Source organism: Phyllobates terribilis, unplaced genomic scaffold (genome assembly GCF_046119375.1).
Source record: "Phyllobates terribilis strain yellow unplaced genomic scaffold, ASM4611937v1 Scaffold_3__8_contigs__length_932513732, whole genome shotgun sequence".
Classification (NCBI taxonomy): domain Eukaryota; kingdom Metazoa; phylum Chordata; class Amphibia; order Anura; family Dendrobatidae; genus Phyllobates; species Phyllobates terribilis.
In genome coordinates this window covers 536788232-537210056 of record NW_027362763.1, presented here as the reverse complement: position 1 = coordinate 537210056, position 421825 = coordinate 536788232, and the positions used below count along the sequence as shown (strand labels likewise).

At 44.1% G+C, this 421825-nt stretch overlaps 2 protein-coding genes across 7 annotated transcripts; both read left to right on the top strand.

The window, feature by feature from the left end:
• The first annotated feature begins 91207 nt into the window (after window positions 1-91207).
• On the top strand, window positions 91208-319493 carry NHSL1 (NHS like 1). 6 transcript variants are annotated; one of them, XM_073671329.1, is made up of 8 exons: window positions 91208-92633; window positions 249373-249525; window positions 278753-278880; window positions 293248-293434; window positions 297676-297807; window positions 300052-303267; window positions 303505-303631; window positions 317327-319493. In XM_073671329.1, exons 1-8 carry the CDS (start codon window positions 92336-92338, stop codon window positions 318036-318038), a joined length of 4953 nt encoding a protein of 1650 aa, XP_073527430.1. In that variant the 5' UTR covers window positions 91208-92335; the 3' UTR covers window positions 318039-319493. The 6 variants fall into 6 exon arrangements, with proteins under 6 accessions (XP_073527430.1, XP_073527432.1, XP_073527435.1 ...); XM_073671334.1 differs by lacking the exon at window positions 91208-92633 and adding an exon at window positions 144450-144892; XM_073671330.1 differs by lacking the exon at window positions 91208-92633 and adding an exon at window positions 190422-191255.
• An 84208-nt stretch (window positions 319494-403701) lies between these two features.
• Window positions 403702-415446, top strand: HEBP2 (heme binding protein 2). The gene is given in 4 exon segments (XM_073673240.1): window positions 403702-403776; window positions 405462-405600; window positions 411069-411244; window positions 415270-415446. Coding segments are annotated over 4 exon segments (567 nt in total).
• Window positions 415447-421825: the final 6379 nt, after the last annotated feature.

Here is a 421825-nt window from a genome sequence, read left to right as displayed (position 1 = left end):
GCGGTGCTGGTCCCTTGCGTGTGACCGTGCCTTCGGGTTTCTTGGCCAGAGGACCTGAAATCCCCTGCCGGTCGGTTTCTGCTGCTGGGTATGGCTCAGTCCCCACAGCCTCGGACTCCGTGTCCGGTGAGATCTCTTCAGTCAGGACGAGCTCTACAGCTTCCAGTCTCTGACCCCTTTTATCAATGCTCCCACAGAGCTCCTGATCTTGCTCTCCCTGTATCAGCTCCACTCCAGACCAGACTGTGTCTCTGTCTGGGACTCCTCTTCTTCTCCCTAACCCCGCCTCAGCCCCAGTTTATATAGGGGAAGTTCTTCCCCTCCCAGGACTGGGCAGGAGGTGTGGCATGCTTAGGATTCCTGACCAGGAGACCTCCCACCTGCTCACAGACGTAATATTGCTATTACTGTGGTAACCAGAACCCTGGGGTGCCACATTCCCCCCTAGTAAAATTTAGTACTCCGGGACTAAACATATTTTTGAAAACATAACAGGGTATAAACAGGAGCAATACAATAAGGAAAAACACATTAGGGTGGTCACGGCGTGTCCGCAACTGGGTGCAATTTTTGAAGCAAAAAGGGTGTCCATTTCACCAAAGAACAGGGAGCCGTAACCAGGTAGGGGTCTGTTCTGCCCCGAGTCTTTAACAGTCTTTAGTCCGTTCCTGGGTTACGCTCCAAACATATATACAACAGAGTTCCGTTTAATCCACAAAAGACACCTATAAAATAACTGAAAAAAACATAATTATTTACAAGCAACAGTAAACAGGTAAATACCAATAAAACAGTCTGAACACTTTGGATCCTCCAACATACGGGCAACTGGCCTCTAGTGGCCCTAGTAGACCTACGGAGCTTACTGACCGGTCCTGAGCTACAGGGTGTAGGAGCTGTCAAAGGTAAGCTGGGCAGCTGTCTACGGACTCTTTGGCTCACTAGGGGCACGGCAGGCTCACTATAAGCAGAGGGTCGATTCTCCTGGTCTGCTTGTGTGGGGTCTTCTGCCTCCTGGACCGGTTGCTCTTCCAGCTCTACCTGTTTTTCCGTAGGCACTCGGGATGCTGGCTGGAGGAAGGTGAGGACGGGTACCACAACAGCGCCATTTACTTGTGTCCAAGACCGAGGGAAGTCTCCGAGTACAGTACTGACCATCTCTTCCCTTTCCTCTGTGGGTCGAGGGTTTTCTTGATCTTCTTCAGGGTTTCGTAGTTGCTCGGGACACTTCTTCAGGTGATCTCGGGAGACAATGGCTGTGGTTTCTCCTCCATCCTTACTGATTGTGCAGATTTTTGGGTTTTCATGGCTTGATGGCAGTACGGTGTACGGGTCCTTCTCCCACTGGTCGTCCAACTTGTGGAGCCGTCTTTTCCTCTTCAAGACCTGCTCTCCAGGTACCAGGGGAACAGCGGGAGCATGCTGGTTGTAAGTCTTCTCCTGTCTTTCTCTTGCTTGACAGAGACTTCGCTCAACGCTCTCCTGTACTTTCCGGTACTGCTGCTGCCTCTCTGTGTCCCAGTCTGCTTCTGGTGAAGTGTCCTCGGGTGTCAGGACTCCCATATCCAGATCAACAGGCAGCTTACCAGGTCTTGCTCTCATTAGGTAAGCCGGGGTACAGTTGGTAGAACCTACAGGGATGTGGTTGTATAGGTCCACCAGATCAAGCAGTTTCTCAGGCCACAGACTGCGTTCTTCCAGGGGCAATGTTTTCAGAAGGTCTATCACCACCTGGTTCATCTTCTCGCAAAGTCCATTGGTTTGCGGATGATAGGGTGTTGTTCTTATCTTCCGGCAGCCATACAGGGTGCAGAACTCCTGGAAGACTTCAAAGGCAGGTCCTTGGTCCGTCAGCATCTGCTCTGGGTATCCGTGTGGACGGCAGAAGTGCTGCTGGAAGGCTCTAGCTGCTGTTTGAGCCGTTAAGTCCTTGACGGGGACTACAACCAAGAACCGGGAGTAGTGATCCACGATGGTTAACGCATAGACGTAGCCACTTCTGCTGGGGGTCAGTTTTACATGGTCCAAGGCTACCAGTTCCAACGGCTGCCTGGTGACGATGGACTGCAGGGGAGTCTTCTGGCTGGCACGGTCCTTCCTTCTTAGGTTGCATGGGCCACAGTCTCTGCACCACCTCTCGATGGTTCCTCTCATGCCTACCCAGTGGAACCGCCCGCGCAGCAGGAACTCCAGCTTCTTCCATCCGAAGTGCCCAGCTCCGTCGTGGTATGCCTCCAGTACCATTGCCGCGTCTCTTCTTGGCACCACTACTTGCCAGACCAGTTCATGCGTCCGGGAGTTAACCATTCTGCGGCACAACTTCCCCTTGTAAAGGAACAGTCGACTTTTCTCAGCCCACAGTTGCTTGGTCTCCTCCGGAGCGTCTGGGTCAAGGCGGGCATCTGGCTGAGTCAGCATCTCCTTCACCAGTCGGACGGCGGGGTCACTGTCTTGCGTTTCTGCCCAGTTGTAATGAGGTAAGGGGTTGAACGTAGCGGATTGCTTACCCCTTACACGGTGGGAATACTGGGTAGTCCCATGACGGTGAAACGCGGGGAGTTCAACTTCTTCCAGTTCCCCTGGATCTTCCCCTACGTCCGGTAGGTTTGGCATTCTGGACAAGGCATCCGCGTTGGTATTGGAGCGTCCTGCCCGGTATTTGATCGTGAACTCATAGTTGGACAGGCGGGCCATCCATCTCTGCTCCAGGGCACCGAGTCTTGCAGTGTCCAGGTGTGTCAACGGGTTGTTATCCGTGTACACGGTGAACCGGGAAGAGACGAGGTAGTGCTTAAAGCGTTCGGTGACTGCCCACACCACTGCCAGGAACTCTAGCTTGAATGAGCTGTAATTCTCAGGGTTTCTTTCGGTGGGTCGCAGTTTTCGGCTGGCGTAAGCAATTACCCGTTCTCTCCCCTGCTGGATCTGGGACAGTACGGCTCCTAGCCCGATGTTACTTGCGTCGGTGTAGAGGATAAAGGGCTGGCTGTAATCAGGGTACGCCAGGATTTCATCCCCCGTGAGGGCCATCTTCAGCTGGCGGAAGGACTCTTCTTCCAGCTTCTCCCATCTGAAGGGCGGCTTCTGGTTCTGGGCCTTCCTGGACTGGCCTATCAGGAGGTCCTGCATAGGAGCTGCCTTTTTGGTGAAACCGGGAATGAATCTTCGGTAGTAGCCTACCAACCCGAGGAACTGCCGCACTTCCTTTACGCTGGAGGGTTTTGGCCATTCCTTAATCGCGGTGATCTTATCAGGGTCGGGGGCCACTCCGTCAGCACTCACCACGTGTCCCAGGTACTGCACTTTTGGTTTTAGCAGGTGACACTTCGACGGTTTCACCTTCAGACCGTAGTTTGCCAGGGCTTCAAACACCTCCGCCAGGTGTTTCAGGTGGTCCTCGTAGGTTTTGGAATAAACTATAACATCGTCCAGGTACAGCAGGACCGTCTCAAAGTTCCGGTGTCCCAGACAGCATTCCATCAATCGTTGGAAGGTTCCTGGTGCGTTGCAGAGTCCGAACGGCATGCAGGTAAACTCGCTAAGTCCCATCGGGGTGGTGAATGCGGTCTTCTCCCGGTCTGCCTCTGCTACAGGAACCTGCCAGTACCCGCTAGTGAGATCCAAAGTGGAGAAGAAGTTAGCAGATTTTAAAGCAGCCAAAGACTCCTCTATCCTTGGTAAGGGGTACGCATCTTTGTGTGTGATACGGTTGATTTTCCGGTAATCTACACACATTCTCATGGTGCTGTCTTTCTTTTTAACCAAGACTAGTGGAGCTGCCCAGGGGCTACAGCTATCCCTGATTACCCCAGCCTCCTTCATGTCTCTAAGCATCCCCTTGGTGTGTTGGTAGTGTGCAGGGGGTACGGGACGATACCTCTCCTTTATGGGAGGATGGTCTCCCGTGGGGATGTGATGTTCCACTCCCTTCACTCGCCCGAAGTCTAGCGGGTGTTTACTGAACACTCTCTCGTATTCCTGGAGCACCCGGTAGACTCCCTGCTTTTGGTGAGCGGGTGTGGAGTCAGTACCCAAATGCAGTTGCTGACACCAGTCCTCCATTTGTTGTTTAGAGCCGTTACCTTCCTCTGGATGAGATGGAGGCAAGGGTTCCACGGACTGTACAGAATTTTGGTTGATGGTATACAATTTGGCTAGCGTAGCATACCGGGGCAGGTACACTTCCCTCTTCCCGATATTTATTATGCGAACGGGCACCCTCCCATGGCGTACATCAACCACCCCCCGTGCCGTCAAAATGGTGGGCCTACTATCTGAGTAGACTGGTTCTACCATTGCCTGGTAATCTCTACCTCTAAGACCAATAGCTGCCCGGCACCAAATCATCATTTCACTTTTCGGGGGCATGGCAATAGGGAAAGGGTCACACATCCTCACGCTACCAATCTCACCACCGGAGAGTTCCACCTGTTGCCGTCGCATCAGTGCCCGGATCTCTTTTTGGAGCACTCGCTGCTGGCCGGAGCTGGCGTTCTTGGCAACCTGCTGTAAAATGAGAATCACCTCTGCAAGACAATTTTCAATCACATTAGTTCCTAGAGTTATCTTTGGGTGACTCTCGCGCTTGTCAATGTCTACAATGATCAGTCCCTGTGCTGCCAGTTCGACTTTACCGATTTTAATGGTCATCTCTTTAAATCCGATCTGTGGCACGGGCTGACCATTGCTGGCGATGATACTCAAGTCGTTGTCTGGGTAGCGGGTTATATCCGAATCATTCCAGTACTGCTTGAAGAGCGCGTACGGGATGGTGGTGACCTGTGACCCGGTGTCAAGTAGGGCACTCATAGGAATGCCATCCAGTACTACAGGCAAGACTGGACGTCCTCCCACGTATTTGTCACGCCAGTTCGATGGGCCTGGTGATCTTATTCCTAGGGGTTGGCCCTCTACCCCAGGTTGTGCCAGTTTTAAAGGACAGTACCTTGCCATATGTCCGGGTTGATTGCAGCGGCGGCAGATGGGTTGTCCGTCCTCATTGTATCGGTCGCTGGGTCTTCCTCTGGCCGGTGGGATCCTCTTTGGTCGGCGCCACGGGATATCCTCCGGTCCGGATGCCAGCTGGATCTTCCCTGGAGTAGAAACCTGTAAAGACTGCACAGTTCGGGTTAGCGCGGCAACGCTTTTAGTTAGCTCTTGGACCTGATGGTGCAGGTCTGTAGCCGGGTCATTGTTTAAAGCCTGCGCATCAGCTCCCACAGGCCCTGCCGACAAGGGCGCCGCCTCCTGGTGGTAAGTGGTAGCAGGGCGTTTGTGGGTCACAGCGCCACCTGGTGCCGGTTCTCGGAGCACCCGGATGGCTCTGTCCTTGAATTGTGCAAAGTCCAGATGAGGGTCCTGTAAGGCCATGGCCCGCAACTGGGTTCGATGGGCATTACAATGTAGACCCTCTATAAATTGTTCAGTCAACAGTTTGTCTTCGTTTCCCACGCTGTCAGGGTCGGCCTGCTTAATGGCTCTCAGGGCCTCTTGTAGGTTTAACGCATAGTCCCTTATATTCTCATGTGCTCGCTGCTTGCACCCGTAGAATCTAAGCTTTATCTCGGCTGAGGTACGGGTATCAAAGGTGTCCTTCAGCCGGGCTAGTATCTCTGCGACAGTCCTCCTCCTCCCAAGTGGCCAGGACTTTACCTCCCTTTGGGCTGCCCCTGTTAATTGAGCCACCAGGATGCTCACTTTTTGCTCTTCTGTGAGGGGGTACACCTGGAAGAGGCTATCCAGCCTTTCTCTGAAGTCATTTAGGGTATGTGACTCCCCTGAGTACTGGGGTAGCCAGGCTGCCCCCGGGATGTAGGGCATGGTGAAAGGCATGACCGCGGCAGCGGTGGTGCTGGCGGTGGCAGTGAAGCTCTCCTCCGTATCCGACATCCTCCTCCCCCCTAGTGGACCGTGGCCTACCTTGCGATGATCCTCTTCCGTAGGCCGCGGCTCCGCAGTGGATCGTCAGGGTTGAGGACCTTCCGTCGCGCTCCTGTGACGTCGGCGTCTGCTGGGCTCCTTCCAGGACCTTACGCAACGTCCGGACGTGAGGCGGGGCTTCAGTTCTCGCGCGCTTTCGGAGTCCACGCCCCTCTTCTTCCCGCGCGGCGTCCTCGAGATGGCATCCAACGGCGGGAAAACTCCACGGATGACGGGAAGAAGGCAAAAGATGGCGTCGGATGGCGGGAAAACTCCACGGATGGCGGGAAGAAGGCAAAAGATGGCGTCGGATGGCGGGAAAACTCCACGGATGGCGGGAAGAAGGCAAAAGATGGCGTCGGATGGCGGGAATCTTCACCACAGGTAAGTTTAACAGTCTTTTTCAGGCACGCAGTACCCGGTGGTTGCGGGCACGAGATCCTGCCGACTACGCCAAAAGTTGACGCGCCCCCTGGGCCTGTGCTGCTTCTGCTGCGCAGGGGGATACCCGGAGCCGGATCTGCTGGGGATAGTAGTCCTCGTGGCGGTGACCCGGTCCGTGCCCAGGGTGTCAAACTAAGCGGCGGAGTTTAGTATAAGATGTTATAGTGTTCGACTACGCCACCCGTTGAATGCGGTTATGAAACCGCCGCTGCAGGGCAGACCGCTGAGGCCGGTGGTACGGTTGTGCAGCGTGGATAGTATAACCCCCAACGGGAGGGGTATGGCCTCAGGGCAGCGGACGTGGATGATGGGGATAGTGGAATTGCTCGCAGGCACCAGGAACCACTCAGAGACGGTGCGGTGTAGTTCAGGGTCTTTACTGGTGGCAAAGGTAGACCCTCCCGGGAGTACTGGCTAGCGATCGGGGCCTGGTCAGTCCGTGAGCAGATAGGATCTCCCCTGGCCAGGCGGAGTTGTAGGCCCCCCCACTAATTGTACTCTTCCTGGCTACCTTGCTAGAAGCGGGTAAAAGTAGCCCACGTCCCTGAGTGTACCGTGTGGTGCTCACCCGTATGGCCAGTGACTCGGGGCCTTCTGGTAGCCTCCGCTCCACGACAGCGGTGCTGGTCCCTTGCGTGTGACCGTGCCTTCGGGTTTCTTGGCCAGAGGACCTGAAATCCCCTGCCGGTCGGTTTCTGCTGCTGGGTATGGCTCAGTCCCCACAGCCTCGGACTCCGTGTCCGGTGAGATCTCTTCAGTCAGGACGAGCTCTACAGCTTCCAGTCTCTGACCCCTTTTATCAATGCTCCCACAGAGCTCCTGATCTTGCTCTCCCTGTATCAGCTCCACTCCAGACCAGACTGTGTCTCTGTCTGGGACTCCTCTTCTTCTCCCTAACCCCGCCTCAGCCCCAGTTTATATAGGGGAAGTTCTTCCCCTCCCAGGACTGGGCAGGAGGTGTGGCATGCTTAGGATTCCTGACCAGGAGACCTCCCACCTGCTCACAGACGTAATATTGCTATTACTGTGGTAACCAGAACCCTGGGGTGCCACACTAACACACTCCAGCCACATGATGTCTGGCATTGTCCTGCATTAGGAGGAGCCCAGGGCCAACTGCACCAGCATATGGTCTCACAAGGGGTCTGAGGATCTCATCTCGGTACCTAATGGCAGTCAGGCTACCTCTGGTGAGCACATGGAGGGCTGTGCGGCCCTCCAAAGAAATGCCACCCCACACCATTACTGACCCACTGCCAAACCGGTCATGCTGAAGGATGTTGCAGGCTGCAGATCACTCTTCACGGCGTCTCCAGACTCTGTCGCGTCTGTCACATGTGCTCAGTGTGAGCCTGTCAATCAGTGTTGCTTCCTAAGTGGACAGTTTGATTTCACAGAAGTTTGATTAACTTGGAGTTATATTCTGTTGTTTAAGTGTTCCCTTAATTTTTTTGAGTAGTGTATATATGCTTTAACACCAATACATGTGTGGCACCCCAGGGGTCTGGTTTCCACAGTAACGGCAGTGTTATGTCTGAGAGCAGGTGGGAGGTCTCTTGGTCAGGAATCCTATGCATGCCACACCTCCTGCCCAGTCCTGGGAGGGGAAGAACTTCCCCTATATAAACCTGGGGCTGAGGCAGGGTTAGAGAGTTCAGAGGGAGAGTTCAGCCAGGAGGGCTGACAGGGAGCTGTGGCTCCGGCTGGGCCCAGCTCCTGGGCCATACCAGAAGTAGAGACAGAGAAGAGAAGCAGCTATGGGAAGAAACAACAGGAGCTCTGTGGGAGCAGTGTTACAAGGAGTCAGGGGCTGGCAGCTGCAGAGCTCGCCCTGACTGAGAAGATTTCTTACCGGACCCGGAGTCCGAGGCTGTGGGGACTAACTCCTACCCAGCAGCAGACTCAGTCAGGCAGGGGATTTCAGGTCCTCTGGCCAAGAAACCCGAAGGCACGGTCACACGCGTGGGACCAGCACCGCCGTCATGGAGCGGAAGCTACTAGAAGGCCCCGAGTCACCGGCCATACGGGTGAGCACCACACGGTACACTCAGGGACGTGGGCTACTTATACCCGCTTCTAGCAAGGTAGCCAGAAGAGTATCGTTAGTTTGGGAGGCCTACAACTCCGCCTGGCCAGGGGAGATCCCATCTGCTCAAGGACTGACCAGGCCCCAATCGCTAGCCAGTACTCCGGGAGGGTCTATCGTTGTCACCAGTAAAGACCCTGAACTACACCGTACCATCTCTGAGTGGTTCCTGCTACCCCCATCATCCACATCGGCTGCCCTGAGGCCATACCCCTCCCGTTGGGGGTGATACTATCACGCTGCACAATTCTACCACCGGCCTCAGCGGTCTGCCCTGCAGCGGCAGCTCCTTCGCTGCATTCAACGGGTGGCGTAGTCGTACAACATCTACCGCTAATACAGCGCCACTTAGTCTGACTCCCTGGGCACGGACCGGGTCACCGCCACGAGACTACAACCCTCAACAGATCCGGCTCCGGGTAAGCTCCCGCGTGCGCAACGCTGCGCGACACAGGCCCAGGGGTGCGTCACATGCATAATTACTATTACAGCAGGTGGAAAACTGTTTTGCTACAGACAGAATGCATGTGTCAGAAGACAATAGAAGTAGAACATTCCAGACCATGTTTGTCACATGAGCTGCTAAATATAATGTTTTTAACCCTACTTTTGCTTTTTGGTGCTTGCACGCAAATCTCTAGGGTTAATGCATGCAGAAAATCTGGATTACTTTTTACACAACTCTCATCCCATTATGGACAAATCCAATTCATTCATTGCCTAAGCATAAAAGTCTATGTGAAAAGTGAGAAATTTCAATGTAAAGAAAAAATGACAAAAAACAAAATCAGCAGTTTTATTAAAACAAATGTGTTGTCTGACAACAATGCTAAAACTTTGGTAAATCCTGGGCTTTGCAGTACATGTGGCCAGAGCCTCATCACATGCAATATTGTGTTATCTTTTAAAGGCATACTTCATGATACATACATTGCTGTTGGCAAAAGAGGGATAATTTTTTGTGTCCCATCTATGAACACTACTAACTTTGCCTGGGAATACACCCAGATCAAGCAGGGTACCCAAATTTTGAGTTGAGTTTACATAAATCTTGCCCATTTCAGTCCTAAAAACCTTATTATGGCCAGTAGAAAAAGCCCAACAACCAGAGTATATTAGACCATAAATCTTTATTATTTGTATAAAAAATTCCATAGATTAATAAAATCAAACACAGAACTGCTATAAGACGGGGAAACACACACCTTATATCATATTAGATACAGTCCATGATTGCACTGATGTAAACATTCGATTTGGTATGGACGTAATATAATCCCTGATTGCACTCATGTAAATATTCAATTTAACATAGACATATTAAATAGAATAAGTGCAAAGTTACTGTAAAGTTAATATATTCTGCTCTGCCTATTAAGTCAAATGAAAGGAGGGAAAACAAATAAATGTATTTGTAATGAACACAGGAGAGAGGAGGGGATAGACAGTGCAAACCCTCACAAGAAGTCTCCCATTTGATCCACATAGAGTAGGTTTAAACATAACAGTTAACTGCACTTACATGTGTGTGTGTGGACTAGAGTGAGATCCCCGGCGCCCCAACGCACGTTTCGCCCTTTCTTCAGTCCTGGCCTCATGTTGTAGGAAGGGGAATATATCTGACAAATCAGAACAGCCATGACAAATTCAGACCGTTATGTACAGCAGTGATCAACAACTTAAGTTAAGAGTCATGTGTCACACGCAAATTTATCGATATGGCATTCCAAGTGGTTGACAGTTAATTAGAAAATTATTTCTGCACATACCTCCCTCCGTGTTAATTCATAGTTTTGATGCCTTCAGTGTGAATGTACAATTTTCAAAGTCATGAAAATACAGAAAATACAGAAGAATCTTTATATGAGAAGGTGTGTCCAAACTTTTGGTCTGTATTGTATATATATATATATATATATATATATATATATATATATATATATATACACACACACACATATACATATATATATATATATATATATATATATATATATATACATACACTACCGTTCAAAAGTTTGGGGTCATTTAGAAATTTCATTATTTTTGAAAGAAAAGCACATTTTTTTTAACATTAAATGAATCAGAAATGCACTCTATACATTGTTAATGTGGTAAATGACTATTCTTACTGCAAACGTCTTGTTTTTATGCAGTATCTACATAGGTGTATAGAGGCCCATTTCTAACAACAACCACTCCAGTGTTTTAATGGTACATTGAGTTTTCTAACTGTGTAAGAAGGCTAATGGATGTTTAGAAAACCCTAGAAAACCCTTACACAAGTATGTTAGCCCAGCTGAAAACGGTTTGGCTGATTTGAGAAGCTACAAAATTGACCTTCCTTTGAGCTAGTTGAGAATCTGGAGCATTACATTTGTTTGTTTTATGAAACACTCAAAATGATCAGAAAAAGAGAACTTTCATGTGAAAGTTGACTGTCTAGTCTTGTTCTTAGAAATGAAGGCTATTCCATGCGAAAAATTGCCAAGAAACTGAAGATTTCCTACAACGGTGTGTACTAGTCCCTTCAGAGGACTCTAACCAGAGCAGAAAGAGAAGTGGGAGGCCCCGCTGCACAACTGAGCAACAAGACAAGTACATTAGAGTCTCTAGTTTGAGAAAGATTTTTCTGTATTTTCATGACGATGAAAATTGTATATTCACACTGAAGGCATCAAAACTATGAATTAACACATGTGGAATTATATACTTAACAAAAAAGTGTGAAACAACTGAAAATATGTCTTATATTCTAGGTTCTTATATTCTTATATTCTAGGTTCTTCAAAGTAGCCACCTTTTGCTTTGATGACTGCTTTGCACACTCTTGACATTCTCTTCATGAGCTTCAAGAGGTAGTCACCGGAAATGGTTTTCACTTCACAGGTGTGCCCTGTCAGGTTTAATAAGTGGGATTTCTTGCCTTATAAATGGGGTTGGGACCATCAGTTGTGTTGTGCAGAAGTCTGGTGGATACACAGCTGATAGTCCTACTGAATAGACTGTTAGAATTTGTATTATGGCAAGAAAAAAGCAGCTAAGTAAAGAAAAATGAGTGGCCATCATTACTTTTAGAAATGAAGGTCAGTCAGTCTGAAAAATTGGGAAAACTTTGAAAGTGTCCCCAAGTGCAGTTGCAAAAACCATCAAGCGCTACAAAGAAACTGGCTCACATGAGGACCGCCCCAGGAAAGGAAGACCAAGAGTCACCTCTGCTTCTGAGGATAAGTTTATCTGAGTCACCAGCCTCAGAAATCGCAGGTTAACAGCAGCTCAGATTAGAGACCAGGTCAATGCCACACAGACTTCTAGCAGCAGACACATCTCTACAACAACTGTTAAGAGGAGACTTTGTGCAGCAGGCCTTCATGGTAAAATAGCTGCTAGAAAACCACTGCTAAGGACAGGCAACAAGCAGAAGAGACTGGTTTGGGCTAAAGAACACAAGGAATGGACATTAGACCAGTGGAAATCTGTGCTTTGGTCTGATGAGTCCAAATTTGAGATCATTGGTTCCAACCACCGTGTCTTTGTGTGACGCAGAAAAGGTGAACGGATGGACTCTACATGCCTGGTTCCCACCGTGAAGCATGGAGGAGGAGGTGTGATGGTGTGGGGGTGCTTTGCTGGTGACACTGTTGGGGATTTATTCAAAATTGAAGGCATACTGAACCAGCATGGCTAGCACAGCATCTTACAGCGGCATGCTATTCCATCCGGTTTGTGTTTAGTTGGACCATCATTTATTTTTCAACAGGACAATGACCCCAAACACACCTCCAGGCTGTGTAAGGGCTATTTGATCAAGAAGGAGAGTGATGGGCTCGTACGCCAGATGACCTGGCCTCCACAGTCACCAGACCTGAACCCAATCGAGATGATTTGGGGTGAGCTGGACCGCAGAGTGAAGGCAAAAGGGCCAACAAGTGCTAAGCATCTCTGGGAACTCCTTCAAGATTGTTGGAAGACCATTTCCGGTGACTACCTCTTGAAGCTCATCGAGCGAATGCCAAGAGTGTGCAAAGCAGTCATCAAAGCAAAAGGTGGCTACTTTGAAGAACCTAGAATATAAGACATATTTTCAGTTGTTTCACACTTTTTTGTTAAGTATATAATTCCACATGTGTTAATTCATAGTTTTGATGCCTTCAGTGTGAATGTACAATTTTCATCGTCAAGAAAATACAGAAAAATCTTTAAATGAGAAGGTGTGTCCAAACTTTTGGTCTGTACTGTAGGTCCTGCAAATCTTCAAAAGTAGGAGTAGAAGGTAGCAGGGTATCTATACGTGAGGCAGAGGTACTGTAGCAGAGCCAAAGAATTCAAATACCCATTTACAACATAAAAGACAACAGGTTGCAGATCTTACATTGATGTCTAGCTACTCCTCTGAAGCCAGTGTTTCTCTAGGTCTGTCCATTCTCCAGAATATAATCTGTCAAATGTACCCCAGAACTATTTAGGAGCTGGGGTGTTACAAAGTAAAGAGCCTGTGTGACGCTGAGTCACTTTTCACAGCCAGGCCGTGAGACAGGTTAGTCAAGGCGTCCAAAGTCAAAGCCAGGAGGGTACGTCATAAACAGAGGGAAGAGGCAAACGCATAGTCAGGTAATGTTCCGTAGATCAGAATACCAGGAGGAAAGCAGATCAGAGCAGAAGGGGTTAAACAGACGGATGGTCAGAACAAGGTCCAAGGTCAGTCAGCAGAAGATCAATAAACAAAATACAAGACACAAAGCACAAACCACACACTAGCTGAATGTACGTCTGACAGAGATTTGGGACAAACAGCTCAGTTAAGTAGCCAGACATTCACCTGGGATAATGAACACCTGAAGATAGCCAGTGCTTCCCAGTCTCAGGTTGGACAGCCGTAAACTAGGTTACATCATTATAAGTTAAGGACACACTTGCCGGCCAAGTTTCTTGGCAGAAAAGTGTGTCCTTGCTTTAGTTTCAAATGGAGATGGTACATTTTTATCCTGGATGTAAGGGGTGAGGGAAGTTATCTCTATTGCCCCAGGTATCTCTATTTTTATTTAACATTGCCGGTATTATAATATCTCTTTTTGGTGGACGTCTTATAATTGTATGGTGTATTCAGCAGCTATCTGTAGCAACATTGCGATGCAGCTCACAGCTATTCATAACTTGTTTTTTCACTTTTCTTTATATTTTACTATATAGTTACCGGCATTTTTATGTTTATACTTGAGCCTCACCTACTTTATTATATAGGTTGATCTATTAAAGTGCAGTGGTTTATATCAAATTCTGCTATATGCATTATTCTGGTACGCTACATTACCATCTGCTGCTTACTTCCGAAGCAATTTTTATTCTGAACGTGTTGGCTCCGAATTTCATATGCACACATAGATATTCTCCTAAGAAAGACAAACTCTCACTTTTACTTTCAGAAATATTCAGGTTTATTAACCTTTTGGATTGACCAACAGCACTGAAGTTTTTCAATAATAAAATGTATAATCTAAAATGCAAATTGCCTAATACCAGTAATTGTGTCACAAATGTAATACATTAGTTCAGCTCACCTCTTACGTGGCTCCGTACTTGATTTCCAGACTCACAGAAGGTGCTTGGGGAAAGAAATCCGGGTCAGAAGCGGACAACCATGATCAACGTTCCCAAGAGAACAAGGGGTGAGTAGTCCAGCACCCAAATTCCAAGGAAAGTTATTAAAACGTAGCTTTATTCAATCCATTGACAGATAAAAAATATCCACACGATTTACATACAGAACATCCTGGCATGAGAATAACAGTCTATGCATTTAAAACCAATATGTCTGAACGGTTCTTAATCATGGCATACTAGGTAAGCTACTGGCCTGTTTCTTTATAAACGTGGACGGTGCTAACACCATGCAGGTATAATAAATACATTTGATTAGGGTTTGTGTGCCGTCTTCTCTATATATTATCTTCCTACAACATGTCCTAATTGTAAATAGAGGAACAAAGATCATATATGTATTATTATGTAGTGTATAAGGATTATTCAGGACATGAAATGAATTTTAAAAAAAATCTATAGACCAAAAACTATCATTTTAATAAATATAATTTACACCAGATCACAAATTTAACCCTTTAAGATGTCTGGGCGCCAATTCTAAAATCCAGAATGCTTCTCTTCTCTTTACTTTCTTATGCCAATCCCCACCTCGCACAGGTTTAATATTTATTATAGGGTTTCAGCTCTCTGGTAGCTGCTTGGATACACACATGCACAGCGTTTTTATATCAAAACAGCATAAGATTTATTGTCCATTATAAACGCCCTAGCTCCAAAACAAAAATAACCTTCCTTCAATACAAATGCATAACATAAATAGTCCTTTTTTCAGGTACAATGAACAAAGTAAATGTAGCAGCCTCACCAATCCAGGCAGAATCAACCCAAACACTATTAAAAATGTTCACAAGACAAACACCTTTGTTCAGCTCCAATACATCTCCACTCCACTCCTAGCAACTGTAATTAGGCCTGGAAGCTCAGGCTGCATTATGGGAACGACCTTTTTCACCCAGACTCTTTTGGTTGCTCCTAAATCCTGGACCCAAAATCCAGTCAACTTAAAAATTTCTCAGTAACTTAGTGTTACTGGTACACACTCTATATTACCGAGGCCAACCACCTCGGTGACACATATCTGGCATACAGGACTTTACCTCCTGTTCAATGCCTATGACTTTCAAATGATTTAAACTACCTGTATGGTAGTTTATGGTATTCATGGCAGTAATGAAGTGCTGTGATGCTGCTGAAACATTACAATTTTTAAAATGATAAATGTCCATAACGTGTTCTCCTTTTCATTGGCTCAAGTGTCTAGTAGTGCAGCCTACATACTGGATATTGCACTGTTCACACTATATGCTGTAAACGTGTTCTGCTGCGATTAATGAAATGCTTAATATTATACTGTTTAGTGTTATAAGACCATGAAAAAGTCTCAGCTTTTTTTACAGATTTCCATAAGCCACATCTCACAACTGAAAAAAACTCGCAAGGATAACCATGTGGAATTACACTGAATATGAGTAGAATGTGACATACATAAACTCTGTGAAATCATGTTACCCACAGTTTTTCCAATTTGAACTGGTAACCAGGTTTTAAAACTGGCAAAATTCTTCTATATATATATAAAATGGGCTCATATTTTTCATGATATTTATGATTTAATATTAGTTATGACTGTATTGTGTAATGAGTTTAATATTTGATGAAAATGTGTCATTTTTTTTTAACTATAGGTGTAGAGAGGTGTCTCTCCCTATTTTAAGATTCACTTTAGCTTTTCCACGTTTTAAAGCCCGTGTGCTGTAATCACGTTGTTTGAGTCTATGATCTATAATGGAACATTCTATAATAGAACCTTCTGTATGACATACATGGGGTGTCAGCTTTTGACACGGAGTATGGAATTTCCGTTTTCTAAAAATGGTTGTATGGATACATTCATGTTCAATATTGCCTTTGAGAAAAATATCTAAAAAGTGAATGGTATAAGGATGTGAATCACGAGTCAATACAAGGTTAGCACAGAAAGGATTAATGCATTCGGCAAATAGAGGTATGGACGGCCTCATCGCCCTCCCCAAAGGAGGAGTATGTTGTTGATGAAACGTCCATACCAATAAAAGTCAGACACAAAATGATTGTCTATATGGTAAATGTATCTCCCCTCCCACCACCCCATGTATAAATTAGCTGGCGAGGGGGAGAAACTAGCTTCCATAGGGCAGCCCTGAATCTGTAAGAAAAACATGTCATTAAATAAAAAGTAGGTATGTTTGAGCAAAAAAATGGGTTGAATTATATCAGCAAGAAATTATGGAAATGTTAAAAGATCACAATATAAACACACTGATCCAACTACAAAATGTAAAGACTCATTAGAGAAACTGCTACAAGAAAAATTATCTATAGGGGTCCTAAATAAGAAGCAAGAAGAATATCAGAATATCTTTTTCCAGATGCACCACCATGCCCCATTTTAATGCTTTTCCAAAAACCATCAAGGACTTTTTCCCTCCACAACTTAGACCCATTATTGTGAATACAGACTTACTCACAGTGAGACTTTGTAAATGGCTTCACAAATGCCTACAACCATTAGTCACAAGGCTTCCAGGATATATTAAAGATTCCAGTGAACTACTGAAGGTTATGAGAAACATAAAATGACAGAAGAACTTGTCCTGGCTCAGTTGTGATGTAAGCAGTCTATACACGTCCAATCCTCATACAGAAGGACTTTGTGCTCTTATGTTTCGTCTTGAGAATTTTACCTCATTGTGACTCTAGTCACTACTTATGGACAAGTCGTGAAGCAGAGTGGTCAAACGTTCCTTTGTCAGATACTAAGAGAACGTGTCGTAAATTACAGGGGGAAGACAAAGGCATAGTCAGGCCGTGGTCTGAGGTCAGAATACCAGGAAGATAATAGATCAGAGCAAAGGGGCTAGGCAAACGGATGGTCAGAACGAGGTCCAAGGTCAGACAGCAATAGCTCAATAAACAGTGGCCAGGAATATAAGGCAAACAGCACCACCGAGCAGAGATCTGGGACTGACACTTAGCTAAATAACTATGTAATCACTAAGAATAGGGAACACCTGAAGGAAGCTCAGCACCTCTCAGTCTCAGATTGGATGGATGAGCTGTCTATCAAAATACCGACAGCTCAGCACACCCTTGCACTAGATTGGAGGACTGAGCTGTCTATCAAAATACTAACAGCTCAGCACGCCCCTACACAAGATTGGACTGAGCTGACATTCATATTCTGAAGCATCGAAGGAATATGAACCCAGTTTTTGCTCAACCACACCTGCTTTTTATTTCATGGCATGTTTTTCTTACAGATTCAGGGCTCTAGTTTCTCCCCCTCGCTAGTTAATTTATACATGGGATGGTTGGAGGGGAGTTTCATTTGCCATATAGGCAATCCTTTTGCATCCAACATTTACTGCTATGGGCGTTTCATCAATGACATACTCCTCATTGGGGGGAGATGGAGTGTCCATACCACTATTTGCCGAATACATTAAAGGGAATCTGTTAGTAGGATCAACCCTTCTAATCTGTGTATATGGGCATATAGGTCATAGGAAGCTGAATTAAATGATACCTTGATATCTCAGATCTGATATCTTATTCCAGAGATAGCCATGTTTTTTCTTATATGTAAATGATCTGTTCAGGGCTATGGGCCGGACACTGATCAACCTGAGAATCTATCTTCAGGGCTTGTTTTAAATAAAAAGGGGAGTTACCAGTGTGAGACATGTAGCTAACACAGAACAGAAGAAATGAACTTTGTCTTTTTGCGGACACATTTTTTCAGCTTTCACAGTTCTCCTGTATAGTAACACTGGCTGCATGTGAGATAGAAGCGGAAGCACAGAGAGATGTGTCAGGTATAATCACACACAGCTCTGCAGTGAGATCAGGAGAGCAGAAAGCGGCCATCACACATCACACTGGTAACTCCCCTTCATGTAAAATAAGCTCTGAATGCAGATTCTCATGCAGATCAGTGTTCACCCCATAGCCCTGAACAGATCATTTACATATAAGAAAAACGTGGATATCTATGGAATAAGACATAACAAATATCAAGTTATCATTTTATTCGGCTTTCTATGACCTACATGTTCATATACACGGCTTAGGAGTGTTGATCCTAATAACAGATTCCCTTTAATCATAATTTTGATAATCTTGCGCTTACTCATAATTCACATCCTCATACTATTCACTTTTTAGACATACACTGTGTTCCAAATTATTATGCAAATAATATTTTCTCAGATTTTCCCAAATTACCTATATGAATTGCAGTCATTGTAATTTTCCAGTCAAATAACTATTAGAGTACAATTGAAAGGTTTTTGTACAAACTGCCTATGATAACAGTATATTTTTTAAAAAATAAAAAACTCAAACTGCACTCAAAATGCATGTTCCAAATTATTATGCACAGCAGAGTTTTCAACCTTTTCATTTTAATAAAGAACAAAAAAATGGTCATTTTTTAAATTATAACCATTAGCAGGTTATTACAAACTGAAATCAACTCAAAACTTTATTCTAGGTGATGTTACATTTGCACATAGGACCCCTTGTTCGAAAGGAGCTTCTAAACTCTCTCGTCCATTGAATTTGTCAGGTTTTGGATGGTTTCTGTTTTAATTGTTTTGCATGAGGACAGAATACCCTCCCAGAGCTGTTGCTTAGATGTGAACTGCCTCCCGCCATCATAGACACTCCTTTTGATGATGCTCCAGAGGTTCTCAATGGGGTTGAGGTCAGGGGAGCATGGGGGCCACACCATAAGTTTGTCCCCTTTTATGCCCATAGCAGCCAGAGATGCAGATGTGTTATGTGCAGCATGAGACGGGGCATTATCATGCATGAAATGATCTCGATGGTCCAGATGAATGGAGTGGAGGATGGCTGGTTGATGGACACCCCATGCAAACACGGCTACGGCGCTAACAAGGAGGTGGAGTAATGTTTTGGGCTGGAATCATGGGGAGAGAGATTGTCGGCCCTTTTAGGATCCCTGAAGGGGTAAAGATGAACTCCATAATGTATGTTGAGTTTCTCAAACAGCACTTCCTTCCATGGTTCAAGAAGAAGAACCGTGCATTCCGCAGCAAGATCATTTTCATGCATGATAATGCCCCGTCTCATGCTGCACATAACACATCTGCATCTCTGGCAGCTATGGGCATAAAAGGGGACAAAGTTATGGTGTGGCACCCATGCTCCCCTGACCTCAACCCCATTGAGAACCTCTGGAGCATCATCAAAAGGAGTGTCTATGATGGCGGGAGGCAGTTCACATCTAAGCAACAGCTCTGGGAGGGTATTCTGTCCTCATGCAAAACAATGGAAGCAGAAACCATCCAAAACCTGACAAATTCAATGGACGAGAGAGTTCAGAAGCTCCTTTCGAACAAGGGGTCCTATGTGCAAATGTAACATCACCTAGAATAAAGTTTTGAGTTGAAAACTGTTTGATTTCAGTTTGTAATAACCTGCTAATGCTTATAATTTCAAAAATGACAATTTTTTTGTTCTTTATGAAAATGAAAAGGTTGAAAACTCTGCTGTGCATAATAATTTGGAACATGCATTTTGAGTGCAGTTTGAGTTTTTTATTTTTTAAAAAATATACTGTTATCATAGGCAGTTTGTACAAAAACCTTTCAATTGTACTCTAATAGTTATTTGACTGGAAAATGACAATGACTGCAATTCATAAAGGTAATTTGGGAAAATCTGAGAAAATATTATTTGCATAATAATTTGGAACACAGTGTATGTCTCAAAGGCAACATTAAACATGAATGTATCCATATAACCATTTCTAGAACCTCTATAGCACAAAATTCCATACTCCATGCCAAAACCTGACACCCCAGGCATTTAAAGGGAACCTGTCATGTCCTGTCTACTATGTAAACTTCCCTTATTGCGTTGTTAGTGATGCAATGTGCATCACTAACACACTTTTTTCATTAAAATTGGTGCTGAAACCATGAGTATAAAGCATTTTATAAACTTATATCATACCTGCTTGTTTAGTCATAGTGTTGTGACCCTCGGATTCAGTCAGGGCTGGCGCCGCCCACATATTTGCATTCTGCTCCTGGCTCACGCTTTAGTTTGTATGGGGCGCTTGCGCAGTATGACAGGGATAGCCAGCAAAGCTTGCAGCGAGGGGAGCTGCGCATGCGCTGTGACGAGCAGCTCCCCGCTTGTGCACAGTTAAGTTGTGTTGAGGTCACAGCTTCACTGACTGTGCGCACGTGTGGGGAGCTGTGAGACATGGCGGGCGACCCGCGCGTCACGGCGCATGCGCAGTGAAGCTGGGAACTACACAGCCTCACAGCGCACACGCGGCTCTCCTCGCTGCAAGCTTTGCTTGCTGGCCATGTCATACTGCGCAAGCGCCCTATACAAACTAAAGCGAGAGCCAGGAGCAGAATGCAAATGTGTGGGCGGCTCCAGCCCTGACTGAATCCAAGGATCACACCACTATGACTAAACGAGCAGGTAGGATATAAGTTTATAAAATGCTTTATACTCATGGTTTCAGCAACGATTTTAATGAAAAAAGTGTGTTAGTGATGCACATTGCATCACTAACAACGCAATGGGGGGCAGTTTACATAGTAGACAGAACATGACAGGTTCCCTTTAATACAGAATTTACCCACTGACGAGTACACCAGAGCCAGACGTATTTGCAGTGAGGAAGAAACCGATCAACAGGAATATTCCATTATAGATCACAGACTCAAACATCGTGATTACAGCACACATACTTTAAAAAGTGCAAAAGATAAAGTGAATCTTAAAATAAAGATATCTAAGGGGTAACGTTTCTCCTTGCGGAGAGTGACATGTTAAGCATGTCAAGGTGAGAAGACTTTTAAAGCCGCAATGCTCCTCTGAGAAATATGCAAATTGTCTCTTCAGAGAGGAAGAGAACTAGAACTCTAGTGCCATCCAGAGAAAGAAGCAATCCTGAAAGTCAATACTGACCCTTCATTGCGGCTTTAAAAGTGTCCTCACCTTGAAATGCTTAACATGTCATTCTCCGCAAGTAGAAAACGTTACCCCTTAGATACCGGTCTGACGCCTCTCACCCAGCCAAACCAGAACTCACACTTTGCACTGACGAGGGACAGCACTCCAAAACACAGTGTCTGCAAATTGAGTTTTTGGTTCTGGCTTTTATCCTAAGTCATGTGACAAGGCTCGTTAAAGGGTCAATATTGACTTTTAGGATTGCTATTTCCTATAGGTGACACTAGAGTTCTGGTTCTCTTCCTCTCTGAAGAGACTATTTGCATTAAAATAAAGAGGAACACCTCTCTACACCTATAATCAAATAAAGATATAAACACCTGAGGAGAAAAAATAGCTCAAAAATAGGGTCTTATCCAGTGCTAATTATCAAGGATGGTATCAATACATGCTGATCCCAGATTGTGTGGCTGCTGCAGATCCACGGGTGATTTCACAAGAAAAATATAACAAAAGTGGAAAGTTTGTGGTCTATATCTGCGCTGCTAGCTGATGAAGAAAAGACAAATGCCAAAGATAATGTAAAATAACTTTTTTTTTTTTTGAAGTGTAGCCCACTTCTTCAGTAAACAAAAACCATATTAATATACAGTACATACCAAAAGTTTGGACACACCTTTTCATTTAAAGATTTTTCTGTATTTTCATGACTATGAAAATTGTACATTCACACTGAAGGCATCAAAACTATGAATTAACACATGTGGAATTATATACTTAACAAAAAAGTGTGAACCAACTGAAAATATGTCTTATATTCTAGGTTCTTCAAAGTAGCCACCTTTTGCTTTGATGACTGCTTTGCACACTCTTGGCATTCTCTTGATGAGCTTCAAAAGGTAGTCACCGGAAATGGTTTTCACTTCACAGGTGTTCCCTGTCAGGTTTAATAAGTACTATTTCTTGCCTTATAAATGGGGTTGGGACCATCAGTTGTGTTGTGCAGAAGTCTGGTGGATACACAGCTGATAGCCCTACTGAATAGACTGTTAGAATTTGCATTATGGCAAGAAAAAAGCAGCTAAGTAAAGAAAAACGAGTGGCCATCATTACTTTAAGAAATGAAGGTCAGTCAGTCCGAAAAATTGGGAAAACTTTGAAAGTGTCCCCAAGTGCAGTTGCAAAAACCATCAAGTGCTACAAAGAAACTGGCTCACATGAGGACCGCCCCAGGAAAGGAAGACCAAGAGTCACCTCTGCTTCTGAGGATAACTTTATCCGAGTCACCAGCCTCAGAAATCGCAGGTTAACAGCAGCTCAGATTAGAGACCAGGTCAATGCCACACAGAGTTCTAGCAGCAGACACATCTCTTCAACAACTGTTAAGAGGAGACTTTGTGCAGCAGGCCTTCATGGTAAAATAGCTGCTAGGAAACCACTGCTAAGGACAGGCAGCAAGCAGACTTGTTGTGGGCTAAAGAACACAAGGAATGGACATTAGACCAGTGGAAATCTGTGCTTTGGTCTGATGAGTCCAAATTTGAGATCTTTGGTTCCAACCACCGTGTCTTTGTGTGACGCAGAAAAGGTGAACGGATGGACTCCACATGCCTGGTTCCCACCGTGAAGCATGGAGGAGGAGGTGTGATGGTGTGGGGGTGCTTTGCTGGTGACACTGTTGGCATTTTTTCAAAATTGAAGGCATAGTGAACCAGCATGGCTACCACAACATCTTGCAGCGGCATGCTATTCCATCCGGTTTGCGTTTAGTTGGACCATCATTTATTTTTCAACAGGACAATGACCCCAAACACACCTCCAGGCTGTGTAAGGGCTATTTGATCAAGAATGAGAGTGATGGGGTGCTATGCCAGATGACCTGGCCTCCACAGTCACCAGACCTGAACCCAATCGAGATGGTTTGGGGTGAGCTGGACCGCAGAGTGAAGGCAAAAGGGCCAACAAGTGCTAAGCATCTCTGGGAACTCCTTCAAGATTGTTGGAAGACCATTTCCGGTGACTACCTCTTGAAGCTCATCAAGAGAATGCCAAGAGTGTGCAAAGCAGTCATCAAAGCAAAAGGTGGCTACTTTGAAGAACCTAGAATATAAGACATATTTTCAGTTGTTTCACACTTTTTTGTTAAGTATATAATTCCACATGTGTTAATTCATAGTTTTGATGCCTTCAGTGTGAATGTACAATTTTCATAGTCATGAAAATACAGAAAAATCTTTAAATGAGAAGGTGTGTCCAAACTTTTGGTCTGTACTGTATATACACTACATAATTATATAGACTGTATATATATATATATATACAGTATATGATCTCTATTCACAATTAGGACATGATGTAGGGAGATAATTTTCAATCCTTTTATGTACAGAGAAGTCGGCACACACTTTAATCACATGTATTTATTATACCTGCATGGTGTTAGTACCGTCCACATTTATAAAGAAACAGGCCAGTAGCTTACCTAGTATGCCATGATTAAGAACAATTTAGATATATCGGTTTGAAACACGTAGGCCATTATTATCTTGCCAGGATGCCCTATTTTTAAAGGGAATCTGTCAGCCAGTTTTTGCGACATCATCTGAGAGTAGTATGATGTACAGCAGGGGTGGGGAACCTTGGGCCTGCGGACCATTTACGGCCTGCGATGTCCTATCATTCGGACCCTGGGCAGATTCCCCGGTATGTACATTGTCTATTGACAGTGAGCTGCTTATCACAGGAGGGGCAGAGTGTTATGATCTGCTACAAGCACTAAGGAAAGACAGGAGATCTGTCCCTACAATAGAACTAAACTTGATCCCTACGATGTAACGGGGAACCTGATCCTGCGATCAGACCCGCTAAAGTCCTCGGCTAGTCTGTACGAAGACCTATAGATGCAAGGGAGGGATCCCTACAAGAACTAGGGACTGGGATAAAGTTGGACACATCCTAGCAGAAATTGTAGCAGTCAAAGACAAACACACAACAAAGAACATAGAGGTCCGAAGACCTAGCAAAACTAACAGAGAACGGTAACAGAGCACCAAGCTAGCTCAAGAGTAGTAAATACAATGAAGTCCAGCAAGGCCAGGAGGGCGGAGCCAGATTAAATAGGCAAAAATGGTCATGTGACCAGCAAACTAGAAAAAACCTAACAGGAGAGTTCTAACAGTACCCCCTCTTCTAAGAGGATCCTCCGGATCCCCTAGGACCGGGCTTATCAGGAAACCTCCTGTGAAACGCTCTGACAAGTCTGGAAGCAGAAACATCATCCGCCCTCACCCATGAGTTATCCTCGGGTCCGAAACCCTTCCAAGCGACAAGATACTGCAAACTCCCTCTATACGTCTAGAATTTAGGATGCGGGAAATTTCATATTCCCCGTCCTCCACCACCGGAGGAACAGTGGCAGAGGCGTCACCAACCAACACATCAGCTTTTTTCAACAGAGAAACATGAAACACCGGATTAATCTTCCAGGAGGTAGGAACCTCCAACCTAACAGCAGATTGGTTAACTATCTGAAGCACCTTAAAGGGCCCTACAAACTTGGGACCCAATTTTTTCGAAGGAATCCTCAATCGCAGATTCTTAGAGGACAACCAAACCATGTCACCAATAGCAAACGAAACCTCTTGCCGTTTCCTATCAAAGTACCTCTTAGATTTTTTGTTAGCTTCCTGAAGATTATCACGCACATCCGTCCAAACTCTCTCCAAATCACCGGAAAAACTCTCCTCCTCCGGCACAGCCGATACCAATTTGGAGAATGACCCAAAAGACGGATGTTTCCCAGTACAACAAAAAAAAGGCGAACACCCAGCAGAAGAGGATATATGGTTGTTAAGAGCAAATTCAGCAAGTGGCAGAAACTTAGACCACCCCTCTTGACTGTCTGCCCCAAAGCAACGCAAGAACTGCTCAACATCTTGGTTCTTTCTTTCTGTCTGGCCATTAGACTCAGGATGATATCCGGATGAAAACGACAAATGAACTCCCAACCTGTCACAAAAGGCACGCCAAAAACGAGCCACGAACTGAGGTCCCCTATCAGAAACAACGTCAGTAGGAACGCCATGTAGTCTGACAATTTCCTTGACAAAGGTCTTAGCGAGTGTCTTAGCGCAAGGCAGTTTGATGAAGGGAACCAAGTGACACATCTTGCTAAAACGGTCCACGACCACCCAGATGACCGTGAAACCTTCAGAGGGGGGAAGGTCAGTAATAAAGTCCATAGCCAGATGTGTCCAAGGTGCACTAGGAACCTCCAGAGGGCAAAGCAACCCCGCAGCAGGAGCATGTGAAGACTTAGATCTAGCACACACAGTACATTGACGCACCCACTTAATGACTTCCTTCTGCCATCCAGGCCACCAAAAACTGCGACCCACAAGTCTCTTGGTCTCAGAAATTCCTGGATGACCTGCCAACCGAGACTCATGACACTCAACAAACAAATCTCTCCTAAAAGTCCTAGGCACAAACAACCTCCCATGGGGAGTGTTAGATGGGGCATTCTCCTGAGCTTTAAGAATCTCATCCTCCAAAACGGAGTCCAAAGCAGCAATCACAACACCTTCTTGTAAAATGCTCTCCTCCTCCTCCTCAGCACTGACCATGGGAGAAAAGCTGCGAGACAAAGCATCCGCTTTAACATTCTTGGTACCCGGGATGTAAGTAACGGAAAAATTAAACCGCGAGAAAAAAAGTGCCCACCTAGCCTGACGGGCATTCAAGCGCTTGGCAGCATCAAGATAGATCAGATTTTTATGATCAGTGAAAACCTGAATGGGAAATTCAGCACCTTCCAAGAGATGACGCCAGTGTTCAAATGCGAGTTTAATAGCCAGCAATTCCCGATTACCAATATCGTAATTAAGTTCAGTCTCAGAAAATTTTTTTGAAAAAAAGGCACAGAGATGTACTCCATCCTTGCTTTCCTGAGACAACACCGCACCAACCCCCACAGAAGAAGCATCAACCTCAACCAAAAACGGCTTACTCACATCAGGCTGCATAAGGATGGGAGCAGAGCTGAACCTCTCCTTTAGAAACACAAAAGCTTCAATGGCCTCAGAAGTCCACTGAACCGCATTAGCACCTTTCCTGGTGAGATCGGTCAGCGGTTTGACAATAATAGAATTTTTTTTAATGAATTTTCTGTAATAATTGGCGAAACCCGAAAACCTCTGTATCAATTTCAAACCAATAGGCCTAGGCCATTCCTGCACAGCTTGAACTTTAACCGGGTCCATCTCAAAGCCCTCGCTGGAGATAATGTAGCCCAAAAAACTAATTCTCTGTACAGCGAACTCACATTTCTCCAGCTTAGCAAAAAGCGAATTGTCCATTAATAACTGTAAAACCTCACGTACGCTCCGCCAATGAGACTCCAGATCAGGCGAATAAATCAGAATGTCATCCAAATACACAACCACATTTTTGCCGATCAAAGGTCTAAGGATGTCATTAATAAGATTCTGAAAAAATGCTGGAGCATTGGTAAAATCAAAAGGCATAACCAGATTCTCAAAATGACCCACAGGAGTGTTAAAAGCAGTCTTCCATTCATCACCCTCCTTCATGCGCAACAAATTGTATGCCCCCCGGAGATCAATTTTTCGAGAACCACTTGGCCCCCACTAACTGGTTAAACAAATCAGGAATCAATGGCAGTGGGTAAGGATTGCGTACAGTAATTTTATTAATCTCACGAAAGTCCAGACAAGGACGTAAACCGCCATCTTTTTTTTTAACAAAAAAAAATCCAACAGCCACAGGAGACTTGGAAGGCCTAATGTGACCGGCGGCCAAGCTTGTCTGTATGTATTTCTCCAAAGCCTTTCTCTCAGGAATAGTAAGATTAAATAAACGACTTTTAGGAAGAGTCGCTCCAGGGACAAATTCAATGGTACAATCATAGTCTCTATGGGGAGGCAAAATTTGTGACTCCTCCTCAGAAAAAAACTCTCCAAAAATCCTGAATAGGTACAGGTAATTCCCCTTTTTCCACCGCAGCAATACGTCCGTTACAACACTTGTCATAACATTTAGGGCTCCAGGACTTAATTTCCTTGGTAGACCAATCCAGTACAGGATTATGCAATTTTAACCAGGGCAACCCCAATATTACTGGAGAAGGCAAATTATTCAATACTACCAAATCCAAATTCTCTTGATGAACACCATTAATAGTGAGGGGAAATTCACAGACCTTGTGAGTAACACTCTTCAAGGGAGAGCCATCAACAGAAACCACAGCAATAGGGGATGACAAAGGTTTAGGTTTTAATGTAAGTTTTTCCAAGAATCCCCCATCAATCACATTCAGAGTAGAACCACAATCCACAAATACCCGAAATTCAATTAATTCTTCCTGAGCAGCGGTAGTAGCAGATAGGAATACTCCCTTTGTATTTAAACAGGCTATACGTGCATAACTGACCATTTTTTTTTTCTCTGTTCATACGAAGCACACAGTTCTTAATAAAATGACCAGAATTTCCGCAATAGAAGCACAAACCTTCAGAAAGCCTGCGGTCTTTTTCCTGAGAGTGGGGTGTCATCGCCCCAATCTCCATCGGCTCTCCTCTGTCAGCACAGACCCTCTCAGGACTCGGAGCTGACATAGCAGAGGATTTTGTCTCATTAACCCTTGCACGCAGTCTCCTGTCCACCCGTATAGCTAATTGCATTGCCTCCTGCAAGTTTCCAGGTGTGGGATAAGCAATCAGCAAATCCTTAACCCTTTCACCTAGCCCTGCAAGAAACAAGCTTTTCAAAGCTGAATCGTTCCACCCCACCTGGGCAGACCACCGACGGAAGTGAGAACAATACTTTTCCACATTACCTGATCCCTGCCTCAAACGTCTCAATTCAGACTCAGCAGATGAGACACGATCAGGATCATCGTGCAACAAACCCAAAGCAGAAAAAAAACTATCGAATGATCTAAAGCACGGATCACTAGGTTGGAGAGAAAAAGCCCATCCCTGAGGATCCTTGCGCAAAAGTGACATTATGAACCCTATGCGCTGTGATTCATCACCAGAGGATCCAGGTCTTAAACGAAAATACAATAAACAAGCATTTTTAAAAGAAAAAAAATCTTGTTGTTCACCAAAAAATAGATCAGGCAGACGTACCTTTGGCTCTACCAAATGTGCTCCAGAACAGCTACTCACGTGTTGTTCGAGCTTGGCCACCTCCAGAGAGAGTCCCTGCAAGCGTTGAGCCAAATCTTGAACTGAGACCATGATGGAAACTGGAGGTCTTTCCTTAGAGAAATTTTTTGGGCTGGACTTACTGTTATGATCTGCTACAAGTACTAAGGAAAGACATGAGATCTGTCCCTACAATAGAACTAAACTGGATCCCTACGATGTAACGGGGAACCTGATCCTGCGATCAGACCCGCTAAAGTCCTCGGCTAGTCTGTACGAAGACCTATAGATGCAAGGGAGGGATCCCTACAAGAACTAGGGACTGGGATAAAGTTGGACACCTCCTAGCAGAAATTGTAGCAGTCAAAGACAAACACACAACAAAGAACATAGAGGTCCGAAGACCTAGCAAAACTAACAGAGAACGGTAACAGAGCACCAAGCTAGCTCAAGAGTAGTAAATACAATGAAGGCCAGGATGGCGGAGCCGGATTAAATAGGCAAAAATGGTCATGCGACCAGCAAACTAGAAAAAACCTAACAGGAGAGTTCTAACACAGAGTCAGACTAGCAAACCAGTGCCAGCTAATCACAGAAATGTAAATAAACAACAGCACAAAGCTTGATAAGTGACACATCACTGAATTCTGTGTTTTAACCCTTACATCATGTTGTCCTCAGATTACATTGCAAAAATATGCTGACAGATTTCCTTTAAATCGTGTGAATATTTTTAACTGTCAATGGATTGAATAAAGCTACGTTTTAATCACTTTTCATGGAATTTGAGTGCTGGACTACTCATCCCTTATTCTCTTGGGAAGTTTACTAATTGTGTAAACCGACCCTAAAAGTTTACTATGAGGCTCAGCCTTTCCTAGTTACACCTCTGACCCTGCAACAGGCACTAAGGAACATATTTTATTCTAATACATTAAGACAGCTTCAAGGTAGGATATGGTTTACAATGTAAAAATGATGAGACATCTCTGCTGTGGAGGCTGTTTTCCTTCAGTAACCAGGACTAAAATAAGTCATCAGGAGAAAGTCTTTACCACTAGATTGTTAATTATACTGGGTGATCAGAGATGTCAGGTGCCAGGATGTCTACAAAATTTGAAGCGTAAGCCAAGGGTCATTAGGTAATGCAAAGAAACGATGGAATCAGAAAATTCCATTGGGAAATCCCATCAAAATACTTGTGAAAAGATCAGCTCGGTCTATGATCTCAATCCTTTCAGTTTTTCCTCTTTTGAGCATCAATTTCCACCTTGCTCTGTACAGAGAGGTACAACTTTGTCCCAAGACAACCTTTAGGAGCCGTAGCGTTTTACCAGCCCTGCAGACCATTCATTGTATATGTTAATAGGTACGCAGACTGACCCTATCATAAGGTATGGGGTAAACTCACCATATACCATTGCATACTATGCTAGAAAACCATTTTAATTGCATAAAAAACAGACATGATACCTATTTTAGAATAACATTTTTAAAACATAGGCTTAATCTTATGAAACCTCACAGGCTCACACATTGAATACAAGAAATGCAGAAGCAAATCACAAATGATACGATTTTTATTTCCAGGAACATTCCGCTATACACACAGTACATTTGTACAAAACCTTGTGTACTGTCACAGCCTTATCTCCTTAGAAGTGTATACAATGTCTCGAGTGTTTTACTCATCACATGCTTCTACATCATTGACAGTTCCACTTCAAGTCATAAATTCTTCAGAATTCCTTCTTCTTTCTTAGTGAGTCTCGCATTGAAGAGCGATATATGAACTATTGTGCTTTCAGTTTCTTAACCTGACCATGATTTAAAAAGAAGTAGAGCGTCCCCAAGGGAATTCTATTTTAACTCTTTAATGGGTCTACACTGCATGAACATCCAAGTTGCCAATTCATCGAAAATTTTCTACGTGTGAAGGCACAAAACATGTTAAAATGCACCTTGAATGAAGCATCCTTCACTTTTATTACCATTATTTTGGGTTCTGAAGATTAGATAGGACAACACGTGTGAAAGAATGGAATTTCCCAGAGCCTATTCACATTTCAGGGAAAAGTCTACATGAATTTTAGCACATGTTCAGTCATAGACATCCCCACCTCTATGGCTACAAAACAAGCACATGCTCAATAATGGGCCCTAAATGACCAAACTATATTTGGAGCTAATAATCAAATGTCCAAAGAACTGAAAACATGGGCCAGTACACCTGGTAGTAGGTGCACATTCACACTGTGGCCACTAACAGACAAACGCAACCTAGAATAAAAGAAATTAATATGTACACTAGGCAAATAAAAAGTAGTAAATTACATAGGGTACTTAGTTGACTTTTTTTTTAAATCAAAAAAACGTAAAATCCTCCCCAATGCGACAAGGTGTACCCGGTCATTATGTGGTCCCTCACTCTAGTAATTCACCTTGCTATATGACAGCAGGCCTCAAAATAGATTGAGAGATCAGAGAAAGACATGGGCCTGACTGTTTTATACTTGCCTGTGGAAAGCTAAATAGATAAGGTGCACAGCCCTATTCATCCTTTATATTTTTGCTCACAGAAGTACGAGCAATATGTGGCCTGGCTTTGTCGTATTAAAAAAATGGCTCTTGGGAGACTTTGGAGAAATTGCTGAACCACTGATTCCACAATTGATCCATTCTTTGCTACAAGTGAAACTGGTCATCACATACCAAGCTTAAAGAGGTTTTCCCATGATCAAAAGTTGATTTTAATCAATAGATCTTGGAATAATAATAAGTTCCACAATTGGATGTGTATTAAATAAAATGTTCCTGTGCTGAGATAATCTTATAAATGTGCCCCTGCTGTGTACTGTGTAATGGCTGTGTCTGACCGTGCAGGAACACAGTCTGATCATACCACATCTCCTGGGCAGGGAGGGAAGCAAAAGAGTATACAGACATTACAGGAGGGGATCACAGCTGATTCTTTCTGTTAGATAAAACCAGGGTCGGACTGGGGTGTCTGAGGCCCACAGGGGGAATTGACTCTAGGGGCCCACCCTACAACAATATGCAAATATCTTTTATCCGCTATCCCTGTTATAGTGGAGCATTGACTGGCGGCTTCTGCACATCTACTGTGCACATACTATAACGGGGATGTACAATTACGGTAGTTTGCATTAAAGGGCTTCTTTGGTTAAAACAAGTTATCACCGATCCATGGGCTCTACAGGATAGGTGATCACTTATTGTTCGTTTGGGTCCAAACATTGGAAACCGCACCGATCGGAAGAATGGGGAAGTTTTATCCCTGACAGGACACTTATCCCCATTTTAAAATGCAGCGTCAGATGGGACGTCTGACCGCAGCTCCATTCATTCTCTTGGAGACTTCCAAGAAAGAGCAGCGCTCACAGCCACTGAGGAAATGAATGGATCAGTACCACATACAAGGAACAAATACTGCCACACCATGACCGGACCACATATTACCTCCATATAGTGACCAAATACACAATATTAATCATGAATACAAACCACAATACTAACAACACTGTTATTACCAACACCGACATTATACACAGGATCTCTGTATATAGTGTCAGTGTACAGGTAATACAGTGATCACCGTGACATTATAAAACAGAGCTCTGTATATAGTGTACAGGTAATACAGTGATCACCGGTGACATTATACACAGGAGCTCTGTATATAGTGTATAGGTAATACAGTGGTCACCAGTAACATACACAGGAGCTCAGTATATACTATATAGTGTAAGTGTACATGTAATACACTGAATCACAATTGACATCTCTAGGTGAAGTCCGTCATCTTCACTTTTCTTCTTCATCTGGCACAGACCGCCATCACTTCTTCCAACCAGGACTCATCTCTGCAGAAAATAATACACAGTTATCAATAACTGATCTCTTCTAAAGCACATTCCCACTTTTTTCCCCGACTTCTACACTACACCAGCTGAAGAAAAAGAGAGCCATAGTGCCGCCCTGCGCATTAACAGGACCCCCATTTTGTCCCCTCCCATGGAAAACAGTTTCCTAAAAAGTAAATTATATTACAGAAGTAATAATGTCCCTAATTGGACTCTAAAGTAATAATGTTCCCCACTGTCCACCACAAACTAATAATGTATGTTCCTCAATCTGCCCCCAAACAGTAATTAAGTCCCTTGTCCAGCCTGGCCCCCTATGTGTCCAGCCTTGCCTCCTCACCCATATATCCATCCTGGCTCCCCCACATGTATCCATTCTGCCCCCCCACATATATTCATCCTGCCACCGCCCCCCACATATATCCATTCTGCCACCGCCCCCTGCATATATCCATTATGCCACCGCCCCCTGCATATATCCATTCTGCCACCCACCCCCGCATATATCCATTCTGCCACCCACCCCAAATTATATTACAGAAGTAATAATGTCCCTAATTGGACTCTAAAGTAATAATGTTCCCCACTCGCCACCATAAACTAATAATGTATGTTCCTCAATCTGCCCCCAAACAGTAATTAAGTCCCTTGTGCAGCCTGGCCCCCTATGTGTCCAGCCTTACCTCCTCACCCATATATCAATCCTGGCTCCTCCCCATGTGTCCAGCCTGCCCCCCCATATATCCATCCTGGCCCCCCATGTGTCCATCCTTCCCCCCCTTATATCCATTCTGGCCCCCCAGGTGTCCAGCCTGCCCCCCATATATCCATCTTGGCCTCCATTTGTCCAGCCTTCCCCCCCAAATATCCATCCTGGCCTCAATGTGTCCAGCCTGCCTCCCACTATATATTCATTCTGGCCTCCATGTGTCCAGCCTGCCCCCCCATATATCCATCCAGGCCCCCATGTGTCCAGCCCGCCCCCCTTCATATATCCATCCTGTCAACCCCATATATATCCATCCCGGCCCCCATGTGACCAGCCTGCCCCCCCATGTATCCAGCCTGCCCCCCCCTCATATATCCATCCTAGCCCCTATGTGTCCAACCTGCCCCTCCATACATCCATCCAGGCCCCCATGTGTCCAGCTTGCCCCCCCCCTTATGTGACCAGCGAGGCCCCCCTTATGTGTCCAGCCAGGCCCCCCCTGCCATGTGTCCAGTCAGGCCCCACCCACCATGTGTCCAGCCAAGCCCCCCCCGCCATGTGTCCAGCCAGGCCCCCCCTGTCATGTGTCCAGCCAGGGCCCCCCTGCCATGTGTCCAGCCAGGCCCCCCTGCCATGTGTTCAACCAGGCCCCCTGCCATGTGTCCAGCCAGGCCCCCATCCCATTCTGCATTCACACACACACAAAAAAAATACCTTCCTGCGCTCCCATGCGGTGTTCTCCTCTGCTGAGATCCAGCGCACTAGTAGCAGAGGCCAGCGGTTGAGTTGCGCGCTTCCTTCGCAGCAGGTGCATGACGATGATGTCATACGCTGGCCGGCGAAGGGAGACGCACAGCTTCAGCTGCTTCACAGGGACGTGCGCTTTTAAAGGGCTCGTGCCCCTTAAAACTGCGGGGTTTTTTTTTATCCCTTCTCTTCTTTCCCCTCTTGTCTGCAGCAGGGGGTTACCCCGCCAGCTCAGTCCGATCCTGGGTAAAACATTTCACTGCCTGTTTTAAAACAATGTTTTACTTCAAAGAAAGAATCAGCTGTGATCTCGTGCTGTAATGTCTGTATAGTCTTTTGCTTCCTCCCCTGTCCAGGAGATGTGGTATGATCCGACCATGTTCTGTGTACGGTCAGACACAGCCATTACACAGTACACAGCAGGGGCACATTTATAAGATTATCTCAGCACAGGAATATTTTATTTAAACACATCTAATTGTGGAAATTATTATTATTCCAAGATCTATTGATTAAAATAAACTTTTGTTCATGGGAAAACCCTTTTAAGACGTCAAACAGTGTCTAAACATAAAGTCATAAGAAGGTGTTGGCATGAAATTGGGTTAGGAGGGAGATGTCCAGCTATTGGTGTTCCATTGACCTCACCCCTCCGCTCTCAAATACTATCATGGTGCGGAGAAAGATGACAATGGAGACTGGAATGGAGGTCTTTTTTTATTCAGCTATGAGTCCCATTTGGATGCCATGATGGCTGGAAATTGATCTGGAGATCACGAGGGCATCTCCATGAAGAGGCCTTCACGAGGAAACATCACACCTTTCCTAATCCCGGTATTATGGTATGGGGTGGCATAATGTATAGTAGCCAGACCGCTTATTTCAGGCACACTAACAGCTCAACGTTACATTGATTTGGTCATCGAAGCAGTGGTAGGCTATTTCTCCTAAATGTCCAAGAAGCAATTTTTCAACATGACAAACACATGCTGCTGGTTCTATTATGAGCAGCCTGTATGGCCTAAGCGTGCTACCATGGCTTTCAGTGTCTCTGGACTTGTCTCCCATCAAGCACATCTGGCACGTCATTGGTTGGCAATCACATAGGGATCTGCAACTAAGGAATCTCGATGATTTGCATGCCCAATTCATTCAACGTGGCAGAACATTCCTCAGACAACCATTAATAACCTCATTGATAAGACGTGTAAGTGCATTTATCTCTGTACATGGCGCCCATACTTGAGATGCTTTGAAAATGTTGTTTCCTTTTATTCATCATTTACATATAATTAACATGTCTATCCCTTCTGTGATTTCCATAAGTCTATGATTTTTCCTTCTTGGTGTTACGATTTCAATGCTGAGTGTAGTGTACATGTGTTGTGCTGGTCCATGTGAATAGTCACACATTAAAATGAATCATGAGGTTTTAGAAGAAGTAATAGTCATAAGTAAATAAGTAAGGAGAAGAATTGTGAAGCACGTGTACATTGTGTACTAATTGTCATATGGTCTAAAAGCTTTCAGCGCTTCCTGGCTTGGTATTTCCTGTTGTCAAACCCCTTTAGAAGAATGCTACTAACATTTTAGTAACAAATTACTGAGCCAAAGAGAGAATGTGCAAAACACTTATTCCTATATATTCACTCCCTTTAGAGGCGCAGTTCTTTATCCACATTTTATCAATAAACAAAACATTATACTTCCAAAGTTTTCACTGAAAACAATAAAATTCTTAAAACCACTAGATGGCGCTGTATGGAAGCTAGCAGAACTTTCTCAATGTTTCTTTCTGCTGTCTTACTTTTGTTTCTATTTGCAGAAATTACAAATATATAGTTTACATAGTATTTTCCATTACAGTTTTTCCCATAAAGGGAAATAGTGCTAAATTGATGCATAATCAAAAAATATATCTATTTTTGTATTTCATGGTTCAAAGAATAGGAACTTACATTTCCTCTCCTCCATTTGGTTAGGAATTCTGTTGAAATGGGTAAGGTCCACCAGCAGTAATCCAGTTTGGTGGGCTTGTATGCACCGTTGTTTCCATATCACTTTATACCAGAAAGGACAACCAGGCATTCGTCTTTGTCACACAGCATTTTTCCACATTTTTATGGCATTTTTAGTAGAGCTTTTGCTGGCTTTTTTGGCTGTGGTGTCATTTTTGGTAAATGGTGTATTGTTTTTTTTTTCTTTTTTCAAAATGCTGCTTGCTATAGGTACTGTATGGCTTTTTTGTGCCATTTTTTCTTGCACACCTCAAAAGGTTTTTTTATCCTGTAATTTTTTGAGTCAGATTTCCAGAATTTTGCTATTTCATACAAATTTCAACACTTTGAGATTCGATTCATGATTCACAAAAAAGAAACTTGCCCAGCACTATTTCCCAAACTGCTGAATTTCTCTTTACCCTGCAGCTGACATCCTACGGATCAGTGGCGCACTGACAGTGGCAGAAGGCCACGCGACTGCTATGGGGCCGGTGAGCCGGGGGGGCCCCATAGCAGTCCAGGGGCGGACATACCGCTGGTACTGCTGCACCAGGGCCTGGAGGGTCAGGAGAGCCCTTGCCGGGTGGCTAATATTGAGGGCCATGGCCAGATTGCCCTCATCACACGCGGCGGGCAGGGAGCGATCCCTGAAACTTCGCTGCTGACAGGAGAAAATGGCAGTGGAGCTGGAGGGATCATGCAGCGCACGCCTGGGTCAGGGAGAAAGTTGCTGGCAACAAGGAGCAGGAGAGCGTCCTGAGAGGTAAGTTGTGTTTTTTTTTGTTTTTTTTTAACTGAAACGCTGGGGAGAGGAACAGGAGAATGAAGGGAAGTGGGGGAGAGCAATGATGAGGACGGTGGGCGTGAGGAGAGCAATGATGGGGCTGGGGAGAGCAATGATGGGGATGGTAGGGATGGGGAGAGCAATAATGGGGCTGGGGAGAGCAATGATGGGGATGGGGAGAGCAATTATGGGGATGGTGAGGATGGGGAAAGCAGTGATGAGGATGGGGAGAGCAATGATGGGGCTGGGGAGAGTAATGATGGGGCTGATGAGGCTGGGGAGAGCAATGATGGAGATGATGGGGCTGGGGGGAGCAATAATGGGGATGGTGGGTCTGAAGAGAGCAATGATGGGGCTGGGGAGAGCAATGATGGGGCTGGGGAGAGCAATGAAGGGGATAGTGGAGCTGGAGAGAGCAATGATGGGGATGGTAGGGATGGGGAGAGCAATGATGGGGATGGTGGGGCTGGGGAGAGCAATGATAGGGATGGTAAGACTGGGGAGAGCAATGATGGGGATGGGGAGAGCAATGATAGGGCTGGGGCTAGCAATGATGGGGATGGGGAGAGCAATAATGGGGGTGCTGGGAGAGAGCAATGATGGGGGTGTTTAAATAGAGCAATGACGGGAGTGCTGGGACAGAGCAATGATGGGGTTGCTGGGAGAGAGCAATGATGGGGGTGCTGGGAGAGAGCAATTATGGGGGTGCTAGAAGAAAGAAATTATGGTGGTGCTGGGAGAGAGCAATTATGGGGGTTTCCCTTTGCTTGTACTGTAAAGCATTGTATATTTTCCATGTGCACATAGCCTTACAGTTAATTGGGGAGAGTCACAGAGACTGAATAATTTATATTATTGTCCGGTGGAGATTATAGTTAAAGGGGGGCACAGTGCTGCTTATCACTTTATATTTTGATTACTAAGTGGCTAATAGTATATTAATGGGGGGTAACATATCTGTACTCAGGTGTGCAGTGTGGGGGAGACACATGTATATATACAATATATGTGAACTTGTTATTTTTAGGGCTGCGGTGATCATCGTGACAAGTGAGTCGAGGCTGGGAGATGTCGACATGAAGGTCTGACCAGACGGAGAAGAAACAGCAGAAACCATCTCTGATCAGATGACATGTCAGCGGTAAGTGCCTGGATGTAAATATTATTCTGTATCTGCACTGTGTGATTTGGAATGATAATATTATCTGTAATATCCCTTATCCTGCATTCTCACATTTGTGTGAAACGTCCGTGTGCTGCCAATTTTTTTTATCGAATGGTCCACGGACTTGTAGAGTTTTATAGATCCATTCACACATCCATGAAAATCACGGATCTGAGAATGAGATCTGTGAGGGTCAGAGAATGTCCTGTTCTGATCTTATTTTGAGGATTAGAATAGGATGCTCATGCGTCTGTAAAAACAGGGCAGCACACCGACACTGCACACAGATGCAGGAATGTAGCCTTATTATGTATAGCATACTCCTTTAGTATATAGTGTACTCACTTATTATGTATAGCGTCATCCTTAGTTATATAGTTTCATCTTTTATTATATATAACACCCTCCTTTATTACGTACCATCCTCTCTAGCTCTAGGGGGTCACAGTTGGGGGATCATACTGTGTTGGGGTCACCATAGTTTGCCCTGGGAGTTGAGGTGAGGTACAGTAGGGCCATTACACTGCGCATGTGAAGGAATTCATCATGGGGGCATCATACTGTGTTTGGGGTACACTTTTGTTGGCATCACACTTTATGGGGCAATGAAAGTGGAATCTAGGACTTCAGCAGGAAGAAAATTACTGCTCTTCTGTGACCCCCGACAATTATTTTCATTTTTTTTTTGAGGGGAGGGGCAATTAGAACTTTTGCTATGGGGCCCCATGATCCCTATGTACACCCCTTCTACAGATTATCATATCTTGTACCGTGGTGGTCAGTACCTGGGCCAGCGGTGACCAGCGGTGCCCAGCGCAGCACAGTTTGTAAGTCAGCGTAGTTTTCCATCTCCAGAGTCGCTGGGTAAGTCTCTCTCTTCTGTACAATATAAGCTCTTATAGTCAGCAAGATCCTCTCTCTCTCCTATAGAGTGTAAGCTCTCATGGTCAGCAGGCTTTTCTCTCTCTTCTCTAGTGTGTAAATGCTTATGGTCAGCTTGATCCTCTTTCTCTCTTCTGTAGTGCGTAAATGCTTATGGTCAAGCAGGGTCATCTGGCTATGTGCACACTGTGCGTTTTTGGTGCTTTTTTGCGGCATTTTTTCAGCGCGAAAATGGGCTAAAAACGCTAGGGAATCCTTGTGCCAGCTAATGCAATGACAATCCTGAAGTGCTGTGCAGAATTGTCATTGTGTTTAAAATCTGCAGCATGTCATTTCTTTGTGCGCTTTTGCAGCATTTTTCACCCATTGACTTCAATTGAGTCAGTCAAATCCGCAGCAAAAGCGCAGGTATAAAAATATTTGTGGATTTGCTGTGGATTCTTGCTGCGTATTTGACTGACTCAATTCAAGTTAATGAGTCAAAAACGCAGCAAAAATGCACAAAGAATTGATCGCGGTAGACTACTCCTCCCATCATCCTACGGCTGATAATAGCGGGAGCAGGCGTGGATGAGGGGAGAAGTAGTCTCCTCAGCCAGCGTCTGTGCTCCATGTAAAAAAAAAAAAAAGTTAAAAAAAATTGTTATTAAAATAAAAAAAAACACTTTATACTCACCTACTGCCGTCATCACGAGTGTTTCATGGCAATCCGATCACCTGGCAGCCGGCGATACACTGACAGGAGCGCGATCGCTCCAGGCAGTGTATAGCGCTGAACTGCCGGGACTGAGGTCACTAGAGTTAAATCAGCTGATGATCAGCTGAGAGCTCCAGTCACCTCTCTCACGGCACCGGTGCTGTGGGAGAATTTTCTCACGCAACACTGGTGCAGTAAGTGAGGTCACCGGAGCTTATCAGCTAATCTTCACTGATTACAGTGATTACTGATCATTACTGATTGCAGTGATTACATTCTTGTCAGTATACAGAGTGCTGTACTCTAGAACAGTCACACCAGTGATTGCTGGTGTGACTGCTGTAGAAGCTACCAAGATCATTGTGGGACACTGGATTATGTCATCACGGCGGACAGGTGAGGGATATGGTTGTTTTTTATTTTTGTTTTTTTACAGGTGACAATAGCTTCAGCGGAATGGGCATTAGGTGAGTATACAGTGTTTTTTATTTGTAAATAAATTTTTAAAACCGTGTGGAATTTTATTTAACATAAAATACTTTCTTCTGGTCGTGTCTTTATTCTTAAAACTTTACTACGGGGTTAGTAATGGGGGCGTCTTATAGATGCCCCCTTACTAACCTGGGCTTCATGTCAGCTGCCAATACAAGGCTGACATGAACCCCAACCCTATTATTCCACTTGCCACCGCACCAGGGCAAGTGGGAAGAGCGGAGGCTAAATGCCAGAATTGGCACATCTTATGGATGCGCCATTTCTGGGGCGGCTGAGAGCTGATATTATTAGCCTCAGAGGGGGCAAGGATTCATGGACCCTTCCCTTGCTATTAATATCAACCCACAGCTGTCTGCCTAGCATTTTCTGGTTAGATTTTATAGGGGGACCGTATGTCAATTTTTTTCTGGGGCCCCCCCTTTAATCTAGCCAATAAAGGCTAAGCAAACAACTGTGGGCTGTTAACAGCCAGGGAACATCTTTAGCTAATGGCCCCTTACCTGGCTAGTAATATCAGCCCCCAGTTGTTGGCTTTCCTTCTGCTGGTTATGAAAATGATATAGGAGCCCACACCATTTTTTTAATTCAAGGGTATGTGCCCACGATCCGGACACAGCAGCGCTTTGGATGCAGCATATTTTTGCCGCGTGCAAAACTCTGCGTTCCATTGAACGCAGGTAAATCCGCATGTGTTCACTGAACCATACAGATTTACCACATTCAATACATTTTAGAGGTCAAATTTCTGTTGCACAGACTAGAGACTCCGCAAGAGAATCTGACATGCTGCGGTCCTGAAAGACACGCCACATGTCAGTGTCCGCGGGTGATCCACAGCCTCAGATGCACGCATAGTGGACATGGGATTTCTAGAAATCCCATCCACTATGCTGTAACATCTGGCCGCTTTGGGTTTGATGCTGCATAAGTACGCAGCGTCAAACCCGCAACATTTCTTGATCATGGTCATGTACCCAAACTCACCTGCAGCATGTCAATTTCTGTAGCAGAGACGCTGTAGTGGAGACTGATTTAAATGTCATTACATGCGGTGGATCCGCATGTACTGACAACACAAGTGCAGAATTAGGAGTAATGGGATTAGGCTTAATGGCTGACACCTAACCCTAGCTTTAGTAATGAAGAGGTGTCAGCCAGACACCCTCATTACTAAGTAAAGAGTTAAATAAACATACACACACAGAGTAAAACACTTTAGTTGAAATACAACAGACACATTCTTTAATCATTTAAATTAACTAATATACTCATCCCATGTCTGACGGTAATCCAAGGGTTAAAGCGATGTCCCAGTTTCTTTTTCAAATATCTTTATTTAGCTCCAAAAAGCATTCATTGCTGTACAAAAACTCTCTCTCTATCTATCGTGTAAGCTCTTATGATCAGCAGCGTCCTTTCTCTCTCCTATAGAGAGAAAGCGCTTAGGATCAGCGGGGTCCTCTCTGTCTAGTATAGAGTGTAAGCTTTTTTGGTCAGCAGGGCCTTCTCTCTCCTGTAGAGTGTAAGCTCCTATAATCATCGGAGTCCTTTCTCCCTGCTGTAGAGTGTAAGCTCTTATGATCAACAATGTCCTCTCTTTCTCTCTCCTATAAAGTGTAAGCTCTTTTGATTCAGTAGGGTCCTCTCTCTCTCTGCTGTAGACTGTAAACTGTTTTGGCCAGCAGGGTACATTCTCTTTCCTGTAGAGTGTAAGCTCTTATGGTCAGCAAGGTCCTTTCTACTGTAAAGTGTAAGCTCTTTTGGTCAGCATCAGGGGTATAACGATCGCGATCACAGAGGATGCGACCGTGACCGGGCTCGTGTAGGATGGCCCGCTGACACAAATTTCCCTATGATGTGCATCCTCAGATGCACATTCAGGTGAAATGTATTGCAGCGCAGAGGCCATCTCTGTGCACTGCAATACACGCCAGCGGTCAATCACAGGCCAGCAGCTAACGTCGGCTTGCCAGCGATGCGTTACGCATGGCAGTGACGTCATGCCTGTGTCGGCACGCCAAAGTCAGCTACCGGCTTTTGCGCAGGAGAGCCCATCATTGGAGTATTATACCAGAATGGGGGCATTATACAGGGATGGGGACATTATAACAGAAGGGGAAACATTATACCAGTATTTGAGACATTATATCAGGATGGGATACATTCTGCCACAATGGGGACATTATATCAGGATGAGGGACATTATACCAGGATGGGATACATTATGCCAGCATGGCTTACATTATACCAGGAAGGGGACATTATACCAGAATGGGGACATTATACCAGGAAGGGGACATTATACTAGATTGGGGACATTATAAAAGCATGGGAAATACAGGGGCGGACATACCATTGGTGCAACATGTACAGCCGCACAGGGGCCCAGGAGGTAAAGGGGCCAATTTTTACCTCCAAAGCAGGGATAACTGTGCATGATGATGAGCTATTGGACTGAAAGGGGCCCATATATTGTTGTTCTTGCACAGGGGCCCTCTTCTGTCTGTGTCAGCTTGTGGGGAGACATTATACTAGAATGGAGGACATTATACCAGGATAGGGCCATTATACCAGAATGGGGACATTATACAAGGATGGGAGACATTATACCAGGATTGGGGACATTGAAACAGAATGGGGACATTATACCATGATGGGGGACATTATACCACAATGGGGGCTTTATACCAGAATGGGGGACATTGTACCAGATTGGGGGGCTTTATACCAGGATGAGGGACATTATACCAGGATGGGAGACATTATGCCAGAATGGAGGGCATTATATCAGGAAGGGGTTGAGGATGGGGGAAAATGTTATAGCATGGAGTCTAGGATGGGGGAATTATTACTGGAAGGGACTCAGGACGGTGGTATTATTACTGGAAGGGGCTCAGGATGGGAAGTATTATTACCGGAAGGGTCCCAGGATGGGGGCGATTATTACAAGAAGGAGCTAGGATGGGGGACAGTATTACATGGGAGGCAAACACATACAGTGGTTACGGAAAGTATTCAGACCCCTTTAAATTTTTCACTCTCTGTTTCATTGAGGCCATTTGGTAAATTCTAAAAAGTAAATTTTTTTTTCTCATTAAAGTACACTCTGCACCCCATCTTGACTGAAAAAAACAGAAATGTAGAAAGTTTTGCAAATTTCTTAAAAAAGAAAAACTGAAATATCACATGGTGATAAGTATTCAGACCCTTTGCTCAGTATTGAGTAGAAGCATCCTTTTGAGCTAGTACAGCCATGAGTCTTCTTGGGAATGATTCAATAAGTTTTTCACACCTGGATTTGGGGATCCCCTGCCAATCTTCCTTGCAGATCCTCTCCAGTTCCGTTAGGTTGTATGGTGAATGTTGGTGGACAGCCATTTTCAGGTCTCTCCAGAGATGCTCAATTGGGTTTAGGTCAGGGCTCTGGCTGGGCCAGTCAAGAATGGTCACAGAGTTGTTCTGAAGCCACTCCTTTCTTATTTTAGCCGTGTGCTTAGGGTCATTGTCTTGTTGGAAGGGGAACCTTCGGCCAAGTCTGAGGTCCAGAGCACTCTGGAAGAGGTTTTCATCCAGGATATCTCTGTACTTGGCCGCATTCATGTTCCCTTCAATTGCAACCAGTCATCCTGTCCCCGCAGCTGAAAAACACCCCCATAGCATGATACTGCCACCACCATGTTTCATTGTTGGGATTGTATTGGGCAGGTGATGAGCAGTGCCTGGTTTTCTCCACACACACCGCTTAGAATTATCACCAAAAAGTTCTATCTTTGTCTCATCAGACCAAAGAATCTTATTTCTCATAGTCTGGGAGTCCTTCATGTGCTTTTGAGCAAACTCTATGCGGGCTTTCATATGTCTTGCACTGAGGAGAGGCTTCCGTCGGGCCACTCAGCCATACAGGCCCGACTGGTGGAGGGCTGCAGTGATAGTTGACTTTGTGAAACTTTCTCCCATCTCCCTACTGCATCTCTGGAGCTCAGCCACAGTGATCTTGGGGTTCTTCTTTACCTCTCTCACCAAGGCTTTTCTCCCACAATTGCTCAGTTTGGCTGGACGGCCAGGTCTAGAAAGACTTCTGGTGGTCCCAAATTTCTTCCATTTAAGGATTATGGAGGCCACTGTGCTCTTAGGAACCTTGAGTAATGCCGAAATTATTTTATAACCTTTGCCAGATCCGTGCCTTACCACAATTCTGTCTCTGAGCTCCTTGGGCAGTTCCTTTGAGCTCATGATTCTCATTTGGTCTGACATGCCCTGTGAGCTGTGAGGTTTTATATAGACAGGCGTGTGCCTTTCCAAATGGTCAGCAGGGTCCTCTCTCTCTCCTATGGAGGTTAAGCTCTTATGGTCAGCAGGGTCCACTTTCTCTATCTCCTGTAGAATGTAAGCTCTTGTGATCAATGGGGTTCTCTCTCCTGTAGGGGGAAAGCTTTTATGGTCAGCGGGGACCTCTCTCTCTTTTCTATAGAATGTAAGCTCTTATGATCAGCAGGGTCCTCTCTTTCTCATATTGAGTGTAAGCTCTTATGATCAGCGGGGCCCTCTCTTTCTCAAATTGAATGTAAGCTCTTACCAGCTTTCCAGTATTGAGATTTTGCGCAAATATACTTGCCATGTATCAAATGTCCATGTATTTTGCAGAAAAAAACAGGGATGTCCATTTTTGATCAGGATCTCCTATTCAAGTGAAACAATCTGTCAGAAAAATGGATAACACCCCACGCCACATGTGTACCATCCAAATACTGTCCATTTTTTAACAATTTTTTTTTTTTACATACAAGAAAAACAGATGCCACACTGATTGTAAAAACTGACACATGGCCAAAAACTAGATGAAAACTGGATTAAGCACAGTGATAAAAAACGGTCTGTTTTTTCTTGTATGGAAGAAAACGGACGTCTGAATGAGGAAAGAGATACACTTCATTCTCCATTATTTATTATGTTCCACGAGACAGTATACATGCTTGTAGATCTTGTCATCACATCAGCCACTACCCAAAACTCATCTGCGTAGAATTCACTAGGGACTGAATATAATTTGCAATGTTCTGAAGGTGAATATACTTTTGACATAAACGATTTAACAAGTAGCGCAGCATGCAATACATTATCAATGCAATATAAAGCGCTCAGGATCCAGACGCTATAATTAAGGCATCTGGAAATAATTTGGCGAGTTACCCCATTTCAGAGAACTGGCACAGACAATAGTGTTATAGTACGGCTGACAACAAACAGTCAGGATGTAGATTTTTATTACAATAAATGTTACTCTAAATATCAAAGTGCCTCCCAATAGATCATATTTGGCAGAACAGTGTCTATCAACCAAACCTTCATCAGAGCTTGTGTACATGTGCTGTCCCATAGATGTGACCTGCAGTGGCTATAAGAAGTTAACACACCCCTGTTAAAATGGCAGGTTTTGTCATGTAAAAAAATAATACCAAGAAGAATCATTGCAGAACATTTTTCCACTTTAATGTGACACATAAACTGTACAAATACATTTAGAAACTAACTGAAATTTTGAGGGGTAAAATAAAGATAACAAAATGAAAATAATGTGGTTGCATAAATCTGATCACCCACTTATAATTGGGGATGTGGTTGTGTTCAGAAGAAGGCAATCATATTTAAACTTTTGTTAAATAGTAGTCCGTATACAGCAGCCATAATTTAGGCTGGGGTCACACGGCCGTCTATTCTCTCATGCGAGAAAATCACGCTGATTATGCTAATATCACTGGTATCAACTCTGTCAGAGTTTGAGCCGAGTGTCACCTTAGTGCCCAGGTGTGGAGAAGATGAAGAACTTAATTTCTCCATCTTCTCCATTGTCTCTGTGTGCGTACATCGGACTGCACTGGGATGACATCCGAGTGCAGTCCGATGTTTCACATACACGCCTAGACTTGTATGGGTGTGCGTTATCCATTCATCGGATGCACACGCAGCATGCTGCAATTGTTTTCTCATGCTGAGATCGGCACTGTCCCATGATATAACATTGGGCCGAGTGCTATCCGATAAAACATTGGATAGCACTCAACAATTTTATATGCTCATGTGAGCGAGCCCTTACAGTGATTCGGATTAACCCCATATAAAGTTTAGCTGCTCTAGTAGGATTTTCCAAACATTTTCTTCGTTACATTTTACAGCAAAAGACATGGTCCGTAAACAGCTTACAACACAGCTAAGGGATCTCATTGTTGAAAGTTATCAGTCATGAGCAGGATACATACATTTTTTCAAGGTATTAGAGATACCATGGAATAAAGAAGACAGTCATCAAGTGGATGAAATTTATCACAACAATAACATTACCCAGAACTGGACCTCCCTCAAAAATTGATGAAAGGACAAGTAAAAATTGGTCCGGGTGGCAGCCAAGAGGCCTACAGCAACTTTAAAGGAGCAGCAGGGATTTCTGACACGTACTGGTTGTGTACTGCATGTGAAAACAATCTCCTGTATTCTTCATATGTCTGGCCTCTGGGATAGTGTGGCAAGATGGAAACCTTTTGTTACAAAGAAAAATATCCAAACCCGGCTATGTTTTTTCAAAACCAACATCGTAAATTCAAAGGGTACTTGAACTAAGTATTATTTTATGGGTGTGCAAATTTATGCAACCATATTATTTTAGTTCTTTATTTTTATTTTTTCACCTGAAAACATTTTAGTGTGTTTTTCAATTTAATTGTACAGATTATGGGTGACATTAAGGCTGTGTGCCCACTATGCGTTTTTTAAGCGTTTCCGCAGCGGCAATTCTGCTGCAGAAACGCTTAAAAAATACTTGGTAGAAGGCCTGCCATGTTCCCCAATGATAATCCGCATGTGCTGTGCACATGCTGCGGAAATTTCCGCTGCGGATTATCATTGCGGAAAAATCCGCAGCACTACCAATTATTTTGCGGAAGCGCGGCATTTTCACCGCCATTGACTTGCATTGGAACGCTTGGATTTCACATCAGTGCATCTGCAGATGCGGAATCCATGTGTTTCAATGTGCGGATGGTACTGTACCTGGGTCTGGAGAAGAGGAGACTCTCCTCCGGACCTGGATACCATAGTACCTGTAAAAAAAGTAATAAAATAAAAAATAAATATTATACTTACCTTCTGATGGTCCCCAGAGTCCTTGTCTCGGCTTGCCGGCAGCTTGTGGTGGACTAAAGGACCTGCGCTGACGTCATTTAGTCATGTGACGGGTCAGCGACCGCTGACGTCAGCAGGTCCTTAAATCTACCGCGAGCTGCCGGCAAGCCAAGACAAGGACACCGGGGGCCATCACAAGGTAAGTATATATTTATTTTTGATTTTTTACCATTCTTTTACGGTCACACTATATAAATCCATGCCGTTTGCATGGATTTATAAAGCGTGACCATGTGTCACCCTACCTGGATGCCACAAGTGTAATAAAGCTGTGTCTGAGAGCAAGGGGGAGGTTCTCTGGTCAGGGGAACATTAGCATGCAATGCCTCCTGTCTCAGGCCAGTAGGGGGAGCAGGCTGCCCCTATAAAAGCTGGTACTGGGGACAGGGTTAGAGAGAACTGGATTGCCTGTCTCAGCTTTGAGACGTGTCCCAGAGTGGAGCAGGGACAGAAAGTTGATTGCACCTAAGAGGAAGTGTGGCAGTAGGAGACAGCCACAAGCCAGAGACAAGAGGCGAAGAGAGCCTGTCTTGGCAGAGAAAAGACTTAACTTTACCAGACTTTGGTGTCTGAGGCTGGAAGGATTCCCCATCCCCCAGCAGAGAACCAGTCCGCAAGGGACTGTACATTCCTTGGCCTAAGAAGCCTGGAGGCCCTGCCACAACCGAAGGGACCAGTAAAGCCGTACAAGGCTGGGAGCAGAAAGGAACCCACGTCGCAGGCCATACAGGCGAGAAAGCACGGAAAGCTCGGAAACGTGGGCTGTTACCCTATCAGGAGGAGATAGCCAGAAGGAGCGTAGAAAGCACGGTAGGCCTACACCCTCACCCTGACCAGGGCCAATTTCCCCGTTGCTCTCAGACATCCAGGTCCCCTCCTAGCTGGGACTGTTTATGGGTCAGTTTACCTGTTTCAATAAAGACCCTGGACTGCAACTTGTTGTCTGTGTGCTCCTTGCTCCTCCAGCACTATCAGCACCGGGACGCTCACTACCATCACTCCCACCATCCACCACACTGCCCTGGGGCCGCACTCTTCCCGTGGGGAGTCACACCATCCCAGCTGCATATATCATCAGCCCCAGCGGTCTGCCCTGCAGCGGCGGTTCCTAATGACCGCAAATCCACGGGTGGCGTAGTCGGACATAATCAATATAACGGACTACCACTGGCCTGACCACCCTGAGCCACGGAACCGGGTTGCCACTACTACTCCCATCGTTCCCTATTGCCCGGATCCGAGTGCCCCACGGCCCAGGGGGCGAGTCAGCTTTGGCGTAGTCGGCAGGATTTCGTGCCCGCAACCACCGGGTACTGCGTGCCTGAAAAAGACTTTTGTAACTTACCTGTGGCGAAGTTTCCCGCAGTCCGGAGTCGTTTCCCGCCATCCGGAGCCGATTCCCGCCATCAGACGCCATCTTGGACCGTTTCCCGCCGTCTTCTGCCGTCTTCCCGCCATCGGACGCCATCTTCAGGACGCCGCGCGGGAAGAAGAGGGGCGTGGACGTCAAAACCGCGCGAGATCCGAAGCTCCGCCCCACGCACCGACGCTGCGCAAGGTCCTGGAAGGGAGAGAGAGCGACGCTGACGTCATCGGAGTGCGACGCCAGGTCCTCGTCCATAGCAGCAGCAGCGGAGCCGCGGCCTACAGAAGAGGATCGTCAGAAGGTAGGCCACGCTTGACTAGGGGGGAGGAAGATGTCGGACACAGAGGCGCCCACTACCACCAACGCAGCTGCAGCAGCGGTGATGCCCTTTTCCTTGCCCTACATCCCTGGAGCGGCCTGGCTGCCCAAATACTCAGGGGAGCCCCATGCCCTAACTGACTTCAAGGAAAGGCTATACAGTTTGTTCCAGGTTTACCCCCTGACAGAGGAACAGAAGGTCAGCATACTAACAGGGCAGTTAACTGGCGCAGCCCAAAGGGAGGTAAAATCATGGCCCATTGAGGAAAAAGGGACTGTGAAGGGTATTCTGGCCCGGCTGTGGGGTACCTTTGATACACGTACCTCCGCTGAGATTAAAATGAGGTTCTATGGATGTAGGCAGCGGGCACAGGACAGCATCAGAGACTATGCCCTAAATCTGCAGGAAGCCTTGAGGGCTATTCAACAAACTGACCCTGGCAGTGTGCAGGAAACGGATAAATTGCTAACAGAACAATTTATAGAGGGTCTGCTGTCTAGCGCCCACAGGGCCCAACTGCGCCTCATGTTCTTTCAGAACCCAGACCTGACCTTTGCCCAATTTAAGGACAAGGCCATAAGGGTGCTCTGTGAATCTGCAACCAGTGGCGCTATAAACCCCCGGCGCCCTGCTATCACCTACCACCAGGAGGCGGCGCCCTCCTCTATGGACTCCGTGGAGGCTGATGCACAGGCCCTGAACCAAGCCCCGTCGAAAGGCCTGCACCACCAAGTCCAGGAGCTGACCAGGAGCGTCGCGGCGTTGACCAGGACCATCCAGGCGTTGCAAGTGGACCCGTCAAGACCCATCGAGCTGGCTTCAAGTCCGGAGAATGTCCCGTGGCGTCGACAGAGGAGGATCCCGTCATTCCGAGGGAGGCCCACAGACCGCTACGCAGAGGATGGACAGCCCATTTGCCGTCATTGCAACCAGCCCGGACACATTTCCAGGTACTGTAATTTAAACGGGTCCAACCTGCGGCAGAGGGCCGACCCCCAGGCATAAGATCACCAGGCCCTTACAATTGGCGTAATAAGTACGTTGGGGGGCGCCCGGTTTTACCCGTGGTGCTGGACGGTATCCCCATGAGCGCCTTGCTGGATACTGGGTCGCAAGTAACCACAATCCCTTATGTATTTTTTAAGCAGTATTGGACTGATGCTGATATCACACGGTATCCAGACAGTAACTTGAGCATCATCGCCAGTAATGGCTTACCCGTGCCGCAGATGGGGTTCAAGGAGATGACCATTAAAATTGGTAAAGTTGAACTGCCGGCACAGGGAGTGATTATTGTGGACATTGACCGTCATGAAAGTCACCCTAAAATAACTGTGGGTACTAACATAATTGAAAATTGTCTTTCAGAGGTAATTGTAATTCTACAACAGGTGGCGGTGAATGCTAGTTCCAGCCAACAGAGAGTCCTCAACAAGGAGATAAAAGCCCTGATGAGACGGCAGCAGGTAGAACTGTCTGGTGGTGAGATCGGTAGCGTAAGACTCAGTGATCCATTCCCCATTTCCATGCCTCCCAAAAGTGAAATGATGATCTGGTGTCGGACTGCAATCGGGTTGAGAGGAAGAGACTACCAAGCCATGGTAGAACCCGTGTACTCAGACAGCAGGCCCACCATTTTGACAGCCCGGGGGGTGGTTGATGTCCGTCATGGGAGGGTGCCCGTCCGCATCCTCAACATTGGGGAGAGGGAAGTACACTTACCCAGGTACGCTACACTCGCCAAACTGTTTGTCGTCGAACACAAAGCTATCAGGGCCGTGGAACCCTTGCCTCCATCTCCTCAGGCGGAGGGTAATGGCTCCCAGAAACAAAAGGAGGACTGGTGCCAGAAACTCCACGTGGGTGCTGACTCCACTCCCCTGCACCAAAAACAAGGAGTCTACCGGGTGGTACAGGAATACGAGAGAGTCTTTAGTAAGCACCCGCTAGACTTCGGCAGAGTAAAAGGGATAGAACACCACATCCCCACAGGGAGCCACCCACCAATAAAAGAGAGGCACAGACCTGTACCCCCTGCACATTATCAGAACGCCAAGGGTATGCTGCGGGAAATGAAAGAAGCTGGGGTCATTAGAGACAGCTGTAGCCCCTGGGCAGCCCCCTTGGTTCTGGTCAAAAAGAAAGACGGCACCATGAGAATGTGCGTGGACTATAGACAAATCAACCGTATCACCCACAAAGACGCATATCCGCTGCCTAGAATAGAGGAGTCTTTAGCCGCACTAAAATCTGCTAACTTCTTTTCTACTTTGGACCTTACTAGCGGGTACTGGCAGGTTCCTGTGGCAGAGGCTGACAAGGAGAAGACCGCCTTCACCACCCCGATGGGACTGAGTGAGTTCAACTGTATGCCTTTCGGGCTCTGCAACGCACCAGGGACCTTCCAGCGGCTGATGGAATGCTGTCTAGGGCACCGAAACTTCGAGACGGTCCTCCTTTACCTGGACGACGTGATCGTCTATTCGAAGACCTACGAGGACCATCTAAAGCACCTGGCCGAGGTGTTCGAAGCCCTGGCAGGCTACGGCCTGAAGGTGAAACCATCGAAGTGTCACCTGCTGAAACCAAAGGTCCAGTACCTAGGGCACGTGGTAAGCGCGGAAGGAGTGGCCCCCGACCCTGACAAGGTCACGGCAATCAAGAGCTGGCCAAGCCCCTCGAACATCAAAGAGGTGAGACAGTTTCTCGGGTTGGTAGGCTACTACCGAAGGTTCATCCCCGGGTTCACTAAGATGGCAGCTCCTATGCAGGACCTCCTGATCGGACAGTCCAAGTCCAGAAGTCAAAAGCCACCCTTCAAGTGGGATAAACCGGAAGAGGAGTCCTTCCGCCAGCTAAAGTTGGCCCTCACTGGGGATGAGATCCTGGCCTACCCTGATTATGGCCAGCCTTTCATTCTCCACACAGATGCCAGTAATGTGGGACTGGGAGCCGTACTGTCCCAAAACCAACAGGGCAGAGAACGGGTGATCGCATATGCCAGCCGGAAGCTGAGGCCCACCGAGAGGAACCCGGAGAATTACAGCTCCTTCAAGCTAGAATTCTTGGCGGTGGTGTGGGCCGTGACGGAACGCTTCAAGCATTACCTGGCCTCCGCAAAGTTCACCGTGTACACGGACAACAACCCGTTGACACACCTGGACAATGCAAGACTGGGTGCCCTGGAACAGCGGTGGATGGCCCGTCTCTCCAACTATGACTTCGTGATCAAGTACCGGGCAGGCAAAACCAACGCCAACGCGGACGCCCTATCAAGAATGCCTCACTTACCTGAAGGTGACGAAGACCCAGAAGAGCTGGAAGAGGTAGAACTCCCCGCGTTTCACCGGTATGGAGCCGCGCAACACTCTCACCGCGTGAAGGAGGAGGATCTAACAACTGTGATGATGAATCCCCTACCTCACCACAGCTGGGCCGAAACCCAAGATAGTGACCCTGCTGTCCGCCTGGTGAAAGATCTGCTGACCCGGGAAGACGCCCGCCTAGATCCAGATGCCCCAGAGGAAGCCAAGCAGCTATGGAAGGAGAAGAGCAAGCTGTTCCTCTACGAAGGCAAGTTGTGCAGAAGGATTGTCAACCACCGGACGCACGAGCTGACCTGGCAAGTCGTGGTCCCAAGGCGAGATGCAGCTATGGTCCTGGGAGCTTACCATGACAGAGCGGGACACTTCGGTTGGAAGAAACTGGAGTTCCTACTAAGAGGAAGGTTCTTTTGGGTCGGCATGAGAGGAGCAGTAGAAAAGTGGTGCAGAGACTGTGGCCCTTGTCACCTGAGGAGGAAGGACCGCACCAGCCAGAAGACACCCTTGAGGCCCATCGTCACCACGCAGCCTCTTGAGCTGGTAGCTCTGGACCACGTCAAATTGGCTCCAAGCCGGTCCGGATACATCTACGCTCTGACAATCGTGGACCACTATTCCCGTTTTCTAGTGGTGGTCCCGGTAAAGGACTTGACAGCCCAAACAGCGGCCCGAGCCTTCCAGCAATACTTCTGCCGTCCACACGGGTATCCGGAACAGGTCCTGACAGACCAGGGTCCAGCGTTTGAAGCTGAAATCTTCCAGGAGTTCTGCAACCTCTATGGCTGTAAGAAGATTCGGACAACGCCTTACCACCCCCAAACCAACGGGATGTGTGAGAAGATGAACAATATAGTCATTGATCTCCTGAAGACGTTGCCCCTGGAGGAACGCAGCCTGTGGCCAGAAAAATTGCTGGACCTGGTAGACATGTACAACAATATCCCGGTGAATGCTACAAACTTTACCTGATGCGAGCTAGACCAGGTAAGCTGCCCGTAGACCTGGAGATGGGAGTCCTAATACCTGAGGACACCTCCCCGGATGCGGACTGGGATACGGAAAGGCAACTGCAGTACAAGAAGGTACAGGAGAGTGTGGAGAAGAGCCTGGCCCAGGTGAGAGAGAAGCAAGAAAGACTCTTCAATCAACACGCCCCTGCTAGTCCCCTAGAACCTGGTGAGCAAGTCCTAAAGCGAAAAAGAAGGCTACATAAGTTGGACGACCAGTGGGAAAAGGAACCCTACACCGTACTGCAGTCTGACCACGACAACCCAAAGGTGTGCGTAATCACCAAGGACGGAGGAGAAACCACTAGTGTCGTCTCCAGAGACCACCTCAAAAGGTGCCCCGAGCAACTCCGTAGTGCAGAAGAGGATCAGAGTGACCTTGAACCCGCAGAGGACAAGGAAGAAATGATCAGCACCGTCCTCGGAGAGTTCCCTCAGTCCTGGACTCGCATAAATGATGCCATAGTGGTACCTGTCCTGCATTTCCTGCAACCGGCACAGCAACAACCAACACCAGAGCCGGAAGGTGAAGAGGAGCAAGCGGTTCCAGAGGCAGAAGAGCCTGTTCCAGCAGCCCAGGAGAGTCAACCCTCTGCTGACAGTGAGCCTGCCATGCCTGCGGTAAGCCAAAGGACCCGCAGACAGCTGCCTGCCCTACCTGTACACCCAGCTGGTAGCTGTACCCCTAACGCTAGTGGGGAAAACCAGGTTGGTCCACCACCAGACAGTGGGCTACGTAGGTCAACCAGGAGCACAAAGGGGCAGATACCCGCTCGCTGGAGAATATAGAGTGTACTAAAAATTGTAAATAACCTTGTTGCCAAATGTTGAATTGTTTGCCAAAGTTACCTGCATGTTTATTGATACTGTGTTTCAGTCTCTTGCAGCAACCGTAAGGACTCACAGGTTATGGACTTTTTATAACCGGGACCTTGTATGGACTGCGTTCGGAGCCTAACCCAGGAATGAACTAAGACTCTGAAGGACTTGGGGTAGGACAGACCCCCACCTGGTTAAGGCTCCCCGTTGTTTTGGTGATATGGACACCCGGTCACAGGCCACACTGTGACCTTAAGAACTCAATTTGTGCGTCATCTGTCTATTAATGTTTTATTGTTATGCATATTGTCTTTGTTTATTGTTTAGTCCCGGAGTACTAAATTTCACTAGGGGGGAATGTGTCACCCTACCTGGATGCCACAAGTGTAATAAAGCTGTGTCTGAGAGCAAGGGGGAGGTTCTCTGGTCAGGGGAACATTAGCATGCAATGCCTCCTGTCTCAGGCCAGTAGGGGGAGCAGGCTGCCCCTATAAAAGCTGGTACTGGGGACAGGGTTAGAGAGAACTGGATTGCCTGTCTCAGCTTTGAGACGTGTCCCAGAGTGGAGCAGGGACAGAAAGTTGATTGCACCTAAGAGGAAGTGTGGCAGTAGGAGAGAGCCACAAGCCAGAGACAAGAGGCGAAGAGAGCCTGTCTTGGCAGAGAAAAGACTTAACTTTACCAGACTTTGGTGTCTGAGGCTGGAAGGATTCCACATCCCCCAGCAGAGAACCAGTCCGCAAGGGACTGTACATTCCTTGGCCTAAGAAGCCTGGAGGCCCTGCCACAACCGAAGGGACCAGTAAAGCCGTACAAGGCTGGGAGCAGAAAGGAACCCACGTCGCAGGCCATACAGGCGAGAAAGCACGGAAAGCTCGGAAACGTGGGCTGTTACCCTATCAGGAGGAGATAGCCAGAAGGAGCGTAGAAAGCATGGTAGGCCTACACCCTCACCCTGACCAGGGCCAATTTCCCCGTTGCTCTCAGACATCCAGGTCCCCTCCTAGCTGGGACTGTTTATGGGTCAGTTTACCTGTTTCAGTAAAGACCCTGGACTGCAACTTGTTGTCTGTGTGCTCCTTGCTCCTCCAGCACTATCAGCACCGGGACTCTCACTACCATCACTCCCACCATCCACCACACTGCCCTGGGGCCGCACTCTTCCCGTGGGGAGTCACACCATCCCAGCTGCATATATCATCAGCCCCAGCGGTCTGCCCTGCAGTGGCGGTTCCTAATGACCGCAAATCCACGGGTGGCGTAGTCGGACATAATCAATATAACGGACTACCACTGGCCTGACCACCCTGAGCCACGGAACCGGGTTGCCACTACTACTCCCATCGTTCCCTATTGCCCGGATCCGAGTGCCCCACGGCCCAGGGGGCGAGTCAACCAAGTTGTCAAGCACTTTCCAAGTGATGCTAAAACCTCTTGGAAAGCGCTTTACAACCCGCATGCGGAAATGCATGTGAAGAACACTTCACTTCCGCTTGTCCCTGGCAGGAAAAACGCATGTACAATCCGCATGCGTTTTTTCTGCCAGGGAGATGCAGAAAGGCTCAGGAAAAAATCCGGAGCATTTCTGCATCGTGGGCACATAGCCTAAGGCTATGTGCCCACGATGCAGAAATGAAGCAGAAAATTTCTGCAGCATTTCTGCATCTCCCTGGCAGAAAAAACGCATGCAGATTGTGCATGCGTTTTTCCTGCAGAATACATGCGGATCCACATGCGGATTCACATGCGTTTCCGCATGCAGATTGACAAGCGCTTTCCAGGCGATTTTAGCATCACTTGGAAAGTGCTTGACAACTAGGTCACACTGTATAAATCCATGCAAACGGCATGGATTTATACAGTGTGACCGTAAAAATTAAAACAAATAAAGCTATACTCACCCCCGAGGCCCCGGTATGTGCTGCAGCGCTCGTTCCTGTCTGGTTCCTGGATGCCGGCATATCGCGAGACAGAGCGGTGAAGGGCCTGCGGTCACATGACTGTGACGTCACCGCAGGTCCTCAAGCGATGCCGGCATTCAGAGAGAAGCCGCCGGACAGGTGAATATAACTTTATTTGTTATTTTATTCTTTTTTTACAGGTACAATGGTACCCAGGTCTGGATGAGAGTCTCCTCTCCTCCAGAACTGGTTACCATCCGCACATAGAGACGCATAGAAGCCGCTTGTACAAATGTACAGTCGCGGTTTCTATGCGTTTCAATGCAAGTCAATGGCGGGAGTTCCGCTGCGCTTCCGCAAAATTAAATGACATGCTGCGGATTTTTGTATGCAGCATAAACGCTGCGGAAAAATCCGCAGCATGTGCATAGAACATGCGGAATCCCATTGGGGACCATGGGGTGCGGATTACCTAGCGTTTAACAAGCGTTTCCGCTGCGGAAATTCCGCAGCATAAACACTTGAAAAACGCTACGTGGGCACCCAGCCTAAAGGTGGAAAAAGTCCTGAAATGATTCTTCGTATAATTTTTTTACATGACAAAAAGGATGTGTAAACTTTTTATGTCCAATGTACAGTACACTGTCTTCCAAATTATTATGCAAATAATATTTTCTCAGATTTTCCCAAATTACCTATATGAATTGCAGTCATTGTAATTTTCCAGTCAAATAACTATTAGAGTACAATTGAAAGGTTTTTGTACAAACTGCCTATGATAACAGTATATTTTTAAAAAAATAAAAAACTCAAACTGCACTCAAAATGCATGTTCCAAATTATTATGCACAGCAGAGTTTTCAACCTTTTCATTTTAATAAAGAACAAAAAAATGGTCATTTTTGAAATTATAAGCATTAGCAGGTTATTACAAACTGTAATCAAATTGTTTTCAACTCAAAACTTTATTCTAGGTGATGTTACGTTTGCACATAGGACCCCTTGTTCGAAAGAAGCTTCTGAACTCTCTCGTCCATTGAATTTGTCAGGTTTTGGATGGTTTCTGTTTCAATTGTTTTGCATGAGGACAGAATACCCTCCCAGAGCTGTTGCTTAGATGTGAACTGCCTCCCGCCATCATAGACACTCCTTTTCATGATGCTCCAGAGGTTCTCAATGGGGTTGAGGTCAGGGGAGCATGGGTGCCACATCATAAGTTTGTCCCCTTTTATGCCCATAGCAGCCAGAGATGCAGATGTGTTATATGCAGCATGAGACGGGGCATTATCATGCATGAAATGATCTCGATGGTCCAGATGGATGGAGTGGAGGATGTCTGGTTGATGGACACCCCATGCAAACACGGCTACGGCGCTAACAAGGAGGAGGTGGAGTATCATGGGGAGAGAGATTGTCGGCCCTTTTAGGATCCCTGAAGGGATAAAGATGAACTCCATAATGTATGTTGAGTTTCTCAAACAGCACTTCCTTCCATGGTTCAAGAAGAAGAACCGTGCATTCCGCAGCAAGATCATTTTCATGCATGATAATGCCCGGTCTCATGCTGCACATAACACATCTGCATCTCTGGCTGCTATGGGCTTAAAAGGGGACAAACTTATGGTGTGGCCCCCATGCTCCCCTGACCTCAACCCAATTGAGAACCTCTGGAGCATCATCAAAAGGAGTGTCTATGATGGCGGGAGGCAGTTCACATCTAAGCAACAGCTCTGGGAGGGTATTCTGTCCTCATGCAAAACAATTAAAGCAGAAACTATCCAAAACCTGACAAATTCAATGGACGAGTGAAAAATGCAGGCAAAAACACACAGAGAATTGACACGCTGCAGATTATTTTCTGCACCAAATCTGCAAGTCAAAAATACTCAACGTGTGCATGACACTTCAGGTTTCTCATTCACTTTGCTGACATCAGGTTTTGCTATCAAATCTGCATGGCAATAACGCACCAAATCTGCAATGTGAAGCAGGGGTGTAACTATCGTGGTTGCAGGGGTCATGACCACGACCGGGCCCTTGCGGGTGAGGGGCCCACCTATGCCAGTGCAAACTTCAAGTGGATGTGCGTCAACATTCAGCTGAAGGGTATTGCGGCACAGGGGTCCGTGCGCTGCAATACACACATTGGTGGCCAATCAGAGGCCATCAGCTGACGTTGGCGTTCGCATGACTGAGATGCATGGCGGTGATGTCATGCACTCCCATCGCTTGCACGCTAAAGTCAGCTGCCGGCTTTAGAAAAGGACACCATGCAGCGGGGGAGTAGAGGGAAGGTGAGTAGAATTTTTTTTTCCTATGCATTAAAGAACAGTGGCAGAATGGGGGACATATACCAGGATGGGGGATATATATACCAGGATGGGGGACATATATACCAGGAAGGGGCCCAGGGTAAGGGACATATATACCAGGATGGAGGACATATATGTATACCAGGATGAAGGACACATATACTAGGATGTGCCTAGGATGGGGGACATATATACCAGGAAGGAGCCCAGGATGAAGGACATTACTACATAGTGGAGGAGTGGGGCAACTCGTATGTCCTTATAAGATTTAGAATGCTACAAGGGCCCATACATCTGACCAACATGCGGGGGCAGGTTGCGGGAGTTCTGGCAGGGAGGGCCCAGGTCCAAATTTTGCACCGGGGCTCATTGGACTCTAGTTACACCACTGTGTGAAGACACACCAAAATATCATAAACATGTCTGATTTGATAGGTTAGTCAAACACAAGTTAGATTCTGCCACCAAAAATATGTAGCCAAACTCACTTCCGACATCAGTTCCAGAGGCTTCAGCCATGCAGATATGAAAACACGGGCTGAAGGTATATTTTGATTTATGAAAGTTTGGCTTTTCACCTGTACTGACCTTTATTCTCCCATTTCACGTCCCAGAGGTAGTTTCATTTAAAAGTGCTATAAAATACTATTGTTATTGTTAGTAGCGCAGCTAACGGGGGGGCAAAGGGAGCGGTTGCCCCGGGCCCTGCGCTCTGAGGGGGCCCACCCGGAGCTATGCTAGTGTAACTGTTTCCGGCATGTGCAGCACACCAGATACCAGATACAGCAGGGAGACTATGACCCTGTACTGCCCGTCAGCCGCTATGGGGCCCTTGAGCAGGAGGGGGGCCCCCGGTGCCAGCATCGGCCCCCCCGCCCGTCACCGCCGCAAGTTTACTGATGAGAGAGGGAGCGCTGTACCCTCTCCTATCAGTCCCCTCTCTGTGACTGACGTCTCTGACATCATCCCTTGGTGCCCGGCCCACTGTGCTGAAGATGTGTGCGGGCTGAGCGCTCTGAGCAGCGAGGGAACCACTAGGAGAGGTGAGTACTGTTTATTTATTTTTTGCCGGGGGCGGACGGCATTATATTAGAGATGCTGCCTATGGGGAGGGGGGGAGCATTATACTAAAGACTCTGCCTATGGGGGGGCATTATACTAAAGACTCTGGCTATGGGGACGGGGGGGCATTATACTAAAGACTCTGCCTATTGAGGGGAACATTATACTAAAGACTCTGCCTATGGGGAGGGGGGAAGCGTTATACTAAAGACTCTGGCTATGGGGAGGGGGGGCATTATACTAAAAACTTTGCCTATGGGGAGGGGGGGGCATTTTACTAAAGACTCTGCCTACGGGGAGGGGGGAAGCGTTATACTAAAGACTCTGCCTATGGGAAGGGGGGAGCATTATACTACAGACTCTGCCTATGGGGGAAGCATTATACTACAGACTCTGCCTATGGGGAGAGGGGTGCATTACACTACAGACTCTGCCTATGGAGAGGGGGGGGAGCATTATACTACACACTCTGCCTATAAGGGGGGGAGAATTATACTACAGACCCTGCTTATGTGGAAGCATTATACTACAGACTCTGCCTATAAGAGGGGGCATTATACTACAGACTCTGCCTATAAAGGGGGGCATTATACTACAGACTCTGCCTATAAGGGGGGAGCATTATACTACAGACTCTGCCTATGAGGGGGAGCATTTTACTACAGACTCTGCCTATGAGGGGGAGCATTATTCTACGGACTCTGCCTTTGGGGGGGGGAGCATTTTACTACAGACTCTGTCTATGGGGGTTGCATTATACTACAGACTCTGCCTGTGGGGGGAGAATTATACTACAGACCGTGCCTGGGGGGGAGCATTTTACTACAGACTCTGCCTACGGGGAGTGCATTATACAATATTGAGGACTATCTGGTGCATTATACTATATGTAGGCTATTTATACAGTGTGGGAGATAATGTGGGGTCTTTGTATAGTTTGGGGGCCACCATACAGTGTGGGAGATAATGTGGGGTCTATGTACAGTGTAGGGGCCATAATACAGTCTGGGAGATAATGTGGCGTATTTGTATAGTGTGGGGGCAATCATACAATGTGGGAGATAATGTGGGGTCTTTGTACAGTGTGGGGGCCATCATACAGTGTGGGAGATAATGTGGGGTATTTGCACAGTGTGGGGGCCAACATACAATGTGGGAGATAATGTGGGGTCTTTGTACAGTGTGAGGGCCATAATACAGTGTGGGAGATAATGTGGGGTCTTTGCACAGAGTGGGGGCCATCATACAGTGTGGGAGATAATGTGGGGTATTTGTATAGTGTGGGGGCCATCATACAGTGTGGGAGATAATGTGGGGTCTTTGCACAGTGTGGGGGCCATCATAGAGTGTGGGAGATAATGCGGGGTCTTTGCACAGTGTGGGGGCCATCATACAGTGTTGGAGCCATCAGTTTGGAGGCTACTAAGGGGTCAGTATACTGTGTGGGGGTACTATACAGTGAGGGGGAATTATATCATGTATAGGAGAGCATCATACTCTGTAGAGGGGAGCTGTACTGTGGGCACTTATTGTTATAGGGGAACTCAGGTTATTGTGACTGTCAGAGGGGCACACAAAGGGCATTATTACTTTCTAGGGGGCACAATGTGGGCACTGTTTTCTAGGACACTCACACACAGCATTACTATGAGGTATGTTTTACCATCTAGAGGGCACCCAGCAGGTGCAGTAATAGGGAAATGTGTCACCCCAGGCCTGGATGCCACAAATATCAAAGGATGTGTCTGAGAGCAGGAGGGAGGTTCCCTGGTCAGGGACCATTAGCATGCAGCACCTCCTGTCCCAGGCCAGTAGGGGGAGCAGGCTGCCCCTATAAAAGCTGGAACTGAGGGCAGGGTTAGAGAGACCAGGACCCACTTCTGAAGCATCCAGAAGGGTTCCCAGAGGAGTGGGACAGGTCAGCAGCAGCTGAGGAGTCCGGGAGGCAGAGGAGGAACAGCAAGCCAGGGACAGAGGCGACGAGAGCCGGTCCTGGCTGAGAGAGAACTACACAACCGGACACTGGGGTCCGAGGCTGTCAGGGTTGCAAGCCCGGCAGCAGATAAACAACCCGCAAGGGATTTCAGGTCCCTTGGCCTAAGAAGCCTGGAGGCTCCGCCACACAGAGGGACCGGTACAGCACAGAGAAGCAACAGGTACCTAAGGCCCGAGTCGCAAGCCATACAAGCATAGTACACGGCCAGCTCAGGGATGTGGGGTATCACACCACGAAAAGGGGGATAGTCAGCAAGGGCAGAGAGGGAACGGTAGGCCTACCCACTCACCCTGACCAGTGGGGCTCGCCCGAATGCCCTCAGACACCCAGGCCCATTCCTACCCTGTACTCCTGGTGGGTCAGTGATAACATCTGCAGTAAAAGACCCTGGACTGCATTATTGGACTCTGTGTGATTTCTGCTGCGCCTGCACCATCACCCCCAGCATCCTATTACACTGCCCTGAGGCTACACTCTTCCCGTGGGGAGTTATCCTATCCCTGTGCTGCATACCAACATCAGCCTCAGCGGTCTGCCTAGCAGCGGCGGTCATCCCTGACCGCAATTCACGGGTGGCGTAGTCGGACATTCAAAACCCTACAAATAGACTGCCACAGCATTTGGTCTGACCACCCTGAGCCACGGGATCGGGTTGCCACTACTACCCTCATCATTGCACAGAAGCTCGGTTCCGGGTGCCCCACGGCCCAGGGGGTGAGTCAGCTTTGGCGTAGTCGGCAGGATTGTGACCAACCCGCCACAAACGGGTATTGCGTGCCTGAAAAAGACTGTACATGTACCTCAAAAGGAAGTTTCCCGCCATTCGGAGCTGTTTCCCGCCATCTTCAGTCGTTTTCCCGCCATCTTCAGCTGCTTTCCCGCCATCGGACGGCGTCTTTGGGACACCGCGCGGGAAGAAGAGGGGCGTGAACGTCCAAACCGCGCGAGACCTGAAGCCCCGCCCTACGCACCGACGCTGCGCAAGGTCCTGGAAGGAGAGAGAGCAACGCTGACGTCACCAGGACGCGATGCAAGGTCCTCGCCCGGAACAGCACCAGCGGAGCCGCGGCCTACGGAAGAGGATCAACGGAAGGTAGGCCACGGTTAACTAGGGGGGAGGAAGATGACGGACGCGGAGGGACCTTCTACCACCAGCGTGGCTACAGCAGCGGTGATGCCGTTCTCCATGCCCTACATCCCCGGATCAGCCTGGCTTCCCCAATACTCAGGGGAATCCCATACATTAACTGACTTTAAAGAAAGACTGCACAGTTTATTTAAAGTTTATCCCCTGACAGAAGAACAGAAAGTGAGTATTCTGACGGGGCAGCTCACCGGTGCAGCCCAGCGGGAAGTGAAATCATGGTCAGATGAGGAGAAAAGGACTGTAAAGGACATTTTGACCCGGCTGAGGAGTACCTTTGATACCCGTACCTCAGCAGAAATCAAAATGCGGTTCTATGGCTGTAAGCAGCGGGCCCAAGATAGTATAAGAGACTATGCCTTGAACCTGCAAGAAGCTCTGGGAGCAATCAAGCAAGCTGACCCTGGCAGCGTGCAGGACACTGATAAACTGTTGACTGACCAGTTCATAGAAGGTCTGCTGTCCAGTGCCCACATAACCCAGCTGCGCCTCATGGCCCTACAGAACGCCGATTTGACTTTTGCACAGTTCAAGGATAGGGCCATCTGGTGCTCCGAGAACCCGCACCAAGTGGCGCTGTAGCTTTCCGGCGCCCTGCCATCACTTACCACCAGAGGGCGGCGCCCTACCCCGCAGATTTTGTGGGGGCTGATGCTCAGGCCCTAAATCCATCCCAGCCTGCAAACCTGCACCATCAGGTCCAAGAGCTAACACAGAGTGTGGCTGCATTGACCAGGACCGTACAGTCGTTGCAGGTGGAACCGTCAAGACCAATCAAGCTGGCTTCCAGTGCGGAGGATGTCCCGTGGCGTAGACAGAGGAGGATCCCGTCGCTCAGAGGGAGGCCCGCCGACCGTTACACTGAGGATGGACAGCCGATTTGCCGCCGTTGCAGCCAGCCAGGACACATAGCAAGGTACTGTACTTTAAATGGGTCCGACCTGGGGCAGAGGGCCAACCCCCAGGCATAAGGTCACCAGGCCCGTCTAATTGGCGCGATAAGTACGTGGGGGGACGCCAGGTCTTACCCGTAGTGCTGGACGGTGTCCCCATGAGTGCACTGCTGGACACCGAGTCTCAAGTGACTACTATTCCCTACGTACTTTTCAAGCGGTACTGGAGTGACGCCGACATAACCCGCTATCCAGACAATGACTTAAGCATCATTGCCAGCAATGGCCAACCCGTGCCGCAGGTGGGGTTCAGAGAGATGACCATCAAGATTGGTAAGGTTGAACTGCCGGCACAGGGAGTGATCATTGTGGACATTGACCGTCGTGAAAGTCACCCTAAAATAACTTTGGGTACTAATGTGATTGAAAACTGTCTTTCAGAAGTAATTGTGATTTTGCAGCAGGTGGCGATGAATGCGAGCTCCAGCCAATAGAGGGTCCTCCAGAAACAGATAAGAGCCCTGATGAGATGGCAACAGGTAGAACTGTCTGGTGGTGAGATTGGTAGCGTGAGGATGAGCGACCCGTTCCCCATTGCCATGCCTCCCAAAAGTGAAATGATAATCTGGTGTCGGACTGCAATCGGGTTAAGAGGGAGAGACTACCAAGCCATGGTAGAAACCGTGTACTCAGACAGCAGGCCCACCATTTTGACAGCCCGGGGGGTGGTTGATGTCCGCCATGGAAGGGTGCCCGTCCGGATCCTAAACATCGGGGAAAGGGAAGTACACTTGCCCCGGTACGCTACACTGGCCAAATTGTTTACCGTCGAACACAATGCTCTCAGGGTCGTGGAACCCTTGCCTCCATCTCCCCCGGTGGAGGGTAATGGCTCCCAGAAACACAAGGAGGACTGGTGCCAGAAACTCCATGTGGGTGCTGACTCCACTCCCCTGCACCAAAAACAAGGAGTCTACCGGGTGGTTCAGGAGTACGAGAGAATTTTTAGTAAGCACCCGCTAGACTTCGGCCGAGTAAAGGGAATAGAACACCACATCCCCACGGGGAGCCACCCACCAATAAAAGAGAGACACAGACCTGTACCTCCTGCACATTATCAAAACGCAAAGGGTATGCTGAGAGAAATAAAAGAAACTGGGGTCATTAGAGATAGCTGTAGCCCCTGGGCAGCTCCCTTAGTTTTGGTAAAAAAGAAAGACGGTACCATGAGAATGTGCGTGGACTATAGAAAGGTCAATCGTATCACCCATAAAGACGCGTACCCGTTACCTAGGATAGAGGAGTCTTTAGCAGCCCTAAAATCAGCTAACTTCTTCTCTACTTTGGACCTTACTAGCGGGTACTGGCAGGTTCCTGTGGCAGAGGCTGACAAGGAGAAGACCGCCTTCACCACCCCGATGGGATTGAGTGAATTCAACTGTATGCCCTTCGGGCTCTGCAACGCACCAGGGACCTTCCAGAGGCTGATGGAATGCTGTCTAGGGCACCGAAACTTCGAGACGGTCCTATTCTACCTGGACGACGTGATTGTCTATTCGAAGACTTACGAGGACCATCTAAAGCACCTGGCCGAGGTGTTCGAAGCCCTGGCAGGCTATGGCCTGAAGGTGAAACCCTCAAAGTGTCACCTGTTGAAACCGAAGGTCCAGTACCTAGGACACGTGGTGAGTGCAGAGGGAGTAGCCCCCGACCCCGACAAAGTTACAGCCATCAAGAGCTGGCCAAGCCCCTCTAACATCAAAGAAGTGAGGCAATTCCTCGGGTTGGTAGGCTACTACCGAAGGTTCATCCCCGGGTTCACAAAGATGGCAGCCCCTATGCAGGACCTCCTGATAGGGCGATCTAAATCCAGAAGTCACAAGCCACCCTTCAAGTGGGACAAGCCGGAAGAGGAGTCCTTCCGCCAGTTGAAGATGGCCCTCATGGGGGATGAGATCCTGGCCTACCCCGATTATGGCCAGCCTTTTATCCTCCACACAGACGCCAGTAATATGGGTCTGGGAGCCGTGCTGTCACAGAACCAACAGGGCAGAGAAAGGGTGATCGCGTATGCCAGCCGGAAGCTGAGGCTCACTGAAAGAAACCCGGAGAATTACAGCTCCTTCAAGCTAGAATTCTTGGCAGCGGTGTGGGCCGTCACAGAACGGTTTAAGCATTACCTGGCCTCCGCAAAGATCACTGTGTACACGGACAACAACCCGTTGACACATCTGGATAATACAAGACTAGGTGCCCTAGAACAGCGGTGGATGGCCCGGCTATCCAATTATGACTTCACAATCAAATACCGGGCAGGCAGAACCAACGCCAATGCAGACGCCCTATCAAGAATGCCTCACATACCTGAAGGAGAAGACGACTCGGAAGAGCTGGAGGAAATAGAGCTCCCTGCGTTCCACCGGTATGGGGCCACTCACTATTCTCACCGGGTAAGAGACAAAGACTTAACCACCATCATGTTCAACCCCGTACCCTACCACGGCTGGGCTGAAACGCAAGATAGTGACCCTGCAATATGCCTGGTGAAAGACCTGTTAACCCAGGGAGACGCTAGCCCTGGCCCGGACGCTCCAGAGGAAGCCAAGCAGATATGGAAGGAGAAAAGCAGGCTATTCCTCTACGAAGGTAAGCTGTGCAGAAGGCTTGTCAACCACCGGACGCATGAGCTGACCTGGCAGATAGTGGTCCCAAGGCGAAATGCAGCAATTGTCCTGGAGGCCTACCATGACAGAGCGGGACACTTCGGGTGGAAGAAACTGGAGTTCCTACTGAGAGAGCGGTTCTACTGGGTCGGTATGAGAAGGGCCATAGAGAAGTGGAGCAGGGACTGCGGCCCATGTCACCTCAGAAGGAAGGACCGTACCAGCCAGCAGACACCCTCCCTTGAGGCCCATCGTCACCAGGCAGCCTCTTGAGCTGGTAGCTCTGGACCATGTGAAATTGGCTCCAAACCGGCCGGGCTACGTCTATGCCCTGACAATTGTTAACCATTACTCCTGGTTCCTGGTGGTGGTTCCTGTTAAAGACCTGACAGCCCAAACAGCGGCCAGAGCCTTCCAGCAACACTTCTACCGTCCACATGGGTATCCGGAACAGGTCTTGACAGATCAAGGTCCAGCGTTTGAGGCTGAAGTATTCCAGGAGTTCTGCAACCTCTACGGCTGTAGGAAGATTCGGACAACGCCTTACCACCCGCAAACCAACGGGCTGTGTGAGAAAATGAACAATATCGTCATTGATCTCCTCAAGACGTTGCCCCTGGAAGAACGCAGCCTGTGGCCGGAGAAGCTGCCAGACCTGATTGACTTGTACAACCCTATCCCGGTGAATGCTACAAATTGCACCCCGGCTTACCTGATGCGAGCAAGGCCAGGTAAGCTGCCGATAGACCTGAAGATGGGAGTCCTGACACCCGAGGACACCTCCCCAGACGCGGACTGAGATACGGAAAGGCGGCTACAGTACAAGAAGGTACAGGAGAGTGTGGAGAGGAGTTTGGCTCAAGCAAGAGAAAAGCAAGAGAGGCTCTTCAACCAACACGCCCCTGCTGGTCCTCTGGAACCTGGTGAGCAGGTCCTGAAGCAGAAGAGAAGGCTTCACAAGCTGGACGACCAGTGGGAGAGAGACCCGTACACAGTACTGCAGTCCGACCACGACAACCCGAAGGTATGTGTGATTACCAAGGATGGAGGAGAAACCACTAGCACCATCTCCAGTGACAACCTAAAACGGTTCCCCGAGCAACTACAAAGTCCAAGTGAAGATCAAGATGACCTTGAACTCGCAGAGGACAAGGAAGAAATGATCACCACAGTTCTCGGAGAGTTCCCCCGGACCTGGACTCAGATAAATGGCGCGATAGTGGTACCCGTCCTACACTTCCTTCAGCCTACCCAGCAGGAGCCTACAGAAGAGCAGGAAGAACAAGAAGAACAAGAAGCCCCAGAGGCAGAAGAACCCTTGCCAGCAGCCCAGGAGAGTCAACCCTCTGCTGACAGTGAGCCTGCCATGCCTGCGGTAAGTCAAAGGACCCGCAGACAGCTGCCTGCCCTGCCTGTGAACCCAGCTAGTAGCTGTACCCTAAATGATAGTGAGGAAAGCCAGGGTAGACCACCACCACCAGACAGTGGGTTACGGAGGTCAACCTGGAGCACTAGGGGTCAAATACCAGCTCGCTGGAAGATCTAAATGCACAGTGTATATATTTAATGTGTTATGTCTGTACCCTGGTTATTAATAATGTTTCTCCAGTTTTCCTAAATGCAATGGACTGACAGGTTATGGATAGTGAATAACCGGAACTACCATGTGCCCTCTTGTGAAGTTGGCCACAGAAGAAAAACCTGTCCGGCGTGGCCCCCTTGTGGCCCAAAGTAGGTAGCTCAGCCTTGTCGCCTTGCCCAAGGCCAGGAATTTGGGGTTTATGGAGACAGGTCCCCACATCGCTCAAAAACTTCGCCTTATTGGGTGAAATGGACACCCGGTCACGGATCATACTGTGACCCTCTTCTTTTGTTGGTGATATGGACACCCGGTCACAGACCGCACTGTGACCTAAAGAACTCAATATGTGGTGTTGTTTGTTATTTCCTTCCCTGTTGTGTTTATGGTCATGCATTTATACCCTGTATTTGTGTTTTCTGTTTAGTCCCGGAGTACTAAATTTTACTAGGGGGGAATGTGTCACCCCAGCCCTGGATGCCACAAATATCAAAGGCTGTGTCTGAGAGCAGGAGGGAGGTTCCCTGGTCAGGGACCATTAGCATGCAGCACGTCCTGTCCCAGGCCAGTAGGGGGAGCAGGCTGCCCCTATAAAAGCTGGAACTGAGGGCAGGGTTAGAGAGACCAGGACCCACTTCTGAAGCATGCAGAAGGGTTCCCAGAGGAGTGGGACAGGTCAGCAGCAGCTGAGGAGTCCGGGAGGCAGAGGAGGAACAGCAAGCCAGGGACAGAGGCGACGAGAGCCGGTCCTGGCTGAGAGAGAACTACACAACCGGACACTGGGGTCCAAGGCTGTCAGGGTTGCAAGCCCGGCAGCAGATAAACAACCCGCAAGGGATTTCAGGTCCCTTGGCCTAAGAAGCCTGGAGGCTCCGCCACACAGAGGGACCGGTACAGCACAGAGAAGCAACAGGTACCTAAGGCCCGAGTCGCAAGCCATACAGGCATAGTACACGGCCAGCTCAGGGATGTGGGGTATCACACCACGAAAAGGGGGATAGTCAGCAAGGGCAGAGAGGGAACGGTAGGCCTACCCACTCACCCTGACCAGTGGGGCTCGCCCGAATGCCCTCAGACACCCAGGCCCATTCCTACCCTGTACTCCTGGTGGGTCAGTGATAACATCTGCAGTAAAAGACCCTGGACTGCATTATTGGACTGCATTAACATCTGCCTAGCAGCGGCGGTGATCCCTGACCGCAATCCACGGGTGGCGTAGTCGGACATTCAAAACCCTACAAATAGACTGCCACAGCATTTGGTCTGACCACCCTGAGCCACGGGATCGGGTTGCCACTACTACCCCCATCATTGCACAAAAGCTCGGTTCCGGGTGCCCCACGGCCCAGGGGGTGAGTCAGAAACATACAGCAGCGGCGGCTCAGTATTGGGGTATCAGCAGGATGAGGGGTTTGTGCAGGTTGGGAATAGACGGGGACAGTGCCTGAAATGTAAGGAGTCAAATGTGTCTTTGTTGTGATCTCTGCAGACCTGAGACTCTGAGTCCTGGCTGGAGAAGTTGTCGTGTCGGTCTGGGCCAGATGGAAAAGACGGGAAAAGTGAACAATTTAATCAGAAAGAACGTCAGCTGTAAGCTACTATATATAACTGTAATCTCTTATACAGTATATTCTGCAGGACTGGCATCTATCAATATATGTCACCATGTGGCGGTAGTATCAGTGCTGGTCTTTGTATAGAGATTATTTTCAGTAACAGCGCGGTCATCTGCTGAGGTTCTCCTACATCCACTATCTGGGTGCACCACCATAGCTGTAATCAGGATTACCTGGTTAGGGGCCCACTCAGAAGTTTCCCCTCCCCCCTGAACCAAAACCCTAGCTACGCCTCTGGTTACTGTGTTGGTAGAACAAGATCCCCTGGCTATTCAATCTGCTAACATAGAGAAAAAGCTTTTGCACAACTACTTTACTATAGAGGAGCCATTACCAAAAGAGCAGGGTGTTGTGTTATTATGTTTGTGCTCATCCCAACAATCCAGAGGGTTATCATGCTCCTGCATGTCTACCAACTTAATTATTACTTTTTTTAGCTTTTAAAATCCCATAAAAATGAGCTGAATTATCTCCGGTTTGGGCATGTTTCTTTATGGTAACTGGTTTTACTACACCATGTAATTCACATAAAGGTTTATTAACCAAAGATGATGAAATTCCCTTGAGATGAGCCAAGTCCAATAATTGTCATCCAATTACATTGTGAATAAGACACACTATGGTTAATAATTAAAGGACTCCAGTATCTCTGTAGTTTCATTACAGTGTCTTTACATTACAAAGAGAAATTTCTTTATATTTTGTATTTTTTCTAGTTTTTTTTCCAAATATAATTCTTAAATATTTTTCTAAATATTATAAGGATCACATGAGGTTATCACAGTAATTGTTTGACATATGGCATTGTGACAAAATATCAAATTAGCTCATCAGTTATACATCTCATGGTAGAGATGGGTTTGAGATGTCCCAGCTTCACATCTAAATCTTTTGGGGGTCTATCCAATCTCATATTTCCTATATAATGTCAAAAAGAACAGACTTGGTGAGGTGACTTTGAGTGAATTGTTTCAATTTGAGGAAAAAGTCCTTGCTATACCACAGGCAATGGAACCATTACAGTATGTTCCCATTTTTCAACTTCTAGGTGGGGTGATGCAAGCTTTATGGAGGATTTTTAGAGTCATCTCCATATATCATATGGAAGGGAGTATTGTAATAATGTCAGAACCTACAAGAAAGAAAATGAACATACACCCTGCTGTAACTAAATAAGTAAAAAGCGAAAGTGCATTTAAATAACATAGGGTTCTTAGTAATACTGTTTTTGATGAAAAATAGCATAAAAGCCATCCCACCGGGACCCAGTCCTTTGTCTGCCCTAATTCACACAGGTCACATCTGACACATGGTGAGGTTTTAATATTAGACAGTGTAGAACCGTCCCGAATAGGGTCACCGTGCAGTGGTAGGATGGCTTTTATGCTATTTTTGATCAAAAACAGTGTTACTAAGAACTCTATGTTATTTAAATGCAATTTTGCTTTTTACATATTTAGTTACAGTAGGGTTTATGCTCATTTTGTTTCTTGTAGGTTTTGTCAGTTTTATGGCCAATGTGAATATGCATTTATATGTTGCATGTGTACCAACTTAAACTCCAGCTCAATGTGTGTGCTTTTTTCTTGGATTTTTGCATTTTGTGCAAGTGAGGGTGTAGCCTCCCCTCTTTGAGCAGAACATTACATTTAAAAAGCTTCCCAAGGCTGAGGTGTCCAGAATTTGGTACCCAGTCCTTTGTCTGCCCTTATTCACATAGGTCACATCTGACACATGGTAAGGTTTTAATATTAGATAGTGTAAGACAGTCCCGAATAGGGTCACCTTGCCGTAGTAGGATGACGTTTATGCTATTTGTGCTAAAAAAACAGTGTTCCTAAGAACTCAGTGTTATTTAAATGCAATTTCGCTTTTAACTTATTTAGTTACAGCAGGGTTTATGCTCATTTTGTTATTTTGTAGGTTTTGTCTGTTTTATGGCCACAAAACATGCGTTTATATGTTGCATGTATACCAACTCAAACTCCAGCTCAATGTGTGTGTTTTAATAATGTCAGTGTACTGAAAACAGATTAATAGGGTTGAGTTAATAGGATTTTTATTAAGTAGGTACAATAAAAAGCAGAGCGAGAGCTAAAGGAGGTTCAGATTTCTTGAGGTTGCTTTGAGATCATTCACCTATAGGCTTCCAGAATTTTTAAAATATGGGTCCAGCACCATGGATGACTTTATATGGTTGGGGATGAGAGAATGGAATACACGGTTGTCTGCAAGATGTAGGCCCAAAGTGACCTGTATAAACCACACTAGGCAAGGATCTATTGGGGATAGTGCAGACAATCTGAACCTATAAAAATATTTAATATGTCTGTCATTCTAAGCCCAGAATTATTTAGAACTTGTAATTGCCTTTTACACAAACATAATATACTGTATAGTATCCACCCCGTTCTATTAGTACAACCAAATAATATGCTTTAATATGGCACAGGACACATATACTTGTATATAACTTGCATGCAAAGGTTCTCTCTGCCGACTTTAGTGCCCTGCCACTCCTTTATCCATATTACACAGGCGTGGATTCGCTTGCTTTATCTTATTGAAGAAGGGTGAGGATTTCAGGTGCACTTTGGTTTTCTGTTATTTTTATGATTACCATTGTGATTAATGAGATATTTTTACAATGTAGATTTATTTTACCATTGTTACTATCTCGATGTATATAATTGGTACTTGAAAGAAATTTGTATCCTTTATATGAACAACAGAGACAAATTATCAACCTAAATCTCATGTGATAAGTGATGTGCTAAATCCTCTGGTTCCCAGATGTAATTATAGACCCTGCCGACATGGTGCCCTACTCAATTGAGCTGCAAAATTCCCAACTGAATATTTATGCACAAATATATATATATATACAAAAAAGGAGGCAGCACATTCAATATATACATATATATATATACGCTGCTCAAAAAAATAAAGGGAACGCTTAAACAACAGAATATAACTCCAAGTAAATCAAACTTCTGTGAAATCAAACTGTCTACTTAGGAAACAACACCGATTGACAATCAATTTCACATGCTGTTGTGCAAATGGAATAGACAATAGATGGAAATTATTGGCAATTATCAAGACACCCTCAATAAAGGAGTGGTTCTGCAGGTGGGGACCACAGACCACATCTCAGTACCAATGCTTTCTGGCTGATGCTTTGGTCACTTTTGAATGTTGGTTGTGCTTTCACACTCGTGGTAGCATGAGACGGACTCTACAACCCACAGAAGTTGCTCAGGTAGTGCAGCTCATCCAGGATGGCACATCAATGCGAGCTGTGGCAAGAAGGTTTTCTGTGTATGTCAGCGTAGTGTCCAGAGACTGGAGGCGCTACCAGGAGACAGGCCAGTACACCAGGAGACATGGAGGAGGCCGTAGGAGGGCAACAACCCAGGAGCAGGACCGCTACCTCCGCCTTTGTGCAAGGAGGAACAGGAGGAGCACTGCCAGAGCCCTGCAAAATGACCTCCAGCAGGCCACAAATGTGCATGTGTCTGCACAAACGGTCAGAAACTGACTCCATGAGGGTGGTATGAGGGCCCGACGTCCACAGATGGGGTTGTGCTCACAGCCCAATACCGTGCAGGACGCTAGGCATATGCCACAGAACACCAGGATTGGCAAAGTCGCCACTGGCGCCCTGTGCTCTTCACAGATGAAAGAAGGTTCACACTGAGCACATGTGACAGACGTGACAGAGCCTGGAGACGCTGTGGAGAGCGATCTGCTGCCTGCAACATTTTTAAGCATGACCGGTTTGGCAGTGGGTCAGTAATGGTGTGGAGTGGCATTTCTTTAGAGGGCCGCACAGCCCTCCATGTGCTCGCCAGATGTAGCCTGACTGCCATTAGGTACCGAGATGAGATCCTTTGTGAGACCATATGGTGGTGCGGTTGGCCCTGGGTTCCTCCTAATGCAGGACAATGCCTGACCTCATGTGGCTGGAGTGTGTCAGCAGTTCCTGCAAGATGAAGGCATTGAAGCTATGGGCTTGCCCGCCCGTTCCCCAGACCTGAATCCGATTGAGCACATCTGGGACATCATGTCTTGCTCCATCCACCAATGTCACGTTGCACCACAGACTGTCCAGGAGTTGGCGGATGCTTCAGTCCAGGTCTGGGAGGAGATCCCACAGGAGACCATCCTCATCAGGAGCATGCCCAGGCGTTGTGGGGAGGTCATACAGGCACGTGGAGGCCACACACAATACTGAGCCTCATTTTGACTTGTTTTAAGGACATTACTTCAAAGTTGGATCAGCTTGTAGTGTGTTTTTCCACTTTAATTTTGGGAATGACTCCAAATCCAGGCATCCATTGGTTAATAAATTTGATTTCCATTGATGATTTTTGTGTGATTTTGTTGTCAGCACATTCAACTTTGTACAGAACAAAGTATTCAATAAAAATATTTCATTCAGATCTAGAATGTGTTATTTGATTGTCCCCTTTATTTTTTTGAGCAGTGTATATACAGTACAGACCAAAAGTTTGGACACACCTTCTCATTTAAAGATTTTTCTATATTTTCATGACTTTTAAAATTGTACATTCACACTGAAGGCATAAAAACTATGAATTAACACATGTGGAATTATATACTTAACAAAAAAGTGTGAAACAACTGATAATATGTCTTATATTCTAGGTTTTTCAAAGTAGCCACCTTTTGCTTTGATGACTGCTTTGCACACTCTTGGCATTCTCTTGATGAGCTTCAAGAGGTAGTCACCGGAAATCGTTTTCACTTCACAGGTGTGGCCTGTCAGGTTTAATAAGTTTGATTTCTTGCCTTATAAGTTTGATTTCTTGCCTTATAAATGGGGTTGGGACCATCAGTTGTGTTGTGCAGAAGTCTGGTGGATACACAGCTGATAGTCCTACTGAATAGACTAAGCTAAGTAAAAAAAAACGAGTGGCCATCGTTACTTTAAGAAATGAAGGTCAGTCAGTCCGAAAAATTGGGCAAACTTTGAATGTGTCCCCAAGTGCAGTTACTAAAACCATCAAGCGTGTAACAGCCCTGGCGGTGTGCTTGCATGGCTTACCACCTCCCACCATGCAAGACCGCAATCTTACCTATCAGGCCAGGCTGCACACTTTGCTCCAGTACCTGCTGTTTGTATGTCTCTTGTCTGCTGGCATAGGGGGGCGGCGCTGTTACTTCTTGATTCTTAAAGCTACAGTGTGCGCAGTCCTAATGGGTCCCCAGCATATAGCTGTGAGTCACTGGATACTTAAACCCCCTCCACCCAGTAGGAGGTGCCTGAGCAACACTTTCTTACAGTGTGTTCTGTGCAACTGTGAGTTGCCAGGTCCTGTCCTGAATCTAGTCTGTTTCCGCCACCCTGGGGGCTGAGTACCCAGGGCCTTTACCTGTATCTCTGACTTCTAGTCTGTTTCCGCCACCCTGGGGGCTGAGTTCCCAGGCTCGTTCCTGTATCTTGTTCCTGGTTCAGTTCCTGTCTGAACAGTGTCCTAGCCCGTTACCTGTTTGTCTCTATGTCCGAACCTTCCCTTTTCCTGCAGTGTCTGAACCTGCACCTAACTCCAACTCGTTGTCTCTGTACTTCTGTTTGTGAGTTTAGTGTCCACTCGCTACTTCCTTGTAAGTACCTTGTGTGTATCTGGTTCTGCTTGTCCCTTTTCCCTGCCTCCGTATCTACCTCCTGTGTTTTAACCATCTTCCTGTATTTTCCAGTCTGTTCCATGTGAACAGAGCCCTGTCCTGTCTGCCTGCACCTTCTGCTCTGTTCTGCTCTGCTTGTTCACCACACCACACCTGCTCTGCTTGTTCACCGCACCTGCGGTTCTGCTCTGCTTGTTCACCGCACCTGTGGTTCTGCTCTGCTCTGCTTGTTTACCGCACCTGCAGTTCCGCTCTGCTCTGCTTGTTTACTGCACCTGCGGTTCCGCTCTGGTCTGCTTGTTCACCGCACCTGCGGTTCTGCTCTGCTCTGCTTGTTCACCGCACCTGCAGTTTCGCTCTGCTCTGCTTGTTCACCGCACCTGCGGTTCTGCTCTGCTCTGCTTGTTCACCGCACCTGCAGTTCCGCTCTGCTCTGCTTGTTCACCGCACCTGCGGTTCTGCTCTGCTCTGCTTGTTCACCGCACCTGCGGTTCCGCTCTGCTCTGCTAGTTCACCGCACCTGCGGTTTTGCTCTGCTCTGCTTGTTCACCGCACCTATGGTTCCGCTCTGCTTGTTCACCGCACCTGCGGTTCTGCTCTGCTCTGCTAATTCACCGCACCTGCGGTTCCGCTCTTCTCTGCTTGTTCACCGCACCTGTGGTTCCGCTCTGCTCTGCTTGTTCACCGCACCTGCGGTTTTGCTCCGCTCTGCTTGTTCGCTGCACCTGCGGTTTTGCTCCGCTGTGCTTGTTCGCCGCACCTGCGGTTTTGCTCCGCTCTGCTTGTTCACCGCACCTGCGGTTTCGCCCTGCTCTGTTTGTTCACCGCTCCGGCGGTTCTGCTCTGCATGTTCACCGCATCGGCGGTTTTGCTCTGCTCTGCTTGTTCACCGCATTAGCGGTTTCGCTCTGCTCTGCTTGTTCACTGTACCTGCGGATCCGTTCCTGTGTCCCAGTCTGTACTGGTCCCTATCCTGCCTGCGTTCCTACCAGCCAGTACCCGCCTGTCTGCATGCCAGCCGTGCCTGCCAGTGCCCACCTGTCTGCATTCCAGCCGTGACTACCAATACCCACCTATCTTCATACCAACCGTGCCTGCCAGTACCCACCTGTCTGTACGCCAGCCTAACCTGCCTGTTCCTGCATTCCCCAGTGGGGATCAACAGCTGTGACCGGGGTCTGACCTGGAGTAGCACCTGGTCCCTCTGCTCGGTTCCTCCCTGTTTCATGGAGTCGACTGAGCCGCCGTGTGACCTTGGTCGGACCGAGTTGATACTTAGTTACGCCCCTCCAGGCACTCCTCGGTTCATGGTCCATTGGGATCACTAATCATGCTCACGCCAGTCATTCCGGGCGTGTGCGCAACAGTGTGCTCAGGCTATGGTTCCCGTTGAGCCCCACGGCCCTTCGCTCTCAGAGACTTTTGAATCCTTGTCTGGCGAATATGTGCACCAAGGAAAAAAATTTTCTCAAGCTGAGGTCCAGGCAATTTACGCACCAGCCCAAATGGAGCTATTAGCACTCGTTCCTGCGGATCCACCACGGTATTATGGGGACCCAAAACAAAGTCGTGCGTTTGTGGAGCAATGCATGCTACATTTCAAATTTTATGCTCACTATTTTCCCACTGATCGGGTTAAAGTAGCATTTCTGATGTCCTACCTAGTGGGTGATGCCTTGAAATGGATCACCCCCCTATGGGAAGCATGGGATCCTATCGACTTGGACCTGCAGGCCTTCCTTGTGGCCTTTCTAATGGTCTTCGATGACCCTAATCCTGAAGCTTCTACTAAAGCTTCCCTTCCCAATATCTTGGAGCAGCCCCAATGGGTAATGTGTGTAGGTAGCCTACCAGTTCTCCAGCCTGAAGAGACTGCTGCCCACACAGAATCCACACAGGATTACAATGCTCCACAGAATACTTCTCTTCCCAACCTCAAGAGGCAGTCCAGACGTGCAAGGCATAGAGGTAAACCGTCATGCCAGTTTCTGTCCTCCCAAAGACCTCCTGTTCCCCAGCCTGTAGAGGCAGCTATCCGCACAGAATCCATGAAGGATGACTATGTTTGTCAGGCAAAGCAGAGGCCAGAACTCAGTCACAAAATCGGATTGCGGTCCCGCTGCGGTTGTTTGGGACCCCCTGACGGTCTTTGTCCAGCGAAGGTTGGAGAATCCCAAGACATTAGGCCTGTAGGAGAGGCTGCCCTTGGCGTTAGTGTTTCCTCTCCACAGATGACCATGACTGTCTCCGTGGCAAGAGAAGGTCTCGAATTAACCGGAAGTTTCGGGCTTAAAGCCTTGAAGAGTCGGTGTCTGATTCCCGTCCGACAACTCCAGAAGCCGGTTTGGGCATTGTCAGCGGAAGGACGAGCCCTACTCAGAAACAGTCAAAATATGTCTGTACAAATTAAGCTCCAGGTTGGAGCATTACACATGAAGAAGTTCACATTCCAGGTGCTGTCTGGTTTACCCACAGGTCGTCCAGAGCCGAGAGATCTAGTGCCCGCTCAGGTCTGGAGATCCTGCATGGTGTTTCCTGGGGGACTGCTGAGGTGCAAGGGGTGTCCAGTCCCCATATCTTCAGGACAGTCAGCAGTTTTTTCTTCTTCTTCACCAGATCTGATAGTCGCTGACTTGCTGTGCGCTGAAGTCTCCGAAGGAAGGGAAGCGGAGGCAATGTTCCCACACAGTCTCGACGATTGTACCAATGATCTGGCTTCAGGTACCGCCCCGCCTCGCAGACGTGTCATCTCAGAAACCAGACTGAAGTTGGTCCCTAAGCAAGGATCCTCTATCTCTAATAAATCTGGCAATACGTCCATCAAGGCGGTGGCTACCTCCAAGTCTCTGCACCCCTCCAACTAGGCGGAGGACCTCCTGTTGTCTCCTGAATCCTCCGGGGTTCTACCTGATAACAAATGGAGTGAGACTTTTCTACACCCTGTACCTGGTACTTCACCCACTTCATCCAGTAAGCTTGCAAAGTGTATGTCAAAGCGGTGGTTAACCCCGAGTCTCTGCACCCCTCTAATCTGGTGGAGGACCTCCAGTTGTCCCATGAATCCTTTGGGGTACCACCCGATATTAACAAATGGAGAGAGACTTTCCTGTGTCCTGTTCCTGGTACTTCACCCACTTCATCTGAGGCTGAGGATGGCTCGATGGGAGGAAGCATCCTAGTCACCAAGATGGTGAGACCAGTTTCGTTCCCTCTAGTGGACAGAAGAGGTAATCTTCTTAAAGAGAAGGATCGGCCTCCATATTCTCTGCAGGAAATCCTTGCAGGCTTGAAGAAGAGGGGGCCTAAAGGAGGGGGTACTGTAACATCCCTGGTGGCGTGCTTGCATGGCTTACCACCTCCCACCATGCAAGACCGCAATCTTACCTATCAGGCCAGGCTGCACACTTTGCTCCAGTACCGGCGGTTTGCATGTCTCTTGTCTGCTGGCTTAGGGCGGCGGTGCTGCTACTTCTTGATTCTTAAAGCTACAGTGTGCGCAGTCCTAATGCGTTCCCAGCCTATTGCTGTGAGTCACTGGATACTTAAACCCCCTCCACCCAGTAGGAGGTGCCTGAGCAACACTTTCTTACAGTGTGTTCTGTGCAACTGTGAGTTGCCAGGTCCTGTCCTGAATCTAGTCTGTTTCCGCCACCCTGGGGGCTGAGTACCCAGGGCCTTTACCTGTATCTGACTTCTAGTCTGTTTCCGCCACCCTGGGGGCTGAGTTCCCAGGCTCGTTCCTGTATCTTGTTCCTGGTTCAGTTCCTGTCTGAACAGTGTCCTAGCCCGTTACCTGTTTGTCTCTATATCCGAACCTTCCCTTTTCCTGCAGTGTCTGAACCTGCACCTAACTCCAACTCGTTGTCTCTGTACTTCTGTTTGTGAGTTTAGTGTCCACTCGCTACTTTATTGTAAGTACCTTGTGTGTATCTGGCTCTGCTTGTCCCCTTTCCCTGCCTCCGTATCTACCTCCTGTGTTTTAACCATCTTCCTGTATTTTCCAGTCTGTTCCATGTGAACAGAGCCCTGTCCTGTCTGCCTGCACCTTCTGCTCTGTTCTGCTTGTTCACAACACCTGCGGTTCCGCTCTGCTTGTTCACTGCACCTGCGGTTCCGCTCTGCTCTGCTTGTTCACCACACCTGCGGTTCCGCTCTGCTCTGCTTGTTCACCGCACCTGCGGTTTTTCTCTGCTCTGCTTGTTCACAGCACCTGCGGTTTTGCTCTGCTCTGCTTGTTCACCGCATCTGCGGTTCCGCTCTGCTCTGCTTGCTCACCGCACCTACGGTTCCGCTCTGCTTGTTTACCGCACCTGCGGTTCCGCTCTGCTCTGCTTGTTCACCGCACCTGCGGTTTTGCTCTGCTTGTTCACCGCACCTGCGGTTTTGCTCCTCTCTGCTTGTTCGCCGCACCTGCGGTTTTGCTCCGCTCTGCTTGTTCACCGCACCTGCGGTTTTGCTCCGCTTTGCTTGTTCACCGCACCTGCGGTTTCGCCCTGCTGTTTGTTCACCGCTCTGGCGGTTCTGCTCTGCTTGTTCACCGCACCGGCGGTTTCGCTCTGCTCTGCTTGTTCACCGCATTGGCGGTTTCACTCTGCTCTGCTTGTTCACTGCACCTGCGGCTCCGTTCCTGTGTCCCAGTCTGTACTGGTCCCTATCCTGCCTGCGTTCCTACCTGCCAGTACCCGCCTGTCTGCATGCCAGCCGTGCCTGCCAGTGCCCACCTGTCTGCTTTCCAGCCGTGACTACCAATACCCACCTGTCTTCATACCAGCCGTGCCTGCAAGTACCCATCTGTCTGTACCCAGCCTAACCTGCCTGTTCCTGCATTCCCCGGTGGGGGTCAACAGCTGTGACCGAGGTCTGACCTGGAGTAGCACCTGGTCCCTCTGCTTGGTTCCTCCCTGGTTCACGGAGTCGACTAAGCCGCCGTGTGACCTTGGTCGGACTGAGTTGATACTTAGTTACGCCCCTCCAGGCACTCCTCGGTTCATGGTCCAGTGGGATCACTAATCAAGCTCACGCCAGTCAGTCCGGGCGCGAGCGTAACAAAGAGCTATAAAGAAACTGGCTCACATGAGGACCACCCCAGGAAAGGAAGACCAAGAGTCACCTCTGCTTCTGAGGATAAGTTTATCCGAGTCACCAGTCTCAGAAATCGCAGGTTAACAGCAGCTCAGATTAGAGACCAGGTCAATGCCACACAGAGTTCTAGCAGCAGACACATCTCTACAACAACTGTTAAGAGGAGACTTTGTGCAGCAGGCCTTCATGGTAAAATAGCTGCTAGGAAACCACTGCTAAGGACAGGCAACAAGCAGAAGAGACTTGTATGGGCTAAAGAACACAAGGAATGGACATTAGACCAGTGGAAATCTGTGCTTTGGTCTGATGAGTCCGAATTTGAAATCTTTGGTTCCAACCAGCGTGTCTTTGTGCGACGCAGAAAAGGTGAACGGATGGACTCTACATGCCTGGTTCCCACCGTGAAGCATGGAGGAGGAGGTGTGATGGTGTGGGGGTGCTTTGCTGGTGACACTGTTGGGGATTTATTCAAAATTGAAAGTATACTGAACCAGCATGGCTACCACAGCATCTTGCAGAGGCATGCTATTCCATCCGGTTTGCGTTTAGTTGGACCATCATTTATTTTTCAACAGGACAATGACCCCAATCACACCTCCAGGCTGTGTAAGGGCTATTTGATCAAGAAGGAGAGTGATGGGGTGCTACGCCAGATGACCTGGCCTCCACAGTCACCAGACCTGAACCCAATCGAGATGGTTTGGGGTGAGCTGGACCGCAGAGTGAAGGCAAAAGGGCCAACAAGTGCTAAGCATCTCTGGGAACTCCTTCAAGATTGTTGGAAGACCATTTCCGGTGACTACCTCTTGAAGCTCATCAAGAGAATGCCAAGAGTGTGCATAGCAGTCATCAAAGCAAAAGGTGGCTACTTTGAAGAACCTAGAATATAAGACATATTTTCAGTTGTTTCACACTTTTTTGTTAAGTATATAATTCCACATGTGTTAATTCATAGTTTTGATGCCTTCAGTGTGAATGTACAATTTTCATAGTCATGAAAATACAGAAAAATCTTTAAATGAGACGGTGTGTCCAAACTTTTGGTCTGTACTCTATATATATACACATATATACATACATATTGTGGCAAGACGACTCACTCGGCCGCTTCCGGAAGTAGACTCAGGAACCCGGGTTTTCTTTGCAGGCTTTATTAAACGGCATAAAGCTCTGCACACCAGCAAAATAAACACGGCCTTACTGGCAAAACGACAAAACAAAAGAATAAACGATAGCAGAGTCCATATGAGTATGGGAGTCCAAGCCTTCAGCTCTGTCCTGAGCTGAAGCTCTCCCAATCTGGAGACCTTGCCTCTCCAAACCACAACCCTGGAAAAAAACAGAACTGCCATACCCTGAGGTGGAGGTATGGGGAATGACTTCCCTCTCATCTCTATGTCATTCCCATAAAACCACACCCTTTAAAAGAATTAACTCCCTGCATGTAACATGCTGTCAGAAAGTTTATTGGATTCAGTTCACACAGGCTAGCAATCTATGTGACACATACCTCCCCTCATATATCATACCAGTGACTCTGTCACATATTCCCCCCCTCTGCCCAAAGCCGGGGGTTTGGGCACCTTCATATACCAAACAGGGAATTCTGGAGATGGCATCAGCATTAGCATGTAACTTCCCGGGTCTATGGTCCACGTGAAAATTAAAGTCTTGGAGACCTAAGAACCACCTAGTTACTCAGGCATTCTTACCCTTCTTTTCCCTCAACCATCTCAAAGGGGCATGGTCTGACACCAATTTAAACTTACGGCCAAGTAGGTAATATCTTAGCATGTCTATGGCACATTTTATAGCTAAACAGTCTTTCTCCACAATGGCATAATTTTTCTCGCAGGACGAGAGCTTCTGGCTCATATACAGGATGGGATGCTCTTCCCCATTTATCTCCTGCGACAGCACAGCTCCTAGGCCAACTTCTGAGGCATCTGTCTGGAGCACAAACTCTGTAGTAAAGTCTGGTGCGACCAGGACCGGCTGCTTACAGAGTGCCAGCTTCAGTTGCTGGAACGCCATCTCAGTTTCAACCGTCTCCATTTCACCATCGTTGATTTTGTGCCTTTCAGAAGGTCCGTCAGTGGCGCGGCAATCATGGCAAAATTTGGGATAAACCGCCGGTAATATCCCACGATTCCAAGAAATGTTCTCACCTGCTTCTTGGAGAGCGGTTGAGGCCAGTTCTGAATTGCCTCGATCTTATTGATCTGTGGCTTAATTTCGCCTCTCCCTATGACGTAGCCTAAGTACTTGGCCTCCTCCTTCCCAATGGCACATTTTCTCAGATTTATCATAAATCCTGCCTTCCTTAGAGCATCCAGAATCGCCTGTACCTTCGGCAGATGACTAGCCCAGTCCGGGCTAAAGACGACAATGTCATCAAGGTAGGCTGCGGCATACTTCTTATGTGGGCCGAGGATCCGATCCATGGCCCTCTAGAAGGTGGCTGGTGCCCCCTGCAGTCCAAAATGCATTTGGGGGTACTGGAAGCACCCATCAGGTGTTGAGAAAGCTGTTTTCTCCTTGGCCTCTGGGACATGGGGATCTGCCAGTAGTCCTTCATCAAGTCGAGGGTGGTAATATATGCCCCGGTAACTCTGAGAACAGGTCACAGTTCCGTTGCAGCAGCTCTCTACATTGTTGCTTCTGTGCCGGTGATAGAGTCTCCACTATCGTGACGTCCTCAACTTTGGCTTTCGGACTGGCTCCCAAATTAGAATCCCCCAACGTTTCCCGATCTCGCCATGTCTTGAGCAAGTTCACATGGTACACTTGGTGCGGCTTTTTTCTGCCAGGCTGGTGAACTTTGTAGTTTACTTCGCTGAGTTTCTCCACCACCTCATACGGGCCTTGCCACTTGGCCAGGAACTTGCTCTCGACGGTGGGAATAAGCACCAGTACGCGATCCCCAGGCTGGAACTGTCTCAGCCTCGCTGACCGGTTATAGACCCTTGCCTGGGCCTCTTGTGCCTGGAGCAGATGAGCCTTCATGATAGGCATCACTTTCACCATTCTCTCCTGCATCTGGGCGACATGTTCTATGATGCTCCGGTGGGGCGTAACCTCGGTTTCCCAGGTTTCCTTGGCAATATCCAGGAGCCCTCGCAGATGTCGTACATACAGTAGCTCAAACGGGGTGAAACCTGTAGAGGCTTGTGGGACCTCTCTTACAGAGAAGAGCAGGAACAGTAGCAGGTAGTCTCAGTCACGACCGTCCTTCTCTACGACCTTTTTGAGCATTGCTTTTAAGGTTTTATTAAAGTGCTTCACCAGGCCGTCGGTCTGCGGATGGTAAACGGAGGTTCGCAGCTGGGTAATCTGAAGGACTTTACACAGCTCCTTCATTACCTTGCTCACGAACGGGGTTCCTTGGTCCATTAGTATCTCCTTCGGCAGTCCGGTCCTGGCAAATATATGGACAAGTTCTCGGGCTATGCTCCTACTCGACGAGTTCCTCAGTGGTACCGCTTCAGGGTACCAAGTCGCATAGTCCATGACCACCAGGATGTATTGGCCCCGGGCCGATTTGACTAAGGGCCCCACTAAGTCCATGGCAATCCTCTCAAAGGGGATTTCTATCACAGGATTAAAGGACTACGGAAGTGGGAAGAGGGGGCGGTTATCTGGCAGGTGGGGCAGGACCTGCAATAGTTCAGGATCTCCTGGTAACACCCTGGCCAATAAAACCTCCTCAATATCCTCTCCTGAGTCTTCTCGACCCCCAGGTGTCCCCCCAGAACATGTGAATGGGTGTTATGTTCTGCTACCAGAGCTAAGGAAAGAGAGGAGATCTGTCCCTACGATAGAACTCAGCTGAATCCCTACGATGTAACAGGGAACCTGATCCTGCGATCAGACCTGCTAAAGTCCTAAGCTAGTCTGTACGGAGACCTATAGATGTGGGGAAGGAATCCCTACAAGTACTAAGGACTGGGAGGAATATGGGACACCTCCTAACAGAAATAGTAGCAGACAGACGAACAAACAAAATATATAGAACATAGAGGTCCGTAGACCAAGCAAACTAACAGAGTAAGATACAGAGCACAGGCTAGCTAGAAAGTAGTTATACAATGAAGTCCAGCAAAGCCAGAAGGGCGGAGCAGGCTTAAATAGGCCAACAAGGTCATGTGACCAGCAAAGGAAAAAAAACCTAAGAGCAAGGTTCTAACAGTACCCCCCCTTCTAAGAGGATCCTCCGGATCCCCTAGGACCAGGCTTATCAGGAAATCTCCTGTGAAACGCTCTGATAAGTCTGGACGCGGAAACATCATCCGACCTCACCCAAGAGTTATCCTCGGGTCCGAAACCTTTCCAGGCCACAAGATACTGCAAACTACCTCTATACAGTCTAGAGTTAAGGATGCGAGAAATTTCATATTCCCCGTCCTCCACCACCGGAGGAACAGAGGCAGAGGCGTCACAATCCGATACAACAGCTTTTTTCAACAGAGAAACATGAAATACCGGATTAATTCTCCAGGAGGTAGGAACCTCCAACCTAACAGCAGATTGGTTGACAACCTGAAGCACCTTAAAGGGCCCTACAAACTTGGGACCCAATTTCTTAGAAGGAATCCTCAACCGCAGATTCCTAGAGGACAACCAGACCATGTCACCAACAGCGAACAAAACCTCCTGTCGTTTCCTATCAAAGTAGTCCTTAGATTTTCTGTTGGCCTCCTGAAGATTACCACGCACATCCGTCCAAACTCTCTCCAAATCACCGGAAAAATTCTCCTCCTCAGGCACGGCAGATCCCAACTTGGAGAACGACCCAAACGACGGATGTCTCCCAGAACAACAAAAAAAAGGCGAACAACCAGCAGAAGAAGATGTATGATTGTTCAGAGCAAATTCAGCAAGTGGCAGAAACTCAGACCACCCCTCTTGATTGTCTGCCACAAAACAACGCAAGAACTGCTCAACATCCTGGTTTTTCCTTTCTGTCTGGCCATTAGATTCAGGATGATATCCGGACGAGAACGATAAATGAACTCCCAACCGGTCACAAAAGGCACGCCAAAAACGAGCCACGAACTGAGGACCCCTATCAGAAACAATGTCAGTAGGAACGCCATGAAGTCTGACAATTTCCTTGACAAAGGCCTTAGCGAGAGTTTTAGCGCAGGGCAGTTTGACAAAGGGAACCAAGTGACACATCTTGCTAAAACGGTCCACGACCACCCAGATGACAGTAAAACCCTCAGAGGGGGGAAGGTCAGTTATAAAGTCCATAGCCAAATGTGTCCAAGGAGCACTGGGAACCTCCAAAGGACAAAGCAACCCCGCAGCAGGAGTATGTGAGGACTTAGATCTAGCACATATAGTACATTGACGCACCCACTTAATGACTTCCTTCTGCCATCCAGGCCACCAAAAACTGCGACCCACCAGTCTCTTGGTCTCAGAGATTCCGGGATGACCTGCCAACCGAGATTCGTGACACTCAACAAATAAATCTCTCCTAAAGGTCCCAGGCACAAACAACCTCCCATGGGGAGTGTTAGATGGGGCATTCTCCTGTGCTTTAAGAATCTCATCTTCCAAAACGGAGTCCAAAGCAGCTATCACAACACCTTCTTGTAAAATGTTCTCCTCTTTCTCAGCACCGACTATGGGAGAAAAACTGCGAGACAAGGCATCCGCCTTAACATTCTTAGTACCAGGGATGTAAGTAACGGAGAAATTAAACCGCGAGAAAAACAGTGCCCACCTAGCCTGACGGGCATTCAGGCGCTTGGCAGCATCAAGATATATCAGATTTTTATGATCCGTAAGAACCTGAACGGGAAATTCCGCACCTTCCAAGAAGTGACGCCAGTGTTCAAATGCGAGTTTAATAGCCAATAATTCCCGATTACCAATATCGTAATTCAGTTCAGTCTCCGAAAATTTTTTTGAAAAAAAGGCACAGGGATGTAATCCATCCCCGTTATCCTGAGACAATACTGCGCCAACCCCCACAGAGGAAGCATCAACCTCAACCAAAAACGGCTTAGTCACATCAGGCTGCATAAGGATGGGAGCAGAGGTGAACCTCTCCTTGAGATACACAAAAGCTTCAATGGCCTCAGAAGACCACTGAACCGCATCAGCACCTTTCCTGGTGAGATCGGTCAGAGGTTTGACAATACTAGAAACATTTTTTATGAATTTTCTGTAATAATTGGCGAAACCTAAAAACCTCTGTATCGATTTCAAACCAATAGGCCTAGGCCATTCCTGTACAGCTTGAACTTTAACCGGGTCCATCTCAAAACCTTCACTGGAGATAATGTAGCCCAAAAAACTAATTCTCTGTACAGCGAACTCACATTTCTCCAGCTTAGCAAAAAGCGAATTGTCCATTAATAACTGTAATACCTCACGTACGCTCCGCCAATGAGACTCCAGATCCGGCGAATAAATCAAAATGTCATCCAAATACACAACCACATTCTTGCCGAACAAAGGTCTCAGGATGTCATTAATAAGATTCTGAAAAAATGCAGGAGCATTAGTAAGACCAAAAGGCATAACCAGATTCTCAAAATGACGTACAGGAGTGTTAAAAGCAGTCTTCCATTCATCACCCTCCTTCATGCGCAACAGATTGTATGCCCCCTTAAGGTCAATTTTAGAGAACCACTTGGCCCCCATTAACTGGTTAAACAGATCAGGAATCAATGGCAGTGGGTAAGGATTGCGTACAGTAATTTTGTTAATCTCACGAAAATCCAGACAAGGACGTAAACCGCCGTCCTTTTTTTTTACAAAAAAAAATCCAACCGCCACAGGAGACTTAGAGGGCCTAATGTGACCGGCGGCCAAACTTGTCTGTATGTATTCCTCCAAAGCCTTCCTCTCAGGAATAGTAAGGTTAAATAAACGACTTTTAGGAAGAGTCGCTCCAGGGACAAATTCAATAGAACAATCATAGTCTCTATGGGGAGGCAAAACCTGCGATTCCTTCTCAGAAAAAACTCTCCAAAAATCCTGAATAGGAACAGGCAATTCTCCCCTATCCAAAGCTGCAATACGCCCGTTACAACACTTGTCATAACATTTATGGCTCCAGGATTTAATTTCATTGGTAGACCAATCCAGTACAGGATTGTGAAATTTTAACCAGGGCAATCCCAATATTACTGGAGAAGGCAAGTTATTCAAAACTACCAAATCCAATTTCTCATGGTGAACACCATTAATAGTGAGAGGAAATTCACAGACCTTGAGAGTAATATTCTTCAAAGGGGAACCATCCACAGAAACCACAGCAATGGGGGATGATAAAGGTTCGGGTTTTAAATTGAGTCTTTCCAAGAATCCCCCATCAATTACATTCAGAGTAGACCCACAATCAACAAACACCCGAAATTCCATTAATTTTTCCTGAGCAATCGTGGAAGCAGCTAAAAATACACCCTTGGAATTTAAACAGGCAATACGGGCATGACTGACCATTTTTTTTTCTTTCTTCATACGAAGCTCACAGCCTTTAATCAAATGACCAGATTTTCCGCAATAGAAACACAAGCCTTCAGAAAATCGACGGTCTTTTTCTTGAGAGCGAGGTGCCACCGATCCAATCTCCATCGGTTCACCACTGTTAGTACACACATTCTCATAACCAGAAACTGATATACCAGAGGATTTGCTCTCATTAACCCTTGCACGCAGTCTCCTATCCACCCGTATAGCTAATTGCATAGCCTGTTGCAAATCTTCAGGTGTAGGATAAGCAATTAGCAGGTCTTTAACCCTTTCACTGAGCCCAGCAAGAAATAGACTTTTCAGAGCAGAATCGTTCCACCCTATTTGAGTAGACCAACGACGGAAATGAGTACAATATTTTTCCACATTACCTGATCCCTGTTTCAAACGTCTCAACTCAGTCTCAGCTAATGCGACACGGTCAGGATCATCATATAATAGTCCCAAAGCAGAAAAAAACTATCCACTGATCTGAAGCATGTATCACTAGGTTGCAAAGAAAAGGCCCACTCCTGAGGCTCGTTGCGCAAAAGTGACATTATGAACCCTATGCGCTGGGATTCATCCCCAGAGGACTTGGGTCTCAAACGAAAATACAATAAGCAAGCATTTTTAAATGAAAAAAATTCTCGATGTTCACCAAAAAATAAATCCGGCAAACATACCTTAGGCTCCAAGAAATGTGCTCCAGGACAGTTACTCACGTGCTGACGGAGCTCGGCCACCTCCAGAGAGAGTCCCTGCAGGCGATGAGCCAAATCCTGAACCGACACCATGATGGAACAGAAAAATCTTTCCTTAGAGAATTTGCAGGCTGGACTTACTGTTATGTTCTGCTACCAGAGCTAAGGAAAGAGAGGAGATCTGTCCCTACGATAGAACTCAGCTAAATCCCTACGATGTAACAGGGAACCTGATCCTGCGATCAGACCTGCTAAAGTCCTAAGCTAGTCTGTACGGAGACCTATAGATGTGGGGAAGGAATCCCTACAAGTACTAAGGACTGGGAGGAATATGGGACACCTCCTAACAGAAATAGTAGCAGACAGACGAACAAACAAAATATATAGAACATAGAGGTCCGGAGACCAAGCAAACTAACAGAGTAAGATACAGAGCACAGGCTAGCTAGAAAGTAGTTATACAATGAAGTCCAGCAAAGCCAGAAGGGCGGAGCAGGCTTAAATAGGCCAACAAGGTCATGTGACCAGCAAAGGAAAAAAAACCTAAGAGCAAGGTTCTAACAATGGGCCTTATCTAATACCCTCTGTCAGTATGACCCTGGAACAAATAGCTGCTCCACTATCTCATCACCCCTTGGTTTGGTCACCCAATACAGTTACTCCCCCTGAACTGTGAAGTGTGGGTACCAGGTGTCTGCCCCCGGGTCTTGAGCAACCCCATTACAGACAGTAACATTGTCCCATGCCCCCTTCAAGGTCAAGTCCCGAACTTGAGCAGACCCAAAGTTCTCTCCTGTCACCTCTAACTCAGGGAGGTCGGCCTCCTCGGTCACAGTCTCTTCCTTGTCGCCGGCAAGAACACACAATGGGAACTCATCCCCTTCAGATGTCGATGGGGGTATTTCCCTAGGAACCTGGATTTTGTCCACGCGACTCAGTCCAGTTCCTTTCCCCCACAAGTCCCAGAACAATAGGAAATCGCACCCCAACATGACGGGATGTATCAGGTCCTTAACCACCGAGACCTTGTGGGATTGGACACGGCAGTCTGTTCCCACTGTCACTCTGGCCACAGGGTAGTCCTTGGCGTTTCATGTATGCAGCGAATGCCCACATTCTTGGCAGAGATCAGCTGGTGGGGAAGGTTGGCACTGATTAGGGTCGCTAAACTCCCTGAATCCAACAGTCCAAGAACCATCACCCCATTAACGGACATGGCACATGCCTGGGGCCCCTTGCCGGGTCGACAGTCCACACTGCTGGCTGGATAAACATAATAGGAGACCTGTCTGCCTAGACTGCAGTCCATGGGCTCATGGGACATATAACACCTGGCGGCTATGTGTCCAGGGTTGTGACACCGCCAACAGACTAAATCTTTACCAACAGTCCTTGTGGCACCTTCAGTGTGAGTGGGACACCCCCCAGTGGTGGCTCTAGAGCCCTTCCATGGTGAACCCGCCCCCTTTTGGGTATCCCAGTACGGAGAAGTGACTATATCCGGTTTCACAAGGGATTTCTCAACCACCTGGTACCTCTCTACCAGGCCGATGAAGTCATCTGCGTTCTGGGGATCGCCCTGGGCAACCCAAGTCTGTACTGGCTTGGGAAGGGAGTGCACAAATCTATCAATCACCACCCGCTCGACAATCTGGGCCGGAGTGGAGGACTCTGGCTGCAACCACTTCTGAACATCTGCGAGCGAGGGGGTTTGTCGCTGGCATACGCTCAGTGGTGGACTTGTTGGGCTCTCACCACCATATTCACTCCCAGGCGTGCTAAGATCTGTCTTTAGCTTGGCGTATTCCTTGGCATCCTGCAGTGCCAAGTCGTAATATGCCTTTTGGGGTTTACCAGACAAATATGGTGCCAGAACATCTGCCCACTGTTCTGGTGGAAGTCTCTCCTGATCAGCCACCCTCTCAAAGACAGTCAGAAATGCTTCTACATCATCCCCATGGGTCATCTTCTGCATGGCCCGTCTTACCACTTTCCTGACGTGGGAGTCATCAGTCGGCCCTGGGGGTGGGCGGTTGCCCTGCCCTGGATGGCATCCACCAGAAGCTGTATCTGCTGTTGCTGCTCCTGCTGGTGCTGCTGCTGCGCCTTTTACTTCAACTGGATCTGTTGAAGCAACTGTTTGGTTGTCTACTGGCGCTGCTGCTGGCTCTGCAAGTGCTGCTGGTGCATCTGTTGTTGGCTCTGCACCAGGTGCGTAATGAGCTCCTCCATGCTGCCGGACTTCTCTGGCTGGCTGGTGGCCTTCACTCAGGACATCCACTGGTCTCTGTGGCAGGTACACGTGTTCCTGGAATCTTGCACGCACTCTAACACCAACTGTGGCAAGGCGACTCGCTCGGCCGCTTCCGGAAGTAGACTCAGGAACCCGGGTTTTCTCTGCAGGCTTTACTAAATGGCATAAAGCTCTGTACTCCAGCAAAATAAACACGGCCTTACTGGCAAAATGACAAAACAAAAGAATAAATGATAGCAGAGTCCATATGAGTATGGGAGTCCCAGCCTTCAGCTCTGTCCTGAGCTGAAGCTCTCCCAGTCTGGAGACCTTGCCTCTTCAAGCCACAACCCTGGAAGAAAAACAGGACTGAACATAAAAACCTTGCTCAGCCACACCCTGAGGTGGAGGTATGGGGAATGACTTCCCTCCCATCTCTATGTCATTCCCATACAACCACACCCTTTAAAAGAGTTAACCCCCAGCATATAACATGCTGGCAGAGAGTTTATTGGTTTCAGTTCACACAGGCTAGCAATCTGTGTGACACATACCTCCCCTCAAATATCATACCAGTGACTCTGCCACAATATATACAGCGGGTGAAATAAGTATTGAACAAGTCACCAATTTTCTAAGTAAATATATTTCTAAAGGTGCTATTCACATTGAAATTCTGACCAGATGTCGGTAACAATCCATCAGATCCACTCAGGCAAAGAAATCAAACCATAGATGTCCATAAATTAAGTTATATGTAATAATGAGAAATGACATATTGAAAAAGAATTGAACACATGAAGAAAGAGAAGTCCAATAAGCCATGGAAAGTCGTGACGCCAGCTGAAGTCTATCAGTAATTAGAAATAATTATTTTGATATTTACATAACGTTTACAATATAAAAAATCTTAGGTTGCCAATAGATTGTACTTGTAGCAGTTAGCAACCAATAAATTATTTTGTTTATTTGCATCATTACATGGATTGTATGGGCCAAGTTATATTAGCAGCATTTCCAGAGGCCAGCCCAATTACTAGAACCTCAGTGCCCCCATATGTGTGTGTTTTTGCCCTCTTGCTTAGTGTAATGCTAATGACCGTGTGTCAGTGGCAGCAGCACAGTGCTGATTCATAGTTCACTGAAGTCAGGACCTTGTAGTTTGCTGTGCAAACACTTGAGGGATCCACAGGTGTCTGGTGAGTTCTCCTTTGTGCTGTACCCTGGGACTGTCTGAGCACTCCTCCTGCCTCCCCTCCCTTGGAGTCTGCAGACTGTACACACAGGAGGAGGAGAAGGAGGAGGAGGAGGGATCCAAAGAGGCTCTTTTCCTGTTTCATTTGAAACACAAGGCTGTGCCTTACCGGCTGGGCTGCCAAGTTCCTCACTGCTGCTGTCTTTTTCTTAGCAGATCGTGAAAGTTTAAGCCACTCTGAAGATGCACTGACTTCTTCACTCTTCTACCTCCCTGCTTGCACCATGCAGCTGCCTGGATAGACTGTGTCTTGTCTGCTGCATCCCTGGGACCAGGGGGAATCCAGGACTCTTATGCAGCCTTGGGGCTGGAGGGGACCTAGGACTTCTCATCTCTGGGACTAGACGTGACCCAGGAGTCTGGTGCATCCCCGGGACTAGGGGGAATCCAGGACTCTTCTCCATCTCTGAGACTAGATGGGACCTAGGATTCTACTGCTTCCCCTGGACTAAAGTGGACCCAGGACTATTCTGTATCACTGGGATTAGAGAGGACTAAGGACTCTGTTTCACACCTGAGCTAGAGAGTACCCAGGACTTTGTTGCATCTCTGGGACTAGAGGGGACCCAGGTCTCTGCTTCATCCCTAGAACTGGAGGGGATTCAGGTTTCTGCTACATCCCTGGGACTAAAGGGGACCTCAGGACTATTGTCTGCTTTTCTACTGAATCTTTGGAACCAGTCTCTAGAGAGAATCTAGGACTGTGGTTGCTGCCATACTGTGAAGACCCCTATAACGTTGTGTGCCTCATCCCTGGGACTCTTGGATGCATCACTGGAATTAAAGAGGACCCTAGAAGTTGCTGCATGGATATAGATCTGATTTTTTATTCTGCACTGGATTTATCTGACTTTCTTTGTGTTGCTTTGGATCTGGAAGTCAAGCTTTGGATCTATGCCCCTCTGATGATCACTGCCTCTTTTTATTAAGCAGGGTACCTCAACAATATATGCCAGGAATAGGAATGAAGGGTGTTTTCCTGACAGTCACAATAGGGCACCCGTGAGCCATTGTGCCAGCTTGTGTTGTTCATGTCTCACATCTTAACAATAGCCATATAACCTTAATTTACTGCAGCTGATCTTCATTTGCTTCTCATGCCAGGTGGTAGGATCTGAAGGTGGAAGAGTCAGGTTACTTGGATTTACCTGGACTCCTGAAAATTCTTTTCATAGTAACTAGTATTCCTCAGCTTGTGTGATGCCCTTTCATCTAAGGACAGTACAGCCCACTAAGCTGTGTAGGTTGGGTACAAGTGATGGCCAAGTACCCAGAGATGCATCACTTTCTGTGTTCACCTCATTGCAAGAAGTCAGTGTTCATTCTATGGTGCGAATTATCCACCAGCTCTCTAGTCTCTCTCGCCATGCAGAGGACATCTTCACCAACATCCAGGGGCAAGCAATTACCCTGGGCCAGCGCAGTGCCCGCCTGCAGCGCCGCTTGGCATCCCTTCACCAGACTGTTTCCAACCTGGATCACAGGAAGGTGCCAGTCCGTAAGTAATAAACCTCTCCCTTGTCTCTTTCACCCCCTCAGCTCAGGTTACTTAGGTGCAAAGTTTGTAGTTTGTTTGTATTGCTCTATGTATGGGATGACTCATTGACAATAGTGCATTGTTACATAATATGGCTATAATATTGGCATAGCTATTGTTATTAGTATCATTATTGCTCATATAATTATCATTCTTATAAAATTTGCAACCACAAATCTCATATAAGAATTATTCTTGCTCAGCCCATCCCTGCCAATACTGTCAATCATATCATTATGTCATTGTGTACTTCATTCAGTGGATACACACCCTTGTGCAAGCACACCCAGTAATAGACTAGACTATTTTAAATTATTGCTTACCCTATTAAACATATAAGGTTTACATCTATGTCACCTGTTAATTAAAGTGTTCACCTAGATTTCAGCATATGACACATATATGTCTCCATCTATATGTAATAAAGCCATAAAAAGTCCAGTCCCTTGATGATACATATATTTGGGCTGGCCTAAGAAAAAACTGTCAGGTCAAAACACCAAGGGCTGTAATAATAAGGGCTGCTGAGGTCAAGATCTGACCTTTGTGGCCACAGGCTATTCTGTCACCTAAGCTTAGAGGAATATAAGGGATACCTGTCCAAAAATATTAGTGTTTATAGTGTAAAGTCATTGGTGGCAATATGGGTGGGGGGTTATGTATAGGCATAGAGTCAGTGAACTGTAAGCTTTACCTTGGCTACTTGATTTTCTCGGAGCAAAAGCTTGCCCTGATTTTTGCCATTTTTCATTTTACCAACTAGATCTAAACTGGCACGTGGTATTATTATTGTTTTTGGCATTGCTTTGGGAATAGTACAAATGTTACAACCCTTATGTAATCACGCAACATTGTAATTGATGTCAAGGTTGCCATCAGTTTTGAATGCAGTACTTGTACTTGTCTTTTAGGATTCACAATTGATGAGTTGATGTGGTTAGATTGGAGAAATGCTTACATGGCACTTCCCTGATATAAAGTTATGGTTTGGGAACACTGCCTTTAACTGCGGTAGTTTGCTGTGAATTTGCATGTGTTTTTCTGACTCTCAGATTTGTTTTTCCCACGATTATTGGGTCCAATAATGATAAAACTGTATAAGGAATTGCTGTTCATGCATTTTTGTGTTCCAATCATTTTATTATTTTAACACTTTTAACAAATAAAAATACACACCTTTATATCAGGAAAGAAAGGGAAGGAAATACGGAGGGAGGAAGGGAAGAAAACAATTTGATAGGAAGGAAAGTTTGGGAAGGGAATGAAATGTAGGGATGAAGGAGAACCAATAACATACCCTTTTGTTAAAATTTATAACAAAATGGCATTGTATTTAAATATGAATCCTGAAATAGCGTATAATTCACAATATTGATACTATAAGTAACTGATAAGTCTTGACTCAACAAGTGATAAAGAGGAAGAGAGTGAAGTCACAAAGTACTTTGGAGGACTTGGCTATAATGGGTTATTATCATTCCAAGGTTTCCACCTCTTATAGTATTTAGGGTAATAATTGTTGGCAATGGCGTGACTTTTTTCATACATGTTGTGTAAAGAAATTATATCTACTATTTCTGAAATGGTCGGAATTTTTTTTCCAATTATCTGCGATTGGATTTTTAACGATTAAGAAAATATGTATCAAAATTGGTTTGAAACCAGGATCAATAAATTCCATATCAAGGGATAGCAGTGCCATTTAGGGGGAGATAGTGATCTCTTTTTGCAATATTTTATTAGTAAGAGCAAACAATTCCTTCCACAAGTTCATTAATTTGGGGCAATTCTAGAAAATATGTAGAAGATCACCATTGAGGCCCCAACCTCTCCAACATAGTGGTGGTTGTCCAGGGAAATTTTGGCCAACCTGGAAGGTGTGTTCATGCATTTTTTGAATGACAATGCTGCGGAATATGTTGGTGCTATATAAGCAAGCATAACATAGAAATAATAAATACTCTAATAGGTTATCTAAAGGTGAAGTTACACGGTGCTGCTGCGTTGTGACATTTTCACCCTGGGATCGGGTGAGGTTCTCAGGAAATCTGCACATCATTATCTTTTGAAAAATACACAAATTAACATGTTTAAAAGGAAAACTAAATGAACTTGCCAGCATAGTGATGGAAAGTCAGCTACATGCCAGCAATAGCTGAAATAACAGGATCATGTTTTGGTCGCCTGCTTCCCTAATATTATGTTCTCAGATACATTTTTGACATAGCTGAGTAATATAAGGCACATACTTTTCAGTCAGGTTATATACTTCACTATAGGGCATATACCTTCATATTTTCACTATGGAAAAAAGTGAAAAAATTGCGTTACTGGCAGATATACCTAATTTAAAAGGATTTTTAGAAAACTGGTCCCCAAATGATCAGGTACTGGTAAAAAAACAAATTCAGATAATTTTCACCCTCACCGGATCCAGCGCTTGCTTCATTCTGCTGCTCATCTTTTTTGTGTTTTGGCTGCAGCGTTGTTGTCACATTGACATTGCACATGACCTCTGCAGTCAATCATTGAGCGCAGCAGTTCTGCCGATGTAGATGCCCCCGAGCTCAATGATTGGCTGCAGCAGTGATGTGACATTAGCACAGATAGGGGTGCAGCAGTGGGGAGCTGACATTGGTCCAGAAGATTATGATCTGTATATGTTTTTTTTTTTTTACGAGTATCTGATCATTTGGAGTTCACTTTTCTAAGAGTGTGAAACCTTCTAAGCTGTATTATGCAACACATTGTGCTATTTTACACCATAAATGGCATACATGTAACTCAGGTTAAATCAGTCCAAGTTGCTGCAAATTGGCGTCTAACCTTTTAAATATGGCACATTTTTTATTGTTTGAAGGTTCTTTGGGGGTGAGCGTAGCTGTCTTACCATTGTTACAGAGCTCCGCACACCGGAATGCGGTTACACGTAGTAGCCGCAGTGCTGGGTATTGCAATTTTGTCCTATTTAAATTGGCACTCCAGTGATTTTTTTTTCATCTCCACCTTTAGCCATAGCTATTATGTATATAATGCATGCAATAAAATACTTTCCCACTGCTGTCTTCTCCCGTTTCCAGCACAGCTCTGTCCCTCTTCAGCACCATGTGACTTCAATTCTAGCTAGCCTGTTCACACAGTGTCTTCTGTGTGGACTTTAAATCACTTTCTCAATGTAAGTCTATGAGACTCAAATCAAAGCTTTCATATTTTATATTGAGAAAAAAAACTAATGGTCTTTTGCCGGTGTTGCAGTCATGTGGTGCAGAATAGGACCAGAGTAGCGCTGGAAACTGGAGAGGACAGCAATAGATGAGCATTCTAATGTATGCCCTATGCATATACTACCTATGGCTAAAGGAGAAGATAATAAAAAACACAGTGCTACTAAGTTGCAATACCCAGCCCAGCCCCTACTATATATAAGGCTTACTGGTAAATACAGCACTGTAGATAATGAAGGGTTCCCAAGAATTGGATCTTAACCAAACTTTTGACTTATTGTTTTGTAGATTCCTGAGTTCCTCTTTTTTTCACCTAAGATATTGATCAGCTGCAGCGGTAGCTTGTGTATAGAGTATTCTGATCACTCACCCTTCCCCCCCTCACGCCTCCGTTATTTGCACTGGTACATCTGTCACTATTAATGAAGTATTCTTACTAAAAGTTGTGATCATGCACTTGATAGAACGACTCCTTACATGTATGATCTTGTCTGTACATTATTATCAGATTATTAGAATGTCCAAGAATGTAGAGAATTGTTGCATAAGATCGAGGATTGGGATCTTACCAGTCACAACATGGTAACCATGCGGTAAAATATAGCTGACGGCATGATGTCCACAAGTGTTTCCCCAGAAGTGATCACGTGATGATATCTGAATTAGAAGTTGTAATATATTGGAACACATAATTGTATATACATGTGTATTTCTTTGGTAGATGTCCTGAACTTGATCTCAACTTCCCTTCCTATGTCCTCGTCATAAAGGACAATCTTGCGTGTCCCTTTAACTAGTAAATGTTTAAAGGCTGAATCCGACTGGTGCATTGTCATTGAGCTGTAGATAGAGTCAACATAATACAAGGTGTGGTCACGTGTGGAAAGCAGCTGACACCACAATTCATCCAGGCTCTCCTAGAAGGGAGCCCCTGGCAGAAGGCTCATCCAGCATACCTTGACCACAGGACCCCTCTTATAGAAAGTCTAGGATTTCTATGAATGTATTTTCACAGGTGCAGGAAATTATCCCAGCTCCATAAAGATTGGGATTTGGAGTCCCTTACCCTCATAACACATGAAGAATGTAGCAATGAAGGAACGGCAGATAAATATCCTCAGCATGTGTATTAGAAAAATAAACTCTGCCCATGGAATATGCATGTTTTGTGTTATCCCCACCAGGATGTGCCTGGCTGGGTTTGGAGGACAGTCTTCTCTGTGTACGAGAGCATGGTCTACACCTATTAATCATGCACAGATTAATTATAGTTCTTTGAAAAGACTTCAATCTTAGAAGTGAAACTCTTTTAACCACTTCAAACAGAAGTAACAGAACTAACAGCCAAATTAACTTCTAAATGGCCCTGTATTGTAAAGTCAATGTAGTGTGGAGTTTTGTGGGCTGGGAAAGAGGGGTTTTAAATTACCGCTCACCGGCCAACAAGAATATTCCAGCAGACATTCCCATGTCACTGTAAAATCACAAGGAATATGTTTCCAACATTATTTGTTCTCTGACATATTCTATAAAGCTGTGCAGATGGTGCATTCACCCCAGTTGGACCCAGCTCCAGTGGGGCTTTCAGTACAGTATAAGTTCCCTATGATGGACCTATTGTCTATGCCCAGATTTATACAGGAACTCTTCTACTAATATGATTTTGGAGTGTTGTATTGTATTAATTTTGATTTGTGCTTTGGATTGTGAGAGTTTTAATGTCTTTATGATAACAGTATAGAAGGCATGGTCACCTGCTTATGGTGTGGCTACGCAACAAGATGTCACTGACCTGCACAGGTGCCCGGCATTCTCCTACCCGATACAACGGATCCCCTGCATTTCACCACTGTGCCCATGAGATGCATTACTTACGCATCCTAAAGGGCCAGTATGGGCCAAGTGGCTTGGATTCAACCAATGCCATAATGTCTCAGGCTTTAAAAAGATCATTCCCACAGTGCTCTGTGCCTGAGCAGTAATGGTTGTTGGGTTTCTGAAACCTGTTCCTTTTAGTATTGACCCAGTTTGTATTCTTGATTCTTCTGCTCCCCTGACCCCTGCCTGTCTAAGGCTGCTTTCACACTGTGTTTTGGCACCCGTTCGTTGGTCCTGTCAGGTCTTACCTCTGAACCACCCGCAAAACGGGATTCGGACGCATGCCCCCGGGGCCATAGACTATAATGGTGCTGATAGAGTGAATGTGCGCTCTGTCGTGCCTAATTTTCAGGCAAGTGCGTCTACTGGAGGCGGACACTCAGACGTAGTAGGCATACATGTCTTTTCCATGGGTAGAGGCGAGCTAGCTGTTTCCAGACTCTCTTTATAGCAGCTTATCGCCCTTGATAATAAAGGATCAGGCATGTTGAAATCCTGACTAACAACTGATTATAGTCTAAGGTTTATGGCCATATTTATAGGAGAGAAACCTATTTACACTATGGGAGAATTTCTCTGTGTCATAGTGATCCTTTCGTGTCTACATCATCTATATATTACGTATGTTTCTTGTGTCTTCCAAGTGTCCCATAAAAAGACAAAGAACACTTTTACCCACGGGTGAACCTGATTTTGCCATGTTTTTACAGAAGAAACAATTTGCAGTTGTTACAAAAATGAAGGACTTGTTAAAATGTTGCAAATTGTGGTCAATATATCATTCTCTTCTGTATTCCTGCATAATGAAGAGCTCCAGTTGTAGGAGTTCCATTGATTTATTGGAGCAGCTGAAATGTCCATCCCTGCAAATGTTTACCCATGGTCACCTCTGTCCCTTTGGAACAATCACCTAATAATTGGTCTCTTTGTTGTTTTTGTCAGCTTTCTACAGTCTGGACGTTGTAACATCTGTGACCTCAACGGTCACTTACATCCGTCTACAGGACAATTGAACCGTGATGACTTAACCTGATTTCTTGTGGAAATTAAGAAAAAAGAAACATTTCACACGTTGCTTCTGTCTAGATTTACACACAAGTCTCTAAGATCCAAGTGTGTTTTTTTCTGTTATTTAGAGTAGCTTTTGTATTATATCATCTAAATATCTATCTATCTATCTACCTATCTATCTATCTAACTATCTATCTATCTGTCTATCGTCTATTCATTCTATCTATCCATCATGTAATTTTCCATCTATTCTGTATGCATCTATCATCTCTATATAGTAGAGGAAAGCCTAGTCCTTGTAGTCTTGTGAAGGTTTCATGTATAACATTTTGTAGCACAAGAAAAGGAGGTCCAGCACTCTTCTGAAGATAAAATATTTACGGCTTTATCCGCTCACAAATTAAAACCCATCTCAGACCAGCAAGAGATAAATGGACGCATTTCGAACAAACCAATGTTCTTATTCAGTGACTATGATTAAGAACATTTGTTTGCTCGGGTTTTAATTTGTGGACAATAAAGTCATAAATACTTTATCTTCAGAAGAGTGCTGGACCTCCTTTTCTTGTGCTATATGGAATGCCGCATCTTGTCCGTGCATTTACTCCAAGGTTGAGCTGGTTTTCTCCCTGATTGAGTTTGTATAACATTGATACATTTATATCATAATAATTTATAGAAATATCCTTAAGTCCAGCATCAAAATTCTTGTCCACTGAACTCGCCATTGGGATTCTTTTCTCCATTGCACATACCCACGCTCCTTATGTAATGCATTTTTAACAGCACTTTATATGGAGCCCTACCAAATTTTCCATGTCATTTTTAGGTTGATTGAAATAATGATAAGCTGCAGATGAGAATCGAGTATGACAACATGGAGAGTAAAGCGATTTATGTTACATCGGCTACAATGACATTGAAAAATAAAAATTTCTTTAGATTTCAGTGGTCTGTGACAGCCTAAACTACCTGGTCCAACTGCTGGATCCTGACAAAGCTGTCCAGAAACACGTTCTGATAGGTCTGGACCATAAATGTCAAACTCTGGCCCGTGGGCCAAATGTGGCCCACAGGGTGGTTTTATTTGGCCCGCAATACCAGAACCACCACCCCTATGTGGGGCCATTATACTGTATGGAGGGCTAAGTGGGACCCATTATTTGTAAGGAGGACTATGTGGGGCCCATTATACTGTATGGAAGACTTTGTAGGGCCTGTTATACTGTATGAAGGACTATGTGGGGCCCATTATACTGTATGGAGGACTATGTGGGGCCCATTTTTCTGTATGGAGGACTATGTGGGGCCCATTATTCTGTATGGAGGACTATGTGGAGCCCATTATACTGTATGGAGGACTATGTGGGGCCCGTTATTCTGTATGGAGGACTATGTGTGGCCCATTATTCTGTATGGAAGACTTTGTAGGGCCCGTTATACTGTATGGAGGACTATGTGGGGCCCATTATACTGTATGGAGGACTATGTGGGGCCATTATACTGTATGGAGGACTATGTGGGGCCATTATACTGTATGGAGGACTATGTGGGGCCCATTATTCTGTATGGAGGACTATGTCGGGCCTATTATTCTGTAAGGAGGACTATGTGGGACCATTATACTGTGTGGAGGACTATGTGGGACCCATTATTCTGTATGGAAGAATTTGTAGGGCCCGTTATACTGTATGGAGGACTATGTGGAGCCATTATACTATATGGAGGACTATGTGGGGCCCATTATTCTGTATGGAGGACTATGTGGAGCCCATTATTATGTATGGAGGACTATGTGGAGCCATTATACTGTATGGAGGACTATGTGGGGCCATTATACTGTATGGAGGACTATGTGGAGCCATTATACTGTATGGAGGACTATGTGGGGCCATTATTCTGTATGGAGGACTATGTGGGGTTCATTATTCTGTATGGAGGACTATGTGGGGCCCATTATACTGTATACTGGTTGGCCGCGACTTTGTCCAAGTTTTTCATTTTGGCCCTCTGTGTGTTTGAGTTTGACATCCTTGATCTGGAGACTCACTTGACTCCATGAGGAGATATGAAATGTATGCAATATTTTTATACCAGCCTTCTGGTTTTATAATGAATAGTTCCAAAGGAAGGTGTATTGGATTTTACATGTTCCTCATTAAATTCAATACAAAACAGTAAAAAGAACTAAAAACCTTGTGCCCTGTTGTGGAGCCTGTGTGTTGACATGAGAAGTGCTTGGAAGCGATGGTCGCCTGCAGCAGATGTCTGTTCCTGTACTAAGAGAGGGAATGAAATATCCAGGTGCTAACAGCTGCTCTGTGACCTTGGAGCGTGCAGGAGTGCTAGAATCCCATGCTGTCCATGTGTGATTGTAATAGGGGATATGAGAATGTGTCAGTTTACCACTTTATTCTACCGCTACAAGCTGCTTAGTGGCATCCGCTCCACATCACTAGTGTATGACAAGTCCCAAAATAAACCCGTGAAATACTATCCAGGTTTAAGTGAAATCACAAAAAAAGTTATTGTTTGTGAATCAACAGGATTGTCTATACAACTAATAAAAACTTAAGGCGATGGTCTGAAATACAAACTAATATTTATCCTAAATCCATTTCTATTTGATGCCATAATCTAATCTATTTTGTAATATTCTTTAACTAAAAATTACCTATCCTTCCCTAAATATACTATCTAACTCCTTTTATTTCTTTTTTGCAACTTCCTTTTTGATGATGCTTCGGTTGAGAATCCCAGTGCATGATGGGTTATTCAAACGAAGCATCATAAGGGGGCAGAGGCCGAGGCTGCAGTCACTGCCACAGCCCCTGCGCCCTCCCTGAAACGAAGCGTCATCGGTGACCTTCATTTCAATGGCTGGGCTAGTCTATCACTGTATGATGTGCACAATGACAGTGCGCTCTCTCGTCGGCTCAGATCAGTAGGCTATGTGCCCACGATGCAGAAATGCGCCGGATTTTTCCTGAGCGTTTCTGCATCTGCCTGGCAGAAAAAATGCATGTGGATTGTGCATGCGGATTGTACATGCGGATTGTACATGCGGATTGTACATGCGTTTTCCTGCCAGGGACAAGCGGAAGTGAAGCGTTCTTCACATGCATTTCCGCATGCGGGTTGACAAGCGCTTTCCAAGCGATTTTAGCATCACTTAGAAAGTGCTTGACAACTTGGTCACACTATATAAATCCATGCAAACGGCATGGATTTATATAGTGTGACCGAAAGAATGGTAAAAAATAAATATTATACTTACCCTCTAATGGCCCCCGGAGTCCTTGTCTTGGCTTGCCGGCAGCTCGCGGCAGACTAGAGGACCTGCCGACGTCAGCGTTCGCGTGACCCGTCACATGACTAAATGACGTCATGGCAGGTCCTTTTTAGACCATCGCGAGCTGCCGGCAAGCCAGGACGGATCTCTATGGAGATAGGGGGCCATCAGAAGGTAAGTATAATGTATATGTTTTATTTTATTCTTTTTTTTACAGGTTCTATGGTACCTGGGTCCGGAGTAGAGTCTCCTCTCCTCTAGACCCGGGTACCATCCGCACATTGAAACGTATGTAATCCGCATGTACAGATCCAGTGATGCGGATTCCATGCGTTCCAATGCAAGTCAATGGCGGCGAAAACGCAGCGTTTCCGCAAAATAATTGGTAGTGCTGCGTTTTTTTCCACAATGTTAACCTGCAGCGGAAATTTCTGCAGCATGTGCACAGCACATGCGGATTATCATTGGAGAACATGGCAGGCCTTCTACCATGCGTTTTTTAAGTGTTTCTGCAGCGGAATTGCCACTTCGGAAACGCTTAAAAAACGCATAGTGGGCACACAGCCTTAAAGTATGGTTTTCTCTGAAACGCCACAGGTTTTCAGAGTCAAACATACCTGTCTGAGTTAATACAGCAGGTGTCTGATACATGCTGCCCACGGTTCACTTTAACTTCTCTGGGGGCGGTTTATATATATATATAGCTGACACAAACTAATGCAGGTTTTGATACGCCTGAATGTCATTAGATATATGTGCTATTCTTCTAATATATCACAGGATGGATGTTCTTTTGTTAAAATCTCCAAATTTTATAAAAAAAAAATAAAAAACTTGTTTCTTACAACATTGGAAGAATCCTTGTTCCCCCCATTTAGTTTCTGTTTGCCCACGACTCATAAAGAAGGAAATAACTAATTGGGTGCTTGTTCTATTTCTCCTGTGTAGATGAAATGAGCCCCCTGAAGCAGGAAAGGGGCAAAGGTTTATTGCGTTCTGTAGGGGCATGCATCATGGAATTGAAAGGATCTGGCTCAAGTTTTGTTCATCAGTTGCTTCCGGTTGGTTAATTTCCTTGACTTTGTTTATAGAGCTGCGCTCCCGCACACATCCTGCTTTATTAAAGGGGATTTTATTATTAATGTCCTTCCACAGTATATATATCATGGTTAGTTACAGCCCCACAGTACTATATGTAGGCTAAGAACTGAACTGTATAATCAATGTAAACTGCAGACAAATTAACTCGACATAGTTTATCTGGCTCATTGATATGATGGATTTTATTTTATGCTTCTACTAGACTACATGTCTGAAATAGAGACTTAAAGGGATTTTCTGGGAACATATAAATAGCACTTACAGGGATTACCTTGGTTTCATTTCATGTAACTAATGCTCAAAGGGGTTTTCCGGTTTCAGAAAATCCTTGTCCTTAGGCCCAGTTTACTTTCAATACAAACTGTGCATTACTCACCCTCCCCAAGTCCAGTGCTGAGTCTCTGCTGCTGCTCCTTGTGTTTGTTATTGTCTGCAGCGCTGACGTGACGTCGATAGTGCTGCAGCCAAATAGTGAGCTCAGTTATTGGCTCTGCTGTTGTCAATAGGATGTCAGTGCTGCAGAAAATAACAGACACGGGGAGCAGTGACTTAGACTCGGTGCTGGACCCGGAGAGGGTGAGTAAAGCGTCATTTGTTTTGTAAATACAGTGCAGATGGTGACAGTTAGGGGGATGACCCTGGTTTCATGTAACTAATACTCAAAGGGGTTTTCTGGTTTCAGAACTCCTTGTCCCCAAGCACAGCTTGTTTTACAAAACAAACAGTTCATTATTCACCCTCCCCAGGTCCAACACTGACCCTCCGTCACTGCTCCCAGTGTTTATTATTGTCTGCAGCGCTGACATGACGTTGACAGTGCTGCAGATGTACAGTGACAGAAGTTATTGGCTGCACGTCAATGGGATGTCAGTGCTGCAGACAATAACAGACACTGGGAGCAGCAGCACAGACTCAACGTTGGACCCGGAGAGGGTGAGTAAAGCACAGTTTTTTAAAACAAACTGCAGGCGGTGGACAGGGGTTTTCTGAAACTAGAAAACTCCTTTAATCATTATAAAGTGAAATATTCCACAACTTTGTATTTAATTCCTCCACAGTTTCATGATATCTGTTGTTTGTGGATGGATTATTCTTCTTTACAACTTGAGCCTGAAACCTATTCCTGACATCATCTTGCAAATACCACTTAGGTTAGGTGACTACCCTATAAGTCAAAGTCGGACCCTTTATCGAGCCTTGGAACATGACCAAGGATAATGACAAGCCAGAGACTCATCTACAGACAGCCTGTTTCAGGGTATTTGCCCTTCACCAGCATAAAGCAGAGTCTGTATGGCTGAGTGCTTCACTCTTGAGGCAGCGATGGTGTAGTATTGGTTCTTGGTAAAGAGACCAGTTGAATATGGAGTCTTACAGGCAGTGCTCCAAGGGAGAAAAGTCATCTAATTAGTTTTCTTATAGAATGAAAGATCAAGACTTGCAAAATAACCCGAGATAATGCCAAGTCGAATATTAATCTACATAAACCTGTTTGCCAATGTACAAGCACATTCTATGGATACAAATGACCCTGAGTCTAATGATAAGAGGATGGATTCATGTCATCTGAGTCTACTGTGCTGAGACCGGCATGTCGTATGAGATGGAAATATGCCATGATAATATCTTAAAATATTGGCCAACACTTTGCTTCTGACAAATGACTTCAGGTTCTAAATGTTGAAATGTGCAACCTGTTGACAAGAATAAACAAGTACATGGCATGGTTGATTGTGTACAGGAGTTCTCTGCAGAAAAACACTTGGGCGTATTTTAGCTTTCAGCATTAGTGCCGCTGACATTACTATAGTCCTTAACGTAAGAGCAGAACTCTCTACTGTTGGCATGGTAAATATATAGACATTGACCTCATGGTCCTAGGTAACACTCTGATCACACCAGCATCATGGCTTCTGTTTATAACATGCCCATAACATCTATGTAAACCTATAATTCAGGCACACCCCATTAACTTATAATGGGGCCATTCCCATTTTGTAAACCACAGGATATGTGTCACGCAAGGTGTAGGAAAGACTAAGTGCAACACGAAGGTAAGGGAGAAAAGGGGGCCCAGACTCTAGGGAAAGGGGGTAGTGGAGACCTCCTAGGCTGACCTTGTATCACCCTAACGCCCCTATATTGGTTCCGCACCAATCGCCGCACAGGAACCTCGCCCTGTCTTTCCCTGGCGTTTGGCCCTGGCTAGGGAAGGGAGGGGATGAGCACTAGTCAATCCCTACTGACAACTAAAGACAACAAGGGGGAACAAACAAGGGAAGATAGCTTAGCTTTAGTCGACTTCAGAGAGATGAACACACGTCCTCTTAGCACCAGAGAGGAAGAAGTACTTCTCTTGCTCAAGCCTTCACAAGGGGTCATGTGAATATCGCCAGCACCTCCCTCTAGCAAACAGCAGGTATTTATACACACAGGCCAGGGTGTTAATCAGCAAGAAGAAGGTAGCCTCTGGGTCCTAGAGAGACAGCTTCTAAGAAGGTGTTTTTAATGCCAAACAAAGAGATCTCCTGTAACCAACTGCAGGGCGACTGTCTGTCACTTCTGACACACCCGTGACAATATGCCATAAATGAATATCAGATGAAAAATTACGGTAAATGGAGAAGACACGCTTCTTGTTGTCTAAATGGGCCATAAGGTTTGTACTGGTGTTCTTAGCAAATTGTTATTGGGGCTTTGTTGGGGGTTGATGTTTTTTTTACTAAAACAGGTAAAAAAAAAAGAAAGAAAAAAGACTTTTATAATAAAAAAATAAGTAAATACGAACTGATAACTGAAACACATGGTCCTTGAAGTCTTCATTTTCTTCCTAATTCACGGTTTGTTATAGTATCTCTCTTTGTGGAATGTTCTCCAGAAGTATGTCGTGGGATTGATGGTAACCTTGGTTCTCATGGTGGGGTGGGATGGCATTAACAGCAAGTAACAATTTGTATAATTCTTTCTAGTGACATGGTTTATTTCCACAGATCACCTGAATAAAATGCATCCTGTTTGTGTTTGTTCTAGGTTAGTGAATAAGTTAAAGGTTTTTTTTTTCATTTTATAAAACACGTCCCCCAAAGCTATTATATTGGTACAATAACACACAGAGCAGGTACTCATTCTCCCTAGGTCCAGCGCTGCTCTAGTCTCTGGGTTTTCACTGCAGCCAATCATTAAGCTCAGTGGCTCTGCAGATGTAGACGGGGCAAGCCAGAGAACTCAGTGATTGGCTGCAGTGGTGATGTGCTCCGTCTATGTAAAGACACAGCTGCAGCAAAAACACAGAGAACGAGGCAGCAGCCGAGAGTGGGCGCTGGACCTGGGGAGGGTGAGTATCTGATGTTTGTGTTATTTTACAAGTATGAAAGCTTTTGGGAACTTTTCTTAAAGTGAAAAACCCCTTTAAATCTTTCTAGAGGATACTAATCTATGTGCAGATATACATAATTTATAGGTAAGGGAGATAAGCCTAGATGTAGTTGGGCACCATAGCAGTTGCTCACATCAACCCCTGACCCAAGTGGTGGGGGGATTAAGGACATCAAAGCATATTTGTGTTTTTAGATATATGAGAACATATGTGGAGTACATACTGTTAAATAAATAAACATATATACATTATATATTTGTGCAAAAAAGGCAGGCAGCACACTATATAAGTATCAAAAGTATGAACAAACTTTTAATTGCCATGTGTGCAAAAAAACTATGTTTCGGCTCCAATTTTTATAGAGAGAGAAAAGCAGCATTGTCATACTTTTTGGATATATATACCTCAATGTGATGTGCCAGCTGGCAAAGTATGTGTATGTATATGTATACAGTATATTTCTATATGTATATATATATATTTATATTTATATTTATACACACACACACATACAATTGGCACGTCACATTGAGATATCCCTGCAGACTACAGCTTAGTTATCTTACCTCCCTGTTTAATTATCCACAAAAGAAATGGTAAAATACCAAATTCAGCTCTGCTCCTCAGCAGGCCGCTGGTGATGTTAAGTGTCCAATAATTCCTTATTCCCATGTGCTTAGGACATTTTGTCACTTCGGCCTAGCATCTGCTTAGCCTTTTGCCGCTCAGACCTGGCATTGGTATTGACAGCAGATGGGTGTCAGTGGAGGGAAGGCGCAGCTGGACTTGTGTAGGACTCAGCAGGACGGCGCAAGCTGCGGCTTTTGTTCTGTTTGTACTGGGGAGGATTAAGAAAAAAAGAAAAAACGTCATAACTAAGCATGAGCCCTGAAAAGAGCCGATAATAGCATAGAAAGGAACAAAGCATAGGCTGGGAGATGAATGCCTCTGGGGACATGGTTCTCAGTACGCCTGAGTCACAGGACAGGCACCGTGCATTCATCCTATATGGAGAATGCACAGACCGTGAGATGCTGATGGGGTTAGTCAGCTTCTAGCATTGTTATGTGCCTTAAACCCTAGAATGCAAAAGAAATCTGTAGAAAACATTACGTGGCACAGTTGTTATGGTGTTGCAATATTTGTCCTGCATATATTAGTAGGCGTTCAGTATATGAAGGATGCTTCCTGATTTCTTTTGCAAATTATATGACTCACAATCAGCTACAAAAACCCATAAATCATATAGTATATTGCAAAACTGAACAAAGGAGTCACGTAGCCAATGTAGAAGTTTCCTACTGGCGCCTACACTTTTAGATTGTTCTCCATTAATGTGTCTTATAGGTGGGGAAAAAAACAAACTGGCTCACTGATAGTCTAAACTGGCTTTTAACGACTGCAAGAGAGGTCCCCAACCTGTGGCTCAGGAGCCACTTATAGCTTGTGTGACCATGAATTGTGGCTCGCGGCAGTCCGTCAGCTTGGTGCATTAGCACGAGGTCTAACATACAGCTATGAAGAGAAGGTCTCCAGCCGCGCAGTCCACTTACGTGTTCATCCTACTGGATCCAAGGTCTCCAGATGGTGACTTTTGAGAGTAGATCTGCACAGAAGAGCAGATCTAAATGCAAATATAAAGGCTTAAAGGTTGGAAAGATATATTAAGTATGGTAAGATGGAGATAGGATGATACTGCCAGTTAGAGGGCAGCTTGAAGCTGGATGCAATAGTGTTTTGGGAGCGCTGGATGGGAGATTACCAAATGGTGGTAAGGTGGGACCCCCTGGATGTATGTACACTGCCTTGGTGTGATTTCTATGGGGAAGCTTTGACTGTTAAAGTACCAGTAATGGTAGATGTCTGGATGTCATTACTGTGGTGGGGTGGAGGAACAGGATCTTGATGTTACTCCTCGGGGGAGGAAGCTGTGGATGTGGCTCTCAGAGCTGAATGTGGCTCTCAAGGAAAGAAGGTTGAGGACCACTCGTCTCCAGTATCATTACCCATGCTCAGGAGTCAGCCTCTTAGTAGTGGACAATGGTGACAACAATGTTCTTCTATTTTCATCAGAATTTTAATATTTTCCTAGCAAAATTCAGCATTCATACCCTTAACAGCCTGTAATCATCCTGCCATATATGTGGAATTACAATCCTACATTATATTATTTATACATTAGGAGAGCTGACCTGGCTTCACCTCTACCACGGCCTCCATCGTATCACTGTTATGATGAATCTTTCTAGTAGGAGATTCCAGGCACCAAAATCATTTTGCTTGATAATTTATCTCCTTAACAGTGTTGGATCCCGTCCCCCTCAGTGATGTTTTGTAGGCTTTGTGCTGTTGACAAGATTGAGCTGATGGAGCTTTTGAAGGGATTAAGATTTCCCTCTAGGTTTTAACTTCTGAGCATAAAAGGAATAAAGGATGTATCATCACAGAGGAAGGTGATCAGCAAACATGTCGAGCGCTGGTACATAACTAAGCAATTGCAGTATTTTTGCCTTATTGTCTTATTTTACACTTGTGCAAACTGGCAGGATTATTGACTGGGTTAGGCTGGGTTAGACTTTGTTTGTATGGTGTTTTGCTTTTATTTAGTCTGTATGCTGGGAAAGCTCCTAACATAGACACTAACATGTCCATAGGGCTCTATTGTTAGACATAAGCAGGCCGCCAAAGAATAGTATAGCATAGGGTGGTAGAATACGCTTTTTAATCCCGCAGTAAAGAATAAGTTACTAGGTGCAATCAGTAGATGAACAAATTACTTGGCAGATATTTTGACCCAAGCAGACCTCATTAACCTACTTTTATGTTGAGTTTGAATGTTGGGTATGCACACAACTGTACTCAGCATCTGAGGTGTGCCGATCCGTAATATAGTGCCCATAGACTATCATTGGTTATTACTTTAACGTTGTGGTACTCTGCTTTTACATAAGATGGATTTTTTTTTTACATTTATTAAAAATCATTCCAGGAAATAGATTGTGGCATGTTCTGACACTCTAGTAAAAAATACTTTACCTTATAGAGGCATCATAGGGTGGCACACAGACTGGCCCATAAGGACTCCATGTGTCACCGTACCGTCTTTTCATGTGACTTTGACATCAACAGGGACCCCTACTTGGCATTGCTGATATTCATTCATTAACCATTACTTCTGAACACTGGATGATATAAATTGCAGAATTATTTTATAGTAGTAGAATAATAAACAAAGACATTACAGAATAAGGTCAATTACTAGTTTACATGTACATGTATTTTATCTGGAAATGGTGAATTTTATAGCTCTAAATATGCATTTTTAGATTAAAAATATGTCATATTTGTCTGCCACGATCATTTGGTTGACAGCTAGGTCTCCTAATTTCCCCTTACATAGGAATGCTTAGCTTGGCTAAGCTATCCTGTGTTCTCTATCAAAAAGCTGCTGCCAAACTCCTCTGGCAGAAGCTTATCTCGTCACAGAAAAGTAGAATTGGCATTTGAAATCCCAATGGTCGGACATTTCTGTACCCTGACATCATCTGCTAGGGGAGAGTAGGGAGGTTCCCATATAGAGTAGTCTGTGTGTATCGGGGCCTTAAGTGTGGTGTCAATATGAAGGTGCCAGCTAGATGCAAGTGTATTGAGTGAGGCTGGACAAGTCTAGTTGGCATATAGATGGAAGTATGCAAATCACATACTTACGGTCACAGGACCGTCTGCCCCTGGCACCGAAGAAATCTCACAGGGTTCACAAGTAGGCAGTCACATAGAGTAACAGCAGACTTGTAGCCTATGGCCGGACAACCCCTTTAAGGAGTAGGAGTTCTTCTTGCATTGTATCTTCATGATTTCTCTAGATGTGGGTAGACTTTTGATTAGGAGTGTGCTGGATGGTGCATCTGTCCACCACCTAGAGAGAAAGGAAAGGACCCTTTTCTATTTGAATCAATGCAGAATTGAATTCTTGATCATATTGTGCTGAGGATAGCAATGACCCATATTGTATTTTTGGTGCAGAGTCCATCATGCTGAACTTGCACTCACTTTAATGGACATAATCGGCAAAGTCATAAGCCAGCTTGGTTTAATTAGTGAAAAAACTACCTACACTATGGAGAGGTATGAAGGCAATGTGACCATGTTTTGTAGATAGTTCTCACAGGTAAAAGAACATTTCATATATTAACAACTGGTTATTGGCTGATGACTGTGGTTTTATGAAGTCAAATCATTGTTAAACAAGCCCTAAAATCAAAGAACTTGTATAAAAGAGTTTCTTAGCCAAATCTTTTAATCTTTTCCGAAAGGAAAAATAAATGATTATTTTGTCTCGGTATACTATTGACGGACTCTTTGTAGAAGTCAACTGTAGTGGATGAAAGTGTAGTAGGAGGGCTAAGTGATTCTGCAAATTACATTTCAACAATCGCCTTGAAACAAAGGAGCTGAGTATTCTGTCTTTGATTGTTCAGTTAATGAAGGTTAACAAACCGGCTGGTTGACAGTTCTACAGCAACCGTCACATTTGTGAATTTAGAGCCCCCCTTTTCTCTCCACACCTATTTCCTTAGTGCTTGATTGAATGTTGTATGGTATAACAATAGACAGTGAAAGACACTGCTAATGTGTTGTAAACCGTTTGTTGTCTGACTTTATTCTACAATGATACCTGCTCTCATATATATTACACCTAACACTTGTGACATTAGCCCTACAATGTCATGCCCTCTCCAATGACCAATGATTGACAAATGTGCCAACAGAGAGTTAAAGCTTGTCCTTGATTCATGGTGACCAAATGACAGGCTCCCTCATTGTATGTTTTACCATGCAGTGTTTCAGAGAACGTCCAGTTAAAAAAAGGAGACGAGAGCAGAAAAGACAGTAATCTGGATGGGTTTATACGAGGAGACCTTTCAATCAAGCCCAACGTATCACTTTGGAGTAAAATGTAGATGCCTGCATTAAGAGAGCTTGTGCCTGATTCATGATGCCCCCATTAAAGCGCACCTGTCAGCAGGATTGTGCTTAGTAAACCACATACACCGTTAGGTGGGTGACATTACACTGATTAAAATGATACCTTTGTTGATGAAATCCGTCCAGCGGTTCTTTTATAATCTTTATTTTCAGTTCTGCCATAATGATATACTCATTCTCTGGGGCGGGACTTTAGGGAGGCAAAGAAATTTGCCTGCAGCAATATGGCCCCTGCCGCCCACGCTTGCGTAGTAGCATTTCTTGATCGCCGAGAGATGCTACTGCGCATGTGTGGCGCCATATTGCTGCACCCAAATTCTTTTTCCTGAAGAAAAATGGTGCCCATGCGTGTGCAGTAGCATCTCTCAGAAACCGAAAGATGCTATTGCGCATGTGCGGGCAGTTTCACTTTTGAACAGAAATTACACAGGCAATATTTGAAACAGTAGGCAGGTCACTGAAAGCACAGTGACCTGTCAGAAGCCAGAGATAAGAAGATATCAGAGATAAGAATACATAATGAGAACACCAGCTACAGCCCCTCTGTAAAGTCCCGCCCCGAAGCACGAGCATATCATTATGGCAGAACTGAAAATAAAGATTATAAAAGAACCACTGGACAGATTTCATCAACAAAGGTATCATTTTACTTAGTGTAACGGTGCCCACCTGACAGAGTATGTAGTTTACTAAGCACAAGCCTGCTGACAGGTGCTCTTTAAGCTGGCCATACACATTAGATGTATACCAACTCTAATGTGTATGGGTCTCCCAACTCTCCCTTCTAGGCTGCTTATGGTGAAGATAAGGGTGGTCGAGCAGAAGTATTTAAATTCCCAGTTCTTTTGTTCAAGGGAATAAAGGCCTCTGTCTGAAGTGTCTAACAGCAGCATGCTCCCCTCTTTCTACTGAGAAAACAGCCTTAGGCCACGGCCCCACTATCAGTATTTGGTTAGTATTCGGTCAGTATTTTTTCTCAGGAGTGGGAGCCAAAACCAGGAGTGGGTGATAAATGCAGAATTGGTGACTTGTTTCTATTATACCTTTTCTCTGATTGTTCCTCACCTGGTTTTGTCTCCCACTGCTGAGAAAAAATACTGACCATATACTGTAGTGGGGCTGTGGCGTTCATGTGCATGGGAAGGTTGGGAGCGATGTACAGTACAGACCAAAAGTTTGGACACACCTTCTCATTTAAAGATTTTTCTGTATTTTCTTGACTATGAAAATTATACATTCACACTGAAGGCATCAAAACTATGAATTAACACATGTGGAATTATATACTTAACAAAAAAGTGTGAAACAACTGAAAATATGTTTTATATTCTAGTTTCTTCAAAGTAGCCACCTTTTGCTTTGATAACTGCTTTGCACACTCTTGGCATTCTCTTGATGAGCTTCAAGAGGTAGTCACCGGAAATGGTTTTCACTTCACAGGTGTGCCCTGTCAGGTTTAATAAGTGGGATTTCTTGCCTTATAAATGGGGTTGGGACCATCAGTTGTGTTGTGCAGAAGTCAGGTGGATACACAGCTGATAGTCCTACTGAATAGACTGTTAGAGTTTGTACTATGGCAAGAAAAAAGCAGCTAAGTAAAGAAAAACGAGTGGCCATCATTACTTTAAGAAATGAAGGTCAGTCCGTCTGAAAAATTGGGAAAACTTTGAAAATGTCCCCAAGAGCAGTTGCAAAAACCATCAAGCGCTACAAAGAAACTGGCTCACATGAGGTCCGCCCCAGGAAAGTAAGACCAAGAGTCACCTCTGCTTCTGAGGATAAGTTTATCCGAGTCACCAGCCTCAGAAATCGCAGGTTAACAGCAGCTCAGATTAGAGACCAGGTCAATGCCACACAGAGTTCTAGCAGCAGACACATCTCTTCAACAACTGTTAAGAGGAGACTTTGTGCAGCAGGCCTTCATGGTAAAATAGCTGCTAGGAAACCACTGCTAAGGACAGGCAACAAGCAGAAGAGACTTGTTTGGGCTAAAGAACACAAGGAATGGACATTAGACCAGTGGAAATCTGTGCTTTGGTCTGATGAGTCCAAATTTGAGATCTTTGGTTCCAACCACCGTGTCTTTGTGTGATGCAGAAAAGGTGAACGGATGGACTCTACATGCCTGGTTCCCACTGTGAAGCATGGAGGAGGAGGTGTGATGGTGTGGGGGTGCTTTGCTGGTGACACTGTTGGGGATTTATTCAAAATTGAAGGCATACTGAACCAGCATGGTTACCACAGCATCTTGAAGTGGCATGCTATTCCATCCGGTTTGCGTTTAGTTGGACCATCATTTATTTTTCAACAGGACAATGACCCCAAACACACCTCCAGGCTGTGTAAGGGCTATTTGACCAAGAAGGAGAGTAATGGGGTGCTACACCAGATGACCTGGCCTCCACAGTCACCAGACTTGAACCCAATCGAGATGGTTTGGGGTGAGCTGGACCGCAGAGTGAAGGCAAAAGAACCAACAAGTGCTAAGCATCTCTGGGAACTCCTTCAAGATTGTTGGAAGACCATTTCCGGTGACTACCTCTTGAACCTCATCAAGAGAATGCCAAGAGTGTGCAAAGCAGTCAACAAAGCAAAAAGTGGCTACTTTGAAGAACCTAGAATATAAGACATATTTTCAGTTGTTTCACACTTTTTTTGTTAAGTATATAATTCCACATGTGTTAATTCATAGTTTTGATGCCTTCAGTGTGAATGTACAATTTTCATAGTCAAGAAAATACAGAAAAATCTTTAAATGAGAAGGTGTGTCCAAACTTTTGGTCTGTACTGTATATGGCCAGCCTAAAGTTAAACATGGGAAACCTAAGTGTATTAGGTACAATCCATTCTAGTTAGTACTGAATGAATATAATTTTCCTGTGTTTGGATTTTGTATGAAGGAGTTAACATTGACCGTCAATTAAACATCATCATAAAACATAAATTTAGACTTGTGAATAAGATGGTTGCTCCACACAGACTGACATCTCTTCACTTGGTTCTTATCTAGAATTTTCGATTTCTCAGCAGTGGTAAACCACAGAAAATGACAGCCACAGATTCTGCGGAAAGTCTTTTGCAAGAATATCAGCAAGGACTGACTGTTTTATTTAATACTTAATACAGTCATGGCCAAAACTGTTGGCACCCTTGAAATTGTTCCAGAAAATTAACTATTTCTCCCAGAAAAGTATTACAATTACACACGTTTTGTTATACACATCTTTATTTCCTTTGTGTGTATTGGAACAACACAAAAAAAACAGAGAAAAAAAAGCAAATTGGACATAATTTAACACAAAACCCCAAAAATGGGCTGGGCAAAATTGTTAGCACCCTCAACTTAATATTTGATTGCACACCAATTGTAATAATTGTAATTATTTAATAATAATTGTAATAATTTTCTGGGAGAAATACTAAATTTTCTGGACCAATTTCAAGGGAGCGAACACTTTTGGCCATGACTGTATATGAAGAAAGTTTCGGAATATTACTATATGTTTTCTTGTAGACTTGGTACAGCACTAATTTTATAAGGACACTGTCCTTATAAAGCAGTCCGTAAAGACCAAGGTATATTGGTAGTCAACTAGAATGAAATATTTCATGGTAATAATATAGTATTTATATTAGTGATGAGCGAGCATGAATTGTTAACCCTTTTGGCGAGCACGCTTGGATGCTAGCTGGTATTTGCGGCGTGCTCGGCATCAATGTTGGTGTTGCGTGTGGTGTGTGACGGCTATTAGACAGCTGTGACACAGGCAGGGATTGCCTGTGACACATGCCGCCGCGGCGACACCAACTTCGATGCCGAGCACGCCGCAAATACTCGGTGAGCACCCAAGCATGCTCGCCGAAAGGGTTAATAATTCCTGCTCGCTCATCACTCATTTATATTGATATTTTTAGACTAAAGCTGTTGAAGCCCCATACAAGGACCGCCGTCGTCTTTCAATAAGTATAATTGAGCTAGGATCACACCACATATGCACCCTACCAATTGTATATGTTTAATGGACATATAGACTAAACGTATGCCAACAGTGCCCTTTTAGTATTCCTTTGGCCGGAACATGATGTTGTACTATAATATTGTATATAATTCACTGCACTTTCAATAAAATGTTAAATTAAAAAAAAATCTGCAAGTTTCGCTGCCCCTTGGGGAATGAGTAGTTGTGGATTCGTGTAGCAATAGCGGTTATGGCAGTGTCAGACAGAATGGTGGCAGCGACGGATCTGGTGCTGTCTGATAATTGCGGATCTAGTGCTGGTCTGATCTCCTGCATGTGTCTAGTATGGTTCAATCATGCATGGTCAGCAGGTCTTCAGGAATATTACAGTACACTGCCCATGTGCACGGTCGTATTGGAGAACATGGTGTCCCGTATTCCTTGCCATCTCAATTTTTGGCTTTTTTACCTTCATTAAGAGACTAGACCAAATCATGTGTAAACATCAGGTTTAGAAATAGATTTTTCTTCTTTAAAAGGACAGGAATAAAGGAGGACATTGTTTTTGAGTCGGCATCTCTGGACTGGTCTGCTGCCCAGAGCGAGCTGTTTAGTGTGCCACTTCTTAGTGTTTTGGTGTCCAACTGGGCCTGCTCTCTGTGCAGTCATTTCAGAAAGGCGGTTGGTAATTAATTGAATTAAAAGACAAATTAAAATGCTCCGCACTCTTCACGGGGATTGCTGGCGAGGCGACTGTGGGAATATTATTAGTGCAGTGCTTTGTCATATGGTTCACATTATAGGTTTTATATTACTAGAACATAGTAAAAAAAAAATTTATCTTGGATTGTGAAATGTTTGCTGTGCTATTAGCATTAGTTTATTAAATACTTTCCTCCTGACTATATAGTATGTTCGTATGAAGGGTGCTTACCGTAATTCTGTGCTCCTTTTGAGCTATTGTTTTGTTCTTTGCTTAAAAAGGTGTCTCATGAAGACAACCACTGTTCACAATAGGAGACGATCAGCTATCAGATAGATAGATAGATAGACACAAAAGTAAGGCCTAAGCTCAGACTGGTTAGATACACCCAACATGCCATACCAAGAAGGAAAAGTCATGGAATTGTGGAAATCACAGGATGGATAAACATGTTAATGATTTATTCAGTATAGAGTATGAACTCCTCAAGCAGAAATACACGCACTTACTCAACTTGGCTGCTAGTAATGAGGTTATTAATGGTTGTTTGAGGAATGTTCTGCCATGCTGAATGCACTTGGGAGTGGAAATCATCAAGATCCGCTGCTGGCAGCTTCCTATGTAGTTGCTGACCAATAACATTCAAGATGTGCTCGATGGAAAACAAGTTCGGAGATGCTGCAGACCATGAGAATACGGTTATGCCACACAGGTCTAAAGTAGCACAAGCAGCATGCGGCCTGGCCATGTCATATAAAAAACTGCTTCTGGGACACTTTGGAGAAATGGCCGTACCACTGGTGCCACAACCAAATCAATGTAACACCAAGCTGTTAGAGTACCTGAAACGAAGACTAGAAGTGTATACTGTATATTATGCCATCTCATACCATAATTCCAGGAATGATGTTCCAGTATGATGTTCACTCTTGAAGGATCATTGCATCCAAGACAAAGTGGGACTCAGGACTGAAGAGGATAAAACTCCATTCCAGCATTCATTGCAAACTTGCTCTTCACCATGATAGTATTTGAGAGCGGTGGCATGAGATCAGTGGTACACTTGTAGCTGGACATCTGGCTCATAGGTCAGTGTCATGCAAACACCTTCTGATGGCTTGTTTAGATATTGTTTGACACCTTACCTTTAGTATGTGATTTCCAGTTTCACTTGCAGTTCAGAATGGCTCAGTTGTGGAACCAGTGGTACGGCCATTTCTGCAAAGTGCCCCAGGAGCTGTTTTCAACCCACCAATTCCAGGCTGGATGTTGCTGCTGCCACTGTGTGTAGCCTGCATGGCCTAAGTGTTACCATTGCCTGGTGTAAGTGTAAGTGTAAGTGCATGTATGTCAGTGAGTGGCGGTCATACTGGATTCTGAATAAGTCGAGATATCTGGAAAATGTTGTTATCATTAATGTGTCTGCTGATCCTGTTATTTCCATAATTACACAACTTTTTCCTCTTCAATGTTGAGGAGCGTAAAAGATAAAAATTTATTGCAAAAACATCATAAAATGGCTGTTAGATTCAGGATATCTTTATATCTATTAGATTCAGGATATCTTTACATCTATTAGATTCAGGATATCTTTATACCTATTTGTATGCACAAGTACATGCCTTAAAACTACACACATATAAGTGAGGCATAAAGATGTTTGAAAACCGATGCTATTAATTCTCATATACTGACAGTGACTTACACCCTAAGGAAACCGTCCAAGTTTAGGAAGTGAGTGTTTTGTAAATCTGAAGATAATGGTAACATGTCAGAGTATTCCCTTGATCCAACTCAGTGCAGATTGCCCTGAAATGCAGTGACCATGCAAACAATAGATATAATGCTGCATGTACAGGATGATGTGTCACTTCCTACTTCCACTTCCTACCCGTGGCAAATAACAATAACAACACGTGGGAAAGCAGTCTCCAGTCTGAGCCGAGGAGATTGCATTGTGTCCCAGTGCTGGATGATGGGGTCAGCTTCTCAGTACAGTCACTTGGGGTTACTAACGTCTTGTAGTGTAAGGAAAGCCTTGGAATCCAGAAGTAAGAGCTTTTCTGGGCTCAGAGTTGTGACGTCATGTTCTCATCAAAGACGGCAGAACACAGGGTGATGCGTCATCTCAGATGGGTCCTTACCAGGTTGATGGCTAATTGATGAAGACGCAGACAGTTGGTGACTGAATCATGTTCTGATTCATTGGAGCATGTGGGACCGGAGACGTAGCCTGAAGCTGCAGGCCACGAGTCTATCACCCGGGATCCACTAATGTCTCATTTCTGAATAGTGGGAGGCTCTCATAGAAAATTATAGCATTTAGCAATTATAGATCACTTGCAGTATATGTATGAGTAAAAGAGGACATGTCATCAGGTCAAAAGTAGCCAGCTCTTGCTATTATTTTTTTCTTACTGTGTATTCTGGGTTTTTCTTCTAAATCCGCCCTATGGTTCCAGAGATATGGGTCTTTTTATTTAGCGCCATTTTTCATGATCTTTACTCGGGGGCTTGGCTCACAGATTCCCTGGGGGGGTGTCTTTAGGTTGCTTTTCATAATTACCCTGTGAGCTCCACGCCCTTATAAAGATCATAAAAAGTAGTACTAAAGTAAAAGGTCCATATCTCTGGAACCGTATGGAAGACTAAAAAAAGCAACAACAGATTACTTATGGGAACAGCAGGAAAATAAGAGCAAAAATTGGACACTTTTGACCTGGGGACAGGCCCCCTATAAGCATGCTTTTTATGGGTCAGATAGGATAATTGCCAGCAAAACCTGGCTAATGTATATGGTCTGCTATTGGGTCCATGTTATTATTGCAATCCCTATGCCAAAATGATCTCATCTGGGTTTAACTGATCCCCTATTTAGGATCTAATGAAACCATGTAAAAACGGTGTAAAAGTTGCATAATGTGCATGGCGTCTTACACTACCTGGCCTATTAGAATGCCTGATGAATATTGTTGTATGTCATTGCTGCATGTGAAATACCATCCCCTAGTAATAGGGAAGCGAAGGACTGGGGTCCTCAGAGCCTGAGTGAGAGTGTCGGTATCTGGAGACTGTGGGGTCAGGGTGGTGTTGAGTTTGTCTAGTGCTGAAGTACTCTGCTGGGGGTCTCAGGGTAGGGTGCTGACAAGGTCTCGCTTGTGTTAAATAGTAATATGAGACTCTTGAAACCTATGTGCAGTCAGCCATAGTTGGCTTATGGCTTAGCCTCAGGAAGGGTTTTATATTTCTACGATATGCCATTAGCTAGCTCCACATTTGTGTCACCAAGAGAAGAAATCACTGAGTGACTACTAAACGTACATCAAACACTTCAGAGATGTATCACCTGTGTATCTCGCCATTGTGTCACTCTATATTCATTTACTTTTTTATCTAGACGTAAATGACCTTTGATTCTCAGCAGCATGTCAGGCATGATGGTGCTTGTAGTACGATCACTACTGATAAGTTACATTTCCGTCAAGGGATAAAAATACTCAAGTATATAGTATATTATACATATACTTGCATAAAAAAATTCCAGTTTAGCAAAGGATCTCTACACATTGATAATAATTAAGTGAATACCTTAAAGAGGTATATTGGCCTGAAGCAGGAGCCCTGTATACTGGAGTTGGCGTTATAGTTCTGCTCTGGCATCTGGATAAGACTACGTTCCCACGATGAGCTTTTGGTGCGTTTTTTACTCATATTTTTGACGCACATTTTTACTATGTTTACAGTTCAAGCAAAGTGGATGGGATTTATTATAGCACCATTTATTCCATGATGCTTTCCATGTGAAAAGCGGTATATATAATACAAAACGGCTACAATAATCATGAACAATAGAAGTCACCGACTGGTACAGAAGCAGAGAGGACCCTACCCACAAGGACTCACAATCTACAAGGGATGGGTGAGGATACAGTAGGTGGGGGTAGAGCTGGTCGTGCAGCTTTATGGTGGAGCGGTAGTTACTGCAGGTTGAAGGCTTGTTGGAAGAGGTGGGTCTTCAGGCTCCTTTTGAAGGTTTCCACGGTAGGCGAGAGTCTGATGTGTTGGGGTAGAGAGTTCCAGAGAAGGGGGATGCATGAGAGGAATCTTGTATGCGATTGTGGGAAGAGGAGATAGGAGGGGAGTAGAGCAGGAGATCTTGTGAGGATCGTAGGTTGTGTGCAGGTAAGTACCGGGAGACTAGGTCACAGATATATGGAGGAGACAGGTTGCGGATGGCTTTGTATGCCATGGTTAGGGTTTTGAAATGGAGTCTCTGGGTAATGTGGAGCCAGTGAAGGGATTGACAGAGAGGAGAGGCTGGGGAATAGCGGGGGAACAGGTGGATTAGTCAGGCAGCAGAGTTTAGGATAGATTGGAGGGGTGCGAGAGTGGTAGAAGGGAGGCCACAGAGCAGGAGGTTGCAGTAGTCTAGGTGGGAGATGATGAGGACGGGCACTAGTTTTTTCTAGAATCATGGTTGAGGAATGTGCGGATCCCGGAGATATTTTTGAGTTGGAATTAGCAGAAGTTAGAAATAGAAATCTCATGCGCACTGTGCTTTTCATTTACTCTGCGGGAACTGATTTGCGGTATTTGTTTCAAATTTGCAACAGGTCAATTTCTCTTGCTGGTACACAGAGTTTTTTGTGTGGATTTTCCCTATAGAATTGCATTAGATGTGGAAAAGCGGCAGGTAAAAAATGCACATGCATAGTTTGAAACCCATCACATGTAATCCGCACCTAACTATGTCAATAAAGTTTTGCCAAAGAAGTACCAGGAAGTATCAAAAACAAAGCAGCTTTATTTAAAGCATACATGTCAAACTCTGGCCCTTGACCCAAATCTGGCCCTCAGAATGGTTCTATTTGGCCCGTGACACCAGAACCAGCACTCCTACATGAGGCTCATTATACTGTATGGAGCACTATGTGGGGCCTATTATTCTGTAGGCACTTTTCCTAATAGCAGTGGGGCCCCATTCTAGAGATACTCTTTTCCTAATAGCAGTGGGGCCCCATTCTAGAGATACTCTTTTCCTATTAGCAGTGGGGCCCCATTCTAGAGATACACTTTTCCTATTAGCAGTGGGGCCCCATTCTAGAGATACACTTTTCCTATTAGCAGTGGGGCCCCATTCTAGAGATACACTTTTCCTAATAGCAGTGGGGCCCCATTCTAGAGATACTCTTTTCCTATTAGCAGTAGGGCCCCATTCTAGAGATACTGTTTTCCTAATAGCAGTGGGGCCCCATTCTAGAGATACTCTTTTCCTATTAGCAGTGGGGCCCCATTCTAGAGATACTCTTTTCCTATTAGCAGTAGGGCCCCATTCTAGAGATACTGTTTTCCTAATAGCAGTGGGGCCCCATTCTAGAGATACTCTTTTCCTATTAGCAGTGGGGCCCCATTCTAGAGATACACTTTTCCTATTAGCAGTGGGGCCCCATTCTAGAGATACTCTTTTCCTATTAGCAGTAGGGCCCCATTCTAGAGATACTGTTTTCCTAATAGCAGTAGGGCCCCATTCTAGAGATACTGTTTTCCTAATAGCAGTGGGGCCCCATTCTAGAGATACACTTTTCCTATTAGCAGTGGGGCCCCATTCTAGAGATACACTTTTCCTATTAGCAGTGGGGCCCCATTCTAGAGATACTCTTTTCCTATTAGCAGTAGGGCCCCATTCTAGAGATACTCTTTTCCTATTAGCAGTGGGGCCCCATTCTAGAGATACTGTTTTCCTAATAGCAGTGGGGCCCCATTCTAGAGATACTCTTTTCCTATTAGCAGTGGGGCCCCATTCTAGAGATACACTTTTCCTATTAGCAGTGGGGCCCCATTCTAGAGATACTCTTTTCCTATTAGCAGTGGGGCCCCATTCTAGAGATACTCTTTTCCTATTAGCAGTGGGGCCCCATTCTAGAGATACACTTTTCCTATTAGCAGTGGGGCCCCATTCTAGAGATACACTTTTCCTATTAGCAGTGGGGCCCCATTCTAGAGATACTCTTTTCCTATTAGCAGTGGGGCCCCATTCTAGAGATACACTTTTCCTATTAGCAGTGGGGCCCCATTCTAGAGATACTCTTTTCCTATTAGCAGTGGGGCCCCATTCTAGAGATACTCTTTTCCTATTAGCAGTGGGGCCCCATTCTAGAGATACACTTTTCCTATTAGCAGTGGGGCCCCATTCTAGAGATACTCTTTTCCTATTAGCAGTGGGGCCCCATTCTAGAGATACACTTTTCCTATTAGCAGTGGGGCCCCATTCTAGAGATACACTTTTCCTATTAGCAGTGGGGCCCCATTCTAGAGATACTCTTTTCCTATTAGCAGTGGGGCCCCATTCTAGAGATACACTTTTCCTATTAGCAGTGGGGCCCCATTCTAGAGATACACTTTTCCTATTAGCAGTGGGGCCCCATTCTAGAGATACTCTTTTCCTATTAGCAGTGGGGCCCCATTCTAGAGATACACTTTTCCTATTAGCAGTGGGGCCCCATTCTAGAGATACTCTTTTCCTATTAGCGGTGGGGCCCAACTGTAACAATACACTTTTCCTATACATATGTGTGGCAATTATACTAACAAACAGTAGAATTGGGAATGTTGCTCTGGCATACAGTACTTGAGAATACATGGTAGGTAAAGGACCTGTTAGTTTATACACTGGGGCTCAGTAGCTTTACAATATTCTCAGTGAAGTATTAGATATTTATGTGTACTGTAAAATTGTGTTCAAAGATAGAGATCCTAATTTATTTCTCTGTGACCAAATCCTCTATCAGATGATGATGGTGACAGTGTCACGAGATTAGAACGGTCCGACTTCTTGCAATAGCTCCACTTGCTCCATATTCTGTGTCTTGTACTGCAGCTCAGTCATATTCCTGTACATTTCCTTTTTTTCCTATGAACATATAATACATATACAAATATTATTTTCACAGAGAATGAGAACACGTTCTCCAGTGCTGCTGATTATAACTAGCAATCCGATCAGTCAATATCGACCAATTAAAGAGCCTTGCCATACGATTTAGGATAAAAAGCCAAAGCAGAATCTATATTTGCATACAACAGTTTCAGGATGCTTGCATGCTTTATAAGTAAATCTCTCTACTCCAATTTGGAGGTCTCCGTAAAGGATTGTCAACTTCCTGGGACATATTTTTTTTATTTCAGTGCATGTAATTGAGGCTAAAAGTCAATTTTACAAATTACAATTAGTTCATGTTAAAAATATTGCACCGTTTCCCTTTGATTGCTTCTGTGTTACAATGTCTATTGCTGACTGCAGAATGAGTTAACTGAGGATCCATCAGTGAGTTCATTTTGACAGTCTTATCTGCTTTATGGCCACAGACCACATCAAACTTGAATGTATAAGGAACGAAGAGCCTGTAGAAGTCAGTGCAAAATTTTTAATGAAACCCAATTGCAAAAATTATTTTAGCCCAAATTATATGCATTTAAGTAAAAAAAAAAAAATTGTCCCCAAATGTGGACTGGAGAAACTTTACCCCTTAGATGCTCGTATAATAGATGTCACGGATTATGTCAGCTCTTCACATCATTAGTTCTCCCTCTGTAGTACAGGTAGGAGCGGACTACTCCTGTTCGGTTTATGTTACAGTCAGATGAAACCTTTCCCTTGCATGCAGGGTAATTGTCAGTGAATGTGAAGGGTAAGTAGCGGCATTAACACATAACCTGTCTTCTGTTCCTCAGCCGCCTGTTGTCCATTACTGGTCTGCTGAAATGGCAATTGTCGTACCTCCGGCTTATAGACTTGAAAAGGAAAGGTTTATGTCTGGGACTTTCAACATTTCAAAGTTCTTCAGATACTTTTGGTTTCGCTGTATATTTTCTTTTGTGTCTGGATATAGGAAAACCATGCAGTCGTACTCTGGTTTCCTCAAGGTCTGTTGGTTGAGGTCCAGTTTTTGCAGAAGACGAGTACAATCACTGCATTGTCTACCAAAGACATGGTTTACTTCTGGAGACTCCCGTGATCAGATAGAGACTGTTTACATAACATGTCACTCAGTAACTCCTCAATAATCCAATAGAAACCTACTTTCTTTGTATCCGTGTGGTAGTTTTGACAGTTGCATATTGTTTTAGTCTAGCCAGATGTCACTATATTGCAATCTAAAGCCGTGGTATTAAATATTTGTAAGACATCTCAAGAATAAGATCATCAAATCTGACGTTTGACAGCATTCGCTTGTTACCTTCAATGCAATCAAATGTTGATCTGCAGTCTTAGGCCCGGTGAAGACTAAAGTATTCTTTAACAGGATGTCCGGCAGGTAGACTGCAACAATTTATGCTACCCCATAATCAGTACTTTACCTTAAAAGGGTGTTCTAAGAAATATATATTTTTAAATACTTTTATTTAAAATCATAAACACCTTGCCCAATTAGCTGCATATGCCGCTCCAGTGCTTACCCATTCCTCATTGGTCTCTGCATCAGAGATGGCCAGAGATGCCCACTTAGCTGGGGTCTGGGTAAGCACCATTACGGGACCTTTAGGTGACAGGGGAAGGTGAACATGATTTATTTTATTTAAAGCTACCTGAAGCATTTCAAAATAGATTCCCTGGATCAGCCTTTTAAATATCTCCAGAATCATTGCACTACGTATTTGGGAATATTTGTGGTTCCTTTTACAAGGAATCAAGTGGGTATACTGTTACCACAGCTAAACATCCAGGTTAGACACTAAGGACTGTCATTGGAAACCTACAAGGATCCGGTGTCTGATGTTCAGATACCTTCAGGCATCCTGGAAGGAAGTGGAAAGAGGTAGTTTATAAAAATGTTACTGCTTTTTTTTAATTGCCTATGTGGGATTTCCTCTAATAATAGCTGCAAACCTTCCATTTGATCACTGTTTTATGCAAAAGGATCAGCAGTAACTAAATATATTCTATTGTAAGAGCATTACATTATGCTTGTTATGCTCATTTTTTTTTAGAAAATTATAAACCATCAGAATATTGTTTTTAGGTCTGTGCTAAATAATGTCTTAAAAGATGGTCTCATTTCAGAAAACTTTGGCCTGAAAGTTGTGATAGTTATAAAACACACCCTATTACAGGTCCAGTGGTCTTTACAAGGGGGCGTGTCTCAAATGGTTCTCTAGGGGCGTGTCTTTAGGCTGCTTTGCACAATTACTATGTGAACCACGCCCCCTTGTTAAAAACCATAAAAATTAGCACTAAATATAAAGGTCCATATCTCTGGGCCGTATGGGGATTTAAAAAAAAAAAAGAAAAAAATGAATACTCAGGGGAGCAGTGGGAATGAAATAAGAACAAATATTGGACACTTTTGACCTGGTGACAGTATCTCTTTAAAGGGATTGTCCGGTACTTTTATATTGATGGCCTATCCTTAGAATAGGTCATCAATACCAGATCGGTGAGGGTGTGACACCCGGAACCCCGCCGATCAGATGTTCCCATTACCAATGGCGACTGGATGTGCTTGGTTGTGGAACAGCATAGCTCCATCCATTGTATAGTGGCCGCAGTGGGGTACTGCAGATTCACCCGCTATCTAATAAATATAATCGTCTTATCCCGTCTGTCTGTCCTTCTGTCCAGGAAATCCCACATCTCTAATTGTTCCAGCCGTGGCCAGTCAGCGATTTTGGCGCCAAATTTAAACACGCTCTCCGGTCCTCACTAATACGGTTTGCTTCGTGGGATGCCGAAGAGAGACGGCGCGGCCGGGAGGAGACTGGATAGGTGAGTATACAGGTTTTTTTTCTTTTTAACTTTTCAATTCTTTTTTTTTTTTTACTATAGATGCAGCATTTAAAGCATCTAAGTTGGTCACACAATATAAATCCATGCTGGTTGCATGGATTTATATTGTGTGACCAACTTGTCGAGCACTTTTCCAAGTGATGCTCAAAATCGCTTGGAAAAATGCTTGAAAAAACGCATGCGAAAACTCTGAAAAAACGCTTCTCTCTGGCAGAAAAAAAACGCATGTAAATCTGCAATTTTTTTTTTCTGCCAGAGAGAGGTAGAAAACGCTCTGAATCAAATCTGCTACGTGGGCACATAGTCTTAGGCTATGTGCCCACGATGCAGAAATGCTGCAGATTTTTTCCGCTTCTCCCTGGCAGGAAAAACTCATGCGGTTTTGACATGCGTTTTTCCCGCCAGGTAGAAGCGTTCTTCACATGCATTTCCGCATGCGGGTTATCAAACGCTTTCCAAGCGATTTTAGCATCACTTGGAAAAGTGCTTGACAACTTGTTCACACTATACAAATCCATGCAACCGGCATGGATTTATAGTAGTGCGACCAAGTTAGTTAAAAAAAAATAGAATAAGAATGGTAAAAAATAAAGATTATACTTACCTTCCGATGTCCTCCCGGTGTTTTCTCCGCTGCGTCCGGTGTCTTGGGCGGCTCGCGGTGGTGTGAAGAACATGCGGTGACGTCATTGAGTCATGTGACAGGTCACATGACTCAATGACTTCATGGCAGGTCCTTCACAACACCGCGACCCATACAGCAGACCAGACGGAAGGGAGAAAACACCGAGAGGACATCGGAAGGTAAGTATAATCTTTATTTTTTTATTTTAAATTATTTTTTTTACAGGTTCTATGGTACCCAGGTCTGGAAGAGAGTCTCCTCTCCTCCAGACCCGGGTACCATCCACACATTGAACCATGTGATATCTGCATGTACAGATGTAGTAATGCGGATGTCACGCGGTCCAATGCAAGTCAATGGCGGCGATTACGCTGCGTGTCCGCAAAATTAATGGACATGCTGCGTATTTTTCCACAATGATAATCGGCAGTGGAAATTTCTACAGCATGTGCACAGCACATTGGGGACCATGGGGCACGTATTACCAAGCGCTTTTTAAGCGTTTTCGCTGCGGAAATTCCACGTCAAAAACGCTTGAAAAACGCATAGTGGACACACAGCCTTAGACTTGGGACGAACCCTTCCACTTCTGGACTTCCCTATAATGGACAATCAGACTTGACTGAGCGAATTCATTAAAGAGATAACTATTCTGGTATTTGGTAGTGTATGTTTGTTTTTACCTGGTCTTCATTCCAATTTATTCCATCTGCCCAGGGCTAGTGAGCACATTCCTGACAGGCCCACTGGAATGTATGAAGATAATGTTAGGTCATGCCGGCTCATCAATAAGCTGTACACTTTACAGGTAGATTTTTATTAGTGATTCTCAATTAATACTGGAGAAGGTGATAAGATCCATATAGTCAAGATGAAGAAAAAGGCGATCTACTGAGTTTCCAAGACAGAAAAATGTTATAAATGAAGGAACTGGCCAGGTATGGGGCTTTTTCATAGTTTTTTACACTATATTCTCTAAAACAGAAACCGATGACTTTTCCAATGTATTACGTGCAACACACTAGATTTACTTTGCTTTCATGTACAAATTAAGAGCTAAACCTTCTAATGGGCAAGATGCCCATGCTAACGCCAGTTTGGGCATAATGCCCATTTGTAAATGGACCCCTTTGGGATTTAGCTTTTGTTTAGTTTGGAGTGGATATCCAGGCTCTTTTGTTTGGAAGAGATTGGCATCTTTACTCTGGAAAAGTATATTTCCTAGAAGCAAGACATTACATATATTCTGGAATGCTTAAACGGTATATCACCGTACTTATCATGTGCACGAAATCAATCAAATACTCTATATCTGCTCAGTTAGGTAAAAGACAGCTGTATTTTACAGGGGTCTTAGACTCTCATTGTGTCATTGGTGGATGTCTAACCAGAAGAGCAGCAGAACAATGGCTGCTTAAAGTGCTATGGCACTATTACTGATGCATTACCTCTATCATCCATGCAGCTTTGTCTGGTAGTGCAGCTTAGCCCTTAAAGTATATCTATCATTTCAGATAACCTATTAGAAGAAGCGATCATGTGTGTGTACATAAAGAATAACACTACTTCTGCCCATTTTCACCTGTTTTCCTCTCTCCAATTTCCAGTTCACTCTGAGCTACTGGAAGGATGCTAAAAGCTATGATGTTTTCTATATACAGCCAACACAGATATAAGGGATTCCTGCTCTTCTTTTTCTGTGTAGCACACAGACATAAACAGCTGCAGCATGAAAGATAATATATAGAAGTACTGAGCAGTGTAGCTCTGAATCCATCACAAGTGAGATAACAGATTTACTAAAAGTTGCAACAGGACCTCCCTGCTTCCCTCTCTACGGAGGTAGCAGTATATTTTACTTTGATCAAGACAGATTCAAGCTGTTTTTCAGAGTGAATGATAAGTTTAGGAGAAAGAAGCAAATTTCTCAGATAGACATACAGTATTACAAAGTTTATTTCTTATATTTGTGCGTAATGACAATGACCATTTAAATCTGGGAGCAGAATAAAAGTTGCTGTTAAATATGCTATTTGCACCATGCTGACTTATAAGATGGGGATATCAAGTGGGGTGATGCTTCCTTAATTATAGATTTGAGGGACAGTTGCAGCGTTGCTCTACAGAAAAGTTCTTCAAGAGTTTATGGAATAATACAAGAGAGTAGAAAATTTCAGTGTCACGACATGATGTGCATATGTCATTATCTATGGATTCTACCTAGCCTCCAACCTGGAAGTATTTAGACATAATTCAGACTGAAACAATGGAAAACAACGTTGCCTGTTTTAAGCAGCAATCAAAAATGTTGTTAGTGGAGTGTGCGGCTGCTTCCTGCCTGGACTGGTGTTCACAGAGACGCCATTCACTGATTTCCATATTCCCAAGACGTTTATTTTCTCCAGGAGGCTGCGAGGGGCAGCAGGTGTACCATGACTTGTCTCTGGTTTCCTACATGAGGGCAGGAGTTGGATAAGAACGTGTTTAGCAGATGTGCACCCATATTTAAGCTCCTCTGCTCACTACTTGCACTGCTACGTTTACAGAGCGTAATGCCACAGAATACATTACTGATATCAAGATTTACAATATGTGCATGATTCCCATTCAGATATCACTCCAAAAACGATATTGACTGTAACTGGTTGTAATAATATATGGAAGAGGCAGCCTATGTGCTAGACAGATTTTTTTTTTCTGCATAACATTCGCAACCTGAAAAACGTGACACTTGACAGCAGGATATGATTATACAAGATTTTATCATTTGAATTAAAAAATGTTTCCATAGTTGTTTCTTTTTTTTTAGATACATGGGAGCAAAACAAGGTAGACATTCCCTTTAAAGAGGATGTCCATTACTTACTGATTGATGAGCTATCCTTGTGATAAGTCATCAATGTCTGATCGGACAGGGTCCGACACCCGGCACCCTCACCAATCAGCTGTTATCGGTGTCGGCTGGAAGTACTCACTTGTGGAGCTGGTTGTCTTCTGTTTGTGGCCGCGGCTTGGTACTACACATTCAAATCAATAGGAGGCGGACGTGTAGTACCCTGCGGTGGCCACTATCAGAAGATGGACCAGCTCGGCAAGTGAGTACTTCCAGCCGGCAATGGCAGGTGACCGGCGGGGGTGCCGGATGGCAGACCCTGGCTGATCGGACATTGATGACCTATCCGGAGGATAGCTCATCATTCAAAAAGTAGTGGACAACCTCTTTAATTCAGTCATCAAATCACGTACAGATACTGTAAGTAGCAACATATAATTCATATTTGTGATACTGAGTAGATAAAGGCATGGAAGCCTATGAATATAATGCAGTCTATGTGTGGATACTACATCCTCTACGCTGTGAGCTCTGTGGCCAAATGTTGATTTCTACCTCAAGCTGTTTTAATCGCCGCCCCCAACATAACCGGATAGCTTTTCAGACTCATTTATTTGAATGTTTATTTGAAATTCGAATGTGACCTTGTGAGTGTGGAGACCAGAGACAAGAGCATTATTAAGCCTTCTTCACAGGGAAAATGATTGTCTGGCATGTCTGAGGGGTGAGGAGGTTATTCAGCTTCTCAGCAAGAAGACACAAGTGTTGGGTCATTTGATATGTCCAAGCCCCACTAATGAAGCGTAGAAAGGAAAATCCTAATGGATGGGGGATCCTGTGTTAGTCTTATTGTGTTTGGTTATTGTATGTGTTTTATTGCTGATTTTTGCATGGACTTGCATGAATGTTTGTTCAGGTTTTTTTTAGAATATTTGCTTTATTATTTTAAATCAAGTAATACAATGATGCTATGGCCTCGTCCACCAGCCATCTCTGCAGGTTCTCCCATACACAGGAGCGCTAGTCTGACACTCTTATGATCTCTTCGAGAAAGCTGCCAGCAAAGATGTCTGTCAGTAGCTTATCTCCAAGAGAACACCGCGTTGGGCAGTCTGAAATTGGACTTGCCCAGTCATCATCTCCCCTGATGATCAGTTGGCCGATTCTCCCATATTAGAATGTCGGCTGAACTCGTCAATATCAGCAGTCGCGGCTAACATTAATGTGCATGGGGGCTTTATACCCTATTCCTACAGAGAAAACATGCATTCTTAGACAACCAAGAATGCAAGTGTATAAATATAGCTGTTGACTGAATGAGTATTTGGCCAGCAGATATCTAATACACTATGTGCACAATTATTAGAAAAGTGAGTATTTTGACCATATCATCATTTTTATGCAGATTTTCCAACTCCACGCCGTATAAACTAGGATGCTTATTGGATAAAGCAGATCAAGTGATGTCTATTTGTGTAATGAGGAGGATGTGACCTAAGGATATCAGCATCCTTTATCAAGGTGTGAAGAATTATTCGGCAGCTTGTTTTCTTCAGGCAAAATGGGCCAAAAAAAGAGGTTTAACTGACTCTAAAAAGTCTAAAATTGTTACAAGTCTTACAGAGGGATGCAGCGCTCTTGAAATTGCTAAGATATTGGGGCATGATCACAGAACCATCAAAAGTTTTGTTGCAAATAGTCATCAGGGTTGCAAAAAGGTGTTGAGGAAAAAAAAGACGCACATTAACTGCCAAAGATTTGAGAAGCGATCAGGAACCCATTATCCTCCAGTGCTGTCATATCCCAGATCTGCAACCTCCCTGGAGGGCCTAGAAGTACAAGGTATTCAGTGCTCAGAGACATGGCCAAGGTAAAGGAAGGCTGAAACCCGACCACCAATGAGCAAGACACAGAAGTTGAAGTGTGAAGGTTGGGCCAAGAAATATCTGAAGACAGGTTTTTCAAAGTTTTATGGACTGCTGAGATGAGAGCAACTCATAACAGACCAGTGGGATGGCCTTGTGGCTGGATGAGTAATGGACATAGACCTCCACTTCGATAACTCAGACGCCAAGAAGGTGGAGGTAGGCTACTGCTATGGGCTAGTATTATTAAAGATGACCAAGTTGGACCTTTTTGGGTTAAAGATGGACTCAAAATCAACTCCCAAACCTCCTGCCAGTATTTAGAAGTCACTTCCGTCAAGCAGCGGTACACGAGGAGTCTGCATCTTTCAAGAAAACCATGATTTTTATCAGGGCTGTGGAGTCTTTAAGCCAAACCTCCAACTCCAACTCCGACTCCTCAATTTCCATGAGACCGACTCCAACTCCGACTCCACGACTCTGACTACCTCATATATGGCTCATGTTTAAGTGATAAATTTACTGTAGCACAGATTCATTTCAGCTAAAAGTCTAGACCCTCATAAGACATTTCATAACTTTCCCAAATTCTTATGAAATTTTTTTTCCCCATAAACTGCATGGAACTACTGTACCCAATTTATTATATATTTTAGGAGTTGGAGTCGGTCCATTTTATACCGACTCCGATTCCGACTCCATCAAAATGGACACTGACTCCAACTCCACAGCCCTGATTTTTATGCAGGACAATGCTCCATCATTGAATTACTCCACTGCTTGGCTAGCCAGTAAAGGTTTTAAAGATGAAAGAATAATTACATGGCCCCTTCCCCACCTGACCTAAACCTATTGAGAACTTGTGGGCTCTTTTCAATGGGAGATTTACGGTGAAGGAAAACAGTACACCTCTCTGAGCAGTGTCTGGGAGGCTGTGGTTGGTGCTGCCCAAAAAGGAGTATTTCAGCAGATTAAGGGAAAATATATATTTTTGTACTGTGTTAGCCAGTAGATAGAAAAATATTTAGATTTGAGAGTCCTCAGTGGTTGATACCTTTTAATGGCTAACAAGTTGCAAGCTTTTGAGACTACTAGCCTGATGAAGAGACCTGAGTAGCCTTGAAAGCTTGCAACTTGTTACCATCTTTTCAGTTAGCCACTAAAAGGTATCAACCACTGAGGACTCTCAAATCTAAATATTTTTCAGCAGATTAAGAAGCTGACCGACTCCATGGATAGAAGGCTTATGACTGGTAATGAAAAGAAGGGTGGCTATATTGGTCACTGAGATTTTGATTAAAATGTCAGAAATGTATTTTTGAGTTGTTTGGTTTTTATTCTCACTGTAACAGTTGAAATTAAACAACTGAGATGGGAAATGGCCATTTTAATTTAGTTGCATATTACTTCTGCACACTAATAATTGCCCCACAATTATGCCCACATAGATATTCTCCAATGCCTCATTCAGACATCCATTTTTTTGCATACGAGTGCTATCCTTGTTTGTCATGGATAGCACTTGTACCTATGATAGCCTTATGGGGTCATTCACATGTCTGTGATCTTTTGCAGACCGAGGGTTCTGTGGAAAATCGCGGAGACAAGTCCTATTTTGATCTGAGTGTCGGTTTAAAATGGGCAATGCAAGTCTATGAGTCCGTGAGAAAGTCAGACCCCACTTGGATGACATTTTCACGGACTCTCACATAGGAGAAGGTGGAGAAACTTTTTTTTTTCTCCTTGTAAAAGAAAAACTGATGACACTTTGACTACATTCTCTGAGTCTGATTCAATCCATTTTTCTTGTACGTGAGAAAAATGGACGTCTGAATGAGGCCTTAGAAAGACAAAACCTCACTGTTACTTTCTTAAATATTCAGATTTGAGGCTTATTGACCTTTTGGATTGACAGCAGTGTAGTTGTTCAGTAATAAAATTAATCATAAAAAATATAAATTGCCAAATAATTGAGCACACGGTGTATGCTTGACCAACCCTAGATTTAGGAGCCTCAGATGAATGACCGCTTGGCATCCTACTACTTTCAACCATCGGTGCTGCGAGGTTGCTGAATGTTAGGGCCTTTGACTCTCTGTTGCCTTGCTCTTTACCACCAGCACAGTCTTAGACCAGGTTCACACATTCAGTATTTGGTCAGTATTTTACATCAGTATTTGTAAACCAAATTCAGAAGTGGGACAATCAGAGGAAAAGTATAATAGAAACACGTCACCACTTCTGGATTTATCACCCACTCCTGGTTGTGGCTTACAAATACTGCTGTAAAATACTGACCAAATACTGAACGTGTGAACGTGGCCTCATACTTTACATAGTTATCACATTGCTGGTGCACCAAGTTGTGGACAGGTCTGGCAAAAGGCCTCCTGTACCATCCATTGGCATCATATAGGACTACATTACGAAAAGGAGCCATAATACAGCTGTGAAGCCTTTGGCTGAAAAGTGACATGTCTTTGCCGCCATACTTTTTTTTTCTTCTGACTAGGAAGTCCCTTGAGGGATTTCACAGGACATCACTATCAATGATTTTCAGGAGTTCTATCAACTAAATATCACTTTGGGGTGGCGTAGTGCACAGCTGCATCTGTTTAGTCATAGCCACTTAATTATAGCTTACTTGAAGGGAAGACTATGATTTCACACCTAGCCCCTAGGCAGTCAGCGGGGAACATGTCCCAACAAATAGTTGCACTTAAAAATATATATATTTACACATATGCATATATTGATGAAAAATTTCACCGAATGACTAATGAAAAGTTTGTCGCCTATACCCTCTGTTTTGCAGGAAATACTTTTTTTTTTTTTTTTTAAAAAGAACAGATCTGTCATCCATAATCATTTGACCTTTGTGTTCATTATCTTGTGTTAATGTTTGGAATGATGTCAGATGAGTTATAAAAAAATGGTTGGTTGTTGGAAAATGCAAAATTATATGAGGTCATAAGAAAAATTAGATCCCGTAGGGCGAACGCAATGTGTGTCCATTGTTATGGGAGAATTGGAGATAACTGTATATAAATTACATTGTCCATTAGACTGTTGATTGAAGAAATTCATGCATGACCCATTGCAGGCTATCACGATTACAGTTTGGATGGGTTTTAGATGCCAGTATTTTATCCAGTTTGTATGAGAATGCCAGAATTTTCTTCCATACACCACTTTGGTTTTTGGTGCAGGAAAAAACTTAAATGTGTGAACATACCCTAAGGAGTCATGGTCCTTCTCATCTCTAAACACAAAGATATTGTCGTTTTTTCACTACATGAAATTCATACCTGATCCGCAAGTACCCTGAACATGGAAAGTAAAATATTGGCAGATACAACTGAATGAAGGCCAGAAGGGAGGATATGGGATGTGGCCTGAAATAGTAGGAATTTCAGAACCTTATCTCCTGCAGGAAGAACAAACAATAGCTGGGGCAGTCAACCGGAGGCTTGTGGAGGACAATAGCTGGGGCAGTCAAGGGAGGACAGCAGCCATGTACTGATGCCATCTATTTCTTCAAGGAAAGCTTCCCCAAGAACAATGCCGAGGATTCAGTGAAGAATATTTCCACAACACCTGAAAAATCACATATACTGTTATATACTATATAATAATAAATAATAATAATACTATCCATATATTAACATCATACACAAACATATAAAGCACGTAGATCAACATCAACCAAGATTTTCTGTCCGCTGAAATGATGGTTCTCTTGGCTATCTGTACTTACTATCCATGTGTATGGCACTGTACAGAGAAAACAGGGCCGCTCTAGGGGAAGGAGCAGAGATAGTAGGCCCTGGTGGCAGTAGGAGGCCAAAGACTTCTCTGCCTCACTACTGCTAAGTCCACGGCCCCACTATCAGTATTCGGTCAGTATTTTTTCTCAGGAGTGGGAGCCAAAACCAGATGAGGAACAATCAGAGAAAAGGTCTGATAGAAACAAGTAACCAATTCTGCATTTATCACCCACTCCTGGTTTTGGCTCCCACTCCTGAGAAACAATATTAACCAAATACTGACCAAATACTGATAGTGGGGCCGTGGCCTAAAGGAACAGTACACATGAAATACAGTTGCCCTCACTGATTGTAGTCTGCAGCATTTTCCGCTTGACCCTCAACAATCAGTCTTGCAGAAATCCTGCAAAGAGTACCAGTTCTGCTGATCAGTTCCAGCAACTGGTGACTGATTAAAGCCCCGCCCCTTTGACCAAGATTTAGTAATATTTTTTCTTACTGCATGCTGCTCACAGCAGCGAGTCTTCTGCCGCAGTCAGTTGTCTTACTGTCATACATGGGACTGTGAAGTGAAAGGGGGCTGAGACTTTTTTTTTAATATTCTTCCTACTTTTTATTGTAATATGAGACAAAGTAGGAAGAAGCCCAGTGAGTATATTAAGGGGAGGATATCTTTTTTTCTTTTTGGATTTTCTGTGTTTTGCGTTGCTTTGACAATTGCAGATGTTTGCCCCTAATGATAGGTGATAGAACCTATGACATGGTTTATAGTGAACTGTTATTCCCAGAATTGCAAGTTATATAACTTACTGATCACTGTCTGACTGCTGGGACCCCCAGTTATCCTAAGTACAGGGATCGGGAACCACAAGATTGGAGCAGTGGTGTGCATGCTTGACCTCCACTCCATTAATTCTCTATGAGACTGCTAGAAAAAGCCATGTATGATTCCAGACCCCTATTCTCGGGACCCATGGGGACCGTAGCGGTTGGCCCCCTAGCAATCATTAAAGAGAACCTGACAGCTGATACAGCCTAATCCACAGGCAGCATGTGTCACACATTGGCTATATGATCTCAGGCAGGTATGTTTGACTTGGGAACGCTGCAGCATTTCAGAGAAAAACATAAAGCCGCAAGGGTTCAAGAAACGCAGGGTACTAGTCAGATTGCTGGTTCCCTGGCAGCTTCTCCCCGCCCGCTGCCCTGGAGTGACAGATCTCTCCCTATACACGCATGTAGAAACAGACCTGTCAATCCATGGTAGTGGCTGGAGAGAAGCTGCCGAGGACCTGCCTCTCCGACTAGTCTCCAGTGCTGCTCGGTCCCGGCGTCAATCAATTTTATTTTTTTCTGAATCAAACGTACCTGGCTGAGATCATACAGCCAGTGCCTGATACATGCTGCCCACAGATCAGGCAGCGTATATCAGCTGTCAGGTTCCCTTTAACTTCCCCTATTCAATAGATAATGGCTGACTAGCAATTTTGCAGATAACCCTTTAAGCGCAGGAGCTTCAAATGACATCTCTGTCCCACAATTTCCTCTAATAATATTTCCTAGAGATAAGTGCGATCAGATATGTCAGGCAGCCACTTATCCACCTCCCCATGTAGAAATAACATACTGTATCTCTTTCTGGAGGTACAGCTCGTACCTCTCCACAACCTATAGGCTTGTAACTTTGAGAATAGAATATGTATATGTCTGTGACCATATGTAAAAAAAATCTGAAAAACAACTGTGTTGTGCTGTGTTTACATCACATAATTCTATCGGGATACATAAGATAAAAGTCAGCCTGCACTTTGTCACTTCACATTGGAAAGTCTTCTCTTGATAGAAAACAATGGTAAACAATTCAGTTTATTTATTCGGATCGCGGGATTTTCAGGTCAAAACGTATTTTAGTTGAGTTTGTTTAGTATCGTTCTTTTTATTAATTCCGTTCTTTTACATAGTCATTTTGTTTTGCCTGTGTGTGAACACTGGGCGTATTTCTGTATTCTCTGTGCCTGTGTATGTTTGTCTAGACAGCACATGGCAGCATTACAGAAGCAGGTTGGCAGACCACACAGCCGCAATGTGTACTTATTCCTCCAATAGCTTTTATTATGTAATTCTATTCTTATTAAAGATTCCATAAAAAAAGTCTTATTTAAATGCCATAAAAAGTAAAAACACAGACATTTCACACTGTGCTGTGTCTTGTCTTCTTGTGAAACAATTAGCTGCCGCCCTTTCGAAAACTAGCTTTTAATCAGCTCAGATTTTCATGTAATCTTGTAAGTATCCGATTTGGCTATTTCCGTGCACCCTGCAGAGCTTCTGTGTCTCTGACTACCGAACCCTATGACATACATATGTCAGTTAAAGATGACCAGTCACCACCTCTGACATGTATAGAGAATAGAAGGGATATTTTCTTACATATCTGTCCAAACCTGTTACTTGCCACAGGTAAGTTTGCACTAGCATCACATGTTTGAAACAAAGTTGTTAACCCACAATTTTAGGAAAGTTGCCAACAATTTTGCCTGGCCCGTTTTGTGTTGTTTTTTTTTTGTGTGAAATTATGTAAAAAAAAAATTTTGTCTCTGTTTTTTTGTGTTGTTCCAATACACACAAAGAAAATAAACATGTGTATAACAAAACGTGTGTAATTGTAATAATTTTCTGGGAGAACAATTTCAAGGGTACCAACACTTTCGGCCATGACTGTATATGGGAAGGTGCTCTTAAATAATTATATTAAGGAAGAATACAAGTATTCACTAATACAGACATAGGAGAGAGACCTTTGGCTGCTGATTGACTATTAGAATACATGGCGTTGTGTTGTGAGGATGATCCTGTACTTGTCATGTCGCAATATACGCCTTCCTAATAAACAAAAGCGCCTTGTTGTGGCTAGCAGTGACAGAACAGGTCTCTGATGTAATCTGCCTTATCATTCGGTTCCACCCTTTAATCACAGGTGTTAAACATATGTAGGCAGCAGGCACAATAGGAAACTGGAAGTACAGCAGCTGGTCTGTCAGGTTACATAGGATGTCATATTATTCTGGGGTGACTGTCAGGACAACCTAATGGAGGAGTAACACCATAATAAAAATCCACCTTCTTCTGTGGTCAGAAAATTGGACATAAACTGAGGAGATTTTGCAGAATTGTTATCTGAAATATAGAGAACTGTGCTGCAAGGCAGGATACGAGATGCAACTGGGATACGAGATGCAGCGGGGATACGAGATGCAGCTGGGATACAAGATGCAGCTGGGATACGAGATGCAGCCGGGATACGAGATGCAGCCGGGATACGAGATGCAGCGGGGATACGAGATGCAGCCGGGATACAAGACGCAGCCGGGATACGAGATGCAGCGGGGATACGAGATGCAGCGGGGATACGAGATGCAGCGGGGATATGAGATGCAGCCGGGATACGAGATGCAGCCGGGATACGAGATGCAGCGGGGATACGAGATGCAGCCGGGATACGAGACGCAGCCGGGATACGAGATGCAGCGGGGATACGAGATGCAGCCGGGATACGAGATGCAGCGGGGATACGAGATGCAGCGGGGATACGAGATGCAGCCGGGATACGAGATGCAGCGGGGATACGAGATGCAGCGGGGATACGAGATGCAGCGGGGATACGAGATGCAGCCGGGATACGAGACGCAGCCGGGATACGAGATGCAGCGGGGATACGAGATGCAACGGGGATACGAGATGCAGCGGGGATACGAGATGCAGCGGGGATACGAGATGCAGCGGGGATACGAGATGCAGCCGGGATACGAGATGCAGCGGGGATACGAGATGCAGCGGAGATACGAGATGCAGCGGGGATACGAGATGCAGCCGGGATACGAGATGCAGCGGGGATACGAGATGCAGCGGGGATACGAGATGCAGCGGGGATACGAGATGCAGCCGGGATAAGAGATGCCGCGGGGATACGAGATGCAGCCGGGATACGAGATGCAGCCGGGATACGAGATGCAGCGGGGATACGAGATGCAGCCGGGATACGAGATGCAGCGGGGATACGAGATGCAGCGGGGATACGAGATGCAGCGGGGATACGAGATGCAGCCGGGATACGAGATGCAGCGGGGATACGAGATGCAGCGGGGATACGAGATGCAGCGGGGATACGAGATGCAGCCGGGATAAGAGATGCCGCGGGGATACGAGATGCAGCCGGGATACGAGATGCAGCCGGGATACGAGATGCAGCGGGGATACGAGATGCAGCCGGGATACGAGATGCAGCGGGGATACGAGATGCAGCGGGGATACGAGATGCAGCGGGGATACGAGATGCAGCCGGGATACGAGATGCCGCGGGGATACGAGATGCAGCGGGGATACGAGATGCAGCGGGGATACGAGATGCAGCGGGGATACGAGATGCAGCCGGGATACGAGATGCAGCCGGGATACGAGATGCAGCGGGGATACGATATGCCGCGGGGATACGAGATGCAGCTGGGATACGAGATGCAGCTGGGATACGAGATGCCGCGATGATACGAGATTCCGCGGGGATACGAGATTCCGCGGGGATACGAGATGCAGCGGGGATACGAGATGCAGCTGGGATACGAGATGCAGCGGGGATACGAGATGCAGCGGGGATACGAGATGCAGCGGGGATACGAGATGCCGCCGGGATACGAGATGCAGCGGGGATACGAGATGCAGCCGGGATACGAGATGCAGCGGGGATATGAGATGCAGCGGGATACGAGATGCAGCGGGGATACGAGATGCAGCGGGATACGAGATGCAGCGGGGATACGACATGCAGCCGGCATACGAGATGCAGCGGGGATACGAGATGCAGCGGGGATACGAGATGCAGCGGGGATACGAGATGCAGCGGGGATACGAGATGCAGCGGGGATACGAGATGCAGCCGGGATACGAGATGCAGCGGGGATACGAGATGCAGCCGGGATACGAGATTCCGCGGGGATACGACATGCAGCGGGGATACGAGATGCAGCTGGGATACGAGATGCAGCGGGGATACGAGATGCAGCGGGGATACGAGATTCCGCGGTGATACGAGATGCAGCGGGGATACGAGATTCCGCGGGGATACGAGATGCAGCGGGGATACGAGATGCAGCTGGGATACGAGATGCAGCGGGGATACGAGATGCAGCGGGGATACGAGATGCAGCCGGGATACGAGATGCAGCGGGGATATGAGATGCCGCGGGGATACGAGATGCAGCTGGGATACGAGATGCCGCGATGATACGAGATGCAGCCGGGATACGAGATTCCGCGGGGATACGAGATGCAGCGGGGATACGAGATGCAGCTGGGATACGAGATGCAGCGGGGATACGAGATGCAGCGGGGATACGAGATGCAGCGGGGATACGAGATGCCGCCGGGATACGAGATGCAGCGGGGATACGAGATGCAGCGGGATACGAGATGCAGCGGGGATACGACATGCAGCCGGCATACGAGATGCAGCGGGGATACGAGATGCAGCGGGGATACGAGATGCAGCGGGGATACGAGATGCAGCGGGGATACGAGATGCAGCGGGGATACGAGATTCCGTGGGGATACGAGATGCAGCCGGGATACGAGATGCAGCGGGGATACGAGATGCAGCCGGGATACGAGATTCTGCGGGGATACGAGATGCAGCGGGGATACGAGATGCAGCTGGGATACGAGATGCAGCGGGGATACGAGATGCAGCGGGGATACGAGATTCCGCGGTGATACGAGATGCAGCGGGGATACGAGATTCCGCGGAGATACGAGATGCAGCGGGGATACGAGATGCAGCTGGGATACGAGATGCAGCGGGGATACGAGATGCAGCGGGGATACGAGATGCAGCGGGGATACGAGATGCAGCCGGGATACGAGATGCAGCGGGGATACGAGATGCAGCCGGGATACGAGATGCAGCGGGGATACGAGATGCAGCGGGATATGAGATGCAGCGGGGATACGAGATGCAGCGGGGATACGACATGCAGCCGGCATACGAGATGCAGCGGGGATACGAGATGCAGCGGGGATACGAGATGCAGCTGGGATACGAGATGCAGCCGGGATACGAGATGCAGCGGGGATACGAGATGCAGCCGGGATACGAGATGCAGCGGGGATACGAGATGCAGCGGGATATGAGATGCAGCGGGGATACGAGATGCAGCGGGGATACGACATGCAGCCGGCATACGAGATGCAGCGGGGATACGAGATGCAGCGGGGATACGAGATGCAGCTGGGATACGAGATGCAGTGGGGATACGAGATGCAGCGGGGATACGAGATGCAGCGGGGATACGAGATGCCGCCGGGATACGAGATGCAGCGGGGATACGAGATGCAGCGGGATACGAGATGCAGCGGGGATACGACATGCAGCCGGCATACGAGATGCAGCGGGGATACGAGATGCAGCGGGGATACGAGATGCAGCGGGGATACGAGATGCAGCGGGGATACGAGATGCAGCGGGGATACGAGATTCCGTGGGGATACGAGATGCAGCCGGGATACGAGATGCAGCGGGGATACGAGATGCAGCCGGGATACGAGATTCTGCGGGGATACGAGATGCAGCGGGGATACGAGATGCAGCTGGGATACGAGATGCAGCGGGGATACGAGATGCAGCGGGGATACGAGATTCCGCGGTGATACGAGATGCAGCGGGGATACGAGATTCCGCGGAGATACGAGATGCAGCGGGGATACGAGATGCAGCTGGGATACGAGATGCAGCGGGGATACGAGATGCAGCGGGGATACGAGATGCAGCGGGGATACGAGATGCAGCCGGGATACGAGATGCAGCGGGGATACGAGATGCAGCCGGGATACGAGATGCCGCCGGGATACGAGATGCAGCGGGATATGAGATGCAGCGGGGATACGAGATGCAGCGGGGATACGACATGCAGCCGGCATACGAGATGCAGCGGGGATACGAGATGCAGCGGGGATACGAGATGCAGCGGGGATACGAGATGTAGCGGGGATACGAGATGCAGCGGGGATACGAGATGCAGCGGGGATACGAGATGCAGCGGGGATACGAGATGCAGCGGGGATACGAGATGTAGCGGGGATACGAGATGCAGCGGGGATACGAGATGCAGCGGGGATACGAGATTCCGCGGGGATACGAGATGCAGCCGGGATACGAGATGCAGCGGGGATACGAGATGCAGCCAGGATACGAGATGCAGCCGGGATACGAGACTGCATGTACTATATACAGGTGCATCTCACTAAATTAGAATATCATCAAAATGTTAATTTATTTCAGCTCTTCAATACAAAAAGTGAAGCTCATATATTATATAGAGTCATTACAAACAGAGTGATCTATTTCAAGTGTTTATTTCTGATAATGTTGATGATTATTGCTTACAGCCAATGGAAACACAAAAGTCATTATCTCAGTAAATTAGAATACTTTATAACAACAGCTTGAAAAATGTTTTTAAAATCCGAAATGTTGGCCTACTGAAATGTATGTTCAGTAAATGAACTCAATACTATGTCGCGGCTCCTTTTGCATCAATTACTGCATCAATGCGGCGTGGCATGGAGGCGACTTTTTGATGATATTCTAATTTAGTCAGATGCACATATATGTACATACATGGATGAGTCTACATAGATGTGACACCGGCATAGAGGGCGCTGCGCTGTCACCTCCTGGAGCTGTGGCATGACAGCTGGCATAAGTCATCCTGAAATGTGGGTGACGGAGGGATGGCACAGTACAAGCTATGATGTAGCCCCCGACTTACTAATAGCTTTGCAGCTTTTGTACAGTTTTGATGCATTTCCGCTATTTTAATGGTGTTCTGGTTTCTGATGTATATAACACATTCTAACTAAGCAGTAAAACGCTCCGTTAACATCTACCATTATTATATATGGATATTTTGGCAGAGAATTTAGCCTTAACAAAACCATGACTTAATCCTGCAGAAGGAAATTGAGAGTCAGAAATCGGCTATTTATTAGCTTTTGATTCCTATAAAGTGTATAGGAATAGCATTGATATTATGTAATGCTCACTATTAAATCACATTGGTAACAATTCATTCTCTGGGCCTCAGCACGGAATAGATTTCATTGTAACGAATGCGTTCCCTTCTGCTGCTCCCCGGAATATGGCTGCAGCGACACATCGCTTCTCATTGGCGTGCTGCTTAATGTAAACCATTCCCAAACCCAGACGGCGTGCCTCGGTTGTCATAGTAACATTGCCGATATTCAAGGGGCACCACCGACACAGCCAAGGGACTGCTGCACAGTCAATGTGGCATTAACCCCTTACATGCTTAAGGCTAGTATGTACCATCTCTTGGAAACTGCCTTAGTAATAATAAAAAGTGTTTAATAAGTGTGACATCAATCATATTGAAGGAATTGATTTGCAACCTGATTTACTCCAGCTGCTGCAGAGTGATCAACAATGACCAGTGCATGCTGGGAGTTGTAGTTCCAGGACAAGCGCCTACTCATATCATAAAAGGTGAAACATCTCCTGCGCAGCGCACCCCCCGAAAGCAGGGATCTGCGAAGACACAGGGCGCCATTTCTGTAGGATGCTCGGGGTCTGAAGGCTTCTGGAATTGGCTTCATCACCGGCTATCTTCTTTCCTCCAACATCAGTCACATGACCCGGGCTGGCAGGATCAGCTGCATGGCGGCCTTTCTAACCTCACTTCACAGTATATATCTATATAACTCCGCAGTATACATCTTTGTAGATCTAAAGGGAATCTGTACGCAGTTTTTACCACCTAATCTGAGAGCAGCATAATGTAGAGACAGAGACCCTGATTCCAGTGATGTGTCACTTACTGGGCTACTTGCTGTAGTTTTGATAAAATCACAGTTTTATCAATAGATTATCACTAGAGGGCTAGTAATCCTGCTGCCAGGTAGTCCTACATATTCATGACTTTTGTATAACCCTGCCCCCACCACTGATTGGCAAACTTCTGTGTACACTGTGCATAGGCAGAAAGCTGCCAATCATTGTTGTGAGTGGTATTATACAGAGCTCAGCATTCAGATAACTGGTAGATCTGCAGCAGTGATTTTATCAACAGTGGAACATGCAACCCACTAAGTGGTACATCACTGGAATCAGGGTCTCACTCCCTATATATTAAAGATGAAATCATTTTACTATGCATATGTGCTTGGTAAAAGGATGCATTGTCACTTTAATTTACCTTTCAATCCACCCCAGCCCATAAAGAGAATATTAAAATAATGTTACTGTCAATGAATGACATCTCCAATTAAATATGAGCCAATTTGCATCAGTCACTAGGAGCAGCCATATTCTCACAATGGAGCAATCAGCACAGAGCGAGAACTGATTATTGGAATGAAGCGTTTCACATCCGCTTCTTGATATCAGGTCATTGCTGGAATTAGTGGCTGTGAGTCTTCATTTCAGTAGTCATTATTGGTCTTTACAGGAGCTTGTAGATCTTTTGATTCGCTCAAATCTCTTTCTTCTTAAAGGAGAAATAGATTTGATCTTCTCCTCCTTCTCCCTAAGGAGAACCCACGCGTGCGGCTTTGTCCTGTTGATACAGTCTTCATCCCTGCTGTTAGGGATCATTTTGATAATTTGGGTAATTGTAGAGTGACACATCGGAAGCTCGGCATTAGCAGGGGACATAATGCCAATGAGGAGACTATACTTCTGGAGAGTGAAGAAGAGGAAGCAAACAAGGACAAAGCATGCCTCATCTGAGACCCAAAGACCTCTCCTACCAGGTATATGTCATACTGTGTGTGTCTTGTGTAATATTGTAAGAATTCCGGATAACCAGCATATTCCTCATTTACCTCTAGGGTAATATCTCTAGGACTATTGTAGCGCTTTGTGATATAACCAGTGCGGTACAAATAAAGTCAAATGGAATAGTACAATGGGTGATTACTCCCAGTCGTTTAATGATTACCTGTAACATGTGGAATTAAGAATCATTTTATAGCAATAGTTTTATTTTGCTATATGGAGAATGATCAATTAAGAATTTGTAGGGCTAAGTTCACATCTCCTTTTTTTTCTGTATGGGCCCCTTAATAATAAATTGTAATTAGTAACATTCATAAAAGATACCTTTTCCCACAGTGAGATAAAATATTGTGATATTCAGGGTACACTGAACATTGGCCATGGAGTTTTCCCCTTGAATCTGTAAGGAAAAACAAAGGCATTTAAGCCGGCATGCAAAACTAGTCAAATCTCATTTTACACTCAGGAACATTTTCCAAACAGAGCTTATGCATCTCAGCACATTTGTGGACAGACTTATTTTTCTCTGGTGGGACTGGCCGACCATTTCCTGAAAATGGGGGCCCCCCGACCCTCAGTGACAGGTAACCTTGAGGAGATAAGTATCAGGCAGTATGGTGGCCGATCCTTCTATTATCAGGTGGATAGGCTTCTGCTAGCCTCCTCCTCATTCACACCTCAGTGATTTTTCTTCTGCGCAAAAAAAAACGGACCATTTTTCATCAGTGTTTTGGATCAGATTTTCATCAGTATTTGGTCAGTGTATCAGTTTTTACCATTATTTTTCCTCATTTTTTGGGGGGTATGAAAAGTTTTCTCAAGCTTCTCCTATCAAGCAAACATGAGAATCCGACAGATGGCTGACATCCGAGTGCTGTCCGATTGTTTTCATGGACCCATAGACTTGCATTGGCAGGTTTGAATCATGGCTCAAGTCCAAATCGGACATGTCCCTATATTTTAGTGTAGACCCTCTGTCACCAAAAATACATGGACATGTGAACAGCCTCATAGAGTATAATAGGTACAAATTCAATTCTTAAACACGGAACTTGTATGTGAAAAACTGACATCTGAATGGGGGAGATGGGAGACATAGCTGTACTAATTGTCTAATTTAATGATCATAGGACAAGAGATTTTTTCATGATCATATCCCATTACAATCAGTGATGGAATTTATTAAACTAAAAAAACAAATGTTTGTTGCACAGAGCAGCCAATCACAGCTCAGGTTTCATTTCACAGTGCTCTTAAAAAATGTAAGCTGAACAATGATTGGTTGCTATACACAAAGAAAGATCTTCTTGACAGTTTTCATAAATCTGCCCCAGTGTCTTTCACCTCCTGATATGATTGACTATATATATATAACAAGCTGTCGGTTACCTGCAATCCTAAGATACATAGGGGCCGATTCATGATTGAATTTGCACAAGTTTTAAATCATTTTCTCTTTTCTTTAGCTGTTTTTTTTTGTTTGCCGAATTAATTTTCATATTAATTTCATATTCATATTTTTTGTACCTTTTTTAAGCTTTTTGCCTCTTTTTGTTCATCAGTCTGGTGTATTTTTATTACGTTATTTTTTTCTGCACAATTAAAGGCTAACGTGACATTTTACAGGATTGTGCGACTTGTAATTCTAAAAAAGTGCAAAACAAACAAAAAAGCATCTTTGAATTTGCACAAAATGAATCGAACGCTGTGTAGCATTTCGTTGGATCTTACACAAAAGCTGCAGGGCGAAAAGAAAGACAAGACAAAAAAAAAAATAAAAAAAACAACAAATGATAAATCAAGACCACAGTCAACCTAAAAAAATGATAAAAAGGATTGTCCTGTATTGACAATTTCATCCCGTTGCCGATTAAAGCATATAAATGTCACCGAGGAGGGTGTCACCTGAGACCCCCTGTGTGAGGCAGAACAGAGACACTGCAAATAATGGTTTGGGAGGATTTGATGAATTAGGCTAAAACATCTAGATAAGAAGGATCACAGTCGCACTATTGAAAAAAAAAAATGAAACCAAGTAAAGTCATCTTAAAAAAGGCGCAACTTAAAGAATTAATAAGGCGCAAACCAAAAAAGTCACTATTAGAACCATATTAAAACACCACTACAAAGATTTTTTTTATTGCAGCGCTGGAGTGGTGCTACTGATCTAAGCTCCCTGACCCTAACATTATACTTACCCGCCGCCGTCACCTGTTATCAGCGCAGCTCTGGTCCTGCGGCTCCTTTTTCTACCTGCAACTTCTGACTGACCAGAAATCAGAAGAAACGGTCACAAGTGCTCAATGTACGTCTATGAGAGGCAGAACGAGGCTATTATAGACTCGCATTGAAAAGTGACCTGCGACTCGCCCAGCAAACACTGCAGCGATCCGGTAGGTCACAACCTGCTGAAAGCCGACTGGAGCGGCGCTGATAAAAGGTGAAGAACGGCGGCTGGTAAGTATAAGAATGGGGTCAGGGACCTTAGATTATAGGCACCACTCCAGAGCCTCAATAAAAAAAAACACTGCAGTGTTTAACTCCAGAAAAAGTCTCTACAGCACATATTTGACGCGCCCCCTGGGCCAGTGCTGTTAGGGATACCCGGAGCCGGATCAGATGGGGGTTGTAGTCTCCGAGTGGCTGTGACCCGGTCCGTGCCCAGGGTGTCAAACTCAGTGTGTGGCAGTCCTTATGATGTTACTAGATGTTCTTTTGTGTCGACTACGCCACCCGTTGAATTGCGGTCAATACGGCCGCCGCTGCAGCAGGGTCCACTGAGGCTGGTGATGTGTGTGCAGCTTAGGTAGTATAACCCCCAACGGGAGGGGTATAGCCTCAGGGGGTCAGTTGCAGAGGATGGGGGTTGTGGTGGTGCAGCGGGGATGGAAATGAGACTCAGAGTCGGGCTGTGCAGTTCAGGGTTTGTTTACTTACTGCAGTTGTTCTGGTCACTCCGGCCTTAAGTGACCACCCGAGCCGTGCTGCGTCCACCAGGTCCTGGACTCGGCCAACCCCCAGGTGATTCTGGAGCGTGGTCCTGAGCTCCCTTTCTGTCCTGTCCTCTTCTCTGGCCTTCCCCACCAGGGATCCACCTATGTCCGGCTCCCTCGGGCCTCTTGGTGGTAAACCCTTGTCTCTGGGTTCCCTGACCCTATTCCTGGTCTGCCTTCCGGGTGGATTTAGTGGGTGATCGTGGCAGATCGATCCTGCCCACGACCTCCGGTTCCTGGCTAAGGTGTGCTGTAGCCTCTGCCAGCTTGGGATCCGGTACCCTGTTGCCAACTCTTCACCCTCTGGTCTAATTTGGGCTCTTGGAGTTCCTTCTTTCTCCCCCTCTGGGTCTTTCTTTCTCCTCTCTCTCTCTGGGCCTTGGAGCTGCTCTTCTCCTCTGCTCTGACAGACTGACCTCACTCTGCAAAAGACTGACCCTGATCTAAGATGGTTCCCACCTTATATACTCCCTCTATGTGTGAGCTCAGGTGCCCAGCACCCAATGAGCTCCTAGCACTACCCAGACTGCTCCCCCTATCTGCCCCTACACTACTGGGATGTTCCACCCCCCTCCCACTCCAGCCAGGAACAGACACTGTCGTACCTGCACATTTCTCTAGTGGGAGTACCATCGGTCTGTTCCTCGGAAATGGGATGTGTGTAGTGCATGCAGCTAACTGAGCTCAGTTCCACACTCCATCCTTACCCGGGAGTGGAATATCACACCTCTGGGTTGAGGTGCAATACCCCTGTAGCAGCCGAATCCTCAGGGTGCTACATTCCCCCCTGGTAAACCACAGCACGTCCTCGGGCTGTAAGATATAAACATCCACAAACATACATTTTTTTCATAAAACATAAACATATAAAACATCATATATTATCAGCAGTAAACTTTTCATATAAGTAACATTCTTGTTTCTGGTTCCTCCGGTCACGGTGCAACTTGTGACCGGGTAAAGTGCGACAGTCTCTCTTGGAATAAAACAGTTTCCTATAAAACCGGTAGGGGGCGCTTTAGGAAGCGCAACTATATACAAGGGGATATGGCCGCTCTCAGTCCTCGGCCAGGTATTAGGGAGGATTGACCGCTCTCAGTCCTCGGTCAGTGGGAATAGGGACACACGGGGTTAACAGTTCAATTGGCTGGTCCCAACGGGGACATATTTTAAGCAGCAACAGTTCTTGGTACCCCGACGGGCAACTTTATACAGTCTCTCTCTACCGTACTTCAACGACGGCGTCCTCCTGCTCCTTCTTTAGATTCTTCAGACCCGTCCGGGTCCTCTTGCTCCTCCTCACACCGCAGCTCCTCCTCCGTCAGGCGATGCACATGGAGGGCGTAGGGTCCTTTGGCACACTTGTGCCGGGTGAAGGTGACCTCGTCCCCTACATACAGGTCACGACCTCTGTGTCCCTCCGGCAGATGGCTTTCTACGTCTCTGCGGGTTACAAAGACGTCGCCGGGGGTCTGATGGTCTCTAATAAAGCCCCATCCGTGCTGCATGTTGAATTTTATCACAGTCCCGGTGGAAGGGGGACCATGAGCTGCACGGGGATTCCTCCCGGTCCGGCTCTTCTGCTCCGCGCTCCTTATCTGCGCTTGCTGTTCCCGGACCCGCCTCTCTCTCCGCTCCCTCTCGAAGACCTCGAGCTGCTGCCGGCAGCACTCTGCACGCTCTGCTGCGGCCGCCCGAGTCTCCTGAGTGAACCCCATGAGGTCTTCTCCGGTGGGGTCCCACTCAAACTGTGCCTCTTCCAGCGGGGGTGAGGTCCTCTTTACAGGCTTCGGAGCCGGAATCAGGGGCTCGCACATGGGCCTTGCTCTCTGGAGTTCCAGCTGAATATACTCCTGGGGCCATACAAAGGGCTGCCCATCCGGGCACGTATGCTGGGCGAACAGGTCTTCACCCAGGTGCGGCACTCTAGATGTTGAGGGCGCGTTGATGGTAGCGGCGCCCGGGTCGACCAGGCCTTGCGACCAGGCTTGGGGCACCCTAAAGGCAAAGGGCACCGTAAGAACGGCGGTGCCCTGGGTTACTCGGCCCTGCGACCAGGCCGGTGGCTCCGCGGAGGTAGGGGGCGCTGTTGGTATTGCGGCGCCCGGAGGTACTAGGCCTTGCGACCAGGCCGGTGGTATTTCCTGCTTGGCCACGCTCGAGGTCGAGGCGTGTGACATCACAGGGGTCGCGGCCGCGGTTTCCGGTTGAGGCCTAGTCGGCGGCGGTGACGATGCAGCGACGGGCACGGCAGGGGGAATTTCGGGCTCTGCGATGGGGAGCTGGGGCAGGCACGCGGTTTCCCGGCTCGGGGTAGAGACGTCCCCTTTACCTGCCTCCGTCCGTTCAGCTCCCTTCTCGGCGCCGTCTCCTGCCTTCATTCCTCCTGCGCCATCCTCAGAGGCGGTCTGTCTCCTCGTCTCGGGTGGCGTGCTCCGCTGACGGGTGCCGGTCTGCTGGGCCATCTCTCGGCTCCACTCCGCCAACGTCTCCCGCTGCACCCGGACCATCCTCCGTGCGAGGCCCTCCAGCGCGGTCTGTGCACACTCCCGGTCTCGGGGGAGCTGTGCTAGGATCTCCAGCAGGCCTTCTGGAGTGGCGACCTGCAACAGGCTCCTGACCACTGGGTCGGTGCTGCCTGACTCTCCCTCCATCTCCGGCTAGGCTTTCTCTGGACTCCTCTCCAGACTTCTTGTCTCCGGGTGCGCTCTCTCCAGACTGCTCCAGGCGACACCCATCTTTGCTCTCTTGTCCAGTCTCCGCCCACATTGAGGGTGGTCCCGGGGCAACTTTGTGATTGTCAGTTCCAGGGGCAGTTCTCTCACGCTGATGGACACTTCCAGCATCACAGTCTCTGTTGGTGGGCGCGGTTTCCGCTTTTGGCGCCATTCTTCGACCTGGCCCACGATGGGAGGTGGCCTCTTGCCACCCTCTGGCACGCCCATAATGGCGTCCGCTCCCCCAAGGCGGGAAATCTTCGGAAATGGCGGGAATCGTCTCCCAGTGGCGGGAAACTCCATGGATGGCGGGAAAAAGCTGCAAATGGCGGACAACCGGCGGGAAACGACCTGTGATGGGGCCCGATGGCGGGGACCCTCCGGAACCGGCAGGAGACTTCTTTTTAAGGTAACGATGAACTTTTCTTCAGGCACGCAGTACCCGGTTGTTGCGGGCACGTTATCCTGCCGACTACGCCAAAGTTGACGCGCCCCCTGGGCCAGTGCTGTTAGGGATACCCGGAGCCGGATCAGATGGGGGTTGTAGTCTCCGAGTGGCTGTGACCCGGTCCGTGCCCAGGGTGTCAAACTCAGTGTGTGGCAGTCCTTATGATGTTACTAGATGTTCTTTTGTGTCGACTACGCCACCCGTTGAATTGCGGTCAATACGGCCGCCGCTGCAGCAGGGTCCACTGAGGCTGGTGATGTGTGTGCAGCTTAGGTAGTATAATCCCCAACGGGAGGGGTATAGCCTCAGGGGGTCAGTTGCAGAGGATGGGGGTTGTGGTGGTGCAGCGGGGATGGAAATGAGACTCAGAGTCGGGCTGTGCAGTTCAGGGTTTGTTTACTTACTGCAGTTGTTCTGGTCACTCCGGCCTTAAGTGACCACCCGAGCCGTGCTGCGTCCACCAGGTCCTGGACTCGGCCAACCCCCAGGTGATTCTGGAGCGTGGTCCTGAGCTCCCTTTCTGTCCTGTCCTCTTCTCTGGCCTTCCCCACCAGGGATCCACCTATGTCCGGCTCCCTCGGGCCTCTTGGTGGTAAACCCTTGTCTCTGGGTTCCCTGACCCTATTCCTGGTCTGCCTTCCGGGTGGATTTAGTGGGTGATCGTGGCAGATCGATCCTGCCCACGACCTCCGGTTCCTGGCTAAGGTGTGCTGTAGCCTCTGCCAGCTTGGGATCCGGTACCCTGTTGCCAACTCTTCACCCTCTGGTCTAATTTGGGCTCTTGGAGTTCCTTCTTTCTCCCCCTCTGGGTCTTTCTTTCTCCTCTCTCTCTCTGGGCCTTGGAGCTGCTCTTCTCCTCTGCTCTGACAGACTGACCTCACTCTGCAAAAGACTGACCCTGATCTAAGATGGTTCCCACCTTATATACTCCCTCTATGTGTGAGCTCAGGTGCCCAGCACCCAATGAGCTCCTAGCACTACCCAGACTGCTCCCCCTATCTGCCCCTACACTACTGGGATGTTCCACCCCCCTCCCACTCCAGGCAGGAACAGACACTGTCGTACCTGCACATTTCTCTAGTGGGAGTACCATCGGTCTGTTCCTCGGAAATGGGATGTGTGTAGTGCATGCAGCTAACTGAGCTCAGTTCCACACTCCATCCTTACCCGGGAGTGGAATATCACACCTCTGGGTTGAGGTGCAATACCCCTGTAGCAGCCGAATCCTCAGGGTGCTACATATTCATCATGGTCTTAAAGTAAAAAAGATAGAGGCACCCCCTCTAAGATAGTAATTTAGGAGAACAGATAGTTCAAAAAGTGAATACACTCACCTTAGATCACATATGTCAAACTCTGGCCCATGGGCCAAATGTGGTCCACAGGGTAATTATATTTGCCCCCCCCCCCATTATACTGTATGGAGAGCTATGATGGGCCCATTATTCTGTATGGAGGGAGGACTACGTGGGCCCATTATTCTATATATAGGACTGTGTGGGGCCCATTATTCTGTATGGAGGACTATGTGGACCCATTATTATGTATGGAGGACTATGTGGGGCCCATTATTCTGTATGGAGGACTATGTGGAGCCCATTATACTGTATGGAGGACTATGTGGGGCCCATTATTCTGTATGGAGGACTATGTGGGGCTCATTATACTGTATGGAGGACTATGTGGGGCCCATTATTATGTATGGAGGACTACGTGGGGCCCATTATTCTGTATGGAGGACTACGTGGGCCCATTATTCTATATATAGGACTGTGTGGGGCCCATTATTCTGTATGGAGGACTATGTGGGGCCCATTATTCTGTATGGCGAACTATGTGGGGCCCATTATTCTGTATGGAGGACTATGTGGGGCGCATTATTCTGTATGGAGGACTATGTGGGGCCCATTATTCTGTATAGAGGACTATGTGGGGTCCATTATTCTGTATAGAGGACAATGTGGGGTCCATTATTCTGTATGGAGGACTATGTGGGGCCCATTATTTTCTATGGAGGACTATGTGGGGTACAATATTCTGTATGGAGGGAGGACTGTGTGGGCTTCTTATTCTGTATGGAGGACTATGTGGGGCCCATTATTCTGTATCGAGGACTATGTGGGGCCCATTATTCTGTATAGAGGACTATGTGGGGCCCATTATACTGTATGGAGGACTATGTTTATCCCATTATTCTGTATGGAGTACTATGAGGGGCCCATTATTCTGTATGGAGGACTATGTGGGCCCATTATTCTGAATGGAGGACTATGTGAGGCCATTAGTCCGTATGGAGGACTATGTGGGGCACATTATTCTGTATGGAGTACTATGTGGGGCCCATTATTCTGTATGGAGGACTATGTGGGCCCTTTATGGAGGACTATATGGGGCCCATTATTCTGTTTGGACGACTTTGTGGGGCCCATTATTCTGTATGGAGGACTATGTGGGGCCCATTATTCTGTATGGAGGACTATGTGGACCCATTAGTCTGTATGGAGGACTATGTGGGGCCCATTATTCTGTTTGGACGACTTTGTGGGGCCCATTATTCTGTTTGGACGACTTTGTGGGGCCCATTATTCTGTTTGGACGACTTTATGGGGCCGTTATTCTGAATTGAGGACTATGTGGGGCCATTATACTGTATGGAGTACTATGTGGGACCATTATGACGTGTGTAGGGCTGTTAATAGATATCAAGGTTGACCGTGACTGCTCCAGAGAGAAAGTGGGGATCATGCACACCGTTGTAGACAAATATATCAGATGTAAATGTAAATCAGATGTTCTCTGCGATGCGCCCATGATCCCTCATCTTTCTCCTAAGCTACCATTGTCTGCAATGCGCCCATGATCCCTCATCTTTCTAATAAGCTACCATTGTCTGCGATGCGCCCATGATTCCTCATCTTTCTAATAAGCTACCATTGACTGTGATGCGCCCATGATTCCTCATCTTTCTAATAAGCTACCATTGTCTGCGATGCGCCCATGATTCCTCATCTTTCTAATAAGCTACCATTGACTGCGATGCGCCCATGATCCCCACTTTTTCTCTGGAGCTCAGTTGTATGATGAATAGGGACCAAGGTGTTTTAGGGGGTAATCTAAATGATATTCATTATGCGTGAAGCCCATGCGTGTAGTATGATAGCATCTGCTATTCATCTATTATTGGACAGCTCGAGCTTGTAAATGGAGGATATTAGGGAACAGCTGTTTATCCAATGCACTAATAGATTAGTATAGGTTCACCAAAAGTGGCCATTTTAAGAAGTGTAAATAAACACATTTCAAACGGGTATTAAAACCATGAGAATAACGCTGTATGCTTTGGATGATTAAGAGATTGCTTTGTGTACTCTGCATTCCAGTATTTATGTTTAGAAGGGGTTAATGGCGTGTTCCTGAAATCTTATACCGCTTTACACATGTGACAATGATTTCTTCTGTTTACGTTGGCAGCTTTGCACCTCGGCTCCATCATACATCTTACTAGTTTGGCAAGATCTAGCCTTGGCTAAATCATTAGAATTTAGTCTCACAAGTACAATTATACTTTCCTGATATTGTCCAAGGGACATTTTGTATAAAGTTTACTAGTTTTCAGATAAAGATTTAAAGGGATGGTCACAAAAATAGACTTGTAAACAATTACAGCAATCAATTACAGCACAGCGTTCATTTTCTCCAGCGCTCTTTGTAAAATGAAACCTGCTTTATGATTGGTTGTTAAGAGAAATGAGGACAGTTTCTTTTAGGCCCCGATTCACCAAAGTATTTTCGACAGAATTCTGGAGTAGAACACTTTCATACATCGTAAAATTTTTGCGCAACCTCAGGTTTCGCAAAAATATTGCGACTTTTGTCATTTTCATGCAAGTGACGCATGCATGAAAGAAGGCGTCACCTGTGGTATGCGGCTAGAGGGAGCCGCCGCTGCGGAGCAGTCCTCTGAAGCTGATGTTAGTGCAGCAGGGATGGTGTGGCTCTCCACAGGTAGAGCTAGCTCCAGGGCAGTGTAGATAGTGTGAGTTGCGCTGGGCGTTGTAGTGCAGGGGGAAAGATGGCGCAGTTGAAAGAATGGACGGAGGCAGTACGGTGCAGTCATCCGAGTTTTTACTCACATTTCTTATGACAGTTCCACTGATGCACTGTACGGGTGCCAGCCTCCCACGTCGCACTGCGTTCACCAGGCCCGGGGTTCAGCTCTTCCTCAGGCGGATTAGGAGCACCTGACGGAACCTCACTTTCTTATGTTCCTCTCTAGACCGTCTTCACGCTGCGTCTTTCTCCCTCCTGCCCTGCGCTTCCCCACTCTCAGTCCCGCTCGGGTGCTCTGAAGTCCCTTCTATCTCGTCGGAGTTCCCGGACCTGCTTGACCCTCACGGAGATTAGAATAAGGCTTCGGCAACTGGACTCTGAAAGCCAGAAGCCTCCGGTTTTTCCAGCCGAGACTTGAAGTTACACGACTGGTCCAGGGGCCGGTCCCCTTCTTGCGGCCTACGATCCCTCTGTCTTCTGACAGATTCGGGGCATACAGGTGCCGTCCTGCACTCGCCTTACCCCCTGGGATCCCTTCTTTAGATCGGAGCCTACTCCTCTGCTCCCCTCCTGGGCCTCTAGGACTGGGCCCTGCTTGTGGAGCAGAGCTCCTAAAGAGACTCTGCTCCCAGACTGACTTCTCCCACTTACTGATCTGACTGAACTGCCACACTAAGATGGCTTCCCATTATATACCTACTACTATGGTGCTCCTCTAAACTGCTTCCTCCACCCACACCCACTACTGGTTCCCCCTACCTTGGGTTCCCCCCACTTCAGCCAGGAACAGGGCTCAGCAGCTGTGCACATGCATGTTGCCCCTCCAACTGGTCTGGAGCAGTGTAGTGTTGGATGCAGGTGTTGGGGTTCCGGGCAGCACTCCCTCCTTACCTGAGAGAAGGAGACACCACACCTCTGGGTGAGGTGCAGTACCTCTGTGGCGACCAAACCCTCAGGGGCGCCACACATACAGAGCGTGTCAGGGGGTTGTATGAGCATTTATGGAATGCAGCACAGGTGCTGAATAAGGGGATAGTTTTAGTTGTTATATAACAAAGTTGTTGACAGTCCCTTTAAGCCAGGGACTGGAGTAAGATAAGTGGTTAGGCACACAGACGTGCTGGATTCTAACATGCCCCCCTCATCAAGACGGGCTTCCTTCATGCCGGTCTGGATGAATCGGGGCCTTTGTATTTATCAAAACTGTCTATAAGAAAAACTCTTTGCTGTCCGTAGCAACCAGTCACAGTGCCGCTTTAATTTTTACGAAACTGGTAAAACAAATGAAAGCTGAACTCTGATTGGTTAATTTGGACAGCAAAGTTAATTTCTCTTTAGTTTGTAGATACATGAAAGGCGACTGTGCCTCCACTATGACTGCAATATGACCAGACTTGGCGCTAAGCAGCTCCGTGTTGGGTTATGACTCTTATGAAATGGCTCATTGTACTTTAGTTTGAGCATAACTCCCTGTTTACTATTCACTCTGTGTTTATTCATGTGGGAGTTTAGTTTTCTTCCATTTTCCGGTGGGAGCTTGTGTTACATGAAACGCTGTCCTATTACATTGGCCAACAGTCATTGTTCTGTCAGTAACCCCAAACTACTCGCTTGCCAATGTAAAGCCACAAAGAAATACAGATAACTCAAGTAACCTACTACCAGTTGTCCTGCCATCTATTGCCACATGTAACTTGAGCACTTTAGGATAGATTATATCAGGCTGGGAATGATGAGAAATTGGAGTAGATGGACTACATGACCAACAGGAGCAAGAGGGGTCTGAATGGTTGAGTACGTGCAACGCTGCTTTATACAAGGTCAATTGGACTGATGGAGTTCAGCGCTTCGGTGTTTCCTCTGACCCACATTGAATGGAGTAGCATGGCACAGGTTCGACTACCCCTCCATACAAATCTATCACTGTGTTTGGGGGCACCGGATCCTCTTTCAGGTTATTGGTAGGGGTTCCAGCAGTGCGATCACAAACGGGGAGACTTTTATCAGTTGGGGCCGATGCATTAAAGCTTTTAAACCAGAAAACTGGCATAAAAGCTTTAAAAAGTTTCAAATTTTGTGTGCGCAATAGTAAATTCTGCAAGAAAATTGTGACATTTGGAGTTTTTCATGTCTGGTTCTATCATGTTCTCCGAAATAACCAGAGCTGAGGAAGAGCCGGTATGGGGGCATGGCCATCAAATTCATCGAAAGGACAGGCGTTTTGTACCCCAGATATGCTACTCTAGTCTCTGGCCGGAGTTGCATTTCTGGTGCGCGCATGCTACTCAGGAGAGTGCGCCTCTTAATGAATTCGGCAGTCTTCTACCGGAGCAAGACTGGTAGGAGAAATTGGTGTAAAGACTTCAAAATTTAGGCTTAACCAATGATATGCCCGTCCATAATGTGAACTTACCTTAAAACATTAATGATCTGTCTCAAAAGACCCCCCATCGATCATCAGAGCATAGGGGCAGCAGCGCGCTTATGTCATGTGTGATGGCGAAAGTGCTGGTTAGTAAGGACAGGTCTTCTAATTTAGCTTGTGTTCACAATGCCCATGGCGGCTCTTTTGTATTCGGGCCCATGTCATGAATGTTATTACAGTAATTGTGAATATAATGTGACTTGTAAGTGCAGGCTTTTTTTAAACCACATGAGACTACTTGAGCGAATGTTTTCTTTCATTTGGTTCCTCCATGAGGCAGACTGCCAGGCCTGAAGAAACTTGGCTGCCTAATAGAACAAGCCCAACTTGGTGGAAACTCTCAGGAGATTTACCTAATGGCTTTTCTATTTCTTGTCTCGCTCTTACTTGTTTGTGTAATACTATTACAATCCATGTAAAATCAAATGGCTAGGACTGCGTTATACTTATTTCTGAGGTCCCACAATTTAATCACTCACACTGGGTATATATAGATAGCCGTCATGATTTCCCTCACGTTAGAAACATCTTTGTATATCAACAGGGTACAACAAAGGGGTTTCAAAATATAACTCACTTATTACAAAACGAAGTAACGCCAAGGAGCAGCTTTTCCTGAATTAAGAAGATAATGTTAATTATCAAGGTTACAATCTAGGATATCTTTAAGTAAAGCCTTTAAAATGAATCTATCAACAGTTTTTTGCTATTTAATCTGATAGCAGCATAATATAGGGCAAATGAGCCTCATTCCAGTGATATATCACTTACTAGGCTGTGTGTTGTAGTTTTAATACAATAAGTGTATTACAGTTGTGCTCAAAAGTTTACATACCCCGGCAGAATTTTTCCTTTCTTGGCCTCGTTTCAGAGAATATGAATGATAACAAAAAAAAACTTTTTCTCCACTCATGGTTATTGGTTGGGTGAAGCCATTTATTGTCAAACTACTGTGTTTTCTCTTTTTAAATCTTAATGACAACCAAAAACATCCAAATGACCCTGATCAAAAGTTCACATACCCCAGTTCTTAATACTGCGCATTGCCCCCTCTAACATCAATGACAGCTTGAAGTCTTTTGTGGTAGCTGTGGATGAGGTTCTTTATTTTCTCAAATGGTAAAGCTGCCTATACTTCTTGGCAAAAAGCCTCCAGTTCCTGTAAATTCCTGGGCTGTCTAGCATGAACTGCGCGCTTGATATCTCCCCAGAGTGGCTCAATGATATTGAGGTCAGGAGACTGAGATGGCCACTCCAGAACCTTCACTTTGTTCTGCTGTAGCCAATGACAGGTTGACTTGGCCTTCTGTTTTGGATCGTTGTCATGTTGAAACGTCCAAGTACGTCCAATGCACAGCTTCCGGGCTGATGAGTGCAAATTTGCCTCCAGTTTGCTGATAACTTGCTACATTCTTCTTTCCTTCAACTTTTACCAAGTTTCCATTGTAGCTCACACATCCCAAAAACATCAGCGATCCACCTCTGTGCTTTACTGTAGGAATGGTGTTCCTTTCATCATAGGCCTTGTTGACCTCTCTCCAAATGTAACATTTATGGTTGTGGCCAAAAAGTTATATTTTAGTCTCATCACTCCAAATTACCTTGTTCCAGAAGGTTTGAGGCTTGTCTCTGTGCTGTTTGGTGTATTGTAGGTGAGATACTTTGTGGCATTTGCACAGTAATGGCTTTCTTCTGGCGACTCGACCATGCAGCCCATTTTTCTTCAAGTCCCTCCTTATTGTGCATCTTGAAACAGCCACACCGATAGTTTTCAGACAGTCCTGAATTTCAGCTGATGTTATTTGTGGGTTTTTCTTTGCATCCCAAACAATTTTCCTGGCAGTTGTGGTCGAAATTTTTGTTGGTCTACCTGACCGTGGTTTGGTTTTTACAGAGCCCCTGATTTTCCATTTGTTAATCACAGTTTGAACGCTGCTGACTGGCATTATCAATTCATTGGATATTTTTTTTATCCCTTTCCTGTGTTATACAGTTCAACTACCTTTTCCCGTAGATCCGTTAACAATTCTTTTGCTTTCCCCATGACTCACAATCCGGAAACGTCAGTCGCTGGATGAAAGATGCAAGAATATGTCTGGATCCCAGAAACTCACTGAGCTTTTATGCACACACACTGATTACAAGCAAACAGGTCACAGGTGAGGATGTTACCTTTAGTAGCTATTGAACCCCATTTGTGTCAAATTCTGTGCATGTTATCAGGCCAAAATCACCAGGGTATGTGAACTTTTGATCAGGGTCATTTGGATGTTTTTGGTTGTCATTAAGATCACAGTAGTTTGACAATAAATGGCTTCACCCAACCAATAACCATGAGTGGAGAAAAAGTTTTTTTGTTATCATTCATATTCTCTGAAACAAGGCCAAGAAAGGAAAAATTCTGCCAGGGTATGTAAAGTTTTGAGCACAACTGTATCAGCAGGAGATTAACACTACAGGACTAGGTCTCATGTGCACAGCAGTCAGGCTCATCTGTGTAACCCCACCCCCACCACTGATTGGCACCTTGCTGACAATGTACAGTGTGACAGGAATCAGTGGTGTGGGCAGGTTTATACATAGTATAGCAATATGACCACTTCTACATCTACAACAGAGATTCTATCAAAACTTCACCAAGCTGTTCTGTAAGTTATACATTGATGGAATCAGGCTCTCTTGCCCTATTTTATGCTATTCTCAGATTACTTAACAAAAAAACAGATGACAGAGTCCCTCTAAAGTAAGTGTTTGAAGTTGGAGACAGCACCACTCTTGCCTATTGTCTGTGTTGTGTAATGCTGCTCAGCTACTGTCATGTAAAAGCTGAAATAAGACACAGCTCATTGACAAGAGCTACTCAGATCCATTTTTTCTAATTCTGACCAACCCCTTTAATAATATGTTTACTATGTGTTGGACAAATGTCACTGCTGCTGGGAGACTTTAGGCTCCTACAAAGTATACATATGTAAATGACTGGTCCAGAAGCTGTCACTTTTGACAAGTGTGTGAACAGGCTATGTAAATGCTTTCCATGCACATGCTCTACATGGACAGGTTTTTCTGCCTCTTTTACTTGACAGGCGAACAAAATGTCACCTGGAATAGCATTGGAATACATTGTTGATCTCCTCCACTTCCGAGTCTTGGGGTGGAGCAGTGAGCGCTGAAGACTACCCTCTTTTTGTGAACGGAATGTTGCTCATTGAACATATTTCGGGCTCACCCATGCCCTTTAAAATGAATTGTCAATTGACTGCACTGTGCATTTTGTAATGCGATTACTTTAGCTGAGTGTCATCCTCAGATAATCGTCATGCTTTGTCTATTCATGATGTGCAGAATGATGTGATTTTTCTGACAATCACTGTAGTTTTTACTTCACTAGCGATATGGTAAGTGCTAATAGTGTGCTCCTTACTCAGCAAATGTAAGGGATTTGCCTATGTATGGTCATCAGAACTATTAATTATACAGGAAATGCTATGTTAGCCATTTCTGAAACAGTCCACACCAATGTGACTTTATTTACTATACCTGTACCAATCGCTTATATTCAAGAGTATAGAATGAGCCGCAGCAGACAGGGGGAACTTAGGGCCCCAATACCTTCTTATTCTTCTCTGACAGATAGTGTCGGGAGAAAATAACATCGGGCAGTTTGAATTAAAACATTTTGGGCCTAAGATTGGCATTGTAGGCTCCAGTTTTAATGAAAGGGCATGGCCGAGTAAGAAGAACCTAATTATTAAGACACAATTAATTTGGCACATATTATATGTGGTGTGTGCCTTTCCAGAAATCTTACTCCAGTCAGGAGTAACTTACGCCACATCTGGTAATGAATTAAATGCCACATCCCCTGTCCTGTCACAAATGTGCCCATTTTGGCACAGGACTGGCGTGAATATGGCAAAAATTGCAAAATTTTTGTACCAGTTCGTGTTGCGTAAAAATGTAGGGAGTTTTCAAAGTGTACACAAGAAAACTGGTGAAAACGGTTTGATGTATTGTTGTCTCTGAAGTGCAGATGTAATTTTGTGGTTACTTATCAGTCCACATAGCAGATATATTGTTCCACGTGTGGAGGCTTTTGTCTGGCTAAGTTCTCTTATGGCTGCCATGCTCTTATATTTATTATGCAGTGTTTATTCTTGACGTGTGTGTCCGACACGGATGATTGTGATCGCCTAAACTAATGCCTGCTACCGGGAAAGTGAAGGCCATCACTCCTCTGCCCACAGTCGGCATGCTGTGCTTTTTCTGCTTTTTTGTTATCAAGCTTTGGATGCAAATATTACTTTAAGGGCCCATTTACACTGACTGATAAGGAAAATGCTGGATATCAAGATTATCCTTGTTTGCCGATATCGGCCAACTGCCAACCACACAGGTGAAATGATTTTGATGCTTAAAATCATGGTTCTTGGCAGCATATCGCCCTGTATAAACATTGTACACCATTGAATAATGATCATCTGGAGAACGATCATTATGCTGACGCAGCCATACACATTTTAGACCATTGGCCATTACAGTCATTCATTGTTCAATTACACCAGGCGAAGGAAGAACCATCTGACTGGGAATTTTCTTTCAAGGAAAGATTTTTTTTTATGGGAGAAAGATATTTAGATGATTGAAAAATCTTTTGTCCAACTATAGGACAAAAAAATAAAACATGGCCGACTTCATATCAAAAGATGACGGTCTGTGATTGGTCAGCTGAAATGATCCCAATTTCATCCAACGAACGATCGTTACTAAACAGTTCACTTTCATTAACTAAGTTTACGGGAACCTTAACTGTACAATTAGGGCTGCATAAGCTCGACAAGGTAAGTATATATTAACATGCTGCAAAAATGGTGTATAATAATGTAGTAGACTATGTTCTTCCATGCTATGCAATCCAGTGAAAGAAATGTTTACCTACCCTTATACTCTAGTTTGTATTGGGACCGTATTGGTGACGGATTGTATGCGTTTGATGACTTTGCTTTTCCAAGCGTATATGTCAAGCAGAGGTCATAAATGTGACTCGAATCGGACCTAAGACGTCATGAGCCAGTATGGCAGAATACACAGCCTCCATACTGCTGCTGCCACTCCATGTGCCACCTTGTGGTGCTTCTGTAAAACTGTAGCAGCCAGTAAACTAAGTTACATATTGCTGGAATCAGGGTCTCCACCCCTACATCGTGTTGCTCTCGGATGGGATTGCAAAAACCTTGTGACAGATTCCCTTTAATATCAGGCTATTACAAATTCTTCATTTGGTATTACTATTTTCTATAGGCCTTTTTCCATCAGTCTTTTCTATGACAAAATGACCTTTTGAGAATATATTGTGCTCTATAACACACTCTGACAAAATCAGATTATTTTTTTTTATCACAGTCTCATTCAGTTTAGATATATTTAGTCATGAAATCCGCTTTATCATGTTTTCCTTCACCTAAAAGGAAATGTGTCTTTTTTCCAGACCATTATCCACCTACCTATTTCCAAAGGGTATAAAAGTCTGTTGGCCATCTGGAAAATGTCTCTATTAGAACAAAGGCAAATCAGTTTTCCATACAGATAGACTTGTGTGTGGGATTTAAGTAAAGCTTTGACAGATGCTGAGAATGAAGGTAAGGTGCGTATATACCATTGGATAATCTCCGTGATTTCTCCGTGGCACATTAGTTCAGTTGAAGGGTGAATATGTGAGAATAGTTTCTTGTTGTTGATGACAACTTCTAGACTGCAATATATAAATCCCATAGAATTGGGAAGTCACAGTGTCTCCCCGGCGCCTGCGCACGAGATCACTGCTGGAAAAAATGTAGCCGGGAGAAAAAGATGTGCTCCTTGCGTTATAGGTGACTTGTACATGCGCCGGATCTGGAAGACGAGACTGCACATCACAGGGCACTGTAAGGTGCAGGGGAGGGGGGAAACATTGTAATTAAGAAAGTAGGTGGGGGTTTCTTCCCGTCCCCCGGACCGCAAGAATCAGAAAACGGACTGAATAAGAAGACATTTCACAGCAATTAGACCTCTAATATGAGGCATACAGGTAGGTATAGATTTACATTTCTATCACCTGTATGCCCATATTAGAGGTCAGATAAGTGACAGGGGGTGACAGATTCCCTTTAACCCTCATCTGGTTAGGTGGGGTTTGCCACACCCCAGGGAAATTTTGTTCGCTGCCATTCATTGAAAAATGCTGGTATGAGGCTACGTGTCTCACTAGCTTCCATCCATTTGTGGGTGTCAAAAATTTGTTATACTCATGTGTAATCAGTCGCCAATAAGAAAACGATTAAAACAAACGTGATCTTTGCATTTTCTGTAGAAATAAGAGATTTCTAAACACTGGGGTATAGGAAACCCCACATCACCAGTTGCGTGACAAAAGGCCTACCTCACCAGTTGAGGGTTAAGTAAATGCATGCGTGTATAGGAAGAGACCTGTCAGTCATTGGCAGTGGGCGTGGACAAGTCATCCTTTCAACTAGCAGTGGCTTGGCCAGCTTTTGAACTATGTTTTTTCTTTTAAATACAATGTAAACCAATTTTTTTTTTTATTTCAGGTGTCTTATCTGCTGAAATGTAGTGTTTCCACTACGGGGCAAATATGATATTACATGTTAGCCGTATAAATGAATGGCCAACTCCGTGCTCATGGTCTGAGATGGGCTTTGAAACTCTTTGAGTTCTTGAATTGGGTCACCCTTTTTGATGCCCTTATACATTGATAAGGCTTTTTGCAAATACTTTAAAGTGCAGATCTATCATCTCGATGAATGCTGGGCTCTTTATCACCCCACCCATACCACTGATTGGCTGCTTTCTGTGTACCCTTTGCATAGGCAGAAAGCTGCCAATCAGTGATGGAGTTGGGGTCATATAGAACTCATGAATATGGAGGATTACATGACAGCAGGTTACTAGTCCTCTAGTGATAAAACCACTGTACTATCAGATGGAAATTATCAAAACTACAGCAAGCAGATACAACTCTGGAATCAGAGTCTCTGTCTCTACATTTACTGGAGTGGTTATATCCCTCAATAATACTTTAAACTTTTTGTTAACATTTAAAGTTGTCTTTATTTTACATTTAGTTGATAATGTCGATAATTGTGAGAATGTTTCAGAAAATGTTTTTGAAATGTGAAGCCCCCTTTTTATGGTGGAGATACTGTAGGTGTTGAAGGGAATAGCAGATGGTGTGCTGTATCTGCTGCGCATTAAAGAAACAAATCATTCGCACTTTCCTAGGTGTGAAGCCTGCAGCTGATTGACGAGTAAAGGAGCAGGAGGTCACCAGCAATCTTACCACATTGTCCTCTGTGGCTTCAAATATTTCCCTGTGATTACAGACAAGCATTTATTTCTGCCTTCAGTCTGAGGCTGTGTGCCCACGTTGCGTTTTTCAAGCGTATATGCTGTGGAATTTCCGCAGCGTAAACGCTTGAAAAACGCATGTATATCCGCACCCCATGGTCCCCAATGGCATTCCGCAATGTCAGTGCCCATGCTGCGGATTTTTCCGCAGCGTATATGCTGCGGTCAAAAATCCGCAGCATGTTCATTAATTTTGCGGAAGCGCAGCGGAATCAATGTGCGGATGGTACCCAAGTCTGGAGGAGAGGAGACTCTCATCCAGACCTGGGTACCAAAGAACCTGTAAAAAAAAAGAATAAAATAAAGTTTATACTTATCTTCTGATGTTTTCCCTCCGTCGCGCTGTTGTCTGAAGGACCTGCCACGTCATTGAGTCATGTGACCCACCACATGACTCAATGATGTCACCGAAGGTCCTGCACACAACAGCGTGAGCCGCTCAAGACTCCGGACGGGGCAGAGAATGCATCAGAAGGTGAGTATAAAGTTTATTTTTTTATTTTTTACCATTCTGAACAAGTTGTCAAGCACTTTTCCAAGTGATGCTTGGAGAAGTGCTTGATAACCCGCATGCGGAAATGCATGCAAAGACGCCTCACAAACGCTTCTACCTGGCGGGAAAACCGCATGTAATATCCGCATGCGATTTTCCCGCCAGGGAGAAGCGTAAAAAATATGCTTCAGGTCCGCAACGTGGGCACATAGCCTAAATACTAGGGTTGATATTTTATGGAAAAGCATAAAAGGCAATTCACAACTAATAAGGCTACGTTCATACAGAGCAGCTTGGTAAAAAAAAACATTTCCGAAACAACATGATTGGAGCAAAGCCGATGTAACAGTAGCACATTGCTACTTAAAGCAAACCTTTCCTCTCACACAAAACCTGTAGAAAATGATTTCCCACAACAAGTTAAATCTTCTTTTGGTGCATATACATGTCTAATAATTCTGATGCTCTGTAACTGGTCGTCTTTTTTGTGATTGAATTTTATTGGAATTCTGACAGCACTATAGGAGCTGGAGCTTCTTTTCCACTAAGGGCATGTGCCCACGATGCAGAAATGAAGCAGATCATTTCTGCAGCGTTTCTGCATGTTCTTGGCAGTAAAAACGCTTGCGGATTTTACACGCGTTTTTGACGCATTTTTACATGCAGATTTGACTTGCGTTTTTCAAATGCATTGGGACCTGAAATCCGCATGCGGAAATGCACAAATAATGGACATGCTGCGGATTTTTCCGCAAGAAAAATCCACTGCGGAAAATTCCTCAGCATGGGCACAGAACATGCAGGTTTTCATTGGGGACCATGGGGGGCAGATTACCAAGCGTTTTGCAAGCGTTTACGCTGCGGAAATTCCGCAGCAAAAACGCTTGAAAAACGCATAGTGTGCACACAACCTAAAGGCCTTTTGTCAGGAGGAGCAACCCTCCTAAGCCATGTATATCGGCATGCAGGTCACAGAAAGTTGAATAAAATGATACTTTGATAGAAACCCACATATTTCATAATATGTAAATGAGCTGTTCAAAACTATGGGCTGGACACTGATCTGCAAGAGAATCTGCCTCCAGAGCTTATTGTAAATGAAAGGGGGCGTTACCAGTGTGAGACATGTAATGACTGACAGTCTGCTCTCCTGATCTACATGTCTGGTAATGCTCCTTCTCATTCAGAATGAGCTCTTAGGCAGATTCTCAGGGAGATCTATGTCCGGCCCATAGATCTTAACAGATTATTTACTTATTAAGATAAATGTGGATATCTCTGGAATAAGGCATCAGATCACAGATATCAAGGTGTCATTTTATTCAGCTTCCTATGACCTACATGCCCATACAGATGGCTTAGGAGGGTAGATCCTACTGACAGATTCTCTTTAATTCCAAAAATGCATTGCCTTTGCCATAGTCCAATGACTCGCTTGCCTTGAATTGAACCTCCGCCGCTCTCTTATGCCTGTATGCAGTTTGACAGACAGAAGAGCAGGGAGACAAGGACTCACCCCCTTCCTATAAAGCCAGAGCTACATGGGTCGCATCTCATGACAGCTAATTCCAAAAATATCTCACAACCCCCAAAATTTGTTCAACTTGCCTGCAACATGGTGTCTCAGACTACTTTCGAGCTGAGATTTTACCATAAAAACCAGCCAAATTGCAGACAAGTAGCATGCACGTCACAGGCGAATGCCAGTTGCATTGCAGTCTATGTCAAGTGGGTTTCTTGCAACCAGTGATAGAAAATCCAACAGATTTGGAAACATTTGCAACTCTGTTCCACTAATAGGATAGGTCGCAGTTCACAGTATGACACGTTACAAATCATTAGATGTGATGTCGCAATGTGACACCTTGATCTCAGTGATGTGTGACACATGCCATTGTGTAGACCTAACCTAATACACGTCAGTGTTTCTGTTGCTAACACCCGGCAGTGGACAACTATTCAGAGGCCGTCAATTTGGAATACATTTTCGGGGATAATTCTAAAAAAAATATTCTCAAATTGTCTATTCAGCGCATTATCGATCAAGTCTACATGTACAGTATAGGCACCATTCCTGCCACTGACTGACAGCTGTCTTCTTGCTGCTCAGAAAGCTGTCAGTCGGTGGTAGTAAGACAAGGGGCCTATAGATCATGATACGTTTGACTTCTAGGTCATTGTGTTGGCATGCCAATGCAAAGATTAAAAAAAATTGGGTTAAGGGGAGGTGTAGAACACTTATCGTTTGCATCACCACTGCAGACAGTCACTAACTTCTGCATATCGAAAGGCCACAGTTGAGGTTTATTATTATTTGCGATTAAGTGAGTTTAGCAAAGGGATTATTAATTATGTTGCTGTGCTGGTTTTAGGGAAGGGGTCTCAAGCACAGCCAGGGGGTGCTGGGCAAGGTCGCAGAGGGGCAGCGTCACAGAATAGCAGACGAGGCTGTGTCTGCTGAATGATGTCACATTCCCTGTACCCGCTAGAGAGGACCTCCAAGCAAGAGGGACAGGTGGAAGTTGAGCTTCACGGCAGAAGTTAAGTGCTGGGGTGGGGGGCATTATACTGTGTTCATGGGGGCTGTGGTGTATTCATACTGTATGTAAAGGGGCTGTGGGACCATCATACTGTATGTAGGGAGCTGTGTGGCCATTATAGCGTTATAGAGGACCTGTGGGACCATTGTACTGCATACAGAGGACCTGTGGGGTCATCATACTATATGTTTCATGGATTGGGGGCCGTCATACTTTATGTAAGGGGACTGTGGGGCAATTTTACTGTATAAAGGGGACTCTGGGACCATTTTGCTGTGCATAGTGGACCTGTGGAACCATCATATTGTATGTAGGGTAACTGTGGGGCCAACATTCTGTATTTAGAGAACTTATGGGGTCGTGATACTGTATATAGGGGGCCGTGGGGTCACAGTACACTAGGCATTGCATTGCAACATAATTTACTTGTACGACATCGTGATGTAGCAGCTACACAGAACGAACTTTGGCCACACTAATTTTGTTGTACCATGTAGCCTCAACCTAAATGTAACAATGCAGGCTGTGCCCTAAGGGGATCTTTCTAACAGGCCCCATTTTAATTTGAGACCCCTGTTCTAAGGAGTGGCAAACTAGGTAAATGCCTAGGGTCTCCATTCCTTAGAACGCCCCAAGAACAAACTAATAATAAAGTAGAAACTATTTTTACCCACGTAGTTTAGCAGAACATTCAATATCACTGTTTACTGTGCCCAACAATTGGGAGAACTGGACACAATTATTTGACATTATGTGTCAGTATGCTTGTACGGGTAAAATGAGACGTTTCTAAATCTTTCTGACTTTTATGAGAATTGTTGAAAAATAAAAAACCTGTTGATCTAGGGAAGGAATGGGATACTTTGCTAGTTGCCCATTTTCTATAAACCAGGCCCTGCCTTGGCCTGGAGATTTTTCCTATACTGTCTGACATGAGAAGAATGAGAACAACCTGTTGGAGCTGTGTGGGTGAACTATGACTCCATGAATTGTTCATGAGCGCTCTGGGTGTCGCCGGATGATATAATACCATCTATAATTCAAAACCTGTGTGTTTGAACAGCGGCGAATGCTTATTTGAATATGTTCTACAAAAGCTTCTTTCTTTGTGTTTGTAACTCCAGAGGCCTTCCCCTATAATTTATGGTTAGCAGAAGACTTGCATGCGGGGCAGGGAGATGGGGTCTGTGTGACGTCCCCAAGGCTTGGATTACAGCAAGTGCATGAAGGACGAGTGTTCTTCCTCTACTCGCTGGTCAGCATCTTTGTGACGTAGTAATAATAATAGTCTGGTTTTCGCCGGAGGGCTGGAGCGTCATCAGTGATCATTCTAGCTGCGTACAAAGGGTTTCATTGTTTAGCCTCACAGTTACTTTCTATACCACATACTGGCTGTATGTACACTCCCTATAACACATATTCCCAAAGTGGGCTCTGAACTAAATTTTAGGGTTGGGCTGGGTCCACACAAAGCGTAACCAGAGTATTCTGCCGCCTCTGAGTAATGTGTAATATATCAATCATCACTTATGTTCATTTTTATGTGACTTCCGCACACACAGGAACGCTCGGCTCCAATGGGCTCCTCTGGTGTCTTGCCTCTTAGTTTGTTATTCAGCAGAATAACTGATTTAACACTTCCAATGTGAACAGAGTCTTATACCAATGTCAACCTTATGCATAATATTTTTTAAATGTTTGTGTGAAATTAAACTTGTTCATAGGTATATTGTGCTCTTGCGGCTTTTGTTGGCTTCTATGAACTCAAGGTGATATGTTATTTTTCAAAACCCTTTCTCGACTCCCTGAACCGCACATAGAGGATTTTTTTTTTCCATCAGATTCAACTGTAGAGTGCTATGTTAATAGATTTTTTTTTAGAATAAGATTATGTTTCATTGTTCCCATATTGCATATATTTTCGGTTCCGTGATCTGTCATAGTGTCACATTTATGGTCACAAAAATCCTAAAACATGTTTCATAACTATTTAGAAATGGAATTGTATTACTTCTGACACAGATAATATCCACCCTGACTCTCACATGCAATGTTTTTCAAAATGTGGGCTAGCCTGACCCCTTGTGGACAAATGTAAGAATGCAACTTCAGTTTTTATCTGATGCATGGTTATGTACTGTAAACTATTACAAGTGACTAGCATAAAATATCACACTCTATTGGATCATATATAGTAATGTATATTATAATGTGACGCTCTATCATGTAGCACTGTAATATATTACTATTATGCACAGACATGATTTATACATTTTGCATGAGATGATTGTCTGAGGACTGTCCTCAGGCTTTTCGCAGATCATGGGAATGAATCTGCACAGCATCATATATGACACATGTGAACTGACCCATAAATATATACTGTAATTGTGTAGATGTACAATTGCAAAAAAGTCAAGATGCACTGAATGAAAAATTGTTATCAAAGAGTTATTTAAAGATGGACGCTACAACTGCTGTAAGTCCTGTAAGCATGGGCGAGGCTCATCCGGCTGAGTGCAGCTGACTCATCTATACTGAAATTACAGGGAGCGGATGAAGCGGAGTTTAAAGATGTTCAATGTTGAGCTAACACCAATCCTTTTTTTGGGAATGCTTTCTGCTCGAGGTTACCGTCTAAATGATATGGTGCATTGTGGTTTGTAGAGTACTTGTAGCTGACTATGTCACACAGCTACAGTAGTTACTTGTACAATATGGTTTCATAGTTGTCACAATGCAGATTTTACATCTGAACTTTCTGCTTAAAGGGATTCTCTCAGAATTGATAGGAAGAAAGAAACAGTCATTATAAATATGTTCCTAAATATCTTTAATTAGCATTTCACCTTAGTTTTTGTGTAGGGAGCTGAGCACTATAGTACATCAAAATTGCCACTGTCATGTTACACTGAGGAAATATGTTTTAGAATGTGAATAAGGGCATGTGTAGTAGGAAGCTCTGCTGCTGTGACCTAGAGATCATTTTAAAAATAATAATAATTGTATTTATATAGTGCCTCAATAGACTAATAATAATTGTATTTATATAGTGCCTCAATAGACTAATAATAATTGTATTTATATAGTGCCTCAATAGACTAATAATAATTGTATTTATATAGTGCCTCAATAGACAAAAAATAACCTTAAAAAAGTTTTTTTCCCTTTTTCCTCGTCTTTAATGTTGCTGTTATACAGCCATGCCTTCCTATTTAAGTACTCAAAAATAAAGACAATGACAGCCTTTGTATAAATATTATCGTCATATCAATAGAGTAGACAGCAGTGTGAGTGGCCTCCTCTTACCTCAGCATCCATGTCATCTAAAGTACTAGATCAGATACACAGTGTGGACAGCAGTGTGAGCAGCCTATTCTAACCTATGCATCCATGGCATCTCCAGTATTAGATCAGATAGACAGAGTGGACATCAGTTTAATCAGCCTCTTCTTTTATCAGCACAGCAGAGTGAGCAGCCTATTGTTGCCTCAGGACCTCTGTTATCTTCAATATTAGATCAGATAGTCAGGATGTACAGCAGTGTGAGTGGACTCTTTTTACCTCAGCATCCATGGTATCTCTAGTATTTGATCAGCTAGACAGGGTGGACAGCAATGTAATCAACCTTATCTTACCTAAGATCCTCTGGTCAGGGTTGGCGTCAGCACCCGGCGCACCCGGGCAAGTGCCGGGGCCGTGAGCAGGCGGAGGGGCCCACTCACCGTTGGGCACCCCGGCGTGCTATAGGACCCGTGAGCGGTGCTGTGCCGGTGTCAGCGCCCGCTCCCCCCCTGCTTGCTCAAGGCCCCAGCAGCACAATACTTACCTTTCCCCATGCCTCTGCAGTAGCTCTGGTCTCTTCCGCGGCTGCTGCACTGTGACGTCTCAGGTCAGAGGGCGCCGTGACGTCTTTACACCGCGCTCTCTCCTGAGCAGTCACAGGCAGCGCAGAGCGGGAAGACGCCGGCAATGCTGAGAAGTCCAGAGCAGCTATTGTAGAATTTACAATAGATATCTCTCATGTAATGTAAGAAGTGAAATCTTCGGCATTGTACTATATATAGTTATATGAAAAAGTTTGGGCACCCCTATTAATCTTAAGCTTAATGTTTTATAAAAATTGGTGTTTTTTCAACAGCTATTTCAGTTTGATACATGTAATAACTGTTGGACACAGTAATGTTTCTGCCTTGAAATGAGGTTTATTGTACTAACAGAAAATGTGCAATCTGCATTCAAACAAAATTTGACAGGTGCATAAGTATGGGCACCCTTATCATTTTCTTGTTTTAAATACTCCTATCTACTTTTTACTGACTTACTAAAGCACTTTTTTTGGTTTTGTAGTCTCATTGAGCTTTGAACTTCATAGCCAGGTGTATGCAATCATGAGAAAAGCTACTTAAAGTGGCCACTTGCAAGTTGTTCTCCTGTTTGAATCTCCTCTGAAGAGTGGCATCATGGGCTCCTCAAAACAACTGTCAAATGATCTGAAAACCAAGATTATTCAACATAGTTGTTCAGGGGAAGGATACAAAAAGCTGCCTTTCGCCGAGTATACTCGGATGAGCACCGAGTAGTTACAGCTGCTCGGTGATATGTTTGAATCACTCTCGTGTGCATGATTTGCGACTGTTTGACAGCTTTAATACATGTGATGAATGTCTGCTTCTTACACATTCCTCACATGTATTAAAGCTGTCAAACCTTCACAAATCATTCACACAGGAGTTATTCAAACATAACACGGAGCACGCAGTAAATACTCGGTGCTCGTCCGAGCATACTCGGCGAAAGGGTTAACAGAACATACTCCCTCATCACTACCCCTAATATCTCCAGTATTAGATAATCATTGTATGTAGCAGTGCGTGTTATGATCTGCTACAGGGACTAAGGAAAGACAGGAGAACTGTCCCTACAATAGAACTAAACTGGATCCCTACGATGTAACGGGGAACCTGATCCTGCGATCAGACCCGCTAAAGTCCTCGGCTAGTCTGAACGAAGACCTATAGATGTGAGGGAGGGATCCCTACAAGAACTAGGGACTGGGATAAGTTGGACACCTCCTAGCAGAAATAGTAGCAGTCAAAGACAAACACACAACAAAAAGCATAGAGGTCAGAAGACCTAGCAAAACTAACAGAGAACAGCAACAGAGCACCAAGCTAGCTCAAGAGTAGTAAATACAATGAAGTCCAGCAAGACCAGGAGGGCGGAGCCGGATTAAATAGGAAAAAATGGTCATGTGACCAGCAAACTAAAAAAAAACTAACAGGAGAGTTCTAACAGTACCCCCTCTTCTAAGAGGATCCTCCGGATCCCCTAGGCCCAGGCTTACCAGGAAACCTCCTGTGAAACGCTCTGACAAGTCTGGAAGCAGAAACATCATCCGCCCTCACCCATGAGTTATCCTCAGGTCCGAAACCCTTCCAAGCGACGAGATACTGCAAACTCCCTCTATACCGTCTAGAATTTAGGATGCGGGAAATTTCATATTCCCCGTCCTCCACCACCGGAGGAACAGTGGCAGAGGCGTCACCATCAGACACATCAGTTTTTTTCAACAGAGAAACATGAAACACCGGGTTAATCTTCCAGGACGTAGGAACCTCCAACCTAACAGCAGATTGGTTAACTATCTGAAGCACCTTAAAGGGCCCTACGAACTTGGGACCCAATTTTTTAGAAGGAATCCTCAATCGCAGATTCTTAGAGGACAACCAAACCATGTCACCAACAGCAAACAAAACCTCTTGCCGTTTCCTATCAAAGTACCTCTTAGATTTTTTGTTAGCCTCCTGAAGATTACCACGCACATCCGTCCAAACTCTCTCCAAATCACCGGAAAAACTCTCCTCCTCAGGCACAGCCGAAACCAATTTGGAGAATGACCCAAAAACCTCTGTATCGATTTCAAACCAATAGGCCTAGGCCATTCCTGCACAGCTTGAACTTTAACCGGGTCCATCTCAAAACCTTCACTGGAGATAATGTAGCCCAAAAAACTAATTCTCTGTACAGCGAACTCACATTTCTCCAGGTTAGCAAAAAGCGAATTGTCCATTAATAACTGTAATACCTTACGTACGCTCCGCCAATGAGACTCCAGATCAGGCGAATAAATCAGAATGTCATCCAAATACACAACCACATTTTTGCCGATTAAAGGTCTAAGGATGTCATTAATAAGATTCTGAAAAAATGCTGGAGCATTGGTAAGACCAAAAGGCATAACCAGATTCTCAAAATGACCCACAGGAGTGTTAAAAGCAGTCTTCCATTCATCACCCTCCTTCATGCGCAACAAATTGTATGCCCCCCGGAGATCAATTTTAGAGAACCACTTGGCCCCCACTAACTGGTTAAATAAATCAGGAATCAATGGCAGTGGGTAAGGATTGCGTACAGTAATTTTATTAATCTCACGAAAGTCCAGACAAGGACGTAAACCGCCATCTTTTTTTTTTACAAAAAAAAATCCAACAGCCACAGGAGACTTGGAAGGCCTAATGTGACCGGCGGCCAAGCTTGTCTGTATGTATTCCTCCAAAGCCTTTCTCTCAGGAATAGTAAGATTAAATAAACGACTTTTAGGAAGAGTCGCTCCAGGGACAAATTCAATGGTACAATCATAATCTCTATGGGGAGGCAAAATTTGTGACTCCTCCTCAGAAAAAACTCTCCAAAAATCCTGAATAGGTACAGGCAATTCCCCTTTATCCACAGCAGCAATACGTCCATTACAACACTTGTCATAACACTTAGGGCTCCAGGACTTAATTTCATTGGTAGACCAATCCAGTACAGGATTGTGCAATTTTAACCAGGGTAACCCCAATATTACGGAGAAGGCAAATTATCCAATACCACCAAATCCAAATTTTCTTGGTGAATACCATTAATAGTGAGGGGAAATTCACAGACCTTATGAGTAACACTCTTCAAGGGAGAGCCATCAACAGAAACCACAGCAATAGGGGATGACAAAGTTTTAGGTTCTAATCTAAGTTTTTCCAAGAATCCCCCATCAATCACATTCAGAGTAGAACCACAATCCACAAATACCCGAAATTCAATTAATTCATCCTGAGCAGCAGTAGTGGCAGATAGGAATACTCCCTTAGAATTTAAACAGGCAATACGGGCATAACTGACCATTTTTTTTTTTCTTCATACGAAGCACACAGTTCTTAATAAAATGACCAGAATTTCCGCAATAGAGCACAAGCCTTCAGAAAGCCTGCGATCTTTTTCCTGAGAGCGGGGTGCCATCGCCCCAATCTCCATCGGCTCTCCATTGTCAGCACAGACCCTCTCAAGACTCGGAGCTGACATAGCAGAGGATTTGCTCTCATTAACCCTTGCACGCAGTCTCCTGTCCACCCGTATAGCTAATTGCATTGCTTCCTGCAAGTTTCCAGGTGTGGGATAAGCAATCAGTAAATCCTTAACCCTTTCACCTAGCCCTGCAAGAAACAAGCTTTTCAAAGCTGAATCGTTCCACCCCACCTGGGCCGACCACCGATGGAAGTGAGAACAATATTTTTCCACATTACCTGATCCCTGCCTCAAACGTCTCAATTCAGACTCAGCAGATGAGACACGATCAGGATCATCATACAACAAACCCAAAGCAGAAAAAAACTATCCACTGATCTAAAGCACGGATCACTAGGTTGGAGAGAGAAGGCCCATCCCTGAGGATCTTTGCGCAAAAGTGACATTATGAACCCTATGCGCTGTGATTCATCACCAGAGGATCCGGGACTCAAACGAAAATACAATAAACAAGCATTTTTAAAGAAAAAAAATCTTGTTGTTCGCCAAAAAATAAATCAGGCAGACGTACCTTTGGTTCCACAAAATGTGCTCCAGAACAGCTACTCACGTGTTGTTGGAGCTTGGCCACCTCCAGAGAGAGTCCCTGCAAGCGTTGAGCCAAATCTTGAACCGAGACCATGATGGAAAACTGGAGGTCTTTCCTTAGAGAAAATTTTTTTTTTTTTTCTTTTAGGGCTGGACTTACTGTTATGATCTGCTACAGGGACTAAGGAAAGACAGGAGAACTGTCCCTACAATAGAACTAAACTGGATCCCTACGATGTAACGGGGAACCTGATCCTGCGATCAGACCCGCTAAAGTCCTCGGCTAGTCTGAACGAAGACCTATAGATGTGAGGGAGGGATCCCTACAAGAACTAGGGACTGGGATAAGTTGGACACCTCCTAGCAGAAATAGTAGCAGTCAAAGACAAACACACAACAAAAAGCATAGAGGTCAGAAGACCTAGCAAAACTAACAGAGAACGGCAACAGAGCACCAAGCTAGCTCAAGAGTAGTAAATACAATGAAGTCCAGCAAGACCAGGAGGGCGGAGCTGGATTAAATAGGCAAAAATGGTCATGTGACCAGCAAACTAAAAAAAACTAACAGGAGAGTTCTAACAGTGCGAACATCTTCTTATATCTGCACACCATCTGCACACAGTATTAGATCAGATAGACAGGGTGGACAGCAGTGCGAGCAGCTTCTTCTTACGTCACCACCCTTGGGATCTCCATTATTAGATCAGAAACACAGGGTGGACAGCAATGTTAACAGCCTATTCTTACCTCAGCCCTCCAATATTAGATTAGATTGTGAGCCCCAATGGGGACAGTGATGCTGATGTTTGTAAAGCACTGTGGAATTAATGGCACTATATAAGTGAGTAAAATAAGTAATAACAGTGAACAGCAGTTTGAGCACCATCTTCTTACCTCAGTACTTCTGGTATCTCCAAAATTAGATCAGAAAGACAGGATAAACAGTAGTGTGATCAAATTTTTCTTACCTCAACATGCCTGGTATCTCCTGTATTAGATTAGAAAGACATGATAAACAGCAGTGTGATCAACCTCTTCTTAAATCAGCACCTCTGTGTTAGGTGCATGCCGCTAGGTTTAGATAGGGGCGAGACAGATCTCATGAACTCTTGGAATCCTGGGGGAACCATTACTCAGGGAGACCATACATTTCAGCTTTCCCAGGCATAAGATATATTCACTTTCTGGCACAGACACACTTGACGGAGTCCTCATGAACAGGTGAACAGTAGAATTTAATGTAGAAGCACGACCAGTACAAATCAAGTCCTTTACGGCAACAGGCTTTCCCTTATTCAACATCAAACAGTTTCTTCACAAAGGCACAGTAGTACACAGCATTCTTTATAGCACAGTGAGATGGAGGAGTGGGGGGGGGGGGGGTTGCTGAGGAAGATGATCCCTGTGACACAATTCCTTCCAGTCCTTATCTTCCTGCCCAATGATAGACTTTCTCACCTAGCAGCACCAGGGGTTTCTCACCTTTGCCCTGCTTCACTCTTTACTGGAATTCTGTTCCACTATGGTTCACTTGCCTGAACTCCTGTGAGATAAAGATCACACATCACTCATCTCTTGGCTGCTGCCAGAATAGTAAACAACTTCCCCACAATCCCCCTGGGGCTCTGCTAACCACTCCCTGACTCTTGTAACTGTATTAACCCTTCTAGTTGCTGGATGCTTCAGAAGCAAACAACTTCCTGTCTCCTGTGATTGTGTTAACTATTCTAGTTGCTGGATGCTTTTGAAGCAACAGCACTACTTTTGCCTGTCACATCTGATATATAGAACGGATGGACATCAGCATGAGCAACCTCTTCTTAACTCAGTGCCCCAGTGTTTCCCGTATAAGATCAGATACACAGGGTGGACAGCAGTGTGATCAACCTTTTTTTTTACCTCTGCACCACTGATATTTCCAGTATTAGATCAGATAAACAGGGTGGACAGCATTAAGAGTGGACACTTCTTACTTTAGCACCCATGGTATCTTGTATTAGATCAGAAATATATGGTGCACAGCAATGTAAGCAGCCTCTTCTTATGTCAGCCTCTTATATTCAGCATTAGATCAGATAACCAAGGGTGTACAGCAGGGTGAGCAGTCTCTTCTTACCTCAGCACCCACCTATTAGATCAGAAAGACAAGGTGGACAGCAGCGTGAGTGGCCTTTTTTACATAAGAACCCCTGGTATCTCCATTATTAGATCAGAAAGATGGGGTGGACAACAGTGTGAGCAGTCTCTTCTTACCCCAGCTCCCCTGGTACCTCCAGTATTAGATCAGAATCTACTGTGAACACATCTTCCTACCCTTGAATGGAGGGAGTGGCGCATATTCTGCACATGCTCACGTGCACCTGTCCTATTGACAAGACCTGTCAGTGTAACAAAACAGCAGCTATTTTAATTCTATAGTGATTACATCCCTGGACAAAATGAGTGTGATTTGCTCACTAAATCCTTTTCAAATGTTTTTGTTCCAAAAGCTGAAAGTAGATTTGAGTTTATTTAGGAGCCTCTCCCAAGATCCTACCTAGAGGTCTCTTCCTGCTTCCAAACTGGGCTAGGTTTTGAAATATCTACCAAAGGCAGTATTTCTTTCAACAGATGACTGAAAACAACCCATATAATTATAGATGCAACCATGTCATGTGACTGTTGACCCCATTATATGCAAGCGTCTCAGACCACCATATAGGATATTTTCAGCTAATAATGTAGCCATTGATCATCATTGGCCGGAAAAGTCCAACTTACTGGACCATTAATCTGTTGGGGAACAGTAGAAAAAAAATGTTTGTTTGTTTAATGGAAACAGCTGACAATTGTTTTCTATGGCCAAAATCAGCCATTTTGGCCGACTTCTGTCCAATGTGAATGGGGACCTTAAGAAGCCAGTATGTTATCTGGAGTCAGGAATTTAGTAACCACAAGCAAGTCAACATTTGCAAATCCTAGGTAATTATCTGACCTGAGATAGAGGGAGATCAGAATTGTTTGCTAACAAAAGATGACTATATTGAATTGTACTTTATTCTTAAAAGTGGAAAATGAGGCTCTTGTCTAAGAGCTTCACACTTTATAATAATATTATATATCTGTTATTGACCTAATTTATGAAAGAAAGTCAAGATATTCAGTCTGAATTGCTGAAAACGATTTCTCATAGCATTCTTAAAGAAGTGAATGAGATCTACAGTACAGACCAAAAGTTTGGACATACCTTCTCATTTAAAGATTTTTCTGTATTTTCATGACTTTGAAAATTGTACATTCACACTGAAGGCATCAAAACTATGAATTAATACATGTGGAATTATATACTTAACAAAAAAGTGTGAAAGAACTGAAAATGTGTCTTATATTCTAGGTTCTTCAAAGTAGCCACCTTTTGCTTTGATGACTGCTTTGCACACTCTTGGCATTCTCTTGATGAGCTTCAAGAGGTAGTCACCGGAAATGGTTTTCACTTCACAGGTGTGCCCTGTCAGGTTTAATAAGTGGGATTTCTTACCTTATCAATGGGGTTGGGACCATCAGTTGTGTTGTGCAGAAGTCAGGTGGATACACAGCTGATAGTCCTACTGAATAGACTGTTAGAATTTGTATTACGGCAAGAAAAAGGCAGCTAAGTAAAGAAAAACGAGTGGCCATCATTACTTTAAGAAATGAAGGTGAGTCAGTCCGAAAAATTGGGCAAACTTTGAATGTGTCCCCAAGTGCAGTTGCAAAAACCATCAAGCGCCACAAAGAAACTGGCTCACATGAGGACCGCCCCAGGAAAGGAAGACCAAGAGTCACCTCTGCTTCTGAGGATAAGTTTATCCGAGTCACCAGCCTCAGAAATCGCAGGGTAACAGCAGCTCAGATTAGAGACCAGGTCAATGCCACACAGAGTTCTAGCAGCAGACACATCTCTACAGCAACTGTTAAGATTAAGAGGAGACTTTGTGCAGCAGGCCTTCATGGTAAAATACCTGCTAGGAAACCACTGCTAAGGACAGGCAACAACCAGAAGAGACTTGTTTGGGCTAAAGAACACAAGGAATGGACATTAGATCAGTGGAAATCTGTGCTTTGGTGTGATGAGTCCAAATTTGAGATCTTTGGTTCCAACCACCGTGTCTTTGTGCGACGCAGAGAAGGTGAACGGATGGACTCTACATGCCTGGTTCCCACCGTGAAGCATGGAGGAGGAGGTGTGATGGTGTGGGGGTGCTTTGCTGGTGACACTGTTGGGGATTTATTCAAAATTGAAGGCATACTGAATCAGCATGGCTACCACAGCATCTTGCAGCAGCATGCTATTCCATCCGGTTTGCGTTTAGTTGGACCATCATTTATTTTTCAACAAGACAATGACCCAAAACACACCTCCAGGCTGTGTAAGGGCTATTTGACCAAGAAGTAGAGTGATGGGGTGCTACGCCAGATGACCTGGCCTCCACAGTCACCAGACCTGAACCCAATCGAGATGGTTTGGGGTGAGCTGGACCGCAGAGTGAAGGCAAAAGGGCCAACAAGTGCTAAGCATCTCTGGTAACTCCTTCAAGATTGTTGGAAGACCATTTCCGGTGACTACCTCTTGAAGCTCATCAAGAGAATGCCAAGAGTGTGCAAAGCAGTCATCAAAACTAAAGGTGGCTACTTTGAAGAACCGAGAATATAAGACATATTTTCAGTTGTTTCACACTTTTTTGTTAAGTATATAATTCCACATGTGTTAATTCATAGTTTTGATGCCTTCAGTGTGAATGTACAATTTTCATAGTCATGAAAATACAGAAAAATCTTTAAATGAGAAGGTAACATAGTAACATAGTTTTTAAGGTTGAAGGAAGACTAAGTCCATCTAGTTCAACCCATAGCCTAACTTGTTGATCCAGAGGAAGGCAAAAAAAAAACATGTGGCAACACTAAGCTCCACATTGGGGAAAAAAATTCCTTCCCGACTCCATACGACAATCAGACTAGTTCCCTGGATCAACGCCCTATCAAGGAATCTAGTATATATAACCTGTAATATTATACTTTTCAAGAAAGGCATCCATGCCTTTCTTAAATTTTAAGTGAATCACTCATTACAACCTCATGCGGCAGAGAGATCCATAGTCTCACTGCTCTTACAGTAAAGAATCCCCGTCTGTGATTATGATTAAACCTTCTTTCCTCCAGACGTAGAAGATTCCCCCTTGTCCCCGTCTCTGGCCTCAGAGTAAAAAGATCAGTAGAATGGTCTTTGTACTGTCCCCTCATATACTTGTACATAGTAATAAATCACCCCCAAGCCTTCTTTTTTCCACAGTAAATAACCCCAAGTGTAATAACCTGTCTTGGTATTGCAGACCCCCCAGTCCTCTAATAACCTTGGTCGCTCTTCTCTGCACCCTCTCTAGTTCAGCTATGTCTTTCTTATACACCGGAGACCAGAACTGTACACAGTATTCTAAGTGTGGTCGCACTAGTGACTTGTATAGAGGAAAAATTATGTTCTCCTCATGAGCATCTATGCCTCTTTTAATGCATCCCATTATTTTATTTGCCTTTGCAGCAGCTGTCTGACACTGGCCACCAAACGTGAGCTTGTCGTCCACCAATACACCCAGGTCTTTTTCAGTGACAGTTTTGCCCAGTGTTTTACAATTAAGCATATAATTATACATTTTATTTCCTCTGCCCAAGTGCATTACCTTACATTTATCCCCATTAAAGCTCATTTGCCATTTATCAGCCCAAGCTTCTAGTTTACATAGAATCTCCTGTAATATAAAATTGTCCTCCTCTGTATTGATTACCCTGCAGAGTTTAGTGTCATCTGCAAATATTGAAATACTACTCTGTATGCCCCCTACAAGGTCATTAATAAATATGTTAAAAAGAAGGTGGCCCAATACTGACCCCTGTGGTACCCCACTGTTAACTGTGACCCAGTCTGAGTGTGTTCCATTAATAACCACCCTTTGTTTCCTATCACTGAGCCAATTCTTAACCCACATACATATATTTTCCCCTATCCCCATTGTTCTCATTTTATGTATCAACCTTTTGTGTGGAACCGTATCAAAAGCTTTTGAAAAGTCCATATACACAACATCCACTGCATTTCCTTGGTCCAGTCTGGAACTTGCCTCCTCATAAAAACTGATCAGATTAGTTTGACAGGAACGGTCCCTCGTAAACCCATGTTGATATTGGGTCATGTGGTTATTCTTCTTCAGATACTCTAGTATAGCATCTCTTAGGAAACCCTCCTGGACTTTACCCACAGTAGAGGTTAAGCTTACTGGCCTATAATTTCCAAGTTCAGTTTTTGTCCCCTTTTTGAACATTGGCACCACATTTGCTATACGCCAGTCCTGTGGTACAGATCCTGTTATTATGGAATCTTTAAAGATTAAAAATAATGGTCTATCTATGACGTTACTTAATTCCTGCTGTACTCGCGGGTGTATCCCATCCGGGCCTGGGGATTTGTCAACTTTAGTGATTTTTAGACGCCGCCGTACTTCCTGCTGGGTTAAGCAAGTGACATTTAATGGAGAATTTTTGTTATCACTAATCATGTTTTCTGTCATGCAATTTTCTTGTGTAAATACGGTTGAAAAAAAATCATTTAGCATATTGGCTTTTTCCTCATCCTCATCCACCATTTCACCCAGACTATTTTTAAGGGGGCTAACACTATCATTTTTTAGTTTTTTACTATTTATGTAGTTAAAGAATATTTTGGGGTTATTTTTACTTTCTCTGGCAATGATTCTCTCTGCCTCAATGTTTGCTGCCTTGATTTGGTTTTTACAGAATTTATTTAATTTTCTATATTTATTTAATGCCTCATCACTACCTACTTGCTTTACTTCTCTAAATGCTTTCTTTTTGTCACTTATTGCGCCCCTTACAGCTCTATTTAGCCATAGTGGTTTCCTCCTATTTCTAGCATGTTTATTCCCATAGGGTATATATTGTGCACAGGTCCTATTCAGGATGCTAATAAATATATCCCATTTGCTTTGTGTAGCTTTATGTCTCAGGATATCTTATTGCACTAAGATCATCTCTCAACCGTTGGAAATTTTTGCTTCCTGAAGTTTGGTGTCCTTGTAACCCCTCTACTACACATCTTATTAAAGGTTACATGAAAACATATTATTTTGTGATCACTATTACCCAAGTGACCCCCAACGCGTATATCTGATATGCGGTCTGGCCTATTGGTTAATATTAGGTTTAGCAGTGCCCCCCTTCTTGTTGGGTCCTGAACCAGTTGTGAAAGGTAATGGTCTCTCATAGTTGTCAAAAAGCTATTACCTTTGCTTGAGCTACAGGTTTCTGTTATCCAATGTATTTCAAGGTAATTAAAGTCCCCCATAATAATGACTTCTCCTTGAGTCGCTGCTTCATCTGTTTGCTTTACGAGGATATTCTCCGCTGCTTCCATTATTTTTGGAGACTTATAACAAACCCCTATCAGTAATTTATTTTTTCCCCCTCCCCTTATCTCCACCCACAGGGACTCTACATTTTCATTAGATTCACATATATCCTCCTGCAAGATGGGTTTTAAGGATGATTTTACATATAAACACCCCCCCCCTCTTGTTTGTACGGTCATTTCTGAACAGACTATAGCCCTGTAGATTAACTGCCCAGTCATGGCTCTCGTCCAGCCACGTCTCAGATATCCCTACCATGTCATAATTATTTTCCAACAAAATTAATTCTAATTCCTCCATTTTGTTGGTGAGGCTTCTGGCATTAGTGTACATTCATTTTATGTATCTCTCTGTACCTCTATTCCTTCTTACTTTATTGACTGTTCTAACCCCACCCCCAATTTCTTTATTTGTGCCCAGGTCACTATCTGCACTATCTTCCCCACCTATAAAATGAATACCCTCCCCCCTAATCTCTAGTTTAAACACTCCTCCAACCTTATAGCCATTTTCTCCCCCTGCACAGCTGCACCCTCCCCATTGAGGTGCAGCCGGTCCCTAGCGTAGAGTCTGTAGCCAACTGAGAAGTCGGCTAAGTTCTCCAGGAACCCAAATCCCACCTTCCTACACCAGTTCTTGAGCCACTTATTTATCTCCCTAATCTCCCGTTGCCTCTCTGGCGTGGCACGTGGTACCGGTAGTATTTCAGAGAATACCACCTTGGAGGTCCTTGCTTTCATCTTGCAGCCTAATTCCCTGAAATCATCTTTAAGGACCTTCCACCTACCTCTATCTTTGTCATTTGTGCCAATGTGCACCATGACCGTTGGGTCCTGACCAGCCCCTCCCAGTAATCTGTCAACCTGATCAGCGATGTGCCGGACTCTACCGCCAGGTAGGCAGCACACTGTTCGACCATCCCTGTCTTTGTGACAGATTGCCCTATCTGTTCCCCTAATAATTGTGTCCCCCACTACCAGCACCTGCCTGGCCTGCCCTGCTCTCCTGTTTCCCTCTTTACTGGAGCTGACACTCCTCCGGCTTTCAGGGGACATGCCTTGCTGCAGCAGTGCTACCCCTGTACCGTCACCCCTCTCATCTGCCAACTTTGCAAACTTATTGGGGTGTGCCAGATCAGGGCTAACCTCCCTAGCACTCTTCCCTCTACCCCCCCTTGTAACTGTCACCCAACTAGCGGCCTCACTGTCTTGCAGCTCCCTACTAGCACCATCCCCCACATCTACCCCAGTGAGCAGCTGTTCAGTGAGCAGCAGACTCCTTTCCATATTGTCAATGGATCTCAGTGTTGCCAGCTGCTCATTTAGATCCAGTACCTGGGCTTCCAAACGCACAAAGTGCACACATCTCGCGCAGCAGTAAGCAACCCCGACCGGCTGTTCAAGGAATGCATACATGTGGCAAGATGTACACTGGATAGCATTGCCAATAATGGAGCTAATTTCCTAATGGGGATTACAATAGACAGAAATGTTAAGAAAAAAGTGTTGTAAAGAATTAATAAAATACAGACAGCAATTCAGTCCAAATTCCTCCCTTCCAAACTCCCTGAATCCAAAGTCACTGAAAAACAAGTCACACACTTACTTTCGTTTGCACTTACACTCCGGTCACACTCAGCTCGTTCACACTCGCTAAGGAAGAAGATTTAAAGAGGTTTTTTTTCCCCTTTTGCAGCAATCCACCCTACAGCTCAATGCACCACCAAAGGACTGGATGCCCAACCAGCTGCCCCTTATAAACCCTTAATTATGACCCCTCCCCCTTAATTAACCCCTTGTGAGTATAGCTACACCTCAGGATTTTAGTGCAATGTAGTTAACCCTTAAATACCCAGGTAGTAAACTAAGAAACTGTAAAACTGTAGTGAGAAAATAGGTTTTCAAAAGCCCAATAAAACTAAACAGGTAGAAAAGCACTCAGCAGGTCACAATTCAGCAACTCACCGCACAGGTATTTTCTGCAGGATTCCCAAATACCTCTTCACTGAAAAACAAGTCACACACTTACTTTCGTTTGCACTCACGCTCCGGTCACACTCAGCTCGTTCACACTCGCTAACTAAGAAGATTTAAAGAGTTTTTTTTTTTCCCTTTTGCAGCAATGCACCCCACAGCTCAATGCACTTCCAAATGGAAGGTGTGTCCAAACTTTTGGTCTGTACTGTATATTCATTGATTTGTTTGTTAATTGCAATATAATGGAAAATAGTCTAAACAGCTGGAGCCATGGTACATGTACCCAGCCTTAGACCTGCGATAGCTGTCAGGCAAGCCATTTCTCCCATGTGCATGCTCAGTCTACTCCAATCATTGTCCATAGCCAAGTACACTGATCGGCTTTCTCCATCAGTCCTATAGACGCACCTCTGCTCCATTCAATAGGGGTCTGCAGAGCCCACTGCTTGGGGTTCCAGAGCCCTGTTCTCAGGAACGCTGGAGGTCTGACCGCTAGATAGGGTATAACATGTGTTTTTGGGCTCAGAAGTAAAACACCTGGATAATTTGAAGAGAAATCTTATTTTGTCAGATTTTTATTTTTCCATACAGAAGATATAGGTAGTGCATCAAGAGTGACCATTAAGTTTGATTTTCAGTGGCTTCCCTCAAAACCTGCTTGGTACAGCAAGAAAAATCCAATATCGGCTTACCTCACTAGATCAATAACGAGATAATAATGGCAGCAGCTTCTGTGTGCCTAATAGGTAACAATGACACTCTTGTGTCTACAAATATCCGGCTTAATCATGTCATTTTGCTAGGCTCTGCATGTTAGCGGGAAATGCATTATTTGGCTTGGCTGTTTGCATTACCTCATAGGGCGATTTCCATTGCAGATCAGCGACTAAATGATTAACTTACAACATGACAGTTGGTAGATTCACTGTACTCTGGGTTTCTAAGGGCCAAAGGTTCTTCCAGTATGCCTGACTGATTCATGCACTGGGGTAATCGGATACCGGCGTTACTTCATTGCGTTCTGCTAACCACATGCAGAATATTAAGTACTTTGTAATGTAAACTATATTCATTTCAAACATATTCAGCAACGTTATGGTGAAAAAGTGCAAAAATAATTATGAGTGATAGAGTTTACTACATAAGTAAAACTGAAGTGCTCCCTCCTATATGTAAAGTCTACCGCAGAAGCAAAACCACGGCTTCTTAGGCATGCTGGAAATTTGTCATATACGCTCAAGATTTACAGTGCAGTCAATATGTTGTTGGAAGACGCAATAAATGTATTTAAATGCAGACTCATGTAAAGGGAAAGATAGATGCAACACTGCAGAACTTCTGAACAAAGAGTGATTGGAACGTGGACCCAATTATAACCAATTATCTTAGGTGCTCAGCTCAACGACTTCCTAAAGCATAATGCCACCAAAATGATAGACAGGCGCAGTATTTTATTCTACATAAGACTACTGGAGTGTCTAGTAAGAAAAAAATACATTCCAAAAGACAAATTGTATCATCAAGGAATGCTGGGAAATTTCAGCTCTGAAGGTTGCGGACTACCTCTTGAAGCTCATCAAGAGAATGCCAAGAGTGTGCAAAGCAGTCACCAAAGCAAAAGGTGGCTACTTTGAAGAACCTAGAATATAAGACATATTTTCAGTTGTTTCACACTTTTTTGTTAAGTATATAATTCCACATGTGTTAATTCATAGTTTTGATGCCTTCAGTGTGAATGTACAATTTCCATAGTTAAGAAAATACAGAAAAATCTTTAAATGAGAAGGCGTGTCCAAACTTTTGGTCTGTACTGTATATATATATATATATATATATATATATATATATATATGTGTATGTATGTTTGTATGTATATATATCAGTATAGGTTTACTTTTAATGGCTATATGAGAATATATTGTATGAAGGTGACTTTACACTTTTCCCATGTGTGAAGTTGCTATCTTGAGAACAAGTAAAGCCTGGCCTGTCAGCTGCCATGCTGTCCTATAGAGTAATGCTGAGTCTACTCCATTGTGTAGTGTTAGGAATGTCTGGCATGTCACCTGTCACATCCGAACTGTGAAACTTTCTATACAGGTGTTACAACTCATCATTGATAGTGTACATAATGTAGCCATGCAGGAAAGGAACAGATCAGATGCATACAGTTTTGATGAAGTTTGCCCTTGCTTATATAAGTGGGAAAAATATAATATATAAACTATTACCTGGATCTGGATTTTCCAGATGGCAGAATTCTTTATGTTCATTGCTGTATAAATATTTTATTTCCTAATAATAGCTATTGGCTAATTATACAGCTTATTAATATAGTTAAATTGCAAAAGGTGCCCAATTTGTAGGTTAATCTTTGCAGGTTCACTTCCAACTTGTCCTTGATACAGGAGAGGGATCCCTGTGTTAGCACATAATTGGCACTGTGTGTGAAGGGGGCTGGCTGACTACTCATATCAATAACTAAGCCAGTCCTCTTCTCTGTCTGCATATCAGCTTGGATATAGAAGGGGGCTGGCTGACTACTCGTTTCAATAACTAAGCCAGTCCTCTTCTCTGTCTGCATATAAGCTGTCATAGAGAAGGGAGCTGGCTAACTACTCATATCAATAAGTAGGCCAGTCTTCTTTTCTGTCTACACATCTGCTGGGATATAGAAGGTGGCTGGCTAACTACTCATATCAATAACTAAGACAGTCATCTTGTCTGTCTACACATCAGCTGTCATAGAGAAGGGAGCTGGCTAACTACTCATATCAATAAGTAGGCCAGTCATCTTTTCTGTCTACACATCTGCTGGGATATAGAAGGGGGCTGGCTAACTACTCATATCAATAACTAAGACCGTCCTCTTCTCTGTGTACACATCAGCTGTCATAGAGAAGGGAGCTGGCTCATGTCAATAAGTAGGCCAGTCCTTTTCTCTGTCTACACATCAGCTGGGATACAGAAGGGGGCTGGCTAGCTACTCATATCAATCAGTAAGCCAGTCCTGTTATCTGTCTACAAATGAGCTGTGGTAGAGAAAAAGGCTGGCATAGCTATTAAAATGAGCCAGTCAGCCAGCCCCTTCATACATATCACTGTGGAAGTGTCAAGCACAGCTCAGAAGTGAAGCTGATGAGACCCACGAGCAGCGCTGATTTCTACACATTATGGAAGGATTTTAGTAAGTTGTGTAACTTGCTATTTTAATAATAATCTTTATTTCTATAGCGCCAATATATTCCTCAGCACTTTACAATTCAGATATTTAAGTAGTATTTTTTTAGTGCATAGTTGATATAAAACAAAGTAGTGCAAGTCATTAATCTATCTATATAATTGTCTTATCCCGTCTGTCTAGGAAATCCTGGGTCGCCGATTGGTCCGGCCGCGGCCAATCAGCGACGCGGCATTTCAGAAAAACATGGCGGCCATTAGCGGCTCATGTGCGGCACGGAGGTCAGCGGCGATGCAGCCGGGAGATGCAGCCGGCTGCTCGCAGCATAAGTCCCCAGACCGCAGGCGCCGCTGACCTACATGCGGCTATCGTCGGAAGATCAGCGGCTACGGACGCTTATCTCCCGAGGACAAGTGTGACGCCCCTCCCCTCCCCTCTCCTCCCATCCCTCCCCCCGCTTGATCAGGACCCTGGCACCCGGCGTCATACTTACCCCTCCCCGTGCCTGCGGAGCAGCTCCTGTGTCTTCCGCTGGTGCTCTGTGACGTCTCAGGTCAGAGGGCGCGGTGACGTCTTTACACCGCGCTCTCTCCTGAGCGGTCACAGCGCACAGCGGGAAGATGCCGGCTACGCTGGAGTCCAGAGAAGCAGTGAGGTGAGTATTGGATTTTTTTTTTTTTTTTGTATGGGGCCATAGGGGACCTGCATGGGGCACTATGGGGGGATGTGACATCCTGCATGGGGTATTATATAGGGGGGATGTGACTTCCTGCATGGGGCACTATGGAGAGATGTGACATCTTGCATGGGGCACTATGAAGAGATGTGACAGCCTGCATGGGGCACTATGGAGAGATGTGACATCCTGCATGGGGTATTATATAGGGGGGATGTGACAGCCTGCATGGGGCACTATGGAGAGATGTGACATCCTGCATGGGGTATTATATGGGGGGGATGTGACATCCTGCATGGGGCACTATAGGGGGATGTGACATCCTGCATGGGGTATTATATAGGGGGGATGTGACTTCCTGCATGGGGCATTATATAGTGGGGATGTGACATCCTGCATGGGGTATTATATACAGGGGATGTGACATCCTGCATGGGGTATTATATAGGGGGGATGTGACAGCCTGCATGGGGCACTATGGAGAGATGTGACATCCTGCATAGGGTATTATATGCATGGGGTATTATATACAGAGGATGTGACATCCTGCATGGGGTATTATATAGGGGGGATGTGACTTCCTGCATGGGGCATTATAAGGGAGGGGGGGATGTGACATCCTGCATGGGGCATTATAAAGGAGGGTCGGGAGACATATGCTAGAATAACCGATGCGTTAGAATCGGGCCACCATCTAGTCTTTTATAATCTTCTTAATTATAAAGTGCAGAATATGTTGGCGCTATAGAAATAAAAAGGATTATTATGAGATGACACCGATCGTTCTACCGACACAGACAGTGTGATTGTAATGTGTATGGGAACTTGAATTGTAGGATTTTAGAGCAGACTGCATTGTGATCTCAACCCAGAGAAAATATATTCAATGTCAGCATTTTTAGCTTTATACTACATTAGCACAATTTCTTGCATTCTGTTACTAATCATTAATGCTCCTACTACAGTATTGAATTGTGGATTACCTAAAATCACAGATAAGCGGGTGTCAGATAGTATCGAGTATAGACCAAATATCCCTTAGCTCGCTACTTTTTGGACTTTGTATAACGCTGGGGTCAGTATTGGCCATAATGTGTACATTGGCCTTAGTAAACGATATGACACAAGGTTGGATTAGAGACAGTAGTGCTACAGAATTGCTTTTTATTGGTGTGTGGTTTGACTTTTGCATATTCATATAGTGAGTGCAGGGAATATGATGCAGAGTCCTGCCAGTGCCACTGTTGTGCTATGGGACTAACCGGGGAGTGGTCTGTTCTGTGTGCTGTCAGTCCCTGTAGGGAAATCACTGAGATCACTTCACACTACAGGGAAAACACTGCTATCAGCTCTGGGCAGCAGATCTCACCTACCTGACTAAAGTTGGAAGGAGAAAGCTAAAGCCCAGCCTGGCTGGGAGAATGCTGCAGCACTGCTGAATCACAGATCTGCATTGACGTGGACTGGGACATTTCTGTAAATGGATTATCTTTCCAAGCTGCCTTTCTATGTTTTCTCCTCTTAGAAGCAGGTGAGGTTACAGTTCATAAAACAACTTTTTTTTTGCTAATGTGGAGACTGCTGAGTTTCCTCATATAGAAGTCTGAGAAAGCTGCATTGTATTTATTCCTACTGGGCTAGGAGTGGTTGTCACCGTAGGAGAAGCGACTGGACTACGACTGGTTGTCACCGTAGGAAAAGCGACTGGACTACGACTGGTTGTCACTGTAGGAAAAGACTCCTTAAAGGCTTGACACAATTTATAACTCAAGACAGCAGCAGAATATATATCTTCTTTATTCTCACTTGAAATGGTGTTTTCAAGACATTTGGCTGTATTCCTAAGACGACCACAATTTAAAGACTTGGCACATTACCCACAGTTTTCTCTGTGAATTGGCACAGCACCTGCAGAAACCATGAGAAAGGAGGCCGGTTCGGGAAGTTTTAGGGCCAACAGGAACTCACAGGGTTCCCTGTCTACAGCTGTGAGCTGGTTAAACTTCTCCTCCTTGTCCCGGAGAACGAAAAAGTTATTTCGTAGTGATGGAGAGCTTTCTTCAAGGAGATGGAAGCCAGAAGATGATCATGATTATTGGGAATTTCAAAGACGCAGTAAAAAAGGTAAAGTAAGGACAAATATAAAACAGATTTGTGAAATTATTTGCACTTTTTTGGGGGGTATTAACACAGTTTTACAGGGGGTCTTTGGCATTTTTATTTCCCCATAGGCTTGCAGATTTAGAAAATAACAAATCGCAGCTATATTCACCTTCCTCAGGTCTAGCACTGCCTCTCTGCTGCAGCCCCAGTCTTGGTTGACAGGCCGCAGTGGAGTTTAGCAGTGTTTTTTAATTCCAACATCTGCAATCCTATGGAGGAAAAAATAAAAATCCTGAGCACCCCAGTTAAATATAACCTCTTACTCAGGTCCATTAAGGTGGACCTCCTGTTCTAGTAGAGCTTGGAACCCTGATCAATGGACCAGTGGTTTATAGTTAAGCTGGTAATAGACATGTTTTTATCCACAGACCATTGGTGAAATCTGCCAACAATATGATGTCTGTAAGGCCACGGCCCCACTATCAGTATTTGGTCAGTATTTGGTCAGTATTTTTTCTCAGGAGTGGGAGCCAAAACCAGGAGTGGGTGATAAATGCAGAATTGGTGACTTGTTTCTATTATACCTTTTCTATGATTGTTCCTCACCTGGTTTTGGCTCCCACTCCTGAGAAAAAATACTGACCGAATACTGACCAAATACTGATAGTGGGGCCGTGGCCTAATGGTCGTACACGTATGATTGGTAGACTACTAGTAAAGGCTTGGTCCACTGATGATCTGCAAATACATATTATGGCCAATCTAAGGGTGTTCATACACCTGCCATACCTGCGGACTGTATTGCCTCGCTGTGGTTCATTCATCCTTTGCTGCTTTAGGACATTTTTGGAATTTCAGTGATAATATCTTTTGCTGTAGTCAATGTAGATTATTGAATTGTGCCCATTTATTACGTGTGCTCAAATAGAGCCCTAATTCCGTCCTACTTCACCCATTCTCTGCAGTGGTCAGTCCTATTGTCTACACGATTTTACTCTTTTTCTCCCTTGCATTTTCACTCTTCTTGCACAGATAATAATAATGTTAGCTCCTAAGGCCACCTTGTATAGAAACAAAATGGTGATGCTAGGTGCTATTTGCTGATTTGTGTGATTAATAAATTCAAATATAAGGATAGCATATCACAGCTCCATAGATGTGTTCCCTTTCCAATGTCATTTTCATTTTACTAGGTAATGGTTTGTGCTCAGACAGATTAATTTATTGACCACAAGTATCGCTTCCATTTAATTAATTTATTTACCAGCAAAAATAAAAAAAAAATTAATAAATAAAAATTAACTGTTACAATTGTATGTATTGTTAAAATTAGTCCATTTAGAAATCCAGATGGCAATGCAGTGATCTGTAGTGACTCAAAACATATTAAAACATAGAAAACTTAGCAAATAAGAAAGTAGAAGCAACTACAACAAGAGTCCATACCGAAAGTAGTAGTACGTGTCCATTGCCCAATGATTGAGGTTCTGCTGTCTTTCATTTCTCTATCCGTGTTCTTTTTGTCCTTTTTATATGGGATTGTAAAACCTTTTATATGGGATTGTAAAACCAGCTATTGAAATAGGTCGCGGGGCACTTCCTTTTCGGCAGTATGTTTGTATGGCCCAAGTTTTTGATAAGAGTTTTGCAAAGCAACAAAGTATGTGTGTGATCTCATTGTGTTGTTATGTGTGTCCACAACAGGTCCTTGGGGTCAAACCTGTTATTTTCTGTTTTTAGCTAAGTGGCATTTTACTTGGCTAAAATGGTCCCTGACCAAGCTGTAGTTCGTAGAGTTAATTTTACTGTCAGTGAAGCTCTACTATAAATACCATATTAGGGGATTGCATTAGGAATAATTCTGTAATATACAGCTACAGCAGGAGCCATCTGCAGAATACAGGGCCTGATTATGAGACATAAGAAATCACATAAGGAATAAGGATCATTCTGTAGGGGCCTTGCATGCTTTCCTGGGTCACTTTTTAAAATACCCTGGCGCTTGTTGGTGGATTCTACTTTTAGATAAAACCTTAAAGAGAACCTGTCAGCATGATTTAGCATGATCAAGTGAAGGTATGGCCATAATGGCGCTGTTATGTAGATTCAATAGATACCTTTAGGCCATGGCCCCACTATCAGTATCTGGTCAGTTTTCGGTCAGTATTTTTTCTCAGGAATGGGAGCCAAAACCAGGTGAGGAACAATCAGAGGAAAGGTATAATAGAAACAAGTCACCAATTCTGCATTTATCACCCATTCCTGGTTTTGGCTTCCACTCCTGAGAAAAAATACTGACCGAATACCGATAGTGGGGCCGTGGCCTTAGTGAATTAATCTGCTTCCTGGTTGTTCTTTAATCTGCATTTGAAGTTTGGGTGTAATCAGCTTTAGGTGCATAGGGGTGGGACTGTGGGTAGGGTCTTTGGCTCTGCCTCTGGTGTCTGTATCTACCTCCTTTTTTAACGTTCAAGCTGGCGCCGTCATCGTGGAGGGTAGCGCTTGCACAGGTTCATTCCCCAGCGGTCGGCGGTCTTCAGTAAAATGTTGCTGGTGGTGGCGCTTGTGCAGATTCATCTCCCGGCAAACTTCAGTAGATTGGCCCTTGTGGCAAATGTAGATCTCAGCTCAATATATATGTGCAGTGCATATAGGATATTATATATACGTAGGGGACTTACTTAGTTGACCCAATTATTTCTTTCTGATAAATGCAATTATATTGACTAAATTGTATAATCTTATATCAGTAACAGCGTAGGTGTGAATCGATTCCCAGGACCCAGAAGCCATGTCGTAATCTGTGTCCGTTGGACGAGAGGCCTTCTAGTCACCTCCTACCTGACAGCATCCCCTGCTCCTCTTTTGGTTAGCGGATGCTGGCACTTAGGAGGTGGTTCACACCGGCTTCCATCTGGCAGCCACAGATTACCGACGTGACTGATGGACTAGGTCCTGTGAATTGATTCTCACCATCTCTAACTAGTGATCATGAAATATGACCAACCTGGGTAATGGAGTTTGTTATAGTTACACCTGAAGCAGTTGTACTAGTTTCCTAAGCGTGGGGATCACACTTTATCCAGGCAGATGAACTGGTTACTATGCTCCTACTACAAGTCACCATGTAAGCACACACTGATTGCCAGATATAGTGCGTCCAGAGTAAATAGCACATGCTCTTAGTTGCATACACTTTAACCCCACAGCTGATCAAGCTGACTATTTTTACCATTATGATGCTCAAATAAGCTCAGATTTACCATCTGCTGAAGGCCAGACTTGTAAAGAAAAGTAAACAGGACAGCTCTAAGTGATGGTTACTGTGCACTTAATCGTTTAAGTGTTAAGAGTCTCGGAGCTTGTCAAATTGCCTGCGGCGGACACGTGCAAGCATTTAGCATAGAAGACATAGGGCCCGAGTCATTACTGCATTTGCACTTTCTTTTGTCTAGTTTTTCGAGGGGATCTTTTTCCTGTTTTTCACTTGCACCTTACTCTTCTTTTAATTTGTGCCTTTTTTTTTTAATCTATTTTATAGATATCTCCTGATTTTTTTTTTATGTTTGCTTTTGTGGGTAGGGTTTGGGGTTTCCAAATGTATTCAGCTGATTCATCAATTGTGACTTTTTAAAAAGTTACATAGTTTATGCCCAAATGTTCCAGTCTCCCCTGGAGGGATTTTATGTGCTCCTGTAATTTTTTTGCAAATTTTTCAAATTCAGCAGAACTTGTATCTTTTCGAGCTAATAAAGGTTAAAGAGAAAAGCTAAGAGTATTTATTTATTTTATTTTACTCATATAGCGCCATTAATTCCACAGCGCTTTACAGTCATTATCATCAATGTCCCCATTGGGTCTCACAATCTAAATCCCCTATCAGTACAATTTTGGAGTGTGGGAGGAAACCGGAGAAGCCGGAGGAAACCCACTCAAACACGGGGAGAACATACAAACTCCTTGCAGATGTTGTTCTTGGTGGGATTTGAACCCAGGACCCCAGCACTACGAGGCAGTGCCCGTATCAGCAGAACATGCATGACCCACGAGCGTCATTGTGAAGAATTTGGATGAAGAGAAGTGGGAGAAAAAAAATGTCTCTACCGTCTCCATTCGGTCAGTCTGTGGAAACCTGACTCAGATGTCTTCCAAGTCCAGTCCAATGGTTTCCCCCGACTCATTGACTTTTATGACCGAGTACGATCCGAATATCAGATAAACCTCAGGCATGCAGCGATTTTTCCTTGGGCCGGCTCATTCCAAGGAAATGTGAACATCCCCATACACTAACATTGGTCTGGGTCTGATCCTATGTTTTGTCAGATCGCAGTTGGGCCAAACATACGTTCATCTGCACCTGTCCTAATGAGCACTAGTAAGTTGATTGGCGCTCATTTAAAGCCCTTTAGAAGCGTTTTCCATTTTCAGGAAAGTTGTGTCCCCAATGGCAGTTTTTTGTCATAGAATAAACCGTGCTTTCATCACCCTCCTGCGGTCCAGCGCCGTGTCTTTTCTGCTCAGCAGTTAATGGTACGTCAGTACCGCAAACAATAAAAGAAACTCGGAGCAGCAGCGGAGACTTTGTGCTGGTACTGGGTAGGGGGAATAAAGGACAGGTTCTTTTTTTTTTTTCAAATTGCGCCTGGGGACATAACGTTCCTGAAAATGAAAACCCCTTTAAAAATGGTCCAGTGCTGCTGTATGGGGACAGATGGTTGGTAAGATGATTTTTAGCCATCAGTCTACCAGCTAGTGTTCTGCCCCTCATCCGTGGATTGGTGGCCTCCTTACACTGGCCACAATTGGGAAAGAGTCCTCGTGTAAGTTCGGCTGACTCAACCTATACAAAGGGGCTTTAGATGATTTGCTTTGGTCGACATTGATTTTTTCATTCTTGTTTCACTTTACAAAATGCCCGGCATAATCACACAATTTCCTTGAGATAAAAAATGACTAAGTAACGGCTAAGCTTTGTAAGTCCGCTGCTTTTGATGAACGACGTGTGACTTCCCAACGCTTGTAAAATCAGGACACAATAATACAAAATGTTAAATCTGTTAATGGCACGACTTAAAAAAGGAAGAAATCCAGACCTTCAATTTTTCGAAATACATTGTAATTTGCTAAACATAGCATCTCTGAGGTCTCCAAAACCACTGATGGTGAACCTCGCTGGGCTTTGCCTCGCTGCCTTGGATGAATCTGTGCATGTATGTGGTTGTCAACTGCTGGCAAGTGTATAAAGGCTTTCCACTGCACTCACCTCTAAAAGTGGGGATGAATAATGGGCGCTGCATAGTGAAATTCATCAAATTCAGGGTTTGGAAGGAAACTCTTATTCAACCCTGAAAGGAAAAAAAACAGAAATGTGAATGTTATAGAAATGCTGTAACCTGGAGCATGGTGAGAGGATCTGGCGGTGTAGTCTGGGTCGCCAACCGTCCACAAATTCCAGGACAATCCGTAAAAATAGGGCACTTTTTTACCTTAAAAAAATAATAAAGTGTCCGTGAGTTTTTGAAGCTGGAGAAACTTATAGAAATTATTTTGTCTGTAATTCTCATGATTTTACACTTCACAGTGAATGCAGCTGATGTCTTCATATCAGACTTATGGGCTGTAGACATGGATCACTTATAATTATAATGATTTATAATGGTTTTATGATGTGTCCGTAAAAAATATTGTCTGTGATTTTTTTAAGCAGTCAACAAAAAATAAAAAGTCAAGCTGGTAACCCCGGGGTGTGGAACCGGGAGGGACAAGGTGTAATTGTGTTGGAAAATATGTAGTTGGATCCGTGCAGAGACATTTTTGATAAACCCATAGGTGATTGTGATTTTTGCTGGTACCTGATATCATAATGTCATAGGAATATTGAATTGTTGAAAGCGGTTCTTAAAAAGGATACGATTGAAGCATATAAAAGAAGGGGCACAATGCTAGGTAAAGTGTGGGCAGCACAGTGGCTCAGTGGGTAGCACTGATGCTTTGCAGGTCAGGTTCAAATCCCACCAAGGACAACATCTGTAATGAGTTTGTATGTTCCCCCCGTGTTTCCGTGGGTTTCCTCCGGGTTCTCTGGTTTCCTCCCACACTCCAAAGACATTCTGATAGGGAATCTAGATTGTGAGCCCCAATGGGGATGTTGATGAAAGTAAAGTGCAATGGAACATGATTGCGCTGTATAAGTGAGTAAAATTAATTAAGTAGAGCAGTATGTTACCTTTTTCAACCTTCTCTCACTTGAAAGTGACTTTTTTTTCCAGTTCTCTGCACTGGAAAGAGCAATGCTGTGCAGAGAAAACCTGAATAAGTAATCGGCTCACCGAATGATTGGGGTCCTAGAGGTTATGTCCCCATAGATCAGATAGTGATGTGTACCCAAGTTTTATGGGAAATCCATTAAAGTCTAACATTAATGGGGAACACCAATACAAAGCTTCTAGGTTTCCTACTATGACCATGTCCCATAGATATACTTAGTCTTTGTTATGGTTAGGCGTTACATAAAATCCATGTCTTGTAGTGCCTACAAGTAATAGGGGATGCTTATACACATGACATGCAAAGCAGAAGGCTTCGGCCATTTGTTTGCTTATTTGCAGCAAGTGTATTTTAAAAATGATCCGTTCCTAGTCGCTTGTACCTTTCCACTTCTAGTAATTACAGGGCATTCTCTATGCAAATACTAGGCAGCCTAGACATGTCTGTAAATGATTGCACTAAGGCTAACAGTGGTAGATAGGTGTGTCAGTGTGTCATATTCTGCTGATAACACTTTCTAGAGCATATGATTTAGTGTAGGTTACACTGCATATCTTGGCATCCCATGTAGCAGTGCCTGGTGGAGGGGCGCTCCGCTGTGCTGCGGTGGGAAGACGTGCTGCATGTCTATACCTTGCACAATCTATAGTGCTGTGTGGGAGAGACATGGTGTTAAGTCTCTAGCCACCTGCTTCTTATCCCAATTAATATTTCCACATTTTTCTCAGAAAAGTTGAAATGCAAATTTTTTTGTTCATATTCAGAACAGGAATTCAATAGAGAAACTTTCGCTTGCTGTCACACAAGGCTGACTGGTAGGGAAAAACCGAATGGATGCACCCAGGACAACTTAGAAACTTAAAGGAAAGCCATCATCAGAAAATGACCCAAATCAGGAGGTTATATTATTATTATTAACTTATTGGCCATGTTTCGTTTTTTTTCCATTATTAAAAAAATATATAGGAATGTTGCAGTTTTCACACTGGCCAATAGAGATTTTTAGACTCAGGCAGAGTTTACAGTAATTTCCTTATCATCAGAGGCAGGACTATACTGACAGGTAACCAGGGCTGGTTTTAGACAAAGTAGGCCCTGGGGAAAAGTTTAAAGTGGGGCCCTAAATGCTAACATATTGCACCATCACACACAAACATTTCGGTTGCATTTACATGCGTTGAGTTCAGATCGATAATTGAGCACGAGCAACAATGTTAATGTTAGTGCTGCCGGGATTTATACATGTAGATACTAAACACATACACCACATGTGTCACAAACACTGCATGTTACACACACATGATACATACATAGCACACACACGTGTATACACCGAGCACATACACACGTATACACTGAGCACATACACACATGCATACAGAGCACATACATACACATATATGTCTTCACATGTACAGTATATATACCACCATGAGTCCATACATTCTAGGCTCTTCCACACACACAGAGACGCACAGACAGATGCACACACGCCCATTCACATCATTGGACTGGCTGTGTCATACAGGACTAGTCCTCCAGATAGAGACACTCTTTGTAACCACTTATACTCTGACCAAGAGATGAGGATTCTGAACCTAAGACTCCTTATATTAATTAAGAATTACATAAAAATGTTTAATAAAATAAGTTTTACAAACTGGAGAGTCAGTAAGTAGAATGTTTTCATAGGATTCTCTACTTAAAGGGAATCTGTCACCCCCTGGCACTTATCTGACCTCTAATATGAGCATACAGGTGATAGAAATGTAAATCTATTCCTACCTGTATTAGATGTCTTGTTGCTGTGAAATTTCATTTTAGTCCTACAAGTTTCTGATGCTTGCAGGCCCGGTGCCTGGATTTGGCTGCTGCTGCAACTGCACATCACAGGTCACTATGACGTGCAGGGGAAGGCAGAAACATGGTAATTCACACAGGAGGTGGGGATTTCTTCCAGGCCCCCGGCACCACAGCATCAGAAACTTGACTGAATAAGAAGACATTTCACAGCAACCAGACCTCTAATATAAGGCATACAGGTAGGAATAGATTTACATTTCTATCACCTGTGTGCCCATATTAGAGGTCAGATAAGTGACAGGGGGTGGCAGATTCCTTTTAAAGGGAACCTGTCAGTTCCCTCATGCCCCCAGAACCACCAGCAGTTGGGTCTACATATGTAAATACCCTGCCTAACAGTCCCTGTATTACATTACACACATAAACAGATCTTTAGAAAAAGTATTTCTAAAGTCCATTTATGATATGTAAATTAGGTCTTTTACTAGTCGATGGGTGTTGGTGTCGGCCCATTCAGCATGTTATCACGCCCCATAACTTACAAGCACCGATGCCACCACAGCGCTATACTTACCTCGCGCATGCGTGCGACTTCTTCCCCGCTCATTACTGATCCTCTGAAGTCGGCTTCAGAGAGGTGCACTGCACATGATCGGAGGTCTCTGCACGGGTACACCCAGCCGCAGAGGATCAATGATGAGCGGGGAAGAAGCCACGGGCATGCGCAAGATAAGTGAGTGAAGCCAGTATGTGCTGACAAATGATATTTCCCATACAGTTACATTATTGTCAGGAGCCTTTACCCTATTTTCAGTAGGGTATGTGCTTCAACAGCCATATTTATGTCCGCATGAAAGATCAAATCACAAATTCATGCCTTCATTGGCCTGTGTAAATATGCCTTAAAAGGAAAGCTGTCACCAGGTTTTTGCTATGCCATCTGAGAGCAGCATAATGTGGGGACAGAGACCCTGATTCCAGTGATGTGCCACTTACTGGACTGCTTGCTGTCGCTTTGATAAAATCATTGTTTTATCTTCTGCAGTTCTAGCATTTCTCTGAACATTGAGCTCTGCATAACGCCGCCCCCACCACTGACTGGCACAGTGTACACAGAAAACGACCAATCAGTGGAGGGGGCAGGGTTATACAGAGCTCATGAATATGCTTGGCTACATGACAGCAGATTTACTATCATCCTCTAGTGATAATCTCCTGCTGATAAAATAGTGATTTTATGAAAACTACACTAAGCAGCCCAGTAAGTGATACATAGCTGAAATCAGGGTCTATATCTCTACTTTATGTTGATTTCAGATTACATGGCAAAAACCTGGCGACAGATTGCCTTTAAGAGGTGTCCAAGATCCTGACAATGTTCTGAAACATCACAAAGTCGGTATTTTATAGTGAAATGACGGACATCAATTTTTAATACTGATACCTTGACGAGCGAGTCAGCGTTTCCTGACTAGACGACACACCTGTACATGCGTTTCTTCCAGGACTGTCCTTTGTCCTGCGTGTTTTTATTTAATATTGGTTTTGATTGTTTGCCGCTCTTTGAAGAGGTCTGCTTACACCGGGCACAGCTCCAGTTAATAAAAATAACTTCATCTGCTTAACAACACCTTTTATCTAGAACAATGGCTGAAGCTTATGCCAGAACCCAGCTCTAGTTCACTTTTATGTTCTTGTTCTTTCAACTGTATCACTAGAGCAACATGTGTCTTACAAATGTAATTGAATGGGATGTATCACCTATTTACATATAGTTGTTTCTATCTTTATTTTTGGAGATTTTATTTTTCATTTCAGAGCTATTCTACTTTTTGCACATGATTTTGGGGGCAGCCACGTGGCCTGAACTGCTACCAGAGATTAGAGATATACTTTATATAAGCCATATGGACATAGGAACCTGCAGTCTGGAGAATACTCACTAACTTCCATCAGAGAGTGCTTTCAGCGCGCTCTGTGACCTGTGAAGCAAGGGGGAGGATGTGAGCTGGATCCATTACCTATTGTCAGTGGTGGATCCTGTGATAGGGTGTTACCTTTCGCTGTACCAAACACAAAAAAATCTCAATACGAGATGTGATAAATGTATGTTTGCTGAAGTCTCCTGCCACTGGGATCCTTACTGATCACCAGAAAAGAGGTCCCACAATCCTACGATTCCTTGTGAGTTAAAGAACTTGTCCATTACTTATATGAACCCCCCAATGTATCCCCCGGGGCCCAGAAGTGTTTTTGTAAATACCTTGCAGTACCTTTTCTGCCTCTGAGCGGCGCTATCGGTGGCACGTCAAGTGAGGCGTGACATCAGTGACGCGCTCCCCATGGTGAAATGCTGGATTGTGGGCGCAATGACCCCACCGTGTCACACCTAGCATCCACTGCGCTTTTTCCCAGTGAATGAGGAGAGGGAGAGCGCGCGGTGGATGCCGGGTGTGACGCTCGGGGTAACCCCGCTCACAACCCAGCAGCCACCAATAGAACGTGGAAGAGGGACCCTCGGCTGCAGCCTGGACTTGTCGTGACGTCAGCGGATGTTAGAGCCGGCTGCAGCCGGGGGTCACGTGATGGCTGTGAGCGGCCAGTAATAGCGCCGCTCACAGGCAGAAAAGGCACCACAAGGTATTAAGAGAAACTCTTATGGGCCCTGGGGGAATACATTGGGGGATCAAATAAAGTAGTGGACAACCCCTTTAATTCATAATGCCTATTCATGTTACCTATCACTTTTATGCGACTTAAAGAAGTATTCCAATCTCCAAGATCCTATCCCAATATGTAGGAGGTGTAATAATAATAATATTAGCAAATACCTCCAATTAGAAATGTAGTATAGTTCTTCTGATTCGCTATGTCTCTTTCCTCATATGCAGGCATTGCATGACCTTAGGTATCTGTTAGAACCCTCCTGTTAGTTTTTTCTATCTTGTGTTTTGCGGTCACGTGACCATCTGCCTTTATATTCCAACTCCGCCCTTCTGGCTGTGCTGGACTTCAGTGTTGTTTGACTGTTTCTCTAGCCAGGTGCTTTGGTGCCTTTCTCTTTCAGTTTGCTTGGTCCTCTTGGACCTCTAGTACTTTTTGTCTGTTTGTCTTTTGTGTTCTACAACAACTTCTGTTTAGAAGGTGTCCCATTTTTTGGCCCAGTCCTTAGTTCTTTTAGGGACCCCTCCCTTAATTCTATAGGTCTTCGTTCAGACTAGCTGAGGACGAAGGCGGGTCTGTTCACTAGGAACAGGCAGCCCGCTACATCGTAGGGATTCAGCTTAGTCTTACTGTAGGGACAGCTTTCCCCTATCTTTCCTTCGTTCTTGTTGCAGATCATAACAGTATCCATGGTTACAACCACTGATATAGTGACAGTTAGTTAGCTAGTGGTCATAACCATGGATCTCTAAGGTCCTGCAATGCCCTGCACATGAGGAAAGAGACAGCGAATCAGAAGAACTATGCTACATTTCTAAATGGAGGTATTTGCTAATATTATTATTATTATTACACCTACTACATATTGGGATAGGCTCTTGGAGATGGGAGTACCACTTTAAGGCTCTCTCACAGCCGTCAGTCTCACAGATCTGAATGTAATGGCAGTAGAAATGAGCAGATCACTTCCCGCAACTCCGTTCCACGGTCCAGGTTGGCGCTCTCTGGCCGTGGAGCTGCGAGAATTTCCTGAACTTACAGGTTTCCCAGTGTGGCATTTGATTTGTCAGCCTGGCATGACTTTGTCTGTGCAGTTTGTGGTGCACAGGTGACGTCTCGATAGCCTGGTTAATCATAAGGTGTAAGGAACAAGCCTGAGATCCTGAGGGGTAAGGAAATGTTAAGAGGAGAGCAGAAAAAGGGCACTGACAGCGTTCTAATCCTTCTTTCCTAAACCTCCCATACACACTATATAGCTGTCGGTCGTACAATCGCTCAGCCAACAGTTCTCTTTCCCAACTCCCCCACACACAGGAGCAATCTCTCGGTAAAGTGATCCTTTTTTTTCTATGAGAGAGCCAATATCAGAGTCTAACAAGCTGCAGCTTATCTCCTGGTGAACAAAAGGATCAGTTGTAGGAAAACCGGCATGTTGGATCATTCACTCCCCAGCTCGTATTGATGGGTTTGCCAGTCCCACTGATACTGGTGTACGGGCCCCTGTAGACATCTGATTTGGGGGACCCTCATACACATTAGATAATAAGCTGGTTGTTATTATATACAGCATCTATATAGATATATATATATATATACCATTAAGTGTTGGAGGGGATTCTGGAATGATGTCCTTCCTCTGTTACGCACTCACTCCGCTGGTTTGACAACTACTGTATACACCAAACACACACATAGAAAGTAGAAAGTCTACTTCATATGAACAGTCTTATTTCTTACCATCTATTTGATGACTCTTGGCTCTGAGACGTATTACCTGGAGTTTCTACTTGCAGTCACACTTTTCTAATCTGGTCTTCAGAGTTAACTTTAAGCTCGAAGAATTCAAATTACATAATTCTTATTTGATTTATAATTTATATAGTTTCATGAAGCTCTTATTTCCATGTACCGTACTACTTTATACAAATTCCTAATTCCTGATATTACTTTAAATATTCAAAAACACTTCAGGATGAGCTCAGCATATTCTATACCTCTAAGGCATCAGCAATTTGTAGAAATTATGAAAAGACGTCTGCGTTATCTTTGCATTTCCTTGTTGGTAAGTATTGACAGGATTAAAGTCCATTGTCTCACACCCAAAGTGTTTGTGTTATTTCTCTACTTTACGTACATTTTCAGATAGCGTATAGACTGTATAATGTAAACACCACATTTCTGCAATAATTTGTAAAGAATGCAAAGACTTATGTTTGGACTGCACATAATGTATATTTATGTAAGTGTAACGCCTATAGAGCAGCCGGCACACAATGGCAATCTAAAAACCATAAATAAAATGCTATACAGGGAGTCCCCTGATTACTATCATACAACTTATGTACGACCCCTAGTTATGAAAGTTGGATCTTAAGGAAAAAAATACTCTCCTCACACTGACTTCTCCATCCGCCATCCATCCGGTTGTCTTCTTTACGCCGTCACGCGCCGCATCCCCGCTCTTTTCTCTATAGGCCAGGACATCCGGGCGCTTCCAGGTTGGAGCTCAATGTGCGTTATAAGGCTGCATCATCATTGCAACCTTCTGATACACAGTTAGCTCCAGCCTGGACATGGCTAAAAGTCCTGGCCTATAGAGAAGAGGCTGGAGATACGGCATGGCCTATGATGGAAAGAAGAGGACCGCACGGTGAGCATCAGGTCAGCTGGAGAAATGAGTGTTGGTTAAAAAAAATAAATGAATACTCATGGCCTCTCCGCCCCGCTGTTTGCCGTCTGGTCCTCTTCTTTCTGCCATCACATGCTACATTTCCAAAACTTCCGGCCATATCCAGGTGCCGAAGGTCACTGTGTGTCATAAGTTTGCAACATTGACATTGATACCTTATGATGAGCAGTAAATCTCTGAGGCCTGGACGCTGCTGAAAGTTTTGGTCTATAGTGAAGAGGCTGGAGATGTGGTGTGCTACGGTGGAAAGAAGAGGACCAGATGGTGGGGGGCAAGCAGTGTGGCGGCTGGAGCTTTCAGCTGGGAGGCAAGTATAAATTTCTTTTCTCCCTACCATGTTCCAACTTACATACATATTTGGGTTAGGAACAGACCTACAGAATGCATTTAATTTTTAACCCAGGGACCGCCTGCATTAACAATTCAATAATTTCTATATGATATTTACTATTGTGTGTATCTCATACTGAAAGAAACTATTGACACAAAATCCAATGTGTGGGATGGGCAGACATCTCCCTGCTTCAAACTTGGATCTGGAAGTGTTGGTGACTGTTAGACGTACCACCAGCCCGTTCCCAGAAACGTGATTGGCATCACAATCTCAACTAAAATATCAACAAGCATACGTATTCAAGACATCATGGCAAACAGTGTGCATAGGAAAACTATTCAGTTGGTCTAAAGGAGTTCCTGGTTGTCTTGGGATATTGCCTTGAGATGACCAGGGCTATATTTTACTGAACAATTAATCCCAATCATTGCCCAGTCTAATCATGCCTAGTGATAAAACAACAAACAAAAATTCACTTGTTTGTTGTTAATCGCATCTTTGATGCTGACATAGATGTCATTTTTGTCTTCTTGCCTTGTAAGCAGGCATCTGCCATTCACATCTTATTGAAATTGTATGAATGTGCGGGGACAAGCAAGTGCAAGAACAATCAATGGTATTTGAGAAATAAACTCACAGACCGGTTTCTTACATCTGACATTATTGGTCCGAGTATGGACTATGATGTCTGGAAAAGATGTGTGTCTCCTTTCCTCAACTCAAGAGCCTCATAGTCATATATGAGACTGTTGGGTGTAGTTCATGACTTGTGGATGATTCGGACAGCACAGTCTGCACTCTAATCTTGAATGTCAGATGTGAGAATCGGTCTAAGAGTGCAGTTAGATGGCCATATAACACGGCCGAGTGCTGTGTGATGTTTTATCGGATAGCACTCGGCCCAATGTTATACTATGGGGCAGTTCAGATTCTGTGGGTGCATCCGATGATCAGATCACCCGCACATATGCAAGGTCTATGGGTGCGTGTGAAACATCGGACTGCACTCAGAGTGCAGTACAATTACCACGCACACAGAGAATGGAAAAGACGGAGAAGTTAGGTTCTCCATCTTCTCCGCACTTGTGCTGCGATTGTCTTAGGATAGAGAATCGGATCACACTTGGATGACACTCGGATCAGACTCTCACATTAGCATAATCGACTCGATTCTCTTGCATGAGAGAACATACGCTTGACTTAATTGTAAGGTGTTTTTTTTTTAACACGATTGTTCTTGTACTTTTTTTTCTCACTCTCAGGATTATGAATATCGGATGTCTAAGACCAGTCTAATGCATGAGACTAGTGACTTGCAGTATCATCAGTCGGCACTCATTATGGGAAATGGACCTGGCTTTAAGCTCAATGATATTGAAAGACGAACACATGTTCCCCACTGGATAATGAGTCCCAGCTATTTCCTATAATGTGGTTTTCCATTCTGATCACTGGTCACATAATATTAAACATATGGAATACTACTTAGTGAGAGAAATGTTGATCACATCGCATATATACACTTGTCTATCAGCGTAGGATCCAATGATATGTGATTGGGGTGAAACATGTATGTCCAGACTAATCTAGAACCAGTCTAGTCTAGACTAGAAGGAGTCTTCTCGTACTGGTGGTTGCCGCCTACTATCTCGTGAACTTGTGGATTGTGTGTGGTCCCATCACGGCTCAGTTAGGAGTAAGGAGGAGATATGCATAGCAGGTATTTGTTTTACCTGGTCAACAGGGCGAGCAGGATTCTTTGCACATGATTGGTGAATGTTTCCCCCATTTAATACCAGGCTCAGTTCCTGTACAATATTGGGAGAGCAAATACTCAAAGCATGCTTCTTAAATCTGCTGTATTTCTACAGGAGCGTCCTTGATAACGCTTTACTGGACCAGGTAAGAATGGGAATCATTACTTTTTAATACCGTAATGTTTTGAATATACTCGTATAGGTCCATTCACCTTCCTGTCTGATGCTGTGGATGAATGTGGACGTCAGTATCAGGAACTGTAATCTCCATTTGTATAATTCTATATTATTAAAGGGTTTTAGTGTACAAAGTGCGGATCATTTCTCCTTGGAAAATCATTTCAGTTGGATTTTCCTGCAAACTGAATCCAAAGATTTCACATGATTGGTATTATTATTTTATGTGGTTAGGTAAGGATGGAAATTTACACGCTAGCCCCTTAGGTAGCCCTGAAATTTAGGATACATTGGTCCACTACTACTCGACTCTTCTGAAGGAGTCATGGAGCCAGTCTGGTGGTCCCTTTGGCTACTAAGCTGGGAGTACAGGCTGAATTACTTATAATGTGCATATTTATACTGTCCTGCCAATGGCTTCCTCACACATCACTTTTTGTCATAAGGGTGCTATATGAGAAGCACAGATCGCACCCGTACCTATGATAGTCGATGGGGTAGTTCACATGTCCAGTATTTTTCTCAGACCTATTGTTCAGCACAAAATCACGGAGACTTCTCGATATTGGTCCAAGTGTCAGATCAGTCTCGCCAATGCAAGTCTATGAGTCTGTGAAACAATCCCGACAGTACTCAGATGCCATCCGTGTGCTGTCCGCTCTTCGCCTACTGATTGATAGGAGAATCTTGAGGAGCCTTAATCAATTTTTTTTTTTTAATTTGAGAAAAACTGATGATACTTTGACCAAACTCTGATGGTAAAAATTGACGCACGACCAAACTCTAATGACACTCAGATCAAAATCACTAAAGAAACTCTGATAAAAAAACTGATGAAACTTGGACTGTTTTTTGGCATACGAGATGTGTGAAGGGGCCCAAAAGGGGAGGACTTTAAATTGGGACAGCAGCACCCTCTATATTGTTTTCAGGGAAACAAATTTAGAATAATCTGTCCCCATTACACAGTCGCTTAAGAGCAAATGCTTCTGATGAACTATTTAATGTGTAAGTGTAAGCACATTTTTTGAATGACCTGATACTTCAATGACAAGAAGAATAGGAAAAGACTCCGAGGATGGTATTTACTGTCTGTGGGTGAAGCAACTGCCTGTGTAAAGCTTTCCTTAAAGGGGGGTTGTCTGGTACTTTAATATGGATGAGCTATCCTTAGAATAGGCCATCAATAGGAGATCGGTGCCCGTGAATCAGCTGTTCCTGGTGCCGGCAGCAGCTGGATGTGATCAGTTGTGGAGCAGAACAGCACAGCTCTGTCAACTGCATAGTGACCACAGCGGGGTATTTCAGATCTACTCTTAGTCATTGAAATAGGAGGCGAGGTGCAGTACCCAGCTGTGGCCACTATGCAGTTGATGGCGCTGTGTTGTGCATCTCCACAATTGATAATATTCGGCCGGCACTGGGAACAGCCGATCTGCGGAGTCCCGGGTGTCGCAACCCCACCAGTCTCATATTGATGACCTTTGCTAAGCTAACCAACAGAGAGCAACCGAAGAACAAAGATCAAAACGTAGACAATATTCCTTAAAAAACCTTTAATGAATCATGGTTAGGCCATTAGGTGGCACTGCATAGAGAGACGCTCACACAACAATGATGTACATTGGGGGACATGCATTATCCCTGTATGTTATGAACATGACGTAAATCAATACAAAGTATAAGCAACATGGTACATAATCATCTGAGCAAAAATAATCACATCTTTCATAATACTATAGGCCATAAATATTAAAGCACCCCTTTAATATTTAACGTCCATTACATCGTAGCTGTAGTCGTAGAGTTTGTGGTGTTGTCTTTCATTTCCCGCTTTGCTAATGACAGGGTTTAATTTCTGGAGTCTATCAGGACTGTATACATTCTCATCTAACCGGTGTCTTAATACGATAGCAGTTGGAAACAATCCTACGGGATGGTCATGTAAGCGCTACACAAAGCAGAAAAAAATAGAAATTATCAGCGGATTAAATAATTGGACATTTCACTCTATTTCCTAATACAGGTTTTGGTGTAGCAATAAATATATCGTAATTATTGGCTGAGCGTCACTTGCTAATAATGATAACAATGCTTTATATACAGTATGTGATTCATTCGGATTTAATAATATACAGTATTTTTAGAATTATAATAATTTGTGTATTTATCATTTTTGTATGTTGCAGGCACAGTTCCTAACTATTGATATGTATACATTGCTAATATTGAAGAATATATCATTTGGTTTATACCAGTTCCCATAAGCACTCATGCTCCAGTGGCTATTCATTGGTAATAATGCACTATGTCTCCGCTGACCATTTGTCTGCCTCTGGCTATTTACTGTATGTGCATTGTCTGATATCTGCCCCATTTTCTCCTGGGATATAGTAGGAAAACCCTTTTGAAATATTGTTTTGTTTTGTTAATAAATCAGTGACTATTATGGAAAGTTTTTGTCCATGCACATGGCATCACCGTGTCTACATAGAGTTTTAGGCTGCCACCGAGGCCTGTGTTGTGCACCTTAAGGGGCTCTATGTATTCTCACAGAGAAATAATGCATCTAGAGGTTAATATCTGTATATCATGGCATGTAGATATATGTGAAATTGGAGGTACAGTATGGGCCATAGCCAGCTGTTAGCACAGCAGAGCCTGCTAGTAAAAGGTATAGAAATATTGGTGAGGGAGGAGTGAATAATTTCATTTTAGCCCTTGGAATTGTAATTTTTGGGACTGTGTCTGTGGGTTTCGCCTGTCTGGCAGATTCCTATAGAACTGTCTTTGCCCCCTTTGGCTGTATAGCAGGTGAAGCGTGAACCAGGAGACAGCAGGAAATGTCTTCTTCAGTCTTAGCCTCTGGATGCACTTTATTTCAGTGCCCACATTCATCCTTTGGAATGTTTTATTGCTTTTCAGACTTGTTTTGTGTTGTTTTTATACATTCTTTGCTGTGTTATTCCATCATTTTGTCTTCTTGCATTGTTATCCCATGTAACTGCTTTTCTTCATATAAATTGAATCTGGTAGATCTCACTGACTTCTATAACTCCACTTTCAGGGCTGGAATTGTATTTACAGCAGATACAGATAAACATTTTTTTTTTTTTTTTTCATTGACTTTGGATATATGGTTGGTCTATTGAGCATATTTATGTGTAATAAGTATAGACGATCTATACCATGCCCTAGCTCAGTAATATAAACAAATGGCTTACAGAATAAATCAGACTTAGTTTATCAGTTCAATGCATTTAGGATGAGAGCACTCCTCTCCTTTAGGGAACTAATTGACAGGCTGCACATATACAAAGTTGTCTGTCAGTGACTCACTTCAGAGATGGAGCTTTGACCATTATTTCCTGTGTCCTAATAGCCAAAATGCTTAAATTATGTTTTTGTGCTTTTTGGCTTCTCACTCAGGAAAATAGATAACACACTAAAAACTGCAACTGACCCTGCTGGTTCCTGTACAGACTAGAGATCCTGACCCCGCAGTCCCTAGTGGTTCCTCCGTGAGCCGAGATAGTCCTAACCATAGACTGGAAGATGGCAACTTGAATCTGTGTTGCCTGAAAGGCTGTCGAACGCTTCCTCCTAAAGAACCGGAGGGCAGAGCAGAGTTCTAATTACCTACAGAATGGAAAGTGTGCTCAAATAGAAACAAGATCCCAGAGTTAGTAAAACAAACCACAAAATACGAAATAAAGGATTAAGTAAGTACTGTTAGAGAATATGCTACTTTCTAGAAAGAAGTTGAAGATAGGTACAGGGTAAAGAACATGAACAGCAGAGAGATAAACCCTAGCTGGTCTTTCACTGACTGACTTAAACTACAGCAGTATGTCTGGACATCCAAATAACACTATCACCAGCAGGAAATACCAGCAGGGGGAAAGTATAAATCCACACCCAAAAGGTGATAGGGCAGACAAATTAGTCAATGAAAACTCCTGTTACACTAAAAAGCATGGATAACAGAAACTAAACACTCAGAGAAAAGAGAAGCTGACCACAAAGGACAGGATCAAAGATTCAGACTCAGTTTCATGACAGGCTACTGTGAGCACTTACAAAATAAATCAGACACAATGTTTACGAGTTCAGTTCATTTTAGATGAGAGCATTCCTTCCCCTTAAGGAGATGATTGACAGCATACCGTACCGTACTACAGTACATCATGTTCAACTTACTAATAAAGTTATATTTCCATTGTTTACTAAAATATGTAGTAGGAAGCCAAGGTCCTAGGATCTTCACAATACATATGTCACAAGGGCTATTAATCAGTCACAATGGGCAAAAATTACGGACGTTCATTGCAAGGTTTCCTTCCTAGTAAATGTGGAGAAGTCTCATATTACTGGGCAAGTGGCCAGCAGGTGCTAATGTAAGGGTGGTGGAATGGAGCACCCGAGTTATTTATTGGGGATCATATTTCTTCCTTCCTGAAGTGTTAACAATTATTATTTGCCTATAATATGTGGCCAACTGGGCTAACAAAGCTCTCACGTTTCATTTAATTTATTACGTTGCCATAAACAATACTTGACCGGTCAATTGGTCAACGTTTATTGGCTGCACTGCTAGCATAATATACCATAGATGTATATGGAGATATTGTCCAAGAGCTATTTGTGCGTGTTTTCCATCATGTTTTTAATCTTTTTTACATGCATTACATTTCTTTAGCTTGTGTAAACAATTTATGTTGTTCGATAAGGCAGGAATCTTGTGTCCTTACATTCTGTGCATATTTACAGCACACACAAGCGTGTTTTTGGTAAAAATGAGAAATGCAGGTTGTCTGATAGATACATGGGAAAATGGAAGTGCCTACGTCTCCTAGATTGAAATCAGGAAGGAAAGTTGCAATTTAATGTGTCCTCCTTGGAAAGCTCTTTATAATGGTGAAGAAGGTAAAGTTGTCTGTTGAAAACGGATATCCTGCCTTTGGTGGTAACATCTATGGAGATGTGGATCTATACAAGCTCCAATGAGTTTGGTTGGAGCTGTAATACGGCACCCATAGAGGTATATGGAGCTATACTGTACGCCTCCCAATTCATAAGGAAGTTTTTACCTCTCTTCATTTATTTTTCTTTGTTGAAAAATCTGTTACAAATTAAAATTTTTTTTAAAAATATTACAAATCTTTACCCCTAGAAGCAGTTGAATAAAGCCATAAAATGGTGCTGGATATATAGTAGTTAAAAAAAAAAAAGGTAGTGAGTGACTTCAAAGTGACAGGTGTCCTGGCCTTGGGGAAAAGTCACTAGAAAGAAAAAGTTTCCATTCATTTGTCCTATAGTCACATTACACATTTGCTACAATCATACCATCTAATTATATCTAGTATTCTATCAGTTAGTGTAGTTGCAGCACATCCCATAGTCTAAAGCTGCAGTTAAACTGCAGGATAATCGTGATTGAGCGTTCTGGAAAACACTCGTTTTACGATTATCCTGAGATAAACCAAAGAAAGGAGCTGGAACATTGCAATGTGTAGATGCACATTCACACTGGCCATTAAGAAACAAACCTAAGATAAAAAAATTAGCAAATACCCTGTAGTAAGTAAATAATATAGAGTACTTAGTAGACACTATTTTGATCAAAAAATCATAAAAGCCTTCTCACAGCGACAAGGTGTACCCAATCAGGATTGTTCAATCTCTAGTATTTTGCCTCTCAATGTGCCCGCAAACCTCAATAGATGGGGGAAGAGCAGGTGCACATTCACACTGTGGCCATTAACAAATATAACCTTTGACAAAAACAAGATGACCAAATACCCTGTAGTAAGTAAATAAGTGAATAGTAATAGTACATGTAAATAACACGGGGTACTTAGTTAACACTGTTTTGAGAAAAAAAAAATGTAAAAGCCATTGCACCACGACAAGGTGACCCAATCAGCATGGTCCTGAGATGTAAACAGGCTCGTTCGGATGAAATAATCTTTCTTGCAAGACATCATCGTTCTTGGCGGTGCATCGTCCTGGGGGTAAACAGGACTCGCTCTGCTGAGAACTATGGCAGCCTACGCTGTGCGCATCGCTTACTTTGGTCTGCCTATGTAACAAGACTATTAAACGACCTCCAATCAGTTGAAGATTACCAATTGGCGGTTGTATCGTGCCACCGGTCAGTCCGTGTAAATGGACCTGAATAGTGTATATGATGCTGCCCTCATCAGCAGGCATTTTCTCGCTAGTACATATGGAAATCTCTCCCAAAAAGCAATGTGTATAAATGTGCCGAGGGGGGTCAGGCATTCCAGAACAAGAAAACAAAAAAGCGTGAGCCACAAAGAGATGTTTTAGTGTTTCACAACAAACAGTTGCGTTGGATTAAGAGCGATTTACCATTCCCTAAACCCTGTGCACACATCAGGAAAAATGCTGACAGATAAGAGGGAACAATTGAGCAGGGACCGGCCCTATCTCTGGCCGCAGAGGACAGAAACTATTTCCACTGCCTTCTGTTTCTCTCTCTACTTGACTAATATTTTTGGAATGGGGAAGAGTCAGCTGGAGAGGAAAGCTGAGGGTTACAGGCCAAGCGGCTGGCTCAGATAACATAGGATTGGATGGCAGCTTCCCTTCTCAGCACGAGCTGGAGTGGTGCCATGGTTTTGTGTGTGGCGTGTGCACGCTGAATGAGGCAGCTTGGAAACAGCTGTATACAGCACAGCAGCTCTGTGCACTTGGAGAGCTCCTCTCTTCCCAGCATTACATGGAATGGACGCACAATGTTTTGTCTAAAAGGTGAGCTGCCTTTATTTCTCTTTCATTTCGCTGAGTGAAGCGCAAACGTTTTGCCTTTTTTTTTTTTTCATTAATTATTTTTGCTTTCAGCCAGTCAAACTTTTCAGGCAGCCTGGCTACAGTAGGAGCTTCCATTGTTCTCATTGTTCACGCCATAGAGCAGCTAATCCAGACTAACATTTCCTATTATTTCGGTATATCCGTCTACCCTCAGTTGTTGTGTCCTAGCTTTGCTCCATTGTTTGACAGGAGAGTTAACAGTTCTGCACTTCTAGAGATTAAGGGTTATAGCTGTTTGGGATGGTGACCATAGTTATCTTTAGGCTTGATCTTTATTGTATGCCATGTACTTTCAATAGTAGTCTGATGGCTAGTGCCCAGCACACAGCATATTGTACTTTGAAGATTTATTGAAAACCTTCCTTTGTTCACATGATTTGGGGAATGTAGGTACCTTACCCTCTTTGTATCCTTCTAGTGTATTTTCGGTCGGACCTGGACAATGTGCACGTTTGTTACTACTTACTATAGTATTGTTATTTGTAATAGCTACCTTCTGATTTGTTATTACGACATGTCAGATGGTGGTTGATGTCAGCTTCTGGGACCTGGGAGGCTCCCACATCACAAGGACGTGGCGCTTGGGAAAGCAGACCACATTCCCGTGGTTCTAGATCACGCTGGGCTGTTATATTCTGACATGTCACTGGCACGTCTGTAAAACAAACAAATCTGATCCTGCAGTAACAGATCATATGTTGGTAGACCAGAAGATGCAATCTTACAAGGATGAAGTTCTAGCATGTGCTATATGGAGTCCTATAGAGGGGACTTGCCGGTAGCTGGTGACACAATAAATGGTAAAATCTCTTTCTAGCTCTGAAGGAGATGGCATGTACTGGGTTTTATCACGTCTTAGGTTACGAACAGGGCAAGCACACAAGTCGCATAATTCCATTTATAGTCTCCAGTTGTTCCCATTTTTCAGCATTCTTATCCAGCCATGATATACGATATGTTGACTGAAAAGGGACAACAGAAGTGAGATATCGGTAGCAGATGAACGGGTAAAACTTATGGAAGAAAAGTCATCTGTGAAGGGTTTATGAAAGAAAAATAAATGCTGTGGTTGCATTCTCCTTAACTGGCTGAAGCTTTCTCACATATGATCTAAATGTTTACCATCTGCGTGGCTTACTGCTCCTTCCTCCTAGGAGGGAAGCCGGTGAACATTGAGCTGTGCATGGAGTAAAGCGATTTATTTGTACACTTTTGAATGAGTCTGTGATCCGCCATACAGCCTCTCTGCCAAGTACTAATTGTAGGACCCGTGGGGGAAAAGTAGCCACTTGTCTGTAGAGTTAGCAATATTTATACAGGTAAGGCTTACAAGATACATCTCAAGTAACTCTTCTGCAAAAAGCTTTGATTCCTAAAGGACAAGTGTAGTAGTTGAAAGAACAAGCGTCTATTCATATTTATTCTTAGAAGTCACAGCTACGAGATAAAAGACTAACATTCTCCAGTTCAGAGAAATAGACTCATGATATGTGGCATGAATGAGACATTTGACAAGTCATGTTTAAAGGGCTTCTCCCGACTGCACGTTATCACCTATTAACAGGATCAGTGGAAGTCCGACCACTGGGACTAATCCCAAAATAGGGCTCTAAAATGCCTGGTAAAATAGAGCAGTGGTCACACATGCCCTCCACCACTCCTACTCCCCTCACTGTCTATGGAACTACCGGAGATCACAAAGTACAGGGTATAACCCTTCATTGCTGAGAAGGTCATCAGACTCCTGGATAAATCTGACACCAAAACAACATTAATATTGAACTTTATCCTGGTATCACGGTGATTTTTAGAACTTTGGGGTTAAATGAAGAATTAGAGAAAGGAATGTGGGATATGATTGGTTACATGTCTTACAAAACAGCTGAGAGCAAATAAATCCAGATGTTGGCCGCTTGGAAGCCAAGGAGTTTTGTAAGTTGCATGTCTTCATGACTAATTATATTCCTATACCACGTAGCGCTCATGCTTTCCTATAAGGAGCTTGCTTCGGAATCGTATCTGATTTGTAACCGTGAAATAACTGTATGGAAGAAAGTATATCCAATCATAGTGTGAATAGGGCACATGGATTGAGGCACCATGAATATGAAATAGGTACAACAGAATTGAGGACTTTACAAAAATGATTGCTTGAAAAAATGAAGTCGTTTTCTATAGCAAACCAATCAGATTCCAGTTCTCATTATTCAAAGGCTGTTTGATAAATAAAAGCAGCATCCTAACTGGACGACATGGGTTACTGCTGGACTTCTCTTTTGCACTAGCTCATGCAAGTCTTTCCCAATAGACCTTATTTACCGAAAAATAAAAACATGGACCTGTTGTCCTCCATATTGCCAATTTACTACAGAAATCTAATACAAAGCACAGTAGGAAGCTAGAGCACTTTCCTTGCTAGGAATGAACCCTAAAAACCCTTTACGCCCCCACCTTACTATTACATTGCTTGTCTTTCTCACAGTGCTGGCTTAAGCAGACTAGACAGGTTTTAGGCGTAGTCACTGATTTACAGATACATTTCAGACTTTTATGGCCGAGTAATCATGGTTCCTGCTAATAACCCACCTCTTTTTTTGATTTTTCATTTGGTTGATTCATTTGTAGGGTTCAAAGGTGCTGTGAATCAGGGCTGAGAGCTATCTAAGAGATAGGGGATGCCTCATTCATTTATCTTGCAAAAGAAGATACTCCAGGCTTCTGTGATGGAGTTTATTGGTAATCCCACTGACTAGTCTGAAACTATTAGAAGCAAGGTTGAGAGAGTTAAATAAAGCCTCCTCACACAATTTCCTATTGACTTCTTAAAGGGGTTGACAAAATACCATTAGAAAAGTGCATACACATCACATGCTACATGTGGGCCTGTGCTGGTGTGTGATGTAGTTCCACCAACTGAGTCTGGGGCTACATGGTGACTTTGGCTCAACACTCTCTCGCTCTATGCCTGTGCTTTATTGCAGCATAGTGCAAGTGAATGGGGTCACATTGTGACCTTCAAAGTACAGCAACCGCGACAAGCAAGTAGCCAAAAATCCATTTGGTTCAGACGTTTTGCTTACTTGCTTGCCATCACAATTCGACCCCATTCACTTGCATTATGCTGTGATGTAGCAGCAACATACAGTGATCCTTGGCCTTGTGACCGGTGTCATAGCCAAACTCACCAAGATGCGCAACTTGGACTATGAGTATTCTGGGCATTTAAATGCTATCATCAACCATTAGAAGTGTGATACACTTGGGTTAGTAATTTATTTATTTATTATGCTTTGCTTATATAGCACCATTAATTCCACAGCGCTTTACAGACATTATCAGCACTGTCCCCATTGGGGCTCACAATCTACATCCCCTATCAGTATGTCTTTGGAGTGTGGGAGGAAACCGGAGAACCCAGAGGAAACCCCATGCAAACACAGGGAAACCATACAAACTCATTACAGATATTGTACTTGGTGGGATTTGGACCCAGGACCCCAGCACTGCAAAGCAACAGTGCTAACCACTGAGCCACCATGTTGTCCAACTTGTTAAATACTGATGACAGGTTCTCTTTAAATCCATTTATTTTCTGATGATTTGGAGGACTGTATCAGACGTTTGACAACTTTAACCATATATTAAGAAATCAATTAGGACTGAAAATTGGACTTGGATATACGTTTAACCTCTTTATACCTCATGACATACTAGTACATCACAGTGTTGGTGCTAACAAAGTTGCCACCCCATGCTAACAAATCAGATTAGAGAGAACTTTGCCTCCTTTTAGGTAGTTGACAGGAGCAGGCTGTTCCCTATGCAAACCCATCAGCCACCCGCAGGGTGCTACTGGCTTGCTATGCCAGAACAAAGGCTTATTAGGATACCTGTCCGAGTTATGCTGACAGGTATAATATACTACAATACACATGTATTGCAGTGTATTATATGAACTATCAGCCTCATAGAAATTCAAGTTCCATAGTGGGACTAAAATAAAAGTAAAAAAAAAACAAAAACAAGTTTTAAAATGTTTTTTAAAAAAACTATGCTTCCCCATTACAATTCATTAAAATAGCATTAATATATACAAAATCAAAAAGGCATACACAATTAGCACCACCCCGTCAGAAAGCCAAATTATTTAACCTGCATGACCAGCAGAAACTGGGTGGGATCGGGAGCTGCAGGGGATCGATGACAGTTTCAATTATTTTTTATTCTATAGAAGTTTGAGCCCATTTTAAAATCTTTTAGGTTTTTAACTACTGTGGCTTTTTTTTAAATACTGAAAAGTGAAAGTCTTAATATGAGTTTTTAACAATGAAGAGGTTAATGTCCGTTCCTTGCGTTGTCTTGTGGTTGCTGCTGAGTCATTAAACTTGTCTGGGTTGTTCTAGTGGAGGAAGCCGGCCAACAAATGTTCAGTTGGAGAACTTCAGAGGTAGAGACCGGTGGACTCAGGACAGAACCTTGATCTCAGTCAGTTTATATTATGGTAAAGATATGGTGTATTTTCATTAGCAGTTTTATTTTCCGATCATCTCGTACTGTAATAATAAGCTTGTGACCTCATTAGCCATGTACTATAAGGTTCCATGACCACAGTTCTCTGGTTGGTGACTATATGCTCTTTCAGTCCCACATATATTATAACAAGATGTGCTCTAATTTCCCATTTCTCATCCACCCCCTCCATTCCTGTGCTGCCATGGTCTGCTTGATCCGCATTTACAGCGACTATATTGCAACTATATTACAAGTAGAGCATGTCTATGTGAAACCTCTGTAAATCCAGACAAATTAAAAAAAAACATAATCCCAAGCATGTACCTTGTTGGAGCAAGTGGAGTAAATCTGTCTTGTGTTCTAAAAAGTTGTAATAATATAAGACATATTAAAGACATACAGGAAAATGCAATGCAAAGCTGTGCACTAGCTGCTAATTCTGCAAATCCCATCTCCTGTCTCTTGTAAAGGAAATATATGGTGTTTTAGGAACACTTGATGGCAAGGTGTGCTTCCATAAAATGCTGTGGCCTAGCAACAGACAAAGAGAAGGACGGGCGAGACTGATGATTACCATAGATTGATTTAGCAGTTGCCTGTGTAGTTCCACCAAAGTAACAATATGTTTACATTTTATTTACAAATCCACTTTAGAATTGAATTAATAGAAATGCAGTAGAGACTCTCCTCCGGACCCGGGTACCATAGAACCTGTAAAAAAAAGAATAAAATAAAAAATAAATACTATATTTACCTTCTGATGGCCCCCGGCGTGCTTGTCTTCACTTGCCGGCAGCTCGCGGTGGACTGAAGGACCTGCACTAACGTCATTTTGTCATGTGACAGCAGGTCCATCAGTGTACCGCGAGCTGCCGGCAAGCCGAGACGCATTGAATCAAGACTGTGGGGGTCATCAGAAAGTAAGTATATTTTTATTTTTTACCATTCTTTACGGTCACACTATATAAATCCATGCTGTTTGCATGGATTTATATAGTGTGACCAAGTTGTCAAGCACTTTCCAAGTGATGCTAAAATCGCCCGCATGCAGAAATGCAAGTAAAGAACGCTTCACATCCGCATGTCCCTGGCAGGAAACCGCATGTACAATCCGCATGCGTTTTTTTCTGCCAGGGAGATGCAGAAACGCTCAGGAAAAAATCCGGAGCATTTCTGCATCGTGGGCACATAGCCTTAAACTTCGAGGCCAGGTTCACTTAGGGCACTTGGTGCAGTTTTGTTGTGTAGCTTGTTTTTATTTTAAAGAGAGAAAAAGTTTACAAAGAACTAAATCTTTATTTTCTTTTTAATAAATCTTATACTTATTTTGCAAAAAAAAATCCCTAAACACCAGTATAATCTACTGCACTGTGTTCATCTAGCCATAGCAGGGTCTGTTAAGGGATATGAATGGGGGTTGCTACCCGAAACGCGTAAGTTCATCCTTAGTCTTTTATTTTTTTGTTTTTTCTCACCATGTTTTTAATTGCACTGTAAAAGTTATGTTTTAACATTGGTGCTGGAGCCCAGTCCTCATAGACCTTCTCTTTCATAGCATGGTTTGTACCTGTGTGGTCTTTTTTGCTGGCAAAGTGGGAGCACTCTGACCCTTTCCCCCCTTCTGTAAAGTGACTGCGCAGACCAACCTCTTATATCTGGATGTTTGCCTGGTTAGAGCCATACCTGTGATATGTAAACCCAGCTTTAGCTGGAAAACTCTTGAATATCTGACATGTACATTTCAGTCACTTTAAGGAGTCCTGTCATTATCTCAGGAAGGGGGAGCTCTCTCCAAGCAGATCATCTCCGCACAGCGCTGCCTGGGAGTGGATGGAGGGATCTCATGTCAGCGGCACTCTGCCTTATGAAGTGATCGGCACATGGATGTAGATAGCAGTCTACTAGACCAAGTGTCCTCGTCTACTTGTCTGGCAGGTGAAGTGCTCGGTTATCTAAGTATCCAATATCTTATATGCCTTTGCTCATGACCCCAATACAAACACAATATCTGGCACAGATTTTTCACATTTTTGTCAAAAGAATAACTTTAAAATAAAAAATTAATAAACGTGTGCGCAAACGTGTGTTCTAAAATATTATTTGCTATGCTTTAATGTCCGACTGTGTATGTATATGAGCAATACATGGCTCGAAAAAAGTTTTAGCTTCCGGATGTGATCTATTAATTGACAACAAGCAAGAAAATTGCAGAACATGATTTTTTTTGTGATTAGATTACTCATTACAGTTAAAGAAAATAAGCTAGAAATCTGTAAATGTGTAAAAATAACTAATAATAATTAATCACCCATCGTCTTCCACCAGACCTTATTAATAGCTCTGCTCTGAGGGTCCTGAAATGTTAGAGGGGGAAGCAATCTGCTGACAACAATAGATTTGATGCATCACTGCTGAGAGTTGTGATTGGCTGGAACAGTCACCTGCTTCCGCAAACCATCTCTGCTGCGGCACTGCAAGCAAAGAGTTAAACCTTAAAAAACATGTATGACTGTAGTCGAGATTAGGAAGAATGGAGGATATTTAAGCTGAAACTTGACACACTTGTGAATTATTTTGTAATAGGTTGTGAAGAAAGCAAGTCTCCTTAGTAACCGGATAGATGATTATAATTATTCCAAACATATGGTAATTACCTTTATGCAAGAGGATTGCATGTCTAAGCCAATTACCATGTATAATGACAAGCTAGCGAAGCACTTTACACAGGTTTTATTGTTTTATGACTGTACAGGTTACAAAGAAAAAAGGCTTGTTCATAGAATTATCCGGGGAGATTTAGGTCTAGCTATCTGTCGGCTACACGTGGCCTGGATCCTTTTTACAAATACTTGAACTTGAACGTAGTAAAGATAGTAATAGAAAGATTACTTCTAAAGATAAGGTATATAGACTATACTTATACATCTGAGGTAGAGAACAGTTTGATCAAATAATGTGTGAGCCCATCTGCCAGTGACAAGGCGACCTGCTCAGATGGGAACCTATGCTAACAAGCTTACATTTCCGGGGCTTAGGCCTACAAATTTAAAGGACAATTAGGATCCAGTTCTAATTAAATAACAGCATTGGACAGATGGGAGAAGTTCTTAGCCAATATGGAGGCAGACACTTCAAAAGGTTTGCTGGATGGATAATAGATAGATGGGTGTATGGATAGATAGACGAAAACACAATAGGGGACCCACACAGAAGAGCGCACCTGTGCAAGAACAATATATGGACCCTTTGCAGTTCACTAGCACATCATAGTGTACAAGTCCACCTGTGTTGGAGAAGGAAGAGCACCTGCTTACCTCTTGGTCCTCTGTGCAACAGTATATAGTCCCTTGAATGTTGCAGTACACCTCATAATAATCTTTTTTGACATGTTGATAAATGAGTTTGGAAGCTCAGACTTAGGGCTGATTCATCAAGACCGACGTTGCTCATGTCAGTCTTGATGAGGGGGCATGCTGGATTCAGATGCTCCTGATGAGGTGCATTCCTCCTTGTGAATCTGGAGCATCTAATGAGTGTGCGCCACACCAGAAATCTTACTCCAGTCAGGGACTGGAGTGCGTTTTCTCATGTAGGTAACCCAGGGAATTAGACGAGCTGTGGCATCCCACCGCTGTCCCACCCCAGCTCCTGCATTTTGGTGGACCTGGATAAACTGGTGTGAAAACACCAAAAGTCACAAAATTTTGTCCTAAATTTTGCGACTTTTCAAACCTTTTCATACCAGAATTCTGGTGTGAAAGCTTTGATGAATCGGACCCTTAGAATTTAGTTACATAGTGTGCATGTAACATATATCCCCTGCTACTTGTTGTATTCCCATCAGAAGCATATATGTGCATGTGGAAGACGCCACCAAAAGATTAAGTAGACCTGTAATCTAGGCCGCTTCTCGAGACGCGACCACTTGCTTTAGCTACAAGACCACCATTCCCTTGACTGTGTTTCCCTTGGGCACATTTAAAATTATGTCAGGAGCTTGAACAAACACTGAACCGGAGTTCCACCTTAATTATGCTTTCCGCGATCAGGTTCTCTAGTCATAAAGGAAAAATCTTTACCCGAGTGATTTTTTTTGTATTGATTTATTGGGTCAGCATTATTGTTCCATATCTTATCTTGTCTTGTGGCTAAATGTCCTGTGGATTTCAGAGTGGAAAGTAACCAACAAAGACTTCTGAAATCACACGTAAGTTGGATATACAGTATATGTATGGATAATCTCTAGTAATGCCATCTGTGGTCATGGCCTGGCTAATAAGCATTAGAAACACATCAGCGTAATGTAAGATTAGGCTTAACAAATGTATGAGAATTGACCAGGATGACAAGTGTGTCTTCTGAAGAATTAAACGTTTTCACAAACTACTCACTTCTTCTTCAGGGCAAATGATCTCCAGGGTCTAGTATACAAGGTCTACATTTTTTTTTTATTACAAACTGTCCAACTGTTTCTTTTTTTATAAGACTTTATGATTTGTAAAACAAGTCATTCATCCTTATCATTTGACACGTTCTGGAACATTTCGCTACAAATCTTGAGCAAAGCAGAAGAGAATGTGGAAAATGCTGGAGAACACTTTCTTCCTAGAATCTATGATCTCTGAAGCTGATCAACTCCTTTTGTCCATGGATTTGTGAGCATAAAAAAGGAGACCGGCCACTCCTGCTCCAGGCCTCCCACTGGGAATACTAGGCCATCCTCAGCATAGGGAACATTTCAGAATGATTGCATACGTCCATTGCTTGCCTGCAGACCCGATGGTGGGCTGCCTACACAGACTTAAGTGGAAGGACTATTGCTATGAGGACAAACAGGAACTTCTTCCTCTCTACACTTTCAAAATGGGAAATTCTGCTACCAAGAAGCATGGAAGAAAAAAGTCGCACAGCGAAGATGAAAACGAGTTCTGGCCAAGTAAGATCTTAATCTAATGAATTCATGGTATGCGGCGTGATATGTAATGGACACGTGTCATGTACATGCAGCATGAAATGGTAATGTCATATAACATCAGATGAAAGAACTATTAGTTCTTTATCACATAGTCATCAAAGGCAAGCAGCACAAAATTGGAGGGATAGAGGGGGCTGATTTGTAAATCCTTTATTTTTAGAGATGATAGATAAATAGATACGGATAGACAGATATAATATAGATAGATAATAGATATGGATAGATAGATATGGATGGATAGATAGATAGATAGATAGATAGATAGATAGATAGATAGATAGATAGATACTGTAGATAGATTGTTAGATAAATACTGTAGATAGATTGTTAGATACTGTAGATATGATAGATATATAGATAGATTGATAGATGAAAGATAATGTAGATAGATAAAGAAAGATAGATAGATAGGTAGATAGATAAAGATAGAGATATAGATAGATAGATAGATAATGGATATATGGATAGATAGATAGATAGACTGTAGATAGATTGATAGATAGATGGATATAGATAGACAGATAAAAGGTACTGTAGATAGATTGATAGAGAAATACTGTAGATATGATAGATATATAGATAGATTGATAGATGAAAGATAATGTAGATAGATAAAGAAAGATAGATAGATAGATAGATAATGGATATATGGATAGATAGATAGATAATGGGTATATGGATAGATAGATAGACTGTAGATAGATTGATAGATATATGGATAGATAGATAGATAGATAGATAGACTGTAGATAGATTGATAGATATATGGATAGGTAGATAGATAGATAGGTAGATAATGGATATAGATAGATAGATAGATAGATAGATAGATAGATAGATAGACTGTAGATAGATTGATAGATATATGGATAGGTAGATAGATAGATAGGTAGATAATGGATATAGATAGATAGATAGATAATGGATATATGGATGGATAGATAGATAGACTGTAGATAGATTGATAGATATATGGATAGGTAGATAGATAGGTAGATAGATAGATAGATAATGGATATATGGATAGATAGATAGACTGTAGATAGATTGATAGATATATGGATAGGTAGATAGATAGATAGGTAGATAGATAGATAATGGATATATGGATAGATAGATAGACTGTAGATAGATTGATAGATATATGGATAGGTAGATAGATAGATAGGTAGATAGATAGATAGATAATGTATGTATGTATAGATAGATGATAGACTGTAGATAGATTGATAGATATATGGATAGGTAGAGTGTAGCTAGATATTGCAGATAGATAATTGGATGCTCTAGTTAGATACTGTAGATAGATACTGCAGATTGCTCTAATTGGATGCTGTAGTTAGATATTGTAGATAGATATGATAGATACTATACATTGATAATGTAGATAGATAAATATAGTAGCTAAATATGTAGATAAATACATTTTGGATGAAAGTGGGGTATTGTAAAGAACATAATGCAGCATTATTGTAAGCTGACTAGGGCACAAGGTAACTCCTTGGCTGTAGTAGAGGACCACAATATATCACAGCTGAGATGAGGAGGAGGAGGGGTGGATGAATGTGCTCAGCTGGCTGTAAGGTGCTCTCTTTATGTGCGCTGCTCTCTAATTTACATCCTGCTGCTCCTCAGTTGATGCTCAGGAAAGCATGAGAGGAGCTTTCTTGTAGGATAAAAATCCCTACTGCAATAACCTGCGGGGCTGGTGGCACCAGCCTCAGAAATAATGGCCACTTTCAGAGGAGCTGATGACTGTTTTGACATCCTTTCTCTCATAGTCCACCTTCAATGAAAGGAAAACTTCTACCAACATGTCTTGGTGAACAATGTTTGTTCCTTGAACCATCTCCATAGTCATCTATTGCCCTTATAACACTATTTATGGGTGTTGCCTACTTACATTTTGTAAGATTAATCAACACTTTCTTTTGAGGCACGCTTGCTTTTCCACCTTGTCAATAGCAAGGTGAGTTTGGCTCAGTAATGTGTGGCGCTTTGGGCACAATGGCTGGTCATATGCCTCCATCAAAAGATATAGCGGATATGAGAATTATACAAGCCCTCTTCCTTGTGCCCATCTGAAAGTGTTCACTAGAGTAAAGGTTTGGTCCTAATTAGAGAAAACTTGCTATATACCTATATAAGTACCTGTATTCAGGAAACATTTTGCAATGGCTGATAAAAGTGATGATAACAGCAGCTTAGAATCATTTTTGGCAGGTCTGATAATGTGTCTGACTGATGGAATAGATCCTCTTAGTGTCACCATATCTGCACTGATGATCATTCTAATCTATGCACTATATATGTAGTAATATGAATTGTAACCCCATTCTTTCTTTTATTCATATTTTACAACATATTATTTAGTTTAATTTACAGGCAACATGTTATTCGTTGTAATTATAAGAACAACTCATTAAAATGAACGTTCCTTGTGAGCTCATTACATCAGATTTCAATGCTTTGCTCCAGCTTTCATCTTTCCAGCTGCTTCCCATCCTTAATTGCCCCTAGAGACCCCAATGCTGGATGTTCAGTCCATTGACAGGTTTATTGGTATGAGGGTCTGTCTCAAGAATGATACAAAACATATACATTGCTCTCTGCTTATAACTTTTCATTTTTATCAAAAGTCCATTCAGTCTAAATAAAAAATGAGCAGTGACTATGTGATATCATCTAGTAGATTGTGACACGTGGGAGTTACTGTATATGACTTTAAATGGCTACGTGTAAAAATATAAGGATCTGTCTTTCAGCTGAAGCCTATTCTATGGCGTTAACACGTCTTAAAACACAATATGTCCTACTTTATTTTGCAGCAATATTTGTCATAAAGTGTTTGACCCCATCATGACCATTGAGATATATTATGAGATGATGATTTGTTGACAGACCACTGACAGTTCATTGATCCACAAAGAATGTGAGGCTCCTTCCCATCCCCCATTCCAGGCTATCAATAGTTTCCTTTGTTGCATTTGCTCTCCTAGGTGGTGGTACCTGTGAGGTGGTTCCATTCATTCTGGGAGAGAGCTATTTGAATACTTTTCCCATGGAGCCTTCTAGTACTGGTGTGTTTACGTCTAAATACCGTCAGCATGGAGTTCAGCAACTTGTTTGCTGATTGCCGGCCCTTTAATTGCCTGCTTACACAGGCCAACCGCGCACTTGACATGCACAGAACGATCTGTAATAGATGGCTCAGTGCTCACAGGCTGTCATTGTTCTCAGCTGTTTACAAAGGACAATGTGCTGCTGAGAACCATAATCTTTTGTGCTGCACAAAAGATCATTTCACCTGACGAACAAGTATTTTTCTTGTTTGTCGGGTGATCAGCAACCTGTTTACACTGCAAGATTGTCTTGAAACAAGTGTTCCTAGGAATGTTCGTTCATGATAATCTTTCAATGTAAATGGATATACATATAGAGTGCATATGGCTCTATATCAAGGGGGATTGTTGCTACTAGGGAAGAATAGTTCTGTAATATGGCATCTGAGCGAACATTAGATTATTATTTTTACGGAGTTCTATCTGAAAAAGAAGCCCCTGTATGACATTGGAGGCATAAGGAGGCACACTGGGAGCACATAGACTTCTGTTAGTGCTGGATTACAACTCGGCTGAGCCATAGCACGGTAGTAATGTGCATGAGGCCTGTGTTTCAATTGATCTGAACTACCGAGGAACATTAGAAAACATCCCAATACAACCTTCTTACTAAAAAGACAAGTCTGGGCTGTGGGGGGACTAATATAAATTAATATAACATATATAATATAATATATATTAATTAATGAATGTTCTATTAATAATATATATTAATAGAATATAAATTAAAATTGAAAAATCTAGACTTTAAAAATCTATACTCTAAAACTCCCATTATGATTGCCTGTAGAATTTCGTGGTACTTCTTTACCATTATATTTTGTATTTAATTTATACAGAAAAAAATAGCATATTAAAGAGTAACCATCATTTCATTTTTATTTCATAAATCAATAGTACTCATGGAAATGACCAACTTTGTAATGTAGCTTATCAGCAAAATTTATATTGAGCTTTCACTCTTAATTCATTGGTAAAATCTTTAAAATCTATAGTCAGTGAAGACCAATTTTCCCATTAGTGAGGTGGGAGATGACAGTTGGTGCTCATAAGATTCTATGGAGGGAGGAGCTGGAAGTAGACATAGATGTTCTATGGCAAGCTCTCCTAAAGCAACAGTTACAGTTCTCCATAGAACTGTATGAGCACCAACTGTCTTCTATCTAAATAATGGAAAATATATACTCACTTAATTGGGAATTATGAGAATGAGGAGGAGAACGAAAAAGCAGAAATCTCTAATAAGATGTATTAAAAAGTGTCTTTTTTTAATGTGTACTATTGATTTATGAAAAAAATTAAACGAATGTGTACTTTTTAAGTGTTTTGATACCATAGTTCACATTTTACACATTTTCCCAGATTGTAATAGTAATGCAGTGGCTCACAGACAGTGTGCACCTGTACAGTTTACATAGAAAGGCTCAGTTTTCTCAAATGACAGCATTACCCAACAGAAACTGGCTAGACCAGAGTCGTTTCTTTACCTTCATTTTCAGAACAAAGCAGCAGAGCTTCCTGGCCTTTCTCAAGAGGCCCTTTATTTCATTGTGTAGCTATACACCATTTCAATATTCGCTCCTTTTTTGTTGATTGTATGCAGGTAAACATTAAGCTTAGTACCTGTCAATGGGCATAGTGTCTGCCCTAGTCATATATGTAATAGAAACTTGTTTAATCAGAAGTACCGTAGTACAAACATGTCTCACAAATTCAATAGACCTGACCATAAAGACCACAAGAAAACAGTCATACAGTACTTTATTATTTCATTTTTATTACTATTGATAGATCCTTAATTAATGTGAAAAAAATAGTTTTTTCCTCTGCCATGTTATTTCTGTAACTATGTCCCTACTACAATACCTACTGCCAATTAAAGGGCATTCCCACGAGTTGATATCAATGACTGAGAGAATCGGGCCGATTATGCTAATCACACTCTGATCAGAGTATGATCTGATTTTCCTGGAGGTGGAAGAAAAAAAAAAAAAAAGTTTTTCCACCTTCTCTATATTGTCAGACTGTGAAAATCATACCGCACTCGGATGCCATCTGAGTGCGGTCTGATTTTTCTCACGGACCCATCGAGTTGAATGGGCGAGTGCCATTCGATTCTCAGAGGCAAATTGTACATGCTGCAATTTTTTCCTCGGACCGACCCAGTCCAAAGGAAAAAAAGCGGACATATGCATGGCCCCAAAGAATAACAGTGGGACCAGTGCTATCTGTCAAAACAATGGATAGCACTTGTCTTATTTTCACGGTTGTGTACACAAGCCTTTAGGATAGATCATCAGTATTAGATCAGCAAGGGTCCAACACCGGGAACCCCCACTGATCAGCTGTTACCAGCTTCAGCCTTGATTATAGCCCTTGGAATTGACATACGTGATTAATTGTGATCTGGATCAATATACATTCCTATGAAATAATTAGACACATATAGAACAATGACCATTCGGTGAAAACCGGAAACCCATAATGAAAAACCGAAGAAAAGTGTCAGAAATTATGTTTAATTTACAAAAAACACCTTTATTGAATACATGGTTTGAGGAAGAGGGTTGCCATACAGAGACAGGCGCACGCGCACACAGTAAAATAAAGTCAGTATTAGTATAGTACAATAGCTCCTGGATCCAATACCAGATGACACATCTGCGAGACCAAATAATGGTCAATATATAATATATCAACTGCGTAGACTATATGTATAAATATAATGCACAATAATCTGTTTACAGAGACCGAAAGGTAAGTGCAGTATTTGCAAAGATTCATAGAGGCATATGGTGAGAACAGCATCATAGTATTCTAAGATATGTCCATATATACTGTATATATATAGTGATATTATCACCAAAGGCTGCTTGTTATAATAGTATATAGCTACTCATCTTAAATCTAAGTAAATATCCAGAGACAGTAATAGAACCCAATGATTGGGTAAACAATACCTGTGTGGTCCAGGGATTCTGTGTAGTGCCCACCCCGACGCGCGTTTTGGCATGGGGCTTCATCCTTGTTTAGATGTAAACAGCATCCCACCACTCCATAACACTGTGTAGTGGCCACTCCCGGGTACTGTAGATACACTCCTATTCAGCTCCACTGCTGGAGTTGGTAGCAGCTGATCAGTGTTGGGTGTCAGACTCCCATCAATCTGATATTGAGGACCTTTCCGAAGAATAGGTCATCGTTACCAAACTAGTGGAAACCCCCTTTAAATATTGCCATAATGACAACTTCTTTCATATGTGTAGAACTGATTTTCAGTTAACAAATCTGCTGCATGTGAATATGCCATATATATTAGTTTATTCTATGTGTTGAGGATAAACAGCCACTTCCTACAGAGCAGATGTCTGTCAATTAGGAGTTTCCTTTAGCTTTTCTTACGGAATTACTATTTTGTTAGCTAGGGCAAAAAATAATAGTACTTTCATTTCTCCATGTCACAAGCAAGGACATCAAGACGCCATCAAACAACCTTCTTATATCTCAGCTTTCTAGGCCACCATAAATCTAAGATAGGACTGGATTTTGGGGTTATCTGCTTCCGCTCTTGAATTATACGGTTCGGAGCAGAGTCAGGCTTTAAACAATGGCTCTTTTCAGGCATGCTTGGGGAATCCGTGTTCTGGCAGGACAGATTTTATCTTGTCTGACCATACAGTGTTTATTATTGTAAGTCCGCTCATAAATATTGTATGTCCAGGAAGGCTTGTTATCCATGAATGAGTATGGTATCCCTTATTGTGGTCACCAGAGGACCATTCACACGCATAGCTGCAAGTTTAGCACGGAAAATTAGGGACGATAAATTATCATAAGTGCAGAAAACAAAGCGTGTTAATGGTGTCACCGTGCAGAAGAACACTTGAATGTGTCCTTTTAAAGCTTCATTGCAAAGTTATCCAAGCTTATTAAGTAAAGTTATACAAGGCTACTGAGGCAAGAAACAAAAGTTACCTCATATAGATAACTGGACACATCAGCTTTGATCATTAATAACTGTATGGGCCTCATATGGGAAAGTCTCTGGGAATAAGTGACCTTTTTACCTATTGCAACCAGTCAGAATCCATGTGTTATAAAATAAAACCTGAACTCTGATTGGCTGGTACTGGCAACCAAACATCTACATGTATTTGATAATTAAAATCCTAAAAGTTTTTCTTAAAGGGGGTCCCCACTACTAGAATGTTGATAATATTCATTTGCATAGGAGCTGATCTGTAGTACCTGGGAGTGACTGAGTTGTGTTGTGCAGCCCCATATACGTTAGATGGCTCTTATTTCTTGGAAGAGCGTTCCTATGTTCTCTATAAGAGAGCTACCACCATATCTGGCGGCGGCTTATCCCAGGGAGTACAATTGTCCAAAATCAGACATACTGGATCCTTAACTCCTTCAACAATCAAGTGTTCAGGGCCCCATTATGTATTAGATTGGCAGCCAAACCCATCAGTATTGGCGAGTTCGGCCGACATTATCCTAATATGTATGGGGGCCTTCCCTGTATGTAGCCGGTGCTGTAGCTGATAACAGCTAATCAGTAGGAGTTCCAGTAGACATCTCCACCCCATTGTTCTGATATTGATGGCCCATTCTATGGCTAGGTCTTCATAAATATATCTTAGAAGTGAAAAACTAATCTAACGTTCACTCATAGTACAACCATGTTTTAGGGTAAAAAATGTTAAAGCAATATGGAATCAATATTAATTGAGAATTATTGGTTCTTTGAGGAGATAGATGCCTAAAATGACTGCCTGTGCTGTTTTAAAAAAGATAAAATGACTTTAACAAAGGGTATAAATCAGTCAGCTTGATCCCCCCCCAAAAAAAACAACTATACATGTGCATATAGCTTTTACAAAGAAAAGCCCAGAAATACCTTTACATGGCGTGTCTGTCCCTCCGTAAGTGAGAGATAAGTGTTTAAATTGAAATGTAAATGAGTCTGAAGAGCTATTTGTAAATCTAAAGCCTCTGTCACTCCAGCTCTGTTTTACTGCCCTCTTGCTTGACTGTCAACCTCTATGCTGTGTGACTTCATGGGGAATAGAGCGAGAGTGACAAAACCTTAAGATCTACCATAGTCCTTTAGCCTCATTTGCATATCAATTCAAACACTTATTTCTCAGTAATGGAGGAACGGACTGACCATGTAAAGGTATTGCTGGACTTGTCTTTGATAGAGGGACATTCACACATAATTAGTTTGGGATGTGAGATCTTGTTGATAGATTCCCTCTAAAAACCTTAATCTCTGATTTAACATTAAGGAATTGTGTATGACCCATTTACACTTAGCATAAAATGGTAAAAAAACAATATCCAAGTGTTACACGCAAGTGAATAAGATTGTAGAAGACAACCGATGCAATCTCTCATGTGTAAATCTAGACTTAGATGTCACCGCCTGTGTTAAGTCTTTGTAACACTAAGCCATAGGCACTCCATATGCTGCTGGATTACATATTGGTGCAGCAATGTGTTAGAGATATTCTCCCATAAGGCAATGTTTACAGGGGAGAATACCCCTTTAATATGCCTTCTGATTGTACTTGCCATTTTTTTGTGCTCATTTATTTAGAAATTGGCATATTGCTCCTTATAAAATTGGAGGCATATGAAGATATTTTATGGCCTCGTATGGGTGCCATCTCATGGCTCTGTACAATTTAGATGCTGCATGGAACCTATAGGTAACGAAAAAACAGTACGTTTTCAACAGCACTTATTAATATAAGAGGAATCTTGCACAGTATATGCGACCTCTTAAAGTGTGTGCTGGAGTTACAGCACTTTATAGACTTTAAAAGTATAAAGTATAAAAGACTTAAATGTCCTCTTCACAGGGTGAAAGAATTTATTATTTGTAGGGTGCACTAAGGGGGCTTTCCTATTCACCTAAATCTTGCCCCCTGACTTGAAGACAATAGCCTTGCCCCTAACACTCTTGTGAATGTGAAGGAATTGACAAGTGATTCTTTGCTTCAGTATTCTGTGCACCTCACAGCTCTTCAAGAGTGCTGACTGGACGATATTAACATGTGAATAGGGGGATCCATGCACATGAACGGACCATTTATTCCCTATTTCAAAGAGCTCAGCTGTACAGGGATAGGAATTAACCCAGTCAATGGACCATCATCACATTCCTCTGCACTGATTCCCAATCCACCTTGAATAGATAATAATAATACCTATATTAATAATACACATAACATATCTATAATGGTATTATCTTCTTGTTCGTAAACCCTGGTATACACCTACTATCTCAATCATGCGGATTAAATTGCTACATAAATATATTGTGAGCACATACCGTACCCTCGTCAGTAAAATATATGTATACATTCCCCAAGAATCTTAGAGAAAAACTCCAGCAGACAGATGTAAAGTCTCCATCTGCCCACCCAGCTCTTTCTAAAACCCCACCATTAAAGACTAAACAATCTCAGAGTATCTTGCACTAGATTTTCTTGAGGTTCATTACTAGTTCTTCTGCTTTATGGTTGGATTGTCAGGTCACCAGGGGTGATATATTGTTCCTCTGGGGTTTTTTTTCTGAGGTTTTCCTAGTGTGTTTTTCTATCATGTGTTTGTACCACCAGATCTTCAAATCAATAGGGAAATATTAAAGCGGTTGTCCACTACTTTAGCACTGATGACCTATCCTTAGAATAGGTCATAAATGTCTGATCGGACCCCAAATGTCTGTTGGGGTCCGACACTAGGCACCCTGCCGATCAGCTGTTCTGGAAAGGCTCACTTACAGAGCTGGTCGGCTTCTCATAGTGGCCGCGGCTGGGTACTGCACATCCGCCTCCTATTCAAATCAATGTCCAATTCAAATCATCGGAAGTTCCAATTGCCTGGTTGCTACGAAGTGTAGCTGGTTCCTGCTCTCTTCTACCTGGTATCTAAGATATTTAGTATAAAGGCAATTAGTTTCACTCCTAAATTTGTTTAACAATTACAGAAAGAATATACTTTTATGTTTGTCTTGGTTGTTTTTTCCGACTATATTACGTTTTATACAATGCACATGTAACCCTCCCGTATCTCTGTATATTGTTTGTTTATCCGAGGTATGCAGACCAATTAATATATTCCTTGGTGTTAATTTATTATTGTTTCAGCACAATTCTAATGAACTGGAGCTAACACTTCTGCTCAGTAATTGTGTCTGACAGGCTAATGAGCTCCTAATTAAATGTTGCATTCTGCCAGAAATTGATTATGGCGTGATTCTGCGTTGTTGTTTCTGACTGGTATAACTTAAAAGGTTAACTTTAAAGGGGTATTCTCAAGTTTGCTGGGGGTCTGGCTACTAGGACCCTCACTGATCCCAAGTACTGGCTCTCTAAAGAGTCCTGTGTAAGTGGTGCAGTGGTGGATCACGTGCTCTGCCACTGTTCATTCTTAACGGGATCACCGGAGATAGTCGAGTGCTCTGCTCTGGTAGTCTTCGACACTCCCATAAGAATAAATGGAGCTGTAGTGCACATGGCGACCATTGCTCCATTCACCCGTGACTCTTTATAGCCCGATTCATGCCCGATTCCCAGTTGTCGGACGCCCAGCGATCGGGAAATCTTCCCCTATTCTGTTGATAGGTGATAACTTCAAAACTTGTTTTATGGTCATCAGCATGTGTTAGGCTTCAAATAGTCATCTGTAGTCTGGAGGAAACCTTGGCCTTCAGGAATCACATTGTCTCAAGCAAAGGCCACATTCAGATGATCATTTTAGCTTCTGTTTACACATGCAATTACGTCTTACGCCGACTACGAGTTTTTCGATCCAAACTTACTGTATCACAGGATATTTGATTGTGTTAATTTGAGTTAGTAGACTTGCATTCAGGTCAAGACTTGCAGCCATAATGTGAATGCTAAAATGTGCCACCATTATAGCCATCTCAGAGAGGCCAGAAGGTGGCCTGAACGATGAAGTCTGTTTCCTCCATGCAGCAAGACCAGTTTTGGGACATGAAGTCCATGTCCTCTAGATGGCACAATTCCACTTCTCATCTCTCTGTGAAGTTTCCATAGGACATCCATCTATGCTGATCTACTGCAGGAGCAATGAAACGGGCATATTGGATGTCATTTAGTGTGAAAGAAAATCATAATCATATGATGGCATGGATGTATACATGAATGTAGCTATTCTTTACCATACAACGGGTAGATATACTGGCTACAGGACAAGTAGTAAATAATGTTACATGATATTCTCATTGACATCTGATCAGTATGAGGAAATGATTGGGCTTTGTCGAGAGAATTGAGGCAATTGGAACATTATACTGATGGTGGATTACTTCACAATCGTACTATTCATATTGATTTTGGCTCCGTAGAATACACAAGAAAACTTCCACCCCAAACTTTACAATGTCCATTTATAAATGAGTTAGAAGGCAGGGCCAAAGCTTTATTTTTTATTTTTTTTTACTTACAGATATTGGCATGAATTATTTGTGTCTTGTTCCAAATGACCGTACAATAAAAGAGAAGCAACCACAACAATTTGTATATAGGAGTGATGCACACTTACCAAGTGTATTCCTCAGGCCCCCCATACACATTAGACTAACGTCAGCCAAACCCACCAATATCAACAGGTTTGTCCAACACCCTAATGCAGTGGTCCCCAACCTTTCTGACCTTGAGAGCCACATTCAGCTCTGAGATAGGGCTGCGAGCCACATCCAGCTCCCAGCCCCTCACAGTAGTAGCAACCAAAACCCCCATTACGGGTATAACGATAACCAAAGCTTTTCCACAAAGCAGTATACCGAGATCCAGGGGTTCTTACAATACCCCCATCCAGTATTCTCCCAACACACTGTCTCATCCAGCTTCAAGCACCTCCTCTGGCAGGTAGTATCGTCCTGTCTCCAGCGTACCATACCTAAATTATCTCTAATCCACTAAGACCAGTAAATGTGCATCCAGATCTGCTCTTCTGTGCAGGGCTACCCACAAAATTCACTATTTTGAGATGTGCTCTTCATACCCGTTTGCTAGACCTAGAGTTAATGTACCAAGCTGGCAGACAGCCGCGAGCCACAATTCATGGGACCCCGTGCCACACGTTGGGGACCCCTGCTCCAATGCGTATGGGGGCGCAGGCCAACTGATTGTCAGGGGAGAGATAAATTGGGCATGTCCGATTTCAGACTGCTGGTCTCTTTGTTTTCCCAGATATAAGCCCCCGGTAGAGATGTCTGTTGATGACTTTGTCACACGAGACAACTATGCTAAGAGAGCACTCCTGCATATGGCAGAGTCAGCCAAGATGGCTGTCGGAAGAACGATTGGCCGAAGCATCGTTTGGTCGAGAGCCATCTAAAGCATCTAGCTGACTTTACTGTAAAGTAAAAACATCTGAATTGTGTGTAGATAGGAAATCCTGGAGTTGAAGATTGCTTTTTATAGGCTGACGCCTCTCTGCAGGCCATCTGACATGCCAGAGTGAGCAGATGCTAGTCTAGTATTTAAGGATAGTATTAGGAGTTCATTCATGGACAGTACCGCTTCTCTCCATGTGTTCCATATTTTTATACATACGCTCACAATGTTGCATCTCCTTCCCTTCCTACTTTAGAAGATGGGTGCCAATTGTTTATATGGCGCCTCTATTGTCCACACTCAGGGACACTGGTGACAGAAGACATCCTACAAGTATGCAGGGAGCAGATGGCTGCCATTCAATCAGATTAAATTATTAACCATTCAGACCTGGAGAGAAGACAGGAGCAATGCTGAAATGTTAGGTGCCTTGTTGTCATCAAGGGTAGCGTAATCTTGACTCAATATGGCATATCCAGTTATAAGGAAATGACTGTAGAAATATATCAAGCATATGAAAGCACCCAGAATCAGGCCGTGGAGCCAAGTTACCCAAATTATTTATTTATTTGATTATTTATTATATAGCACCATCATATTCTGCAGAACTTTACATATATCATCATTACAGTCCCCATTGGGGCTCACAATCTAGATTCCATATCAGTATGTCTTTGGAGTGTGGGAGGAAACCGGAGAACCCGGAGGAAACCCACAAAAACACAGGGAGAACATACAAACTCATTACAGATGTGAACCCAGGACCCCAGAGCTGCAAAGCTGCAGTGCTAACCACTGAGCCACCGTGCTGCCCTCAAATTGGTTCCCTTTTTCCAAAAATTCGTAAACAGGACCTGTAATCCAGATCATAAGTAACCACTTTTGTGCCTCATTTTATTCTTACTTCTCCACTGAATACTCTGCTGGGTTTTCTTTAATACCAAATATTGTTTCAGAGATTTGGGTCTTTTTTATTAAGTGCACATTTTTATGTTCTTTACAAGGGGGCAGTGCTTCCTTCCCCTTAGTGATACATACAGATGCTAGTAGAAGCAAATTCAATGCTTCCATTACAGTATACAGGGGGCAGTGAGGGTCTTTTTATTGACTCGCATTACAGACATTATTTATATTACTGGAGTGTAAAGAGGTAGTGTTGTGGGTTAGACTTACAGCATGTGACAGAAGCGCTTAACTAACTCTGGGGATAAGCTGCTGCCAAAGATTGTTCTGATAAGCAGATCACTCAGAGGAGGAGTCAAGTTCTGACCATTCACTGCAATCAGCTGTACTCCAAATGAGTAAGTGCTAATATCAATGCAGCTGAAGGCAGGCAAGTAGTCACGTGCATGCCATTTTGTACAGGAATAGGGACAAATCATTTAAGAAAGTGATTTGCAAAGATTATTACCTTTTCATGGAGGGCAAAATTATATATAGTTTAGTTATTTTTTAAGTTAGTTGTAATATTAGGCATTTGATAATCAGAATGAGCAATTAGGAATGAAAATCGGCCATGCTTCCATTGACATCTAAATGAATATGTTGCACATTATGAATGTCAATGTATCAAATAAACATACATCATGCTTGTCCCTGGTATCACAAGAATCAGTGGTCAGCATTGGGCATTATTAGAGTCTACAACACGGCTGCATCCATTTATGTTAATGATGGGTGTACATCACTCTTGGTCTTCCTATGGCAGTATTCATGCTGTTTTACATAGATAGAACTGAGCTACAGTACCAGACACAGGCTAAGTACAAGTGTGGCTTTGTTTTTGAAAGAATGCAGCCATGATTTCTAATCTCATACAACACCTTACATTACACACATTATATTTTCGCACCTGTACTGGAAATTAAAGGGGTTGTCCACACTTCTGATAAAAGTCTGCAGTCACGCTATGTCGGTTCACAGGTGATCACGTTACTGTGAGTATGCAATTTGCGTTCATGTGGTCACGTGCCAACTAGACGTACTTGGCTTCCCTCAATTCACATATTGACAGGAGAATAGAAGGTACTTTATAACAGGGTTCCCCAACTCCAGTCCTCAAGGCCCACCAACAGGTCATGTTTTCAGGATTTCCTTAGTATTGCACAGGTGATGTAACTATTGCCTGTGCTGATGATGGAATTATCACCTGTGCAATACTAAGGAAATCCTGAAAACATGACCTGTTGGTGGGTCTTGAGGACTGGAGTTGGGGAACCCTGCTTTATAAGACTATTTCTGCCCCCAATTCACAATTGCTGTGTCTAGATTTTACACCACATTTATTTTTTTCAAGAATTTGAGGAGAACATGTTGACAAGTTTATCAATTTTGCTGAAAGAGAAATATATACTGAGGATTTCCACCAACGTCAGCATATGCAGAGGAGGCAGATGGGGGCTAGTGGCAGGTTTTCAAGCATGTTATGTGTTAGGAGATTGCATATTTCTAATGAGCACCAACCTGTCTTCCATTTAGCAGATTTTTCTTTGTATTAACTGTGTATCTTGGGACAAGGATGCTAAAACCACATTGATTTCCTGCTCCTCAGGGTTGAAAGTTCATTCACAGTGATTGCTACATTGATTCTTTTCCCATCAGTTGGAATCAAACAATCCATTCCCTGGATTAAAGGCTTTTTTGTCTTCAGGCCTCCTTATTTAGGCACTACTTCATGCACTGATATATAATAAAACATGCTTTTCACCTAAACGCATAGTTCAGAAGGAATTAATACATCCACACAGCCCTCGCTATAACTGCTAAGAGCCAAGGTTGGCTGAGCAGGTTTCCATCCATCCTACATAGACAATGGTCCCCATGGAAAGCTGGCAGTGGAGCAGATCACACTTGACACTTAGGCGCTGTATTTTTGGCTCCCTATTTTGTCCATTTCACAGCTGTAAAACAACCTCACCCTTATATTTCAGAACAAAGTTGTATTGTCACTCACTCATTAAAAAAGAAATGCATATATCTATAGAATAAAGCCTAATCACCCTATCATTATAGCTGGTCTCAACTATTCTATTTAAAGAGGACTTGTCACCAGGTCAAAAATAACCCGTTTATGGTTATGTGTTATTCCCCCCAGCTCCCTTGAATATTCAGTTTGGGTCTTTTTAAATTCACCATACGCTTCCAGAGATGTGGCCACCTTCTTTAGTAGTGCTAATTTTTATGATCTTTTCCAAGGGGGTGTGGCTCACAAGGTAATTATTCAGCCCAGCCTAAAGACACACCCCATGAGAATCCTGTAACCATGCCCCCTTGGTAAAGACCATAAAAATTAGTACCAAATAAAAAAAAAGCCATATATCTGGAACCGTATGGCGAATTTACCAAAAAACAGTGGGAATAAAATAATAAGAAAAACTGGACAGTTTTGACCTGGTGACAAGTCCACATTAAAGAGATATTTAAACAGTCACCATAGCCACCAATATAGCTGAAATGAGTATGCTCTCCCCTTTAACTCCCACCATCCCAACCGCCGCACCCCATGCTGTATACTGCTGGGGCCAGTGATTGGCTGCAGCAGTAACGTGTAGTATAGAGTACATGCCAAAGTAAAAAGACGCCGACTGGGAGAATTAGGGACAGGACACTGGAATGGCAAAGGGTGATGCATTATATATGAATTGGAGACTGTGAGCAGCTTTTTAAACATCTTAGAAAACCCCTTTAAGGCTTCAGGATTAGTTAATAAAAGTATACTGGACAGGCAGGTCGTCCCTATTTTTTATGCTTTTGTTACATGGAACAAACACAGCAGCAAGTATAGATGTGGTAATAGGGTTTTGGGGACCAAATAAGTATACAAAATGTCAGAAATTTTAGGGTGTCCCCTGTTCATTCCAAACACAGATTTGGAGTACCAACTAAAAATCACATCCTAGTATATCACCATGGGGTCAAGTATCTATATCATGGTGGAGTAAAGTATGGCAGGCACTCAGCGGTAGGTTTCAGTGCTCAGAGGTAGTAAAAGTGCAAATTAGAAATACCACGGCTCTCATATGATCCAACTGATATTATATTTGTTGAAGCAGCATACAGTCTGTATAGAGAAGGCCAAACAACGTTTCAGTCCATGGACTTTTTTCACGGCCAACAAGAAGTAGTAGACAAGTTTGCGCTGCAGGGATGCCATGGCTGTCATACACTATGGCCCCTCTATTCATCCAAGGCATTACACCAGAGTTCTGGCGTAAATTAAAGTCGTTTAATTTTTGCTCAAAGTGATGTTGTGCATAAATTTTAGGACTTGTGCTATTTTTCCCAGCTCCATACTGTGAAATCTTGTAGAGAACCTTCCCAGAAGAGTGGAAGCCATTATGGCTGCACAGGGGTAGGTGTGAGGGGAGGGGCAGCTCCATTGGAATACCTATGGATTTAGAATGAGATGTCATTAAAGCATCTGTAGGTGTAGGTCTGGATACTTTTGTCATGCAGTGTTTCTTTATTGCAGATTAGTGATTGTCCTTTGTAAGTCTACATTGTCCTCTGACCCACACCGCCCCTTTCTGATGTCTTTTATGCAAGTGTGACATGGCAATTGCAAATAGCGAGCTCCTTCAAAGTTGTTTGTTTTCCTCCAATTCCTCAGTGTTTGCTAGGAATAAATATAGGTTTCTTGCCTATGGGTTCCATGCACTATGTATTGTTGTGTCTAAACAGTGGTGAATTTCACATCCTGTAGATCCCATAACAGAAAGCATTGGAGGAGAACTTCTTTATTACACGAACCCTCTGATGTGGCACCACGGCCAGGGCTGTGCCCTATGCAGTCCATTAATATATTTCCATTGACATTTAAAGGACACATAACCTTTGCTGTTGCCTCTGTTAATTAAACACAGCTCAGATTCAATTGGAACAATGTCATTTTCATCTATGACGTGCCCAGGGTCTGTGTAGAATCAATTACTGTGCGCAAAGGCAGAAATGCTGTGATTCCGCTGACAGTAGGCATCAATGATGGGTAAATCATGCGCTGTACGTTAGCTTGGATGCCAGGGTTTGTACTCTTCATTATTAAGATACTTGGAGGTATAAGAACGGATCTCGGGAGATTTGTTTTTCATGGAATTAGGAAATTACTTATTGAGTTAACTAAATGTATTTTATTTCCATTTATAACTAATTTGTTTGATTGTGAAAAAGTGAATGAAATTAGCAGAAACTGTTAAATGGCGTTCTCTGTGGACAATCCCCTAGAAGAATCCACAACAGTAACTAATCACAGGCTATCCTGCTGCCGGACACCCAACAATCAGTTGAAAAATGTAATGTAATCCAGCAGTAAGGGTGCAGTTACACTTTTTGATTATCGGGAACGAGCTTTCCTAGGAATACTCGTTTCCCAATAATCGTCCGGTGTAAACAGGCTGCCAACCACCCGACAATTTAGTAAAATGTTCATTCATAGGGTTATAATGATTTTTAAGCTTGCTTAAATATCATCACTCTCAGCAGCACGTTGTCCTGTGTAAATAGTATATGTGCTGCCGAGAACAGATATGTGCTATGTGCACAGAATGATCTAATCAATGATCATTCTATGTGCATGGAAGTGCGGTCAGGCTGTCTAAACAGACTATTAAATGATTGCCCATGAGTTCCTGTTTAGCCAATCGACTAGTGCAAACACATCCTAAGACTTCCATGGCACTTGGCTATCTCCTTTAAAGGAAGTCTGTCAGCACAGAATGACTGTTCAAACCAAGTACAGGCGCTTGGTGCACCCTTGGTGTGGCCAAGCATTTAAGTGCACCTTCCCACCTGCTTGGTTTCCATCTATCTCCACCTTACTCTGGCTTTATAAAGCCCGAGCTGTGCAATCAAAGAAGAGGAAGGGTAGAGATTGAGGGAAAATAAGTAGATGGGAATGTGCACATAAATATTTGGTCATTCCAAGGGTGCACTGTTTGAACAGTCATCCTGTGCTGACAGAGTCCCTTTAACCCGGGACTTCCATTCTTGTGATCATTAGGGGCCCCTGTAGTCAGCCCCATCACAATTAAAAGCGTATCACCTAATCGGTTGAACGGTAATACTTTTTGAAGCAACCCCTTTAATACCACAACTGGGAACATGGAATATTATACTGGAAAATCAATGATCTCTTTGCTCTGGTTAATAGCTAAAGAACAAGAAAAGGGAACCGGCTTACTAGCTCAGGATTTGCTAATAGGGTGTTGGTGTTTGAATAAAGGGTTTTTAAACCAGAAGATGCCCTCATAAAATCCTAGTTAATATACCGAATAAACAGGCTCTGTCTGCTTGGTATATCCCATTGTAAGCAACTATGGTGGTTGCTCATTTATCTACAGGGGAAAAAAGTATTCACTTCGTAATAAAAATGTAAAAATCTCAGAATTTCAGCAATGAAAAATAGAAAGAACGTTCTAAGGCATATATGGCATAACCAGATAACCGGGGCGCAGTCACTGTCTCTCTGGCCGGCAGTGTCATTGTTGCCTTGCGACATCTTTACAGAAGACTGTGTGTTAGGCATTGTAGAGTTCAATAAAAGCATCATTACCATTTACCGATACTACATGCACAATCAATTTGGATCAATAAAGAATAATAGTTTTATCATCATTGGACGATCTATTTGTGCATTTACACTGACCAATTATGGTTGCGATTGTTTAGAAAATAACAAAACTTAATTGCCCAGTGTAACAGGCCCTAAATGCTGCTGTATATAGCCATATAACTGTAGGACGCAGAATAGTCTGAGCTGGTTCTGTATCTGCATGCTGATAAGTGTCCCAGTGTCTCCTTATCACCCCCTTCCTTTCACTGCAACCCCTCATGAGTTTGGTGGAGGCAGGAGATGGTCCACAATTAAAATAAACAGGGGGGATGTGTGATATGAAAGAGGTCTTTGTCAACCTGTGACATTTGTGATAAGGAGGCAGATGAATGTCTTTTGTTGCTTGCACACATTGGTAATGATACCATTCTGGGTGGGAAATAAATTCGTAGATGTCATTTTTGGAAATAGTTTCTAATACTTTATTTGTATTGTGGTTATTAAATTTATAAAAAATATTGCTGCAGCAGTATAAATGTCCAATGTCCTTTCTTTGCCACTAAAAGCAGTTAACCTTCAATGAATAGCTATTGCTATGAATGTAAGGTGCGCTTTTACATAGCAACCTGCTGAATCCTCCCGCTCCTGACGGCAATGTGTCTGGGTCAATTATCCTTTTATTATAGGCTGGCTGCAGGCATCCTGTGTGTGACCGTGGAAGTGTCTGTCCCAGATGGCTGCACTGAACAGGTCATGTGGAAATGTGAATGTAGGAGAGGGGTGATGGGTGGAAGAAGGGAAAAATGGATATGACTTTACCACTGCAATCAGCCGATAGCTCCATTAAATATTCAAATACTGTTTTCACAATTAAAACACTTGAGGATTTTTGCATTCGTGGTGAAAATTTTTTTATTTTTAGCCGATGCAATTTGGGGAAAAAAAAATACAACTGATTAGTTTATTAGCCTTATATATTTGATACCATTGGAAATATTTATTTTTATTTATTTATTTATTTTACTCACTTATATAGCGCCATTAAGTCCACAGTGCTTTTCAGGTATTATGGGCACTGTCCCCATTGGGGCTCACAATGTACATTCCCTATCAGTATGTCTTTGGAATGTGAGAGGAAACCCAGGCAAACACGGGGGAGAACATACAAACTCCGTGCAGATGTTGTCCTTGGTTTATTTATGTCTTTATATTTTGATAATAAGTACATAATAGAAAATTCCTCACACCAGTCTACATTTGTGTGTCTATGGCCCAACTAATCTTGTATACAGATCCACTGTATTCTTTGAAGTAAGTGTAATAAAAAATGTTCTAGAGCGTGTGATACTAAGTGTAAAAAAAAATGTTCTAGAGCGTGTGATACCAATATAAAAAAAGTTCTACATCATATGATGATAGCAATATAAGAAAATGTTCTATCGTATAATAACAATATAAAAAAAGTTCTAGGATGTATGATGATATAAAAAAGTTCTATATCGTATGATAACAATATAAAAAATGTTCTACATCGTGTGATGATAACAATATAAAGATCATACAAAAATAGCACAATGAGAAGTATATAAACCTTTACAGACCATGCATCCGACTAGTGCATCAGATTCCTCAATTCTGTCATTAGCAGCATACATAGAAAAAAAAGCAGTCGACTCTTGTATCTAATGTATGATCCCTTGCAATCTGCTTCAAATATTACAAATAAAGTGCAGTATTAACCAACATGAAAATGGTTCGAAATTTAAATAAAAATTCGGCATCAACTCTATGCACTGATTATTCTGAAAATGTGGACTTTTTATACTGTTGTGGAACACTGTTGGTGATTTCTGTACTTTATTTGTTACATTTGAAATTGATTGCAATAGATCCAAATATAAAGTTCACGTTTTGGCCAGACATTGATATATCGTCTTAATTGTAATTCGGGCGCTCCTCCCATTGAGTGGCAGATGCATAGATGTAAACTCCTTTTGATGGGAAAGAAAAGGCCTCCGTTGTTCCGGAGTGTTCAGCTATGCACCAAATACCTTGCACTTGTTGTAATGGGCCTACTTGGTTGACCTTGTGCCCCCTCCTTGTTTTTGTCTGGGAAGCCATCACATGTGAATTGTCTGACTGGCACAGGCATGGACGTCCAGCCCCAGATACCATAAATGTGTTTAATACATTTTGCATGTCCTACAACCTTTCTTTTAAAACACTAGTTAAAATAAAATATTCTAAATTGTTTTGGGAGTTTCTTTTGTAAAAAAAAAAAATAATAATAATAGTTGAAATTTGTTATGCCAAGTATACTATGTAGGAAGAAACCTAATGTCAAATGACATTTATTAATATTTAGACTTATAGACATTTACTCAAATTTAAAAATTCATGCAAACTTCTTGGAAAATGTTTTAATAAGTTTACGTCAAATCCCCAAAAAACAAAAATAGAATTGTATACTTTGGTACAGGTAGAAGAAGGCAGAGTATTTTTTTTTCTTTGTAAAACTGGGTCACAAGTGGTGAAATAGATCTCCTCTTTTTTCCTCGGTAGAATTTGCAGACAATGCACCTGTCTGTTTAGAACCATACATTAAATGTTACCACTTTCCAACATACCAAGTATTATGCTCTTCCTAAAACTTGTCTTTCGGAGAAGTCAATTTTCCTAGACGACTATACCCTCTTATTAGCAAAGAACAAAAGTAATGTAAATGATAGCAGCATGGCCAGATAGACTCAACAAACACATAGAAATGGGCTCTCATCTCCTTACAGCCCTACAGAACAGACTGGTCTCAGGGAGGTAGGGGCGTGTTCACATAACAATAGCGGAAAGCCAATACTGCCCCTTTCACAGTGCTGAGCTGGAGCTTAGGAACTTCACTGACACAGGGAACTGAGCTGAGGCAACTCTGGGGATGGTGGAAAGGTGGGGGGTAGAGGAAGAGAGATGACAAGAAGGGGGGGGGGGGGTGTAGATGCAACCAGGCAGAAAGTCTGAAGCACAAGTGAACTAAGCCTTGGCTCAGGTCTTCTCATAGAAGAATCTTTTTCCCACATCTGCTCAGAGATTATACCATGGACAAGGGTTTTCAGGGTCAAGGCTTAACAGCAAGTTTTAGGCTGTGATGCTACAACAGTAACAACTAGAAGGATCATCAGTGGAAGGTGGTGGACACGGCTCTTTAACGCACATGTAAGTTCTCTATGGGCTTTGAACTTTGAAGCTCATCAGAAATGGTCGTGTTTATCAACACCAAGCTGAAGTCACTCATCAGCCTGTTCAAGAAGAAGAGTAAGTATTCCTTTACAAATGGGCTCCGAGGGGCCTGTTAGAAGACTATCCATTTTATGTCCGTGCCTAGTGAATGAGGATGATATTGAGATAATGTTTTGTAAGGAATATGCTGGGTGGCAGGATTTGCTGTCAATGTCATGGCTTTAGTCCAACATGCACTTTCTATCATTTTTTTCTCAAGATGCATGTCTCTGTAGTAAACTCTTTGGGTTAATATTTTGCAGATTGAATTGTCATGTGAATGCATATATTTTAAGGTATTTTTGTTAACATTTTTGTGTTAAGAGATTTTTTTGGGAGTATTGGCATGGAGATGGTTTATCACACAGAGTCTGATGATAGTAAATCTTGATTTATTGTACCTTATTGTGATTTTAGTGGTGTAAATACGTAGGATTGTATCACTGATCACGTCTCTTGTTTTGATAGTAAGCGCCTCTCTCGGAGCTGGGTTTCTAGATTGTTAAGTCTACTCCATAGAGATTACTAATAAATGGAATTAATTTGTAGGCTGTGCTCCATCCTCTCAGCGTGCCCATGAAAAGCTTTGTTGAATTAGGATTTGCAATGCAGCGAGCTCAGCCTAGAGATGTGTTTAGAGAACCTCCCTAAGCACAAGTTCCTGAACAATAGAGCTGGTAGCAGCGTGCTACCGGGGCTTTACCGACAATGAGCACTTGCTGCAGAGTTGTAACTAGGGATCACTGAAATGCAAGGTAGCATTGAACAAGTATTTCAAATCATCATTATTGTAAATGAAATCTGGAATCTTAGGTTAGGTCTTTAAAGAAGCATAGACTGCGGTTGTGGTCTTGGGGGTTGTTATGGTGAACTGTAAAGGCATCTGTCGGTTTATAACCATATAAGCCCCTGGGTGCCGGGGGCTATTGTCATCTTACAACAGATATATCACATTCCACCTGGTTGTGCTGGTTACACACACATAACCTGTTCTAACATATGAAGCACTGTAAAGTACAATTACTTCATCAAAAATCATCAAGTAATATTTAATCAGGAGAACTATTTGTTGTCATCAATAACATTCATTACATTCTATATCTACACATTGCAGCTGCACCATGCAGTCCGAGAACTCCGTCGATTGACGCAGTTTTCAAATTCACTGCAGCTAAAACATTAACATCTCATTGTTAAGGGCCACGTGGTATACTGTCGTTTTGTTAAATACCCACGCAGCAAATTGTAAGCCTTGCTGATCAACATGTTGGCATGGCTGTCGGCCTCATCATGGGCGCACGTCAGCTGCACTGCGGCCGCAACGTGTAAATCAGTCATCCAATGAGTAATTAATTAGATAGCGGCAGATACAATGTCAAAGGAAAGCTGTAGGTGTAGTAGGCTTGCCACTATAAATGTGGTTGTTGTAGACATGTAATGTAAGTAATGGCCACATGTTTTTCTAACTCACCTTTATAGCACCATTCATTTCCACTGCGCTCTACTGAAATTATTGTCACTGCTCCCATTGGGGCTTACACTCTAAATCCCCTATCAGTACAATTGTGGAGTGTGGGAGGAAACCGGAGAACCCAGAGGAAACCCACTCAAACACGGAGAGAACATACAAACTCCTTACAGATATTGTCCTTGGTGGGATTTTAACTCAGGACCCCAGCTCTGCAAAGGAACAGTGCTAAACTCTGAGATAACTATACCTAGTTATACTAGTGTTGGCACAGAACTAACACTGTCCTTTATGTAGTTTGCCAATGTTGTTACAGAGCTTTTTACGTTTCAATAGCTAGCATTCAGGTTATGGACAATTGGCTACTTTGTCTATGGCGATAGACTCCTAACCTAAAGTTAGATATATCATCAGCCTGATTGATCATTGTGCGGGTATTAGGTCACTTATTAGTTTACTTGTATATAGAATAAACGACACTTTTAGATAACAAAGTGCTTTCACAAAAGGAGGAGATTTGTTAACTATTTTTGGACACATTTAGTTGTTACTGTGTAACTTTGGTAATCTGTAGATTGGGATTTAGAAAGTAAAGTAATAATTACTCATTGATCAGTTTTCGCTCCGTTTACATTTGATATCTTGTAACATGATGTCGTAAAACATGCTGGTACTTCACCTTAGTCGGAAGTACAGCAAGACTATTAGCTGTTGGCCATTACCTAGAGGCTCCTCTCAGATGTGCGCCAGTCCTGAATGTTCCTTATGGCTCTTTGAGTAATTGGTCCTTTAGTTAAATCCTAAATTTTAATCTCAAACTGTTTATTGGCCGAACAGAATAACATTTTCCTTTGATGACTGAAAGTAAAGTACTTCAACTTCTCACCCCATCATAAAAGGTGGATCAGCCTGGAGCTACCTTGTGGGGTTGGATGAAACGTCTGACTAGTAATTAGCTGGATATTTGGGAGTAGACCATGCTCTGCAGCCAAGTGTGTCCTGAAGGCTCTGTTTTTAGCACGTACTAATTTCTGCAGGATATCATTTCTGGATCCATATGGCGGTACTGTATTTTCCATTGTCACTTGCCTCTGGGGATTATTATATGCGTGTGTATATCCATGACAGCAGCAGAAAGCAATCTGGCACACTTATTTTAGTTGAACGTTGGTACATGCTGGTTATAAGAGTACCCTTTCTCCAGAAAGTTGATTCCTTGATGTTTAATATTGGTTTCCTTTCAGATAAAAAAACATATTTGATAGCAGATGGCATTTCTTGTCTTGAAATGGAATTCAGTGTATAAACACTGCAAACACTCTCATTTATGGCATTTGGATTCGACATGACAGTTTCAGCCAAATTTTAATGTGATTTTGACAATTTTCTCATCTTTCTTAAAATCATAGAACTATGCTAAATCCTTTTCACAATAAATGGGATTATTAGGATCTTCTGCCCTATATTTCTCTTGTGTGTGTCATGTAAAATACAGGCAAGTGGAGGTTGGCTTACTTCCATCGCTTAATCCGGCTAATCTTGGTTTTAGTATGTAATTGTATTGATTATCCAGCTTCTTTCTAGTTAACTGGTTCATCACCTTTTGCCTAATTTTGCTATGGTTTATAGAGCTGGTATAATCACAAATTACCTTATTCTATGCATGTCTTATCTCAGATGCTATATTTCATTATTTTAATTTCTTCCAATCTGAAATCTGCAAGCAACATAAATTTATTTAGGATTCTGTTTTCTAATATTCACCTTGAACAAGTGAACAGAATTGCTGAGTAGATATATCTCAGTTACCAGAGCCATTAATTTGAAGATAAGCCGTATGCTGTAGGCCAAATATTTGACACAGCTCAGTTACTAGTGCTGCCAGCCGCATCTTGGACACAATGCCAGCTGCTTCTTCATTTATCAGCTTCCTCAAGCAGAAAACCAACTGGGAAGATGCAGAATCATCTCCAGATTGTTGCATTAAACACATTCAAGCAAACAGGTCACTTTCAAAGCTGGCGGAACAATATAGATTAGAAAGCTCAACCTGCTGTTTTTATGTTTCAGGAGAGGCCACAGATCTAATGTATGTGGGACATTTCCAGAGTTTCCTGATGGCAGATATTAGGTAGAAAAGAGTTAGAACCTATGTTACCCTGGTAGAGGAGCGGCTGCCAGAATGGTCTGCCATTCCCATTTTCTCCATCGCTTGAATGTGCAGGTTTATGTGGGATCAAGAGTAATAGTTGTTGGCAACATAATGTGCATAGTTTAGAAAAGGTAATTTATCACTTGTTTTACCTCTAAAGCAAAGTTTTTTTTCTTTTCACTAGCGGTTTCCAATCTAGATGATGAAAGTAAGTGGACGGTTCATTACACAGCGTCTTGGCACCAACAGGAGAATGTCTTCCTTCCATCATCCAGACCTGAATGCGTAGAAGATCTGCACAAGCAAGCCAAAGTCAACCTGAAGACAGTGCTGCGAGGTAAGGACTTCTGTGCTACTCAAAAAAAGATCTGTCACTTATAATAAGTGTGAAATTCTCTTGAATTCGCCATTGTTTGTTATTTTTTCTTGTGCCTCTCCATTCCTGAATTGGGGCCGCCTCTTCGAATGTAAATCTTGTCTTTTTTCAGCCAACTGGGCAGAGTCATCATAGAGATGCCCAATTAGAACAGTTGAGGATACCACCCACTTGCCTAACAAGACTATGTACAAGGAAGAGAGAGCCTCTGGAATGGAAAGGAACAGGAACAAAAGAAAAAAAAACTCAAAATTCAGGAGAAAATAAGCATTTACACCACATAAAAATGACATATTTATGGCAAGTGACAGGTCCTCTTTAACCTCTTACTAACATATGACATACAGTTACATCATATTCCGGCTCTTTGCATTTGATGCAGGCTCAGAAACTGAGTCCGCATCTTTACCGGCAGATGATGGCTGTGATATTCAGCCATCATCTGCCTCTAACAGCCGCAGCTGTTAACCTGTTAAGTATTGTCGTCAATCTCTGACAGCGGCATTTACAACACGCTGGCCGTGGGGCATGTCGTCCCTACATGACGCAATTGTCGGCTGCCTAGGAGTTGCCATGACAGCCGGAGGTCGACTGAAGACCTTCTTACCTGTCATGACAGTACTACTGTGAACGCCAGCTTCTGGCTGGAGTTCATTGGAGACCGTGATTTTTGCTATATACAGCAATACAGTGGTATGGCACAAGTGATCAGATGATCGCAGATTCAAGTCCCTTAAGGGGACTAACAAGTACAATGAAAAGTAAAATGTTTTTAAAAATATAAAAAAATCGGAAAAGTTCAAATAACCCCCCTTTTGCCCCATTAAAAATAAAGAAAAAAATACACATATGTGGTATCGTTACGCTTGTAAAAAGTCTGATCTATCAAAATATAAAATGAATTAACCTGATTGGTAAACAGTGTAATAAGAGAAAAAAAATATCAATGACAATTTTTTTTTTTTCGGATGTTGCAACACTGCAAAAAAAATGCAATAATAGGCAATGAAAACATCATGTCTACCCCAAAATGGTATAAAAATCAGCTCAGCGTGCAAAAAACAAGTCCTCACACAGCCGCAGCGGACAGAAATTGAAAACATTATGGGTCTCGGAAAATGGCAACACAAGCCACATTTTTTCTTCCACTATAGAAATTTGGTATCTTCATAATTGTACTGACCTGGAGAATCATATTGCCAGGTCATTTTACTGTATAGTGAACATGATCAATATAAAATCCAAAAAACAACACGTCCCGCAAAAAAAAAAAACAAGCCCTCATATGGCTATGGGGACGGAAAAATAAAAAAAGTTATGGCTCTTGAAAAAAGAAGAGGATAAAAGAAAAATGGAAAATCACCATGTCAGGAAGGGGTTAAAACATGTCACTGCTTAAGAAGATTGTAAAAAACGCCATAAAAAAATAAAATAACAATAAAATAGTTGTAGAGTTAAAAGGAACCTTGTACAACATGAAGCGATATTAGGCAATATCGGCCCATGGTCGGCCAGTCTCTGTCACCATTGAGATTGTATATTGCTATTGACTGAGGAATAATGGTCCTATTTAGGTTTTGAGTTTCCTTGCTGTGTGTAGCCGGGAGGAAATATAATGACTATCTAACCACTCCATGGGGGGATAGGACTGGTCTCAGCTCTAGGGATACTAATCCTGCTTAAAAGCTTATGCTGTCTTACTACTAATCTTACGTTACACTGAAGGGCTGGAATTTAAGAAGGAGTTCTCCGTGAGGTGGAGGAGTCACCGTCAGGTCTGCACAGATGCTCAGCTTTTTTTTCAATGTTCACGAGACCTGTCACCATGGGAACATGGAATAACTTTGGGAAATCCAGTCTGATCCATATAGTGTGCCCTTGGTAACACATATGGCTAGTTTATCTGCTTTAGTATTTGCCTTTAAGTGCATTTAAGGATACATAGATTGGTGTCTGCAGGAGTATCTGCTATGGTGGACAGCCAGATTTGTCGTTTTAATGAAGATGTTGCAGTAAAGTCCAGGAGTGGGTGATAAATACAGAAGTGGTGACGTGTTTCTATTATACCTTTCCTCTGATTGTTCCGCTCCTGGTTTTGGGTTCCAAATATTGAGTTAAAAAAATTCACCGAATACTCAACGTGTGCACGTGTCCTAAGGTTACATTCCCACGATGAGCTTTTGGTGCGTTTTTGACCCTGTGTATTTTTGCTGCTTCAAAAACGCAGCGTCTAAGGCAGGGAAGTCAAACTTAAACACACAGAGGGCCAAAATGAAAAACGTTCACAAAGTCGTGGGCCAACCAGTATACAGTATAATGAGCCCCACATAGTCCTCCATACAGAATAATGAGCCCCACATAGTCCTCCATACAGAATAATGGGCCCCACATAGTTCTCCATACAGAATAATGGGCCCCACATAGCCCTCCATACAGAATAATGGCCCCACATAGCCCTCCATACAGAATAATGGGCCCCACATAGCCCTCCATACAGTATAATGAGCCCCACATAGCCCTCCATACAGAATAATGAGCCCCGCATAGTCCTCCATACAGAATAATGGGCCCCGCATAGTCCTCCATACAGAATAATGAGCCCCGCATAGTCCTCCATACAGAATAATGGGCCCCGCATAGTCCTCCATACAGAATAATGGGCCCCGCATAGTCCTCCATACAGAATAATGGGCCCCGCATAGTCCTCCATACAGAATAATGGGCCCCGCATAGTCCTCCATACAGAATAATGGGCCCCACATAGTCCTCCATACAGAATAATGGGCCCCACATAGTCCTCCATACAGAATAATGGGCCCCACATAGTCCTCCATACAGAATAATGGGCCCCACATAGTCCTCCATACAGAATAATGGGCCCCACATAGTCCTCCATACAGAATAATGGGCCCCACATAGTCCTCCATACAGAATAATGGGCCCCACATAGTCCTCCATACAGAATAATGGGCCCCACATAGTCCTCCATACAGAATAATGGGCCCCACATAGTCCTCCATACAGAATAATGGGCCCCACATAGTCCTCCTTACAGAATAATGGGCCCCACATAGTCCTCCTTACAGAATAATGGGCCCCACATAGTCCTCCTTACAGAATAATGGGCCCCACATAGTCCTCCTTACAGAATAATGGGCCCCACATAGTCCTCCAAACAGAATAATGGCCCCACATAGTCCCCCATACAGAATAATGGGCCCCACATAGTCCCCCATACAGAATAATGGGCCCCACATAGTCCCCCATACAGAATAATGGGCCCCACATAGTCCCCCATACAGAATAATGGGCCCCACATAGTCCTCCATACAGAATAATGAACCCCACATAGTCCTCCATACAGAATAATGAGCCCACATAGTCCTCCATACAGAATAATGGGCCCCACATAGTCCTCCATACAGAATAATGGGCCCCACATAGTCCTCCATACAGAATAATGGGCCCCACATAGTCCTCCATACAGAATAATGAGCCCCACACAGTCCTCCAAACAGAATAAGGAGCCTCGCGTAGTCCTCCATACAGTATAATGGGCCCCGCATAGTCCTCCATACAGAATAATGGGCCTCACATAGTCCTCCATACAGAGTAATGGTTGTTCTGGTGTCGGGGGCCAAATGTAACCACCCTGCAGGCCAGGTTTGGCCCGCTGGTCAGAGTTTGACACGTGTGGTCTAAGGCCACATGCACACCTTGAGTATTTGTGAGCTCTTTACCTCAGTATTTGTATCCTTTTTTTTTTTTCAGTGGCCAGATGTACACTGGCCAGATGGGAGCCATTCTTTTGGCTGCTTCTGATCATAGAGCCCTATGGACATGTTTAGCATGTACAGTATGTAGCTTCTAAGGTATATATGCTAATTGTGAATGAAAAACAAGCCTTATAATAGGAAAGCAGACATTTCATTCTAAAGGGAAGGTTCACACAACACCATGAAAAATTGCTCATCTGCACTGCGCCATTGAATAACATTGGTCCGAGTGCTGTCTGATTTTTTGATAGTACTTGGACCGAAGATATAGTCGTGTGCACGAGCCCCAAGGTGGCTACCCAAACAACATTTATCATAAGTGATCCAGCCATAATCATCAATATTCTACAGTTAAAGACTTTTAGACAAAGGGGTCAGTCCGACCCAGAAACGCGTCGCTTGTACAGAGAAATAAACCTACATCTATTACCTATTGGGATCGAATCGTTTCTTTTCATTGAGCAACGCCGGCTATATATCCTGTATTCCTCTGGGGTTCTGGCAACTTCTAAAGTCGGCGCTCTACAAAGTAAAGGGGCAGCTTCATGTATCTGTGGTTTCACTGATAGAAGTGCCAAGTAGCATTTATCAGCTATCAAACAAGACAATACAGGGATCAATGAAATCAGTTTTTTAAGAACGGACAAAAGTTTTTGTGTCTGCACAACTTTTTTTGCCAACAGATTGCTGCTGGATTCGTTCTAACGGATGATTACTGGACATGTGAACAGAGCCTTACTCACTATACACCAACCCTACCTCCCACTAGAAGGGCGAGCAAGGTCCCCATCACACAAGTCAGTTTATGTAGCTTAGATACAGTGTCAGGTCATGTCAGCTTAGATACAGTCAGTTCATGTCAGCTTACATCAGCTTAGATACAGTGTCAGTTCACATCAGTTTATGTAGCTTAGATACAGTGTCAGTTCACGTCAGCTTACGACAGCTTAGATACAGTGTCAGTTCACATCAGTTTATGTAGCTTAGATACAGTGTCAGTTCATGTCAGCTTAGATACAGTGTCAGTTCACATCAGTTTATGTAGCTTAGATACAGTGTCAGTTCATGTCAGCTTAGATACAGTGTCAGTTCACATCAGTTTATGTAGCTTAGATACAGTGTCAGTTCATGTCAGCTTACGTCAGCTTAGATACAGTGTCAGTTCACGGCAGTTTGTGTAGCTTAGATACAGTGTCAGTTCACTGCAGCTTATGTAGCTTAGATACAGTGTCAGTTCTCGGCAGCTTATGTAGCTTAGATACAGTGTCAGTTCACGGCAGCTTATGTAGCTTAGATACAGTGTCAGTTCTCAGCAGTTTATGTAGCTTAGATACAGTGTCAGTTCTCAGCAGTTTATGTAGCTTAGATACAGTGTCCGTTCTCAGCAGTTTATGTAGCTTAGATACAGTGTCAGTTCACATCAGTTTATGTAGCTTTAGATACAGTGTCAGTTCACATCAGTTTATGTGGCTTAGATACAGTGTCAGTTCACGGCAGTTTATGTAGCTTAGATACAGTGTCAGTTCACATCAGTTTATGTAGCTTAGATACAGTGTCAGTTCACATCAGTTTATGTAGCTTAGATACAGTGTCAGTTCTCAGCAGCTTATGTAGCTTAGATACAGTGTCAGTTCACGGCAGCTTATGTAGCTTAGATACAGTGTCAGTTCTCAGCAGTTTATGTAGCTTAGATACAGTGTCAGTTCTCAGCAGTTTATGTAGCTTAGATACAGTGTCAGTTCTCAGCAGTTTATGTAGCTTAGATACAGTGTCAGTTCTCAGCAGTTTATGTAGCTTAGATACAGGGTCAGGTCACATCAGTTTATGTAGCTTAGATACAGTGTCAGTTCACGGCAGTTTATGTAGCTTAGATACAATGTCAGTTCACATCAGTTTATGTAGCTTAGATACAGTGTCAGTTCACATCAGTTTATGTAGCTTAGATACAGTGTCAGTTCACATCAGTTTATGTAGCTTAGATACAATGTCAGTTCACATCAGTTTATGTAGCTTAGATACAGTGTCAGTTCTCAGCAGTTTATGTAGCTTAAATACAGTGTCAGTTCACATCAGTTTATGTAGCTTAGATACAGTGTCAGTTCACATCAGTTTATGTAGCTTAGGTACAGTGTCAGTTCACGGCAGTTTATGTAGCTTAGATACAGTGTCAGTTCTCAGCAGCTTATGTAGCTTAGATACAATGTCAGTTCACATCAGTTTATGTAGCTTAGGTACAGTGTCAGTTCTCAGCAGTTTATGTAGCTTAGATACAGTGTCAGTTCATGGCAGTTTATGTAGCTTAGATACAGTGTCAGTTCTCGGCAGTTTATGTAGCTTAGATACAGTGTCAGTTCTCAGCAGTTTATGTAGCTTAGATACAGTGTCAGTTCTCAGCAGTTTATGTAGCTTAGATACAATGTCAGTTCTCAGCAGTTTATGTAGCTTAGATACAGGGTCAGGTCACATCAGTTTATGTAGCTTAGATACAGTGTCAGTTCACTGCAGTTTATGTAGCTTAGATACAGTGTCAGTTCATGGCAGTTTATGTAGCTTAGATACAGTGTCAGTTCACATCAGTTTATGTAGCTTAGATACAGTGTCAGTTCTCAGCAGTTTATGTAGCTTAGATACAGTGTCAGTTCTCAGCAGTTTATGTAGCTTAGATACAGGGTCAGGTCACATCAGTTTATGTAGCTTAGATACAGTGTGAGGTCACATCAGTTTATGTAGCTTTAGATACAGTGTCAGTTCACGGCAGTTTATGTAGCTTAGATACAGTGTCAGTTCACATCAGTTTATATAGCTTAGATACAGTGTCAGCTCTCAGCAGTTTATGTAGCTTAGATACAGTGTCAGTTCACATCAGTTTATATAGCTTAGATACAGTGTCAGCTCTCAGCAGTTTATGTAGCTTAGATACAGTGTCAGTTCACATCAGTTTATGTAGCTTAGATACAGTGTCAGATCTCAGCAGTTTATGTAGCTTAGATACAATGTCAGTTCACGTCAGTTTATGTAGCTTAGATAAAGTGTCAGTTCACTTCAGTTTATGTAGCTTAGATACAGTGTCAGTTCACATCAGTTTATGTAGCTTAGATACAGTGTCAGTTCTCAGCAGTTTATGTAGCTTTAGATACAGTGTAAGTTCACATCAGTTTATGTAGCTTTAGATACAGTGTCAGTTCACGGCAGTTTATGTAGCTTAGATACAGTGTCAGGTCACATCAGTTTATGTAGCTTAGATACAGTGTCAGTTCACATCAGTTTATGTAGCTTAGATACAGTGTCAGTTCACGGCAGTTTATGTAGCTTAGATACAGTGTCAGTTCACATCAGTTTATGTAGCTTAGATACAACGTCAGCTCTCAGCAGTTTATGTAGCTTAGATACAGTGTCAGTTCACGGCAGTTTATGTAGCTTAGATACAGTGTCAGTTCACATCAGTTTATGTAGCTTAGATACAATGTCAGCTCTCAGCAGTTTATGTAGCTTAGATACAGTGTCAGGTCACGGCAGTTTATATAGCTTAGATACAGTGTCAGTTCACATCAGTTTATGTAGCTTAGATACAATGTCAGCTCTCAGCAGTTTATGTAGCTTAGATACAATGTCAGTTCTCAGCAGTTTATGTAGCTTAGATACAGTGTCAGTTCACACCAGTTTATGTAGCTTAGATACAGTGTCAGTTCACACCAGTTTATGTAGCTTAGATACAGTGTCAGTTCACACCAGTTTATGTAGCTTAGATACAGTGTCAGTTCACACCAGTTGATGTAGCTTAGATACAGTGTCAGTTCACACCAGTTGATGTAGCTTAGATACAGTGTCAGTTCACACCAGTTTATGTAGCTTAGATACAGTGTCAGTTCACATCAGTTTATGTAGCTTAGATACAGTGTCAGTTCTCAGCAGTTTATGTAGCTTTAGATACAGTGTAAGTTCACATCAGTTTATGTAGCTTTAGATACAGTGTCAGTTCATGGCAGTTTATGTAGCTTAGATACAGTGTCAGGTCACATCAGTTTATGTAGCTTAGATACAGTGTCAGTTCACATCAGTTTATGTAGCTTAGATACAGTGTCAGTTCTCAGCAGTTTATGTAGCTTAGATACAGTGTCAGTTCTCAGCAGTTTATGTAGCTTAGATACAATGTCAGTTCATGTAGCTTAGATACAGTATCAGTTCATGGCAGTTTATGTAGCTTAGATACAGTGTCAGGTCACATCAGTTTATGTAGCTTAGATACAGTGTCAGTTCACATCAGTTTATGTAGCTTAGATACAGTGTCAGTTCACATCAGTTTATGTAGCTTAGATACAGTGTCAGTTCTCAGCAGTTTATGTAGCTTAGATACAGTGTCAGTTCACGGCAGTTTATGTAGCTTAGATACAGTGTCAGTTCACATCAGTTTATGTAGCTTAGATACAATGTCAGCTCTCAGCAGTTTATGTAGCTTAGATGCAGTGTCAGTTCACACCAGTTTATGTAGCTTAGATACAGTGTCAGTTCACACCAGTTTATGTAGCTTAGATACAGTGTCAGTTCACATCAGTTTATGTAGCTTAGATACAATGTCAGCTCTCAGCAGTTTATGTAGCTTAGATACAGTGTCAGTTCACATCAGTTTATGTAGCTTAGATACAATGTCAGCTCTCAGCAGTTTATGTAGCTTAGATACAGTGTCAGGTCACATCAGTTTATGTAGCTTAGATACAATGTCAGTTCTCAGCAGTTTATGTAGCTTAGATACAGTGTCAGTTCACACCAGTTTATGTAGCTTAGATACAGTGTCAGTTCACACCAGTTTATGTAGCTTAGATACAGTGTCAGTTCACATCAGTTTATGTAGCTTAGATACAATGTCAGCTCTCAGCAGTTTATGTAGCTTAGATACAGTGTCAGTTCTCAGCAGTTTATGTAGCTTAGATACAGTGTCAGTTCACACCAGTTTATGTAGCTTAGATACAGTGTCAGTTCACACCAGTTTATGTAGCTTAGATACAGTGTCAGTTCACACCAGTTTATGTAGCTTAGATACAGTGTCAGTTCACACCAGTTTATGTAGCTTAGATATAGTGTCAGTTCACACCAGTTTATGTAGCTTAGATACAGTGTCAGTTCACACCAGTTTATGTAGCTTAGATACAGTGTCAGTTCACACCAGTTTATGTAGCTTAGATACAGTGTCAGTTCACACCAGTTTATGTAGCTTAGATATAGTGTCAGTTCACACCAGTTTATGTAGCTTAGATACAGTGTCAGTTCACATCAGTTTATGTAGCTTAGATACAGTGTCAGGTCACATCAGTTTATGTAGCTTAGATACAATGTTAGCTCTCAGCAGTTTATGTAGCTTAGATACAGTGTCAGTTCATGGCAGTTTATGTAGCTTAGATACAGTGTCAGGTCACATCAGTTTATGTAGCTTAGATACAGTGTCAGTTCTCAGCAGTTTATGTAGCTTAGATACAGTGTCAGTTCTCAGCAGTTTATGTAGCTTAGATACAATGTCAGTTCATGTAGCTTAGATACAGTATCAGTTCATGGCAGTTTATGTAGCTTAGATACAGTGTCAGGTCACATCAGTTTATGTAGCTTAGATACAGTGTCAGTTCACATCAGTTTATGTAGCTTAGATACAGTGTCAGTTCACATCAGTTTATGTAGCTTAGATACAGTGTCAGTTCTCAGCAGTTTATGTAGCTTAGATACAGTGTCAGTTCACATCAGTTTATGTAGCTTAGATACAGTGTCAGATCTCAGCAGTTTATGTAGCTTAGATACAGTGTCAGTTCTCAGCAGTTTATGTAGCTTAGATACAGTGTCAGTTCTCAGCAGTTTATGTAGCTTAGATACAATGTCAGTTCACGTCAGTTTATGTAGCTTAGATAAAGTGTCAGTTCACTTCAGTTTATGTAGCTTAGATACAGTGTCAGTTCACATCAGTTTATGTAGCTTAGATACAGTGTCAGTTCTCAGCAGTTTATGTAGCTTTAGATACAGTGTAAGTTCACATCAGTTTATGTAGCTTTAGATACAGTGTCAGTTCACGGCAGTTTATGTAGCTTAGATACAGTGTCAGGTCACATCAGTTTATGTAGCTTAGATACAGTGTCAGTTCACATCAGTTTATGTAGCTTAGATACAGTGTCAGTTCACGGCAGTTTATGTAGCTTAGATACAGTGTCAGTTCACATCAGTTTATGTAGCTTAGATACAACGTCAGCTCTCAGCAGTTTATGTAGCTTAGATACAGTGTCAGTTCACGGCAGTTTATGTAGCTTAGATACAGTGTCAGTTCACATCAGTTTATGTAGCTTAGATACAATGTCAGCTCTCAGCAGTTTATGTAGCTTAGATACAGTGTCAGGTCACGGCAGTTTATATAGCTTAGATACAGTGTCAGTTCACATCAGTTTATGTAGCTTAGATACAATGTCAGCTCTCAGCAGTTTATGTAGCTTAGATACAATGTCAGTTCTCAGCAGTTTATGTAGCTTAGATACAATGTCAGTTCTCAGCAGTTTATGTAGCTTAGATACAGTGTCAGTTCACACCAGTTTATGTAGCTTAGATACAGTGTCAGTTCACACCAGTTTATGTAGCTTAGATACAGTGTCAGTTCACATCAGTTTATGTAGCTTAGATACAATGTCAGCTCTCAGCAGTTTATGTAGCTTAGATACAGTGTCAGTTCTCAGCAGTTTATGTAGCTTAGATACAGTGTCAGTTCACACCAGTTTATGTAGCTTAGATACAGTGTCAGTTCACACCAGTTTATGTAGCTTAGATACAGTGTCAGTTCACACCAGTTTATGTAGCTTAGATACAGTGTCAGTTCACACCAGTTGATGTAGCTTAGATACAGTGTCAGTTCACACCAGTTTATGTAGCTTAGATACAGTGTCAGTTCACATCAGTTTATGTAGCTTAGATACAGTGTCAGTTCTCAGCAGTTTATGTAGCTTTAGATACAGTGTAAGTTCACATCAGTTTATGTAGCTTTAGATACAGTGTCAGTTCATGGCAGTTTATGTAGCTTAGATACAGTGTCAGGTCACATCAGTTTATGTAGCTTAGATACAGTGTCAGTTCACATCAGTTTATGTAGCTTAGATACAGTGTCAGTTCTCAGCAGTTTATGTAGCTTAGATACAGTGTCAGTTCTCAGCAGTTTATGTAGCTTAGATACAATGTCAGTTCATGTAGCTTAGATACAGTGTCAGTTCTCAGCAGTTTATGTAGCTTAGATACAGTGTCAGTTCACGGCAGTTTATGTAGCTTAGATACAGTGTCAGTTCACATCAGTTTATGTAGCTTAGATACAATGTCAGCTCTCAGCAGTTTATGTAGCTTAGATACAGTGTCAGGTCACATCAGTTTATGTAGCTTAGATACAATGTCAGTTCTCAGCAGTTTATGTAGCTTAGATGCAGTGTCAGTTCACACCAGTTTATGTAGCTTAGATACAGTGTCAGTTCACACCAGTTTATGTAGCTTAGATACAGTGTCAGTTCACATCAGTTTATGTAGCTTAGATACAATGTCAGCTCTCAGCAGTTTATGTAGCTTAGATACAGTGTCAGTTCTCAGCAGTTTATGTAGCTTAGATACAGTGTCAGTTCACACCAGTTTATGTAGCTTAGATACAGTGTCAGTTCACACCAGTTTATGTAGCTTAGATACAGTGTCAGTTCACACCAGTTTATGTAGCTTAGATACAGTGTCAGTTCACACCAGTTGATGTAGCTTAGATACAGTGTCAGTTCACACCAGTTTATGTAGCTTAGATACAGTGTCAGTTCACATCAGTTTATGTAGCTTAGATACAGTGTCAGTTCTCAGCAGTTTATGTAGCTTTAGATACAGTGTAAGTTCACATCAGTTTATGTAGCTTTAGATACAGTGTCAGTTCATGGCAGTTTATGTAGCTTAGATACAGTGTCAGTTCACATCAGTTTATGTAGCTTAGATACAGTGTCAGTTCTCAGCAGTTTATGTAGCTTAGATACAGTGTCAGTTCTCAGCAGTTTATGTAGCTTAGATACAATGTCAGTTCATGTAGCTTAGATACAGTATCAGTTCATGGCAGTTTATGTAGCTTAGATACAGTGTCAGGTCACATCAGTTTATGTAGCTTAGATACAGTGTCAGTTCACATCAGTTTATGTAGCTTAGATACAGTGTCAGTTCACATCAGTTTATGTAGCTTAGATACAGTGTCAGTTCTCAGCAGTTTATGTAGCTTAGATACAGTGTCAGTTCACGGCAGTTTATGTAGCTTAGATACAGTGTCAGTTCACATCAGTTTATGTAGCTTAGATACAATGTCAGCTCTCAGCAGTTTATGTAGCTTAGATACAGTGTCAGGTCACATCAGTTTATGTAGCTTAGATACAATGTCAGTTCATGTAGCTTAGATACAGTATCAGTTCATGGCAGTTTATGTAGCTTAGATACAGTGTCAGGTCACATCAGTTTATGTAGCTTAGATACAGTGTCAGTTCACACCAGTTTATGTAGCTTAGATACAGTGTCAGTTCACATCAGTTTATGTAGCTTAGATACAATGTCAGCTCTCAGCAGTTTATGTAGCTTAGATACAGTGTCAGTTCACATCAGTTTATGTAGCTTAGATACAATGTCAGCTCTCAGCAGTTTATGTAGCTTAGATACAGTGTCAGGTCACATCAGTTTATGTAGCTTAGATACAATGTCAGTTCTCAGCAGTTTATGTAGCTTAGATACAGTGTCAGTTCACACCAGTTTATGTAGCTTAGATACAGTGTCAGTTCACACCAGTTTATGTAGCTTAGATACAGTGTCAGTTCACATCAGTTTATGTAGCTTAGATACAATGTCAGCTCTCAGCAGTTTATGTAGCTTAGATACAGTGTCAGTTCTCAGCAGTTTATGTAGCTTAGATACAGTGTCAGTTCACACCAGTTTATGTAGCTTAGATACAGTGTCAGTTCACACCAGTTTATGTAGCTTAGATACAGTGTCAGTTCACACCAGTTTATGTAGCTTAGATACAGTGTCAGTTCACACCAGTTTATGTAGCTTAGATATAGTGTCAGTTCACACCAGTTTATGTAGCTTAGATACAGTGTCAGTTCACATCAGTTTATGTAGCTTAGATACAGTGTCAGTTCACACCAGTTTATGTAGCTTAGATACAGTGTCAGTTCACACCAGTTTATGTAGCTTAGATACAGTGTCAGGTCACATCAGTTTATGTAGCTTAGATACGGAGCCAAGGCAGGAGGCTGTAGACAGGCAGCCAGCTCCATGTTCATCCATCAGCTCTGACTTTCCATTGTGTTATAGACTTTTGGCAGTGAAGCTGAGGCTGAAGGTGGCCGTTCTTCACGGCTCGGGTATGACCATAAAGGAGTAGCTGGTATGAATCTTTTTACTATGTGACTTGCCCCAGACTGCCCTCTGGTAAATCATGTGTGAATAAGAGCAGTCTGCTGATTAATGTATGCGGTCCTCTATCCCCATGTCTCACTTAGTGTAACGAGTCATTCACATGTATAATCCGTGTGAACAGACATACTTTAAGCAGCAACACGCAAACGCAGTATAAGCTACTTCTGTTTAAAGAATATAGATTTGGAGCCAAGGCAGAACAATATCTACAGGCCCACACGAGGGCTTGTTCGTGTTCACACACTACAATTTTGTTATGATTTTTCCACTAATTTTTCAAGGTTGAAAAATTATGTACTTTACAGTACCATCAAAGTGAATGAGATTTCTATAATCATTTCATGCTGCTTATTATTTCTTTGCGGATTTAAACCAAATGTTTCTTTAAATCTGCAGCATGTCAATTCTTACTGCAGTTTTGCAGCTTTTTTCACCCATTGAAATGAATAGGAAAAAATGTAAATAAAAACGCACCAAAAGCGCACGTAAAATGTGTCAAAAACGCTAATATTTTATGCAGCTTTTTTCCTTACAACAGAAAAATCTGAACACATACTCAATGGACCCATTGTGCAGTCTGCCCACTACCTTACAAAATAGACATACAGGGAGGACCAAAAAAAAGTTCTGAATGGCATCTAAACCAAAACTAAGGGGGACTTTATCAAACTCTTTATGTCAGAAAACTGGAGTTAAAAAGATGCATAAAAAAGGGTTACAACTTCTGGCTTTTTGGGGGACTGAGTGGAACAGACATGAGAGATTCACTATAATTTACGCCACAAAAGCGTCATAATCTCTGGCAGAAATGTACTCCAGTCCACAACTAGAGTACATTGTCTGATTCAGGGGCAGCTGAATGATGTGCTAAATTCACTATGAGGCTTACACCTGCTCATGTTGGCTCATGTTACTCCAGTAGACTTTCCAATGTCTGCTGCTTTCCCTCTTTAATGATTTGCATAATAGTAAATATATTATTACTGATAATACCAGTGTCAAAAGGAATCTGTCTCCAGGTTTTTGCCACTTAATCTGAGAGCAGCATAATCTAGCGACAAAAAGCAATATGCCACTTACTGGACAGATTGCTGTAGTTTTGATAAAATCACAGTTTTTTTCAGCAGAAGATTATGCTGCCATGTAATCATCCATATTCATGAGCTCTGTATAACCTCGCCTTCACCACTGATTGGCAACTTTTTGCCTATGCACAGTGCACACAGAACTCTTACCAATCAGTGGTGTGGGCAGAGCTCAATATTCAAAGGACTGGTAGAACTGAAATAGAAAATGTTGATTTTGTCAAAACTGCAGCAAGCAGCCCGATAAGTGATACATTGCTGGAATCAGGATCACTGCCTCTGCATCATTCTGCTCTCAGATGGGGTAGCAAAAACCTGACTCATTCAGCCAAAAGCCATCTAAGGCCTCTTTCAGACGTCCGGATATTTCCGGTACTGGAAAAACCAGTGTGGCAAACGTGTACCCCATCAGTATCACATGTACTGGCGCTTGGGACTCAGTGTACAGTTAGCGCTGTTCCCTCATCATTGCGATCAGCGCGAGCAAGAGACAGTGTTGAGAGTAGTATTCTGCTCCCGTTGTGTTCTGGTGTAAAAATAAGAATAAAATAAAAAAAAATCTTTGTACTCACCTGTCCTAAGTGTCCCCCGCTGTAATTCACCTGACCACTCACACCTAGGAGCTGGGGAGATTGACTCGCTCCAGTGAGCGGGCCCCTGAACTGTGCTGAGCTCACTGAGTGACAGGACACTGCTCATGAGCTCAGCGGAGATCAGGGGGTCGCTTGCTGCAGTGAGTCATTCTCCCCGGCTCCTCGGCATTTGTGGTCGCTTCAAGATAGGCGAGTATAAGGATTTTTTTTTTATTCTTATTTTTACCGGTTTTGAAGACATTGGCAGCAGACTACAACTCTTACCATTGTCCCTTGCTCACGCTGATCGCAGTGCAAGCAGAGGACAATGAGTGATCGCTTCAGAACCTGGCGCTTGGGAACAGCGCTAACTGTACCGCTGATTCCCAGGCGCCGGTACGGGTCACACCCTAATGTGTAGATGGTTTAGGTTACTATCACCACGTTTTGTACAGAGGCTTAATAGGGCACCACTGTAGGGTAGTGGGCTTTATAAAACTGCTGCATGCCTCCAACCATACAAAACTCCTCCTCACCACAGTCATACAGTTGGTTAGGATAGGGGACCCTTGTGCTACAGTAGATGGGTGGTAAATATGTGTTGCTAGAATACTCCTGGGAAGTCTGGAGATCATGTCGATCTGAGTATAAGGTCAGACCAGCAGTTCTACAACATTTGACAGTAGCCAGAAAGTAATAAAGAGCCAATAGACTTCACTCTAAATCAGCTATGAGAACCCCGGTGTCCATGTATGAGACAAAAGCAGACGAGAATTCCCAAGTAGCAGGTACGTGCAGGTGCAGACATTAAAGCAAACACATCCCATTGTTCAGCCATGTGAAAATGATCCTTGTTTTTACAATAACACGAGATTTTGAGGCGCTTTTCAGCTCCCTTTATTTATGGAGATTGTGTTTTCACAATATAGGACAATACATCAACCTTGTGTCCTCTGTCATTTCCATGTAGGCACTATAATTCTGTGTAGGGACTGCCTTTTATGTCCCAAAGGATGACGATATGAGTCATTGTCATCACTTTAATTTCTGCCATAAAGAAAGTAGCAGTCCTGTCTAGACATGCTGTCCACCTCTGATTTACACGATTCTCCGAGTTATTTAACTGGTGCCACATTAACGATTTCATAATAACATGCAATCCACCATACTAGGAAATTAATTAACTTGCTTTAAAAGGGTTATCCACTACTGGACAGCCCCAGCTTAATCAATTCAGGACCCCAATTAAAATAAACCAGTGTGTACTCACATCCCACAGCAGTGCTAGCGATGTGGCCACCGCTGTTCCCGGAGAGGGACATGACTTGTGCCACGTGCCGGCTGCAGCCAGTGAGCGGCCACTCATCAGCTGCTGCCTCTACTGCTTCCTCGGAGCATACGTCTCCTCTGACGGAATATTGAGAAGCTGCAGTTGACAAGCGGCCGCTCATTGACTACAGCCTGCACTCTGGGAACAGTGGCACCAATATCGTTGGAGGTGTGCATCCATTGTATTTAAAGGAGTTGTCTGGGACTTTAAAGAAGTTGTCCAGTACTTTATATTACCCCCCCCTCTCCCAACGTATTCCCCTGGGGCTCCTAAGGATTTTTGTAAATACCTTACATTGCTGTTTCTGCCTGCGAGCGGCGCTATCGGTGGCCGCTCACAGGCATCACGTGACCCCACGATGACATCACGACAAGTGAGGAGTGACTCAGCGCTGGGTGGCTGCTGGGTTGTGGGCGGGGTTACCCCTCGCGTCACACTCAGCATCCACCGCACGCTTTCCCAATGAATGGGGAGAGGCAGACCACGCGGTAGATGCTGGTTGTGATGCGGGGGGAAACCCCACCCACAGCCTGGCATCCACCATGGAACCAGGAAGACAAAGACCCCCGGCTGCTGCCAGCACTTGTCGTGACGTCAGCGGATGTCAGAGCCGGCTGCAGCTGGGGGTCACGTGATGGCTGTGAGCGGCCAGTGATAGCGCCGCTCACAGACATTATCTGCAACGTAAGCTAATTACAAAAATCCTTAGGTGCCCCGGGGGGATACATTGGGGGGGTAATATAAAGTAGTGTACAACCCCTTTAACATTGATGGCCCATCCTTAGGATAGTACATTAATGTGTGAACAGTGGAGGTGTGACACTTGGCACCCCCCACCAATCAACGGCGGTCGGAACAGCTCCGTCAACTGTATAGTGGCCGCGGCGGGGTACTGCACATCTGCCACCTATTCAAATTAATAGGCGGTGGATGTGCAATACCCAGCCATGGCCACTATGCCGTCAAACTATCCTGTGCAATTTGCAAGCCTTGGAAAACCCCTTTATTTTAATTGGCGTCATCCTGAATTAATTAAACTGAAGTTGTCCAGTAGTGGACAACCCCTTTAAATTCCATATAATTTGAGGTCAATATTCTGTTTCTTTGATTTAGCATCTCTAAAGGAAAGTTTAAAGGCTATGTTCATATTTGCAACCCTTTATATGCTATTATTAAAATGCATCCAAGATTCACATAGGAGCTGTACGCATAAAAAGAGAAAAAATGTCACATTAACTCACCAATACCCAGGGTGGGTCTTCCTTACACCGACACCAGTGTATCCGACTTGGAACAAAATGCAAAAAAAAAAGTGAAAAAATGTGATTTAAGGCGAGTTTGAGGCTATGTGCCCACGATGCAGAAATGAAGCGGAATTTGACACGTGTTTTTCGTGCGTTTTTGATGCGCGTTGCACATACGCAATTGCCTTGCGTTTTCTAATGCATTGAAGAAGGCAATTCCGCATGCGTAAACTCACAAATAATGGACATGCTGCGGATTTTTCCGCACATCAAAAACACTGCAGAAAATTCCTCAGCATGGGCATTGAAATTGCGGAATTTCATTGGGGACCATAGGGGAAGGATTACCAAGCGTTTCCCAAGCGTTTACGCTGCGAAAATTCCGCAGTATAAATGCTTGAAAAATGCATTGTGGGCACGGACCCTGATAACATGTCTGTGTCTCATTAGCTGCAATTAATGATAATAATCTTTTTATTTATATAGCGCCAACATATTCCGCAGTGCTTTGCAATTCAGACAATTGTTAGAAAATGAGTGGGAAAGGGAAATTGTAAACTGATAATTAAAATACTGAAATTCTTCAGGACATCTAAGATCTGAAGTTTAATAGTCTCAGCTTCACACCTTTTCCAAAGGGTGTTGTCTTTTAGTGTCAGCCAGGTCTTATCCTTCACTATATAAGGTGGAAACTAGATGGCTCCCCCTGGGGCTGTGCAGAGAGTGGCATGTATGGTAAAGGCAATTATATAACACTTAGGGTACACCAGCAAGATTACAGCTGGAATATATTCCTACTAATGCCAGTAATTATTGCATGGCATAACCCCAATAAGTCCCTGGCAGACGATGGGTGGTAACTAGCCAAGCATAAAAGTCCTTGCCCTGGAGCCAAAATAATGGACAGTGCACCCTCTGAGCAAAGTCCTACAGCCCCTGCCATTCACTTGATTTACGTTTCTGATGCTTACAAAGACATCTGCGCCATACTAATGGACAAACATGTAGCATTAAATAACCATGCTTCTTTCAGGGTATTAACTACCAATAAATGCAAGCTTATAATGTAATATATAGCGACGAACACTGTCTTTTATTAAAAGTAGGTGGTCAGACCTTTGCTATGATGTTCTAAAAACCAAAGGGGCACTGCGCTTGTATGGGGCTTCATTTTGGTGACCAATGGGCAAATAATCTCAGCAAGTCAGGCATGCAAACAAACATTTTGTCACATTGGGAACATTTTTACAGCAAAAAAAAAGTCCAATTATTGCAAAATAAAACCTTACAAGTGACTAAAATATGGGTTTCCAATACAATTAACATTCTTCTTATCTTTGGCCAATGGCTATCAGTTAAAATGGATTTTTTTTTCTTATTAGGAACCAGCACCCATCTGCTCTACACTGTGTGCAGAATTATTAGGCAAATGAGTATTTTGATCACATGATACTTTTTATACATGTTGTCCTACTCCAAGCTGCATAGGCTTGAGAGCCAACTACCAATTAAGTAAATCTGGTGATGTTCATCTCTGTAATGAGGAGGGGTGTTGACTAATGACATCTATACCCTATATAAGGTGTGCTTAATTATTAGGCAACTTCCTTTCCTTTGGCAAAATGGGTCAGAAGAGAGATTTGATGGGCTCTGAAAAGTCCAAAATTGTGAGATGTCTTGCAGAGGGATGCAGCAGTCTTGAAATTTCCAAACTTTTGAAGCGTGATCACCGAACAATCAAGCGTTTCATGGCAAATAGACAACAGGGTTGCAAAAAGGGTGTAGGCCAAAAAGACGGATTTTGGTAAGAACTTACCTGTAAAATCCTTTTCAGCGAAGGAAGGAAGGGAGACACAGACATTACTAGTGGGTAGGCGGAGCCCACACAGGATAGAACACCTCAGATTACAAAAAAGTGTTGACCGGCCCCTCCAGCTTGGGCTCCTCCTACTCCAGCTCTCCAGTCCGTACACAAGTTAAGGAAGAGCAATTAACACCAGCGGAGCAACACAACCCCTTCTGAAAAACTCAGAAAAAAGCAAGAAGACAGGTTATGCATATAACAGAAAAAACCACACAGTCCCAGGTACTACTCACTGGACCTGACCACTGCGATGAGCTGGCAATGCTGGAACAGAGCCCTAGCGCGCCGACCCCAGCCCAGATAACCGCCATCAGAGAGGGATCGCGCCGCATCTGAAAACACAACAACACACTTCTGCCATGGGAGGGAGCTGTGTCTCCCTTCCTTCCTTCGCTGAAAAGGATTTTACAGGTAAGTTCTTACCAAAATCCGTCTTTCAGCAGCAGAATGGAAGGAAGGGAGACACAGACATTACTAGTGGGACGTCCCAAAGCAGTCCAGAAATTAAGGGTGGGAAAAAAACAACAGAGGCAGATTCCCAACAACTTAGATAAATGCGCAACCAGCGCTAAACACAAGTTAAAGAGATAACCTAAACTACAGCCGCCTGCAGGACCCTACGTCCTAAGGCCGCATCAGCGGAAGCACTGACGTCCACCTTATAAAACTTTGTAAAAGTGTGGACGGAGCGCCAGGTAGCCGCCCGGCAGAGTTGAGCTGCCGAGGCCCCTTGATGAAAAGCCCACGATGAACCCACAGCTCTCATGGAGTGAGCTCTAATCTTAATTGGGCAAGGCTCGCCCTTAAGTCGGTAAGCCTCTAAAATGGCCGACCGAATCCATCGAGCTATAGTGTCCTTGGAAGCTCGTTGACCACGACGACGACCTGCTGGAATCACAAAAAGTGAGTCCGACTTCCGAAAACCTTGAGTAATAGACAAATAGAACTTTAACGCCCGCACTAAATCCAATGTGTGCAAGGCCCGTTCCTTCGCATTCCTCGGTTCTGGACAGAGCGAGGGCAACACAATATCCTGGTTAACATGAAATTGTGACACCACCTTAGGTAGAAAGTCGCCCCGTGTGCGAAGCGCTACGCGATCCGGGTGAAACTCCAGAAAAGGAGGCGAGCAAGAAAGAGCCGCCAACTCAGAAACCCTTCTCAAAGAGGTGACCGCCACCAGGAAGGCAACCTTCCAGAAAAGCAATGAAAGGCTAACAGAGTCCATAGGCTCAAAAGGCCCATGTTGAAGAGCCTCCAAGACAAGATTGAGCCTCCAAGGAGTCACAAGTGCCTTCCGTGACGGAAACTGCGAAAAAGGAACGTACGTCCCTACGTGAGGCGATAGCCTTCCGAAACAGCAAGGATAGAGCGGAAACCTGACCCTTCAGGGTGCTAACTGCCAAACCCTTGTCCAGCCCATACTGCAAAAAGGCCAACAAATTGGGAATGGAAAAAATCCTGGGGTTCCTTGAAGAACCCGAACACCACGAGAAGAAGGCTTCCCAAGTCTTGTGATAAATCCTAGTGGTAGCAGGACCTCTGGCCGCTCGCAGAGTGGCAATGACTTCGGCTGAAAATCCTTGACGGGTCAAGATTTCGGTCTCAAGAGCCACGCCGTCAAACGCAGAGACTTCAGGTCCGGATGACGAATGGGCCCTTGGGTTAACAGGTCCGGGCGAAGTGGAAGTGGAAGCGGAGGCGCTGCCAGAAGCGACACCAGCGTTGAGAACCACGTCCTCCTTGGCCAATCTGGGGCCACCAACATAGCCGAGACTCTCTCCAGTTTGATCCGACATAACACCAGAGGAAGTAAGGATATCGGCGGAAACACATAGATCAGCTCGAATTGGTCCCACGGAGCCACTAGAGCATCCACCGCCACAGCCTCCGGGTCCTTGTACCTGGACATGAACGTCGGTAACCTGGCGTTGAACCTGGATGCCATCAAATCCACTTGGGGAGTTCCCCAACGGGAGCACAGCAATGCAAAAACTTCCGGATGAAGACTCCATTCTCCGGGATCCACCTTCTCGCGACTGAGGAAGTCCGCCGTGATATTCTGAACTCCTGGGATGTGAATCGCGGAGATGGCTGGAACCCTGGCCTCGGCCCATACCATGATCCGAGAGACCTCCATCATGAGCCTGGAGCTCCTCGTCCCACCTTGATGGTTGATATACGCGGCCGCCGTCGCGTTGTCTGTCTGCACTCGGACTGGCAGACCGCTTAAAGGGACCGTCCAGTGTTGGAGGCAAAGGAAAATCGCCCTCAACTCCAGGATGTTGATTGGCAGGACAGACTCTTCTGACGACCATACTCCCTGAACCCAGAGATCGTTCCAGACCCCCCCCAGCCCGTCAGACTGGCAACGGTGGTTATGACCGACCACCGCGGAAGGAGGAAAGACTTCCCCTGGGATAACGCTTCTGGATGTAACCACCATCCTAGATACTCTCGCACCCTGTGTGAGATGATGACACTGCGATCCAGCGAAGCCTGCGATCGATCCCAACGGGTCAGAATGAGCATTTGGAGACCCCTGGAATGAAATTGAGCAAACGGGAACGCCTCCATTGACGCCACCATCAAACCCAGAAGGCGCATACACCTTCGAAGGGACATTGCTGTCGAAGACTTCATCACCCGTACATGTTGACGAAGACTTGCTTGCTTGTCCGGAGGCAAGGACACCACTGCCCGTACCGTGTCGAAGTGCATCCCCAAAAACAGGATAGACTGCGACGGTTCCAGAGATGACTTCTTCCAATTGACTAGCCATCCGAAGTCCTCCAGGAGCTGAAGGGATAGGTTGCGAGCCCTCACCGCCTCCTCCTCTGTGGACGCCACAATCAAAAGGTCGTCCAGGTAGGGAAGAATTGTAACCCCCTGCCTTCGAAGGATCGCCATGAGAGGTGCCAGAATTTTTGTAAAAACTCTGGGCGCTGAGGCCAACCCGAATGGCAGGGCCACAAACTGGTAATGGTCCTGACCTATGGCAAAACGTATGAAGCGCTGGTGCGCCCTTCCGATGGGAATATGCAAATAAGAGTCGCGAATGTCGATTGACACTAAAAAAATTGTTCTGCGACAGAGCCGCCACAACCGAGCGAAGCGACTCCATGCGGAATTTCCGGGTCCGGACATGCAGATTCAATTTTTTGAGATCCAGAATGGGGCGAAATTTGTCCTCCTTTTTGGGGACCACAAAGAGGTTGGAGTAAAACCCCCTTCCCCAGTCCTCCGGCGGAACCGGCACCACCACACCATTCTGCAGAAGGGAATCGACCTCCCGCCGTAGAGCGGCAGCTAGCTCGGGCTCTGACGGAATGCAAGATTGGCAAAATCTGTCCGGGGGTCGAGAAAGAAACTCTATGAAATAGCCTGGCGACACAACCCGCGTCACCCAGGCGTTTGAAACGTGGGACGCCCAAGTCGACTCGAATTGGAGCAGGCGACCCCCCACTCGAGGACCCTCGAGTGAGACCCTGGCGTCAGTCCGCCTTAGCGGGCTTTTTGTCAGCTTCCTGTTTGTCTTGACGGAAGTTCTGTTTCCAGGGAGTGCGGGATTTCGGAGAGGTCTTTTTTCCTGAAAACGAGGGACGACCCGATCCCCAAGAGGCCTGACCGAACGGGCCGCCGACTACTACCAGCACTAGACTTGCCAGACGCAGAAGCCACAGCTCTTCGCTGCGGTAAGGCCGTTTCTTTTGTCTTGGCCTTAGCAATCAGTTCCGTGAGGTCAGACCCAAACAGCTGACCACCCTTGTAAGCTAAACACAGCAAACCTTGCTTGGAAACCGCGTCTCCGGTCCACTGCTTAAGCCACAGTGCTCTTCTGACTGTGACAGCCGAGGATTGCGCCCTGGACAGCAGTGACGTAGTATCCAGAACTGCATCTCTGCCATATCGCGCTGCCTCTTCCAACAACCTGAAAAGCCCTTCTACCTCGGATAGCGGGGATCCATCTTGCCACGCCGTCCGTAGGCGGTCCAACCACCTCAGGGAAGCTTCACCAGCACACATGGCTCCTAACGCTGCTCTGAATCCATGACCCGCGGCCTCGTAGATGGATTTAGCCGCCATCTCCGTTTTTCTATCTAGCGGATCCTGCAGACTCGCCTTCCCTTTAACAGGAAGTAATGAAGATTTGCTAAGCTGGGATAAAGGGACATCCACTTCAGGAGAAGGAATCCAATTAGCAATCGACTCCGTAGAACACGGATACAGTGCCTCAAAAAACCGTGTCCCCTGAAAACGTTTATCCGGACACAAGCGTTCCTTCTCCACCGCCCCATCAAGTTCATCCAGAGATGGTAACGTTGACCGCGACCTATGCGACTCCTGAAACAGCCGGGCCGACTTACCAGGGCGTCTAGTTACCTCCTCCGGTAACTGTAACGCCTCCCTCATAGCTCCAATAAAAGCATCCACACGGCCCAAAAGAGAGGCAGAGCGCCCCTGCCGACCCTCTTTATCCGAATCGGACATCTCCCCAGCAGAGCTTGAAGGGGAACCCTCCATATCAGAGATCTCCGAGTCGCTGCGCGGGGAGGACAGTACCGGCCTGTGGCGCTTCCTGCCATGAGAAGACAGTTGGGATCTAGCTGACACCCAATGACCTAGAAGGTCAGACAGGCTATCAATAGAACGAGTGAGAGCCTCCATTTTAACATCACTGAGCCCCCGACCTGCGCTACACTTGACGCCGTCGAGGACTCCTGCGAGTCAGATACGCGAGACTGATCCTGTAGCGGACCTGGGAGACGGTCCGCGCCTCCTGGACCTTGATCTGACATGCCCTCACACAGTATATAGCAGGCTTAAACCTGTCAGTAACTAGGACCGTGTGGCTTCTAAAAGGAAAGAAACGAGCGTTGACGGGTTAAAGCTCTTAAAGAGAGAGCTACCCCAGCTGTCCCCCAATTAAGGGTTAACCGCCTACCAGGGGGTTAATGCAGCAGACTCCCCACAACCTCTGCTAAATGAAAGAGGTGTGCGAGTCCCAGACAAAAAAACCTCTATATGAGGTAGTAGCTGCAGGGCAGCACAGTCTGCCACCTAATTGTGCCGCAGAAAGGTGCCCTGCGCTGTGGGGGTGAGGAGGTTAAGCTTCTGCCCTGACAGGCAGAAGCGACTCACCCAGCTGGCCGCTGTGCAGTGTTCCTTCGGTTCTGACGGGAGGAGAGGAGAGTGAGGAGCCGGAGGAGGCCGTCAGCAATGGCCGCCGCGCAGTGAGAGAGAGAAGCCGGAAGGGGAGGGACAGGAGAAAGCGCGCGCTCAGAGCGCTACCTGCCCGCGAAAAGACCGGGAAGGCGCGAAGCCACGCCCCCCCCGCCGGCATTCAAAAAAGCGCGCGACTCCTCCGCTCCTGCCCCGCTTCACATGTCCTGCAGGGATCCACCTGCGGACAAAAAGCACAGTCACTAACAGTATACATGTAACAGCGGCCGCCGCAGCAGCCGCTGAAGCACTCAAACACATTTACCAATGCTGAGTACTCACCCAGCTGAGCGCCACAGGGACCCCTAGGGATTTGTGGCGCTGTGGCCCTTAGCTTCCCCCCAGGGCGGAGCGCGCAGGGACCCCAATGGCGCTGTTTGCGTCTCCACTGGGAAGCGTCCCTCATCCCCGGGGCCGGCAGGGTTCTGCAGGGACCACCATAAAGGGTATACAGATCCGCCAGGGGAGAGGTGGGGGTCCAGCAGCGCTGAGACCCCTGAGACCTCTAGACCATGGGGGGTCCAAGTGTCCGTCCGATAAAAATAAAAAATTTTCTGAGGAGCTGCTCCCGCAGCGACTATCCTCTGCGACCTCAAATTGTAGACTGGGGAGCTGGAGTAGGAGGAGCCCAAGCTGCAGGGGCCGATCAACACTTTTTTGTAATCTGAGGTGTTCTATCCTGTGTGGGCTCCGCCTACCCACTAGTAATGTCTGTGTCTCCCTTCCTTCCATTCTGCTGCTGAAAAGGTGCAAAATAACTGCCCATGAATTCAGGAAAATCAAGCGTGAAGCTGCCAAGATGCCATTCGCCACCAGTTTTGCCATATTTCAGAGCTGCAACGTTACTGGAGTATCAAAAAGCACAAGGTGTGCGATACTCCAGGACATGGCCAAGGTAAGGAAGGCTGAAAAACGACCACCTTTGAACAAGAAACATAAGATAAAACGTCAAGAATGGGCCAAGAAATATCTTAAGACTTATTTTTCAAAGGTTTTATGGACTGATGAAGTGAGAGTGACTCTTGATGGGCCAGATGGATGGGCCAGAGGCTGGATCAGTAAAGGGCAGAGAGCTCCACTCCGACTCAGACGACAGCAAGGTGGAGGTGGGGTACTGGTATGGGATGGTATCATCAAAGATGAACTTGTGGGACCTTTTCGGGTTGAGGATGGAGTGAAGCTCAACTCCCAGACCTACTGCCAGTTTCTGGAAGACAACTTCTTCAAGCAGTGGTACAGGAAAAAGTCGGTATCGTTCAAGAAAAACATGATTTTCATGCCGGACAATGCTCCATCACATGCATCCAACTACTGCACAGCGTGGCTGGCCAGAAAAGGTCTAAAAGAAGAAAAAATAATGACATGGCCCCCTTGTTCACCTGATCTGAACCCCATAGAGAACCTATGGTCCATCATAAAATGTGAGATCTACAGGGAGGGAAAACAGTACACCTCTCGGAACAGTGTCTGGGAGGCTGTGGTGACTGCTGCACGCAATGTTGATCGAAAACAGATCAAGCAACTGACAGAATCTATGGATGGAAGGCTGTTGAGTGTCATCATAAAGAAAGGTGGCTATATTGATCACTCATTTTTTTGGTTTTTGTTTTTGCATGTCAGAAATGTTTATTTCTAAATTTTGTGCACTGATATTGGTTTACCTGGTGAAAATAAACAAGTGAGATTGGATTATATTTGGTTTTTATTAAGTTGCCTAATAATTCTGCACAGTAATAGTTACCTGCACAAACAGATATCCTCCTAAGATAGCCAAATCTAAAAAAAAACACTCCAACTTCCAAAAATATTAAGCTTGGATATTTATGAGTCTTTTGGGTTGATTGAGAACATAGTTGTTGATCAATAATAAAAATAATCCTCTAAAATACAACTTGCCTAATAATTCTGCACACAGTGTATACAAAGGTGAGCCATAAAATCCTCAGCATCATTAAAGGTTTACAACCTCTACTGCTAAAGTCATTTGGCTTTTCTTCCCCTTTTTCCCTATGTAAACACCTTCCATAAAAAGCTTCTTGATTATGGAGATGCTCTGGGGAAGGATCACAGAAGGTGATAGATCTTAATTCATTTTAACACCTACTAGCCATTGCAGAGTAGTATTACTACTGTCTTTATACAGTTGACCTTACACTATGCAATGTTGCTGCCTGGAGGTGTCTCGCCAACCATACAAGCAATATGCCACCCACCATCTTTTAGTATCTAGCACATAATCTCTTAGTAAAATGTTCCCTGAGTAAGAAATGCTCCTTTGACCCAGATCCATGGGATGTAGGATCATGGATTGAATTAGGAGTATGCCTGACCTGGCAACCCAACAAGGCACCATACACATCTACATAGGGTTCCGCAGCAAAAAATCGAAATAGGCAATCGAGCTCCCAACCCACCGTCCCCCTATGCCAGCATACAAGGGACTGGTGCTGTTTATAGCACATTATTTCCTTGCAGGATAAAACAATGTGGCGTGATGTTTGGCCCGGTGTTCACCTTAATAATACTGCAAAGTATATGAAAATAGGACAACCTTTCCTGGGCCAATGTATAACAAGATCAGCGACAACTTAAAGGGAATCTGTCAGTATTATCAATCCCCCAAAGCCGTTTATGTGGGCATGCAGGTCATATTATACTGATAATAAAATAATACCTTGATATTGTTCCGATGTCTTATTCTAGAGTAATCCACAGTTTTCGTAATATGTAAATTAGTTAGCATCTATAGGCTGGACACTGATCTGCAGGAGAATCTTCCTTCAGAGCTTATTTTAAATGAAAGGGGCGTTTCCAGTGTATGACAGCTAATGACTGACAGTCCGCTCTCCTGATCTACATGTCTCACACTGATAACGCCCATAGATTCTTAAGGAGATCTATGTCCTGCCCATAGATCTTAACAGCTCATTTACATATCAAGAAAAACTTAGATTTCTCTGGAATAAGACATTGGATTGCAGATATCAAGGTATCATTATATTTCTATGACCTACATGCACATATAGATGGCTTATGAGTGTAGATCCAACTGACAGATTCCCTTTAAACATGTGCCCACTATCTCCAGAAGCCCCAAAACATTTCTTCAGTCTATGGCCATTTACTGTCTGCCACCTTGATATATTTTTTTTAAGGAGGACCTATAACTGGATTTTTTCTAATTTTATAGTACCTCCTACTATTAGTGCTGCTCCACTGCTTCTGGAACAGTTTTTATTATTTCTTCTGTGCAAATCTGCCCCAAAACTACATCTTCTGGTAATAAAGATACAATTTCTCCCTTCAGCCACCTGGGTGTATACCACAGAACTTTTCTGTGGGTGCGACTTTTCTCCCCTCTGATGCTGGCCAATCAAAACATGGCTGAGCCCACAGACAAGTTCTGTGGTATACACCCAGATGGCTGAAGGGAAAATATCCATCTTTATTAGGGGCCATAACTTTGGAACGAAGAGGGACAAAAGAAAAGAGAAACTGTTCCAGAATCAGTGGAGCGGCACTAATTAGAGGATGTACTAAGTTTAAATTAGAAAAATCCAGTGAGAGATCTGCTTCAAGTGAGATTTTTTTTGTATTATATGTTCCTTATGTATCATTATCTTAATAATTAAGGATTATCCACTTTGCTATAAGTAAAATAGTACTACGTTAGAAACCTTTATCCAAGATCCGCTGATTTTAAACCAACCTCAATATTTTGAAAAAAATGCAAGTGCCTGCGCCGCAGTCATTTCCTCCAGGTTTATTTCCATTGTCATCCTTGGAATTTACAGAGTACCCACAAGCAATTGTGACATTGTAAAGATAAAGTGTGCTTCCTTCTCATTCCCCTGCTCACCTGCATAGTGGAGCTGGTATATATTGCCATTCCCGTAACCAAATTGATACCACTCCATTTCCCATCAGAAAAAGGAGGGGGATGGGCAACAAAAGACCGGAACCAAATGACTAAGCAGATAGGATGTTATGGCGGAATAAAAACCACCATAGCTTGTGAGACGTGAGCTCCAGAAACCCCTATACTGCACTTTACTTGGACTCTTATGAATGGGTCAATAGGAAATACATGTTAGTGTCTGAAATACATACAATACGTCCATTCATTTAGAAGCCAGCTTAGTTACTTCAAACAGATGTGATGACATAATGCACGGGACTGAATTGACTGAGGGCTTTAGTGTGTAATTCAGACATATTAGATTCAGCTCACTTTAATCACTTGTCACGTTCACATAAAAAATGAATATCTTGTTTTGGCTTCGGATTTATGGGGTCCATCACTAAATTTCCGACTTACACGTTGTATAGCAGCCAACATTTGCACAAAATCAGTCTCATTTCCAATGTGATTTTATGCTGGAAAACTATTATTTTTTGGCCCCATGCTTTGCTGTCACCTATTCCTTGTAGCTCTATACTCTTGGTCATTTTCGGGTGCCCTAAAAGCCAACACTGAGTAATTACCAAATTCAAAAAAATATAAAAAAAATAAAATAAATGGCTTTAAAATCTATAGTTGAACTAAGTGGTGGCTTAGAAACGTGACAGAAATCTATGGGAATCCTATGGTTCGTTTTAGATTTATCTGGTCAAATACTTTTTGTATAGCTCATGTGGATGTTACTTTCCCCTGTGCAGAATGTGACAAGCTCCGCAGGGATGGATATCGAAGCTCACAGTACTACTCCCAAGGACCAACATTCACATCATCTCCAGACATGGTTTGCACAAATTATCAAGACGACGATGATGAGCAAAGTCAAAAGGTAACTTCATTTTCATCTTTCCCATAAGAAGAAAAGCGGGTTCCAATGCCATTGTTATACATGCTGATAGACTCTTTCATCAAAGAAGCCTGAAGCCTGACTACATGCTGCCTCTTGCCCTATTATAGGATAATCCTATTAGTTACCTTTTATTGTTACTGATTGATTTTCTTTGAAGAGCTTTCATAGGTTACAGAAGGATGTTTGGTGCACCTGTGCCACCCGGGTCACAGCTCCACCAAGACCACTCTGGCAGAGAATGGACAAACAATGGGAGAATAGGAAAGAATAAGACAAGACGAGTAGATGTAGTCAACATTTTATGAAAGAAGCAGCAATGAGTTCTGTATATATTAACCAGCATACACCTAATACAACCTTTTAGGATTTCTTTGTTCCATTAGGAGCCTCCACTGCTGATTACTTAAAATGTGTAAGAAAAATTGAGGCAGGGAAATGACAGACCCCATAAGAAGTCAAAAGTATCCGTCAGGCACTGTTAGGTCTGGCACAGAGGAGACTTCGTATTTCAACAGATGTATCATAAGGGGATAGTTTAGTAATAATTTCCAAATCAGAGTGACCTGTAATGAATAATGGGTCATGGGGTTAATCTGCAGGTTAATAGTGTTCTGACACCATGCAGCATCGGCACTGAGAGCCCCACTGCCGGGAGGAAATTAACTTTACTTTCCCCAGCAGCATTCAGCTTCCAGTCAGAGGAGTGGCGCCAAGACGGTTTCAGTCACTGCTCAATGTATGGAGCGCAACGGCTGTAACTACGCCCTGGCACTGATTGACAGCAGGCTCAGCATTAGACCTGGATTTCAGTCAGTGCCAGGGGTATGGTTGCAGCCACAGCTCGACTGAAAATGTGCCGGCACCACTCCTATGACTGGAAGCCAAATGGTACTGGGGGAATAAAGTTAAAGGGGTATTCCCATCTCCAAGATCCTATCCCAATATGTAGTAGGAATAATAATAATAATAATAATAATAATATTATTATTATTATTAGCAAATACCTCCAATTAGAAATGTAGTATAGTATTTTTGATTCGCTATGTCTCTTTCCTCATGTGCAGGCATTGCAGGACCTTAGGTATCCATGGTTACGTCCACTGGTAAAGTGACAGCTAGCTGCTAGTGGTCGTAAGCATGGATACCTAAGGTCCTGTATTGTCTGCACATGAGGTAAGTAGCATAGTGAATCAAAAATACTATACTACATTTCTAATTGGAAATATTTGCTAATATTATTATTATTATTATTACACCTACTACATATTGGGATAGGATCTTGGAGATGGGAATACCCCTTTAATTTCCTCCCGGCAGTGGGGCTCTCAGTGCGGGCACCGGAGAGGTTCAGAATGCTATTAACCTGCAGAATAACTCCATATTTGCAGGTTAATAGCGTTATTTTACATGACAGGTTCCCTTTAAGCTGATTTCAGTTTTCTGTTTCACATATTATAAAGCAATAGCTTGGGCACAGTAGGGCAACTTGAAGCTTGTGGCCCCAATGCAGAATTGCCAATAGGGCACTTAACTATAATCAGTCTTCAATAATATTAGTGTTTTCCTATTGTAATCTTTTGGGTTCCTCTAGGCTCAGGTACGCCTGCACCCACTATAATTGCGCCTGCGTGGGCCGCTTTATTTTTCTATATTTCTGCATTTTCTCTGCCATCTATCAGCTCCTGTATACAGAATGCTGGCAGCGTATATGCTGAGCTCACTCAGGATTTTGACCATTTATTAAATTAACCATCAAAATCATGAGCTCGTTATCTGTCAAATGTTTATATCAGTTTCACTTTTTCATTTATTTGTTGTCCCCCCCCCCCCCCACAACTTTTCTGTATGATCTATGCACTAATAATCTGTATACCTGCAGATCAGTAGATTAAAGCAGGGCCGGGACAAGGTACAGTATTTTGGTGACCTAGGCAGATGAGGCTAAAGGTGCCCCTCCATTCCCCTGCACATACATCGCATACAGCCCCCCACACTATCCCCATATATACCCCCTATATATGTAGAGGGACCACATGTAGAAATAGATACATAGTACCCAGCAGTATAATATACCCATTGTATCTGGACCACATAGATCTGTATACACATAGTAACCAGCAGTCCATAGTATATGCTCCCTGTATCCTGTACCTAAGGCCACATTCAGTATTTGGTCAGTATTTTACATCAGTATTTGTAAGCCAAAGCCAGGAGTGGAACAATCAGAGGAAAAGTATAATAGAAACACGTCACCACTTCTGGATTTATCACCCACTCCTGGTTTTGGCTTACAGATACTGAGGTAAAAAACTGATCAAATACTGAACGTGTGAACGTGGCCTAATACTTGGTACCCGGCAGTATATACCCTCTATACTTGGGGCAACATGTAGCCATGTACAAATAGTACCTAGCAATATCCCTATCCCTGGGACCACATATTGACGTGTATACATAGTATTTATTTAACAGGATATAACCACTGAACTGGGACCACAGTAGAGTATGTACGGTAACCCTTGTACCTTGACCACAGTATAGCAGTATTTTCCCTTTGTACTTTACCTGGACCTAGTGGCGTTATTGTGTCTTTTGAGCCCCAGTGCAAAATTTGGACCTGCTCCTCCGTACACTGCCACAACCACCAGCATGTTGGCCCCCATAAAAATTAATAAAGAATATAAATATAATAGAAAAAAACATCTTTGTAAATACGGAAACAAGTTAATTTCCTAAGTAATACTTCTAAAGAATTACCAAGTTATCACAATACTGTTACGAAACAAAACCCATTATACAGAGAACAATGTTACCAGTAATACCAGTATGCAATAGCAAAATAAAGCTGCCAAACTATGACCATATATCACCACCACATAGTGTCTGAATATAGCCAAAATCCTGTTACTGAACAAAATACACTATACCAAGGCCAACATACCGATTATATCACATACAAGGGGCAAATAGTGCCACACCATGCCCATATATTACTAGTACATAGAGTGGTGACAAAGTAATACAGTGTTTTTGTAATCATCAGTATGGCGGTAACTAATACCGATTTACCGCCATAGAGTGACCTTATAATGGAAGATACCACAGGAGCACTGCAGACCATATCAATGTAAACCCTACAGGAAAATTCAGTGACATCTTCAATAACAGGCAGTGTAAACTGATAACAGGTATAATAAACACCATCATGTCACAGTGCAGGGATAATAAATGCCATGATGTCATAGTACAGGGATAGCAGACACAGTGATGTCACTATAAAGGGATAATACATACCATGATGTCACAGTACAGGGATCATACACACTGTGATGTCACTATATAGGGATAATAAACACAATGATGTTCACAGTACAGGGATAATAAATGCCATGATGTCACAGTACAGGGATAATAAGCACAATGATGTCACAGTACAGGGGTAATAAACACAGTGATGTCACAGTACAGGGATAATAAATGCCATGATGTCAAAGTACAGGGATAATAAATGCCATGATGTCACAGTACAGGGATAGTAGACACAGTGATGTCACCATATAGGGATAATACACAAAGTGATGTCACAGTACAGGGATAACACACAGTGATGTCACCATATAGGGATAATACACAAAGTGATGTCACAGTACAGGAATCATACACACTGTGATGTCACCATATAGGGATAATACATTGCAATGTTACAATACAGGGATAATAAATACAGTGATGTCACAGTACAGGGATAATACAAAGTGATGTCACAATACAGGGATCATAAACCCACAATGATGTCACAGTACAGGGATCATAAACACCCTGATATCACAGTACAGGGATAATACACAAAGTGATGTCACAGGACAGGGATCATACACACCGTGATGTCACAGTACAGAGATAATAAACACAGCACTGTTGCGGTAAATGGTAATAAAGACAGTGATGTTACAATATGCGATAATATACAGAGTGATATCACAGTACACGGATAATAAACACTGTGATGTCACAGTATAAGGATTATAAACATTGCGACGTCACAGTACAGGGATAATACACACAGCAATGTGCAGTATATGGAGAATATGCATAGTAATGCTTCACAGCATTAAAAGGAAAAAACAACCCCGCATCTTACCTGTCCCTACTTCCACGATGGGCAGCATGGTGATCCTCCTCCTTCTCCAGGTGTAGGTGATGTCATTGCACTGCCTGCGAGGGGACACCAATGTCCTCTTCAGCTGGGGACCTTTAATAGGACGGCATCTTGCATATCTAGTTGAAAATAGTACTGGCCCTAAAACCTTGTTATGCTCAGAGTGCACTCACGATTACTGTTGAGCGAATTTGTTCGGCATTTCAAATTCTTGTTCGGGGTTCCGACTTGTTCACGCCAAAAAAATTGGCTCCGCCCACGAACATCCCTGATTTGCCACGCTGTCACACAGATGACATCTGCGTGACAGCATGGCAAATCAGGGATGTTCATGGGCGGAGCCGATTTTTTGGCGTGAACAAGTCAGAACCCCGAACATGAATTTGAAATGCCGAACAAATTCTCTCAACACTACTCACGATCAGTGACTGCCAGTGTTCAGGCAGATCAGAGAGCAATGTCAATGACTTACGGACACTCTAAACTGGCCTGTCTGCGCCCAGCTATCACTGTTGGCATTGCCAATGGCCGCTTTTTGTCACTCAGTGCGCTGTAACAGTAATTAAATTTTTTTTCCAAATTGTGCCCTCATCCAGGAGGGTGTGAGGCAGCGTCCTAGGCAGTCGCCCACCTCTGCCTGCCCTTTGTCCCGGCCCTGGACTGAAGACAGTCTGTTCCTTTGTGTTTCCATTGATTGTTTGATGCTCAGCGTGTTCATGTGCATTTGATGTCTCTGGCATCCTTTTATATTCATTCTCTCTTTTCCGCACAGTCTAATGTGTTAGGATGCATCTGTCAGTCTTGCCATAGTGCCTGCTGTTGCTTGGTGCCCTGGAACATGAAGGTACACCGGCTGTAGCTCAGACGCTCCCACACGGGTGCCGTAAATCTGTAGAATTAGATCTAGCACCTCTTTATCTTTCTTCAACAGCGCTCTTTCTCAGGATAAGGCCATGATTCCAATGAGATGCAAACAGAACAGGGAAACCCTAATGCCAACATGGAGACATTTTATGGGGTATGGAACCTCCAATAGGCATGAACTCTGATATGCAAAGGGAAATTATTACTCCCATAGGCTACAAATACCAATATACCCAAGAATGTTATTAGCAGTAGTTGTATGAATGAGAAGAAACTATCTAAACCTCACATTAAATGGAATCCATCACCAGGGTTTTGCTATGTAATTTAAGAGCAGCACAATGTAGGGGCAGAGACCTCATTTCCTGTGATGTGTCACTTGCTGGTCTGCATGCTCTCATTTTGATATGATCATTATTTTCTCTGCTGCAGATCTAGCAGTGCTCAGAAAGCTGAGCCCTGTATAACCCTACCCATACCAATTATTGACAGCTTTCTGTGTAGACTATATATTGACAGAAAGCAGCTAATTAGTGGTGAGGGTGGGGCTACACCGAATAGTTAACTAGGAGGCATGAGAGGTCTAGTCCTGTAGTGATATTCTCCTGCCGATAAAACACTGATTTTGTTAAAACCGCAACACACAGCCCAGTAAGTGACATCACTGGAATCAGGCTCTCATATCCTACATCATGCTGCTCTCAAATTACATAGTAAGAACCTGCTGCAGATTCCCTTTAAGGCAGTTCTATAGTGTGACTACCTCTCTGCTTAGTTATTGGCTTGTATGCCTTGCTACCATAGTCCAAGAATACATTAAAGGGGTATTCCCATCTCCAAGATCCTATCCCAATACGTAGTAGGTGTAATAATAATATTAGCAAATACCTCCAATTAGAAATGTAGTATCGTTTTTCAGATTCGCCATGTCTCTTTCCTCAAGTGCAGGACCTTACGTATCCATGGTTACAACACCTGATATAGTGACAGTTAGCTAGCTGCTAGTGGCCGTAACCATGGATACCTAAGGTCCTGCGATGCCTGCACATGAGGAAAGAGACATAGCGAATCAGAAAAACTATACTACATTTCTAATTGGAGGTACTTGGTAATATTATTATTATTACACCTACTACATATTGGGATAGGATCTTGGAGATGGGAATACCCCTTTAAGTACTTGTACATATGTGTAAATGTGTACTGGAAATGGAAAGGATCGCTCTATATTCCCATGAGAATCTTCTGCATAGTCTCTCTTATACATATTGCCATTTCAGGGTCAGATTACAGAGAGCACTAATTTTCACTCCCTGTTGGCAATCGATTGATGACGCCTATTGGTCCTACACACATTTCTGATTCAATCATGACCCTGTTCTGGAAACGCTGATCTGTGTGGAATAGAATAGCACGCCATAATTAGACCTTTGCTGAATAATATTCTGCATTAGGCTTAGAACTAACAATATTATGCCTAGAAATATCTGTGATCTATGAAGCATTTAACAGCTATAATGTGATAGATGAATCATACAAGCATTTATCGTATGTATGATGATATATACTGTATACTGACACCGGTGCCTCACCGTTTCATTGGCATGAGCGGTTTTGCAGGGAATTACACATCACAGGGGCATGTGCCACAGGTCTGCCATGTACATAATAGACAAGGAAATCAAAATGAAACTGCCCTCAATAAAGTAAAGCCTAGTTACTACTTTGCCTTTCATCACACCTATTGACATTTGTAGTATTAATAATACTGCATCATCAATTTGTTTAATCAAAATCAAATGCCAAAACATGTACAGTAGATAAAAGCCATACACACATGTATATGTATCTACAGTGCTCAGCATAAATGAGTACACCCCTCTGAAAAGTAAGATTTTAATCAATATCTCACTAAACACAAGAACAATTGCCAATATTTTGACAAGACGGGGTTTAATAGAACATTTTTTAAAATCATAAAAGGATATTAAGTATAATAATATAACATCTATTACAAAATCTTCAGTTTTACTCAAATTAGTTGATGCAACAATGAATACACCCCACATCAAACACTACTACATCTAGTATTTTGTATGACCTCCATGATTTCTATGCACAGCACCAAGTCCGTGCTGTCTGATGCTCAAATTGTCCCTTCAGAATTTCTCATAGGTGATCGGTTGGGCTCAGATCAGGAGACATACTTGGCCACTGAATCACTTTCAAACTCTGTTCTTTTTCAGAAATGTAACAGATGTGAGTTTTGGATCATTGTCATGTTGGAAAAGTGCACGTCTATCAAGGGCACGGAGTGATGGTATCATCTTCTCTTTCATTATAGAGCTGCACATGTGTGAATTCATGATACCACCAATGAAATGTAGCTCCCCGACACCAGCTGCACTCATGCCGCCCCACATAAGGACATCACAGTGTTTCACTGTAGGCACCATGCATTTAGAAAAATAAATGTAGAAAAATGCATGGTGCCTATGACGCACCCCCTGGGCCATGTTCAGGGGATACCCGGAGCCGGATCTGACAGGGGTAGTAGTCCTTGTGGCGGTGACCCGGTCCGTGCCCAGGGTGTCAAACTAAGTGGTTGGCAGTCTTGGTAGATGTTGTTTCAGTGTCGACTACGCCACCCGTTGATCTGCGGCCACAAGGCCGCCGCTGCAGAACAGTCCGCTGAGGCCGGTAGTATGTGTGCAGCGATGGTGGTATAACCCCCAACGGGAGGGGTATGGCCTCAGGGCAGCTGGTGCGGATGATGGAGGTAGTGATAGTGCAGAAAGGAGAGTCAGAGACGTGAGATGCAGTTTCAGGGTTTTTACTCACAGGTGTTCCTTCAGTCACTCTGGCCTTGAGTGACCACCCGAGCCGTGCTGCATTCACCAGGTGTGGGACTCGGCTAACCCCCAGGCAGTTCTGGAGCGTGGTCCTGAGCTCCCTTCTCTTTCACTCTCTGCTGGCCGTCCCAACCAGGGATCCACCTTTGTCCGGTTCCCTTGGGCCTTCTATGGTAAAACCTTCTCTGGCTTTCCTGACCCTACTCTTGGTGTACCTTCCTGGTGGATGTGGTGAGGGTCGTGGCAAAGTTTGACCACGACCTCCGGTTCCTGGTTAAGGGTTACTTTTGCCTCCGCCAGCTTGGGATCCAGTGCCCTCTTCTGCCAACCCTTCACCCTTCTGGCTTAATTCTGGGATCTCAGGGTTCCCTCTGGCTCTGCGTCTCTGGGCCTTTCCTCCTCCTCTCTCTCCACTGCAGGCTTGGCCCTGGAGCTGGGCCCAGCCGGAGCCACAGCTCCCTGTCAGCCCTCCTGGCTGAGCTCCTCTGCTCTGCTTCTCCTCAGACTGACTCGACTCGACCTCTCCCTGTCCTAAGATGGTGCCCACCATATATACTCCCTCTATGTGTGAGCCCAGGTGACCAGCACCCAATGGGCTCCTACCTCTATGCCCAGAGCCCCTCCCCTATCTGCCCCTACACTACTGGGATGTTCCACCCCCCCTCCCACTCCAGCCAGGGACAGACGCTGTCGTACCTGCACATCTACTTGGTGGGAGTACCGTAGTTCCGTCCCCCGGAAATGGGATGTATGTAGTGCATGCAGCCTACTGAGCTCAGTCCCACACTCCATCCTTACCCGGGAGTGGAATACCACACCTCTGGGTCGAGGTGCAATACCCCTGTAGCAGCCGAGTCCTCAGGGTGCTACACCTACAGTGAAACGTATTGCTCCATATTGAAAGACAAGATGCTACCATCACTCCGTGCCCTTGGTAGACGTGCACTTTTCCAACAATTGATTCAGAAGAGCATTTGTGAGGTCAGACGAGAGGGCCTATGCCTCACCCTGCCTCACTAACCTAGACATACAGATCTCTTCCTATACACAACAAATAGGGAGACACCTGTCAGTCTAGGGTTTGTGCGGGGGGAGAAGCCAACTTTTCAAAGTATCTTTTTGAAATTTAACGAACATAATGCAGCCAGCGTGTCTGTGGGTCAGGCCACATGAATCTACTCTCAGGCTCTTTTTTTTTAGATTTCCCTTCACTGGAACTAAGGGCCTAGACCAAGCCTTAAAAAATTGTCCCAATACCATTGTATTTATAGTGTAAGTGCTGGTTAATTGTTTCATAGTTTGTGCTTAATAAATAGCCTCAATGCTACATGAACTGTAAGGGTACATTCACACTGGAAGTAGCAAAATCTGCAACAAATTGGATGGAGTTTTTTGCAGAAATGTGCAATTGCTGCAGATTTAACTCATAGCAAAGGGCCTAAAGCATAGTGTGAATTACCAGAATATATTAAAAATCTGCACTGTAAGTTTCTGCAAAGCATCGTACTCCTAAATTTGGTGTCAAGAGAAATATCTTGTGTAAATGTGCAATTACTATATATATATCACTACCACAGCCGTAGTGTATATGATGGTGTATAGTGCTGTTATGCATCATGCTGTTTTTTATATTACAGTATCCTTTTATTTTTGGCACCATCTGTTTTATCACAGTTGTTTCCAGACTCAATAATCACTGTTACCCTGAGCCACTTGGGACAATAATATATTCAGTGATCCAATTATTCTGAAGAATCAATATGTAACATTTCATGAAATAATCAACTGTGATATATCGATAATGATAAATAAAACTGCAGTAACAGAAGATTTTTAGGCAACCGTCAATCTTATGTTTGCGATAACACAAAATATTTTTCACAAAATACACTAGAATATTTTTGCATTTTTTTGCTTTGCTATTTCTACACAAAAGCTCCCAAAATAAATGCCAGGAAAGCTTTGACCTATATATTTGCAGCTGGATGCTGGTGGTGGGGTCTTCGCCAACTAAATATATGCCAGAAGGCAGACACTAGAGACAGTTCTGATAGATCACAAAGGGGCTGCCCTGATTAGTCACACAGACATTTCTTAAGAATTCCTAGGAAGCATTATCAGGAAGTGTCGGGATTGTTCTTAGAGATAAAACAGCTAGAATTGTATGTTAACATTACATAGTAACATAGGTTAAAAAAAATCAGGTTCCGTGTTCAACCTTTCTCCACCAGCTATACTTTCTCTATCACTCGATTAGCTATAACCCACAATGCCGTTTGTTGTGAGAAAAGCATCCAGCCCTTTTATAAATGCTGTTATAGTGTCTGCCATCACTACTTCTTGTGGTCGGCATTCCACAGTCCTACTGCTCTGACTGTAAAGAACCCTTTCCTATTTAGCTGCCGGAATCGCCTTTCTTCTACCTGTAATGAATGCCCCCTGGTCCTTAGTATGGTCTTTGGAAGGAATAAGTCATGTGCCAGTCCTTTGTATTGACCACATATATATTATACATGTAAATGAGATCTCCTGTGAAGCATGCAGCAGGTAAAAGAAGTATTGAACACGTCACCAATTTTATAAGTAAGCATATTTCTAAAAGGTGCTATTGACATGAAATTCTCCCCAGATGTTGGTAACAACCCATCCAATGAAACACAGGCAAAGAAATCAAACCAGAAAAGGTCCATAAATTAAGTTGTGTGTAATAATGAAACATGACACAAGGACAAAGTATTGAACATGCTTACTGAAATGTAATTAATACTTTGTACAATAGCTTTTGTTAGTGATGACAGCTTCAAGATTCCTTCTGTATGGAGAAACTAGTCACATGCATTGCTCAGGTGTGATTTTGGCCCATTCTTCCACACAAACACTCATCAAATCCTAAGGGTTCTGTCAGCTTCTTCTATGAACTCTGAGCTTTAGTTCCTTCCATACATTTTCTATTGGATTCATGTCAGGTGATTGGCTGGACCACTCTAGCTGCTTTATTTTCTCTCTCTGAAACCAATTGAGAGTTTCCTTGACTGTGTGTTTGGGATCATTGCTGAAATGTCCACCCTCATTTCATCTTGATCATCCTCTTAGATGGCAGCAGATTGTTATCAAGAATGTACATTTTTCCATTCATTCTTGCTTCCATCACATGAAGGTTGCCAGTGCCGTATTCTGAAAAACAGCCCCATTCCATGATTTTCCTACTTCCCAAGTTCACTGTTGTTATGGTGTTTTGGGGGTGATATGCAGTGCCTTTTGGCCTCCAAATATGGTGTATATTATGGCACCAAAGAGTTCTATTTTGGTCACATCTGACCATACTATATTCTCCCAGTATTTCACAGGCTTGTCTAAATGTTATTGAGCAAACTTTAAATACACTTGAACGTGCTTTTTGTTCAGCAATGGAGTCTTGCGTGGTGAGCGTGCATACAGGCCTTGGAGGTTGAGTGCATTTCCTATACATAGTAACATAATAACGTAGGTTGAATAAAGACCTAGGTCCAGCAAGTTCAACCAATTGTACTTTCTTTGAAACAATTGTGCCCCCTTATTCCAGGTCTTTCTGTAGCTCTCCACAGGTGGTCCTTGACTCTCGGACAACTCTTCTGATAATTTTTTTCACTCCTCTGGCTGAAATCTTGTGGGGAGCACCTGGTCGTGGCTGGTTTATGGTGAATTGATGTTCTTTCCACTTCCAGATTATGGCCCCAACAGTGCTCACTGGAATATTCAGTAGTTTAGAAATTCTTCTGTAACCAATGCCATTAGTATGTTTTGCAACAATAGGGTTGCGAAGGTCTTGAGACAGCTCACTGGTTTTACCCATCATGAGATGTTTCTTGTGGCACCTTGGTAATAAGACATCTTTTTATAGGCTGATATTATTTTGCACTAATTAGCAGGATTGCTTTCTAATTACTGATAGACTTCAGCTGGTGTCATGACTTTCCATGGCTTTTTGCACTTCACTTTTTTCATGCGTTCAATACTTTTTTCCTGTCCCATTTCTCATTGTTACACATAACTTAATTTATGGACAGCTATGGTTTAATTTATTTTCCTGTGTGGATTGGATGGGTTGTTACAAACATCTGGTGAGAATTTCATGTCAATAGCACCTTTAGAAATATATTTACTTAGAAAATTGGTGACATGTTCAATACTTATTTTACCCGCTGTATTTTTTCTAAGCTAAACAAGCCCAACTCTTCCAAACTCATCATATGAGAAGCCTTCCCATGTAATAATCTAGTTGCCTGCCTTTGAGCTAACTTTCCAATATATTACAATATATCCAGATATTTATGTCATGTAACAGTATGGAAACATGCACAATTTTGTAATTTGCTACAGCGGTTAATTCCATCTTGTGACACTTATCATTCTCTAGATAGAGGACATCTGTCATGCAAGGTGTGGGAAAGACTTAGTGCAACACAAAGGGAAGAGGGAAAGGGAGCCCAGACTCTAGGGAAAGGGGGGAGGGGAGGGGAGACATCCTAGGTTGATCTAGCATCACCCTGTCTCCTCTAATGTCCCTGTATTGGCTCTTCACCAATTGCCGCACGCGTACCTCGTCCTGTCTTTCCCTGGCATTTGGCTCAGGATAGGGAAGGGAGGAGATGAGCACTAGTCGATCTCCACTAAACACTATAGACAACAAGGAAGGACAAACGGGGAGATAGCTTAGCTTTAGACGACTCCAGACAAATAAGCACGTGTCCTCAAGCTCCAGAGAGGACAAAGTACTGCTCTTGCTAAAGCCTTCACCAGTAGTAATGAATATCGCCGGCACCTCCCTCTAGAACACACCAGGTATTTACACACCCAGGCCAGGGAGTTAATTAGCCAGAGGGAGGTAGCCGCTGGGTCCTAGAGACAGCCTCTAAGAAGATGTCTGTAATGCCAAACGTAGAGATCTTCTGCAACCAACTGCAGGGTGACTGTCACTTTTGACACACCCGTGACAACATCAGTATCAATTGGGTCTGTATTAGCTGAAAGTGTGTTCAATACAAAAGTAGCATCTGAGGAGAAAAGTTTTCGATTTTCTTTGTTGAAACATCAAAGTCATTACAAAAAAGTCGAAAGAACCCCTACATTGTTTCTCTCTATGAATTTCAGTGTACTAATACACAGCCGTGTCAGTGCGCCACCACCTCAGTAATTGCAGGCAGATTCTGTTTTTAATTGGCTGATTGTGCTGCATGCATAAAGCCACAGAATGCTAACATATAGGAATCAAAACTGCATTTCTTCAACTGCCTCCACTCCATTGTATGGCATGCATCCTTACAATTATGGAATCTGTTTTTCATTGTCTTGAGTTCTGTAATAATTGAACATTAAAGGGGTTGTTCGGTCATGTAAAAATTAAAAGAAAAACTCTCAGAGTAGTGTAAAATTATAAAATATGAAATACTCATCTTACTGATCTCCTGACATTCGCATTCTGACACTTGCCTGGTTCCCCGCTGCTCTTTGTACTTCCTGCTCTGTCTGAACAGACACATGACTGCTGTAGCCACTCACTCACTTTTAGGGCAGGTGAACATGACCGTTTTCTCTCCATCTGAGCAAATTGGTTCAATTAATTATGTTAATCACATTCTGGTCAGAGTTTGATCAGAGTTGGAGAGAAAAAAATAAATAAAAAGTTTCTCCACCTTCTCCATGCAGTGAGATGTGATCAGATGTGGTCCGATGTCCATAGACATGAATGGGCGAGTGTCCTCTGATTCTTGGAGGCAAATCGTGCATGCTGCACCCAAGTGGTCCAAGGAAAAAATCGTACATGGGAACAGACCCATAGAATAACATGGGTACAAGTCTATCCGTCAAATCCACTGATGGCACTTGTCCGAGTTATACGGTCGTGTGCATCTGCCCTAACAGTGATGTTTTGGTCACCAAAATGTTTGTCCAGACTGAACAGATAGAAACCAGTAAGCATTGGGAAGGGAGCGATGGAGGATTGCTCAGTAGAGCTTTGAGCTTGGACTTGATGGTGATTTTGGCCAGGACAGAGGTCACGTGGCCAACGATCGCTCTATGCAGCTGCTACATTGCAGCATAATGCAGGTGAATAGGTCCCATTGCAAGAGAGTTGCAAACTAATTGGATTTTCTTGTTTATCGTGGTCCTGGTACCTTAAAAGTCACGATACAACCCCGTTCACCTGCGATGTAGCATTGGCGTAGAGTGAGTTTTGGCCAAGTGACCTGTGATGCATCCAAGATCACCGTGTAGATCCAGCTTTACTTATTGTGTTATTTTAAATTCTTAGAGTTTTTTTTCCTTTAATTTGAATTTGCTGGAAAATTTCTTTAAGGAGATTTAGAGCAAAAGTGAAATAAATATGGTACTCTGAATAACTCAATGTATAGATATAATGTTATCCCATTTATAACAAGGTGACATGTATTCTTCTGGTATTAAAGCTAATGATCCATATGTACTCTACAGTTTTCAGTCTCCTCGAGTGAAGAGGAACGGCTGCTGATTGGGAAAAGGCCAAAAACCCCTGTTTGTAATGATTTCTCCGATACCCACACCAACTGGAGCAAGTCCCTCCCGCTACCCACTCCAGAAGAGAAGATGCGTCAGGAGGCTCAGGCTATACACACGGATGTGGTGCCCATCAACATAACTGGTATGGTCAGAATACGTGCCTGACAGTCTGGACATATTATATACAAACTGGTTACAGATTTAACAAAAAAATAAAGCCTCAAATAACAATGATCATTGATAATAGGCAATAGATTAATTGTTAGGCTCAGTTCACACTGCATTTTGCGGTGTCCATTGGAGGAATAGCCCTATCCGATGTGGTTACCTGCTGTACAATCTGTTTCAAAAAGTGACCCACAATGATGTGTATTTTAAATCTGCATTCTTTGATTAGTGGTGTGGATTTCCCATTGATATCAATGGGTGGTGGATTTTAGTGTGAAATCCATGCTGAAACCCACTTGTGAACACATCCTGATGATCCTATTCATGTGTTACCTTATATGTTAGGGCTTATTCACACTTCAGTATTTTCATCAGTGTTTGAATGCCAAAGCCAGGTGTGGAACTTACCGAGAAAAACTATAAGGGCTCGCTCACAAGAGCCTATAACAATGCCGAGTGCTTATGGGATAGCACTCAGCCCAATGTTATACTATAAGGCAGTGCAGATCTGCAGATCCAGCATGAGAAAACAATTGCAGCATGCTGCGTGTGGCCCTGGAATTCAAATCACACTCATTCAAGTCTATGGGTTTGAGTGAAACATCGGACTGCACTCGGATGCCATCCGAGTGCAGTCCTATGTACACACACACACACACACACACACAGACAATGGAGAAATTAAGTTCTCCATCTTCTCCACACCTGTGGTGTCAGAGAGAATCGGATCACACTAAGATGACACTCGGACATTAGCATATTCGGCCCGACTCTCTCACATGAGAAACATAGGCTTGTGTGACCCCAGCCTAACTGACAGATTGCCACCTGTTTTGTGTTTGGAGACATTCCTTGGTTTTGGCATACAAATACTGATAAAAAAAATACTGATGTGTGAATAAAGCCTTACAGAGGATCACTCTGCCTGTCACTTTTACTGACATCCTGACACTGTCAGTCACTGGAAATTATCTGCTGTCTAAATCCAGAGTCCAACTTCTCAAACACTGAAAGCAAATATATTTTTTTAAAATCTAACCTAATATTGGTTAAATTGGAAAAGACAAAAAGTGGAAGAATCCAATGTAGTTAGGTACTTCACCAGCAAAATCAGCACACTGATATTTTTCAATAGATAAAATACTAAAAAATAATTTTTCACTAAAGGTGGAACCGAAATACTCACAAAAATAAATAACCCCTTCTACGCCCATTCCTGGGTGATCTCTGGGGCTCTGCCCTCGCTGCCTTCTGCACCATACACACCATTCCTATGTGCTCCCTGAGCATCAGGGTAAGAACTGCTCCCTCTGGTGGATCCGGCTCTGTCCTGCAGTCCTTGTACCTATTTCACATTTTTAAAACTTCTGAGTTTTTTTTTTTTTTATAGGGTTCAGGAGTTTATCTCTATCCAACATATAGAATAGACATAATGAGAAACTTGAAATAAGGAATCTCCTTACAGCCGCAGTCTTCTGGATTAGAGTGTGGGGTCCCAAGTCCAGATATCTATCTATCTATATATATATATATATATATATATATATATATATATATATATATATATATATATATATATATATATATATATATATTTGGTATTCAGTTTTATGCACTGAAACCTGTCTAGCTTATAAAGAAGTATCTTGTTGCCGGTCATTTCTCACTGGCAGCATTACACATGCTAGGCACATTTCCATGGGGTTTGCACTTCCAGCGATCTGAATGCAGGTTCATTCATTTGCCCTTACAAAACAATACAATGGCCTGGGCAATGGGGAGTGGTTGGATTATTGGGGGAGGGTGGGCGTTGTGCTGCATGATAATTGTGGTGCTGCGAGCATGTCCATGCTGGAAGACCTCAGGCCTGCGGACACACAGCCCGAATGTGCTGAAGAATGTGCCATCTGCCCCTCCGTCCTGCCTGTGGCACCTTAGACATATTAAAATGCACCTTACATAGAGAAAGGTGGACCAGGTAAAGAGATCAGTCATGGCAAACGACATGCAGGTCTCCCAAGTGACAAGTCAATGACATATTGTTGATGGACGTAGAACTGCGGTGAGATTCAGCGCTCCTCCTATCCCTTAGGCGGTCTTATGTCACCTGCAGCAAGGAATTAAAGGAACGCTTAACAAATCGATACTGGTTCATCAGAAGAAATCTAATAATCCATGTATTTGGTAGATGCCAAATACCCATTGGCTTAGAGATTTATCCACCAGGATCTAGCCCATTATTGGCCAATTAACCCATTGGCGTTCAGGTTGTATGCACGTGGCTGTGATGGCGCTTGACCTAACTCATTGCATGCTTTGTATATACTTCATTAAAAGGTAATGGCGATAGCTGCGTTTAATGAAGGGGCGGTAACATGAAATGCATGGGGATTAAGGGCATAGTCACACCACAGATTTGTTGCTGAGTTTCTGTGACTGTTCCATACATCTGAAATCCATGCACATGCTGCAGAAATGTAATTCGGAAAGGATTTTTCAGCCGCTGACGTTTCTAGAACACATCTGCTGCGTGTGAACATGCCCCAACGCTCTGTATGCATTCTCACAGTGGGAAGTTTATGCCTGAAGTGGTCACTGTTATGTCGGGTTCATTATTTACTCCTAAGCCCGCAATGTCACAATAAGGTTCTATTATACACGGAAATTATGGGGTTAAAAACCTGGCGATTGCCAGAAGCTTTAAGTCATTTTGGTGAAGTTTTAGAAAACTCTTAAGGCTGCATTCACACATCCGTGTATCATGTCCGGCATACAGGAGGCTGTTCAGCTCAGTTTGCAGCCGGCCTGCGCATTACAGTCCATATTGAGTGCTGCCCGTGATTTTCATTAATTTCTAGATTTACATTGATGCTTTTGATCCACGAATGACGATGATGAAAAGCACGGTCCACAAAAAAAATATATATATGGGGACATGTTCTATCTGTGAAAAGCTTGGATGGAGCAGGTGTAAAAAAAAAAAAATGGATGTGTGAATAAGACCTTAAAATCAAGAAGATTGGTACTAAAAATGCACTGTAGTGTGTTTAATATTCCCAAAATACTGTTAGGAAAAAAAGTTGGGAAAATTTTTCCTGAATATTTGCTGTGTGAGAAACCACCTTTCGGCCCTTTTTTTCTGCAGGTGTCCACTCCAAATACACTATAGCAATCTGAGTTTTTTTTGCATTTTGTATACATTTTCCCTCTTTTTTTTCATGTTTTTTTTTTTTGTTGCAAATTTGAAGCAGTGTTTTTTATGCGCTTTTTTTAGTGTTTTTTTAGTGTAGAAACTCTAGAATTTTGCATTTTTTACATATGCGTTTTTTTTTCAGGCTCCAATTTAGAAACCCTATTGGTAAAAAAGCACAGTTCAATTGGGGACTTTTTTATTTATTCAAATGTATATGTTTGGGGATAAAAATCTCTTTTTTTTTTTTTTTAATTGGGTTTCATTAAAAGCTTGGCACTGTTTAGCTTTTACAGACTTTTTGTTTCCTTGCACATTTAATATTGATGTGGTCTGTGGTCATAAACCAGTTCCGAAAAAGTCAGACATGCCGCCATAGCGGGCTGACTGATAGATTCTCAGGTAACTCATTCTGCAGCCAGCAACCGACAGAGCAACGCAGAAGCTATCGAAAGCAAACCGTGCAAAATTTTTAATGAAATCACTTATTTGTGGCCCTAAATACATACATTTTAAGTAAAAAAAAAAAAAATGTACCCGAATCTTTTGTAATGTAGCAAAATTGCTGTATCTCTACCATTAATACGGCATGCTTTTGTTTTTTTTTTGTTTTTTTCATCTTTTTAAAACCATATAGATTTAATCTACAATGTATGAAAGGGATTTCTATGTCTCTTCCATAATAAAGTAAGTTTTACTTGCTGACTATTTTTTATCATCTATGATCATATTTTTGATAATAGTACCTAATGTTGAAAAAAACTTTTTTTGGTCTGAAATTGCACCAAATAGTGAAAGGTTACATGCTGACGTGTTTGACATATATTGTTCAAAGGATTAGACATATATAGTTGTAAAAATATATCTGGAACCTTATTGTGACACAAGGTACCTTGTATTCACTCCTGCTGTAATACGTCTACTAACATCATCCATTAATACCTTCTAATCTAGGGGTAACCTATGCATGATGTTAGAGTGCTTGGAATTAATGTTGCCTTGCTTGTTCTACTACTCTATATCAGGGGAGAATTTCGACCGCCAAGCCAACTTCCGGCGGTCTCTTATTCATACTGACAGTGTGGTAAGACGTCCGAAGAAAGTCAAAAGGAGAAAGACTATAACAGGCGTCCCAGACAACATACAAAAGGAGCTAGGTATGGCTCATCAGAACTGTATTCCACCAGCAGCCATCACCCTCATTGCTCACCACTACCAGCTTAATTACATCTTCTGCCACCCATCAAACAATACAGTCTGATAGCCTGACAAAGGATTAAAGGGAATCTACTAACCACTTGCACTAAAATCCTGCAACTCCTAAAGTGTTATACTTACAACTGTTCTTTTCCACTGTACAGAACCTGAGTCATTATAATCATTTCTGTACTCCGCTACAACTAATAGCGCACTGAATGCCACCGCAACCGTCAGCTCACGTGCTGCGTTACCTCTGCTCTGTGTACTTGTGAATGTAGCACATACCATATACTTGGCATGACAAGCACCCGGAGTCTGTGTGGGCGTTATCAATGTATTCTTACAGTGGCGTGATTCTGTAATTATCTGTATGTGCTGAGCATGAGGTGGTTGTTGCTGTTTTGTGTGTACAGACGTAGTTTATAGCAACAACCCCTCCACCCGCCCCCCCCCCCAAAAAAAAAGAAATCATTCTCTAGGGTATAGTCTAAAAAAAAAGAGAACTCAATTCACCCTGCTCTATCTAATCTTTTTCAAAACAAAAGTTGTTATATGGTGAAGTTCCCGGCTTGTAAGTTTTGATATGTGGGGGTCCACTGATTACTCAAATGAAGGGCAGAAAAGCTTAGCTAATTCTTAAGAGCACCTAGCACTTGCTTAAAAGAAATTGAGCTAAATATCGGGTAAAAAAAAAATCCGTTTTGAGCTGCGTCACTCTATTAGATATATTCAGATTTGTTGACTTTGGAGCGCAGTATGTGAAATCTCTGTTTGTAGTTCAACTGGGCATTTCTTTGCAGTCTCTTTTAGGGGTGGGGTTGCACTTCCCCCCTCCCTTCCAGACACTGCCAATCACAACTCTGCAGCTTCTGAGACTGCAAAATCAGCTGCCAAGCTGTGATTTCCAGCGTCTGGGAGGGATGAAAGCTAAAGCCCAAGCCCCCAGAGAAGACGATGAAGAAACGCACAGCAGCATTACAAGCAGAGATTTCACATACTGCACTCCAAAAGCATCAAATGTGAATATTTTTGCAATGGAGGAATGCAGTACAAAACGGGATAAAAAGCAGCAGAATTGAGGGAGTGCAGGGATTTTTACAAGGCATTTTCACTCAGCTTTTTTAAGCAAGTGACAGATCCTCTTTAAGCACTAGCAAAATGGTGTATGAAACCATAGACTTTTTTGAGGCTGGTAGAACCATAGGAGTATGCAAAACTGCCACTGCCTCAGCGTTCATGTGCCCTCTCCTGCTACATGTTTGTAAAGATGGTGATGTGAATAAAGGAGATAAGTGAAACTGGTGAGTGCCACTGTTTGGTCTCTTGAAGAACTTGGAACCATATACTTAATCTGTTCTGCTTGAGGTCAAAGACGGGCTGAGTCCTTTCATCCCTTTCTTTGAGTGAATCGGTTGGGGTTTCAAGACCTAGATACACCCCTCCCCCCAATTAAAACCAGAAAAAAACTGGCTTCAATGTATCAAAACATTAAAAAAAATAAGTCTACTTGTTCTTACCAGTGAAAATATGGAAACGAGTTTCCGTGCATGCAATTATCCGCTTAAGATGGAATTTTTTTATATGTTTTTATCACAGTATATCCTATATTTGTGATTTGGTGTTAGAAAATTGTTGGTTCACTATGTTTTTTTTTTTTTTTCCAAATCTAAATGCGTTGTGGACTAAATTTGGAAGATTTTTTTCCTATTACTAAATGTGTGTGTATCCTAAGAAGAAATTGTCTTCACAATTCTCCTGGTTGTTACTTAGAGGTAGTCAGATCTAAAATAGTTTAAACGAGACCCATATTCTCTATTTAGATGTTGTATACAAGACTACTACAAAGTGCCTGATGTAAAGTCCTACTCTTTCCAGAAAGCAAATCAGCAGAACATGTACTGGGCAGTCACTAAATCAGCAGCAGGCTGTTTGTACAAGATAATTGAAGTGCATAATTATATATTATTTTCATCTTTTAAAAACTACCTCTTTCCCAGGAGACCAATTTTTATCAATTTTTCTGGTCCTCTCAAAGAGATCTAACTATTTTTACATAGTTTTAACGTTACAAGTACCGGTAAATGATATCACTAAGTGCACTGTATAATTGAATAACAGGTAAACTTATAATTACATGTCTTAAGATAACAGATAAACTTTCTGTCATAAGTGGCCTAACTATTTATGTTTTGATCCAACAGCAAGTGTCGGGCAGATAGGTTTCAGAGGACATTCAATGCACATACCCGAGAATTACAATGCACTGGATGATTTAGAACCATGCCACTCTCCTTCGCAAAGGTCGGAAACCAGGGACTTCAGCTGCCAGACTGATGAGATAAAGATAGTGCCCCCTTCTGTCCGAAGAATCAGAGCCCAGAAAGGGCAAGGCATAGCAGCTTTGATGTCTAATTCATCAGGAAACATGTCTTCGCTTAGTGACCCTGCTGGATATACTCCACGAATGAATGGTGACTTGAATTTCCGAAGCTTGCCAAGGACAGGGGCTAGGGTGTCTATACAATCTCTTGAGCAAAAGCTTGATGGTTCCAGCCATATGGAAGACTCCTACATTACATTGCCACGTCAATTAAACAAAATACAGGTTGATGAAAGTGTAGTTCATCTGAGGATTAATCCTAGAACTGGCACACTACAAAGGCCAAAGTCCCAAGAAGTCCGGGGCTCTGAAAGAGAAATGTTCTCTAATCCAGCATGTGTAGTGTCTCCTCATGCTGCATATTCAACGAGTATCATCCCTAATGCTATGTTGTCTTCTTCTTCAGAAGTTATTACCATTCATACCTCACAGAGCACTGGACATCTGGAAAGCAAAGGGATATCCCACTGCTCATCTTCCCATAAGAAAAGTGTGCGCAGGGATCAAGTCAACCTTAGAGATGATCACCACTCCTCAAGTGGTAACTGGAGTGAAAGCAGTTCTGCCCGCCACTCTCAAACTTCTGATACACTCTCCCCTAGTGCGATAACAATTATTTCCCTGAGTGATCCTGCAGCATCCCTGAACAATGCAAACAACAAGAAAAATAGTTCCCAACCCATGTCTTACAGAGTGAATGATACCTTTAATAGTCCCTCACAGGACAGTGATACCCGCAGCGATTCTAGCTACTCTGATGGCCGGCAAAGAAATGGTAGTGCAACCAGCAGCATTAATAGCGCTGACCAGTGGTCATCCGAAATGAGGGAAAATGATAGTTGTGCTCCTTTAAGAAAAGCTTCATCTGGACTTTCTGGTTCACCTGTGAGTAACATGAGCACCTGCAGTTTGGACAGAAAAGCAGACTCCAGCTCTCTGTACTCTATAGACCATGATGGCTATAATACTTCAATGCACATGGATTCTGGGATAGATCCAGGGAATGAGAACTATCACAATGGCATTCAGAACCTACAAAACAGCGCCATTAATATTGTTGATACAAAAGAGGCTCTAAACATGGACGAAAGGTCAAGTTATAGTGATAAATCGCTAACGCGCAGCATATCGTTGAGAAAGTCTAAAAAGGCTCCTCCTCCTCCTTCTAGAACTGATTCTCTTAAGCGTCCGAATAAGAAAAATCTCCAATCAAATGGACAAGTACTTAACGAAAAGCTGATTGCTACTCTCCAGCAGTCTCTGCAGCTAAACTTGAAGAGTAAAAGTAGTGGCTCACCATCTCAGAGCCCATGCAGTGACTACGAGGACCCCTGGGTATTGCGCTCTCGCAGTCAAAGTACAGTAAGTGCAAGCAGTAGTAGCATGTCTGCCAGCGCTCCCAATATGTACTCAATTTGTCCAGTTACACCCTCTCAGAGTGACACAAGTAGTATAAAGTCTGAGTATGCTGATCACTGGAGCTACTACATAGACGAGCAACCAAAATCTATAACTCACTCGCCTAACAAATCGGCTAATGATTACAGTGCAAGAGCTGTCAGTCAGCAGATACATACAGAACTTGCCAAGCAGAGCAATGCGTCTCCAGAAAAGGCTTGCAGAGTGACCTCGCCATCTAGTGGGTATTCTAGCCAATCAAACACACCAACCAATCTGACGCCTGTACCCCTGTTATTGAGAAACATGTCACCAGGAGGTGGGAAAAGCAAACCAAAACCTAAAGTGCCTGAAAGAAGATCATCTCTCATCTCTTCTGTTTCCATTTCTTCATCATCAACGTCTCTTTCCTCGAACACATCAGATTCCGTACAGCAGACCGTTAAAATAACAAATCTAGTCCTGCCATCTTCTCCAACTCCTCCCCTTACACCTGACCCACCCCCTCCGCCTGTAATGAATGTGGATGATCACGATTGTATGCCACCATCTCCACATTTTCCACCTCCACCTCCAGAGGCTGCTATGCTTCAGTTGACTGAGGACAATCTTTGGGTTTCACGTTCTAAAATGAATAATTGTGCACCTATGACTTGTCCTCCACCCCCTCCTCCCTTTCCTATCCTTCACTCTAAACCTTCTCTAATTCCCCCACCTCTCAACACAAAATCACTGAAAAATAGAACTATACCCTTAACACAAGGAAAACAGGAGGGTGGGATTTTGAATAGACAAGATCTGATAAGACCAAGCCCTCCTCTTGTTACTGCCCAGGCACTCCACATGATACAGTTAAGGTCTGTTAAGAAATCATCACAACTGGAGAGTGAAAAAATAGCTGAACAGGTGCTACATCCCAAACGTCACGATGAGACGTCACCCTTCTTTTCACGACCTTCGTTAAAGCCATCTGCTTCTCTAGATTCCAGATTAAGCGTAAGCGTAAAGAAAAATGCAATTTTCAACTTGCCAAGCGAGCTGCTACAATACTCCGATTCTCAAATCTGTTCAGACACATTTACAACTGGTGAAACAACAAGCCTAGAACGCAGAGAAGAAGAATATCAGAATTCAGCATACAATGGAGACAAAACGGTTTTGTCCGAAATGTCATCTCCAGAAGAGAAACCAAGTACTTTCCAAAGTACACCAAATGCATCTCCCAACAAGAAGCCTCCTCCTGTTTCAAAGAAGCCCAAATTGTTCCTTATCGTTCCACCTCCGCAGCTTGATTTGGCAGCAGAAAAAATAGCTCAAGTCAATGAAAATGTGAGAGGCATGCCAAAACCCTCCGAAAGGGATTCTGTAAGCGAACATTGCAAGAAGGTAAATGATCGTATAGCTGATGAGAACAATTCAGAAGAGGCTGCTGTTGTGGCTTGCCAAGCAAGGGAAGCTAGTTTGTCCCCTTGCAAAGTTGAACAAGTTAATACAATTTTCAGACAATCCCCAGTTTTGGAAACTACAGATCACCAGAAACAAGACTTTTGGGCCACGATGTCTGAGGAGGTTCATATTGCAGATAACAAGACCGAGAGAGACAACTGTGACCAAAAGACATCACAGGAGGAAGAAACTGGTAAGAGAAGTCCCCTTTATGTCCAGCCTCTCTCTACATAAACCTTTACATGATAACCTTCTTGCAGTTAATGTTAGCTTTCTCTTACTATTGTGTGTGCATAGTTTTACAATGTATCCCTGTGGCCCACAACGTTTTTTACTTTTTTTTTGTTAATGTTTTTACTATTTTTTTTTTCTCCCAACTTTTATCTAAGTTTCTGGGTAACAGTTTTCTGTTTGCATTATTGTAATGTAGCTGACGTGTTTGAGACACCAGATGCGAGTTCACCACTTCCTCGTACTGATTCCATGGATGGCAACGGAGATGTAGTAACTCCGACAAGACCCAGGACCACAGAGGACCTGTTTGCCGCTATCCATAGGTAGGTTTCCTTTTATACTTTATTTCCATTTTCAGGTAACACTGCTTTCTTATAACTAATTTCTTTTTGTGAGATCGCTATATAGGCTCTACATCCAGTTATGTCCTGTCCCTTTTACTTCTTGCTTTTTTGTAATTTTGTCAATTTGCTTCCATGCAAACAACTGTCTCTGATCTTGTGCTAGCTCTTAATGTATCTATGTATTACACAAAACGCAAATTTAGAGATTAAAAGTTTGACGTATTAACTAAAGTTGTCTTGTTTGTAGAGAGGGTTTAATAAGTGTTTTCCACCATAAGTGACCATGAGTTTCTTTTTGCATAGCAGAAATAGACCACATTCATTTCCTTTTGTAAAGTTTTAAATCACCTATTCAGATATTGTTAATACCGCACATATTGTATATTATGTATACATAATATGTAGGGCATACATCATCTGTAAATGTAATTACTACTTGAATGTGTTAAATTTATAGATAATTTATTATCAATTCATGACAATATTTAATAAAAAATAACTTGGCCATAGTTGCCCCGGACTGTCATTGGTGTGGGTACTTTCTATTCTTTCAGCCATATCTTTTACTTTATTTTCTATAAATTCTAATTACATTTACTATTTTCCCTCGTTGGATAATGTTTTGTGCACAGTGTGAACAGGATGTAAAAATATTTATTCGACATCTCTCTTTTTCTCTTATTTTTATCTACTAATATACCCCTCCTTCAATATCCACCCCCCCTTTTCAATATCCCATCTACGCTCTGCGGGTTGTATAACGCAGTTGGAAACAGAGCCTCAACGCCAGTGCCTCATGGCAAGCATGGCAGAACTTGGCAAGTAGAACCGTGCACAGGACCCACGTAGCTCTGTGTACGACCAATGTTGGATTACTGTATGTCTAATTCATTCCAACATCATTAAAACCCCCTTATGTTACAACATTGTGGACTTGTATCCCTCTGCTAGCTACACATTTGGAGAACATTACCACTCATTAATCATCTTGTTTTGACTGTGAAAGATTTTACATGTCGATTCAGATGCCGCACATATCTTAAATCAAAGATGGCGCTTGGTATTTTGATCTCCTTAAGTCTGGTCAAATACATATATCTGTATGTTAAATGTGCAGTTCCATGTAGGGTCAGGAACGCTGCATAGCACTTATGTCTGTGTGTATGTGTATATATGTGTGTGTGTAAAATATATATATATATATATATATATAATTTTTTTTATTTGTACGCCAAATTTCTTTAGTGGTACGTATGTGACTTGTTCTTCAGCTAGAGTAGGACAAACTTATTTTTATGTTGGGGTGCAAATTGCCTCTTCAGAGAGAAAGAGGTCTTGTACTCTATAGCGCCACCTATTGGAAGCAGCAATCCTACAAGTCACAATCAACCCTTTAACGAGTCGTGCAATATGACTTAGAATAAAAGCCAAATCAGAATCTCAATTTGCAGACATGGTGTTTCGGGCTGTTGGCGATACAAGTCCTCTTTTTCTCTGAAGAGGCAATTTGCATATTAAATTTCCCAGAGGAGCATTGCATGGCGTATAAGCCTCCTTACCTTGACATGCCAGAGCCGGTATGTCACTCTCCACAAGGAGAAACGCTACCCCTTAGACCTATGTTTGGGTGAAAACTTTAAAAGAAAACTATAATTCTATTTTTACGTAGATTTTCAAAGCACACCAGCCTCATCAGGTCTAAGAACATAATCTACTAATACATGTAATTTGTATTGTAATGTCTTGGGATCTTCGTTATCTTGAAAGAATCTTGTTTGTTTTATGCAGCACAATTGTCTATTAACATAGAGAGGATGCCTTTCTAAGCATTAGAGTCTGCAGAAACAGCTTGGATGTAAGACTTTGAGATGATATTCTGTCCATTTTTTTTATTTTAGTTGGGACACTTCTGTGGGCATCTAGAGTAGCTTAAAGTGTTACTGCCATCTAGTGGTAAAAATGTAATATATACATTGCTCAAAAAAAAATAAAGGGAACACTCAAACACATCCTAGATCTGAATGAATGAAATATTCTGTTGGCAGCGGATCATTCAGGATACTCTCAAAGCGTGTTGATAACAGAACAAAGCATTAATTAGCCATAAACAGGTACAGGTACGATAGGCTTTGTGGAATCAGGAATATGCATATCTTAAGTGTCTCTGTGCAGCATCAGCAGGCTGCTTCTCCTCTCATGCACAGACGCAGGAAACTGAACACAGTCACATGGTCTTTTCTGTGTGGGAGCCTCTGGGAGTGTTTTTTTTAACTTTATAGATAATACACAAACCTAGCAATAGAACAGTTACATACACAGGAATAGAGTTGTTGCACTAAACATATTCCAACACCCCCACTCAACAACTACTTATCCTGTTAGTCCCATTGCGGTTCTGAAGTCCTCAAACTTGGCTCTTGGCAATGGTTTTGTCATACAATCAGCTAACATCTTGTCAGACTCGCAATAGACAAACTCTAGTACACCACGTTCTACTGAGTCACGTAAGTGGTGATGTTTAACATCGATGTGTTTAGTCCTTGCACTAATCTTCTCAATGCTGGCAAGTTTAAGGCTATGTGCCCACGATGCAGAAATGCTCCGGATTTTTCATGAGCGTTTCTGCATCTCCCTGTCAGAAAAAAACGCATGCGGATTGTGCATGCGGATTGTACATGCGGATTGTACATGCGGATTGTACATGTGTTTTTCCTGCCAGGGACATGCGGATGTGAAGCGTTTTTCACATGCAATTCCGCATACGGGTTGACAAGCGCTTTTCAAGCGATTTTATCATCACTTGGAAAGTGCTTGACAACTTGATCACACTATATAAATCCATGCAACCGGCATGGATTTTATATAGTGTGACCGAAAGAATGGTAAAAAATAAATATCATACTTTCCTTCTGATGGCCCCCGCAGTCTTTATTCGCTCCGTCCTGACTGCCAGCAGCTCGCGGTACACTGAAGGACCTGCCGTCACATGACAACACCGCAGGTCCTTCAGTCCACCGCGATCTGCCGGCAAGCGAAGACAAGGAGACAGGGGGCCATCAGAAGGTAAATATAATATTTCTTTTTTATCTTATTCTTTTTTTTTACAGGTTCTATGGTACCCGGGTCCGGAGGAGAGTCTCCTGTCCTCCACACCCGGGTACCATCCGCATGTGTGAAACGCATGTATTCCGCATGTACAGATCCAGTGATGTGGAATCCAAGCGTTCCAATGAAAGTCAATGGCGGCGAAAACGCAGCGCTTCCGCAAAATAATCAGTAGTGCTGCGTTTTTTTCCGCAATGATAATCCGCAGTGGAAATTTCTTCAGTATGTGCACAGCACATACGAATTATCATTTGGGAACATGGCAGACCTTCTACCATGCGTTTTTAAGCGTTTCTGCAGCGTTTTTGACGCTGCGGAAACGCTTAAGAAATGCATCGTGGGCACACAGCCTAATACATCCTTGACTTTCCTCATAGATAACTGTTGGCTGAGCTAGTGGCTTGCTGAAATCTTCCAAAAGTTGTTTCAACCAAATAACTTCTTGACTTGCATAAGCAGCTGACACATATTCTGCTTCTGTAGAAGACAATGCAACTGACACTTGTTTTCTGCTGGACCAAGAAATTGAATTTTCTGCTAACTTGAACAAGTAACCACTTGTTGATTTCCGATCACTTGTATCTCCAGCCCAATCTGCATCCACATAACCTCTGAGAGATATCTGATGCAGATATGTTAAGATTTAGCCTTTGAGTTTCCTTAAGATATTGTAGAATTCTCTTAGTTGCATTCCAGTTTCTTTGGCGTGGCTTGCTTACACGTCGGCAGAGAATTCCAACTGCGGCTGTAATATCTGGACGAGTTGTGGTTGCTAAATGCAGAAGCGCCCCAACTGCTTGTCTGTAACTCTCATTGGTGGGTAGCAGATCTTCTTCTCCTTCCAACTTTAAGTAGGATGGATCCATTGGTGTTGATGCACCTTTGGCTTCTGACAGTCCAAATTGGTTCAGGATTGCGGAAATTTGTCTACTTCTGCTTCTCGTGGACAGGCAGTTTTTGCATTTGTTGCCATGACTGTGGCTCTGGCTCAGGAAGTGTTCTGACCATATAAGAAAGGCGTCGAGCTGGGATACACTTCTTTGGTCTTTCTGATCTCCTGACTGGAGGTTGACTTGGTTCTTCTGTTTCTTTCTTTCTGGCTTCAGAGCTTATACAGACTTCAGTGTTTTCTTTTTCAGTGTCTGGGTTTGGTGGCTTGAATGACTGGTGTAACTTCATGGAATTTGAGCGAAACTGAGTTCTCATCAATCACTACGTCTCTGCTGATTGTTACTGTGTTGGTCTCTGGGTGCAAGATTCTGCATCCCTTTTGAGTTTCGCTATAGCCCACCAGGACTCCTTGCTTTTCATGTGATTCCCACTTGGAACGTTTTTCTTTGGGAACATACACAAACATTTTGCTTCCAAATATCCTTAGGTGCTTCAGGTTAGGCTTCTCACAGTTCCATAGCCCATATGGAGTTTAATTTGTGGCTTTACCTGGCAGTCTGTTTTGAAGATAGCAAGCTGTCGTGATGGCTTCTCCCCAATACGTTCACATCAAACAACATGCTTCTTCCACTTTCACAAAGAGTGCGGTTCTGCAAGAGTGTGACCCTTCTTTGATATAATGCCGCTGTTGTCTTTAAAAGTAACTACATTCCCCTTTTGCGTAAGCTTCTTTACTGACAGAAGATTGCTTTCAAGACTGGAAACATGGAGAACATCCTTTACTGGGATCTTTCTGCTTTGTGCTGAGGAAACTGGACAGTGGAGGTTGCCATCTCCTACTCCTTCTGAAGTCATATATTGACCATTAGCTAAGATGACCTTTTCTGACTTGCTTTCCTCAAGGTCCGTGAAGAAATCCTTGTTATTCGTCATATGGCTGCTAGCACCAGAGTCTATACACTACATATGCTTTGCAGATGAGCCTGTACTGGTATTAAATGCAGTTTCAACACATGCAGACTTTTCCTCTACAGCTGTTTTCACCTTTTGGTCACTGTTCTGCTTTTTAAGCTGCCTCATTCTTGCTATCCAAATTCTGCAGTCTGCTTTAAGGAGGCCGGGCTTTCTACAGACAAAACATTCACGAGTTTCCCTTAGATTGCTCTTATTTTTAGGAAAGTCCTGTGTATTTAATGCTGTTTCTGCTCTAGATTCATTACTGCTGCTTACATTGTATGTTTTTCGCTTGAATTCATCTACAAGCTTGCCTTTGACATATTCTAGTGTGAGCTCATCATCTGGCCATGCATCTAGTGCAGTGACAAGTGTGTCATAACTTTCTGGAAGACCACTTAATAGTAGTGCAGCAACATGAAAGTCTTTAATTTCTTCCCCCATGCCCCTGAGACTCTCCACAATCTCTAGGGTGTTTCTTATATAGTCCTGCATATTCTGCCCATCACTTAGCTTAGACTGATACAGTTTTCTCATGAGATAAAGTTTATTGCTGAGATTTGATCTTTCATGCACTTTCTGTAATTTATCCCACATCTCTTTTGCAGTTGCACATTTTCATACAACCCCTGGCAAAAATTATGGAATCACCGGGCTCAGAGGATGTTCAATCAATTGTTCAATGTTGTTGAAAAAAAGCAGATCACAGACATGACACAAAACTAAAGTAATTTCAAATGGCAACTTTAGGGCTTTAAGAAACACTAAAAGAAGTCAAGAAAAAAAATGTGGTACTCAGTAAGGGTAATTTTCTTTTTCAAACCAAGCAGAGGGAAAAAATTGTGGAATCATGAAAAACAAACACACAAAAGACCACTCCAATACATCACTAGTATTTTGTTGCACCACCTCTGGCTTTAATAACAGCTTGTAGTCTCTGAGGCATGGACTTAATGAGTGACAAACAGTACTCTTCATCAATCTGGCTCCAACTTTCTCTCATTGCTGTTGCCAGATCAGCTTTGCAGGTTGGAGCCTTGTCATGGACCATTTTCTTCAACTTCCATCAAAGATTTTCAATTGGATTGAGATCCTGACTATTTGCAGGCCATGACATTGACCTTATGTGTCTTCTTTCAAGGAATGTTTTCACAGTTTTTGCTCTATGGCAGGATGCATTATCATCTTAAAAAATGTCATCATCCCCAAACATCCTTTCAATTTAAGGTATAAGAAAACTGTCCAAAATATCAATGTAAACTTGGGCATTTATTGAAGACGTAATGACAGCCATCTCCCCAGTGCCTTTACCTGACATGCAGCCCCATATCATCAATGACTGTGGAAATTTGCATGTTCTCTTCATGCAGTCATCTTTATAAATCTCATTGGAACGGCACCAAACAAAAGTTCCAGCATCATCACCTTGCCCAGTGTAGATTCGCGATTCATCACTGAATATGACTTTCATCCACAGTCCACGATTGCTTTTCCTTAGCCCATTGTAACCATGTTTTTTTCTGTTTAGGTGTTAATGATGGCTTATGTTTAGCTTTTCTGTATGTAAATCCCATTTCCTTTAGGCGTTTTCTTACAGTTCGGTCACAGACATTGACTCCAGTTTCCTCCCATTCGTTCCTCATTTGTTTTGTTGTGCATTTCCTGTTTTGGAGACATATTGCTTTAAGTTTCAGGTCTTGATGCTTTGATGTCTTCCTTGGTCTACCAGTATGTTTGCCTTTAACAACCTTCCCATGTTGTTTGTATTTGGTCCAGATTTTAGACACAGCTGACTGTGAACAACCAACATCTTTTGCAACATTGTGTGATGATTTACCTTCTTTTAAGAGTTTGATAATCCTCTCCTTTGTTTAAATTGTCATCTCTCGTGTTGGAGCCATGATTCACGTCAGTCCACTTGGTGCAACAGCTCTCCAAGGTGTGATTACTTTCTTTTAGATGCAGACTAACGAGCAGATCTAATTTGATGCAGGTGTTAGTTTTGGAAATGAAAATTTACAGGGTGATTCCATAATATTTTCCTCAGAATTGAGTGATTCCATAATTTTTTCCCTCTGCTTGGTCTGAAAAAAATTACCCTTACTGAGTACCACATTTTTTTTCTTGATTTCTTTTAGTGTTTCTTAAAGCCATAAAGTTGCCATTTGAAATGACTTTAGTTTTGTGCCATGTCTGTGATCTGCTTTTTTTCAACAACATTAAACAAAAGAACGAACATCCTCCAAGCCCGGTGATTTCATGATTTTTGCCAGGGGTTGTATATACACAATCTGATCATCATCTACACTGAGGGAGATAGTGCTTTGTGCTTTCTGATCCTTCTCTAGCCAATCATCTGGTAATGGATGAGACACTTGTTCCTGCGTATATTTCCACGTACCTTCTATTATGAGCAGCATTTTCACCATAAATTTCCAAGATTGATGATTCTGATTGGTGAGATTTTGCACTGAGAACTTGCAGTGATCCCTGCTTGTGGACATCTTCTCTGTTGATCTGTGCTGCTTTTGCTTTCGACTTCTGTTGCTGTATTACTCTTCTGTGTCACTCCTGGGGTTCTGTGTCATTCTGGAGTTCTGTTTCACTCTGGGCCCATAACCTGTTGGCATCGGATCATTCAGGATACTCTCAAAGCGTGTTGACAACAGAACAAAGCTTTAATTAGCCATAAACAGGTAGAGATATGATAGGCTTTGTGGAATCAGGAATATGCATATCTTAAGTGTCTCTGTGCAGCATCAGCAGGCTGCTTCTCCTCTCATGCACAGACGCAGGAAACTGAACACAGTCACATGGTCTTTTCTGTGTGTTAGTCTCTGTTTTTTTTTTGTTTTTTTTTTTTAACTTTATAGACAATACACCAACCTTGCAATAGACCATTTACATACACAGGAATGGAGTTGTTGCACTAAACATATTCCAACATATTCTCATTGAATACTTCGTTATGTACAAAGTTGAATGTGCTGACAACAAAATCACGCAAAAATCATCAATGGAAATCAAATTTATTAACCAATGGAGGCCTGGATTTGGAGTCACCCCCAAAATTAAAGTGGAAAAACACACTACAGGCTGATCCAACTTTGATGTAATGTCCTTTAAAACAAGTCAAAATGAGGCTCAGTATTGTGTGTGGCCTCCGCGTGCCTGTATGACCTCCCTACAATGCCTGGGCATGCTCCTGATGAGGATGGTCTCCTGTGGGATCCCCTCCCAGACCTGGACTGAAGCATCCGCCAACTCCTGGACAGTCTGCGGTGCTACGTGACGTTGGTGGATGGAGCGAGACATGATGTCCCAGATGTGCTCAATTGGATTCAGGTCTGGGGAACGGACGGGCCAGTCCATAGCTTCAAACACTTCATCTTGCAGGAACTGCTGACACACTCCAGCCACATGAAGTCTGTCATTGTCCTGCATTAGGAGGAACCCAGGGCCAACCGTACCAGCATATGGTCTCACAAGGGGTCTGAGGATCTCATCTCGGTACCTAATGGCAGTCAGGCTACCTCTGGCGAGCACATGGAGGGTTGTGTTTCCCTCCAAAGAAATGCCACCCCACACCATTACTGACTCACGCCAAACCGGTCATGCTGAAGGATGTTGCAGGCAGCAGATCGCTCTCCACGGCGTCTCCAGACTCTGTCACGTCTGTCACATGTGCTCAGTGTGAACCTGCTTTCATCTGTGTAGAGCACAGGATGCCAGTGGCGACTTTGCCAATCCTGGTGTTTTGTGGAAAATGCCAAGCGTCCTGCACGGTGTTGGGCTGTTAGCACAACCCCCATCTGTGGACGTCGGGCCCTCATACCACCCTCATGGAGTCGGTTTCTAACCTTTTGTGCAGACACATGCACATTTGTGGCCTGCTGGAGGTCATGTTGCAGGGCTCTGGCCGTGCTCCTCCTGTTCCTCCTTACACAAAGGCAGAGGTAGCGGTCCTGCTATTGGGTTGTTTCCCTCCTAGGACCCCCTCCATGTCTCCTGGTGTACTGACCTGTCTCCTGGTAGTGCCTCCAGCCTCTGGACACTACGCTGACAGACACAGAAAACCTTCTTGCCACAGCTCTCATTGATGTGCCATCCTGGATGAGCTGCACTACCTGAGCAACTTCTGTGGGTTGTAGAATCCGTCTCATGCTACCACGCGTGTGAAAGCACAACCAACATTCAAATGGGACCAAAACATCAGCCAGAAAGCATTGGTACTGAGATGTGGTCTGTGGTCCCCACCTGCAGAACCACTCCTTTATTGAGGGTGTCTTGATAATTGCCAATAATTTCCATCTATTGTCTATTCCATTTGCACAACAGCATGTGAAATTGATTGTCAATCAGTGTTGCTTCCTAAGTGGACAGTTTGATTTCACAGAAGTTTGATTTTCTTGGAGTTATATTCTGTTGTTTAAGTGTTCCCTTTATTTTTTAGAGCAGTGTATTATACTTTCTATGCTCCTGCATACTAAAATTCTATAAAGTTGTTGAAATGTAAAAGGGCTGTCTGGGCATCTAACATTGATGACCTACCTCTGGGGTAGATCATCATCAGTTTAAGATCAGTTGGGGTCTAATTTAACTTCCGGCACCCCCACTGATCAGCTGTTATTAGCTCTGGCTGTGGACGGGGCTGAACATTCATTGTGTAGTGACCGCTGATAGCAGCTGCAGATCTGCTATTATTCTCTTCATTAGATGCTCAGATAACCCCTTTAATAAAAAAAAAAAAAAAAAAAATATTCCCTAAAATGTGATCTAATGTGATATAATAATATATTTACTTATTTCAAGAACACGGCCTAGGTTAGGAACACAGAGGCATAGTAATTGTTATTGTCTTGTTAAGAGTAACCATCTTTTAAATTTTTTTATTTTATAAATTAATAGTATGTGCGAAAATAAGAAACTTTGCAATATATGTTATTAGAGATATCTGCTTCTTTCTCCTCCTGGATTGGTTATGTATTCATTCTCAACACACTCAATTCACAGGTAAAATCTGTCTTCATTAAAGGGGTTGTCCCGTCTTAAGTTATAAGTCTGCAGTCACTTGTGAGTCCCCGCTTCGCACACAGAGCATGCGGTGTAGATTCTCCTGTGCCAGCGACAGGAGCAGGCAGTTATATGATTTGCATACTTCCAGCCACATTCCGACTAGACTGTATCCGACCGTAGCTGCCCATCTAGTCTGCATGCAATCAAATGTATGCAAATCACATACTTGCAGTCCCAGCGCGGGCATCATAGGATCCTCCTAGTGTGTATTGCATCAGATGTGAGGACTCACGTCTGCAATAGCATAGAGTGACTGCAGACTTTTAGCTTCAGACCAGACAACCCCTTTAGGTACAGATTTTCCCATTAGGAGATGACAATTATGCACATAGAGTTGTATGGAGAACTAACTGTCATTTCAGGAAAACCTGCAGCATAATGTCTGTCTCCCTCTAGCGCCTCCCTCCTACTCCCACCTCACCTCTTCATAGATTTTTAAAAGCACCAATTATCATCTCCAAAGTAATGGGAAAATTGTTATTCACTGAATACAGTTTTTGCAGATTTTACCCATAAATTGAGAGTGCGAGATCAATCCAGGAGAAGGAATCTGATTTCTGTGATAAGATATATTACAAAGTAGCTTACTTAGATGTGTACTATTGATTTATGAAATAAAAATTAAAACGACAGTTACCCTTTAACCCCTTCACTACCTTTGACATACATACAGTGCTGGCCAAAAGTATTGGCACCCCTGCAATTCTGTCAGATAATACTCAGTTTCTTCCTGAAAATGATTGTAATCACAAATTCTTTGGTATTATTATCTTCATTTAATTTGCTTGCAAGGAAAAAACACAAAAGAGAATGAAGCAAAAATCAAATCATTGATCATTTCACACAAAACTCCAAAAAAGGGCCGGACAAAAGTATTGGCACCCTCAGCCTAATACTTGGTTGCACAACCTTTAGCCAAAATAACTGCGAACAACCACTTCCGGTAACCATCAATGAGTTTCTTACAATGCTCTGCTGGAATTGTAGACCATTCTTCTTTGGCAAACTGCTCCAGGTCCCTGATATTTGAAGGGTGCCTTCTCCAAACTGCCATTTTGAGATCTCTCCACAGGTGTTCTATGGGATTTAGGTCTGGACTCATTGCTGGCCACCTTAGAAGTCTCCAGTGCTTTCTCTCAAACCATTTTATAGTGCTTTTGGAAGTGTGTTTTGGGTCATTGTCCTGCTGGAGACCCATGACCTCTGAGGGAGACCCAGCTTTCTCACACTGGGCCCTACATTATGCTGCAAAATTTGTTGGTAGTCTTCAGACTTCATAATGCCATGCACACGGTCAAGCAGTCCAGTGCCAGAGGCAGCAAAGCAACCTCAAAATATCAGGGAACCTCTGCCATGTTTGACTGTAGGGACCGTGTTCTTTTCTTTGAATGCCTCTTTTTTTTTTCCTGTACACTCTTATGTTGATGCTTTTTCCCAAAAAGCTCTACTTTTGTCTCATCTGACCAGAGAACATTCTTCCAAAACGTTTTAGGCTTTCTCAGGTAAGTTTTGGCAAACTCCAGCCTGGCTTTTTTATGTCTCGGGGTAAGAAGTGGGGTCTTCCTGGGTATCCTACCATACAGTCCCTTTTCATTCAGACGCCGACGAATAGTACGGGTTGACACTGTTGTACCCTCGGACTGCAGGGCAGCTTGAACTTGTTTGGATGTTAGTCGAGGTTCTTTATCCACCATCCACACAATCTTGCGTTGAAATCTCTCGGCAATTTTTCTTTTCCGTCCACATCTAGGGAGGTTAGCCACAGTGCCATGGGCTTTAAACTTCTTGATGACACTGCGCACGGAAGACACAGGAACATTCAGGTCTTTGGAGATGGACTTGTAGCCTTGAGATTGCTCATGCTTCCTCACAATTTGGTTTCTCAAGTCCTCAGACAGTTCTTTGGTCTTTTTTCTTTTCTCCATGCTTAATGTGGTACACACAAGGACACAGGACAGAGGTTGAGTCAACTTTAATCCATGTTAACTGGCTGCAAGTGTGATTTAGTTATTGCCAACACCTGTTAGGTGCCACAGGTAAGTTACAGGTGCTGTTAATTACACGAATTAGAGAAGCATCACATGATTTTTCAAAGGGTGCCAATACTTTTTTCCACCCCCTTTTTTAGGTTTGGTGTGGAATTATATCCAATTTGGCTTTAGGACAATTCTTTTTGTGTTTTTTTTCATTGAAGACAAATTAAATGAAGAGAATAATACCAAAGAATTTGTGATTGCAATCATTTTCAGGAAGAAACTGAGTATTATCTGACAGAATTGCAGGGGTGCCAATACTTTTGGCCAGCACTGTATACGTTAAAGGTAGTGTTCCTGTCTTTGATGTAGGCTCACACGCAAAGCCCCTCACGTGATCGTGGGGCGCCAATGGGTTGCCATGAGAGCCGGGGGTCTGCAGAAGACCACCATGCCTGTCATTACGATATTCCTGTGAACGCTGGCTTGTGTCCGGCGTTCATAGATTGCCCTGCCATGTGTAGCACAGGCGATCGGGCAATCGCACCTTCAAGTATCCTAACATGACTATCTAATAAATTAAAAAATAATGAAAAAAAACTGTTTTAAAAATATGAAGAAAATAAAATGGATCACCCCTTTAGCACCATTCAAAATACAACAATAAAAATTCCACATTTGGTATCTCTGCGTTCAGAAAAAAATCAAAACTCCAGAATTACGATTTTTTGGTTGTTTCAACATTGCAATAAGATGCAGTAAGAGGTGTTCAAAAATCATATCTACCTCCAAATTGTATCAATAAAAATATCAGCTCAGAGCATAAAAATAAGCCCTTGCCCAGCCCCAGATACCAAAAAATGAAAGCATTACAAGTCTTGGAAAATGGAGACAAAAACAACATATTTTTTTTGTTGCAAATTTCCGAATTTTATTTTACCAGTCACCACCTAAATAAAAAAGTACACATTTGGTATCTACGTACTTGTACTGTATTGGTGAATCATACTGCAAATTGCATACTGTTTTACCAAAAACAATTGTGGAATTGCACTTTTATTGCAATTTCAACGCACTTGGAATTTTTTCTCGTTTTCCAGAACACTACTGGAGTTGTTCAAAAATACAACTCGTCCTGCAAAAATCAAGCCATTACACATCTATATGGCAAGACAAATAAAAAAGTTATGGCTCTTGGAAGAAGGCGAGGAAAAAAACGGAAAATTGACGGGTAGTGAAGGGGTTACATTTAGAAAGCCAAGCAATAGACTAGCTGCATAAAATTTATCGCAGTGGCTCATACTGGATTAGAAATTTGGTGCATTTGAGATACTGATATTTCTTTCTTGGTTAGACCATTTCTTGCTACTTGCCGCATCTTAAGTCATGCGTTCTTTCCAATTAGCCACGTTCCTATGTCCGGTAAGCTGCAAAGTGTTTAAAAAGTCCAGTATATGTGGTGCACAGAATGAGTGCCAGAAATTAGGCACATAAATAGTAAATCTCCCCCGCAGCATTTTACATGCAGGGTACTTGTATCTCGCCAAGTTGAGCTGCACTTTTAACATACAAGTTAAAGTAGATCCAGTTTATTTTGGGAATAATTATTGTGACATCTTCTCTGAATAACTGTGCGCAGTGATAATTATATTAATTGCATTATCTTTAATTATAGATCCAAAAGAAAGGTTCTTGGCCGCAAAGATTCTGATGATGACCGCTGCAGAAATCATTCACCTTCACCACCCGTCACTCCAACAGGAAGCTTCCCAAATGTCAGCTCCTTTAAACAGCCAGGAGCAATCCAAAGAAACATCCGAAAGTCCAGTACAAGCAGTGACAACTTCAAAGCTCTGTTACTGAAGAAAGGAAGCCGGTCTGAGAGTGGTTCACGTATGTCCGCTGCAGAAATGCTAAAGCACACAGACCCTAGGTTTCAGAGGTCCCAATCTGACTCTTCTCTGGAACTGCCTGATAGTCCAACGTTGGCCTCCCCAAATAAGAACAGGAAAGCACAAGAGGAATGGGCTAAGAGCGAGGGATTGATGCCAAGAAGCATGTCACTTTGTGGAACCAGGTACAGCCGTTCCAGAACCCCTCCCTCAGCCGCTAGCAGCAAGTACAATGTCCGGAGCCGCCTCCAGAGCAGTCCTATGACAGTCATTTCTGAAGGAGAAGGAGAAACTGCTGATCTTCTAGAAAACAGTTATGCCAAGGCGCCACTGAGATGCACAATGAGTGTAGACAGGTTTCAAAGAACTGCCTCTGCACTGAATGACTCTTTAGGTGCCGACATTTCCAGTACTAGAGTACATATAGACTTGATGAACAGATTTTTGGATGTTAGTCCAGGCAAAGACTATGGTTCTGTAGAAGAAAAAAGCTAAGACAATGAGAAAAGGAGCTTCATGAAATGTATCACGCCAACCCTATGGAAGCAGTGAGACAGCTATGACCGTAATAGAGATGTTGCTCATTGCCATGCACTTGATCTTTGTATAGTAAATGCTTTAGCACTGCAGTCTCTGGGGTAGGCTTTAGCAGGGCTGAAGAGCATGCGGTGCCTGCCAGACGCAGAGAGTTAGAACCAAAGCTAGGAAGGAAGGATCATCCCTGTGCCTAGATTGGAGGTGGACTTTGTGAAAGGTTTTGGAGAAATGAAGTTAATTGGCCAGGCACCCGGTAGTAACTTGGGCTGCCTAGCAATAGATGCATGAAGCTTAGTGACATCTCCTAAACAGGGTATTATGGGTCATGGTGGACTGCTGGCGTGGCTTGCTCTGGGGTGTGCGATTGGTGGGCTGGTAGACACCCCTTCATACTAACCCATCCAAGTTGCTGAATTGTGATTTCTCTGGTACTGTTTTCTTTTATTATTCCTTTTGTAGTTGAGTCACACGTCTTGTGTATTTTCAGCTGCTGTGCAGCGATAAAAGCCCAAGTTTCTCCTATGTAGAACTTCATGCAACACTAAAAGGCACTGAAGTTTCCACTACATGACCATCAAGTTACAATGCATCTTAAGAATTAGATAGAAGTCTTAGAAAAGGCTTTTCTGGCTGTTACATAAACCGTATAGCCTGGAGATGAAGCACACAGCTAAAGGTGTATGCACATACTGCCATGCTGGAGGGTGTCCTTCCTCTACCTGGCAGCAACTGCAGTGCGTTGTGCTGCAGCCATCGTCATCGCAACACAGTGCAGCCGTAGTTTGGGTCTCTTTGGCGACACTACGTTTTTTTCTCAGACTGAGAACTTGCACTACAAAGCTATTTGTGTAAACTTTCTAGATTTACACATGACATACATTTTAACAAGTGAACAGCACTGGTCTTTATAATCTAAAACTGCTACATTTTTGGTTACCAAAGAATAATTTCTACTTCCTTTATAGTTTTGAAATAAGATTATGCCTGTACGATTTCTTAACCGTTTTTACTTGTTGAAAAAAAAAAAGAAAAAGAAGAAAAAAAGGCCTTTTCTAATTTGGACAAACTGAGTTTGTTCTTTACTGTTTTATAGCATCATTTTGATGTATCGTGTAGTTTTTATATTATTTGTATATATTAGAACTTTTAAAACTTCACTTTTTAACCCACATTTAAAATTTGTACATTTTTGAACATTTTAGAGGAACAGAACGTGTAGTTAACCCTTATGCTGGTGGAGGAGGGTACATGATCTTATGACTAACCTCCTGCAGCAAACACGAGTTAATTTATTTTAGTACTTCTGTGAAATGTGGCTGTGACTCCTTTCCTTGGTAATACTGTAAGCATTCAGGGGCCTTCAACTTATTAAGACAATGCTGTGACTATGCTTCAAATAAAGCATGGCTCAAAGGATATTGATTTTGTCGTTATTTGTTTTGGTGTCTAATTATCCTGAATGTAATCTGAGTGACCATCATGTTTTATTAATTCATTTAATATTAAGAGGCAATTCTCATATAATGATAGGAAAGGATTCTTTACAGTTAGGGCATTTCTCAACTTCACTACTCTATCATGAGATGTAGACATATCAAGTGTGCATCTGCAGAATAAGGGGCCTACTGCTAACTGAAAAAGTGTTTTCTACTGCCTATAAGATCCTATGTCGATTAGATCATCACTGCTTTATCCATCCAGTGGTAACGGATTATCTAGAGAGCAATAAATAGTGTCATATAGGTAGCATACCACTGTCGTTAAATAAAGTTAGGAATGAAAGTCGGAAATGTCAAGCGGCCACATCTTTGGTTTCTGCCTCTAGGTAGGTTACTGAGATTTAATGCGAGGTGGGAAGCTGTGATGTCATAAGACGGATTCACTCAGGTAAGCTGCTGTGACATCACAAGTGGATTTCAGTCAGTTCATGGTATGACATCAGAACTAGTGAAGAGCTACACTCCTTCCTATCCATGTCTCACAGTAACGCCACGTTCACACGTTCAGTATTTGGTCAGTATTTTACATCAGTATTTGTAAGACAAAACCAGGAGTGGGTGATCAATCCAGAAGTGGTGACGTGTTTCTATTATACTTTTCCTCTGACTGTTCCACTCCTGGTTTTGGCTTACACATACTGATCAAAGGCTACGTTCACACGTTCAATATATCTGGTGGATTGGTACACTGGTGGACCGCTACAAATAAAATTGTATGTGACTAGCACCTCACTGTCAAATTGGCAGTTAGAAATTTAGACGCTAAGGCCTCGGCCCCACTATCCGTATTCGGTCAGTATTTTTTCGCAGGAGCCAAAACCAGATGAGGAACAATCAGAGGAAAGGTATAATAGAAACAAGTCACCAATTCTGCATTTATCACCCACTCCTGGTTTTGGCTCCCACTCCTGAGAAATACTGACCAAATACTGATAGTGGGGCCGTGGCCTTATGTGTTGTTCTTGCACATGGGCCTTTCTGTTCTTGGTGTCTGCTCTTGTAATGGCAGATACAATGACAAAATTCAAAAATATACGAATGATGAATGATTGAAGAATAACTGATCATAGAGAATTGTCCAACTTTTGTAAGGCAAATTTGTGGACAGTTGAACAGAAACTAGTGCTTTGCTATCCCTTTGGTCAATCATTGTCCGAAAGGTTCCAAGATGTCATGTCCCGCGAATTGGAAATAATACAGGCCGTATTGTATTGTCATTATATTGTGCTATTTCATTGCTATGCCATAAGGTTTGCCCACTCTCCAGCTCTATTGTTTCTCTAATGTCAGTAAACCCTCCCTTCTTCATTCTTCTTCCTCCTTCACGATCTGTCAGCTATCTTAGAAGCTCATGTGTTTGCATTGCTGGTTCAGAAAAGTCTTTTTTTTACCTACTGTATGTGTGCATAACTACAAGAATTCAGCTGGAAAATAAATCATCTTCTGGAATCTTCATCCGTGCCCCCTGCAGTCGAGTTCAAGCTATCTGATTATATATCTATGTGTAAGTAACGGTACATAGAGGCGGCCTTGAAACGGTGTCTCAAGCGCCCTACACTTGCAGCCTAGTTATGGAGTCAGAATAATGGACATGAGGCTTCCTTAACCTACAGTATGTTACTTTGTTTTTGAATGGTATTAACTTATAAATCTATAGAAAAGATTGTGTATTGAAGATACTATCATCTCTGTCCTTCCAGTGCCAATGGTGTGGCATAACTGTAAGGTTAAAGGGAATCTGTCACCTTGGATAACACTATTTACGTGAAGATGTAGGGTTAATCTGGAGGTAAACCGCATTACAAAGCTTCCCTTTCGCCTTATTGAAAGTGTGGCTATTGGGAGAAAATGAACTTTATTCTTCCTAGTAGACGTCGACTTTCTATAATAGAGGCGGTGCCCAAAGCAGCTTCTGTCACTGCTGAGAGCATAGTGACTGGTGGCAATAAGCACGCCCCGAGACTTGAATGATAGCTGGCTCTGTACTGATACGCTGCAGACCTGGTTGTCAATCAAAGTGCTGGGTGTGATTACAGCTTGCCGCTCCATGCACTTCACTATTACTGACAGCCAGCGGAACAGCTACTGTCACCGCTATACTGTAAGCGGAGGTTGTGAGCATGTCTGTTTACTTGCAGATTAACCCTATATCTATAGGTAAATAGCATTATCCAAATGTTTTATCAGTCTGGTCAGTTTATGTGACCTACTTTTTGAGATATAGACTGATCGATCCCTGGGACTTTGGTCCAGTGGCCATTGTCTGACTGCTGGACAGGAGGCTTGCTAATCTCTCACCATTTTGAATCCTGGCACAACAACATGTTGCAGCATGATGCATAGATGACGCAGCCCCAGGGCTAATCAAAAGCTGCGCCGAGGATCCCGGAAGGTAAGGAATTCTCAAGCCTCCCGTAAAGCGGTCAGAGACTACTGACCTGGTCTCTGTTTTTGGGTTGCAGAATGAATGTAAGCGCTTCTTTTTTTTTTTTTTTTTTTTTTACTCAAGTCCTATAGTGGCAATGGCAAAAATGAATGGCATGTAGTTAAAGTGCCTACACACATCAAAGTGGAAAAAAAAGGTTATATTTATCTATATAAATGCATCAGAATTTTGGTGCAATTTTCCCCAAAAAAAACAGTGAGACAGCCGCGGGCTGCACCGTGCCCTTCCCCACCGCTCACTCGTCCGCCTGCTGTCTCCATCCACGCTGACTGGTGCCCCTCATCCACCAATGCAATCAACGTGTGAAACAACTGGTGCAATTTCGTCATTTCATCGCTTCGGCTGTATACTGTGGAGAGTCAGACCAGAGACAGGAGCAGAAAGCCAGTGGAACGGGACCGAGGTGAGTACGTGGTGTACTTTTTTTTCATGTGTATTGGATGTTTGGCTGGACATGGGGAGGCTGTGGGGGTCTGTTGCTAGACATGGGGAGGCTATGGGGCTCTCACGCTGGACATGGAGAGGCTATGGGGCTCTCATGCTGGACATGGGGAGGCTATGGGGCTCTCATGCTGGACATGGGGAGGCTATGGGGCTCTCATGCTGGACATGGGGAGGCTATGGGGCTCTCATGCTGGACATGGGGAGGCTATGGGGCGCTCATGCTGGACATGGGGAGGCTATGGGGCTCTCATGCTGGACATGGTGAGGCTATGGGGCTCTCATGCTGGACATGGGGAGGCTATGGGGCTCTCATGCTGGACATGGGGAGGCTATGGGGCTCTCATGCTGGACATGGGGAGGCTATGGGGCTCTCATGCTGGACATGGGGAGGCTATGGGGCTCTCATGCTGGACATGGGGAGGCTATGGGGCTCTCATGCTGGACATGGGGAGGCTATGGGGCTCTCATGCTGGACATGGGAAGGCTATGGGGCTCTCATGCTGGACATGGGGAGGCTGTGTGGAGCTCATGCTGTAGATAGGAGGCTATGGGGCTCTCACGCTGGACATGGAGAGGCTATGGGGCTCTCACGCTGGACATGGGGAGGCTATGGGGCTCTCATGCTGGTCATGGGGAGGCTATGGGGCTCTCATGCTGGACATGGGGAGGCTATGGGGCTCTCATGCTGGACATGGGGAGTCTATGGGGCTCTCATGCTGGACATGGGGAGTCTATGGGGCTCTCATGCTGGACATGGGGAGTCTATGGGGCTCTCATGCTGGACATGGGGAGGCTATGGGGCTTATGCTGTATATGGGGAGGCTGCGTGGGGCTTATGCTGTATATAGGGAGGCTGCGTGGGGCTCATGCTGTATATAGGAAGGCTGTGGGTCTCGTGCTGTAGATGGGAAGGCTGCGTGGGGCTCATGCTGTATATAGGAGGCAGTGTGGGGCTCATGCTGTATATAGGAGGCGGTGTGGGGCTCATGCTGTATATCGGAGGCGGTGTGGGGCTCATGCTATATATAGGAGGCGGTGTGGGGCTCATGCTGTATATAGGAGGCGGTGTGGGGCTCATGCTGTATATAGGGAGGCTACGTGGGGCTCATGCTGTATATAGGAAGGCTGCGTGGGGCTTATGCTGTATATAGGAGGCTGCGTGGGGCTCATGCTGTATATGGGGAGGCTGCGTGGGGCTTATGCTGTATATAGGGAGGCTGCGTGGGGCTCATGCTGTATATAGGAAGGCTGTGGGTCTCGTGCTGTAGATGGGAAGGCTGCGTGGGGCTCATGCTGTATATAGGGAGGCAGTGTGGGGCTCATGCTGTATATAGGAGGCGGTGTGGGGCTCATGCTGTATATCGGAGGCGGTGTGGGGCTCATGCTATATATAGGAGGCGGTGTGGGGCTCATGCTGTATATAGGGAGGCTACGTGGGGCTCATGCTGTATATAGGAAGGCTGCGTGGGGCTTATGCTGTATATAGGAGGCTGCGTGGGGCTCATGCTGTATATAGGAGGCTGCGTGGGGCTCATGCTGTATATAGGAGGCGGTGTGGGGCTCATGCTGTATATAGGAGGCGGTGTGGGGCTCATGCTGTATATAGGAGGCGGTGTGGGGCTCATGCTGTATATAGGGAGGCTGCGTGGGGCTCATGCTGTATATAGGGAGGCTGTGTGGGAGCTCTTTATGTAATTAATTTCAGCCTATTGGTTCGGTCCTCCACAACAGTCACGGTCTCTCATGTGGCCCCTTGGAAGTTAATTGCCCACCCCTGCTATATATTATATAGTGTGGAGACCAGTGGAGGTGTGTATACTTTAGTGCTGTGTATATAGTTTAGTGTGCTGCAGTGTATATAACTATATATTGCGGCGTGCAGTGGAGCTATATATAACTATGTACTATAGTGTGGAGTTGGGCTTGACTATATACTGTAGCACTTTTTATAAAGTATACAGTGTGGAGCGGTGTATATCTACTGTATATACTATATAGTATGGTGGTGTGTATATATTATATAGTGTGGAGTCCAGAGGAGCTGTGTATAACTATAAACTATAGTGCAGTGTATACACTTTGGAGCTGAAGGTGTATTCATATTATATAGTGTAGAGCAGTGATATACTGAGTGTAATTCACAGTATCTGTATTATTCTGTGTAATATATATGTATTGTAGGGATTCACGATCTGAGGTAGGCATTAGGCAGCGTTCACACAGGCAATGCGGTTTTGTCCAAACATTTGCAGTTTTATTGCTTTCAAAACCAAAAACAGCCTCTTCTGGGCACAAAAGTATAACGACAACTAAACAAATCATTTAGCAGGTCTCATATGTCAGTGCCGGCTCACCCAAACGGATTAGAGTTCTTTCTCCCGCAGCAAACTTTATACACAGAAGAGGCACAATCCTACCATGTCTCGGCATCCCCTTCAGTTTGACCTCCAGCAGCCCCCAGCTCCAAACAATTCAACTCCGTGAACAGTTCACACTGAACATGCTGCAGCTTTCACACATTATTCTGCAGCTCCCACTCACAGACAGCTCAGCTTTCCTAGCTGACCCATGCAGGCTGCATTCAGGGAAAGACTCTGGCTTGTCTCTCTCCCAGCTACAGCTCACATTTTGGCTGGACTCTCACCAGCATCAGCACACATAACTCTGCTTTATTCATCAGACTCCTCAAAGGCTGTGGTTTGTTCTGATGAAGAATTGTGCTACTTTGAAATGCATTGACAATAAAACTGCTATTTATGGATCTCTGATTCCATTGTTGATCTTCTGTCAATGCAGAATTTAACCCATTTACTTCCAGCCTTTGATGTGTTTGCAAGCCGTGGGTCTGAAGCCGCCTGTTTAAGCTCTACAAGCAGTTGTGGCCACACAGTCTTGGCAGGTGAGCACATTTGCACACACATTCTCACTTTATATTCGGATAAGACCCTATTGCGCTTATTGTCTATTCAGTTTATCATTCCTCATTCAGCAGACTAACACACCAAAGGGAACACATGCCCTGGCTCTTAGGTAAAGCAAGCCAAGTGCATCTAATTAAGACCTGCAGTGCTAGTGCTTATTGCAGTCCTAACTAACATTGCCAATAAATACATATATATATATATGCTGAGCAAAAATATAAGTGCAACCCTTTTATTTGTGCTCCTATTTTCAAATATTGTTTGCAAATTTGTCTTAATCTATGTTAGTGAGCTCTTCTCCTTTGCTGAGATAATCTATCCTCCTCACAGGTGTGGCATATCCAGATGCTGATTAGACATCATGATTATTGCACAGGGATGCCTTAAGGTGGCCACAATAAAAGACCACTCTAAAATGTGCCGTTTTACAGTATTAGTGGGTTCCGAGGGGGACAGAAAACCAGTCAGTATCTGGCGTGACCTCCATTTGCCTCATGCAATGCAATACATCTTCTTCGCATAGAGTTGATCAGGTTGTTGATTGTGGCCTGTGGAATATTGGTCCACTCCACTTAAATGGCTGTGCGAAGTTGCTGGATATTGACAGGAGCTTGAACACGCTGTCATATACACCGATTCAGAGCATCTCAAACATGCTCAAAGGGAAGACATATCCAGTGAGTATGCTGATCATTCAAGAACTGGGATGTTTACACCCTGTATACTGGGTGTAATTCTCTGTATCTGTATTATTTTGTATATATACACTGCACAGTACCACTTCTCCTGTCCTGTATGCTGGGTATAATTCTCTGTATTATTCTGTATATATACACTGCACAGTACCACTTCTCCTGTCCGGTATACTGGGTGTAATTCTCAGTATCTATATTGTTCTGTATATATACACTGCACAGTACCACTCCTCCAGTCCTGTATATATACACTGCACAGTACCACTTCTCCTGCCCTGTATATATATACTGCACAGTACCACTCCTCCAGTCCTGTATATATACACTGCACAGTACCACTTCTCCTGTCCTGTGTGTGTATATATATATATATATATATATATATATATATATATATATATATATATATATATATATACACTGCACAGTACCACTTCTCCTGCCCTGTATATATATACTGCACAGTACCACTCCTCCAGTCCTGTATATATACACTGCACAGTACCACTTCTCCTGTCCTGTATATATATATATATATATATATACACTGCACAGTACCACTCCTCCAGTCCTGTATATATACACTGCACAGTACCACTTCTCCTGCCCTGTATATATATACTGCACAGTACCACTCCTCCAGTCCTGTATATATACACTGCACAGTACCACTTCTCCTGTCCTGTATATATATATATATACACTGCACAGTACCACTCCTCCAGTCCTGTATATATACACTGCACAGTACCACTTCTCCTGCCCTGTATATATATATATATATATATATATATATATATATATATATATATATATATATATACACACTGCACAGTACCACTCCTCCAGTCCTGTATATATACAGTACCACTTCTCCTGCCCTGTATATATATACTGCACAGTACCACTCCTCCAGTCCTGTATATATACACTGCACAGTACCACTTCTCCTGTCCTGTATATATATATATATATACACTGCACAGTACCACTCCTCCAGTCCTGTATATATACACTGCACAGTACCACTTCTCAAGTCCTGTATACATGTAAATCTCTGAAATACGTCTGACCTACGATCCAGTGGTGCCCGTCTTTTTAGGCGTGCATAAAAGCGTGGTCGGCCACAGTTTTGTGCACCTCTGAAAAACCTGATACCAGTGAACAGGGGCCATATGGAGTCCAGAGTATCTCTGCTGCCTCATGGATCCCTGGGGTTTCATCAGAGTCACATAATTTGTAGATTTAGATGGAAACCCGGATGTAAGTGGTCAGCGTAGAGCAAAGAATAAGTATGAACTGATCAAAAATATTCTGTACCCCAAATGCCACCAATAAAAGCTTTTACTCAACCCACAAAAACAAGTCCCCACTGAGGTTCTTCACCTATTGACAGAAATATAGGAAGTGTCCACATTACTGGTAGCACGAAGGCTCTTGAAAAGTGATGTGGCTCCCACCAAAAGAAATCCAGCGAAATCTGGGCTCACCAAATCCAAATGTCACTTCCTCTTGAGCCCCACAGTGTGCCTACAGCACAGTGAGTGTCCGCATGTTTGACATTACTTAAGCAAACGAAGGACCATAAGTGTTTCAAAAACCCCAAAATAAGACGTGGTTAGAACACAATGTGATGACTAAAAAGGTACAATACTTTTATTTAAATAATTAAAAAAAAAAAAGACACACTGTATAAATTTCATGTATTAACAGACATAGCATGGGCAAATGAGGCAACAAAGGGTAGGTAGAGACACAGTTGGTATCAAATTTACACTGGACCTATAGTAGGTCATATAGTCCAACCCTTACAATCCATTGATCACAGCGGAAGTGTGCAGGAGAAGTTATAGTAACATAGATCATATGACCGGTGTCAGGTCAAAAATGTAAACAATCATCAAAAATCCTGCAACACACAGAAAATACATGTATCACATGGATAAGGTTAAATAAGACATACTTAGTAGAGGTAAAAGGATAACCAACAGTGCCAGGGGAAGCCCCAACACGTGTTTCCGTACTTCCTCAGGGGGCAGTGGTGGGCGAAATAAAGTATTGTACCTTCTTAGTCATCACATTGTGTTCTAATCATGTCTTATTTTGGGGTTTTTGAAACACTTATGGTCCTTCGTTTGCTTATCTAATGTCATTATTTATGAGGTCTTGTTTTTCATTGTTACCTTGTTGTGCTATGTTTGACATTACTGTGGCGAGGAGAGCCCACTTAATTGACAGGTTCCATGTCTCCAAAAGCACAAGCTGGGCACAATGTACGAGCACTACAATGTACAGACACTACAATGGCATAATTGCAACATCCATTGCTGTTTGTTTCTGGAAAACACTATGAAGTCAAAATCATCACTGCACCTGTAGATGAATTCCCAGAGGGGTGTCATTTCCAAATTGGGGTCAATTGAGGGGAATTCTGCTCTTCTGGCACTTAGGGGCTCTGAATGTGGAGTCTGCAAACTATTCTACAAAAATGTGTTCTCCAAGAGTCAAATAGTGCTTCTTCCCTCCCAAGTCTCGCTCACCTCACAGATTCTGCCAATGCACCCGCAAACCAATCCAGGCAAATCTGCACTCTAATATGGCGCGCCTTCCCTACTGAACTTTGTGCTGTGCCTAAAAAGTAGTTATTGACCACATATGGGGCATTAACGTATTTAGGAGACATTGCGTAACAAATTTAGTGGTCCATTTTCTCATATTAGCGCTTTTGAAAATTAAAAACTTGGGGCTAAAACAACATTTTAGTGGGAAAAAATGTAACTTTTCATTTTCACAGCCCAGTGTTATACAATTCTGTGAAATACCTGTGGGTTTAAAATGCTCACTAAACCCTTCAAGGAATTTATCTTAGAGGTGTGGTGAGCATCTTGAACTCACAGGTGGTTCTTGGAATTTTAAAACATTGGACCGTGAAAATTAAAAATGACGTTTTTTCCCCAGAAATGTTTTAGCCCAAAATTTTTCTTTTTCACAAAGGTAACAGGAGACAATGGACCACATAATTTGTTGTGCAATTTCTCCTGAGTACGCCGATACCCCATATGTACACAGAAACTGTTTTGGCACACGACAGGGCTTGGAAGGGAAGGAGCGCTATTTGATTTTTGGAGTGAAAAATTGTCTGGAATAGATAGTGGACGCCATGTTGTATTTTGGAAACTACACCTCTCGAAGAATTCTTCTAAGGGTGTAGTTTCCTAAATGTGGTCACTTGTTTAGGTACATCTGGGGCTTTGAAAACGTGACATGGCGTCCACTATCTATTTCAGACAATTTTGCACTCTAAAAGTCAAATAGCGCTCGTTCCCTTCCAAGCCCTACCGTGCGCCCAAAACAGTAGTTTTGTAGTTCCCCCCTACGTATGGGGTACCTACTCAGTAAAAATTGTAAAACAAATGTTGAAGTCCATTTTCTCCTGTTACCCTTGTGAAAATAAAAAAAATGAGGCTAAAGTAACATTTTTGTGAAAAAAAGGTAAAATGTTATTATTTTTCTTCCACAGTCCTTTAATTCTTGTGAAGAACCTAAAGGGTTATTAAAGGTCTTGAATGTGGTTTTGAGAATTTTGAGGCTACAGTTTTTAGAATGGTGTCACTTTGGGTATTTTCTGTCAAATAGGTCCCTCACAGTCACTTCAAATGTGATGTGGTTCTTAAAAAATGTTTTTGTAAATTTTGTTGGAAAAATTAGAAATTGCTGATAAACTTTTAACCCTTCTATCTTCCTAACAAAAAAATGATACAGGTGTAAAGTATACATCTGGCAAATGTTATTTATTAACTATTTTGTGTGATATACAGTACAGACCAAAAGTTTGGACACACCTTCTCATTTAAAGATTTTTCTGTATTTTCATGACTATGAAAATAGTACGTTCACACTGAAGGCATCAAAACTATGAATTAACACATGTGGAATTATATACTTAACAAAAAAGTGTGAAACAACTGAAAATATGTATTATATTCTAGGTTCTTCAAAGTAGCCACCTTTTGCTTTGATGACTGCTTTGCACTCTCTTGGCATTCTCTTGATGAGCTTCAAGAGGTAGTCACCGGAAATGGTTTTCACTTCACAGGTGTGCCCTGTCAGGTTTAATAAGTGGGATTTCTTGCCTTATAAATGGGGTTGGGACCATCAGTTGTGTTGTGCAGAAGTCAGGTGGATACACAGCTGATAGTCCTACTGAATAGACTGTTAGCTGCTTTTTTCTTGCCATACTACAAATTCTAAGTAAAGAAAAACGAGTGGCCATCATTACGTTAAGAAATGAAGTTCAGTCAGTCCGTAAAATTGGGAAAACTTTAAAAGTGTCCCCAAGTGCAGTTGCAAAAACCATCAAGTGCTACAAAGAAACTGGCTCACATGAGGACCACCCCAGGAAAGGAAGACCAAGAGTCACCTCTGCTTCTGAGGATAAGTTTATCCAAGTCACCAGCCTCAGAAATCGCAGGTTAACAGCAGCTCAGATTAGAGACCAGGTCAATGCCACACAGAGTTCTAGCAGCAGACACATCTCTACAACAACTGTTAAGAGGAGACTTTGTGCGGCAGGCCTTCATGGTAAAATAGCTGCTAGGAAACCACTGCTAAGGACAGGCAACAAGCAGAAGAGACTTGTTTGGGCTAAAGAACACAAGGAATGGACATTAGACCAGTGGAAATCTGTGCTTTGGTCTGATGAGTCCAAATTTGAGATCTTTGGTTCCAACCACCGTGTCTTTGTGCGACGCAAAAACGTTGAACGGATGCCTGGTTCCCACCGTGAAGCATGGAGGAGGAGGTGTGATGGTGTGGGGGTGCTTTGCTGGTGACACTGTTGGGGATTTATTCAGAATTGAAGGGATACTGAACCAGCATGGCTACCACAGCATCTTGCAGCGGCATGCTATTCCATCTGGTTTGCGTTTAGTTGGACCATCATTTATTTTTCAACAGGACAATGACACCAAACACACCTCCAGGCTGTGTAAGGGCTATTTGACCAAGGAGGAGAGTGATGGGGTGCTACGCCAGGTGACCTGGCCTCCACAGTCACCAGACCAGAACCCAATCGAGATGTTTTGGGGTGAGCTGGACCGCAGAGTGAAGACAAAAGGGCCAACAAGTACTAAACATCTCTAGGAACTCCTTCAAGATTGTTGGAAGACCATTTCCGGTGACTACCTCTTGAAGCTCATCAAGAGAATGCCAAGAGTGTGCAAAGCAGTCATCAAAGCAAAAGGTGGCTACTTTGAAGAACCTAGAATATAAGACATATTTTCAGTTGTTTCACACTTTTTTGTTAAGTATATAATTCCACATGTGTTAATTCATAGTTTTGATGCCTTCAGTGTGAATGTACAATTTTCATAGTCATGAAAATACCGAAAAATCTTTAAATGAGAACATTAAAAATGGGTTGTGGCTGGGTCTTCCAGCAGGACAATGACCCAAAACATACAGCCAAGGCAGCAAAGGTGTCGCTCAAAAAGAAGCACATTAAGGTCATGGAGTGGCCTAGTCAGTCTTCAGACCTTAATCCCATAGAAAACTTATGGAGGGAGTTGAAGCTCCGAGTTGCCAAGCAACAGCCTCAAAATCTTAATGATTTAGAGATGATCTGCAAAGAGGAGTGGACCAAAATTCTCCCTGACATGTGCGCAACCCTCTAACAAACAAAGCAGAACACTGTAACGCTAAGTATGCGAACATGAAATATATGACATTTGAATAGCATTACTGGTACAGAAAATAGAAATAAATGAGAAATCTTAGCGCATAAATTGGCCAATTCATGTTTCTGTGTATAAGCTTTGACTGAGCACTCCGCCTCTATGCCACAGGCGGTTTTGATTGCAGCAGGATCTTATTATCCCACACACAAGCAGACATATGTCTCTTAGAGAGGAGTTCACATTGATACGGTCCTGGTATTTTAAGAAACGCCTTAACGTGGCTACCAGGTACACATGAATTGACTGATTTATGTGCTAAGATTTCTCAGTTATTCCTATTTTCTGCACCTGTAATGCTATTCAAACTTCATATATTTCATGTTCGCATACTTAGCGTTACAGTGTGCTGCTTTGTTTGTTAGTTGTATAAGGAGGTAGCTGCTCGTAGTTCTCAATGTGAGCAACCCTCATCATCAACTACAAAAAAAAGTCTGACTACTGTGCTTGCCAACAAGGGTTTTGCCACCAAATATTAAGTGTTGTTTGCCAGAGGGATCAAATACTTATTTCTCACTGCAATATGCAAATAAATGTATCTAATTTATACAATGTGATTTTCTTGATTTTTTTTTGGATAGTCTATCTCTCAGTGTTAAAATTTGTTTGTCAGTGGACAAACTTACAAAAACAGCTAGGGATGAAATAATTATTTCCTTCACTGTACCAGGATGGGGCCCCAGTTGGAGGATATATACCAGGATGGGGCCCATGATAAGGGACATATATACAAGGATGGGGGATATATATACCAGGAAGGGGAATGTATATACCAGGAATGTAAATGTATATACCATGGAGGACATATATATATATATATATATATATATATATGTATATATATATACATACACAGTATGCCAGGATAGGGCTCAGATGAGGGACATAAATACCAGGATGGGGGACATACAAGTGCTTCTCACTAAATTGGAATATCATCAAAAAGTTAATTTATTTCAGTTCTTTAATACAAAAAGTGAAACTCATATATTATATAGTCATTACAAACAGAGTGATCTATTTCAAGTGTTTATTTCTGTTAATGTTGATGATTATGGCTTACAGCCAATGAAAACACAAGTCATTATCTCAGTAAATTAGAATACTTTATAACACCTTGAAAAATGTTTTTAAAATCAGAAATGTTGGCCCACTGAAATGTATGTTCAGTAAATGCACTCAATACTTGGTCGGGGCTCCTTTTGCATCAATTACTGCATCAATGCGGCGTGGCATAGAGGGATCAGCCTGTGGCACTGCTGAGGTGTTATGGAAGCCCAGGTTGCTTTGGTAGCCGCCTTCAGCTCGTCTGCAATGTTCGGTCTTTATGGAATGTAATTTTGCAGTATAATAAATGTTGTAGAAAATTACAATGGGAGGAGGATGTGACTTACATTTTATTTTGCATAGAGAAAAATAATTGTGGAACAATATATGACAGAGCAAACTAGAACCTGCATGTCATGCTAGGCCGGCTCCAGGTTTTCGTAGACCCCTTTAACATATCCACGATTCATGATGCACAGATATCGCAGAGAAATATAGGTATAGTACAGTGGCAAAAATTTCACTTACTTCTTACATTACATGAGCGATATCTATTGTGAATTCTACAATAGCTCAGAAACCGGAAAATCCTCGCAGCGCACAGTGCCTGCGCTGGGGGGATTCAAAAGTTTTCTTTTTAGACCACAGTATAGTCCTCCATACAGTAATATTGGCACCACATAGTCCTCCATACAGTATTTCTCACGGGTGTGTCAGATGTGACAGACAGTCGCAGTGCAGTTTGTTGCAAAAGATTTCTTCGTTTGGCATTACAGACACCTTCTTACAAGCAGTCTCACTCTAGGACCCAGTGGCCACCTCCCTCCTGACCGGGCCAATTTTTACAATTCTGACCACTGTCACTTTATGAGGTAAGAACTCTGGAACGCTTCAACGGATCCCCCTGATTCTGAGACTGTTTTTTTCGTGACATATTGTACTTCATGATTGTGATAAAATTTCTTTGATATCACTTGCGTTTATTTGTGAAAAAATCGGAAATTTGGTGAAAATTTTGAAAATTTAGCAATTTTCAAAATTTGAATTTTTATGCCCTTAAATCAGAGAGATATATCACACAAAATAGTTAATAAATAACATTTCCCACATGTCTACCTTACATCAGCAAAATTTTGGAACCAAATTTTTTTTTTATTAGGGAGCTATAAGGGTTAAAAGTTGACCAGCGATTTCTCATTTTTACAACAAAATTAGCAAAACCATTTTTTTAGGACCACATCACACTGAAGTGGCTTTGAGGGGCCTTTATGACAGAAAATACCCAAAAGTGACACCATTCTAAAAACTGCACCCCTCAAGGTGCTCAAAACCACATTCAAGAAGTTTATTAACCCTTCAGGTGCTTCACAGGAGTTTTTGGAATGGGGAAGAAAAAAATGAACATTTAACTTTTTTCACAAAAATGTTACTTTAGACCCAATTTTTTTTATTTTTGCAGGGGTAACAGGAAAAAATGGACCCCAAAATTTGTTGTGCAATTTACCCTGAGCATGCAGATTCCCCATACGTGGTAAAAAAAACACTGTTTGGGCGCACGGCAGGGCTCAGAAGGGAAGGAGCGCCATTTGACTTTTTGAATGTAAAATTTGCTTGAATAATTAGCGGACACCATGTTGCATTTAGAGAGCCCCTGATGTGCCTAAACAGTGGAAACCCCCCCATAAGTGATGCCATTTTGGAAAGTAGACCCCTCAGGGAACTTATCTAGATGTGTGGTGAGCACCTTTAACCCCCAGGTGCTTCACAGAACTTTATAACATGGAGCCGTGAAAATAAAAAAATCTAACTTTTTCCACAAAAATGATCTTTTAGCCCCAAATTTTTTATTTTCACAAGGGTAAGAGGAGAAAATGGAACCTATAAACTGTTGTGCAATTTCTCCTGAGTACGCCAGTACCCTATATGTTGGGAAAATACACTGTTTGGGCGCACATCAGGGTTCAGAAGGGAAGGAGCACTGTGTGACTTTTTGAACGCAAAATTGGCTGGAATCAAGAGCGGATGCCGTGTCGCATTTTGGGAGCCCCTGGTGTGCCTAAATAGTGGAACCCCCACAATTGACTCCATTTTGGAAACTAGACCCCTCAAGGATTTTATCAAGGGATATAGTGTACATTTTGAACCCAGAGGTATGACAGAATTTGATAACATTAAGTCATCATATTGAATAGGTTGTCTTTAGTCTTGAGGGCAAGTGCTTGTTACTTGAGTTTACATCAGGTACTCGGGTATGCACCATGTATCACGGGTGCTTGAGTGACAATTTCGAGTCCCCGCCCCCCCAAAAAAACATGAGGTGATCACTCGTGCATGGCAGATGTTCCCAGCAACATTTTTTTTGGCCGTGAAGCATATGGGGCAGAGACTCGAGCATGTCACTCGAACACCCACGATACTCAGTGCATACCCAAGCACCCGATGCAAACTCAAGTAGCGAGCACTTGAGCTCAACATTGGTCGCCATATTGTCATCATTTTATTTTTCTTTACTTTTGAAAAAATCCCAACCCTAACCCTAGCCCAACCCTAACCCCAAACCCAACCCTAGCCCAACCCTAACCCTAGCCCAATCCTAACCCTAGCCCAACCCTAAACCTATTCCAACCCTAGCCCTAGAACAACCCTAACCCTAGCACAACCCTAACCCCAACCCTAATACAACCCTAACCCTAGCACAACCAAAACCCTAGAGTTTATTTTTTTACGCCGTTCCTCGCGTGGTATAAGTGATTTGACAGCTGTCACACACTAAAAGACACTTTTTTTTTGCAAAGACTAGTTTTTGCATCACCATATTTTGAAAGCTATAATTTTTCCATATTTTGGCCGACAGAGTCATGTGACGGCTTTTTTTTTGCGGGACAAGTTGACATTTTTATTGATACCATTTTCGGGCATGTGACATTTTTTGATCGCTTTCTATTCCGATATTTGGGAGGCAAAATAAACAAAAACCATCAATTCAGCAATTGTTCTTTTGGGGTTTTTTTTATGGTAAAATTGATAAATGCGGTACCGCATTTATATCCTTTTTTTATGTTTTGGCGCTTTTGCACAATAAAAACTATTTTCTAGAAAAAATAATTTTTTTGTGTCGCTTTATTCTGAGAGCTATAACTTTTTTATTTTTCTGATGATGGAGCTGTATGGCGGCTTGTTTTTTGCAGGACAAGATGAAGTTTTCAATGGTACCATTTTTATTTACATTCGTCTTTTTGATTGCGTGTTATTCCCTTTTTTGTTTGACGGTATAATGATAAAGCATTGTTTTTTGCTTAGATTTTTTTTTTTACCATGTTCACTACAGGGGATAACTAGTGGGACAGTTTTATAGGTCAGGTCGTTCCGGACGCGGTGATACTAAATATGTGTACTTTTACCATTTTTTTTTTTCCATAAAAAATAAATATTATGGGTACAATATATTTTTATTTTTGGGGGGATTATTTTTTTCAGTTTTTTTTTTATATTTTTACAATTAATTTTTTTCTTTTCACTTTACTACATTTTTTTTTCTTTTACTTTTTGCAACTTGATCGGCTGTATAGCATAGAGAGCAGCAGCTCCCTATTCCATGCAGCCTGTCAGCGCTGCACACAGGGAGACATTACTTTGGTCATGCACTGTGCATGACCAAAGTAACGTCCTGGCTCCTGGTGACCTGGATGTTGTCATGACGACATCGGGTCGTCATGACAACATCCGGGAGCCGACGCAGACATCGTTGGAGGCCAAAGAGGAGGTGAGTACCGGCGTTTACCACACCCCTTCCCCCGCAATGCTGCGATCAACTTCGATCACAGCATTGCGGGGGTTAATGTGCAGGGAGCGGTGCAGGACCACTCCCTGCACATAGAACCGGGTGTCAGCTGTGACAATCAGCTGACACCCGGCGGCGATCACCCTGCACCACTTGTGTGCGGGCACGATCGCTGCACGCATAATAGTACATAGCTGGTCCATAAGTCCCAGGGCACAGCTATGTACTATTACTGACGTCGTCGGAAAGGGCTTAAATACTTTCAGTCTGCTTTAGGGCGGCGCCGGTGATATTCACATGTTTCTTGTGAAAGCTTGGAGCAAGTGCAGTTCTTACTTCCTCTCTGGTGCTAAGGGGACTTGTTGTGCAATCTTTCTGAAGTCGGCTCAAGCTAAGTTACTTTCCCCCGTGTCTGTATTCCTTGCTATCTTTAGTTGTTAGAGGGGACTAACTAGCGCTCACCCCCCCCCCTACACCAGCCAGGGGCTAGCTCTAGGTAAATACAGGGTTTTAGGTTTCTGTGCGACGATTGGGGAGGAACCAATATAGGGACGATAGGGGAGAGAGGGTGATATAAGATCAGCCTAGGAGGTCTCCACTTCCCCCTTTCCCTAGTGTCTGGGCTCACTTCCCCTTATCCCTTTGTGTTGCACTTAGTCTTTCCCACACCTTGCGTGACAGTATTATGGGCACCACAAAGTCCTCCATACAGTATTATGGGAACCACATAGTCCTTCATACAGTATTATGGGTACCACATAGTCCTCCATACAGTATTATGGGCACCACATAGTCCTCCATACAGTATTATGGGCACCACATAGTCCTTCATACAGTATTATGGGCACCACATAGTCCTTCATACAGTATTATTGTCACCACATAGTCCTTCATGCAGTATTATGGGTACCACATAGTCATTCATACAGTATTATGGGCGCCACATAGTCCTTCATGCAGTATTATGGGCACCACATAGTCGTTCATGCAGTATTATGGGCACCACATAGTCCCTCACACAGTATTATGGGCACTACATAGTCCTTCATACAGTATTATGGGCACCACATAGTCCTTCATACAGTATTATGGGCACCACATAGTGCTCCATACAGTATTATGGGCACCACATAGTCCTTCATACAGTATTATGGGCATAACATAGTCCTTCCTACAGTATTATGGACACCACATAGACCTCCATACAGCATTATGGGCACCACATAGTCCTCCATACAGTATTATGGGCACCACATAGTTCTCCATTCAGTATTATGGGCACCACATAGTCCTTCATACAGTATTATGGGCACCACATAATTCTTCATACAGTATTATGGGCCCCATATAATGCTCCATACATAATAAGCCCCATATATTGCTCCATACAGTATGGGCCCCATATAATGCTCCATATATAATGGGCCCCATATAATGCTCCATACAGAAAAAAAAAATCAAATACTCACCTCTCCCTCTCTGCACTGTGACTACTCAGCAGAGGGCTCGCTGTAGTGACATCATTGCGCCCTCTGCCCTAAGACGTTACAGAATCAGAAGACGCGGAAAAAGCATGAGCTGGGAAGGAACAAGGAGAGGTAAGTGTTGCAAGTGCCAGGGCCCTAAGTAAGCAGGGGGTGCCCACTCGCGGGCACTGGCACCAGTGTCCCCTACTGCGAGTGGGCCCCCCGCTTGCTCAGGGCCCCGGCACTTGACCGGATGTCCCAGGCCCTGATGTCATGAATGTGATTTTAATGTTTGTCACAGCAGTCCCCAGAACCTGGTAATGTCTCCGGTCTTGAGTAACACAATGACAAGTTCCCATAGAAATCTGCAGCCTCATATGTTCGTAAGCTTTGCTTTCTTATCCAGTAGCTGCTGCCACTTTATATTGGCAGCACGCTGGCTCAGTGGTTATCACTGTTGCTTTTCAGTGCTGGGGTCATGGTTTGACATCGCGGACAACATCGGTGAGGAGTTTGTAGGGTTGCATGGGTTTCCTTCAAAGCCATACTGATAGGGAATTTTGATTTTGAGGACGTGATAATGATATCTGTGAAACATGATTTTGCTATATAAGTATAATATACAGTACAGACCAAAAGTTTGGACACACCTTCTCATTTAAAGATTTTTCTGTATTTTCATGACTATGAAAATTGTACATTCACACTGAAGGCATCAAAACTATGAATTAACACATGTGGAATTATATACTTAACAAAAAAGTGTGAAACAACTGAAAATATGTCTTATATTCTAGGTTCTTCAAAGTAGCCACCTTTTGCTTTGATGACTGCTTTGCACACTCTTGGCATTCTCTTGATGAGCTTCAAGAGGTAGTCACCGGAAATGGTTTTCACTTCACAGGTGTGCCCTGTCAGGTTTAATAAGTGGGATTTCTTGCCTTATAAATGGGGTTGGGACCATCAGCTGTGTTGTGCAGAAGTCAGGTGGATACACAGCTGATAGTCCTACTGAATAGACTGTTAGAATTTGTATTATGGCAAGAAAAAAGCAGCTAAGTAAATAAAAACGAGTGGCCATCATTACTTTAAGAAATGAAGGTCAGTCAGTCCGAAAAATTGGGCAAACTTTGAAAGTGTCCCCAAGTGCAGTTGCAAAAACCATCAAGCGCTACAAAGAAACTGGCTCACATGAGGACCGCCCCAGGAAAGGAAGACCAAGAGTCACCTCTGCTTCTGAGGATAAGTTTATCCAAGTCACCAGCCTCAGAAATCACAGGTTAACAGCAGCTCAGATTAGAGACCAGGTCAATGCCACACAGAGTTCAAGCAGCAGACACATCTCTACAACAACTGTTAAGAGGAGACTTTGTGCAGAAGGCCTTCATGGTAAAATAGCTGCTAGGAAACCACTGCTAAGGACAGGCAACAAGCAAAAGAGACTTGTTTGGGCTAAAGAACACAAGGAATGGACATTAGACCAGTCCAAATTTGAGATCTTTGGTTCCAGCCACCGTGTCTTTGTGCGATGTAGAAAAGGTGAACGGATGGACTCTACATGCCCGGTTCCCACCGTGAAGCATGGAGGAGGAGGTGTGATGGTGTGGGGGTGCTTTGCTGGTGACACTGTTGGGGATTTATTCAAAATTGAAGGCATACTGAACCAGCATGGCTACCACAGCATCTTGCAGCGGCATGCTATTCTATCCGGTTTGCGTTTAGTTGGACCATCATTTATTTTTCAACAGGACAATGACCCCAAACACACCTCCAGGCTGTGTAAGGGCTATTTGACCAAGAGGAAGAGTGATGGGGTGCTACGCCAGATGACCTGGCCTCCACAGTCACCAGACCTGAACCCAATCGAGATGGTTTGGGGTGAGCTGGACCGCAGAGTGAAGGCAAAAGGGCCAACAAGTGCTAAGCATCTCTGGGAACTCCTTCAAGATTGTTGGAAGACCATTTCTGGTGACTACCTCTTGAAGTTCATCAAGAGAATGCCAAGAGTGTGCAAAGCAGTCATCAAAGCAAAAGGTGGCTACTTTGAAGAACCTAGAATATAAGACATATTTTCAGTTGTTTCACACTTTTTTGTTAAGTATATAATTCCACATGTGTTAATTCATAGTTTTGATGCCTTCAGTGTGAATGTACAACTTTCATAGTCATGAAAATACAGAAAAATCTTTAAATGAGACGGTGTGTCCAAACTTTTGGTATGTACTGTATATAGCTAAACCCTGTGCAGATATATATGTGACGCTCGCAAGCCCTGCCCTGGGAAGATGGGGTACTCGGAGCAGGGTCAGATGTTGCGAACGGGGATGCAGTTGTGACCTGGACCTGTTCCGTGCCCAGGGCCATCACATTAAAAATGATGTTAGGGCTTTCCGGGTTGAGTGGTAATTGTCGACTACGCCACCTGTGGTGTCTGGTGATGCGGCCTCAGGGCAGGCAGGGCAGGATGATGGGGGAGTAGTAGTGCGGGAGTTGGGACGCAGCGTCGCACGGTATGGCGCGTAATGAACAGTCCGGAGGTCATAGGGATGAATTTCCAAGGCTTTACTCTCAGTTCTCATAAGCAGCGCAAGGCTTCTCCCTGCTCCTCGCGGAGTCCTGCGGCCACCAGGGACGGGGGTCCGACTACCTCCGAGGAAGTCCAGTGTGAGGTAGCATCCCTACACCAGAGTGTTCTTGCACTACAGACTTTTACCGCCTCCTGGGCCTCCTTCTGCCTCCTTGCAAGTCCCGGAGCTTCCGAGTGGAGAAACTCAATATCTCCCGGTGTTAATACGCCGCCACTTCGCTCTCTGCCGGGTGAAGGGCCTGGACCGGGTTCAGTGGTCACGTGGTCTCGCTCCCCAGAGGCATCCATGACTGCCTCCGTTGACTGCCAAGCTCCGTCTGACATGGCCGCACCTTGTTGCCTTCCTTCTTCTTCCTCCTCTTTCGGGGCGGTTCCTGGGCGGCATGCTGACAGGCCCGCCTTCGTTCAGCCCATCCTATTTGACGGGCATTACCCCGCGGACAGTCTCTGATGGAAGGGGCAGTCCACATTTTTGGCGCCAAGCGGGAGCCCAGCCCACGTTGGGAGGTGTACAAAGACAGTCTTTTCACAGCATTATGGCGCCTGTTCTTCTTGGGCGGGTGCCATTTTTAAGTGCAAAACAACAGTCCAAAGTGTAAGGCACACAGTACCCGATAGCAATGGGCACTTTTCTCCGTTGCTGCGGGCACGATATCCTGCCGATTATGCCAGTGATGTGACGCTCGCAAGCCCTGCCCTGGGAAGATGGGGTACTCGGAGCCGGGTCAGATGTTGCGAACGGGGATGCAGTCGTGGCCTGGACCCGTTCCGTGCCCAGGGCCGTCACATTGAAAATGATGTTAGGGCTTTCCGGGTTGAGTGGTAATTGTCGACTACGCCACCTGTGGTGTCTGGTGATGCGCCACCAGCGCCGCTAACAGTCCGCTGAGGCCCGATGTCATGGCGGCTAAAGTTCTCGCTGCTCCCCACAGGCGGAGCGCGGCCTCAGGGCAGGCAGGGCAGGATGATGGGGGAGTAGTAGTGCGGGAGTAGGGACGCGGCGTCGCACGGTATGGCACGTAATGAACAGTCCGGAGGCCATAGGGATGAATTTCCAAGGCTTTACTCACAGTTCTCATAAGCAGCGCAAGGCTTCTCCCTGCTCCTCGCGGAGTCCTGCGGCCACCAGGGACGGGGGTCTGACTACCTCCGAGGAAGTCCAGTGTGAGGTAGCATCCCTACACCAGAGTGTTCCTGCACTACAGACTTTACCCCTTCCCGTCTGTGCGTGTGTAGATAGGCCGGGTCTCCCTCTGAGCTCCTCTCAGGTGTATGGCTCGGGTGGCAATTCCTCTCCATCCCAAGCCTGGCGGGATCCTCAGGGCCTAACCAGGCTTTCCCGTCCTGAACATAGAGTACGAGGTCGGGTGTCGGGGGCCGGTACCCCTCTTGCAGCCGGAATCCCTCTGAATAGATCAGGTAGAAGAGGACAGGTGGCGTGCTCCGCTCCGTCTGCATCCTCCCCGTGACCCATTTGCTAGGGAGCCACACTCTAAAGCTCCCGGGCCTTCTTGATCCTGGTCCTTGGCCGGGTTGAGACATTCCTCGTCTGCAACCTACCTCTCGTCCCAAAGATCGGGGTACGAGGGCTGTGTCCCATGCCGGTGCAGGCCCACACAGGATCTGCGCTCCCGGAGGGAAGTCACTTTACACACAGTATTTTGACAGCACAGTACGACCACCTGACAGACTAGCAAAGGCTAGACTAATGGACCAGCAAGAGACCAAGATCCCAAAAGGACCAGCAAGAGACCAAGATCAAAGATGGCATTACATTAAATATGAAATTAGAAGTGTAACTGACTAACTGTTCCTCCACCCACACCCACTAACTGGTTCCTACCTCTTTGTATTCCCCAGTCTCCCTGTAACCAGGGGAGCAGCATCTAGTGCAGGGGTGGGCAATTAATTTTCCCGAGGGGCCACATGAGAGACCGTGACTGTTGGGGAGGGCCGAACCAATAGGCTGAAATTAATTCTGCTCAATATTAATATTAACATGAGCATGAGCCCCACACAGCCTCCCCATGTCCAACATGAGCCCCACAAAGCCCCCCATGTCCAGCATGAGCCCCACACAGCCCCCCCATGTCCAGCATGAGCCCCACACAGCCCCCCATGTCCAGCATGAGCCCCACACAGCCCCCAAGTCCAGCATGAGCCCCACACAGCCCCCCCATGTCCAGCATGAGCCCCACACAGCCCCCCCCATGTCCAGTATGAGCCACACACAGTCCTCCCGTGTCCAGCATGAGCACCACACAGCTCTCCTGTGTCCACCATGAGCTCCACACAGCCCCCCATGTCCAGCATGAGCCCCACACAGCCCTCCGGTGTCCAGCATGAGCCATACACAGCCCCCCATGTCTAGCATCAGCCCCACACAGCCTCCCATGTCCAGCATGAGCCCCACACAGCCCTCCCATGTCCAGTATGTGCCCCACAGAGTCCTCCCGTGTCCAGCATGAGCACCACACAGCTCTCCTGTGTCCACCATGAGCCCCACACAGCCCCCTATGTCCAGCATGAGCCCCACACAGCCCTCCCGTGTCCAGCATGAGCCATACACAGCCCCCCATGTCCAGCATGAGCCCCACACAGCCCTCCCAAGTCCAGCATGTGCACCCCCCACCCCCCCATGTACAGTATGAGAGCTCGACAGCCTCCTCATGTCCAGCATGACAGCCCTTCCAAGTGTCCAGCATGACAGCCCCCCAGTGTCCAGCATTAAAGCCCCCCAGTGTCTAGCATTAAAGCCCCCCATGTCCAGCATGAGAGCCCCCCCTGTGTCCAGCCTGACAGCCCTCCCTAGTGTCCAGCATGAGAGCCCCCCCGTGTCCAGCATGAGAGCCCCTCTGTGTCCAGCATGACAACCCTCCCTAGTGTCCAGCATGAGAGCCCCCCTATGTCCAGCATGAGAGCCCCCATGTGTCCAGCCTGACAGCCCTCCCTAGTGTCCAGCATGAGAGCCCCCCCTGTGTCCAGCATGAGAGCCCCCCTGCGTCCAGCATGAGAGCCCCCGCTGTGTCCAGCATGAGACCCCCCTGTGTCCAGCATGACAGCCCTCCCTGTGTCCAGCATGAGAGTCCCCCCTGTGTCCAGCATGAGACCCCCCTGTGTCCAGCATGAGACCCCCCTGTGTCCAGCATGAGAGCCCCCCTGTGTCCAGCATGAGAGCCCCCTGTGTCCAGCATGAGAGCCCCCCCTGTGTCCAGCATGAGACCCCCCTGTGTCCAGCATGACAGCCCTCCCTGTGTCCAGCATGAGAGCCCCCCACTATGTCCAGCATGAGAGCCTCACTATGTACAACATGAGAGACCCCCTGTGTCCAGCATGAGAGCCCCCCCTGTGTCCAGCATTAAAGCATCTCTTGTGTCCAGCATTAAAGCCCCCCTGTGTCCAGCATCAAAGCAAAGCCGTCCCTGTGTCCAGCATTAAAGCCCCCCCTGTGTCCAGCATATACTTACTTCACTCCCCGTTTCCCTACGCTCCTGTCTCTGATGCACTGACTCTCCGCAGTGTGCAGGCTGATGCCATTGTGTCAGCTGTTTCTAACGCTGATTGGTGGAAGAGGGAAGTGGCGGCCCCTCCTCCACCAATGCATTCACCGCGGATTGAGACCACGGATTGAGACAGCGGTGACGGTGTGCAGGCGGGCAGTGACGGCGAGCGGTGACGGCGTGCGGTGCAGTGCGGCCCGTGGGCCACTGTTATCAGCCCTTCGGCTGTCTCGGTCCGCGGGCCGGACTGGAACAGCCAGAGGGCCAGATGTGGCCCGCGGGCCGCACGTTGGCCAGATCTGATCTAGTGCATAATAACTCCCTCTGGTGGAAATGTGGTGTTGGATGCAAAAGGCTGGAGCACTACCATTGCACCGGACTTACCTCAGAGGAGGAACACCACACTCCATTAAAGAAGTGCAGCATTCCTGTGGCGGTCGAACCCTCAGGGGCGCCACATATACTAGCCAAACAAACAGACTTTTGGCCTCCATCTGATAAATGGAAACATTAATGGGAATCTGTCACCAGGTTTTCGCTTCCCCATCTGAGAGCCGCATAATGTAGAGGCAGAGACCCTGAATCCAGTGAAGTGTCACTTACTCAGCTGCTTGATGTAATTTATGTTGATACAATCACTGTTTTATCTGCTGTAGATCTACCAGTTCTCAAAATGGTGAGCTCAGAATATCCTGCCCATATACTGTGTACAGTGACAGTTGCCAATTAGTGGGGAAGGGGTTATACAGAGCTCATGAATATTGAGGACTACCTGGCAGCAGGTTTACTGGTCATCTAGTGATAATCTCCTGCTGATAAAACTGTGATTTTACAAAAATTTCAGCAAGAAGCTCATTAAGGGATGCATCGCTGGAATCATGGTCTCTGCCTCTATAACATGCTGCTCTCAGTTAGATTTCACAAACCTGGTAACATTAATTTTTGCAGTTGTGTTCATTAAAATTTTTTCACAGTTTCCTTCCTATATCCTCTGTATTAGTGCTCGCTCTCACTTGCAATTAAATCGGACGAATGCAATCCGATAAAAAATCGGATTTCATTCGGATCAATTTAATCCTATGATGGTGTGCTCAGTTGCGTTTTTTTTTTCAGCGCCGTTCGGATTGCGATCGGGCTGGAAAAAAATCGCAGCATGCTGCGATTACATGCTGCATTCGGATTTCACGCACCCATATAAGCCTATGGGTGTGTGTGAAACATCGCACTGCACTTGGATATCTCCCGAGTGCAGTGCGATTCCCGCCGATGCCAGTAGCAGAGGAGATGGAGAAATTGATTTCTCCGTCCCCTCCACAGCTGTGCTGTGATCCTCTCTGTGCGAGCGGATCGGAGCACTGATGCTCGGCTCCCGCTTGCAGCAGAGAAAGAGCCAAGTGTCGTTAGATATCGCATCGCATGCCATATGCTAGTGGGACCCCTGCCTTACACTGTCTATTGCTGGCTGCAGAATTAGTTAATGGGGTTGGCCATATTATCTTTATTTCAACAAATTTTGTTGTCCTAATAAGTGCTGGAGAACCTGTCATACCATATAATCCACATCTGATAACATAAAGATAATGTGGCCGACCCCATTAACTAATTCTGTAGCCAGCAATAGACGGTGTAATACAGCGGCTATAGGAGGCAAACGTTGCAACATTTTTTAATGAAACCCAATAGCAAAAATAATTTTTAGCCCTAAGTGCATGCATTTATGTAAGAAAAAAAAATTGTCCCCAAGGTGGACAACCCCTTTAGGGCTGCGTATTAATAATCGGTCCTATTGTCATCCAACAGAGTGGGAAGATATTTCCTCACTTGTCCTCCGTGTACTGTCCGTATACAATCTGTTTTTTAACTCAGAAGCTCTTAATCATTTACAGACGATATACAGTTTCCCCTGCAGATTTATTGTACAAATTCTGCAACCTAAAATCTGATTAATATATCTAAATGAGGGTATTTGTGTATGTGCATGGATTTCTGCAAGTCTGCAATGAAACAGTGGAAGAAATTTCTGCAGCAAATCCGCTGTGTGTGAATATGTATCACATACACTGTCTGCATTTAAAGTTACTAATATATGAATTTAGGTGATATTGTGGCTATTTTGTAATAAATACAAATATCTGTATTGCCTGAATGACATAAGATACTAAAGCCTAATGTATACAAGCTGCATTGCCAGAGTAAGAAATACCAGCAGCGACCCCTAGTGTGCAGAGAAGGAGAGGCCTGCAATCAGATCTGTTACAAAACCACATCTTACCTAACCAGACTCAAAGAGCACATGTCACCCACCCTGCATATAAAGCGGGGTAACAGGAGCAACTGCGGGCGGGGAAAGGTCTGTATGAGGCTTTGGATACTGTGTTCTCTACAGGGCCGGCCTGAACGTATAGGCGAACTAGGCGGCCGCCTAGGGCGCCGACCCTAAGGGGGCGCCAGAGAAAAAATAGAAAAATTATAAAAAATCTTTTCAAAAGGCACAAAGTTTTAGGGATGGAAAGAAAAGTGTACATAAATTTTTTTACCATAAATATAAAAGAAAAACCGTTGAGCTTCAATTTACGCACGGAAAGGAGGCGCTAAACTACGGACGTGAGTCGTTTGCATCGTCTGCTGACAGGCGTTTATTTTGCTCCTAAGTTTTCAAATGTTGGCAAAGCAAAGCAAACAACCAAAAATGCACACACTACACTAAGGGGGCGCCCGAGAGAAAAAAATACGTATACTTAAAAGGTAGGTGTACCATATGGCCTATTTATACGTAGTTTGGACTTTAGGTACTAGGTACTAGTTGGCGATTATATTGATAGATGTCATCAGCAGTCGATGCGGCTAGTGGGAGGAGTCTGTTTTGACGCATTGGCGCAGACTGCCTGGACTGCCAGTCAGGCCAGCTAAGGCAAGCGAGATAGTATCTACGTTTTTTGCATATCGGCGCGCGCGATTATAATATTTTCGAGGTATGTCTCTACTGTTTGCATGCTTTATCATGTGAGCCATTGCTGTTATTTTGTATATTCATTAGATTCATTGTTCCATGAGGTTTCATGAATGCAAATAGAAAATAGGAGGTTTTTAGTAAATTTTTGGCATAGGTTCTAAAGTGTTAGGCGCTGCGAGGTAGGTATATTGTTTTGAGTTTCAAAAATATTGGAAACATTGGAAATTGTTAAAGAAATTTGTGGTTTTTGTCTTAAAAGTAAAATCGCATTATATAATGTTCAGATAACAATTTTAATCGGCGCGTTAACTTTTAGGTAAATGCTGTGTGTTGTAACGAGTCATGGCTGATAAGAAGAAAAAACTTTCGGGGTTTCAGAACCGTAAAAGAAAAGCTGAGGAGGAGAAATCACTTTCAAAAATCAAAGGGTCATTTTTAAAATATCTAAGCAATAGAAATGAAGACACGGAATTCCAAACGTTGGAACAACAGCTTCTGTTGCCTCGGAAATATCGAATGTGGAAATAGAATTTGTTTCTCATGCTGAAATTAGTGAACTACAACCATCAATATCTGGTGGTAGATCTGATCAAAGTACCAGGACTGACATGGAGGCTGGTACATGTATAGAAATACTACGCAAAGACTATTCGGACGATCCCGCTACGTGGACCAGTAATCAATGATGACTTACGCCTAGATGTAGTAAAACTCGGCCCCACACAAGTTAAAGATTTCGATTTTCCTTTGGACACTAATCGTAGAAAATTTTCTTGTGTTCACTATAAACGTCGTCTTGTCAATGGTGAAAGTCTTGAACGCAATTGGCTAACGTATTCTATTCAGAAAAATTCAGTTTTTTGTTTTTGCTGCACGTTGTTTCCAGACTCATCACTTCAACTAGGAATCATCAAACGCTCAGCCTTAGGTACTGATGGTGTAAATGACTGGAAAAACATATCTGCTATTTTAGCCAGCCACGAAAAAAGCAAAGATCACATGATTAGCTTTCAAGAATGGAAGGAACTCGAAAATAGACTTAAGATGAACAAGACCATTGACGAAGAACACTTATGCAAAATTGAAGAGCAAGAAAAATACTGGCATCAAATTTTAGAAAGGTTGATAGCTCTAGTGAGGGTACTAGGTACGCAAAACTTAGCGTTCCGTGGATGAAATGATGCATTGTTTGCATCTAATAATGGGAACTTTTTGAAATTTGTGGAGTATTTGGCTATGTTCGATCCCGTCATGTGTGAGCACATTCGGAAAACCCGGGACAAAGAGATTCATGCACATTATTTGGGAAAAACAATACAGAATGAGATGATTCAACTGCTAAGTAATGGTATTCAGGAAAAGATTCTTGACGATGTCAAAACTGCAAAATACTTTTCTGTAGTGCTGGATTGTACTTCTGACGTGTCTCATGTTGAACAAATGACTATCATTGTTCGGTTTGTTTCCACATCAGATGACAAAAAGTTTGAAATTATAGAGCACTTCTTGGGATTCATTCCTGTTTCTGATACAACTGGAGGTGGTTTGACAGCCGCTGTCTTGAACAAATTTGAAGAACTGTCGCTCTCTGTGGACAACTTACGAGGGCAAGGCTACGACAATGGGAGCAACATGAAGGAAAAAAACATTGGACTACAAAGACGAATTTTGGACATAAACCCACGTGCATTCTTTGTGCCTTGCAGCTCCCATTCTCTAAACTTAGTCGTCAACGATGCCGCTAAATGTTGTTTTGGAGCGACAACTTTTTTCCTGTTAGTTCAAAATCTCTACGTATTTTTCTCTTCGTCAACTCAGCATTGGGAAGTACTCGTGCGTCATTTGCCATCTCTGACTCTAAAACCTCTAAGCGAAACAAGGTGGGAAAGTAGAATTGATGCTCTGGTCCCCCTCCGTTACCAATTGAGCGAAGTCCATGATGCCCTAATGGACATAGCAGAAAATATTAGTCTCACAGGAAGCTCTGGAAATGTCTCCCGGCTAGAAGCTCAAGGTCTTGCTAAACAAGTTGGAACCTTTTCTTTTGTTACATCTGTTCTAGTATGGTTCAACATTTTGTACGAAATCAATTTGACAAGTAAGTTACTTCAGTCACAAGAATTCGATTTAGCTGCTGCTTCTCAACACCTTGACAAAACAAAGAAATATCTGCAATCATTAAGAAGCGATGAAGAGTTTGAGAAGCTGTTAGTTGATGCGAGGGAAATCGCAGAAGAGCTTGGCATACCAGCTAATTTTGAGCCAAGTTCTGCGCCAAAACGTTTAAAGAAAAAAACAGTTCTCTTATGAAGGGAAATATGAGCCCATAAGAGATGAGAAACAGAGTTTCAAAATTAACTTTTACTTTGCGATCTTAGATACTGCTATAAATTCAGTTGATGAGCGGTTCACTCAGCTGAAAGAAATGGAATTGAAATTTGGATTTTTGTACCACATCCGTTCACTTGAGGGAAAACCAAGCCAATTTGTTCTGGATAAGTGTAAAGCTCTGGAAAAATCTCTTACACACAACGAAGTAAAAGACATCGATGCCATAGAGCTATGTGGTGAACTGCAGGCAATGTCAAGACGTGTTCCAGAAGATTCATCACCAAAAGACGTTCTTGAACTTTTGCTTAAATCTGACTTGAAAGAAAGTGTCCCCAACCTGGTGGTGGCTCTAAGAATTCTTTTGACTCTGCCTGTGTCCGTGGCCTCAGGAGAGAGAAGCTTCTCAAAACTAAAGCTAATTAAAACATATTTAAGGGCAAATATGACGCAAGAGAGGTTGGTTGGGTTGGCAACAATTTCGATAGAATCTGAAGTTGCTAAACAAATTAATCTCGGTGACTTAGTGTCATCCTTTTCAAAAAAAAAGGCAAGGAAACAAAAATTTTAATTACCTATGGTCGTTTTTGTTTTGTGTTATTGATTACTTTGTATATATTTGTCCTATACAACTTCTCAGAAGATTAAAGAGTTAGGAGAGAGTTAATTAATCATTGTTGTTGTGGTTTATTTTGCTCCTAAATTTATATCCCAAGTTTTCATCTACTGCCAAGAATAGTAGGGGCGCAATAAAATAGTTTCGCCTAGGGCGCCGTAATCTCTCGGGCCGGCCCTGTCTCTAGATATACTGTAGCCGGGGATAGGTCTGTATGAGGCTTTGGATACTGTGTTCTCTAGATATACTGTAGCCGGGGATAGGTCTGTATGAGGCTTTGGATACTGTGTTCTCTAGATATACTGTAGCCGGGGATAGGTCTGTATGAGGCTTTGGATACTGTGTTCTCTAGATATACTGTAGCCGGGGAGAGGTCTGTATGAGGCTTTGGTTACTGCGTTCTCTAGATATACTGTAGCCGGGGAGAGGTCTGTATGATGCTTTGGATACTGTGTTCTCTAGATATACTGTAGCCGGGGAGAGGTCTGTATGAGGCTTTGGATACTGTGTTCTCTAGATATACTGTAGCTGGGGAGAGGTCTGTATGAGGCTTTGGATACTGCGTTCTCTAGATATACTGTAGCCGGGGAGAGGTCTGTATGATGCTTTGGATACTGTGTTCTCTAGATATACTGTAGCCGGGGAGAGGTCTGTATGATGCTTTGGATACTGTGTTCTCTAGATATACTGTAGCCGGGGAGAGGTCTGTATGAGGCTTTGGATACTGTGCTCTCTAGATATACTGTAGCTGGGGAGAGGTCTGTATGATGCTTTGGATACTGCGTTCTCTAGATGTACTGTAGCCGGGGAGAGGTCTGTATGATGCTTTGGATACTGTGTTCTCTAGATATACTGTAGCCGGGGATAGGTCTGTATGATGCTTTGGATACTGTGCTCTCTAGATATACTGTAGCCGGGGAGAGGTCTGTATGAGGCTTTGGATACTGAGTTCTCTAGATATACTGTAGCCGGGGAGAGGTCTGTATGATGCTTTGGATACTGTGTTCTCTAGATATACTGTAACTGGGGAGAGGTCTGTATGATGCTTTGGATTCTGTGTTCTCTAGATATACTATAGCCGGGGAGAGGTCTGTATGAGGCTTTGGATACTGTGTTCTCTAGATATACTGTAGCCGGGGAGAGGTCTGTATGAGGCTTTGGATACTGTGTTCTCTAGATATAATGTAGCCGGGGAGAGGTCTGTATGATGCTTTGGATACTGTGTTCTCTAGATATACTGTAGCTGGGGAGAGGTCTGTATGAGGCTTTGGATACTGTGTTCTCTAGATATACTGTAGCCGGGGAGAGGTCTGTATGAGGCTTTGGATACTGTGCTCTCTAGATATACTGTAGCTGGGGAGAGGTCTGTATGAGGCTTTGGATACTGTGTTCTCTAGATATACTGTAGCCGGGGAGAGGTCTGTATGATGCTTTGGATACTGTGTTCTCTAGATATACTGTAGCTGGGGAGAGGTCTGTATGAGGCTTTGGATACTGTGTTCTCTAGATATACTGTAGCTGGGGAGAGGTCTGTATGAGGCTTTGGATACTGTGTTCTCTAGATATACTGTAGCCGGGGAGAGGTCTGTATGATGCTTTGGATACTGTGTTCTCTAGATATACTGTAGCTGGGGAGAGGTCTGTATGAGGCTTTGGATACTGTGTTCTCTAGATATACTGTAGCCGGGGAGAGGTCTGTATGAGGCTTTGGATACTGTGTTCTCTAGATATACTGTAGCCGGGGATAGGTCTGTATGATGCTTTGGATACTGTGTTCTCTAGATATACTGTAGCCGGGGAGAGGTCTGTATGAGGCTTTGGATACTGCGTTCTCTAGATATACTGTAGCCGGGGAGAGGTCTGTATGATGCTTTGGATACTGTGTTCTCTAGATATACTGTAGCCGGGGAGAGGTCTGTATGAGGCTTTGGATACTGCGTTCTCTAGATATACTGTAGCCGGGGAGAGGTCTGTATGATGCTTTGGATACTGTGTTCTCTAGATATACTGTAGCCGGGGAGAGGTCTGTATGAGGCTTTGGATACTGTGTTCTCTAGATATACTGTAGCCGGGGAGAGGTCTGTATGAGGCTTTGGATACTGTGTTCTCTAGATATACTGTAGCCGGGGAGAGGTCTGTATGAGGCTTTGGTTACTGCGTTCTCTAGATATACTGTAGCCGGGGAGAGGTCTGTATGAGGCTTTGGATACTGTGTTCTCTAGATATACTGTAGCTGGGGAGAGGTCTGTATGAGGCTTTGGATACTGCGTTCTCTAGATATACAGTAGCCGGGGAGAGGTCTGTATGATGCTTTGGATACTGTGTTCTCTAGATATACTGTAGCCGGGGAGAGGTCTGTATGAGGCTTTGGATACTGTGTTCTCTAGATATACTGTAGCTGGGGAGAGGTCTGTATGAGGCTTTGGATACTGCTTTCTCTAGATATACAGTAGCCGGGGAGAGGTCTGTATGATGCTTTGGATACTGTGTTCTCTAGATATACTGTAGCCGGGGAGAGGTCTGTATGAGGCTTTGGATACTGTGCTCTCTAGATATACTGTAGCTGGGAGAGGTCTGTATGATGCTTTGGATACTGCGTTCTCTAGATATACTATAGCCGGGGAGAGGTCTGTATGATGCTTTGGATACTGTGTTCTCTAGATATACTGTAGCTGGGGAGAGGTCTGTATGAGGCTTTGGATACTGTGTTCTCTAGATATACTGTAGCCGGGGAGAGGTCTGTATGAGGCTTTGGATACTGTGTTCTCTAGATATACTGTAGCCGGGGAGAGGTCTGTATGAGGCTTTGGTTACTGCGTTCTCTAGATATGCTGTAGCCGGGGAGAGGTCTGTATGATGCTTTGGATACTGTGTTCTCTAGATATACTGTAGCCGGGGAGAGGTCTGTATGAGGCTTTGGATACTGTGTTCTCTAGATATACTGTAGCTGGGGAGAGGTCTGTATGAGGCTTTGGATACTGCGTTCTCTAGATATACTGTAGCCGGGGAGAGGTCTGTATGATGCTTTGGATACTGTGTTCTCTAGATATACTGTAGCCGGGGAGAGGTCTGTATGAGGCTTTGGATACTGTGCTCTCTAGATATACTGTAGCTGGGAGAGGTCTGTATGATGCTTTGGATACTGCGTTCTCTAGATATACTATAGCCGGGGAGAGGTCTGTATGATGCTTTGGATACTGTGTTCTCTAGATATACTGTAGCTGGGGAGAGGTCTGTATGAGGCTTTGGATACTGTGTTCTCTAGATATACTGTAGCTGGGGATAGGTCTGTATGAGGCTTTGGATACTGTGTTCTCTAGATATACTGTAGCCGGGGAGAGGTCTGTATGAGGCTTTGGATACTGTGTTCTCTAGATATACTGTAGCCGGGGAGAGGTCTGTATGAGGCTTTGGTTACTGCGTTCTCTAGATATACTGTAGCCGGGGAGAGGTCTGTATGATGCTTTGGATACTGTGTTCTCTAGATATACTGTAGCCGGGGAGAGGTCTGTATGAGGCTTTGGATACTGTGTTCTCTAGATATACTGTAGCTGGGGAGAGGTCTGTATGAGGCTTTGGATACTGTGTTCTCTAGATATACTGTAGCTGGGGACAGGTCTGTATGATGCTTTGGATACTGTGTTCTCTAGATATACTGTAGCCGGGGAGAGGTCTGTATGAGGCTTTGGATACTGTGTTCTCTAGATATACTGTAGCCGGGGAGAGGTCTGTATGAGGCTTTGGTTACTGCGTTCTCTAGATATACTGTAGCCGGGGAGAAGTCTGTATGATGCTTTGGATACTGTGTTCTCTAGATATACTGTAGCCGGGGAGAGGTCTGTATGAGGCTTTGGATACTGTGTTCTCTAGATATACTGTAGCTGGGGAGAGGTCTGTATGAGGCTTTGGATACTGCGTTCTCTAGATATACTGTAGCCGGGGAGAGGTCTGTATGATGCTTTGGATACTGTGTTCTCTAGATATACTGTAGCCGGGGAGAGGTCTGTATGATGCTTTGGATACTGTGTTCTCAAGATATACTGTAGCCGGGGAGAGGTCTGTATGAGGCTTTGGATACTGTGCTCTCTAGATATACTGTAGCTGGGGAGAGGTCTGTATGATGCTTTGGATACTGCGTTCTCTAGATATACTGTAGCCGGGGAGAGGTCTGTATGATGCTTTGGATACTGTGTTCTCTAGATATACTGTAGCCGGGGAGAGGTCTGTATGATGCTTTGGATACTGTGTTCTCTAGATATGCTGTAGCCGGGGAGAGGTCTGTATGAGGCTTTGGATACTGAGTTCTCTAGATATACTGTAGCCGGGGAGAGGTCTGTATGAGGCTTTGGATACTGTGTTCTCTAGATATACTGTAGCCGGGGAGAGGTCTGTATGAGGCTTTGGATACTGTGTTCTCTAGATATACTGTAGCCGGGGAGAGGTCTGTATGAGGCTTTGGATACTGAGTTCTCTAGATATACTGTAGCCGGGGAGAGGTCTGTATGAGGCTTTGGATACTGAGTTCTCTAGATATACTGTAGCCGGGGAGAGGTCTGTATGAGGCTTTGGATACTGAGTTCTCTAGATATACTGTAGCCGGGGAGAGGTCTGTATGATGCTTTGGATACTGCGTTCTCTAGATATACTGTAGCCGGGGAGAGGTCTGTATGATGCTTTGGATACTGTGTTCTCTAGATATACTGTAGCCGGGGAGAGGTCTGTATGATGCTTTGGATACTGTGTTCTCTAGATATACTGTAGCCGGGGAGAGGTCTGTATGAGGCTTTGGATACTGTGTTCTCTAGATATACTGTAGCCGGGGAGAGGTCTGTATGATGCTTTGGATACTGTGTTCTCTAGATATACTGTAGCTGGGGAGAGGTCTGTATGAGGCTTTGGATACTGTGTTCTCTAGATATACTGTAGCTGGGGATAGGTCTGTATGAGGCTTTGGATACTGTGTTCTCTAGATATACTGTAGCCGGGGAGAGGTCTGTATGAGGCTTTGGATACTGTGTTCTCTAGATATACTGTAGCCGGGGAGAGGTCTGTATGAGGCTTTGGTTACTGCGTTCTCTAGATATACTGTAGCCGGGGAGAGGTCTGTATGATGCTTTGGATACTGTGTTCTCTAGATATACTGTAGCCGGGGAGAGGTCTGTATGATGCTTTGGATACTGTGTTCTCAAGATATACTGTAGCCGGGGAGAGGTCTGTATGAGGCTTTGGATACTGTGCTCTCTAGATATACTGTAGCTGGGGAGAGGTCTGTATGATGCTTTGGATACTGCGTTCTCTAGATATACTGTAGCCGGGGAGAGGTCTGTATGATGCTTTGGATACTGTGTTCTCTAGATATACTGTAGCCGGGGAGAGGTCTGTATGATGCTTTGGATACTGTGTTCTCTAGATATGCTGTAGCCGGGGAGAGGTCTGTATGAGGCTTTGGATACTGAGTTCTCTAGATATACTGTAGCCGGGGAGAGGTCTGTATGAGGCTTTGGATACTGTGTTCTCTAGATATACTGTAGCCGGGGAGAGGTCTGTATGAGGCTTTGGATACTGTGTTCTCTAGATATACTGTAGCCGGGGAGAGGTCTGTATGAGGCTTTGGATACTGAGTTCTCTAGATATACTGTAGCCGGGGAGAGGTCTGTATGAGGCTTTGGATACTGAGTTCTCTAGATATACTGTAGCCGGGGAGAGGTCTGTATGAGGCTTTGGATACTGAGTTCTCTAGATATACTGTAGCCGGGGAGAGGTCTGTATGATGCTTTGGATACTGCGTTCTCTAGATATACTGTAGCCGGGGAGAGGTCTGTATGATGCTTTGGATACTGTGTTCTCTAGATATACTGTAGCCGGGGAGAGGTCTGTATGATGCTTTGGATACTGTGTTCTCTAGATATACTGTAGCCGGGGAGAGGTCTGTATGAGGCTTTGGATACTGTGTTCTCTAGATATACTGTAGCCGGGGAGAGGTCTGTATGATGCTTTGGATACTGTGTTCTCTAGATATACTGTAGTTGGGGAGAGGTCTGTATGAGGCTTTGGATACTGTGTTCTCTAGATATACTGTAGCTGGGGATAGGTCTGTATGAGGCTTTGGATACTGTGTTCTCTAGATATACTGTAGCCGGGGAGAGGTCTGTATGAGGCTTTGGATACTGTGTTCTCTAGATATACTGTAGCCGGGGAGAGGTCTGTATGAGGCTTTGGTTACTGCGTTCTCTAGATATACTGTAGCCGGGGAGAGGTCTGTATGATGCTTTGGATACTGTGTTCTCTAGATATACTGTAGCCGGGGAGAGGTCTGTATGAGGCTTTGGATACTGTGTTCTCTAGATATACTGTAGCTGGGGAGAGGTCTGTATGAGGCTTTGGATACTGTGTTCTCTAGATATACTGTAGCTGGGGATAGGTCTGTATGATGCTTTGGATACTGTGTTCTCTAGATATACTGTAGCCGGGGAGAGGTCTGTATGAGGCTTTGGATACTGTGTTCTCTAGATATACTGTAGCCGGGGAGAGGTCTGTATGAGGCTTTGGTTACTGCGTTCTCTAGATATACTGTAGCCGGGGAGAGGTCTGTATGATGCTTTGGATACTGTGTTCTCTAGATATACTGTAGCCGGGGAGAGGTCTGTATGAGGCTTTGGATACTGTGTTCTCTAGATATACTGTAGCTGGGGAGAGGTCTGTATGAGGCTTTGGATACTGCGTTCTCTAGATATACTGTAGCCGGGGAGAGGTCTGTATGATGCTTTGGATACTGTGTTCTCTAGATATACTGTAGCCGGGGAGAGGTCTGTATGATGCTTTGGATACTGTGTTCTCAAGATATACTGTAGCCGGGGAGAGGTCTGTATGAGGCTTTGGATACTGTGCTCTCTAGATATACTGTAGCTGGGGAGAGGTCTGTATGATGCTTTGGATACTGCGTTCTCTAGATATACTGTAGCCGGGGAGAGGTCTGTATGATGCTTTGGATACTGTGTTCTCTAGATATACTGTAGCCGGGGAGAGGTCTGTATGATGCTTTGGATACTGTGTTCTCTAGATATGCTGTAGCCGGGGAGAGGTCTGTATGAGGCTTTGGATACTGAGTTCTCTAGATATACTGTAGCCGGGGAGAGGTCTGTATGAGGCTTTGGATACTGTGTTCTCTAGATATACTGTAGCCGGGGAGAGGTCTGTATGAGGCTTTGGATACTGTGTTCTCTAGATATACTGTAGCCGGGGAGAGGTCTGTATGAGGCTTTGGATACTGAGTTCTCTAGATATACTGTAGCCGGGGAGAGGTCTGTATGAGGCTTTGGATACTGAGTTCTCTAGATATACTGTAGCCGGGGAGAGGTCTGTATGAGGCTTTGGATACTGAGTTCTCTAGATATACTGTAGCCGGGGAGAGGTCTGTATGAGGCTTTGGATACTGAGTTCTCTAGATATACTGTAGCCGGGGAGAGGTCTGTATGATGCTTTGGATACTGCGTTCTCTAGATATACTGTAGCCGGGGAGAGGTCTGTATGATGCTTTGGATACTGTGTTCTCTAGATATACTGTAGCCGGGGAGAGGTCTGTATGATGCTTTGGATACTGTGTTCTCTAGATATACTGTAGCCGGGGAGAGGTCTGTATGAGGCTTTGGATACTGTGTTCTCTAGATATACTGTAGCCGGGGAGAGGTCTGTATGATGCTTTGGATACTGTGTTCTCTAGATATACTGTAGCTGGGAGAGGTCTGTATGATGCTTTGGATACTGTGTTCTCTAGATATACTGTAGCCGGGGAGAGGTCTGTATGATGCTTTGGATACTGTGTTCTCTAGATATACTGTAGCCGGGGAGAGGTCTGTATGATGCTTTGGATACTGTGTTCTCTAGATATACTGTAGCCGGGGAGAGGTCTGTATGATGCTTTGGATACTGTGTTCTCTAGATATACTGTAACTGGGGAGAGGTCTGTATGATGCTTTGGATTCTGTGTTCTCTAGATATACTGTAGCCGGGGAGAGGTCTGTATGATGCTTTGGATACTGTGTTCTCTAGATATACTGTAGCCGGGGAGAGGTCTGTATGATGCTTTGGATACTGTGTTCTCTAGATATACTGTAGCTGGGGAGAGGTCTGTATGAGGCTTTGGATACTGTGTTCTCTAGATATACTGTAGCCGGGGAGAGGTCTGTATGAGGCTTTGGATACTGTGTTCTCTAGATATACTGTAGCCGGGGATAGGTCTGTATGATGCTTTGGATACTGTGTTCTCTAGATATACTGTAGCCGGGGAGAGGTCTGTATGAGGCTTTGGATACTGCGTTCTCTAGATATACTGTAGCCGGGGAGAGGTCTGTATGATGCTTTGGATACTGTGTTCTCTAGATATACTGTAGCCGGGGAGAGGTCTGTATGATGCTTTGGATACTGCGTTCTCTAGATATACTGTAGCCGGGGAGAGGTCTGTATGAGGCTTTGGATACTGCGTTCTCTAGATATACTGTAGCCGGGGAGAGGTCTGTATGATGCTTTGGATACTGTGTTCTCTAGATATACTGTAGCCGGGGAGAGGTCTGTATGATGCTTTGGATACTGTGTTCTCTAGATATACTGTAGCCGGGGAGAGGTCTGTATGAGGCTTTGGATACTGTGTTCTCTAGATATACTGTAGCCGGGGAGAGGTCTGTATGAGGCTTTGGTTTCTGCGTTCTCTAGATATACTGTAGCCGGGGAGAGGTCTGTATGATGCTTTGGATACTGTGTTCTCTAGATATACTGTAGCCGGGGAGAGGTCTGTATGAGGCTTTGGATACTGTGTTCTCTAGATATACTGTAGCTGGGGAGAGGTCTGTATGAGGCTTTGGATACTGCGTTCTCTAGATATACTGTAGCCGGGGAGAGGTCTGTATGATGCTTTGGATACTGTGTTCTCTAGATATACTGTAGCTGGGGATAGGTCTGTATGAGGCTTTGGATACTGTGTTCTCTAGATATACTGTAGCCGGGGAGAGGTCTGTATGAGGCTTTGGATACTGTGCTCTCTAGATATACTGTAGCTGGGAGAGGTCTGTATGATGCTTTGGATACTGCGTTCTCTAGATATACTATAGCCGGGGAGAGGTCTGTATGATGCTTTGGATACTGTGTTCTCTAGATATACTGTAGCTGGGGAGAGGTCTGTATGAGGCTTTGGATACTGTGTTCTCTAGATATACTGTAGCCGGGGAGAGGTCTGTATGATGCTTTGGATACTGTGTTCTCTAGATATACTGTAGCCGGGGAGAGGTCTGTATGAGGCTTTGGATACTGCGTTCTCTAGATGTACTGTAGCCGGGGAGAGGTCTGTATGATGCTTTGGATACTGTGTTCTCTAGATATACTGTAGCCGGGGAGAGGTCTGTATGAGGCTTTGGATACTGAGTTCTCTAGATATACTGTAGCCGGGGAGAGGTCTGTATGATGCTTTGGATACTGTGTTCTCTAGATATACTGTAGCCGGGGAGAGGTCTGTATGATGCTTTGGATACTGTGTTCTCTAGATATACTGTAGCCGGGGAGAGGTCTGTATGATGCTTTGGATACTGTGTTCTCTAGATATACTGTAACTGGGGAGAGGTCTGTATGATGCTTTGGATTCTGTGTTCTCTAGATATACTGTAGCCGGGGAGAGGTCTGTATGAGGCTTTGGATACTGTGTTCTCTAGATATACTGTAGCCGGGGAGAGGTCTGTATGATGCTTTGGATACTGTGTTCTCTAGATATACTGTAGCTGGGGAGAGGTCTGTATGAGGCTTTGGATACTGTGTTCTCTAGATATACTGTAGCCGGGGAGAGGTCTGTATGAGGCTTTGGATACTGTGTTCTCTAGATATACTGTAGCCGGGGATAGGTCTGTATGATGCTTTGGATACTGTGTTCTCTAGATATACTGTAGCCAGGGAGAGGTCTGTATGAGGCTTTGGATACTGCGTTCTCTAGATATACTGTAGCCCGGGAGAGGTCTGTATGATGCTTTGGATACTGTGTTCTCTAGATATACTGTAGCCGGGGAGAGGTCTGTATGAGGCTTTGGATACTGTGTTCTCTAGATATACTGTAGCTGGGGAGAGGTCTGTATGAGGCTTTGGATACTGCGTTCTCTAGATATACTGTAGCCGGGGAGAGGTCTGTATGATGCTTTGGATACTGTGTTCTCTAGATATACTGTAGCCGGGGATAGGTCTGTATGATGCTTTGGATACTGTGTTCTCTAGATATACTGTAGCTGGGGAGAGGTCTGTATGAGGCTTTGGATACTGCGTTCTCTAGATATACTGTAGCCGGGGAGAGGTCTGTATGATGCTTTGGATACTGTGTTCTCTAGATATACTGTAGCCGGGGAGAGGTCTGTATGAGGCTTTGGATACTGTGTTCTCTAGATATACTGTAGCCGGGGAGAGGTCTGTATGAGGCTTTGGATACTGTGTTCTCTAGATATACTGTAGCCGGGGAGAGGTCTGTATGAGGCTTTGGTTACTGCGTTCTCTAGATATACTGTAGCCGGGGAGAGGTCTGTATGAGGCTTTGGATACTGTGTTCTCTAGATATACTGTAGCTGGGGAGAGGTCTGTATGAGGCTTTGGATACTGCGTTCTCTAGATATACAGTAGCCGGGGAGAGGTCTGTATGATGCTTTGGATACTGTGTTCTCTAGATATACTGTAGCCGGGGAGAGGTCTGTATGAGGCTTTGGATACTGTGTTCTCTAGATATACTGTAGCTGGGGAGAGGTCTGTATGAGGCTTTGGATACTGCGTTCTCTAGATATACTGTAGCCGGGGAGAGGTCTGTATGATGCTTTGGATACTGTGTTCTCTAGATATACTGTAGCCGGGGAGAGGTCTGTATGAGGCTTTGGATACTGTGCTCTCTAGATATACTGTAGCTGGGAGAGGTCTGTATGATGCTTTGGATACTGCGTTCTCTAGATATACTATAGCCGGGGAGAGGTCTGCATGATGCTTTGGATACTGTGTTCTCTAGATATACTGTAGCTGGGGAGAGGTCTGTATGAGGCTTTGGATACTGTGTTCTCTAGATATACTGTAGCCGGGGAGAGGTCTGTATGAGGCTTTGGATACTGTGTTCTCTAGATATACTGTAGCCGGGGAGAGGTCTGTATGAGGCTTTGGTTACTGCGTTCTCTAGATATACTGTAGCCGGGGAGAGGTCTGTATGATGCTTTGGATACTGTGTTCTCTAGATATACTGTAGCCGGGGAGAGGTCTGTATGAGGCTTTGGATACTGTGTTCTCTAGATATACTGTAGCTGGGGAGAGGTCTGTATGAGGCTTTGGATACTGCGTTCTCTAGATATACTGTAGCCGGGGAGAGGTCTGTATGATGCTTTGGATACTGTGTTCTCTAGATATACTGTAGCCGGGGAGAGGTCTGTATGAGGCTTTGGATACTGTGCTCTCTAGATATACTGTAGCTGGGAGAGGTCTGTATGATGCTTTGGATACTGCGTTCTCTAGATATACTATAGCCGGGGAGAGGTCTGTATGATGCTTTGGATACTGTGTTCTCTAGATATACTGTAGCTGGGGAGAGGTCTGTATGAGGCTTTGGATACTGTGTTCTCTAGATATACTGTAGCCGGGGAGAGGTCTGTATGAGGCTTTGGATACTGTGTTCTCTAGATATACTGTAGCCGGGGAGAGGTCTGTATGAGGCTTTGGTTACTGCGTTCTCTAGATATACTGTAGCCGGGGAGAGGTCTGTATGATGCTTTGGATACTGTGTTCTCTAGATATACTGTAGCCGGGGAGAGGTCTGTATGAGGCTTTGGATACTGTGTTCTCTAGATATACTGTAGCTGGGGAGAGGTCTGTATGAGGCTTTGGATACTGCGTTCTCTAGATATACTGTAGCCGGGGAGAGGTCTGTATGATGCTTTGGATACTGTGTTCTCTAGATATACTGTAGCCGGGGAGAGGTCTGTATGATGCTTTGGATACTGTGTTCTCAAGATATACTGTAGCCGGGGAGAGGTCTGTATGAGGCTTTGGATACTGTGCTCTCTAGATATACTGTAGCTGGGGAGAGGTCTGTATGATGCTTTGGATACTGCGTTCTCTAGATATACTGTAGCCGGGGAGAGGTCTGTATGATGCTTTGGATACTGTGTTCTCTAGATATACTGTAGCCGGGGAGAGGTCTGTATGAGGCTTTGGATACTGTGTTCTCTAGATATACTGTAGCCGGGGAGAGGTCTGTATGAGGCTTTGGATACTGAGTTCTCTAGATATACTGTAGCCGGGGAGAGGTCTGTATGATGCTTTGGATACTGTGTTCTCTAGATATACTGTAGCTGGGAGAGGTCTGTATGATGCTTTGGATACTGTGTTCTCTAGATATACTGTAGCCGGGGAGAGGTCTGTATGATGCTTTGGATACTGTGTTCTCTAGATATACTGTAGCTGGGGAGAGGTCTGTATGATGCTTTGGATACTGTGTTCTCTAGATATACTGTAGCCGGGGAGAGGTCTGTATGATGCTTTGGATACTGTGTTCTCTAGATATACTGTAACTGGGGAGAGGTCTGTATGATGCTTTGGATTCTGTGTTCTCTAGATATACTGTAGCCGGGGAGAGGTCTGTATGATGCTTTGGATACTGTGTTCTCTAGATATACTGTAGCCGGGGAGAGGTCTGTATGAGGCTTTGGATACTGTGTTCTCTAGATATACTGTAGCCGGGGAGAGGTCTGTATGAGGCTTTGGATACTGTGTTCTCTAGATATACTGTAGCCGGGGATAGGTCTGTATGATGCTTTGGATACTGTGTTCTCTCGATATACTGTAGCCGGGGAGAGGTCTGTATGAGGCTTTGGATACTGCGTTCTCTAGATATACTGTAGCCGGGGAGAGGTCTGTATGATGCTTTGGATACTGTGTTCTCTAGATATACTGTAGCCGGGGAGAGGTCTGTATGATGCTTTGGATACTGTGTTCTCTAGATATACTGTAGCCGGGGAGAGGTCTGTATGAGGCTTTGGATACTGTGTTCTCTAGATATACTGTAGCCGGGGAGAGGTCTGTATGAGGCTTTGGTTACTGCGTTCTCTAGATATACTGTAGCCGGGGAGAGGTCTGTATGATGCTTTGGATACTGTGTTCTCTAGATATACTGTAGCCGGGGAGAGGTCTGTATGAGGCTTTGGATACTGTGTTCTCTAGATATACTGTAGCTGGGGAGAGGTCTGTATGAGGCTTTGGATACTGCGTTCTCTAGATATACTGTAGCCGGGGAGAGGTCTGTATGATGCTTTGGATACTGTGTTCTCTAGATATACTGTAGCTGGGGATAGGTCTGTATGAGGCTTTGGATACTGTGTTCTCTAGATATACTGTAGCCGGGGAGAGGTCTGTATGAGGCTTTGGATACTGTGCTCTCTAGATATACTGTAGCTGGGAGAGGTCTGTATGATGCTTTGGATACTGCGTTCTCTAGATATACTATAGCCGGGGAGAGGTCTGTATGATGCTTTGGATACTGTGTTCTCTAGATATACTGTAGCTGGGGAGAGGTCTGTATGAGGCTTTGGATACTGTGTTCTCTAGATATACTGTAGCCGGGGAGAGGTCTGTATGAGGCTTTGGTTACTGCGTTCTCTAGATATACTGTAGCCGGGGAGAGGTCTGTATGATGCTTTGGATACTGTGTTCTCTAGATATACTGTAGCCGGGGAGAGGTCTGTATGAGGCTTTGGATACTGTGTTCTCTAGATATACTGTAGCTGGGGAGAGGTCTGTATGAGGCTTTGGATACTGCGTTCTCTAGATATACTGTAGCCGGGGAGAGGTCTGTATGATGCTTTGGATACTGTGTTCTCTAGATATACTGTAGCCGGGGAGAGGTCTGTATGAGGCTTTGGATACTGTGTTCTCTAGATATACTGTAGCCGGGGAGAGGTCTGTATGAGGCTTTGGATACTGTGTTCTCTAGATATACTGTAGCCAGGGAGAGGTCTGTATGAGGCTTTGGTTACTGCGTTCTCTAGATATACTGTAGCCGGGGAGAGGTCTGTATGATGCTTTGGATACTGTGTTCTCTAGATATACTGTAGCCGGGGAGAGGTCTGTATGAGGCTTTGGATACTGTGTTCTCTAGATATACTGTAGCTGGGGAGAGGTCTGTATGAGGCTTTGGATACTGCGTTCTCTAGATATACTGTAGCCGGGGAGAGGTCTGTATGATGCTTTGGATACTGTGTTCTCTAGATATACTGTAGCCGGGGAGAGGTCTGTATGATGCTTTGGATACTGTGTTCTCTAGATATACTGTAGCCGGGGAGAGGTCTGTATGATGCTTTGGATACTGTGTTCTCTAGATATACTGTAGCCGGGGAGAGGTCTGTATGATGCTTTGGATACTGTGTTCTCTAGATATACTGTAGCCGGGGAGAGGTCTGTATGAGGCTTTGGATACTGCGTTCTCTAGATATACTGTAGCTGGGGAGAGGTCTGTATGAGGCTTTGGTTACTGCGTTCTCTAGATATACTGTAGCCGGGGAGAGGTCTGTATGAGGCTTTGGATACTGTGTTCTCTAGATATACTGTAGCCGGGGAGAGGTCTGTATGATGCTTTGGATACTTTGTTCTCTAGATATACTGTAGCCGGGGAGAGGTCTGTATGATGCTTTGGATACTGTGTTCTCTAGATATACTGTAGCTGGGGAGAGGTCTGTATGAGGCTTTGGATACTGTGCTCTCTAGATATACTGTAGCCGGGGAGAGGTCTGTATGATGCTTTGGATACTGTGTTCTCTAGATATACTGTAGCCGGGGATAGGTCTGTATGAGGCTTTGGATACTGTGTTCTCTAGATATACTGTAGCCGGGGAGAGGTCTGTATGAGGCTTTGGATTCTGTGTTCTCTAGATATACTGTAGCCGGGGAGAGGTCTGTATGATGCATTGGATACTGTGCTCTCTAGATATACTGTAGCCGGGGATAGGTCTGTATGAGGCTTTGGATACTGTGTTCTCTAGATATACTGTAGCTGGGGAGAGGTCTGTATGATGCTTTGGATACTGTGTTCTCTAGATATACTGTAGCTGGGGATAGGTCTGTATGAGGCTTTGGATACTGTGTTCTCTAGATATACTGTAGCCGGGGAGAGGTCTGTATGAGGCTTTGGATACTGTGTTCTCTAGATATACTGTAGCCGGGGAGAGGTCTGTATGAGGCTTTGGATACTGTGTTCTCTAGATATACTGTAGCCGGGGAGAGGTCTGTATGAGGCTTTGGATTCTGTGTTCTCTAGATATACTGTAGCCGGGGAGAGGTCTGTATGAGGCTTTGGATACTGTGTTCTCTAGATATACTGTAGCCGGGGAGAGGTCTGTATGAGGCTTTGGATTCTGTGTTCTCTAGATATACTGTAGCCGGGGAGAGGTCTGTATGAGGCTTTGGATACTGTGCTCTCTAGATATACTGTAGCTGGGGAGAGGTCTGTATGAGGCTTTGGATACTGTGTTCTCTAGATATACTGTAGCCGGGGAGAGGTCTGTATGAGGCTTTGGATACTGTGTTCTCTAGATATACTGTAGCCGGGGAGAGGTCTGTATGAGGCTTTGGATACTGTGTTCTCTAGATATACTGTAGCCGGGGAGAGGTCTGTATGATGCTTTGGATACTGTTTTCTCTAGATATGCTGTAGCTGGGGAGAGGTCTGTATGATGCTTTGGATACTGTGTTCTCTAGATATGCTGTAGCTGGGGAGAGGTCTGTATGAGGCTTTGGATACTGTGTTCTCTAGATATACTGTAGCCGGGGAGAGGTCTGTATGAGGCTTTGGATTCTGTGTTCTCTAGATATACTGTAGCCAGGGAGAGGTCTGTATGAGGCTTTGGATACTGTGTTCTCTAGATATGCTGTAGCTGGGGATAGGTCTGTATGAGGCTTTGGATACTGTGTTCTCTAGATATACTGTAGCTGGGGATAGGTCTGTATGAGGCTTTGGATACTGTGTTCTCTAGATATACTGTAGCCGGGGAGAGGTCCGTATGAGGCTTTGGATACTGTGTTCTCTAGATACACTGTAGCCGGGGAGAGGTCTGTTTGAGGCTTTGGATTCTGTGTTCTCTAGATATACTGTAGCCAGGGAGAGGTCTGTATGAGGCTTTGGATACTGTGTTCTCTAGATATACTGTAGCTGGGGATAGGTCTGTATGAGGCTTTGGATACTGTGTTCTCTAGATATACTGTAGCCGGGGAGAGGTCCGTATGAGGCTTTGGATACTGTGTTCTCTAGATATACTGTAGCCGGGGAGGGGTCTGTATGAGGCTTTGGATACTGTGCTCTCTAGATATACTGTAGCTGGGGAGAAGTCTGTATGATGCTTTGGATACTGTGCTCTCTAGATATACTGTAGCTGGGGAGAGGTCTGTATGAGGCTTTGGATACTGTGTTCTCTAGATATACTGTAGCCGGGGATAGGTCTGTATGATGCTTTGGATACTGTGTTCTCTAGATATACTGTAGCCGGGGAGAGGTCTGTATGATGCTTTGGATACTGTGTTCTCTAGATATGCTGTAGCTGGGGAGAGGTCTGTATGATGCTTTGGATACTGTGTTCTCTAGATATGCTGTAGCTGGGGAGAGGTCTGTATGAGGATTTGGATACTGCGTTCTCTAGATATACTGTAGCCGGGGAGAGGTCTGTATGATGCTTTGGATACTGTGTTCTCTAGATATTCTGTAGCCGGGGAGAGGTCTGTTTGAGGCTTTGGATACTGTGTTCTCTAGATATACTGTAGCCGGGGAGAGGTCTGTATGAGGCTTTGGATACTGTGTTCTCTAGATATACTGTAGCCGGGGAGAGGTCTGTATGATGCTTTGGATACTGTGTTCTCTAGATATACTGTAACTGGGGAGAGGTCTGTATGATGCTTTGGATACTGTGTTCTCTAGATATACTGTAGCCAGGGAGAGGTCTGTATGATGCTTTGGATACTGTGTTCTCTAGATATACTGTAGCTGGGGAGAGGTCTGTATGAGGCTTTGGATACTGTGTTCTCTAGATATACTGTAGCCGGGGAGAGGTCTGTATGATGCTTTGGATACTGTGTTCTCTAGATATACTGTAGCTGGGGATAGGTCTGTATGATGCTTTGGATACTGTGTTCTCTAGATATACTGTAGCCGGGGAGAGGTCTGTATGAGGCTTTGGATACTGTGTTCTCTAGATATGTAGCACCCTGAGGACTCGGCTGCTACAGGGGTATTGCACCTCAAGCCAGAGGTGTGGTATTCCACTCCCGGGTAAGGATGGAGTGTGGAACTGAGCTAGTAGGCTGCATACACTACATACATCCCATTTCCGGGGGACAGATCGACGGTACTCCCACCAATATATGTGCAGGTACGACAGTGTCTGTCCCTGGCTGGAGTGGGAGGGGGGTGGAACATCCCAGTAGTGTAGGGGCAGATAGGGGGAGCAGTCTGGGTAAGGCTAGGAGCTCATTGGGTGCTGGTCACCTGAGCTCACACATAGAGGGAGTATATAAGTGGGCACCATCTTAGGACAGGGTCTTTTGTAGAGTGAGTCAGCCTTTGTAGAGTCAGAGGAGCAGAGCAGAGAAGCTCAGCCAGAAGGGCTGACAGGGAGTTGTGGTTCCGGCTGGGCCCAGCTCCAAGGCCAAGTCTGAGAGAGAGAGAGGAGTCAGAAGGACCCAGAGAGAAGAAGAAGGAACCCCAAGACCCCAGAATACAAACAGCAGGGTGAAGGGTTGGCACCCAGGGTACCGGACCCCAAGCTGGTGGAGGCCACTAATCCTCAGCCAGAGACCGGAGGTCGTGGGCAGGATCTGCCACGACCCTCACTAAATCCACTAGGAAGGCATACCAAGTATAGGGTCAGGGAACCCAGAAGAGGTGTACCCACCAAGAGACCCGAGGGAGCCGGACATAGGTGGATCCCTGGTGAGAACGGCCAGAAGAGAGGGAAAGTCAGACAGGAGCTCAGGACCACGCTCCAGAATTACTTGGGGGGTTGGCCGAGTCCAGGACCTGGTGGACGCAGCACGGCTCGGGTGGTCGCTTCAGGCCAGAGTGACCATAAGAACACCCGTAAGTAAAAAACCCCTGAACTGCACAGCCCGACTCTGAGTCTCCTTGCTTAATCATCCTGCACCTTCACAACCACCATCCTCTACATCTGACCCCCTGAGGCTATACCCCTCCCGTTGGGGGTTATACTACCACAGCTGCACACATACCACCAGCCTCAGCGGACCCTTCTGCAGCGACGTCCTTTTGACCGCAAATCAACGGGTGGCGTAGTCGACACTAAGGACCTTTAACAACATCTGTAAAGACTGCCACACACTGAGTTTGACACCCTGGGCACGGACCGGGTCGCCGCCACTCGGAGACTACAACCCCCATCTGATCCGGCTCCGGGTAATCCCCAAACAGCACTGGCCCAGGGGGCGCGTCAGATATACTGTAGCCGGGGAGAGGTCTGTATGAGGCTTTGGATACTGTGTTCTCTAGATATACTGTAGCCGGGGAGAGGTCTGTATGAGGCTTTGGATACTGCGTTCTCTAGATATACTGTAGACGGGGAGAGGTCTGTATGAGGCTTTGGATACTGCGTTCTCTAGATATACTGTAGCCGGGGATAGGTCTGTATGATGCTTTGGATACTGTGTTCTCTAGATATACTGTAGCCGGGGAGAGGTCTGTATGAGGCTTTGGATACTGCGTTCTCTAGATATACTGTAGCCGGGGAGAGGTCTGTATGATGCTTTGGATACTGTGTTCTCTAGATATACTGTAGCCGGGGAGAGGTCTGTATGAGGCTTTGGATACTGTGTTCTCTAGATATACTGTAGCCGGGGAGAGGTCTGTATGATGCTTTGGATACTGTGTTCTCTAGATATACTGTAGCTGGGGAGAGGTCTGTATGAGGCTTTGGATACTGTGTTCTCTAGATATACTGTAGCCGGGGAGAGGTCTGTATGATGTTTTGGATACTGTGTTCTCTAGATATACTGTAGCCGGGGAGAGGTCTGTATGAGGCTTTGGATACTGTGTTCTCTAGATATACTGTAGCCGGGGAGAGGTCTCTATGATGCTTTGGATACTGTGTTCTCTAGATATACTGTAGCCGGGGAGAGGTCTGTATGATGCTTTGGATACTGTGTTCTCTAGATATACTGTAGCCGGGGAGAGGTCTGTATGAGGCTTTGGATACTGTGTTCTCTAGATATACTGTAGCCGGGGAGAGGTCTGTATGATGCTTTGGATACTGTGTTCTCTAGATATACTGTAGCTGGGGAGAGGTCTGTATGAGGCTTTGGATACTGTGTTCTCTAGATATACTGTAGCCGGGGAGAGGTCTGTATGAGGCTTTGGATTCTGTGTTCTCTAGATATACTGTAGCCGGGGAGAGGTCTGTATGAGGCTTTGGATACTGTGTTCTCTAGATATACTGTAGCCGGGGAGAGGTCTCTATGATGCTTTGGATACTGTGTTCTCTAGATATACTGTAGCCGGGGAGAGGTCTGTATGATGCTTTGGATACTGTGTTCTCTAGATATACTGTAGCCGGGGAGAGGTCTGTATGAGGCTTTGGATACTGTGCTCTCTAGATATACTGTAGCCGGGGAGAGGTCTGTATGAGGCTTTGGATACTGTGTTCTCTAGATATACTGTAGCCGGGGAGAGGTCTGTATGATGCTTTGGATACTGTGTTCTCTAGATATACTGTAGCCGGGGAGAGGTCTGTATGAGGCTTTGGATTCTGTGTTCTCTAGATATACTGTAGCCGGGGAGAGGTCTGTATGAGGCTTTGGATTCTGTGTTCTCTAGATATACTGTAGCCGGGGAGAGGTCTGTATGAGGCTTTGGTTACTGCGTTCTCTAGATATACTGTAGCCGGGGAGAGGTCTGTATGAGGCTTTGGATTCTGTGTTCTCTAGATATACTGTAGCTGGGGAGAGGTCTGTATGATGCTTTGGATACTGTGTTCACTAGATATACTGTAGCCGGGGAGAGGTCTGTATGATGCTTTGGATACTGTGCTCTCTAGATATACTGTAGCCGGGGATAGGTCTGTATGAGGCTTTGGATTCTGTGTTCTCTAGATATACTGTAGCGGGGGAGAGGTCTGTATGATGCTTTGGATACTGTGCTCTCTAGATATACTGTAGCTGGGGAGAGGTCTGTATGAGGCTTTGGATACTGTGTTCTCTAGATATACTGTAGCCGGGGAGAGGTCTGTATGAGGCTTTGGTTACTGCGTTCTCTAGATATACTGTAGCCGGGGAGAGGTCTGTATGATGCTTTGGATACTGTGCTCTCTAGATATACTGTAGCTGGGGAGAGGTCTGTATGAGGCTTTGGATACTGTGTTCTCTAGATATACTGTAGCCGGGGAGAGGTCTGTATGATGCTTTGGATACTGTGTTCTCTAGATATACTGTAGCCGGGGAGAGGTCTGTATGAGGCTTTGGATACTGTGTTCTCTAGATATACTGTAGCCGGGGAGAGGTCTGTATGAGGCTTTGGATACTGTGTTCTCTAGATATACTGTAGCCGGGGAGAGGTCTGTATGAGGCTTTGGATACTGTGTTCTCTAGATATACTGTAGCTGGGGAGAGGTCTGTATGAGGCTTTGGATACTGTGTTCTCTAGATATACTGTAGCCGGGGAGAGGTCTGTATGAGGCTTTGGATTCTGTGTTCTCTAGATATACTGTAGCCGGGGAGAGGTCTGTATGAGACTTTGGATACTGTGTTCTCTAGATATACTGTAGCCGGGGAGAGGTCTCTATGATGCTTTGGATACTGTGTTCTCTAGATATACTGTAGCCGGGGAGAGGTCTGTATGATGCTTTGGATACTGTGTTCTCTAGATATACTGTAGCCGGGGAGAGGTCTGTATGAGGCTTTGGATACTGTGCTCTCTAGATATACTGTAGCCGGGGAGAGGTCTGTATGAGGCTTTGGATACTGTGTTCTCTAGATATACTGTAGCCGGGGAGAGGTCTGTATGATGCTTTGGATACTGTGTTCTCTAGATATACTGTAGCCGGGGAGAGGTCTGTATGATGCTTTGGATTCTGTGTTCTCTAGATATACTGTAGCCGGGGAGAGGTCTGTATGATGCTTTGGATACTGTGTTCTCTAGATATACTGTAGCTGGGGAGAGGTCTGTATGAGGCTTTGGATTCTGTGTTCTCTAGATATACTGTAGCCGGGGAGAGGTCTGTATGAGGCTTTGGATTCTGTGTTCTCTAGATATACTGTAGCCGGGGAGAGGTCTGTATGAGGCTTTGGTTACTGCGTTCTCTAGATATACTGTAGCCGGGGAGAGGTCTGTATGAGGCTTTGGATTCTGTGTTCTCTAGATATACTGTAGCTGGGGAGAGGTCTGTATGATGCTTTGGATACTGTGTTCACTAGATATACTGTAGCCGGGGAGAGGTCTGTATGATGCTTTGGATACTGTGCTCTCTAGATATACTGTAGCCGGGGATAGGTCTGTATGAGGCTTTGGATTCTGTGTTCTCTAGATATACTGTAGCCGGGGAGAGGTCTGTATGAGGCTTTGGATACTGTGTTCTCTAGATATACTGTAGCCGGGGAGAGGTCTGTATGATGCTTTGGATACTGTGTTCACTAGATATACTGTAGCCGGGGAGAGGTCTGTATGATGCTTTGGATACTGTGTTCTCTAGATATACTGTAGCCGGGGATAGGTCTGTATGAGGCTTTGGATTCTGTGCTCTCTAGATATACTGTAGCTGGGGAGAGGTCTGTATGAGGCTTTGGATACTGTGTTCTCTAGATATACTGTAGCCGGGGAGAGGTCTGTATGATGCTTTGGATACTGTGTTCTCTAGATATACTGTAGCCGGGGAGAGGTCTGTATGAGGCTTTGGATACTGTGTTCTCTAGATATACTGTAGCCGGGGAGAGGTCTGTATGATGCTTTGGATACTGTGTTCTCTAGATATACTGTAGCCGGGGAGAGGTCTGTATGAGGCTTTGGATACTGCGTTCTCTAGATATACTGTAGCTGGGGAGAGGTCTGTATGAGGCTTTGGATACTGTGTTCTCTAGATATACTGTAGCCGGGGAGAGGTCTGTATGATGCTTTGGATACTGTGTTCTCTAGATATACTGTAGTCGGGGAGAGGTCTGTATGAGGCTTTGGATACTGTGTTCTCTAGATATACTGTAGCCGGGGAGAGGTCTGTATGATGCTTTGGATACTGTGTTCTCTAGATATACTGTAGCCGGGGAGAGGTCTGTATGAGGCTTTGGATACTGCGTTCTCTAGATATACTGTAGCCGGGGAGAGGTCTGTATGATGCTTTGGATACTGTGTTCTCTAGATATACTGTAGCCGGGGAGAGGTCTGTATGAGGCTTTGGATACTGTGTTCTCTAGATATACTGTAGCCGGGGAGAGGTCTGTATGAGGCTTTGGATACTGTGTTCTCTAGATATACTGTAGTCGGGGAGAGGTCTGTATGAGGCTTTGGATACTGCGTTCTCTAGATATACTGTAGCCGGGGAGAGGTCTGTATGATGCTTTGGATACTGTGTTCTCTAGATATACTGTAGCCGGGGAGAGGTCTGTATGAGGCTTTGGATACTGTGTTCTCTAGATATACTGTAGCCGGGGAGAGGTCTGTATGAGGCTTTGGATTCTGTGTTCTCTAGATATACTGTAGCTGGGGAGAGGTCTGTATGAGGCTTTGGATACTGTGTTCACTAGATATACTGTAGCCGGGGAGAGGTCTGTATGAGGCTTTGGATACTGTGTTCTCTAGATATACTGTAGCCGGGGAGAGGTCTGTATGAGGCTTTGGATTCTGTGTTCTCTAGATATACTGTAGCCGGGGAGAGGTCTGTATGATGCTTTGGATACTGTGTTCACTAGATATACTGTAGCCGGGGAGAGGTCTGTATGATGCTTTGGATACTGTGCTCTCTAGATATACTGTAGCCGGGGATAGGTCTGTATGAGGCTTTGGATACTGTGTTCTCTAGATATACTGTAGTCGGGGAGAGGTCTGTATGATGCTTTGGATACTGTGTTCTCTAGATATACTGTAGCCGGGGAGAGGTCTGTATGAGGCTTTGGATTCTGTGTTCTCTAGATATACTGTAGCCGGGGAGAGGTCTGTATGATGCTTTGGATACTGTGTTCTCTAGATATACTGTAGCCGGGGAGAGGTCTGTATGATGCTTTGGATACTGTGCTCTCTAGATATACTGTAGCTGGGGAGAGGTGTGTATGAGGCTTTGGATACTGTGTTCTCTAGATATACTGTAGCTGGGGAGAGGTCTGTATGATGCTTTGGATACTGTGTTCTCTAGATATACTGTAGCTGGGGATAGGTCTGTATGAGGCTTTGGATACTGTGTTCTCTAGATATACTGTAGCCGGGGAGAGGTCTGTATGAGGCTTTGGATACTGTGTTCTCTAGATATACTGTAGCCAGGGAGAGGTCTGTATGAGGCTTTGGATACTGTGTTCTCTAGATATACTGTAGCCGGGGAGAGGTCTGTATGATACTTTGGATTCTGTGTTCTCTAGATATACTGTAGCCGGGGAGAGGTCTGTATGAGGCTTTGGATACTGTGTTCTCTAGATATACTGTAGCCGGGGATAGGTCTGTATGATGCTTTGGATACTGTGTTCTCTAGATATACTGTAGTCGGGGATAGGTCTGTATGAGGCTTTGGATTCTGCGTTCTCTAGATATACTGTAGTCGGGGAGAGGTCTGTATGAGGCTTTGTGTACTGTGTTCTCTAGATATACTGTAGCCGGGGAGAGGTCTGTATGAGGCTTTGGATACTGTGTTCTCTAGATATACTGTAGTCGGGGATAGGTCTGTATGATGCTTTGGATACTGTGTTCTCTAGATATACTGTAGTCGGGGATAGGTCTGTATGATGCTTTGGATTCTGCGTTCTCTAGATATACTGTAGCTGGGGAGAGGTCTGTATGATGCTTTGGATTCTGCGTTCTCTAGATATACTGTAGTCGGGGATAGGTCTGTATGATGCTTTGGATACTGTGCTCTCTAGATATACTGTAGCCGGGGAGAGGTCTGTATAATGCTTTGGATTCTGCGTTCTCTAGATATACTGTAGCCGGGGAGAGGTCTGTATGAGGCTTTGGATTCTGTGTTCTCTAGATATACTGTAGCCGGGGAGAGGTCTGTTTGAGGCTTTGGATACTGTGTTCTCTAGATATACTGTAGCCGGGGAGAGGTCTGTATGATGCTTTGGATACTGTGTTCTCTAGATATACTGTAGCCGGGGAGAGGTCTGTATGATGCTTTGGATACTGTGCTCTCTAGATATACTGTAGCTGGGGAGAGGTCTGTATGAGGCTTTGGATACTGTGCTCTCTAGATATACTGTAGTCGGGGATAGGTCTGTATGATGCTTTGGATACTGTGCTCTCTAGATATACTGTAGCCGGGGAGAGGTCTGTATGATGCTTTGGATTCTGCGTTCTCTAGATAAACTGTAGCCGGGGAGAGGTCTGTATGATGCTTTGGATACTGTGCTCTCTAGATATACTGTAGCTGGGGAGAGGTCTGTATGAGGCATTGGATACTGTGTTCTCTAGATATACTGTAGTCGGGGATAGGTCTGTATGATGCTTTGGATACTGTGTTCTCTAGATATACTGTAGTCGGGGATAGGTCTGTATGATGCTTTGGATACTGTGCTCTCTAGATATACTGTAGCCGGGGAGAGGTCTGTATGAGGTTTTGGATTCTGTGTTCTCTAGATATACTGTAGCCGGGGAGAGGTCTGTATGATGCTTTGGATACTGTGTTCTCTAGATATACTGTAGCCGGGGAGAGGTCTGTATGAGGCTTTGGATACTGTGTTCTCTAGATATACTGTAGCTGGGGAGAGGTCTGTATGAGGCTTTGGATACTGCGTTCTCTAGATATACTGTAGCCGGGGAGAGGTCTGTATGATGCTTTGGATACTGTGTTCTCTAGATATACTGTAGCCGGGGAGAGGTCTGTATGATGCTTTGGATACTGTGTTCTCAAGATATACTGTAGCCGGGGAGAGGTCTGTATGAGGCTTTGGATACTGTGCTCTCTAGATATACTGTAGCTGGGGAGAGGTCTGTATGATGCTTTGGATACTGCGTTCTCTAGATATACTGTAGCCGGGGAGAGGTCTGTATGATGCTTTGGATACTGTGTTCTCTAGATATACTGTAGCCGGGGAGAGGTCTGTATGATGCTTTGGATACTGTGTTCTCTAGATATGCTGTAGCCGGGGAGAGGTCTGTATGAGGCTTTGGATACTGAGTTCTCTAGATATACTGTAGCCGGGGAGAGGTCTGTATGAGGCTTTGGATACTGTGTTCTCTAGATATACTGTAGCCGGGGAGAGGTCTGTATGAGGCTTTGGATACTGTGTTCTCTAGATATACTGTAGCCGGGGAGAGGTCTGTATGAGGCTTTGGATACTGAGTTCTCTAGATATACTGTAGCCGGGGAGAGGTCTGTATGAGGCTTTGGATACTGAGTTCTCTAGATATACTGTAGCCGGGGAGAGGTCTGTATGAGGCTTTGGATACTGAGTTCTCTAGATATACTGTAGCCGGGGAGAGGTCTGTATGAGGCTTTGGATACTGAGTTCTCTAGATATACTGTAGCCGGGGAGAGGTCTGTATGATGCTTTGGATACTGCGTTCTCTAGATATACTGTAGCCGGGGAGAGGTCTGTATGATGCTTTGGATACTGTGTTCTCTAGATATACTGTAGCCGGGGAGAGGTCTGTATGATGCTTTGGATACTGTGTTCTCTAGATATACTGTAGCCGGGGATAGGTCTGTATGAGGCTTTGGATACTGTGTTCTCTAGATATACTGTAGCCGGGGAGAGGTCTGTATGATGCTTTGGATACTGTGTTCTCTAGATATACTGTAGCTGGGAGAGGTCTGTATGATGCTTTGGATACTGTGTTCTCTAGATATACTGTAGCCGGGGAGAGGTCTGTATGATGCTTTGGATACTGTGTTCTCTAGATATACTGTAGCCGGGGAGAGGTCTGTATGATGCTTTGGATACTGTGTTCTCTAGATATACTGTAGCCGGGGAGAGGTCTGTATGATGCTTTGGATACTGTGTTCTCTAGATATACTGTAACTGGGGAGAGGTCTGTATGATGCTTTGGATTCTGTGTTCTCTAGATATACTGTAGCCGGGGAGAGGTCTATATGATGCTTTGGATACTGTGTTCTCTAGATATACTGTAGCTGGGGAGAGGTCTGTATGAGGCTTTGGATACTGTGTTCTCTAGATATACTGTAGCCGGGGAGAGGTCTGTATGAGGCTTTGGATACTGTGTTCTCTAGATATACTGTAGCCGGGGATAGGTCTGTATGATGCTTTGGATACTGTGTTCTCTAGATATACTGTAGCCGGGGAGAGGTCTGTATGAGGCTTTGGATACTGCGTTCTCTAGATATACTGTAGCCGGGGAGAGGTCTGTATGAGGCTTTGGATACTGCGTTCTCTAGATATACTGTAGCCGGGGAGAGGTCTGTATGATGCTTTGGATACTGTGTTCTCTAGATATACTGTAGCCGGGGAGAGGTCTGTATGATGCTTTGGATACTGCGTTCTCTAGATATACTGTAGCCGGGGAGAGGTCTGTATGAGGCTTTGGATACTGCGTTCTCTAGATATACTGTAGCCGGGGAGAGGTCTGTATGATGCTTTGGATACTGTGTTCTCTAGATATACTGTAGCCGGGGAGAGGTCTGTATGATGCTTTGGATACTGTGTTCTCTAGATATACTGTAGCCGGGGAGAGGTCTGTATGAGGCTTTGGATACTGTGTTCTCTAGATATACTGTAGCCGGGGAGAGGTCTGTATGAGGCTTTGGTTACTGCGTTCTCTAGATATACTGTAGCCGGGGAGAGGTCTGTATGATGCTTTGGATACTGTGTTCTCTAGATATACTGTAGCCGGGGAGAGGTCTGTATGAGGCTTTGGATACTGTGTTCTCTAGATATACTGTAGCTGGGGAGAGGTCTGTATGAGGCTTTGGATACTGCGTTCTCTAGATATACTGTAGCCGGGGAGAGGTCTGTATGATGCTTTGGATACTGTGTTCTCTAGATATACTGTAGCTGGGGATAGGTCTGTATGAGGCTTTGGATACTGTGTTCTCTAGATATACTGTAGCCGGGGAGAGGTCTGTATGAGGCTTTGGATACTGTGCTCTCTAGATATACTGTAGCTGGGAGAGGTCTGTATGATGCTTTGGATACTGCGTTCTCTAGATATACTATAGCCGGGGAGAGGTCTGTATGATGCTTTGGATACTGTGTTCTCTAGATATACTGTAGCTGGGGAGAGGTCTGTATGAGGCTTTGGATACTGTGTTCTCTAGATATACTGTAGCCGGTGAGAGGTCTGTATGATGCTTTGGATACTGTGTTCTCTAGATATACTGTAGCCGGGGAGAGGTCTGTATGAGGCTTTGGATACTGCGTTCTCTAGATGTACTGTAGCCGGGGAGAGGTCTGTATGATGCTTTGGATACTGTGTTCTCTAGATATACTGTAGCCGGGGAGAGGTCTGTATGAGGCTTTGGATACTGAGTTCTCTAGATATACTGTAGCCGGGGAGAGGTCTGTATGATGCTTTGGATACTGTGTTCTCTAGATATACTGTAGCCGGGGAGAGGTCTGTATGATGCTTTGGATACTGTGTTCTCTAGATATACTGTAGCCGGGGAGAGGTCTGTATGATGCTTTGGATACTGTGTTCTCTAGATATACTGTAACTGGGGAGAGGTCTGTATGATGCTTTGGATTCTGTGTTCTCTAGATATACTGTAGCCGGGGAGAGGTCTGTATGAGGCTTTGGATACTGTGTTCTCTAGATATACTGTAGCCGGGGAGAGGTCTGTATGATGCTTTGGATACTGTGTTCTCTAGATATACTGTAGCTGGGGAGAGGTCTGTATGAGGCTTTGGATACTGTGTTCTCTAGATATACTGTAGCCGGGGAGAGGTCTGTATGAGGCTTTGGATACTGTGTTCTCTAGATATACTGTAGCCGGGGATAGGTCTGTATGATGCTTTGGATACTGTGTTCTCTAGATATACTGTAGCCAGGGAGAGGTCTGTATGAGGCTTTGGATACTGCGTTCTCTAGATATACTGTAGCCGGGGAGAGGTCTGTATGATGCTTTGGATACTGTGTTCTCTAGATATACTGTAGCCGGGGAGAGGTCTGTATGAGGCTTTGGATACTGTGTTCTCTAGATATACTGTAGCTGGGGAGAGGTCTGTATGAGGCTTTGGATACTGCGTTCTCTAGATATACTGTAGCCGGGGAGAGGTCTGTATGATGCTTTGGATACTGTGTTCTCTAGATATACTGTAGCCGGGGATAGGTCTGTATGATGCTTTGGATACTGTGTTCTCTAGATATACTGTAGCTGGGGAGAGGTCTGTATGAGGCTTTGGATACTGCGTTCTCTAGATATACTGTAGCCGGGGAGAGGTCTGTATGATGCTTTGGATACTGTGTTCTCTAGATATACTGTAGCCGGGGAGAGGTCTGTATGAGGCTTTGGATACTGTGTTCTCTAGATATACTGTAGCCGGGGAGAGGTCTCTATGAGGCTTTGGATACTGCGTTCTCTAGATATACTGTAGCCGGGGAGAGGTCTGTATGAGGCTTTGGTTACTGCGTTCTCTAGATATACTGTAGCCGGGGAGAGGTCTGTATGAGGCTTTGGATACTGTGTTCTCTAGATATACTGTAGCTGGGGAGAGGTCTGTATGAGGCTTTGGATACTGCGTTCTCTAGATATACTGTAGCCGGGGAGAGGTCTGTATGATGCTTTGGATACTGTGTTCTCTAGATATACTGTAGCCGGGGAGAGGTCTGTATGAGGCTTTGGATACTGTGCTCTCTAGATATACTGTAGCTGGGAGAGGTCTGTATGATGCTTTGGATACTGCGTTCTCTAGATATACTATAGCCGGGGAGAGGTCTGTATGATGCTTTGGATACTGCGTTCTCTAGATATACAGTAGCCGGGGAGAGGTCTGTATGATGCTTTGGATACTGTGTTCTCTAGATGTACTGTAGCCGGGGAGAGGTCTGTATGAGGCTTTGGATACTGTGTTCTCTAGATATACTGTAGCTGGGGAGAGGTCTGTATGAGGCTTTGGATACTGCGTTCTCTAGATATACTGTAGCCGGGGAGAGGTCTGTATGATGCTTTGGATACTGTGTTCTCTAGATATACTGTAGCCGGGGAGAGGTCTGTATGAGGCTTTGGATACTGTGCTCTCTAGATATACTGTAGCTGGGAGAGGTCTGTATGATGCTTTGGATACTGCGTTCTCTAGATATACTATAGCCGGGGAGAGGTCTGTATGATGCTTTGGATACTGTGTTCTCTAGATATACTGTAGCTGGGGAGAGGTCTGTATGAGGCTTTGGATACTGTGTTCTCTAGATATACTGTAGCCGGGGAGAGGTCTGTATGAGGCTTTGGATACTGTGTTCTCTAGATATACTGTAGCCGGGGAGAGGTCTGTATGAGGCTTTGGTTACTGCGTTCTCTAGATATACTGTAGCCGGGGAGAGGTCTGTATGATGCTTTGGATACTGTGTTCTCTAGATATACTGTAGCCGGGGAGAGGTCTGTATGAGGCTTTGGATACTGTGTTCTCTAGATATACTGTAGCTGGGGAGAGGTCTGTATGAGGCTTTGGATACTGCGTTCTCTAGATATACTGTAGCCGGGGAGAGGTCTGTATGATGCTTTGGATACTGTGTTCTCTAGATATACTGTAGCCGGGGAGAGGTCTGTATGATGCTTTGGATACTGTGTTCTCAAGATATACTGTAGCCGGGGAGAGGTCTGTATGAGGCTTTGGATACTGTGCTCTCTAGATATACTGTAGCTGGGGAGAGGTCTGTATGATGCTTTGGATACTGCGTTCTCTAGATATACTGTAGCCGGGGAGAGGTCTGTATGATGCTTTGGATACTGTGTTCTCTAGATATACTGTAGCCGGGGAGAGGTCTGTATGAGGCTTTGGATACTGTGTTCTCTAGATATACTGTAGCCGGGGAGAGGTCTGTATGAGGCTTTGGATACTGAGTTCTCTAGATATACTGTAGCCGGGGAGAGGTCTGTATGATGCTTTGGATACTGTGTTCTCTAGATATACTGTAGCTGGGAGAGGTCTGTATGATGCTTTGGATACTGTGTTCTCTAGATATACTGTAGCCGGGGAGAGGTCTGTATGATGCTTTGGATACTGTGTTCTCTAGATATACTGTAGCCGGGGAGAGGTCTGTATGATGCTTTGGATACTGTGTTCTCTAGATATACTGTAGCCGGGGAGAGGTCTGTATGATGCTTTGGATACTGTGTTCTCTAGATATACTGTAACTGGGGAGAGGTCTGTATGATGCTTTGGATTCTGTGTTCTCTAGATATACTGTAGCCGGGGAGAGGTCTGTATGATGCTTTGGATACTGTGTTCTCTAGATATACTGTAGCCGGGGAGAGGTCTGTATGAGGCTTTGGATACTGTGTTCTCTAGATATACTGTAGCCGGGGAGAGGTCTGTATGAGGCTTTGGATACTGTGTTCTCTAGATATACTGTAGCCGGGGATAGGTCTGTATGATGCTTTGGATACTGTGTTCTCTAGATATACTGTAGCCGGGGAGAGGTCTGTATGAGGCTTTGGATACTGCGTTCTCTAGATATACTGTAGCCGGGGAGAGGTCTGTATGATGCTTTGGATACTGTGTTCTCTAGATATATTGTAGCCGGGGAGAGGTCTGTATGATGCTTTGGATACTGTGTTCTCTAGATATACTGTAGCCGGGGAGAGGTCTGTATGAGGCTTTGGATACTGTGTTCTCTAGATATACTGTAGCCGGGGAGAGGTCTGTATGATGCTTTGGATACTGTGTTCTCTAGATATACTGTAGCCGGGGAGAGGTCTGTATGATGCTTTGGATACTGTGTTCTCTAGATATACTGTAGCCGGGGAGAGGTCTGTATGAGGCTTTGGATACTGTGTTCTCTAGATATACTGTAGCCGGGGAGAGGTCTGTATGAGGCTTTGGTTACTGCGTTCTCTAGATATACTGTAGCCGGGGAGAGGTCTGTATGATGCTTTGGATACTGTGTTCTCTAGATATACTGTAGCCGGGGAGAGGTCTGTATGAGGCTTTGGATACTGTGTTCTCTAGATATACTGTAGCTGGGGAGAGGTCTGTATGAGGCTTTGGATACTGCGTTCTCTAGATATACTGTAGCCGGGGAGAGGTCTGTATGATGCTTTGGATACTGTGTTCTCTAGATATACTGTAGCTGGGGATAGGTCTGTATGAGGCTTTGGATACTGTGTTCTCTAGATATACTGTAGCCGGGGAGAGGTCTGTATGAGGCTTTGGATACTGTGCTCTCTAGATATACTGTAGCTGGGAGAGGTCTGTATGATGCTTTGGATACTGCGTTCTCTAGATATACTATAGCCGGGGAGAGGTCTGTATGATGCTTTGGATACTGTGTTCTCTAGATATACTGTAGCTGGGGAGAGGTCTGTATGAGGCTTTGGATACTGTGTTCTCTAGATATACTGTAGCCGGGGAGAGGTCTGTATGAGGCTTTGGTTACTGCGTTCTCTAGATATACTGTAGCCGGGGAGAGGTCTGTATGATGCTTTGGATACTGTGTTCTCTAGATATACTGTAGCCGGGGAGAGGTCTGTATGAGGCTTTGGATACTGTGTTCTCTAGATATACTGTAGCTGGGGAGAGGTCTGTATGAGGCTTTGGATACTGCGTTCTCTAGATATACTGTAGCCGGGGAGAGGTCTGTATGATGCTTTGGATACTGTGTTCTCTAGATATACTGTAGCCGGGGAGATGTCTGTATGAGGCTTTGGATACTGTGTTCTCTAGATATACTGTAGCCGGGGAGAGGTCTGTATGAGGCTTTGGATACTGTGTTCTCTAGATATACTGTAGCCAGGGAGAGGTCTGTATGAGGCTTTGGTTACTGCGTTCTCTAGATATACTGTAGCCGGGGAGAGGTCTGTATGATGCTTTGGATACTGTGTTCTCTAGATATACTGTAGCCGGGGAGAGGTCTGTATGAGGCTTTGGATACTGTGTTCTCTAGATATACTGTAGCTGGGGAGAGGTCTGTATGAGGCTTTGGATACTGCGTTCTCTAGATATACAGTAGCCGGGGAGAGGTCTGTATGATGCTTTGGATACTGTGTTCTCTAGATGTACTGTAGCCGGGGAGAGGTCTGTATGAGGCTTTGGATACTGTGTTCTCTAGATATACTGTAGCTGGGGAGAGGTCTGTATGAGGCTTTGGATACTGCGTTCTCTAGATATACTGTAGCCGGGGAGAGGTCTGTATGATGCTTTGGATACTGTGTTCTCTAGATATACTGTAGCCGGGGAGAGGTCTGTATGAGGCTTTGGATACTGTGCTCTCTAGATATACTGTAGCTGGGAGAGGTCTGTATGATGCTTTGGATACTGCGTTCTCTAGATATACTATAGCCGGGGAGAGGTCTGTATGATGCTTTGGATACTGTGTTCTCTAGATATACTGTAGCTGGGGAGAGGTCTGTATGAGGCTTTGGATACTGTGTTCTCTAGATATACTGTAGCCGGGGAGAGGTCTGTATGAGGCTTTGGATACTGTGTTCTCTAGATATACTGTAGCCGGGGAGAGGTCTGTATGATGCTTTGGATACTGTGTTCTCTAGATATACTGTAGCCGGGGAGAGGTCTGTATGATGCTTTGGATACTGTGTTCTCTAGATATACTGTAGCCGGGGAGAGGTCTGTATGAGGCTTTGGATACTGTGTTCTCTAGATATACTGTAGCCGGGGAGAGGTCTGTATGAGGCTTTGGTTACTGCGTTCTCTAGATATACTGTAGCCGGGGAGAGGTCTGTATGATGCTTTGGATACTGTGTTCTCTAGATATACTGTAGCCGGGGAGAGGTCTGTATGAGGCTTTGGATACTGTGTTCTCTAGATATACTGTAGCTGGGGAGAGGTCTGTATGAGGCTTTGGATACTGCGTTCTCTAGATATACTGTAGCCGGGGAGAGGTCTGTATGATGCTTTGGATACTGTGTTCTCTAGATATACTGTAGCTGGGGATAGGTCTGTATGAGGCTTTGGATACTGTGTTCTCTAGATATACTGTAGCCGGGGAGAGGTCTGTATGAGGCTTTGGATACTGTGCTCTCTAGATATACTGTAGCTGGGAGAGGTCTGTATGATGCTTTGGATACTGCGTTCTCTAGATATACTATAGCCGGGGAGAGGTCTGTATGATGCTTTGGATACTGTGTTCTCTAGATATACTGTAGCTGGGGAGAGGTCTGTATGAGGCTTTGGATACTGTGTTCTCTAGATATACTGTAGCCGGGGAGAGGTCTGTATGAGGCTTTGGTTACTGCGTTATCTAGATATACTGTAGCCGGGGAGAGGTCTGTATGATGCTTTGGATACTGTGTTCTCTAGATATACTGTAGCCGGGGAGAGGTCTGTATGAGGCTTTGGATACTGTGTTCTCTAGATATACTGTAGCTGGGGAGAGGTCTGTATGAGGCTTTGGATACTGCGTTCTCTAGATATACTGTAGCCGGGGAGAGGTCTGTATGATGCTTTGGATACTGTGTTCTCTAGATATACTGTAGCCGGGGAGATGTCTGTATGAGGCTTTGGATACTGTGTTCTCTAGATATACTGTAGCCGGGGAGAGGTCTGTATGAGGCTTTGGATACTGTGTTCTCTAGATATACTGTAGCCAGGGAGAGGTCTGTATGAGGCTTTGGTTACTGCGTTCTCTAGATATACTGTAGCCGGGGAGAGGTCTGTATGATGCTTTGGATACTGTGTTCTCTAGATATACTGTAGCCGGGGAGAGGTCTGTATGAGGCTTTGGATACTGTGTTCTCTAGATATACTGTAGCTGGGGAGAGGTCTGTATGAGGCTTTGGATACTGCGTTCTCTAGATATACAGTAGCCGGGGAGAGGCCTGTATGATGCTTTGGATACTGTGTTCTCTAGATGTACTGTAGCCGGGGAGAGGTCTGTATGAGGCTTTGGATACTGTGTTCTCTAGATATACTGTAGCTGGGGAGAGGTCTGTATGAGGCTTTGGATACTGCGTTCTCTAGATATACTGTAGCCGGGGAGAGGTCTGTATGATGCTTTGGATACTGTGTTCTCTAGATATACTGTAGCCGGGGAGAGGTCTGTATGAGGCTTTGGATACTGTGCTCTCTAGATATACTGTAGCTGGGAGAGGTCTGTATGATGCTTTGGATACTGCATTCTCTAGATATACTATAGCCGGGGAGAGGTCTGTATGATGCTTTGGATACTGTGTTCTCTAGATATACTGTAGCTGGGGAGAGGTCTGTATGAGGCTTTGGATACTGTGTTCTCTAGATATACTGTAGCCGGGGAGAGGTCTGTATGAGGCTTTGGATACTGTGTTCTCTAGATATACTGTAGCCGGGGAGAGGTCTGTATGAGGCTTTGGTTACTGCGTTCTCTAGATATACTGTAGCCGGGGAGAGGTCTGTATGATGCTTTGGATACTGTGTTCTCTAGATATACTGTAGCCGGGGAGAGGTCTGTATGAGGCTTTGGATACTGTGTTCTCTAGATATACTGTAGCTGGGGAGAGGTCTGTATGAGGCTTTGGATACTGCGTTCTCTAGATATACTGTAGCCGGGGAGAGGTCTGTATGATGCTTTGGATACTGTGTTCTCTAGATATACTGTAGCCGGGGAGAGGTCTGTATGATGCTTTGGATACTGTGTTCTCAAGATATACTGTAGCCGAGGAGAGGTCTGTATGAGGCTTTGGATACTGTGCTCTCTAGATATACTGTAGCTGGGGAGAGGTCTGTATGATGCTTTGGATACTGCGTTCTCTAGATATACTGTAGCCGGGGAGAGGTCTGTATGATGCTTTGGATACTGTGTTCTCTAGATATACTGTAGCCGGGGAGAGGTCTGTATGAGGCTTTGGATACTGTGTTCTCTAGATATACTGTAGCCGGGGAGAGGTCTGTATGAGGCTTTGGATACTGAGTTCTCTAGATATACTGTAGCCGGGGAGAGGTCTGTATGATGCTTTGGATACTGTGTTCTCTAGATATACTGTAGCTGGGAGAGGTCTGTATGATGCTTTGGATACTGTGTTCTCTAGATATACTGTAGCCGGGGAGAGGTCTGTATGATGCTTTGGATACTGTGTTCTCTAGATATACTGTAGCCGGGGAGAGGTCTGTATGATGCTTTGGATACTGTGTTCTCTAGATATACTGTAGCCGGGGAGAGGTCTGTATGATGCTTTGGATACTGTGTTCTCTAGATATACTGTAACTGGGGAGAGGTCTGTATGATGCTTTGGATTCTGTGTTCTCTAGATATACTGTAGCCGGGGAGAGGTCTGTATGATGCTTTGGATACTGTGTTCTCTAGATATACTGTAGCCGGGGAGAGGTCTGTATGAGGCTTTGGATACTGTGTTCTCTAGATATACTGTAGCCGGGGAGAGGTCTGTATGAGGCTTTGGATACTGTGTTCTCTAGATATACTGTAGCCGGGGATAGGTCTGTATGATGCTTTGGATACTGTGTTCTCTAGATATACTGTAGCCGGGGAGAGGTCTGTATGAGGCTTTGGATACTGCGTTCTCTAGATATACTGTAGCCGGGGAGAGGTCTGTATGATGCTTTGGATACTGTGTTCTCTAGATATACTGTAGCCGGGGAGAGGTCTGTATGATGCTTTGGATACTGTGTTCTCTAGATATACTGTAGCCGGGGAGAGGTCTGTATGAGGCTTTGGATACTGCGTTCTCTAGATATACTGTAGCCGGGGAGAGGTCTGTATGATGCTTTGGATACTGTGTTCTCTAGATATACTGTAGCCGGGGAGAGGTCTGTATGATGCTTTGGATACTGTGTTCTCTAGATATACTGTAGCCGGGGAGAGGTCTGTATGAGGCTTTGGATACTGTGTTCTCTAGATATACTGTAGCCGGGGAGAGGTCTGTATGAGGCTTTGGTTACTGCGTTCTCTAGATATACTGTAGCCGGGGAGAGGTCTGTATGATGCTTTGGATACTGTGTTCTCTAGATATACTGTAGCCGGGGAGAGGTCTGTATGAGGCTTTGGATACTGTGTTCTCTAGATATACTGTAGCTGGGGAGAGGTCTGTATGAGGCTTTGGATACTGCGTTCTCTAGATATACTGTAGCCGGGGAGAGGTCTGTATGATGCTTTGGATACTGTGTTCTCTAGATATACTGTAGCTGGGGATAGGTCTGTATGAGGCTTTGGATACTGTGTTCTCTAGATATACTGTAGCCGGGGAGAGGTCTGTATGAGGCTTTGGATACTGTGCTCTCTAGATATACTGTAGCTGGGAGAGGTCTGTATGATGCTTTGGATACTGCGTTCTCTAGATATACTATAGCCGGGGAGAGGTCTGTATGATGCTTTGGATACTGTGTTCTCTAGATATACTGTAGCTGGGGAGAGGTCTGTATGAGGCTTTGGATACTGTGTTCTCTAGATATACTGTAGCCGGGGAGAGGTCTGTATGAGGCTTTGGTTACTGCGTTCTCTAGATATACTGTAGCCGGGGAGAGGTCTGTATGATGCTTTGGATACTGTGTTCTCTAGATATACTGTAGCCGGGGAGAGGTCTGTATGAGGCTTTGGATACTGTGTTCTCTAGATATACTGTAGCTGGGGAGAGGTCTGTATGAGGCTTTGGATACTGCGTTCTCTAGATATACTGTAGCCGGGGAGAGGTCTGTATGATGCTTTGGATACTGTGTTCTCTAGATATACTGTAGCCGGGGAGATGTCTGTATGAGGCTTTGGATACTGTGTTCTCTAGATATACTGTAGCCGGGGAGAGGTCTGTATGAGGCTTTGGATACTGTGTTCTCTAGATATACTGTAGCCAGGGAGAGGTCTGTATGAGGCTTTGGTTACTGCGTTCTCTAGATATACTGTAGCCGGGGAGAGGTCTGTATGATGCTTTGGATACTGTGTTCTCTAGATATACTGTAGCCGGGGAGAGGTCTGTATGAGGCTTTGGATACTGTGTTCTCTAGATATACTGTAGCTGGGGAGAGGTCTGTATGAGGCTTTGGATACTGCGTTCTCTAGATATACTGTAGCCGGGGAGAGGTCTGTTTGATGCTTTGGATACTGTGTTCTCTAGATATACTGTAGCCGGGGAGAGGTCTGTATGATGCTTTGGATACTGTGTTCTCTAGATATACTGTAGCCGGGGAGAGGTCTGTATGAGGCTTTGGATACTGTGTTCTCTAGATATACTGTAGCTGGGGAGAGGTCTGTATGAGGCTTTGGTTACTGCGTTCTCTAGATATACTGTAGCCGGGGAGAGGTCTGTATGAGGCTTTGGATACTGTGTTCTCTAGATATACTGTAGCCGGGGAGAGGTCTGTATGATGCTTTGGATACTTTGTTCTCTAGATATACTGTAGCCGGGGAGAGGTCTGTATGATGCTTTGGATACTGTGTTCTCTAGATATACTGTAGCTGGGGAGAGGTCTGTATGAGGCTTTGGATACTGTGCTCTCTAGATATACTGTAGCCGGGGAGAGGTCTGTATGATGCTTTGGATACTGTGTTCTCTAGATATACTGTAGCCGGGGATAGGTCTGTATGAGGCTTTGGATACTGTGTTCTCTAGATATACTGTAGCCGGGGAGAGGTCTGTATGAGGCTTTGGATTCTGTGTTCTCTAGATATACTGTAGCCGGGGAGAGGTCTGTATGATGCATTGGATACTGTGCTCTCTAGATATACTGTAGCCGGGGATAGGTCTGTATGAGGCTTTGGATACTGTGTTCTCTAGATATACTGTAGCTGGGGAGAGGTCTGTATGATGCTTTGGATACTGTGTTCTCTAGATATACTGTAGCTGGGGATAGGTCTGTATGAGGCTTTGGATACTGTGTTCTCTAGATATACTGTAGCCGGGGAGAGGTCTGTATGAGGCTTTGGATACTGTGTTCTCTAGATATACTGTAGCCGGGGAGAGGTCTGTATGAGGCTTTGGATACTGTGTTCTCTAGATATACTGTAGCCGGGGAGAGGTCTGTATGAGGCTTTGGATTCTGTGTTCTCTAGATATACTGTAGCCGGGGAGAGGTCTGTATGAGGCTTTGGATACTGTGTTCTCTAGATATACTGTAGCCGGGGAGAGGTCTGTATGAGGCTTTGGATTCTGTGTTCTCTAGATATACTGTAGCCGGGGAGAGGTCTGTATGAGGCTTTGGATACTGTGCTCTCTAGATATACTGTAGCTGGGGAGAGGTCTGTATGAGGCTTTGGATACTGTGTTCTCTAGATATACTGTAGCCGGGGAGAGGTCTGTATGAGGCTTTGGATACTGTGTTCTCTAGATATACTGTAGCCGGGGAGAGGTCTGTATGAGGCTTTGGATACTGTGTTCTCTAGATATACTGTAGCCGGGGAGAGGTCTGTATGATGCTTTGGATACTGTGTTCTCTAGATATGCTGTAGCTGGGGAGAGGTCTGTATGATGCTTTGGATACTGTGTTCTCTAGATATGCTGTAGCTGGGGAGAGGTCTGTATGAGGCTTTGGATACTGTGTTCTCTAGATATACTGTAGCCGGGGAGAGGTCTGTATGAGGCTTTGGATTCTGTGTTCTCTAGATATACTGTAGCCAGGGAGAGGTCTGTATGAGGCTTTGGATACTGTGTTCTCTAGATATGCTGTAGCTGGGGATAGGTCTGTATGAGGCTTTGGATACTGTGTTCTCTAGATATACTGTAGCTGGGGATAGGTCTGTATGAGGCTTTGGATACTGTGTTCTCTAGATATACTGTAGCCGGGGAGAGGTCCGTATGAGGCTTTGGATACTGTGTTCTCTAGATACACTGTAGCCGGGGAGAGGTCTGTTTGAGGCTTTGGATTCTGTGTTCTCTAGATATACTGTAGCCAGGGAGAGGTCTGTATGAGGCTTTGGATACTGTGTTCTCTAGATATACTGTAGCTGGGGATAGGTCTGTATGAGGCTTTGGATACTGTGTTCTCTAGATATACTGTAGCCGGGGAGAGGTCCGTATGAGGCTTTGGATACTGTGTTCTCTAGATATACTGTAGCCGGGGAGGGGTCTGTATGAGGCTTTGGATACTGTGCTCTCTAGATATACTGTAGCTGGGGAGAAGTCTGTATGATGCTTTGGATACTGTGCTCTCTATATATACTGTAGCTGGGGAGAGGTCTGTATGAGGCTTTGGATACTGTGTTCTCTAGATATACTGTAGCCGGGGATAGGTCTGTATGATGCTTTGGATACTGTGTTCTCTAGATATACTGTAGCCGGGGAGAGGTCTGTATGATGCTTTGGATACTGTGTTCTCTAGATATGCTGTAGCTGGGGAGAGGTCTGTATGATGCTTTGGATACTGTGTTCTCTAGATATGCTGTAGCTGGGGAGAGGTCTGTATGAGGATTTGGATACTGCGTTCTCTAGATATACTGTAGCCGGGGAGAGGTCTGTATGATGCTTTGGATACTGTGTTCTCTAGATATTCTGTAGCCGGGGAGAGGTCTGTTTGAGGCTTTGGATACTGTGTTCTCTAGATATACTGTAGCCGGGGAGAGGTCTGTATGAGGCTTTGGATACTGTGTTCTCTAGATATACTGTAGCCGGGGAGAGGTCTGTATGATGCTTTGGATACTGTGTTCTCTAGATATACTGTAACTGGGGAGAGGTCTGTATGATGCTTTGGATACTGTGTTCTCTAGATATACTGTAGCCAGGGAGAGGTCTGTATGATGCTTTGGATACTGTGTTCTCTAGATATACTGTAGCTGGGGAGAGGTCTGTATGAGGCTTTGGATACTGTGTTCTCTAGATATACTGTAGCCGGGGAGAGGTCTGTATGATGCTTTGGATACTGTGTTCTCTAGATATACTGTAGCTGGGGATAGGTCTGTATGATGCTTTGGATACTGTGTTCTCTAGATATACTGTAGCCGGGGAGAGGTCTGTATGAGGCTTTGGATACTGTGTTCTCTAGATATGTAGCACCCTGAGGACTCGGCTGCTACAGGGGTATTGCACCTCAAGCCAGAGGTGTGGTATTCCACTCCCGGGTAAGGATGGAGTGTGGAACTGAGCTAGTAGGCTGCATACACTACATACATCCCATTTCCGGGGGACAGATCGACGGTACTCCCACCAATATATGTGCAGGTACGACAGTGTCTGTCCCTGGCTGGAGTGGGAGGGGGGTGGAACATCCCAGTAGTGTAGGGGCAGATAGGGGGAGCAGTCTGGGTAAGGCTAGGAGCTCATTGGGTGCTGGTCACCTGAGCTCACACATAGAGGGAGTATATAAGTGGGCACCATCTTAGGACAGGGTCTTTTGTAGAGTGAGTCAGCCTTTGTAGAGTCAGAGGAGCAGAGCAGAGAAGCTCAGCCAGAAGGGCTGACAGGGAGTTGTGGTTCCGGCTGGGCCCAGCTCCAAGGCCAAGTCTGAGAGAGAGAGAGGAGTCAGAAGGACCCAGAGAGAAGAAGAAGGAACCCCAAGACCCCAGAATACAAACAGCAGGGTGAAGGGTTGGCACCCAGGGTACCGGACCCCAAGCTGGTGGAGGCCACTAATCCTCAGCCAGAGACCGGAGGTCGTGGGCAGGATCTGCCACGACCCTCACTAAATCCACTAGGAAGGCATACCAAGTATAGGGTCAGGGAACCCAGAAGAGGTGTACCCACCAAGAGACCCGAGGGAGCCGGACATAGGTGGATCCCTGGTGAGAACGGCCAGAAGAGAGGGAAAGTCAGACAGGAGCTCAGGACCACGCTCCAGAATTACTTGGGGGGTTGGCCGAGTCCAGGACCTGGTGGACGCAGCACGGCTCGGGTGGTCGCTTCAGGCCAGAGTGACCATAAGAACACCCGTAAGTAAAAAACCCCTGAACTGCACAGCCCGACTCTGAGTCTCCTTGCTTAATCATCCTGCACCTTCACAACCACCATCCTCTACATCTGACCCCCTGAGGCTATACCCCTCCCGTTGGGGGTTATACTACCACAGCTGCACACATACCACCAGCCTCAGCGGACCCTTCTGCAGCGACGTCCTTTTGACCGCAAATCAACGGGTGGCGTAGTCGACACTAAGGACCTTTAACAACATCTGTAAAGACTGCCACACACTGAGTTTGACACCCTGGGCACGGACCGGGTCGCCGCCACTCGGAGACTACAACCCCCATCTGATCCGGCTCCGGGTAATCCCCAAACAGCACTGGCCCAGGGGGCGCGTCAGATATACTGTAGCCGGGGAGAGGTCTGTATGAGGCTTTGGATACTGTGTTCTCTAGATATACTGTAGCCGGGGAGAGGTCTGTATGAGGCTTTGGATACTGCGTTCTCTAGATATACTGTAGACGGGGAGAGGTCTGTATGAGGCTTTGGATACTGCGTTCTCTAGATATACTGTAGCCGGGGATAGGTCTGTATGATGCTTTGGATACTGTGTTCTCTAGATATACTGTAGCCGGGGAGAGGTCTGTATGAGGCTTTGGATACTGCGTTCTCTAGATATACTGTAGCCGGGGAGAGGTCTGTATGATGCTTTGGATACTGTGTTCTCTAGATATACTGTAGCCGGGGAGAGGTCTGTATGATGCTTTGGATACTGTGTTCTCTAGATATACTGTAGCCGGGGAGAGGTCTGTATGAGGCTTTGGATACTGTGTTCTCTAGATATACTGTAGCCGGGGAGAGGTCTGTATGATGCTTTGGATACTGTGTTCTCTAGATATACTGTAGCTGGGGAGAGGTCTGTATGAGGCTTTGGATACTGTGTTCTCTAGATATACTGTAGCCGGGGAGAGGTCTGTATGATGTTTTGGATACTGTGTTCTCTAGATATACTGTAGCCGGGGAGAGGTCTGTATGAGGCTTTGGATACTGTGTTCTCTAGATATACTGTAGCCGGGGAGAGGTCTCTATGATGCTTTGGATACTGTGTTCTCTAGATATACTGTAGCCGGGGAGAGGTCTGTATGATGCTTTGGATACTGTGTTCTCTAGATATACTGTAGCCGGGGAGAGGTCTGTATGAGGCTTTGGATACTGTGTTCTCTAGATATACTGTAGCCGGGGAGAGGTCTGTATGATGCTTTGGATACTGTGTTCTCTAGATATACTGTAGCTGGGGAGAGGTCTGTATGAGGCTTTGGATACTGTGTTCTCTAGATATACTGTAGCCGGGGAGAGGTCTGTATGAGGCTTTGGATTCTGTGTTCTCTAGATATACTGTAGCCGGGGAGAGGTCTGTATGAGGCTTTGGATACTGTGTTCTCTAGATATACTGTAGCCGGGGAGAGGTCTCTATGATGCTTTGGATACTGTGTTCTCTAGATATACTGTAGCCGGGGAGAGGTCTGTATGATGCTTTGGATACTGTGTTCTCTAGATATACTGTAGCCGGGGAGAGGTCTGTATGAGGCTTTGGATACTGTGCTCTCTAGATATACTGTAGCCGGGGAGAGGTCTGTATGATGCTTTGGATACTGTGTTCTCTAGATATACTGTAGCCGGGGAGAGGTCTGTATGAGGCTTTGGATTCTGTGTTCTCTACATATACTGTAGCCGGGGAGAGGTCTGTATGAGGCTTTGGATTCTGTGTTCTCTAGATATACTGTAGCCGGGGAGAGGTCTGTATGAGGCTTTGGTTACTGCGTTCTCTAGATATACTGTAGCCGGGGAGAGGTCTGTATGAGGCTTTGGATTCTGTGTTCTCTAGATATACTGTAGCTGGGGAGAGGTCTGTATGATGCTTTGGATACTGTGTTCACTAGATATACTGTAGCCGGGGAGAGGTCTGTATGATGCTTTGGATACTGTGCTCTCTAGATATACTGTAGCCGGGGATAGGTCTGTATGAGGCATTGGATTCTGTGTTCTCTAGATATACTGTAGCGGGGGAGAGGTCTGTATGATGCTTTGGATACTGTGCTCTCTAGATATACTGTAGCTGGGGAGAGGTCTGTATGAGGCTTTGGATACTGTGTTCTCTAGATATACTGTAGCCGGGGAGAGGTCTGTATGATGCTTTGGATACTGTGCTCTCTAGATATACTGTAGCTGGGGAGAGGTCTGTATGAGGCTTTGGATACTGTGTTCTCTAGATATACTGTAGCCGGGGAGAGGTCTGTATGATGCTTTGGATACTGTGTTCTCTAGATATACTGTAGCCGGGGAGAGGTCTGTATGAGGCTTTGGATACTGTGTTCTCTAGATATACTGTAGCTGGGGAGAGGTCTGTATGAGGCTTTGGATACTGTGTTCTCTAGATATACTGTAGCCGGGGAGAGGTCTGTATGAGGCTTTGGATTCTGTGTTCTCTAGATATACTGTAGCCGGGGAGAGGTCTGTATGAGACTTTGGATACTGTGTTCTCTAGATATACTGTAGCCGGGGAGAGGTCTCTATGATGCTTTGGATACTGTGTTCTCTAGATATACTGTAGCCGGGGAGAGGTCTGTATGATGCTTTGGATACTGTGTTCTCTAGATATACTGTAGCCGGGGAGAGGTCTGTATGAGGCTTTGGATACTGTGCTCTCTAGATATACTGTAGCCGGGGAGAGGTCTGTATGAGGCTTTGGATACTGCGTTCTCTAGATATACTATAGCCGGGGAGAGGTCTGTATGATGCTTTGGATACTGTGTTCTCTAGATATACTGTAGCCGGGGAGAGGTCTGTATGATGCTTTGGATACTGTGTTCTCTAGATATACTGTAGCCGGGGAGAGGTCTGTATGATGCTTTGGATACTGTGTTCTCTAGATATACTGTAGCCGGGGAGAGGTCTGTATGATGCTTTGGATTCTGTGTTCTCTAGATATACTGTAGCCGGGGAGAGATCTGTATGATGCTTTGGATACTGTGTTCTCTAGATATACTGTAGCTGGGGAGAGGTCTGTATGAGGCTTTGGATTCTGTGTTCTCTAGATATACTGTAGCCGGGGAGAGGTCTGTATGAGGCTTTGGATTCTGTGTTCTCTAGATATACTGTAGCCGGGGAGAGGTCTGTATGAGGCTTTGGTTACTGCGTTCTCTAGATATACTGTAGCCGGGGAGAGGTCTGTATGAGGCTTTGGATTCTGTGTTCTCTAGATATACTGTAGCTGGGGAGAGGTCTGTATGATGCTTTGGATACTGTGTTCACTAGATATACTGTAGCCGGGGAGAGGTCTGTATGATGCTTTGGATACTGTGCTCTCTAGATATACTGTAGCCGGGGATAGGTCTGTATGAGGCTTTGGATTCTGTGTTCTCTAGATATACTGTAGCCGGGGAGAGGTCTGTATGATGCTTTGGATACTGTGTTCACTAGATATACTGTAGCCGGGGAGAGGTCTGTATGATGCTTTGGATACTGTGCTCTCTAGATATACTGTAGCTGGGGAGAGGTCTGTATGAGGCTTTGGATACTGTGTTCTCTAGATATACTGTAGCTGGGGATAGGTCTGTATGAGGCTTTGGATACTGTGTTCTCTAGATATACTGTAGCCGGGGAGAGGTCCGTATGAGGCTTTGGATACTGTGTTCTCTAGATATACTGTAGCCGGGGAGAGGTCTGTATGATGCTTTGGATACTGTGTTCTCTAGATATACTGTAGTCGGGGAGAGGTCTGTATGAGGCTTTGGATACTGTGTTCTCTAGATATACTGTAGCCGGGGAGAGGTCTGTATGATGCTTTGGATACTGTGTTCTCTAGATATACTGTAGCCGGGGAGAGGTCTGTATGAGGCTTTGGATACTGCGTTCTCTAGATATACTGTAGCCGGGGAGAGGTCTGTATGATGCTTTGGATACTGTGTTCTCTAGATATACTGTAGCCGGGGAGAGGTCTGTATGAGGCTTTGGATACTGTGTTCTCTAGATATACTGTAGCCGGGGAGAGGTCTGTATGAGGCTTTGGATACTGTGTTCTCTAGATATACTGTAGTCGGGGAGAGGTCTGTATGAGGCTTTGGATACTGCGTTCTCTAGATATACTGTAGCCGGGGAGAGGTCTGTATGATGCTTTGGATACTGTGTTCTCTAGATATACTGTAGCCGGGGAGAGGTCTGTATGAGGCTTTGGATACTGTGTTCTCTAGATATACTGTAGCCGGGGAGAGGTCTGTATGAGGCTTTGGATTCTGTGTTCTCTAGATATACTGTAGCTGGGGAGAGGTCTGTATGATGCTTTGGATACTGTGCTCTCTAGATATACTGTAGCTGGGGAGAGGTCTGTATGATGCTTTGGATACTGTGCTCTCTAGATATACTGTAGCCGGGGATAGGTCTGTATGAGGCTTTGGATACTGTGTTCTCTAGATATACTGTAGTCGGGGAGAGGTCTGTATGATGCTTTGGATACTGTGTTCTCTAGATATACTGTAGCCGGGGAGAGGTCTGTATGAGGCTTTGGATTCTGTGTTCTCTAGATATACTGTAGCCGGGGAGAGGTCTGTATGATGCTTTGGATACTGTGTTCACTAGATATACTGTAGCCGGGGAGAGGTCTGTATGATGCTTTGGATACTGTGCTCTCTAGATATACTGTAGCTGGGGAGAGGTGTGTATGAGGCTTTGGATACTGTGTTCTCTAGATATACTGTAGCTGGGGAGAGGTCTGTATGATGCTTTGGATACTGTGTTCTCTAGATATACTGTAGCTGGGGATAGGTCTGTATGAGGCTTTGGATACTGTGTTCTCTAGATATACTGTAGCCGGGGAGAGGTCTGTATGAGGCTTTGGATACTGTGTTCTCTAGATATACTGTAGCCAGGGAGAGGTCTGTATGAGGCTTTGGATACTGTGTTCTCTAGATATACTGTAGCCGGGGAGAGGTCTGTATGATACTTTGGATTCTGTGTTCTCTAGATATACTGTAGCCGGGGAGAGGTCTGTATGAGGCTTTGGATACTGTGTTCTCTAGATATACTGTAGCCGGGGATAGGTCTGTATGATGCTTTGGATACTGTGTTCTCTAGATATACTGTAGTCGGGGATAGGTCTGTATGAGGCTTTGGATTCTGCGTTCTCTAGATATACTGTAGTCGGGGAGAGGTCTGTATGAGGCTTTGTGTACTGTGTTCTCTAGATATACTGTAGCCGGGGAGAGGTCTGTATGAGGCTTTGGATACTGTGTTCTCTAGATATACTGTAGTCGGGGATAGGTCTGTATGATGCTTTGGATACTGTGTTCTCTAGATATACTGTAGTCGGGGATAGGTCTGTATGATGCTTTGGATTCTGCGTTCTCTAGATATACTGTAGCTGGGGAGAGGTCTGTATGATGCTTTGGATTCTGCGTTCTCTAGATATACTGTAGTCGGGGATAGGTCTGTGTGATGCTTTGGATACTGTGCTCTCTAGATATACTGTAGCCGGGGAGAGGTCTGTATAATGCTTTGGATTCTGCGTTCTCTAGATATACTGTAGCCGGGGAGAGGTCTGTATGAGGCTTTGGATTCTGTGTTCTCTAGATATACTGTAGCCGGGGAGAGGTCTGTATGAGGCTTTGGATACTGTGTTCTCTAGATATACTGTAGCCGGGGAGAGGTCTGTATGATGCTTTGGATACTGTGTTCTCTAGATATACTGTAGCCGGGGAGAGGTCTGTATGATGCTTTGGATACTGTGCTCTCTAGATATACTGTAGCTGGGGAGAGGTCTGTATGAGGCTTTGGATACTGTGCTCTCTAGATATACTGTAGTCGGGGATAGGTCTGTATGATGCTTTGGATACTGTGCTCTCTAGATATACTGTAGCCGGGGAGAGGTCTGTATGATGCTTTGGATTCTGCGTTCTCTAGATAAACTGTAGCCGGGGAGAGGTCTGTATGATGCTTTGGATACTGTGCTCTCTAGATATACTGTAGCTGGGGAGAGGTCTGTATGAGGCTTTGGATACTGTGTTCTCTAGATATACTGTAGTCGGGGATAGGTCTGTATGATGCTTTGGATACTGTGTTCTCTAGATATACTGTAGTCGGGGATAGGTCTGTATGATGCTTTGGATACTGTGCTCTCTAGATATACTGTAGCCGGGGAGAGGTCTGTATGAGGTTTTGGATTCTGTGTTCTCTAGATATACTGTAGCCGGGGAGAGGTCTGTATGATGCTTTGGATACTGTGTTCTCTAGATATACTGTAGCCGGGGAGAGGTCTGTATGAGGTTTTGGATTCTGTGTTCTCTAGATATACTGTAGCTGGGGAGAGGTCTGTATGAGGTTTTGGATTTTGTGTTCTCTAGATATACTGTAGCCGGGGAGAGGTCTGTATGAGGCTTTGGATACTGTGTTCTCTAGATATACTGTAGCCGGGGAGAGGTCTGTATGAGGCTTTGGATACTGTGTTCTCTAGATATACTGTAGCCGGGGAGAGGTCTGTATGATGCTTTGGATTCTGCGTTCTCTAGATATACTGTAGCCGGGGAGAGGTCTGTATGATGCTTTGGATACTGTGCTCTCTAGATATACTGTAGCTGGGGAGAGGTCTGTATGAGGCTTTGGATACTGTGCTCTCTAGATATACTGTAGTCGGGGATAGGTCTGTATGATGCTTTGGATACTGTGCTCTCTAGATATACTGTAGTCGGGGAGAGGTCTGTATGATGCTTTGGATACTGTGTTCTCTAGATATACTGTAGCCGGGGAGAGGTCTGTATGAGGCTTTGGATACTGTGTTCTCTAGATATACTGTAGCCGGGGAGAGGTCTGTATGAGGCTTTGTATACTGTGTTCTCTAGATATACTGTAGCCGGGGAGAGGTCTGTATGATGCTTTGGATACTGTGTTCTCTAGATATACTGTAGCCGGGGAGAGGTCTGTATGAGGCTTTGTATACTGTGTTCTCTAGATATACTGTAGTCGGGGATAGGTCTGTATGATGCTTTGGATACTGTGTTCTCTAGATATACTGTAGCCGGGGAGAGGTCTGTATGAGGTTTTGGATTCTGTGTTCTCTAGATATACTGTAACTGGGGAGAGGTCTGTATGAGGTTTTGGATTCTGTGTTCTCTAGATATACTGTAGCTGGGGAGAGGTCTGTATGAGGTTTTGGATTTTGTGTTCTCTAGATATACTGTAGCCGGGGAGAGGTCTGTATGAGGCTTTGGATACTGTGTTCTCTAGATATACTGTAGCCGGGGATAGATCTGTATGAGGCTTTGGATACTGTGTTCTCTAGATATACTGTAGCCGGGGAGAGGTCTGTATGAGGCTTTGTATACTGTGTTCTCTAGATATACTGTAGCCGGGGAGAGGTCTGTATGATGCTTTGGATTCTGCGTTCTCTAGATATACTGTAGCCGGGGAGAGGTCTGTATGATGCTTTGGATACTGTGCTCTCTAGATATACTGTAGCTGGGGAGAGGTCTGTATGATGCTTTGGATTCTGCGTTCTCTAGATATACTGTAGTCGGGGATAGGTCTGTATGATGCTTTGGATACTGTGCTCTCTAGATATACTGTAGCCGGGGAGAGGTCTGTATAATGCTTTGGATTCTGCGTTCTCTAGATATACTGTAGCCGGGGAGAGGTCTGTATGATGCTTTGGATACTGTGCTCTCTAGATATACTGTAGCTGGGGAGAGGTCTGTATGAGGCTTTGGATACTGTGCTCTCTAGATATACTGTAGTCGGGGATAGGTCTGTATGATGCTTTGGATACTGTGCTCTCTAGATATACTGTAGCCGGGGAGAGGTCTGTATGATGCTTTGGATTCTGCGTTCTCTAGATATACTGTAGCCGGGGAGAGGTCTGTATGATGCTTTGGATACTGTGCTCTCTAGATATACTGTAGCCAGGGAGAGGTCTGTATGATGCTTTGGATTCTGCGATCTCTAGATATACTGTAGCCGGGGAGAGGTCTGTATGATGCTTTGGATACTGTGCTCTCTAGATATACTGTAGCTGGGAGAGGTCTGTATGATGCTTTGGATACTGTGTTCTCTAGATATACTGTAGTCGGGGATAGGTCTGTATGATGCTTTGGATACTGTGTTCTCTAGATATACTGTAGCCGGGGAGAGGTCTGTATGAGGTTTTGGATTCTGTGTTCTCTAGATATACTGTAGCCGGGGAGAGGTCTGTATGATGCTTTCGATACTGTGTTCTCTAGATATACTGTAGCCGGTGAGAGGTCTGTATGAGGTTTTGGATTCTGTGTTCTCTAGATATACTGTAGCTGGGGAGAGGTCTGTATGAGGTTTTGGATTTTGTGTTCTCTAGATATACTGTAGCCGGGGAGAGGTCTGTATGAGGCTTTGGATACTGTGTTCTCTAGATATACTGTAGCCGGGGAGAGGTCTGTATGAGGCTTTGGATACTGTGTTCTCTAGATATACTGTAGCCGGGGAGAGGTCTGTATGAGGCTTTGTATACTGTGTTCTCTAGATATACTGTAGCCGGGGAGAGGTCTGTATGATGCTTTGGATTCTGCGTTCTCTAGATATACTGTAGCCGGGGAGAGGTCTGTATGATGCTTTGGATACTGTGCTCTCTAGATATACTGTAGCTGGGGAGAGGTCTGTATGAGGCTTTGGATACTGTGTTCTCTAGATATACTGTAGTCGGGGATAGGTCTGTATGATGCTTTGGATACTGTGTTCTCTAGATATACTGTAGTCGGGGATAGGTCTGTATGATGCTTTGGATACTGTGTTCTCTAGATATACTGTAGCCGGGGAGAGGTCTGTATGAGGTTTTGGATTCTGTGTTCTCTAGATATACTGTAGCCGGGGAGAGGTCTGTATGATGCTTTGGATACTGTGTTCTCTAGATATACTGTAGCCGGGGAGAGGTCTGTATGAGGTTTTGGATTCTGTGTTCTCTAGATATACTGTAGCTGGGGAGAGGTCTGTATGAGGTTTTGGATTTTGTGTTCTCTAGATATACTGTAGCCGGGGAGAGGTCTGTATGATGCTTTGGATACTGTGTTCTCTAGATATACTGTAGCCGGGGAGAGGTCTGTATGATGCTTTGGATACTGTGCTCTCTAGATATACTGTAGCTGGGGAGAGGTCTGTATGAGGCTTTGGATACTGTGCTCTCTAGATATACTGTAGTCGGGGATAGGTCTGTATGATGCTTTGGATACTGTGCTCTCTAGATATACTGTAGCCGGGGAAAGGTCTGTATGATGCTTTGGATTCTGCGTTCTCTAGATATACTGTAGCCGGGGAGAGGTCTGTATGATGCTTTGGATTCTGTGCTCTCTAGATATACTGTAGCTGGGGAGAGGTCTGTATGAGGCTTTGGATACTGTGTTCTCTAGATATACTGTAGTCGGGGATAGGTCTGTATGATGCTTTGGATACTGTGTTCTCTAGATATACTGTAGTCGGGGATAGGTCTGTATGATGCTTTGGATACTGTGCTCTCTAGATATACTGTAGCCGGGGAGAGGTCTGTATGAGGTTTTGGATTCTGTGTTCTCTAGATATACTGTAGCCGGGGAGAGGTCTGTATGATGCTTTGGATACTGTGTTCTCTAGATATACTGTAGCCGGGGAGAGGTCTGTATGAGGTTTTGGATTCTGTGTTCTCTAGATATACTGTAGCTGGGGAGAGGTCTGTATGAGGTTTTGGATTCTGTGTTCTCTAGATATACTGTAGCTGGGGAGAGGTCTGTATGAGGTTTTGGATTTTGTGTTCTCTAGATATACTGTAGCCGGGGAGAGGTCTGTATGAGGCTTTGGATACTGTGTTCTCTAGATATACTGTAGCCGGGGAGAGGTCTGTATGAGGCTTTGGATACTGTGTTCTCTAGATATACTGTAGCCGGGGAGAGGTCTGTATGAGGCTTTGTATACTGTGTTCTCTAGATATACTGTAGCCGGGGAGAGGTCTGTATGATGCTTTGGATTCTGCGTTCTCTAGATATACTGTAGCCGGGGAGAGGTCTGTATGATGCTTTGGATACTGTGCTCTCTAGATATACTGTAGCTGGGGAGAGGTCTGTATGAGGCTTTGGATACTGTGTTCTCTAGATATACTGTAGTCGGGGATAGGTCTGTATGATGCTTTGGATACTGTGTTCTCTAGATATACTGTAGTCGGGGATAGGTCTGTATGATGCTTTGGATACTGTGTTCTCTAGATATACTGTAGCCGGGGAGAGGTCTGTATGAGGTTTTGGATTCTGTGTTCTCTAGATATACTGTAGCCGGGGAGAGGTCTGTATGATGCTTTGGATACTGTGTTCTCTAGATATACTGTAGCCGGGGAGAGGTCTGTATGAGGTTTTGGATTCTGTGTTCTCTAGATATACTGTAGCTGGGGAGAGGTCTGTATGAGGTTTTGGATTTTGTGTTCTCTAGATATACTGTAGCCGGGGAGAGGTCTGTATGAGGCTTTGGATACTGTGTTCTCTAGATATACTGTAGCCGGGGAGAGGTCTGTATGAGGTTTTGGATTTTGTGTTCTCTAGATATACTGTAGTCGGGGATAGGTCTGTATGATGCTTTGGATACTGTGTTCTCTAGATATACTGTAGTCGGGGATAGGTCTGTATGATGCTTTGGATACTGTGCTCTCTAGATATACTGTAGCCGGGGAGAGGTCTGTATGAGGTTTTGGATTCTGTGTTCTCTAGATATACTGTAGCCGGGGAGAGGTCTGTATGATGCTTTGGATACTGTGTTCTCTAGATATACTGTAGCCGGGGAGAGGTCTGTATGAGGTTTTGGATTCTGTGTTCTCTAGATATACTGTAGCTGGGGAGAGGTCTGTATGAGGTTTTGGATTCTGTGTTCTCTAGATATACTGTAGCTGGGGAGAGGTCTGTATGAGGTTTTGGATTTTGTGTTCTCTAGATATACTGTAGCCGGGGAGAGGTCTGTATGAGGCTTTGGATACTGTGTTCTCTAGATATACTGTAGCCGGGGAGAGGTCTGTATGAGGCTTTGGATACTGTGTTCTCTAGATATACTGTAGCCGGGGAGAGGTCTGTATGAGGCTTTGTATACTGTGTTCTCTAGATATACTGTAGCCGGGGAGAGGTCTGTATGATGCTTTGGATTCTGCGTTCTCTAGATATACTGTAGCCGGGGAGAGGTCTGTATGATGCTTTGGATACTGTGCTCTCTAGATATACTGTAGCTGGGGAGAGGTCTGTATGAGGCTTTGGATACTGTGTTCTCTAGATATACTGTAGTCGGGGATAGGTCTGTATGATGCTTTGGATACTGTGTTCTCTAGATATACTGTAGTCGGGGATAGGTCTGTATGATGCTTTGGATACTGTGTTCTCTAGATATACTGTAGCCGGGGAGAGGTCTGTATGAGGTTTTGGATTCTGTGTTCTCTAGATATACTGTAGCCGGGGAGAGGTCTGTATGATGCTTTGGATACTGTGTTCTCTAGATATACTGTAGCCGGGGAGAGGTCTGTATGAGGTTTTGGATTCTGTGTTCTCTAGATATACTGTAGCTGGGGAGAGGTCTGTATGAGGTTTTGGATTTTGTGTTCTCTAGATATACTGTAGCCGGGGAGAGGTCTGTATGAGGCTTTGGATACTGTGTTCTCTAGATATACTGTAGCCGGGGAGAGGTCTGTATGAGGTTTTGGATTTTGTGTTCTCTAGATATACTGTAGCCGGGGAGAGGTCTGTATGATGCTTTGGATACTGTGTTCTCTAGATATACTGTAGCCGGGGAGAGGTCTGTATGAGGCTTTGGATACTGTGTTCTCTAGATATACTGTAGCCGGGGAGAGGTCTGTATGAGGCTTTGGATACTGTGTTCTCTAGATATACTGTAGCTGGGGAGAGGTCTGTATGAGGCTTTGGATACTGTGTTCTCTAGATATACTGTAGCCAGGGAGAGGTCTGTATGAGGCTTTGGATTCTGTGTTCTCTAGATATACTGTAGCCGGGGAGAGGTCTGTATGAGGCTTTGGATACTGTGTTCTCTAGATATACTGTATGCGGTGTTCTCAGTTCACTATATAAGGAGAACCTACAGATTTGCATAACCTGATATATAGTGTTATTTATCTGCCTATATAGATCACCGAGGACACAAGTGGCAGACACCCGCCTAGAATAAGGTAAGAGAATGATTATATAATTTGCATTGTATACACTTTGGCAGGCTAAGTGATTTAGACTGGGTTCACATTAGCGCCTTGAATTAGGACAGAATATTGGATTTTTTTTAAATTATTATTATTATTATTATTTATCATATTATTCAATATTTCATGCCAGGGTCTGATCACTCACATACCAGACATCACCCGTCCAGACAGATCCCACTGACTTGTCAGGTTTCCTTCACTGTTTGTTTTGGCACTGAGTGACAGAATCTGTGTCAGAGCCTCTGAAGGCAGATATGGACCTAGCATTTAATAATATTTTTTCCAATAATAGTGAATATATTTTAACTAGTACATGTATTTTTCAGTAAACAATGCTGAAGACTGTGAAACAAGCTTTATTTTCATCTGAACTTCAAACACCTAAATGGACGGCGATGGAAACTACGGTACAGTCCAGTACTCTTATATCCCTCTACAAGTGGACCTTTAAAGGGAATGTATCGCCTATATTTTTAAAGATTACCACCAAATAGTGATAATTATTTTTTTTTTCTAATCTGTCTTTTTTATTATTTTCTGGTTGTGTTTTTTTTATTTTACTTTGATTGCATGATTATAAAGATATGCTTTACAGTGCACCATAGACCGCAATAGTTTGGAAATGACTCATTGACTTAAAGAGGTTGTAAATTTTTTTAGGCATGCTCTATGACCTGATAAAAATAGCCAGGAAAGATGGTGGTCAGCAGCACTCACTGCAAGGGACGCAAGTCCATAATCCTCAAGGAACGCACTCGAGGAAATATCAGCATACAAAAGTAAAAGACAGCGTCCATATCAGGGTGTTCAGTTGCAAAAGAGGTGTTTATTCCGCCATCCCAAAACACACAACTTTTTGATCCTGTGTGGGTCTTTGTCAAGTACTGATAAAAATAGTTCTGCAGGGAGGGAGTGGAGGTGAGCTGTGACAATCTTCTGTTGTGAATGGTGGTTCCTGCAAATTCAGCCTTGGCATTTGAAAGCACACAGGCCCATGCCGGCTCCGTCCCCTTCACCCAGATTTGGGTCTCTATTACTTAAGTTACCCTGCCTGCAAGAAATGAACATTTACTCCAACCACATTTCCAAAATTACTGCTATATAAGATTTAATAATAATAATATTATTGCAATATAACAGACATAACACCAGCATATACTGTACAGTAGGGATAATACCACGATGATGGTTATTAAAGAAGCACTCCCATATATATATATATTTTTATAAATATGTGTATATATGCATGTAAGGTAGTGGTTAATATACTCACTTACTGCCACCTTCTACAGGATCCAGTGCCGCTCTGCTCCTCTTCTCAGTGACGTCACTGCTCTGCCCACTCTCTGGTTCACACTGCGCTTTGCGTGAGCTGGGAGTGGCTTTTACAATGTAAGCCTATGGAGCGTCAGAACGAGACCCAGAAAGAGGATCCATAGGCTTACATTGTAATTGAGACTTCCGGCTGACACATAGAGCATTCAGTGACCCAGATTGTCGGAATTGCGGTAATGTCACTGAGAAGCGAAGCAGAACGGCACTAGATCCCGGAGAACAGCCAGAGGTGAGTACATGAATACACTAACAATACACACATTTAGTAAAAAAATATAGATGAGAGTGCTTCTTTAACTCTAAAAATTGATGTAAACATTATATAATTTTCTGATGATACATTACCTTTAAATGGACAAATCAATTAGAACCTATAGCTCTGCAGTACGTAGTTACAGGACTGCATGTGCCTCTGTACATGCCCCATGTATACTATAGCTCTACTGTTTGCATGGTCCTGCGCTTGTTCATTTCTCATTTTATTTATCTAACACTACTTTCTCCATAAAATATTGCCAATATAGGTCACTGATGACAATAGAAAGTATAAAAAGTGTCAAAGTACCTGCCTCACTACTGATGAAATAAGCACTTGCAGATCATTTCTTATGTAATTGTGTGGTCATGACTTGAGATTTTAAATGCTGTTTCCTGCAGTGTTGGTTTTTAGTTTCCTCTTAAGAACACCCCAAAACTGGATCTGTCTGTCTATTAGCCGAGTGCCAGGAGTTCATTCTGTTCTTATATTTTTCTGCAGTCTCCAGATTATGAAATGCGACAGTATGAACCCGCAAAGTGGATAAGCACCGAGCTGATGACGGTGAAAGACTGGGACAGTGCTGTCAGCACTTGTTTCATGCGTCTTTTCAGCTATATTCAAGGAAACAATGAAAAGAGTGAGTATCGCCAAAAATTATTTTCTTATGGTAATTTCCATAGATCAGCTAGTACTTTGTGCAGATTACCACAGGAGGCTGTTAAAATACCATAAAAATGTACAATTCCTGTTACTTGAGTGACCTCCAGTATGCACTACAAGTATTACATTGATAGCTTACCATGGCAGCCAGGGGCCTTCTGAACACTCCCAGGTGGGAGAAAAAGAGCACATATCCATGTCTGCGGACAGAGTGGGCTGCTACAGACTACATATCATATCTCACTGCGCAGCATGCTGGGAAATCCTCCCCCCTATGATGCTGCCATAATGGAGACTTTTATAGTTCAGGGGTCTGGTAGGAACATGATTTTTAGGGGAGAGGTGGGGCATGTATATATATACTATGTGTGGGGAAGGGGGACATATCTATATATACTATATGTGGAATAGGAGGGACTTGGTTACAAATGCTATATGTTGAGGGGCATGTCTATATATGAGATATGTGGGGGGGACTTGGCTATAAATAATATATGTGGGGGAGGAGGCATGTCTATATATACTATGTGTGGGAGAGGAGGGATTTGCCTATATATACCATATGTTTATATTTGTTGTAAGTGAGAGAATTGCGATATGTCTATATATACTATATATACTATATGTGGAGAGTGGGGACTTGGCTATACAGTGGGGAAAATAAGTATTTGATGCACTGCCGATTTTGCAAGTTTTCCCACCTACAAGGAATGGAGAGGTCTGTCATTTTTATCTTAGGTTCATTTCACTGTGAGAGACAGAATCTTAAAAAAAATCCAGAAAATCACATTGTATGATTTTTACATAATTAATTAGCATTTTATTTAATGAAATAAGTATTTGATACATTAGAAAAACAGAAGTTAATATTTGGTACAGAAACCTTTGGTTGCAATTTCAGAGGTCAATCATTTCCTGTAGTTCTTGACCAAATTTGCACACACTGCAGCAGGGATTTTGGCCCACTCCTCCATACAGAAAACTTCTCCAGATCTTTCAGATTTCGGGGCTGTTGCTGGGCAACATTGAGTTTCAGCTCCCTCCAAAGATTTTCTATTGGATTCAGGTCTGGAGACTGGCCAGGCCACTCCAGGACCTTGAAATGCTTCTTACAGAGCCACTCCTTAGTTTCCGTGGTTCTGTGTTTCTGGTCATTGACATGCTGGAAGACCCAGCCATGACTCATCTTCAATGCTTTTACTGAGGGAAATAGGTTGTTGGCCAAAATTTTGAAAATGACTCCATCCTTCCTCCCTTCAATACAGTGCAGTCGTCCTGTCCGGTTTGCAGGAAAGCACCCCCAAAGTATGATGTTTCCCCCACCATGCTTCACGGTTGGGACGGTGTTCTTGGAGTTGTACTCATCCTTCTTCTTCCTCCAAACACGGCGAGTGGAGTTGATACCAAAAAGCTCTATTTTGGTCTCATCTGATCACATGACCTTCTCTCATGCCTCCTCTGGATCATCCAGATGGTCATTGGCGAACTTCAATGCGGCCTAGACATGTGCTGTCGTGAGCAGGGAGTCCTTGCGTGCCCTGCAGGATTTTAATCCATGACAGCGTAGTGTGTTACTAATGGTAATGTTTGAGACTGTGGTCCCAGCTCTTTTCAGGTCATTGACCAGGTCCTCCTTTGTAGTTCTGGGCTGATTCCTGACCTTTCTCAGAATCATACTTACCCCAGGAGGTGAGATCTTGCATGGAGCCCCAGACCAAGGAAGATTGAGAGTCATCTTGTGTTTCTTCCATTTTCTAATAATTGTGCCAATAGTTGTTGCCTATTGTCTTGTAGGCCATTCCAGCCTTGTGCAGGTCTACAATTTTGTCCCTGGTGTCCTTAGACAGCTCTTTGGTCTTGCCATGGTGGAGAGGTTGGAGTGTGATTGAGTGTATGGACCGGTGTTTTTTATACAGGTAACGAGTTCAAACTGGTCCAATTAATACAAGTAATGAGTGCAGAGTAGGAGGGCTTTTTAAAGAAAAACTAACAGGTCTGTGAGAGTCAGAATTCTTGCTGGTTGGTAGGTGATCAAATACTTATTTCATGCAATAAAATGCAATATAATTATTTAAAAATCATACAATGTGATTTTCTGGTTTTTATTTTTAGATCCTGTCTCTCACAAGTGAATTGTACCTACAATAAAATTTACAGACCTCTCCATTCTTTGTAGGTGGGAAAACTTGCACAATCGGCAGTGTATCAAATACTTATTTTCCCCACTGTATATACAGTGTTTTGAAAAATTAACCATACTCCGTGAACCTTTCGACATTTTTTCATGTTACACCACAAACTAAAATGTATTAAATTTATTTTATTGGGATTTTATGTAGCAAGTATTTGTGAGGTATAAAGGAAAAGATACATAGTTTTCTAAATATTTTAAAAATATAAACATGAAAATTGTGATGTGCATTTGTATTTAGCCTCCCCTAGTCAATACTTTGTAAGGCCACCTTACGCTACAATTACTGCTGCAAGTCTTTTGTGGTGTGTCCCTACCAGCTTTGCACATCTAGAGGCTCTAGCTCAGTGAGAGTGGATGGAGAGTGCCTGTGAACTGCAATTTTCAAGTCTTGCCACAGATTCTCAATGGGATTTAGGTCTGGACTTTGACCGGGACATTCACACACATGAATATGCTTTGCTCTAAACCATTCCATTGTAGCTCTGGCAGTATGTTTAGAGTCATTGTCCTACTGGAAAGTAAACCTACTCCCAGGGGAGTAACGACCGTGGTCGCAGAAGTTGCGACAGTGAAGTCTTTTGCAGCCTCAAAGAGGTTTTCCTCCAGGATTGCCTTGTTTTTACCTCCATCCATCGTTCCATAAACTCTGACCAGCTTCTCTGTCCCTGCTGAAGAAAAGTATCCCCACTGCATGATGTTGTCAGCACCATGCTTGTTGATGGGGATGGTATTTTCAGGGTGATGTGCAGTGTTAGTTTTCCGTCACACATAGCATTTTGATTTAACCCAAAAAATCTACTTCGGTCTCATCTGTCCAGAGCACCATTCATGGACATCTATGGTTTGAGTTCTTTGCGTGTGTGGATTTGATGTGTTGTTACCAACATCTGGTAAGAATTTCATGTCAATAGCATCTTTATCTAAGACCCCCCCTTCCCCATATATAGTGTATACACAGTGCTTTGAGAAAGTATTCGAACCCTGTGAACTTTTCCACATTTTTTCACATTACACCCACAAACTTAAATGTATTTTATTGGGATTTTATGTAATATACCAACACAAAGTAGCAAGTATTTGTGAAGTGTAAAGAAAATGATAAATGGTTTTCTAATCATTGTAAAAATATTAATCTGAAAATTGTGACGTTCATTTGTATTCAGCCCCCTGTAGCCTGATACCCCTATATACAATCCTGAGCGACCACTTGCCTCCAGAAGTCACATAATTAGTAAATTGAGTCTACCTGTGTATAATTTATTCTCAGTATAATAGTACCTTTATAAATATATTTACTTAGAAAATTAGTAACGTGTTTAATACTTATTTCACCCTCTGTGTATACATACACTCATGGACGAACGAGTTGACACCCTTGAAATTGTTCCAGAAAATGAAGTATTTCTCCTGAAAATTATTGCAATTACACATGTTTTGTTATACACATGTATATTTCCTTTGTGCGTCTTGGAACAGCAGAAAAACACAGAGAAAAAAAGCAAATTTGACATAATTTTACATAAAACCCCAAAAATGGACCTGACAAAATTGCCAAGTTTTCTAGACATAGAATTAACAAGTTGGCAACATATTGCAACATCTATCTTTTCCCATTCTTCAAGAACTACCTCTTTTAGAGCCTGGATGCTGGATGGAGAGTGATGACAACTTGTTTCTTCAGAACTGATCATAAGTGTTTAATTGTGTTCAGACCAGGAGACATACTTGACCACAGAATCACGTTCACCCTGTTCTTCTTTCAAAATGTAACAGATGTGAGTTTTGGATCATTATCATGTTAGAAAAGTGCACGTCTACCAAGGGCACGGAGTGATGGTAGCATCTCCTCTTTCAATATAGAGCAGCACATTTGTGAATTCATGATACCACCAATGAAATGTAGATCCGCAACACCAGCAGCACTCATGCCGCCCCACATAAGGACAATGCCACCACCAAGTGTAACTGGAGGCACCATGAATTTACAAAAATTAATTTAGAAAAATGCGTGGTGCCTGCAGTGAAATATAATGGTGGCATTGTTGAGGAGCTACATTTCATTAATGGCATCATGACCAGGGAGTGATTGTCACAAGGCAAAACAGGCCTTTAGTTAGCAACTACATGCTAATAGGTTCTTAGCCCAATACCAAAAAAAGTATTGGATAACCCTTTTAATAAGCAATTTTCTTATGTCAAGTCCCCTTTATGAACTCTTGTTTGATATTACTGATGTCACAACAGTGCTGGTTTTATTCCCAGGATTTGTGTTTTTGTGATAATACCAAAAAATAGTTTTCACTTTGAAATGAATCATTTTGAAGCTTTGGCCAGACTCAAGGTGTAACCGGTACTATTCCTCAGGTTCCTAGCTCCTACTAAAACAATCTGAGCTTCAGATTTGGCTGTGTGTTATCAAGGTTTTCAAGGAGAAAGGTTCTTCATCTTCTATTCTGGGATTGTGTCTCCCTGAACACCAAGAGACACATCCTTTCTTCAGCAAAGTCTGCTGTCTTCTATATCATGCCTGGCTTGTCTTAGTGCTTCTGTGCCAGGAGAGAACACTTACTACCGGTAACAGTAGTCAACTAGTGTTTTCTCTTGCCGTGCAGCAGACTCTGTGAGTAGAGGATGTGATTACTGATGCTTGGATGGCACATAGGCTCTAAACAATCCAGTCACATATTTACCATGCCCTCCCAGTAGACAAGAGCCTACCACCACAAACAGTAGTGACCTAATATTACCCCCATACTATTACTGAATAAAATCACTGCATCATAACAAGATTTACCATGATACAACCGCCATACATAGTAGATAACAGTTCTAAATATGCACTCCGTAAACCAGAATGCCACAGGCGGGTGTGAGGACATTATTGTTTCAGTCAGCCTTCATCTGTTCCTAGACCCTCGTAGACTGGACGTATAAACTAACTTGCCGCCTATGGAACTATATGGGTTTATATGGTAACTTATCCGATTGTATTTGTGTCCTAAAGATCTGGGCAGTTTTAACCATGCAATACCCCCACAACCAACTCTTACTTACATCCATGCCTCAAAATTATCTTCTGCCAAATGGAGTCTTGGACCTATAGCAAAAAGACAGGTCACCTCTAGATTTTTGGAACACATGTATTATTAGTACCAATTAATTTTAAATTGAAATTGTAGTTGATATTCAGTAATCCAGTTTCTGCAGTTCATGTACTATATTTTCTTATCTGCTCACCGTGTTCCCGGCAGAAGTAAAGGTTGAGATGACTGCATCGGTGACCACCTTTATAGAGCCAGGTACAGGACCAACCTGTGAATCCACCATTACAGTTTAATTTTACATTCCCCCGGAGCACCAGGACGACCCACCCAAACCCTCTGAGAACAATGTATTTGTTACCGAAAGACCTCAAACAACAGTTTATGTGCAGTAAGATTGTGTTAGTTCTGTTATACACCAGTGTATTCGGTGTTGTACAGTGGACATTTATGTGGGATACTGTAGTTCTTGAGCTATAATAAGTTTTATATTGTAATGTGAATTCTATTTGTGAAGATGACGCGCCCCCTGGGCCATGGGGTACCCGGTGCAGGGCCGGTAGATGCTGGGGGAATGTCACAATGGCGTGGTCCGTGACCCAGGGCGGTCAATAAAAGGGGTTTATGGATAGGGGATTTATAGTGTTTTTATAGAGTTCGTGACGCCACCTGTGGAATGCGGCTAAAGGGAGCTGCCGCTGCGGAGCAGTCCTCTGAAGCTGATGTTAGTGCAGCAGGGATGGTGTGGCTCTCCACAGGAAGAGCTAGCTTCAGGGCAGTGTAGATGAAGCAAGTTGTGCTGGGTGTTGTAGTGCGGGGTAGATGGCACAGCAAGAAACACAGAGACAAAGAAGTGCAGTCCCAGGGTCTTTACTGGTGCTGATTAGACAAGCCGGGACTAGGGTACTGGCTAGAAGTGGAAATCCGGGCAGCCTGGAAGCAAGCAAAGAATCCTCCTTGCCAGGTGAAGTTGGAGGCCTTCCCTTTCCACTAAACTCTTTGGCCCTGCTACTTGTAGCGGTGCGGTGGCCCTCGTCCCTGAGTGCGGCGTTTCTGTGCTCACCCGTATGGCATGCAGCTCGGGCCTTGCTGACGCATCGCTCCAACGTGGCGGTGCTGGACCCTGCGGTGCTGCCGAGCCTCCGGGTGTCTGATGGGGCCAGGAGACCTGCAATCTCCTGCCCTCCAGTTTCTGCGGCTGGCCCTTCGGTGCCCCACAGCCTCGGACTCCGGTGTCCGGTTCTTCTGTGTTTGTTCTTATGGGGTGAGCTGCCACGCAGCTCCAGTTCCCAGCTCCTCTCTCCTCGACGTCCTCGCTTCAACTCCTCACATTAAGACTAACTAACCCCGCCCCCAGATCCCAGTTGCCAAGAGGAGGGTCTCCCCTTGCTAGTCTGAAGCCAGGAAAGTGTTGCATGTTCAGTATACCTGACTAGGGGATCCCTGCTTGCTTCCAGGCATGGCATTACCTATTTTGAGGGAGGCAATGCCACTGTGGCAACCGGACCCCTGGGGTGCCACAAAGACACATCCTTATTACATATTCACTGTGTACAAATTCATACGTGCCGTGGTGACAAACTACACAGCCAAACAGGCAGCTCTAGAGGTCTAAGGAAACCAATATGTTGTAGATCGGATACATGTGGGGATTCCTACATGGGGCTACAGTAAGTTGATCATAGTGAAAATTATTGCCTTAATTACTTACAGTGTATTTTCTGACCCTTTTTGTCTACAGTCGTGGCCAAAGGTTTGCTAACACAAATTTTGTTTTTCACAAATTTTGCAACTTCAGTGTTTTTAGATTTTTTTGTCAGCTGTTTCTATGGTTACTGAATTACAATTATAAACATTTCATACATTTTAATGCCTTATTAAGAAATAAATCACGTTTATGCAAAGACTCAATATTTACGGTGTCCACCCTTATTTTTCAAGACTTTTGCAATTCGCCCTGGATCAGCTGGATGTCACCTTCTGGGTCAAATCCTAACCAATGGCAACCCGTTCTTGCCTAATCAGGGCTTGGAATTCATCACAATTTATGTGTTTTGTTTTTTTTGTCCACCCACTTTTTGAGGATTGATCACAGGTTCTCAATGAGATTAAGATCTGAGGAATTTCCTGAATTGGACACAACATTTAAATGTATTTCCATCACTTTATATTACTCTATGATATTAGTGATTTATATAAAGATTCAACTAGTTCTAGAAGGTGATTTAATTTCTCTACACATCCCAAAAGAGGAAGAGGACGTTTTATGTCCTCTTCTATAAAACACAATCTGTAGCAGCTAGAACAATTTAACCATCTACTAAATAAATATTAATCGACATACAGTTTCCCATGAAAATGGACTCAGACTGGCACATAAAGTAAAAGAAAATTAGGATTAACAGTTGGATAGGAGAAGACAGAATGTGGGATCAGGTTATGGCTGTTTAACTACCGCTGAATTCATATGTTGGTGTATCATGGTCTGAGTACAGATCATGATGCACAAAGTGGTCATTGGTGTCCTAACCCAAACGTAGCGGCATTATAGGCATATATATGGCTGTAAAGTTTGGGTCAGGAGACCTGTGGCCAGTCCGTGCATCATGGTCAATACTCATACCGTGATGCACTAATATTGAAATGAGGCTTCAAGGGTTTTCCTAGTATTTAACATTGATCTACCTTTGGAATAAAGCATCTATATGTGATCTCTGAAGAATAGCTATAAGGTGACAAAAAGCGCACTATAAGGCAGGTACACTAGGCATTAATAATGCGGTGTGGCGCCCTGCTGCGCATTGGTGCCACAGAACCCAGAAGGGTGCATGGATGGACTTCTCCACAAGAGGCCCTCACACTCACACACCTCCACCCTACCACCTCAGACCAGCAGAGGGAGCCCGTTAGGGATATATATAGAGAGGGTGGAGCCAGGCAGTTCAGTGTAGAGTTTAGAGTTTAGTGTGCTCAGTGAGAGAGCAGCACGCAGGCTGCTGTGTGAGGCAAGTTGAGGCCTACAGCACGCACTGATGCCTAGTGAGGGCCTTGAGTGTGGCCGAAGGCGAGAGGAGAAGGAAGAAGTAGCAAGGGGGCAGAGGAGCATACCAGGCTCACCCCGAGATATATACCGGACACCAGGTCCGCGCCTACAGGGTTATTTATACCCAGTAGGAACCGCTGGAGGACTACAGGTCCCAGGTTTACCAAATGCTGACTACAGTACCAGGGCTAGGAGTCACGGAGGCCCCAGCGTACAGGGAGAGTGATCTCCAAAAGAAGGCCCTACCACCAGGTCAGCAGGTAGGTGCAAGGAGAGAGACAGTAACCAAGCTAGGCCTAGTTCCAGGCAGGCCAGAAGCTTAGCGAGTAAAGCCACGGATCAGGAGGCCCTATACCCGCTCACTGGGGAGAGTCCAAAAGTGCACCCTTCGCCCGGAGTACCCTGGACCGTGCTTGCATCATCACCAGTAAAGGTACTGAAGCTTACCCCCGTGTGAGTGTCCGTCTTTCCTCCGGGACCGTCCTGCCGTCTCTCCCCAGCATCCACCATCTACCCCTACACTGCCCTGGAGCTAGCTCTACCTGTGGAGAGCCACACCATCCCTGCTGCCGTAACACCAGCTCCAGAGGACTGCTCCGCAGCGGCGGCACCCCTTAGCCGCATTCCACAGGTGGCGTCACGAACTTTCCAAATCTCCTATAAGCATTCCCCTTTTTACCGACCGCCCTGGGTCATGGCCCGTTCCAGCTACCGTGATATTCCCCTATACCGGCATCCATAAGAGGCCCGGCTGCCGAGTACCCCACGGCCCAGGGGGCGAGTCAGCGGTATCTGCTCACCTTGTAGAGGCTTGTATAGAGTATCCAGCTGCTGCTCCATGTGTTGGCATGATCCCAATGGGATCTGGCATGTACATGAAGGAATAGTGGATAGGTCTGCTGCATGGCGGGTGTATAAAAATGTTGCAATGAAGCGTGGAAGTGAAGAATCATGCAGTTTTATTTCTCTATGCATCGAACAGAAAAGCGTAGAAAAATTAAACTGCATCATTAATCTTTTCCACAGTTCATTATGACATCTTTATGCACCAACAGTGCAGCAGACATGTCCGTTATTCCTTCATCTACAAGTTATATGTAATCTCTGCAGTACCCATACAGGAAAGCACTGTTCTATGTGGCTGCATCGGGTATTCCAGTTTTGGTGACAAAACAAGTCAAAAACTTCTCATACTCGCGCAATTTACAGTATGATACAATTTTCAGGAGCATTACTCCGCACAGTATGTATTCTGTTTATTTAGTATTACCGAGATAGAGGAATGATAAATCGCTTTTTCTTCTCTGCTTAGGATGTTAGCATATTCATTGTAGTAAACACTCTCATTTTCTCATTTTGTGTTTAAAGATCTTTGGAGGATTTACTAATGGCGCAAAGAATCAAGAACAAATCTTGCAGCTATCAGAATGCCTAAAACGAGATGGAAAGCTGTTTGATGAGAGCATCTACTATACGGCTGGATATGACTGCCCATTTAAGCTACTCAATCGGCACAACGAGGTGTGGTTGATAGCAAAACAATGATGGACGACTCTATAAAGTGCCATAGTACATCTAAAATGGACTTACATCTGTTTATATTTTAAATTAATCAGTTCTTCAAGGGAATCTTTCCATAGGATTTGACCCCCCAAACTATTCACATGTGCATGTAGCTCTTTCACAGAAAAGTCCAGCAATACCTTTACATGGCCAGTCCCTTAATCCATTACTGAGAAATCAGTGTTTGAATTGATATGTAAATGAGGCTAAAGGACTAAGGTAGATCTGAAGCCTTGGTCACTCCATCTCTATTCACTGCCCAGCTTCGCCTCCTCCTGCTTCACTGACAGTTTCTATGCTGTGTGACTTCAGGCAAATTAGCTATCAGTCAAGCAGGAGGTGGCTGCACTGGAGGAGAGAAGAACTGGAGTGACAGAGGCTTCAGATCTACAGCCTCATTTGGATATCAAGCCAAATGGTGATTTCTCAGTAACAGAGGAACGGACTGGCCATGTAAAGATATTGCTGGCCTTGTCTTTGAAAGAGTTACATGTGCATTTAAACAGTTTGGGGGTGAAATCCCCTCTTATGTTTATGTGCCTTAATGTTTATGGCTGTCACATTTTTAATTCAATTGCTTAAAGAAAGGTCCAATAGGGGGCAGCAGAAATATGAATTATTCCTAATGGTGGTCAAATGGGTATGCTGCGAGTTGTAATTTCTAAACTGCAGAGAGAATGTTGGTGCTATATGTAGTACTAATTAAAGGCTGCAAGCAATAAAAGGACCCACTGGGAAATAATAGACATCCAATAATTTAAGCACTTAGAAACGCAATAATTTATGCACAAAGAAAAATAGCAACATGATATAATAATAATAATGTTGACAGCAGTTTTTTAATCAGTCCCACCCCCCCTCCGGATGAAGGCTTTGCCGAAACGTGCGCTGGAACTGGAGCCATCCTGGTTGGGTATAGGGTTAGATATTTTGATTATCCCATGTAGCCTTTGAGATATCGTTCTCATATTTTCTTGCCCCTTCACTAGCTACCGTATTTTTCAGACTATAAGACGCACCGGACCATAAGACACACCTGGGTTTTAGAGGAAGAAAATAGGGAAAAAAATGTAAGCAAAAAATGTGGTCATGATGCCCTGTTAAGGGGGAGAGGGTCTGCTGCTGACACTGTTATAGGGGTAATATCCCCTAATTCTGTTCTAATAGCCCCCATTCTGGTATGCATGGCACCCCTTATCCTGGTATGCTTGGCACCCCTCATCCTGGTATGCTTGGCACCCCTCATCCTGGTATGCATGGCACCCCTTATCCTGGTATGCAAGGCCACCCTCATCCTGGTAAGCATGCCCCTCCTCATCCTGGTATGCCTGGCACACCCACATCCTGGTATGCCTGGCAGCCCCACATCCTGGTATGCCTGGCAGCCCTACATACTGGTATGCCTGGCACCCCCACATCCTGGTATGCCTGGCACCCCCACATCCTGGTATGCCTGGCAGCCCCACATCCTGGTATGCCTGACACCCTCACATCCTAGTATGCCTGGCACCCCCACATCCTGGTATGCCTGGCACCCCCACATCCTGGTATGCCTGGCACCCCAAAATCCTGGTATGCCTGACACCCCCACATCCTGGTATGCCTGGCACCCCCACATCCTGGTATGCCTGGCAGCCCCACATCCTGGTATGCCTGGCACCCCCACATCCTGGTATGCCTGGCAGCCCCACATCCTGGTATGCCTGGCACCCCCATCTCCATTACACAAAAAAATAAACACTCCTACTCACCTTTCTTCTTCTCTCCTCCAGCGCTGTCCTCCTCTGCAGCCAGCACAGATCTCCCTGTGTGAGCCGCGCATAACGTAACTGACATGCGCGCTTGCACAGGGAGATGCTGTGCCGGAAGAGTCACTGCTCCCCACGCTGGGACTGTGTGCGTGGGGAGCAGTGACTGCATGATCCTGGACAGCGGGCGCACACTGGAGCCGCAGTGCGGCTCCTGCTGCTGGGCGGTTGCGCGCGCCCGCTATTAAAAAGCATGAAGATTCACACCCTCTCCACTTCCATGGGCGTGGAGAGGGGGTGAATATTCGTGCTCTTTATTAGCAGGCACAAATGACTGCCGAGCGCTGCAGGAGCCGCGCTGCAGCTACACTGTACGCCCGTGATTAAGGACAATGAATATTCACTGCTCCCCACGCCCATCTTTCCTCCAAAATTTGGGAGGAAAAAAGTTCGTCTTATAGTCCGAAAAATATGGTACTTAATTATTTTTGTATACTTTCATAATGGATATATGTTAATTTATATTTGGTTATTCTTACACTTGCACTTAAAGTTAGTATTTTGCATAACATACATTGTACAGCATGAATTATTACTTAAAAGGATTTTCCCTTTTAACTAACTTTAGACCATAGACTCAGTAATGTGTGAAAAAACAAGCCAAGCTTTACTTACCTTCCCCTCCCTGGATCCAGTACTATCTTCATCAATTGAAAGGGATCAACCGTTTTAAAGGGGTTCTCCGGTCATCTCTTCAGCCTTTAAACTGAGTACTTAGTAGTAAAATATACACTATTGCAGTTGACTCGCCCCCTGGGCCTTGGGGCACTCGGAACCGGGCTTCAGTGTAATGATGGGGGTAGTAGTAGCAACCCGGTCCGTGGCTCAGGGTGGTCAGACCAGTGGTAGTCTACTATGTGCTTTGCAATGTCCGACTACGTCACCCGTGGATTGCGGTCAGAGCGAACCTTCGCTGCAGAACAGACCGCTGAGGCTGGTGTTGTGGGTGCAGCAGGGAATAGTACGACTCCCCACGGGAGGAGTGTAGCCTCAGGGCAGCGAGGGGTAGATGGTGGGAGTGATGGTGCAGGGAGTCCCAGTACCGTTAGTGCTGGCGAAGTAAGAAGCACAAAGACAACGCGTTGCAGTCCAGGGTCTTTTACTCACAGTTTGTATACTCCAAGCCACTTCTGTACAGGTAGCGACTGCCCAAGCCGTGCTGCGTCCACCAGGTGAAGGGCTCGGTCAACCCCCAGGCAACTCAGGAGTATGGCACAGGACTCCCTTCTATCCTTCCTCTGGCTCGTGCCCCACCAGTGACTAAGCTTTTGTCCAGCTGCCGCGGATCTATGCGGGTAAACGTGGGCCCCGTTTCCCGCTATCCTATATGGTGCTTTCCTAGCAAGGTTTAGCAGGGGGTCGCACCAAGTGATGATCACGACCTCCGGTTCTTGGCTGAAGGATAATTTACCTCCACCAATTTGGGATCCGGTACCCTTTTCTTGCCTGACCCGTCACCCGATTTCACATTGGTCCTTAGGGTCCCCTCTGCCTTCTTGTTTCTGAGCCCTTCTGTTTCTCTGTCACTCCTTCTCCTTTCCTGTTCCTTCTTCTCCTCCTTCCCTCGGCCTCTTCTCCAGGCCTACTTCTCCTTCTCCTCCCAGGCTCCGGCCTTCACCCTAGGCCTGCCTCTGAGCAGAGCTCCTACAGAGCCTCTGCTCCCTGTCACCTCTCCACTGTACTTCTCTCTGACTGAACCCTGTCCTAAGATGGTGCCCACCTTTTATACCTCTTCTCTGAGAGTGAGCTCAGGTGACCAGCACCCAATGAGCTCCTACCTATGCTCAGAAACTGTCCCCTTCTGCTCCTACATCACTGGGTTTTCCTCCCCCCTCCCCACTCCAGCCAGGGACATGGTCTGTCGTGCCTGCATTACTGTATAAATGGGAGCACCGTTGAGCTGTCACCCGGAAATGGGGTGTGTGTGATGCATGCAGCTAACTGAGCCCTGGTCCATACTCCATCCTTACCCGGGAGTGGAATATCACACCTCTGGCAGAGGTGCAATACCCCTGTAGCGGCCGAACCCTCGGGGCGCTACATTCTCCCCTGGTAAACCACAGCACGTCCTCGGGCTGGAAAAGAGCAAAAACATTTGATTTACAAGACATGCAAAATTTTTAGAATGCATTCACATATAAGATTATAACCAATTAACCCATCCCTTTATGGGAGGCACTTTTCTCTTTCAACGATACTGGTACATTTTTCTCTTTCAACAGGTATTATAAGACTTTCTTCACACATATAAAACATCATAAAACTCTTTTAGCAGCATATAGACTTTTCATATAAAACATTTTTAAGTAACACATTTTCTTGTGCTCTGACTGCGGTGTAACTTGCAACCAGGTGTCCATTTTTCTTAAAGGTGCAAAAGTCTAGCAAACTTTCAAACGAAGAATTTCCTAATATGTATACCTTAGCTGATAATAATAAGGCTATGTGCACACGATGCAGAAATGAAGCAGAAAATTTCTGCATCATTTCTGCATCTCCCTTTCAGAAAAAACGCATGCGGATTGTACATGCGTTTTTCCTGCAGAATACATGGCGGATTCACATGCGTTTCCGCATGCGGATTGACAAGCGCTTTCCAGGCGATTTTAGCATCACCTGGAAAGTGCTTGACAACTAGGTCACACTGTATAAATCCATGCAACCGGCATGGATTTATATAGTGTGACCGGTAAAAGAATGTTTAAAAATAAAAAAATAAAGGTATACTTTACCCTCCGATGTGTGTGCTGCCGCGTTCGTTCCTGGCTTGTTCCCGGCTGCCGGGATATCGCGAGACACTGCGCTGAAGGGCCTGCGGTCACATGACTGTGACGTCACCAAAGGTCCTTCAGTCTTGCACGCAAGCAGAGGGAAGGAGTTCGGGGGCCGTCGGAAGGTGAATATATCTTATTTTTTATTTTATTCTTGTTTTTACAGCTTTTTTATGGTACCTGGGTGTGGAGGATAGTCTCATCTTCTCCACACTCGGGTACCATCCGCACATTAGAACGCGCCAATATCGCAAGTACAAATGCAGTCTTGCGGAATTGGCGCATTCTAATGCAAGTCAATGGCGGCGAAAACGTTGCGTTTCCGCAAAATTAATGGACATGCTGCGGATTTTTGAGCGCAGCATAAACGCTGCGGAAAAATCCGCAGCATGGGCACAGCACATGCGGATTATCATTGGGGAACATTGCTGCCCTTCTACCATGCGTTTCCGCAGCTGCAAAAACGCTGCGGAAACGCATTAAAAACGCATCGTGTGCACACAGCCTAAATCATCATAATATTTCATTAAAGGCATACAGGAATTCAAAAAAACTGGGGAATCAGTTTTGTGAAAAAATAATGAATTTTATTCAATATAATATAAATATACAAAACAAGAAAAGATCATATAAAATAGGGTGAGAAGTACTGCAGCAGCACTATGTGAAGGATTGTGGGATATCCACCATAGTGACAAAGTGGGAGAGACACTGGGTCCTAGCCAAATAGATAAAGTATCCTAATAATTATACTAGATCATGGAATGCACTGATAGGTATGTTGCTAATAATTAAGTATATATCTTCGATCACCATAGAGTAAGTGCAACCTGGTCCTATTTATATCCTAGTCAAAGACTTAGAAGAATGAAGGATAGAAATTACCTTGTGACATAATGTCAGGTGATGCAAGGTGCGCTTGGGACCCGTGTGATGGCCTCAACGCATGTTTCACCTTCCGGCTTCGTCAGGAGGCGTGGTAAATGATTAAAAGCAGGTGCTATTTAAATGAATGGGTCTTAATAGCTAGCGAATCGGCGCGCAGATCGTCATGTTGTTCCACCCCGTGGCGCGGCCAGCCGGCGTCCGCAGGAGATGTCGGGAAGGAGGACGTGCGTCATCCCCCCCATCACCCCGCCCAGCCGGCGACACCACAGAGGATGAGCAGCGCATGCACGAGGAGCGTCTGTGCTGTATGGAGAACAAAAGAGGGTCAAAGTAAGTGTAATAGGGTAGACTATCTGTACACTCACGGGGCCCATCGCTATATATCGTCAGGGGGGAGTGGATCCTCCTCATTCCCGTCCCGGCTTAACCCCTCAGCATACATACCGCTATATAAGATATAAGGGGGTTTAAACAAGCGGTGCTTGTAGCAACCTACACTGATTATAATATAATTGTAAAGTCACATATGTCCAATAGTGTCCTAGAAAGTACTGTACTGTAGGTGACAATGCCATCATCAATAAGGGGTTGACAATAGAGTATAATGCTAAACAACATCGAAAGCAATACACTTCCTAACGGGGTAAACCTCATCCCCACTTAAAATAATATACAGCCACATTACACAATACAAATAATCACGCGCATGCGTCCATATACGCACAGACTGTTCGCATGCGTACATGTGCGCATGTGCATACAATGTACAAAGCTTAATGCTATATATATGTAAATAACTATGTTCCAAGTGATATTACTATACACTGAACAAAAAGTGTCATGTTAGCAAAATGTTCTTATGCCCAGAACAAACCACCATGAGATTAGAAAAAT

Excerpts from the sequence above, each read along its gene's own strand:
- NHSL1 (XM_073671329.1), top strand. The coding sequence starts at position 92,336 with ATGCCCTTTCATCTAAGGACAGTACAGCCCACTAAGCTGTGTAGGTTG. Across the intron at positions 249,526-278,752 it reads CCTGAAGACAGTGCTGCGAG|AATGTGACAAGCTCCGCAGG; the intron begins GTAAGGACTTCT and ends TCCCCTGTGCAG. Across the intron at positions 293,435-297,675 it reads GGTGCCCATCAACATAACTG|GGGAGAATTTCGACCGCCAA; the intron begins GTATGGTCAGAA and ends ACTCTATATCAG.